Source organism: Mobula hypostoma, chromosome 16 (assembly GCF_963921235.1).
Source record: "Mobula hypostoma chromosome 16, sMobHyp1.1, whole genome shotgun sequence".
NCBI lineage: Eukaryota > Metazoa > Chordata > Chondrichthyes > Myliobatiformes > Myliobatidae > Mobula > Mobula hypostoma.
Window position 1 is genome coordinate 62,149,096 of NC_086112.1, and position 576,716 is coordinate 62,725,811.

The 576,716-nt window shown below is 42.0% G+C and overlaps 3 protein-coding genes and 2 long non-coding RNA genes across 8 annotated transcripts; 4 read left to right on the forward strand and 1 right to left on the reverse strand.

Annotated features, from left to right (window-relative positions):
* Window positions 1–41,385: 41,385 nt before the first annotated feature.
* Window positions 41,386–51,651, forward strand: LOC134357594 (uncharacterized). Its single transcript, XR_010020667.1, has 3 exons — window positions 41,386–41,530; window positions 47,891–48,009; window positions 51,155–51,651. It is a non-coding gene; the product is annotated as an uncharacterized LOC134357594 (long non-coding RNA).
* A 48,960-nt stretch (window positions 51,652–100,611) lies between these two features.
* Window positions 100,612–104,828, forward strand: LOC134357430 (cyclin-dependent kinase 4 inhibitor C-like). 2 transcript variants are annotated; one of them, XM_063069005.1, is made up of 3 exons: window positions 100,612–100,769; window positions 102,218–102,370; window positions 104,335–104,725. In XM_063069005.1, exons 2-3 carry the CDS (start codon window positions 102,245–102,247, stop codon window positions 104,596–104,598), a joined length of 390 nt encoding a protein of 129 aa, XP_062925075.1. In that variant the 5' UTR covers window positions 100,612–100,769; window positions 102,218–102,244; the 3' UTR covers window positions 104,599–104,725. The 2 variants fall into 2 exon arrangements, with proteins under 2 accessions (XP_062925075.1, XP_062925074.1); XM_063069004.1 differs by lacking the exon at window positions 100,612–100,769 and having other exon boundaries at window positions 101,956–102,370; window positions 104,335–104,828.
* Window positions 104,829–129,624: 24,796 nt separating this feature from the next.
* LOC134357431 (uncharacterized) lies at window positions 129,625–220,805 on the forward strand. 2 transcript variants are annotated; one of them, XR_010020624.1, is made up of 6 exons: window positions 129,625–129,663; window positions 132,730–132,897; window positions 205,535–205,633; window positions 205,732–206,482; window positions 212,641–212,799; window positions 217,703–220,805. It is a non-coding gene; the product is annotated as an uncharacterized LOC134357431 (long non-coding RNA). The 2 variants fall into 2 exon arrangements; XR_010020625.1 differs by lacking the exons at window positions 129,625–129,663; window positions 132,730–132,897 and adding an exon at window positions 198,887–198,979.
* Window positions 175,262–382,212, reverse strand: mtap (methylthioadenosine phosphorylase). Of its 2 annotated transcripts, none has more exons than XR_010020623.1 (10): window positions 381,858–381,898; window positions 332,279–332,365; window positions 296,866–296,924; window positions 294,513–294,680; window positions 238,710–238,812; window positions 233,899–234,138; window positions 193,386–193,508; window positions 185,367–185,448; window positions 180,621–180,766; window positions 175,262–176,079 (listed from the first exon to the last, which is right to left on the reverse strand). XR_010020623.1 is itself a non-coding variant. In XM_063069001.1 (10 exons), exons 2-9 carry the CDS (start codon window positions 381,870–381,872, stop codon window positions 185,410–185,412), a joined length of 834 nt encoding a protein of 277 aa, XP_062925071.1. In that variant the 5' UTR covers window positions 381,873–381,898; window positions 382,147–382,212; the 3' UTR covers window positions 176,143–180,766; window positions 185,367–185,409. The 2 variants fall into 2 exon arrangements, 1 of the variants encoding a protein (XP_062925071.1); XM_063069001.1 differs by lacking the exon at window positions 175,262–176,079 and adding an exon at window positions 382,147–382,212 and having other exon boundaries at window positions 176,143–180,766.
* LOC134357429 (uncharacterized) lies at window positions 381,492–447,441 on the forward strand. Its single transcript, XM_063069003.1, has 4 exons — window positions 381,492–381,901; window positions 385,670–385,737; window positions 441,831–441,960; window positions 446,954–447,441. Exons 1-4 carry the CDS (start codon window positions 381,755–381,757, stop codon window positions 447,317–447,319), a joined length of 711 nt encoding a protein of 236 aa, XP_062925073.1. The 5' UTR covers window positions 381,492–381,754; the 3' UTR covers window positions 447,320–447,441.
* Window positions 447,442–576,716: the final 129,275 nt, after the last annotated feature.

Consider the following 576,716-nt stretch of genomic DNA (forward strand, 5'->3'; position numbering starts at 1 on the left):
GTCGCAAGGGTCGGTGTCTCAGTTCATTTGCAGCTGTATAAGAAAGGACTGTGATCTATAGGCTGCTCCCAAGCTCCCACAGTGATACAGATATCAGGTGCTGCTGGAAGGTCACGAACCAGGTGAAAAACACCTTTTGGTCCTCCGGCACACACATGGAGGAGCTGAGCTGGATGGGGAGGCCTCAGTCTATGAAAGGCGCTATCATTCCAGGGAGATGACAAGAGGTTATAGGGTTAGGGTTTAATTTTCTTTTAAAAAGATTACATGACTGAATGTAATGACCATGTAAAATGTTGCACTGTTTCATCCTTTATTCATTATAATAAATAGTTACAAAGCCAATATTTGAATTTTTTTTTTAAATCCCAAACAATTGGACACAATATTATTGAAGCAATACCATACGTTGAAAGGCCAGAAAACTGTCCGTTCTGTGGGGCTTGATTGGAATGAAAGCAAATGTGTAAGCTTATATTTTACTAACATTGTTACTGAAAACAGTTACATTTAACACAGCAACACAACTGGAAATAGAGTCCATCTTGCAATCAGTAGTGGAGCATGTGGCATCTTTAATATGCAATCAGTTTGCTCCTTTGGGCATCAGTGTTCACTGATTTATGCTTTAAGGCTGAGAAACTGGAACATTACCAAGCAAAATACATGTGTCCGAAGCCGTAAAATGTCAGGAACTCTTTTCCTGGCACAAATGGGTTGCAATCCTCCGAGAATCATCATGTCACTCTGAGAAAGCTTGAACTAATCACCAGGATTATGAGCAACTCTTGGCAAATATACTTTTGGGACATTGAATGAGAGAACCTGCAGTCTTTTGTTGCTTGGAGAAATATTGGAAATGCGGAAAAGAATAGGCTGACAGTCAAGAGCTATCCTATCAGCTAACAAAGAGTCCATTTTCATTTCTCAGCACAGGAAGGGGATACACTGTGAATGCAGACATATCAGGCAGCCAACAGCAAGATCCGAGATGGAGGCCCCGCGATGAAGCCTCCCAGAATATACTGAGATTTGACAATCTAAGGCCCAGGTCAATACCATTAAAATTATGATCTTGTTATTTTATTTTAAAATTGACGATCATATTTCTATCAAACTAAATAAATTTCTCTTCAAAAAGTAAAAGTTAAGTGTATGATAAAAATGTTTTCAATAAAATTTTTAAAAATGAATGGGTAAATATTATTTGTTTCTATGTTTGCTGATTTACAAGAGCCCTCTTGATCTTTTATTTCAAACTTTTGACTGAAAAGACAGAAGAATATTTTAAAAATACAAAAGCTGATGCTGGAGTTATTGGCAGAAAGCTTATGCTTCCTCTCAAAATCAGTTAAAATAATTTTGAACCACTGGAAATAATTCATCCACTAAGTTCAATTGAAAATGAAGCTCACATACATCAAGAATTGCTTTGCCAGCAATTACAATTTATCATTCCTCTCCATACCCATTCTCTTTCACAAACCAGTCCTTTCTCTCTTTTTTATCTTTATTCCAAGCAACTCAAAAAAATTACGCTTTGAGTCCTGTTCTCTTCCAAACTTACTCTTAGTTGACATTCATTGCTAGGCATTCAAGTCATCAGGCAGTGCATGGATCCAAAGTAGATGGTCAACAATTGTCACTATGTGCTGCTAGGGTTAGGCCTGGCTCTGTTACCTAGCAACTAGGCGTTGTCTTTGCCGATGAGTTCTTCTCAGTAACACCTTTCACCACCAGTCCATCTAGCAGTGGTCAGCACAGAATGTCCTGTAGATATTCTGGCTACTATGGAGTGGTTCCCTCGGCAAACTATTCGAACCAGCTGGCAAACTGTACCCCCTCCTCACACCATGAACACGTGAAATTTTAAGGCATTAATGTCCGTAAGTTAAGATTAATAGCAATTTTTTTAATACTTAAAAAGTGAAGGTGTGCCAAAAATTGTTATAAATTGCCACTTGCATTAAAACTGGTCAGAGCACTTTCATGGGATACTTACTTGTGTGCAACAGGGTTTTATAGTTATGATTTTTACAAGTAATCATAACTTGTAACTGCTGTGAAATATCCCCTCTTCCACTTCTAAAATAAGGAATTGGTCTCTTTGGTTTAAACTTACTGCTTCTCAGATTCACTACAGCTCCACCATGAGTATGTGGTATTACTCAACAGCAACTTGTATGATTTAATGGAACATCACTGATGTTCGAGCATCTGATTAACCTCTACCAGATCAGACTAACTTGCTGAAACACCCTACAAAGCCAAAGTAGGTACAATCCACAGAGAATTTCTTTTACATCATTTAACATGCATTGGGGCCTCAGTAAATTACTTATTATTATTACTATTAATATTATTATCAAATGTACTGGGGTACAGTGAACAACTTGGCTTGAATACTGTCCATGCAGATCAAATCATTGCAATGGCTATTTTAGGGAATATTCTGGATTATGTGAATATTAATATAATGGTATTAATTCAAGTAAGAACCAAGGTTCAATTCTTAATGTAAGGGAGCTTTCATTTAGCCTTCAGTTTGTTTTTGTACATTGCAAGCAGTAAATTGAAGTTAAAAGTACAGGCTACTGCACAGAACAAGAAATTGCACATGCAATAGCCAAATGTTAAGATAATGGGGTTGTGTTAACTGGCTTGCATCAAACCAGGCATCGTCGCTAAGTTACTTGCACCATTGTGACTGAGTTCAAGCTGGCAGACCAGAAGGATGTTGTTATTTAGCAAACCAAGCACGGTCCCATGTATAGGCAATCAATAGTTTTTGTGTACTTCCCATATTTGTGTATGCAGAGTCAGCCCTGACAACAATAATTTTGGATGTCTGGCTCTCTGTCAAAACTTTTTAGAATATTTGTGTTAATTAGTTACTTCCAAAGATACTTGGACCTTCAGAGGTATCTTATCAATTACAATGTCCTCCCACTATGTATCTCAAAAAACCATTGGTCAACCCAAAGTATTGAAGTAAACAATGTCATTGTAACTTGAAATTGTATTGAATCACCTGCTGTTACCTTTGATCTTAAGGGTATCAAACTGTGATGTACCTTTGTGTTTGTGAGCCTCTACTGAGAATGTCTCCAGAATGATCCCTGCTTGTTGTGCTGAATAAAGACTTCATAACTCACCAGTGTCAGTGTCTATGTGGTGTCTTCCTTCATAGTCACAACAGGTCCATTGAGATAGCACAAGGTAAAACAGTAAGAGAGTGCACAATAAAATGTTACAGTACAGAAAAAGTGCTGTGCAGGTTGACAGTAAGGTGCAAGGTCTCAACAAGATGGAACCTGAGGTCAAGAGTCCATCTTATCATACTAGGTAAATGTTGAATTGTCTTAAAACAGTGGGGTAGATGCTGCTCTTGAGCCTTGTGGCATGTGCTTTCAGGCTTTGTATCTTCTGCCCAGTACGAGGGCAGGAGAGGAGAGGATGCCCAGGGCGGGTGGGGTCTTTGACCATGCTAGCTGTTTTACCATGGCACTGTGAAGTGCAGGCAGAGTTCATAGAGTAGAGGCTGGTTTCCTTGTACCTAGCTGCGTCCACAATTCCCTGCAGCTTCTTGCCGTCATGGGCAGAGCAGGTGCCGTTCCAAGCCATGACGCATTCGGATATAGTGCTTTCCATGATGCTTCAGTAAGAATTGGGGAGGGGCAATGGGGTTATGCCAAACTTCTCCAGCCTCCTGAGGAAGCAGAGCCACTGTTGAGCTTTCTTGGCCATAGTGTCAATGGGCTTTTGGGAAGTCATTCTTAGTTACTTGAAAATCTCAACTCTCTTGCCCTCAGCTCTTTTGACGTAAACAGTGGCATGTACACTGCCCCCTTCCTGAAGCCAATGATCAATTCTTTTGATTTTCTGACATTGAGGGAAAGGTTGTTGCCATGACACCATGTAACCAAACTCTCCATCTCCTTTCTGTGCTCCAGCTCATCATTATTCGAGATACGGCCCACTATTGTGGTTGCCAGAGGGTGCTATCTCTTACCAAGGACTTGATCCAGTGATGATTCATTACTGAGGGTGAGTCAGGAAGGCATACACATGGTCATTCATGATCCAATTGTGAGAGAACCACAAGAGACAGCAGTTTCTATTCAGACCGGCCAAACAAGCACCATCTTCATAGGACCCAGTTCCCAGGGCATACACGACAAAGGCTTTTTGTCCTCCTGTTGAAGATCTTATTCCTGACTCTTGTACTGTGTACTGAGGTCAAAATCATCTCAACTGTCAGCTTCCTAGTCATTACGTCATTCCAAGCAACCTCAGCAGATCTCTACCATGTCTCCTCATTTGCTGCTCACCAGTGGCTTGGAGAATGCTTGAACTTTTCTCAACGAAGATGAATTGATCTACTTCATTTTCAAAGAGATCATTTCCAAAGCACCAAGATTTGCAAAGTGTGCTGACTTCCCCCAGTACAAGCAGCTATTTAAAGCATCTATGTGCCCATACGAACTCCCCATGACAAGTCAATCATCTCATCAGCAACAACAGAAAAGCCTTTAACTCACTGAACAAAGGGCTCATGTGAATCATCAAAACCTCTTCCTCGTGGTTGACAATGCATCCCAGCAGCATACACAACTCATTCATTCGGCCCAAAACGTCGACTGTACCTGTTCCTAGAGATGCTGCCTGGCCTGCTGCATTCACCAGCAACTTTTATGTGTGCTCATTGTCTATGCCTTTTGATCTCTCAGGATGTGATTCAGATGCCTTCTTCAAACCAGAAGTGTCTTCCTGTATACTCAAATCAATTTCACAGGTTTTGTCACTGCATGCAGAGTTCTGAAAAATCTAGCGATGTGTAGGGCAGACTGCATCAAGTAAGAAGCTGAAGGTGCCCTGGAAGGTAAAGACCCATGAGGAGAGGAAAAGGTCCAAGAAGAAGAACCTCCAGATAAAAACTGTGAGCATTAGAGTATCATGGTTGAAAGGGCGAGAAGGCACTTCCTTTCAGAGGAACGCTTCTCATAATCTCTTGCAAGAATAGAGTTCCATAACAGACAACGCAGCATATAAAGCAATCCATATTTCTCCAACATACAGACAGAAAATATGTCTGCTCCTTTCTCACTGACTGCTTAGCTGCTGCACAAAGGAAGCTCGCTGAAGTTCAATGGAAGAATGCATCGCTGACATACTGCAATCATTTGCTGCTCCCTATAGACTGAAACACATTCAATGGACTGCCACATAACACTGCAGTTCTTCTGCATGAGCATGTCCTCTGAGTTCTCCTCCATAACAAAAGGGGTGCATGATGGAGTGTACGACGTCTTTCCCACATAGTTTAACAGAAGTGTGTGTAATAACTAGAGAAAAAGACCAGATGAACCATTAGGAGGAGAGAAAGAACTTGGCATCGTGTCTTGGAAGCAATCTCTGGCAGACTAGCTTTTAAGCGCTGGTGTGAGCACCACCATTACTCACTATGAAAACTGCATCTCCCATTCAGCAATTCCCTTCAATGGGACGATGTCAGTCAAGCAAGTAATTGTCCAGAGAAACATCCATTTAACAGGTTCCAAGATGAGGAACAGCGTCCACAACTATACTAATTTAGGACACATGGCCAGCTAATGCAATGTGCAAAATAAAAATTAACAAGACCACTTTCGAATGTGGCTGTTTCTTTAAACAAAATTTGAAACAAAACTGCATGATTGAACAAAAGTAGAATATCTATCTTTATGATTGTTTCAGGTACAATAATACGGACCTTCACACTACCCTTTATCTCCCCCCTCAGTTTCCTTCCCTCCATAGAGTATGCCTTCTTGTTCATCCCCTTCCTGTAAATACCCGTGTAGGATGGAAGGCCCTCACATTCATGCATAACCACAGATGTCTCTGGTGTTGCGCACAGCTGATGAACTCAGCAGAAATGTTGTCGCCATTGCAGCACACCCAGGGCAAGTTTCTCATCACACCTATTCTAACCATTTGCAGGTCTGTGCTCTCTTTGCTCATATATGTTATGGTTAATGCCTGACTGGTGAGATTTTGCCTGCTGGGGCCCACATCCACTTCTATTTTATGATACCACCTGTTCCTGCCAGTAGAGTTATCACAGGTCTCCCTTTTAATATTTGGATTCAGTGCGGACTGTTGGATTGAGAGGCCTAGCTGGTGAGGTAAGAGTCCTGGCTGGAGAGGTGAGAGGCCTGGCTGGAGAGGTGAGAGGCCTGGATGGTGAGGTGAGAGGCCTGGCAGGTGAGGTGAGGTGAGAGACCTGGCTGGTGAGGTGAGAGGACGGCTGGTGAGGTGAGAGGCCGGGATGGTGAGGTGAGGTGAGAGGCCTGGCTGCTGAGGTGAGAGGCCGGGATGGTGAGGTGAGAGACCTGGCTGGTGAAGTGAGAGTCCTGGCTGGTGAGGTGAGAGGCCTGGCAGGTGAGGTGAGGTGAGAGACCTGGCTGGTGAGGTGAGAGGCCGGGCTGGTGAGGTGAGAGGCCGGGATGGTGAAGTGAGAGTCCTGGCTGGTGAAGTGAGAGGCCTGGCTGCTGAGGTGAGAGGCCTGGCTGCTGAGGTGAGAGACCTGGCTGGTGAGGTGAGAGGCCTGGCAGGTGAGGTGAGGTGAGAGGTCGGGCTGGAGAGGTGAGAGGTCAGGCCAGTGACCTGAAAGGTCGGGGCACTAATGAGCACTTCTAATTCACACAGCATGAAAGAAGAAGCTCACTGCTCTTCCCTGGAGTCTCTATGACAGGACTTAACATCATCCTGTGTGTTGCTGCTATTGGTGTTTGCTGGGGAGAGTGTTGACAACCTTGTGGTACAGTATAGGTGGCAGCAAAGTGTGCACCAACCTGTTTAACCACAGTGTGCAGTTTGTATAACGCAAATGGTCACGTGCCTGCTAAATGCAGCGCTCAACAAGTTTGTCTAAACCCAAATTCTAGGCATAAATCACCTACAGTTACAAGGGAACAACTTCTTTGGTACTGAAAGCCTTAATTTATACCAATGAAACCTAATTCCTCAGAATAATGTAAAACTATCATCAGTGATTTTAAGCAACCACATGCTTCAGCAAGCAATGGCTTAATTAATAACACAGAGAATGATGGCTGTGGATTCAGAATCAGAAGCACGTTTAATATCACCAGCATGTGTCGTGAAATTTGAAGTTATGCAGTAGCAGTACATGGCAATACATAACAATAAAAGCTGCAAATTACAGTAAGAAGTATTAAAAAGTGAAATTAAGTAAGTGCAAAAATAGCAGCGAGGCAGTGTTCAAGGGTTCAATGTCCATTCAGAAATCGATGGCAGAGGGGAAGGAACTGTTCCTGAATTGTTGAGTGTGTGCCTTCAGGCTCCTGTGCCTCCTGCCCGATGGTAACAATGAGAACAGGGCATGTTCTGGGTGATGGGGGTCCTTAATGATGGACGCCGCCTTTTCGAGGCATCGCTGCTTGAAGACATCCTGGATACTACGGAGGCTAGTGCCTGTGTTGGTGCTGATTGAGTTTACAACGTCCTAACCCACTTCAGTGAAACTATAACAAAAAGAAAATTCAGGCTTATGTACCAGTGTGGTTACCAATATATGATGCAGTGTATGAGGGATATATTGATGAGATATCAAACCCTGACCCCATGAGCTTCCACAGAAGACATAAATAATCACATAACACTGCTTCGAGAAAGGGAAAGGGAGACATTCCATGTCTCTGACCAATATTTATGCCTCAAAAAACATTACTTAAAGAAGATTCAATGGGAGCATACTCAATGTAAATTGGCAGCTGCGTTTCCTGCACTACACCAATCAATTCACTTCAAAAATCCTTCGGTGGGTGAAAACGGCTTTAATGTGATTTAAAACAGGAGATGACAGAAGCTAAACTCTGGAAAAAAGAAGCTGCTGGAGGAACTCTGCAAAGTTCTGGTAGTTCCTCTCGCAGTTGGTTTTCTCACTGTTTATTTGAGATTATTCGAGTTTGATAGAGACGCTTCACAAATGAAGTAAACTTTTTAAAAGTCTGTCCAATATATTTGTAGCCCCCTGGTAAGCCTCAGGCTGACTCAGCTCGCTTTCGTCTGGGAGAGCAGCCTTTGGCCCCGCCAGACTGGGTAATCGAGTTTGTGTGGATGCTGTGTGATGTACCCCACCCCGCCAAATAACAGACAATAAATCACATGCGATTAAATGGTTACACTTTATAGATCTTACTGGAACTATGTAATTAATAGAGATAAAATATAAAAGGAAAGTAAAAGGTGCCAAACTTATCAAAGTTCAACCACTTCGTGCACAACAGTTGGAGCTCGATTAACGGAGTCTTCTTTCCACCATTCGATCTCCTCCGACCGCCTGGGACCAACCACGGTGGTCAACCAGATACTCCACACTAGTCTGTCGTTGTCTCCTTTCCTCGCCAAAGACCCTGGGCCTCGGACTCCCACTTGGGGTCCGTTCCATCGGCCAGTTTACAGCATCGCACCTTCTGCCACGAAGCCCGTGAAAACAATAGCTTACAGACACACAAGAAAGAATAACATCTATCCCAATTGGCTAGCAAATGAATACAACTCTCTTTATAACCCAAACAAGTTGCTAGAGAGAGAACTTTCTCAGCAGTTAACATAACAAAGAAGCCATTTTGATTAGCCTACGCAGTAACCTAAAAGAAGAAACCCTTTACATATGGTAAATCATCCTTGTCAAAAACTCCAGATTTCTTTGAGAGGTAACCAAAAACAATGACGTTAGGGCAGTGAATGCTCAGACTTTAATAATTGATAGTGCATCACACACTATCAATTAACGGAGTCTTCTTTCCACCATTCAATCCCCTCCGACCTCCTCAACCCGCCACCTGGGACCAACCATGGTGGTCGACCAGACGCTCCACACTAGTCTGTCTTCGTCTCCTCTCTTCGCTGAAGACCCTGGGCCTCGGACTCCCACTCGGGGTCCTTCCCGCTTCCCAGCTTACAGCATCGCGTCTCCTCTCTCTGTCCCCATTGCCGTTTGCCCCAAAGCCCGCAAAACAATATCTTACAGACACACAAGAAAGAATAACATCTATCCCAATTGGTTAACAAATGAATACAATGCTCTTATCAGTAATATAACCCAAACAAGCTGCGAGAGAGAAGCACTTTCTCAGCAGTTAAGATAACCAAGAAGCCATTTTATTCTAACATAACAGTAACATAAAAGAAGAAACCCCTTACATATTTCACCATCCACGATAATCCAATATAACTTGTCCCAATCTTTAATTTGCCTTCTGCAAAATGTTTAAAATATTGATCATTTACGGTTTTTATTTCCAGGTTTCCTACCTGAAAGTTCTTTATCGGCTTTGGTTACTCAGGCAGTTTTTTGATAGTACTGCTTTGAGACACCATAGACCCTTTCCAGGAGGTTCCTGTTAGCAACCGTTGAGGGAAGTCAATGCCGCAGAAGCCACTCTCTCTGCAGGCAGCTCTGATCGGCTTCTGCATCAAGCAGAATTATTTTTGGCACTTGAATGATTATGTAACAATGCATATTGTACAACATGCAAATCATTGTAAGCATAATTCCTTCGTATTAAAGTAATAAAAGTGTACAATACCTAAGAACAAAAAAAGATTCTAGGTGGGGAATTATTCTTCCATATTCTGCACACAACACGGTGACCTTTCCACATTGTGCTCTGTCTTCTCAATTGAGTCAGATCACGCAGGGTACTACACACTCCTTCCACTTGTCCTCGGCGGTGAATACCTTCTTCCCATCTGCAGTGAGGTTCTCTGGCCACTTGGCTGCCATATCCAACTGCCCTCACTGCTGTGGCCTCTCTCCCGGGCACAGCGGTAATCGGCAGGCCCCGTGGGGGTGGTTAGCACAGTGCTTTACTGTATCGGTGACCCAGGGTTCAATTCCTATCACTGCCTGTAAAGAGGTTGTACATTCTCCCTGTGACCGCATGGGTTTCCTCCAGGTGCTCTGGTTTCCTCCCACAGTCCAAAGATGTGCCAATTTGTAGGCTAATTAATCATTGTAACTTGTTAAGATTAAATCAGGGAGGGTTGGCTGGTGGCGCAACGACATCGGCGCTGGACCCGGGAGCGGAGGTTCCCGGGTTGAGTGTCGAGACCGCAACTCGACCTCGTAAAACAAAGGGAAAATACTGCAAAAATGTCTGTGTGAGGAGTGGCTCGCCATACAGTCTCTCTCTCCCTCTCTCTCTCTCTGTCTCTCTCGCTCTCTCTCCCTCTCTCTCTCTCGCTCTCTCTCTCCCTCTCTCTCTCTCTCTCTGCACCTTGGAAAAAGCCATGAAAAATCCATCATCATGGACACGCAGACGCAGACGCAGACACACACACACACACACACACACACACAGACTCGCATGCACGCAGGCACATGCCAAAAAAAAGATTAAATCAGGGAATTGCTAATCAGCAAATCTCAAAAGGCCAGACAGCCCTATTCTGTGCTGCAACTCAATAAGTAAACAATCTGTACATCTTTGGACTGTGGAAAGAAACCAGAGCCCCTGGAGGAAACCCACGCAGTCACGTGGAGAACATACAAACTAATTACAGGCAGCAGTGGGAACTGAACCCAAGTTGCTGGTACTGTAAAGCATTGTGCTAACCACATGCTACTGGGACACCCCAACATTTCTACTCTAAGCTGTGCCCTCTGGTCTGCATTCCACCACTAGAGGAAACACTCTGTCCACATTCACTCTAACTAGCCCTTTCAATATCCAATAGGTTTCAGTGAGACCCCTTTCATTCTTCTAAACTCCAGCGAGTACAGGCCTAAAGTCATCAAACTCCCCTCGTGTGTTAACCCTTTCATTCCTGGTATCATTCTCATGAACCTCCTTTGGACCCTCTCCAAAGCCAGCACTAAATCTTTGAGTTCTTAGAATACTACCCAATTTCTTTGGTCTTTTAAGAGAACAATTGAAACTATGGAATCTAATTTCAAAAGGTAAAAAATTGTTCTTGAACTTAATTTTTCTTCTCTCTCTATTAATCCAATTTTCCCTACCTATATTTGTTTTTATGTGTTTAATTTAAATCTAGTTCTTCCTCTGTCATCCCCCCTGTATTTCTCAATATTTACAGTAACTTCCAAAGGTTAAAGAAATAAATTTTGGTTAAATATGTATATTAATCATGTTCATAGTAATGCAAAATTTTCAAGCTGAAGAAACAAAATACCTTCTTACAACAAATTTTGTCTAACGTAATAGATCTGCATAAGCTAGAAAAAAAAATTGAAAGCTGACCAGAGACAATATCTTCACTCGCTCCATCACTGAAATGTTCCCACAACCAATGGACTCACCTTCAAGGACTTTTTATCTCATGTTCTCAATATTTAATGTTTATTCATGTATTTATATTTCTCTTTCTTTTTGTATTTGTACAGTTAGTTGTTTTTTGCACATTGGTTGTTGTCCATCCTGTTGGGTGCAGTCTTTCATTGATCCTATTGTGTTTACAGTGATTGCCCACAAGAAGATGAATATCAGGGTTGTATATGGTGACATGTATGCAGTTTGATAATGAATTTACTTTGAATTTTGAACTTTGAATTTTGAAACTGCCCCAAAAGAACAGAGGCATCATCCCTGATAGTGCACATAAACACATCTTGCACTGCACTCCTGAGCAACTCCAAGGCAATCTCAGGCCACTTCAGGATGAACTTCCATTAGGATCCCCTTGCTTGGCCAAAGTAATCATTATAAAAGAAACATGGAAAATCCCTATAGAAGAGAGGTGGTGTCCTTTCACACTGTCTCTTTTGGGAATTCAAGGTGGAAAGGCAGGAGAACTCGACAATAAAGTCAACTGAATGATTATACTTCCTCTAAAGCCGTTGTTTAAATAGTTACTTGATTCACCTTAGAGTGCAAATTTGTCTTGAGGCACCATCTCCATTCCATACTGCAAAACCCTCACAGAGGACAGGAAGAGGTCTTGAACACTTAAGATGGATAGTTTCCAACTCTCTTGCAACATGACCATGCCAATCCAGAGGGTGTGACTCTTGATTGGACCAATTTATTTATCACTTAATGGCTTCCAAGATTTTTTTTAAACTGTTAGCATATTGGTTAATAAATTTTAATAATTGGTTAATAATTTTTAAGATTTTGTTATCATAATTACCTTAATATCGATTTTTTTTCAGCATCAAGTGCATGATTAAAAACTAAAGTGGCATACTCCCCCTTTGAGTCCAAGGTTTCTTTGACCCATTTGTTGTTCTAAATGTTAAATTCAATTTCAAATTATACATTGCACAGGTAATTACATAAAATAGCATTAAAGATACATGCATATTGCAGGCTTAATGTTCATCCTGCCACTGGAGTGATAGGGATTGTAACTCTGTGCACCGACCGCACGTGTCATGATGTAGGGTCTCAACACAAAATGTCGACTGTCCATTTCCCTCCATAAATGCCGCCTGACCCTCTGAGTTCTTGCTGCCCTTTTGTGTGTTGCTGCAAATTCCCAGCATCTGTGGTCTCATGTGAATCTAGGCCCATACTACTTAAAGTTTGTCACTATTAATCTAAAATGGTTTTTAACACAGACTTGACGTTTAAATCCAATCCCATGCTGACACATTCATCTACAGCCTCCTCCGCAGCCAGGTGTTGTATTCTGGGAAGTCAAACAAGAAGAGCACAGATGCAATATCTGGTAGGGTAGAAAGGACCACTGATGAACAGAGGGGCTTTGGAGTTCAAATCTGTATTTCTCTGAAAGCAGCAATTCAAGTCAAAGTCGAGTTTTATTGTCATATGCACAAGTGCAATGAAAAATTTACTTGCAGCATAGTAAGCAGCATTCATAAAGAAAATACAAATTATAAAAAATATTAAAATATAAATATAAATTAAACATCAATTATACACAAATTTGACAGAAAATAAACAATTAAAACAACAAAAAAAGTCCAATGTGTTGCAAAGTGGTAACAGTGTTGTTAAGCTGTAGATATTCGGGTTTTGCAAATCTATAGGGCAGTGAAGAAGTCATTTGGTATGTTTATCTTCAAAGGCTAGAGCCTATGATATAAAATGTTGGCATATTCTGTTGCTACTTTAGAAAAGGTTGGCTGGACTGCACTTGCCACCCAGCAGGAAGGATGTTGTAGTGCTAGAAACAATGAATATCACTAAACCCAGAATAAAAGGGAAAAGGTAGGTTACGGTGTAATATTTGAACTGACATGCTTCAGAGGAAAATTCAAAGTTCATGTTAATTTATAATATGTATGTATTACCATATAATACCTGAGATTTGTTTTCTTACAGGTATTTACAATAGGGAAAAAGCAATACCAAAAATTATACACAAAGATTGACAAACAACCAATCTGCAAAGGAGGACTAACTAGGCAAACAAAAAATAATTCTGAGAACACAAGTTGTAAAGGGTCCTTGTTAGTGAGTCTGCAGGTCACAGATTCAGTTCAGGGTAGCGGTGCTTGAAGTTATCCACACCGTGTCAAGAACCTGATGGCTACAGGGTAATAACAATTCCTGAGCCTGGTGGTGTAGGACCTAAGGTTTCTGTAGCTCCTGCTTGAAGGTAGTAGTGAGAAGAACGCATGGTCTGGATGCTGGGGTTCTTTGATGACGGATGTTGCTTTCTTGTGGCAGTGCTGTTAGCAAATATATTCAATGGCGGGAGGGCTTTGCCTGTTATACACTGGGTCATGTTCACTTCTTTCTGTAGCCTTTTCTATTCCTGGACGTTCATGGCCATTATAACAGGCCATGCTGCACCCAGTTAGGATACTCTTCACTGTGCGTCTACAGAAGTTTTTCAAAGTTGTTCTGACATGCTGAATCTAGGCAAACTACTGAGAAAGTAAAGGTGCTGTCATCCTGGTCCCAGGAGAGATCCTCTGATGATAAAGATGATAGGAATCCATAAGTAACAAATTAAAGAATTTCAGCAGTTGAGCGTCTGAAGCAATATGTAGTCTGTTGTTGTTATGGATTAGGGAGTATCAATAATGGTGACAGCTAGACTGGGCTGCCTCAAAAAGGTGACATCTACCAGTGTTTATCCATCACCCAAAACTTGCCCTCTTCTCATTGCTACCATTAAAGAGGAGGAAGAGGAGCCTGGAAACATACAATCAATGATTTAAGAACAGCTCCTTCTCTGCCTTCTTCAGATTTTTGAATGGATAATGAACCCATATACACTACCTTCTTTTTTTCTGCTCTCTCTTTGCACTAATTTATTTAATTTTTTTAATGTATTTCTTATTGTAATTATTAATAGATTAATTATTATTGCATATTGCTGCGTACTGCTGCCACTAAACAACAAATCTCATTGCATATGCCTGAGATGTTAAACCTGATTCTGCATGATCCATTTCAAAGTAGAACAATGCCATTGCCAAAGCAACAGAGAACATAGCTAGAAACGGTTCACTGAAGCAGACCAATGTGCACGCACAGCATGGCTGTGGGTTATGTAAATATCTCTCCAACTTCTTCATGTTGGTTCCAAGTACCTTGTAATTCCAACAAAGTACTGGTAAGGCATTTGTGGATGGTACTTAAAGGCTTCACCTGTTTACGTGGAAGCAAGGTCTGTGCTCCAAAACAGCCTTGGCCGAACTGTCCCAGTAGAGCAACAACTTTGGCATCTACCCAAAAATGTGGAAAATTGGCAAAAGCAGGACAAAACCACCCCAGCCAATTACTGCCCCTTTTGTCTACTTCTGATCGTCAGCAAACTGAGTGCTGGGTGGGAGGTTAGTGGGGAGGGACGAATGGACAAGGGAACCTCGAAGGGAGTGATCTCTGCGGAAAGCGGGGGGGGGCGGTAAAGATATGTTTAGTGGTAGGGTGGTAGGATCCCTTTGGAGATGGCAAACTTGGAGAGGATGATGTGTTGGATGCGGAGGTTGATGTGCTGGTTGGTGGGGACAAGAGGGATGCTATCACTATTAAGGTGGAGGGAAGATGGGTTGAGCGCAGATGTACAGGAAATGGAGGAGATGCAGATGAGGGCAGCATCAATAGTTGAGGGAGGGAGACACCGTTCTTTAAAGAAGGGGCTCCCCTCCCCCTGTGTTCCTACTGTTCGTTAAACAGTGACAGTGCCTTGAACAGAGCGTTGGCAACAAGCTATATTTTCCGATTCTAAACTGCTCAAACTGCAACCTTTAAAGGCCCAGAGGAGGCCATGGATAAGCCTGCATGAAAATTATTTTAAATTACCTTAGTGTGCATTCAGGCAGGAACAGCACAAGTTGCAGTTTGACAAGTTGGTTTGCAGAGGTTTTCAGTACACCATTGGGGCCTGATGCCTTCCGAGGGGTCACCCTCTTGAAAAACCTTTGGACGTCAGCCTCTGAGACAGAGATCACAGATGCTGCAAGGACTCACACAGGTATGGTTTTATTCTCCCTTTCAAAGCATGCATAGAAGGCATTGAGCTCATCTGTGAGCGAAGCATCACACCATTCATGATGTTACATTTTGCTTTGTAGGAAGTAATGAGCTACAAACGCTGCCAGAGCTGATGTGCATCCGATTCTGTCTCCAGCCTCTATCGGAACTGTTTCTTCGCTCTTAAGATAGACTTTTGCTGTTCCGGTGACGTCATCGTTCAGAATGGCAGCTTAAATCAATAGCTCCTTCTTTCGAAAATATCTGAATTGATAAGGGGGGCAAGAATGGGAAAAAGAATGGAGATTTTAAAAAGCACCACTGCGGAGCCTATGGAAGAGAGAGGTACAACGCGGGGCTCTCCTACACGTGTGCGTGGCGGCGAAGCTGACACTGGGCCTCGTTCAGGCGAAGCAGCAAATGTGATAAGGAGTCTGGAGGAGATAAGGGAAGTCCAAAAAGATATAAAAGAGCAACTCAATGATATAAAGTCAGAGCTCGCCAACGTCAATCAGAAAATAGCAGTGGCAGAGACTCGAATTGAGAAGGTGGAAGATCCTGCGCGAAATGTGGAACAGATACTAAGTGAGACGATAAAAATATTAAATTAACAGGAAAGTAAATTGCTTGACCAGGAGGGAAGATCTCGACGGAAAAATATCAGGATTTATAATGCTCCCGAAGGAGCGCAGGGATTGTCGATGATGGACTTTGTAGAAAAGCTGCTGTAGGAAGTGCTGGAGATTCCCCTGACTATGGAGATTGAAATTGAGGGGACGCATCGTTCGCCTGTCCCGCGGTCTCCCGGAGACAGAAAAAGTAAACCGCGCTCAATGGTACTTAGATTCCTTCGATTCAAGAGTAAGGCAGAGATTCTATGAAGGGCCTGGGGTAAGAAGAGGGTGTTTTGGAACAGGAAGTTAATATACTTCAATCATGATTACCCCCAGCGGTCCTACAGAAATGGAAGGAATATTCCGAAGCAAAACGAATATTTAAGCAAGAGAAGATTAAACTTCAAACCCCGTACCCTGCTAAACTGAGGGTATTTTACCAAGAAGGGATATGACCATATCAGACGGTGGAAGAAGCGACTACAGACATGAACAACAGAGGACTGCCCATTAGCGTGGTCAAACCAAGGGAAAGTCTGGCTGAGAAGTTATCCCGATCTGCTTGGGAAATAGTAAGAGAACCGAGAAAGCAGGGGACGGGAGGAGGACGAGAGAAGGATATTAGGAAGAGACTGTGAGTTCTCCGAGGACAGCCCTCACCTCCTCCAGAAGAGCCATAAGGTTTAAAAGTGCTGATAAACTAGATGGAAGCAAAAATAGACGGTGATATACCTATCTCGAGAAACACGTGTTATAATGCGGATTTTATATTACTCGATTTTTTTTAATTCATTCATTCATTCCTTTTTCCCCACCTAAATGAGAATATATACATGGGAGGAATACAGAGGGAAATCATTTCTGTTTAATGGACATAGATTCTTTTTTATATACTTTTATAGATACTGCAGCGGGAGCCCTCAACTCACAGGTAGGAGGGGCTATCCCCCACGGCTAGACGTTTCTTCTAGCTCAATCCATGGTCATCTAGAGACCCCAGCCTTAGAATCACACCTTCATTACCTTTTTTTTTATTATTCACATTTCTTGGCTCTTACTTGTTCAGGGAGTAGATCGATTAAGTTATGTTCTGCAAATTTCAATGATATACTAACAGATAAATACACATGGCTAAGGACAAAGTAAAATTCATTTCTTTTAATGTCAATGGGCTGTTGAATCCAGTCAAGCGCAGTAAAATTCTATCAAAAATGAAAAAAGAATAAGCCCATGTAGTATATATACAGGAAACTCACTTAAGTGATAATAAGCATGGAAAATTAAAGAGAATGGGCTAATTTGTTTTTCTCCTCATATAAATCAGGACATAGAAGAGGAGTTGCTATTCTCATCTCAAGAAAGCAAAATTTTGAAAAAGTATTCAAAATGGGCGATAAGGAGGTCAGATATATTCTGGTAAAGGGGAATATAGATGGAAATCCAGTTACTTTATTGAATATATACGCACCCCAGGAAGTGATATTAGTTTCTTCCAGAAAATTACTAATATTATGGTAGCAGAAACAGAAGGTCTCTTGATATGTGGGGAAGACTTAAATTTACAATTACAACCAAAGTTAGACTCTTCCCATAGAAAAATTTATGAAACAAAGTCCTTACATAAGAAAGTTAACACTCTTTTTGAGGATTTTGGTCTAATTGATATACGGAGGGACATTTTCCCAGACAGCAGAGATTACACTCACTATTCTGCCCCCCATTCCGTATATACAAGAATAGACTATTTCATAACATTTGGAAAAGATAGAGACAAAATAATCACCTGTGGAATTGGGACAATAGATGTAAGTGACCATACACCTATATATTTATCTGTTGATTTTGACCTGCAACCAAAGAATACTATTTGGAAACTAAATTCAGGTCCACTCAATGATCCCTATTTTAAGGAACAAATTAAAAAAAAGAAATTAGTCTTTACTTAGAATTCAATGATAATGGAGAGGTTTCACCTCCCATTCTATGGGATACTCTGAAGGAGGTCTTAAGAGGGGAAATTATAGCGATATTTTCATATAAGAAAAAAAAGGAATAAAACATTAGGGAAGTTACAAAATAAGCTGAAGGAACTAAAAAAAAACACAAATTGAGTTTGACGCAGGATACACTAGAGGAAATTTTAAAAATTAGGAATGAAATTAATAGTTTAGCTACACAAGAAATTAGAAAAAAATTAATGTTTCTGAAACAGAGACACTATGAAAGAGGATCTAAATCTATGAAAATACTGGCGTGGAAACTGAAAAAAAAGATAGCAGAAAATACAATTCATAGAATAAGGGATCCAAGAACAAAAGTGATAAAAAAAAATAAGCTAAGTGAAAATCAAGAGGCTTTTGAAATGTTTTACAAAACTCTATATTCTAAAGTTCCAGGGGGAAGCATAACCCAAATTGACATCTTCCTGAATTCTTTAGAGTTACCCACTTTAAGCAAAGAACAAAATAGAACGATGACTGCTGACGTAACTGAAGCTGAACAATAAACTGCAATTAGTAGGCTTAAATTAAGCAAGTCACCAGGATCAGATGGATATACGGCAGAGTGGTATAAAGAGTTTAGAAGTGAGTTAATTCCTGTTTTACTCCCCACACTGAACTGGGCCCTAAGAAAGGTGCAAACTCCACCCAGCTGGAAGGAGGCGATAATCTCAACTATACCGAAAGAAGGCAAGGATAAAATGGAATGTGGGTCATTTAGACCAACATCTGTTCTTAATGTGGATTATTGAATATTTACCTCCATCATGGCCAAATGATTAGAAGAGTTTCTACCCACACTGATATATAATGATCAGACAGGTTTTATACAACAACACCAAACACAAGACAATATACGAAGGACGCTTCACATTATGGATCATATAAAAAAATGAAATTGAAGCAATAGTGATCAGCGTGGACACTGAAAAGACATTTGATTCGGTTAATTGGAATTTTCTTTACAGAGTTTTACATAGATTTGGTCTACATGACACAATTGTTAAAACTATACATGCACTATACAACAATCCTACTGCCAGGATTAAAATCAATGGATATTTATCTAATAGTTTTACCCTAGAACTGGGCACGAGACAGGGTTGTGCATGGTCACCGCTACTCTTCGCATTATATCTGGAACCATTAGCTCAATACATCAGACAAAATGAAGATATCAGGGGAATTACTATTAAAGGGACAGAGCATAAATTGGCCTGTTACGTGGGTGACATTTTGATCTATCTAGGGCAACCAACGTACTCTACCTAAATTGATGCAATTCTTTGAACAATATGGCCGATTATCAGGATACAAGATCAACATAGATAAAACCATCTACTTTCATATAACTATAGCCCACCAAGAGAAATTGAAAGTAGATATCCTTGAGCATGGCAAACAGGGTCCGTCAAATATTTGGGCATCATTATGCTGAAAGATTTGGCAAAATTATCAGAATGCAATTATCAGCCTATATATAAAAAAATTAAGGAAGATATAACAAGATAGAACCTAATTCCTTTTCTTGGTCTCAGTTCAAGGATTGAATCTATTAAATTGAATATTCTGCCCAGACTACTATATCTCTTTCAAACCCTACCAATAGAGATTAACCAAAATCAATTCAATGAATAGAACAAGATGCTATTAAGATATATATGGCAAGGTAAAAGGCCTGGAGTTTGTCTCAAAACTTTGCAATTAGCCAGGGAAAAGGGGGGATGAAGCCTACCTTCTCCTAGAGAGTATTATTTTGCAGCACAGTTGAGAGCCGTGATATGCTGGTGCAACCCATCATATGATGCTCAATGGAAACACATTGAGGAGAGGATACTTTCCACCCCCATACAGGCAATTTTGGCTGATAACAACCTACAAAGTTACATAAATAATATTGACAACTGGTGGGTGAAATGGACTCTTAAAATATGGAAAACTATTATCAAAGAATATAAACTAGAGAGAGACATTGCAATTCTTAAATGATGTGCATATGACTCGGATTTTACATTGGATAAACTAGATTTAAGGACTGGACAGCTAAAGGAATAACAGTTCTTTGCAATATAATGAAAGAAGGAACACTGTTCAGTTTTGAAATGCTCAAAGAGAAACACTTATTAGAAAAACAAGACTTTTACCAGTATTTACAGATGCAACAGTATGTTAATAGGATGGTTAAAAATGTAACCAAGGCAAGTACTGTACATGTCTGATAGAGCTACTTAGAAAAGCATATAATTCAGACAATGGTAGTAGACTAATTTCAAGCACGTATAAGGGTTTGTCAAACCTTAAAACACATTCAACTTCATACATTAAAGCAAATGGGAGAAGGAAGGAGGGACAATAATATTTGAGGAAGACTGGACAATAATATGGAGGTATCAATGGAAGTGTACCAGTTCACAGAAATGGAGGGAGTTCGGGTGGATAAACTTGATAAGATATTTTATTACACCCTCTCAGAAATCCCATTGTGATAGTAACCCCCCTGTTTGCTGGAGAAATTGTAGAAATCAAAATGCAAACCATTATCATATTTTCTGGGAATGCCCCATTATCAAAGACTATTGGAGTGGGATACATAATACCCTACAAGACATTTTTAAATGTGAAATACTGGAAAAAATGGTTTAACTACATAACACCTCATAGGCCTGATTTTATTCTCACAAGTCAATGAATATGTTGTTAAAAAAAAATCACTCCCTACTCTGTACGTAGTTTTCTTCTTTCGATTGTTCTTTCTTTCCTTTCCTTTCTATAAGTGTATACCTCAGATTCTGAGAACACTCAGTCCTCTTTTATTGTCATTTAGAAATGCATACATGTATAAGAAATGATACAATGTTTCTCCGGATTGATATCACAGAAAACAGGACAGACCAAAGACTAACACTGACAGAACCACATAGCTATAACATAGAGTTACAGCAGTGCAAAACAATACCATAATTTGATGAAGAACAGATCATTGGCACAGTAAAAAAAAGTCTCAAAGTCCCCAGTCGATCAACTCCCGAGTCCCCGATAGCAGGCGGCAAAAGGGAGAAACTCCCTGCCATAAGCCTCCAGGCACCATCAACTTACTGATACCTTGGCAGCAGCCGACCACAGCCAACACTGAGTCCATCCGTCCGAAAACTCCGAGCTTTCGACCAGCCTCTCCGATACAGCCTCCCGAGCACCTTCGACCTCTCCCCGGCCGCTGAAACTCACAAAGCCAAGGATTTCAAGGCCTTCAGCTCCGGAGATTCCGGTTACCACACAGTAGCAGCAGCAGCGAAGCGGGCATTTCAGAAATTTTCCAGATGTTCCTCCATGCTCTCACATCTATCTCCATCAAATCAGAGTTGTGCATGGTCCCCTACTTGACAAATAACAGATATCTATAAATATTATGTGGAGATTTGTGACAAATATGATTATATGATATATATGTATAATATCTCAAATACATCTTATGGAAATATTTGTTTGATGATGAAATTCAATAAATAATAAATTACAAAAAGATGATAGACTTTTGCATGTCATACATGGACTACTTTTACAGTTCTGGATCACCTATCTTGAATGGCACAGAACTAGCCCTTAGCAGATTACAAATCTCCTGGTTCATCCACAGCTTTTGATTTGGATATGTCTGGTATGTTCTTGAAGGCACACACTCATCCACACAGGTCTTGAAGTGAGTGACAACTGTAGCATATTCATTCAGTCTCGAAGATGATTCTCTGAATATTGTCCAGTCCATTCACTCAAAGCAGTTCTGTAAGTGCTCATCCGCATCCCTGCCTTGACCATACCTTTTTGGTCCTCACCAGTGATGCTGTGATCTTTACACTAATATACTTTATGCCTGTACACTGGGAATAGAAACGCAGTCAGGTGATTGGACTTTCCAAGGTGATGCAGCCTAGTTTCAGGTAACCCAAGTGTTTTAGTATCGTTTAACATTGGTGACTATATCCAGATTTACTGTAGATCCCAATGAATTGTCACAGTGCCTTCTATCTTTTGAAGAGATATACTATTCCTTTGCCAGATTGTAGTTTCCAATGCTTTTAATTTTAAAACACTCTTGGTCCCTTCTACCCCTCCAGGCCCTCTCTGTGCCAGCAGTACCCCACCTGTGGTAAACCACATATATATGTTGTAACTGGGTTACCTGTCTGGACACGCCCCTCTGCTGACTGCCCCTGTGGCTCCTCCCACAGACCCCTGAATAAAGGCGATTGGGCCTTGGCTCCTCCTCTCAGTCCAGGGGCAGACACTCAGCATGCTGGAGTCACATTTTACTGTGAATAAAAGCCTTTCAGTATTTACTCTACTTCCAGTCTTTTAGAGTTATTGATGGTGCATCAATTTTATTTGCAGTAATTTTAAAGCATGGACGCACCCTGAGACCCAACAAGTTAGACCTCGACTCGCAAACACCAGAAGCTGGAAACGCTTTTGAACTCTGGTTGTCTTGATTCAAATCATACCTAGAGGCAACTGAAGTGACCGACTCCACAACAAAGCGCAAAGTTCTCCTTTCCAGGGTCAGTCCACGGGTCTACTCGATGATCAGAGAACAGCCGAGCTATGACGGCACGACGAGCGCCCTCAAAGACAATACCTGCGGCTGCTAAACACCGTCTACGCATGGCATCGCTTAGCGACACGGCAACAGCGGCCCGGGGAATCGAGTGCTGAGTTTGTCCGGGCACTACAGACTCTCGTGTGGACCTGCAGCTGCCAGGTGCTGACGGCAGAACAGCATGCCGAGCTCCTAGTGAGAGACACCTCCGTCACAGGGACCAGGTCAGTGTATGTGCACCAGCGGCTGCTGGAAAAAGCTGATCTTACCTTACGTTCGGTGATCGAGCTGGCCGACACACTGGAGGCCGCTTTGCACAACTCTGAGGCTCTCCAGGCACGCGATCCTCCGATGGCCTCGTGGGCACCACAGACCCCGCAGACCGCCGGCGAATCGAGCTCGGCTGCAGCCAGTCATGAGTCCGCGAAGCGCTACTTCTGCGGACTGGAGAAGCACCCCCGGAAACGCTGCCCAGCCCGAGAAGATACCTGTTCCAGCTGCGGAAAGAAGGGCCACTTCGCCAAGGTCTGTAAGTCAAAACCACCAGCGGGATCGAGCAGCACCTCATGCGATACATGGGGGTCGCCATCTTGCCTGCACACCGCCACCACGTGTGAGACATGGGGGCCGCCATCTTGGTCGGCGCCACCTCCCACCGCCTATGACCAACGGGTGCTCACGGGCCACCCCACCGTGCCGGACCAAGACAGCGACTCAACCCTGGACTCCAGGACCCTCAACCAAAGCACTCCCCACCATCTTGCAAGGTCAATAATGGACAGCCTGGTGGAGGGGCACAGGACAAACTGCCTGTTTAACACGGGCAGCACGGAGAGTTTTATCCACCCGGACACGGTGCAGCATTGCGGACTTGTGATACAGCCGGTAAGTCAGAGGGTCGCCATGACTTCCGGGTTGCATACAACAAACACCCGGGGGGTGGGGGGGGTGTTGTGTAGTGACGCTAGTGGTGCAGGGTGCAGAATATCGAGACTTTACGTTACTGGTCATGCCTCAACTGTGTGCCCCTGTGCTATTGGGGCTCGACTTCCAGAGTCACCTGAAAAGCGTGACAATGGAGTATGATGGGCTCCTCCCACCAATCACTGTCGTAAATCCCCAGTTTTGTAGGGATACGTCACATACCCCGCTACTGACCACACACACACACCGACCGCACATCCCACCCAACATCATGCCAACTGCCGCACTACCGACGCCACATGCGGCCTCTCCACCCTCAAGATCCCTCCCCCACCGCTGTTCGCTAACCTGACCCCCGACTGTACACCTGTGGCAACTAAAAGCAGGAGGTACAGCGCGGGGGACAGAGCTTTCATTAAGTCGGAGGTGCACCCCTCATGAGCGGCTCTTTCCTTTTCCCAGAAAGTCGACCACTGGGACCACCCTACCAACTTGGCTGTCGTCCCCGGGGCCAGTGCTGCTCTGGAAACATGTGAGGAGCAATAAATACTCCCCGATGGTCGAGAGGGTTCACTTACTTCATGCAAACCCCCAGTATGCCTACGTGCTTTTACCTGATGGGCGGGAGGACACAGTCTCCATCCGCGACCTGGCGCCCGCAGGAGCTCCGGGCCCCTACTCTGAACACTCCATGATGACTATTAACCCCGTATCCACCGATATATATACCCACCAGACACCACACGACACTCCCATACTGGGCGCAACACACACGCACGAGGGATTACCGATGCCTAACGTGCTGGCACCTGAAGTCAGGCCGGAGCCAGCACAACCGCCATCGCCGGTGCTACGTAGGTCACAGCGACGGACTCGACCGCCTGATAGACTTGACCCGTAAATATACTTCTTGTAAATATTGTCAGTCACTTCACCCCATGGGACTCTTTTTTAAAAAAGGAGGGATGAATGTGGTAAACCGTGTATATATGTTGTAACTGGGTTACCTGTCTGGACACACCCCTCTGCTGACTGCCCCTGTGGCTCCTCCCACAGACCCCTGAATAAAGGCGATTGTGCCTTGGCTCCTCTTCTCAGTCCAGGGGCAGACGCTCAGCATGCTGGAGGTCACATTTTACTGCGAATAAAAGCTTTTCAGTATTTATTCTACTTCCAGTCTTTTGGAGTTATTGATGGTGCATCACCATCCCTCAATCCTTTCTGTAGATTACCTGTCAATGATGTGAAGAGAAGCACATAAGGTATTTCCTGTGTACCTCTTAATCTTTATTAATTTGACAATGTTGATTGTGCAATGGTAAAATATCCTACACATGACACTCTCCCTTATGTGTGTTCCTGTTAGTAATTTTGAAATCCCCCACAGTGAGAATTGGCAAAAGGTGCATATTCAAATAACATGTGGTTTTTATACTGCAAAACCTGTAACAGTGATAAAATATTGATCCTGTATCTATGTCAGAGCATATAGCCCATAACATTTGAACAATGAAGGCAGGGAGGATCATTGAGAGGGAAAATAAATTAGCCATGATTGGTTGGCAGAACAGACTTGATGGGCCAAATGGCCTAATTTTGCTTCTGTGTCTTAAGGTCTTAAACACTTTCAGGTAATAAAGGTGTTTTAAAAATAATACCTAAAGATATTCTTTTTATCTAGAGCTGTGATAACAATTGTGAAGTGGGCTGAGTCGTCCTGGAAAGAAGTGATTCTTTTAAAGGGCACTGCTCCAACAGATATTTTCTTTTCTGCACACACTGCAGCATAATGAAAATTTACATCAATACTTCACTGAGTAGCACATTCTTGCTACATGCAATGACCCCAAATCATAAACCACACAAAGTGTCCGAAATTCAAACTTCTCGTAAAAATAAGAATGGGACAAAATGAAGAGTCCTGAAGAAAAGTAACAGCGTGTGATTGTAATGTTTTATTTCTAGGATTTGACAATAAACCTGAGGCAAAATAAGCAGAAGTACACAGGATATAATGATCAACGGCAGAAATTACCTGATACATCAAAAGGCGTGAGGCCCTGATGGCGTACCTGGTAGAACTCTGAAAACCTATCCCAAACAACTGGCAGGAGTGTTCAAGAATACCTTCAGTCTCTCACTGCTCCTGTTGGAGGTTCCCACCTGCTTAAGAAGAGCAACAATCATACCAGCGCCCATGGAAAGCAGGGTGAGCTGCCTCAAAGACTATTGCCCAGTGACACTCACATCTACTGTGATGAAGTGTGTTGAGAGGTTGGTCATGGCTAGAATCAAACCCTGCCTAAGCAAGGAATTGGGCCTACTGCAATTTGCCTATCACCACAATAGGTCTACAGTGGATGCAAGCTCACTGGCTCTCCACTTGGTCTCGGATCACCTGGACAACAGCAATACTACATCAGGCTGCTGTTTATTGATTACAGCTCAGCGCTCAACACAATCATACCCTTAGTTCTAATCAAAAAGCTCCAAAATCAGGGCCTCTGTACCTCTCTCTGCAACATGGATCCCCGACTTCCTTAATAGAAGACCACAGTCTCTGTGGTTCGGAAATAACATCTCCTCCTCACTGATAATCAACACTAGCGCACCTCAAGGATGTGTGCTTAGCCCACTACTCTACTCCCCCTACACCCACAACCGTGCAGCTAGACACAGATCAACAGTGGAAATGGTGAGCAGTTTCAAGTTCCTGGGTATCAACATCTCTATCCATCACCCATGGATTAGGGAGTATGAATAGTGGTACACCTAGAGGTGGATGCCTCAAAAGGGTCACATCCAACACTAAGGACCCCCATGACCCAGAACCTGCCCTTGCTTCATTGCTACCATCAAGGAGGAGGAACGGGAGCCTGAAGACACACACTCAATCTTTCTTCTCCTGAGCTATCAGATGTCTGAAACCATGAACACTACCTCAGTATGTTTTAAATTTTTTCCCTCTCTTATTGCACTACTCATTTAATTTCATTTTTATATCCGCTTCTTATTGAAATGTATAGTTTTTATTGTTATGTATTGCAATGTACTGTCTCTGCGGAACAACACATTTCACGGTGATACTAAATCTAATTCTGATTCTCTGCATTAGACGTGTAAATTTGTTCTCCATGAAACTTCAGAGAACGCAGAGCCACATGGCGAAATAAAGTCTTGACATTCTCAAAAAATGCTATGCATGTACAAACGTTTGTATGTATGCAGATTTAAATAAAAATACTTAGAGCATCAGCACAGTATCTTTAAGAACTGGCTGTATCACAATGTAATAGATCTTGATCATAAGAAGCATGAGTAGGTGTAGGCCCTTTCAACAGGCTGGCACAGCAGGCCCTTCCAACGGGCCTTTTCAGCAGGCCCTTTCAACAGGGCATCACAGCAGGCCCTCATAGCAAGCCCTTTCAACCAGCCCTCACAGCAGGCCCTTTCAACAGGCCCTTTCAACGGGCCCTTTCGTGCAGGTCCGTTCAGCAGAGCCTCACAGCAGGCCCTTTTAGCTTCCACAGCCATTTGTCAAGTCATGGGATGAAAGATAAACTGTTGAAGAAACTCAGTGTGTCAGGCAGAATCTTTGGAGACAGAAGGATAGCTAACATTTCATGGTCGACACCCACATCAGGACTATCTATCCCTTTGTATCCACTTTTGCTCCCTAACCTGCTGAGATCCCCCTGCATCTGCTGTCCCTTGTCTATTCATCAAGTTACAATTGATCTTCTACCTCAGTGCTATTTTCCTGCCAGATTTCCACACCTCCTGATTTATATTATGCCAGAAATCTGTTTATCTCTGTTGCAGCCTTTATTTGTATTGTCCCCTTCGCAATGTACAAACAATAAACAGGAGAAACGTGGGAGGATATTGGCCAAAGTGGGAGGACACTACAGTTTAATTGAAAATTACCGCCTTCAATAAAGGATATTTTGGAAAACAAATAAATACATATGATGAAATTTGAAGCAAAACAGAAACATTGAAAGAACTCAGTGAGGGGAGGAATAGGATGCTCTGGAGGAGGAACAAGTGGCTGAGGAACTGGTGTAGGGGGCAGGGTTTCAGATTTCAGGATCATTGGGACCTCTTCTGGGGCAGGTGGGACCTGTACAAGAGAGACGGGTTACACTTGAACTACAGGGGGACCAATATCCTTTCAGGGAGGTTTGTTAGGGCTATTGGGGAGGCTTTAAACTAGATTTGCAGGGGGATGGGAACCAGAGGGCCAGAGCTGACAGTGTGGCTGGGGTGAAAGTAAATGATGTTAAAAGTTCAAGCAAATCCGCTAATAGAAAGGTTGTGAGTGGTGGTAAAAATCTTCTGAGGTGTATATATTTCAATGCTAGGAATATTGCGGGGAAGGCGGATGAGTTGAGGGCGTGGATTGACACGTGGAATTATGACGTTATAGCAATTAGTGAAACTTGGCTACAGGAGGGGCAGGACTGGCAGCTTAATATTCCGGGGTTCCGATGTTTCAGATGTGATCGAGGCAGAGGAATGAAAGGTGGGGGAGTAGCATTGCTTGTTAGGGAAAATATTACAGCAGTGCTCAGGCAGGACAGATAAGAGGGCTTGTCTACTGAGTCCTTATGGGTGGAGCTGAGAAACAGGAAAGGTATGGCCACATTAGTGGGATTGTAATACAGACCACCCAATAGTCAACGAGAATTGGCAGAGCAAATCTGCAGAGAGATAGCCGGCAACTGCAGGAAACATAAAGTTTTGGTGGTAGGGGATTTTAATTTTCCATATATTGATTGGGACTCCCATACTGTTAGGGGTCTAGATGGTTTAGAGTTTGTAAAATGTGTTCAGGAAAGTTTTCTAAATCAATATATAGAGGTACCAACTAGAGGGGATGCAATATTGGATCTCCTGTTAGGAAACGAGTTAGGACAAGTGACGGAAGTGTGTGTAGGGGAGCACTTTGGTTCCAGTGATCATAACACCATTAGTTTCAACTTGATCATGGACAAGAATAGTTCTGGTCCTAGGGTTGAGGTTCTTAACCAGAAGGCCAAATTTGAAGAAATGAGAAAGGATCTAAAAAGCATGGATTGGGACGGGTTGTTCTCTGGCAAGGATGTGATCGGTAGGTGGGAAGCCTTCAAAGGAGAAATTTTAAGAGTGCAGAATTTGTATGTTCCTGTCAGGATTAAAGGCAAACTGAATAGGAATAAGGAACCTTGGTTCTCAAGGAATATTGCAACTCTGATAAAGAAGAAGAGGGAGTTGTATGACATGTATAGGAAGCAGGGAGTAAATAAGGTGCTTGAGGAGTATAAGAAGTGCAAGAAAATACTTAAGAAAGAAATCAGGAGGGCTAAAAGAAGACATGAGGTTGCCTTGGCAGTCAAAGTGAAGGATAATCCAAAGAACTTTTACAGGTATATTAAGAGCAAAAGGATTGTAAGGGATAAAATTGGTCCTCTTGAAAATCAGAGTGGTCGGCTATGTGCGGAACCAAAGGAAATGGGAGAGATCTTAAATAGGTTTTTTGCGTCTGTATTTACTAAGGAAACTGGAATGAAGTCTATGGAGTTAAGGGAAACAAGTAGTGAGATCATGGAAACTGTACAGATCGAAAAGGAGGAGGTCCTTGCTGCCTTGAGGAAAATTAAAGTGGATAAATCCCCAGGACCTGACAGGGTGTTCCCTCGGACCTTGAAGGAGACTGGTGTTGAAATTGCAGGCGCCCTGGCAGAAATATTCAAAATGTCGCTGTCTACAGGTGAGGTGCTGGAGGATTGGAGAGTGATTCATGTTGTTCCCTTGTTTAAAAAAGGATCAAAAAGTAATCTGGGAAATTATAGGCCAGTAAGTTTAACATCGGTAGTAGGTAAGTTATTGGAGGGAGTATTAAGAGACAGAATCTACAAGCATTTGGATAGACAGGGACTTATTAGGGAGAGTCAACATGGCTTTATGCGTAGTTGGTCATGCTTGACCAATCTACTGGAGTTTTTCAAGGAGGTTACCAGGAAAGTGGATGAAGGGAAGGCAGTGGATATTGTCTACATGGACTTCAGTAAGGCCTTTGACAAGGTCCCGCATGGGAGGTTAGTTAGGAAAATTCAGTCGCTAGGTATACATGGAGAGGTGGTAAATTGGATTAGACATTAGCTCAATGGAAGAAGCCAAAGAGTGGTAGTAGAGAATTGCTTCTCCGAGTGGAGGCCTGTGACTAGTGGTGTGCCACAGGGATCAGTGCTGGGTCCATTGTTATTTGTCATCTATATCAATGACCTGGATGAAAATGTGGTAAATTGGATCAGCAAATTTGCTGATGGAGGTGTAGTAGACAGTGAGGAAGGTTTTCAGAGCCTGCAGAGGGATTTGGACCAGCTGGAAAAATGGGCTGAAAAATGGCAGATGGAGTTTAATACAGACAAGTGTGAGGTATTGCATGTTGGAAGGACAAACCAAGGTAGAACATACAGGGTTAATGGTAAGGCACTGAGGAGTGCAGTGGAACAGAGGGATCTGGGAATACAGATACAAAATTCCCTAAAAGTGGCGTCACAGGTAGATAGGGTCGTAAAGAGAGCTTTTGGTACATTGGCCTTATTAATCAAAGTATTGAGTATAAGAGCTGGAATGTTATGATGAGGTTATATAAGGCATTGGTGAGGCCGAATCTGGAGTATTGTGTTCAGTTTTGGTCACAAAATAATTGCAAGAAGGATATAAATAAGGTTGAAAGAGTACAGAGAAGGTTTACAAGGATGTTGCCAGGACTTGAGAAACTCAGTTACAGAGAAAGATTGAATAGGTTAGGACTTTATTCCCTGGAGCGTAGAGGAATGAGGGGAGATTTGATAGAGGTCTATAAAATTATGATGGGTATAGATAGAGTGAATGCAAACAGGCTTTTTCCACTGAGGCAAGGGGAGAAAAAAACCAGAGGACATGGGTTAAGGGTGAGGGGTGGGAAAGTTTAAAGGGAATATTAGGGGGAGCTTCTTCACACAGAGAGTGGTGGGAGTATGGAATGAGCTGCCAGACGAGGTGGTAAATGCGGGTTCTTTTTTAACATTTAAGAATAAATTGGACAGATACATGGATGGGAGGTTAATGGAGGGATATGGTCCGTGTGCAGGTCAGTGGGACTAGGCAGAAAATGGTTCAGCACAGCCAAGAAGGGCCAAAAGGCCTGCTTCTATGCTGTAGTTTCTATTGTTCTATGGTTCTATGGTTCAAGTCAGTCAAGCAGGATCTGTGCAAAGATCAGTTAACAGCTTGAGTCACGGCTCATTCGCAGTACTGGGCAAAGGGTGAAGCTGAGATGGGGGAAGACAGAAGTGTAAAACAAAAGACCGTATGGAAATTAGTTGAGACTAAGAGCATGATAAGGATGTTTTATTGATAGCTCTATTTATTATCTTTTGCAAGCTGCATAAAGAGTCACAGATACTATATTGGCTTTGCTATGACCATCTGGGTCATGTCCAAGACCTCCAAGTGAGATAAAACACAAAATGTATATATAAGAAGGATTTTGGTGACACTTAAAGAAGGAGGGACACTTAAAGAAGAATATCAGAGACACAGGCTTGGTTCTGGGAAGAAAATTCATATTGACTGATCCAAACGTGCTTAAACAGAAAAGACTTGAATCCATTGGTATTTAAAATAGAAGGAACTAGCTGTAAAAAAAATTCTTCTCCAACATACTTGGATGAGAGTTTATTCCCCTATAATAATCTCCCTTACCAAGACTTTCAACAGTAATGTAGTAATTTGACTGACATCAGCATGTACAGGGGGTTTCCAATGCAGTTTATATATTCACACCTCAAAGTCAGAGTCCATTTGACCCACAAGAAAATAGTACTACACTCCAGTAAAGTAACACTAAAAAGCATACACTTGAATACAGATTGATCTAACTCTACAAGGGAGCACTCCAGCAGAAAGTGTATCTTTTCTTTTACATTTCATTTCATTTTAAATTTTTTTTATTGATATATAATCTTGTACAGCTATAAAGTACAAAAGTTCGACAAATAAGTATATATATAATTAATAAAGCTGAAGGAAAAAATCTTGTATATGCTAATGAAAAAAAAATCATATAAGAAAAAGAAGGAAAAAAGAGAACCCCAACTAACTTAAAAAAAAAACCCACTAACTACAAAAGAAAAATAAAACCATTAGGAACCAATTCCCGGAGCAATACGTCTTAAAATCATCTATATATATATAAAAGAAGAAAAAACAACAACCGCCAAATCACATTTATATAACATAAAATTGGAAGGAAACCATATAAAGTAATTCAAATTAAATGATAATATTTGGCAAAAGAGCCCCACCTTCTCTCAAAATCGAAACGAGGATCAAAAGTTCTACTTCTAATTTTTTTCCAAACTAAGGCATAACATTACTTGGGAAAACCATTGAATTAGTGTAGGGGCAGAAGTATCTTTCCACTTCAATAAAATAGCCCTTCTTGCCAACAATGTAACCAATGCAATTACATGTTGGTTTGGAAATAAAATACCCTGAATATGATGTGGAACATTCCAAATAGAACAGTCGATGGACTAGGCTGTAAATTAATTTTCAAAGCTTTAGAAATTGTAGAAAATAAAGATTTCCAAAAAGATTTCAATGAGGGACATGACCAGAACATATGTGACAAAGTAGCTACTTCATTTTTGCACCTATCACAATAATTATCTATATTAGGAAATATTTTGGATAGCCTCTCCTTTGTTAAATAATAACGGTGAACAATTTTAAACTGAATTAAACAATGATTGGCACATATCAAAGAAGAATTAACCATTTTCAGAACTCACTACCAATCTTCATTAACAAAGGTCATATTAAGTTCTCTCGTTTAATCTCTAGTGAGAGGTTATCTTTGTGTAGTAAAAATAAATTATAAATTCTACCAATGGAACCTCTTTACTTTTCAACAATTGCAGGATTCTCTCAAGTATGCTAATAACTTTTTCTGCAGAGATAACAACATGAGTGACAACTTTTTTTTTGTCATTGCAAGCAACTTCAGGTGAAGTGGGCCTGACGGATCTGTGGGAGTTGCACCTGCAGGCCTGCTGTGTGGCATCTGAAAGATGGATGTGTGGCCTCTGTAGGCCTGATGTGTGGCCTCCGAGCGCCTGATGTGTGGCCTCTGTAGGCCTGATGTGTGGCCCCTGTAGGTCTGATGTGTGGCCCCTGTAGGTCTGATGTGTGGCATCTGAAGGCCTGATGTGTGGCCTCTGTAGGCCTGATGTGTGGCCCCTGTAGGCCTGATGTGTGGCCCCTGTAGGTCTGATGTGTGGCCCCTGTAGGTCTGATGTGTGGCATCTGAAGGCCTGATGTGTGGCCTCTGTAGGCCTGATGTGTGGCCTCTGTAGGTCTGATGTGTGGCCTCTGAAGGCCTGATGTGTGGCATCTGAAAGATGGATGTCTGGCCTCTGTAGGTGATGCACCTTCAATAACTCCAAAAGACTGGAAGTAGAGTAAATACTGAAAGGCTTTTATTCGCAGTAACATGTGACCTCCGCATGTCGAGTGTCTGCCCCTGCACTGACAGGAGGAGCCAAGGCCCAATCGCCTTTATTCAGGGGTCTGTGGGAGGAGCCACAGGGGCAGTCAGCAGAGGGGCGTGTCCAGGCAGTTAACCCAGTTACAACATATATATGGTTTACCACATTCACCCCTCCTTTTTTTAAAAAGAGTCCAGTGGGGTGAAGTGACTGACAATATTTAAAACAGGTATATTTACAGGTCAAGTCTATCAGGCGGTCGAGTCCGTCGCTGTGATCTATGTAGCACCAGTGGTGATTGCATCAGCGATGTCGGTTGTGCTGGCTCCAGCCTGACTTGAGGTGTCAGTATGTTAGGCCTTGTTAATCCCTCGTGCGTGTGCGTCACGCCCGGTATGGGAGTGTCATGTGGTGTCTGTGTAGCACTTGGAGTGCGCGGTGTCTGGTGGGTATATATATCGGTGGATACGGGGTTAATAGTCACCATGGAGTGTTCAGGGTAGGGGCCCGGTGATCCTGCGGGCGCCAGGTCGCGGATGGAGACTGTGTCCTCCCGCCCATCAGGTAAAAGCACGTAGGCATACTGGGGGTTTGCACGAAGTAAGTGAACCCTCTCGACCATCGGGGAGTATTTATTGCTCCTCGCATGTTTCCGGAGCAGCACTGGCCCCGGGGACGTCAGCCAAGTTGGTAGGGTGGTTCCAGTGGTTGACTTTCTGGGAAAAGAAAAGAGCCGCTCATGAGGGGTGGCATTGGTGGCTGTGCATAACAGGGAGCGGATGGAGTGGAGTGCCTCGGGAAGGACCTCCTGCCAGCGGGAGACCGGCAGTCCCTTTGACCTGAGGGCTAAGAGTGTCGCTTTCCACACCGTGCCATTCTCCTTCTCTACCTGTCCATTCCCCCGGGGATTATAGCTCGTGGTCCTACTGGTTGCAATACCCCTAGCCAGTAGATATTGGCGCAGCTCGTCACTCGTAAACGAGGACCCTCTGTCACTGTGGATATAGCATGGGTATCCGAACAGAGTGAAGAGCTTGTGCAGGGCTTTTATAACTGACATGGTAGTGGTGTCGGGGCAGGGGATGGCGAAGGGGAACCACGAGTACTCATCGATAACGTTAAGAAATTACACATTGCGGTCGGTGGAGGGAAGGGGGCCCTTAAAGTCAACACTCAGTCGCTCAAAGGGGCGGGTGGCCTTGATGAGTTGTGCCTTTTCGGGTCGGGAGAAGTGTGGTTTGCACTCTGCGCAGACTTGGCAGTCCCTGGTCATCGTCCTGATTTCCTCAAGGGAGTAAGGCAGGTTCCGGGCTTTCACGAAGTGGAAAAGCCGGGTGACTCCCGGGTGGCAAAGGTCTACATGTAGGGCGTATAGCCGGTCGATCTGTGCGCTGGCGCAAGTTCCCCCGGATAGGGCATCAGAGGGCTCATTGAGCTTCCCAGGCCTGTACACGATGTCATAGTTGTAGGTGGAGAGTTCGATTCTCCACCTCAGAATTTTATCATTTTTGATTTTGCCCTGCTGTTGGTTACTAAACATGAATGCAACTGAGTGCTGGTCAGTTAAAAGGGTGAACTTTTTGCTGGCAAGATAGTGCCTCCAGTGCCTAATAGCTTCCACTATGGCCTGGGCCTCTTTCTCTACCGCGGAGAGCCGAAGTTCAGGGCCTTGAAGGGTACAGGAGAAGAACGCCACTGGTCTTCCTGCCTGGTTGAGGGTAGCAGCCAGCGCAAAGTCGGAGGCGTTACTCTCTACTTGGAAGGGAATGGCCTCATCCACCGCATGCATTGCTGCTTTGGCAATGTCCCCTTTTATGCTTCTGAAGATTGCGCGGGCCTCGGCAGAGAGGGGGAATGTGGTGGACTTGACCGGGGGCGGGCCTTGTCTGCATAGTTAGAGACCCATTGGGCGTAATATGAAAAGAAGCCCAGGCACCTTTTGAGGGCTCTGAGGGTATTGGGAAGAGGGAGTTCTAACAGGGAGCACATACAGTCGGGGTCAGGGCCAATGACTCCATTCTCCACGACACACCCACGGATAGCAAGTCGGGTGGTTCCGAACACACACTTGTCCTTGTTATAGGTGAGATTGAAAACTTTGGCCACTTGCAGAAATTTTTGGAGGTTGTTGTCGTGATCCTGCCGGTCGTGACCGCAGATGGTGATGTTATCCAGATATGGGAACGTGGCCTTCAGTTGGCACTGGTCCAGTATCCAGTCCATTGCCCTCTGGAAGACAGATACACCATTCGTGACACCGAAGGGGACGCGCAGGAATTGATAAAGCCCGCCGTCCGCCTCGAAGGCAGTGTAAGGGTGGTCCTCCCGGCGGATGGGGAGCTGATGGTAAGCAGATTTTAGGTCTATGGTCGAGTACACCTTGTACTGTGCTACCTGATTGACCATATCCGCGATGCGGGGTAGAGGGTACGCGTCGAGCTGCGTGAACCTATTGATGGTCTGGCTATAGTCCACGACCATCCTATTCTTCTCCCCGTTCCGAACAACAACCACCTGCACCCTCCAAGGACTTGTGCTTGCCTCAGTGACCCCCTCCCTGAGCAGCCGCTGCACCTCCGACTTAATGAAGGCTCTGTCCCCCGCGCTATACCTCCTGCTTTTAGTTGCCACAGGTTTACAGTCGGGGGTCAGGTTGGCGAACAGCGATGGGGGAGGGATCCTGAGGGTGGAGAGGCCGCAAGTGGCGTCGGTAGTGTGGCAGTTGGCATGATGTTGGGTGGGATGCGCGGGTCGGTGTGTGTGTGTGTGGTCAGTAGCGGGGTATGTGACGTATTCCTACAATACTGGGGATTTACAACAGTGATTGGTGGGAGGAGCCCATCATACTCCATTGTCACGCTTTTCAGGTGACTCTGGAAGTCGAGCCCCAATAGCACAGGGGCACACAGTTGAGGCAAGACCAGTAACGTAAAGTCTCGATATTCTGTGCCCTGCACCACTAGCGTCGCTACACAAACCCCCACCCCACCGGGTGTCTGTTGTATGCGACCCAGAGGCCATGGTGACCCTCTGACTTACTGGCCGTATCATGAGTCCACAATGCTGCACCGTGGCCAGGTGGATAAAACTCTCCGTGCTGCCCGTGTTAAACAGGCAGCTTGTCCTGCGCCCCTCCACCAGGATCTCCATCATTGACCTTGCGAGCTGGTGGGGAGCGCTTTGGCTGAGGGTCACGGAGGCCAGGGCTGAGTCCCTGTCTTGGTCCGGCGCAGTGGGGTGGCCCTGTGAGCACCCATTGGTAGTAGGCGGTGGGAGGTGACGCTGACCAAGATAGCCGCCCCCATGTCTTGCATGTGGTGGCAGTGTGCAGGGAAGATGGCGACCCCCACGTCTCACACGCGGCGCTGCTCGATCCCGCTCGCGGTTTTGACTTACAGACCTTGGCGAAGTGGCCCTTCTTTCCGCAGCTGGAACAGGTAGCTTGTCGGGCCGGGCAGCGTTTCCGGGGGTGCTTCTCCAGTCCGCAGAAGTTAGCACTTCGCGGACTCACGACTGGCTGCAGCCGAGGTTGATTCGCTGGTGGGTTGCGGGGTCTGCGGCGCCCACGAGGCCATCGGGGGATCGCGTGCCTGGAGAGCGTCAGAGTTGTGCAGAGCGGCCTCCAGCGTGTCAGCCATCTCGATCGCCGAACATAAGGTAAGATCAGCTTTTTCCAGCAGCCGCTGGCGCACGTACACTGACCTGGTCCCCATGACGGAGGTGTCTCTCACTAGGAGTTCTGCATGCTGTTCTGCCGTCAGCACCTGGCAGCTGCAGGTCCACACGAGCGTCTGTAGTGCCCGGACAAACTCAGCACTCGATTCCCCGGACCGCTGGTGCCATGTCGCTAAGCGATGCCGCGCGTAGACGGTGTTTACCGGCCACAGGTATCGTCCTTTGAGTGCGCTTATCGCGCCATCATAGCTCGGTTGGTCTCTGGTCATCGAGTAGACCCGTGGACTGACCCTGGAAAGGAGAACTTTACGCTTCGCTGTGGAGTCAGTCACTTCAATTGCCTCTAGGTACGACTCGATGCAAGCCAGCTAGAATTCGAAAGCGCTTGCAGCTTCAGGTGTTTGCGGATCGAGGTCTAACTTGTCGGGTCTCAGTGAACGTTCCATGCTTCAAAATTACTGCAAATGAAATCACAGCAACTGACTCGACCGCCTGATAGACTTGACCTGTAAATATACTTGTTTTAAATATTGTCAGTCACTTCACCCCGCGGGACTCTTTTTAAAAAAAGGAGGGGTGAATGTGGTAAACCATATATATGTTGTAACTGGGTTACCTGTCTGGACACACCCCTCTGCTGACTGCCCCTGTGGCTCCTCCCACAGACCCCTGAATAAAGGCGATTGGGCCTTGGCTACTCCTCTCAGTCCAGGGGCAGACACTCAGCATGCTGGAGTCACATTTTACTGCAAATAAAATTGATGCACCATCAATAACTCCAAAAGACTGGAAGTAGAGTAAATACTGAAAGGCTTTTATTCGCAGTAACATGTGACCTCCAGCATGCCAAGTGTCTGCCCCTGGACTGAGAGGAGGATCCAAGGCCCAATCACCTTTATTCAGGGGTCTGTGGGAGGAGCCACAGGAGCAGTCAGCAGAGGGGCGTGTCCAGACAGGTAACCCAGTTACAACATAGATATATGGTTTACCACAGCAGGCCTGATGTGTGGAATCTGCAGGATGGATGTGTAGCCTCTGTAGGCCTGATATGTGGCCTCCATAGGCCTGATGTGTGGCATCCATAGGCCTGATGTGTGGCATCTGTGTGACTGATGCGTGGCCTAGTGCAGATCCCGTAATGGTGGACAGGACTGAACAGAGTTCTCTGTAATTGCATGTTGTCCTTAGCAAACTGTGTGTTAGGTGCGAGGAACAAAATTGCATCATTTCTGGATCCTAATTTTCATTCAGAATTTATTTCCAGATAGAATTTTTTTACGATGAGATCAAAATGATAAGATTAGTAATGGCATCTGCTTGCTGACAAGAACAGAGGTGCACCTTAAGGATGCATTATTAGCCCACTGCTCTACTCCCTCTACTCACAACACTGTCGTTGGCAGGATCTCAGATAGCGATGAGGGGGCATACGGGAGCGAGATAGGTTGGATGGTTGAGTGGTATCGCAATAAGAATCTTGCACTGAACGTCAGCAAGACCAAGGAGTAGATAGTGGGCTTCAGAAAGATGCATACAGGACCTCATGAAGGGGCCAGCGGCTGAATGGGTGAGCAGCTTCGAGAAGGGATACCAATGACAGTACTGCTTTGGGAGTTGGAGGAAATCTGGCATCACCGAAAGCGAGCCAAGTTCTACATTCTGACTGACTGCATCACCGCCTAGTATGGAGGTTCCATTGCACAGGACTGAAAGAGACTGCAGAGGATTGTGGGCTCGGCCCGCTCCTGCACAGGCATACGTTCCCCTCCATTCAGGATATCTTCAAAAGGCAGTGCCTGAAGAGGACAGCACTCACCACTAAGGAACCTCACCACCCAGGACATCCCTTCTTCTCATCCTTACCGTCACGGAAGGGGTATAGGAGCCTGAAGATCCACTTTCAATGTTTTAGGAACATCTTTTCCCTTCTGCCATCAGATTTCTGAACAGCCCATAACCCTTGAACACTGCTTCACGATCCCTCTGTTGCACCAATTATTTGATATTGTAAATATTTTTCTATATCGTGCAGGGTCCTGCTGCACAGAACAACATGTTTCATGACATATATCAGTGACAATAAGCCCAGTTCTGAACCTGACTCTAATTTCGGAACAAGCAACTCTTGACTGCCCTCTACAATGGCTCTGAGTAGTACGATAGATTGAGAAAGATATTCCTGTCTAATTGACAGTGTAATGCCAAGAAGCTCATCCCTGGTCGGATGTTGAGTCTGCTGTATTGCAGCAGCTCTTTCTATTCCACCTCCAGAACTTAGCTCTATTGAAACCAACTTACCTGAGAGAAATTTCTCAGCCTGTGCTTTCCTCTCACACATGTAAGCCTCTGGCAGTAAACAAAACAACCCCAAACCTTGTAGAATCACAACCACATGAAAATCTGCAGATGCTGGAACTCCGAGCAACACACACGGAAATGCCGGAGAAACTCAGCAGGCCAGGATATGGCCAGACCTTGTAGAATAGCTGGTGAAAAAGTAGACAGAGTAAATCCAGTTACACCTTTCTAACACAAGGGATAATCTTACATCCCATTTTCTCCCACACTTATAAAACATTCACTTATTGCAAATCCCAGAAATGGTATCCAGAATTACATTCCACATTAGTGCACATTTCTGTATATGTCCAATTCCCTGCTAGATTAACTGAGCATTGGGTATTATTGAGGACCAAGAACAATATAGGGATAGTGACCTCAGGCTTAGGCATTCTCACTGACGTCCTGGTGAAAAGACATACCTGAATCACTAATCCACCTTTTAAGTACTTTATTTACAGTATCTTCCACTGCTACCTAGAAACAGTTTTCTACTGATCCACACTGACCATGGAGGGTATAGTGAAGTGTCCTTTATGCTTCTGCAACACATTAAACATGGTGTGGTTAAATAAAATACTAATTTCCCTCTCTTATCTAGCAGTACAATAGAATGCTCTCTGTCATAAGACTCAAAATACTGCTGAAGGTCTGTCTTATTTGTAATTCAGTGAAATTGGTTAAAATAATCTGGGCCAAGGGCTCCTTCCAGATTCCCAGTATTTATTTCTTATCAATAACCTCTAAAATGACTAGGAACAGGAAAAAAAAGAATGAATCAATATTTAAAACAGAATCTAAAGTTGTCAAAATTCCTTCACAATGCACTTAGATAAGAGTTTATTCCCCTGTATTAATCTCCCTCAGTGAGATTTTCAACAGTCATACAGTAGCTTAAATTCAGTAGAGATTTAGGGGATCTTCCAGTACAGTTTATATGAACTGGACAATGTACAGAAGCAGTAAGGAATACCCACTTTATCTCACAATAAGGAAATACATTTTAATACATTAACATATAATAAAAATCACCACGATTGTGCTAAGAATGTTATTGGATCTTAAATCTCTCTGCTCCTGTCACACTGATCTCTCATAATATCTGTCTTCCAACTGCTCCTTGCTCTCTGCTGCCCTCTTTCTTTCTCTCTCTCTCTCTCTCTCTCTCCCCTCTCCCCCCCTCCCCCCCCCTCCTCCACTCCTCTCTTCTGTTCCCCTTTCTTGGTTCTCCTCGCTCTTGCTTACTCATTTTCCTCTGCTGCCTCTCTTTCTGCTCCTCTTCAGTCTTCATTACCTTTTTCCTTTCCCCTCCCCTTTGTGGCCGACTTCTGGAAACGCTGGCATTGCTGTCAGTTTTAATAAAATGTCCAAACCCAAATGCCTTTTCTGCTTAAAATCCACCCCATTTGCACTGACCCCAGTTTTTCTCTCAACTCCCACATTCTTTTAAATGCAAATTAAAGGATTAAAAACAGCAACTGTGCATACACAAAGATATCTTGTTCATATGAACAACTGTACCAACAGATAGATCGACCTTGAAAATTGAATAAACATCAGAGACCCGCGTGTTGTGACTGCAAGGCTGCTGTAAACATCTATTTATGGAATTAAAGTTAAGTAATATGTGTAATATTTTGGCACGGACTAGAAGGGCCGAGATAGCCTGTTTCCGTGCTGTAATTGTTATATGGTTATATGGTAATTTTAATACAACCTTTGCATGTTAATCTGTCGGGTTTAGTCATCCCAAAAGGTAACATTTGAACTGGAAAGGTAGCAAGATCTTCATTCCCGTTCTCACTAAAATGTTGCTCTTTATGCAGTTCTCAAACATAGCTGCATTGTTTCAAGCTGCTTAAACTGTTGCTGCCTGGATACCTTGTGACATAGTAACTCTCTCAATACCAAATTCTCATTGGCAGACTCAGCAAACAAATAAGCTCAGTAGGTGGAGGTAATCTGCAGCTGACGTCATAGAGCAGCCCTGAAAATGTACAAGTGACTTAAAAGAAAGGTCTCTAGTTATTTGATTGCTAATCCAGTAATTGCAAAGTTAAATGAATTTAAGTCAAAATACATGAGCTTATTGGATTTGATATTTGCAGTTTCAATACGCTTTTGTTCTAGAAATGTGTATAAATCAGTTTATGTGTTCCTGATTTACACAATATTTAATTTCACAGAGACACGTGGGTGTTTAATTTCCTTTGTGCACTATATATAGTACTGTACATTGGTTAAGTCACTTCCTTCGTAGTTTCACCTTTTCAATTTTAATCACTATATTATGGCACCGCAAGGAAAATTTCACCACAGGTCCATTAAAATCAGTTTTTAACCACTGTGTCTTCTGCAACTTTAGCATTCTTCCAAGAAATGCACAGCTCTTGGCAAGCGCTGCCAAAACAGAGATCTGGGGCTCAGTATCCTCAGCAAGCAGGTGAGTGCTTTCAAAGCATACTACATTTTTGTCTTGATGCCTTTCAAGTTGGAGGATCTGATTGTGGGGAAATGGCTGGTGTTTTAGGGCAAGGCTTGTCTTGATCAGCAGTCCCATTGGTCACATCATTAGGAAGCTGGCACTCAATGTCTGTTAGACGAAAGAGTTGATTGTCGACTTCAGGAAGGGTAAAACCATAAGATATAAGAGTAGAAGTAGGCCATTTGGCCCATCAAGTCTGCTCTGCCATTCAATCATGGGCTGATCCAATTCCTCCAGTCATCCCCACTCCCCTGCCTTCTCACTACACCCTTTGATGCCCTGGCTAATCAAGAACCTATCTCTCTTTGCTTTAAATGCACACAATGACTTGGCCTCCACAGCCACTCATGGCAACAAATTCCACTGATTTACCACCCTCTGACTAAAGCAATTTCTCTGCATCTCTGTTCCAAATGGACGTCCTTCAATCCTGAAGTTGTGCCCTCTTGTCCAAGACTTCCCTACCATGGGAAATAACTTTGCTATTTCTAATCTGTTCAGGCCTTTTCACATTTGAAATGTTTCTATGAGATCCTCCCTCATTCTCCTGAACGCTAGGAAATACAGCCCAAGAGCTGCCAGACATTCCTCATACGGTAACCCTTTCGATCCTGGAATCATGCTCATTAATCTTCTCTGAACCCTCTCCAATGTCAGTATAACCTTTCGAAAATAAGGAGCCCAAAACTGCACACAATACTCCAAGTGTGGTCTCACGAGTGCCTTATAGATCCTCAACATCATATCCCTGCTGTTATATTCTATACCTCTAGAAATGAATGTCAACATTGTATTTGCCTTCTTCACCACCGACTCACCCTGCAGGTTACCCTTTAGGGTATCCTGCGCAAGGACTCCCAAGTCCCCTTGTATCTTTGCATTTTGAATTCTCTCCCCATCTAAATAACAGTCTGCCGGTTTATTTCTTACACCAAAGTGCATGACCATACACTTTCCAACATTGTGTTTCATTTGCCACTTCCTTGCCCATTCCCATAAACTATCTAAGTCTCTCTGCAGGCTCTCTGTTTCCTCAACACTACCCGCTCCTCCATCTACCTTTGTATCATTTAGCCACAAATCCATTAATTCCATAGTCCAGATCATTGACATACAACATAAAAAGCAGCGGTCCCAACACCCACCCCTGTGGAACTCCACTGGTAACCGGCAGCCAGCCAGAATAGGATCCCTTTATTCCCATTCTCTGTTTTCTGCTGATCAGTCAATGTTCCACCCATGCTAGTAACTCCCCTGTAATTCCATGGGCTGCTATCTTGCTAAGCAGCCTCATGTGCAGCACCTTGTCAAAGGCCTTCTGAAAATCCAAGTACACCACATCTACTGCACCTCCTTTGTCTACCCTGCTTGTAATTTCCTCCAAAAATTGCAGTAGGTTAATCAGGCAGGATTTTCCTTTCAGGAAACCATGCTGGCTTTGGCCTATCTTGTCATTTGCCTCCAGATACTCCATAACCTCATCCCTAACAATCGATTCCAACAACTTCTCAACCACTGATGTCAGGCTAACAGGTCTATAGTTTCCTTTCTGCTGCCTTCCACCCTTCTTAAACAGCAGAGTAACATTTGCAATTTTCCAGTCATCCAGTCTCTCATTACAGTATCTCCAGCATCATTCTCTATTGGTCCTATATCTATCTTCAACTCTCTTTTACCCTTTATATAATTAAAAATGCTTTTAGTATCTTCTTCAATATTAGTCAACAGTTTCCTTTCATAATTCATCTTTTCCTTCCTAATGATCTTCTTAGTTTCCTTCTGCAAGTTTTTAAAAGCTTCCCAATCCTCTATCTTCCCACTAGCTTTGGCTTCCTTGTATGCCCTCTCTTTTGCTTTGCTTTTACTTGGGCTCTGACTACTGCATTGGACCAAAAGAAGCTGCAGGGGGCTGTAAATCTAGTTAGCTTCATCTTGTGTACTATCCTTCAAAGTACCCAGGACATCTTCAAGGAGCAGTGCATCAGAAAGGCAGCGTCCATTATTAAGGACCTCCAGCACCCAGGGCATGCCCTTTTCTCACTGTTACCATCAGATAGGAGGTACAGAAGTGTGAAGGCACACACTCAGCGATTCAGGAACAGCTTCTTCCCCTCTGCCATCTGATTCCTAAAAGGACATTGAACCCTTGGACACTACCTCAGTTTTTTTAATATAAGACCATAAGACAAAGGAGCAGAAGTCGGCCATTCGGCCCCTTGAGTCTGCTCTGCCATTTTATCATGAGCTGATCCATTCTCCCATTTAGTCCCACTGCCCCGCCTTCTCACCATAATCTTTGATGCCCTGGCTACTCAGATACCTATCAATCTCTGTCTTAAATACACCCAATGACTTGGCCTCCACTCCTGCCCATGGCAACAAATTCCATAGATTCACCACCCTCTGGCTAAAAAAATTTCTTCACATCTCTGTTCTGAATGGGCGCCCTTCAATCCTTAAGTCATGCCCTCTCTTACTAGACTCCCCCATCATGGGAAACAACTTTGCCACATCACCTCTGTCCATGCCTTTCAACATTCGAAATATTTCTATGAGGTCCCCCCTCATTCTTCGAAACTCCAAGGAATACAGTCCAAGAGCAGACAAACGTTCCTCATATGTTAACCCTCTCATTCCCGACACCATTCTAGTGAATCTTCTTTGTACCCTCTCCAACATCAGCACATCCTTTCATAAATAAGGGGACCGAACTGCCTACAGTATTCCAAGTGAGGTCTCACCAGCGCTTTATAGAGCCTCAACATCACATCCCTGCTCCTATACTCTATTCCTCTAGAAATGAATGCCAACATTCCATTCACCTTCTTTACCACCGACTCAACCTGGAGGTTAACCTTAAGGGTATTCTGCATGAGGACTCCCAAGTCCCATTGCATCTCAGAACTTTGAATTTAAATAATAGTCTGCCCATTTATTTCTTCTGCCAAAGTGCATACCCATACACTTTCCAACATTGTATTTCATTTGCCACTTCTTTGCCTATTCTTCCAATCTATCCAAGTCTCTCTGTAGGCTCTCTGTTTCCTCAGCACTACTGACCCCTCCACCTATTTTCGTATCATCAGCAAATTTAGCCACAAAGCCATCTATTCCATATTCCAAATCATTGATGTACAATGTAAAAAGAAGCAGCCCCAACACAAACCCCTGTGGAACACCACTGGTAACCGACAGCCAACCAGAATAGGATCCCTTTATTCCCACTCTCTGTTTCCTGCCAATCAGCCAACGCTCTATCCACGTATGTAACTTTCCCATAATTCCATGGGCTCTTATCTTGTTAAGTAGCCTCATGTGTGGCACCTTGTCAAAGGCCTTCTGAAAATCCAAATATACAACATCCACTGCATCTCCCTTATCTAGCCTACTTGTAATTTCCTCAAAAAATTGTAATAAGATAGGATTTTCCTTTAAAGAAACCATGTTGAGTTCTGCCTGTCTTGTCATATGCCTGCAGGTACTCCGTAACTTTATCCTTGACAATCGAGTCCAACAACTTCCCAACCACCGATGTCAAGCTAACAGGTCTATAATTTCCTTTTTGCTTCCTTGCCCGCTTCTTAAATAGCGGAGTGACATTTGCAATCTTCCAGTCCTCCGGAACCATGCCAGAATCTATTGACTTTTGAAAGATCATCGCTAATGCCTCTGCATTCTCCACAGCTACTTCCTTCAGAACACAAGGGTGCATTCCATCTGGTCCAGGAGATTTATCTACCTTTAGACTATTCAGCTTCCTGAGTACTTTTCTCTGTCGTAATTGTGACTATGCACACTTCTCTTCCCTGCCACCCTTGAGTGTCCGGTGTATTGCTGATGTCTTCCTCAGTGAAGACTGATGCAAAATACTCGTTCAGTTCCTCCGCCATCTCCTTATCTCCCATTACAATTTCTCCAGCATCATTTTCTATCGGTCCTATATCTACTCTCACCTGTCTTTTACTCTTTATATACTTGAAAAAGCTTTTAGTATCCTCTTTGATATTATTTGCTAGCTTCCTTTCATAGTTCATCTTTTCCCTCTTAATGACCTTCTTAGTTTCCTTTTGTAACCTTTTAAAAACCTCCCAATCCTCTGTCTTCCCACTAATTTTTGCTTCCTTGTATGCCCTCTCCTTTGCTTTAACTTCGGCTTTGACTTCTCTTGTCAGCCACAGTTGTATCCTTCTTCCATTTGAAAATTTCTTCTTTTTGGAATATACCTGTCTTGCACCTTCCTCACTTCTCGCATAAACTCCAGCTACTGCTGCTCTGCTGTCCTTCCCCCCAGTGTCCCTTTCCAGTCAACTTTGACCAGTTCCTCTCTCATGCCACTATAATTTCCTTTACTCCACTGAAATATCGACACATCAGATTTCGGCTTCTCTTTTTCAAATTCCACAGTGAACTCAATCATGTTATGATCACTGCCTCCTAAGGGTTCCTTCACCTCAATCTGTCTAATCACCTCTGGTTCATTACACAATACCCAATCCAGTACAGCCCATCCCCTAGTGGGCTCAACAACAAGCTGCTCTAAAAAACCATCTCGCAGACATTCTACAAATTCTCTCTCTTGAGATCCAGTGCCGACCTGATTTTCCCAATCTACTCGCATGTTAAAATCCCCCACAATTATCATAACACTGCCCTTCTGACAAGCCTTTTCTATTTCCTGTTGTAATTTGTAGTCCACATCACTTTTACCCCGCGACTTCTTAGCTCAACTCATAAAGATGCTGCACCTTCCGATCCTATATCACCTCTTTCTAATGATTTAATATCATTTCTTACCAATAAAGCCACGCCACCCCCTCTGCCTACCTTCCTATCCTTCCGATACACCGTGTATCCTTGGACGTTCAGCTCCCAGAGACATGCATCCTTTAGCCACGTCTCAGTGATGGCCACAATATCATACCTGCCAATCTGTAGCTGTACGACAAGATCGTCCACCTTATCCCTTAAGCTGCGTGCATTTAAGTATAACACCTTAAGACCGGTATTTGGTACTTTTCGCTTTGATTTCACTGCAACTTTAGTGCACTTCAACTCATCCCAATGGCTACAAATTTGCCCCATCACCTGCCTGCCTTGGTTGACATCTTTACTGCTCACTATCTTAGATTTATTTCTGTTTTCCCCTTCCTCCGCTCTGTCATTCCGGTTCCCATCCCCCTGCCAAATTAGTTTAAACCCTCCCTAACAGCTCTATTAAACCTTCCCACCAGGATATTGGTCCCCTTTGGGTTCAGGTGTAACCTGTCCATTTTGAACAGGTCACACTTCCCCCAGAAGAGGTCCCAATGATCCAAGAATCTGAAGCCCTGCCCCCTGCACCAGTCTCTCAGCCACGCATTCATCTGCCTGATCCTACTATTCTTGCCCTCGCTAGCACGTGGTACAGGTAGCAAACCCGAGATTACTACCCTCAAGGTCCTGCTTCTCAGCTTCCTTCTTAACTCCCGGAAATCTCTCTTCAGGACCTTCTCCCTTCTCCTATCTATGTCATTGGTACCAACATGTACCAAGATAACTGGCTGCTTGCCCTCTCCCTTCAGAATATTCTGAACCGGATCCAAGACACCCCCGTACCCTGGCACCTGGGAGGCAACACACCCCGTGGGTATCTCTATCAGGCTCACAGAATCTCCTGTCTGTTCCCCTGACTATGGAATGCCCTGTGACTATCGCATTCCTCTTCTCCCTCCTTCCCTCCTGCACAACAGCGCCAGGCTCAGTGCTAGAGACCCGGTCACCGTGGGCGTCCCTTGTCAGGTCATCCCCCTCAACAGCATCCAGAACAAGATATTTGTTGCTGAGGGGGACAGCCACAGGAGTGCTCTCCACTATTCGGGCATTTTCCTTCCCTCTCCTGACAGTCACCCAGTTTTCTGACCCCTGTAGCCTAGGGATGACTACCTTCCTGTAGCTCCTGTCTATCACCTCTTCACTTTTCCTGATAAGCAGTAGGTCATCAAGCTGCAGCTCCAGATCCCTAACACAGTCTCTGAGGAGCTGCATCTCGGTGCACCTGGCGCAGATGTGGACATCAGGGAGGCTGGAGGTCTCCCAGGATTCCCACATCTGACACCTTGAACAAAGGGTATTTACAGTATTTCCATTTCTGGCATGTTTTTAATCTATTCAATATAGATATACTGTAATTGATTTGTTAAATAATTTACTATTATTATTATTTTTTTTTCTCTTCTATATTATGTATTGCATTGAACCGCTGCTGCTAAGTTAACAAACTTCACGTCACATGCCAGTGACAACAAACCTGATTCCTGATTGTTGTTTCTTGCAACATAGCCCAAGACAAGTTCTTTCCAGAAGATGCAGGCCTTACCCATCTTGTGGTTTGACCCATCCTGCGTTTCACCGTAGGCAACACCAAACTGGTGGAGAAAAATGAAGATTCAGAAGGCCAGGTGAGTCTGGAGAGTAGGTCAGCAGGAGAAGATTGGAAATAGGGCAAACAAAGATGATGGGGGGGGTGGTGAGGTTTGGGGAAGATGTAGAGGAGGACTGGGAAAGATGGAAGAAAGAACTGGGGGAATTGGAAGGGAGGACTGTAGAAAATGGAGAATTGGGGAAGATAAGAAGGAGGACGGCAGAAGACAGAAGGCTGGTGACGTTCCAGAAGACGGACATCAGGATATCAAGAGAACTTAGATTGGGTTGTCAAGCTAGAGCAATGTACAAGGATCACAATGAGGTAGAGTGAGAGCTTGAGTTCATTTTTATTGTACAAGTAATCTCCTCAAAAGAATTATAACAGTGGGTTAGAAACTGTCCTTGAGACTGATGGTGTGTCTTTTCACCTTTTGTATCTTCTACTTGATGGAATGGTAGAGAAGAGAGTATGGCCGAGGAGGGAGGGATCATTACTGAATTAACAGTGGGCCCTTCATGGAAATATGCATCCATGGTCCAAATTGTAAACGTTTTGCATTATTCTGTCGGTATTTAGAATATAGAACATGGAGCATAGAACCATACAGCACAGAAACAGGCCATTCACCCACAACGTTGTGTCAAACAAATTAATCAGTAATCAAACAGCCAACTAAACTAGTCCCTTCTGCCCAGACGACGTCCATATTCTTCAATTTCCCTCACATTCATAGTCTGTAATGCATTTGCTTCTACCACCACCCCAGCCAGCACAGTCCAGACACCCACCACTCTCCATGTAAAAAGTTTGCCTCTCACATCTCCTTTGAACCTACCCCCTCTCACCTTCAATGCGTGCTCCCTGGTATTAGACATTTCAAGTCTGGGAAGCAGGTACAATCTCTCTACTCTCTCTACACCTCTCATGATCTGATAAGCGTCTACCCTCAGCTTCTGCCAATCCAGGGAAAGAAAGCAACCCAAGTTTGTCCAACTTTTTGTGATAGCCCATGCCCTCTCATCCAGACAGCATCCTGGTAAATCTTTCCCTCACCCTCTCCAAAACCTTGACATCCTTCCTATAATGGGGCAGCCAGAGCTTAATGCAATACTCCAGATGCAGCCTAACTAGAGTTTTATGAAGCTTCCATGCTTTTGAACTCAATGCCTCAACTAACAAAGGCAAGCATGCCACAGGCCTGCTTAACCACCCTATCAAACTGTGCAGCCACTTTCAGGGAGGTATGGACCTGGACCTCAGAATCTCTCTGCTTATCAACACTGTTAAGGGTCTTGCCTTTTTAATCATTCTCTGCACTTGCATTTACTTATGGGGGGTTTCACAGAACCTGGATGTATCTCCAGTATTTCTGCAGTCCAGGAGCACTAATTCAGGTTGACACCTATCATCAGGGGAAAAGATGATAGAAGGTTCAGGTGTCTATGTTGGGCTACTGAATTTGATGCTCGCTCTGTTTTGCAGCAGAGACCACCCCCCCCCCCGCCCCCTGATTTGGCAAAAGGCTGGTCAGATAGGCAAATCGGTACCTACACTCATTTACCTATCTTCTAACGAGAAAAAACAGCGGTTACAGGCGTAAGTGCCATTAAAAAATATGACTTCATTTCAACAAACAATACCAGGTCAAATGTTAAGTGATTTAATTATCAATAAAGATCCCCCACATTATCCCTAAGCTGTACTCTAGTAGAAGCTGTCTGTTCTACATGGGGAAATATTTTTAATTCTTCATGACATTCATCAAATGTAATTGATTCTGTTGTGTTGATTAACATGAATCATTTCTCAATATTGAACATTGTCAAAGAGCAATCCCATAGAAGCTATTTCACAGAGTTCAAAAGCTTTGAGAATTACATCCAAAACAACTTATCCTTTTATGTTCGTTCAAGGCTGAAATCATATTGATCAGACTACCCAGCCTTAATCTGAAAGAACGTGATGTTTGGCAGGATCTACAAATTGGCCTTATTTTCATAAGTCCCAGTACCAGTAGGCAGATTTAAAAACATTCACATTTGAAATAATTGTCAATTAGACTGGCCAGTTTATACCAGTGAAAATATTAAACGGTTCAAAGTTGACAATGCTGAAAGCTGACCACAATAAAATAACAAATCCAATCCAGCTAATTATTATTTCAACCAGTCTGCTCTCAATTATCAGCAAAGAAATTGAAGTTGCTGTTAACAGCTCCAAGAGTACCCTCAGCAGTTTTGGTTTTGCCCAGAGCACTTGCTTCAGACTTCATTGTAGATTTAGTCTGAAGATGGCGCAAAGAAATTAATTCCAAAAGCTAGGTGAGACTGGCTGCCCTTTACATTATGACAGCATTGGAGAACTCTGGTAAAACTGAAAGATAACGGGAGAAAAACAATCCAGTGGCTGGAGTTATACCTTACACAGTGGAAGGTGGTTATGATTATTAGTGCTTAATCAGGATGTCGCTACATCCTGGGCCCAGACATGTCCATCTTCCTTTCAATCCTGGGCCCAAACATGTTCATCTTCCTTTCAATCCTAAAGTCAGATATTATCTCACTATTGTGAAATGTTGAATTTATTCCAAAACAATGAAACAGCACATACTCATATGTAGGAAGTCCAAGGTAATACTCAGTGTTGCTCAGATACATAGTGAATAATATTTACAATGCACAAGTAACTTGCAGACCCCGATCAGATTGGATTGGCCACAATCAATGTCAGCACAGGTGAATCACAGGGCTGCTTGCTTAACCTCCTGCTCTACTCACTTTATACCTTAACTGCGTGCCCAAGTACAGCTCCAACGCCATATTCAAGTCTGCTGATGACACCACTGTTGTTGGCCGAACCAAAGGTGGTGACGAATCTGCATGTAAAAGGGAGATGGAAACCTGATCGAACGGTGCCAAACCAACAACCTCTCACTCAACATCAGCAAAACCAAAGAGCTGATTATCGACTATGGGTGCAGGAAGCTGGAGGTCCATGAGGCAGTCCTCATTAGGGGATCGGAGGCGGAGAGTGCCAGTAACTTTAAATTCTTTGGCATTAATATGTCAGAGGATCTATCCTGGAGCCATCATTTAAATGCCAAAATGGCAGCTCCTCTGCTTTCTTAGATTTTTACGTTGATTCAGCATGTTACCAAAATCTTTGACAATCTCCTATAGATACACAGTCGAGAGCATCCTACCTCAACGGATCGCAGACTGGGATGGAAACAGCAATGCCCAGGAATGGAAAAGCCTCCAGAAGTTGGTGGATGCAGCCCAATCCAGCACAGGCAAAGCCTTTCCCACCATTGGGCACATTTACAAGGAGTACTGCCACAGGAAAGCAGCAGCCAGCATCAAGTTCTGGCACCATCCAGGTCACGCTCACTTCTCACTACTACCATTGTGACGAAGGTGCAGAAAACTTGGTTCAGGAACAGTTACTACACCACACCCATCGGACTCCTGAACCAATGTGGATAATTTCACTCACCTCAGTCAGAACTGATTCCTTAACCTGCAGACTTCCTTTCAGAGACTCTACACTCATGTTCGCAGTATTATGATGTTCTTTATTTGCAAAATTTGTTCTCTTCTGCTCTTTGGTTGTTTATCAGTCTTAGTTTATTATTAGTTTTTCACTAATTCTATTGTATTTCTCTATTCCTGTAAATGCCTGCAAGAAAATGAATATCAAGATAGTATATGGTGACATATATGCACTTTGATGATAAATTTACTTCGATTTTTGGTTTATTTTTATATCCTATTATAATGCATGTATAACAGCACTGAAACTGACTAACACAGTGGGCCTACAGCCATTGGAGTCATGGACCCATCATCAGAATATTGGGTGGCACTGACGTGGTCAGGACTAAGCATGATCAAAAGGCACATTTTTGGAGTTGAAAGCGTAAAATTTGCTACAATTGTTGGGGTGGAGATAAGTCTCTATCAAAGGAGGTGGAAGGCACTCCTTCCTTCCTCTAGCCTGCAGGTCACCCTTGGACAAGATGTAACACCTGCTTAGCCTCCTGATCAGGGTCACGTGAAACCATGGGAGCAGGTGGGTGGTCGTATGAGCAGCTGGTGCATATCACAAGCTCCGGTTATGCGACCACTGATGCCAGGCAGATGATCTCTGAAGAATATTGATAATGGCTGGGCAGTGCAGGGGTGGGGGGGGAGGTGTGGTCACCCACCTTGTAAAGGCACTGCCCAGAAGAAGCAAACGGCAAACCACTGCTGTAGAAAGAAATTGCCGAGAACAATCATGGCCATGGATAGAGAAAAGAATAAGAAGAGCTTATTAACAGGTGAAAGACAAATGGAAGACTATGACCACTCGTATCATAAAACAGAACATAATGATGATGATGCTGTAAATGTCTGGAGGGTTTACACGGCTTACACCAATCAGTCACTGCCTAAGATGATCAGTATCTGGGTAAGGGGTGGTAACAGTTGCTGTGTGTGGGTGAGGGTGGATACATTTGGGGGGAGGGGGGCGGATGTTCACAGAGAGGAGGGGCAAGCGCTGGAATGGAGGTGGTTGCGATCACACTGCATGGTGTGAGGAGAAAACAAAATAGGATGCATATTGAACCCTTTGGTCGTTTCATTAGTGAAGCCTAGCCTCAGAAGACAGGAATTATAGATTGAGGAACATCAACTGTGGCCAAGACTGGATTCTGCATGGGTCCAGGAGGGGGAGTCCGCTGTGCTGGGGGCCTGGAATTTATGTTTTGGGACCAGCAACGTGATCAGGAATTGGTGGGGAGAGTGATCAGGAGTCAGTTTTGGCCAGGAGAAGCAGTTCCTTGTGATGCATGGCCTGGGTGCAGAAGGTAAGTAAAGGGAGTTATGTAGGAGTCATCGGCACGCATAGAGTTAATAGCGCATGTTTGTTCCAGGAATGGCCACTGGCTGTTTATTAACAAAGGTCCCCGGAACAACATGATTCAATTTCCCACTCCGTGATCCAAAATAAACATTGCATAGAAATGATGTCATTGAAATAGTCAATCATGTGATCAGCACACAGATAAAACACAATCAAAAAGCACCTGGTCAAATTTCAGGCATGACGTTAAGCACAACATGGCTGCCATTGTTGTCACTTTCTGAGTCATCTTGGATAAATATAAAAAGAATTATCTAATACCTACACCAATGTTTTCAGGCATTTTCAAACTGAGCTATCACAGGTAAAAGACTATTCATCTCTATGTAATAGAATTAAAATTAACTTATTTTCACCTGTTAATAAAACTGCACAAGGTTACCATCCTTAAATATAAAGAACTTTGCTTAAAGTAAAGGGAGAAGACTTGATAAATTCAACAATGTTGTCACATTCCATTGGCTTGTAGGAGATTTTATATTCCTCATTATTCGAATTAATCTTAATGGATAATTAATCTAACTAAGGCAATTTCAGGCTCAGTTTGTGTGCAGTTTCCCACTTGTGATTAAAGCAGAAAATCTTCTTCATCTTTATTATCGTGAGTAAAGTGAAATGTTTAATCATAAAAATGAGCAGAGATGTTCATGATTTATCATTACTTTTATGGTGCAGTCATTAATCCTATAGTCTGGGAAAGAATGATAAACGTTAAATGTCATTTGGTTATTTGAATTCAGTGACGCAAGCAGGATCACAAACTTTTGGCACAAGCGCAATGCCACCTGCCTTTGGCATGCCATCCTTTTGTTATCGTCCTCTTGCTGGTCGTGAGATTAGTGTTCCACGTAGTGAGTGCAAAATCACACCAGGACAACAATTTTTACCAGTGATCTAGATGAGAGAGGAGGCGAGGGAGAGAAAGAAAGAGAGGGAGAGAACAGGAGAGGGAGAGTGCGAGAGAGAGAGAGAGAGAGAGAGAGAGAGAGAGAGAGAATGAGTGCCAGCACTTTCAACATATACAACTGTGAACCCTTGCACAAGAACATGCTTAAAATGATGAACAGCTGCTGACAGACAGGCGTACACGTTATTATTTGAATTTGTCCTTAAACAAGTCAGAAAAAGAGCACAAAATGAAAGTAAAACATCGCTCATTTGAAAGCAGAACAAGCTCAAATCCAGTCCAGTATTTCTGTGCTTCCCAAGCAGTTCCTTTTGAATTCTGTTCAGCTGAAATGTAAATTTTGACATTGGCTGTAGAATGCTACTGTCTTTTACAAATTCTGGTTTATATTTAGTGGACTTGTTTGCCCGTTGCTTGAACTTGGTGAGTGGTAATGGATTAATCAGCATAAATGCTTGTTTCCTTTCAATTTGAACTGATCACATGGTTCCAACTGTCATTTCACTGGCTGCGATACATGTACGACTGCTGCTGATTCACTGCTGCTGACTGGCACCTGGCAAATGAACGCTCTTTCCAGTCATGACTGAACAGTTTCATAGGGAAAACCTTTTGAAGAAAAGCTGACCAAGATGCAAAGGTAGAGAGAGCATTATTTAAATGTCTTTAAGATTTTCACTGTGCGCAGCTGAATATTTTATTGCAACTGTGATCATTTATTTCAGTAATATCAATATTGAAAGTGACTAACAGCTTCCTTTCCTAGCATCTGAATTTCACGGTGGGTAAACACGTATGATGCTGGTAAATCTCAACAAAGTAACAACGTTTATTTTCGATAGTTAAAAAAATGTGATTTTCAGCCAAAAAAAACGTCATATCAATGTATTTAGTATTTCTACCACACAATCCAGAAAAGTTGCTTATCAACTGTAAAACCTCGCTAGAAACTCTAAGTTTCAGCAGTTACAGCCATTTGATTCTTAAGAGATAATTATTAATAGATGCCATTCATCATAGCCGAGAGATGGACTTTGAAATATTAGGGTCCAAGGTTTCCATGGTGCTCCTGAAGATCAAAGGGGGGAAGAATGTTGCGTGATCGAGCATCTTTGGCCATTTATTCACCTTGGGTACCTTTGTTATGTGTAGCATATGATATTAAATATTAACAGCATCCAACCCAGGTCCCTGCCTCACACAGCTACTGGTGACAGCACAAAAAGAACCAATCAGCAGAAAGGTATCTTGACATCTTTCAAGTGTAGTGGTTGTCACAAACAGTAACTTTAAAGTGGCTGTTAGTCCTTGCAGTGGATATGGGAGAGGTGTTTTGGATACACAAGAGTCTCACCCTGCGCTGCTGGGCACATTGCAGGAGTAATGACATGCCATCAGCCAGGTGACGAAATGTTCACCTGTAGAGCCTATTTTTCTTCTGTCTGTGAAATGGTCAGAGACACTACCAATGTAGATTTGAACAGCAAAACTGTTCAATGAACTTAGCCAGAAGCTTTATTGCAGTTTGATTCATTGGTTTCTTAGCAATTTGAGTTCAAAATTACTACCCAGATATCCCAACATCCTTTTGAGTTTCTGCAGCTGTGGAGTAACTATGGGCTCAATATTTGACCACAGAACTCTAGTGATGAGAGTTAATGTGGAAGACGAAAAGTTTGCATTTGTTTTTGGGTGCCTTAGTGTCCTTTCAGGAAATGTCTTCAGAGTCTTGATTTTCTCTGGCACTTTTTCTAGGGTAGAAATTATGACTCCAAGATTGGGGGTGTAGTGGGCAGCGAGGAAGACTATCATAGCTTGCAGTGCGACCTGGACCAGCTGGAAAATTGGGCTGAAAAATGGCAGATGGAATTTAACACAGACAGGTGCAAGGTGCTGCACTTCAGTAGGACCAACTAGGGTAGGTCTTACACAGTGAACGGTAAAGCATCGAGGAGTGTAGTAGAACGAAGGGATCTGGGAATACAGGTCCATCATTCATTGAAAGTGGTGTCACAGGTAGATAGGGTCATAAAGAAAACTTCTGGCACGCTGGCCTTCATAAATTGAAGTATTGAGTACAGGAGATGAGATGTTATGTTATGGTTGTATAAGACATTGGTGAGGCCTAATCTGGAGTATCATAAGCAGTTTTGAACACCTACCTACAGGAAAGATGTAAATAAGGTTCAAACAGGAGAGGGAAAATTTACAAGGATGTTGCTGGGACTGGAGGACCTGAGTTATAAGAAAAGACTGAATATGTTAGGACTTTATTCCTTGGAACATTGAAGATTGAGGGGAGATTTGATAGAGGTATACAAAATTATGAGGAGTATAGATAGGGGAAATGCAAGCTGGGATGGCCCACGCCGTACATCATTTGCACAAGAGCTCTGTATTCCCCTGAGGTATGGACACGAGGATCTCAAAGCCATCCCAAATGCTTTGTCTCCACTTTGAGCAGATGGCCACAGATTTCCAAGACTCAGTTGGATTGTTGTATTCAAGTAGGTTTTGAGCACATTCTAAATCGTCGTCTCTGTCCATCTGGTAATCTCATTCAATGACTCAGATTGGAATAGGGTATGCACTTCAGGAGTCTGGTGTTGGTCGTGAGGGAAATGTGGCCTGCATTAGAGACCAGCTAAGTTAGGTAGGATCTTAACTTTGACCTGATGATGGTGCTGACGTTGGTTCACTCATTCCTTCTGGTACATTTGGAGGATTTAATGGACAGAACATTTGTAATTTTGAAATGTTGTAACACATCTGGCGTTGGTATCTGATCTGATAGGACAGCAGGGATCACTGTTGGCTGGTAGGCCAAGAGACTTTGTGTCAGGTCTGAGATCTTCATCTTCAAAACCTCCTTTCCTCAAAGGCCATCTTGGGACATAGAAAGTGACAGTGAATTTCATCTGTGACTTTGGCTACGGCTGAGAGTTGGCTCCCAAAGATGTGCTGGTGAAGAAAATAATAGACTATTGTAAGTTGCTCCTCATGTAGGTGAGTGAGAGGAGAATCAGGGTGGAGATGATGGCATTTGGAAGAGCATAGGTTACAGGCAAGTAAGAAGTGAAATGGGTCTGAAGGGAATGCACTAAGAGCCTTCACTGATTCAGTAAGTCAGTGTACCTCCATCTGCATGTCACCTACGCAAAAGTGCACATGTGAAACAAACATAAAATGGGGATAAATGTTTACCTGCAGTCAAATTGAGGAAAGTGCTCCACAGCCCTCCCCACTTAGTGCAGTCCAATACTTTAGTAAGAATACTAAAGGCACATGTGCAGGCTGGAACTGCTCTTGTATTTTTCTCAGAGTTATAGGGCAGTGAAAATCATGTTCACTGTGCCTCTATATTTTTTTAAAATTCACACAGTGATCCAGGGAGTTGCTCTTAGACAATAGGTGCAGGAGTAGGCCATTCGGCCCTTCGAGCCAGCACCGCCATTCACTGTGATCATGGCTGATCATCTACAATCAGTACCCCGTTCCTGCCTTCTCCCCACTCTTCTGCTAGTGGAGTGGGTTGGGGGGGGGGTGGAAACCAGCAAAGACTTTCCCTGTGACCGAGAGCAGAGAAACCAGTGTTGACCACAGTTGGCTTTCTCTCTATTCCTAATGATGGTCTTCATTACAACAACTCTGAAGCCATTTTGTTGTTGTCCAGGGACCATAACTGAAGCAAAACTGTGATGTTACCTCTGCCCACCTTCTTTTTTCCAGCCTCTTGATAGCATGTAATCCATTCCATCAAATGTAGAGCAGCCAAATTATCATATCCCCGAGGCAGTGGACCAAATTTCAACATCAAGGTCAATTAGAAAGATTACTACCTGAAAATAGAGCAATATGGAAGAAAGCCACTTCTTCTGGCTTTACATCTGATCTGCTGGGAATTAGTTGCTACCACCAATATCCTCTTCCCTCAAGCTCAGCTCACATACCTACAGTCACCCGAGGCTGTGTTTTACTATCTGCACCACTGCTACACTGACTAAGTCTTCGATTATAATCGGTGATCACATTATGTTGGTAATACACCAAAGATGTAGTTCTGGGCAATTCTTCTCTGACGGTCATCATTAGCTACGGGACCATTGCTGAAACTTGGGGCACAATGCAATTTCTCAGCAGCTATATTGGGAGGGATGGAGAAGTCCATTAGTGAGAGGTTGGCATCAGACCATCTGATATGTTAATGCCAAGGAACTTAAAGCTAGACTGCTGACGCCCTAATGAGAACTGGCTCATGGGCCTGCAGTTACTTCCTGCTGATAATCAGTTCTTTGGGGGGGTTTTTTGCAAAAAACTATTTAGCCAAACTATTCCAGTAGGAACACAGAATGGCCAATGCTAAAAGTTGGACACAGTACAATTTCTGGGCAGCTGTACTGGGAGGGATGGAGAACATCCGTTTGTGAGAGGTGGCACTGTCTAAGTGTGAGTCAGTGCCTTTAGGGAATATCTGGAACTGAAATAGGTGTTCAGGTTAAAACATCTGCAAACTAATAATTGCAAAGCCAACTTTTTTTCATAACTCCCAAATCACGTGCCTCACTTCAACCCAAAGAGTGGTAAATAGCATTCGTTCAACGCATTTTGTGGAAAGTCATTTTAAAGGAAGTTGATTCGAATGCCTTTGTCAAATGTTGCACTCAATTATAATATCCATGTTAAAACCGATATATTTGGAAGTAACATGCACTAAAATATGTCTTTGTTGAACCATGGCCTGGATCCTCTTTGCATTGCATTATAGTAATGCATTATTTTGAAAGCTTATTCAGTGCGCTAGATGTTTTAAAGGATGTAACAGTGTTCTTCCAATCAGCACTAGTCAGTACACACATCCTGTAATCTTAGCCAAATCACCACAAAAAAATGAAGAAGTGACACTGAATATTTGAACAACAGTTCGATCTAAAACCAGTGCATTATGCCAGAACAATGGAGACTGCAATGGGATGAGGCAGGATTTGGCTAGTGTAGACTGGGAACACAGACTATATGATGGGACGGTTGAGGAACAGTGGGAGACTTTCAAAGAGATTTATTATGGTGCTCAACAAAAGTATATTCCAATTAAAAGCAAGGACAGTAAGGGTGGGGAGAGCCAGACTTGGATAACAAAGGAAATTAAAGAAGGCATCAAACTAAGAGTAGTGGAAAGCGGAAGATTGGGAACGTTTTAAAAAACAACAAAGAACCACAAAGTGACCAATAAAGAAAGGGAAACAACAGGAATTCTGCAGATGCTGGAAATTCAAGCAACATACATCAAAGTTGCTGGTGAACGCAGCAGGCCAAGCAGCATCTATAGGAAGAGGCGCAGTCGACGTTTCAGGCCGAGACCCTTCGTCCTGACGAAGGGTCTCGGCCTGAAACGTCGACTGCGCCTCTTCCTATAGATGCTGCTTGGCCTGCTGCGTTCACCAGCAACTTTGAAATAAAGAAAGGGAAGATAGATTATGAAAATAAAATATAAAAACAGACAAAAGTTTTTATAGTTATATAAAGTGGAAAAGGGTAGTTAAAGTGAACGTAGGTCCCTTAGAGGACGAGAAGGGGGAATTGATATTGGTCAATGAGGAAACAGTAGAGGCTTTGAATGACTATTTTGTGTTAGTCTTCACTGTAGAGGATACATCTAATATGCCAAAGAGAGATGTAATGGATGTGATGGGAGGTGAGGCCCTCGATACAATAGCTATCACAAACTTGAGGGCCTGAAGATGGTTAAGTCCCCTGGTCCTGATGGAATGCATCCCAGGGTACTGAAAGAAATGGCAGAGGTTATAATAGGGGCTTTGGTGATAATCTGCCAAAATTCTCTGGACTCTGGGCAGGTCCCAGCAGATTTGAAGACAGCAAATGTCACACCACCGTTCAAAAAAGGATGTTGGCAAAAGGCAGGTAACTATTGACCAGTTAGTTTAACATCTGTATTTGGGAAAATATTTGAAGTTATCATTAAAGAAGAAATAGCAGGGCACCTGGAAAGAAATGGATCCATCAGGCAGATGCAACATGGGTTCAACAAAGGCAGATCCTGTTTGACAAACTTACTGGAGTTCTTTGAGGATATAATGAACGCACTGGATAGAGGGGAACAGATGGATGCTATTTACTTGGATTGCCAGAAGGTATTCAATAGAACAGGCTCGAGGGGCCAGATGGCCTACTCCTGCTCCTATTTCTTATGTTCTTATCTAACAGGCAGGAGGAGAACTTCAGAGTAGAAAGAGTCATTAAACTGAAGGACTGTTGAAAAAAGAGTTTTGAAGCTACTGAAAATATAGGTAAAAAGAATTACTCCAATATTTTCAACAAATAGAGAAGTGCTGCTGGCATATTAAATTTTATTGGCTGAAGAGATAGCACATAAGACCATAAGATCATAAGATACAGGAGCAGAAATTAGGCCATTTGGCCCATTGGGTCTGCTCTGCCATTCAATCATGGCTGATTCTTTTTTCCCCTTCTCAGTCCCACTCCCCAAGCCTTCTCCCCATAATCTTTGATGCCATGTCCAATCAAGAACCTATCAATCTCTGCCTTAAATACACCCAATGACCTGGCCTCCTCAGCTGCCTGTGGTAATAAATTCCACAAATCCACAACTCTCCGAATAAAGAAATTTCTCTGCATCTCTGTTTTAAATGGACGTCACTCTATCATGAGCTGTACCCTCTTGTCCTAGACTCTACCACCATGGAAAACATCCTTTCCACATCTACTCCATCTAGGACTTCAACATTCGAAAGGTTTCAACAATATCCCCCCCTCATCCTTCTAAATTCCAGCGAGTACAGACCAAGAGCCATCAAATGTTCCTCGTATGATAACCCTTTCATTCCCAGAATCATTTTTGTGAACCTCCACTGAACCCTCTCCAATGTCAGCACATCTTTTCTTAGATGACAGGCCCAAACTGTTCACAATACTCAGGGTTAGGCCTCACCATCGCATCCCTGCTCTTCTATTCTAGACCTCTTGAAATTAATGCTAACATGGCATTGGCCTTCCTCACCACCAAATCAACCTGCAAGTTAACCTTCAGGGTGTTCTGCATAAGGATTCCCAAGTCCCTTTGCATCTCAGATTTTTGGATTTTCTCCCCGTTTAGAAAATAGTCTGCACATTTATTTCTACTACCAAAGGGCATGACCATGCATTTTCCAACATTGCATTTCATTTGCCACTTTCTTGCCCATTCTCCTAATCTGTCTAAGTCCTTCTGCAGCCTTCTTATTTCCTCAACACTACCTGTCCCTCCACCAATCTTTGTATCATCTGCAAAGTTGGCAACAAAGTCATCTATTCCATCATCCAAATCATTGATATTCAGCATAAAAAGAAGCAGTCCCAACACCAACCCCTGTGGAACACCACTAGTCACTGGCAGACAACCAGAAAAGGATCCTTTTATTCCCACTCGCTGCCTCCTACCAATCAGCCAATGCTCTAACAATGCCAGTAACTTCCCTGTAATACCATGGGCTCTTAACTTGGTAAGCAGCTTCATGTGTGCACCTTAAGGCCTTCTGAAAGTCCAAATATACAATATCCACTGCATCCCCTTTATCTATCCTACTTGTAATCTCCTCAAAGAATTCCAACAGATTTGTCAGACAAGGTTTTCCCTAAAGGAAACCATGCGGACTTTTTCCTACCTTGTCCTGTGTCACCAAGTACTCCATAACCTCATCCTTAACAATTCACTCCAACATCTTTCCAACCATGGAGGTCAGACTAACTGGTCTATAATTTCCTTTCTGCTGCCTTCATCCTTTCTTAAAGAGTGGGGTGACATTTGCAATTTTCCAGTCCTCTGGCACCATGCCAGAGTCCAATGATTTTTGAAAGATCATTGCTAATGCCTCCACAATCTCTACCGCTACCTCTTTTAGAACCCTAGGGTGCAGTTCATCTGGTCCGGGTGACCTATGTACCCTTGCGTCTTTCAGCTTTTTGAGCCCTTCTCCCTTGTAATAGTAACTGCACCCACTTCTCTTCCCTCACACCCTTCAACATCTGGCACACTGCTAGTGTCTTCCACAGTGAAGACTGATGCAAAATAACTCATTTAATCCATCTGCCATCTCCTTCTCCCCCATTGTTATTTCTCCAGCCTCATTTTCTAGTGGTCCTATATCCACTCTCATCTCTCTTTTATTTTTTACATACTTGTAAAAGCTTTCACTATCCATTTTGAAATTGTTTGCTAGCTTACTTTCATATTTCATCTTATCCCTCCTAATGATTCATTTAGTTGCTCCCAAAAGGGTTTTAAAGGCTTCCCAATCTTCTGTCTTCCCACTAATGTTTGCTTTGTTGCATGCCTTCTCTTTTTCTTACATTAGCTCAGTGGCCACATTATTAGGTACAGCTTGGTAATGCAAGTATGTAATCAGCCAATAATGTGGCAGCAACTCAATGCTCAATTGCCAACATGGTCAAGAGGTTCAGTTGTTGTTCAGACCAGACATCAGAACGGGGGAAGAAATATGATATAAGTTACTTTGAATGATCGTTGGTGCCAGATCAGAAACTGCTGATCTCCTGGAAATTTCACACACAATAGTCTCTAGAGCTTACAGAGGACGGTGAGAAAAACAAAACCCATTCCGTGAGAGGTAGTTCTGTGGGTGAAAATGCCTATTTAATGAGAAAAGTCAGAAGAGAATGGCCAAACAGGCTCAAACAGATGGGAAGCCATCAGTAATTCAAATAACCACGCATTACTGAAGTGGTGTGCAGAAGAGCATCTCTGAATGCACGTCACATCGAACCTTGAAGTGAAATAAACAACAGCAGAAGACCATGAACATACACTCAGTGGCCTCTTTATTGGGTAATGGAGCTATTCAATCATAGTTACCTAAGATATCTTGTGGCGTTAAATACATATCCAGCATCCCAGTGCAAAGAGCAACACTGAAGCATTCTCAGTCAAGCTCAGCCAGAAGATCTAAGACGATGATGAATCCTGAATCCTGTTGTTTTACATAAACTTATATCAAGATAAAGGCTGGTACTGTGCTGTAAGTCTCTAAAAACATTTCTCTAAAAAGCTGAAAGAACTGAATACAGTGAAAACTACAGGACCATGCAACATCCCGAATACCAGCGTTCTATATCTTGCCATGCATTTCAAAGTTCAGAGTAAATTTATCATCGAAGTATCTATATATTAACATATATTACCCTGAGATTCATTTTCTGGCAGCATTTATGGGGGGGAAGCGGTACAATGGAATTTATAGAAAATTATACATATAAAGACTGACAAACAAGCAACCAATGTGCAAAAGAAGACAAACAGTGCAAATAATAAAAAATAATTCTGAGAACATGAGTTGTAAAGTGTTCTTGAAAGTGAGTCTGTAGGTCGTAGAATCAGGTTAGAGTAGTGGTGATTGAAGTTATCCACGCTGGATCAGGAGCCTGATGGTTTTCGGGTGATAACTAGTCTTAAACCTGGTGATTTGGGACCTAAGACTGCTTTACCTCTAGCCCAGTGGTGGTAGTGAGAAAAGGACATGGCCTGGATGATGGGTCTTTGATGATGGATGCTGCTTTCTTGTGGCAGTGCACTATGTAAATGTATTCAGTGGTTGTGAGGGCTTTGACTGTGATGAACTGGGCTGTGCTCACCACTTCCTTTAGCCTTTTCCATTTCTGGACATTAGTGTTTCCATACCAAGCCATGATGCAACAAGTCAGGGTATTCTCAATTGTGCATCTGTAGAAGTTTGTCGAAGTTTTTGACATGCTGGATCGACTCAAACTTCTAAGAAAGTAGAGACATTGTTGTGCTTTTTTTTGTGATGATACTTAAGTGATGGTCCCAGGACAGATCCTCTAGTATGTTAACACCAAGGGATTTAAAGCTACTGACCATCAACCACTGATGCCCTAATGAGAACTGGCTCATGGACCGACAGTTTCTTCCTACTGTAGATGATCATCAGCTCTTTGTTTTTTTAACTAAACTACTTAGCCAAACTATTCCAGTACAAACACAGAATAGCATCTGCCCAATGATATGGAGAATTACCCGGGTATGTCCTGTATATAGAAAGCAAGAAAAATCTAATGCTTCTAATTATTGCCCCATCAACTCTCAATCATTATCAAAATGATCAAAGGTGTTGTCAATGATGCTATCTATCCAGCAACATTCAATAATAGCCTACTAGTCAGCACTTTGATTTTACTAGGACAATTCATCAGAACAGCCTGGTACCAGATGAATTTCTGAAGTGACTAAGAATAAGTGCCCTTGGCACTAAAGTAATATTTGAGTGAGTGTCATCTCATAAAACTGAGGTCAATGATAAACAAAAGGGAAGTTTTCCAGAACTTGAAGTCCCACCTTTTCAAAAGGAGAATGGTTATGGTTGTTAATTTTGTTTTGGCAATCCAAAACATGGTTTTCCCTTTTTTATTTTAAGGTGCTGAATATTGTTGTGTTAATTTCAAAAGGAATTATGTTGTTCCTGCATTCTGGAAGGGCTTTTAGATGTCTGTGAGAAGTTCTGAACAATTGCACCTGGAAGGGCATGATGTAGTTTTGGGGATATTGTATGAGTTCGATGGCCAGTACGTGCTGTTAACATCACACGGCCAAACTGCATCTATTTGATTCCACCTGCTCTTGTTTCTGCATGTTTCTGTAGGTCTAAATATACTACTCTCTTTGTCCATTTGGTTCTGCACTCAGTCTTGTCCACTCAATACTAGAAAAGAACATTATTCTCTGCAGGTAAAAATTGCAGATTAGTTGGAAAAGAAAACATTTATCATTCACCATTTAGTCTTCAGGAAAAAAAAACAAATGCTGAAAATCTGTAATAAAATGCAGAGGCCACTTGGTAGATGAAAAAGCATCTGTGGAGAGAATTGATAAAGGGAATTTGAGCTGAGATGTTCATCCTGTTATTCTCACCAGAGACAGTATTCAACCTGTTGAATGTTTCCAGCATTTCCTGTTTCAAATTGGCTCTGAAATTGTTAGCAGGGTGGGACATCAGATTAGTCATCTGTAACCAGACCATGAAACAAGTTGAACTAGTTTTCAAAGAGCCTTCACAAGAGCAAAAAGGTCTGTCCTGACATCACTAGAACTGGAGACAGTCAAGGCTAAATGCTGCAAGTTGAAATGTAACAATGGAGTTGTTGTTTAAGGTTATGTTAGATATTTTACATAGTTTAACAGACAAGCTGCTGAGATATGTTCATGTATTTTGTTGGCTTGTCATATTATAAATACATTTCAAAGTTCCAAGTAAATTTAGTATCAAAGTACATATATGTCACCATATACAACCCTGAGATTCATTTCCTTGTGGGCATGCTCAATAAATCCATAATAGAATAATAACATAATAGAATCAGTGAAAGACCACACCAACTTACATATTCAACCAGTGTTCAAAAGACAACAAACTGTCCAACTACAAAAATAAATAATTAATAATAATAATAAATAAATAAGCAATAAATATCGAGAACATGAGATGAAGAGACTTGAAAGTGAGTCCCTAAGTTCTGGAACATTTCAATGGTGGAGCGAGTGAAGTTACCCTCTTTGGTTCAAGAGCATGATGGCTGAGGGATAATAACTGTTCCTGAAGCTGGAGGTGCCAGTCCTGCGGCTCCTGTACCTTCTTCCTGAAGGAGCATGACCTGGGTGGTGGGGATCCCTGACGATGGATGCTGCTTTCCTCAGGCAACACTTCATGAAGATGTGCTCAATGGGGAGGACTGAACCGTATCCACTACTCTTTGTAGCATTTTCCATTCAAGGGCTTTCCATACCAGGCTGTGATGCGGTTGGTCAATATACTCTCCACCACACATCTATAGAAATTTCTCAAAGTTTAGATGTCATGCCAAATCTTTGCAAAATCCTAAGAGAGTAGAGGAACTGCCATGCTTTTTTTCGTAACTGCACATATTTGCTGGACCCAGGACAGGTCGTCCGAAATAATAACACCAAGGAATTTAAAGTTGCTGACCCTCTCCCTCTCTGATGAGGACTGACTCATGGGCCTCTGGTTTCCTTCTCCTGAAGTTAATAATCAGCTCCTTGGTCTTGCTGACATTGAGTAAGAGGTTGTTATGGCACCACTTGGTCAGATTTTCAATCTCCCTCCTATATGCTGGTTTGCCACCACTTTTCACTCGGCCTATGATAGTGGTGTCATCAGCAAATTTCAATATGGTATTGGAGCTGTGCTTAGCCACACAGTCACAAGTGTAAAGCAAAGTGTAGAGCTGGGGGCTAAGCACACAGGCTTGTGGTGCACTTGCATTGATGGTGATCATGGGGGAGATATTGTTGCCTATCTGAACTGACTGAACCATTTGTGTTACCACAGTAACTACTTCATTTTAAATTCCTCTAAACATTTCACACAGTTAAGTGCAGACACATGAATACAGGAACTGATATTATGTATAACAAGATTATAAGCAAATGTGATTTTATATTTATCCAAAACCTAGGATTCTGAAGCAAATGTTTGGCAATTAAAATAATCTTCAAGGCCTTTGTAATCTAGCCTAATATCTAAGTTAGTCTGTTCCTATATTCTTACTTCATTTGTGGTGTTGGTTTCCGCAACTAAAACAAAGTGAGGCGTTTTACGTTTAACAAAACCCGTGACACATTTTATTAAATTCCAAAACCTACACAACAAAAATGCTCTGAAATCCTTTTATGTAATTACGTCATCACATCAGACCAGCCACTTAAACGAAACCCCAACTCAATGTCGGTGGCAGTGGATTATGTATGTTTCTCCCAATTATATTACCCGAAAAAAGCCACTCCAGAATCCACTAAAACTGGCTTTGCGAGCCTGTCTGGAGCTCGCATGAGCCGCCTGGCTAGGGCCGCTGTTCCGTGGCGGAGGAACCACAGGAGCTTCTGGCTCGGCCGGAGGTATGTTGACATGCTCATGGTCATGGCAGGGCCATGGAAGTGGAATATTCCAAATCCTGGTGGGCCAGTTTAAGGTGATCTATTGAAATACATCCAGGTTTACCCATCTTATCTGTGATAAAAAGACTTTTCTCCCCATTCCAAAACACAGAACAGGCCATCGTAAGGGGCCTAAGGGGGTGTTGGTGTGTGTCAAGACGGACGAAAACAACCGAGGCGGAATGTAGGTGAGCAGGAACCCAGGGGTGCTGTACACCATGATAGGAGGGAGGAATAGGTGCAGAGGAATTGAATTTAACAAGGGGCTGGAATAGTGTTGAGAGGTCACGGTTCACCATGGTAAGGAGGTGACAGAAACTGCAGGAGTGGGGAAGAGGACTAACAATGCCCACATTGGCGTGGTCAAACATGATCAGGGACCTCAGAAGGTGCCAATGGTGCCTGGATATGACGGTTAAATTTTTGCCCACTGGCACCCAACAGAAGCTGCAGTCAAATCACACACATCCTTTCTGAGGCCATGCCACACAAACCAGTTCCTGTGAGGCCTTCTGGCCCGAGTGCGAGAGGCCATGTACGGAGTCAAAAACAGTCCACCTCCAGTTTGCGGGCACTATGGGGGGAGGTCGACCAGTTGGGACATCGTACAGGAGAGAAACCCCAACCTCCCCGAACTTGATGTCAGCCAGCTGCAGGCCTATGACTGCTGTTCGATAAGCCTAGGTCAGTAGCATAGTCAACCCCTATGTGTACAGTCTCCATGGCCGGCCATGACAGGCAATCGGCCACAGCATTATCTTTCCCCTTGATATGCTGTATATCAGTTGTGAACTCGGATATGTAGGCCAGGCGGTGTTGCTGCCGTGCGGACCAATGGTCTGCTATTTTGGACATTGCGTGCACGAGGGTTTATGTTCAATGAACCCTTCGAAATGGTGACCCTCTAGAGAAAAACGAAAATGGCAGACAGCCAGATAGAGAGGGAGAAGTTCATGGTCAAACGTGCTGTACTTCCATTGGGGGGACAGAGCTGGCAGCTGAAGAAGGTGAGAGGCTGCCACAGGCTTCTGATCAACCCTTTGTGCACAGCACCCACAGCGTAGTCCGAAGCATCAGTTGTGATGGCTATGGGTGCATTTGGGAGCCGGTGTGCCAGTAGGGTCAATTTGGAAAGAGCCTTTTTGCTATTATCAGTCAGGCACTTTGTAGTGCAGGACAGTAGGAGATGCATAACTCACAACACGCTCAGCAGGTCGGGCAGCATCCGTGGAAATGATCAGTCAATGTTCCGGGCCGGAACCCTTCGTCAGGACTCAGTCAGGGTTCCAAAATGGGATTTAATTTTTCGAAAGGTAGGCTCAGTAGATTTAATTTAAATAAATACTGTAAATTGATTTTAGTTAATGCTATTTACAACATGAAAATTTATTGACAACATTAAATAGTAAAGTTACTAAAAACCATAAGCCAAAGCAATAGTAATAGAAATATAGCCTAAGATACAATTTTATACAAGATTCAGAAAACATTTTCTTACTAAGTGACATGATCAGGTTCAAATATAGGCCTAGCATGTAAAACCTGTGCCTGTTTTTTGCTGCACAAATACCCAGTTCTGTGTTGAACTCGAGATAAGTGGCAGGTCAGCAGCTGATTCTCAGTGCATAAAAATCCCTTCTTTAGAATGAAAATTTCCCTCCAATTTTCTACTACACCAGTAGAGTTTGTTCACTCTCATTAGTCAGTTGGCGGCACAGAAGGGGAAGTTCTGGAGGTAACTCAGGAGGGAGAGGCTGACGTCACAGCCCAAGTTGGTCGAGTTCATTCAATGCTGGGAAAATGCACTTCACACTCCTCATCAGCCTACTGCCCTCCCCGTCCATGCAATACAGCGCTCACAAATTATCAACCTACCATCCTCCCCTCCACGCAATGCAGTGCTCACCAATTATCAGCGGTCTCCCCTACCTCACGTCAAAAATTGAGTATGGACTCAAGCAAATAATCACGGTCCTGTTGCGCACTGTCATACTGAGCTGAGAGACCTCAAACGAGATTGCTAAAGGGACAGTTCAGTCACTGCCCACTACTGTGAGCGCTAGCATCGCACATTGCACGAAGTTCAAAAAAACGATGTTTTTTTTTAAAATCATGACCTCTCACAGAACCCTAGGGTTCCATAGAACTCCAGTTCAGAAACCCTGCCCTACAGTGTCCTTTTGGTCTTTGGACCTTGAAATCCAGTTTGATAATCTTTTACATGTCTAATTCTTATCAATAATCTAGAAAGATTCAGCTAAGTGTAAAAACTTCATTAACTTTGGCTTCGATGTCTTCTTCACCTCAAACTGCTTTGTGTGTGCAAGGATGACTTGATCCTGTAGGTTTTGAAGTGACTGGTGAGGCAGGATTCACCAAATGTCAAAGCAGGGGCACCTAACGCTTAATTGGCCATGTGTCTAGATGTCTTAGGTGTTGAACTTCACAGCCAGAGAGAGAAATAGATAAGATAGTCACAAGAATGAATTAAGTGGCTGCAACACGAGTAATTCATAAAATATTTTTGATATTAACTTCAATATTCTCAGTATGGTTCTCCATAAAAAAACACTAAAAATGCTAATCTTTGTCAAATGAGGTTTGTAGTGGTGTACTAAGGCATAATTGTGTAAGTTAATAGCCAAATGAGTCATAGTTTATCTGTCCCTGCAAAATAACATTTGCATATATGGTATCTAAATCCTTCAGAGAATACGTAATTTTTTGGTTCTTTTTCTCTATAATCATTTTTTTATTTCCCTGGATCTTGCAGTATTTATAGTTGAACTGTTAAACAGGAAGCAGTCCTCAGCTCTCTGTATCTTAGTTCAGAAATTATTTCAGAACTCCATCCTTTTTTGTAAATTCACCTTTGAACATTTGTTTCAGGTGTCACTCCTTTTTCCTCAATCCCCTTTTAAGTCCCATTCACTCTCTGTGAAATATTTCAGACATAAGAATTATCGATAAAAGCAGAAAGCGCTAGGAATGTTGAACATGTCAAGCAGCTTCATTGTTGAGAGATGCCACCTTGAAACCTGTTTATTACTCTTCAGACGCTGCCTGACTTGCTGAGTATTTCAAGAGTTCTGTGCTTTTATTTCAGATTTTCAGAATTAATAATTGATTGAAATATAAATCAGAGATTTCCCCTTCCTTCCTTGTTACTCTTCTGATTAAATGCTCGCCCAGTGCATTGCCACTGTCTACAAACGTTGCCGAATTATAACTTGCACAGGAAATGAGGCAATCCATGCCGCAGAAAATGCTGAGTCTTTGAGGAGAGAGCTAACATGATACCGAATATTTTATTACACCTTACCATCCCAAAATGACTGGCAGTCAGGAATCAATTCTAGTACGAGGAACACAGCAGCCATAGGGTGTAAGTTAACCTTCCGCTGCTCCACCACTCTTGAACCATGCTAGTTGTCAGTTTGCCCTCCTTCCCCTTCCGCCACCTGTTTGTTCTGTCTTCTCCCCCCTTCCTTTCCAGTTCTGATGAAGGCTTTCAGCCTGAAACGCCAACTGTTTATTCACTTCCGTAGATGCTGCCTGGCCTCCTGAGCTCCTCCAGCACTCTACAGGATGTGGTTTGCTTTGCTTTTCCATATAATCAACTTCAACTACACTTTTCTGAGGGATGAAGATTTAGCCAAGATACTCAGGGTAGACGGGGCCATGGCAGATTTTATATCTACCTGAGAGGGAATGTAAGGTCACAGAAAGATGGCCCCTCCAGCACTGCAGAACTCCCTCTGTGTCTACGTTTTTATGCTTAACCTTCTGGACTGGACCGCAGAAACTTTTGGCTCAAAGGCTCAATTGCTACAAAATGAACTGCAGGTCACTTTTTTTTATAGATGTGTTTCTTTAAGATTAGTGGCTAGCACCTTCTCTTCCTTGCTGATTAGAAAACCTAAATCACCATCCATTACGAATGCTTGCAAACTGAGAGTCTTGGAACACCACTGCACAGAAACAGGCCCTTTGGCCCATCTATTCTCATGCTGCTCATATTATCCTGCTTAGTCTCTTCAATCTGCTCCCAGACCACAGCCCCCCACACCCCTCCCATCCACGTACTTATTCAAATATCTCTTAAATGTTGAAATGAAAACCACATCCATCACTTCCGCTGGCAGCTCATTCTACACTCTCACCGCCCTCTGAGTGAAGAGCTTCCCCCTCAAGTTCCCCTTAAACATTTCACCTTTCACCCTTAACCCATGACCTCTAGTTCTAGTCTCACCCAGCCTCAGTAGAAATCCTGCTTGCATTTACCCTATCTATACCTATCATCATTTTGAATACCTCTATCAAATCTCCCCTCATTCTCCTACGCTCCAGGGAATAAAGTCCAAACCCGTTCAAGCTTCGCTGTAACTCAGGATTTCAAGTCCTGGCAACACCCTTGTAAATTTTATCTGCACTCTTTCAGTCTTATTGATAGTTTTCCTGCAGGTACTGTAGGAACAAATTACTGCTAGTTCCTCATGAGTTTTCCAAACTTATTATTGAAATATTACTTAAGTTTCATGAACCCAACCCCCTGTAATTATTGATACTCCATCAGGACAATCATCCAGCCCAGGTTGAGAACTATACCTGAGGTTCCAAATGTAAAGAGCTTGTCTTCCAGATTGCAACAGGAACTCCCCAACTATTGCATATGTGAATCTGAAGGCTGCTCTTCAGCACTGCCTTGTAATGGAGTTGAGTTTTCTGCTGCAGTTGTGAATGGATTCCCACTGATCTGATTGTAGATTACAAATGCTCATTTAGAGTAGACTGAACTAGTCCCATAAGCAACAGAAAGGAAGTTACTTATTCTATGTGCCCAGAGGTGTTGATTCTGAAATCGGACTGTCCAAACTGACATGTTTAATCACTGAACTAAGATACAGAGAGCTGAGGACTGCTTCCTGTTTAACAGTTCAACTATAAATACTGCAAGATCCAGGGAAATAATAAAATGGTTATGGAGAAAAATAACCAAAAAATTACCTATTCCCATACTAAATTCAACTTACATGACTAGCATTAATTATTAGAAATGCATACTCCAGGAAAGTTCAAGGAAATCTGTGGCCTATGAAATTTGTAATGGCCTGCTGGACAGACTATGCAGGGTTTTTTCCAAATTTATTATTAAACTATTTGAGGAGATTTGAGACCGTTAAACTTGTTGTCCAGGATGCAAACTCACAAGAATATCAAAGGAATATTCTTTAAAATGCTCATACATACTATTATATGCTGGCAACCTGTCACTTTGCCTCTCCTGTTAATTTCACAGTTGCTGCTTAACCCATTGAATTCCTCCAGTGCTCTGCTTTTGTACTGCATTCCAGCACCTGCAGTCTCTTGTCTTCATACTTCTGACAATTTTCATTCCGTTTCCTTAATGCACATTCAGCTGATTTGTTTTTGACCAGTGCCAGGTTCATCTTGCTAAAATCAATCTTCCATATGAATGAAAGGGAATTAACAAATAAAGCGAGATCTCAAATTCTCTTCTATGGAGCAAACTGCATCAGTTACACTGTAGTTGCAATTCAAAGCCATTATGATTGCAGAATCTGTAATGTAAGCCTGCAGAGCTAAACAAAACTTTGATTGCACTGAATATAAATTTAAAATTTCCACCCACTTATCTGTATTGCCAGCCTGTGAAATCACTTTCCTCTGTGTAATCTTGACAAGTGTCATTTGTTTAGATGACAGGCACTTATTTATGTAGTATATGGCAAACTAGTTTCAAATTCTCACCCTTTCTAAATAAATGGTTACACTCAGAAAATGGGACTTCCAAATTTGCTCAAACGAGCTAATAGCATTGATACATTCTACACACAGTAAATGCTCAGTAGGCCAGGCAGCATTATTGATAAACAGGAGATATTTTGGGCCGAGACCCTTCATCAGGACTGATCTGTTCCAACATTTGCAGAATCTCTTGTGTTGTACATACAATTCTTGCTAGCAAAAGGATAATGGGCAAAAATTCTGCAGTGCTAAATTTAAGTATGGGAGTCATAGCACATCACAAATCATGAGTTGTTTATGACTATTGGCAGGATTCTAAAACTGACTTGCTGTTTTAAACATTGATGTACATTATACTAATTATTGAATAGCAAATAAGAAATAAATGCTTTTCTATTTGTCCTGTGATGGATACATTGGAGATTGCTGCAAAAGCAAGGTTTAGTTGAAAGAATATTAAAGCCCCTTGTGATCTTAAACCACAAGGAATACAGTATCATATGTAATTTACAGCAGTAAAATAAAACTGTTTTAATCTTTGATTGGGTAACAATAATGAATCCCTCAGCTGTGAGAGATAGTAATAGTCAGTCGGTGAAATCCAAAGTGTCATGACTCCCATCCAAATGCTTGCTTTAATATCTGTTTCCTCTCTTCTGCTGACATATCAGTTCTTGTTGGGGCTCTGATACCACAGGCAAAAAGTCCCCTTCAGCAAATCACTTACACGAAGCACTGGCAGTAGCAAACACTCAGAAGATTCTCTGGGCCCACCCCTGAGTGTGGCTTGGTAGCATATCACTGGCTGGGTGGCCAAAGCCAGTTTGGGTCTGCAGCAGGGAATCAGTCAACAAACTCAAGAGAGAAATGTGAAGAAGGCAGATAGCTTATTTGCCTTTATTGCAGGAAGGTTAGAATTTTAAAATAGGGAAGTAATGTTAAAATTATATCGGGTACTGATGAGGCCACACTTGGAACATTGTGCATAATCTTGATCCTGTTGTTTAGGAAAGGATGTAATCAGCAATGAAGGCAATTGAAAAGTGATTCACCAAACTGGGAAAAGATGGTTATTCTATCACAAGCAGCTAAATAAGTTTTAGACCTATATTCTTTGGTTTTGGAAGAATGAGGGGTGATCTTATTAAAGCATATAATATCCTGAGGGGCCTTTACTGGGTAGGTGTTGAGATGCTTCCAGTAGCAGGAGAATCTTGACAAGGGAGTATTTTTACATGACAAGTTAACAGCCATTTAAATCTAAACTTCACCACAGAGGATGATGAATCTTTCAAATTCCCTTTCCAAGAAGTTTGTGAGCCAGATCATTGGTATCATTACAGAAGTGGCAGATAAATTTTGAAAGAGCAGGGAAGTGAGGCTTATATACAGGAGAAATTAGGCCGGGAACATACAGGCAAAGTTATAATGAATGGCAGAGCAGTCTTAAGTGGCCTACTCCTCCTCTTATTTTCTTCTGAAGGCTTTCTTTTAATGCCCACACCTTCACAATTTCCTGTAACAATCAACCGGCAACAATCAGATGTAGAAATTTTGGCTGTTGCCCAGTCGAATTGGTTTGACTTGTCAAAATGCACCATCATAATTGCTGGCAAGATTAAGATCATTTACAAATTGATAGGAATTTGTCAGATCTTTAAGTATTAATGATTTGCTTGCACATTGAGCCACATGGGAAACTGCATTTTTCTTATGATGATCTGCACATTAAACTAATTGAGTGATTTTTAAAATTTTAATATTCAATATTTAATATAATAATAGTATAATAATGTTGAATATTGGTACTTTCTTAATATTCCCCTATCAAGTTAGTTGATGTAAAATGCGGTTGTCTCAATCAATGGATTAATAAATTTGTTAAACTGTGGTAAGTTCTGTTTTTGAGATAAAATGAAAGTTTGTTTTTGCACAAAAGGAGGGGAATTACCTCTGCTACCCATATGGATATTTATCATAGTGTATTTAACATCACTGAAACAAACTACCTGGTAATTAAATCCTACCCTTTACAAGTTAAAATTTGCATTTCTAGTGTTGCAACAAAAATTCATTCAGAAGTACATAAAGCTGCAGTGTAGAAATAAATTATTACTCTCTTCATGTTCAAAACAACATGTCTTGATATCATTTTTTTCCTCCAGATGTGATCTCCTAATTCTGTTTCATTTACTTACCCTGCTATTTAATGCTGACTTCTGCCTAAGTCCTTAATCACAACATTCTCTCATACGCCCTATATTTGAAGCATTTTCTTTGCCCACTAGGGGCTTGTGGGCCTTCCTACAACTGGGGGGAAAGGGTCTGTTTGGGAAGATGTGAGTTAGGCATTGGAATGCCATGACTTATCTGTTGGAGTTGGTGTGGCTTTGTCATGGTGGAGATGCTGTTCATGTTGGCCTCCTCCAGTACACTGGTATTAATAAATAAATATATATAATATTTATTTATACATACTTTTTTTCCCTAGATGATTTGAGATCCCTTCTGGGGAAGGTATGACCTGTACAAAAAGGACGGGTTACATCTGAACTCAGAAAGACAAATATTCTTGTGGCAGGTTTGCTGGAGCTTTGGGGGAGGGTTCAGACTAATTGGGCATCGGGATGGGAAATGGCTGAGGGTGGAGATGTTGGTTTACAAGTAGATGTGGTGAAGAAGAACAGAGAGGTGATAGGGCAAAATTGCAGTCAGTAAAATGAATTTCCTCTGCTACCCATACGAATATCTATCATACTGCATTTAACATTACTGAAACAAACTAGGGGCAAAATTGAAAAGGGGGATGAATACACGACTGAAAGTGTTATATTTTAATGCGTGCAGGTTATGGAATAAGGTAGATGATCTTGTAATGCAGTTAGAGATGGGCAGATATGCCATTGTGGGCATCACTGAGTCACAGCTGAAAGAATACCATAGTTGGGAACTTAACATCCAAGGATACACCTTGTATCAAAAAGATAGGCAGGTAGGCAAAGCGGGTGGTGCAGCTCTGTTGGTAGAATATGAAGTCAAATCATTAGAAAGAGGTGACGGAGAATCAGAAGATGTAGGATCCTTGAGAAGAGAGTTAAGAAACTACAAGAGTAAAAAGTCCCTGATGGGAGTTTTATACAGGTGTATGAACAGTAGCCAGGATGTGGGAGACAAATTTCAATGGGATATAGAAAAGGCATGTAATCAGGGCAAAGTTGTGTTAGTGAAGGGGGATTTTAATGTGTAGCTACTGTAGATTGGGAAAATCAGGTCAGTGTTGGATTCCAAGAGATGGAATTTGTAGACATCCTATGAACTGTTTTTTTAGAGCAGCATGTGGTTGAGCACACTAAGTTTAAAGGCAAATCCTGAATGGGTGCAGTGTAATGAGTCAGATTTAACTAGGGGATTTAAGGTAAAGGAACCCTTAGAAGGCACTGGTCATAATAAGATAAGATTCACTCTGCAGTTTGAGAGGGAGAAGATAAAGTCAGATGTATCAGTATTACACTGGAATAAAGGGAATTACAGAGGCATGAGAGAGAAGCTGACTAAAGTTGACTGAAAGGGGTCACTGGCAGGGATGACAGTAGAGCAGTAATGGCTGGAGTTTCTGGGGGCAATTTGAAAGGTGCAGGATAGACACATCCCAAAGATGAAGAAGTATTTTAAAGGGAAGATGAAGCAACCGTGGGTGACAAGGGAAGTCAAAGACTGCATAAAAGCAAAAGAAGAGGCACATAATAGAGCAAAAATTAGTGGGAAGGTAGAGGATTGGGAAACTTTTAAAAAAACCAACAGAAAGCAACTAAAAAAAAACATAAGGAGTGAAAAGATGAATATGAAAGTAAGTTTCCAAATAATATCAAAGAGAATACCAAAAGTTGTTTCTTTTTTCAGATATATTCTTTCCCTGCAGTTTTACAAGTTTTTGTTGCCTCCTTTTCAGTTCTGACGAAGAGCCTCTGACCTGAAACATTTATTATTTCTCTGCCAGCATCTTCTGTTTCAGTTTTAAATTTCGATATCTGCAGGAGATCTTGCCACTCCCTAAAATGTAGAGTTTCATGTATTTTAAATAAAATCCTGTTATTTCCTTTTTTTTTTAAACAGAATGGATGATAAAATGTGTGAATTGAGGTAACATAGTATTACAGTATTGTCTTTGCAGAACTAAGAATTTAATTTCCACAGTACTCCCACGTAGCCATTCTAAAAGCTAAGCACCTTCTAACACTGGCTAACTGGCGAATATGATAATGTGATGATGGTTACATGTAATAATCGCATTATAATGTCATTATTCTTTTGAACAAACCGAATGATATCGTTATTGTTCTAAAAAGTGGTTTTTATTATAGACATAAATTAAATAATCTTAGTGCATTAAGTTATGATTGCCCAAGCGTGAACACGCTATTAATTTAAATAACTGAAAAGACTTTTCTGCAGCTGCTTATTAGTATTTCAGTGGCAAACACAAACTTAATTGAATCTCCTAAGAACACTGGAAAAACGTAGCCCCAAATGGTTTGGTCCCACAGAAACGACAAAGCTTTTATTTTGTTTCAGTAATGCAAGTAGTTCTGGGTGCACTGAGCTAAGGAAGTGTTTATTTTAATAGTGTGCTATACAAACCCAATATACTATTTAAATTGTTTAGAGTTGTGTTGATTAAGATAGGCCTGTTGCTGCCTTTTTCCAGTTCTTCGCCGGAATCACTCTGCGGCCAACCTAAGAGATAGGTCAGTTATTTTTGACTGTCCAATGAACTACGCGGTTCTTGGAGTGCGAGATGGATTTTTTGTAGTGTTTATCATGTATAATCTGTATGAAGGAACTCGATACGTTCCAGACTCAATGGTATTTCAAATGTATCAATCGCGCGCAGAAATCCGTATGTTTATCAAACATTGTGGCAAAGTCAGGGAAACAGAGAGAGAAAAAAACACAATGCCTGATGAATAGTGCTTTACAGTATTCTGTCTGGAAAAGTTCGATGACTCATTAACTAAGCCAGATGCAGTCTGTTCCATTTAATAGGTGAATGCAATAATAATTCTCTCATTCTCTTTGGAGTTCTGGTCTTTTTTTTTTCAATTTCAAACGTGTACAGAATTAAAATAGCACAGGGTGAGCTCTAATTGGGGAATTAAATTTGTACACTCTTTCATTTTATGCTTTCAGTCAGAAATGCCATCAATGGCCTTCACATTTTAAACTATGCAGCCAAGTGCCATTTTGATATTGCATCCATCCCGTAAACAGAAAATAGTTCAGTTTTATAAACGGTAGCAAATCACGTTTGTGGTAACAAGAGCCCTTTATATTGTCCTTTAATGTAGGCTTTTCCATGGAATCTTTAGACAGATCTAAGTAGGAAGGGAATTAAATAAGACGAGGAAAGTAGTTGGCCATTAGAATTGGATCCGGGACAGTAAATGAAAGATCTATCAGAAACAACGGATTTTGAGAGGTTGTTTCCACTGTGTGAACGGTGGAGCGGAGTTTGTATCGGGAGTTCACACAAATGACCGAAGATTGCACAAAACAGGAATAGTTGAAACCCAGAAATGGTCGGACACAGGACCATAAGGGTATTATTTCAGATACGTGATGGAAAATAAAGCTGAAAAGTCATCGTAGGTTTAGTCTATGTCTATAGTAATTCGATTCCCGCATCGTACACAAAGCTGACAGGACGAGACTATCACTTTTGCTAAAATAAGAATAATATATTGTCGCTTCCGGAGTATTTATTTTACCATCAGTCAAATCGAGAAATGCATGAAGACTAATAATATACTTGGTGAATGACTAGGTTGTTTCATCTTTAATAAAGGCAGGACGTTCTGGAAATCAGTCAGATTCATCAGCGGGGACGGCCTTTAACTTTGTATTTTGAAAAATTCTCGTATGGCAGCTCCTTCGGGAGTTTTTCTGACTTCCATGTTATGTGACCAGTGTCACCTGATAAAGTGAAATGTAACTCGCATTATTTCTTTTTTAACTGAATTACAACAACTGTAAAGGATGATAACATTCCAAGATTATCTACACGGATTAGGTACACAGAGCTTTGTCGCTGGAAAGTAGATTCCATCATCAGGGACCACCGCCGCCCGGGTCATGCTTTCCAATCAAAGCTGCCATCAGGAAGCAAGTACAGGATCCTCGGGACTCTCACCACCAAGTTCAGGAGTAGCTGCTACCCCACAGCCGTCAGGCTCCTGAGCCCGTGTGGTAACTTCACTTGCCCCATCACTGAACTGTCCTACAACCTGTGGACTCACTTTCACGGACTCTTCAACTCATGTTCTCGATATTTATTGCTTATTTATTATCACTATATCTATTTTCAATTTCCTTTGGTATTTGCACAGTTTGCTACCTTTTGCACACTGGTTGTCCGCCCTGCTGGTGCGGACTTTCATTGATTATATTACAGTTATTGGATTTATTGAGTATGCCCGCAAGAAAATGAGTCTCGGGGTTGTATATGCCATATATATACTTTGATAATAAATTTACCTTGAACTTTGAAGATTAGTATTTTTGAGTTCCTTATTGATTATCCCTCTTCTGTATTGGAACTAACCTCTGACTGATCATGAAATGATCTCGAAGATCCCCAATCAGCAGTGCTTCACGCGCTAAGAGTTTTGGTAAATAAAGGGTGTGTATTTGTTGTTTATTTGCATTGATGAAAAATACTGGAATAGGGAAAGACCATATGCTACTTCCAAGGTATGTTAATACCTTAAAAGATTGGGCCTTGAAGCAATCGAATAAAATGGACTTCAAAGAGTGCCAGTTACATCTTCTGCTTGAAGTCACAAATCGCTTCACGGATGTCAGAAACTGAACTCTGTTTTACAGAGCTGAGGGGGAGAAAGTAAGTTATTTTAGATCTCAGCACAAACCCATGTGGAGTTGTACGGGAGTTGTGGAGGAGACTAGCGATTTAGAAACAAAGCGAGATTTGTTTTTCTCCCCTTAAAAATAAGGATGCCTCTGCCAGACTCAGGCCAGGTCGCTGCATTTTGCTTTGTGGAGAGTAGCTGTTAGGCCCTGTCATATGCGGCTAATTGAAATAATCAAATTTTAATCCATCAGAAAAACAAAGGAAAGATGTAGGAAAATATTGCCGCAACATATTCATAGCTTGAAATACTTATAAAGAAAAGACCAACTAATGGCAAAGTTCGTGCTGGCTTTGGTTGCCTTGAATTACCGGGCTACATTCCATGTTGTAAATCTGTAAACTTTCGAACACGGTCCCTCATAACATTGGATCATAATATTTATCAAACACGCCGACAATGTGCCAAATTCTGATATGTTTATATTGGCGCGCGCACTCTTTGCAATGTGTCCCGCTCTACAGGCGAGTTTGTGCCATGTGCAAAGGGAAAAGAAGCATCTTCAAATATTTCAAATGTGGTTAAAATAAATAAACGTGCAATATTCCAATTCGCTGTGTGGAGTCCGCCTACAGGGGGCGCTGTGTCGTGAAATGAATGAAAACGGTCGGTTCTGTTAAAATCCAATGGAGAAAGTGAAATTTTAGCAGCACATTTTCCGTTTGATCTAAATGGACAACAGTTTTTTTAGATTGATTGTACAAACTCTGACCTAAGAAATTAATACTAATATTTTTATATTCTCTCTACGACAGTGCATCGTAGATAGTGAGGACAAATTATTAAATATTTGTAGAATCGATCGTATAATTTGTTGTGTAAAATGGAGTGGGAAATCTAAGGCACTATAGACAACTGATTTGCTAAATATTGAGATTAACAATGTTAATATGTATGAGAACGCTGTAATTGTTCGACCTTAATTTGGAGTTGGTTGATAGGAATTGTGTAACACAAAGAAGATATTTCCGTCTGTTATTTTAATTTGTGGTGCTGTGCACTCGGTAGAATATATTAGGGTACTTTTACGGTGATAAGCATACTTTGATAGCAACAGTTCGGTTCCTGAAACTACTTGAAGCATGTCCGAATATGATTGTTCATTAGATTTTTTTAAATGAACATTTCGCGTTAGTGCATAACCGTAACTGCTGCAAATTAGGGAGGAGAGGCGGAAAGGCGCTAAATGTCACTCCAGCAAGAAAACTCGCGTTCAAATAGCATTATGTTTTGTTTATTGGTGTGGTTTAGTCTGCAGAAGTGTTCTTTAAAGGAGAAAAACAACCTCAACTAGCAAAATAATATTCTAAGAAACTGATACTGAAATCGCAATTGACCGCAGTACTGGTGCATGCCGAACCAGCTGGAATCTGCCTGAAGCTTAAGTGAGACCTGAGGTCCTTCAAAATACCCTGCATAACGGTCGTTCTAAGCGGTCACATGCGCTCTGCCGAAAGCGTTAGGAAGCAATCATTGTCAAATGTCTTCAGTAGCCATTGCGTTTTCCCTTTCTGATCGATAGGCAAAATTGAGTACTGAATTACCAGGACTGGCAGGTGTATTTTTTGTTTGTCTTGAAGAACTGGGTTGTCAAAAATGTACTTTCATTTTTCTTCCAGTTTGTATTCATATTAACCGTCTAATTCCCCTCGTCCGTGTTGGTATATAATACAGGAGTCATTTTGAAAAGGAAGTAACAGGTCAAAAGGAAAGTCCGCCTCTATTTTAATCAACCAAGCGGCTATTTCAATTTCCGATGTTATATACAATGTTAGGTAACCCCGTTAAAATATTTATTTGAACAGTTGAATCGATTGTTCGGACATCTGCATTTTCAGCCAGCAGTCTTCATTTATAGGAAATTAGTATTTTTTTTATCTCAAGCTACAATGAATTGCCAGAATACACGTTGGAATAAATAACAGTTATTTGAGAAGATGGTTGTTTTCTCACACTCTGAATCCAGTAATTCAGCATGCCGTCTTTTTTCTATCTAATTGCAAACAAAGTTTAGTACGTTTATTTTTATCTGCAGAAAATTATTTCCATGGAGAGTAAATAACTTGCACTTTATTGTTATATCTTTAAAAATAAGATACACGGCTGCACGCCGGCGGCGGATTTGACCAGTTTGTATGCCTTGGAACTTCCTCCTCAATGCCATAATGTCACCGGCCAACGTGCTGAATCTGTGTGTGTGTGTGTGTGTGTGTGTGTGTGTGTGTGTGTGTGTGTCCTGTAAGCGTAAACATACAATGCAGAAAATTGATGTTTTAGTTAGTTACCGAATAACAGAACACGTGCTAATTTCTGAAAAGGTGATTTCACACTTGAAACATGGATGCTAAATTAATGCAAAATAACAGGGCGAATTTTACAGTGAGATGGAATCGGGAATTTGAACTACGGGAACGAATTCATCGCCATTCGGAAAAAGAAAAATAGGCCTAAACTCGATTTCCTTGAGAGTACTTCTCCCTAAAATACAATGTTCAATAATACTGGGCAAATTCTGCGGTGTTGGGAGCAACTTTTTTGATAAATTCACCGGTAATCTCGATAATCTTTGCAGGAAGAATGTGCGCCGTTTTTAGGAGTTAAAATTCAAAAAAAAATAAATTGACTGGTTTCCAGTTTTATTTTTAACTATTAACGATCAGATCTGAAGTGACTTCCTGAATCAACATCTGCTGTGGATCCATGGTTTTCTCCTTTTGCTGAGTTAGATGTAGGACAGTCAGAGCCCGTTTGCACTGCTGCTCCAAAAACACTTCTGGTCTTTTCCAACTGAAACAAATGAAAACCAGGAGTAAAACAAAAATCTCCGATTTACAGTATCCTGTAAACCAAAAAAAACAGAGGAAAGCAGTAAAATCTGTTTAAATTATAAATCAATAAAACCCGAGAAAGTCTAAAATGGAACGAATGTACACGAAACACTTTAAAGTTGTTTATCAATCCTAAAAATCCGACATTTTATTAGTGGAAAATATTTATATTTCCCTCTGTAATTAAGATATCTGCAGTCTTAATCAATTTGTTCCTTTTAAAAAAATTTTGGAATGAGTATCACTGACATTTATCGCCCGCCGATTCCTAATTGCCTGAAGAAGGCGATGCCGAGGCGCTGGGTTGAATCCCGGCAGTACTGGTGACGGCTCTCCCTTGTTGTAGCTGCGACTTTGCGGATGACAGTTTTGTAAAGGACAAAAACCATTTTGAATTTTGATTGTATCAAAATTAATTTCATGTAGACTTTAGTATTTTGTAACAAAAGCTCTTCATGAAAATTGATAAAGTTAATATTTTATAATTGAAAATTTGATATTTTATTTCTTGCAAGGTAATATGCAAATACCGGGCAAATCAGCCGCTGTGCTACAGCACAGTTTGAGCCGGCTGATGTATATGTATCTGTTGGTTGATGTTGTAGTGCGATTATTTTTCATCAAATGAGGGCTCAGTTTCTGTGCGTTTGCAATAATCACACATGCAGTTTATGGCGTAATTCACACTGTGATCATTATTGTCTTCGGTGGTGTTCAAAGGTAAAAGAATTGCTGTCTGTGACATAACACGCGGGGCTGTAAGACGTGTGCAACAGCAATCTCTGTGGAGGAATCCATTTAATATTAATAGGCATTGAATAGTTTGGTGTGTAAGCACAAATTTTACCAGCTTTGATCTGTCGCATCTACTACATATATTTTCACACACAGCGGGTGTTTATGTAGCATACAAACACCCGGTGTGCTTGAAAATGTCGATACTTTAGTCAAACAATTTGTAAAGATGTCAAAACGGTAATCAATCCAAACAAGCGCATAGTGCCTTGTAGTTGTACAGTATCGAAATAGGCCCTTCGGCCTACCAAGCAGCTTGTTTGCTATAAATCCATATCCTTCAATTCAAGTACCTGTCTAGAGGCCTCTTTATTTTTATTCCCATTCCTGTCTCCAACGCATGGCATCTCATTCCAGGTATCAACTGCACTTAGTGTGAAGAATGTACCTGCCATAACTCCTTTAAACCTCCGTCCTTGTGTTTTAAATCATGCCCAGTGTGGCAAACACTGATTATCTACCCTGTCTTTCACTCTCATAATTTCATATAGTTTTATCGTGTCATCTCTCAACCTCCTTTGCCCCAGAGAAGACACAGCCGGCCTATCCAATCGCTCCTCATAGTTCAAGCCCTCCAGTCCAGGTAGTATCCTTGCGAATCTTTTCTGCGCTATTTCCAGCTTAATCAAGTTCCTCTCTGTAGTGTGGTTACTGAGTACTCCAAGTGAGGCCTAGTTGTCGTTTTGTACGTGACTTCCCGAATCCTATAGTCAGTGTTTCGGTCAGTAGCGTGGTTTGACTCTCTCACCACCCTCCACCCTCCACCCTCCATCCTGTCGGTCTGAGTTTCCACTTTTCGGGAACTATGTATTTACAATCTGTTCAGCAACAATCCCCGGGCCCTTGCCTTTCACCCTGAATGCCCTGCCTTGATTTAACTGCACAAGATGCATCACTTCGCACTTGCCCAGATTAAATCCCATCTGCAATTCCCTTACCCAGTCTGCTAATCTAGATCCTGTTACAACAGTGGCCTTCCTCACTGTCTACCGTACCACCAATGTTCTCTGCAATCTTAATAACCATGCCAGCTGCATCTTCATCTAAACGATTACATATATACTGCATGAAAAATCACAAGGGCCCAGCAGCTATCCCTGCACACCGCCAGTCTCAATCCTCCGATCTGAAACACCACCACCACCCCACCATCACCTACCACTAAGCCAATGTTATATCCAATTTACTACCTCACTATGGCCTAGCCTAGCCTACCGAGAGGATAAAACCCGACAGAGAAACGGTATATTTTAGCGAGCCTAATCCATGGTGAAGCAGCATAGCTGTTGAATTTAAGATACTGTAAAAAATATACAACTAAAACTTGCCAGGTTGTTATGAAATGTTCGGCTGTAGTATCTATTAAATTTATGCAGCCATGCAGCTGAGTAATTCTGACGTATACCCGTGAAAACTGGATTGATTACATCTGCTATTGCAATCCAGCTGCCAATCCAATGCTTCGTGACAAGAAACACGTGCGGACCATAACCCGAGTACAGAACAGACATGACGGAGGGGAGACACAATCTCTGTCTTCCAGCCGCTAGTCTGTCACGTCGATGCGTTGTTGTTAAGACATTCCATTCATCTCCGGATACACTTTTAATTCCTTTGGTTAAAGGACAGATTCTGATCCAGAACATTTTGAGATATATTGTTTTAAATGCCAACTGCCTTACTTTACCTGCGCATTAGCATCCTATAACATGGAATTATAGAGTAATCCAGCAGATTCAGACCCCTGGGTCCAGCAAGTCATCGCCTGACATTAAACGCCCTTTACTCGAATTTTAATTAAATTCTGCTCACTTTACCACCAATTTCCCCCGAGATCCTGTCATTCGTCCGTAGATTTGGGACAATTTATAAGGGCTAATTTATTTAACAATCTTTACATTTTTGGTGATGTGCCGGTCACGGGGAAAGTAAACAAATTCCACTGACAACGCCGGTGCCTGGGACCGGATTCGGGCTGCTGGTGTTAACTGCTGTGGCACAGTGATTGGGATATTTTGGTTTTCATAAGACCTTAACACATAGGAGCAGAATTTGGTCAATCGGCCCTTCGAGACAGCAAAAGTTATAAATCAACATAATAACCGGTTAAAAAAAGATAAAAGTGCGAATCGCAACCAGAAATAAAGACAAGATGTGAAAGATGAATAAAAAGGAAACAAGGGGGCGTATTTTTGGGGTGGGGGGAGAGAAATTGAGATACGAACCTTCCCCATACCCACTCACCCCCAAGCAATCGTTTGAAAATTTTCACACTTTTGTGTGTGTAAAATGAATCGGTTTGGAGAACATCAACCCCAAAAAAAGCAGCTAAGTATAAATGTCTGCGCACAAAAAGGAGGTAAAGAGCAGAGGAGTTACTGGGTCTGTGAGGGAGGCTCTCAGATTCCGCACAGACTCACTTGCGCATCTGCAGGGTACAGGCCGGCTGAGTGCCTTTGCAGATAGGCACAGGATGTAGTGGGACGGGGACAGGGAGAGAGGGAGCATATATGAGGGGGGAAAGAAAGAAATCTCCATCATTTTGGCGGATGGAGCTGATTGGCTTGCTTGCTAAATCTGATAAACTGAGCCAATCAACATTAATCGGAGTGACGTTCACTTGCACATCATCTACTGGTACAAAACTGCTTTCAGAACAATAATGAAGCCAAAAATGCAAGGCTTCAAAAACACAAAAAGTAGTTGTCTCGGCTAGTAGAACATTTTCTGACTGGGGGCTCAATATCTTTCTTGAAGGCATACGTAAATAAGATCGTTTTTCTTGGAATCCAATGATAAAATTCAGAGTTAGCTGAATGTGAAAAATATGTGTTCCTTATTCACACTTTATCAAAAAGGAAAAGTGGTGGTGTTGTTTGGCTTGCTGAGACTTGAGGGCATATTTTCTACTGAGTACAGTGAAATAGAAGCTAGAAATAGACTGGTTCTTTAAATTTACACTCAAAACTATAACCACCTTGTAGCAAATCCATTCATTCACTATAGACATAAGATCATTCTAATATTTGAAGTGTTGCATTATTAGCTCAGAAGTTCAAGTTCAAGAGCTGGAACAGCAATACTCATGCAGCCACTATTAGGAAACATAACAAAACGCAGATGCTGGAATCTGCAGCAATAGCAGACTGCTGAATGAACCCAGTAGGCCCAGTGGCATTTGCAGAGGGGTTGTTGATGTGTCGGGCACAGATTCTGCTTTGCAACTGAGAGAGTAAAGGGAAGGTCCCAGTATAAACAGGTGGGAGGGAGTGGTGAGACAGACACTGGAAAGTGATAGGTGGAAATGGATGGGAAGATGATTGACAGGTGAGGGAGGAGGAAGAGGAACGGCAATGATAAAGGTTAGTAAGTGAAGGTTTACCTGAGATTGCTGCCCATCACACACACAACTATCCACCTGGGCTTCTTATCCTTTGTTTCACCTTTCCTATCCCTTCCCCTACTTGGAGTTATCTGCCCATCAACCCTCAGCCCTTCCTTATCTGATATGACCTATTATCAACCAGCCTTTGTCTCCACACTTCCTTACTCACCCCTATTGCCCATCCAGATCCATCTGACTATGTTTATCTTGTATTTCCACCTATCACCTAGCACCCTTTCTCTCATTCACCCCTTTTTCTTCTACTTACTGGCTACCTATGCTCTACACTCAGTCCTATTACAGGGCGTGACTTGAAATGTCAACTATCCCTTTGATTCCATGGATGCTGCCTGACCTGAATTTTCCCAACAATTTGTTTTTCCCCCATGGTTTGTGCATGTCTGAGACAATGGTAGGGTGTAGTGTGCCCCAGTATAACTTTTACTATATTATCACTTGTACACTACAGGTAACTTCAAGAGTTTAGAGGAAAAGTGAAATATAGAAAATGCTAATTGATGGCATTGCTGTCCCTATAAAGCAGGAGACCTGAACTTGCAGTCCATGGATCCATTCAGTTAATGGTAAGGCTCAATGGCATAAAAATGGTTGGGAACACCTGCTATAAAGGGAAAGTGTGCATTGCCTGCACTCATTGGTGGAAAGCATTGGATGCCATGAAAGATTGCCAGTTGAATTGACAGAGCAGAGTAGGTTACAGGCAGATGGATTTTTTGATGTCAGTCTGAGGTATTGATCAAATAGATGTTGTTGAGGGGAGATCATCTTAATATACAAGGGTTCAGGAAGCCCTCTAGACCAGCTCCCCAGCTACAGTTACAGAACATTTCTAGGGTGCCTATGCCAAGAATGAAACATCTAGGACCAAATACTGTGATTTAATATGTAAAACATTAGTATGGAAAGATGTAAATACAACAGGGTTGTTGAAATTAGTGACCTCTGCCTCCCTTAAACACACTGCAGCCCCCTTAATGAAAGAGGGTTGGACAGGGCAGAACTTGTCTGGAGTGTTCCTTAAATGAGCTTGTAGATAGCTGAACAGGGGGGAGAACCATATTGGAGTTAGTTTTGGTAATGAGCTTAGCCAGGTTACTAGCCTTTCAGTGGGAGAATTTGTAGGGAACAGAGACCACAACTCCTTGAGTTTTAAGATAGTTATAGATGAAAATGGACCTTGTGGGAGAGTATTAAACTGGAGCAGGGCAAATTACAAAAATATTAGGCAAGTATAAGGGAAAATTGATTGGAAATTGATGGGCTTTTTGGGCAAGTCCACATCTGACATGTAGAGGATGTTGGAAGACCAGCAGGACAGGTATGTTCCAGTAACAAGGAAAGACAAGGATGACAAGGGAACATTGCATATTTGAGAGAAGTGATAAATTTTGTCAAGGAGGAAAAATAAGCATTATGTGAGGATTAGGAAGCTAAAATTAAATAGAATTCTTGAGGATTATAAAGAAGCCACAAAATAATTTATGAGGGGAGTTATGAGAGAGAAAAGGAGGGGGCCATGAAAAGTCCTCTGCAAGTAGGGTGAAAGAAACTTCCATGGTATTCTATATGTACATCAAGCAAGAGGATAATTATGGAACGAGTGGGACCACTCAGGATAAAGGAGGGAACATGTGCTTGGAGGCAGAGGATGTGAATGAGATCCAAAATAATATTTATGTCAGTATTTATCAAGGAGAAGGATGTGGAGGATAGGGAGATTAGTGTGCAGTGTGCTAATGTGCTAGTATATTTTGAGATAAAGAAGGAAGTAGGGTTTTCTGGAAGAACATTAAGGTTGATAAGTGTCTAGGGCCTGATGGAGTTTTAATAAGAGAGGCAAGAGATGAGACTGCTGGGGCCTCGACCAATATCTTCATGTCCTCTCTAAACACAGGAAAAGTCCACTATAGAAAAAGGAAATTAGGTATAATACTGAAAACCATATTCTGGTGAGCCTCACATCAGTGGTAGGGAAGATACTAGTGAGGATTTCCAAGGATAGGATTTATGAATATTTGGAAAGCCATGGCCTAATTAGAGACAGTTCGCAAGGCTTTGTACAGGGCAAGTTGTGTCTTACTAACCTGACTGAGGGTGTTTTTTCAAGAGATGATGAAGGTAGAGCTGTGGATGTTCTCTACATGGACTTTGACAAGGTTCACCACAGTAGGATCAATGGGAAGATTAAGATGCATGGGTGTGTTCTTTTGCTGTCTTCTTCTATGTCCTTTGTATTCTGAACTATATTATACACTCAAAAACAGGAATTCTGCAGATGCTGGAAATTCAAGCAACACATATCAAAGTTGCTGGTGAACGCAACAGGCCAGGCAGCATCTCTAGGAAGAGGTACAGTCGACGTTTCAGGCCGAGACCCTTCGTCAGGGTCATTATTCCCACTCATTATTCCCATTTTCTTGCCGAAGAAAGTGTCATTCAACCATTTCCAGCCATAAATAGACTGATGTCAGCCAGTCCACATTCACAGTGATCCTGAGGAATGGGTGCCTTCAGCCTTTGGAAAAGCACTAGTTTTTGAGTAGTGATCATGAAACAATTTTTGGGGATAATTGTTTATTCAGATCTAGTTTTTCTCCTCTCATCCCACTTCCCCTCATCCCACAATCTATTTTGGTTTGCAAAATGGTGACGATTGAAGACAATTTAAAACCCTTCTTCCCTTCTTCTTCAGGCCTTCACAGCCAATGACGCCTTTGCCTTGGAGTGAAATGCTACTCTTCATCTCAGTTTCAAATGTTGCAAGAAATTCCAATACCATTTAACAGTCCTGTTCAGCAAACTGGTCTCAATTCACAACAGATCTGCAAGTAATTAGACATCTATTTAAATATTATGAATGAAAGGATTCCTCATGCTGTTGGCTTCATACATTCTCACAAGTGCTATTCGTACATGGAATTAGGCTTTGAGTTTGAGGACTGCATGGTCATTCACCCTCTTGTGTTTGCCCTCTCAGCTCTCAAAGTCCTTTATTTTAGATGCAACTACAAATTTTGTTTACTTAATGTTTTACTTAGCTTTTTGAATTTTTCAATATTTATTCTCACTTGACTTTTGCTAAAGGGTGGAATTGAATTACCTACTTTTAGTGACACAGAAGGGAGTCATTCAGTTTGCTGGGTGCATGCCAGCTCCCAGCAGAGCAATCACATCAGTCCCATTTCCCCACCCCCTCACATTTTTCCCCCTTTCTCTGTCTCTACCCATTACTCTCCAGCTGTTGGCTCCCAACTCCACCCTTCCGCCCTCCCCCACATGATTCCATCTGCCGAAATCCCTCTTGTCTCCTGGTTCTACCTTCCACCTGCCAGCCCTTGCCTCACCCCTCCCAGTCAATGGCGATCTCCCCTTTACACTCTCAGTCCTGATGCAGAGTCTTGACCCAAAATATCACCATTACTTGGCCTCCGCAAATGCTGCCTGACCCACTGAGTTCCTGACTACAAGGATTCCTAGCCTGGGGTCCATGAACCCCTCGGTTAATGGTAGACATCCAAGGCATAACAGAAGGTTGGGAACCCCTCCTCCGGAACTTTGTATTTTGCTCTAGATTCCAGCATCTGCAGTCTCCTGGTCACTGTACAATCCTTGTTTCTCTGAAGACTAGGCATTATGTGGGGTTTAGCTTTGCTTTGGGAATTAGGTGACAATTGTCATTAGGATTAGTTAATTTAGATTTTACACTGCCAATTTTTTAGACCAAATATAATAAAAACACAGCATTAATATTTGCACATCAGCTGCCTAATCTGCACAGTTCTGAAGTTTACGTGAGAAATGTATGGTGAGCTATACAAGTCAATTTCATAAATATAAAGAGGGACAATTCAATGTGATTAAAATTCCCTTTGAAAATTCTAATCAAATCAAGACATGCAGCCCCATATAAAACTTAATGCACAATCAAAGTTCCAGGTACTGTCCCACGGATAAGGTGGTAAATATATGTTCTACCTGTGGATGCAAAAGGTCATTCCACATGTTTTGACTAATGGTTCATTGTCTCTTGACCAAATTCTCCCTTCAACTAATACTACAAAGAGAAAATTATCAGGTCATTATCTAATTTAGTGTTTGTGTAACTATGTTGTTTCCAAATCTATTGCTGTATATGTCCTCATGAAATGAGTTTACAGTAAACAAGTCCTTTTGCAAGGGCATGATAAAATCCAAGTTCTTTCATCCTCTACACATGGCAACACCAAACGATAAGTACAGATGTGAAATCATTTGAAGCATTAAGTTCAAGTTCAGATTTATTGTCATTCAACCAAATTCCTGTTCACTGTCAAATGAAATAACATTCCTCTGGACCATGGTGCACTGCACAGTACATATAACTCATACACCAGACATAAACCAATATTACTTCAAAAAGTAAGAAATAATAAGGGACATTGCATTTACAACACAAGTTTAAAAAGTAAGCAGTATAACACTACTGGCACTTCATATATGATGAGACCTGGGTGGTGACAGGGAACTCACAGTCTGGGGGAAGAAGCAGTTTCCCATTCTAGCAGCCCTTGTTCCAATGCTATGGTACCTCCCGCCTGATGTTCGGGAGTCAACGAAATTGCTGGATGGATGGGAGGGATCATTGACAATGGTAAGGGTCCTGCGTGTGCAGTGGTCCTGATAAATGTCTCTGATGGGTGGAAGAGAGACCTCAGTGACCCTCTCAGCTGTCCTCGGAATCCTTTGTGGTCGGATGCCTTGCAATTTCTGTACCAGATAGTGATGCAGCTAGACAGGACACTCTCACTGATGCTCCTGTAAAAATTGGTTAGAATGGAGAAGGTGGGGAGCCTCGCTCACCACAATCTCCTCAGGAAGTGGAGACATTACTGTGCTTTCTTGACTAAAGAGGTTGTGTTGAGGGACCAGGTGAGATTATTAACTATATCCCAATTAAAAATGTCATGCTTATTGAATTGTTCAGATCTCACTACATTACGTGATGATTAATCTTGAGAACTTGTGTACTAAACAAATTCTATGTCAATTTACACACTTCAATGTCACACACAATTACAGAATGGCTAAAAAATGGCCATTGTTAATCATAGCTGACCTGTGGTTTGTATGAATCAACAAATACTGAAGCTATGTAATCATAATGTGAAAACCATCACTTTTCACAATCACAAATTAAAATTGGCCCAAAAGATTGGCAAGATTCCTTAGGGAAGGAAGTGGGAAGATGACAGAAAAAAATGTCGGGGGAGGGAGAGTAGGACAAGCTAGAAAGTGATAATTGAAGCCAGATGGACAGGGGGGTGGGGAGGGTTGAAGAAACTGGGAGGTGATAGGTGAAAAATAGATAGAAGAAGGGATCTGATAGGAGAGGAGAGAGAACTATGGGAGAAAGGGAAGGAGGGGGCGGGGGCACCAGAAGGTGGTGAGAGACAGGTGAGGAGAAGAGGTAAGGTGGGGGAGTGGGGGGCAGATTGGAAAATTGAAGAAGAGGGATGGGGGATGGACAAAGAATGCCCAAAGGAGAAATCGATGTCGATGCCTTCAGGTTGGATGCTAACTAGACAGAATAGGAGGTGCTGCTGCTCCACTCTGAGTGAGGCCATCACGGCAGAAGAAGAGACCATCAACCAATATGTGAGGGTGGGAATGGGGATTGCAATTAAAGTGGTTGACCATCGGGGAATTGTGCTTCTTTAGGATGGAGCAGACGTGCTCAACAAAGCAGTCCCCCAGTTTACATCAGGTCCCACCAATGTAGAGGAGGCCGCATTGGGAGCACTGGATAGAGTAGCTGACCCCCAACAGACTCAAAGGTAACATGTTGCCTCAGCTGGAAGGACTGCTTGGGGCCCTGAATGCAGATGATGGAGGTGTATGGGCAGGTGTTTTAAATATTTTAAAACTGGTTTTAATGAACTTATGAGAGAAAGTAATATTATTTTACATTAATATATAAGATAGAGGAAATAATAATAACTCTGTTTCAGTTCTTACTCTGCTTCACTGAGGGGACAAGTTGGTAAATGTGATACTAGGAGGTGAAATTAGAGAGGCTTAACTAGATTTATATAAAAAGGAACCCTACAGAATAAATGTATCAGGCTCAAAGAGGACACAAAACCCTGATATGAATATGAATTACATCATATTTTTTAAAGAATTTAGGTCAGAAACTGTAAAGTGATATTACACATATTTAGCCAAAAAAAAGTGTTGTGGAAGGCCAATCTAATACCTTAATTTAATAAAGGAGACAGCTGTGTAATGCATTAAAGATGCCTGGTTAACACTGACAGTGGGTAAAATCCCGATACCTCTGTCACAGGCAAAATGAGATGATATAGGAGAAATATAGAAGGCTAAAGACAGAGGCCAGAGAAGAATGTGGCAGGTGACTGAAAGCAAAAGGCTCCTTTGAAAAGTGAATGCAGGGGTTCTGTAGTTACCCAATCTGTGTTTGTAGAAATAAAAAGTTGCTTTACTGGGTAACAGCAAGTGAAAAGTGGGGTCTCTCAAAGATCAGTATTTAGATGTCCCACGATTAATAATTGATGTTTATCATTTATATTTACAATTCTGGATTATGCCATACTTGGGGTGGGGAATGTTGTAAATTTCAAGAATATGATTCTAGATTTGTGGAATGAGTATACAATTTGAATTATAACAGAGATACATGTGAAGTAGCATGTATTCATAAGAAAAATGCTGAGGTCGCAAAATAAGATTATAAACAGCAGTATAATTATAAACAGAAGAGGGAATCAAATGTATCTCTGAAATAAAGTCATTAAAAGTATCAACGCAGATCAACAGGAGTAGAAAGAAGACAACTAGACACTAAATTCTAGAGGTAAACGAAAAGTAAAGGGTTTACACTAAACGTAACTCATGTACTTCGGCTAAAGTTGTTATTGTGAAGAGAAGAACCAGAAGACTTGACAAATACAGGAAAAAAACGGAAATGCAGCAAATCTAAAATATAATAATAAATAGCTAACGTGAATTTCAAAGGGAAAATCTTCCTGGATCAGTCCCAATGAATATTTTAAGGAGTCGCTGTAAAGCAGCGTGTATATTTTATCTAAATGCAGGATATATTTTATCTAAATACGACACTACATAGTGGATAATAAGGCATATAAGGCAAGATGACAAATAGTAGAACAGATAAGTTCTTGACCTCAAGAGTTTAAGCAAAGGCAAATAAAATAGTAGATGCCGGAAAATTAAAACAAAACAAGAAAAAGCTAAAAGCACTCAAGACGCCACCAATGAAAGAAAGCAGGCTCGATGGTTTTGTTTAGTCAGGACACAAAATGCGAGAAAGCAGCGTGTTCTCATTTACAAAGAAGATGAAGAAAGGGTGGATGAAGAAAGGTCTGTGAAATGGCGGACACGAAAGTTGTTGAAGTAACAATTACTCAACAATAGCAGATGGAAGGGGAAAAACAAACAAGAGAAAACCACAGAGTCACCGCGAAATTGAATGGAAAACTCAGAAGAAGTGACTTAGACTAAGTGCGCAGAGAAAAGTGAAACCCGCTTCCGCGTAAGAGCAGTCGAGATGAAGCGCGTAGGAGAGAAAAATTAGACAATATGCATGGAGTTTGTAAAGAAACAAAGTAGAATACTCTGGGGGTCAAACGCTGATAAAGCTGCAACCCCTTTCAGAAATGACTGAGATGTGTAAATCATCTAATTTAAAGTGAGAAATGTAAACATTTAATGCCTGGAAACCGCGTGTGTTGTTAAAAAGCCGTTGAATTCAGTCTGTACTTGTTTTTAATTCTGCGGCATCATAGCGATATTTTGCATGTTATTTCATCTTTCTCGCCACTTCTTTTCTCTGACTTTGAGCGCCCGCAGTGGACTCTATTACGTTCCATATTTATCGCGTATCATTTGTATCGTTACTTTAATCAGCTCCAAGCACCGGAAGAGTATAATTCACTTCATTCAGTTGTTGAAAATGAGAGAAATTCTTGTTGGGAAAGTCAGGTGGTATTCCGGAGAGAAGATGAGGACCACATATTCATTTAGATCATAAAACATTTCATGCGTGTTTTCCAGTCATTAACAGCTCTAACTTGAAATCGGATGTATTCATATGACCGAGTTATTTCTCGGAGCGTTTGATCTTTATTGAATTGTAAATTAATCAGTCGTGTTCTGAAAATCCTCACACTTGCCACAGGCTTCTTTCTACCTAATTGGGTGATGGATAATGATTAATAGTCATAGCTTTTTAATGATAAACTGAATGAACTGATCTGAATCGTTCCGCGACGCATGAAAGCGGGGTTGAACAGACTTAAATGAGGCAATAAACAAATAGTTAAACGAGATAACCTAATAATTTATTAGCGCTGAGTGTGACACGCAAAGTAGTACCTGATCGACCATATTGCCGACTCGCCGATTATTGCATTAAATCTTTATTAATTTTGCACTTCTCGTTTGAACATTGCACTGTTGTTCTTATCCATGGCATCTCGCTGGGAGTAGACAATTTTTTTACTGTGAAATAATATTTTCATTACTTTGTGAGCGATTCCAGGAATCTGTATGGCATTAAAACTGTAAATATATTCTGGTTTGCCTCCGGTACGAAATGGTTTATAGACTTATCAGTCTCGCCACTCTCTGTAGACAATGCTAATCTCGTGAGTAAGGGAATTGTGAGCACACCAAGTGTGATCTGCGGATTAAAATTTAAATTAATGTTCTATATTGTAATGCTGCCGATAGGTTCCTGGCGATGGAAATGGAGCTACACATCAAATGAGTAAGCGACGAAAAATAATACTCAAAATGAAATTTCACAGTTTTACTGTGTCGCTTTTCTCCCTATTATGTTCATCGCTGGTATCAGAGGGATAACCGGTAAAATACTCGTCACCTAACCACAAATGTTCACAGAATGCCGTAACTCCTCACTAATGCCCAGTTCGAACTGCTACACCGTTGTAACTAATTATACTTCTTCCCCGTTCTACATAATTTACGATATTTAAATTGTGAAAGATAGAAAGTATTAACACTGATATGTAAAAGCTTTACATAACTTAAACTCGGTACATGGCATCTGGCTAAACATCCCGCCTTTCTGATAAAAAAAAATCTCCAATATAAAAGAACAATTTATTATTTAATTATATTGATTGTGCTGCGTTTTATTGTTAAAATGTCTCCACCCTGTAGTCGTCATGGACCATTAAATTGGACACCCTAATAGTTGCCAGTTTTTATTTCAAAGCTGCCACATACTGAAATATTTTCAATTTCAATTCCCATTTGCAGTTCAGTGCTGTTTGATTGAAAATAATTGCATATTGCATCCTCCACTTGGTGAGTTCATTAGTGTTAACACCATTACTAAAACGATCGCCAGATCGTTTTCATTGAATCGAGTGATTGAAAATGGCAATTATCAAAATATTTTTATTATTTTAGAGGTATTAAAATACTAAGTGACAAAGGAGATGAACACAGAAGATGGTGGAAATACTCGGCACTTGGAAATTAAATGAAACTGCTAAGGTTTCAGAACGACGACCATTTATCTTCGACCAAGAAGGTGAGTTAACGCTTCCCACATGAAACGGTGCTTCTCTTTGTCTTTGACCTGATGTTCCCTGTCTTTCCAAAGTTTTCAGCTTTTACTTCAGATTTCCAGCACCTGATTTGCCCACCACTGGCAAAGTACACAGCCCGAGCCCTTTCAGTAGGCTTATGTGTAATGTACTGAGATGAAAGGGAGTAAAGGGGAAGTTGTTACATAAAAGAACTCGGCCGTGGACGGTCCAAAGCCCGGCTGGACTGGGCACGGGGCTGGAAACACCATCCTTTTAAAACCCCAGACCTACCGAAGCTCCAGAGACCTCGTCCATGGAGAGGAAGGGGAAGATGGGCTCCACCTGGGATAACTTGAAAGACTGGCCCAGGCCAGGGAACTCTGGTGAGCTGCTTCCGGTGGCCGGATTGTAGTGATGGGCTTAAGCTAAGATTGCCTAAAAGCTAAACTGTTTGAAAAATGAAACCGCCATTACACCATTTAAGAAGCTTAGCTTTAAATAACTGTACCCAGCAAGTCACATTGCCAAGTTATCAACGAACAATGGTCACTTATAACAGTAAGAACAAAGGTAAAACTTTAGAGGTACAGTCAATTTTATCAAACAATATAAAATATCCCAGTAAATGTATTCTAAACCATTTTGAAAGTTATCCACTCAACTACTTGAAGAATGCATACTTCAGAAGTGGAAATGAGAAATGCAAAGGAAAGGCGAGATAAAAAGCTAGTTGCATGACCAACAGTATTAGATATATTCTAATTTTGGGGGGAATTTAAGTTATCAATGTTGCTAGTTTTAAAAATCTAGTTTCTATCTTCGAGTCAGAAACACAAGGTAACATCAAAACTATCATCAGTATAAAATAAAGTTGCGTTGTCTGCAAATAGTACACCTATGCATTGAAGAAAGATTCTGGGTTGTTGAGTAAAGAAAGAGCAGATTGTAAGATCGGGCGGAGTAGGATCAATATCAAGCACGAGTGGAAGTAGGCTATTTGTGTTTCAAAGCTATGAAAGCACACACATCTTAATACATACAGCAAGACCGCTTCCCTATTCCACCAATTTCCCAGCCTCGCTCAGATTTGAACGAATAAATCTCTGGCTGGGTTGCGGGTGCAAACCACATGAAACATAGAAACAGAAAAATCTACAGCACAATACAGGCCCTTCGGCCCTCAAAGCTGTGCCGAACAGGTCCTTACCTTAGAACTACCTAGGATTACTCATAGCCCTCTATTTTTCTAAGCTCCATGTACCTATCCAGGAGTCTCTTAAAAGACCGTTTCCGCCTCCACCTCCGCCGCCGGCAGCCCATTCCACGCACTCCCACCACTCTGCGTAAACAACTTACCAGGACATCTCCTCTGTACCTGCTTCCAAGCACCTTAAAACTGTGCCCTCTCGTGCTAGCCATTTCACGCCTGGGGAAAAGCCTCTGACTATCCACACGATCAATGCCTCTCATTATCTTTTACACCTCTGTCAGGTCACCTCTCATCTTCTGTCGCTCCAAGGAGAAAAGGCCTAGTTCACTCAACCTATTCTCATAAGGCATGCTCCCCAATCCAGGCAACATCCTTGTAAATCTCCTCTGCACCCTTTATATGGTTTCCACATCCTTCCTGTAGTGAGGCGACCAGAACTGAGCACAGTACACCACGTGGGGTCTGACCTGGGTCCTATATAGCTGCAACATTACCTCTCGGCTCTTAACTCAATCCCATGGTTGATGAAGGCCAATGCACCGTATGCTTCATAACCACAGAATCAACCTGCGTAGCAGCTTTGAGCAAAGAAACATCAAAGGGTCGTTTCGTAGTAGGCAACAGTTCACTTTGTGCCCCCGTTGCCCAGTCAAGGAACAAACCCCGACAAATGGTAATGTTTCTTTTCTGTGGAATTAACATACTCGGAAATTACGAATTTGATACTCAAAATTAAATGAACATATTTCATATAGCGTTCTTTTTTGTAATTTATTTTTATTGAAGTTCATCATCAAACAAACATTTCCACAAGATGTATTTCAGATATTGTACATATATATCATATTATCATATTTGTCACAAATCTCCACATAATATTTATCTGAGGTATACACTTATAGAAAGGAGAGGAAAGAAAGAACAATCGAAAGAAGAAAACTATGTACAAAGTAGGGAGTGATTTTTTTTACAACATATTCATTGACTTGTGAGAATAAAATCAGGCCTATGAGGTGTTATGTAGTTAAACCATTTTTCCAGTATGAATCAAATTGTTCCAACTTAATGATTAACAGATGCCGTTATCTTCTCCATTTTGTAAATGTCCATTGTAATTTCCATCCATACATTTAAAGTTGGGCTCTCCTGTGACAACTATTTCCTGGTAAGGGTCTTTTTACCAGCCACCAGTACATTCATTAAATATTTATCTCTTTTCAACTATTCTTGAGGTATATACCCAAAATATATGGTCTTACTTTCTAAGGGTATTTCACATTTAAATATGTCTTGTAGGGTATTATGTATCCCACTCCAACAGTCTTTGATAACGGGGCATTCCCAGAAAATATGATAATGGTTTGCATTTTGATTTCCACAATTTCTCCAGCAAACAGGGAGGTTACTATCATAATGGGTCATATAGCGTTCGTAAAGACTGAAATAAACAAGAGATTGTGTGGATGTAGGAAATCCATAGAAAAACACACTAAGTGCTGGATGAACTCAGCAGGTCAATCAACATCTACGGAAATTAATAAACAGTCGAAGTTTCAGGCCTACACCCTTCATCAGTACTGAGAAGGAAGGGGGAAGATGCCAGAATAAGAAGATGGGGCAGGAAAAGCATGTGGCATGGGACAAGCTAAAAGGCGATAGGTGAAGCCAAATGGGTGGGAAAGGGAAGATAAAGTACGACGTGGGAAGATGGAGGAGGAGAAGGGCTGAAGAAAAAGGAATCTGGTAGAAGAAGAAAGTGGACTGTGGGCGAAAGGAGGAGGGGTAGCAGGGCGGTGATAGGCAGGTGAAAAGATGTAAGAGGGGTCTAGAGTGGGGTAACAGAAAAAGAGGGAAGGAGAAAGGGGGAATAATTACCGGAGGTTGGAGAAATCAATGTTCATACCATCGGGTCCAAGACTACCTGGATGGAATATGAGGTGTTGCTCCTCCAACTTGAGAATGGCCTCATTGTGACAAAAGAGGAGGTCAAGGACCCACATGTCAGAATGGAAATTGGAATTAAATTGGTTGGCCACTTTGTCAAGCGCCTGCGCTCCATCCACGAAAGGCAGGATTTCTTCTTCCTCTTCTGACCTTTAATGGCGGTTGGCAGTCCAATTTAAAGGTAATTACCGCCACCAACTGGACTGGAGTGTGGTGTAGAGAGCTGGGAAATAAAACCCAGTCTAGTTCTTTATCAAATCCAAACTAAATTACTCCAACAAACCCGATAGATTGTAAATAATGAAAGGCAATATTGTGAATTAAATTAGTCACTTTCATAACAGAGTGGTTTTTAAATGAAAGCCGTTAACCCAAAAGATAGTGGTGCAGCCTGAAGTTGCTTTCTTTCAACCCCGTATGCTTCACGTTGTAAAAGACTGTGTTCAACTGTTTCGTAATGACAAAACCTACACGCCCCGGAGTGATGCTTTCCAACAAAATACAAGGAATAATTAAGCATAGGATGCCCAATTCTAAATTGAGTCAATATAATTCCTTCCCTTGTCTTACTCCCTTCTCCCATCAATCCAACAGTTCTATGCATTCAGTAAAGGCGTCTCCCCTTATGCTCATTATCCCACAGGTCTTGCCATAATCTCAACTCTTAGCCCCACCAACATTTTAGCTTCTAATTTGCTAAGTGGAAGGTTTATATCCACAGATGAACTGATAACAGCTTTTTTGGCCAAACAATCAACCCGCTCATTCCCCTCAACACCTCGATGCGCAGGGACCCAGAAGAAAAAGACAAGTAAACCAATACTTTGAATATGAAATAAAGTTTGAAGAGCTTCCAGTAGTAAATCTGACCTACTGCAAGAACGACCTGCTTGAGACTCATCAAAACCGAAAAAGAATCTGAGCAAATTACAACTTTGCCAGGGCAGACTTCCTCCGCCTACTGTAAGCCCAAAATGATAGCAACCAATTTTGCAGTATATACTGATAAATGGTCAGTAAGACATTTCTTTATTGTTAAAAACAGGATTTCCCAGTGTCCAACTACTTTAATCTGTGCAATCTTTGGTTACTTTCCCTAACCCCTTCCCTCTTCTTCACTCTGCCCCCTTACCACTTCTCCTCACCTGCCTATCACCTCCCCTGGTGTCCCTCCTCCTTTCCTTTCTCCCATGGTCATCTCCCCTCTCCTATAAGATTCCTCCTTCTACAGCCCTTTGCCTTTTCCACCTATCACCTCCCAGCTTTTTACTTCACCCCCCCCCACCCAGCTAGCTTCACCTATCACCTTGTAGTTTGTACTTTCCAATCCCCCACAACATTATTCAGGCAACCCCCACACCCACCCCCCACCTTCCAGTCCTGATGAAAGGATTTGGCTTGAAAATTCGACTCGTATAAATGTTGCCTGACCTGCCGAGTTCCTTCAGCATTTTGTCAGTTATATTCTACATCTGTTGGTTATCAACAGAAAGCTATCTTCCCGCGAAGGACACGGACCAGCAAACCAGGTATTGAAACTTATCGTTGTTAAAACTTACAAAAAAAAATTGAATTTAAAGCGTTCACAGATCTGTTTTTGATTACTTTTTACCATTTTAACGGGAAAAAAATCAGTTTCCCTGCACTGTTAATACCTGAGAGAAGGGAAAATTCAGAAAAACGCAGATGTCAACATAATTTATAAAGTGTGCGTATAAAAAAAGAGACATGTTCACACTATTTCACTTTTAAAACTCGCTATAATCATCATGAATTACCAGGAGTCATACTCCAGATAAAGCGACCCCATATTAACGTCACCTCAGCGAAGAGTTATCTATCTTACAGTCCCCTTCTGTAAAAGTATTGGTATCACAAATATATTTCTATTTTCAGTGTTTTTTTTTCTGTTTGTGAAAGCGAAGTAGCACGAGTCTATATTTATTATAGCGCCTTTCGCAATCTCCGGTTATCATGGAGGGCAACGGGTTATAAACTGGAGTGCGGTGCCTCGGCAACCGTCGGAAACATCGATCAGAGAAAGCAATGTACGGGCGTTTTTAGCCAGTTCGGGACAGGGCTACGACAAACTACGTGTTCAAGTCTTCCGAAGGAATAAGCTGGGAAAAATAAATTGTATGCGCAATTACAGAATGGTTGGCGCAGGTGGGAGAGTCCGGATATAAAAGCTTTACAAATTACAACAGCACCCTAATTTCTGTAAGCAATTAAGAACTCAATATGTCGGCGGGATTCTATTTAGTAATCTGTTTAATGAAATTAATCAGTGAAAATGATGTTGCAAATAAAGAACGTTTTTTTAAACTGCAAAAGGCGCCGACCGGAACCTGTTCTAACCTGAATCAACCCCCCCCCCGCCCCCGCCGCTCCCCTCCCAACCCGCTTCACCCCAAAAGTAGCCTGGAGTCCGGGGCGGGTCGACATTCCACGCACGACCATCGCGCCCCCGGTCGCCGGGCACTTTCCGCCTGCAGCGGCTAATTACACACATTAGTGACCGGGTGTGCGCGCCGTTAACTCTGGAATGACTGCGACCGGCTCCCCGCGGGCTGCGCGGCTCAGCGCGCCCGTCCCCGCCGTTCGCGCGCACGCAGCCCGCCTCCAGAACGCGCCCTCCGCGGCGCAAGGACGCCGGTTGCGTCATCCGGCAGCCAGCCCTCAATGTGCGCAGGCGCCATTCTCCCATAATGTCAGCACGCAGGGGCACGCAGGCAAGTCTGAACATATCGAAGCGGGTTGGTGTTTATCAGCCTGGGACCCCCCTCCCCATGTGAAAGGAGCTGCCGAACAACGGTCGTAACTCACCTCCTCTCTTTCCTTCAATGGTATCGCCCCATCTTCCAAAACTATAAAAAATTCACTGACCCAGGAGACCTGTCTATTGCTGCCATACAGGTTGGAAGAGTAGCGAGCTTGAATTCATTATTGCTCATTGAATTCATTATATTCTAAGCAGCATAAAAGGAAAACGAGTTAGCTAGACATGATGGCTGATATCGAGGAACTTACAAGAGCAGCAGCCAGCGGGGACAGCAACAGGGTGAGACAACTGTTGGAAGCTGGAGTAGACCCCAATGGTGTCAATAACTTTGGCAGAACTGCTATACAGGTACATTTATCCAGTCAATAATATAAGTATTAATCTCTACGTGATTATTCTTCTTGTTACCCGCCTCACCGCTAATTTTAATGTATTTTGCTGATTCAAAATTTGAAACGAAATTTTACAGGAGGGGTCTGCGATTTCACGGCAAAAGTATACAGTATTTTTTTTAGATATTACAGCAATAGTAGCCATGTTAAGTAATTTGACGACACAGGGGCATTTGAACGAGTCTCGCGTTTTTAAATGAAAAAGAAGAACACATTTGAACATAAAAACCCTAAAAGCGATATGTTATTAATGCTGAATTACAAACTTTAAAATATGAATTTTTGCAACTTCTTTTAAAAATGGAATTGTAAAGCAAAGCTGTTGCCAACCGTTAATTTAAACATATTTTATAAGGTTATTATGTTTCGATATTTACTGGCGTAGTGAGTAGATGTACAATATCCAAAACGCCTTCCAAAGCTTGAAGCGTTCCAAACTTGAAACAAAACTGTAATTCGATGAAAGCACTAAACTCGATACAGTTTAGTTTCTCCTGAAATGAACTAATGTGTTATACTAAATTCTAGCAGGAGAATGTTACGGTATATTTCGTTTCACAATCTTTAATAATTTTCTGTAAATGCTTACCGCCAATATTCTATTTATAAGTTAAATTATACATTTTATTCTTTAACTGGGATAATGGAGAATAATACTAAAAGCGCACTTTATCGGTGAAGTCTTTTCCAAGGCTCGTTGCAGTTAGATTAGAAAGTTAGACGCCCAAGATGGAATGCTTGGTGGGGGGGGGGGGGAGGGGGGAGTTTTCTTGCTGCAAATAGAACAATTAATCTCCGTATGTTATTCTAAGTCTGTTGTTTGATGTTACAAATTTTACTTTCTTTTCAAATCTTTTTATTGTATATATAGGAAAAATAACATGAATACATCGAAGTAACAACACTTACAATGCCTCAAAAAAAAACCCAACATCTTAAAGATTGAAAACAAAATTTCGTGATAACAAAAAAAACCTACTGAGCAGAAAAGTGAGAAAAAGAGAAACCATTAGGTGTACAACCCCGGAGCCATGCGTCATACAAAAAGGTTCTGAAAATAAACATCAGTTACAAATTTTAGATACAGTAGTTTCCTTTGTGTATTAATTTTACTTGGAATTTCAACGTAATGTAAAAACATTGTTTTATTTCTGTAAAATAAATATTTATATTTGAAGTATGTGCGTGGATTGCGAGCAATTTCAACCAGAATAGAGGTTTTAAATGATAAAAGTATGTAATTTTGATATCCAATTTCTCTTTGAATTGTGAATGCAGTTAAGGTCGATCAGTGCAAAAAATGCGAAATAAAGATAAGAAATTACCTCAACAGATTTTGATTTTTCTCGCAATCGAAACGCGCCTCGGCGCTTTAAATACAATCCGGTCAGTTTTACGTTTGAGGCGATACCTTATCGGAAATGGCATAGTTTTTAATTTTCCATTAGTGCTTTAGGAAATATAATCAAGTTATAACAAAATTAACTGCAGGACATCAAACGAAAAAGATAAGAAATAGCAAGTACCGTGCACACACCCATGGAAGCGAACCTATTTGATTTTTAAAAGAGGAGATATTATAATTAAATTAAGAGTCTTTTTGTACTCTTCCGTAACCGTGTAGTTCATTCATTATTAATAAATGTTATTAACATTTATTTATTAACACGGCATTGAAAAATTAATTCCGCCTTAATAAATATATACTAATAACCTATTAATAAATTTCATAGAAGTGAGGCAACCGTTAGATGCAGATGCTTCCTGCACAGGGGATATTTTGAGGTTTGTTATATAAAACTGACACAAAACCTTAGCTCTCTTTCTTTCTCCGCATAACTTGTCTGATCAGCTGAGTATTTCCAGTATGTTCTATTTCACTTTCCACTTAAAGCAATAATCTGTCCCCTTCCATCTCAGGTGATGAAAATGGGCTGTCCGGATATTTGCCGGTTCCTGCTGCGGAGCGGAGCAAACCCGAACTTGCAGGATCGGCACGGCATCGCGCTCATCCACGATCTCGCTCGCGAAGGTCATCTGGATACGTTGAGCGTCCTGGTAGAAGAAGGAAACGCTGATATCAATCTCCGAGACCGCAACAATAAAACAGCTAAAGACTTGGCGGAGGAAAATAACTATCCTAACGTAGTGAGCTATCTGGTTCGGCGACACCAGGCTACTTAAGTAGGTGTCTAACGGCGTACCATCTTTGCTATGCTAGTTCAGATTTACAGTAAAAGTTCACTGCAAAAATTGTAAACGTCGCAATGTCAACATTCCAAACAAAATGCTGCAAATATATACATAAAAGGTTAGTTTATTAACAATATTGAATAAACTTTCAAATATAATTTGGAAATGTGTTTATAAATCAATTATTAACATTAACATATCGCTCTAGCTCGTGATATCCATAATATTCCGAAATTTCCGCTGCCACTTTTCCCTTTTTTTCCCGTTTCATAGACATCCGATGTTCTGCTGCCGAACCGTGAACGATTTTTGGATTGGTGTAGTTTTACTGTAAGTTTTTTATATTGGGGGAATGGAATTGAGATCTTCTCCCAGTATCCCAGGCGATGATAGTAACAATCCCGTAGGATTGACTGAACCAGATGGTCGACTTGGCCACAGGTATACTTGTTTTGTTGTAAACTCCAGATACCGCTGACCCCTTCTTCATAGAAAATTCAATTGAAACTCTGCATGCTCCTTGATTTGTTTCAAATTTATACTTCTGGAAATTATTGAAACCAGAATCTGGAGAATTTGTACAATTATGTTTAACGCGGAGGAAAATATATTTGTTCAATCATAAAATGTCAGAAGAGAATTTTAATCAGCATTCTGGTTCTCCTGGTGGGCTGGTTTAAAAATAGCAGAGGCGGGGTGCTCCGCCCTTTAACCTGTTGCCTTCTCTCAGGCCTCCGGGTTCCCGTTAGAAGACAGTATGGAATACAGGTTTTTAACTCTCACAGCTGAGCCAGTGACTTCAACGTACGTTCAGCATCCAACCAGAATGAGCCTCGGCGCAACTGGCGCATAAAACGACATACCCACCGTTGGTTTCACACGAAGATGACACGGCGTTTAAAACTGGGCCGGTAGGCATTTCCGGAGTTAAGTCGCTGAGAGATTAGCTGAAAGTTTTGTCAGTATTTCCCAGATCATTTAAGAATGCTAAGTGTACCACTACTTCGACTGAATAGCAATTCATTCATAAAGACGAATGTTCGTTGATTGGCTTGGGTAACACTGGTATAGGTTTGACGGTGTTAACTGGGTTATCTGGATAGTTCCCATTTAAACAACACATATCTGTGGGAACTATTTTAAAAGAATGAGTTTCAAAGAATATCTTAAATCTCTACATTATGCCCGGAATCCGCATCTTTCCGTGTTGGTATTATTAATGTCCAGCAGAATTCGTGGAACGTGAAGCTTCAAAACCGGTCCATTAAATTCCAGTTCCAAGGGCCGGCCAAATGATTTTTAATACGCCTGCACTGTTATAAAGACCAGCACGATGCAATTGAGAAATACCTACCGTCGTAAAATTGAAATTATTGTAATTTTTACTGTGTGCATTGTTTCAAACTGTAATGTTTCCTCTGTATATGTCGTTTTTAAATTCTATTACAGAAACTGATATTTAAAATTTTAAATATTCCCTTGATAAGTTGTCTTGTTGGCTATCGCCAAACAAGTGAAACAATAATGTAGGTCTGAAGTAAAACAAAAATGCCGGAAGAACTGCAAAAAGAGGATATATGAAGGTTTGGCAAGAGATATTAGTCAGCACTGGTTTCATCTGAGGTTTCATTAACCTTTAGCCATCACATGAATCATAAAGTGTAGATTAACGGGAGGAAATGCAAATAACACACTCCATAAACGAGAGAATCTGCAGACGCTGGAAATCCAAGCAACGCACACTCCATAACAGGTTAAAAAGTAAACTAAAATAAACAACTGTATATTACAAAATAATCACAAAACCAAATTCCTCACAAAACGGGTTTTCACGGCACAGACCATAAGACATGGCAGCAGAATTGGGACAATCTGCTCATGGAGCCTGCTCCGCCATTTCATCGTGGTTGATGTATTATCCCTCTTAACTCCATTCTTCTGCCTTCTTACTGGTATGGATCCTGTCAACCCCTGCTTTAAATGTGCCCAATGACTTGGCCTCTACGGCCGTGAATGGGAATTTGATTTTGCTCTTACAGTTAAAGATAGCAAACCACTGTGCCTTATCTTGAATTCGAAAGGTCATTGCTAAATAATTCATAACAAACAATCTAAATATCGTCGAGAATCATAATTATGTTAAGCAAGGTTAAAAAAAGAATATCTGTCCAAACAGACAAGAGATGACAATTTTTTATGTTCTGCAAGGAAGACGGCAGAAGAGCGAGAAATAGGAGTTAACATTCCTCGTCAATGACTTTTCATCAGAAATAAGATAAATAGGTTTTAGCATGCAGAGAAAAGGTAGTAGTGGTGCTGGTTGGGTGCGGGGGGTGCAGAGAGTAAACAGAAAAGAACAGGGTCTGTGATAGGGCACAAGACAGCTACGACTAAATGGCAAAAGAGGATGATAGTGCAAGCTGAAAGCCTTTTTTATCATGGGACAAGAAAAAATTGGCCACATAATCTGACCTGATGTCTACTCACCTCAACTCTGAACTGATTTCACAATCTATGGTCTCATTTTCAAGGACTTGAGTATTCATGTTCTCAATATAATTTATTTACTTGTTTTTTTTTATTTCCATAGCTTGTCAGTCTTTGTGTGTAGTATTTCTCTGTATTTCTCTGCTCTGTTTTGAATGCCTGCAAGACAATGAATCTCAAGCTAGTATATCGTGGCATGTACATAAATAGATAATAAATTTAATTTCACTTTCACCTGATGTCCAGAATCGGAATCAGGGTTGACATCACTGGCATATAGAAGAAAACTTGTATTTTGTGACAGCAGTGCATTACAATACATAATAAAAAAACTATAAATTACAAAAGAAGTATTTTAAGAAGTAAATTAAATAAGTAGTGCAAAAAGAGAGAAAAATATTGAGTTAGTGTTCATGGGTTCATTGTCCATTCAGAAATGTGATGACAGTGGGGAAGAAGCTGTCCCTGAAGCATTCAGTGTGTGTCTGTGAGCTTCTGTACCTCCTCCTTGGTGGTCACAATGTGCTGGTAATGACGGATGCTGTCTTTTTGAAGCATCTCTCCTTGAAGGTGTACGAGATGCTGGGGAGGCTGATACCCGTGATTGAGATGGCAGAGTTTACAACCTTACCCCGCTTTTGCTGATCCTGTGCACTGGCCCCTCCATATCAGACGGTGATGCAACCAGTTAGAATGCTCTCCACTGTACATCTGTAAAAATTAGTGAGTGTCTTTGGTGACATGCCAGTTCTCCTCAGACTCCTCATGAAGTTATAGACACTATTGTGCCTTCTTTTTATTGCTGTTGGGCCCAGGATAGATCCTCGGGACAGTGGCACCCAGGAACTTGAAATTGCTCTGTCTTTCCACTGCTGGTCCCTCAATGAGGACTGGCGTGTGTTCCCTCAATTTCCCCCTCCCGAAATCCACAATCGATTCCTTGGTCTTACTGATGATGTGTGCAAGGTTGTTACTGCGACACCACTCCGTCAGCTGATCTGTCTTAGTCCGGTACGCTTCCTCCTTACCATCTGAAATTCTGCCAACAATAGTTGTATGGTTGGCAAATTTATAAATGTCGTTTGAGCTGTGCCTCGCCACACAAATGAGGGCAAGAGAGAGTAGAGCAGTGGGTTAAGCACACAACGTTGAGTTGCGCCAGTGTTGGTTATCAGCAAGTGGATGGTATTTCCAATCCACACAGACTGTGGAATGATCTAGTTGCAGAAGGAGGTACAGAAGCCTAAGTTTTTGAGCTTTTTTGATTAGAACTTCTATTCATCACTATGCAGAGAATATCAACGATTCTGCTGATCTCCTGATCAAATTCACCTTCAGGAGCCAGTGAAAATTTCACATCACATTGGTCACACTAGTGAGTCAAGGAAGTCACACAAATCTTGCTGATGATGCAACTTCATTCATTTCACAGATGGTTGGTAAAGGAACCCTGGCCAAATGTTTCTTGGTTGTGTCTTATTTTGGGGTTGGATGGAGGGGGAGGGGCGGACTTGTATATACCCAATTTTCCAAAAACCCGGGGACATAGTCAAGAAAAAAACTCTATTAATCCTGTTGAACTGTGACTTGGTAATACAATGCTGTTCTTCGAACTTGGACAACTAACATGGGCATTTTGAGTTGTGAAATACGAATGAAATATTGATTCTAAAAGCAATAGAAGGTGAAAACTATTGTGCAGTTATTACATTTTTGTAGCTTAGAAAAACAACTATTTGAAAAACATACACAATAAATTGCCCTTCCATTCTAAAATTTTCCGGGTCATGTTATCTTAACTTGAACCATTGGGATAAATTCAATAGTATAAGTTTGGAAACAAATTTATTTCCTACAATTAGGGTTCAAAGGCATTCAGGTGCTGATTGTTAGTCGCACTTGAAAGAAAAATCACAGAACCTATAACTAAAATTTTCATTGTGTCTAAGATTCAGTGAAAGCCTCGTGCCTTCGGTCTCAATGGAATGCAAATGATCACGTTACACAGTATATTGAACAAGTACTGTACATTGATATAAACATGGTAACATTTTTGTAAACTCTTTCAATAAACATCAATAGATCAGGTTGAATAAACTATTAAAATAATCTGTGTTTACAGCGGATTATCTATAAAGCTGTAAAAATATTCATAAATTTACGCCATTCATTCACCCCTCGCCCTTGAACGTATCATCAAGGCAACGGCGAAGTTCGCTCGTTGGTAAAATGTCACTTCTGCAGCGTCAAACATTTTCGGGACCAGTTGCCACAACAAAAGAGCGTGGAATGCAATTCTCACAAACTCACTTGTGATCAAGCTATCGTTCTTAATCCCATAAAGCGAATACCACATTATATTCGCCGTGTGTCTTTGAAAAAAAACCAATGTCTGTAACTGTTAGCCACTGGCCCAGCAGGCAAAAACAACATCAGTGCCATTATATATTATTAAAAATGAAGAATCCTTTATTAAGTACCCTGAGCATTGCTTGACATGTCTAATTTGCATCCGCGCTGACATCTAAATTTACAAGGAATAAGCATAATCATAACTACAGGTGGATGCCACAAATTCGGATTTAAAAGCAGAATTAAAACATGTCATTGATTCGCTGCGCTTCGCCACGGGATGTATTCTTGTATCTTCATAGAAAGCTGAGTGTCCAGTCTGGCTCCCCTTTGTTCAAACTTGCAGAGTTCTACTAGCGATTAAATGTGTATATCAAGGGCGGAATTTATAAAACGACGCGACTGAATGGTCTAAAGCAACAACATTTTCAAAGAGAAAACTTTGCACTTAATAAGAAATCGTTCAAAAGTAAATCGGCGCAGATGGTAATCTGATAGATAGTATTAACTGTAACATACTTAATTTCCGTTTGCTTCTGGAGAAGTGTGGGAACATGTCACACGAAAGGCTTGACAGCATACACCGCCAGAACATATCCCGCTCATTCGTTATTAATCCGAAGGCATTAACAGTAGAGGACAACTCAAAGGAAGAATAAGATTAAATTGAACTTCTTTTCACACACCCTGAGTTGTGATATTCGTCAATTATTAATTGAGATCAGCCTGGTCGTTCTATGATCAACTCTCTCCTTTTCCTACAGTATTAAGATATTGTGGCGAGTATTCGGTCAGCGGTTTTTATTGCGACAAGCACAAAAACAGTGCGGGCACTATGACCCGGGGAGAGAATTCACTCAGTTACATACAAACGGGGGAGGTGATTATCACACACCCCGGTTACACTCAGGGAGACCCACAAACACACATGCGAAAAACTGTATAACCCAACCTAAAATGCAACAATGAATGAACTAGAACATCCCACCATAAACCCACGAAAGCATTTTAACACAAGAACAACAAATAGCACTGGTCATTAGGAATGTTGGGGCGGACAGTCGACCGTGCCCTTCCCCCACCGGAGCGCCACAATATGAAATGAGTTAATATGTAACTTTGGACGCTCCGATCGTGTCAACCAACACGTCTTCGTAGAAACCGGGTATAACGAAAAAGGGCAATTATCCAAATTTCACGTTGTACGTCTCTTGAAAGCTGTCAAGGGTCTATGACTGATTTTAATATTGCAGTCATTGTCAGCTGCAGTTTGCAATTATTTATCTGGTTTATTTTGCCAGGGTTGTTTTTCTTTGACGATTATCTTATCTATAATCACTGTTACGGCCAAATACGTACTGTACTGTCTTTCGCCGCACAAATTACAGTTCCTCCCCCCAAAAAAATTCAATTGCGATTTTACTGTTCCTGCTTCACATACGCTTCAGCGTAATTTGTATTTAGGTGCAGGTGTAAGCAACGTTGCTCTTGTACTGAAGCAAGCACATACTTATGACTCTGACAGGAAAGTTCGTTCCTGAATGCTTATAGAAAGAGCAATGAAAAAGTAGCGCAAACTGCAACAGATTTCAAAGTTCAATGTAAATTTATTGTCACTGTACATATATGTCACCATATAAAATCCTGAGATTCATTTTCTTGCTGGCATACACGATAAATCCATAAAATAATAATAACCATAACAGAATTAATGAAAGACCGCACCAACCTGGGCGCTCAACCAGTGTGGAAAAGGCAACACACACTAAATAATACAAAAAGAAAGAAATAATAAAAATAAATAATTAAGCAATGGATATCGGGAACAAAAGATTAGGAATCATTGAAAGTGAGTCTACAGGTCGGGGCAATGATGGGGTAAGTGAAGCTAAGTGAAGTTAATCCCCCTTGGTTCAAGACCCTGATCTTTGACTTTGATGTTCCTGAACCGGGTGGTGCGAGTCCTGGGGCTCCTGTACCCTCATCCTGCGACACGTTTGGTGTAGATGTGCTCAGTGGTGGGGAGAGCTTTACGCGTGACGGGCTGGGCTGTATCCACTACTTTTCGTTCAAGGACATTGGTGTTTCCATACCAGGCTGTGATTCAGCCAGTCACTATAATCTCCACTACACATCCATGGAAGTTTATCAAAGTTTTAGATGTCATGCCGAATCTTCACAAACTCGTAAGGAAGTAGAGGCGCTGTTGTGCTTTTGTTCGTCATTGCTGGGCCCAGACAGGTCCGCCGAAATAATAACACGGAGGAATTTTAAGTTGCTGACCCTTCTCCACCTCTGATCCTCCGATGAGGACTGACTCATCCACCCCCGGTTTCCTCCTCCTGAAGTCAACAATCGGCTGCTTGGTCTGGCTGACATTGAATAAGAGGTTGTTGTTTTGGCACCACTCGGGCAGATTTTCAATCTCCCTCCTGTATGTTGATTCGTCACCATCTTTGACTTGGCCTTTTCTTTATTGATGAAAGTTAAGTAGTTATTTTGTATCGAATTGATGAAATTATTTGGGAAAAACTGCCAATTGCTGTAAAATTAAGCCTTCCAACCTTACCTTGATAAAACATTCACTGAAACCCATGCATACACAAAGGAACTTATTGTCTGTTCATATTTACATCCATTCATCCACTCGACTTTCGGAAGTACAGTATGTCTGTTGTGTTTTTAATAATTCAGTAACACTTGAGTAATATTGTTAAGATCGTTTGAGTAAGCATTCTCGTTCTTTTGAATGGTTCGTTGCGGATTACGTGATACGTAATACGTGCGCGTCTTGCTTAAAGTAAAATAAGCTCAAGTACACGAGTTTTTCCGGGCACCCGCCTTTTACTTTCAACTAGTTTAATGACTTGGCGTTACAAAATATAACAGTGGCGACGAGATATTTTTAAAGTGAAGCCCAGACGGCTACCGAACTATAAACGCGCAGCGGGGGGTTAAAAAAAACAGTGCAGTACTTGCATAGGCAGTCGAGTTTAAAAAATGGGAGAAAACGGAAGAATTTTACGGGCTCATCAACAGTGAGGACCGGGTAAAAATGATTATACACAAAGAAGAGCAGAAATAGCAGGCTACATCGAAAAGACTGACTCGTTTGATTACAGAATAGATAACTAGATTTTATATACTGAACGGATTAAGCAGTATTTTAAAGCAAATGAATAGCCAAATGAGAAACAAGTACCAATTTTTTCTGAGTGCAATGGATTTAAAGGCAAAAAGTTTATTTCAAAGTTTAACTGCAATGACCAAACCAGCCAAAAGGAGCTTGGCTGATATGGTGAAAGTAATGCAGGAACATTGGGAACCAAGACCATTGTTGATTGCAAACTGCTTTAGGTTTCATAGGCAAAATCAAAAGGAAGGAGGGTCCATTTCAGCATAAGGGGCTGAACTGAAGAGATTGTCTGAACATTGTCAGTTCGGTAATGGGTTTAAAGATGTACTGAGAAATTGTTTAGTTTGTGGAAACTTACAAGAAAGCTTTCAGAAATGGCTCCTAACAGAAGCCTAACTTACATTTAAAAGAGCAGTTGAAATAGCTGTATTGATGGAAACCACAGACATAGACACAATTGAGTTGCAGTCAGGAATAAAAGAGAGTGTGAACAAAACTGCAGCGTCTGGATGGAGACTTGCATGGCCAAACATTGAGACAGGGTCTCACCATTGAGACAGGGGCTCATATACACCCAACCAATACAGGTTTAAAGGAAAAATTTGCAAAAAATGCAACAATAGTTCACATACAAAGAGCAGGTTAGGCAGACAAAAATAAATGGACTCCACAGGAAAGAGATAAAGATAAAAAGTCAAGTTATAATTTCAAAAAGAGTCCTAATCTGCACATTGTTGATGAAAATCTGATGATGATGAGAGTGACACAGGACTGGGTTGAGAGATCCAGATGGTATGTTGCCTCCAAGATGATAAGGTCAGGGATACCTTGGATCATGGCCACAACATTCCAAAGGGGGATGGTGGGTAGCCCAACATCTTGCTACATAGGAAAGAAAAGAGAGGAGGTCCTAAAGAGAGAATTTAGAGAGCTAGGTAGAAAACTAAAAAACAGGACCTCCTGGGTAACAATCTCTGGACTGCTGCCTGTGTCATGCATGAGTGAGGGCACAAATAAGATGATTTAGCAGATAAATGCATAGCTGAGGAACTGGTGCAAAGAGTATGGTTTCAGATTTATGGATTATTGGGACCTCTTCTGGGGAAAGGATCGGCTGCACCAACACCTGAGGGGACCATTATCCTTGCGGGCAGGTTTGCTAGAGCTGTTGAGGAGGGTTTAAACCACTTTGGCGGGGGAGGTGGGAAATGGAGTGATGGGGCTGAGGATAGGGATATTGCGTTACAAGCAGAAGTTGTGTAGACTATCAGGAAGGACAGGTAGATGATATGGCAAAATTGCAGTCAGTGGGGTGGTTTGCAGTGTAAAAGGGGAAAAAAACTGAAATGGTTTCAAATACAGGATTCAAGGTGTTATATTTGAATGCACTTAGTATACAGAATAAGGTAGATGATCTTGTAGTGCAGTTAGAGATTGGCAGGTATGACATTATGGGTATCATGGAGTCATGGCTGAAAGACGATTGTAGTTGGGAGCTTAGTATCGAAGGATCCAGCATCTATTGAAAGGACAGGCAGGTAGGTAGAGGAGGAGGAGTGGCTCTGTTGGTAAAAATATGAAATCAAATCTTTAGAAGGAGGTGATATACAATCAGAAGATATAGAATCGTTATGACTAGCGTTAAGAAACTGCAAGGGTAAGAAGACCCTGATGAGAGTTACTTATGGGCCTTTGAACAGTAGCCAGGATGTGATCTACAAATTACAGTGGGAGATAGAAAAAGCATGTCAAAATGGCAAGTTACATTAGTCATGATAGATTTCAATATGCAGATAGATTGGGAAAATCAAGTTAATGCTGGAGCCCAAGAGAGAGTATTTGTGGAATAGCTCAGAGATGCCTTGTGGAGCAGCTAATGGTTGAACCCACTAGGACCACTAGGAGATCAGCAATTCTGGATAGGGTGTTGTGTAATGAACTGGATATGATTAGGGAGCTTAAGGTAAAGGAACCCTGAGGAAATAGTGATCTTAATATCATAGAATTCACCCTGATATTTGAGAGGGAGAAGCTAAAGTCAGATGTATCAGTATTACAGTGGAGGAAAGGGAATTACAGAGGCATGAGAGAGGAGTTGATACTAGCAGGGATGATAGTAGAGCCAGCAATGGCCAATGGCCAGAATCTCTGGGATCAATTCTGAAGGTGCAGAATAGATACATCCCAAAGAAGAGGAAGTATTCTAAAAGGAGGATGATGCAACTGTGGCTGAAAAGGGAAGTCAAAGCAAAATAAAAGTAAATGAGAGGGCATACAGTAGAGCAAAAATTAGTAGGAAGTTAAAGGATTGGGAAATTTTTAAAAACCAACAGAAGGAAACTGAAAAACACCATAAGGGGAAAACTAAATGTGACAGTAAACTAGCCAATAATATCAAAAATGAAACCAACATTTTTTCAGATATAGATATTGGAAAATGACACCTGAGAGATGGGGACAAGAAAATGGTGGATGAATTGAATGAGTATTTTACATCAGTCTTCACTGTGGAAGACATAAGTATCATGCCAGAAGTTCAAGAGTGTGAGGGGGCAGAAGTGAGTGCAGTTGCTATTACTAGGGAGATGGTACTTGGGAAACAGAAAGGTCTGAAGGTAAATAAGTCATCTGGACCTGATGAACTACATCCCAGAGTACTGAAAGAAGTAGCTGAAGAGATTGTGGAGGCATTAGTAATAATCCTTCAAAAACCAATTGATTCTAGCATGGTTCCGGAGGAATGGAACATTGTAAATGTCATTCCACTCTTCAAGAAGGGAGAGAGACAGAAGAAAGGAAAGCATAGGCTAATTAGCCTGACCTCAGTGGTTGGGAAGATGTTGCAGTCAATTGTTAAGGATGCAGTTTCAGGGTACGTGGAGGCACAAGGTAAAATAGGCCTTTGTCAGCATGTTTTCCCTTAAGGAAAAATCTTGCCTGCAAACAGGTTGAAATTCTCTGAAGAAATAGCAGGCAGGATAGGTGAAGGAGAGTTGGTGTATGTTGTGTACTTAAATTGTCAGAAGGCCTTTCACAAGGTGCCACACATGAAGTTGTTAAACAAGAGAAGAGCCCATGGTATTACAGGAAAGATACTAGCATGGATGGAGTATTGGCTGATTGGTAAAGAGTGGGAATAAAGAGATCCTTTATGGATTGACTACCGGCGACTAGTAGTGTTCCATAGGGGTCTGTGTTGGGACCACTTCTTTTTATATTGTATGTCAACGATTTGGATGATGAAAATGTCACCTTTGTGGACAAGTTTGTGGCTGATTCGAAGATAGGTGGAGGGGCAGGTGGTGCTGAAGAAGCTGAGAAGATGTAGAAGAACTTGGACAGACTTAGAATGTGGGAAAAGAGGTAGCAGATGGAACACAGAATAGGGAAATGTATGGTAATGCACTTAGATAGAAGGAATAAGACCATGGACTATTTTGTAGATGGAAGGAAAATTTTAAAAAATCTGAGGCGCAAAGGGATTTGGGAGTCCTCATGTAGGATTCCCTAAAGGTTAACTTGCAAGTTGGATCAGTGGTGAGGAAGGTGAATGCAGTGTTAGCATTCATTTTAAGAAGACTAGAATATAAAAACAAGGGTGTAATGCTGAGGAGGTTGGGGAGAAGGATGGCGGGAGTGACAGAGTTATATGAGCAGCGATTGAAGGCCCTGGGCCCGTTCAAACTCCAATTTAGAACAACGATGGGGGTCGAAGTGAAATTATAGAATGTAGATAGAGGGGATGTGAAAAGGATGTTTTCTTTGGTGGGGGAGTCTCAGATCAAGGAAAGGACGTCCATTTAGGAGGGTGTTGAATCTTGTGGAATTCACTCCCATGGGCATCTGTGGACAACAGGTCACTGGGTGCATTTAAGGCAGGGGTTGAGAGGGAAATGGATCAGCCAGAATGAAATGGAGGAGCAGAGTCGATGGGGTGAATGGCTTAATTCTGATGTGATGTCTTATGGTCAAGCAATTGGCTTACACAAGATGTGAACAGCAAATTTATTAAAATGGAATTGGACACTGGCTTAACTGTTTCAGTCATTCCACGAAATGAGTTTGAATTGCATTTCAAAGATACTAGACTGAAGCCTGCAGATATCCAACTAAGAATGTATGCAGAAGAAAAGGTAACTCCTGTGGGCATGACATTTGTAACAGGGTGAAATACAACAACTAACAAGCCACATTGGGCTTGTATGTGGTGAAAACAGGAGGGCTGGTATTGTGAGGGCATGATTGGCTGAGACAACTACAATCTGAGTTGAGATCCATCCACTATTTGCATGCCACATCCCCTGTAATAGAGTCAGCTGATGGTGAATTAAGAAAGGTACTGTATGATGCTAAAGCTATCCCTGTGCTGTACACCATGAACTATGGCCCAACAGAGGACAAGCAGGTGCTGCTGCCAACGTCTGGTGCCTCTGGTTGGAAAGCATATTGGACCAAGGATGGACCATGCTGCCCAGAGGAATCGTGGAAGTGCTGAAAGTAGTGATCCAACTGTAACAGCTCTGAGAAAACCCCTGACATGTTAATCAGGCAGTTACTTCAAAGTTCATATTACTTTCATTATTAAAGTAGGTATATTACCAGCAACTTTGAGAAATTGTGAAATGCGGCTTGGTTTTAAACTGGAAGAGAGTACAAGGAGCTACAGGAAAGTTGCAAGCATTCAGTTTTTGTGAGTATTCATTCATTATGTGCTGTTATATGAAGTGGACGATCAAGGTCTTTCCATGACCATGACTGCTCTTGGCAAATTTTTCTACAGAAAAGGTTTGTCATTGCCTACACTTAAATCCTAGGGGGACCAATATCCTGGCAGGGAGATTAGCGGGGGCTACTGAGGTGACTTTAAACTAGAATGGTTGGGGGGTGGGAATCAAATTAAAGAGGCTAGGTGTGAGGAGGTTAGTTCACAACAGAGGGATGGGAACCAGTGCAGAGAGACAGAGGGGTGTAAAGTGAGCGTAGAAGCAAAAAGTACAAAGGGGAAAAGTAAAAGTGGCAGGCCGACAAATCCAGGGCAAGCATTAAAAAGGGCTAAGAGAGTTGTAAAAGAGCGCCTGAAGGCTTTATGTGTCAATGCAAGGAGCATTCGTAATAAGGTGGATGAATTGAAAGTGCAGATTGTTATTAATGATTATGATATAGTTGGGATCACAGAGACATGGCTCCAGGGTGACCAGGGATGGGAGCTCAACGTTCAGGGATATTCAATATTCAGGAGGGATAGACATGAAGGAAGGGGAGGTGGGGTGGCGTTGCTGGTTAAAAAAGAGATTAACGCAATAGAAAGGAAGGACATAAGCTGGGAAGATGTGGAATCGATATGGGTAGAGCTGCATAACACTAAGGGGCAGAAGACGCTGGTGGGAGTTGTGTACAGGCCACCTAACAGTAGTAGTGAGGTCGGAGATGGTATTAAACAGGAAATTAGAAATGTGTGCAATAAAGGAACAGCAGTTATAATGGGTGACTTCAATCTACATGTAGACTGGGTGAACCAAATTGGTAAAGGTGCTGAGGAAGAGGATTTCTTGGAATGTATGCGGGATGGTTTTTTGAACCAACATGTCGAGGAACCGACTAGAGAGCAGGCTATTCTGGACTGGGTTTTGAGCAATGAGGAAGGGTTAATTAGCGATCTTGTCGTGAGAGGCCCCTTGGGTAAGAGTGACCATAATATGGTGGAATTCTTCATTAACATGGAGAGTGACGTAGTTAATTCAGAAACAAAGGTTCTGAACTTAAAGAGGGGTAACTTTGAAGGTATGAGTCGTGAATTAGCTAAGATAGACTGGCAAATGACACTTAAAGGATTGACGGTGGATATGCAATGGCAGGCATTTAAAGGTTGCATGGATGAACTACAACAATTGTTCATCCCAGTTTGGCAAAAGAATAAATCAAGGAAGGTAGTGCACCCGTGGCTGACAAGAGAAATTAGGGATAGTATCAATTCCAAAGAAGTAGCATACAAATTAGCCAGAGAAAGTGGCTCACCTGAGGACTGGGAGAAATTCAGAGTTCAGCAGAGGAGGACAAAGGGCTTAATTAGGAAGGGGAAAAAAGATTATGAGAGAAAACTAGCAGAGAACATAAAAACGGACTGTAAAAGCTTTTATAGATATGTAAAAAGGAAAAGACTGATAAAGACAAATGTAGGTCCCCTGCAAACAGAAACAGGTGAATTGATTATGGGGAGCAAGGACATGGCAGACCAATTGAATAATTACTTTGGTTCTGTCTTCACTAAGGAGGACATAAATAATCTTCCAGAAATAGTAAGGGACAGAGGGTCCAGTGAGATGGAGGAACTGAGCAAAATACATGTTAGTAGGGAAGTGGTGTTAGGTAAATTGAAGGGATTGAAGGCAGATAAATCCCCAGGGCCAGATGGTCTGCATCCCAGAGTGCTTAAGGAAGTAGCCCAAGAAATAGTGGATGCGTTAGTGATAATTTTTCAAAACTCGTTGGATTCTGGACTAGTTCCTGAGGATTGGAGGGTGGCTAATGTAACCCCACTTTTTAAAAAAGGAGGGAGAGAGAAACCGGGGAATTATAGGCCGGTTAGCCTAACGTCAGTGGTGGGGAAACTGCTGGAGTCAGTTATCAAGGATGTGATAACAGCACATTTGGAAAGCGGTGAAATGATCGGACAAAGTCAGCATGGATTTGTGAAAGGAAAATCATGTCTGACGAATCTCATAGAATTTTTTGAGGATGTAACTAGTAGAGTGGATAGGGGAGAACCAGTGGATGTGGTATATTTGGATTTTCAAAAGGCTTTTGACAAGGTCCCACACAGGAGATTAGTGTGCAAACTTAAAGCACACGGTATTGGGGGTAAGGTATTGGTGTGGGTGGAGAATTGGTTAGCAGACAGGAAGCAAAGAGTGGGAATAAACGGGACCTTTTCAGAATGGCAGGCGGTGACTAGTGGGGTACCGCAAGGCTCAGTGCTGGGACCCCAGTTGTTTACAATATATATTAATGACTTGGATGAGGGAATTAAATGCAGCATCTCCAAGTTTGTGGATGACACGAAGCTGGGTGGCAGTGTTAGCAGTGAGGAGGATGCTAAGAGGATGCAGGGTGACTTGGATAGGTTGGGTGAGTGGGCAAACTCATAGCAGATGCAATTTAATGTGGATAAATGTGAAGTTATCCACTTTGGTGGCAAAAATAGGAAAACAGATTATTATCTGAATGGTGGCCGATTAGGAAAAGGGGAGGTGCAACGAGACCTGGGTGTCATTATACACCAGTCATTGAAAGTGGGCATGCAGGTACAGCAGGCGGTGAAAAAGGTGAACGGTATGCTGGCATTTATAGCGAGAGGATTCGAGTACAGGAGCAGGGAGGTACTACTGCAGTTGTACAAGGCCTTGGTGAGACCACACCTGGAGTATTGTGTGCAGTTTTGGTCCCCTAATCTGAGGAAAGACATCTTTGCCATAGAGGGAGTACAAAGAAGGTTCACCAGATTGATTCCTGGGATGGCAGGTCTTTCATATGAAGAAAGACTGGATGAACTGGGCTTGTACTCGTTGGAATTTAGAAGATTGAGGGGGGATCTGATTGAAACGTATAAGATCCTAAAGGGATTGGACAGGCTAGATGCGGGAAGATTGTTCCCGATGTTGGGGAGGTCCAGAACGAGGGGTCACAGTTTGAGGATAGAGGGGAAGCCTTTTAGGACCGAGATTAGGAAAAACTTCTTCACACAGAGAGTGGTGAATCTGTGGAATTCTCTGCCACAGCAAACTGTTGAGGCCAGTTCATTAGCTATGTTTAAAAGGAAGTTAGATATGGCCCTTGTGGCTACAGGGGTCAGGGGGTATGGAGGGAAGGCTGGGTTCTGAGTTGGATGATCAGCCATGATCATAATAAATGGCGGTGCAGGCTCGAAGGGCCGAATGGCCTACTCCTGCACCTATTTTCTATGTTTCTATGTTTCTATGTTTCTTCTGGTTTGTGAGTATGAAGATCCAAAATCTATTCTGCATGTGTTAAGGTTATTGCATGAACTTCATGTGGGAAGCAAAGAGCTGCTTTTGAAAGTAGGTACAAGGACTAAAGCCCAGCTGGATGAAGGGAAGGCCAAAACGAAAGGAGTCAATGATGATGTTAAAGTAGGGGATTCGTCAGATGTTGTTGTGGAAACCAAGAGGATGGTATGTTGCCTCCCAGGTGCCGGGGTCTAGGACATCTCCGATCGAGTCCTCAGCATTCTTAAGTGGGAGGATGAACAGCCCCGTGGTCCATGTAGACACTAATGCCAGGCACGAAGTGTGACGAGGTTCTGCAAAGTAAGTTCAGGAAGTTAGGTGCTAAGTTAAAGCGCAGGGCCTCCAAGGTTGTGATCTCAGAAGTGCTACCTGGGCCTTGTGCTAGTGAGGCCAGAAATAAGAAGATTATACAGTTCAACACATGGCTAAGGAGTTGGTGTAGGAGGGAAGGCATAAGATTTTTGGATCATTGGGCTCTCTTCCAGGGAAGGTACAGAACAGATGGTTTGCACCTGAACTGAAGGGGGACTAGTATCCTAGCAGGGAGGTTTGTTAATGCTGCACAGTGGGGTTTAAACTAGAGTTGCAGGGGGATGGGAACCAGAGCGCCAGAACAGATAGTGGAGAGGTTGTAGAGACAGATGTTGGTAAAACCTCAGACTAAGTCCAGGAGGCAAAAGGTTGTGCATGGTACAACTAGTATCCTGAAACATGTTTATTTCAATGCGAAAAGTATCGCAGGGAAGGTGAATCAGCTCTGGCCATGGATTAACACCTGGAATTATGATATTGCGGCCATTGGTTGCAGGAGGGGCAGGACTGGCAGACTAATATTCTGAGGTTCCACTGTTTTAGATGTGACAGAGTAGGAGGGATTAAAGGAGAAATGGTGGCTTTACTAGTCGGGGAAATGTCACACCAGTGCTCAGTCAGGACAGACTGGAGAACTCATCTAGAGAAGCGTTATGAGTGGAATTGAGAAATAAGAAAGGTATGAGCATATTAATGGGGCAATATTATAGACCACCGAACAATCCGCGGGACTTAGAGGAACATATTTGAAGAGAGATCGCAGACTGTTGAAAGAAACATATGGTTGTTATAGGTGGTGAATTTAACTTTCCACATGTTGACTTGGGCTCCAAAACTGTAAAAGGACTAGATGGGAAAGAGCTTGTCAAATATGTTCAGGAAAATTTCCTTAATCAGTGCGTAGAAGTCCCAACGAGAGAGCTTAATCTCCTATTAGGGAAGGAGGCAAGGCAGGTGACAGAAGTTTATGTAGGGGAACATTTTGCATCTAGTGATTATGCCATTAGTTTCAAAGTAAATATGGAAAAAGATAGGTCTGGTCTGCAGGTTGAGATTCTAAATTGGAGAAAGGCCAATTTTGATGTTATCAGAAAGGATCCAGCAATTATGAATTGGGACAGGTTGTTTTCTATCAAAGGTGTTGGGGGTAGGTGGGAGGGCTTCAAAAGTGAAACTTTGGGAGTGCAAAGCTTGTATGTGCCCATCAGAATAGAAGGTGAGGATAACAAGTGTAGGGACCTTTGGTTTTCAAGAGATACTGAGATCCTGGTGAAGAAAAAAAAAAGGAGGTGCATAGCAGGTATATGTAGGCAGAAACAAATGAGGTGATTATAGAGTATTAACAATTGCAAGAGAAAACTTAAGAAAGAAATCAGGAGGGCTAAAAGAGGGCATGAGGTTGCCCTAGCAGACAAGGTGAAGGAGAATCCAAAGGGATTCTACAGATGTTAACAGCAAAAGGATAACAAGGTACAAATCTGGTCCTCTGGAAGATCGGAATGGTAATCCATGTGTGGAGCCAAAAGATATGAGGAAGATCTTACTTTCTTTTTGCATCTGTATTTACTCAGGAGATGGACACAGAGTTGATAGAAGTGAGGCTCAACAGAATCAACAAAGGTGTTGAACCCTTGTTTGTCGAGTTAAGAAACTGCAAAGGTAAAAGGACCCTGATGGCAGTTATATACAGGCCTCCCAACAATAGCTGGGATGTGGAGCACAGATTACACTGGGAAATAGAAAAGATGTATCAAAAGGGCAGTGTTATGATAGTCATGCGAGATTTCAACATGCAGGTCAGTTGGGAAAATCAGGTTGGTAATGGACCTCAAGAGAGTGCGTTCGTTGAATGCCTATGAGATGGCTGTTTAGAGCAGATTGTCGTTGAGCCTCCTAGGGCATGGGCCCCAAAATACTCAAGATCTTCTACAGGGGTACCATTAAGAGCATACTGACTGGTTGTATCACCGCCTGGTACGGGAACTGCACCAGTCTTGATTGCTGGGCACTGCAGAGTGGTATGGACAGCCCAGCACATCTGTGGATATGAACTTCCCTCTATTGAGGATATTTATAGCAGCAGGTAGAGAGAGAAGGCCTAGAAGATCATTGGGGACACCAATTACCCCAACCATAAACTGTTTCAGCTGTTTCCATCTGGCAAACTGTACCACAGCATTAAAGCCAGGACCAACAGGTTATGGGACAGCTTCTTTCTACAAGCCGTTAGACTTTTAAATTAACATGTCTGTACATTGCAACAAAGTCATAACACAAAGATTTTTACTCCCTCATGTTGTGGGATGGATGTAACATTTAAATAAATTCCAAATTCTGGGGGATCAGCTATACTGGACTGGGTGTTATGTAATGAACCAGAGGTGATTGGGGCATTTAAGGTAGAAGAACCCTTAGGAGGCAGTGATCACAATATGACTGAGTTCAACTTAAAACTTGATAGGGAGAAAGTAAAGACTGATGTAGCAGTATTTCAGTGGAATAAATGAAATTACAGTGATATCAGAATGGAGTTGGCAAAGTAAATTGGAAGGAGCTGCTGGCAGGGATGACAGCAGAGCAGAAATGAAGTGAATTTCTGAGAAAAATGAGGAAGGTGCAGGACAGATGTATTCCAAATAGAACAAAGAAATACTCGAATGGCAAAAAGGTATAACCCCGGCTGACAAGGGAAGTCAAAGCTAATGTGAAAGCAAAAGAGAGGCCATACAACAAAACAAAAGTTAGTGTGAAGACAGAGGATTGGAAAGTTTTTAAAAACCTACAGAGAGCAACTAAAAAAATCATTAGGAGGGAAAAGGTAAAATTTGAAAGCAAGCAAGCAAACACTATCAAAGTGGATAGTAAAAGTTTTCTCAAGTATGTAAGAAATAAAAGGGAGATGAGAGAGGATATAGGACCACTAGAAAATGAGACTGGAGAAATAGTAACAGGGAAAAGGAGGTGGCAGATGAACTAAATGAGTAATTTGCATCAGTCATCACTGTGGAAGACACTAGCAGTGTGCCAGATGTTAAAGGGTGCAAGGGAAGAGAAGTGAGTGCAGTTACTATTTGCAAGGGAGAAGGTGCTCAAAAAGCTGAAAGACCTAAGGGTACATAAGTCACCCGGATCAACTTACCGGCACCCTAGTGTCCTGAAAGAGGTAGCATTAGAGATTGAGGTAGCATTAAGAGATTGTCCCAGCATTAGAAACGATCTTTCAAAAATCATTGGACTCTGGCATGGTGCCAGAGGACCAGATTATTGCAAATGTCACTCCACTCTTTAAGAAAGGAGGAAGGCAGCAGAAAGGAAATTATAGACCAGTTAGCCTGACATCAGTGGTTGGGAAGATATTGGGGTCAATTGTTAAGGATGAGGTGATGGAGTACTTGGTGACACAGGGCAAGACCGGGCAAAGTCAGCATGGTTTCCTTCAGGGAAAATCTTGCCTGATGAACCTGTTGGAATTCTTTGAGGAGATTACAAGTAGGATAGATAAAGGGTATGCAGTAGATATTGTATATTTGGACTTTCAGAAGGCCTTAAGGTGCCACACATAAAGCTGCTTACCAAGTTAAGAGCCCATGGTATTACAGGGAAGTTACTGGCATTGTTAGAGCATTGGCTAATTGGTAGGAGGTAGAGAGTGGGAATAAAAGGATCCTTTTCTGGTTGGCTGCCAGTGACTAGTGGCGTTCCGCAGGGGTCAGTGTTGGGACCACTTCTTTTTATGCTGTATATCAATGATTTAGATGATGGAATAGATGGCTTTGTTGCCAAGTTTGCAGATGATACGAAAATTGGTGGAGGGGCAGGTAGTGTTGAGGAAACAGGTAGGATGCAGAAGGACTTAAGACAGATTAGGAGAATGGGAAAGAAAGTGGCAAATGAAATACAATGTTGGAAAATGCATGGTCATGCACTCTGGTAGAAGAAATAAATGTGCAGACTATTTTCTAAATGGGGAGAAAAAATCCAAAAATCTGAGATGCAAAGGAACTTGGGACTCACCTTGTGCAGAACACCTTAAAGCCAACTTGCAAGTAGAGTTGGTGGTGAGGAAGGCAAATGTAATATTAGCATTCATTTTAAGAGGTGTAGAATACAAGAGCAGGGTTGTGATGCTGAGGCTTTAGAAGGCACTGGTTCACAATACTCCTCACCTTGAGTATTGTGAACAGTATTGGGATCCGAGAAGATGCGCTGGCATTGGAGAGGGTTCAGAGGAGGTTCACAAAGGTGGTTCCAAGAGTGAAAGGGTTATCATACGATGAACATTTGATAGCTCTGGGTCTGTACTCGCTGGAATCTAGAAGGATGAAGGGAGGATACTTTTGAAACCTTTCGAATGTTGAAAGGTCAAGACAGAGTTGATGTGGAAAGGATGTTTCCCATGGTGGGGGAGTCTAGGACAAGAGGGTACAGCCTGAGGATAGACAGCTGTCCATTTAAAACAGAGATGTGGAGAATTTTTTTTAGCCAGGGGGTGGTGAATTTGTGGAATTTATTAGCACAGGGAGCTGTGGAGGCCAGGTTGTTGGATGTATTTAAGGCAGAGCTTGATAGGTTCTTGATTGGACATGGCATCAAAGGTTACGGAGAAAAGACTGGGGTGTTGGGCTGAGTAGAAGAGAGGACCAGCCATGAATGAATGGTGGAGCAGGCTCAATGGGCCAAATGGCCTAATTCTACTATGTCTTATGTCTAATGGACTTCATGGACCCTGGGGGAGGTGATAGCTGTCCTGAGGCCTATTAGGGTGGACAAGTCCCCAGGGCCTGACAAGGTGTTCCCTTGGACCCTGTGGGAGACAAGTGCAGAAATTACCGGGGCTCCATCAGAGATATTTCAATTACCCTTAGCAACAGGCGAGGTACCAGAGAACTGGAGAATAGCCAATGTTGTTCTGGCTCTAAACATAAACCAGGAAGTTATGGGACAGTGAGTCTGACATCAGTAGTGGGAAAGTTATTGGATGGTATTCTAAGGGACCGGATACACAAGTATTTGGATAGGCATGGACTGTTAAGGATAGTCAGCATTGTGTGTGGTAGGTCATGGCTAACCAATCTTGTAGTGTTTTTTGAGGAAGTTATCAGGAAAGTGGATGAAGGCAAGGTAGTGGATGTTGCCTACATGGACTTTAGTAAGCTATTTGACAAGGTCCTGCATGGGAGGTTGGTCAAGAATATTCAGTTGCTTGGCGTTCAGTATGAAGTAGTAAATTGGATTAGACATTGGCTTTGCGGAAGAAGCCGGGGAGCGGTAATAGATGGTCGCCTCACTGACTGGAGACCTGTGACCAGTGGAGTGCCACAGGGATTGGTGCTGGGTCTGTCGTTGTTTGTCACCTAGATCAGAAAATTTGCAGAAGACACCAAGATTGGGTGTGTAGTGGACAGCGAGGAAGGCTATCATGGCAAGTTAACTCTCAAACAACAAAGACAAGCTTTTCTTTCATTTAAGCTACTTTACTTTCACCGTCACTGATCAATGCATGAGGGCTGCCATCTTAATACCCACAACCCCCCTTTCACCTCTCATGCACGTGCCCATAACAGGGAAAGTGTGCGTGCCAACGAAATGCTTACAGAGCCCAAATGGATAGTACTCAACAATCTCCCACACTTTCATGTATATATAAAAAATATAAGAAAGTCTATTAGTATATGGGAATTAGTTCTAACCCTTGATGTTGATACAGTCCTTAAGGTATCAGATGATTTCACTAAGTACTGTTAGCAGCACACGAGCTGGCAATCCCTTCTTTGTGCGACATTCAGCTAGTTGACCCGGATCTGGGCCGTACCCTCCAAATATCCGGATCTGCCTCTTGGCTTTTTTGTACTACCTTACTTGCCATTTTTCTATTTTCTATTTATGATTTATAATTTAAATTTTTAATATTTACTGCTGATTTGTAATCCAGGGAGCGGGAAGGGCAGAACCAAGTATCGCTGTGATGATTGTACGTTCTAGTATCAACTGTTTGGCGACAATAAAGCATAAAGTATAATCGTGCTTTTGTAGTTGACCATAGCTCATTAAGAATTTTCTGTACTTAGGTGGGTTCCTTAATGCTGCTTCTCTCTAGACGAAGCCTCTTCTCTGTAACTGATTTGATGGATTTGATGGTATCAACCAGAGAGTAGTTGTCTGTGACAGAAGCTAGTCGTAGTCTGTTCTTCTTCAGGTCACGATAGACATGCTCAGAATAGAGTGTGGTTAGATAAACAGTGTTGTCAATACCTTCAGACACTGCAGGAGTTTCTCCTTCTAGCATATTGTTTACAACTCTTGGGATCCATTTTGATTGCCAGTAGGGAGGTGAGCATCCTCCTTGTTGTCCCATCAGTGCAATAAAGTGTCCTCCCTGTGTCCCTCCATCAGGAAGATTTCAAATAAGGTACCACTGAGCCTTTGTGAGCCAACCTGAAAGGCTGACTTTAGCTGAGGGATGACTGTTGTGGCAAAATGTCATGAGCCTCCCATATGAAGTCATCTGCTTGACAGGCAAGTGAAAACAGCTGGATTCACTTGTGACACCTTTCCATCTGTTTTCAACGTTATTTCCCTGGCCTTTTTATACCAGTACAGTGATGCATATGCCAGACCATACACACACTTTTTGAGTTTCCACAGTGTTCCCAGGCCGGGAAAGTCCCCAGATTTCAGGGGGCTGAATGTAAATGTCACATGACGGCTCCATTGCCTGTAAGAATGCAGATTTTTATGTCCATGGAATGGGATTGCCAAAGTTTTTACATATCACTGAGTGATGTAAACGGAGAGACTCTGATGCACACATTGTGAGTCCTTTTGGAGTTCCCCTATGTTCAGTTCCTCAAAACCTCTAGCCACCAGGCATACTTTTGGTATAATTCCTGTCGGGGTTTCTTTCAGGGTGCACACCCATCTTATAGACACCATCTTTTGGCCAATGTCTCTGACTTCCTCAAACACTCCAGCTACGGATTTCATCCTGTTTTGCAGATTCAAATGACATCTCTTTAGTTACTAAGACATCTTCATCTTGACATTTCTCAGATGGTCCTGCCAGATCTACACTTGGTTCAATATGCAGTCTATCTACACGTCTACACGTGACATGTCGACTGGCCCTGCAGTGCTAGCAACCGTGACAGGTTCTAGGTAATCCAAGTTGTACCAACATTTGTTTCTTCCACTAGATTTAACTGTTCATCCTAACACTTCAGCCTTGTAATAGATACCACTGTCTTGGTCTACAAATCTCATTGTCTTTGCACGTGTGATGTTTTGTGTTCAAGCAATTTTGTTGAGTCCCCAGTGCTACTGTTGAGCAATTCTGTGGGGTCCTCAGCACTGTCTGTGCTATGTGACACTGTATCAGAGAAGTGCTTTTCATTCCTGGTGTCATTCTCCATGGAGTTCTGGTCATCTTCTCTTTGTGCTTTACGTAGTCTGGAATGATGTACCTCAAATACCACAACTCCATCCTGACCAATGACAGCTCCAGGACCTTTCCATTCAGTACTGTCTGCTCTTTTGTAATACATGTTGTCCCCCTCTCATATTTCTCATCTGTATGGCAGATCTGTGCCCCCAGTGCTCTTCGAACTCTCTCTGAACACTCGGCCGTCAGTGAAAGCCTTCCTTGATGAAATATGAAATATTTCTTCCAGTGCTGAAGTATGTTTCCCAACCCAGTCACTCCTTGTGGTGCCCTCTAGAGCAGGAGGAAAGGCATGGATTCTGGCTGAACACAAGTCAATGCGGGCTGTAGCCATGTACATTGTGCATGGTATTCTTCCCCATAAAGGCCCAGTCCAGGGCTGTGATCCAGTTACAGTCATTGCTTTTCTTTACATTCAGCATGATTTCAGTTGATTGTGGTGCTTCTGTTTGTCATTGTCCCTGTGTGAGCAGGTATGAGTGTGAGCAGTGTAAGTGTGAGCAGGTATGAGTGTGAGCAGTATGAGCATGAGCAGGTATGAGTGTGAGCAGTATGAGTGTGAGCAGTATGAGCGTGAGCAGGTATGAGTGTGAGCAGTGTAAGTGTGAGCAGGTATGAGTGTGAGCAGTGTGAGCGTGAGCAGGTATGAGTGTGAGCAGTGTAAGTGTGAGCAGGTATGAGTGTGAGCAGTATGAGTGTGAGCAGGTATGAGTGTGAGCAGTATAAGTGTGAGCAGGTGTGAGTGTGAGCAGTATGAGTGTGAGCGAGTAGGTGCAACATTGCAAATGGGAGGTGGGTTTAAGGGAGAGGAGTGGGTCGTTCTGAGGGGCGATGTCTTTGGAGAACCTGAGTGGCCAGAAGTGACTAAAATGCCTTCAAAATAAAAGCCAACCATTGTAATCTTCTCCCCCCCGGAGGCTTCTCAAGGTCAAGTGCGTGATTGAGAGGCTACTCACAGATCTGCGAATGAGATTTGAAAAGGAGCATTCACAGGCTTTCGACAGCTTTCTGCTGGCCCATGCGTAGAGAGAGAGGAGGCAGCTTACAGGTCTGTGAATGAAATTTTAACAAGGAGCATTCACGGGGTTTGATGGTTTTCTGGCAGCCCAGTCAAATCGGGAACAAAAGAGGCGGCTACTCACAGGTCCGTGAGCGCATTTGCGGGTTTTCAGCATTTTCCAGTGGCCCAATCATGTCGCGTTTCATTAGCAAGGGCAAATAAAAATAAGGCAGGGACAAGCAGAGCAGCCATTATGTGATTGGGGTGACTTCGGTCCACTGGGCCGGTGAAAACAGGCTTAGGCAAGGTATGTATCTGGGAAGATCCTTCCTCATTCTTCCTCTTTAGTGCATAGTTAGAGCAGTGAGCATGGCTCCAGGGGCTGTGTTGTGTTTCTGTGTGAGATGTGGGAATTCTGGGAGACCTCCAGCCTCCCAGATAACCATAAATGCACCAGCTACACCAAGCTGCACCTCCTCAGAGAACTTTAGAAGGCACTGGAGCTGCAGCTCGATGAACCTTTGGTTCATAGGGGCAGCTGAGGAAGTGATAGATAGGAGATACAGGGAGTTGGTCATACCTAAGCTGCAGGAGACAGATACCTGGGAGTCTGTCAGGAGAAGGAAAGGAGATAGACAGCAGGAATAGAGTACCCCCAGGCTGTTCCCTTTGATAATAAGTACACCAGTTTGGGTACTGTTGTGGGAGATGACCTAATGGGGAAAGCCACAGTGTTTAGGTCACTGGTGCTGTTGCTCAGAAGGGTGGGGGGGGGTGGAGTTGAAGAGGACTACAGTAGTGATAGGGGATACACTGGTTAGAGGAGTAGACATGAGATTGTTTAGATGCACTCAGATGGCATGTTGCCTCCCAGGTGCCAGGGTCCAGGAAGGTCTTGGATCAGATCCACAGCATTCTAAAGGGGGAGGGTGAGCAGCCAGAAGTCTTGGTACATATTGGCACCAATGATATAGGTGGAAAAAAAAAGCGATAAGGTTCTGAGGACAGAATTTAGTGAGCTAGGTAGAAAGCTGAAATGCAGGACCTCCAGGATAGTAATCTCTGGATTGCTGCCTATGCCATGCACCAGTGAGGGTCGGAATAGGATGAGCTGGCAGATCACTGATGCAGGGGGCAGGGTTTCAGATTTTTGGATCATTGGGATCTCTTCTGGGGATCTGTACAAAAGGTACGGGTTACACCTGAACTCAAGGGAGACCAATATCTTTGTGGGCAGGTTTGTTAGAACTATTAGGGAGGATTTAAACTAATTTGGCAGGGGGATACAAAACTGAATGATAGGGCTGAGGATGGGGTGGTTGGTATACAAGCTTGGGGCAGTGTTTTGTGAGACTGTCACGAAGGACAGGCAAATGATAGAGCAAGATTGCAGTCAGTGGAATGAGTTGCAGTGTAACAGGAGGATAAAATCAAAAAGAGTGACAAATACAGGACTGATGGTGTTGTATTTGAATGCTTGCAGTGTATGGAATAAGATAGATAAATTTGGAACACAGTTAGAGATTAGCAGGTATGATGTTGTGCGCATCACTGGGTCGTGGCTGAATAGTTGGGAGCTAACATCCAAGGATACACATTGTATCAATAGGACTGGCAGGTAGGCAGAGGGCGTGGCATGGCTCTGTTGGTAAAAAAATGAAATCAACTCCTTACAAAGAGGTAACATAGGACTAGAAGATATAGAATCCTTGAGGGTAGAGTTAAGGAATTACAAGGATTAAAGACTCCGATGAGAGTTGTATAGAGGCCTTTGAATAGTAGCCAGGATGTGGGCTAAAAATTACAATGGGAGATAGAAATGCATGTCAAAAGGGCAATATTATGATAGTCAAGGGGGATTTCAATATGTATGCACATTGGAAAAATCAGGTTGGTGCTGGATCCCAAGAGAGAATTTGTAGAATGCCTATGAACTGGCTTTGTAGAGAAGCTTGTGGCTGAGCCCACTAAGGGATCAGCTATTCTGGATTGGGTGTTGTGTAATGAACCAGATTTGAATAGGGAGCTTAAGGTAAAGAAACCCTTAGGAGATAATGATCATAATTTTGATCGAGTTCACCCTGCAAAATCTTGCCTGACAAATCTGTTTGAACTCTTTGAAGAAGTAACAAGCAGGTTAGACAAAGGAGAATCAGTAGAGGTGTGTACTTGGATTTGCAAAAGGCAAGGTGACACACGGAATTGCAGGAAAGATACGAGCATGAATAGAGCTTTGGCTGATTGGCAGGAGGTAGAGTGTGAATACAGGGAGCCCTTTCTGATTGGCTGCCAGTGACGAGTGGTGTTCCATAGGCGTTGTTATTGGGACCACTTCTTTTTATGTTGTATGCCAATGAATTGGGGAATGAAATTGATGGCTTTGTGGCCAGGTTTGCAGACATTACAAAGATAGGGTGGAGGGACAGGTAGTGTTGAGGAAGCAGGAGGCTGCAGAAGGACTTAGATAGATTAGGAGAATGGACAAAAGTGTGGAGATGGAATACAGTGTCAGGAAGTGTATGGTCATGCAATTTGGCAGAAGGAATAAAAGCTTTGCCTATTTTCTAAATAGGGATAAAATTCAAAAATCTGAGGTGCAAAGGGACCTAGGAGTCCTCATGCAGGATTCCCTAAAAATTAGTTTGCAGGATCAGTCAGTGGTGAGGAAGGCAAATGCAATGATAGCATTCATTCTGAGAAAACAAGAATATAAAAACAAGGAAGTAATGTTGAGGCTTTATAAGGCAGAAGTGAGGCCTCACTTGGAGTACTGTAAGCAGTTTTGGGCCCCTTATCTAAGAAAGGATGTACTGAAATTGGACAGGGTTCAAAGGATATTCATGAAAATTATTTTGGGTTTGAAAGGCTTATCATATGAGGAGCATTCAATGGCCCTAGGCATTTACTCACTGGATTTTAGAAGAATTAGGGTATCTCACTGAAACCTATTGAATGTTGAAAGGCCTAGATAGAGTGGATGTGGAGAGGATGTTTTGTATAATGGGGAGTCTAGGACCAGATGGCACAACATCAGAGAAGAGGGCATTCATTTAGAACGGAAATGAAGAGGAATTTCTTTAGCCAGAAGTTGGTGTATCTGTGGAATTCATTGTCACATCCAGTAAATCATTCAGTGTATTTAAGAATGAGAAACAGGTTTATCGCCGGTATGTGTCGTGAAATTTGTTAACTTAGCAGCAGCAGTACAATGCAATAAATTATAACATAGAAAGAAAAAATAAGTACATCAATTACCGTAAGTATATGTGTGTACATTAAATAATTGAATTAAAAATAGTGCAAAACAGAAATGATATTAAAAAAGTGAGGAAGTGTTCATGGGTTCAATGTCCATTTATGAATTGTATGGCAGAGGGGAAGAAGCTGTTCCTGAATCACAGAGCGTGTGCCTTCAGGCTTCTGTACCTCATCCTCATGGAAACAATGAGAAGAGGGCATGTGCTGAATGATGGAGGTTCTCAATAATGAACACAACCTTTCTGAGGCACCACTCCTACAAGATGTCTTGAGTACTATGGAGGTTAGTACCCAAGGTGGAGCTGACTAATTTTACAACTTTCTGTAGCTTCTTTCGGTCCTGTGCAGTAGCCCCCTCCCTGCCTATACCATACAGTAATGTAGCCTGTCAGAATGCTCTTCATGGTACATCTATAGAAGTTTTCAAGTGCTTTGGGTCTTTAACCTTTTCAAACTCCTAATGAAATATAACCACCGCCTTATCTTCTTTATAGCTGCATCGATATGTTGGGACTAGGTTAGGTCCTCAGAGATATTGACATCAGGAACTTGAAGCTGCTCCCTCTCTCCCACTTCTGATTCTTGTATGAGGATTGGTTTGTGTTCACTCATCATACCCATCCTGAAGACCACAATCAGCTCTTTTGTCTTACTGATGTTGAGTGCCAGGTTGTTGCTGCGGCACCATTCCACTAGTTGGCATATCTCACTCTTGTACACCCTCTAATCTCCATCTGAGATTCTACCAACAATGGTTGTATGATCAGCAAATTTATAGATGGTATTTGAGCTACGCCTAGCCTCACAGTCATGTGTATACAGAGAGTAGAGCAGTGGGCTAAGCACACACCCCTGAGGTGCACTAGTGTTGATCGTCAGCGAGGAGGAGATATTATCACCAATCCACACAGTTATAAAGTCGAGGATCCAATTGCAAAGGGAAGTACAGAGGCCCAGGTTCTATAGCTTCTCAATCAGGACTGTGGTAATGGTGGTGTTAAATTCTGAGCTATAGTCAACAAGCAGCATCCTGACATAGATGTTCGTGTTGTCCAGGTGATCTAAAGCCATGTGAAGAACCATTGAGATTGCATCTACCATAGACCTATTGTGGTGATAGGCAAATTGCAGTGGGTCCAGGTCCTTGCTGAGACAGGAGTTGATTCTAGCCATGACCAACCTCTCAAAGCATCTCATCACCATAGATGTGTGTGCTACTGGACGATAGTCATTAAGGCAGCTCACACTACTCTTCTTGGGCACTGGCATAATTGTTGCCTTTTGAAGCAGGTGGGAACTTCTGACTGTAGTAGTGAGAGGGTGAAAATGTCCTTGAATATTTCGGCCTCTTGGTTGGCACAAGTTTTCAGAGCCTTTCCAGGTACTCCACTGGGGCCTGCCACCTTGCAAGGGTTTACACTCCTGAAAGACAGCCTGTCACCAACCTGTAATACGGAGATCACAGGGTCACCAGTTGCAGCAGGGATCCTCACAGCTGTAGTTATATTCTCTCTTTCAAAGCAGGCTAGAAGGTGTTGAGCTTGTCTGGTAGTGGAGTAATGCTGCCATTCATGATGTTGGGTTTCATTTTGTAGGAAGTAATGCCCTGCAAACCCTGCCAGAGTTGACATGCATCTGGTGTTGCGTCCAATCTCGCTCAGCATTGTTTCTTCACACTTAAGATAGCCCTCCGCAAGTCATACTTTATACTTTATTGTCGCCAATCAATTGGTACTAGAACATACAATCATCACAGTGATATTTGATTCTGCGCTTCACACTCCCTGGATTACAAATATTAAATACTAAAGATATTAAAAATAGTTAAAATTAGTGAATATAAAAAATTTAAATTATAAATCATAAATAGAGAATAGAAAAATGGGAAGTAAAGTAGTGCGAAAAAACCGAGAGGCAGGTCCGGATATTTGGAGGGTACGGCCCAGATCCGGGTCAGGATCCATTCTGGTATCTGGTATTCTTGTGCAGACCTGGGTCAGCAGATCTAAAGGCAGAGATTGACATATTCTTGATAAGTCAGGGCATGAAAGGTTACCGGGAGAAGACAGGAGATTGAGGTTGAGAGGGAATTGTATCGGCCATGCTCAAATGGGAGAGAACACACAATGGGCCAAGTGGCCTAATTCTGCTCCAATGTCTTATGGCTATATGGTCAAATGTTGTGAGGGTGCCCAACATTTCTTAAATGCCACAATGTCAGAAGAATCAATTTCAAACAAATGGGGCACAGCTGCAGTTTCCTACAGCCACATTCAGAAGCTAGTGCCTAACTTAAACAATGATAGCATTGTAATTCATCTGTTGCAGTCGTGATATATTGGTTTGTTGAGTTTTTTGGGGGGGATCCTGCCTATTTTATGACAAGCAATGATTCTGGGAGTCAGATAAATTCCAGTGCTTGGTTTCCTTGGGATGGGCATCCTCTCAATATTTGCCATCTCCAGACAAGGACTGGATCAGAGTCAGCTAGTTTGCAACTGAAATATACCGTTCAAGAGAAATCACAGAGGATGATTTGAGCCCATGGGACAAATCTACAACAAAACTGAGTCCACTCACCAGAGGAAAGAATTGTAAATTGAAAATCTTTATACTTCTGTCATTTGATCATATATAATTGGAGCTGTTCAGACCAGCTGAACAGTATTTGACCTTGGGCTGCTCCACCACCGGGCAAGCTAATCTTTTAGTCGATTTAAGCCAATCTAAAGTGACCAAAATGGAAAATGAGTCATAATTGCATTTTAATGCTTTGGAATGAAGTCTTGCATGTTTTTCTGTCTGGAATATGATCAATTAAACACAACCACCTGGACTGGAGCTCTGCAAATTCCTGAAGAGAAAGCAAAATTGTAGATGGATACGTGAGTCTATCCCAGCCGGTCTGAGTAGCACTACACACACTGTTACTGTACCCTCCCTCCTTTCAGCAGCATTCCAAGTGTCAGATAATGTTCAGCACTTGGTTTCCTTGGAATGGGACTGACACTAGGGGGGTACCACAGAGATTAATGTTGGACCCTAGCTATTCATTGCTATTAATTGATAAAACGGAACATAGTGTACTCAAATTTTATGGCGATGCAAATGTGATCTGAAACTGAGCTGTTAGGAAGTTGTAAAGAGTCTCCAAAATGTTATGGGCAGATTATGTGAGTGGGCAATAAGGTTACAGGTGGATGATAATGGGAGGAAATATGAGGTTTAATAACTTGATAAATACTTAAAAAAACAATATTTATTGTACTGGGGGGGGGAGATGCGACTGGTGTACGAAGGATCTTGTTGAGTTGGTTCATGAGACACAGAGCATAAACATTCAGATACAGCAAGGAATTAAGCAGGCCTTAATTTTTGACCTTTATTTTAGCAGAAAAGGAAGGAAATCTTGCTGAGGCTTTGGTGAGACTTCATGGGAGACAGTCTGCAACTTTGGCTCTGTACTTAAAAGAGGATATCCTCTTTGGCATGGGACAGATTGAATAGGTTGATCCCTGGGATGGAGGTGTGAAGAGGGTGACGTTTGAGGCTTACCAGTGCTCACAGGAATGTTGAAAAATAGGAGATAATCGCATTCATGCGTACAAAATTCTGTGAAGTATTGAGAGGCTAGACAACAAGGGTCTTCTTAAGCAGAAGAATGCAAACATAAGGGCTCAGTCTTCTGGTGAGATACGTATAGGAATGAGATAGAAAAGGTTTTTCTTTTATGGAGACTATTCCTTTTGATTTCTCTACCTAGTTTATGAGTACACTCAAGATTGAACTTGATAGATTTCACAATCAGAACCAGAATCAAGTCTATTAGCACTGACATATACAGTGAAATGTGTTGTTTTGCAGTGGTAGTACAGTGCAAGGGATAAAAATTACTATGTTACAAACACAAACAAATAGTGCAAACAATGAATAACAAAGTGGAGTTCATGGCAAAGAGCGGGAATTAAGGGAGCCTTTTCTGGTTGGCTGCCGGTGACCAGTGGGGTTTCACAGGGGTTGCTGTTGAACCGTTTCATTTAACATTATATCTTAATGATTTGGATGATTGAATTGATGGCCTTGTGGTCAAGTTTGCAGATGATACAAAGATAGGTGGAGGGGCAGGTAGTTTTGAGGAAGCAGAGAGGCTGCAGAAGGATCTAGACAGATTAGGAGAATGGGCAAAGAAGTGGCAGATGGAACATGGTGTCGGGAAGTGTATGGTCATGCAGTTTTGTAGAAGAAATCAATGCATAAACTATTTTCTAAATATCTGAAATGCAAAGAGAGTCCTCATGCAGGATATCCTAAAGGTTAACTTGCAAGTTGAGTTGGTTGTAAGGAAGGCAAATGCAAAGTGAATATTCATTTCAAGAGGTCTAGAATATAAAAGCAAGAATGCAATGTTGAGACTTTATTAGGCAGTGGTAAGGCCTCACTTGGATTATCAAGAGCAGTTTTGGATCCCTTATCTACAAAAGGATGTGCTGACATTGGAGAGGGTTCAGACGAGGTTCATGAGAATAATTCAGGAATGAAAGGGTTACCATATGAGAACCAATTGATGGCTCTGGGCCTGTATTCATTGGAGTTCAGAAGAATGAGGGGGCATCTCCTTGAAACAGATGACGGCAGAGCAGCAACAGTTGGAGTTTCTGGGAGCAATTCGGAAGGCGCAGGAAAGATACATCCCAAAAAATTATTCTAAAGGCAGGATGATGCAACTGTGGCTGACAAGAGAAGTCAAGCCAAAATAAAAGCAAAAGAGAGAGCAAAATTTAGTGAGAAGTTAGAGGATTGGGATTTTTTTTTTGAAAAACAACGGAAGGCAACTTAAAAAAAAACCATAAGGGGGGAAAGATGAAATATAAAGGTAAGATAGCTGAAAATATCAAGACTGATATCAAAAGACTTTTTCAGATATATAAAGAGTAAAAGAGAGGTGAGTGTAGATATTGGATCATTGATATTGATGCTGTAGAGGTAGTAATGGGGGACAAGGAATTGGTGGGTGAACTGAATAAGTATTTTGCATTAGTTTTCACTGTGGAAGTTTGCCGTAAGTTCAAGACTGTCAAGGGGCAGAAGTAGTGCAGTTGCTTTAACTAGGGAGATGGTGCTTAGGAAACTGAAAAGTCTGAAGGTAGATAAGTCACCTGGACCTGATGGACTGCACCCCAGGATCCTAAAATAGGTAGCTGAAGAGATTGTGGAGGCATTCGTAATGCTTTTTCAAGAATCACTAGCGTCTGGAATGGTTCCAGAGGACTGGAAAATTGTCAATATCAATCCACTCTTCAAGAAGAAAGGGAGGCAGAAGAAAAGAAATTATAGACCAGTTAGCCTGACTTCAATGGTTGGGAAGAAGTTGGAGTCGATTGCTAAAAATGTGGTCTCAGGGTACTTGGAGGCAATGATAAAATAGGCCGCAGTCAGCATGATTTCCTCAAAGGAAAATCTTGCCTGACAAAAGTGCTATAATTCTTTGAAGAAATAACAAGCAGGATAGACAAAGGAGAATCGGTTGATGTTGTGTACTTGGATTTTCAGAAGGCCTTTGACAAGGTGCCACTCATGAGGCTGCTTATGAGCCCATGGTATTACAGGAAAGATACTAGCATGGATAAAGCAGTGGCTGATTGGTAGGAGGCAAAGAGTGGGAATAAAGAGAGCCTTTCCTGGCTGGCTAGTGGTGTTCCACAGGGGTCTATGTTGGGACCGCTTCTTTTTGCGTTGTATGTCAATGATTTGGATGATGGAATTGATGGCTTTGAGGACGAATATGCATTTGATACAAAGATACGTGGGGGGGCAGGTAATGTTGAGGAAGCAGAGAGACAGCAGAAGGACAGATTAGCAAAATGGCAAAGGTGTGGCAGATGGAACACACAATTAGGAAGTGTACAGTCATGCACTGTGGTAGAAGGAATAAAAGCACAGAGTATTTTCTAACAGGGAGAAATTTTAAAAATTCGAGGTGCAAAGGGATTTTGGAGACCTTGTGCAGGATTCCCTGAAGGTTAATTTGCAGGTTGAATCAGTGGTGCAGAAGGCAAATTCAGTGTCAGTATTCATTTCAAGAGGACTAGTTTATAAAAGCAAGTATGTAAAGCTGAGGCTGCATAAAACACTGGTGAGACCTCACTTGGAGTAGTGTGAACAGTTTTGGGACCCTTATTTACAAAAGGATGTTCTGATATTGGAGAAGATTCAGAGAAGGTTCACAAGAATGTTTCCAGGAATGAAAGAGTTATCATATGAGCAGTGATTGAACTCTCTGGGCCTGTACTTGCTGGAGTTTAGAAGGATTGTGGGGGGGCGGGGGGAGTGGGGAATCTTATTGAAACCTATCGAATAAGGTCTCGATAGAGTTGATGTGAAGAGGATGTTTGCTATGGTTGGGGAGTCTAGGACTAGAGGAACATCCATTTAGAGTGGAGAGAGAAAACATTTCTTTAGCCAAGGAGTGGTGACTCTGTGGAATTTGCTGCCACAGGCAGCTGTGGAGGTCGAGTCACTAGGTATATTAAGGCAGAGGTTGATAGATTCACAATTAGTCAGGGCACGAAAGGTTACAGAGAGAAAGCATGGGATTGGGGCTGAAAGGGAAATAGATCAGCAATGATGAAATGGTGGAGCAGACTCGATGGGCCAAATGGCCTAATTCTGCTCCCATTTCTTATTGCTTCAAGGGCTGTCCCGAAAACGTTGACTCTGGGTCTTCAGGGTCCTGTAATTCCTCCCCAATGGTAGTAAAGCAAAGAGGTCATGTCTCAATGGTGAGGGTTGTTAATGATGGATGCCACGTCTGGAGGCACTACCCCCTGTAGATGTAAGAATTGGTGGGGAGGGTTGTTCCCATGATTGAACTGGCTGAGCCTACAACCCTCTGCAGCAGCCTCACGTGTATTCTGTGCATTGGAGCCTCCATTCCAGGATGTGATGAGATCAGTCAGAATGTTTTCCATAGTACATCTAAAGAAATTTACAAAAGTTTTCTTTGGTAACATACCAAATCCCTTCAAACTCCTAATGGAGCAGAGCAATTGACATGCCTTCTTTGTGATTACATCAATGTGTTGAGTCCAGGAAAGATCCTCTGTTTTTCAATACCCATGAAATTGAAGCTCCTCATCCTTTCCACCACTGACCCCTTAACGAGGACTAGTGTGTGTTCTCCCATCTTCCTCTTTCTGAAGTCCTCAATCAATGCCTTGGTTTTACTAACATTGTGTGCAAGGTTGTGTTATTGCAACACCACTCAACCAGCTAATATATCTCTCTCCTCTATCCCTCCTGTTACCATCTGAGATTCTACCAACATTGCCAAATTTATGATGGTGTTTGAGCTGCTCCTAGCCACACATTATGGGTGTAGAGAGAGTACAGCGGTGCGCTAAGCACACATCCCCTGAGTTGTACCGATGCTGATTGTCAGCAAGGAGGTGTTATTACCAATCTGCACTACCTGTGGTCTCCAAGTAAGGAAGTTGAGGATCCGCTGGCAGAGAAGTTAGTAGTACAGAGGGAGGCCCAGATGTTGAAACTTGTTGATTAGTGTTGAAGAGTTGATGCACAGATGATGAAGTGCTTGAACACTCCAGTCAGATTTTCAGTACCCTGTCAGTTACACCACTGGGGCACGATGCCCTGTAAGGGTTCACCCTCTTCTGACAGTGGTCTCCAAGACAGAGGTGACAGGGTTGCCAGATGCTGTGGGGATTTACACGGGTGTACTGTTGTTCTCTCTTTCAAAGTGTGCATAAAAAGTGTGATCTCATTGGGGAGTGAAACATCACTGCCATTTATGTGATTAGGTTTCAACTTGTAGAAAGTAATAGTATTCAAAGCCTACATCCAATTGTGTCTCCAACTTCACATAGAATTTCCTTCTTACTCTCAGGATGGCCTTCTGTAGTTCTCACCTGGACTTCTTCTACAGTTCTGGATCGCCAGCATTGCAAGCCTCAGTTAAAGTCCTCAGCAATATGGTGCAGTGTAGGCCCTCTGGCTCATTGATCCAGCCTCATAACCCCGATTAACCCTGACCTAATCACGGTACAATTTACAACGACCAATTAACCTACCCAGTACGCCTTTGGACTGTGGGTGGAAACCAGAACACCTGGGGGAAACACTTGCGTTGCATGGAGAGGACTATCATCCAGGGCTTCTGATTTGGGAAGACTCAGTATGTTCTCAGAGGCACATATCCATCAACGCAGGTTTGATGAAGTTGGGGATGGCCGTGGCATATTCACTCCGATCCAAAGAGGAATACTGAATAACGTCCAGTCTACATTCAAAGCAGTTCTGTAAGCACTCCTCCACATCCCTCCCCCCCCCCACCTCATCAACCGTGCCACTCTCACCTCTGGTACTGTGTCCTTAATCTTTGTATGCACACCAGGAGTAGGGGTACAGCCAGATGATTGGAGTTGCCAAGGAACAGTCATGGGTTGGCATGGTAAGCATTCTTCATGTTGGTGTAACAGTGTGTAGCTTCACTGGTTCTGCAGGTGTCATGTTGGTGGTGGTCTGTCAGATTCGCCTTCAAGCTAGCCTGGTTGAAGTCTCCCGAAATGATCAGGCATTTATATGATCTCAGCAGATGACCGGACTAAACTTGACTACCAGATATTCCTGGTTGAGAGGAGCAGGACTGAGATAGAACCATCATGTCTGAGCACCATGATGTGTTAATTATCAATCAAAAACTGCCATCCTGTCCATGCAGTAGATCGTGAAGCCCCAGGGTGGAGTGTTGGGTCTGAAGTGCTGGAGGTGAGCCATGTCTCAGTGAAGCAGTGCACAACAGTCTCTGATATCTCTCTGGTACTGTAGTATTGCTCTGTGGTCTTCAATTTCATTTCCCAGAGACAGTATTGCAGCCAGGAAGATGGTAGGGTGGAGACCATAGGCCACTGTGTCTCAGTTTTACTTGCATATTTCACCAGCAGCCAGATTCCTTGAAAAAATAGAGAGGGCCCCTGAGCTTCCAGTTGCTGTGTGGTTTGCAGCCCCAAAGCTACTGGTTTTGAAGATCGCCAGTTCTTTCAAATGACTTAAAACAATGTTAGTTACTGCAGAGTCTGGAGCTGCAAATCATATGGGAAGGTGGACAATGTGAAAACAGAATTAGTCACTAAGAAGGGTGGAAAACTGAAAAGGATGGCAGCAGTAATAGAGGACTCTATAGTTAGGGGGACAGATGGGAATGCACATGGTGGTTTACCTGCCAAGTGCCAGGGTCTGCAATGTTTCTGAACGCATCCGCAATATCCTAAAAAGGGAGGGTGAGCAGCCAGAAGTTGTGGTACACATTGGTGCGAATGACATAGGTAGAAAAAGGGATGAGGTCCTGAAAACAATACAGGGAGTTAAGAAGGAAGCTAAGAAAAAGGACTTCAAGGGTAGTAATCTCAGGATTGCTGCCTGTGCCACACGACAGTGAGGATAGGAATACAATGAGGTGGGAGTTAAATGTATGGCTGAAGAATTGGAGCAGGAGGCAGGGATTCAGATTTCTGGATCATTGGGACCTCTTCTGGGGCAGGTGTGACCTGTACAAAAGGGACAGGTTGCACTTGAATCCGAGGGGGACCAATATTCTTGCGGGCAGGTTTACTGGAGCCACTGGGGGCGGTTTGAACTAATATGGCAGGGGGATGGAAACCAGGATGATAGAGCTGAGGATGAGCCAGCAGGTTTACAAGTAGATAATGTAAGATGTAACATGAATGTAAGGAAGGACAAGCCAATGATTGGCTACAAATGCAGACAGAGCAAAGGGTTAAATTGTACCACAGAGGCAAAATTCAAAAGGGTGAAGAATGCAGACTGAAGTGCTGTATTTAAATGCGCATAGCATTTGGAACAAGGTGGGCGAACTCATGGCGCAATTAGAAATTGGTCAGTATGACATTGTGGGCATCACTGTGTCGTGGCTGAAAGAAGGCCATATTTGGGAGCTTAACACCAAAGGATGTAATTTGTTTCAAAAGGACTGGCAGGAAGGCATAGGCGGTGATGTGGCTCTTTTGGTAAGAGATGAAATTACATCTTTAGAAAGAGGTAATATAGGGTCAAAGAATGTTGAGTTTTCGTGGGTGGAGTTATGAAACTGCAAGGGTTAAAAAAGACATTATGGAAGTCATACATAGGCCTCCAAGTAGTAGCCAAGATGTGGGGTTGAGATTGCAAAGAGAGTTGGAAAGGGCATATAATAAGGGTTATGTCACAATTGTAATGGGAGACTTCAATATGCAAGGGGATAGAGAAAATCAGGTTTGTGTCAGATCGCAAGAGAGGGAATTTGTTGTAGGCCTACAAGATGGTTTTGCAGAGCAGGTTGTACTTGAGCCTGCTCTGGGAAGGGTTATTTTGGATTGGGTGTTGTGTAATAACCCAGATCTTATTACAGAGCTTAATGTAAAGGAACCCTTAGGAGGCAGTGATCACAATATGGCTGAGTTCATACTGCAGTTTGAGAGAGAGAAGCACAAATCACACACATCAATATCACAGTGGAACAAAGGGAATTACAGAGGCATGAGATAGGAGCGTGCCCAGGTGGATTGGAGGAGGATACTGGCAGGGATGATGGCAGAGCAGAGGTGGCTGAAGTTTCTGGGAATAGTTCACAAGGCACAGGATAGGTATGTCCCACAGAAGAAATTCTCAAATGGCAGGGGTAGGCAACTATGGCTGACAAGGGAAATTAAGGACTGCATAAAAGCCAAGGAAAGGGCATATAAGGTAGCAACATTTTGCTTTTGGCGACCGACAAGGAGGTCAAATCGTTCGGACAGAGATGGCGCTCAGCTGATCAGAGCTCGAAGTTTTTGGATGACTCAGAGTCGGATTGTGGTCGGCATGGCAGGGAGAGTTTTTCTTCCTTCTCCAGTCTGCGTGAGATGTGGGACATTTGAGAGATTTTGAACTTTACTGTGCTCATGGACTTCTTCATCAAGTTATAGTATTGTTGCACTGTTGTAACTATATGTTATAATTATGTGGTTTTGTCAGTTTTTTCAGTCTTGGTCTGTCCTGTGTTTTGTGATATCACACCGGAGGAAATAATGTATCATTTCTTAATGCATGCATTACTAAATGACAATAAAAGAGGACTACGTGTCTTCATAATCTAAAAAAAAATTTTGTGGGATTATTGAGTAGCTTTTAAAATTCAACAAAAGGCAACTAAAATGGCTACAAGATGGGAAAATATGAAATATGAGGGTAAACAAGCCAATAATGTAAAACAGGATACTAATTGTTTTCAGTTATATAAAGAGCAAAAGGGAGGTGTGAGTTGATATTGAACCACTGGTGGACAAAGGTGAGGCAGAGGATGTCACTTGGATTTTCAGAAAGCACTTGATAAGATGCCACACATGAGGCTGCTAAACAAGATCAAATTCTATGGTGTTACAGGAAAGGTACTGGCATGGATAGCGGAATGGCTGACAGGCAGGAGGCAGCGAGTGGGAATAAAAGGGGCCTTTCCTGGTTGGCTGCCTGTGATTAATGGTGTTCCTCAGGGGTCAGTATTGGGACCACTACTTTTGACATTGTTTGTCAATGATTTGGATAATGGAATTGATGGCTTTGTAGCAAAGTTTGTGGGTGATACGAAGATAGGTGGAGGGGGAGGTAATGCTGAGGAAGCAATGTGATTACAGAAGAATTTGGACAAATTGGAAGAATGGGCAAAAAAGAGGCAGATGGAATACAGTGTTGGGAAATCCATGATAATGCATTTTGGTAAAAGGAACAAAAGTGTGGACTATTATCTAAATGGGGAGAAGGTTCAAACATCAAAGGTGCAGAGGAACTTAGGAGTTCTCATGTAAGACGCCCAAGAGGTTAATTTATAAGTTGAGTCTGTGGTAAAGAAGGCAAGTGCAATGTTGACATTTATTTGAAGGGGAATAGAATATACAAACATAAAAGCAAGGAGATAATGCTAAGGCTTTATAAGACACTGGTCAGGCTGCACTTGGAGTATTGTCAACAGTTTTGGGCCCAATATCTCAGAAAAGATGTGTTGTCATTGGAGAGAGTCCAGAGGAGGTTCACGAAGATGATTCCTGGAGTGAAGGGGTTGACGCATGAGGAACATTTCGCAACTTTGGGCCTGTACTCACTGGAATTTAGAAGAATGCGGGTGGGTTGGGGGGGGGTAATCTCATTGAAACCTACAGAATGTTGACAGGACTAGATAGGGTGGGTGTGGAGAGGATGTTTCCTATGGTGGGGGTATTCAGAACTAGAGGGCACAGCCTCAAAACTGAGGGGCGACCTTTTAGAACAGAGATAAGGAGGAATTTTTTTTAGCCAGAGTAGTGAATCTGTGGAATGCTCTGCCACAGACTGCACTGGAGGCCAAGTCCATGGGTATACTTAAGACAGAAGTTAATCGTTTCCTGATCGGTCAGAACATCAAGGGATATGACGAGAAGGCAGGTGTATGGGGTTGAGTGGGATCCGAGTTCAGCTGTGATGGAATGGCAGAGCAGACTCGATGGGCTGAATGGCTTAATTCTGCTCCTATGCCTTATGATCTTGTGATATTGAATGGTGAACCTGGTTTGAGGGTTGTATGGCCTTCTGCCACCTTTTCTTTACATATTTAAAGAGGATGGATATTGCTTGTTGTTCTAGCTTGTCTCCAGAATTTAATGAACTACATTACCTATTTTGGATTACCATCTTTCTCGAATAACATCTCAACAACTAACTTGACATAAATCTTGCCACATACTGTAGGACTATTATCAGTGGTTATATTTATTTGGCACCTGACTGGATACCATGAACTCAGTTAAAAATATCTACATTGTAGTTGCTTCCTCAGGCTCCTATTTTTCTGCCTCTGCTGTGGTGTGGCCTCACATTGACCTTTTGACCTTTATTTTGCATGAGTAACATTTCAGTGATGATTTAATCCAGTGATTATTAAAACAGCAGAAATTACATAACCATTGGATCAGTACTAGCTTTTTTAAAGAGTGTTTTAATAATTTCCATCCACCTTTTCCAGTCAGAGTCCTGCAAATTTCAACTTCAAATACAAATACTTTTTACTGCATACTATCAGTCTGTTTTCTTGATAATTATTGGAGGGTATATTCTGAATTCTTAGCACTTATGTAAAACGAAAGGAATCTTCATGTTTTCTTTGGTTCTTTTGTCAAGCATGTTGAACATGGGCTTGCTGGCAATAATTTCATTAGGAACATGAAGTCTTTATTTATACTAACAAAATATTCTATTGCTTAAAAGCTAAGACTCTTAGCCTTCCTCCTCTTCAGAGAATGAATCTAACTTCTCCAGTCTGTCCTTTCAATTGCATTTGCCCATCCCAAGACCACCCTAGTGAATCTCTTTCATATTTTTTCCAATGTCTTCATGTCAAGCCAAAAATATGGCACCAGTATCCCAGCTAGGGACAATCTAGGTCTTATACAATCTGAAGTACAACTCTGTAACCTTTGTACATTATTTGGACAATATACAGATTTTAATGGCCCAGGGGGTTATTCTTCAAAATGAGGAGATTAGCACAAAGGAACATCTGAAGGAGCAATCCATTGTAAGCAAATCAGAGTACAGTACTGAGAGATTTTTGAGGTCTACTCTCCAGCTAACATCCTATTTTAATCTTACACATCTGAATACATATTCAGTACAGTAAATACTTCTGTTAATACAGCATGCACAAATCTTTGGTAGTTGCCAAACTGGTAGATCATCCAGACTATAGAATGCTATTCATATTAATACTCCCGCAAGTAACTTAAAAAATAACTTTTAAAATATTTTTTCACAGATGCAACTTGACATGCTGATATTCCATTAATTTTATTGTCAGGAGTATTAGCACTTTTATTTCACGTTTCAAATGTTACACAGTAATACATTTCTGATTTGTTGAATGGGGTTGTATGAGTTGGGAACCAAATGTGTTAAGTAAGGATTTTCAAATAATAGGATAGCTAATTTTTGGAGTTTTATAGTACCAGGAAGCATTGCTGACCAATGGAATTTAAAGTAGGTGGCATTTTGTGGTTGTAATTTCAATACAATGTGTTTGGAACTTTTTATATAAAAAATTGCAGAAGTGTAAAGCGAATAATATGAATGTTGTTAAAAAGAATTTTCTTCATTCAAAAACTTTTGCACAATCTGGTTGCTCCAGCTACAACTACCTAACAGGATATTCCTCTTGGAATACTGCATTTCTGGAAAAATAAGCAGAGATATTTATTTATTTGAAGACGCTGCACAGTACCAGGCCTTTCTGGCAAAGCAAACCAAGAACATTCAATAAAAAGTTGTACTACAAGGTTCTTAGTAAGGAATAAAAATTGCACTTCAATTTAGACTTCCTCATTGAAAATCTGTCATAGTCATAGTCATAGTCATACTTTATTGATCCCGGGGGAAATTGTTTTTCGTTACAGTTGCACCATAAATAATTAAATAGTAATAAAACCATAATAGTTAAATAGTAATATGTAAATTATGCCAGGAAATAAGTCCAGGACCAGCCTATTGGCTCAGGTTATCTGACCCTCCGAGGGAGGAGTTGTAAAGTTTGATGGCCACAGACAGGAATGACTTCCTATGATGCTCTGTGCTGCATCTCGGTGGAATGAGTCTCTGGCTGAATGTACTACTGTGCCCACCCAGTACATTATGTAGTGGACGGGAGACATTGTCCAAGATGGCATGCAACTTGGACAGCATCCTCTTTTCAGACACCACCGTCAGAGAGTCCAGTTCCATCCCCATAACATCACTGGCCTTACGTCACCCATGCTATCCACATTTCCCACCCGAGATAGGGCAAGGGCCCATATTTCTCCTTGATGGATATTTTTGCCACTTTGCTCACACTCAACCAATCTACTGTGATCATGAACAGCTTCTCTTAACCCACCCTTCCTTACTTCTCTCACTGCCGCCCTCTGTTCCATGCATCAGTCATGTTTACTTTTAATCCACTCGTCCATTCCAGCAGGTCTCCTCTTTTTCTCTCTACTCAATTTTAACTATCTCGGTATTTGTTTAAAATAAATTATCAATTGTGATTTCTTTTATTGATTAATGTTCATCTTGAAACACTATTTTTTTTGTTTTCCACAGATACGACCTGGCGTATTGATTCTCTAACAAATTTACAGTACTGTATAGTTTAAATTTCATGCACATTTGCTTTAACTCTGCCTGTTGTTTAATGAGGAGAGCATTTACATTATTGGTCTACAGAACCTTGAAAAATATTTTGAAAGCAGAGATTGGGGGTGGGGTGGGGGTTACTGAAGATATCAGGAGATTTGTCAGAGAAACTATGGAGAATAACTTCCTCAGTGTTTACAGCCACTGTTGAAGGCTCAGCAAATAGACCAGCTGAAGTCCTTCACTTTTGAAGAAGAGTTCAGTGAAGCAGAATTGTATCAATAAAAATTATTCTAAGAATTATAAGCTATTGAAAAGAATATTGATTAAAATAATCCAGAATAATGGAAGATGCTATTTTTGCCATATCTGGAACTCAATGTCTATAATATAATTTAGAAACTGTCTTGTGACATCGTCTATGGCTGACTTTTGTCCTGTAGTTACACTACTCTATATTCAATGTTGGGTTCAACTAACTATTTATAGGTGCCTTTAGATCCTACACAAAATAAACACCCATTAGTCCAGAATTGAACTTGTTTTTCTGTACTACTAAATATTTCTTCAAAGTGTACTACCTTAGTCCATCATATAAGTTAAAAACATTAAATCTTATTTTATGGAGTTGTACTCCTAGCATAAAACTACTCAGTAAAAGGATGAGTATATTGTGCATATTTTTAGAGACAAACATGTAACTGGAGAATTAAAAGTAAGAGGAAGTTCATTCTCAATTTCCTAAATGCCTTTCTATTCTCACAAAGTCAGCCCTAACATAATTAAATATGTTTCAAGATTACAAGGTGGAACTGTTGTCAATTAACCACTGGGTTAATTCTCATTCAGAGCATTAATGTGTGGTTCCCTCACTGATACAGTTGAGACACATGTATTTCAGTTATTTCAGAATCAGGTTTATTATAATTGAACATGTTGTGAAATTTGCTTTTTTATTGTATTTGATCTACAGGCATCCTTGGATCAGCAGTCTAAGCTAACATAAAGAGTGGTGATGATCTATTTATTTTAAGGTAAATTTTCTGGATTCAAATGATCAAAGCTTGATTTGATCAAAGCATGTTATTTTCAATAGGAACAAATATCGATTATTTACAGCTACCACACAGCCTAAGTAACTTTTTAAATATTTGTAGATTAGAAAGATGCATTACATTACAGCCCTGCCACAATCTTTGAAGACCAAATTATATTTGAGCTGCATTCTTGAGGCAAGGGCAGTAAAAAATATATATAATTGTCACTAAAGATATTCTTGTTGACAATTCTTTACAGCTATGAGTTTATCAATGTTTCATCAATGGGAAAATGGATAAACCTGGTATGTTAAGTAACTGATCCATCGAGTTTACTGTTTGGGGGTCAATGCGCCTGACGTGTTGAACAGCCTCCATCTACACCGTAATGGTTCTATGATTCTACTTCCATCCAAAGTCCCAACCCTTTTATCTCCTTTATATTCCAGTATTGGGGGCACGGTATTGGGGGTAAGGTATTGGTGTGGGTGGAGAATTGGTTAGCAGACAGGAAGCAAAGAGTGGGAATAAACGGGACCTTTTCAGAATGGCAGGCGGTGACTAGTGGGGTACCGCAAGGCTCAGTGCTGGGACCCCAGTTGTTTACAATATATATTAATGACTTGGATGAGGGAATTAAATGCAGCATCTCCAAGTTTGCGGATGACACGAAGCTGGGTGGCAGTGTTAGCAGTGAGGAGGATGCTAAGAGGATGCAGGGTGACTTGGATAGGTTGGGTGAGTGGGCAAACTCATGGCAGATGCAATTTAATGTGGATAAATGTGAAGTTATCCACTTTGGTGGCAAAAATAGGAAAACAGATTATTATCTGAATGGTGGCCGATTAGGAAAAGGGGAGGTGCAACGAGACCTGGGTGTCATTATACACCAGTCATTGAAAGTGGGCATGCAGGTACAGCAGGCGGTGAAAAAGGCGAACGGTATGCTGGCATTTATAGCGAGAGGATTCGAGTACAGGAGCAGGGAGGTACTACTGCAGTTGTACAAGGCCTTGGTGAGACCACACCTGGAGTATTGTGTGCAGTTTTGGTCCCCTAATCTGAGGAAAGACATCTTTGCCATAGAGGGAGTACAAAGAAGGTTCACCAGATTGATTCCTGGGATGGCAGGTCTTTCATATGAAGAAAGACTGGATGAACTGGGCTTGTACTCGTTGGAATTTAGAAGATTGAGGGGGGATCTGATTGAAACGTATAAGATCCTAAAGGGATTGGACAGGCTAGATGCAGGAAGATTGTTCCCGATGTTGGGGAGGTCTAGAACGAGGGGTCACAGTTTGAGGATAGAGGGGAAGCCTTTTAGGACCGAGGTTAGGAAAAACTTCTTCACACAGAGAGTGGTGAATCTGTGGAATTCTCTGCCACAGCAAACTGTTGAGGCCAGTTCATTAGCTATGTTTAAAAGGAAGTTAGATATGGCCCTTGTGGCTACAGGGGTCAGGGGGTATGGAGGGAAGGCTGGGTTCTGAGTTGGATGATCAGCCATGATCATAATAAATGGCAGTGCAGGCTCGAAGGGCCGAATGGCCTACTCCTGCACCTATTTTCTATGTTTCTATGTTTCTATTCTGAGCAACACATTAACTCAGCAAACATTTGCTTGCTATTCTATCTGTAGTACAGTCTACACTAATGCTTTGATCATTTTTTACTGCCTGTTAGCCCTGATGATCCATCCACTTAATTACTGAGAATCACTTCCTGTTTCTAGGGAATCCATTACATGCTTATCACAGGGGAGAATGTATGCCTCAGATGATGCATCATCTTCACCAGTGGCCTCACACTTACAGAGCAGAAGAAACCAAAACTGCTTAACATAAAGAGAGGGGCAATGTTCTTATGTATAATAAAATAATTAGTCATCAGAAAAATGGAGAATGGCAAGGATTTATGCAATAATCTGGAGAGTTCAATATTTTGGAGCACTGGACAGACCATGCAACATGCAATCATGTTAATGAATTTTGACACCAGAGAGAAAGCATAGCCGTGTTGCCGTCAACCTTCAGAGTGAGAGGGTCTTCACTGTGATAACTTTGCATTGCTTCTTCTTCTCTTGTCAACTAGAAAAGAGTTTAAGTTGCTGTTTAAGTAGTGGAATCACTATTTCACCGAGTCACTATCAACCACAGTCAAATTTTAGTTCATGTAGGTAAGGGAAAAAGGGAATAATTAATTACAAACATCTACACATTTAATTGAGATATAGAGATATGAGAGAGAAAGTACGATGATAACTTAACTGGAATTGGAGAAAGGTCACTGTGCTTACTGCACATTTGGTTGGACAAGATCTCCAATATTTTAAAACTGGCTGAAAAGGCTTGTGTCCATGTTTGTTAATGTGTGGGGCTAATAGAAATCCAGTCAGAATCAGGTTTAATATCTCTGGTTTATGATGTGAAATTTGTTAATTCAGTGACAGCAGTACAATGCTATACATGCTAAATATAGAAAATAAATCAAAGTATATATGTATATTAAATAGTTAAATTAACAGTAGTGCAAAAACAGAAAAAAAGTGAGGTAGTGTTCATTGGTTCAATGTCCATTCAGAAATTAGATGGCAGAGGGGAAGAAGCTGTTCCTGAATCGCTGAATGTTTGCCTTCAGACTCCTGCACCTCCTTTCTTATGGTAACAATGAGAAGAGGGCATGTCCTGGGTGATGGGAATCCTTATGCATGATGCCATGATAGAGCTGTCGAATTTTACAACTTTCTGCACTAGTCCTCCCCCCATACCAGACAGTGATGCAGCCTGTCAGAATGCTCGCCACGGTACATCTGTAGAGGTTTTGAGTGTTTTAGGTGACAAACCAAATCTCCACAAACTCCTAATGAAATATAACCACTGTCCAATAGATTTTGCCGAGATGAATGACAAATGACTGTCATCTCAGTTAAATGACTTTAAGTCTTTAAGTGCAATAAATTAATTGACTAACTTGTGTAAAATAATTTAGAGATAAGATTACTTTATATTTAAGATCTATTCTAGATCAATGGTTCTCGGCCCCTTTTTCAGCTCATGGTCCACTTGTGACTTTCATTTTCCACTGTGGTCCACACCCTCCATAGTCTCTGTTAAAGTTTTTTTGGTCAACTGTAGTGAATATTCTAATATGCAGTTAATATGTATGTGTTATACATATGAAATGTGTGAAGTGTCCAGGGAGGTGTAGCTCTTCTGGTGAAGGGGCTTGTCATGTTCCATTCCAGGGCAACTCACTCACCTTTGGTTCCCACCAGACACTCAGCTCTCACCTGTAGCTCCCAGTAGCTGTTGGCATGTGACAGTGCCCACACCCCAGTAACATCCACTTCAACAGGCGGGCTAAACCAGGTGAGGGTAGCCGTGACCTTATACCCCCGTGAGATAGCGACGAGCTTCTCCAAGCTTGCAAAGTCAGCTCTGGTGGACTTGGGGGGTGGGGGGGGGGTGGAAATGAGGTCTGCAGTGAGATCCAGTGGCTAGGGAGGCAGAACTGCAGTGCGCTATGGAGAGCGAAGGGCAGGACAAGGCACAGAAGACGTCATGGTCATCCGTTACAACCAAGGAAGACATTGAGATGGAAACTTTCGAGTTTGAATCTGGCCAGGTCCTAACCTGGGCAGCAACAGTATGTGTGTAGAAGGAAGGCTAGAATAAAGGAGGATGGGGACTTGGAAGTGTCCTGGAAGAAATATGAAACATCCAGCAGGCAGGGGATATGGAAGTGGGTGAAGCAGAGCCAGAGAACCAGAGGCCATGGCAGGACAAGCCACCGCACAAGATGTCCCATCGCCAGCTATCAGAGGTGGCTATCAGGGCAAAGGAAGCCCTACCAATGGCTGGAAATGGCAGAGCTGAGGAACAACACAGAGGTGCTGCTCATGGCTGCACACAAACAGACACTGAGCACAACAGCAATAGCAGCAGGGGTCTATCACCCAAGATGTAGACCGTGCAAGGAATCAGCTGAACCTATCCAGCACATAGCTGCAGGGTGCAAGATGCAGGCAGGGACAGCATACACAGAGTGGCACAACAAAGTTGCAGGAATTGTGTACAGGAACATCTGTTCTGAGTATGGATTGGACATCCCCAAGTCCAAATAGGAAACACCCGAGAAGGTCATGGAGACTGACAGAGCCAAGATCCTGTGGGACTTCCAAGATACTGGCCAACCAACCAGACAGTAATATTGGACAAGGAACAGAAGAAAGCAATAGTAATAGATGTGACAATAAGATCGGGAAGAAAGAATATGAGAAATACCAGAACTTGAAAGAGCAGATAAAAAGGATGTGGAAGGTTGAAGCCAGAGTAATCCTGGTGGTGACAGGAGCACTTGGAGCTATGACACCGGGACTGGGAGAGTGGCTCCAACAAATCGCAGGAACAACATCTGAGATTTCGGTCCAGAAGGCACACTGCTAGGAACAGCAAGGATACTGTGCTGAACCATCAAACTCCCAGATCTCTGGTAGAGGACCCGAGACTGAGGGGAAAATGCACATATATACCACCCATAACGCTTTCTCCCAGAGCTGTGGAAACTTATTTTGAATATCACTAGTTATCCAGAAATTTTGCTTAAGTTGTTATATCTCTCTGCAGCTCAATACAACATTCTTGTGATGTGGTGTCACATCATTTGGATTCACCCCAAATGGATCCACCACCCAGTCTGGAATATGCATCTCCAGCAGGTCAATGGACTGAAATTCCATATCAGTGTGCAGTTGTTTCAAATGGTCAAGATACACAATCAGATAATCATCTTGCAATTCTATTTTAAGAGTGGCCAGTGAAGGAAATTGCATAAACTCTCAATGTCCAATATTGCTGCTGAAAAGTTTGAGTTCACCAAGGGAAACAGTAATAACCTCTTTGTATGACATGAGATTGTAACTTTTTTCCCTTTGTACTGTTAGTTTAATAAATGAAATTTTCAAATACATCTAGGTAAAAATATGTCAAGAGCAACAATTTGTTCTTCAAGCTGCTCATCACTGAGAAATGCCACAAAGTGCAACACAGTGACCAAGGCAGTTACCTTTTGATAACCACCAGACCTCTAGATGCATTAGTAGCCAGTGAAAATCTTCACGGTTTTCCTCACAAAGTTGTCCAAAAGAACCTTTAATTTGATGAAGCTGACGACCACCATTGGAGCAGCAAGGGTGTCATACAAACGTCCTCCAGTTTTTTTCCGCAGCTTTATGCTGACAGTGCATACAGTGTATGCAAAAAAAAAGTCAGGCGCAGCGTTTTTTAAATGAGCAGTAAATCCTCTGTACCTACCAACGGGCAAAAAGCATTTCCTCATGGGCCTGAACATCATTCAAAAACCTAACATATGTCATCATAAATATTTTTTAAAATTTGCTATTATGTATGCAAATTCTGTGTGACAATAAAGAGTGTGTACTCACAAAGGAAAGCGAATTAGACTTCATTTCAAACAATGATAAGGATCAGGGATTTAATGAAAGTTGTAATGGTAGATAGAGATACAGTGCTAGACTTCACACGTTCGCGTTTCCCCGCTGTTTCTCTCAGATGACCGCCGCAGCCTCTATGCCGCGTTTATAACACGTACAGCACAGTACAGGGCAGTTGAAAGCAGACAGAACCAGTCTCCTGAAGCGTACTCGCTGACTGGCCTTGCTGCAGCCAGCCCCGCCCAATCTTCAGTTTGTTCGTGATATTCATAACCGTTTCAATTAGATTGCTACAACGCGGCCAGGCCTTTGAAATGGGAAAACCTGGCCACCTCTGACGGTCTTTCAGTTGGAATTAGATGCGAATGTTTCCCTATTAACGTGTAATTATCTATAACAAAGTAATCGCAATCAGTAGCTGGCGGAGCACGTTGTCGGCTCGCTGTTGGGTCACGCCTGCTTGCTCACCGCAGAATCAGTGATTTGGGGGTGGATGTCAGGCGGCGCTCGGTGGACCGTCCCGCAGGGCGCGAACGGTGATTTGGACTTGAGCGTGGGGAAGCAGGAGCCGAGAAAATGACTGACGTGCCGAATCCCCACCCGCCCAACAGGCAGGCAGACAGACAGACAGACAGACACACACACACACACACACACCTGTTTTGCTGCCTCATCTGCATCGTCTAGCATATTTTCCCATTCATTTTATTCAGGGTGCCAATTAAATTACATATATTCATTTTTTATTTATATGTTTTAGTAATATTTCATTAAAACAGTAAACTTATCATGGCCCATTCAGAAACTCCTGAGGGGTGTTACAGAGTGTATGGTTGATATCTGAAACATATTAGTAGAAAAGGTTATCAAGCCAGATACAATCACTATAATTAAGACCATAACATATAGGAGTAGAATTAGGCCATTTAAGTCTGCTCTGCCATTTCAATATGGCTGATCCATTTTCCCTCTCAGCCCCAATCTCCTGCCTTCTCCTGTATCTCTTCATGCCCTGACCAATCAAGAATATATCAACCTCTGCCTTACACATACATAAAGACTTGGCCTCCACAGCTGCCTGTGGCAAAGAATTCCACAGATTCAGCAATCTCTGACTAAAGAAATATCTCCTCATCTCCATTCTAAAAGCTCATCCCTCTATTTTGAGGCTATGTCCTCTGGTCCTAGACACTCACACCATAGGAAATGTCTTTTCCACATCAAGGCCTTTCACCATTCAATGGGTTTCAATAAGAGCACCCCTCATTCTTCTGAATTCCAGTGAATACAAGCCCAGAGCTATCAAATGACAGGCCATTTAATCCTAGAATCGTTTTTGTGAACTGACTTTGAACCACTCCAGTTTCAGCACATCCTTTCTAAGATAAAGGGCCCCAAACTGCTCACAATACTGCAAGTGAGGCTTCACCAGTGCTTTATAAAGTCTCAACATTACATCTTTGGTTTTATATTCTAGTCCTCTGGAAATGAATGCTAACATCACATTTGCCTTCCTCACCACAGACTCAACCTGCAAAATAACCTTTAGGGAATCCTGCGCAAGGACTCCCAAGTCCCTTTGCACCTCAGATTTTTGTATTTTCTCTCCATTTAGAAAATAGTCAACCTTTTCATTTCTTCTACCAAAGTGCATGACCATATACTTCCCAACACTGCAATCCATCTGCCACTTCTTTGCCCATTCTCCTAATCAGTCTAAGTCCTTCTGTAGCCTCCCTATTTCCTCAAAACTACCTGCCCCTCCACCTATCTTTGTATCATCTGCAAACTTTGCAACAAAGCTGTCAATTCCTTCATCCAAATCATTGGCATATAATGTAAAAAGAATTGGTCCTTACACAGACCCCTGTGGATCATGACTAGTCACTGGCAGCCAATCAGAAAAGGCTCCCTTTATTCCCACTCTTTGCCTCCTGCTGATCAGCCACTGCTTTATCCATGCTAGAATCTTTCCTGTAATACCATGGGCTCACAACTCATTAAGCAGCCTCATGTGTGGCACCTTGTCAAGTGACACTTAAGTAGGCAAGGCATAAGGGGATATACAAGAAGAAGAAGAAAGCCCTTAGCTCTGAGTGGAGTCATCGGGACGCAGTCATGACAGCATTTTTTTTAGCAGGCTTTCTTATTTTTACAAGGCCAAGTTGCTAGCTTGACACTCAACCCAGCACGGATGGAAAGCGTGCAAGGGAGCCAGCTGGATTCGAACTCGGGAGCCTTCGCTCCGAAGTCCGGCGCTGATGCCACTACACCACCAGCCAGCAAAGGGATATATATGGTCGGTGTAATGCTGGAAACTAATTACTGTAGGATGAGTAACAAGGTCAGAATGGACATGCAGCCATAAGGGTTTGTTCTGTACTGGGCAACTCTGCCATTCCATGACTATATAGACATCGTGGCCCGAAACATTGTCCTGGTTCCATCCTGGACATCTTTGTAACTCCATGACCATATGGATATTGTGACCGGAAAGGCTTGTTTCCATAGGGAACAACTCCATCATTCCATGACTATATGGACATGGTGACCCGAAAGGCCTGTTTCCGTACTGAACAACTCTGTAACCCCATCACCTAATGGACTCCGTGACCCAAAGGGGCCTGTTTCAGTACCGGACAGCTCTATCATTCCATCACCATATGGACATTGTGACCGGAAAGACCTGTTTCCATAGGGAACAACTAGGTAACTCCATCACTATATGCATTTTGTATTTGTCACTTTTTTATGGCAACACTTATGAAATGAGCAACACCCTGAGGAGGTGGAGGGAGAGAAGTCAAATGATCATTGTGGTCACATGAACTAGAGAAAGGATATTGAAATGACAGAAATACCTGTATGGGCCAGAGCTACCTTTGGAAGGGGTAGGAAACTGCTTGCTCACTGACTATAAAAGGTGAGAAACTGAACTGAAATATCAAACGGACTATGCTTTTGTCGAGGTGTAATTTCAACTGAGAGCTAATCACAACCAGTGAGGTGTTTGTGCGCCATTTCATCTGGCTTCCTCTGGGTACTCGGACATCTATCTTTCCCCAAGGCTGTACTGATTGGTAGCTTAGTTGGACACTGTATATTGTCCCTGAAGTAAATGAGTGGTAGGGAAGTCAGTTGGTAGAGGAGAGAAGGGGCAATAGTAAAATGAATGTTCAAAATGCATTTACCATCGAAATATGTATACTGTACCGTATACAGCCTTGAGGTTTGTCTCCTTACAGGAAGCCACAATACAAAGAAACCTAATACAACCCATAAAAAAAACGTCAAATACCCAATGTACAGTGTGAAAAAAAAAATTGTGTAAACGATAAAAGTAAGTAAAAGCATTCAGAACTGAAGTTCATGAAAGTGAGTCCACAGCCACAAAGCCAGTCATCAGTACAGCCAATCCGGGAGCCTGTTATTCGCAGGCCACAACCTCACTTCAGTGCAGGGACGAGTAAACCTCACGGAGCAGTGAGCTGAGCCGGCCGACCCTTGCCTCTGGCCCCGATACCCTGACCTTCTCAATCTGGCCTGGCGCTTATATCAGCCAAACCTTGCTCTCAGATCCAGGCCCTGTCGTTTTGATAAGCTCTCGACACCAAGGCCCGTACCCAACCTTTCCAATTTGGCCCGGTGTTTAAATCGATCAAATCTCTTCCCTCAGTCTCAGGCACGGGATCCACCTCATCTCCACCTCAACTCAGTTTTGGAAGCAACACACATCAAAGTTGCTGGTGAACGCAGCAGGCCAAGCAGCATCTATAGGAAGAGGCGCAGTCGACGTTTCAGGCCGAGACCCTTAGTCAGGTCTAACTGAAGGAAGAGTGAGTAAGGGATTTGAAAGCTGGAGGGGGAGGGGGAGATGCAGTTTTGGAAGTGTGAGTTTGAGTGAAAAACTTTTGTTTTTCCTGCTGTCCATACAGATCATTTCATCAGATCAGCACCTTGGGGTAGTATGAGGGTGAACAGTAACAGAATGCAGAATGAAGTGTAACAACTCGTCAACATTAGAATTATCGAGCAACACAGCACAAGCTGGCCTTTCAGCCCAATGCTCCATGCTGAGCACAGCATCCTCCCTGCAAGTCCCAATTGCTTATGCTTGGCCCAGACCCTTCCAAGCCCCTCCCTTCAATGTACCTATACAAATTCCTCTTAAATGTAATTGAACCCATCTGAATCACTTCCTCTGCCAGCCCATTCCAGGTATTCACTATCCTTCGTGCAAAGAAGATTCATCTCAGGGCTCTTTTAAATCTCTCCCCTGTAATGTCCGTGCCCTCGAACTCTGGACTCCCCAACCCTCTGGAAATGCCTAAAGCCATCCAGCTTATCCATCCCCATCATGAACTTCCATGAGCACACCCCTCATTCTCCTGCTCTCCAGTGAATAGAGATCCAGTGTGGTCGATCTCTCCCTATAATTCAGGCCCTCAAATCCAGGCAGTGTCCTCATAAATCTATCCTGCCTCCTCTCCCATCACGGTATGGCCGAATGAGCCAATCGCTATGCTTCAGGACTGTTTCAAATGGGCTAACTGGCAAAGGAGGTCACCTAAAACAGACCTGGAGGAATATGCAAATGTGCCTCTCCTGTAGTTGGCCCCATCTGTAAGTGTGTAGGTGACGTTGGTACTTCAAGGTCAGTCATCTCACCGCCCAACCAGAAGCCCTGGCTGGACACAGAGATGCACCCCCTCATAAAAACCCAGGGCACTACCTCCAAGTCTGGAGACAGAACAGCTCTCAGGGCAGCTAGGACAAAATCTTATCTTAGGCATCAAAATGGCAAAGATCATCTATGCACACAAATTTCAGGAACAGCCGCCTGATAACTATCCCCAGCACATGTGGCTGGACTCTGACTATGCAAGGAGAAACAGCAGTGATCCCTTTCTCACTGACTTTCTAAACAGCTTTAATGCTACTTTGAGGCATGGAAAATAGGCCAGCCACGAAAGCTACTCCTGTCCCCCACCGCCCCCGGAGGTGGGGAGCCACTGTGAGTAGCAGTCTACAGCGCCAACTAGGTCAGACAACATCCCAGACTGAGTACTCAGGGAGTGTGCATGTCACCACGGACAACTTCAACACATCACTGATCCAGGCTGCTGTCCCCACGTGCTTCAAATCAGCCGCCATCACTTGTGCCAAAGAACGTTACATTACTGTGCATCTGGGTATTGGACTTCCTAACCAACAGACCTCAGATTGTCAGGATTTACAATACCACTCCTCCCTCGGATATCCCCCTGGGCCTTGTGCTAAATTCATCCCTGTACACTTAGTTCACATTTGTCTGCATGACCAAACCCCCGAGCAATCACATCGTCACGTTTTCTGATAATGTGGGGCTCATCACCAACAGCAAGGAGACAGCCTACAGAGAGGGGCCTGGTGCCAGGCAAATAACCTCTTCCTTAATGTCAACAAGACAAAGGAGGTTATTATTGACTTCAGGAGAGCTCGCACCACTCTTTACATTGCCAGCACAGCAGCGGAACAGCGTTCAATACTCACAACCTTCTACAGATACACAGTAGAGTGCATCCTTGCACATTGCATTACTGCATGGTCCAGAAACCGCACTGCAGCAGACGGGAAGGGTCTACAATAAGTATTCAAAACTGCCCAACGCACCACCGGCACCAGCCTACCCGCCATCATACAGGAAGGTGTTGGTGAAAGGCCAGCAATGTCATGAAGCTAAATGCTCACGGACTGCTTGTCCCACTCCCATCAGGGAGGAGGCTACGTAGCATCCACGCCAGGACCACCAGTCTCAAAAACAGTTACTTTCCCCAAGCAATAAGGCTGATTAACACCTCCGCCCACTAACCCACCCCATCACAGCCCCCCCCCCACCACCACTACTTTATCATTTCCTATCAGAGTCACCTTATATATAGACACTCCTGTGCCTGGGGTTACTTTATGACCATACAATCAATTTACGCATACTGTATTAGCTTTCTTACGTATTTATATTTATTCTGCTTTTTATTATTATGCTATTTATCTTATTGTGTTTTTTATTGCTGAATCAGATCTGGAGTAACAATTATTTCATTCTCCTTTACACTTGTGTGCTCAAAATGACATTAAATAATCTAGAATCTTGAATCCAACTTGACAAAGTCTTTCCTGTAAAAGGGTGGGTAAAACTCTACACAACACTCCAAGTGCAGCCTTGCCAACAATTCATACGCTTGTAGCATAAGGTTCATATTACTGAATTTGATGCCCTGACTGCTACCAGGTGGGCTTTTCATCATCCTTTCTACATGGGTGGTCATTTTCAACAAATTGTGCACTTCTCCCAGGTTCCTCTGTTCCACAACACTTGTGAATTTCCCTCGGGATCAATAAAGTATGACTATGACAATGTGAACGCCTTGCCATTCACTGTAATAATGCTACCATAGATTAACTGTGCAAAATGCATCGCCAAAGTACTTAATTTGAATTCCATTTCTCATTTCTAAGCACATCTCCCTAAATGATCAAGACCCCTTTGCAGTTCATTGTAACTTGCTTCAACAAGACTCCAGCACTGTCTTAATCATGCCATATACATTCATATCTAAACCATTTCATAAATAATAAACAACAGAGGTCCCAACACTGATTCCTGGGGCGCCCCACAAATCACAGGCCTACAGATGGCGAACCAAACTTCAAACATTACCCACTGCTTCCTTTCATCAGCCAATTCTGAATCTATCTCACCAACTTTCCCTGACTCCCATGCGATGAAAACCTCCAGATCAGCATGCCATAAGGAATAAGGGACCTTGTAAATGATCCTATTAAAGTCCATTTAGGTAACACCTACTGCCCTATCTTCAGCTATCCCCTCAATTACAAATTCAAAAAACTCCCAAAGCTTCACTGGATATGAGCTCCCACATATAAAACCATGCTGACCATAACTTACCAGCCCTTAACTATTCAAGTGTAAAGGTAGATCTTGTCCCTCAGAAATCTGGGAACTTTCCTCAACTGAAGTCAGACTCACAGGCTTGTAATTCTCCTAACCTATACTTGCTACCCTTCTTGAACAATGGAATAATATGAACTACTTTTTAGTTTTATGGAACTTTGTCAGTGACTAATGATGTAGCAAGTATCTCTACAAGGGCCTCCACAATTTCTTTCCTGGCATCCCATAAGGTTCCAGGGTGCACTTCATCAGGCCCTAGATATTTGCTCACCTTATTGTGCCTTAAGGCTGCAAATACTGTACCTCCCTCCGGTACGATCCAAGTATTCACCACCCTCATGTCTTTGGCATCCATGAGATTCTCCTTAGTGAACTCCCAGGAGAAATAGACATTAGAGCTCTCAGTGATGTCCTGTGGTTTCACATGTGGGATGATCTTTGAGAGGACCTAGTCACACTTGTGCTGTTCATATAACTGAAGAACCTCATGGGATTATCTTTTATTTTGCCTGCTATATTCATCTCATACCCTCTTTTTTGCACACCTGATTTCCCTCTTAAGGTTAGTCTTATACTTTTTATACTCATCAAGGGGTTCATTCATACTCAGCTCTCTAAACACAATGTATCCTTCCTTCTTTGTCCTTACCTTAATATTCTCGTCAGCCACAATACCCTGAATTTGGTATGTCTACCCTTCACACTAATTGGAACAGGCTGCCTCTCTACTCTTAAACTGACCCTTTTAAAAGACTCCTACTTCCCAGTTGTCCCTTTGCCCTTAAATAGACCCTTGCTAGATCCTACCTAATCCCTTCAAAGTTGCTCCAGTTCAGAACTTTAACCTGTGGACCCATTCCATCTTTTTTCATACCTATTTTAAAACTAATAGAATTGTGATCACTGGACCAAAAGTGCTCCCCAACTTTTGGTTACTTGCTCCATCTTGTTCCTTAAGAGGAGGTCCAGTATTGCTCCTTCCTGAGTAGGTTCTACAGTATGCATGAGCAAACTGTCCAGGATGCACCGCACAAATTCTGCTCCATCAAGGCCTTCTGCATTCTAGTTGGGCCAGTCAATACCAGAACATTGAAATCTCCCACTAGCACTACCCTATTAAAATCACAACAATGTCTAATCTGCTCCAAGTTCCTGCTGATTATTGGGTTCCAAAATATAGTGCTACCAAAGCAACTATTCCTTTATTTGTAAGTTCGATCCAAAATGGCCTTTTTAGATGATCCCTCAGAAATGTGCTCTCTAAACTCTGTTTCCCTTAACTTTAATGTCCCTTTCTAATCTATTAAAAAATGCTTCAATATTTTCAACATTACCAATTTATCACACATACCTTTCCTTCAAATGATTTTTAAACTAGTGTAGGCGAGATTGAGGACAGACTTACAAGATATTTACGTGAAGGAAATGGAACTATGATATACTACACATCATAAACTCAAAGGATGGAAGAGGAATACTATGTGGCAACTTTGAGTCTGATGTTTAAGTACAGGGGAGCAGAGTCTGAGATGAGACTTGATTCTGTGTTCTGTGCTCATTCCAAGCAGGACCACATACTAAGCGGTCTATGCAACATATATGGTAACATTGTGACGTAGATCCTTGCTGGCGTATGATTGGGTCTGCCTCTTTGTGATGTCACCTAGATACTAACTTAAACTTGTTACCCACAAATGGAAATAATACAATCACGTGGTGTTCACTGCAGAACTGTTCTACTGTGTACCTATTACTGAATCTAGAGCTAGTATTATTCACAGATCTATTAAAATACTGAAGTGACCATTATTTATAGAGTCACTATCACATAGGCTGAGCCTGGAGAATGAGAACATGATTCCCTTGCCAGGGTATTCCTTGTTTCAGGGTTCTCTTGTCTGGGGAATTCCAAAGGTTATCTATACTAGGAATTAAGAGAATTTATTTCTTGCTGAAACCTTTGGTTCCAAATGCTTCATTCTAGCATCCTTTCAGGGGTCTTAGCATGTAACATCTACACTGTTATCTACTCAGTAGTTACCTTAAAGTTTGAACAGACCTATAAACCATTAGTTATTTTCCTTTCATAAACCATGTTGACCATTATTATTTTCTGATTGCTCTGCAAAGACTTCATTGACAGTAGATCACAATATTTTCCCCATTACTAAAGTCTAACCAGTCTGTAACTGCTGTATTCTCTCGCCTTCATTTCTTAAAAATGGCAGTGTTTTATTTGCCACTTTCCAATTTGTGGAAGTAGGTCAAGAATCTGTGGAATTTTGGGAGCCAACAACCACTACAACCACTGCATCCACAGACTCCATCATCAAAACCTCAGAATGCAGTCATCTGATCTTTAGAGATTTGTTGGCCTTCAGCTGATTAAATTCTGCATTAATTATCTGCACAGATGCTAATTCTTTTAGTTGATTATTCACTGTTGTTCTTAACCAATAATTGGATATTTCTTCAGTGCCTTCTTCTATGAAAAACAAAAAAAGAGTATTTGTTTAATTTATAAACAAGAGAAAATCTGCAGATGCTGGAAATCCAAGCAACACACACAAAGTGCCGGAGGAACTCAGCAGGCCAGGCAGCATCTATGGAAAAAAGTACAGTCGACATTTCAGACTGAGACCCTTCTGGCAGGTCTGGAGATAAAAAGATGAGGAGTAAATTTAAAAGGTGGTGGGAGGGGAGAGAGAAACACAAGGTGACAGGTGAAACTGGGAAGGGGAGGGGTGAAGTGAAGAGCTGGGAAGTTGATTGGTGAAAGAGATACAGGGCTAGAGAAGGGGGCATCTAATAGAAGAGGACAGAAAGCCATGGAAGAAAGAAAAGGCAGGGAGGAGCACCAGAGGGAGGCAATGGGCTGGGAAGGAGATAAGGTGAGAGAGGGAAAAAAGGATAGGGATTGGGGAAAGGGGTATGGCATTACCGGAAATTCAAGGACATTCGATATTCATGCTGTCACGTTGGAGGCTACCCAGAGGGAATATAAGATGTTGTTCCTCCAACCTGATTGTGGCCTCATTGCAACAGTAGAGGAGGCCATGAACAGACATATCAGAATGGGAATGGGAAGTGGAATTAAAATGGGTGGCCACTGGGAGGTCCCACTTCTTTGGAGCAAAAGGTGTAGCCATGGGCACTCAAATGAGTCCCAGCTGTGCCTGCCTTTTTGTTGGCTACTTGGAACAGTCTGTGTTCCAAGCCTGCACTGGTGGCCAGCCCCCACTTTTACTATGCTATATCAACAACTGTATTGGTGCTGCTTCCTGCACCTCTTTCCCCTTTCGCGGTCTCTCTGTGTCTCTCTGGAGACAGGTTATCTTCTGATGTCTATTATAAACACAAGAACTCTCACAGCTACCTGGACTATACCTCTTCCCACCCTATTACTTGTAAAAATGCCATCCCCTTCTCTCAATTCCTCCATCTAAGCTGCATCTGCTCTCAGGATGAGGCTTTTCATTACAGAACGAAAGAAATGTCCCTCTTTTTCAAAGCCTCCACTATCAACACTGCCCTCAACCATATCTGTTCCATTTCACGTACATCTGTTCTCACCCCATCCTGCTGCCACACAACCAGGGATGAGGTTCCTCTTGCCATCACCTATCAACCCACCAGCCACCGCGTCCAGCACATAATTCTCCTCAACTTCCGCCATCTCCAACGGGATCCCACCACCAAGGATATCTTTCTTGTCCCCCCGATTTCTGTTTACTGCAGGGATCGCTCCCTATGCAAATACCATATCCATTCGTCCCTCCCCGCTGATCTCCCTACTGGCACTTATCCTTGCAAGCGGAACAAGTACTACACCTCCACCCTCACTACCATCAGGGCCCCAAACGGTCTTTCCAGGTGAGGTGACACTTCACCTGTGGGTCTGTTGGGGTCATATACTGTGTCCGGTGCTCCCAGTATGGCCTCCTGTATATTGGTGAGACCTGACATAGATTGGGAGACTGCTTCGCCAAGCACCAGTGCTCTGTCGGCCAGAAAAAGCGGGAGCTCCCAGTGGCCACCCATTTTAATTCCACTTCCCATTCCCATATGTCTATCCATGATCTTCTCCACAGTCATGATGAGGCCACGCTCAGGCTGGAGGAACGACATCTTATATTCCGTCTGGGTAGCCTCCAATTTGATGGCATGAATGTCAATTTCTCTAACTTTCAGTAATGCCCCGCCCCTTTCACCATTCCGCATTCCCTTTTCCCGCTTTCACCTTATCTCCTTGCCTGCCCATTGCATCCCTCTGGTGCTCCTCCCCTCTTTTCTTTCTTCCATGTCCTTTTGTCCTCTCCTATTGGGGTCCCCCTTCTCCAGCCCTGTATCCCTTTCACTGACCAATTTCCCAGCTCTTTACTTCATCTCTCTCCTTCCTGGTTTCACCTATCATCTTGTGTTTCTCACTCCTCTCCCCTACCTTTTAAATCTACTCCTTTGTCTTTTTCTCTCCAGTCCTGCTGAAGGGTCTCGGCCTGAAACATCCTGGGCTCCTGGGCTCCCATCTTTTTCCCGTCAGTTAGCTTTATGTTTTAGAGTTACAAATGTAACACATACCAGGGAAGATGATGAAGGAAAGGCTGTAGAAGTTGTCGGTGTGGACTTTAGCAAGGTCTTTGACAAAGTCTCGTGTGAGAGGCTGGTCCAGAAGGTTCAGTCACTTGACATTCATGATGAAGTAGTAAATCGGATTGAACATTGGCCTAGTCAATGGTAGTTTGCCTCCCTGGTGCCAGGGTCCGGGATGTTTCTGATTGCGTCCAAGGGATCCAGGAGTGGGAGGGAGAGGAGCCAGAGGTCGTGGTACATATAGGTACCAATGACATAGGTTGGAAAAGGGGAGAGGTCCTGAAAGAAGAATACAGGGAGTTAGGAAGGGAGTTGAGAAAAGGACCGCAAAGGTAGTAATCTCCGGATTACTTCCTGTGCTGCGCGACAGAGAGAGTAGGAATGCAATGAGATGTGGGATAAATGCGTGGCTGAGGGATTGGAGCAGGGGGCAGGCATTCATGTTTTTGGATCACTGGGACCACTATTGGTGCAGGGGTAACCTGTACAAAGGGGACGGGTTGCACTTGAATCGTAGGGGGATGAATATCCTGGTGGGGAGATTTGCGAGGGCTACTGAGGTGACTTTAAACTAGAATGGTTGGGGGGAGGGAATCAAATTAAGGAGACTAGGAGAGGGGAGGTTGATGTAGGGAAAAAGGAAGAAAAAGATAACAAAGTTGTTTGCTCTATTAAGGATAAACAGAGAGTGGGAGGTGGATAGTTTCTTAAATGCATCTGTTTTAATGCTAGGAGCATTGTAAGAAAGGTGGATGAGCTTAGAGCATGGATTGATACCTGGAAATATGATGTTGTAGCTAATAGTGAAACGTGGTTGCAGGAGGGGTGTGATTGGCAACTAAATATTCCAGGATTTTGTTGCTTCAGGTGTGATAGAATAGGAGGGGCAAGAGGGGGAGGTATTACATTGCTTGTCAGAGAATATATAACAGCAGTGCTGTGGCAGGATAGATTAGTGGACTTGTCTAGGGAGGCTATTTGGGAGGAATTGAGGAATAGGAAAGGTGTTGTGATGCTTATTGGGGTGTATTATAGACCACCTAATTGGGGACCAAGAACTGGAGGAGCAAATTTGTGAGGAGATAGCAGATATTTGTAGTAAGCACAAGGTTGTGATTGTGGGAGATTTTAATTTTCCACACGTAGACTGGGAAGCCCATTCTGTAAAAGGGCTGGATGGTTTGGAGTTTGTCAAATGTGTGTAAGATAGTTTTTTGGAGCAATACGTAGAGGTACCAACTAGAGAAGGGGCAGTGCTGGATCTCCTGTTAGGGAATGAGATAGGTCAGGTGACGGAGGTACTGTTGGGGAGCACTTCGGGTCAAGTGATCACAATACCATTAGTTTCAGTGTAATTATGGAGAAGGATAGAACTGGACCTAGGATTGAGATTTTTGATTGGAGAAAGGCTAACTTTCAGAAGATGCGAAAGGATTTAGAAGGAGTGGATTGGGACAGTTTGTTTTATGGGAAGGATGTAATAGAGAAATGGAAGTCATTTAAAGGTGAAATTTTGAGGGTTCAGAATCTTTATGTTCCTGTTAGGTTGAAAGGAAAGGTTAAAAGTTTGAGAGAGCCATGGTTTTCCAGGGATATTGGAAACTTGGTTTGGAAAAAGAGAGGGATCTTCAATAAATATAGGCAGCTTGGAGTTAATGAGGTACTCGAGAAATATAAAGAATGTAAAAAGAATCTTAAGAAAGAAATTAGAAAAGCTAAAAAAAGATACAAGGCTGCTTTGGCAAGTAGGGTGAAAATAAATCCGAAGGGTTTCTACAGTTATGTTAGTGACAAAAGGATAGTGAGGGATAAAATTGATCCCTAGGAGAATCAGAGTGGACAGCTATGTGCGGAGCCAAAAGAAATGGGGCAGATTTTGAACAATTTCTTTTCTTCAGTATTCACTAAGGAGAAGGATATTGAATTGTGTAAGGTAAAGGAAACAAGAAGGGTAGTTATGGAAAGTATGACAATTAAAGAAGAGGAAGTACTAGCACTTTTAAGGAATATAAAAGTGGATAAGTCTCTGGGTCTGGACAAGATATTCCCTAGGACCTTGAGGGAAGTTAGTGTAGAAATATTTCAAATGTCATTAGAAACGGGGATGGTGCCGGAGGATTGGCATATTGCTCATGTGGTTCCATTGTTTAAAAAGGGTTCTAAGAGTAAACGTGGCAATTATCGGCCTGTGAGTTTGACGTCAGTGGTGGGTAAATTGATGAAAAGTATTCTTAGAGATGGTATATATAATTATCTGGATAGACAGTCAGATTAGGACCAGTCAACATGAATTTGTGCGTGGAAGGTCATGTTTGACAAATCTTATTGAATTTTTTGATGAGGTTGCTAGGAAAGTTGATGAGGGTAAAGCGGTGGATGTTGTCTATATGGACTTCAGTAAGGCCTTTGACAAGGTTCCACATGGAAGGTTAGTTAGGAAGGTTCAATCATTAGGTATTAATATGGAAGTAGTAAAATGGATTCAGCAGTGGCTAGATGGGAGATGCCAGACAGTAGTGGTGGATAACTGTGTGTCAGATTGGAGGACGGTGTGAAGTGGTGTGCCTCAGGGATCTGTACTGGGTCCAGTGTTGTTTGTCATATACATTAATGATCTGGATGATGGGGTGGTAAATTGGATTAGTAAGTATGCAGATGATACTAAGACAGGTGGTGTTGTGGATGATGAGGTAGGTTTTCAAAGCTTGCAGAGAGATTTAGGCCAGTTAGAAGAGTGGGCTGAAAGATGGCAGATGGAGTTTAATGCTGAAAAATGTGAGGTGCTACATTTTGGTAGGACTAATCAAAATAGGACATACATGGTAAATGGTAGGGCATTGAAGAATGCAGTAGAACAGAGGGATCTAGGAATAATGATGCATAGTTCCCTGAAGGTGGAATCTCATGTGGATAGGGTGGTGAAGAAAGCTTTTGGTATGCTGGCCTTTATTAATCAGAGCACTGAGTATAGGAGTTGGGATGTAACGTTTAAATTGTATAGGGCATTGGTAAGGCCAAATTTGGAGTATTGTGTACAGTTCTGGTCACCGAACTATAGGAAAGATGTCAATAAAATTGAGCGAGTACAGAGGAGGTTTACTAAGATGTTGCCTGGGTTTCACCTCCTAAGTTACAGAGAAAAGTTGAACAAGTTAGGTCTTTATTCTTTGGAGCATAGAAGGTTGACGGGGGACTTGATAGAGGTGTTTAAAATTATGAAGAGGATTGATAGAGTTGACGTGGATAGGCTTTTTCCATTGAGAGTGGGGAAGATTCAAATAAGAGGCCATGATTTGAGAGTTAAAGGGCAAAAGTTTAGGGGTAACATGAAGGGGAACTTCTTTACTCAGAGAGTGGTAGCTGTGTGGAATGAGCTTCCAGCAGAAGTGGCTGAAGCAGGTTCGATGTTGTCGCTTAAAGTTAAATTGGATAGATATATGGACAGGAAAGGAATGGAGGGTTATGGGCTGAGTGCGGGTCGGTGGGACTAGGTGAGAGTAAGAGTTCGGCACAGACTAGAAGGGCTGAGATGGCCTGTTTCCGTGCTGTAATTGTTAAATGGTTATATGGTTATATAGTCAGAGAAGCTGGAGAGTGGTAGAAGATGGTTGCCTCTCCAAGTGGAGGCTTGAGATTAGTACTGTGCCACAGGGATTGGTGTTGGGTCTGTTGTTCTTCATCATCTATATCAATGATCTGAATGATATTGTGGAAAACTGGATCAGCAGATTTGCAGATGACACCAAGAATGGTGGCATAGTGGACAGCGACAAAGGTAATCAAAGTTTGCAATAGGATATAAAACAGCAGGAAATATGGGCTCAGAAATGGCAGATGGAATTTAATGCAAGTGTGGGTTGTTGCATTTTGGGAGAACAAACTGGAGTAGGACTTACACAGTGAATAGTAGGGCACTGAGAAGTCTGGTGGAACGAAAGGATCTGGGAATACAAGGTCCATAATTCCCTGGAGGTGGTGTCACAGGTAGATAGGGTCATAAAGAGAGCTTTTAAATTTACTCATCCTTTTTTCTCCAGTAATGTTGAAGGGTTTCGGCCCGAAACGTGGACTGTACTCTTTTCCATAGACGCTGCCTGCTGAGTTCCTCCAGCATTTTGTGTGTGTTGCTTTAATTTATGTGTAGTTTTCTTATTTCCAATATAATTTTTCCTTTTTTGAACTGTAAGGGACCTATATTAACTTCTGTCATCAGTTCATTTTCATTTCCAATTTACTCATATCTACAGAACCTTTTTATTCCTCTACTTTCCCCTTTCTAATGATTTTCTTTTGCGGAATTCTGTAAGGTTATAAGATTTTTCATTTAATAGTCTTTAATTTCTCTCACTAGCCACTGTGGGCCCAATCACTCTGTTGGGGTTTTGTGCCTCGAAGTGATATGTTTCTTGTAAACTACGGATTAATCCATTAAATGTTGGCCTGTTTACTGTCATACTCTTTAATGCGCTGTCCTAATATACTTTAGCAAACCCATAGGATGAGAATATCACAGAAATAAAACAACATTTATTGATCATCCCTGTCAGGTAAAAGCCAGTAACATTAATGAATCTGGAGCCCAATGAAGCCAGACAGGACAAACACATTGGGCTTCCTTATCTGAAAGGTATTAGAAAACCAAATAGGTTTTTGTAGTCTTGCATGGAAGTATTTATGGAGGCTAATTTTTCTTAAAAAAAAAGGATTTGCTTAATTAATTGAACTCAAATTCTCAATTCAAAGTTGTGTTGTTGGATCGATGTTCCAGAAATCTAGCGGTTTGTCCAGTATGCTTTAGTAAACCTCATTTGAAAATGGAAGGCTAGACTTGATCTTGTTGCAGATGGCCTTTGTGCGGGTGTTAGTCAAGTCTGAGGGTAGTGGTGAGTTGCACATTTCTCACATATGGAGTTTTGCAGGCACTGCTATTTTTTTTTTTAGGTGTAGTCATTTTCTCCTGCCTCCTTTTGAACTACTATTGTATCTTTTATCTCATGGACTCCTGAAATTTGTTCAGAGTAGCAACTTGGCTGATGGAGAGGGAAGTAATGAATAAGAATCTGTAATCTGGAAAGGAGTGATTAAAGGAACAGAGCCAGTTGATCCTAAACAAGATGTGTGTGTGTTGGGGGTGGGGGAAGGATTCTGAAATAAGTAGAGTAACCAAACTGGAAAGGAAAAAAGAGGTGAAGCAACTGTAAGTAGATGAAGCTGAGCACAATTACAGAAATGCCAAAATGAATGAAGAGTGGTGGAAGATTTGTGACAGGAAAGATACAGGATGAGAAAAGCTGAAAGTTGAGAACTTCCAGAAATGGGAATGTACTGGTGAGGAAAAGGTGACTTGGACATGAGAAGATTGACATATTTTCGTAACAACCAAGAAGTTTAAATAAAGTGATCAGTATTATGCAAGATGTGAACTGTGAATGAGATAGAAAAAATAAAAATGGAGGAAGCTGAGAAATTTAATAAATTTCTGATAAATAAGCTGATAAAGTTTAATAAAATCATACTAAAGCCATTTGTACTGTCATATAAAATACTGAAGACAAATTAGTCCTCTTAGCTAATGGAACATCACTCTGTTGAATGGAAATACAGTTGGGACATGTTCACTGACTGCTGTTTTCAGTAGCGGTAATGTCATGTGATTCAATAATATTTTATGGCTTATTAGCATAAAGGAGTTGTGAACTCAATATTGCTCTCATGCTCAGATCTTCCCCTTGAGATGATGAAGCTTCATTGATGACAGAAAACAAGAGCTGTTCCATAGGTTGTGGGGCCATTTCAATGCTGTGGCAAGTGAAGTTGAGTAAACTTTGGCTCAGGAGCGTGAAGGTTGATGGGCAGTAACTGTTTTCAGACCTGGTGGTGTGAGACCCTGCTGATGAATGCTGCTTTCCCGTGACAATGCTTCGTATAGACGTGCTCAGTGATGGGGAAGGCTTTACCCATTTTAGGACTGGGCCGTATCCACTACTCTTTGTAGGATTCAACAGAAAGATTGAAATAGTGTCTTTTGAAAAGATGAGTCCAGTCCAGGAACTCCATATTTGTAAACAAATTACTGCAGATGCTGGAAATACTAAAGAACAGAAATAGTTAATGTTTCATGTTGATAAAGGATTTCTGTTTTCACAAATGCCGAGCATTTCCAGCCTTTGTTTTTTATTAAAGGTAAGCAAACATTACCAAGTAGTTTATCTTGGCAAAGTTTGCTTATCTTTAAGTAAACATGAATTCATGATAAATTTTTATCATGATTCATAATAAATTTTCAACACTGTACAGGTTATGAACACCTGAATGATGTATGGCCCATACATACAAATGAGAGGTTGGGAGATCAGTGACATGGATTTGCTGGCTGCTGCAGGTTTACAGGCATCTTCTGATTTGAGGGAACTCAGTTGACAGCCACATTTCTGACTTGGGAATTGTTCGTGTTATGAACATTTCACAGGAACAGAATCTGCCATAACCAAACCTGGAGAGGACTTGTACTGAACAATACATATACATACTAGAACAATATTTTAAAGGTGTAAGAATATTTTACTGATTTTTTTCTGTTCTGTTTTCACTGAACACCACTTCATTTCATTTACAAACGGAAGTTGGGCATTCTGAGTAACTGAGTCAGCAATGGCCTTGGCAAAGTCCACAACCGTATCTGGTGCTTGACTGCAACACCATTACAATTTAATTATCACCTGCTGACTTTTTATTTATCCTTTTTGACTAATTGTTTAGCTGTCATTATCTTGCAGGATTTCTGACAGCTCTGTTCAGAAAATTATCTCTTAAATATGGAGTAACTTTCACATTGCAAGGCAACTATCAAGCCTGTATATATAAGAAGGGATACTACTTTATTATCACAATGCAAGTGGTAAAGGACTTTGATTATTTATTTTAGCTTTCCTCATTATTTATTTCAGCGACATTCAGAAAACAACTTGTGACTTGAACTTAACTTTAAAGTGAATGTTGTGTTTGCCAACCCATTCAAACGGCATCAGGAACTATTGCTAGATCATGCTGAGAGGGCAAAGGTTTAAAGGTTAAACGTAAATTTTGAGGTCTACACATTAAAATATATATTTAGTGCTATTTCATGGACACATCTCAGGGGAAAATGATTTTAAAATTGATTTTCCAATTTTTTTTCCCCACAAAGTTTTTTGGTACTAGGGAAAATATGGAACATGAACCCAAGAGATTTTTGCAAATCCTGGAAATCCAGAGCAATACACACAAGATTCTGGAGGAACTCAGCAGGTCAAGCCACATCTATGGAAAGGAATAAAGAGTCAATGTTTTGGGCTGAGACCCTTTATTAGGACTGGGGAAATGGAATGACTTCGTTACGTACCTAGTAAAGCTTGAAACTGGCAGCGGGGCCACCTGGAGGGTTTCCTATCTAAATTTTAACTTTTTCAAATCCATTTGCCCAAATACCAATGAATTGAAATTACATTCTTTCAATAATATCCATTATGTTAATGTTGGATTTGCAATGAAGGTGGTGTGATACAACAGTTAAGGCAGGACCATTGGTTTATGAACAGCACCATAAAACTCCAATGTATAACATGACAGTAAATATAAGAATCTAGATCTTAACAGTGTCATTAGTATAGCAACAAGTGCAGAACAGAAAGTAACACCACCAGCATGGTGGACAGGGAAGCAATTGCTAACAGTCAATGAGGCTACAGATCATGGTTTAACAGTAGACGGAAAGTCGATAACTGTGTCAGTGAAAGGTACATAGGAGCACAATATGATATGTCGGATATACAATATGTAGAATTAGCTTGTAGTTTTGTAGTGTCCTGAACATTAAATGTATCAAAGATCTTTAAGATGCTACTCCATGCATTAGTTGCACTTCATGTCAATTAATCTTCAATTGCTAATGGACTAATGACTAACATTAAGTTCTTCAGTGCAAACCGGATTAAGTGCTTCAGAGAAGATTTTGCAGATTGCAGTGTTTAATTGGAAAATAAACTCAGTTTTATGGACAGAGATGAGATGACCCATATCAGGCACCATCTTGGGGACTAAGCCTCCCAATTGCTTTATGAGCATATTCTGTAGAAACATTCTGATAAGGTGCAAAATGTTGGCAGGGTAAAGAAATTTAGATGCTATTATGGGAGTAGAGGAAGAACACAGGACTAAATAAATCATAAAATGGAACTGCCAAAAGCAATTTGACTGCTTTCCAAAACAATTAATAATCAATCAAACTATTGAAAAACCTTTACAATTTAAGTAATTGATAAAACATTAAAAATGTTAATAAACATTTATTTTACCCCCCTTGTGGCTGTTCTCTAGTGGATTCAATGGAGAATTCCCTATGCCAGGTGTATCAAGGTGCAGGCTCTCTAAGCAGGTCCTTGGTGAGGTATTAGCTGTGACTTTGCATTCTTCTACTCTGAAATGTATGTGAACAATGAGAAGTCTGGAACTTCAGTCTTTGTGCATGTAGGTGCAACAATCCTGGACTTTCTGGCACTTGCAGAGAGAAATATAAGGAATGGGGAATCAGCTTACTACTTCACTTCACTGTCCTTGCAACTCTCTGTCCCTCATCCTCTCATTTCACTGTTTCTTAGTGACATTGTTTTTTAGATTTCACATGTACTCTAATAGCACTACCCTTGACTATTTTAGAGTACATTATCACATATCTTTGTGCTCCCTTTGGAAATGCTGACTCTCAAGATGATATAGTAAACTAAAGTCCTATCTTACCAAATAGAACAACTGGATATTGTCACATTTTATCAGTGCACAAGGTGCCATTTTCTTTGTTACAATCGCGATCACACTCCCAAAAGCACTTAATTGAGTTAAAATTAGTGGAACATTTCAAGTCTTTTTTATTTCTAATTCCCTTTGGAATAATCAAAAATGTTCTGCTTCGACATGCAGTGAAGATCAGTTACTGTCTTCAGTGCCTGCTACATACTCCATTTCTTATTCTCTGACTCATTCCATTCCAAATGTCCCCATCAGGCTCGAACAGATCATTCCTAATTAATGCTGTTGAGATTCCGATCCAATATACTTTCTATCAATATATATTTCTAAGACTGCCTAGTTCCACCTGTCTTCACTCTTTACTCAGTTACTCTGGGTTTTTTTCTTATACTTAGGAAAAAGCCTTTCTGACCACACACTCTCAACCAAAACATTGTTGTATTACCTTCACTGACACCATGTTCCATTTATGTATCACCCCTGGTTCCTGGTCCAAGAATGCCTGATTATAAACCTCAACTTGCTCTGCGTTGTCTCTGTTTTTTTCGGGTACCTCCTTCACTAGTATCTCCAAATCAGGCCTTTTGCTTTCATCACTCCAGCATTTGGAGGCCTATGCCATCTGCTGCTTCCAAGCTCTGAAATCATCTCCTTGACTTTCTCCTCTTTCTTCTCTTTTAAAACTTAACCTTCTTGACCAAATTTCTGTTTGCCTATTTTAATTTGTCCTTAGTCAAACTTTGTCTGATAATGTTCTGGTGAAACACTTTGAAGTTTGTGAAGAGATGCATAAAAACAAACATGCAAGAGACTCTGCAGGTGCTGGAAATCCACAGCAACACACAAAATGCTGGAGGAGCTCAGGTCAGGCAGCATCTAACAAAAACGAGCTGATGATTTGCATTTCTCTCTGCAAATAATAAAATAGCTTGTGGCTCCTGAGAAGGAAATGTGGTTTGTTTTACTTTGAAAAAGTTTGAAACTTCATTGAGTTATTTCACGTGAAAGACTTGTAACCTGGCAAAGCTGCAGACTGCCATTGAGAATTTATTGGAGAACCACATATCATACAATGCTAGTTTTACAGCTGGTTGTGAATGTGCACAGTATATCCCTGAATCCTGGTGCTAGTCACTAAAGATACACAAAGACAGTTCATGGCATTACTTGCCTGTTGCAGGGTGTTAGTGGGAGCTTCGAATTCACAATTTACATTTAATTTTAAAATTCTTTTCCTTCTAATACTTCTTTCTCTGTGATTTACAGGGAACACAATAAACAACAAGATGCCCTCTTAAAAATGCAAAAATGATGCTTATTGATACATCTGTCAAACTTGAAAGTAATTAAGTTCCTTGATGACTTTTGAATAGACCTGCAATATGTAGGATTTCAATCAGAATGGAGGTAAATGTTCCTCTGATCACCGTGTTTAGCATTGCATGAATCTCTTCATGGCTTCTGGAAAAATGGAGCAAAAGAGAGGAAATAAATGCAGCAAAAGTTTTTCAGATTAGAAAATAAACTCTGATGTAAATTGAAGATGACAATGATCTTTAAACATTTATTTTTCCATGGCTTAAGTGTACAGCAGAAGTTGTAACAGAAGGAGTTTATCCATACAAGCAAAACAAAGCAAGTAATAGATCAAGGCTGATAAAAATACCACACACATTAATGTCTTATATTAAGAACAATTCCAAAAACTGCAGTCAGTCAATCACTCCTTTGTTAAATCTTTCAAAGTTACTTAATCAATCTCATTCCCACCCTACTCACCCAATCAAACCCCTAGGCCTGAAAATATTTCAGTGGGATTGGTGTTGGTTGCAATACATATTATCAATTTGTATGAAAGAGTAGGTCGAAGAATTAGCATGTTGACAGATGACATCAGCAGACATCAGAAGGTTGTCTAAGATTATAGCAGGACCTAGATTAATTGTGAAAGTGAGCGAATGCATGGCAAATGGAATTTAACTCAGACAAGTGTGAAATGATGCCTTTTGGGAAAAGCCAGAGAGGAGTACAATAAATAACTGGGGAGTCTTATAGAGCAGAGAATCCTAGGAGTGCAAGTACATAGTTCCCTGAAAGAGGTAGCACAGACCGACAAAGTGGTGAAGGAGGCAAATGGCTAACATGGACGGAGTATTGAGTACAACGAAGGCCTCCTTTGGTTGGGGTCACCATGGATATTGCATCCTAGCTGTCTACGTGATACCAGGGCAGTATAATATCCAAACTGATGAATACAACGGAATGGCAGAGACCGATAAAGCTTGGTACCAGTGGCGTTATAGAAATTGCCAGTTCAGTGTTTCATTCAATGTAGGACTGCCTTACGGACTCCAGCTCTGGAGTCTTCCTCCGGGTTTACTCCCGAAGCCTTCCCCAAGAGTGGGTATAGCCACAAGGTAGTGGAGGTTTGAGATCAGAGTTTTCATTCTCCTTAATGAGTTGCTAACATGGCCGACATTAAGTAAAAGTGTTGGAATATCCTGTTACATTTGTATTGGATGTTAGTGAGGCCACAGCTGGAATACTGTATGCATTTGGTTCGATAGCGTGGAGGAGTATGGATAAAGTAAAACAGAGAAGTGTGGATAAAGAAAAAGCAAAAGATAAAAAAAAGTAAGAGTGCAGTGAAGAAAAGTCAGTGCAAGGGTAAAAGATTACAAGATTTTAAAAGCACAATGATGTAAGGGCACTTTATTTGAATGCCCATAGTATTCAAAACAAGGTCAGTGAACTTGTGGCACAGATCAGTAAAAAGGGATATGATTTAGTGGCCATTACAGAGTCGAGGTTGTAGAGTGGAGAGGATTGAGAATTAAATATCCAAGGATATCATAGATAATACGGAAGGATAGACAGAAAGGTAAGGGAGGTGGGGTAGCGCTCTTAATTAAAGATGAGTTCAGGGCAATAGTGAGAGACGATATAAGATCTAAGGAGCAGAATGTTGAATCCATCAGGGTAGAGATTAGGAATAGTAAAGGGAAAAAAATCACTGGTGTGAGTTGTTTATCAGCCACCAAATAATAACATTACAGTGGCAGGGGCAATAGACAGAGAAATATCTGAGGCACTTAAGAATGTAGCAGCAGTTATAATGGGGGGCTTTAACTTGCACATAGATTGGGTGAATCAAGTTGGTCGAGGCAGTCTTGAGGAGTACTTCATAGAATGCATCCGTGATGGCTTTCTTGAACAGCATGTTACTGAACCTACAAGAGAATGTGTATCTTAGATATGGTCCTGTGCAATGAGACAGGTAAAATTAGTGATCTTGTAGTTAGGGATCCTCTTGGAAAGTGTAATCACATTAGGGTTGAATTTCTCATACGAATAGACGATGCAATAATTCGATCTAAAATCAGTATATCATGCCTAAAAAATGGAGACTACAATGGGATGAGGCAGGATTTGGCTCGTGTAGACTGGGAACACAGGCTATATGGTGGGACGGTTGAGGAACAGTGGGAGACTTTCAAAGAGATTTATTATGGTGCTCAACGAAAGTACATCCCAGTTAAAAGCAAGGACAATAAGAGTGGGGAGAGCCAGCCTTGGATAACTAAGGAAGTAAAAGAAGGCATCAAACTAAAAGCTCATACATACAAAGTTGCCAAGAGTAGTGGGAAAATGGAAGATTGGGAAACCTTAAAAAGCAACAAAAAAAGCACTAAGTGAGCAAGAAAGAAAGGGAAGCTAGATATTGAAAATAAACTATCACAAAATATAAAAGCGGATAGTAAAAGTTTTAATAATTATATTAAGTGGAAAAGGGTGCCTAAAGTGAACATAGGTCCCTTGGAGGACGAGAAGGGGGAATTGATAATGGGTTATGAGAAAATGACAGAAGCTTTGAATGACTATTTTGTGTTGGTCTTCACGGTGGAGGACATGTCTAATATGCCAAAGTGAGATGTTATGGATGCGATGGAAGGTGAGGACCTCGATGCAATAGCTATCGCTAAAGAGGTAGTGCTGAGCAAAGAAGATAGGTAAGTCCCCTGGTCCTGATGGAATGCTTTCCAGGGTACTGAAAGAAATGGCAGAAGTTATATAGTAGAGGATTTAGTGATAATTTACAAAAAATTCTCTGGACTTTGGGCAGGTCCCGGCGGATTGGAAGACGATGAATGTCACACCACTGTTCAAAAAAGGATGTAGACAAAAGGCAGTTAAAAGGCCAGTTAGTTAAAATCTGTAGTTGGGAAAATGCTTAAAGCTATAATTAAAGAAGAAATAGCGAGGCATCTGGAAAGAAATGGATCCATCAGGCAGATGCAACATGGATTCAGCAAAGGCAGGTCCTGTTTGACAAACTTACTGGAGTACTTTGAGGATATAACAAGGGCAGTGGATAGAGGGGAACAGATGAATGTTATTTAGTTGAATTTCTAGAAGGCATCCGATAAGGTGCCGCATAAAAGACTTATCCATAAGATAAGGATGCATAGAGTTGGGATACATGGGTGTTACTCTGGTTGGCAATCCGTGGTGAGTGGTGTGCCACAGGGGTTGGTGCTGGGCCTACAACTGTTCACGATATACATTAACAATCTGGAAGAGGGGACCGAGTGTAGTGCATCTAAGTTTGCTGATGATACTAATTGAGTGGAAAAGCAAATTGCACAGAGTCTGCAGAGAGGTACAGAAAGGTTAAATGAGTGGGCAAGGGTCTGGCAGATGGAGTACGATATTGGTAAATGCGAGGTCACCCACTTTGGAAGGAAAAAGTAAAGAGCAGATTATTATTTAAATAGTAAAAGATGGCAGCATCCTGCTGTGCAGAGGGGCTTGGGAGTGCTTGTGTATGAATCACAAAAGGTTGGTTTGCAGGTGTAGCAGACTATCAAGAAGGCAAATGGAATGTTGGCCTTCATTGCTAAAGGCATTGAATTTAAGAGCAGGGAGGTTATGCGGTAACTGTACAGGCTACTGGTGAGACCACACCTGGAGTACTGTGTGCAATTCTGGTCTCTTTATTTGAGGAAGGATATACTGGCTTTGGAGAGGGGGTTAGACTATGAGGAGAAATTAAATTGCCGGGGACTGTACTCACTGGAATTCAGAAGAATGAGAGGAGATCTTATAGAAACATATAAAATTATAAAAGGGATAAATAAGATAGAGGCAGGAAAGTTGTTTCCACTGGTAGGTGACACTAGAACTAAGGGACCTAGCCTCAACATTTGAGGAGTAGATTTAGGACAGATGAGGAGGAACTGCTTTTTCCAGAGAGTGGTGAATCTGTGGAATTCTCTGCCCAATGAAGCAGTGGAGGCTACCTCAATGAATATATTTAAGACAAGGTTGGTTAGAATTTTGCATAGTAGGGGAATTAAGGGTTATGGGGTAAAGGCAGGTAGTTGGAAATGAGCCCATGGCCAGATCAGCCGTGATCTTATTGAATGGTGGAGCAGGCTCAACGGGCCAAAGGGCCAACTCCTGCTCCTATTTTATTTCTGGTCCCTACCTATAAAAACGATGGCATTACACTGGAAAAGGTGTAGAAAATATTGTCAAGAATTTTGCTGGGACTAATGGGCTTGAGTCATGCAGGGACTGGATAGGTAGAGACAGTAAAAGCAAGAGATTCTGAAGATGCCGGAAATCCAGAGTAACACATACAAAATGCTGGACGAGCTCAGCAGGTCAGGCACAGTCTGTGGAAAGGAATAGTACGTCGACTGTTTATTCCTTTCTATAGATGCTGCCTGACCTGCTGAGTTCTTGATTCTTTCTATATCCTTCTTAAACATGCATAAATGTAGTTTTTCTTGCTTCCACCACCTTCTCAGGCAACAGTCTAGATCCTCTTAGCTTGCTGAGTTAAAATCCTCATCTCCATTTCAAATTAACACCAAATTTATGCTCGATAATACTAAAGGAAACTTGGGATTCAAAGGTAAAATCAGGTAAAAGATCTACGTTTCCTGGTGTCACTGAACACAGCCTATGGATTCACTTTCAAGGACTCAACAACTCACGTTTTCAGTTATTTATTGATTGACTGATTGATTGATTGATTGCCTTTGCAGAGTTTGTTTTCTTTTGCACATTGGTTGCTTGCCAGTCCTAGTTTGTGTGTCATTTTCATTGATTCTATTGCATTTCTTTGTTCTTCTGTGAATGCCTGCAAGAAAATGAATCTCAAAAGTAGTATTTGGTGACGTATACATACATAAAATTTACTTTACATTTTGATGAGAGATTGTGACCAGGGAATTGAAAGTTATCAAAGATGTATATCGATAACATTGTACATACTCCTTAGCTGTAATTTATAAGAAAAAAATACATTACTAAATCCCCCAAGCCATCAGACTCCTCAATAGTCAGAGTCTACACTGACACCTACATCATTTATTATATATTGTAATTTGTCCTCTACTGTGCCTATTGTCTTGTTTATTAATTATTGTACTGCCCTGCACTGTTTTGTGCACTTTACTGCAGTCCTGTGTAGGTCTGTAGTCTAGTGCAGTTCTTATGTTGTTTTATGTAGTCTAGTGTAGCCTTGTGCTCTCTCACATAGTCTAGTGTAGTTTTGTGTTGTTTCTTGTAGCACCAGGGTCCTGGAGGAACGTTGTTTTGTTTTTACTGTGTACTGTACCAGCAGTTTATGGTCGAAATGACAATAAACTTGACTTGATTTGACTGGATATGTGTTTAGTAATTACTAAACAAAAAATAGAAGCAACTTATGATAGCTGTTGGAAGTTAACAAATTCTGGAGACACGAGAAATTAGCATTTTGTGTCTAGATCCTCACACAAGCTTTACTTTAGCTGGTTGCATTTTACATTACTGCCGCTCTCCGCCACATCACATTAATTATTTCCCAATTTACTTTTTTAGTTTAATATTGTGATATCCTTCTATGGGGATCTGTTTCTTTCCTGTTTACTGCACCTGTATTTCATGTGTTTTCAGCTTTCAAAGATCAGCATACAGATTCACTTGCAAACTTACTTCTCAACAATTTCCTCCAAATATCTGACATCCCGTGAGACCTAGTGTTCACTCTCACTGGCAGTTGTGTCTGCAGATATCCTGTGGTGCACCGATGCCCTGGGAGATGGGCAGATAGTGAAAGACTGCACCATGCTAGAGACAAATAGCCCAGTCTAGGGTGCAGATGATCAGCAATCAAGCTAGCAGATTGTTTCTAGCATTTTAGTTAGTTAATTATCCAATCTCAGATTTACCTTGAATCCAGTTTGGGGTTTAGCCTTTTTTTGAAGTCCAGATCTAATACTTTTTACTTAGGATGTGGCTTTTACAATCAACTGATATAGGAGGAAATGGACTGTTACTAAGCAGATTCCACCAATAGTAGGTGAAATTGATCCATAACAGTGGAAAACAATAGGAATAAGTGACTGATACCATTTCAACAGGTTAGAAAATTGATGGTCTGTTTCTTATCATCCTCAACTTAATGTAAAGCAGTCAACTTTTCTCACCTGCTGACCGATAACAAAACTGCCCTGTGGTGTAGGTCAGGGAACGATAAGTTGGAACATGTTTTACAACACAACAAAAGGACAAACTGATTAGAGGAAGTGATTTTAGAACTTTTTTTAAATTTAGAGTTTCTGTTTAATAATGCGGTCCCTAAAGGGGGGGGGGTCACAACAACAGTAGCTTAACTCCTAAAATCTAGATCAAGTAATTCATGTGAACAGTTTGTGGTGTGAATTTGAAAGGACTGATCGTTTACTTATTATTGTAATTTAGAATGGGCTGAAAAAGAAACTCATCTAACTTGCATTTCATGTACAATAATCAAATCAATTATCAAGAGTATATTTGAAAATTACTGGTAAAATAGGTTTTGGCAGTAATTGACAAATAGAAAATTTGGCCTTGCCATTAAGATGTCAGAAAACCACGTGCTGTCATTTAGTATTGTTGTGCAATATATCTGTGGACCCTTACCGTGGTGAACAATACCCAATGCAGACTAAAGGGTCTCATCATACTCTCACCATTACCGAACGTGACGAAGGCCCGTCACTGATTACGGACGGCACATGACACACTCAGTAAAACACTCAAAGGGTCATCCACACACATTATTCCCCTCTGTTATTGTGGTGAGTGCACGCATCACAATAAATCAACAGTCACAATTTTACACTCATCCCCAGCAGAAACACACTTTGTCACAGTTTAACTATCTCAGGTCAATTTATTCACATTCATCTTTTCAATAAGTGTTTGCCGAAGTGTCATGATAATCTGATGTCTCTCTCTTCCACAGTCACTGGGTCTGAAACAGAGCTGCTGCATAGAGCTGTCTTATATAGAGGCAGCAGCAACCTGCACCGGTGTGCTGATGGTGGAGGATACCATCTTTAACTGGGTCAAGGATTTTGTTACCTAATTACTCATCTTGTGGTAAAGTTTTGGGGTTTATTTAAGTTATTTAAACGGGAATGGTAAATCCTATAATGAGGTATATGTGTTAATTGTGAGAACTGGCAGTAGAGTTTCAGATTGTGTGAAATGGAAGATAATTGAGTTAATTAGCTTTTGGTTGGTCTAGGGGGCGGGGCTTAGCAGTTATAAGCCTCGGGTTACCAAGGCTTTGGGTTTTTTTTGTTTAGTCTGAGGGTGGCTGTTAACCAGACAGGTGACAATTGCAAGCTGTATATATATTGTTTTTTTTCATTTTTCTTGTTTTGATGTGGACGTCCAAGTTTTTGTTTTTCCACTATTTTTGTAAATAAAAGCACCTCAATCTATTTTTTGCAACTCAAGCCATCTTGTTATTTTTCTTAGACAGTTGACCCACAGGTTTTGTGACACCAATCTATATTGGTAATATAGGTATTGGACAAAGTTTGATGTTAAAGCAAAACTGGTTTTTTATCTTCAATTCTCAGAGTTTTGTTGGGAAAGTTCTGTTTGCTCCCAGGTGAGCCCCAACTAGGAAACATAGTGCCTTGAAAAAATATCCAGTCACCCACCACAATTTTCACATTTTACTGTTTCATTTTCTAAATTTAAAATATATTGAAGTAGGATTTTTAAAATTTTATCTACAATACACATCATGTCAAATCAAAGAAAAATTCTAAAGCCTGTCAACAATTTACTAAAAATTAAAAGCCAAAATTGTGAGGCTGAAAAGGTATTCATCCCCTTTGTAATTACTACACTGACTTTCCTCAGATGCAATACTATATATTACCTTATCAACTCCCCCAATTTATTGATGTAGAAAATTGGAAGGTCGCCTAATTTCAATGAATTCAGAAGAAAAATTATCCCCCTCTCTGCAAGGTCCAAAAGTATGGTAGATATTCAACAGACCAAACCAAAATGAAGACAAAAGAGCATTCAAGACAAGTCAGGTAAATGATAATGAAGAAGCACAAATCTGTGTAAGGGTACCAGACCATCTCAAAGGCACTGAACATACCTTGGAGCTCAGTGCAGTCCATCGTGAAAAAGTGGAAAAAATATGAAATTACCGTCACACTGCTTAGGTCATGTAGACTTGTAAACTTAGTCGACGGAGAAGAGTGGCACAGTAACAGAAGTTACTGTGACACCAACAGTCATTCTGAGTGAGTGGCAGGTGAGGGTATTAATGGAATAGTGACAAGGAAGAAGCCCTGGCTGACAAAAAAGCACATCCTTGCTCGTAAAGACTTTGGTAAGTGTCACTTAGAAGGTGGTGTACAGATGCAGAAGAAGGTTTTGTGGTCGGATGAGACTAAAGTGGAACTTTTTGGGCTCAACACTAAGTGGTACATGTGGCATAAATCTAATACTGTACATCAGCCAGGTAACATCATCCTTACTGTACAGTATGGTGGAAGCAGCATCATGCTAAGGAGATGCTTTTCAACAGCACAGACAGGAAATTTGGTCAGGATTGATGGGAAGATGAATGCCACTAAAAACAGAGATCTTGGATAAAAACTGATAGCCTCTGCCAAAAAGCTTAAACTGTGAGGAAGCTTTGTGAGGCAGGACCACAATCCAAAGCACACTGCCAGAGCAACCATGGAGTGGCTTCAAATTAAGAAAATTGATGTCCTTGAGTGGCCCAGCTGAGTCTTGGCCTTAAACTGATTGAACATCTCAGGCAAGACCTCAAGACTGCTGTTCATTGCCACTTCCAAATTTGCAAGGAGGAATGGGTAAATCTTGCTCCATCACACTGTGTTTAGCTAATAGAGACTTGTCCAGAAAGCCTATTGGCTGTAACAGCTGTGAGAGGTAGTTCAACTAAGTTCTGAACGAAGGCGAATGGAGACTTTTGAACAGCTGACATATCAGTTTTTGAATTTTTAGTTATTCATGCTTTACAATTTTCCTTGTTTTTTTGGCACAACTGTGAAAAAAGGAGCATGTGATTCACAAATAAAAATTCTCAGTTGAATTTATGAAAATCTCTGATTGTAATAATTTATCTGAACGAAGAATTTGGGGGCTAAATACTCTTACAGGACACTGTAACTAGAGCACATATGAAACTGCACCATGTTGACTCCACTCTGACTCTTTTTCCCCTCTAAAAGGTTATTAACTTCATCAATCCTCATTAAAAATTGATTCTACTTCATCCACATTTGCTAACCTTCTGTCCACTTGCAGTGACAATATTGCAACAATATTGCAACTACTAGCAGATGAACTCTAGTTCTGATGTCCAGATATTTTATTAATGTAACATCAAACAGGAAGATTGGAGTGAAATATATCACCAGGGTTACCAACTATTCTTGAGCAATGGGACTTTCTTCAGTCACTGGAGTTTCAATGCTTTGGCAGCATAACTGATGCTTCTTGAGCAGCCTAGAAATCAAAGATGATGCCCATTAAAACACATTCTTTGAACTGAATGATAGCACAATTGTCTAATATCGTAACTGCAATCAGAGGGAACATTGAACTTTACTGGGAACAGATATGTACATTATTGCATCTTCCTACATAATTGATTAGGATGTGTATCATGTGGTTAATCCTACCCTGCTAAATTTCTGTGTTGGTGGTAACTGAAAATTACACTAGTCCTTTGTATCCTGGAAAAGACCACAGTGTTAGCACGAAACCTGCCAATGGTTTTTGGACCACTGTCAGGTGAGAGTAAAATTATATTGATAAAATTAAAGCTGTATTTTGGAAGATCAGTCACGAGTTAGTGAAAACTGAAAGAGCTATGTTCCTCATTCTGCCTCTATTTATTCTGTCCTTCTATTCTAACAGAGCAAAAGCAGATTCTGGGTCACTTTAACATTACAAATCAGGACAGATGAGTGAATTTAATTGCTTAGGTTCTGAGGCTGAGAAGAGCATTCAGTTCTGCATTTCAAATTGTTCATTTTAACAAGCAACACCAAGAACTGCTCAAAGTCGATGGGGTAATTGCAGAAACCCAACTGCAGTTCTTATAAGAAGGTCTACCAGGAAATAGCAGTGAGTTCAGAAGTTCAAGTAAGTTTTTAAAATAAGATGATGAAAAACTATTCCTTCATGCACAGCTGATTATTAAAAAGTTCAGTTCCTTTTTTATGTAGGCAAAATAGCAGATATTATAGACAAATATTATAAAATCTGGTCAAGGGAGAAAGATGAATCAGTCATTTATAATTTTTTTAATATATAGTGCTGGTGGCTAGTCTTGTCACATTGTGTCACAATATCATTAGTATTAGACAACAAAGATTTTGTTTAAAAATTTTCTGATGGATAATACCTTTGACAATGGAGCATTTGCTCATTTCTGTGCTAGAGTGTCCTCCTTGCAATAGGGAATGTTAAGTGAAAACCATTGGAGATTTTCAATATGGTGAGAGGGTAAGATAGTATGGACATAAAATAATTTCCTCTGGTGAGGGGGTTTACATTTGATATCATTGGAAAATATCTTGGAGGGACAAGGGGAAACTGAAGAAAATTATTTTCAATGCACCATTGCAATTTGAAATACTCAACCTAAAAAAGCTGGTGGAACCTGAATCTATACACAGTTTTAAGAGGCAGTCAGATGGTACAAAAGGATGAGGAACTTTACAGATTTACATACAAAAAGATATGGAAGTGTCTTCCTTCTCTTTCAAAGCAGAGGGATGAAGGACCTGACATTTTCCAAGTGTGCTGTGAGTTGCCATAGCTCAATTCTGTAGTATCATGATCCTTTGGCACCTCACGGCCCTTCTCATCTGAGAGTCTTGATGGATGCATGAAGAGATGAATTAAATAATGCAGAGGTTATCATTATTTGTGTAGATTAAGTGATAATAAAAATATTCAAATGAGAATTGGTCTGAAAATCTGTTCAGTTTTTCTTCATCAATATTTTACTTGGGATAGGAACCTGTCCTTGTCTGTTTGCTCTACATACATGGTGATGATAAATTAGGAAAAAATATTATTGGATTTGTGAGATTTGGAAAATATTTTTGAAACAATGTATAACTGAAATTATTTAAGTAGTGGATGGGTGTATTGAGCTGTGGTCCAGTTAGGACATTTTAATAGATATGATGTAACATTAATCATACATGAGATCTTTGGAGAAGAGGTCTATCGTGATTTTTTTTTTCTATGTTTTTCCTTTTTTTCTATGTTTCTATGTGATAATCTGTACTGTGGATAAATACTGTAGAGTTCAAAACACTATAAAGTTTATATTATGGAGTAGTAGTTGAGGATTGAAATATCAATCGATATATTTGGCTAAATTTCTAGTTAATATCTAAGTCTTTGTAAAATAATTAACTATAATTTTATATGTCCGCTGAATATAATGGGAATTATATGTAATGGAAAATAATATATCATTTCTTAATGCATGCATTACTAAATGACAATAAAAGAGGACTACGTGTCTTCATAATCTATATATTGGTGGGAAAGTTGAGTAGTATCTGAGTGTGCATATATATCTTTAAAAAACTGATTACCCCATATGGTATGACTCTTCCAATACAATCTAGTACTAGCTTCTGCTATTGGTTGAGTGTTAACTATCTTAAATAGAGATTATAATAAAAACCCTTTATTTTGTTATTTGCCTCACCGAAAAGCATTACACAACACTCTACACAGGAACTGTGGTTTTTCAATCTTTTAAAATCAGCAACAGACAATTAGACAATTGCCACCCACTGAGAAAAACCCAGTTACACTGACATTTTATATGCTCCATGTGCAGTGTAGGTAGGCGCTTACTAATGGACTTCCCCTAACATTTATGTTTGTGTCAATAAATGGCTCTGTTCGAAAGATTTCCTGCTACTTTCAAATAGGGAAATTCCGAATTTTGCAAAGACTTCTCAACTGGGACAGCCTTATGCTTTGCTCTGGTTTTGGTCTAAAGATGTGAACAAAGAAAATTAGAAAATAAAAGGGTAATTAAAAATGCACAGGAAGAAAAATTTTTCAGCTTTGAATTTTTGGTAAGGAGTCTCATCAAACCAGTTTAATGAAGGGCGAGGGATTTTGGGGGTTGCGAATTTTGTTTCTTTTTCTTTTTCGTGCTGGGGGGGGATAGTTGATGTCTTTTCTTCCAACAACTCTCACAGTCTTTCTGAAATTTCGTGGCTATCTAGAGAAGACAAATATCAGAGTTGTAGTGTACATGTATATTTTGACAACAAAACTAACCTTTGAACCTCTGAATTAAATGGCTCATGATTTTTAATACAATGGTTAAATAATTGTGGCTGGTGTGCTGAATTTCATTTGAATTAGAAAACTTAAAAATACTCTTTTCTGACGTAGAACAAAGAGGTTACCAGTTGAGATATATCGACAGAGTTAATGCCACCTCCTAGATGCTTTACGCATTCTTTTATAGAAATTGCATTGATTTCTCTCTCCATTGAAACTGGATTTCAGAAGTGGCATACAATCAGCAGCCAGCACTACGCAGAAAGCTTAAAAATTACTATAAAGAGCAGCAAACGGTAAAAAAAATAAATCAAATCAATACTTGTTTTAAAACTGAATTAATTCTCTTAGGTACACTGTTGTGCAGTTTTATACAGTATAAGAAAATCAGCTGGTAAGTTGTTCCCAGCATTTTGAGGAACTTGCCACAATTCTGCAAAAGCTGCTGTCTCGCTTGCTTCTGTCTCTCCAGGTAATCCCAGACAGGCTCAATAATGTTGGGATCAGGGCTCTGTGGGCGCTATACCATCTGAAACCATATAAAAATCTATGGTGCCTAAGACTTTTTCACAGTACTGTACATACAGTTGCAAGAAAAAGCTTGCGAACTCTCTGCAATTACTTAGTTTTCTGCATTAATTACTCATAAAATGTGGTCTGATCTTCAGCTAAGTCACAATAATAGACAAACACAATCTGCCTAAACTAATAACACACAAACAATTATACTTTTCATGTCTTTGTTGAAAACATTGTTTAATCATTCACAGGCCAGGTTGGAATTAGTATGTTAATCCTTGTATTTTATAACTGGTACAGCTTCCCTTAGCAGCAATAACCTCCATGAAACGTTTCCTGTAACTACTGGTAGGAGGAATCTTAGACCATCCCTCCATACAAAACTGTTTCAGTTCATCAGTATTTCTGGGATACCTTGCATGAACAGGCCTCTTCAGGTCATGCCACAGATGCTGTTCGTTAACTATAGATCTGCGTTTAACCCCATCATTCCCACAGTCCTGATCAATATGCTACAAAACCTGGGCCTCTGTACCTCCCTCTGCAGTTGGATCCTTGACTTCCTAACCGGAAGACCACAATCTGCAGATTGGTAATAATATCTCCCCCCCGCCCCCGACGATTAACACTAGCTCACCTCAGGGGCGTGTGCTAGCCCACTGCTCTACTCCCTCTATACCATGACTGTGTGGTCAGGTATATTTCAAATGCCATCTACAAATTTGGTGATCACACAGCCATTGTTGGTAGAATCTCAGATGGAGCTGAGAGGGCGTACAGGAGTGAGATATACCAGCTAGCTAAGTGGTGTGGCAGCAACAACCTTGCACTCAATGTTAAAAAATGAAAGAACTGATTGTGGGCTTCAGGAAAGGTAAGATGAGAGAACACAAACCAATCCTCAAAGAGGGATTGGAGCTGGAGAGAGTGAGTAATTTCAAGTTCCTGGGTATCAAGGTCTGAGGATCTGACCTGATCCCAACATATTGATGCAGGTATAAAGAAAGCAAGATAGTGGTTATATTTCATTAGGAGCTTAAAGAGATTTGATTTCTCCCTTAAACACTCAAAAACTTCTATAGATGCATTGTGGAGAACGTTCTGACAGGCTGCATCACTGTCTGGTATTGGGGAAATGGAAACAGGATTGAAAGAAGCTACAGAAAGTTGCAAAATTAAGCGTCTCCATCTTGGGCACTAGCCTCTGTAATATACAAGACATCTTCAAGGAGCAGTGCCTCAGAAAGGCAAGGTCCATTATTAGGGTCCCCCATCATTCAGGACATGCCCAATTCTCATTGTTAATGTCAAGAAGGAGGTACAGAAGCCTGAAGGCACACACTCAGCAATTCAGGAACAGCTTCTTCCCCTCTGCCATCCGATTCCTACATGGACATTTAACTCATGAACACTACCTCACTTTTTAAATATATATTATTTCTGTTTTTGCACTATTTTTGATCTATTTAATATACATACATATACTTACCGTAATTGGTTTATTTATATATTTATTTTTTATTTCTACATTATCAAGTATTGCGTTGAACTGCTGCTGCTAAGTTAACAAACTTCATGACACATTCAGGTGATAATAAACCAGATTCTGATTCTGATACCACAGCATCTGAATTGAGTTAAGGTCTGGACTCTAACTTGACCATTCCAAAACACATTTTTTTTCTTTTTAAACTATTCTGTTGTTGACTGGATCATTGTCTTGTTGCATCATTCAACTTCTATTAAGCTTCAGGTGACAGACTGCTATCCTGACATTCTCTTGTAAAATGTCTTGATGCAGTTTTGAATTCATTGTTCCCTCAATGATTGCAAGCTGTCCAAGCCCTGAGGCAGCAAAGTAGCCCCAAACCATAATGCTCCTTCCTCCCACCATGCTTCACAGTTGGGATGAGGTTTTGGCGTTGGTGTGCAGCATCCTTTTTCTCCAAACATAGTGGTATGAATTTCTGCCAAAAAATTCAACTTCTGACTCATCTGTCCACAGAACATTGTCCCAGAAGCACTGTGAAACATCCAGGTGGTCTTTTGCAAACCTGAGACATACAGCAATGTTTTTTTTTGGAGAGCAGTGGTTTCCTCCGTGGTATCCTTCCAAGAACACCATTCATGTTCACTGTTTTTCTTATAGTGGACACAGGAACAGAGACTTTAGCAAATTCTGGAGACTTTGTCAGGTCTTTTGCTGTTACCCTTGGGTTCTTTTTCACCTCCTTCAACATTGCACATGTGCTTTTGATGTGATGTTCGCAGGATGCCCACTCCTATGGAGAGTAGCAAAAGTACTGAATTTCCTCCATTTGTAGACAATTTCTCTTACTGTGGACTGACAGATAATCAGGACTTTAGAAATGCTTTTGTAGCATTTTCAGCTTCATGCATCTCTACAATTCTTCGTCTGGGTTCCTCTGAAAGTTGTTTTGATCGAGGCACAGTACACATACACAGATCTTTCTGGAGAAGATCAGACTCTGTCAGTAACCTCTACAAGCCACACCTCCAATCGCATCCCTTTGATTGGATCACCTGACTCCAAATAGCTTTTAGAAGGCATTACCCCAGAGGTTCACATACTTTCTTGAACCTAGACCGTGATTGTTTAAGAGGTGCACTCAGTATTGACGAGAAGTACAATTGTTTGTGTGTTAGTAGTTTAGGTAGATTGTGTTTGTCTATTTATTGTGACCATAGAACCATAGAAACTACAGCACAGAAACAGGCCCTTTGGCCCTTCTTGGCTGTGCCGAACCATTTTCTGCCTAGTCCCACTGACCTGCACACGGACCATATCCCTCCATACACCTCCCATCCATGTATGTCCAATTTATTCTTAAATGTTAAAAAAGAACCCACATTTACCACCTTGTCTGGCAGCTCATTCCATACTCCCACCACTCTCTGTGTGAAGAAGCCCCCCCCAATGTTCCCTTTAAACTTCCCCCCCTCACCCTTAACCCATGTCCTCTGGTTTTTTTCTCCCCTTGCCTCAGTGGAAAAAGCCTGCTTGCATTCACTCTACCTATACCCATCATAATTTTATATACCTCTATCAAATCTCCCCTCATTCTTCTACGCTCCAGGGAATAAAGTCCTAACCTATTCAACCTTTCTCTGTAACTGAGTTTCTCAAGTCCCGGTAACATCCTTGTAAACCTTCTCTGCACTCTTTCAACCTTATTTATATCCTTCCTGTAATTTGGTGACCAAAACTGAACACAATACTCCAGATTCGGCCTCACCAATGCCTTATACAACCTCATCATAACATTCCAGCTCTTATACTCAATACTTTGATTAATAAAGGCCAATGTACCAAAAGCTCTCTTTACGACCCTATCTACCTGTGACGACACTTTTAGGGAATTTTGTATCTGTATTCCCAGATCCCTCTGTTCCACTGCACTCCTCAGTGCCTTACCATTAACCCTGTATGTTCTACGTTGGTTTGTCCTTCCAACGTGCAATACCTCACACTTGTCAGTATTAAACTCCATCTGCCATTTTTCAGCCCATTTTTCCAGCTGGTCCAAGTCCCTCTGCAGGCTCTGAAAACCTTCCTCACTGTCTAGTACACCTCCAATCTTTGTATCATCAGCAAACTTGCTGATCCAATTTACCACATTATCATCCAGATCATTGATATAGATGACAAATAACAATGGACCCAGCACTGATCCCTGTGGCACACCACTAGTCACAGGCCTCCACTCAGCGAAGCAAATCTCTACCACCACTCTCTGGCTTCTTCCATCGAGCCAATGTCTAATCCAATTTACCACCGCTCCATGTATACCTAGCGACTGAATTTTCCTAACTAACCTCCCATGCGGGACCTTGTCAAAGGCCTTACTGAAGTCCATGTAGACAATATCCACTGCCTTCCCTTCATCCACTTTCCTGGTAACCTCCTCGAAAAACTCCAACAGATTGGTCAAACATGACCTACCACGCACAAAGCCATGTTAACTCTCCCTAATAAGCCCCTGTCTATCCAAATGCTTGTAGATTCTGTCTCTTAGTACTCCCTCCAATAACTTACCTACTACTGACGTTAAACTCACCGGCCTATAATTTCCCGGATTACTTTTCGATCCTTTTTTAAACAACGGAACAACATGAGCCACTCTCCAATCCTCCGGCACTTCACCCGTAGACAGCAACATTTTAAATATTTCTGCCAGGGCCCCCGCAATTTCAACACTAGTCTCCTCCGAGGGAACACTCTGTCAGGTCCCGGGGATTTATCCACTTTAATTTTCCTCAAGACAGCAAGCACCTCCTCCTTTTCAATCTGTACAGTTTCCATGGTCTCACTTAGATGAAGATCAGACCATATTTTATGAGTAACTAATGCAGAAAACCAGGTAACTGCAAAGGGTTCACAAACTTTTTCTTGCAACTGTATATACCTTTAATGCAAACAATGAAGGACTAATTTCTACCATGCTTCAGACAATGCCAGGTGAAGTCACTTGGTTTTACAACTGAGAATTTGTATTAACACACAACACATCAAACCAAAGGTGTTTTGGTTGAGGTTCTTCCAAAATGTTATTATGTTGTATTTTCAAACTTACTTTCAAATTCTTGATGCTTTCAGACCAATCCATGGATGCAATTTGTTGAACTGCAGCAAGAATTATTGTCAATGCCTTGTTTGCATTCTCCTTCATTATTTTGAGAACCTTTTCAACAGATACCTGGAGATTTAAAGAAAACACTTTATTAATATATTCACCCTTTGTGTAAACAGAAAAGTGACAACATTGAAAAACTGTACTTGATAAAATGCACTTTAAAACTTTCCATAAAATTATTCTCACTTTCACAGTCCTTCTTTCCCTCATATTCAAACATGCCCTACAGCAAAGCACAAATTGCTCAAGTATTACAAAGACTGACATTCATTTACTATTACAGATATTTCTGTCAACAAACAACATCATGACGTGTAACACTGTGAAAAATGATAGATCCATGAGATTACACGATGATCATATGATGTCAATGCCATTCATTTACAATAGACTTTAGTTTGGTTTAATTAAAATTCCTTCTCCTGTAAGTCAGAAATACTTGTTCAAGCTACATTTAAGGACTTGAGCACACAGTCAGATACGCTGGCGTCATGCCTACAAAGTGTTCATTGCTTGGCATATTATTTCCTTCAAGTTAGATGCCAATGCAAGGACCAGTCTTCTCCTGTAGTTCAGGAAGAATCAGGCAACCCCATACATTTGAAGGCAGGAGGATGATCCAAATTACATAATTTGTCTCCATGCCTCTTCACCAATGACCTCTTTTTAAATTACCGATCCTCCCTTCAAAATCTCCCAAAGGCCAAACAACACTGAAGGCTGATTTATACTTGTGCGTACTAGCTTGCGCCGTAGCCTACGCAAGTGGGCTACGCTATTGTGAGCATTTATACTTGTGCGTTGGAATGTCTGCGTCGCTCTGCAATTCACCGCCAAAACGCTAGTTGGCGGTGGGGTTTCTATGCCACTGTGTTGAGTTTCTTCGTGTAGAAACTCAACACGAAGAAACTCAAACTTCAAACGATGGCGATTGAAACTGAAGGAGGGTGAATTTTCTGTGCTTGTCCGGCCACTGAGAGACATGGACGAGGAAATGCATTTCAAATATTTTCGGATGTCGGCAGGTAGATTTGATGATTTGGTTCATCGTCTCCATCAATATCGCATCAGTGTACGCACGGTATACTCAGAGACTGGCGATCAGCGTTCGAGTTTTAGCTTCAGGTGGAAGTCAACAGGCTGTAGCAGCTAGCTACAAACTGGCGTCAAGCACCGGGTCCTCCATAATTTCGGAGGTCTGTAAAGCTTTATGGAAAGCACTGCAGCCAGAGTTTCTTCCCTGCCCTTCAGTCGCCCAATGGGAAACTACTGCAGCGTAGGAGGAAATGCGATGCTACCAAGCGGACCAATCACATTGTTGAGGTCTGCATCGCCGCGAAGCATAGTTACATTTTGGGAGAGGTGCGCGTTAGGTTACAGCGTAGGGCTTGCGTAGAGTACAGCATAGGGTATGTGGCTACGCTGTACCTATGGTGTACATTTGACACACAAGTATAAATCAGCCTTAACTCTAGCAGTCATTCACACCTTTTCCTACCATACCACCCTATACCACTGTACCATGAACCATACTCTTGCAACCTCCAGTGGATGTGGTACTTAATTTTCACAATCCTCAAATCCTTCCTCAGCTCTTATTCCACTAAATTCTTTATCTGGCTCATTACCTGTCTCATAATTACTGCTCTCATAATTGTTGGCTGTAATAAGCACATCTTCTGTTTCCATAGACAGCAAAGGTTCAACTTTTTTTGATACTCCTTCAGATAAAAAATGTGAAATAACTCGAGGGATTGTATCGATACGTTTAGCCAAGAAAAAAGTTGAATTCGTTTTTAATTGGATCCAGATAACAGTTAAGAAAAAAAAACCCAGATTGGCATGTAAGCACTGTTGCAATTCTATGTAAAACATTTTGATTACTATCAGTAGCCACTTTATCAGGCACTTGTACACCTTCTCGTTAATGCAAATATCTATCAGCCAATCATGTGGCAGGAACTCAATGCATAAAAGCCTGCAAACGTGGTCAGCAGGTTCAGTTGTTGTTCAGAACAAACATTAGACTGGGGAAGAAATAATGATTGTTGGTGCCAGATGGGGTAGTTTGAATATCTCAGAAACTTGATTTCCTGGGATATTCACGCACATCAGTCTCTAGAGTTTAATGGAGAAGGGTGCAATAAACAAAAAAAAAAATCCAGTGATCTGCAGTTCTGTGGGAGAAAAGATCTTGTTAACGAGAGAGGTTGGCCAGACTGGTTCAAGCTGTCAGGAAGTAGACAGTAACTCAAATAGTCAAAAGCTTCAAAGTTCCCTTCCCTAACCTTTCTGCTTTATTTTCCTCTTTTAAGATGCTGTTTTGAACAAGGACTTCAGCAATTGCCTCACTACTTGTCTGTCTGAAGTGCTTTTCATGATGCAAAAACAAGAGTATGCAGGCAGAATGAACCCATTGACAGGGGTGATCATGGAGAGACCTGTCAAATATGATGCAGGGTAATCTAGTTAAAGAGAATGACTAATGTAGAGGTATCTGCATCAGATCAGATACAATGGAGTAGGTGAAACTGGGAGAATGTTACAGCATCCTTACAGAGGTAGGATGAGAGGACATATACTTAAGATAGCTATTAGTGTCTATGAGATTGTAGTGGATTTGGGTCACTAACACTTTCCCTGAGATGGAAACAGAGGTCAGAAAATGGAAGAGCCAAACATGGACAATATGAAAATGAGCATGGTGGAAACTAGCAGCAATGGTGATGAAACTTTCATGTTGTGAATGACAACAGAAAGTAATGCCAATATAGTCATCAATGTGATGGACAAAGATGTGAGGACAGGTCTCTCAGTAAAACTGAAACAAGAACAGTCTCCCATATCGTACAGAAAGGCAGGTACAATGTGGATCCATGCAAGGATCTGGAGTGAGTGGGGTTAAATGGAAATTTGTTCAAGGTGAATACGCATCAACCAGGCGAAGGTTTTGGGGGGTGATTGGTTGCTCCTCTGTTCAAAGAAGTGAGGGGTTATCTGGCATTCTGTCATGGGACAGAGAGACGAGATATGCATGATGAAAATGAGTTGTTTGGGATGAAGAATATAGAAACAGTTTGAGTGATAGAGAGCGTCATGCATCTAAACGGAAGAGACTGGACGGGGAACAAGAATAGCACAGGATAGTAAAAAGTCATTGCTGTGGGTTAAGAAGATGCTTAAACAATAAGTCTAACATGACAAACATGAGAAAATCTGCACACGCTGGAAATCCAAGCAACACGCACAAAATGCTGGAGCGACTCAGCATCTATGAAGCCTCTCGACCCAAAAATGTTGACTATTTACCTTTTTTGCATAGATGCAGCCTGGCGTACTGAATCCTTCCAGCATTTTGAGTTTAACATGAATTTTCATTTGTGTCTTAAATGTCATCTTTGCAATGGAAGGGACGGTTCCATAAACAATTTGATTTTTTCCCCCATTTTCCTTTGAATAAGGTATGGTGGCAATCCAAAAATAGCAGACAGTGCTGGTGGTCTCCAGCAAACATACAAAATGCATGAGAAAACTCAGCAGGTCAGGCAGCATCTATGGAGGGAAATTAATAATTAAGCATTCAGGCCAAGACCCCTCATCTTCTGGAAAGGTATGGGCCAGCAGCTGGAACAAGAAGATGGGATGGAGATGAGCTCAACTTAGCAGACGATGGGTGAGTCCAGGTGAAAGGGAAGTTAGGTGGGTGGTGAAGAGGGGGCTGCAAAGGAATGATGTGAGGAGCTAGTAGATGACAGGTTGAACAGTCAAGGGCTGATTCTGATAGTAGAGGACAGTAGACCATGGGACAGAGGGAAAGAGGTGGGGAACCAGATAGAGGTAATGAATAAGGGTGAGGGAGGGGAAGAGAAGTGATGAGAGGGCAACTAGAATGAGGGGCAGGGGGAGAGGATAAATAGAGTGGAATGGTTACTAGAAGTTAAAGAATTGATATTCAAGCTGTCATGTTGCAGACTACCAAGATGAAATATGAGATGTTGCTTTTCCATACTGTGCTTGGCCTCATCGTGACTGTAGAGAAGGCTGTGGATATATACATGTTGGTGTGGGAATAGGAAGTTGAACTAATATGGGCAGCCACTGGAGATCCTGGCTATTGCAGTACACGGAGGGAAAGTACACGACAAAGTAGTTCCCCAATCTGCATCAGATCTTACCAATGTAGGGACCGCACTGGGAGCACTAGGTGCAACAAATTATACCTACAAACTTGCAGGTGAAGCACCACTTCACCTGGATGGACTGATCAGAGCTAAACTGGTGGTCTTCAAATCTAATTGCCACAGGTCTTTGTCAAACCAGGGGCATCTCTGATTGCAGAGGCTAGCTGGAGTTAATGCTGAATGGAGTGAATAGACACAAACACACAGACAAAACACTGCACATCAAGTACTGTGCACACACTCAGCAAGGCACATATATCTCACACACACACTCACCGAGAACCAAACAATACAAACTCTGATAATACACACTGTACACGCTCAACACAACACACATAGTCAATATATACTCTCAACACAATGCATGACCACATACAGATAAATATGCACTTGCATATTCAGTAGAAATGGGGAGTTTGAGCAGCCTTTTTTTCAGATGTCTCTTTCAGCAGTTTCTTGCTCTAAGCAGCCTTTCCCATGTCCATGACACTGCTCCGACCCTTGCCACAGAGAATGGAATGGCACATTCCTGCAGGTTTTCACAATGGAATATACAAAAAGGCAAGTGTGATTTTATTGCAGAGGGCAGGGGTGAATTCAGGTGATTGAGTTGCTATTGAACTATCAGCTGCTCTGTTCCAGTTCTATCCCCAAATATATAATTCTGCAACTTGATGCTGCTTACGGTTCTATTAATGGACAGCAAAAGGGCAGGGGTACCAGTAAAGCACATAAGAGGTAGAGGGAGGTCTTGGTGGCACTTGGAGCCAAAACCAAAAGTTATATCTCCATAAAGAGCCTCAAAAACCAGGATGAACAACCATTTCTCTGTAATTAAGAAACTTAAATACTATTTATTGGATATTTAAATTGTCTGATTTTCACTTGGAAGTACAGAACGACATATCTGTTCTGCACTTCATAGGAAAGCTTCACAAAATAAAATTGGGAAATAACTGCTCAGCAGTTTCTTGTGACCATGCGCAGCTGGATAAACAAGCTAAAACGTCTGCACGCTCAGTAAACTTTGGACCCCTGAAGTGAGAAATTCAAATGACATTGGGCTTATTGAAAATGTTAGTAATGAACAATCCAAGAATTCTTGCTATTTCAGATAATGCAGTTTAGGAACAAGTACTGTCAGATAAGAAACACCACAGCTGTTAAAGGAAAATGTACTTTTAATTGGGCTTATCAGTGCTGCAGCCAGGTTAGAAAGTCCTTGTTACTCCAACTGCTTTCATAATTTCATGAAGTTGTGCCCAATTGTCTTTGTGTTATGGAGTTACAATTAATAACTGAAGTTCCCAAGACACACATTCTGGCTGAGTGATTCTGCTACAAGTCCCTCAGGTAATTGTAACTCTTGTGCAAACATAATGTGGTCATACGATGGACTGCACATCCAAATATTGATTGAATAATTTTTCTGTAGTACCAAGGAGATGATGGGAGCAAAGGCTGTTCACTATAAAACCACATTTCATTTTAATGTGTTTATGTTTTTCTTATGACCAAGTATGGCTGAAGTTCCAATCTGCTGGGATCAGACCACCAGACTATGACCACTTGGCTATGTCTCCATGGCACCTTGACCTCATTTTGGCCAACAGGAACTACAAAAACTAGCTTCATGTATAGAACAAAGCTGCTAAAACACATTCATCATTTCCCTTCTCCTATATCCCTGTAAGGTTTCTTGGTCCTTGATAAATAATCAAAGAAGTTCAAGTTTCTTAGAATATTTGTGGAGAATGCCACAATTAGAGAAAAAAAGTGACTTTTCTCTTAAAAAAGTGAACTGGACTTTTCAGTGGAAAGTCAGCTTCCAATTAAGCTGATAGCCGAACAGACTCCACAATCTATTGATTCACTTTCAGGACTATACAACTCTATTATTTATTTACATTTTAAAACATATTTGCATGATTTGTCTTTTTTTGCATATTGGTTGTTCGTCAGTCTTTGTTATTTACAGTTTTTCATTAATTCTATTGTATTTCTTTATTCCTGTATATGCTTGCAAGAAGACAAATTTCAAGGTAGCATATGGTGACATACAAGTACATTTACTTTAGTGCAGACAGTCTGTGGAGGGGAGACCGGTTTCTGTGGGGTGCTGAGCTGCGCCACAATTCAATGTAGTTTCTTGCAGTCACGAACAGACAGGGCAGCTGGATAAAAAATCTAAAAGATCTGTACATTCAGTAAACTTTGCACTCTTGAAGTGAGAGATTCAAGTGACATTGGACTTTTTAAAATTGTTAGTGATGAACAATCCCAGACTTCTTGCTATTGCAGTAATGAAGTTTAGGATTAGGTACTGTCAGATAAGAAACACCAGAGGTGTTAAAGGCAAATGGACTTCTATTTGTGAAATTTACTTTGTACTTTGAACTATTATTAATCTGGCTGGTCTTGCTTCAGCAATGGTACAGATGCACATTTTTATGCCTTGCAATCAAGTTTAATCTATTGGTCAAAAGCTGGCTTGTGAAACGTTTGCTTAGACCCCCTACTGGGGTGTGAATTTCACTGATCCCTGCCTGCTCTGACATTAGGCTGTTACCATGCCTTGGGCCAACAAATTTGTAGATCATGGATCTATCACTAGGAAATTGAACAGCAACATACTCGTGCACTTCTGAACAGAACTTGCAGAAGGTGAGGCCTTTGATCTGCACTCTCTGGTGAACACAAAGGAAATGAGTTATAATTGCGACTAGATCCAGGGTCACTAGGAGAGGCTGGTGGGGAAACAAGGTCAGAGTATAGCCATGAAGAAACAAGGCCAGAATTTTGAGAAGTTGCCAGGGATTAACAGAAAGGGAAGGGAATTCAAATGGAGGACTGCAGTGGATGAATGGACAAGAGGAGTTCTGTCAGGGTAGTATGATCCTCTCTTGGGTGGAGTTTCAGGTGTTGGATGGATGAATTCCGGCCAGTAAAGGTTCACAACTTGGTTTGGTGAGAGAAGTGGGTAAGCAAGTTTATCAAGGTGATTTATTGGAGTAGGGTTCCAGTGCCAGCCTGCATCTGCACAAGAAGATCCCCCTTTAAATGCTTTTTAAGATTTACTCATATTTTGGGATTTGGGCATCACAAGCAATGGCATGTGAAACCTAACCAGCCTTAAAATAGGTGAGAGAGTGCTATCATCTTAAAACGCTCTTTTCCTTCTAATGAAGCTTGGTGTTATGTGTGCAGCTTCAGGTTTTAGACTCAGCAGTAATGAAAGAATAGTGACAAATGTCCAAGATGAGAAGATGCTTGACTGAGAGACCTGAAGATGGTAGTGTTCATTTGCATCCACATATTTCCAAACTGGAGGGGTCACAGCTATGGGCAGGTGCTGTCAGTGAGACTAGGTGAACACTGTCCTGCATTTTGTAGGTGCTACACACTGCATTGATGATAAAGGAAAAGGCGAATCAGAGTCAGAGTATATAGGCTGGGAACAGACCCATTGGCTCAACTCATCCAATGCTGACCATGCAAGCTGGTCCCGTTTGCCCATGTTTCATATATATCTCTCCAAACTTTTCCCATCAATGTACTTATCCACCTGTCATATAAATGTTGTTATGGTACCCTCCGCAATTACTGGGTACCAAATATGCACGCTGTTTTGTCCTGCATGGTATTGAGTTTCCTGCTTTGTTGGAGCTGCACTGAGCCAGGTGGGAAGGCAGTATTCCATCACACTCCTGAACTGTGCCTTGTAGATGGTGGAAAGACTTTGAGGTGTCAGGAGGTGAGTCACTTGTCACAGCAGTAAGTCATGTAGAAACTGGCTTCGCAGAGTGCAGAAAACCTACGTCTGCTGGAGTGGCCCGTATTGCACAGGGCAATAAGATCATAGTTGTAGCATTCAGATGCACACTGTTAGCCACTGTGCATTTTGCATTAGGTGCACAGAAGATCCGAGAACAAACAACAAAAGCTTTGTAATCCACCTGACAAATAAGTAAATGATGAAGGAAAATCTACTTTTTACAAAAATTGAGAGTGTGTGATGTACAAAAAATGAAGCACCATGCAATCCAATTCCCAGGCGTATGCACTGGGATCTTTAATGCAGGAATGTGAGAAGGGGCCAAATCCTCCACTGCAGGTGTTGATTTGCCTGTGTATTCATGCACAAACCACAGTTTGGACTTTGCTCCTCAAAGCATTTATTTTCACATAGCAGACGGACACTTCAAGTTTGAGGGGAGGGGAGAGAAAAAGAAATCAGAAGGTTGTGTGGAGAAATTTTCAGGGTGGGTGGAATGATTGCAGTGTCTGAGTGGGGACGAGGTCACTGGAGATTATCAGGATGGGCCAGAGAGATTTAGGATGATTGTGACACGGACTACAACTTGCTATAGGCACACTCAGCACCTAGGAAGATAAGTTGAAGTTATTGAGGCAATCACCTTAGCCACAGAATATTGCTGCAGGAATTCGGTGCATTCATCCTACTTCAGCTACTTCACCAATGAAGGTCTGAGACGGAGCAGTTTGCTGCCAAATGCTGTACTGCGTTCAGTTTCACGAACAAATCCTCAGACAATGAATCAGTCCTTAGCTAAATGCATCAAAAACCTCAACCTGTTCAGAACCACTAATTTGGAATTTTTTGACCTGTTCAGGCTAGTTGTTTTTTTAATCTTGGGCGATAAACATTAATTTACAACTAGGCTCTAGTTCTCTGGGGCACTGTGAATAACCACCCCCCCAAAAAAAAACTGGACAGGTTCTTTGCAAGAATGTGATCCAGCATGTGTGACTTTCCTTGTCAAGTAAGAATTGTTTCAAGGTTAAAACACTGGAACTTGAGGGCAGATCCTCAGTTTACATTTAGATTAACAGCCACTCTTCATAAAATAGTTAATCATTGAAATGATCTGGCTCTTCTACACAAACCTTATGTTCAGTATCACTGATGCAATATCTTTTGCTTTGGACAGCCTAGTTTGATATTTCAAGTTGGAGAAGTCACGTATACTGGATCACCTGGGAACAGGGAATGCCTGAATACCAGGCAGGTTCTATAACTTTCCTGGGTGATCCATGATTATGTCATATTTCAAATAAAAAATGACACTCCACCTTTATTCTGGTCCTCATACCAAGCTCAACGGGTAGAACACAGAACAAATATTGCAATTTATTGCTAGGTGCATCAGTATTTCTTCAACCGATCATCTGTAGCACCCTGTTCAGCACGTAAGCTTATATAATTTCTGCTTACCTCGCCGAGCAGAATAATCATTTTATTGTGAATGCAGTGCACTGGTGGGAGATGAAACAGTGAAGAACCCTGTCTTCGCTGACATTGTGTTTATCCGAGCAAATGAAGAGGCCTTGACAAGAATTTGAGTGAAAAAAAAGAGTCACCTGCCATAAAAATCTCCAACTTTAACATTCTCCTGATGCCAATGCATGGATGTGGTCGGTCATGTGGAGCTCCAACATCCTGATGTTGGGAGTACAGTGGATTCCGGTTAATGCAGCCACAGTACACTTTGCCCCAGTAGTTCTGTATTTTAGATCCTAATAGTAATAGACAGAGGAATTCATCCAGTGTATGCTGCCATGTTCTTTTGATTGACTGTAAGTGAACAAAACAGCACAGGCACCTAGTGGACTGCCTTTATACAATGCTTTTAACTATTGCATTCTCCAAATGTTCATTTTCAGTGTAACATTCATGATGATTGTTGATACCCTCAAATTCATTGCAGTTCCTAATTTGTTGAAGGAGTGAAATTGTTTCATTTTTACTCCCGGCCATTTCTAGCATCACCAAGCCTGAATCCTTGAAACCACAGTGAACAAAACGGATCTGAATTGTCTTCTTACTGCTTATTTCTTGCAAACTATCAGGGACAAAAATCACTGCCTTTTGAAAACTGACGCTATTTAAAAACTGCCCTAGGCATGTTGTAGTGTCTAACGCTACACAAGTGCATGCGACTGACACGAGTTAGCAACTGTTCCAATTAAGTGGCATAGTGTCCCAAATAAACAAAGGGAATCCTGGCTATTTTATCTCTAAGTTTTTGTTCTTTAAGAGTTGTCCCAGATAAGTACTGCCTCAATAAACCTGAATCCCCTGTATTTACAATGATAAGGCAAATGAATGTTGAGGGAATGTTATTAATCACCTGATGATGTTAATCTGATGCTTATGAACATGACACAAAGCCTGCTGCTTATCTCACGCTGCATCTCACTAAGAGCCAATTCATTGTCTGGGGAATTGAAAACAAAACTGAACACAGCAACCAACAGCCAACGGCCTTCCTCAGATCCCTTTGGAGAAGACACTGAAGAAAGCTGGACACAACAAACTCATGCTGTTACGTTCTACAGCTGAAAAGATTTGCCTTCAACAGCCACAACTAATCTTAGGCATTAGTTGCTAGCAAAGAAATCTTCCCCTTGTTGTTATCAATATTACGAGAGTCAAAAAGAAAAAAAAACCTGCAGATGCTGAAAATCTAAAAAGAAAATGTTGGAATCACTCAGCAGGCAGGCTGCAATTGTGTTAACATTGCTGGTGCAGTGTCATTGACATCAGAATCTTACTGGCAATCCCTATATTATTTGAGGGTTGTTTGTTTAAGGCAGATAGGATTCATGGACTTTAATTTTTTAACCTTTTTCTCTTCCTATTTTTCTTTACAAGCACATTTATCAAATTGTTGCATTATACTATAACTGAGGTAATCCCTTCCTGTTACAGTGTGTATTTACTTCTAGCCTCCTCACTGAAATCACTTCTCCCACTTGAAGGCACTGGAACAAATGATGCAAGCATTGACATGTCCATGACAATTTGCAATTTTTCACAAAACAAAATGATTCCCACTGTCTGGCTCTGTACACTCTCTGCATGCTACTATCAACACTTTGGAATTTGAGTTATGTAGAACAGTGAATTGCTGACTCCTGCCTCACTGAAAGAAACTTCTTACAGGTCCTTCCCAGGTAAGGGCAGGGTTCTGTTCCAGAAACTGTATGTAACAATTCAGTAGTTGGAAAGGCAGCCGCCTGGGAATATATTTAAATAAAAACAAAGGCCAACCAAGGGCAGCGTGTAGCTTATCCATGACTTTTAACTCAACCATTCAGATTTCTCTGCAAGATGCAATGATATTGCCACAAACCAAGTTCCCACACAGCAGAACGCCTGCAGCTCCATGGCAGCTGGCAAAACCATCCTGCTGGTCTCCCAAGCACTTGTTCATATGTATGAGCATGTGCAACTGCAGAAGACCAGTGGCAGTATGTCAATTCTCCTATGATAAAATGCCCCAATTAACTGCGAGAGCTTTGTCGCTGAGAAGAATTGCTCGGAGACAGATTATGGAATCTGATAAGCAAAGTGATCAGTGAAACCAGATAAGGAGAGGATCTAGGTAGATCTTTGATCAAATTCCATATTTTGCAAAGCTTGTCTCCAATCACCTCCCACTTCTGTTGCTGTCCCACCCTCCCTCCCCCACCTGGATCAACCTACCCCTCAACCCGTTCTCACTTGATTCCCCAATTGCTTGCCAGCTCCTGCCTCAACACTCCCCTTATCTCCTTATACTGGCTACTCTGACCCGCATCTGGGCCATACCCTCCAAATATCCGGACCTGCCTCTCAGTTTTTTGCACTACCTTACTTTCCCCTTTCTATTTTCTGTTTATGATTTATAATATAAATTTTTACTATTTACTATCAATTTGTACTCCAGGAAGTGCGAAGCGCAGAAGCAAATAACACTGTGATGATTTACGCTCTAGTATCAATTGTTTGGCGTCAATAAAGTATTTGCCTTCTACACCCTCAGTTCTGATGCAGAGTCCTTTTGCTTCTACAGATGCTGCCTGACATGCTAAGTTCTTCCAGCAGTTTTGTTTTTGCTCTAGGTTCCAGCGTCTGCAGTCTCTCGTATCACCAAGGTGCACCTGCGGAACAGGATAACGTGTGACAGAGCATGAGAAAAGTGACCAGGACTTCATCCAGCAGTAAGTGAAAGTCAGAAATAAACACAATATTTAAAGTAAAAGGCCAAGGGTTTTCATTTGTGTGCTCAAAACCCATTTGCTTTGTCTTCTTTGATCAGATGTTCCAGAGCTGAGTGAAGAGCCAATGAAATGGCATCTGTTATCGACCTGTTGTGACGGTGGGCAAATTGGAGCAGATCCAGAACATTGCTCAGCTAGGAGCTGATAGGCTTCATGATCAGCCTCTCAAAGCACAGTGGATCTGCTATTGGATTATAGCAATTGAAGCAGGTTAACACGTTCTTCTTGGGCACTGGTATGATTGAAGCCTGCTTGAAACAAGTTGACTGTCAGAGCGAGAGGTTGAAGATGTCCATAAACACTCCAGGCAGCTGATTAACATAGATCTTCAATTCTTTTTCAACTATGCTGTATGGGCCAGGTATTTTCTAATCATTCACCCTCCTGAAGGCCTCTGGGAGAAGCATTTAAACTGGCAACTTACCAGTAAGAAGCACTTGAACTGAGAGAAATTTCAGAGAAATATAAAATTTTCATTAGTTCTTTAGACAGTGTAACATGCTGTAGGGTTTCATTGCTGTGTAACAAGCTGTAAGGTTTCACTGATAATGTTATGGTTTCTCTGTAGCAGCAATGTTTGGGTTATGACTAGAGATAACATGGTTTGGAATGCTGTTGTTCTTTCTTGTGAGTCTGGAAGAGAGATTTTCGTGGCCTTTTGCTGGGGAGGGATGAAGAGAGAGACGCGAATGGAGGGCGCTAGTAGACCACTGGACAGGTGAACTTGGAGCAAGGGTCCGAAAGGCAGCGACGATCGGAGGAGGTCGATGGTGGACGACCAGCTTATCAGTGAGCTCCAACCTTGCGCAATAGACTGTTTCATAAGATTGAGCCCTTTTTCTTTTTTTCTTGTTTTCTTTACTAATCATATAGTCGAAGTAAGAATTATAAAGCTTAATGGTTTAATCGCATATTGTGTACTGTTTGTTATTTCGGGGTACTGATTTGTAACAGGGGACAATGTGCAGCATCCACCCAAACTAGATTTCTTAAGTTTGGCTGGGCCAGGGGCTATCACCCCCCTATATTAAGCCGTTAGCTGAAGCCAGAGTTCTTTAGATAGTTACAGTATAATGTATATAGAAACAAGACAAAGTTTCTTTGAACCAGGGTGTAAAGCACATAACACATGATAACAAGAAGGTAAGGATAAAATCTACAGATGAATCACACATAAATAACGAACTAAAGTGCATAAATATTAAATATTGTAAGATACGGAACAGATTAACCAGTGACACTTCGAATAGGATGCGTCAGAGAGTTCAAAATCCTAATGGCCTGGGGGAAGAAACTTTATCATCCTGACCATTCTTGTTTTTATCGTAAGTCTCCTGCCAGATGGTAGAAAGTCAAAGAGGACACTGGATGGATGGGTGGGATCCTTAATAACACTAAGGGTCCTGCATATGCAGCGCTCCTGATAAACGTTCCCGATGGATGGTAGGGAGACCCCCACAATCCTCTCAGCTGCTTTCACAGTCCTTTGTAGGGACTTCAGGTCCAATGCTAGGCTGCTCCCGCAGCAGATGCAGATACAACTTGTCAGGATGCTCTCAATGATGCTCCTATAAAATGCAGTTAAAATGTCGGGGGGGGGGGAGAAGTGGGAAGCCTTGCTTGCCTCAATCTTCTTAGGACGTGGAGGCGCTGCTGTATCTTTGTGTTCAGCGAGGTGATATTAAGGGACCAGGTGAGGACATCCGTGATGCGAACTCCAAGGAACTTGGTGCACTTAACTCATTTTATGGAGGAGTCATGTGTTTGCAGAGGGGATGGATTGTCTGCACCTTCCTGAAGTCCACAATGATTTCCTTTGTCTTCTCTACGTTCAAGCTTGGGTCTGTCAATCAGCTCAGAGAATCTGAGAGGGGTAGGAGTCGATTATCAAACTGGCAGTAGCCTGGCCTGGTTATGAGATCTCTGATATGCAGTATGGCTTCTCTCTGCATTTCAATATTGAAGAGAGACTTAACTTTTGGTTCTCCTTACCCAGACAGCTACGCAATCTTTGATTAGAGAATGCACAGCCCAGACTACACGCAGTTCAGTCCAAAAATGATAATCAAGCCATACTTTTCATTTTAAGTAGGCTAATTATGGATAATGGTGCTGAAGACCCATTGGTGGCAGTAACAAAGAACAAGTTATTCATATTCGATTTTTGAGACAAAGAACTAAAATGTAGCCCTTAGTTACCACTATGGTTTCTTGCTAAATACTGAATGACAGCATGGAGAATGTAAAGGTGTTCCATTGGTTTGACTGAAAAATGAAAAAAAAACTTCATAATGTTCATAATGTTACTACCTAGGCTCACAAATGGATAAGGTGGCACACCATTCAGGTAATAGGGTGGTAATTTTGAACTTGCAAAACTGGTAAAGCATGAAAAAAATAAGTTAAGCCTCCTCACATCAGCCTCCAAATGACAATTAAAGTCTAGTAAGAACAAAAGTGTTTTCTTTCTACCTGAACAGTAAATTCCCCCCTGCAATCTCACTAATCCCACAGCACTCCTACAAGCTCTCCTGTGGTGTCCTCCTACTAGATCCTTCTTTCACTGATTTCTTGATGGCAACAATGTAATCCAACAAAGAACCTGAGAAAAATTTATGATACGGCAACTTATTGAACTCCAGCAGTCCTGCTCGAGTCTGATACAAGGTGCAATTTAGGAGTTCTGTGGCTCTATACCTATTGCTGATTGTATGCCAGATTAACATCAGGATAATTAAAATAGCTTTACACATCAGGCCAGGCAGCATCTCTAGGAAGAGGTACAGTCGACGTTTCGGGCCGAGACCCTTCGTCAGGACGAACTGAAAGAAGAGCTAGTAAGAGGTTTGAAAGTGGGAGGGGGAGGGGGAGATCCAAAATGATAGGAGAAGACAGGAGGGGGAGGGATGGAGCCAAGAGCTGGACAGTTGATTGGCAAAAGGGGATATGAGAGGATCATGGGACGGGAGGCCCAGGGAGAAAGACAAGGGGGAGGGGGAGAACCCAGAGGATGGGCAAGGGGTATAGTGAGAGGGACAGAGGGAGAAAAAGGACAGGGAGAGATGGGGCATTAGCGAAAGTTAGAGAAGTCAATGTTCATGCCATTAGGTTGGAGGCTACCGAGGTGGAATATAAGGTGTTGGAGTGTTTTTGTATTTGTCAGCTATTTTCCACCAAATCTGTACTTATATCACCTTCAGATTGTTTGAAGATATCCCAATACAATGACCAAGCTATTTCTGTTTTCAATTTAACCCACATCCTCCTCTTTTGATCTTTCTAACATATTGCCCTATTCAGCAGCAGTGATAATTTTCTGAAATATGTCCTTCTACTGAGACCTATCTGCCCTGTCAATCGAGCCAGGTGTTGAGTGAGACACCATTGAAGAAAAGATAAAGTGCACCCTCCAGTTTTTAATAACTCCCTGTGTCCAAATCCAATGTACCTTGCAATTATAAGGGCAGGAAAGGGTGCTATGAAAGGGTTTTTTTGGGAGATGAATGTAACTAGCATAAAAATAACTTTTAGATGATGCTTGTAGACAGATAGAGTGAGCGGGTGAAAGTCTGGCAAATGGGATTAAATGTTGGAATATATAAAGTCATGAGTTGGATGGGAGGAATCTAAAGACAGATTACCTAAATAGAAAGGGACTGCAAATGAGTGAGGTACAGAAAGACCTATGCAAGTATTCTTGTACGGTAACACTACAGACAGGACCTGCAAGTAGTTAACAAGGCAGATAGCATGCTGGCCTTTATTGTAAAGGAATTCGAGTTTAAAGAGAAGAAAGTTGTGGAAGGTATACCATTAGAAATTTATTTATTCGTTTATTCATTGAGAAGGCCCTTCCAGCCAGGCTGCCCAGCAACTCCTAATTTAACCCTCGCCTAATCATGGAACAATTTACAATGACCAATTAACCTACCAACCAGTACATCTTTGGAATGTTGGAGGAAACCAGAGCACCAGAGGAAACCCACGCAGTCATTGGGAGAACATACAAACCCCTTCCCGATAGCGGTGGGAATATCTGAAGTGGAGATGAATCGATTTTTGAAAGACTGGGAGATTAAGGTTTATGAGCATAAAACAAGGAGAAGAGATATAGATCAGCCATGATTATATTAAAGACAGGCCAGGAACCCTACACCTGTTCCTGCTTTCTTGTACTTACAATGCCCATGGCCCCATAATGTGTGAAATAAGCCCAAACAAACCTAACCAACTTGTATAAAAGAGAATTACAGATGACTATCCAGTGTTAGTATGTCAGACTTAGGAAGGAAATGGAACTTCTCACGTTGCCCAGCACTCTGACCAGCTAGAACTGCTCCCTTACACTTCCTCCTTCAAAAAGAGATTCAGACTGAACAGAACATGATATTGATGTCCTCCAGTTTCTCTCAAGATATCGAACCTTGTACCAATTTAAGTCTGCAGCCAATTGCCAATGGAACTTTCAGTACTTAATGTTCTGTAAAACAAAAAAAAAATCATTTACACAGCACTTGCATTGTTGGAAGCATCCTAATACTCCTTACAGGAGAGTGAAGATGTAAACTAGTATGAAGTCATAGAATACGTTTTAGTATGCAGAATGACTAAGAGATGCAGATTAAGGAGACACTTAACTGCTGTGTAAAGATATAGTGAGAGAATTTTAGAACTTTGGGCCAAGATGGAAGAGAGGACTATCAAGTCCTTTTGTGATAACATGGATATATTGTTGAGGTGTTATGGGGACACATGGACTCTTAAAATTATTTCACATTTGATCAGTTTGGATTCAGGCAGCGATTAAGACATTTTCCCTTTCACATACATGCAGGGCTCTGAACTTAACATTCAGTAGTAACGTCAAACTACAAAAGAATCATCATCTTGTAAAGCAATACCAACCATTCCTCATCCACTTTCTAATCTATATTATTTAACATATGAAAAAGAAAACAATTATTTTGTCCAGTTTCTTATACATACTGTATACCCAAGCAGATATACCATAATACACCCCTTCTGTGAGCTGCACAATTCTTATCTAACTCCATTACTAAATATACTGTTTGAAGTTGGGTTTGAAATTGCTTTACCCCACATGTATTGGAAGATCGTTAACACATGTACAGTCCAAGAAGAGCATAGGCCACTCACAGAGAAATGGGGCTTGCCTACGTAGTTGAGACTACTTTACGATAAGTTAGAGGCTACTTTACAATAAGCCTTAACTGCTCTTGCAGTCCATGAGTCAGTGACTTTGACCTTCCCTAAGGTAGTCCATCTTTAAGAATTTGGTTTAGTGATTTCTCCCACCCTCCCATTACTGCAACTTTTATTGACTTCCTAATTAAATCAAAGACTCCTTCCCAAATTAGATTTGTGCCTAATCATGTCTCAACAGTTCACTCTTGCAAGCAGACCAGATTCTACCTCTGACCCTTGACGCCCTGATCCATAAGAGATATTGAGAGCCTCCCACCCCTCTGGACTTCTCAACTGTGGAGGTGATGAAGGGTTTTTGTTACAGCTTGCACAGTGGGTTTTGTCTATTGTTCATGACACCGTGGGCTTAAGACCATAAGACCATAAGACAAAGGAGCAGAAGTAGGCCATTTGGCCCATCGAGTCTGCTCCGCCATTTTATCATGAGCTGATCCATTTTATCCTATTTAGTCCCACTGCCCCGCCTTCTCACCATAACCTTTGATGCCCTGGCTACTCAGATACCTATCAATCTCTGCCTTAAATACACCCAATGACTTGGCCTCCACTGCCGCCCGTGGCAACAAATTCCATAGATTCACCACCCTCTGACTAAAAAATTTTTTTCGCATTTCTGTTCTGAAAGGGCGCCCTTCAATCTTGAAGTCATGCCCTCTCGTACTAGACTTCCCCATCATGGGAAACAACTTTGCCACATCCACTCTGTCCATGCCTTTTAACATTCGAAATGTTTCTATGAGGTCTCCCCTCATTCTTCTAAACTCCAAGGAATACAGTCCAAGAGCGGACAAATGTTCCTCATATGTTAACCCTCTCATTCCCGGAATCATTCTAGTGAATCTTCTCTGTACCCTCTCCAACGTCAGCACATCCTTTCTTAAATAAGAAGACCAAAACTGCCCACAGTACTCCAAGTGAGCACGACAGAAGATGGCTGCTGGGTGAGGCCTCGCATGGACCCTCGCACAGGATCAGTTTTACACCGTCTTTGAGGCACAAGTTAAACATTCACATAGAGAACCACTGCCTTGGTTGGTATTCCCAGTGTTCTGCTGCACAAAGATTAAAAATGAATAGATGTGCCAAACCACTCGTGTGATTCAGCAAGTATTGCCTCTTCCAGCAGTAACTATTTCCTGCACCCCGCAAGGAGAACAATGTTAAACACTACCCATGATGTTAAATTACTGTATAACATTTACAGCAGAAATTCACGTCCTGATTTCTTTTCAGTCATCTTTACATCCAATTCATCCTGTATCTTTCCTGACAAGCGAGTTCAACTGGTCACTCTCAATCTAAACTATCAACAATGCTTGATGGCTCAAGAGTTCAGCTGATATCCGGAAAGCGGAACACTGCCACTATAATTCCGGGGATGACTAAGCCTTTTCTGGCAAGCAGCTCACCAGCAGCTGGCTTAGCAAATACTCAGGTACAGGAAGTGAAAAGGATGTGGTATCGTTAGTGATAAAAAACCCAGCGTCTGGGGACTGATCTCCGGGGTCAGTCACAGGAACTGCAGAAGCTATCCTTCCCTAACAAACAAAGTTTTGGTATATACCATTCATGTTTCATTCATAGTGGAGAAAAACATATTTTAATTCATTAGACACATAACCACATTGAATCACCACTGGAATAACCATGCAGATTTCTTACAGGATAAAACCTAATGTCAGAAACAGCTTTCTGTTATTTGTTTTCCTCTTGTGTTTCAGCTGGAAATGCTGTTGCCTCCATATCAAATGGAGGTAGTGTTTTGACATGCCAGTGTCCTGAGCACAGATTCTGAGGGAGTGCTGCTCAATTGAAGTTATTAAGCTGAGGTCCCATCTGCTCTCTCGTATGGGCATAACATCCCACTTGCGCTGGTGCTGGTAAATAATATTCCCTCAAGTAATGTTACTAAATATCGTGGCTTATTGTTTATCACCTTATAATTGTGGAAATCTGTTCAATGCAAAATCACTGCTTGGTTTTCCCACATTCTAACAATGACCATACTTCAAGCATATTTCAGTTATGGCAAAACACAAGAGTTCGGCACATAACACTACTCAGTTCCACCACCCGCCTATCACTGTAAAGTTTACCACAAAAATGTATGCCTTCTTCTGAAATCTGTTGATAAATGAACATTTCATGCAGTGTTTTTCCTATTCATTCATAGGATGCAGATATTGCTAGCTGTAATTATATTCTGTCCCAAGTTGCCCCTGAATTGACAAGGAAGTTAAGAGTTAACCACATTTGTTGGTCACAAATAGGCTGGATGGAGTAAGGCTGTCAGATTACATTCTTATAGGAATTTGGCAAACCACATACAACACTCCATAACCCTGAAGATCAACTTTAAAATAAATCATTCCAGCTTTTATTATTTGAATTTAAGTCTCCAACCACCACAATGGGCTTGGAAATCACATTTCAGAATCTATAATCGAGATCTCCGGGTGCAAGTCCAGTAGTTTAAATGGAACACAGCCATATTACAAATAAAACATTCCAGTGATTAATGTATTATCCTCATTCCACCCTTTAGCTCAAGTGATATTAACCCTAACTATAAGCACAACTTTGGCTTAAAGTGCTTGCTCCCAGCCCAGATGGCAATTGTAATACAAATACTGATGGTTATCCCAAACCATCAGCAGGTCAAGCAGCATCTGTGGATGCAACTTGAGCCAAGATCCTACAGCAGGACATGACCACAGATGCTTCTTGACCAGTTGAGTTCTACCAGCAATTTGTTTTTTGCTCTAGATTTGAGCACCAGCAGTCTCTTTGTCTCCACTCAGATCTACCCAATGGCAGTCTCCTTGGTTTAAAAGAAAGAAGGCGGAGCCAATTTTTTTGCTTTGCCTCTCTAACCGATTCTTACTGAAAAATAAGTGAATGGGCAACAGTGCCAGGATCAGGTGTGATGCCATTTGTGATGGCCTGTTACTTATCTGCTGATTTCATGTGAGCAGTTGACTTTTAGATGAGATACCAAAAGGCTAGTATCCCTCCATAGAATTATTCCCATTGGAAAGAAGAGATTAAAGAAAATATTTTGCAGCATTTTCCAGCGCTGTCTCATTTTGAGCATTCCAGCTGATTACTATAATCTATGGAAGTGGTTGATTCCATTTAAACTCTACAAGGTTACTAGATTAAAGCCCCAATCTAATACTCATTGATTGCAGACTGATTAAGGCCTTATGTGTAGAAGATGGTGATAGTGGCAGGAGGGGGAAGGTGTGGGGAATTATCATTGTTCTTGCTCCCCCGTTCTGTTTTCTTGCAGGAGATGCTTTTTCAAGAACTGGAGATAATGGGCCCTCCCAATTGCCAGACTACACCCAGCCATTCCGCCAGTAAAACCCTGCTATAAATAATTCTGCACCACTCAATTAGTTATTATAGATTTACTGATTGGCCAGGGCGTCATCACTTTAGAAGATCTGTAGCATATGTATGAAGTTGAGTTATGTCTCCAAGATCTTTTCTCTTTAATTTTCTTGCAAAGACATTGGAGTGGGAAGTTGTCACATTCATGAGAGGTACACAGATCAATAGTGTATAGTTCCTACATGTGCGGCACCATGGGGTACAAAATTTCTTATTTTGATACTTGTGACTTTCACTATTCATATCAGAAGATCCCAGGATGCAATAAGCTTTTCTTTTCAAAAATCTGTATTGCTTTTTAAAAAATATAATTAATTTTCAAGAAAGGAATCAGATCAGAATCAGGTTTAATATCATCAGCATATGTCATTAAAGGTGTTGTTTTTGCAGTAGCAGTACATTGCAATACCTAATATTAAAACTGAATTACAGTAAAAAAAATATATATAATACTTAAATTAAGTAAGTGGAGCAAATTAAGTAGTGAGGTAGTGTTCATGGGTTCAATATCCATTGAGAAATCTGATGGCAGAAGAGAAGAAGTTGTTCCTGAATTGTTGAACACGTGCCTTCAGGCTTTCAGCCTCCCATACCTCCTTCCTGATGGTAGCAATCAGAAGAGGGCATGTCCTGGGTGAGGGGAGTCTTAATGATGGATACCGTCTTTTTGAGGCATCACTCCTTAAGAATGTCCTGGACACTACAGAGGTGCATGTCGATGATGGAGCTGACTGAATTCACAACTTTCTGCAGCTTCTTTCAATCTGTGCAGTGCCCCCTCCCCATACCAGATGGTGGTGCAGCCAGTTAGAATGCTCTCCACCTCACCTCTGTCGAAATTTGCAAGCGTCTTTGGTGACATTCCAAATCCCCTCAAACTCCAAATGAAATATACCCCCGTCATGCCTTCTTTGTAACTGCATCAATATTTTGGGCCCAGGATAGATCCTCAGAGACAATGACACCCAGGAACTTGAAATTGCTCACTCTTTCCACTTTCGAGTCCTCTATGAAGATTGGTGAGCTCCCTTGTCTTTCTTTCCCTTTTGGAAGTCCACAATCAGTTCTTTGGTCTTACTGACGTTGAGTGCAAGGTTGTTGCTGCAATACCACTCGAGTAGCTGATGTACCTCGCTCCTGTACCCTTTCTTGGGTGTAAAGAGAGTAGTGCAGTGGGCTAAGCACACTTCCTTGTGGTGAGCCAGTGTTGATTGTCAGTGAAGTGGAGATGTTTTTTCCAATCCACAGAGACTGTAGTCTTCTGGTAAGGAAGTCAGAGATCCAGTTGCAGAGGGAGGTGCAGAGGCCCAGATTTTGGAGCTTTTGATCAGAACTGTTGGAATGATTGTGTTAAACGCTGAGCTGAAGTCAATAAACAACATCCTGATACAAGAATTAGTATTGTCCAGTTGATCCAAGGCTACGTGAAGAGCCACTGAGATTGCATTGCTGTAGACCTAATGTGGCAAAAGGCACAACAGGCCTACAGTGGATCAAATGCAGTAACTAGAAGATGATATTTTTCTGTTATTTGCCACAGAAAAAGTCATTGCCAGGGTCCTAAGTCACCTTTTCTCAATAATCGAATTGCACTGCAGATTTTGTTCAACAGGTGGTACAATGATTATGATCTTCAATGTGTGATAAGTCCAAGAACACAAACAGTGGCATAAATCACTCTACACTCAGGGACTTTTTCAGCTTTACAAATTCCACGCCTCTGGCAACCACGAGAGAATGTAGAGAATATTTTTCAAATTCAGAAGCTAGATATTTGTGTCTATTCTATGTCACGTGATAGCATGCAAGCCATATTCTAATTATAGAGCCTCCATACATCTTTAATGAACAAATCCAATGCAGCGATATGAAAAATGATTAAACCAATGTGACCTAAGGCCATCAGCTTTCTATTTGTTTGACTTTCCAAAGTCACCCTAATAGCATCAGAACCAGAATCACTTTATGGACGGTCTGTGAAGCATACCAGAACTGATTGTGGTTCAGTGCCAAGCATACAACACAGGGTAGCAACCATCAGTTTACAAGACAATAGTGCAAACATCAATAATCAATACATGAACAGACTGAATAATTATCAACAAAACAAGGAGAGCAGGAAAGACCACTTAACGGGCGTTGTGCAGGGACTGTTAGGGTATTACATCTGAGTGAGTTTTGTTGAGAAGCTGAATAGCTACAGGAAAGAAGCGTCGGAGATGACGTGTAGTCCTGGTGCTGCTGGACTTGTAGTGTCTCCCTGATGGCAATTTGGTCAATAGGTCACTGCTAAGGTGGGTTGAGTTGGCAGTAGCTTTTTCAGTTCTTTCTTTGCTCTCGCAACGAACAGGTCTTTTACTGTCAGTAGCTGACAGCCATATTTATCATGCACTACATTGCAATGCTGCTGCAAAGTTAACAAATTTCACGACATTTGCTGGTAATATTGACCCTGATTCTGATTCTGATCTTCCCCGGTGAGTGGACCGCTCGCTACAAGCGGGACTCGGAGAGGGAGGCGGCTGCGGGAAAGTAAACCGCCATAGAGGTGGTCACAACACTCTGAATGATGGCTGAATAAAAATTCATCAGGATACACAATGAGATACAAGCATAGGAAGAACAATCTCTGCTTGGCTTTCCTAGTGATGAGCGTAATGTGCTTGTCTCACTTCACAACGGTAGTCCCCAGGTATTTGAATAACTTGACCAGAGACACAGCCTGACCACTAACCTCCAAGGGGGGAGGGCAGGGGGTTGTTTGCAGAAGCCAATCCTCATTTCCACTGTCATGATAGCATTAAGCTCCAAGTTGTTACAAGCACACCACATTGCAAGATGCACTACTGCTCTTTGATAGCAGATGGCATTATTATTTGAGATAAGACCAACTATAGTTGTATCATCTGTGAACTAAGATTTTAAATATTTGTCTGTGGAGGTATAGTAATTTGTATAAAGTGAGAAGATGAGGGGTGAAAGTACACCACATGGGGAGAGCCTGCTCTTATTGACACTGGATTGGACAGGTACAAGCCCAGCCTTACATTCTGTTTCCTTCTGACAGATACTGTAGGGGACAGCTAGCTGGGTTAGTTTGCTGTGGAACAACTTTGAAAAATAGTGTTAAAGGTGGGGCTAAAATCCACAGACAAGATCCTCACATATGTGTTGGGTGAGTCCAAATGTGAATAATATAATGAAGGCACAAGTTAACTGCATCCTCGACTGAGCGATTTGCTCTATAAGCAAACTGTGGTGGGTTAAGAAGAGGATCAGTAATGGGTTAAACAGGGTCAACTACAGCATTTATTTAATATTCTACTTATCCCTTTATTTTTGAAAATATTTTGTGCTTAACAACTTTTATTTGTTTCTTTTATATAGGAAATGCCACAGAAAAAGAGATATGAAGTTCCAATGGCTTTTGGGAAGTACTTTTTAGACCGCAGAAGATAGAAAATACTACAGGACACTATAGGCACTTTGCCCCACGATCTTTGCAAGATCAACCTAAACTTTCCCTCCTGTGTAGCCCTTGATTTTTCTATCGTCCATGATTTACAGAAAACACGTTTAGAAAATTATGCTCAAGGTAGCACAGTGGATAGGAAGTCATTGGCAAAAGTTAAACAAATGTTTTCAAAAAGGAACAACAGCTCATTTCCCACTCTGGACATGCTGCAGTCTTCAGGATTTAATATCCAATTCAATAATTCTAGATAGCCTGTTCTCCTGTTTACAACAGCACTGGCTAATTTTAATATAAAGTTATCCCTCTGTAGCATTACTCTCACTATAGAAGCTGTTCTGCTTTGCTGGACATTTCCGGCATTATTATCCTTTGGTTTCATTTTTCAGCAATTAGTCTGACATACATATCAGTTTTAACACATATCTTTGTTTTTCTGCTCTCATTATTCAATTAAGCAGAGGACTGTGTAAACATTGGTGTCATGTGAGCAACTCTGGCCTCATCCTAACAACATTTCCTTCATTTCATCCAACCCTCCCAAATTCTAACTCTGACATAAAGCCAACTTACTTTCTCACTTCTCTATTCTGTGCTGAAATTTAACTCTATTTCTCTTAACACAGGTGCTGCTGAGTATTTCCAGCATTTTCTGTTGTTATTTTTGAATAGCTACTGTTCAGATAAGAAGATGATTGAAGGTCATGTGCCTGAGGTAATTGCGAGAGCTTTTCTTACTGAAACCAAAGATTTGGACTTCAACACTGGTGTGAAATGTCAAAAGATAAAGCATGATAGACATGGACTGTAAAGGACTTAGGGAAGAAAAGAAGTTGTTCAAGGAATGGACAGAAAAGTGGCAGATACATTTCACAGGAACAAAGAAAAGATATTGCATTTTTGATTTAAAAAGAAGTAGATGTATTTTCAATGGAAAGATACTGAAGGATGAGGGTATCAGAAGAGCCTGGGAATTCAAATGTTTAATATTTTGAAACGGTGAATGCAGATCAGTCAATAGAATTTTTAGTTTATAATTAATGGCAGAAATATGGAGGAATCATTTAAAAATGCTCAAGTACAGTTAGACTTCAACAGGCAATATTGATTTTCAAAAAGCAAGAATAATCCTTTCCAGTTGGAGAATCAGAAATTAAGGTTATCGTCATAGTGACAGCAAGGTTTGGGCCAAATTCTTCATGAAGGGATTTGTTGAGAAGTTAAAATACACACATCGCTACAATTAACTACATTGTATTCTGCTAGGATAAAAATTCTGAAGATTTCTGAAAAACTAAATACTATAATGACCGAATTTAAAGATAAAAGAAAGTTATTTGATCAACCATGTCTGAGCAGTTAAAAGTGTGAAAATGTTTCTTTTTGTTTTAATTTACAAAGTAGAATACTTCTTAAATCAGCTCACAGAACAGATGTTAGAATGCTTATAAAGGTATGAGCTGTTAATGGAACCACAATGGGATATCTAATATGTGAAATACTGAAGGTTCAGGAGCATAGTTAATTTCTTACTAGTGCAGATGAGTAAAATCAGAACAATTTCAAAATGACACAATTTCTGTAGAAATCCAAAAGATCACTTTCAGTGTCATAGAACATAGAAATCTGCAACACATTACAGGCCCTTCGGACCACAGTGTTGTGCCGACCATGTAACCCACTGTAGAAACTGCCTAGAATTTCCCTACCGCGTAGCTTTTTTATTTTTCTACGCTCCGTGTACCTACTTAAGAGTCTCTTAAAAGACCCTATTGTATCCGTCTCCATCACCGTCACTGGCTGTGCATTCCACGCATCCACCACTCTCAATGTGAAAAACTTAACCCTGACAGCCCCTCTGTACCTACTTCTAAGCACCTTAAAACTATGCCCCCTCGTATTAGCCATTTCAGCCCTGGGAAAAAGCCTCTGATTATCCACACAATCAGTGCCTCAACTGACAACAATAGCGCCTCCCGCGCTCCCCCCCTGCCAAACCACGTGATCTGTGCTAGACCAGTGGGAACGCTGTCTGTGAAGCCACAGCAAGTTCACCATGAAGCTTTAATTACTGGTATATTATTGTCAAATGTATCAAAATACAGTGGAAAGCTTGCTTGCACATGAGTTATAAGGATCAAATTATTACATGGTGCATTGAGCTAGAGTAAAGTAAATCAGTAACAATACAAAATAAAGTGTAAAAGCTACCAAAATAATGCAGTGCAGGAGCAAGTCCATAACAAGGTAGAGCCATCTTATCCTACAAGAGATCTGTCCAAGAGCCTGTTAACACTGGGATAGAAGTAGTCCTTGAGCTGGTGGTACAAACTTTCAGGCTTTTGTATCTTCTGCCTGATGGCAGGGGTAGAAGAGGGAATGTCTGGGGTGGCTGTGGTCATTGATTATGCTCACACATAAAAGTTGCTGGTGAACGCGGCAGGCCAGGCAGCATCTCTAGGAAGAGGTACAGTCGATGTTTCCGGCCGAGACCCTTCGTCAGGACTAACTGAAAGAAGAGCTGGTAAGAGATTTGAAAGTGGGAGGGGGAGGGGGAGATCCAAAATGATAGGAGAAGACAGGAGGGGGAGGGATGGAGCCAAGGGCTGGACAGTTGATTGGCAAAAGGAATATGAGAGGATCATGGAACAGGAGGCCCAGGGAGAAGGAAAAGGGGGAGCGGGGAAGCCCAGAGGATGGGCAAGGGGTATAGTGAGAGGGACAGAGGGAGAAAAAGGAGAGAGAGAGAAAAAATGTGTGTATATAAATAAATAACGGATGGGGTACGAGGGGGAGGTGGGGCATTAGCAGAAGTTTGAGAAGTTAATATTCATGCCATCAGGTTGGAGACTACCCAGACAGAATATAAGGTGTTGTTCCTCCAGCCTGAGTGTGGTTTCAGCCGTGGATAGACATATCAGAATGGGAATGGGACGTGGAATTAAAATGTGTGGCCACTGGGAGATCCTGCTTTCTCTAGCGGACAGAGCGTAGGTGTTCAGCAAAACGATCTCCCAGTCTGCGTCGGGTCTCGCCAATATATAGAAGGCCACATCGGGAGCACTGGACGCAGTATATCACCCCAGCTGACTCACAGGTGAAGTGTCGCCTCACTTGGAAGGACTGTCTGGGGCCCTGAATGGTGGTAAGGGAGGAAGTGTAAGGGCATGTGTAGCACTTGTTCCGCTTGCAAGGATAAGTGCCAGGAGGGAGATCGGTGGGGAGGGATGGGGGGGACGAATGGACAAGGGAGTCGCGTAGGGAGCGATCCTTGCGGAAAGCGGGGAGGGGGGAGGGAAAGATGTGCTTAGTGGTGGGATCCCGTTGGAGGTGGCGGAAGTTACGGAGAATAATATGTTGGACCCGGAGGCTGGTGGGGTGGCAGGTGAGGACAAGGGGAACCCTATTCCTAGTGGGGTGGCGGGAGGATGGAGTGACAGCAGATGTGCGTGAAATGAGGGAGATGCGTTTGAGAGCAGAGTTGATAGTGGAGGAAGGGAAGCCCCTTTCTTTAAAAAAGGAGGACATCTCCCTCGTCCTGGAATGAAAAGCCTCATCCTGAGAGTAGATGCAGTGGAGACGGAGGAATTGCGAGAAGGGGATGGCATTTTTGCAAGAGACAGGGTGAGAAGAGGAATAATCCAGATAGCTGTGGGAGTCAGTAGGCTTAGAGTAGACATCAGTAGATAAGCTGTCTCCAGAGATTATGCTGGCTGTTTTACTGAGGCAGTGGGAAGTATTGACAGAGTCCATATAGGGGAGGGTTTTTCGTGATGTGCTGTGCAGTGTCCACAACTTTATGGTTTCTTGTGGTCACCTGCAGAGCAGCTGCCATACCAGGTCGTCAAGCAACCAGACAGAATGCTTTCTATTGTGCATCAAAAAATATGGTAAAAGCCCACTGAGACATGCCGAATTTCTTCAGCCTCCTGAGGAAGCAGTGGTGTTGGTGAGTTTTCTTAGCCGTGACATTAACGTGGCTGGACCAGGACTGGCTACTGATGATGTTCACACTTGGGAAAATGAAGCTCTCTACTCTCTCATCCTCAACACCACTGATGTAGACAGGAGCATGTTCATCACCCTACCCCATTTCTGAAGTCATTGACCAGTTATTTTGTTTTGTTGGCATTGAGGTAGTTGTCATGATGCCTTGTCACTAAGCTCTCTATCTCCTTCCTGTTTGAGATGAGACCTACTACAGTGGTATCACGGGTAAACTTGTAGATGGAGGTAGAGCAGAATCTGGCCAGTCATGAGGATACAGGGAGTAAAGTAGGGGGCTGAGGATGCAACTTTGTGGAGTGTCAGTGTTTAGAATAATCGTGGCAGAGGTGTTGCTGCCTATCCTTAATGATTGTGATCCGTTGGTCACAAAGTCAAGGATCTAGTTCCAGAGGGAGGCATTAACTCCCAGGATCTGGAGTTTGGTGATGAGTTTGCTGGGGATAATAATATTGAAGGCAGATCTGTAGTCAGATTTCATGTAGGTTGGAGGATGGTGAATCATGTACATGTACCAATGCTTGCTAAATAGTGTTTTGTGTCTGGTCATTTGTAAAAAGAAACCACTGTTCAGTTCAGACTGAATTTTGACCATCAAGAATCTATATTCAATACACATTTTAAAGAACATGAAATGATGGCACATGTGGTGATTCAGAAGCAGCAAATAGAAAACTTATTCTGTATTATGAAATCTAAGCTTGGTTATTGATGCAACACTTGCAATGATACCAGAAGGAAAAATAAACTGCAGATGTCAGAAATCTGAGATAAAATAGAAAATGCTGGAAATACTCAGCAAGTTAGATAACAACTTACAAAAGAGTGCTAAGGTTTCAGGCTGATGACCTTTCATCAATATTACAAATCAAGGATGTTTTAAATTTCAGAATGAGAGGGGTGGGGAGAAAAAATAGAATGTCTCTGATAAGGTTGATGCTGACAGTGAGGGAGGTGAAAACTTGTTAACCGCAGCTGCTCAGTCTAAAGAATTTGAAACTAAAAGTAAATGAGTACATAGCACAGCAAACAAAAAACAGTGTTGCAGCTGTGAGATAGTGATCACTGCAGTAATCACTGCAGAAATAGAAGAGAATCATGGAAATGTCCAGTAATCAGGGCAGCATTAGTGCAGACAATCAGTGACATTACAATCAGGACTGAACAAGCTGAAGTTTTTCTTCATCCACCACCAATAATTACAAAAATCAACAAATTCGTGCCCGTGGTCTGTTCTCTATCAAATTACGATATTGCTTGCACTGTTGTAACTATATGTTATAATTATGTGGTTTTTGTCAGTTTTTCAGTCTTGGTCTGTCTTGTGTTTCCATGATATTACACTGGAGGAACATTGTATCATTTCTTAATGCATGCATTACTAAATGACAATAAAAGAGGACTACGTGTCCTCATAATCTAATCTAAATTCTGAATGTTAAAAATCCACTGGATCCTTCTCTGTCTTCACTTTCCTCATAGCCCATCTCTTTTCACTATCTTCTAATCGCCTAACCTCTTTGACTCTGAACTAACACTGTACAAGCCTCATCTAGTGCCTCCTCACTGATGACACATGGAAACTGAACTCCTTTTGGACTCAGGCTGAACTACAGAGGAATGGGAGGAGGTCTAGCCCCTGCACATGTAGCACGCAGACCCACCCGGGTGCTCGTGAGCCAGGTCCCCAGCTATGGGTAAATAGCCAACTGCTTTGTGGGCATCCTCGGAAGAGTCGAGGCTACAGGAGTAAACTCAGGGTAAATCCAGAGTGGAGTCCCTACGGCAGCTGGACATCATTGAACATCCTTCCGGCAGATCCTGCAGCCAAGCTGGTGCCAAACCTATTGCTTCATTAGCTTTCCTTTGGATTACACCGGTGAAGCCGAGAGGAGGATCTTCACAACTAGGCATTTCAGAATCTCCTTGCCTTCCACCCAGGCTTGTGGTGATGATCATCATCATCATCCATTGTCCTTCGAGAAAGACAGATGCCAACCAACCAACATTGTACAAAAGAGGCCTCAGCTTCATCATCATTTGACTCAATCTCAATTTAATCTTCCTCTGACCTTTCCCCCTCCCTAGATCTATTCATCACTAACAGCCAATGTCATATTAGCTGTCTCAATTTTTCCACTGGTCTTCTTTTCTCCAACCCACCCCTCTTGAATTTGAAGCACTAGGCTTACAAAGGGTTAATCCCAACTTGCAAAGATTTATGGACAACCAGGGTATTTTGTGGATAGACAAGCTCATATTCTCAACAGTGTTCATGTTGTGATTTGTTTTTGAACTGCAATGGATGTGATGTTCTGAATTGAATGTAATTTTGTATAGATAATGAGAATTCTGTAAAAATGTCTTTAATATCTGTATCCCTGGAAATGACAGCAGGATCCTCCCAATCGTTGAAGGAATTAGGTTTCAGCCAATAGCATAGATTCAGACTTAATAACATCAGTTTTCTATTGCAATATCTGTCTTACTCTAGGCTTTATTTTTGTTTCATTTGATATCAGACTGTATATGACACAGGCCCTTGTATGCCCTTAACACATTTGTACATGAAGTAAATCCCTCCCTGGTAGTCAATATTTCAAAACAACCTACTTGACTGAGTGGGTGAAAAACAAAACAATGAAAACAATTTCCTGAACTGCTTCTGCATAACTCGCAGCGATATAATCCAATATAACTCAAAGAGAGCTAAGTTACTATTTTCAAAATCAAAGGAGACACATATACAACAGGGGAAGTAGTTTTTTAAGGTTCTGGTTATCTATTTCCCCCCTCCCCCAGTTGTGAAAAATATGATAGTAATCATGCAACAGCCATCAAAACTGGTTAATTTAATATTAAGCAATGATATAAAATAAGAAATATTGAATTAGTTTCTCATCATACACCTTGCCTACTCTTCCTTTCCTTTGATCATTGCAAAGTGTTGAGAAGAGTTAAAAGAAGATTGTGATCCAATATTCCACCCCACACTGCCATCAAGCATAGTTTTCCATTGGAAACAGAAGGTTGGCAAACAATCCTTTATCTACCCAATCTGATAAACGTTTTATTAGGTGAAACTACTATGGTGGTATTACTATACATAGACGATCCATCTATGACATAGATAGTATCCAGGACACCTCCAGGGCAGTGTCAATCATTAAGAATCCCATCACCCAGGACATGCCCTCTTCTTATTGCTGTCGTCAGGAAGGAAGCACAGAATCCTGAAGACACACAGTTATATACTGTAATTCACAGTACCTCCACGCACCCCCCCCGCCACATTTTATCATGTATTGCATGGTACTGCTGCTGCAAAGTTAACAATTTCATAACATTTGCCGGTGATATTAAATCTGATTCTGATAGATGGGAAGAACGTTCTACTCCTTCGCATCCTCACTGGAAATGACAAAAAGTTAGAAGGGTGAAAAAAATCCATCTCAGATCTGAAATAATGTTATATACAAAAAAACAGATACATAATTCTTGAATGCATGTTAACTCTGGAATAGCCTCATTGTTTTTATGCTGCAATACTTCATTGGTCAGTTGCCAATTGTAGTGGAAACAATTGTGCAGAAAAAGAAGGATGTGGATTTCCCATGAAGGCCAAACACGTGAATTTAATATGATACTGCATAATACTACACATGAAAGTGTGCATTATTTTTAGAATGCTAATTAATAGATGTTTTAAATCCTAGCAACCACAATTGAGCACAATTATTAAAATAATTAAATATCTTGATATGGTAAAATAGTTAAATGGAAACTTAAATAGCACGTCAACTAATCATCTAAAAGCTGTCCTGGAGCATAAAAATCCCTTTTTTAAATGCCAGATTGACATATTATATTGGTTTGTCATCTCTGAAGTTGAAGAATATATCCTACTGAAGTGAATCAAAAGAGAATTGAAATGAATATAAATTAGGCAACAGGTTCAATACCACAAAAGATCCCAGGGACTCTGGAAATCCACAGCAATACACACAAAATGCTGGAGGAATTCAGCAGGTCAGGCAACATCTATGGAAATCAATAAACAGTTGACGTTTCAGGCTCAGACCATTCATCAGGACTTTAAAGGGAAAAAAGCCAAAATAAGAAGGTGGGGGGCGGGGGGTGGAAGAAGGGAGAAAGTAAGAAGCTGGAAGATTATGTGGAAAAGGCAAAGGGCTGGAGAAGGAGGAATCTGATAGGAGAGGAGAGTTGATCATGGGAGATAGGGAAGGAGGAGGGGCACCAGGGGAGGTGATAGGCAGGTGAGGAGAAGTAAGAGGCAGAGTGGGGAAATGAAGAATAGGGAATGGGCAGGGGCAAAAATGGCCAGAATTTGGAGAAATTGATGTTCATGCTATCAGGTTGGAGGCTACCTAGACAGGTATGAGGTGTTGCTCCTCCAGCCTGAGAGTGGCCTCATCATGGCAGAACAGGAGGGTACAGGCTAACACATCTGAACAGCAATGGTGAAAGGTATTGAAATGGTTGCCCAGCGGGAAATTCTGCTTTTGCACATGGAGCTCAGGTGCACAACAAAGTGGTCCCACAATCTATGTTGGGTCTCACCAATGCAGAGGAGGTCGCACAGGGAGGATCAGATACAGCAGACGACCCCAGTCGATTTGCAGGTGAAGTGTTGCCTCACTGGGAAGGACTGTTTGGGGCTCAGAATGGAGGTGAATGAGCTGGCGTGGCACTTCTGCCGCTTGCAGAGATAAGTGCCAGGAGGGAGATCAATAGGGAAGGACAAATAGACAAGGGCATCACAGAGGGAGTGATTCCTGTGGAAGGTGGAAAGTGGATGGGGGGTGGGGGAATGTCTATAGATGCTGCCTGACCTGCTCAATTCTGCCAGCATTTTGTGTGTGTTGCACAGATTCAATACCAAATGTTTTGTACTCCAGATGTAACAATGGATTGAACACTGTATACTCTTACCATTTTAGTAGCCCAGGGAATGCTCAATCAACTTGCCAACTTTACTCTTATTATTTCCCTATAACCTCTCCCCACAGAACTGCAAATGTAGAAATATTGCAAGAACGGTACCTCTTAAGTTCTCCTCTAAAACACATTTTTGTTCAGATATTCCATTTATTACCACTGTTGCAGCACCATCTCTCTGTGGATTACAGTGGTTTGGGGAATAGCTCTGAAGTTGAAGACTATATCCTACTGAAGTGGAATAGGTCACAAGGAATATTGGCAATGCTTTTCTTCCCAGCTGGTAGTGGTCTCTGGTCAGACAGTAACTACTTTCAGCTCTCCCTCCATTAGTTTTCATTCAACACTCCCCCTTCTGGTTTTATAAACTTGTTGAATGTTACTGACTTATTGCTCTGTAGTTCAAAGTTCAAAGTACATTTGTTATCAAGGTCTGTATACCATACATAACGTTGAGATTCGTCTCCTTAGAGGCAGCCACACACAACAAAGAAACAAATAGAACCCATTAAAAAAAGACAATCAAACACCCAATGTGCAGAAAATAAATTGTGCAAACAATGAAAGTAAGCAAATAACACTCAGAACTGAAGTTCATTAAAGTGAGTCCACAGCCACAAGGCCAATCATCACTGCAGCCCATCCAAGTACCCACTGGTTTGTAAGCCACAGCCTCACTTCAGCGCAGAGACAAGTAAGCCTTGCAGAGTAGCAAGGTGAACACCAGCCTGCCTCACTCCTCCGGCCCCAACACCCTGACCGCTTCAATCTGGGCCTGGCGTTTAAGTCAGCCAAACCTTGGCTTGTTCCTTGCTCTCGGGCCCGGGCACTGCCGCTTCATCTTTGCCTTGCCTCTGCTTGACTCACCTCGGTTCTGCCAAATGAAATTGCCTCTGAGTGCACTCCAGCAATGGCCAAACATTGGCTCATTCCCCGTTCTCAGGCCTGGGCCCCTCTGCATCAATTGGGCCCATACCTGCCACGCTGCAACCATCCTGCATCCTTGGGGCTGCAGTTCACACCGTAAAGATGCCAGGTTGCACAAGCCATTCAATAGTGCAACTTCAGGAAGGAAGTTGCAGGCTATTGATTGCAGAGATCATATCCGAGAAAAATTATGATCAATACAGTAATTTATGGTTCTGTTTGTTTTATTTATTGCCAGCAAGTCGTCCCCGTATTTCACCAGTGCCATCTTAAACCAAAAGTTTTATACACAAACTATCAAATAACCCAAAACAACATAAAGCAGAAATTTCTGGAAACATTCACCAAGCCAATCTGTATCCAAACAGAGAGAGATATAGAGTTAATTTTTCAGGTTCTTGAGTTTGCATCAGAACAACTCAACAGCCCATCAACCATGGGAAGGGACCACATTACGTGTTAGAAAACAAAAATAAAGTTAATATCTTGTGGTAACTGCGAATATGAATTGTTTAAAAATACTCAGCAGTTAATATAATTTTACATAGTGAGGACTGGTAGGGGACCAGTGGTACCCATTATTGAAAATTAAAAGTATACCAACCAGAGAAGTTCATTATCAACATTTCAGCCTTAACTGAAACATCAGTGAGTTGAATACTAACAATGGCAGGACAGTGAAAGGCGACTTCAAGAAATGCAAAACATTAAATACAGCAACCACTATAACTAAAGACCATTCTGGAATAAGCTGATGACTATCACAAGCTCTGGCAATGTAACAATAAATAACAATTCAAAACAGCAAAACTCCAATAATTTAGCATCCATAAGACTTTGGTGGTGCTGGACTAGTTATCTCTCCAGACTATTGGACAGTACTTCTTTCACAACACCACTGAATTTCTAATATACCTTCTTTCAAACATTACACAGTAGCATAATAAATTTTCTATGGAAGCAGGTAAGTTTAATAGTGGGAAATAAGGCCCGAGTTTGAAAGGAATGCAGTAAATGGGGCCTCGTTGAGTTTATAGGGAGTGCAGGAAACAAAGCCTCCATGAGTTTAAAGGAAACACAGAAACAGGGCTATAGGGAGCAGGGAAAATAGAACCAGGCTCAACCAGATGCCAAACCAATGGTATTTCTGAAAAACCATACAATATCAGAGATTTCCAGTAACACAAAATATTAACATTGTAGAGCAGTGATAAGGAAAATATCTTGATTAGTAATAATTAATAAAACATCATCATTATTATATGCTGTGTTGTATGACGTAGGCAATTATGGTCTCATGACCATGATTGTTCTTGGCAAATTTCTCTGCAGAAGTACTTTGCCATTGCCTTCTTCTGGGCAGTGCTTTTACAAAGTGCGTGACCCCAGCCACTATCAATACTCTCCAGAGATTGTCTGCCTGGCATCAGTGGTTGCATAACCAGGACTTGTGATATGCACCAGCTGCTTGTATGACCAACCACCACCTGATCCCACGGCTTCACGTGGTCCTGATCAGGGGTCTAAGCATGTGCTACACATTGCCCAATGGGTAACTTGCAGGCTAGCGGAGGGAAGGAGAACCTTACACCTCCTTTGGTAGAGATGCATCTCCACCACAACACTCAAATTAATAAATAATAACTAACTATTCCTGCGGTAACATTTTAAAAATGGTAGTTCATAACAGTATTTCTGCTGATACCACACAATTAGTATAATAATTCCTACATATTCCATCTGGGAGCTTCTGGTAAAGGTAAGAGTTCTCAATGTTAATTTCTTGTGAGTAGAAACACCCTTGGCAGCCTCAATTGTTATAAATAAGCCCGAAGATCAATTTATTAGAGTAAATGTATATCCAGTTGTGCATCAATCATAAATATACTGCTGACTCTTACAGTTTAGTACAATAGTAGAATGGGTAGTCATCAATTGGCTTAAACATCCCCCCAATTAATTTCTGGTTAGTTAAGTAACCTCATCAAGCTGGTGTACACCAGGCAATTCTTGATGAAAAGTAATTTCTTTACTGTAGTAAAATGCTCATCCTACTTTTAAACACACACACTGTGGATACTTCTCGCTGATGGAATCAACTGAACAATATAATCCACCAACAAAGTATTCAACAAGAAGTATTTACTAATTAATACACGACTCAGTTGCTAGACAGTTAAGCAATCTATATTCTCCATCTCAAGTATGTTAGACTACACTTTAAGATAATTTGTTATTGTCTAAACAAGATACCTTACAAATAAAATACTGAAAAGTAACCACATATTCCATGATTTATAACTATACCCACAGATCCAAAGTTTTCAGCCAGATGTTGCATCTGTAGAATTAACTGATCTCCAATAAGGACACCACAGTGCATTTTTGAGAGCCAATACAAATAGGAAAGAATGAAGTAATCTGGGCTTCTGCTCTTCACCGTTACTGTAAAGTGTCCTTGTATGTAATGCAGGTAAGAACCAAAACAAGATTTGCTGTAATGACCTCCATTGCAAAAAGGGAGAGAGTAACACAGACAAAATGCTGGAGGTCAAAATTTGCTGACAATACGTAGAATATTTTGAAACACTGAAACACAGAAAAGGGGTGGAGCACAGGAGGAAAGATGGCGCCTAACGGCGACTCCTTGCTTGCATCTTTGGAAACAATGATATTTATATCTTTAATATCTCTATTTTTCTCTTTCAGGGTTCTTTTGATGACCCTGATCTGGAGTTACATGCAGACTTTGGTTCTTTGCGGGAATGGGACCCGTTCTTGGGGTTCCACAACTGGCCATTATTCGACATGCCAAGAGTTTGGCCTGAGAATCTCGATGATGTTCAGAAGCCTAAGATCTTGGGGCTCTGGACACGGGCAGATTGAGGGTCGGTGTCACGGCAGAAGACTCCTGTATGGTCAGGGAGGCCGGAAAATCTTTCGCTATGGGCCCAAAGTCCCGAGGTCTTCGCGATCTTCGGATACAGAGGTCAAAAAAAGCGACGATATGGAGTTTTAACATCGTAACCCAGCAGGATGCTGCTATGTCTCCCACTTGCTGTGAAAATGGGGGACACCCCCCCTCTCCCTTGCCAGGGAGAGAGAGAACCAGTGGGTTGTTGAACTTCAGATGAAATGCGAAGCCTTTGGGGTAACTTTGGTCTGTGTCTTCGCTATTGCTTAGCACACGTTTGGGCTCGGTGATAGTACCGATGCGCGTTTTTTTTTGCTGGTGGAGGGAGGGGGGATCTGGGGGGGACTTTGGGGTTCTCACATTTAACTGTCGTTCATTCTTTGGGGCACTTCTCTGTTTTGTGGATGCTTGCGAAGAAAAAGCATTTCAGGATGTATATAGTATACATTTCTCTGACATTAAATTTGACCTTTGAACCTTTGACCTCCTGAACACTATTAGACCTGTGGTGCAAACAGTAACACCTTCAATAAAGGAAGGACAAAAATAAATCAAAAATGTATTTAATTCTACATTCTAAGTTGTCTACAAATGTCACAATCAAATTGATATGGGCAGCATGGTAGCGTAGTAGCTAGTATAATGAGGACAAGTCCCTTTTACAGGCTAGAGCTGCGGCTTTTAGGTCCAGGGATACCAGTCACTACACAGAATCCAGGCGTGAACTCCGGGAAGCCATTAAGGGTGCCAAGAGGCAATATCGAGCCAAATTGGAAGCCTAGGCTAACCAGCGGAATGCCAGTAGACTATGGCAGGGTCTAAATGAGATCACTGTGCGCAAAGAAAAGGCTGGGAATATTAATATCTGTGGCGCTTCTCTTCCTGACAAACTTAACATATTCTACGCAAGATTCGAACAGAAGAGGAACTCTTCCGGATGAACCGGACCTGGTGGCATCGAGATTCAGCGTCACCGAGGAGGACGTTAGAAGGGCCTTCCTGAAGATAAATCCAAGGAAGGCGACGGACCCAGATGGCGTCCCAGGACGGGTTCTCCGGGCCTGTGCAAGCGAGCTAGCTGGAGTGTTTGCTGACATCTTCAACTGCTCCTTGCTTCAGTCTAAGATCCCCTCGTGATTTAAGAAGGCAATGATAATCCCAGTGCTGAAGAAGAGCAAGGTGGCATGCCTGAATGACTATCGACCTGTGGCTCTGACAGCAATTGCTATGAGGTGCTTCGAGAGATTGGTTATGGCACACATCAACCACAGCCTACCGGTCAACCTCAACACTTTGCAATTCGCCTACCGGAGCAACAGGTCAACGGCAGATACCATCTCTCTGGCCCTACATTCCTCCTTAGAACACCTGGAGAATAAAGACGCATACGTAAGGCTTCTTTTCATTTACAGCTCTGCCTTTAATACCATCACTCCAAATAAGCTGATTCCTAAACTCCGGAACCTGGGCCTTAGCACTCAGATCTGCAGCTGGATCTTCAACATCCTCACAGACAGGACCCAGGCTGTAAAAATAGGGGACAAGCTCTCCTCTACAATCACTCTGAGCACCGGTGCCCCACAAAGCTGTGTACTCAGCCCCCTGCTGTACTCACTGTACACCAATGATTGTGTAGCCAAGTTTCCATCAAACTCAATATATAAGTTTGCTGATGACACGACAATTGTAGGCCGTATCTCGGGTAATGATGAGTTTGAGTACAGAGAGGAAATTAAGAACCTGGTGGCATGGTGCGAAGACAATAACCTATCCCTCAACGTCAGCAAGACGAAGGAATTGGTTGTTGACTTCAGAAGGAGTAGCGGACGGCAGGACCCAATTTACATCGGTGGTGCGCAAGTGGAACAGGTCAAAAGCTTTAAGTTCCTTGGGGTCAATATTACAAATGACCTGACTTGGTCCAACCAAGCAGCGGTCACTGCCAACAAGGCCCACCAGCGCCTTTACTTCCTGAGAAAACTAAAGAAATTTGGCCTGTCCCCTAAAACCCCCACTAATTTTTATAGATGCACTGTAGAAAGCATTCTTCTAGGGTGCATCATAACCTGGTATGGAAGTTGTCCTGTCCAAGACCGAAAGAAGCTGCAGAAGATCGTGAACACAGTGCAGCGCATCACACAAACCAATCTTCCGTCCTTGGACTCACTTTACACCGCATGCTGTGGGAGCAGTGCTGCCAGGATAATCAAGGACACGACCCACCCAGCCAACACACTTTTCGTCCCTCTTCCCTCCGGGAGAAGGCTCAGGAGCTTGAAGACTCGTACGGCCAGATTTGGGAACAGCTTTTTCCCCACTGTGATAAGACTGCTGAACGGATCCTGACCCGGATCTGGGCCCATACCCTCCAAATATCCGGACCTGCCTCTCGGTTTTTTTGCACTACCTTACTTTCCATTTTCCTATTTTCTATTTATGATTTACAATTTAAATTTTTAACATTTACTAATTTTTACTATTTTTAATATTTTAAATATTTAATATTTGTAATCCAGGGAGTGGGAAGCGCAGAATCAAATAGCGCTGTGATGATTGTACATTCTAGTATCAATTGTTTGGCGACAATAAAGTATAATGTTTTACGGTGCCAGTGACCCAGGTTCAGTTCCTGCCACTATCTGTAAGGAATCAGTACATTCTCCCTGTGACCAGATGGGTTTCCTTCCAAATTCCAAAGAATAAGTAAGGGCTAGTAAGTTATGAGCATACTACGCAAGCATGGCAACTCAAGGGCTACCCCCAGCACATATTTAGACTATGTTGGTCATTGACACAAACAATGCATTTCACTGTGTGTGTCAATGTACACGTGACAAATAAAGCTTATCTTTAAGATCTTTTATCTTTTACACTCTAGATTGCTACGGACTTGCATTCTACTGCAAACTGCAATGTACTTTAAAACTGCCTATTTAAGGGGTATTTATAAACTTTTGGCTGTGTTTGGAAGGAACAATGCATATGGGCCTCCATTTAGCATTCATTATCAAACAGGAGCAGCGCTCATTTAGAAGATACCCCTAGACTAAAGACTGAAGAATGCAGAGGTCCTGCATTAGGCCAGAATGCTGAAACTTTAACAACAGCTTCAAGAGACATCACATCTGTATAAAGTTTAGAAATGTAAAACGGAGGATTATTTCCAGAAATCATTTTATAACTGATATGCATTATTTTCTCTCCCACCTGTAAATCTGTTTGCAGTAAGGTTACTTTGCGCCACAATAGCATAGACTAATGTGCTTATTAATCGAAAATTTCAAGGAAACAGAACACAGTACTAACCGCCTCTTCATTTTCCTTCCAGCAGTCATAGTCAGTGGCCATGGCAATGCTAACATAACTGATGCCCGCTTCGTTAGCCAGCACAACTTCAGGAACTGTGGTCATGTTGATCACATCACCATGCCACTGACGGAACATCTGGCTCTCAGCTCGAGAGGAGAAACGGGGTCCTTCAATGGTAACCACTGTTCCCTTTGCATGGTGCTTAATACCCAGTTTTTTTACAACGTCTATTAACACCTTTAAATGGAAATAATAAAGAAATTAGAAAGCTAAAAGTCACCACTCATTAGCAATTCTGATAAAAACATAACATTTTCTGCAAGTTCAAAACAATTGTCAGAATATTACCAGCAATAGATACAAAGGAATTTTACATGAGCGAAGACAGGACTCTATTTTCAAATCTCCATTGTTTATTGAGGGTGCAAGCATGAGGACAGGGTAGAAGTTGTTACATTGGGAAGATTCTTTTGGGATTTAAACCATGTCTCTGATAAATGCAATGGACCTAGAGTTTGTCATGGGAATGCTGTACAAAGGAGACAAACTCAATCTCTACAATGGAATCAGAAGATCTTCCTAATCCCAGTATTCGAACTATCCTTTTGTAGAGATCAGTCTTCTGCAGATTAACAACTCTGGCTTGGTCAATGTATGACCAGATTGTTAGTTCACAGCTGTTTACACATGTTCTAGAGTTTTGTCATTAAGGACAATAAGTTGAAAAAGATCCCATGGCATTTAGTCAAAGAACAGTTGGCCAATATAAATTTTACTTCAATCAGCACCACATTGAGTTTGTACTAATCCACATTGTAAATGCACAGTGTTGTTTTATTTAAATCATATGATGAATATTGGAAGTACCTATTTATTTTTACCTTCAAAACTGAGTCTTTAAGCTTTTGCAGGAATGTCCTTGAATGAGTAAAATTTCAAAATTGCTGGAGGGCATCAGTAAAATCTTTTACCGCACCATTCAGCGTGTAATATTTTTGTGTTGTAAACTATTGAAACTGCCAGTTGATGAGACACAATGGAAGCCTGGTGACATTTGGGCAAATCCTTGTCGCATCTACTAATGACATTTAAAATTGAGACAAAAATGACAAAAGGAAAAGTGAATTAAAATCAAATTATGTATAGAAACAGATAACAGAGACAGAAAACTTATTATTCCACCAATATGACTATGAGTTTAAATATTTCCCTTTTCATTATAGAGACCAAAAAGCATCAAAAGAACATGAATCCTTTCATTAAGAGGTTAAGTACCTATTTTTATCACATAACTCCAGCATTTATTTGAAATTCAGAAGGAAGTTGTTAGCAATTTACCATTGTGGCAAAGTTAATGGAAGAGTGGTACATATTTATGATTCACAATTTGCAGGTCTCTCTTTCTGAGGGCAGAGCAGCTCGAAGGGCCTGTAAGGCCTATTCTGTGCTATATCTCAATAAGTAAATAAAATACAAACTGCTGATTGGTTTAATTGTTAAAAATAATACTTGCTTCAAGATTGTCATTTAGTTCCTACCTACTTTTCTTAACATGGTATGCACATGTATTGCATGTGATTCAGTTCAAGTATGACAGTGCCCTGTCTGATGAGGAAAGGGGAAATGGCTCACTGAGTATCATCAGCAAAACCAGTCTGCGGCACTGTGGGTATAATGTTTAAATGCTGAAGAGGATGTGCAAGAAAAATGCTATTAAAATAAAGATTTTTTAAAATGGAAAAAGCCAATGAGCTATCCAATTCTTTTATTTCTGGATTATATTCTTTTATTGCAACAATTCATTTAGTCACATTTTTGCTCACCATACTATATATTTAAAACCAAAAATAAGTGAATTTTTCCAAGACACTTTTGTGAAGTCAGTTCCATGTCCAGGAAGTGATAGTACCCCATAATTTTTTTTTATAAACACTAGTTAAAGTAAAACACACAAGTTATGTTTATTGAACTGAGTTATTGTTGACCAAGTAACAAATAACTAATTGTCTGTATTAATCATATAGAATACCAGAAGACTTTGGAAAGATTCCACATAAAAGAGACTGCCAAAAAGAGTCAGTGTATGAAATTGGGATTATTTAGACAGGGAAGTAGTGAAATAGTGAAAGTAAGGATAATCTACTTGAAAGCAGCATAAAGTAACTAATTATTAACAAAACTGATAAACTGATAATCAGGAAATTTTGTAAACAGCAACATCTGTGGAATTTTGTAAATTTGTTAGCATTCGGTAAGGCAATATCTGTGGAATGTGAAAGACAGTTAATGTTTCTGGTTGAAGATGTTAATTCTGTTTCTCTTTCCACAGATACTGCCCGGCCTGCTGAGTATTTCAGAAAATAACCAATGATACCTTGGGGCTTTGCTTTACACTATATGTACAAATGATTGACAACAGGAAACTGAATACCTAAAATTGCAAAAGATACTAAATAAGAGACATCTTGGGAATCAAAGTTGGCGGTGAAAACTTCAATAATTTCAGATATGCGGATGACACTGTTAATTGCAAGTACGGAGGAAGAACTACAAAACTTAATTGATAAAGTTGTTGAAGAAAGTGCAAAAATGGGTCTATCTATCAATTGTAAAAAGACAGAATGTATGGTGATATCCAAAAAGAAGGAGAATCCTATCTGCAGGCTGAAAATTAATGGGGAAGACATAAAACAAGTACAGAACTTTTGCTACTTAGGAAGCTGGGTGACGTCAGGTGGCAGGTGCGACATGGACATCAAAAGAAGAATAGGGATGGCAAAAGACACCTTTACGAGAATGAAGAGTATAATGACCAACACTAAACTAGGCATGACAAACCGCCTCAGAGTACTGAAATGTTACGTTTATCCAGTTATGTTATATGGATCAGAATGTTGGACAATATCTAGTAACATGAGGAAACGAATTGAAGCAGCAGAGATGTGGTTTTTGAGGAGGATGCAAAGAATATCATGGACGAAACGAATATCTAACGAGGATGCCATGAACAGAGCAAACACAAAAAGAGAAATAATGTATGAGATCATGAAAAGGCAATGTAACTTCATTGGACATGTGATTAGGAAAGAGGAGTTAGAATGCATGGTAATTATGGGAAAGATTGAAGGAAAGAAAGCAAAAGGAAGGCAAAGACAAATGATGACAGAGACAGCAGCCAGAGATCTGGAAATGAATACCGATGAATTGATCTACTTGACGTGAAACAGGAGTGTGTGGGCCATGGCAGTCAAAGCTCAAACTGGGCATGGTACTTGATGATGATGATGACTAAATTAGGATAATAGAGCAAACAAGATAGATTAGAGTACGAACATTGAAAGATGAAAACTATAGCAAATGAAGTTTTATTTGAAAAAGGCAAAAGGTCTTCCAATTGCATAGAACAGTACTGAACTGGAAAAGGCACTTCGGTCCATGTTATGTTGAACTAATGAAACTAGTAATTAAATGCCCAGCTGAGCTAATCCGTTCTGCCTACACAGTATCCGTATTGTTTCATTCCCTGCATATTAATGTTCCAAAGAGCGTCTTAAACTTTGGGCTTAAAAAAGATGATCAGGAGTATTTCTTAATTGACGAGCAGCTTGGACCTTCTAAAGAGCAGGGTTTTTAGTGATCTAGATACAGTTCTCAATAACAGTACTAAACTAATAAAAAAGATAACTACAAGGCCTATAGACATACAAGTTTGCTTAGACGACACCTTGAAGACTAGGTTCTGTTATGGGCACCACAATCTGTGCTGTAAATTATCCTTGGAGAGAGAGTACAGTGCAGATTCATCAAGATTAAAATGCTTCAATTATGAGGGGGGTTTACATAAACAAGGTTTCAGTTCTCACTTCATGGAAAAGTTGAAGAGGCCTCAAATGAAGGTGCTTGTGATCAAAGTAGTTTTTTTTAAAGGGAACAGCACATGGAGAGAAACCATTTCATCTGGTGTGGGAGTCCAGAGTAGGGGTATAACATTATGATTAGATCCATGTTGCTTAGGGTTGATATTAGAAATCATTTTGTCTCACTCGAATATAGCTGGAACAGTCTTCCCCAAAAATATGTCAAGGGTGGGTTAATAGAAAATGCCACAGCTGGGATGCTAAGTTTTTGTTCATAGGGGCATCAAGGAGCACAAAACCAAAGTGAGTGATTGAGCTTATGGCTTTATGGTACAAGTCTGGTGCACTTGGACAGCAGAATGATTTAATCCTACTCCCATGTATCCCTATGTTTCAAAAACCAGCAAGTTAAATCTACCATTTTTTTTAAGAAACACCCAGGAAAATTATTACTTTGCATCAAAAATGCTCCTTTCCTTTTAACTAAACGTTTAGCTAATCATTTTAAATGAGCCTGCAAATTTATTGTTTGTGACATCCCAGTGGCCAGCCTGAAGGAAGATTAGAATAGACCCTATTGGTGTCTGACTGGAGTAACATAAGGCCCAAAGTAGTTAAGAGTAGCAAATTTCCTTCTTTTACAGGATTCATTGTCACTTTGACTAAAACCAGCTATTTGTCCTTATTTTTTAAATATTAATATAAATGTTCGAAGTGGCATAATGAAACTTCAACCCAGATTCTTTGGATTGTTACACCGTGTTATTGTATCTAGACTGAATGTTTAAACAGGTTCTGCAAGGTCAGAGTTCCATTGAAGGAGCTACCAATAAAAATCTTGAGCCACCGTTTTATAACTGGAAATTGTGTGGAATAAAGATGATGTCGTGGGTAAATTATTTTAACTATTTACGATTCATATTAATAACTGTCTTATTGCATGACACTTACCTCTCTGCTTCTCTTACAGAATGGGTCTGCCACTGAAATGTGACAAATTCCAGTGGGACTAGTTGAATTCCCATCATAAAATGTCTGATGCCTCTTTGTTGTTCTGCAATTGAATAAAAGCATAACATTTTTTATTAATTTATGCAGAAGGCATGCTATATTGATAAGCATTTAATTGAACAAAATTGTTGCCTAGAAATTGATCAATGTTATTAAAAGAACGTTAGCTGGACAATTTGTAGAATAACATTTCCACAAGTAATAAATTCAGTAGCAGACAAGACTTGTCCTGAGGTGCTACTGAATCAGTCTTGGATGATATACAGCATTTCCTTCATCACTTCTGTCAGTGTGGAAAATGCAAAAGTCATACCTGTCCCAGAGAAGGGACACGTGGTAGGGTAGAAAGGGTTAGAGTCTGGAATCAGGTCCAAACCAATAGTTTGATGGGTGATCAGAAGGAAGGGGGCCAGAAATCCTGAGAATAGGAGAGTTTGGATTAGCTGAAAGATGAGAGGGTTGGGGGTAGTTGGAGGCATATTGAGCAAGGTTTGTCAGCTTAATGGGAAATGAGAGAAGGAGAGGAAAATATGTGGGACCCCATGGAAAGTAAGGTAAATTCATCATCATCATCATCAGGTGCCATGCCCAGATTGAGCTTTGCCTGCCATGGTCCACACACTCCTGTTTCGGGTGAAGTGGATCAATTCATTGGTATTCATTTCCAGTTCGCTGGCTGCTGTCTCCATCATCATTTGTCTTTGCCTTCCTCTTGCTTCCTCCCCTTCAATATTTCCCATAATTACCATGCATTCTAACTCCTCTTTCCTAGTCACATGTCCAATGAAGTTACATTGCCTTTTCATGATCTCATACATTATTTCTCTTTTTGTGCTTGCTCTGTTCATGACATCCTCGTTAGATATTCGTTTAGTCCATGATATTCTTTGCATCCTCCTCAAAAACCACATCTCTGCTACTTCAATTCGTTTCCTCATGTTACTAGATATTGTCCAACATTCTGATCCATATAACATAACTGGATAAACGTAACATTTCAGTACTCTGAGGCGGTTTGTCATGCCTAGTTTAATGTTGGTCATTATACTCTTCATTCTCGTAAAGGTGTCTTTTGCTATCCCTATTCTTCTTTTGATGTCCATGTCGCACCTGCCACCTGACGTCATCCAGCTTCCTAAACAGCAAAAGTTCTGTACTTGTTTTATGTCTTCCCCATTTATTTTCAGCCTGCAGATAGGATTCTCTTTCTTTTTGGATATCACCATATATTCTGTCTTTTTGCGATTGATAGGTAGACCCATTTTTGCACTTTCTTCAACAACTATATCAATTAAGTTTTGTAGTTCTTCCTCCGTACTTGCAATTAACACAGTGTCTTCGGCATATCTGAAATTATTGATGTTTTCACCGCCAACTTTGGTTCCCAAGATATCTTTTATTTTTTGTAATATTGTTTCACTGTACACATTAAACAAATCAAGGGAGAAAACACATCCTTGTCTAATGCCTCTCTTGATTTTCATAAACTGACTCACTTCTCCATCTATTCTTACAGTGGCAGTTTGTTCCCAGTACAGATTTCTGATTAGGTGGAGGTCTTTCGAATCTAGATCTAGAGTTTCCTGTAATATTTCAAATAACTTACTGTGCTTCACTTTATCAAATGCTTTTGTGTAGTCGATAAAACAAACAAATTTTTTTTGCACTTGAATAGCTCGTTCTGATAGTATCCTTAACATCAATATTGTGTTTCTTGTACCTTTGTCTTTCACAAAACCACATTGTTCTTTACCTATTACAGCTTGTATCTTACTTTTAGCTCTTGTCATCAAAATTCTTATAAGTATCTTAGTGATATGATTCATTAAACTTATGTTCCTATGTAATTCACATTCTATTGCCCCAGGTTTCTTAGGAAGAGTGATAAACACTGATTTTTTCATCTCTTCTGGTATTATTCCAGTCCCATAAATGTCATTGATTAAATCAGTAAGTTTTTCAGTTCCATAATCTTCAAGGGTGATAATTTGTTCTATTACTAATTCATCAGGACCTGCTGTCTTTCCTTTCTTCATCTTATTTATTGCATTATGAACTTCAGATTTTAAAATACTTGGACCTTCAATGTTCTTCTTAATTTCTGGTTTTCCACCTCATGGTCTTCAAACAATTCCTGAATATACTCAGTTCATCTGTTCATAATCTCATCTTTTTCCATGATAAAGGTACCATCCTTTGCTTTCAAACATCCACCTGAAGAACAGAGGAGCTTTTTACCAGTGATACTCCTGATTTGTTGATGTACCCTTTTTGGATCAGTAATAGGGATTCTTTCTAGTTGCTCACATAACTTATTTAACCATTCCTCTTTGACCTTTTGACATAAGCTTTTAACTTTTTTATCTAAGGACTTACATTCCATAGGATTTGCTTTCTTCAGTTTCTTTTCTTCCATTAGATTTTTGATTTCATCTGTCATCCATTTATTCTTTGTGTTTTTTTCTTTTTTAGGAATCACTGACTTTGCTGATTCTACCAAGGCATCCTTCAGAGAGTTAAACTTCATTTCTACATGATTGCTGTCATCTTCAACAGATTCTATTTCTAGACTTTGAAATCTATTCCTTACGTCAATTGTAAATTTTTGTCAAGTTTTCTTCTTTAATTAATTGCGAGTAGTCAAGGGATTGTTCAGGTTTTTGCTTCTTTAGTTTTTTAAGTTTTACTTTTACATGACTTTCATTGGGTTATGGTCCCTATTACAGTCTGCACCTGGATACGTTTTGCATTGAGTCACTGAGTTTCTAAATTTTTGGTTTATAGTAATAAAGTCAATTTGATTTCTGGTGCTATCACCTGGACTTTTCCAGGTCCACAAGCGTCTTGGATGGTTTTTAAAGTAGGTATTTATAATGACCTGATTATTCATCTTGCACCATTCTACCCATTTCTTGCCTCTTCCATTTCTTTCTCCTAGTCCAAATTTTCCTATGGTATTTTCAACAGCACCTTGTCCTACTTTAGCATTTAGATCTCCCATGACAATAACAATATCTTGAGATTTGCATCCATTCTTTGCTTGTTCAAGCTCTTCATAGAATTTATCTATATCCTCATTTGTTCCATCTGTTGTTGGTGTATATACCTGTATCATTGCTGAATTAAAAGGTTGTCCTCTGAATCTAACAAGGAGCACTCTTTCTGATATTGCCCAATGTCCTAAAACGCTTTTTGCCATGTTTTCATTCATAAGAATTCCTACTCCATTAGTATGGGATGTTCCACAAGAATAAATTAGTGTTTTATTTCTATTCTGACATGTTCCAGCACCTGTCCAACGAACTTCGCTAATTCCCATGATGTTAATCTTTAGTCTTTCCATTTCATTTATCACATTGTCCAATCTTCCTGCTTGATATAGGGTTCTTACATTCCAAGTGGCAATAATTTTCTTTTGTGTTATTTGAATTTTATGAGCAGTAGCTTGATGACGGTCTGGGATCCCCTGCTGACCAGAATCAACCCTACCAAGCGAAGCATCTTCAGAATTGTCTTGAAGATCCTCTTGAAGCTATTGTTGTGCGATGCATTTTGTGAGTTTGACCATGGTTTTCTTAGCAAATAGATTCTAGGAAACCTAGTATCTAGCAACGATGGTTTGCTCTTGCCTTCCGTGGGCGAGCCATTTTTCTTCCCAAATGTTCATCCGCCTACACTATAGCCATTGTCATTTGAGGTTGTAGCTCATCTGCCTTCTCCATCATAAGTTCAGTTACTGAACCTGCCGGATCTGCCGTTGGCCTTCACTCGCATCCTGAGCAGGAACCCTCGCAGGTGCTACCGTTTCGGGTCAGAGTGGCCCTGGGAGCAATGAACGACTAAGGGGTAACTCCTCTTTCCCCAAAGCTCTGAAAATCCCCAATCAGAGCCTCATCAGCGGTTGCAGATTAGAGTCATACCCAGGACCAGTAAAATAAGTACTAATCTCAGAAGGAATCTACGCAGTGTCAGCTCCAGGGAAATCACATGGAAGGATGCTTCACATGTGCAGTTAAAGTCACCTCTGCATTAAATTATAGAACTGGTGCCCAATTGTGCATTGCACAGGGTCCTTTATCCAATGCACAGAAAATCCAAAACAACAAAGGTAGACTTTGCACTACCTGTATAGAAAGCCTCAATTCACTTTAACATTTGCTTTAACAGTGGATTGTTCAGTACACAAAATCGTGACATGATATAGTTCAGTCCCTAGATGCTTGTGGCTGTAAATAATTCTGTTTCCTCTTGTACTGAATTCCCAGCAGTGGACATTAAATAATCATTTTCCAGAATGTTACATCAGTTCATGGCCTCCAACCTTGGTTTCCCAACTACATTTTGACTCTTTACACTCCTTGCTGAATTTGCTAGTATCTTGGCCAACTTCTGTTTCAACCTTAGTCATAATCTCCAGATAAAGTGTGATGATAATGGAACCTAACCATGCCTTATTTTTGCTGGATACATTCAAATGTGTTTATTCCAGTCCTGTTTTGACTCTCTTCCTCGACCTCCTTTTCTATTAAGTTGATGACTGTTGGAGCTGCTTCCTTCCTCACCCTGATCTGAGAAATTATTTGAACCTAGTTTTAAATTCCCACCCATCCTTTAATTTGATACGTGCTCCACCTCTTCCCTTTTCTTTCCCTCCCTCGCCTACCATCTGTAAGAAAACCAATTCACTGTTGTTTATTTTAAAATTATCCACAACTACTACTACAATTCTTCCTGCCTTACAATCCTTTCATCTGGTACATCCATCTCCAGCACAATTGCTCTAATAATAACATTTTCTACACAACAGCTTTCAGAAAGCCCCTTTCCCATAGACAACATGTTCAATGTCATCTTACACAAGACCACTGTTCGGTACAACCAATTGCAGCTCTCACTCTTTCTCTATTCCATAATGTGATGAGGTCCTTCTAACCTCACCCATCACCACCACATCCTGTATTTCTCAGATTGTTTAAAATCTACAGCTTTCAGTACAATTATCATCCACTCCTTTCCCTGATCCACCTTTTAAAACTATCAGGATACTAAAAGGCTGGTCAAAAATGGGGCTATTTCAGAACTTATAAGAAGAATTCAAGTAACTTGCTGGTAACTCTGGAACTTGAGCGTGGCAAATGTAAGGGAGGAAAAGGGAGATGGAGAGGGGGAGAGGGAAAGGCCGAGGGAGAACAAACAAAGTCCACACGGATTTATGAAAGGAAAACTACTTTTAACAAGCTTGTTGAAGTTTTTTTTTAGGACAAACTGATAGAATAGGTAAGTGAAAACTAGTGAATTTTCAGAAGTCCCCTAATAAACTTGGGTACCCAGCATATCTCAGTGATGAAATGATAGAGAAGCTTGATAATGGTAATACACTTTTCCTTATCAATTTCCTTTGGGTGTTGATAAGATACTTGTTACCAATCTGATCTAGTGATCTACTGGACTATTTGACATGGCCAATGAGAATCCATCACATTGCTATCCATCAGGAGGTCTAATAAGGAACCACAGAGATGTCAGAATTCCTGTCTGATGGATGTTAAGTGAACAAGGATTTTTACAGTAATCGAGATATTTTGTGATTAACATCAATACTAGCTTTTCAGTTTGGATAAATTTAACTAACTGAATTTAAATTTCCCAGCTGTGTTATAAATTTACACATCTCCAGGCCTTAGGTTTACTAATCTAGTTAAACAGAATTAGAGGCCGCAGCTATTTTGGAAAGATGCTGGTGGGAGCAGATTACCTAAACAGGCAGAAGTAAAGCCATGGAAGTATTTGAAAATAAAGATATGAAATTTAAAATGGGGCACTGCTGCAAGTTAAGATATGGATGAACCTAATTTAGGGAAAACAAAACGTGAGACAATACAGGTGTTCTTGTGAACGAAATAGAAAAGATACTGACGAAGGTCTCAGCTGAGGCAGAGGTGAGTCACGTGTTCAGACGATATTTAGAAAAATGCTGACAATCACTACAATAGTCCGCATATATGTACAAACAGTGACTAAGGTCTATCAGAAGGCAGCGCACCCAAGATGGACTAGGAGGAAGTGAGGTGTCCATAACTGAGATTGACGAAGGCTTGAGTTCATTTGGAAAATGAGATACCTAAAGCTGTAGCAGCGCTTTTTAAACCATTGCGGTGGCTCTGTGTGAATGCGTTGGTTGCCATTGGATGGCCTGGCCCGGTTCCCTTGGTCCTTCTGACCATCCGATTTTAAGTGCCCGTTTCAGCCCCCTGCCATTTTGTCATCACTGTTTTGTTGCACTGTTTCCCCAGTGCCCGTGTTTTCTGAGGACCCACCCTGTTCCAAGTTCAATGGCAGTATGCTACTAGTACCAGTTACCGGAGCTGCCTCTCGACAAGCCGGTACCCAAGCACATCCTGAACTGCTGAGGGGCCAGTTAGCTTCAGCTTCAGCTCGTCTCTCTTCAGATCTGCAAACCCAAGACGCATCACCGATAAGAGGAGACCGCCCTCAACTCGCACCCAGCGCCATATATTTCTCCACCAGAGAACTGGATGAATTGATGCAGTATCTCTTGTGATGGTAAACACTATTAAGATAGGCCAGTGATGGAGATTGTTCTGGGTAGAGTTAAGATTGCTTCATGCTGTTGGAATTACATTTATCCAAGTCCGCTGGGGTAGGTACTCTGTTATCCTTTTTGCTTTTGGTTTGTAAAAGGTAATAAGACTTGGACAATTCAGGATCAACTCATCACTGAATATCCAACATCTGGGCATCCTTTATAGCCACAACTTTGTGACCAATTCAGTTCAATTTCTTGTCAGGATATTGATGATGGAATTCTTAGTATTAATTACCTTGCTTTCCTTTCAAGGACAATTCTCTTGTTGACAATAATTTTTGACTGATACTTTATACCTTATTGTCACCAAACAATTGGTACTAGACTGTACAATCATCACAGCGATATTTGATTCTGCGCTTCACACTCCCTAGATTACAAACATTAAATATTAAAGATATTAAAAATAGTTAAAATTAGTAAATATTAATAATTTAAATTATAAATCATAAATAGAAAATAGAAAAATGGGAAGTAAGGTAGTACAAAAAAAACCGAGAGGCAGGTCCGGATATTTGGAGGGTACGGCCCAGATCCGGGTCAGGATCCGTTCAGCAGTCTTATCACAGTTGGAAAGAAGCTGTTCCCAAATCTGGCCGTACGAGTCTTCAAGCTCCTGAACCTTCTCCCGGAGGGAAGAGGGACGAAAAGTGTGTTGGCTGGGTGGGTCGTATCCTTGATTATCCTGGCAGCTCTGCTCCAACAGCGTGCGGTGTAAAGTGAGTCCAAGGACGGAAGATTGGTTTGTGTGATGTGCTGCGCCATGTTCATGATCTTCTGCAGCTTCTTTCGGTCTTGGACAGGACAACTTCCATACCAGGTTGTGATGCACCCTAGAAGAATACTTTCTATGGTGCATCTATAAAAATTAGTGAGCGTTTTAGGGGACAGGCCAAATTTCTTTAGTTTTCTCAGGAAGTAAAGGCGCTGGTGGGCCTTGTTGGCAGTGAACTCTGCTTGGTTGGACCAAGTCAGGTCATTTGTGATATTGACCCCAAGGAACTTAAAGCTTTTGACCTGTTCCACTTGCGCACCACCGATGTAAATTGGGTCCTGCCGTCCGCTACTCCTTCTGAAGTCAACAACCAATTCCTTCGTCTTGGTGACATTGAGGGATGGGTTATTGTCTTCACACCATGCCACCAGGTTCTTAACTTCCTCTCTGTACTCAAACTCATTATTACCCGAGATAGGGCCTACAATTGTGTCATCAGCAAACTTATATATTGAGTTTGATGGAAACTTGGCTACACAATCATGGGTGTACAGTTTATTAAAGGCAGAGCTGTAGTCAATGAAAAGGTCCTGTGCAAGCGAGCTAGCTGGAGTGTTTGCTGACATCTTCAGCTGCTCCTTACTTCAGTCTAAGATCTCGTGTTTTAAGAAGGCAACAATAATCCCAGTGCCAAAGAAGAGCAAGGTATGCGTCTTTATTCTCCAGGTGTCCTAAGGAGGAATGTAGGGCCAGAGAGATGGCACTTGACGTTGATCTGTTGCTCCGGTAGGTGAATTGCAAAGTGTCGAGGTTGACCAGTAGGCTGTGGGTGACATGTGCCAAAACCAATCTCTCGAAGCACTTCATAGCAATTGGTGACAGAGCCACAGGTCGATAGTCATTCAGGCATGCCACCTTGCTCTTCTTTGGCACTGGGATTATTGTTGCCTTCTTAAAACACGAGGAGATCTTAGACTGAAGTAAGGAGCAGCTGAAGATGTCAGCAAACACTCCAGCTAGCTCGCTTGCACAGGACCGGAGAACCCGTCCTGGGACGCCAACTGGGCCCGTCACCTTCCCTGGATTTATCTTCAGGAAGACCCTTTTAATGATAAATCTCCATGCCACCAGGTCTGGTTCATCCGGAGGGAGCGGGATGCTCCTCTTCTGTTCGAATCTTGTGTAGAATATGTTAAGTTCATCAGGAAGAGAAGCGCCACAGCTATTGATATTCCCAGCCTTTTCTTTGCGCCCAGTGATCTCATTTAGACCCTGCCATAGTCTACTGGCATCCCTTTGGTTAGCCTGGGCTTCCAACTTGGCTCGATATTGCCTCTTGGCGCCCTTAATGGCTTTCTGGATATTTGATACTTAACAGTTCACACCTGAATTTCTCCCAAGTCCTGCAGTAAAAGGATTATATCAGAAGCTAGAACCCTTTTGTTCAACATTTTTCCATCTCTTTTAGTAGGACATGTGGCCCACTGAAGTTCCAGTAAGGCAAACTCAGCACAATATGGCATTTTGCCATTGTTGCACTCTGCATGTTTTGGACAGAAACAGGTGTTTACTCTGGCTTGTACCTGGTTAATCATTTGTAACAGGTGTTGGGTTGTTGCTGGTATAATGTAGTGGTGACTGCAATAACCAATGTATTCAAAGTGTAAATTACACTGTATTAGGTCCAACATGTTGTTAATCCAGAATAAATGGTGTGTTAAAGCACAACGTAGGCCCAAATATTCCACTGTACCCAAAAGATGCCCTACTGCAGAGAGACACCAATGAGTCTGATTGCCTGTTCTAAGACTGCTTTTCAAGAGAAGAAATTTTGGTTAGTAGAATGTTCTATCATGCCTTGGAAGGTAGGAATGGTGTCAGTGCAAGGTTGCAATATATGCAGCCATTTTGTTGTGCTGGATTATAACAGGAGAGAGAACAAGTGTCTGTTTTGTGATGGTAGAATCATTGATGATCATTGTGATGGTTGAGTCATTGAGGAAAGTTGGGCTCCAACCACTACTCACTCAGCTAATTTCTAAATATCTATTTAGAACTTTCTGCGCTGAACCGCACTCTATGCTCTGCCACCAGAAAGTTCTATCAGTTGATTTTGTTTTTTTGCTGCCTACCTGCTAAGCATAGTTGGCACAATGCCTCTACCATTCTAATCTTTTCATTGTCCAGGGTCCCAAATAGCGTGTGAGGTTTACAACTGGGAGACTAAGTAAGTGTCACTCTGAGTGCTTGTTGTGGATCTTAAGCCTGTCATGTTGACCTCCGCCTTTGCCTTTCTGCACAGTTTCACTGACACTCAATGGCAGGGAAATAAAAGCCCTTTTCCTTTGTACAGGGCCCTCCATTGTTTTGGTCTCAGTATAGGTTTATCTTGTTCTTGGGTATTATGCATGTCAGACCAGCAGATGGTGAAAATGTTAATTTGGTGTGTTGGATATTTTCCTGAGAGCACAGGGAAGAGATACAGATTTTCATTCTGGTTAGGGCTTTGGCAGGGGAATCTGTAACCACCTTTACAGCCTGTTTCGTAGTTCTTCTGACGCTGCCGCACTTTCTTCATTTTTGCTAGCTTTACATTTTTTCATTACAGGCCTGTCTTATCCTACATTTCTTCAGTCACTTGTACACACGTACCCCTAACAGCCCTCAGCAAAGACCTTACACCCGTTAGCTCAAGCACTAGGTCATCCTTTTACTTTCTGTGTGAGTCTTTTCTTTCCTCTGCATTTGCCCTGGTCTTTTCAAGACCCTAACCCTCTCCTCAACGAAGCTGTCAGAATTTCCAGTTTTGTCTGGTTCTGGGAAGATTCCCAGCATTTGTAGGCTTTCAAACTTTATCAACACTGGGATGCATAACACTTTACAAGTTGTAGTTTCCGATTAATCCAACAGGCCAATGTGAAAAGAATGCTTCGAGTGGCTTAGAAGTGTCAAAAACACCCAAAGGTGGAATTGTTATCTTAAACACAGGATATCTTCAAGCTATAATAAAGAAAACAATTTGTCAAAGGCAATAATCTATCTGATAAGCAAGGCCAGATATTCAATTCCAATTTCCATTCCAACATGTCAGTTCATGGCTTCTTCTTGGTGAGGCCAACTCAGGGTGCGAGAGCAACACCTTATATTCCATCTGGGTAGCCTCCAGCCTGATGGCATGAATATTGAGTTCTTCTTCCAGTAAAAAAATTCCCTTCTCCTCCCCTCCTCTTCTATTCCCCTCTCTGGTCTCTCACCTTCCTATCACTTCCCCTAGTCCCCTCCTCCTTCCCTTTGTCTTATTGTCTACACTCCACTCCTATCAGATTCCTTCTTCTCCGACCCTTTACCTTTCCTACCTATTTGGCTTCACCTGTCGCCTTCTGGGTATCCTCATTCCTCTCCTTCCACCTTTTTATTCTGATGTCTTCCCCCTTCCTTTCCAGTCCTGAAGAAGAGTCTCGGCCTGAAATGTTGGCTGCTTATTTATTTCCATAGATGCTGCCTGACCATCTGAGTTCCTCAAGCATTTTGTGTGTGTTGCTCTGGATTTCCAGCATCTGCAGAATTTCTTGTGAATAGGTGGATAGTTAGCAAGGGGATTGGAAATGTTTGCATCTTCCAAAGGGCTCTCATGAATAATGACCCAAATCTGGTACATCCTGCAGTTCATTTGAGACCCTCAATGTCTTAACTTCACAAGTAAATAATGGTGTATTACCTGAGTGAATCTGTATACACTTGCATAAGGAGCTGCTTTTCATTGCATAGTTCATACTATTTTCTCATTGCAAAGTAGGAGTGATGCAGACAGATAAATGCTTGAGGATTCATATCTCCAGTGTTGGACTTTCAGTGTACTTCATTTATAAAGCACGGAAACAGGCCTACCAAATCTACGCCAACCATCAATCACCCATTTGTTTGGATTCTATCACTTGCTTGCACATTAGGAACAATATAATATGCTTTGTGTACTAAAGTGCCTATAGGGCATTATTGTTTCTGGTGCTTTAATACATACCTTTCTTCAACAATCAACTATACACAACTCTTTTAGCCATTGTTGTCATACACAGAATTAATTTCTATACTATGCAACACATAGTCTGTTTAAACACATATGTACAGTGCAATGAATCTTTGATATTAAGATTACTATGAAACTGTAATAGTTCATAGCTGAGGTAACTAATAATATAAAAATAGTCCTGACAAAGGGTCTCAGCCCGAAACGTCAACTGTACCTCTTCCTAGAGATGCTGCCTGGCCTGCTGCGTTCACCAGCAACTTTGATGTGTGTTGCTTGAATTTCCAGCATCTGCAGAATTCCTTGTGTTTGCAAATAAAAATAATATTCACTGATATTTGTCTAACATACTTGGAGCTTAGACATCAGTTTAGCCCAGACTTGTTTCAGTCTGTAATCCAATTAGATATGTTTCAAAATGAAAAGCTTGCCTCTGTTGCAATGACAGTTTTTGTTTGAATACCAAAGGAAAGTGACAAGTTATAACACAGCCCCAGTCCCACTTTTCACCATTATCATCCTGTCTTCCCCTCAGCTCAGTGCAACATTTCTCTCCAAGTTTTATCATACCATTTCTTCTCAGCACTGTCTCAACAATCCAGTTCAACCTCCATCTTAAATTCAGTCTGCAGCCCGGGGTTGTACCAACTTAGGTTTTCAGACTACACCTACTTTCACACTTTGCTTGGACTGATTATGATAGGATAGTATTATTTGTTTTATATTATTCCATTCTATCCCCAACCGAATGAACTCATTATCCACAGCACTCAATGAGATTATCATTCCTGAACCGCATAACCTAAAAGTGAGCTGTCATATGCACTGGGGAAGTCTACTGAGTAGTTAACATATTCCCTCTTAAGTTGGAAAGTAAGTTGACTTCTGTTGGTGTGGAACCAACCCAGGACCAATAGCAGTAATGAAAGACTTTAATTTCGCAATTATTTCGTAGAAACCTTTAACTTCTTTGAAATAAGACTCATCAATTGTGAATGTTTCATCCTTTTCACTGGTGAACACATCAATATGAAATTTTTAGTAAATGCAAACCAATTGGGAAACTTGTTTAATATTGCAACAAGAACTTCATTAGAGGTTAACATGACCAACTCATAAAAAAAATTCTTTAAAAATATTTAAAAGTACTAAGAAGATAAAGTGCTTGTATCACACCATTTACATTCCTTTTCGGACTTTCCAAAATGTTTTACAACCAACAAAATTAAATTTTTCTTCAGAACATTCAACAAAGCAACTAGCTCTCATGTATAGCAAACAGTATGAACCAACTGCTCTGAAGAGATAGAGATAGATAGATATTTTATTGATTCCAAAAATTAGTGTCACAGTAGCACTAGTTTACAAGTACACAGGATATACAAATATTAGAAGAGAAGTAAGAAAGAATAAAAATAAGTTACCTTAAAAAACAGATGTACAAGATATACAAGTTAAAGATTACAAGATCACTTCCCCAGCTCATTATAAAGCCTGACGGCAGACAGTAAGAATAAGGAGCAGTACAGTTGTCTTAGTCTATTACTGAAAGAAGTTTTTTGAGAAGTAAGTAATTGTCCGAACATCCAGAATACAGTAACACCATTCTAATGTTTCAAACAACAGGAATTCTGCAGATGCTGGAAATTCAAGCAACACACATCAAAGTTGCTGGTGAACGCAGCAGGCCAAGCAGCATCTGTAGGAAGAGGTGCAGTCGACGTTTCAGGCCGAGACCCTTCGTCAGGACTAACTGAAGGAAGAGTGAGTAAGGGATTTGAAAGTTGGAGGGGGAGGGGGAGATCCCTACTTTTCAGTAAAAACTAAAATTAATGCTAATTACTAGCACACTATTCGAAACGCTAAACATGAATTCACACTATCAAAGGCAAAAAATTCGAAAGAAAGAGCAGTACAACTGATCAAACTTTTGCATAACTGACGTAATATAAATAGCAGCATAATAGAGTCAAAACCGATTAAAGTTGATCAAATTTTAGTTAAGTCATGAATGCATGAGTCAGTTTTATCCACACGTGTTGTTTTCCTTCGCCATTGGACAGTTTGCCCATTTGTTCATTTATGTTTAAGGTAAACGAAGCTCTTCCACGCTCCATGGAAATTTGACACACAGCGGCAAGTCACATGATGTCAGCACACGTGACACACGACGCTGGGCAGTGGAAAAAGAAAAACACAATAACCAGGGAAAGCAACTAAGTGTGGGTTAAAAACAACTCATATATGTGCTCTAGGGGTAAAATTTGCTTTTGCATCAAAAGGGTTATCAGGCATAATGTACTTGTGTATTTATTTTTCTCACATGTCTATCCACGGCCTCCTCTACTGTAAAGATGAAGCCACACTCAGGTTGGAGGAACAACACCTTATATTCCGTCTGGGTAGCCTCCAACCTGATGGCATGAACATTGACTTCTCTAACTTCCACTAAGGCCCCACCCCCCCCTCGTACCCCATCCGTTATTTATTTACATACACACATTTTTTCTCTCACTCTCCTTTTTCTCCCTCTGTCCCTCTGAATATACCTCTTGCCCATCCTCTGGGTCACCCCCCCCTTATCTTTCTTCCCGGACCTCCTGTCCCATGATCCTCTTGTATCCCCTTTTGCCTATCACCTGTCCAGCTCTTGGCTCCATCCCTCCCCCTCCTGTCTTCTCCTATCATTTTGGTTCTCCCCCTCCCCTTCCCACTTTCAAATCCCTTACTCACTCTTCCTTCAGTTAGTCCTGACGAAGGGTCTCGGCCTGAAACGTCGACTGCACCTCTTCCTACAGATGCTGCCTGGCCTGCTGTGTTCACCAGCAACTTTGATGTGTGTTGCTTGAATTTCCAGCATCTGCAGAATTCCTGTTGTTTGCGTTTAAACTAACCTAATCAATGCTAACCAACTAAACTAAAGAAAGAAAGACATGGGCTGTTATGTAACATCAAAAAAAAAAGAACCATTAGTGCCGTCGACTCTGCTCCTCTCAACATATATTAAAAAGAAATAGAATAAATTTGGAAAAGGTCAAATTACATCATATGGAAGTGTTGAATAAATGGCCTCCAAGTCTTTTCAAATTTAATAGAGGGATCATAAATAACACTTCTAATTTTCTGCTCCTGTATCTTATGATCTAAAATGCCTTAAAAAATTCAGACTAAAGAATGTCATTTCAAGACTCCAGTAGCACTCTCCAATATGCTCCTTACGGCTATAATTGTAATTGTGCTCACCATTACAACCAGGACTACAGGGATGAGCCACAGTTAACGGGAATAACAATACACCCAAAGAAACATCCACTCACATTGCATCATGAGCAAAATATCACTGGCAACACTGAATATTTCAGGATCAAATGCCATGTACTGCCTGACTACGTGGCATTGTTCATTAGGTATTTTGATGGTGGCCATACACTAGTTCTATGTTCACTGAATGATGGTACTTGTGAGTTTTAGGTTCATAAATCGAGCCTGCAGTCTCACAGAAATGTGGCTTATTGCACCTTGAGCCTTCCAAAGCTTTTAATTTTGAGACACTAATGTGCCTGCTGCTCTCTACTGAAGTAGATGAATTCCTCTCCCTCTGAGTAAAGATCTGCAGTATTTCCAGTGCATGTGGGCTGGGAACTATTAATTGTGGCAGGAAGGGTGGGGCCATTGAGGCAGTCACCTGATAACCTTAGTTGCAACTATTGCCACGGTCTTCCTGGGTTTATCTGGTCAGAAAGATACCCCTCTGCAACCCAGTCTGCAGCTTAACAGGCTTCTTTTGTCCCCTTCCCAGTTGTACTGTGTGTCTTTGACCTGAAATGCTAACTCTGTTTCTATCCTCACAGATAAGGAGTATTTCCAGCATTTCCTGTTTCTAGAATAAAATGAGATGTGCTCCAACTGATTGTCCAAGGTACTAGCAGGAAACTGCTGGTCCCTTCAAAAGATGCAGGCAGTGGATACATCTCCATATTATGACTTGCTTTCTTTTATGTGGTTCCAACTAAGTGCTAATTACATTTCAGATTTTGACTGGGCACTTGGTGCTCTCTTGTGGGTGCTGTACATGAGTTTCCATGCTGTTGGTGTCTCTTGCTAACAGAAGCTGCCCGTTGAAATCACCATGTAGGTCTGTGAGTGCAATTAATTGACAATTGTGTCTCACTGGATGCTGTCAAAGACATCTCATAACATTTTAAAAACATGCTCTATCTCAATAACTTTCCAGGTCACTGTCTTCAATACTTAGCAGCAAAAGAGAAATGGGTGGTTCACTTGTTTCTGCTCCATTGACTTTTTACAATTAATCAGGTCATAAACAGCCACACCACTTGCTAAAAACAGATCTTCAACCTCACATACTGTTTCCAAGGGTGTCAGCTATGTGAAATCACTACTATCTACATTACTTTCTATATTAGTAATAATGCACATTCAAAATTGTTTGGTGAGAGTTATTAGAGCAAAATGGACTGATTCTCATCTGCTCAATTTAGACAGAGAATACAAGTTACAAGCTAGAAAAGGTGATTCAGCCCCTCAAGTGAGCACAACCATTTGAGGAGATCAGGGTTGATCCAACTGTAACCTTACTGTTGCACTGTCATCTAGCCGCAGTAACATTTCACTCCCTTGCTTATAAGACATACAACATAGGAGCATAATTAGGCGTTTTGGCCCATCGAGACAGCATCTATCTCTGTTACAAATCTATTTTAAGACCCTGCTTCCACTGCACTGTGAGGAAGAAAAGTTCCAGGGATTCATAACCGTCAAAGAAATAAATAATCACCAAAAGTATGGTCAAATTTTAAAACAATAATCCTCTAATTCTGGATTCTTCTAGAGGAAGCAGCCTGAGTAAGATCCCTCGAGGTCCGACATGCTTGATCTATGTTTTCTGAATTCCAGCTCGTCTATAGAACCATTTCTTACAACAGCCAGTTTAGAATTGCATCTGACATCCTTCCTTAAATAAGGCGGCAAAAATTGTACACACACGTCCTTCGAATGCAGTCTCATTAATGGCGTATACAACTGATGCATATGCTTTCAGTTGATGTGTTTTTCTTTTATATTTCCCTCAAAAATGGACAATTTCACTTTTCCCCTCACCATATAAAGTTTGCTACAGCCTTGCCTACTAAAATGACCTATCTGTATGACTTCGAATTGACCTAATCCCTTCTTCACAACTTACTTTCCTACTTATCTTCAGCTAATTCAGCAAACATGCCTTCAGTACTTTCATCCAGTATATAAAGTTCAGACTGCGGGACCAATCCAGGTGGTGTACCACTTTTTACACCTTGACAACCAGGAAAAAGAATACTCCCTAATAACCTTTTATTGATGGAAATACATTGTCTCTAAGCAATGAGCTTTTACTTTCTTCATTAACATTTGATGCAGAACCTCATCAAATGCCCTCTTGCAATCAACAACTTTCCCTTTATCCATAGCACATTTCTTCCAAGAACCCTAATGAACTGGTCAAACAGAATTTTGCTGACTTCGCTTCAGTAGCCTCAAGTTTCTGCTATAATTAAATAAATCAGAAAGTATACAAAAAAAGTATACAACTCCTTTGTAATTACTACACTAACTTTCCTCAGGTACTGTACAATATCTTACCTTATCAACTCACCAAATTTGTCGATGTAGAAAACTGGAGGATTACCAGTTTTCAATGAATTCATAAGAATAGATACATAGATACTTTATTGATTCTAAACAAACTACAGTGTCACAGTAGCATTACAAGTGCGCAGATATACAGATATTAGGAGAGAAGAAAGAAAGAATAAAAAATGATCATCATTATCATCAACGATCACTCGTAGTCGAGTACGATTCTTCTGGTGGTTCATCTGGTCACTTGCGGGTCCTGGGATGACCGAAGAGGCCGATCCATGATCCACAAGTCCTACTGCAGCATTGGCAGGTGGTGGTGGATGTAGCTGTTTGGGCCTTTCCCAGTCTCTCCTTACATTGAAGCCGCTTTGTCTCAGCAGCACGGCGAAAGTACTCTTCAAGCTGTGCAGTCCCCTCAAAGACAGTCCTTCTCCAGCCTTTCCTACCCTGTGCTAATGTCTCCCATCCATTCAGGTTGATGTGGCACTTCCTCAGGTGGGTCTTGATATTGTCTTTGATCCGCTTTTTCTGCCGTCCAGGAGTGCGCTAGGGAGGCAGGAGTCAGGCATACAGATGATGTGGCCAACTCATTGCAATTGGTGTTGAGTCACGATTGTGGCTATGGAGTTAATGCTAACTTCCTCCAGGATGCTGGAGTTAGTACACCTCTTTCTTCCAGCTAACTCTCAGAATCTTTCCGAGGCATCTCTAGTGCTAAGTTTCCAGGAATTTTATGTCCCTGCTGTATGTTGTCCATGACTCTGCTCCATATATCAAGGAGGGGAGGACTATAGCTTTATAGACCAGAAGCTTAGTCTTGGGTCTTGTTAACCAGATCTTCAAAACCCCCTTTCTCAGCCTGGCAAAAGCTCCACTCACACAGTCTGTTCTGCAATTTATTGCAAGGTCAGTGTTGGCTCTTGAAGAGAGAAGGCGGCCAAGATATGGGAAATGATCCGTGTTCTCCACAGAGATGTTGTCAACTTGGATGGTTGAAGATTTAGGAGCTTGATCTGAAGCAGATTGGTGCAAAACTTGGGCTTTCTTGATGTTTAGATCAAGTCCAAGGAGCTTGTACACTCTGGCAAAAGCATCTATTATGCACTGCAGATCCTCCTCAGTGAGCTACAATGACGTTGTCATCTGCATACCAGAGCTCCGTGATGGAAGTGGTTGACATCTTATTCTTTGCCTTGAATCTATCAAGGTTAAAGAGCCTCCCATCTGTCCTATAGAAAATCTGGACCCCTTGTAGGAGGTCTTGGCCTGTTGATAGATGCTCTTTTAGAGCTGCTGTTGCTGATGACTGTTGCACTCATATCATTGTGTAAGAGCTGCAGGATATTGAGGTTTTCTCTGGGCACCTGATTTTGGACAGTACCTGCCAAAGGGCAGGACGATTTACAGAGTCAAATGCTTTTGTGAGGTCTATGAAGGCCATATAAAATGGGAGACTTTGTTCCCAGGCTTTCTCCTGCAATTGCCATGCTGTAAAAATCATGTTAGATATCCTTCTGGCTGGATAGAAGTCACACTGAGACTTAGGCAAGAGATCTTCTGCCAGAGGTGAACGCCAGTCACATAAAACCCAGGTGAGTACCTTTCCTGTTGTAGAGAGGAGGGAGATGCCTCTATATTTTCTGCAGACAGCTTTGTTGCCCTTTTTAGAAAGTGAGAATCAGGGCATCCCTGAGTTCAACTGGAATCTTCTCCTGGTCCCAGATCTCGACAAGCAGGTCATGAATATGATTTAAAAGTCCTGTGCCACCTTCCTTGAGGATTTCTGCTGGAATTCCATCAGGCCCAGTAGCCTTGTTGTTTCTCAGTTTCTCACAAGCTAGGGGGCTTACTCATGTCCTCCTTTATGGGTCATTGTGGGAGCTGACTGATGACTTCAATGTCAACAGTTGTGTTACAATTAAGAAGCTCATGAAAGTGTTCCTTCCATCGAGAATTGATGGCATTATTGTCCTTTAGCAGTCTTTGTCCATCTTTGGAGTGAAGGGGGTTTAGGCCATGATGGTCTGGGCCATACATTGACTCGGCAGCAATTAAGAAACCCCTGATATCACCAGAGTCAGCAAGCTGCTATATTTCTAGGGTCCTCTCAGTCCACCACTGGTTCTTTATTTCCCTGACTCTATGCTGGACTACGGCCTTAGCTTTGGAGTGGGCTTCTCTTTTTGCCTTGCAGTTAATGTCCTTCTGCCAGGAGCAGAGCACTTTCCTTTTGTTGTTGATTAGCTCTTCCATATCATTGTCATTTTCATCAAACCAATTTTTGTTTTTCCTGGTCTTGTATCCAGTTATGTTTTTTACAAGTTTCAAGGATGGCAGTCTTCAGTGTGGTTCAGTTTGCTTCAATATTCCCCGGATATTGCTTTGAGAGTCTTTCAGAAAGGGCAGCCTGGAGATGTTGTACTTACATTGTGTCTTTCAGGATCTCAATGTTGAACCTGGGATGGCTCAGCTTATTTTGCACTCTACTCCTCCGCATGATTTTGATGGTCATTTGTGAGTGACTAAGCCGATGGTCTGTCCAGCCATCATCAGCATTGGTCATGGCTCTTGAAGTCTTTACGTCTCTGTGATCCCGCTTCTGACAATGACATAATCTATAAGATGCCAAGTCTTTGAACGGGTTTGCATCCACAAAGTTTCCACCTTATTTTTTGGGCGGAATAAGGTGTTGGTGATAGTCAGGTCATGCTCAGCACACTTGGAGAGTAAGAGTACTCCACTGGAGTTGATGTTGTCAACACCTTCCTTCGCAACTGTGCCTTCCCAGGAGTCACTGTTCCTGCCAACTCTAGCATTGAAGTCTCCAAGAAGAATGACTTTATCTTCCTTGGGAATATCTGATAGTATGCGACCTAGATCAGAGTAGAAGGTCTCCTTAACATCATCTGATGTGTTTAGGGTTAGAGTGTAGGCACTTACAGCTGTAGCTATTTGGTTATTAGTGAACTGAAGGCGCATGGTCATGAGGTGTTCATTGATGCTAACTGCCAATTCGGAGAGGTAACTGATGATGCTGTTCTTTACGGTGAATCCAACTCTGTGGATTCTGGGTTCATCTACTGATTTCTCCTTCCAGAAAAAGGTGTATCCACCCTTCTCTTCCTTCAATTGCCCTTCCTCGGCCAATTGCATTTCAGAGAAGGCAGCATGTCTTTCAGGACAATCGCTAGTTTCGCTGTCCATAAGTGTCCGCACATTCCAGATTCCAAAATTCATATGCTTTTGTTTCAGACCACAGTTTGGTGATCGCACTGGATGCGGTAATCCAGCCAGGAGTAAGGAGGCAAGCTAGTTTTAGGGCAACTTTTTAGCTCCTTCCCTATGTGGGGTGTGCAGAGCGGGTCCTGAATAGGGCTGCTCAGTCATGGGTACAACTGCTGAAAAGCTCTATCTGGTTGCACCTAACACCCACCACCTATGTGCCAGGTTGTGGCTGGAAGCTCCCAGACTTCACTGTCCTGCTCCTGATACCACTTCCTGATCACCACAGGGCTTTGTCCAAGTTGGTCAATCAGATTACCAAACCAGGAGAAATGCTCGTGTATGAGGTCTTTTAACATGGGGATCCTGATGCACAAGCAACCACTACGTGGTCCATGACAGAGAAAGGGCCAGAATCCAAAGGCATGGAGACCAAAATGATTGGGGACCCCCTTCTGCTGCAGCCTTCCTCCATCTTTGCAGCTGCTGTGGTGGTCCTCATAGTTTCGAGATTCTGGAGACTCTAATTTACCATCATCTTCCGCCTACTCAGCCATTGTTGGACCATGCTTTGTCTGGAGTCTCCCCTTTGACTTTACCGCCATGGGTGACCCTACCAGGAGCTAAGTTCCAGGCAGCATTGCTCTCAGAATCACACAAGCCTCTCCACCATGACAAGCAGAGAATTAAAAATAAGTTACCTTAAACAGTCTAACAGGAGGGTGTCATCACTTCCCCAGCGATAGGCTGACTCATTTTAGAGCCTAACGGCTGAGGGCAGGAATTACCTCATAGAGCGCTCTTTGGAGCAACACAGTTGTCTTAGTCTATTACTAAAAGTGCTCCACTGTTCAGCCAAGGTGCAGAGGGTGAGAAATATTGTCCAGAATTGCCAGGATTTTCCGTAGGGTCCTTTGTTCTATGACAGCTTCCAGTGTATCCAGTTTGACTCCTAGAACAGGGCCAGCCTTTCTAATCATTTTACTGAGCCTGTTGGCATCATCCATGTTGATGCCATTGCTCCAGCAATACCCCCTTTCTCTGTAAGGTCCAACAGTATGGTAGATTTTCAAAAGACCAAACCAAGGTGAAGACAAAACAGCATTTGAGATAAGTCAGGGAAATGATAATAGAGAAGCACAAGTCTGGGGAAGGGTACAAAGGCACTGATCACACCTCAGAACTCAGTGCAGTCCATCATGAAAAAGTGGAAAAAATATGAAACCCCAGCCACACTGCCTAGGTCAGGCCACCCCTCTAAACCCAGTCACCAGAGAAGAATGGCACTTGTAAGAGAGGTTACTATGATGCTAATAGTCACTCTGAGTGAGCTGCTGAAGTCAGTGGCTGCAACTGGAGGTGAAGTTCTTGGCTCCACAATCTCTAAGGCCTAGCACAAAAAAGGTATATATGGAAGGGTGGGAAGGAAGAAGCCCTGACTGAATGAAAAGCATATTTTTGCCCATAAAGACTTAGAAGATACTGTAAATTTGTGGAAGAAGGTCTTGTGGACAGAGGGACTAAAGTGGAACTTTTTGGCCTCAACACAAAGCGGTACGTGTGGTGTAAATCTAATACTGCACCATCAGCCAGGTAACACCATTTCTACTGTAAAGTATGGTGGAAGTAGCAGCATGCTATGGGGGTGCTTCTCAGCAGCAGGGACTGGAAATCTGCTCAGGACTGATGAGAAGATGAATGCTGCTAAATACAGAGAGATCCTGGATAAACACTTGCTAGCCTCTGCCAGAAAGCTTAAACTGGGGAGGAAGATCGTCTTTCAGCAGGACAACGGCCCACTGCCAGGGCAACCATGGAGTAGCTTCAAACTGATGTCCTTGAGTGGCCCTGTCAGAATCCTGATCTTAACCAGATCGAACATCTCTGGCAAGACCTCAAGATTGCTGTCCACCACTGCTCCCCAACTAACCTGGTACAGCTTGAGCAATTTTGCAAGGAGGAATGGACAAATCTTGCTCCATCAAGTTGTGCAAAGCTAATAGAGATTTACCTAAAAGACTACCAGCTGTAATAGCTGCGAAAGGTGGTTCAACTAAGTACTGAGCAAAGGATGAATGCTTGTGAACTGCTGTCATTTGAGTTTTAGAATTCTTAGTTTTTCATGATTTACAATTTTCCCTGTTTTTTAGGCTCTACATTGAAAAAAGGAGCAGGTGATTCACAAATAAAAATTCTCAGTTAATCTGATCAAAATCCCTGGTTTTAATACAAAGGGATGGGAGGGGGGTGTATACATTTACAAGGCATTTTAAATGCCATGGCTACAAGAGCAAGCCAGAGGCTGGTTATCCTTCAGCGAACACCTCAAGGCACAAGTCAGGAATTTGACAGAATACTCTGTCTGTGCAAGCAAATGCAGCACTAGCAATCTCAAAGAGCTTAACAGTATCCAAGACAAAGTAGCCCATCATCTTCCAAGTGCCCTAGCATTTCACAAACTTATGTTCTTTACAGTCAAGAATGGTTACAGGCATATGGCAATGCCTCAGCCTATGTTTTCAGTTAAGACTTTGAAATACACCCAGTGACCACTTTATTAGGTACTACCTGTATGTTTGTGGTTTTCTGCTGCTGCAGGCCAACCATTTCAAGATTTGATGTGCGTTCACAGATGCTCTTCTGCATACCACAATTGTAACACATGGTTATTTGAGTTATTGTCACCTTCCTGTCAGCTTGTACCAGTCTGGCCATTCTCCTCTGACCTCTCTCATTAACAAGGTCTTCTTCATCTCAGGAGAGGCCAACTTTAAATGTATGGATGGAAATTACAATGGACATTTACAAAATGGAGAAGATAACAGCATCTGTTAATCATACGTTGGAACAATTTTATTCATACTGGAAAAAATGGTTTAACAACATAACACCTCATAGGCCTGATTTTATTCTCACAAGTCAATGAATATGTTGTAAAATAAAATCACTCCCTACTCTGTACATAGTTTTTTTCTTTCGATTGTTCCTTCTTTCCTCTCCTTTTTGTAAGTGTATACCTCAGATAAATATTATGTGGAGATTTGTGACAAATATGATTATATGATATATATGTACAGTATCTGAAATGCACCTTATGGAAATGTTTGTTTGATGATGAAATTCAATAAAAAATAAATTACCAAAAAAAAAACAAGGCCTTCTCGCCCGCAGAACTGCCATGCACTGGATATTTTTCCTTTATCGCATGAAAATCCCAGGAATTCAGCGGTTTCTGATATATTCAATCCCTCCTGACACCAACAATCAATCTAGGGTCAAAGTCACTTAGATCACATTTCTTCCCCATTCTGATATCTGGTCTGAACAACTAAACCTCTTGACCATGTCTGCATGCTCCTATGCTGTTACACGACTGGCTGATTAGATATTTGCATTTACGAGCAGGTGTAGAGATGTACCTAACAAAGTGGCCACCGGGTATATATTGCTGTTTATCAGCTACAGGTGGAAGAAGCGTAAGTTCATGAGCTAGTTCTCATCAGGGGATTGGAGGTGGTGTGGGTCAGTTGCTTTAGGTACCTTGCATTATCATATCAGAGGGTCTGTCTTGGGAAGAGCACGCAAGTGCCACATTAAGACAGCACACCAGCACACCAGCACATCTCCTTTCTCAGAAGTTTACATAGATTTGGCATGCAACCAGAAACTGCGACAGGTTTCTATAGATGCACAGTGGAGAGAATCCTAACTGGTTACATTATGGTCTGGTATGGAAACATCAATGCCCAGGAACTGAAATACTTACAGAAAATGGTGTATACAACCCAGCCCAACACAGGCAAAGCCCTCCCCACCATTGAGCACATTTCCATAGAGAGCTGCCACCAAAAAGCAACATTCACCTTCAAGGAGTCCCATCATCCAGGTCATCCTCACTTCCTACTTCCATCGGGCAGGAGGTATAGAAGACTTAGGTCCAACACCAACAGGTCCAGGAAGTTATTACCCTACAACCATCAGGTTCGTGAACTGGTGTGGATCACTTCACTCATTGCAACTCAATACAACTTAATCTATAAACTCACTCTCAGACTTTTTGCAACTCATGCTCTCAGTATTTTTTCATATTTGCACTATTTGCCTTCTTTTACAAGTTGGTTGGCTGTCAGTCTTTGTTTATGTATAGTTTTTCATAAATTCTATATTTCTTTATTTTCCTGTACATGCTTGCAAGACAACGAACCTCTAGATTGTATATGGTAACATATATGTGTAGCCCCCCTGGCAAGCCTCAGGGTCGCTCAGCTCGCTGTCGTCTAGGGAAACAGCCCTTGGCCCCACCAAACTGGGTAATTAATTTGTGTGGATGCTGTGTGATGTACCCCACCCCGCCTAAGTAACAGACAATACACCAGATACGATTAAATGAATTATAGATATTACTGGAACTATACAATTCATAGAGAATAAAATACAAAAGGAAAATAAAAGGCGCCACAGTTATCAAAGTTCAATCTCTTCGTGCTCAAACAGTTGGAGCTTGGGACCCTCCTTCTTCACCCTGCGATCCCCTTGGACCACCTTGACCTGCCGCCTGGGACTAAAAAACGGTGGTCGACCAGGCGCTCCACACAAGTCTGTCTCCGTCTCCTCTCCTCGCCGAACACCCTGTACCTCGGACTCCTGATCGGGGTCCAACCCCGTTAGCCAACTCACAGCACCTTGTCCATCCTCTCTCTCACGCCTTCTGCCCAAAAACTCGCGCATCACAATAACTTACAGACACACAGAAAGAGTAACATCTATCCCAATTGGTTCGCACACCCTCTTATCAATAACATAATCCAAACAACCTGCTAGCAGGAGGACTTTCTCAGCAGTTAATATAACAAAGAAGCCATTTCAATTATAACATAACAAAGAAGCCATTTTAATCAGCCTACACAGTAACATAAAAGAAGAAACCCCTTACATATGCACTTTGATAATACATATTACTTTGACTTTATTTCTCCAAGGGTCACTGAGAATAAATCCAGAACTCCCTACTCTAGAGCACTGGGAAAGCACCTTCGCCAGAAGGGCTGCAGAGGGTGAAGAAAGCAGTTGCCCATCAACAACCTGAGTGCAATAAATCCAGGCCACATAAGAGACATCCAGATCCAAAGATTCTATTTCCTTTTTATAAATCTGTTAAACAAACACCAATCATTCTGATGGATTCCAGAGATTTAAAAAAAAGATTGGATTTAGTCCTCTAACAAAGCTTAACAGCTGTATCTAGAGAAAAATTTGAAAATTTAATGAAGGCTGTATTTTTAAAAAGCTAAAATGCAGTCTTTAGAGTATTTCAGTTGAAATTAGATTCAGTGTGACCTTCATCCTTAGCTTCTCGATATTCTAACCTCAGGGCTAATGATGTCATTTCTAACATGCCTGGGCATGTTTAGTTGTATCAATAAGTTATGTCTGGGCTTGTTGAGTTTTGCTGGCCTTTACAGTTTGCTGTCCTCAGAGGTTTAAAACGGAAGTGTTTGATGTGCTTCAAAACAAACATTCAAGCAGCTGCCTGTAGTGGATTTGGATGAGCAGTTTTTGCATGTTGATATGGAAACTGAGCCACTATTAATGACGTTGAAGTTGGTGTATATAGTTTGATAATTGTATTTTTTCTGAAACATGTTTCAACATGTGAAGGACTTCAGATTTGCAGACCTTTGGCTTAACTTGTACATACAAATTTGCTATTGAGTGAATGTTAGTACTAATGAGGGTGGTGGGGGGTGGGGAAGAAGAGAGGCTGCAGCTCTCAATGTAACAATTTCCACAACTACCCTATCCCCTCCACATCTTCTTGACCTCATTTCAGCTGGATCCTGGAATGACTTTAATATTCCAGGCTGATATTTCATTATAGTACTTGGGAGATCTGTCTGTTAAGAGTCATAGAAGCAATATTGAACAGATCCAGGCCCTTCAGCCCAACAAGCCCATGTTGACCACAGAGCTAGTCCCAATTAACTGCATTTCTCTTAAATCCTTCCAAGTAGGTTCCACGAAGATTGGCAGAGGAGCAGGTAGTGTTGAGGAAACAGGTAGGCTGCAGAAGGATTTAGACAGATTAGGAGAATGGGCAAGAAAGTGGCAAATTAAATCCAATGTTGGAAAGTGCATGGTCAATCACTTTGGTAGTAGAAATAAATGTGCAGACTATTTTCTAAACGGGGAGAAAAGCCAATAATCTGAAATGCAAAGGAACTTGGGAGTCCTCGTGCAGAACATCCTAAAGGTTAACTTGCAGGTAGAGTCGGTGGTGAGGCAGGCAAATGCAAATGCATTTATTTCAAGAGGTCTAGAATACAAGAGCAGGGATGTGATGCTGAAACTTTATAAGGTACTGGTGAGGCCCCACCTTGAGTATTGTGAACGGTTTTGGGCTCCTCCTCTGAGAAAAGATGTGCTGGCAATGGAGAGGGTACAGAGAAGGTTCATTCGGATGGTTCCGGAATGAAAGAGTTATTATATGAGGAATGTTTGATAGCTCTGGGTCTGTACTTGTTGGAATTTAGTAGGATGGGCGGGGCAAGTCTTACTGAAACCTATCAAATGTTGAAAGGCCTAGACAGAGTAGATGAGGAAAGGATGCTTCCCATGGTGGGGGAATATAGGACAAGAAGGCAGGTCAGGATAGAGGGATGTCCATTTAAAACAGAGATGCGGAAAAATTTCCTTAGCCATGAGGTGTTTTTTCCCTTCCTGGCATTGTTTTACCACAGGCAGCTGTGAAGGCCAAGTTATTGGTTGTATTTACGGAAGAGCTTGATAGGTTCTTGATTAGACACAGCATCAAAGGTTATGGGGGAGAAGGCCAGGGAGTGGGGCTGAGGAAGGGAGAAAAGGATGAGCCATGATTGAATGGCAGAGCAGACTCGATTGGCCAAATGGCCTAATTCTGCTCCTATGTCTGATGGTCTAGGTATCTATCCAAGTGACTGTTAAATTATAAAATTGTACCTACCTCAACCACTTCCTCTTGCAGCTCATTCATAAACTTGCCCCTCGGGAACCTTTTAAATCCTTCTCTTCTCACCCTAAACCTATACCTCTAGTTTTGGACTCCCCTACACTGGGAAGACTGCTACCATTCACCTCATATATGCATCTCATAATTTTAGACACTTCTAAAATTAAAAGTCTAGTAAGATGGTTGTGCACTCGGTTACAGCAGCCTCTTTGGGTCTAAACAAATTTGTAATTGTTTATCACTTGTGTCTTTTGTGCGATCACAAGATACTGCTGGATATTGAGGTCATAAGGTGCTGCTGTTCTATCACACTGACAAGCTGCACGATAGCCGTGAAGCTGGACTTGCTGTGCACCATTTTACCGGCAGCTACAGCCACTCAAAGGTGGAAGGTGCCAGAGGAAAAACATGGTACAACACACAGTGCCAATTACTATCTTGGACATTTTTCTTGTGATCACAAGACCTTGTTGGACAGTAGAATAATGCACGTCCAATTCAATGGTGAGACAGACTGCAAGGAAGATGCGTGCCCTCGGTTATTGTGAGGACCAGGACCTCAGGCCATGAGACTGCCTATTGCAGTAACACAGGGAAGGAGACACCGGAGCTGCTGTGGGTGAGAGCTGGAGTCCATGTTGGGTTGTGGGCTACCCCTCTCCCATCGGTGCTGTACTCTAGTGTTCGTTTGACGGAAGACGCGTTGTATTGCTTTCGTCTATGGCTGCACTAGCACACAATGAGGAATGCTGCATGACCAAGCTACAGGCCATGACACTCAGGGACTTGGGCTTTTTTTTTGACTGTATGCTTTTCTGCTTTTGTAACTGTATGTGCTATATGTGCTGTATGAGATGTGTGACTGTTGGTACTCTGGTTTGCACCTTGGCTGACTGGTACACTGTTTTGTTGAGCTGTATTCATGTCAATGGCTGAATGACAATTAACTTGAACCAGATGATTGCTCCTTGTTCCCCTATGTTGCAAAGGAGCAAAAATCTAGACTGTCCAACCTGTCCCTATAACTCAAACCTTCTAGTTCTGACAAAATCCTTGTAAATCCTTTCTGCATTCTTTCCAGTTTAACTGTGCCTTTCCTATAAAATGGTGACCAAATCTGTACACAGTACTTCTAATGCAGCCTTACCAATGACTTATACAACTGCAAAATAATGTTCCAACTCTGATACTCAATTTCTGATGAAGGCCAGCAAGCTAACAGCATTTGCCTGGGATGCCGCTTTCAATGAACTCTGTATTTGTACTCCTACATGCATCAGTTCCACAACATTGCCCAGAGTCTGACCATTCATTTTACATGTCCTACCCTGCTTTGACTTTCCAGAAGCTGGAGAATTCAATGTTCATGCCAAGGGGCTGGAGACTACCCAGACGGTGTATGAGATGTTGCTCCTCCAACCTGAGTTTAGCCTTATCATGGCAGTACAGGAGGCCATGTGTGGACATATCCAAATGGGAATGTGAAGCAGAGTTGAAGTGGGTGGCAAGCAGGGGATCCTGTCTGTTGTGGTGGATGGAGCAGAGGTGCTCGATGAAGCAGTCCCCCAATCTGCGTCGGGTCTTACCGATGTAGAGGAGGCCACACTGGGAGCACCAGATGCAATAGATGACCCCAACAGACTCACAAGTGAAGTGTTGTCTCACCTGGAAGGACTGTTTGGGGCCCTGAATAGTGCAAGAGAGGAGGTGTAGGGACAGGTGTAGCACTTATGCTTACAGGGATAACTGCCGGGTGGGAGATATGTCCGTACATGGCCTCCTCTACTGCCACGATGAGGCTAAACTCAGATTGGAAGAGCAACACCTCATATACCGTCTAGGTAGTCTCCAGCCCCTTGGTATGAACATTGAATTCTACAACTTCCGGTAATTCCCTCCCCCTCTTCAAATCTCCTCAAATTCCTGATGAAGTAGAGCCTTCCTTGTGATTTCTACTCCACGCTAACCTCAATGAACACTGGTGTCCATTCTTTCATATTCCCCTTTCTGAAACCCTCAATCAATTCCTTGATCTTGCTGACATTGAGTGCAAACTTGTTGTTCTGACGCCACTCAACCAGCTGATCGATCTCTACCCCTGTACACTTCCCCATCGCCATCTAAGATTCTGCGAACAACATCAGTGTCCTCAACAAGTTTACAGATAACATTTGAGCTGCGCCTAGCCACACGGTCATGAGTGTAGAGACAGCAGAGCAGTGGGCTAAGCATGCATCCTTGATGTGTGCTTGAGTTGACTGTCAGTGACCAGGAGATGTTTTACTGGTCTGCACTGACTGGTTCCTGATAAGGAAGTAATTGATCCAGTTGCAGAGGGAGGTAAAGAGGCCCATATTTTGAAGCTTGTTGATTAGTAGTGAGGGCAAGATAGCATTGAACTCTAAACTGTAATTGATAAACAGCAGTCTAACATATGTTTTTCTCTTGTCTAGGTTCTTTAAAGGTGAGTTTTCCACCTCAAGACTGTATCTGCTGTAAACTTGTTGTAATAATAGGCATACTGCAACTGGTCCAGGTACTTGCTCAAATCAGCTCCATCATGTGCACGAGCCTTGCCAGCATCCATGACTTTTTTTAAGAAGCGATGCCTCAAAAAAAGCAGCATCGATTATTAAGGATGCTCATCACCCATTTCATGCCCTCTTCTCATTGTTACCATCAGGAGGAAGTACAGGAGCCTGAAGGTACCCACTTAAGGATTCAGGAATAGCTTGTTTCCCTCTGCCACTAGAATTCAGAATGGACATTGAACCCATGAACACTACCTCACTACTTTTTCTTTTCTTTCTCTTTTTGCACAACTTATTCAACTTCTTAATATGTTTACACCTCTTACCGTAATTTGTAGTTTCATTATTATGTACTGCTATGTACTGCTGCGACATAACTACAAATTTCATGACATTTGCCAGTGATATCAAACCCGATTCTGATTCTCAGGAGTTAATTCGAGCCATGAACAAACTCTTAAAGCACTTCGTCATAGTAGATGTGAGCTCGACAATGATCTATCATTGGGCACCAGTATGAAGCAGGTGGGAACATCCGACTGTAGCAGTGAGAGGTTAAAGTCCATGAACGGAGAAGAGGAGGCACAGGAAGGAACCTACTACCCAAGTGCCTGCACCCCAGCTGTTCCCATGTCCCTATTGCCCCAGAGTCTGCAGATGCAGAATTGGCCTCTACCGTCACCAACAATACATGAATAAGAGCAGATTAATGGCAATGATGACTGCTAAATTTGCTGATGATTCCAAATAGAATGATTTGGCAGTAATCAGCCAAATTGTATCCATCCTGCTTTTTTATGAGCACCCGGGCACTTTTATACATTGTCAAATAGTTGTAACCGCTTGAATACAGTTCTGGCAGGCAGAAATTCAATCTACAGCTTTGCACGTTTTATGATCCCATAGTCTTTGCTACATTCAGTTCTCTTTGCCAATTAATATTATGTGGAATGAACTGAAGTGGCTGGAGAATGATTTCAATGTCAATGATAATACCTTTAAGGATGTTCCATGAACCCCTTGTTCCTCCAGGGTGTTCAGTATCCTCTAATTTATCATGTAATTCTTAGACTTGTTGCTCCTTCCTAATGCACTCTCATTCACTGGATTAACTTTCATTTCAATTGGCCAATCAATCAGACCATTTATATTATCTGCAGTCTCAACGTAAGCCACATGGCTACTTTTTTCATTACTTGATTACCATATCTGTGATATTTAAGTTGAAATTATTAGTAAATGCTGCAATGAGGGGCCAAGGATTGGTTCTTTTGGTCTCTGACTGGTAGCAGTTTTCCAGTCACATAAATACCCATCAACACCAATTCCATATTCCCTGCCACTAAGTTAACGTTTGATCACATTTACCAATCTTCCTTCAGCCCAACAGGATCTTTTGTCCAGGTTTCCATGAGTGACACTAAAATCCATACAGAGTACATCAATGTATATTTCAGTCATCATCCCTCTGGGGGGGGTCTACTCTAAAATGTTAAAGCCAGAGTTTATTGTCATATGTGAAAATAAACCTAAGCACATGCAATGAAAAACTCACTTGCAGAAACATCACAAGAACACGGTGTGTCATATCAGTAGCATTTACAAGAGAAACATAAATTATACAATTTTTGTTTTACAAAACAAGAACAATTCAAACAAAACGATATGTGATTGAGGAATAAAACTGCCCCCAAGACCTGATTCCAATTACTCACTCCAAACAAAGTTCAGCTAATTCATCTGTAGTTACTCCCTTCCTCCCTTTGTAAGCAAAGGTACAGCATTAGTAATTCTCCAATACTTTCGCACCACTCCTAACATAATGAATAAACAAGATCAATGTTTTTCTCTTCATTGACAATAATCGTCCAATCCCCCACTATTTCTAAAAGATATATTTATATAAACAATGAACTAAATTGGTTTCCACAGCTGTAGATTGATCACAAATATTTCTGTGGGTAACACACACAGGAATAAAGAGTCGTCGTTTCAGACCAAAACCCTTCGACCAGTTCTGAAGAAGGGGTTTTGCCTGAAACATTGACTGTTTATTCCTCTCCATGGATGCTGCCTGACCTGCTGAGCTTCCTCACATTCTGCGTGTTAGCCTAGATTTATAACACCGCTTCCAACAATATCTGCATGGAAACAACAGCAAGATAATATACAGGTGTCCCCCGCTTTTCGAACGCTCACTTTACAAAACCTCACTGTTACAAAAGACCTACATTAGTTACCTGTCTTCGCTAACAGAAGGTGTTTTCACTGTTACGAAAAAAGGCAGCACGCACCCCGAGCAGCCAAGCTCCTCCCCCGGAACTGCATTCTAGCCGGCATTGCTTAAACACATGCCTGTGCACAGCCGTTAGCAAGATGAGTTCTAAGGTATCGGAAAAGCCTAAAAGAGCTCGTAAGGGTGTTACACTTAGCATAAAACGAGACATAATTAAGCGTTTCGATCGTGGTGAATGAAGTAAGGACAAAGTGAGTTTGGCTTGTGGAAGTTGACGAAGATGATGTTGAAGAAGTTTTGGCATCCCATGACCAAGAACTGATAGATGAAAAGCTGATGCAATTGGAAGAGGAAAAGATAACAATCGAAACCAAATGCAGTAGCGAACGGACCAAAAGTGAAGTCGTCCAGGAACTGAACAGGAAGCAACTACGTGAGATTTTCGCTGCAAATGATTAAGTACGACTTTAATTTTGAAAGGGTACGTCGGTTTAGAGCATATTTGCAAGATGGTTTGAGTGCTTACAAAGAACTGTATGATAGAAAAATGTGCGAGGCTAAGCAGTCATGCACACTGTCGTTTTTCAAGCCTTCCACATCAGCCACAGCAGACGACAAACCTCAACCTTCAACATCGAGGCAGGCAGACATAGAAGAAGATGACCTGCCTGCCCTGATGGAAACAGACGACAATGAGATGACACCTCAGTGTCCCACCACCCCAACTCCCGGGCCGCGGACTGATACACTGCTGCAGAGAATGCAGCGGTAGCCGGGATGCACCCAACACGTCTTTAAGAAAAAAGCCAAAATAAACAAGCTAATTAATTAGGTGCTGCCCGACACGTAAATGTCAGCCCAGATCAGAGGCAATTGCATTCTTCGCGGATCGGCATCAGTCGGCGGCCTGGAGGTTGGGGACCACTGTACCACCCCAACCTCCGACAACTCAGCCTAACACACCATCATCAGTGTGCTGGGCGATGAACCAATTCCAGTAAGTGATACTACACTGTACATACATTATTTCTACAATTTATATAGGCTGTGTATTTTTATGTGTTATTTGGTATGATTTGACATCTTCATAGCTTAAAGATTACTGGAGAGAGTGTTTCTGCCGAGAGCGCTTGTGTGAGATTTTCGCTATGGAGAACAGTGTGACAATGATTGTAGAAAAGTATTTCTACTTTATATACGCTGTATATTTATCATATCATTCCTGCTTTTACTATATATTACTATTATTTTAGGTTTTATGTGTTATTTGGCATGATTTGATAGGTTATTTTTTGGGTCTGCGAAATCTCAGAAGTTTTTCCTATATAAATAAATGGTAATTGTTCACTTTTTGACATTCCGACTTACGAACGTTTCATAGGAACGGTCTACCTTCGGATGGCAGGGGAAGCATGTATATATAAGAAATCAGTTCATCACTATGCTTGCTGCAGAACATTGAGAGTGAAGAGGTACTATTGTGCACATTACTGCTGGAGTCACAGAGTTAAATGTCACAAATGCCGGTACTTTAACCTACTGTGCCTGTGTCGGCCAACTATCTATCTATATTAATCCTACAGCAATCAGCCCTTGCGGTATAGCATTTCAAGTGCTCAGTTAAGTTTTCTTTAATATTATGAGTATGGGTCTCCAGACAAGGTACCCCAGACTTGAACATCCCTCTTCTATAAATATGCTCTAATCCTCTTATGCCTCACCTCCAACCTTAGTTCTCTAGTTATAGACATCTTTGTTAAGAGGAAAAATTTCTCACTATCCACCCTATCTATATCTCACATAATTTATGTAGCTCAGTCAGGCCACCCCTCAACCTTCTTCAGATAAGAAAAAGCAACACATTCAATCTCGTCGAACTTCGCTGTTGAACACTCCATCTCTACTTTAACAGGCAATATCCTGTTGAATTTCCTCTGCATCCTACCCAGTGCAATTACATCCTTCCTACAGTACAGAGTAGTCCAAGTTGTGGTCTTACTAATATTCCATGTACTTTTATTACAGCTTCCATGCTCTTACAATCATATCTCCCAGCTAATAAAGGCAAGTATCCTGTATGCCTCCTGAACCACCTTTCCCACTTGTGCTGCTGTCTTCCTTGAGCATACGTCAAAGGTCCCTCCAATCCTCAGTACTTTTTTTGGGTCCCATAAGTTTATTAGTCTTCAAAAATTAACCACCACAAGGTTTTTCAGAACTGAATTTCATCTGCCATTTCCCTGCTCATCTTAACTGAAGGTAACTATCCTCACTAGAAACATGACCACAAACCTCCCTCTCACGTGCAAACTTACTAATCATATATCCTATACCAATATTAGTAATATAAACAACAAACCCAACTGATCCATGTAGAACACAGATGATCACAGGCTTCTAACCATAACAACCACCCGAACCAAAGGCATAGCCGTGGGCATTCACATGGGCTCCATTTACCTCTGAATTTTCATTGGCTACATGGAACAGCCTCTGCTCCAAAACTACTGTGCTAACAGTCTCTACTCCTTCGCCAGTACACTGTCGACTGCTTTGGTGCTGACACTTGCACCAGTGCGAAGCTTGTCAATTTCATTCACGTCACTAGCAACTTCAACTTTGCCCACAAATTCACCTCAAAGATTTCTCTCCCCTTTCTTAATCGGCCTCCATCTTGGGAAATGGATTATCTAATGACTCCCTGTCTCTGTACCACCCCTCCACCAAACCCGCTCATTCAGTTATGACTACACCTCTTCCCACTTTATTACTTGCAAAGACGCAATTTCCTTCTATCACTCCCTCCACCTCCATCACATATGCTGTCATGATAAGGTTTTCTACTCCACGACCTCCAAAATTGCTTCTTTTTTCCCCAAGAAAAAGTGAATCCCCATGCTGCTGTCAATACAGCCCTCACCTACATCTCTTCTATTTTTCTGTGTATGCCCTCAACTTCCCAAAAACAGAACAGGATTAAGTTCCCCATGTCCTCACCTAGTACTCCACAAGCCCATGCATCCAACATATTGTTCTTTGCAACTATGCCATCTGCAACAAGACTGCACCACCAGGTTGCCAGTCCTGCTGAAAGGTTTCAGCCCAAAATGTCATCTGTACTTTTTTCCACAGATGCTGCCTGGCCTGCTGAGTTCCTCCAGTATTTTGTGTGTGTGGCTCAGATTTCCAGCATCTGCAGATTTTTTCTTGTTTGCACCACCAGGTACATCTTACACTCCCTATCCACTTTCTGCAGCTATCAGTCTCTCTATGACTTCCTTGTCCACTGGCCCCCACCAATCTTCCTCCTGGCTTTTACCTCTACAATTGTATTGTGTTATATCTGCTGCTACACCCCCTTCCTCATCACTATTCAGCAACCTCAACAGTCCTTCCTGGTGAGGCAGTCCTTTGTGTGTGAACCAATCAGTGTCACTTATTTTATCCAGTGCTCTCAGAGCAGCCTCCTCTACTTCAATGTGACCCAACATAGATTGGGTGATCACTTTGGCAAGCACCTTTGCTCCATCTGCTATAATAGCTAGGATTTCCTGGTGGCTGATCATTTTTCTTCAAGTTCCCTTTCCCACACCAACATGGCTGTCCGCAGATTCCTCTACGGACAACTTAAAACCAGATGCAAATTAGAGGAAGAGCACATCGTATTCTGCCTTGGTAGTCTTCAACCTAACTGGTTGAATATTGATTCCTCCAGTTTCTGGTAACCATGACCCTTTGCCCGTTCTTTTTCCCCTTCCCATCCTCTGAAACTGTCAATCACCCACACATTCCTCCCACTAATTCCCCACCTCACTTCCTTCCCTTTATTCCACGGTCCACTGTCTACTAACAAATTCCACCGTCTTCAGCTCCTTGCCAATTCTACCTATCAACCGCAAGCTTCTTACAACATTCCCACTATCCCCCTCCCTCACCTGCCTATCATCCACCCTCACCTAGATCTACCTATCACACGCCAGCTCTTGCTCAACCTCTTACCCCACCTTTTTAAGTTGGATACCTCCCCTCTTTCTTTCCAGTCCTGCTGAAGTTTCTCAATCTGAAATGTTGACTGTCCATTTCCCTCTACAGATGCTGAGTTATTCCAGCATTTTGTGTGTTGCCCTTGATCACAACACTCTGCCGTCTACCATTATGCCAATTTTGAACTCAATTTGCTTTGGATCCCATGGATCCCTTTCAGATCGATGTACCAAGGTGGACTTTGTCAAAGGCCTTGCCTCTGCTGACATACTGTATCTAGCTGTCTCCTCAAACAATTTAGTCAAATTGGTCAAACAGAATGTCCCTTTAACAAACCCATACTGACTATCCTTAATCAATCTGTGCATTTCTAATTGCAGATAAAACCTAAACCTTAGAATTTTGACTACCACTGATATTAGAATCAATAACATAATTATCTGTCTTATCCCTGCTGCCAGTCTTGAATAAAGGTACATTAGCCATCTCCACTTGTGGCCACTGAAGATGTGAAAATTCTGTCAGAGACTCTATAATCTTTTCCTTTATTTCCATAGCTAGTGGAATACATCTCATTAAGCACAAAGAATTTATCACCTTTACGCCTGCCATGACATGTAATACCATCCTCATTTTGATACTAATTCCTTCTGGAATTCCAGTGACTCCTTCCTGAATTATCCAACTATAATAACATTCTCCACAGTGATTACACATGAGATATATTTAAGTCCCAGCAGCTCCATACACAGATTTCTCCTTTTGCTCCTAACGAGCCCTTGTTATTCTCTGCCCTTATAACATTTGGCACACTTGAATTTTGTGCCCTTTCTTTAAATATCCCTCTTCTATGCTCCACTATGGCTTCTCCTGTTTTCAGTTCTCTGGACCTGCCATTGTCTACAGAGATCTAGGAGCAAAGAAATGTCCAGTCCTTGGATTCCTAATGCCACATTAGCAGCAGAGCTACTGTAGAAGAATGAAAGGTGTATGACTGGTTTGGGTGGGAGTGATTAGCGTGGGTGTAATAAAAAGCTTGGGATTGATAAAAAGCCAAACCATAACTTCCTAAAGGGCAATTTCTGAAAGAACTGAGTTATCGAGATATAGAACATCTCAAATATTATTTGAAATAAGTCACCACTACACCCAGATGCACACTATGGATTCAAACTTGGTATCCTAACTGTGAAAGGGAACAACCCTGCCATAGAAGACTTAAGTGATTAAAAGAAAATTTGAAAAGTTTATCAAAATACTGAGATATTATTTCAAAAATAATCCTATAGACCTGTTAAATACTTCAATTTAACTTTATGCTGTTCAAAAATAAATAAGAAATTGTGTATTGGATTTAATATAAATGTTTTTTTACCATACCAAACCAAACATTCAGGATAACTCCTAACCATTAGTGCATACCTTTCCCTTATCTAAAGGCAAAATTTAAAAAGAGTCCGAGTATGTAACAGCCTTCTGTGTAAACTGGATCAGTTCATATGAGTCACTGAATTGTTGAGATAATCCACCAAGGTGAGAGGTATGCAACTTTCACCTCGGCAGTCCGTAGGCTGATCATTCCACTGTTGGGTGTATGCTGCAAATGATTGTGAGAGTGGTCAACCACCACATTGTTTTCCAGCGGAAGAGGATATATTTGAAACATGATACAACTCTATCCATAGACTTTAGAACACATTTCCTCCTGTGGCCTCAGACTAAATCTTTGAAAAATAAGCATGCAATATTGTTAAATGTTGAGCAGTCCGTGCAACACAGTACTACTAGTAAGTGGATTATGCCAGGCACAGGCAGGATCCAAGGGAAGTCTGGTCCTTCCACACTGCCAGGCCCTGTTCAATTGTCTGACTTCAGCTGATCATGGAACAGAAAGTAACAAAAACACATTCTCTTTTAATAGCCAGCATTAGTAGTCAGTAATGGGCTGAAATTTTACAGCAATGAGCATCTAGGTTTAAACAGCAATACGCAGGGGGCCGGCATCAGTTTTGGGAAAAGCCCATGGAGCAAAAATATTCGATTAAATGCATGGCCCAAGGTTGTGTGCATAACTAAGCATGTATAATACCCTTAAATGCGCACGAAAGCAATTCCCTTGAAAGCTGGAAGACAAAATTAGCTGAGCTGGGGATTGTGAGGAATAATTAGTAGGAAAACTGGAGGGATGACACTAGACACTAGAATACTACAGCACAGTACAGGCCCTTCGGTCCTCGATGTTGTGCCGACCCACATATTCCTTTAAAAAAAAAGTACTAAACCCACACTACCCCGTAACGCTTTATTTTTCTTTCATCCATGTGCCTGTCCAAGAGGCTCTTAAATACTCCTAATGTTTTAGCCTCCACCACCATCATTCCAGGCACCCACAACCCTCTATGTAGAAAACTTACCCCGATGTCTCCCCTAAACTTCTCTCCCTTAACTTTGTACATATGCCCTCTGATGTTTGCTGTTTGTGCCCTGGGAAACAGGTACCGGCAATGCCTCTCATAATCTTGTAGACCTCTATCAAGTCCCCTCTCATCCCTCTACGCTCCAAAGAGAAAAGTCCCAGCTCCGCTAACCTTGTCTCATAAGACTTGCTTTCCAATCCAGGCAACACCCTGGTAGATCTCCTCTGCACCCTCTCCATAGCTTCCACATCCTTCCTATAATGAGGTGACCAGAACTGAACACAATACTCTAAGTGTGGTCTCACCAGAGATTTGTAGAGTTGCAACATGACCTCTCTACTCTTGAACTCAATCCTCCTATTAATGAAGCCTAGCATCGCATAGGCCTTCTTAACTATCCTATCAACCTATGCAGCAACCTTGAGGGATGTATGGATTTGAACCCCAAGGTCCCTCTGTTCATACACACTCCTAAGTAACCGACCATTAACCCTGTACTCAGCCTTCTGGTTTGTCCTTCCAAAATGCATCACCTCACACTTATTCGGATTGAACTCCATCTGCCACTTTTCTGCCCAACTCTGCATCCTGTCTATATCCTCTTGTAACCTTCGACAACCTACAGCTCCATCCACAACTCCTCCTATCTTCGTGTCATCTGCAAACTTACTCACCCATCCTTCCGCCTCTTCATCCAGGTCATTTATAAAAATCACAAAGAGCAGGGGTCCCAGGACAGATCTTTGTGGCACTCCACTAGTCACCGACCTCCACGCAGAATACTTTCCTTCTACTACTACCCTCTGCTTTCTTCCTTTAAGCCAATTTTTTATCCAAACAGCCAAGGTTCCACTGAATCCATGACTTTCTGGATGAGTCTCTCATGGGGAACCTTGTCAAATGCCTTGCTAAAATCCATGTAGATGCAGGAAAAGAATGGAGAGAACAGGATACGGGTGAGGAGTCATTGGTCAGGATACAGCTTGAGCTGATGTTCGGTTGTGGGAGGAGAGTATGGTGGAAACCCCACTGGATAGCTGGAGAGGTAGTTTGAGTTGGCAGAACGGAGATGGTCAGGGTGGCATCAGTAATTGAGGTATAGGAGGTAAGACTTGGGAAAGGAGTAGTTGGATAGCTCAGAGCTGTAACAAACCCCTGTCTCTTTCAACAAATGTCAATGGTGCTTGGTTGGTTTACTTCAGTGAAGAAGGCCACAGAACAGTTTTAGGAAAGTGATGTCAATCTACATGTTGCCTTACATTTGAGGTCAACTTGCACTCAGCATGCAAGTGATGAACAGAGTTTTTTGATACCAGAGACACAAGGCGCATGTGTCAGGGAATCCAGAGGATTACAGACTACAAGTCCACTGTGTGTGTCAGAGGTCAGGATGCTTCACTCCCTGAGAGGCTGAATGATGCACAGAACAAAGTGCTGGCAAGGAAGGCACCCCTCCTCCCCGGGGGAGTAGACACTCAGTCTGGCTGAAGCTGAGGTGAGGAAGACCCTGGCCAGAGTCACCCCATGCAAAGCCGCAGGGCCCAATAATATACCAGGTCGGGTTCTGAAAGACTGCACAGCCCAGCCCAGCTGTTGGAGAAGCTGACGGATATTTATTCAACATCTCTCTGGAACAATCCATTGTCCCTTTGGTTTTCAAGGTGGAAACCATCATTCCAATGCCAAAGAAGGTGGCAGGAACTTGCCTAAAAGACTATCAATTGTGATATTAACATCAACCATTATGAAATGCTTTGAGTGTCTGGTCATGGAGCACATTAAAGCCCTTCTCCCGGCTACATTTGACCCTTTCCTGTTTGCTTACCACTCAAATCGATCCACTGATGATGCAATAACCTCTGCCCTCCACTATGCTCTGTTCGACCTGGAAAATAAGGTGTCATATGCCAGACTGCTGTTTACAGACTTCTGTTCGGCATTCAACACCATCATACTCAGAAACTGGTGGGGAAGCTGTCCTTACTGCATCTCAACACCTCCCTCTGCAACTGCATACTAGGCATTACAACAGCAAGGCCACAGTCAGTCCATGTGGGCAGCAACGTCTCTCATCCCATTGTGTTGAGCACCGGCGCGCACCCCCCCCCCCGATGCTCAGCTCTCTGCTGTTCAACTGTTGACGCATGACTGTGTCACAGGATCCAACTCAAACCGTGTCAAGTTTGTGGATGACACAACAGAGGTGCCTTACCAAAAATGATGATGAGAGAAAGTGGAGCGACTGGGGGATTTGTTGAGAAGAACAACTTAAACCTGAACGTGGAGAAGACAAAGGAAATCATTGTGGACTTCAGGAAGGTGCAGACAAACCATCCCCTCTGCAAACACATGGCTCCACCGTAGAGTGAGTTAACTGCACAAAGTTCCTACGAGCTCTCATCACGGATGACCTCACCTGGCCCCTTAATATCATCTCCCACTGAACAGGAAGGCACAACAGTGCCTCCACTTCCTAGGTAGATTGAGGTGAGTAAGGCTCCCCCTCCCACCCCATCTTAACTATGTTTCACAGGAGAACCATTGAGAGTGTCCAGGCAAGTTGAATCTCCATCTGGTATGGGAGCAGTTGAGCATCGGACCTGAAGCCCCTTCAAAGGACTGTGAGAACAGCTGAGAGAGTGAGTCAGAGGTGTCTCTCTACCATCCATCGATGACATTTATGAGGAGTGCTGTGTATACAGGGCCATTAGCATTATTAAGGATCCTACCCACCCATCCGGAATCCTCTTTGACTTTTTAACATCAGACAGGAGACTACGATGCAGAAAAGCAAGAATGGTCAGGATGAGAAACCAGTTTCTTCCCCCAGTCTGTTTGGCTCCAGAACTCCCTGAAGCATCGTATTTGAAGTGTCATTGGTTAATGTGTTCCATAACTTACAATTTTTAATATTAATGCACTTTAGTTCATTATTTATTTTCGATTCATCTGTAGATTTTATCCTTACCTTCATAAGTTATCATGTGTTATGTGTACTACTGTGCTCTACACCCTGGTTTGGAGAAATGTTGTCTCATTTCTATAAACATTATATAGTTAAATGATAATAAACTTGACTTGTACATGGAGGACCCAAAGCAAAAATCCATAAAATACATAAAACACCACTGGCATACTAAGTACTTAACTGGGGCTGGCAACTGAATTTTGATAAAACTTGTCATGTAGTGCATGGAACTATTAGACCTCAGAATAAAATTTTCAGGCTCATAACTTTGGCAGAAGCCATTTTGACACCATCAATAAAATGAAAAGCAGCTTTATCACTTCTGCTCTAATTTCCTGCTTCAAAAAATTACAACAGTAAAGAAAGTTTTAACTTCTGAAGTGAAAGAAAACGTTCATGAAAAGGGCACACTTTCAATGTCTTCCTTCCTGTTTTATGTTGACTGACCAGCTATTTGTAGGCAGCACTTTCCATTCTTAAAATTAAGTCAGTAAGCTCTCAGTACAATCACAATGCTGCTTCAGTCCCAGCTACTCTGTAATATAGTGAGAATTCTGTCCTGTCTATGCTCATTCACCCAACATCAGATGCTGTTACAGACTTGAATCAGTTTCCTTCCAAAACTTTCCTAGTCCAGTTCTCTTTCAAACACATTTATGCAAAGACTGTCTGTGTGACATTCTTCCATCATACAGTTAATATTCTTGGACACATTATAGCAAAAGACGACAAGACCGGGAATCATTTCAGTTTAGGCAGGCTGAAGGAGTCTGCGTGGAGGGAAATTACCACAGGGCATGGTATCTTGAGGAACCCACACCACAGAGATTCTTGAAATCAGATGCAAAGTATATCCCAGGATTGGCTTTTGGAATCAAACACAGTCAAGGACAAGTTTCAGAACTGCCTCGATGTGCAGTTGAAGAGTCATGGCCTTCAGGGTTATGGATCTAGTGCTGAAAGATGGGCTCTGCTAGGTCAGCTGTTTTAGACCAGCATGAGCACTAATGGGCTGAATGGCTTTCTTCCCTGTCATGATATCGCGTTGTGGTTTTTATCGTGCTGCACTGGATCAAGAGTAACAGCAATTTCATTCTCTTTTACACTTGTGTACTGGAAATTACATTATGCAATCTTAAATTTTGCAAATATTCTTTAATCAACCATATTCAAAGTTATAACTGTCATAATGCCTCACCTACCACCCGACCAGCCTCCGGGTCCAACATATTATTCTCCGTAACTTCCGCTACCTCCAACAGGATCCCACCACTAAGCACATCTTCCACCGCCCCCAGCTCTCTGCATTTCGCAGGGATCGCTCCCTACGCGACTCCCTTGTCCATTCGTCCCCCCCATCCCTCCCCACTGATCTCCCTCCTGGCACTTATCCGTGTAAGCGGAACAAGTGCTACACATGCCCTTACACTTCCTCCCTTACCACCATTCAGGGCCCCAAACAGTCCTTCCAGCTGAGGCAACACTTCACCTGTGAGTCGGCTGGGGTGATATACTGAGTCTGGTGCTCCCGATGTGGCCTTTTATATATTGGCGAGACCCAACGCAGACTGGGAGACCGCTTTGCTGAACACCCACGCTCTGTCCGCCAGAGAAAGCAGGATCTCCCAGTGGCCACACATTTTAATTCCTCATCCCATTCCCATTCTGATATATCTATCCATGGCCTCCTCTACTGTAAGGATGAAGCCACACTCAGGTTGGAGGAACAACACCTTATATTCCGTCTGGGTAGCCTCCAACCTGATGGCATGAACATTGACTTCTCTAACTTCCGCTAAGGCCCCACCTCCCCCTCGTACCCCATCTGTTACTCATTTTTATGCACACATTCTTTCTCTCACTCTCCTTTTTCTCCCTCTGAATATACCTCTTGCCCATCCTCTGGGTCACCCCCCCCCGTCTTTCTTCCCGGACCTCCTGTCCCATGATCCTCTCGTATCCCCTTTTGCCTATCACCTGTCCAGCTCTCGGCTCTATCCCTCCCCCTCCTGTCTTCTCCTATCATTTTGCATCTCCCCCTCCCCCTCCAGCTTTCAAATCCCTTACTCACTCTTCCTTCAGTTAGTCCTGACGAAGGGTCTCGGCCTGAAACGTCGACTGCGCCTCTTCCTATAGATGCTGCTTGGCCTGCTGCGTTCACCAGCAACTTTGATGTGTGTTGCTTGAATTTCCAGCATCTGCAGAATTCCTGTTGTTTGCGTTTTATAATGCTTGTTGCCTGTGTTACTGCCTCCTTACTGCTCCACTCATTGACCCCACCATGTCCCAGACGCCACATTGCTGGTGCTCATTGTACTTTGACAATAGTCGTCACTAAATGGAAAATGCTGGAAGTACTCAAGAGGTCAGACAGCATTTGCGGATAGCTGACGTTTCTGATTAAAAAAAGATGATCAACTTGAAACATTGGTTCTGTATCTCTCCTCAAAGTCTGTTTGACTGTAGAGGATTGTCAATGTTATCTGTCCTTCTTTAAATCTCCAGCATCAGCAGTGTTTTCATTTTCAACAACTTCCAAGTACATTTTAAAAGCATTTGAGTCTCTCTCTGATGGCCGAGTAGTGGTTCTGTCTTAGTTCTGCTCATCTGACGTGGAACACATAGTGGTCAAGTGTTGTCCAATTTATCTGCAAAGGGGTTTCTGCCATCATCCTGATAGCAGTGTACATTCCACCCCTGACCAACATCGGGCACTGGAGGAACTGAGCACTGTGATCAGCATTCACGAAACAGCACACTCTGATGCCTTCCCTATAATTGTGGGGGATTTCAACCAGGCCAGCTTAAAGTCTCTGATCAACTACCACCAGCATGTCACTTGGAGAACCAGAGGCGCCAACCCACTTGACCTTTGTTACACCACCGTCAAGAATGCTTACCATGCCATCCCATGCAACACTTTGAAAAGTCCAATCACCTAGCCGTACTTCTACTTCTGGCATACAGGCAGAGATTAAAGACTGCAGCATGAATAGTGAAGACTACAAAGGTAAAATCAAGAGAGACGGAGAAATGCTCACAAAACTGCTTTGAACTGGGGGACTGGCCAATATTCAAGGATGTGTGTGGATGAAGTGTGCCTTCAAGAACATACTGGACATACTGTACCTAAACCAAAAGCTATGGATAAACCAGGAGATTTGCGGTCTGCTGAAGGCGAGATCTGTGGCATTCAAGTCCAGTGATCCAGAAATACACAGAAGTCCAAGCATGACCTACTGTAAGAGCAAACACCAATTCTGATTGAAGGCAGAGACAGAATTAGATGCATGACTGCTCTGGCAGGGATTGCAAGGCATTATTTCCTACAAGGTGAAACCTAACATCATGAATGGTATGACGCTTCACTTGCAGATGAGCTCAATGCCTTTTATGCATGCTTGGAAATAGAGAATAAAACTATACCAGTGTGAATCCCTGGAGCATTCAGCGATCCTGTGATCTCTGTCTCGGAGGGTGACATCAGGACACCTTGTAAGGTGTCAGACCTCAATGGTGTACCTGGCAGGGCACTGACTGTGGTCTCATCGGGAGACCACAGTCGGTGCGGATCAGAGATAACATCTCCTCCTTGCTGACAATCAACACCGGCACACTTCAAGGATGTGTGCTTAGCCCACTGCTCTACTTTCTCTACCCTCATGACTGCGTGGCTAGGCACAGCTCAAACGCCATCTATAAATTTGCCAGTGCCACTACTGCTGACAGAATTGCAGGTGGGTACAGGACGTCTAAAGGAGCAAGATAGATCAGCTAGCTGAGTGGTGTTGTAACATCCTTGCACTTATTGTTAGTAAGACCAAGGAACTGATTGCGGACTTCAGGAAGGGGAAGTCGAGGGAGCACACACCAGTTGTTATTGAGGGATCAGCAGTGGAAAGTGTGAGCAGTTTCAAGTTCCTGGTTGTCAACAGTCTGAAGAGCTATCCTGAGTCCAACCTATTGATGCAATCACAAAGAAGGAACAGCAGCAGCTGTATTTCATTCGGAGATTTGGTAGGTTAACAATGACAGTAGCAAATTTCTACAAATATACTGTGGAGAGCATTCTAACTGGTTGCATCACCATCTGGCATGGAGGGGCCACTGAACAGGATTGTAAAAAGCTGCAGGAAGTTGTAAACGCAGCCAGTTCTATCATGGGTTCTAGCCTTCCCAGTGTTAAGATAGGATATCTTCAAAAGGCGATGCCTCATAAAGGCAACATCCATCACTCAGGAACCTATCATTCGAGACAAGCCCGCTTCTTAAGGCTACCATCAAGGAGGTGGTACAGGAGCATGAGGACACACCCAGCGTTTTAAGAATAGCTTCTTCCCCTCCACCATTAGATTCCTGCATGGACGATGAACCCAATTACACTACTTCACTATTATTTTTCCCTGTCATTTTTATTTTTGCACTATTTCATAAATTGTGTGTGTGTGTGTATATATATATATATATATATACACACACACACATACATATATATATATACACATACACACACATATTTTTATATATATATTTATCACACTCATGGTAATTTATAGGTTTTTTAAAACTATGTATTGCACTGTACTGCTGCCACAAATAAACGAATTTTGTGACATACACCAGTGATATTAAACCTTATTCTGAGGCTAACAACCAAGCAATTCAGAATGATTTAAAATTTTTTTTAAAAAGCCTGCTTTTCACACTCTCCTCATGGGGAAACAAATACTTTACACTGCCTTGTCATGTTATTTTCCTATTTACCCCAATAAATACAGCTTAACAGCATCAATTTTTGTGGGAAATTCCTCAGGATAATGTCAAAGTGTCTGTATCCAACCAGAGATGGAAGATATGGCATGAATGACAATTAACAATGAATGACACATGGGGATAGCAGTAACAGGATCGGTCTGAGTCAGCATGAATTTACGAAGGGGAAATCGTGCTTGACTAATCTTCTGGAATTTTTTGAGGATGTAACTATGAAAATGGACAAGGGAGAGCCAGTGGATGTAGTGTACCTGGACTTTCAGAAAGCCTTTGATAAAGTCCCACATAGGAGATTAGTGGGCAAAATTAGGGCACATGGTATTGGGGGCAGAGTACTGACATGGATTGAAAATTGGCTGGCCGACAGAAAACAAAGAGTGGCGATTAATGGGTCCCTTTCGGAATGGCAGGTGGTGGCCAGTGGGGTACCGCAGGGTTCAGTGCTGGGACCGCAGCTGTTTACAATATATATCAATGATTTAGATGAGGGAATTAAAAGTAACATTAGCAAATTTGCCGATGACACAAAGCTGGGTGGCAGTGTGAAATGTGAGGAGGATGTTATGAGAATGCAGGGTGACTTGGACAGGCTAGGTGAGAGGGCAGATGCATGGCAGATGCAGTTTAATGTGGATAAACGTGAGGTTATCCACTTTGGTGGTAAGAACGGGAAGGCAGATTATTATCTAAATGGAGTCAAGTTAGGAAAAGGGGAAGTACAACAAGATCTAGGTGTTCTTGTACATCAGCCACTGAAAGCAAGCATGCAAGTACAGCAGGCTGTGAAGAAAGCTAATGGCATGCTGGCCTTCATAACAAGGGGAATTGAGTATAAGAGCAAAGAGGTCCTTCTGCAGCTATACAGGGCCCTGGTGAGACCACACCTGGAGTACTGTGTGCAGTTTTGGTCTCCAAATTTGAGGAAGGACATTCTTGCTACTGAGGGAGTGCAGCGTAGGTTCACAAGGTTAATTCCCGGGATGGCGGGACTGTCATATGTCAAAAGATTGGAGTGACTGGGCTTGCATACTCTGGAATTTAGAAGGCTGAGAGGGGATCTGATTGAAACATGTAAGATTATTAAGGGATTGGACACGCTGGAGGCAGGAAGCATGTTCCCACTGATGGGTGAGTCCAGAACAAGAGGACACAGTTTAAGAATAAGGGGTAGGCCATTTAGAACAGAGTTGAGGAAAAACTTTTTCACCCAGAGAGTGGTGGATGTATAGAATGCTCTGCCCCAGAAGGCTGTGGAGGCCAAGTCTCTGGATGCTTTCAAGAAAGAGATGGATAGAGCTCTTATTAAATATAGCGGAACCAAAGGTTATGGGGATAAGGCAAGAACTGGATACTGATTGTGGATGATCAGCGATGATCACAGTGAATGGTGGTGCTGGCTCGAAAGGCCGAATGGCCTACTCCTGAACCTATTGTCTATTGTCTATAAAGAAGCTTACAAAGCATTCTGTATGTACCAGTTCATTGAAAACACTCTCTAAAACTTACGCAGAGGCAGTTGTCAACTCAGGAGGTATAGGGACATATAATATTCCCATCAATACTTTACTCATATATTAAACTGTGACACACCTGTACCCACCAGTGCTCCTGGTCAGAACAACTCTGTAACCCAGAGCTATACAAAAGGTCCTGTGCCCACCAAGACTGCATCCTAGTGATATACATACCACCCATTAGTCTCATGAGACCATGGATTTGCGCCTTAGAAGGTTTCCAGGGCGCAGGCCTGGGCAAGGTTGTATGGAAGACCGGCTTTGCGTTTAGTATTTAGTTCTTTTTTTTCTTTGGCGGGGGGGTGGTTTCTTTGTATTTTTTTTCTTTTTATTTCTTTTTTTCTTTATGTTTAATTACATCATGAGTTTGGAAGTCTATTATACCTGTGTTATCTGAAATATTTTCTGTATATGTTTATTAACAATAAGATTATTCCAATCTCTTTGTATCAACATTGTTATTTTGTTTATAACTTTGGAAAAATTAATAAAAAGATTTAAAAAGAAAAGGAAGACCGGCAGTTGCCCATGCTGCAAGTCTCCCCTCTCCACACCACTGATGTTGCCCAAGGGAAGGCACTAGGGCCGATACAGTTTGGCACCGGTGCCGTCGCAGAGCAATGTGTGGTTAAGTGCCTTGCTCAAAGACACAACACGCTGCCTCAGCTGAGGCTCAAACTAGCGACCTTCAGATCACTAGACTGACACCTTAACCACTTGGCCAACACACCTAACTTAATGCAGGAAATTCCCGTATAAGAATTTCATTTCTTGACAAACAACATACCTCACTTACATAAAGTGCATTTTCATATAGCTGCCATATTTAATGAGGCGAGCACCTTCTCTCTGAGCTTTAATACTTCCTCAGCTCCATTAACAGATTGAAATAGAAAGCACTCTGACCCCACAATCTACCTCATTATGGCTTTCTATTAATTGTCTACCTGAACTGCTCTGTCAAAACTGTAACACTTTATTCACATTTTTAAATTACTTTCCCTTGTGCTACCTTACCACACTGTTGTAATGGAATGATCTGTATGAATAAAGTTGTTCTCTGTACCTCAGTACATGTGACAATAATAAGCCAATTTACTCATGCTCCTATTTTATTGTGTTCTGCTTTCAGGAAGAAGTCTGTTTGCCCCTGCTGTTTTTGCAGTTTTACTATACTCATATAAAACAAAGCCACCGAAAGTAGTATATGAAAACATTGATTAGGAAATGAGTCACTCAGCCGACTGCAGTTAATGAAGTCAAATCTGAGTCCAATGTTTACAGCAGCTAACCATAAACAGCTCTACCATAGTGAGTGAGCTGAACTTCAGTGCAACATTTTGAATACAGTGCACACAATTCAGGGTGCACAATGTCTCAAGTCTCTTTTGAAAAGAAAATACAGAGCTGATAGAAAACAATTTTGCTTCAGATTCACGTTAGAATCAATGCATTATGTCCTACAAACAAACTCTCAAAATGTATATTAACTCAAGGATTAAAATGCATGATTCATTTGTGAAGTATATACTTCACTGACATGTCATATTTATTCATCTCAAAAGCCTTTGATAAAGTTGTGATGAGCTGCGATCTTGAACCATTGCAGTCATTTTCATAAAAATATTCCCAAATTGTCTAGGAAACAAAAAAAAAACTGCACAAGCTTGAAATTAAAATATGGCACGGGCATTTAGCCAGTCAAGGCAACATCTGTGGAGAGAGACAACACACGAGACTGTCATTGCTGGAATCTACAGAAATAAACAGTCTACAGGGTCCTGATAAAAGAGTTCAATCCAAAACAGCAACAGATCCTTTCCTCCCACAGATGCTGCTCAAGGTGTTAAATTCCTCCAGCAAATTGTCTGTGAAACAAGAGTGCTCTAAAAATGAATGTGTGTGACTACAAACTCTAGCAACCTTCACTCTTGCTGGGCTGTAGGTTCTATTCCCAGGTTGTGTCAGGTTCTGTGCCAAGGCCTGCAACTGTGATATTATTGGGTTACACTTGGAACGGGGAGGGAATGTTTGCTCCATTCTCCGTGTGCAAATCATTAGAAAGCTGTGTTGAAGCTCAGGTGAGGTGCGAGAAGGAGGAGGAGGAGGTATGAAGATATAAGACATAAAGTCACCATCATTTTTGATAACTTCAAACTCACTTCTGGCCATTACCTCAGCATTAGCTGCCAGAATAATGACCAGCATATCTTTTTGAAGACCACTGGAGCATACCGTTCCCCTTTCCATGTATGCTTCCTTGTTCTGCCATGAACAGCAACTAAAGAGTCATTAGGCTCTCTTGGCGAACTGTTGGAAGTGTGTGGTAGCTGAAAGATATGTGCCTGACAATTTGCAGCAATATGTTTGAAATGATGTAGTAGAGAATATTATTGATGAAGAACATCGGTAGGTAAGTTATGAAGGTATGCAAAAATCAAGATCTTCAACCAGAAACATTTACTCTTGTTTCTCTTTCCACATACAGTATGCTGCCTGATCTACTGAGTTTTCAGCATTTTCTATTTTTATTTCAGAATTCCAGCATCTGCAATGTTCTCATTAACATTTTTCTTTCATTATTGGGAATAATACAAGAACTTCTGTGCAATAGTACAATGGGAATAATTTTAACACATTCATCAAAGTACTCCAATAACAAAAGAACTGGAATGTATTTCTGTAAATCTCACAAAGTGCTTCACAATGAATGAAATAATGAAACATTGTCCTTATTAATCTAGAAAATACAACAGGTAATTTGCACACACACAAATTTTCTCGTTTGTGATTGGATTTCCAGCATCAGCAGATTTTCTCTTGTTTGTGATTGGATTTCCAGCATCTGCAGATTTTCTCTTGTTTGTGATTGGATTTCCAGCATCAGCAGATTTTCTCTCATTTGTGATTGGATTTCCAGCATCTGCAGATTTTCTCTTGTTTGTGATTGGATTTCCAGCATCTGCAGATTTTCCCTTGTTTGTGTTTGGATTTCCAGCATCTGCAGATTTTCCCTTGTTTGTGTTTGGATTTCCAACATCTGCAGATTTCCTGTTGTTTGTGATTGGATTTCCAGCATCAGCAGATTTTCTCTTGTTTGTGATTGGATTTCCAGCATCTGCAGATTTTCTCTTGTTTGTGATTGGATTTCCAGCATCTGCAGATTTTTTCTTGTTTGTGATTGGATTTCCAGCATCTGCAGATTTTCTCTTGTTTGTGATTGGATTTCCAACATCTGCAGATTTCCTGTTGTTTGTAATTTGCACACAACTAGCTCCCAAAAGCTAGCTTGACAAATCATCTTGAAAAAGGTAATTACTGTCCAGGATTATTCTTCAAAAGACTGTCATAAACATTTATATTCACCTACTAGGCAGACAGGACTTTGGTCTAATATCCAAAAATAGCACCTCTGACAGTGTTCCACTGGACTATCAGCCTCAGCTGTTTGGTGACACAAAGCAGACATCCACCTTCATTTTCTCAAAGACAACTGGAGATGACTGCAAGTGTTGCTTTTGCTGTGTTCCTCTTACCGAGAGTGAATTAAGCAAAAAATGGTATTTGTGAGGTTTTATCTGTTTAATAGCCATTTTCTTCACAAACTACAGAAACCACAGTTCCCTACTGACTTCCTTGACACATATGGCTAATTTCTTAAATTAATTGACATCACTCTATCGCATGTAAATTGAAATTATAAATCTAAGAACAAAAGTGATAAACCGCATCAATGTTCCCTCTAATTGCTTTGCAGCTGCGCTGACCAACCATTGCTCGGAGCAGGAAATTTTTATACGATCTCAAACACTTAATTTTTTTTGTAATATGCATTCTATGAATATTGAGAATGAAAATGGAAAATTCACATACTTTTGATGTTATTTATTAACTGAAGAGTATAATGAAATACAGTACAACAAAGACAATCTTTCACATTTCGTAAACTTTTTCATGTTTGTCTTTATTCCAGCTGCATGGCAACAAAGGCTATGTGCACAGAAGCATTTGAGTTATTGTGTGGCCACGTACCTGTGCAGATTAGAGGGAACAGTGAACCACACCCTGAACCAGCCAACATTCAGAACACAATCACGAGTCAATGCTGTGCCACTGCAAAGGCACTAAATCTGCAGTTACCCTGAAATACATCGGGATTAACTCTAACTCTATTGAACACATTCTATGCACAAAAAAATTATGAAATGTATTTTTGCATGTTATGTGCTCAATGCCAATATTACTTGTAAAATAAATGAAGGGCAGCAACTGAGTTCCACATACCTTGTTACTTTGCAATATAGACAAATGATATTACAATCAAAATCTATACCCATCAGTGGTTTCCATGCCTTTTTGCTCCTCTGACATCCTAGCCAAAGCTTTAGGTATTTTTCCCAATTACAATGAGGTTTGCATGCCCACTGTCTCAATCCCATCCCAGCACCAAAGAATAACCAATTTAGACACCATAAGAAGATAAAAGAACAGAATTAGACCATTTAGCCAACAAATCTGCCACACCATAAAATCATAGCTTCTTTTTCCCCTCAACATCATTCTTCCAACTTCTTCCTGTAACCCTTAATTCCCTTATCAATCAAGAACCTATCAATTTTTGCCTTATTGACTTGGCCCCCCATGGCCCTATGTGGCAATAAATTCCACAGATCCACTACTCTCTCACTGAAAAAATTCCTCCTCATCTCAGTCCGAAAGTGGCATCCCTTTATTCTGAGGCTGTGCCATCAAATCCTGAACTTTCCTATTAATGGAAACATTCTCTCCATGTCCACTCTATCTAAGCTTTTCAGTATTCTATAGGTTTCAATGGAATCTATCTGCCAACCCCCCCCCCCCACACACACACACACACACAAAATTCCATGAAGTACGGGCCCAGAGCCATTAAATGTTCCTCACATGTTCAGCATTTCATTGTCTGGGTCACTCTTGTGAACCCTTAGAAATGGGGCCCAAAATTACTCACAATATTCCAAATGCAGTCTGACCAATGCCTTATACACCTCAGCAGTATATCTTCTCAAAATGAATGCTAACATTGTATTTGGTTTCCTTACTACCAACTCAACTTATTAATTAACCTTAAGGGGATCCTGACCCAAGATTCACAAGTCCCTTTGAACTTCCCATTTTTGAATTCTCTCCCCATTTAGAAAAGTCTATTATTTGGCCAATTCTTTGCCTACTCTCCCAACCAGTCCAATTCCTTCTCCAGACTCCCTAACTCCGCAACACTACCGTCCCTCCATCTATCTTGGTACCCTCTGCAAATTTGTAAACGTAACTTTGCTGGATCAAATAATGACAGCACAAAAAGGTCGTTACTCACCTTTTCACCCATTTATTTCTTCGAGCTCAGCTGGCGAATGAACTTGGACCCGACATCAGGGAGAGACCCTTTCTCATCTCCCCGGCGGCTCTACAAGTTCACTGACTGAATGTCAGAATTGTCAGAAGTTATAAGGCCACCAATACAAAAGAACAATCAGTTTGATAACCATTGCGGTCAAGTCAATAGATAACTGACACAGAGAACAATCAGTTTGATAACTATTCCAGTCAAGTCAATGGACTATTGATACAAAAGTACAATCAATTTGTTAGACACTCCAGCCACCTTAATTAAAGAAACGAATGTCCTACCTGGTTTGCTGGAGCCACACCTTAATGACAAAGATAAGAACATCCGTCAAATTTGTACTTTAATTAAGAAGGGAATGTTCTGACTGATTTCCATCAGGTACTGCTTTTTGTCAAAATCAAAAGGTGTGAAAAACCCAGAGACATCTTTCGTGGATCTGGACGAACTTTAACCCTTATCTTGCTCCAAAGAAAGCAGCTGTGAGACATTATTCAAACAAACTGCAGTCACAGAAATAGTCAGTACTGAATCCATTGTTTACAGGAATCTTGAGAATCCCCCATTCCCTTAAACTTTCTCAACTTGACCACTATTTTATCAGTTCTTCCATCCAGATCATGAATATATAAAGTGAAAAGTAGTGGCCCTAACACGGATTCCTGTGGAACTCCACTAGTCACCGCAGTCAGCCTGATAATGCCTCCTTTATTCACTCAGCCTTCTGTTAATCTTCTATTCATACTAGTACCTTGCTCCAACAATGTGTACTCTTGTTAAGAAGCCTCATGTGTGGCACCTTGTCAAAAGTGTTCTGAAAATACAAGTATGTAATATCACTGACGTGCCTTTGTTTAACATGCCTGTCACCTCCTAAAAGAATTCTAACATATTTGTTGCGCATGATCTCTCCACAGCGAAACTGTGATGACTTTGCCTCATTTCATCATATACTTCCAAGCACTCCAAAATTTCATGCTGGACTCTTTACAACCACTAAGCTCAGGCTGAACAGCCTATAATTTCCTGCATTTTTATTATAACACAATTTTTCAGTTCCCTGAGATCCTCCTTCACTATAGCAATTCTTGAAAGATCACCACTAATGCCTCCACAACCTCTTCAGTCACCTCTTTCATAACTTGGGCTGTAGTCCATCTGGTCCAGGTAATTTATTCATCTTCATGTCTTTCAGCTTCCCCAACACTTTCTCCTTACAAATGGCCTCTACACTCACCTTTGCCCCTGACTCCCTCGAATTTCTGGCATTTTGGTAAAAAAAATGGAATAAAAATACTGAGGCAATACAATTAGAATACTTGTAATGCCCTGGTTAAGATTTTTTACGGTTAATGCTGTAGGGTATTTCATTTAGTAGCTTTCTGTAGAAGCAGTGTGTCCTGATAGCATGTTTGGGTTTTGAGTAAAGATAAGGGGCTGTGATGTTCAATTGGGAAAGTTGTATCAGCCAATCAGGATGGTGGAATTGGGAGAAGGTTCGAGAGAAGGCTGGGCAGAGAGAGATTTGTGACAACACTGGTGGGGTTCGAGGTCTTTTTGGCAGGAGATGGAGAGAGGAGATCGGGAGAGACAGCCATAGGATTCCACCTGACAGGAAAATGCGATTTCAAGTAGAGCTTCGCAAGTCAAAGGAGTCCAAGATGGGAAGTTCAACTGGTGATGAGAATTCAGCATCGTGAGTAACGGTCATATCCAGCTTTAGGACAATACGAGCTCCAACGATGTGCACATTTAAACTGGCTTAATTGTAATGGACCCTTTGATTTATTTTTCCTTTTTTCTTTTCCTCTTAGTAACTGTTTGATAAAGTTGAAATCAGTAAATTCACTTTCTTTACAATTGTATGTGGTGTACAATCTGTTGTTTCTTGCCGATGGATAACTGTATATAGGCAGTACTTACACAGCATATCGGGGTTCCATTAATTGTAACACCCCGACTTTCCTGTTTGATTGGTCCCAAATCATACCGACCCTAGATGTATATTGATTATGGAAGGTGGCCTTCCACCACTGAGCCCAGTGGCTGTTAGCAGAGTTAGTTAATAAGCCAAATTTCCATACGAGCCCGGTGAGGGAGTTACACTTAAAAAAGATTGACGAGTGGAAGGGCATCCTTCTCAGGTGGGAGATTTTGTTTATAGGATCTAAAATCTCCAATGCTTTATAAAAATGGTTTGCATTTCAAAATGATACAGTTCTCGTGTGTTGTCTATGTCTTATCACAGATCAATCATATAGACTTTCATTTGAAGCACCCAACCACCAAAACCACTGAACAACTGAGAATTTTATAATAGTTCAAATCCTTAAAGGAGAGAATAACTATGGTTTGAAAGCTACAAGCTCATTCAAGCTTTCTGGTCACAAATACAGAATCCTCTCACCTTGATTTGCTCCAAAGTAAACAATTGAATGCAGTGGGGGATAGAATGGGTATGAGAAACCATGTAAAACACAATCAAAGGTTGGGGGTGGGAGTGGGGGATGAATACATTTCAATTTATGACTGCAAAGAAAGAAGAAAACAACTGTGCAGAGATAAATTGTAATGATTGGGATGGAAAAACGTTGCAGAAACCATGAAACAGAATACAACTTTGTTACAGTCTCTCAAGTATAGAATACATCAGTCATTATAACTTAATTTGTAATCTCAACTGTTGGTTTCATATTCCAAGTTTTCAAATTTACTTTAAAACATAATGGAATTAAAATTACCTATCAATAAACTGATCGAGAATGACAATATCACCAGGCTGGATTTCTTCTTGCAACGAACCACAGGCTGTTGTGGCAATAATATGGGTACACCCTTCATTCTTTAATGCCCAGATGTTTGCTCGGTAGTTGACATTTGACGGCATAATGGAATGTCTCTTCCCATGTCTATTTCATAAAAGAAAATTAATTATAGAATATACTAATAACTTTCTAATCAAAAGAGCAGAAAAAATTGCTGTATAAATCTTAGGACAAAACTGCTGAATTAAATGGCATATTACAATAACCCACCACTGCCTCCCCCACAGCTGTAATGTATATCAGCTGAAGGGTGATTATTAGTAATTTTACAAGTTTTGTTTGAAACAACACCTCATATCTAGAAAGTCAGTAGCAGGAGTCACATCAGGGCTCTGTCAACTCCAAATTATGCACCATCTCAACCTGGAGCCATGCTACAGATTTTTCATTATCACTGGGTCAAAAGTCTCTACTCATCTATACCTGGAGTAGTGATCTACTTCAGTGTAAAAATAAAAATGGAACTGACCAAAACCAACTTGAAGATTTTAAATTTTTCATACCTGACCATGGCCATAAATATAGTCTTCTCAAACACGTTATTGGCCCAGAGACCTGTCATGACCATGCTAGAGACCTGCCCATCAATTTCAACCCACCACTGCAGGGGATCTGCATATGTCCAAGTTTTAAAATTTGTCCTGGTACAAAATCTCTAAACATGTTTCCTTCTCTTTGTCAAGTTCATTCCAAATTAATTATCATTCAACCACACGTGAACGTAGCCAAACGAAACAGTGATCCTCTGGGGCCGAGGTGCAAACCACATTACCAACAGCACACCACACATACCACATAGCACAAACAGCAGACACGGTTACCATTTCAGAAAATATACTGACACAAAGACAAGAGGATATATATAGATAGCTCAAGTCCTGGCCCAGCCTGCTCCACCACTGTGCGAGCACTGGAGGTCAGCACCAACAGGAGGGGCCAGCCCCCCACCTGATGCAAAATCCAGCTGCACAGTCAGCTCCAGCATCTCTTCGCTGGCAACCAGACAAGTAACTCCGAGACATGAGAGCCTTGTCCACAAAACAACTGAAGCAATGCAGCTTGCTCACCATCAGTCTCACCAATGAACCAGTGAACCGGACTTGCAGTATTCCATCACCTCTTCCTGTGTGGGCATGTGGCCAAGTGGTTAAGGCACTGGACTAGCGACCTAAAGGTCGTGAGTTCGAGCCCCAGCCGAGGCGACATGTGTTATGTCCTTGAGCAAGGCACTTAATCACACATTGCTCTGCGACAACACTGGTGCCAAGCTGTATGGGTCCTAATGCCCTTCCCTTGGACAATGTGGAGAGGGGAGAATGCAGCATGGGCAACTGCTGGTCTTCCATACAACCTTGCCCAGGCCTGCGCCCTGGAGAGTGAAGACTTTCCAGGCGCAGATCCATGGTCTCGCAAGACTAACGGATGCCTTCCTGTCTTGCTGTCCATCCCAGCCTCCTCTGATTTGTCTGCCCTTTTACCAACATTTCTTCCATGGCCTGGCTTAATACAGCTGCTCTAAGAATGAACTTTCACCCTAAAAGAAACCATCTTACTCCTCTGCATAGTGACAGAACACTGAATTCTACTCTATAGATTACTGACTCAACCCAGCATGATCTGACCTCAGGAACTGGTAATTATTTTTGACACACAGACTTGTGTCTGTGATACACTCCGGGTATCACAACGGGTAGTCAGGTTCTGTTGTGGAGTATCATCACCATCAGAAGACATTGGTTGAACAAAGCAGTTCACAATTCAAGAGAAATTGTGGGTGGGGAATAAGTGCTGGCCTTCCCAGAAACACAAGAACTGTGTAAAATTACTGGTCCCTTAGTCTCTCACATTTCATTTCTTCTGTTTCATTTCTGGACATAACATTTTAAGGGATTTAATTAATCTAAAATTATAGAACAACACAATACGGAAGGGATCATTTTGCCCACTGCACTTCCCTCAGCTCTTCTACCGAATTAACCCCTCTCTCTTGCAAACTTTGAAATTATCACTGCATTCCATTAGAAAGAAAGGGAAAAAAAACAAGAAAATAAAGCAGAATTCCAGATGATATTGTTACACAAAAAATATCCTTGGGAAAGTGAGCCACACAGGATTGCCAAACGTAATTTATTCTTTACTTCCGCAGATTATTCATTACAATATTTTGATAAGATACACACACTGACAGACAGAAAGATAAATCACAACACTTCCGGCAAAAAAAATTAACTGTTGATTAAAAGAAACTGTAACAACCTTTTAAACTTACCTTGCAAGGAGAACACAATCAACCTTTTTGATCTTTCCCACTACAAGAACATCTGAAGGCTGTATACAAAGGAAACACAAAGCATTAGACAAGTAAACCACTACCTACTAGCTATCCCTCAGCTCTTAAGCGTTCACTTATACCAGTCAGGAATGTATATCTGAGATAAAATTAATGCCCCATGTTAGAAATTCAGGAAGGTGGAGGAAAGATATGGTAAAATAAAGAATACAGAACCAATAATGCAATGCATAATTATATCACCTTTGAATAGACTTTCTGCATAAAGAGATTCAAATAAAAACTAATTATTTAAAATACAAGGCAAGTGGACATTTACAGAGCTTAGAAAAGTATTCTATGAGAGTAGGCACAATTTATTCCCAACTAACATAGAAAATTTTCAAGTCATGTATCACAACTACATATTATACATGAAGTGCTTTGGGATGAGGTTGTTGGAAGTGATATTTCAGGCTCATCTTCCCTTTCAGAGAATGAAAGGCCTAAAGCAAGAAAACAAACTGCTGGAGGAACTCAATGGATTGAGTAGCACCTGTAGTCTCTTTCCTCTCTGATAGGTCCAAGACTTTAGTGATTTTATAATTGAGAATAAATGTTCAATCTTGAATGTTTTCCTAGATTCTTTTTACAGAAATGATATCATGTTTTACCTGTACCTACATTTCAAATATATCTTTGTTCAGGTAGCCAATGAGAGGTTGGATTATACAAAGAGGCCTTTGAAATTTAGTGCTGCTATTAGGAGTGTGCAAGGTTTTGTGTGCAATTGACTGTGTGTTGCATATTTCCATATGGGAAACTGCATTGCCCAATCCTTCTTTTCCATGACCAGGTTTGGGATCATGCCAGGAGTACAGAGGGCAGCAGAGAAAAGCATTCGGGATGGAAGGAATTACGATTGAGAAAGGGGAAAGCAAGATCATTATTGCAAGGGTGAAGTTTGGAGGAGAGGGGAATAAGGAATTGGAATTGAGGTAGTTAAGGCTAGAAAGTTACCTGGGAAAGAGTGCTGGTCAGCAACCTCACAGGTGATGGGGATGAAGAACAGGGAATCAGCAGACAACCTGGAGATCACAGGGTGCTTGTTGCTTGGAGGAATGCCTTTTCAATGTATGGGGATGTGCAGATTTGCAAAGACCACGTCATTGCAGTTATGTTGTTGCCCCCACAGGAGCTACAAAACAACTTGGTCAAAATTCCTCTGCAATGTTCCAAAAAGTTCTTTGTACAGTGAATTATGTACATCATCTCCACCACAGAGATTACAACAGGGTTGCAACTAAAAGGAAGTGCCAGTGAAGTTTTCCTAGTGATACAAAGTCACAGGAATTGATCATTACGGTCCATCATTTTGAAAAATTACATTGATAATCCATTTCACAGAAGAGAAGTACCGTGCAGTTGAATTCCTGAATTGCACTATATTTTATCAATTATGCAGATATCCTATTACTGTACTTAGCTTCCAAAAATTCTTCACACCCCAATTTCCAAGAAAAATGTAAAGTTATGCCACACTGATCTGTTAAATCAATGACAGCTGTATACTTCTCCAGAGTTCCCTAACCCAGCCTTTCCTTCCCTGGCAATTCCTGAATTAGTTATATTTCTGCACCAACCAATTTCCCCCGGGATCAATAAAGTATGATTATGACTATGACTATGACCCTTGCTTCTTAAAACACAGATAACAATTATAGCAATTTTGCTTCTTGAATGGGAGATGATTTAATGATGAAACATCATGCAATTTAACTGTTCATGATCATTTTCACAGTAATAAAAGTCTTGTACACAAATATTAGATATTATCTTCAGACTCACACAAAGGAATGTGACAGAATTCTCAAAAAAAAACTTGCCTTCTTATAAGTGAGGTTTTGTTTGACATCCCTCAGCATACTCCCAGATTGTGCTAGTTTGTCACATTTGATTATTTGACAGCTCTCTGCACTGGTAATAAAGCAACTTTTGAGCAAACCAAAGTCCATCTTTCAGTATCAGGCATTTACAATTTCCAGTGAATATACATGATTTAGGTACAGGCTGTAATTAGGAAGCTTGTCAATGGCACCAAGGCTAAAAATGTGGTTGATAGCAAGGAAGAAAATTCTGGGTCCTAATTGTCACAGTTTCCACCATGCTGGCAGACAGCAAGTTCCAGATCTTAACTATTAACTGCAAAAAAAAATCCTTAAATTTTCTTGGATCTTTTGTGTCTGTGAGCCTAAAACTTTCAACCTGCTGCATATTGGAACAGCTTCTATCCATTTCCATGACTTTCAGAGGCAGGTTTATTACCACCATCACATATCGTGGAATTTTTTAACTTGGCAGCAGCAGTACAATGTAAGTCATAAAACCACTAAACATAGGAGCAGAATTAGGCCATTTGGCCCATCGAGATAATATAAAAATAAAAATAAATAAGTAAATCGATTACAGTAACTATATGTATGTATATTAAATTGTTAGATTAAAAATAGTGCAAAACAGAAATCAAGTGAGGTAGTGTTCATAGGTTCAATGTCCATTTACAAATCATATGGCAGAGGGGAAGAAGCTGTTCTTGAATCGCTGAGTATGTGCCTTCAGGCTTTTGTACCTCCTTTCCAACGGTGATAATGAGAAGAGGGCAGGTCCTGGGTGACAGGTGTCTTTAACAACGGACACTGCTTTTCTGAGGCACCACTACCTGAAGATGTCTTGAAAACTACAGAGGTTAGTACCCAAGATGGAGCTGACTAATTTTACAATTTTCTCTAGCTTCTTTTGGTCCTATGCAGTAGCAACCCCCTCCCCCAATACCAGACAGTGCTGCAGCCTGTCAGAATGCTCTCCAGGGTACATCTACAGAAGTTTTTGAGTGTTTAAAGTGACAACCCAAATCTCTTCAAACTCCTAATGAAATATAGCCGCCATCTTCCCTTCTTTACAGCTGCATTGATATGTTGGGACCAGGTTGAAATTATTTACTCTCTCCACTTCTGATCCCTCTATGAGGATTGGTTTGAGTTCCCTTATCTTACCCTTCCTGAAGTCCACAATCAGCTCTTTCGTCTTACTGACGCTGAGTTCAAACTTGTTGTTGCAACACCACTCAACTAGAAGGTATGTCTTGTTCCTGTATGGCCTCCCGTCTCCAACTGAGATTCTGCCAACAATGGTTGTATCATCAGCAAATGGCACGAACTATACCGAGCCACACAGTCATGGGTTCAGAGGGAGTAGAGGAGTGGGCTAAGCACACATTCCTGAGGTGTGCCAGTATTGATTGTCAGTGAGGAGGAGATGTTATAACCAATCCACACAGAATGTGGTCTTCCAGTTAGGAAATCAAGGATCCAACTGCATAGGGAGGTACAGAGGTCCAGGTTCTGTAGCTTATCGATTAGGAATGATGGTGTTAAAAACAGAGCGCTAGTTAACGAACAGCATTCTGACATTGGTATTTGTATTGTAAGGTGATCTAAGGCTCTGTGAAGAGCCATTGAAATTGCATCTGCTGTAGACCTATTATGGCGATTATAGACTATGAAGAGAGGTTGAATCACTTGGGGCTGTACTCGCTGGAATTCAGAAGAACGAGAGGAGATCTTATAGAAACATATAAAATTATGATGGAGGTAGGAAAGTTGTTTCCACTGGTATGTGAGACTAGAACTAGGGGACATAGCCTCAAGATTCAGGGAAGTAGATTTAGGACTAAGATGAGGAAGATGCTTTTCCCAGACAGTGGTGAATCTGTGGAATTCTCTGTCCAAGGAGCAGTGGAGGCTACCTCAGTAAATACATTTAAGACAAGGTTGGATAGATTTTTGCATAGTAGGTGAATTAAGGGTTATGGGGAAAAGGCAGGCAGGTAGGTGGAGATGTGTCCGTGGCCAGATCAGCCATGATCTTATTGAATGGCAGAGCAGGTTCAACAGACCAAACGGCCTACTGCTGCTCCTATTTCTTATATCCTTATGATAGGCTAATTGCAGTCTATCCAGGTGCTTGCTGAGGCGGGAATTGATTCTAGCCATGACCAACCTCTCAAACCATTTGCCTAGATGTGAGTGTTACAGGATGATAGTCATTAATGTAGCTCACACTACTCTTCTTAGGCACTGGTATAATTGTTGCCTTTTTGAAGCAGGTGAGAACTTCCAACCGTAGCAGTGAGAGGTTGAAAATGTCCTTGAATACACCTGCCAGTTGGTTGGCACAAGTTTTCAGAACCTTACCAGGTACTCTATCGGGGCCTACCACCTTGCGAGGGTTCACACTCCTGAAAGACAGCCTGACATTGGCCTCCAAGACAAATCGCAGGGTCACTGGTTGCAGCAGAGATCTTCACAGCTGTAATTACATTCTCTCTTTCAAAGTGGCATAAAAGACATTGAGCTCGGCTGCCAATCATGCTATTGGGTTTTGCTTTGTAGGAAGTAATGTCCTGCAAACCCTGCCAGAGTTGACATGCATCCGATGTCACCTCCAACCTTGCTCAGAGTTTTTTCTTCATTCTTGAAAAAGCCCTCCACAAATCATACCTGCTTTTCTTGTACAGACCTGGGTCACCAGACTTAAATGCTACAGATCAAGCTCTCAACAGATGACAAACCTCCTAGTTCATCCAAGGCCTTTGGTTTGGGAATGTATAGCAAGTTTTCGTAGCAGCACACTCAGCCACACAGGTTTTAATGAAGTCATTAACAACTGTGCCATACTCATCCAAATTCAAAGATGAATCCCTGAATAGTCCAGTCCACCGATTCAAAGCAGTCCTGTAAGCGTTCCCGTGCTTCCCTTGTCCATACCGTCTTTGTTCTCACTGCTGGTGCTGCAGTCTTCAGTGTCTGCCTATACTCGGGGAGCAGAAGTATAGCCAGGTGATCAGGTTTTCCAAAGCTTGGGGATGGAATAGCACGGTAGGCATTCTTGTAACAGTGGTCCAGTGAGTAGTTTCCTTTGGCACTACAGGCAATTTGTTGATGGTAATTATTTAGTGACGTTTTCAAGCTGGCTTGGTTAAAATCCCCCCAAATGATGGTGAGGGCATCAGAGTGTGCTGTTCCGTGTATTTACATTGCTCAGATCATCCAGATCCTACTTGACATTGACCAGACGTGGAATGCATATCACTACCAAAATGATTGCTGAGATCTCCCAGGTAAAATGGACGGCGCTTAATTGCAAGATATTCCAGGTCTGATGAGCAGAATTGGGACGTTACTGATACAGCTGTGCACCAAGAGGAGTTGATCATGAGGCATACATCTCCCACCCCTGCTTTTGAGAGACTCAACAGTCCTATCCTGACAGTGTACAGTGAACCCGTCAATCTGAATTGCTGCGTCTAGTAAGTTAACCAGGATTCTGTGAATCAAAGGACACAAGTGGTCCTAATGTCCCTCTGATACAGCACCCTAGCTCTGAGAACTTCAATTTTAATTACTAAAGACTGTAGGTTTGCCAGCAAGATAGTTGGTATAGGGAGACAAAACCCCGTTTTCTTAAACACAACAGTATCAATGATTGACGGCCACATTTCCTTTGAGGAGTCCAATGGGAAGTATGGCCACAATCGGCACTTTTTTGGTTGGTTTTAAGTAGCGATAGTTTGCTTAATCACATTAAAACATCTTTATTAACTGTACAAACCTTGGAAGCAGTTGTGATTCTCAGCTGTATAGGGTTGAAACAGGAATATTTAACTGTATCCACCAAGTTGCACTGCAATGAGATCGCCTTCAAGGCACCTCAGAAGTAGATTTCAGAATCCTAGGCACTGTAATCTAACCAATGAAAAGTACTGCCAGTCCAGTTAACCATGGACATTTGCTTCATGATCATTTGAGGATGTGTCAAAATGACTAAATCAGTGCAACAGAATGTTTATGTTGCAATCCTTCAGCCAATACTTTGAATTTCTCCATCTCTGTATCCACGTGCATCCTATCTACCTGCAGGGCGTATTTCCCCACAGGTTGTGTACAGTGGTCAGTCAGGAGGGAGTAAACCTGATGGTTATCATTGTCGAGTTTGTACCCTGTGAGGTTAAATGGTGCAGTCAGAAATGAGCAAGGACATTGACAATTCTTTACACTAGTCTATTATAAAAATGCATAAAATGATTAAAGCACACAGGTCAGGTAGCATCAATGAAAAGAGAAAAAGAGTTAAAGTTTCAGGTCAAATCATTAATTCAGTCTCTCGACAGACAGGCTAGCTTTACCTGTCAAATGTTGCCACATTTTCTGAATTTATTTCAGATGTCCAGTATCAGCAGCATTTTGCTTTTCAATAATTGTTAACAAAAAGCAAACAGGGTGCCTGGTTTTATGAGTGCAAGAAGGGAATTCAAAAGCAAAGAATCGATATTTACATTTACTAAATAGTTACCAGCACCTAGCTGGTAAACTTTGGCAAATTCTGGCTACCGTACCCTGGAAAAAGTGCCAAGAACTTTAAGTGGTTAAACAAATACCTGGAATGAGACCTCATTTATATGAACAGTCTGATTGCTTTATAGAGAAAAAAGTTAGCCAGAGCTTAACTAGAGGTGAAGAAAACTATTAACAGTTTTAGTAGAGTAAATTGAAAGAGACTACTTTTAATAGATGGATGATAAATAACTGGAAGACAAGATAATTAGCAAATTAATTAACGGCAGTGTACAAAATTAATATTTTCAAGCTTCTCTACTTACTCCTCCACTCTCAAAGATACAAGTGCATATACCCTTTGAGCTCTCTGTTCCTGCACCCCATTACAATTATTCTACTTACATTATTGTCTCTCCTCATTCACGAGAATGTATAAGGAATAAAAGCAAACTATACAGCCCCTTGTGCCTGCTCCTCTAGTCAATAAGATCATCACTGATCTTTTAACTCAGGGCCCCTTTCCTGTATTAACTTCACTTTGGAACTACAAGAACAGTAATCTAATTGAAGCATACAAAATTCATATGGGACCTGCCCTCTGGTTCAAGACACGTCAGCCAGGACAAATGTCAACCCTGTCAAAGCCAATAAGAAGTTTGTATGTTTCAATGAGATCACCACAATTTTTATCAAAATGCATCATTTCATAACTGTCTGTGTTAAAAGTTAAAGATGTTAATAGGAAAATGAGCACATAATTGGAAAAAGAATTAAGTATAATGAGACATTATATTTTGGCATTATATAATTAATGGAGTAACACCTCCGCCTGCAACTGGACCCTAGACTTCCTGACTGGGAGACCGCAGTCAGTCCGGATTGGGAGCAGTACTTCCAACACCATCACACTGAGCACGGGGGCCCCCCAGGGCTGTGTGCTCAGTCCACTGCTGTTCACTCTGCTGATCCACGACTGTGCAGCAATACACAGCTCAAATCACATCATCAAGTTTGCCGATGATGCAACCGTGGTGGGTCTCATCAGCAAGAACGATGAGTCAGCATACAGAGAGGAGGTGCAGTGGCTAACAGACTGGTGCAGAGCCAACAACCTGTCTCTGAATGTGAACAAAACAAAAGAGATGGTAGTTGACTTCAGGACAGCACGGAGCAACCACTCTCCACTGAACATTGACAGCTCCTCCATTGAGATCGTTAAGAGCACCAAATTCCTTGGTGTTCACCTGGCGGAGAATCTCACCTGCTCCCTCAACACCAGCTCCATAGCCAAGAAAGCCCAGCAGCATCTCTACTTTCTGCGAAGGCTGAGGAAAGTCCATCTCCCACCCCCCGTCCTCACCACATTCTACAGAGGATGCATCTTGAGCATCTGAGCAGCTGCATCACTGCCTGGTTCGGGAATTGCACCATCTTGGATCGCAAGACCCTGCAGCGGATAGTGAGGTCAGCTGAGATGATCATCTGGGTCTCTCTTCCTGCTATTATAGACATTTACACCACACGCTGCACCCACAAAGCTAACAGTATTGTAAAGGACCTCACGTACCCCTCACACAAACTCTTCTCCCTCCTGCCATCTCGCAAAAGGTACCGAAGCATTCAGGCTCTCACAACCAGACTGTGCAACAGTTTCTTCCCCCAAGCCATCAGACTCCTCAATACTCAAGAGTCTAGACTGACATCTAAATCATTTATTATTATATTGTAATTTGTCCTCTACTGTGCCTATTGTCCAGAAATCCAGGCGTGAACTCAGGAAAGCCATTAAGGGTGCCAAGAGGCAAAATCGAGCCAAGTTGGAAGCCCAGGCTAACCAGAGGGATGCCAGTAGACTATGGCAGGGTCTAAACAAGATCACTGGGTGCAAAGAAAGGGCTGGGAATATCAATAACTGTGGTGGTTCTCTGCCTGATGAACTTAACGTATTCTACGCAAGATTCGAACAGAAGAGGAGCATCCCGCTCCCTCCAGATGAACCGGACCTGGTGACATCGAGATTCATCGTCACTGAGGAGGATGTTAGATGGGCCTTCCTGAGATAAATCCAAGGAAGGCGACGGGCCCAGATGGTGTCCCGGGACGGGTTCTCCGAGCCTGTGTAAGCGAGCTAGCTGGAGTGGTTGCTGACATCTTCAACTGCTCCTTGCTTCAGTCTAAGATCCCCTTGTGTTTTAAGGCAACGATAATCTCAGAGCCGGAGAAGAGCAAGGTGGCATGCCTGAATGACTATCGACCTGTGGCTCTGACATCAATTGCTATGAAGTGCTTCGAGAGATTAGTTATGGCACACATCAACCACAGCCTACCGGTCAACCTCGACGCTTTGCAATTCACCTACCAGAGCAACAGGTCAACGGCAGATGCCATCTCTCTGGCCCTACGTTCCTCCTTAGAACACCTGGAGAATAAAGACGCATACGTAAGGCTCCTTTTCATTGACTACAGCTCTGCCTTTAATACATCATTCCAAATAAACTGATTACTAAGCTCCGGAACCTGGCCCTTAGCACTCAGATCTGCAGCTGGATCTTCAACTTCTTCACAGACAGGACCCAGGCTGTAAGAATAGGAGACAAGCTCTCCTCTACAATCACTCTGAGCACCGGTGTCCCACAAGGCTGTGTACTCAGCCCCCTGCTGTACTCACTGTACACCAATGATTGTGTAGCCAAGTTTCCATCGAACTCAATATTGCTGATGACACAACAATTGTAGGCCGTATCTCGGGTAATGATGAGTTTGAGTACAGAGAGGAAATCAAGAACCTGGTGGCATGGTACGAAGACAATAACCTATCCCTCAACGTCAGCAAGATGAAGGAATTGGTTGTTGACTTCAGAAGGAGTAGCAGACCGCACGACCCAATTTACATCGGTGGTGCGCAAGTGGAACAGGTCAAAAGCTTTAAGTTCCTCGGGGTAAATATCACAAATGACCTGACTTGGTCCAACCAAGCAGAGTTCACTGCCAAGAAGGCTCACCAGCGCCTTTACTTCCTGAGAAAACTAAAAGAATTTGGCCTGTCCCCTAAAACCCTCACTAATTTTTATAGATGCACCGTAGAAAGCATTCTTCTAGAGTGCATCACAAGCTGGTATGGAAGTTGTCCTGTCCAAGACCGGAAGAAGCTGCAGAAGATCGTGAGCACGGCGCAGCACATCACACAAACCAGTCTTCTATCCTTGGACTCACTTTACACCGCACACTGTCGGAGCAGTGCTGCCAGGATAATCAAGGACACAACCCACCCAGCCAACACACTTTTCGTCCCTATTCCCTCCGGGAGAAGGCTCAGGAGCTTGAAGACCTGTACGGCCAGATTTGGGAACAGCTTCTTTCCAACTGTGATAAGACTGCTGAACGGATCCTGACCCAGATCTGGGCCGTACCCTCCAAATATCCGGACCTGCATCTCGGGTTTTTTTGCACTACCTTACTTTCCATTTTTCTATTTATGATTTATAATTTAAATTTTTAATATTTACTATCTATTTGTAATCCAGGGAGCGGGAAGCGCAGAATCAAATATCGCTATGATGATTGTACATTCTAGTATCAATTGTTTGGCGACAATAAAGTATAAAGTACTGTGCCTATTGTCTTGTTTATTAATTATTGTACTACCCTGCACTGTTTTGTGCACTTTATGTAGTCCTGTGCAGGTCTGTAGTCTAGTGCAGTTATTATATGTTTTACATAGTCTAGTGTAGCCTTGTGCTTTCTCATATAGTCTAGTGTTGTTTTGTGTTGTTTCATGTAGCACCAGGGTCCTGGAGGAACATTGTTTTGTTTTTACTGTGTACTGTACCAGCAGCTTATGGTCAAAATGACAATAAACTTGACTTGACTTGACTTGAGTAATATATTATTTGAAAACAAGGAGCTAAAGAGGAAAGAGTATCTAACAGATCTGGATGCACAAATATACAAGTCAGGAAATGGAGTGAAAGTGTCTCTCTTTCTGAAAGGAAAGATTCCAGAGATTATCAGATTGACATTTTTCAAATGATTAACTTTTTGACTAAAGTCTACATTGATTGCTTCAATACAGGAAAAAGCCAAAAACTGAGGAACTCAGCAGGTTAGGTAGTATCTATGGAAAAGAGTAAACAACCAACGTTTCGGGCCAAGCCTCTTCATTAGGACTGGAAAAAAAAGACGAGAAGTCAGAGTAAGAAGGCGGGGGGAGGGGAAGAGGAAGTACAAGATGGTAGGTAATAGGTGAATACGTGAAACCGGGGAGGGGGAGGAGTGAAGTAAAGAACTGGGAAATTGGTTGGTGAAAGAGAAATGGCTGGAGGAGAGGGAATCTGATAGGAGAGGATAGAATACCACGGAAGAAAGGGAAGGAAGAGGAACACCAAATAGACAGGTAAGGAGATACGGTCAGAGAGGGAAACAGGAATGGGGTATAGTGAAGGAGCAATTACTGGAAGTTCGAGAAATCGATGTTCATGCCATCAGATTGTAGGCTACCCCGACAGAATACACGGTGTTACTCCTCTAACCTGACTGCGGTCTTATCGCAGCAGTACAGGAGGCCATGGACTGGCATGTCAGTATGGGAAGTAGAGTTGAAATGAGTGTCTTCTGGGAGATCCCATATTTTCTGGTGAACACAGTATAGGTGCTCAGCAAAGCAATCTCCCAGTCTATGACGGGTCTTACTGATATAATATCAATATGAGACGGTCACCAAGAAATCATGCAGAGAATCAGAAAAAATATGCAGTCTGCTGGAGGAACTCATGAGTCAAGCAACATCTGGGGGAGGAAAGGAGCTGTTGATGTTTCAGGGACCAAGAGCGGAGGGTCAAAATGGCCAGTATAACGTATATGCCAGTTTAACACTGGTCATCTCACTTCTCCACTCTAAGCCCCGACACAGAGTTTCATCTCAAAACATTGACAATTCCTTTCCTTTCACAGATGCTGCTTGACCTGCCAGGTTCTTCCAGCAGGTTGTTAGTTGCTCCAGATTCCAGCACCTGCAGTCTCTTTTGTCTCCAGAGAATTCAGAAGAACCATGTTTACCCGTGAGTGACCGGAGTGCGGAACTTCATACTGCAAAGGGTGCTTGAAACAAACAGCACCATTACATTTAAAAATAAGGGGAGGGAAATACAGGGCTATACTGATAGCATAATTTAAGAAATAAGTTCAAGTGAAGCATTGATGTCACATAGACTAACTGGGAAGAATGACCTTTCTTGAGCCACAGGGTATGTATTTCTCTCACCTGTTATGATCTGAAATGCACTACCTAAAAGCATAGCAAAAACCGTTTCAATAATAATGTTCAAAAGGGGAAAACATCAAGGCTGTGAAAGAAATTCAATGGATAGCCTGCCCACAAAAAGGTATAAGATTGCCACTTCCGTTGTTGCATCATTATAAAGTGACTCTACAATGAATCAAAAAGAAAAACACTTTTTCCATAACTCCACAAGAACTGTAAACTCTGGACAGCAATTTGCATTTGGATGGTACCTATAGTAATATTGCATACTGAACACAGAAACCCGGCAGAGGCATTAATACCAACCTACACGGATTCTTATATATTATATTTACATAAGAAAACGTCAGTACATGCATAGGAAGGGAAATAAACTATGCTAACAATCTGCTGGATGGGACAGTAAGCATGGACTAGATGGACAGAAGGGGCTGCTTCTGTGCTATACTTCTCTATGAGAAGGAACAGAAGAAGAAATAAAAATGGGAAGAAAAAAAACAAAAGCATGTTATGCCACTCAGATTTCAAAACATTATGAACTTTTAGCATAAGAAAATATCAGAAACTAGAACCTCAGACACAGACAAATTTGATACTTGGAAGATATTTGAATCATGAAATAATTTAAGAAAATACTTATACTTGAAAAACACATCATTATTAAGAAATTATGCCTTGGACTAGCAGATAACTTTACAACAAATTTAAGAATTAACATTACTGAAGAGAAAACCTGAGGACTAATTGGAGTAGAAAATGCATCCATAATCAACTAATGCTACAATAACACTCACACACACAAAATGCTGGAGGAACAGCTGGCCAGGCAGCATCTATGGAAGGAGTATTCAGTCGACATTTTGGGCCGAGTACTTCTTCAAGACAACCCGTCGTGAAGAAGGGTCTTGGCCTGAAATGTCAACTGTTTACTGTTGTCCATAGATGCTGCCTGACCTGCTGAGTTGCTCCAGCATTTTGTGCGTGTTGCTCTGGATTTCCAGCTTCTGCAGACTTTCTATGTTTGTGATAATACTCACATCCTTCTTTCCACAGATTATCAAATTCATTCAGAAGAACAAAATCAGGCAATTATTCTGGTGACCATATTCTGGATATGTGATAATTATTTCTAATTAGCATTATTACTAGACAAGCAGCCCAGCATAAGCCCCAGGAGCTGATTATGGATCCATCTTGAAAAAATGGGCAGCTTGTAATAGGACATTTAATAGACATCACAGCCAGGTTCTGAGTTCAGAAGCTTATGGTCTGGAACCGCATAAGCGTTAGAAACAGGAGTAGGTGCATTCTGCAGGGAGCGCTCGTGGAGTGAGGTCGCTTTTGGCTTCGCTCCATTCCCATTATCTTTTTTTTAACCTATGATCTCCCTTACTTAGCCAATTTTTACCTACACTAGAAGATTTATTTTATCTTACTGATTTTATCTTTCTTGAACTGCAAACGTGAAATCTGAAAAAATGAGTACAAGATCCGAAATCAAAGACGGGAAAGATTCCGATGGGAACGGAGGAAAAAGAAAAGGTGACTCTAAACAAACGGAGCTACCCTAAGAGACTATCATGAAGTTTTTAAGAGGAAAAATTCGATGAACAACGTCAAAACCTATCTGATAAATTTCAACATCAATGTCAAAGTCTTAATGAAGTTTTAAAATCAATCACGGAAACTCTGAAATCCCTGGATTGTGAAGTCAAACAACATTGAAGTAAAATCTCTGAACTGGATACTAAATCTCAGAAGACTGACTCAAAAATCGAAAACTTGGAGCAGAATTTAGCTTCGACCACTAAACAACTGCAACATTTTAAATCCAAAGTTATTGATCTTGAAGATCCATCTAAAAGACAGAACTTACGTATAATTGGTCTACCTGAGGATGTTGAGGAAGAGAGACCCTTTAATATTCTTTGCTCAGCTTTTAAAGGATGTGTTCAGTTTGGTATTTCCCAACGATCCTCCATTGCTCGACCGCGCCCATCGTATACCGCGGCCAAAGTCGGCATCCGCCGAATCAAAACCGAGGCCAATTACTCTTCGTTTCCATTACGTTAATGTTAAAGAACACCTTCTCCAGGCTGCCCGCCAGCAAGGTATGATTAAGTATCGACAACATTCCTTCAGAATGGTTCAAGATTACAATCCCGAAGTGATGAAAGAGCGATTGGTTTTTAAACCTCTGATGTCGGAATGTCATCAAAAAAATCTTAAACCGGCATTATTGTACCCTGCACGTCTAAGAATCTCTCTTTCTGACGGATCTCTTTGTGTCTCCCATTCTACAACTGCTGCTCGAAGGTTTTTAGATGACAACTACCCATCTGATACGGACACTGTCCTTTAATTAATGTTCCATGCTTTCAGCATCGACTCTTTTTTTCTGGTGTTTTTAAAAAAATAATAAACATTCAATTACCATATGAAGAAGGTTTTTCATAAGTTCAAGATTCTTGTTTGTGGTTAGTAGTGTAGGTATGGTTTCACAACTTATCTAAAAAGCTTTTTTTCGCGAGTAACTTTACTTTTCCTTAGCTAATTAATTTCTTTAACCATTTGATTTCTGACATTGTCATCAACAATTTGATTTGATGATCAATTTTAACTATATGGAGGAACATTTTCTCTGTCTTTGCTTTTGTATAATTAAAATGGTGGTTTGTTTTCCTTTTTGCATAATTTCCTTTCTTCTTTTTGTGCACGCCATGTTCTTAGGTTTCTTCTTCCCATAATCCATCTTCTTTTTGGATGCGATATTTTATTTACTTTTATTTATAATCGACTAATCATACGTACTGGTACTAACTTTTTTTTCTTATGTATTTTAGAAATCACAATATGTAGATTATTATAGCACAGCGTTTAATTTTTTTTTATATCGGATTTCGGGGGGTCTTCTTTATAACATATATTTTTGGAGTTGCCTCCTGCAGAAATGGGGTTAGACTTAGTGTTAGTTAGTTCTTTCTTCAGCCTTCTCTGGCTTAGTTCGGGGTTCTCAGGGGTGGTGGGTGGGGGAGTTTCTTTTTTCTTTTTTATTAATTTTTTCTATTGGGCTGATTTAATACTACAAAGATGTCTGCAGTGTTGGGATTTCCGGTTCCTCTCTGATCATTTATTCCTCTTCCGATCTCATGAGCTTACATTATGGTTAACCCCTTACACACCAAACCGTTAACATTAAATTATTAATTTTGCTCTTGGAATACAAATGGTCTAAACCATCCAATAAAACGGAAAAAGATTTTCAAAGTATTCCAAAGACTGAATGCTCACATTATTTTTGCACAAGAAACTCATGTAAGGAAAGAGGACAATCAATGCTTCTTTAAGTTTTGGAAAGAACAATACCACTCGAACTCCCAAGTCAAAGTCAAAGGCATTTCAATTTTTATAGATCCTTCAATTACATTTACTCATCAAGACATTATCTCAGATCCTAGTGGTAGATTCTTGTTAATTACTGGGTTACTTTTTAATAAAAAGGTTGCTATGGTTAATGTTTATGCTCCAAATGTGGATTATCCTGAATTTTTTAAGCACCTATTCACTTCCTTTCCTAACTTAAACGAGTATATGTTGATAATGGGTGGCAATTTTAATTTATGTTTAAATCCCATGTGGGATAGATCCATAGGTAGTCTGGCTCTACCGAATAAGTTGGCTACTCTTATCAACTCCTTTATGACTGATTCTGGGATTTCAGAAATTTGGAGATTTCTACACCCAAAGGACAAAGAATTCTCATTCCTTTCACATGTTTATCATTCTTATTCTCGAATTGACTTTCTTTTTATTGACTCTTGATTAATCCCATCTGTAATTGATTGCAATTATGACATTATCGCCATTTTGGATCATGCTCCAATGAAACTTTCTATAAGTTAAAGGATACTTCTTCTACTAATAGACAATGGCGATTTAACTCTATTTTACTTCAAGACTTGGACTTTGTTAAGTTTATGAAGAGACAGATTGATTTCTTCTTTTCAACTAATATTACGAAAGAAGTTTCCAACAGAACGGTATAGGATGCTTTTAAAGCTTATATCCGCAGACAGATTACCTCCTATTCCGTTGGTTTGAAAAAAACATACTAAGAATGAAATACTCTTGTTGGTTGATAAAATTAAAGAAATTGATAAAAAATATGCTATTGCTCCTGGCAAGGAGCTTTATAAACAGAGAGTTGAACTTCAAATGGAACATAGTTTACTATTAATATCCTCGATCGAAATCAATTAATGAGAACGAGAAGTGAGTTTTATATTCATAGTGATAAATCGGGTAAGTTATTAGCTAATCAATTGAAATTTACTTCGGTTAAATGTCAAATTACTAAGATTCGTAAATATGATGATACTTTGACCGTTGATCAAGACGAAATAAATAAAACCTTTCAAGAATTTTATACCTCTTTATACCATTCTGACTTTCCTCATGATTTTAACATCATGCATGGTTTTTTAAGAAAATTGAATTTTCCGAAATTATCACCCGAAGACTGCTTATCATTAGAATCTTCTATTACAAAGGAAGAAATAACAGCTGTAATCTCATCAATGAAGTCTGGTAAAGCACCTGGTCCAGATGGTTTTACAGTGGAATTCTTTAAGTCTTTTTCCTCTATTCTCTCTCCTTGTCTAGAATATTCAAAGAAGCAATCAGTTTAGGCAAATTACCACAATCGTTTTATGAAGCTTTTATTTCCTTAATTCTTAAAAAGAATAAAGATCCTACTGATTGGGCATCATATAGACCGATATCTCTTTTGAATGTAGATTCAAAAATTTTAGCAACTAGGTTAGAGAAGGTATTACCTCAAATTATATCTGTGGACCAAACTGGATTTATTAAAAACCGTTATTCATCTTTTAATATTAGGAGGCTAATGAATATTGTTTATACCCCTCATTTAACACTCCGGAATGTATTATTTCACTAGATGCTGAGAAAGCCTTTGATAGAGTTGAATGGCCTTATTTATTTAGTGTGTTCGAGAAATTTAATTTTAGTCCGATATTTATATCCTGGATTAAATTGTTATATCATACCCCTGTAGCTTTGGTTTGTACTAATAATCAAAGATCTCCCTTTTCTCGTCTATCTCGTGGCACTAGGCAAGGATGCCCTCTTAGTCCTTCATTATTTAATATTGCCCTTGAACCTTTAGCAACTACTATCTGTGACTCGCCCAACTTTTTTGGTATTAGCTGCGGAAGTGCAATACATAAATTATCACTATATGCAGATGATTTGTTATTATATATCTCTAATCCGGAGAAATCAATTCCTGTTATTTTAGCTTTGTTGGCTCAATTTAGTAGTTTTTCTGGTTATAAATTAAACCTTAATAAGAGTGAATTCTTTCCCCTAAATAAGCAGGTTCCTATTTATGGATGTTTACCATTTAAATTGTTTACTGACTCTTATATATTCAGGGATTATAATCACGGAAAAGCATAAAGATTTATTTAAAGCTAATTTTTTACCTTTAATTGATCAGATTAAACTTTTGTTTACTAAATGGTCACCAATGTATTTGTCTCTGATTGGTTGGATCAATGCTATTAAGATGATTTTTTGGCTAAAGTTCTATATGTATTTCAATCGGTTCCAATTTTCATTCCAAAATCTTTTTTTGATAATGTTGATTCAAAAATTTCTTCATATATATGGCAGAACAAAAACCCTAGGCTAGGTAAAAGGCATTTACAGAAATCTAAAAAAGAGGGGGAGGTAAGCGCTCCCGAACTTTAGATTTTATTATTGGGCAATTAATATTTGATACTTAAAATTTTGGTTACGAGACTTGGATGCAATTTCAAATCCACATTGGGTAAATCTTGAACGTACTTTACAAGGTTTTTCTTTGGATTCGGTTTTAGGGACTTTGCTTCCTTTCATTCTTTCTAAATTGTATAAACAAATGAATAATCCAATAGTTAAGCATACTTTATGTATATGGTTTCAATTTCAAAAATTTTTTGGGTTGAACCAATTTATTTTAGCAAGTCCTATTATATCTAATTTCTTTTTTCAACCTTCCACTATGGATCAAGCTTATTTAGATTGGAAAATCAAAGGTATAGTACGATTTTGTGATTTACTTTTGGATAATTGTTTTATGTCCTTTGATCAACTATCTAATAAATATAATTTACCTAGTTCTCACTTTTTTAGATATCTACAGGTTAGAAACTTTTTAATTACTGTTTCTCCTAATTTTCTACACTTATATCCAATGGATATTTTGGAAAAAATTTTAGATTTAAATCTCTCTCAGAAAGGTGTTGTAGCAATTACTTATAATATAATTATGAATTTATGTCCTGATGTATCTAATAAAATTAAAACTGATTGAGAAAGAGAACTTAAGATTACTGTACTAATTGAAAAATGGGAAAAAATTCTTCAATTAGTTAATTCATCTTCTGTATGTGCTAAACATGCGTTGATACAGTTTAAAGTAGTGCATAGGGCTCACATGTCCAAAGATAAATTATCTCGTTATTACTCTTATATAAATCCTATATGTGATAGATGTCATTCCGAGATAGTTTCTTTAACTCACATGTTTTGGTCATGTCCTTCGTTGAAAAAATATTGGAAAGATATTTTTGATATTATTTCAACGGGGTTTTGAATATAGGCTTACAACCTCACCCAATTACTGCTATTTTTGGGTTACCAATGATAGAATCAAATCATTTAACCTCTTCAGTTTGTCGGATAATTGCATTTCTTACTTTGATGGCTAGAAGATCCATTTTGCTGAATTGGAAAGAGATTAATCCTCCTACTATATTTCATTGGTTTTCACAAACTATGTTGTGTTAAATTTGGAAAAAAATTAGAAGTGTTGTTTATGAACCCTCCATTAAATTCGAAAAGACTTGGAGGCTACTTATTCAGCATTTTCATATGATGTAATTTGACTATTTCCAAACTTATTTTATTTTTCTGTAATGTTGGTTGAGAGGAACGGAGTCATCAACACTAAGGTTTTCTTTTTTCTCATTTTTTACAATGTTATAAAACAGCCCAGGTGTTTTTTTTAGTTTAGTTGATTAATTCTGTTTAGATTAGTTTTTTTTTGCGGGGGGGGTTATTATTTTTTCTTTTTCTTTTTTCATGATTTTTGTTTAGACATTTTTCTTTGTTTTATATTATTCATTGGTATCCTATATGATTAGGAGTTTTATCATTTAAGTATTATTTGGCTTTATAATTACTCATGTTAATTATAACAATGTATTCCCAATAACATTGTACTACTACCATGTCATGTTTATATCTTTATGAAAATAATAAAAAGATTGAGAAAGAAAGAGAAACAGGAGTAGGCTACTTGGCCCTTGGTGTCTAACCAAATATTAAGTTAAATTATGGCTGACCTTTTATCTCAGCATAATACTCCTACACTAAACCCATTTGCTCAACTCCCTTAATATCTACAAGTACATCACTCACTCATCTTGAACATATTCAGCAAATGTGATTCCACTGGCATTTTGGGTAGTGAATTCTAAGGATTCACCACACATTGGCTGAAGAGATTTTGTTTTTCTCACCTTAGTCCTGCATGGTTGACCTTTGATTCTGAATAATCTAGACAGGCAAGACATCAACCATCTTTAACCCTGCCAAGTCCTGTAAAAACTATGTATGCTTCAATAAAATTATCCCTCATTCTTCTAAACTCCAGAGAACAGAGTCATTCTACCTAATCTTTTCTCTTGGAATATTCCTCTTGCTGCAAAGATCAGTTCAGTCAGCTTTTGCTGCACTCCCTGTATCATAAGTATGTCTATTCTTCACAGCGTTTTGAGAGACCAGACAGGTGCACAACATTCCATGTGCAATCGTGACAGGGCAAGCAAAAAAATTGTTTTTGTACTCCAATCCTCTTGCAATACTGTCCATCATACTGTTGTTTCCTGAGACGAGTTACATCACGGGAAACTATTTGGCACATGACATCCATACTATTTTTTCAAAACAGCCTCTGTCTAATTTCAACCATTAGCCCTCACTCCATGACCTTGCAAATTTTTCTTCACTGTACTTTTATCCAATCCCCACTTGAACACCACAAAGGAACCAGTCTCCACCACATCGAAGGACAGTGCATTCCACATTCCAATTGCACACTGCACTAAAAAAAACCTCTGTTCATATCAGTCTTAATTTCTTTACTTTTATTTGATACTTGTAACCTCCAGTCATCAACCCCACCCATAGGGAATAAGTTCTGTCTGCATCACTCACTCTATCAAATCATTCCTCAGTTTTCCACAAAGAAAACAGTCCCAGCCTCTCTAACTTGTCCTTTTAACTTTAGTTCCTCTTCCAGGAAACACTCCTGCAAACTTTTATTGGAAATTTCACATCCTTTCAATGATGTGCCAACCAGAATTGCACACAATATTCCAGTTGAGACCAGACCAGTATTATATAAATGTTCAGCATGACTTCCCCTCTTTTATATTGTGTCTCTATTGTCAACACCCAAAGTTATCTATGTCTTATCAACCACTTTCTGCACTTGCCTTGTCTTTTTCAAGATTCAAAGATTCAAAAAACTTTGTCATTCTAACCGTACATCAGCTCTGCAGGGCAGAATGAGACAGCGTTTCTCAGGAGCAGTGCAATCATAACATAACAAACGCAACATGACTTCTGCAGACATATCCTGAAGTACCTCAGCTTCTGCACCCTTTTTTGAACAATATCCTTTATTCTACATAGTCTCTCCTCAATTCATCCTACCTTTCTTTTCTCTACATCTGCCTATTCCACCAATCTGCAATCTATCACTGTTCTCATAGTACATGATGCCAAGTTATGTGTCATTTGCAAATTTAGAAATTGTGGCTTGCACCTTTTCGTTGGTCATTAGTAAAGAATCAAAAATATTAATGGCCTATCCCGACCCTAATTCAAAGCAAAACTATTCATCATGACTCTTTTTTTGTCTGTTACTTATCCAACTTCATATCTATGCTATCAAAGTCCCTTTTATTCCACATGCCCAGCTTTGTTTATAAGGCAATTATTTGGCACAAGTCAAAAGCCATTTGGAAGTGGAGGGGGTAATCCTAATCAACTCTATTCATTACCTCATCAAAACATTCTATCAAATTGTTCGAATCTGTTCTTCTCTTAATAAATCCATGTAGTTTACTTTAATTAATCTATTTTCCTCCAAGTTTATTCGACTGACCCTGTAGTTGCCGAGCTTACCCTTATTCCTTTTTTCAGTACAAAGAAATAACATTTGCCATTCTTAAATCTCTGGCATCATCTCTGCATTCATAGAGCGCTGAGAGATTATCATGTGTTCCTGTATTTCCCTCAGAATTTTAAGATACATTCCACCCACTCCAGAGAACTGACCAACTTTAAATTCTGCCATCTTTTCTTTCACATCATTGAGACACACATCAAGGAAAAAGGCCCTTCAGAGGAATCAAGAACTAATCTTCCTCCATCTTTTTCATCAACCAGAAAGCTCTGAATTTGTGCGCTGTCTTTGAATCTCATGGATATATGCCTCAACTGCACTTGACCATTTCTTCCATAAAGACAATCCAATTCTCTACTACAATGTGCCTGTTAGCTTCCTCACATAAGCACCCAATTTCTTTTCATCAGCATGCTAGCTAACATTGCACACGGTCACCTCATCCCAATGGTTTAAACAGATTGTTAACAGCTGGAGCACCAGTGCACAGCACTAATCAGACTCTCAAATCATTAAACCAATCCTCAATCTTAGAATATTATCCCAATTCAATGTGGTCTAATTTTGTTTAATATCTTCATATGGAATCTTATCAAAGACCTGAAAGTGTACATACATTACAATAGTACGAATGGCAGTGATGCTTCACTACCACATGAACTCAACACCTTCTATGCACACTTTGAAAAGGAGAACACAACTACAGCTGTGAAGCTCCCTGCTGCCCCTGATGACCCTCTGATCTCTGTTTCAGAGGCCGATGTTAGACTGAGTTAACCCTCGCGAGGCAGAAGGTCCTGATGGAGTACCTGGTAAAGGAAAGGTACGTCGCATCTGGAGTTTCTCTGGTTAGCAGACGCTCTTCCTCCACGCCTCCCTTGACGTAGTGGAGAACCGCGCACGAGGCAAGTTACAGCAGTGGTTTGCCATTGCCTTCTGCTGGGTGAGTTTCCAAAGAGATCACCAGCTCGTAACCCAGCACGGATGGAAAGCGTGAAGGGAAGCCAGCTGGATTCGAACTCAGGACCTTTCATCCCAAAGTCTGAGGATGATGCCACTATGCCACCAGCCGGGTCTGGAGTACCTGGTAAGGCTCTGAAAACCTGTGCCAACCAACTAGCGGGAGTATTCAAGGACATTTTTAACCTCTCACTGCTACGGGCAGAAGTTCCCACTTGCTTCAAAAAGGCAACAATTATACCAGTGCCTAACAAGAATAATATGGGCTGCCTTAATAACTATCGCCCGGTAGCACTCACATCAACAGTGATGAAATGCTTTGAGAGGTTGGTTATGGCTAGACTGAACTCCTGCCTCAGCAAGGACCTGGACCGATTGCAATTTGCCTATCGTCACAATAGGTCAACGGCAGACACAATCTCCATAGCTCTTCTCACAGCTTTAGACCACCTAGACAACACAAACACCTATGTCAGGATGCTGTTCATCGACTATAGCTCAGCATTTAATACCAGCATTCCCACAATCCTGACTGAGAAGTTGCAGAATCTGGGCTTCTGTACTTCGCTCTGTAATTGCATCCTTGACTTCCTAACCGGAAGACCACAGTCTGTGTGGATTGGTGATAACACATCCTCTTCACTGATGATCAACACTGGTGCACCTCAGGGGTGTGTGCTTAGCCCACTGCTCTACTCTCTATATACACATGACTGTGTGGCTAGGCATAGCTCAAATACCATCTATAAATATGCTGACCATACAGCCATTGTTGGTAGAATCTCAGGTGGTGACAAGATGCTGTACAGGAGTGAGATATGCCAACTAGTGGAATGGTGCCTCAGCAACAACCTGGCACCCAACGTCAGTAAGACGAAAGAGCTGATTGTGGACTTCAGGAAGGGTTAGACGAAGGAACACATACCAATCCTCATAGAAGGATCAGAAGTGGAGAGAGTGAGTAGCTTCAAGTTCCTGGGTGTCAAGATCTCTGAGGATCTAACCTGGTCCCAACATATTGATGTAGTCAAAAAGAAGGCAAGACAATGGCTATACTTTATTAGGAGTTTGAAGAGATTTGGCATGTCAACAAATACACTCAAAACCCTCTATAGGTGTACCGTGGAGAGCATTCTGACAGGCTGCATCACTGTCTGGTATGGAGGGGCTACTGCACAGGACCAAAAGAAGCTGCAGAAGGTTGTAAATCTAATCACTCCATCTTGGGCACTAGCCTACAAAGCACCTAGGACATCTTTAGGGAGCAGTGTCTCAGAAAGGCAGCGTCCATTATTAAAGACCTCCAGCACCCAGGGCATGCCCTTTTCTCACTGTTATCAGCAGGAAGGAGATACAGAAGCCCGAAGGCACACACTCAGCAATTCAGGAACAGCTTCTTCCCCTCTGCCATCCAATTCTTGAATGGACTTTGAAGCTTTGGACACTACCTCACTTTTTTAAAATATACAGTATTTCTGTTTTTGCACATGTTTTAATAATCTATTCAATATACGTAATTGATTTACTTGTTTATTTATTATGTTTTTTTTTGTCCTCTCTCTGCTAGATTATGTATTGCATTGAACTGCTGCTGCTAACTTAACAAATTTCACATCACATGCCGGTGATAATAAACCTGATTCCAATCCTGATTCTGATATATCCATTGGATCCACTTCAATTATTCTACAATAAAAGTTCCAAAAGACAACAATAGGTAATTTGAAATACCACCCCTGCCACATCCTGTCTCGCTGATTTCACTTTTGTTGGAGATGGACACGTGGGCATGAATCTCAGGGATTCCCCAGAAAAGCGATGCTGTGAAGGTCAGTGTTTATTGAGGGTGGAAAGAAAGGCATTGTGCCAGCTTCCTGACTTTGGTGACTGGGATATGTCGGAGCCTGGACAGGAAGGTATGAGTGGTTGGATTTTAAAAAATATGTTTGTTTTTATGTGTTCATTGCAGTAGCTTGCCAAAATCCCCTTTTAGTTCACCCACACTCTGGTGAACTTTCATTAAATAATTCAAAAATAAAATGGAAGCAAATTCAGAAATTAGACATACAAATGGACTCTGGAGTCCTCATGAAGGACTTCCTAAAGGTTAACTTACGGGTTGAGTGTGAAGGAAGGAAGCCCAGTATAATGTCAGCATTTATTTCAAAAGGGCCAGAATATAAAAGCAAAGATTTAATGCTGAAGCTTTATAACGTATTGGTCAGAAGGCATTGGAGTGCTTTGAGCAGTTCTGGTCCCCTTATCTAAGAAGGATGTGCTAGCATTGGAGACAGTCCAGAAGAGGTTCACAATAATGTTCCCAGAATGAAAGTATTAACTCATGAGGAGTGTTTGATGGCATTGTGTATTCAATATTTCATAGAAACATAGAAACATAGAAAATAGGTGCAGGAGTAGGCCATTCGGCCCTTCGAGCCTGCACCGCCATTTATTATGATCATGGCTGATCATCCAACTCAGAACCCAGCCTTCCCTCCATACCCCCTGACCCCTGTAGCCACAAGGGCCATATCTAACTTCCTTTTAAACATAGCTAATGAACTGGCCTCAACAGTTCGCTGTGGCAGAGAATTCCACAGATTCACCACTCTCTGTGTGAAGAAGTTTTTCCTAACCTCGGTCCTAAAAGGCTTCCCCTCTATCCTCAAACTGTGACCCCTCGTTCTAGACCTCCCCAACATCGGGAACAATCTTCCTGCATCTAGCCTGTCCAATCCCTTTAGGATCTTATACGTTTCAATCAGATCCCCCCTCAATCTTCTAAATTCCAACGAGTACAAGCCCAGTTCATCCAGTCTTTCTTCATATGAAAGACCTGCCATCCCAGGAATCAATCTGGTGAACCTTCTTTGTACTCCCTCTATGGCAAAGATGTCTTTCCTCAGATTAGGGGACCAAAACTGCACACAATACTCCAGGTGTGGTCTCACCAAGGCCTTGTACAACTGCAGTAGTACCTCCCTGCTCCTGTACTCGAATCCTCTCGCTATAAATGCCAGCATACCGTTCGCCTTTTTCACCGCCTGCTGTACCTGCATGCCCACTTTCAATGACTGGTGTATAATGACACCCAGGTCTCGTTGCACCTCCCCTTTTCCTAATCGGCCACCATTCAGATAATAATCTGTTTTCCTATTTTTGCCACCAAAGTGGATAACTTCACATTTATCCACATTAAATTGCATCTGCCATGAGTTTGCCCACTCACCCAACCTATCCAAGTCACCCTGCATCCTCTTAGCATCCTCCTCACTGCTAACACTGCCACCCAGCTTCGTGTCATCCGCAAACTTGGAGATGCTGCATTTAATTCCCTCATCCAAGTCATTAATATATATTGTAAACAACTGGGGTCCCAGCACTGAGCCTTGCGGTACCCCACTAGTCACCGCCTGCCATTCTGAAAAGGTCCCGTTTATTCCCACTCTTTGCTTCCTGTCTGCTAACCAATTCTCCACCCACACCAATACCTTACCCCCAATACCGTGTGCTTTAAGTTTGCACACTAATCTCCTATGTGGGACCTTGTCAAAAGCCTTTTGAAAATCCAAATATACCACATCCACTGGTTCTCCCCTATCCACTCTACTAGTTACATACTCAAAAAATTCTATGAGATTCGTCAGACATGATTTTCCTTTCACAAATCCATGCTGACTTTGTCCGATCATTTCACCGCTTTCCAAATGTGCTGTTATCACATCCTTGATAACTGACTCCAGCAGTTTCCCCACGAGTAATCTTGTATGTATATATGTATGTATGTGTGTGTGTGTAAGTGTGGGATATATTGATTAAGCATTCTTTTCGTTTAAATAATTATGGATTATATTTCAATATATATTAATTACATACATCATCATGCTACCACATGATAGGTGCACGGCTCGCTTATAGATGAAGTAGACCCATATCCCCGGACTCCAGGTCTCCCTTTGAATTAATTTAATGTTTTGAAGTTACAAAACTTAACATCGGCAACAAGGTACTTTTAAAACACACCCAACCTGGTTACTGAGCTGTTAAACTGCAGCAAGGGAGACGTTCGAATTAAAAATAACGTAGGGGAACATCAAGTTAAAACAAAAGCTAGCACGTGAAGAAGGTTGAGTTTTTAAAACAGTATCCTTCTTCAGAAGAGAAGACACGATTAAGTTTTTTTAAAAAGGAAACTTAGAAGACATAGCTGGTGATAAAATTAGCTGAAATGGTTGGTTAAACAGTATTTTGAGGCAAATGAAATAGCCAATGAAAAGTGAATGCCAATTTTACTGAATGCATTGGGTTCAAAGGCATTCAGTTTGCTTTGAAGTTTAACTGCTCCAACTAAACCATCAGAAATCAGCTTTCTTCATATTGTCAAAGTAAAGCAGGAACCTTTAGAACCAAAGCCAATGTTGATTGCAGAACACTTTAGGTTTCATAAGCGGAATCAAAAAGAAGGGGAATACATTTCAGTGTATGTGGCAGAATTGAAGACATTATCTGAGAATTGTCAGCTCAGAAATGATACACTCAGTCATCGTTTAGTTTGTGAAATCTTAAAAGAAAGCATTCAAAAATGGCTCCTAACTGAAGCAACATTTACATTCAAACAAACTACATAAATTGCTGGAGACCACAGTCAGAGACACAATTGAGCTGCAGTCAGGAATGTAAGTGAGTATGCATAAAATTGCATTGTTTAAACAGAAACAGGCCTGGTTGAACAAACTGTGTTACCATTATAACAGGGGCTCACGTACACTAAACATACGTATATTTAAATGCGAAACTTGCAGAAAATATAACAAAGTATGACATAAACGTACAAAGAGCACATTGAGCATATAGAAATAAATGGACTGCATAGAGAAGAGAAAAGATAGTTCAAGTTGCAGTTTCAAAAAGAGCACTAATGTGTGTACTGTTGATGAAAAATCTGGTAATGATGAGTGACAGAAAACTGTACAGCCTTGAGATTTACAATTTGAAAACGAATCGTAGTCTAGCAATATGGCTTATACCCGAAGGGAACAGCAGATTAATTAAAATGGAATTAGACACACAGGTTCGGCTGTTTCAGTCATTCCACAAAAAATGCTTGAGTAGCATTTCAAAGATACTAAAATGAAGCCTGCAAATAGCCAACTAAGAACTTATACTAGAGAAAAGATAACTCCTGTGGGAATGACATTCGTGACAGTGAAATAGAACAACCAACAAGTCACATTGAGCATGTATGTGGTAAAAACATAAGGACCAGCATCATGGGGGCATGACTGGCCGAGACAACTTCGACTTGATTGGTGATCCATCCACCATTTGCATGTCGCAGCCTCTACAATAAAGTCAACCAAAAGCAAAGCAAGCAAGGTACTGGATGATGCCATAACTGTCTCATGGACCGTTGCACAACAGAGGACAAACAGGTGTTGGTGCCAACCTGTGTGCCTCTGGTTGGAAAGCTGATTGGATCAAGGAAGGACCACGCAGCTCAGAGGAAGCATGGAAGTGAAAAAAGCAGTTGTCTGACTACAACAATTTTTGTAGGCAATGTATCTGAGAAAGCTTCTGATATGCTAATCAGGCAATTGCAAAACGTAATTTGATTTTAAGCTGGACAAGAATTCAAGAAGCTTGAGGAAAGTTGCAAGCATTCGGCTTTTGTGAGTATAACGACCAAGAATCTACTCTGTGCCCTTTAAGATTATTGGATGAACTTCAAGTGGGAGATAAAAACTTGCTTGTAAAAGCAAATAAAAAGACCAGAGCCCAGATGGATGAATGGAAGGTCAAAAAAAAGAGTCAGTGAGATACAAAAACAGAGGATTCATCAGATGACGTTGTGAATGAGGAAACCAAGAGCAGGATCAGGTCGTAAAGGGAGCAACAGACAGATTAGTAAGAGAATACTCCAGTGAACTAAATGGACCTTCCCAAGATCAAGATGCACAAACTAGAAGAAAAAGGAGGGAAGAGATGGGGAGAAAGAACATGAACGAGAAAGAGAAAGGCAAAGACAGAAGGAACGTGAGAAAGAAAAAAGTGATTGAAGCAGATCCAGAGAGAAAAGGAGAAGAAAGTTGTCCAAAGCTGTCAAAACCACTTCCTACTGTCTCAGATGCAACTTCTATAACCACTATGCAGAATGCCCAGAATCTGAGATTGTTTTCACAGCCACGAAGCTCATTGGCCAAAGAGAGTAATCCTCTGTCAGGAAAGATGTTATCCCTAAACAGTAAGAAATCCTCCACAGCGATTAAATCTTTAGACCTGAATGGGATAATTTAAAATTTACTATGCTGTGGATGTCTGTACATAGTACTTGCATTATATAGTATACTGCATATATGGTGTATGTATACAAGCTGAGATGCTTTCTATATTGTTGGAGTTTATAGCTAAGCAGGGAGGACTGCTGTGTAATTAATATTTCAATAGCATTTAATTAATCTTGTAGATACAATATATGTTGGTTGATTAAGCATTCTTGGTCATTTAAATAATTAATTCCGGGTTATATGGAAAAATACATTAATTGCATACCTGTGTGCCTCGCTTAAAGAAAAGACAAAGTTACACCCATATTCTTAGACTCCCTGTCTTCCTTTGAATTAATTCAATGTTTTTGAAATTACAAAACATAACATATGACTCTGGGCCTGTACCCACTAGAGTTTAGAATAATGAGTGGGGATCTCATTGAAATCTATTGAATACTGACAAGCCTAGGTAGAGTGGATGTGGAGAGGATGTTTCCTATAGTGGAAGAGTCTAGGATCAGACAGCACAGCCTCAGAGTCTAAGGATCTTACTTTAGAACAGAGATGAGGAGAATATCTTAAGCCAGAGGGTGATGAAGTTGTGGAGTGTCCTTAGTCATGTCTTGTTCCATGGAGCAAATCAAATTAGGTGGTAACTGACTCTGTGATGGCAAGATTGCAGGAAGAGGCTAAAAGGGATCACTTCTCACCGAGTCTGTTTACTAATGCTTCAGCTTCACCTGGAATTCACGTACTGGGCTCTGCTTTCACTGAGAATAGGGATACTCTTCCTTGAATTAGCTTAATTGCTCGTCACTATTCACGTGGCTTTGGCTGAACTGCTTTGATCTGACTTGTTGCATCTCACACCTCTGTATACTGCATGGTGTTTTTGGGTTCAGCAGGTATGTGCTCTCCCCCCCTGACCCCCCCACCCCATGCAGCGAGCTGGCCTGATTTTTGAAGTAGGTGTAGCCCCCCGGTAAGCCTCAGGCTCGCCCAACTCGCTTTCGTCTAGGGAAAGCAACCCTCGGCCCGGCCAAACTGGGTAATTAAGTTTGTGTGGATGCAGTGTGATTGTACTCCACCCTGGCAAATAACAGACAAAACACCATATGTGATTAATTGATTACAATTTACAGATATTACCGGAACTATACAATTAATAGAGATAAAATATAAAAGGAAAGTAAAAGGCGTCAAACTTATCAAAGTTCAATCCCTTCATGCACGAACAGTTGGAGCTCTAGTAACGATCCCCTTTTCACCATTCGATCCCCTCTGACACCTTGACCCGCCGCCTGGGACCAACCACGGTGGTCGACCGGATGCTCTACATGAGTCTGTCCTCATCTCCTCTCCTCACCGAAGACCCTGGACCTCGGACTCCGGCTCGGGGTCCGACCCGTCGGCCAGCTCACAGCATCGCATCCACTCTTTCTCTCTCCCCATCGCGCCCCTTCTCCCCAAAACCCACGCATCACAATAGCTTACAGACACACCAGAAAGAATAACACCTATCCCAATTGGTTAACAAATGGATACAATCCTCCTTATCAGTAATATAACCCAAACAAGCTGCTAGAAGGAGAACCACTGTCTCAGCAGTTAACATCACAAAGAAGCCATTTTAATTAGCCTACGTAGTAACATAAAAGAAGAAACCCCTTATATAGGCTTGATGATAGTCATGAACAAAGAGATATAGCTACAACATAAGCAGCCAGTAATTTAAAACAGGGGTGCAGAGAAATATCTTTTCTCAGTATGTAGTGAATGGCTGGACTTCTCTAACCCTGAAGGTGGTGGAGGCTAGATCATTTAAAGTAGGCTAGATAAATATTTGGAAAATTGAGAAATTGAGGCTTATGAGGAACTGGTACAGAAGAGGAGCTGAGGCCAGCAAAGGTAAGTGATAATTGTACTGAATGGAACAGCAGGCTTGAAGTGGCTTATCCTGCTCCAGTCGTGATCTTGAGTTCTTACTGCTAGAATGCAGTTTCACAGTCCACAAAAAAACTAGGGTTAACACCCTGGCTTGCAGGTATTGCAAAAAGAATATTTCAAGCCTAGAGGTCACAGATTATGAAGCAACATAATTCTACTGCTTTAATCGATTGTCCACTCCTACATTTGCTCTGTATTGAGCTTTAACCATGCTAGTGCTGCCAGACAAGCACTATGATCCTGGCCTGACAGTGGAACAAGATGCACCATGGATCATTGAAGGAGAAATCTGGTACAATGGTTAAAATATTCAATTCTGTGAGTTGAGCTATGCCAGGGTGATGCTTGACCAAGCTGCAAGATAACTTTCCCATTCTACAGATACCTTACTGAGGTTTCCAAAGGTTGGGAGCAACACTGGAGTGTTTAGACTAATCAAAGTATAGACAGCAGCACAAAAACTCACTACAGTAAAAACCCCTTTATCCAAATTGTTCTCTTTGAGCAAAACAATATCTCAAATTTCCTCACTAAGTGACCTTTAACTTGGACTCGCTGTCTCCCTGCGTAGCAGCTTTGAGTGTCCTATGGACTCTGACCCCAAGATCCCTCTGATCGTCCACACTGCCAAGAGTCTTACCATTAATACTATATTCTGCCATCATACCTACCAAAATGAGCAACCTCACACTTAGCTGGGTTGAACTCCATCTGCCATTTCTCAGCCCAGTTTTGCATCCTATCAATGCCCCGCTGTAACCTCTGACAGCCCTCCACACTATCCACAACACCCCCAACCTTTGTGTCATCAGCAAATTTACTAACCCATCCCTCCACTTCCTCATCCAGGTCATTAATAAAAATCACAAACAGTAGGGGTTCCAGAACAGATCCCTGAGGCACACCACTGGTCACTGACTTCCATGCAGAATATGACCTGTCTACAACCACTCTTTGCCTTCTGTGGGCAAGCCAGTTCTGGATCCACAAAGCAATGTTCCCTTGGATCCCATGCCTCCTTAATTTCTCAATAAGCCTTGCATGGGGTACCTTATCAAATGCCTTGCTGAAATCCATATACACTACATCTACGGCTCTACCTTCATCATTGTGTTTAGTCACATCCTCAAAAAATTCAATCAGGCTCGTAAGGCACCACCTGCCTTTGACAAAGACATGCTGACTATTCCTAATCATATGTTTCTCCAAATGTTCATAAATCCTGCCTCTCAGGATCTTCTCCATCAACTTACCAACCACTTAAGTAAGACTCACTGGTCTATAACTTCCTGGGATATCTCTACTCCCTTTGTTGAATAAGGGAACAACATCTGCGACTCTCCAATCCTCCGGAACCTCTCCTGTCCTCATTGATGATGCAAAGATCATCGCCAGAGGCTCAGCAATCTCCTCCCTCGCTTCCCACAGTAGCCTGGGGTACATCCAGTCTGGTCCCGGTGACTTATCCATCTCGATGCTTTCCAAAAGCTCCAGCACATCCTCTTTCTTAATATCTACATGCTCAAGCTTTTCAGTCTGCTGCAAGTCATCCCTACAACTAGTGAATACTGAAGCAGGACACTCAAAGCTGCTACGCAGATTGACTCTGTGGTTAAGAAGGAAAATGGAGCATTGGCCTTCATCAATTGTGGGATTGAGTTTAAGAGCCGAGAGGTAATGTTGCAGATATACAGGACCCTGGTCAGACCCCACTTGGAGTACTGTGCTCAGTTCTGGTCGCCTCACTACAGGGAGAACGTGGAAACCACAGAAAGGGTGCAGAGGAGATTTACAAGGATGTTGCCTGGATTGGGGAGCATGCCTTACGAGAATAGGTTGAGTGAACTCGGCCTTTTCTCCTTGGAGCGACAGAGAATGAGAGGTGACCTGGTAGAGGTGTACAAGATGATGAGAGGCATCTATCGTGAGGATAGTCAGAGGCGTTTTCCCAGGGCTGAAATGGCTAGCACAAGAGGGCTTAGTTTTAAGGTGTTTGGAAGTAGGTACAGAGGAGATTTCAGGGGTAAGTTGTTGTTTTTTTTTATGCAGAGAGTGTGTGGAATGGGCTGCCGGCAGCGGTGGTGGAGGTGGAAATGATAGGGTCTTTTAAGAGACTCCTGGATGGATACATGGAGCTTAGAAAAATAGAGGGCTTTGGGTAAGCCCAGGTAGTTCTAAGGTAAGGACATGTTCGACACAGCTTTGTGGGCCGAAGGCCCTGTACGTGCTGTGGGTTTTCTATGTTCTATGTCTCTATGTTCTATTAAGTACCTCTGTCATCCCTCCTGGTTCCATAAACACTTTTCCACTGTCATACTTGACGGGTCTACTCTCTCATGTTTTATCCTCTTGCTCTTCACATACTTGTAGAATGCCTTGCGGTTTTCCTTAATCCTGTCCACCAAAGCTTTCTCATGGCTCCTTCTGGCTCTTCTAATTTCATTCTTAAGCTCCTTCCTGCTAGCCTTATAATCTTCTAGATCTCTTATCATTGCCTAGTTAATGAGTTGCTCTGAAATCTGATGGGAAGAAGCTGTTCTTAAAACATTGAGATTGTGTCTTCAGACTCCTGTAACTCCTCCCCGATGGTAGTAATGAGAAGACGGTATATCCTGGATGGTGAGGGTCCTTCATGAGGAACTGCCTTTGAAGATGTCCTCGATAGTGGAGAGGGGTGCGCCTTTTGACGGAGTTGGATGAATCTTGTTACATACCTCAAGGAGATCTTGTGACTTTCTTGTGAGAATGATGTAATGGTCTTTTGGAGGTCACCTGATGTAATTTTCCCGCTGATGTGAGGTCTCGTGATGACATGTTCACCACGGGTATAAAAGGGAAGACCTCTGGTGACGCAGTTAGTTTTTTCCAGCTAGAACGTTAGTCAGTGTCTCCGTTAAGTTGCATATTTGTTTGATGACACAGTTTCATTTTTAAAACTGAGTTTTACGTTCTATTGTAAAGTACAATAGTGCTGGACTGGTAGTTTACCCTTTCTGCCAAATTTGTTGATGTACCTTTTTCAGTAGTATTGGAGAGTGAAGACTTTATCGAAGTACAGGATATGAAGGATTAAGAGAAGTTCCTATTGTTTGGCAGTTTAACAAAGGATCGACCTTATTGAGTCTTCGTTGAAGAAGTAGCGGCCTGCATCGAAGATAACTCCTGCCGAAAGAGCAAGGAAGTTCATGCAAGGTTTGCTCGCCAGAAATAAAGGTCAGTTGTTTTAAGCCGTTTATTTCCTTCATCGTGAATCCTTTTGGACAGAACCAGCAGGAAAGTTGCGTCTATGAAGAAATCCTTCTTGAGAGAAATCTCTCCCAAATTAATGTATCAATCTGTTGGACTCTCGAATTTACCATTTTAAGAACTGTATTTGACTTTACCGCTTTAAGAACTGTTTTCGCATTTATCGCTTTAAGAACCAGTACCGAGTGACGATTTGTTGAACGACCGCATAGCGGTTAACTTCCGGTTAAGGTTTTCGTTTGTTTTTTATTGTTTATCTGTGTTTAATAAACGTTTGGTTGTTTTTACATAACCTGACTCCATTGATATTCATTGTGGCTGGTTACGTAACAATGTACAGTTCTCATGCGATCCTCTGCATTGGAGGCTCCTTACCAGATTATGATGCAACCAGTTAAAATGCTCTTCAATGTATATCTGCAGAAATTGACTAGAATCTTTGGTGGCATATAAATCCCTTCAAACTCCTAATGAAGCAGAGCCGCTGCATGCTTTCATGATTGCCTCCAGGATAGTTCCCCCGAGATGCTAACATGTAAGAACATGAAATTGCGCACCATCTATCAATGAGGACTGGCGTATGTTCTCCCAACTTCACCCTCCATAAGTCTACAATCAATTCATTGGTCTTGCTGATATTGCTATCTAAAGGTGAGTCTTTGAATATGGTCCAGTTAACCAATTTAAAGCAATCCTGTAAGCATTCCTCCATCTTCCTTGACCACACTTTCATGGTCCTCAGTCTCTGCCAAAATGATAGAAGAAGTACAGCCAGGTGATCTGACTTGCCAAAGTGCAGGTGTGGGATGGCAAAATAAGCATTTTTGATGGTGATGCAACAGTGACTGAGTGTGTTGACTCCCCTAGTTATTTAGGCAACATGTTGGTGGTAGTTTGTCAGACTTCTTCAAGCTAAATCGAGGCGAGAAGACTGCAGCTAGCAGGGCACTGTCTAAACCACCCCGAGCTACCTGCCAGCTTAGTCATCATATGGGAGCCCAAGCATGGGAGGATGAACCCTGGGCGCCCTCCCAAGACTATGGTCAACATGCTCCTGGAAGGCAGCGGCGCGGCTAATGTAGATGAACTGATGAGGGAGCGGGAGAAGTGGAGAGTCTGTCATTGTGCCCGACGCCGGCCCCCTAAGCCTGAGTCGACGTAGCAGTAGTCTTCAAGCTAGCGTGGTTGAAGTCCCCCATGTCGATCAGGAAGGTATCAGGGTGCACTATCTCATGACTGCTGATCACAGTACTCAGTTCATCCAATGCCAGCTTGGTGTCTGCCAGAGATGGAAAATACACTGCTACCAGGCTGATGGCAGAGAACATCCTTGGCAGGTAGAACCGACAACACTTAACTACCAAATCTGCCAGGTCAGGGGAACAGGACTGAGACAGAACCAGCACATCTGCAGATGACTAATTGTTAATCATGAAGCAATTACTGCCACCTCTGTCTCTACTTGATGCAATTATCTGGTTCCATACAGTGCACAGTGAGTGCTGGAGTGAGCCATGGCTCAGTGGGGCAGTGGAGTAGATTTGGGATGGAAGACTGGATAGACAGTTGGAGCTGAGGAACAAGTGAATTGAGGGTGGATAGTGGTGCAGACTACCAGTGGTGCAGGATATCAATAGCGAACAGCAACAGGAAATCAGGAAGCATGGTTACTTAGAAAGAAAACTTAAAGAGGAATCCACATTGAAAAAAGGTGGATGCCTTAGGAGCAGCTGCAGTCAGAATAATCCCAGAGAAGGAATAAGCCCTTCAGGTTTGGCTGGCTTTATTGTGCAAGGTGTGCTGTTCACAGGCTCCGTCTAACTAGAACCAACAGTAAAAGTTAAGAGTGAAGGAGAAAGAGAGAAAAGGAGGAACCTCAAATAAGACCACCTCTCTCATTTAAAAGTAGTAAACTATTAATGAAACGATCGTTACAGAGTTGGGGATTATATAATTTTGGGAAGGGGGAGAAGGGAACAAGGTGGAATGGAAAGTACTGCATCTTAGAGACACATTAATATTCACATGTAGATCAATGATTTAGTCCACAAAACACAAATAAGTGCAAGTAACAAACCTTTCCAAATGGTGTATCCACATTTTTCTCACATTTTTCCTCCAAAATATCCAGGTCACACAGTCCTGAGCCACCAATAATTCCAATCTGTAATTCAAGAAAAAACAACAATTGAAATTATTTATATAGACACCTCAGTTTTTTGTATTTTCTCTCCATTTGGAAAAGAGTCAATCCTTTCATTTCTTCTTCCAAAGTGCATGACTATGCACATCCCAACACTGTATTCCATCTGTCATTTCTTTGCCCATTCACCTAATCTGTATAAGCTCTTTTGTAGCCTCTGTACTTCCTCAACACATCCTGTCCCACCACCTATGTTCATATCATCTGAAAACTTTGCAACAAAGCCATCAATTCCATCATCCAAATCATTGACATCTAACTTAAAAAGAATCGGTCCCAACACAAACCCCATGGAACAGCACTAGTCACCAGCAGCCAGTCAGAAAGGGCTCCTTTTATTCTCACTCTTTGCCTCCTGCCAATCAGCCACTACTTCATCCCATGCTAGAATCTTTTCTGTAATACCATCAGTGCACAGCTTGTTAAGCAGCCTTGTGTTTGGCACTTTATCAAAGGCCTTCGAAAAATCCAATTACACAACATCAACAGAAACTCCTTTGTCTATCCTGTTTGTTATTTCTTCAAAGAATTCCAACAGATTTGTCAGGCAAGATTTTCCATTGAGGAAGCCATGCTGACTACAGCCTATTTTAGTACCCTGAGACCTCATCCTTAATAATCGACTCCCAACATCTTCCCAACCACTGAGGTCAAACTAACTGGCCTATAGTTTCCTTTCTTCTACCTCTCTCCTTTCTTCAAGAGTGCAGTGACAGTTGTAATTTTCCAATCTTCCAGAACCATTCCGGAATCTAGTGATTCTTGAAAGATCATTACTAATGCCTCCATGATCTCTTCAGCCACCTCTTTCAGAACTCTGGGGTGTACAACATCTAGTCCTGGTGACTTATCTACCTTCAGACCTTTCAGTTTCCCAAGGACCTCCTGTCTGGTAATGGTAACTTCACACACTTCATGACCCCTGACACTTGGAAGTTTCCATCATACTGCTAGTGTCTTCCACAGTGAAGACCGATGCAAAATACTTATTCAGTTCAATATGCCATTTCGTTGTCCTCCACTACTATCTTTCCAGCATCATTTTCCAGCAGTCCGATATCCACTCTCACCTTTTTTTATACCTTATTTTTCTGAATAAAGGTGATTAAAAATTCATCTACTTCTCTATATGTAAATTTTAAATTTTCTGTTGTCTTCAGGATGGCATTTGGAAAAAAAATGCCTTGCGTTTAAGTTAAATATCATGTACTCTTTAGTTGTGATCAAATTATGTACTCAAGAAATGTATGAGTAACTCAGAACTGAACTTGAAACTGCTCACTTTCTCCCTCCTCATCTCCATCCTATACACGTAAACAACTCACTTTCAAGAACTCTACAATCTCATTCTCAATATTATGGGTTTTTTTTGTTATTTGCACAGTTTGCCTACTTTTGCACATTGTTTTTTTATCTGACTTTGTGGTTGCTTTTCATTGATTCTATTGTGCTTCTTTGTATCTATTGTGAATACCTTCAAGAAAATGAACCTCGGGGTGACACGTACGCATTTTGATAATAAATATACTTTGAAGAGTAACTATAGTGATCATTTCCATTCCGTACATGTTATGACACACACAAAACACAATCAATTTCATTATCCTTTTGTTTCTGATACCCAAGCCTGAAAATGACACTTTGCAGATCATTTCACAAATACTTCACATTTGCATCAAATACCTTTAACTCCTAATTTGGCAAAAGAAATTTAAGTTCTGTGTTAAACTAGCACAAAATGACACTAAGAAAATCACCAACATCTACACGTATACTGTATATTCAAATTTCCAAGCTTTACCATATATCATTTAATTCTGTGAAGGTATAATTCTACTCTGGACCAACACAATAGAAAGCAGAGTCTACCAGATTGTCTGTCCAAATGATAAATGTTGAAATGTCAATGCAGATCATTGAGTGTTGTCTATTTCACACTCTTTCTGATCCACCTGAACCAGATTTTGAAACCCAATGGTCAACTCATACTGCAAAAAAAAAGGGACTCAACATGAACACCCCGTTTCACACCTAATTAATAATGAGGGCCTATTGCAAGCCCAGTAATATACACACAACCATACTAGTTAAATGGCAACACTAATATAACAGCTTCTAAAGAATTAAAAACATGCTTCATGAATTACTTTATCAACACATCACATGCTGGAGGAACTCACTTATAGAAATGGACCGTAAACATTTCACACCCTCCAGTATTTTGTGTATTGCTCCAAATTCCAACATCTATAGTCTTCTGTGTTTCCTTAAGTTACTTCATCACCGCTTTTTTTTCTGAACAGATGAAGAATTCCACTCAGTGTTGTTTTTAAATGATGTTGCACTCTTAAAGGCATGCCCTTTCTGACAGGCAATATTTCTGAAAATATGCAGAAATGATTGTGATGAAGCTGGCAAATTTTAGGGTGCCATTATATCACAAGTAGCCAATGCTATCCCTCATAAGAACGTATAGGACTGAATGTGGAAGAGTGCCAAGGAAAAGAAGGCAAATGGGCCTGCACACAGTATGTTAGAAAATTAGCACAAGTAGGCTATTCAACCTTTCACCTAGTTTGTGAACCCTTTGGGATTACTTGTCTTTTTGCATTAATTACTCATAAAATGAGGTCTGATCTTCATCTAAGTCACAATAATAGACAAACATAATCTGCCTAAACTAATAACACACAATTGTATTTTGCATCAATATTGAGTACACCATCTAAACAATCACAGTCCAGGTTCAAAAGTGTATGTGAATCTCTGGGGTAATACCTTCTACAAAAGCTATTTGGAGTCAAGTATTCAAATCAATGAGATGAGATTGGAGGTGTGGATTGTCGAGGTGCCCTGCCCTATAAAAGACATACGATGTCAGGTCAGTGACAGAGCTTACTCTTCTCAAGAAAGATTTGTTTATGTGCACCATGCCTCCATCAAAGCAACTTTCAGGGGACTTTAGAAGAAGAATTGTCATGGAAAAGGCTATAAAAGCATTTCCACAGACCCGAGTGTTCATCAGTCCACAGTAAGAGAAATTGTCTACAAGTGGAGGAAATTCAGTATTGTTGCTACTCTCCCTAGGAGTGGGCATCCTGCGAACATCATAGCAAGAGTACATCATGCAAAGCTGAAGAAGGTGAAAGAGAACCCAAGGTTCACAGCAAAAGACCTGCAGAAATCTCCAGAAGTTGCCAAAGTCTGTTCAGGTGTCCACTCTCAGAAAAACACTGAACAAGAATGGTGCTCAAGGAAGGACACCATGGAGGAAACCACTGATCTCCAAAAAAAACATTGCTGCATGTCTCAAGTTTGTACAAGACCACTTGGATGTTCCACGATGCTTCTTGGACAATGTTCTGTGGACAGATGAGACAAAAGTTGAACATTTTGGCAGAAATGCACACCACTAAATTTGGAGGAAAAAGGGCGCTGCACACCAACACCAAAACCTCATCTCAACTGTGAAGCATGGTGGAAGGAGCATCATGGTTTGCTGCCTAAGGGCCTGGGCAACTTGCAGTCGTTAAGGGAACAATGAATTCAAAATTACATCAAGACATTTTACAGGAGAGTATCAGGGTAGTGGTTCGTCACCTGAAACTCAATAGAAGTTGGGTGACGCAACAAGACAATGATCCACAACACAAGAGTAAATCAACAACAGAATAGTTTAAAAAGAAGAAAATTTGTGTTTTAGAATGGCCAAGACAAAGTCCAGACCTTAACCCAATTGTGATGCTGTGGCATGACCTGAAGAGGGTTGTTCATGCAAGGCATCCCATAAATATGGATGAACAGAAACTGTTTTGTACAGAGCAACGGTCTAAAATTCCTCCTCACCATTGTGCAAATCTGATCACCAGCTACAGGAAACATTTGCTGTTAATGGAAGTTCCACCAGTTATTAAATACAAGGGTTCACATACTTTTTCCAGTGTGGACTGTGAATGATTAAACAATATATTCAATAAAGACATGAAAAATACAATTGTTTGTGTTATTAGTTTAGGCAGATTGTGTTTGTCCATTATTGTGACGTAGATGAAGATCAGACCTCATTTTATGAGTAACTAATGCAGAAAACCAGGTAATTGCAAAGGGTTCACAAACTTTTTCTTGCAACTGTATTTCATTATAACCATGACTGATTTTCTATCTCAATATCATATTCTTCCCATTTTCACATAATCCTTGATACATTTTGTGCCCAGAAATCTGCCTTCTTTTTAAATACACTTTGTGACTCACCCTGCACAGCAACCTATGGGTAGAAAATACCAGAGATTCAGCACCCGCTAACAGAAGAATTTCTCCTTATCTCAGTCCTAAATGTTTCACAGGGTCCTGAAATTGTGACCCTTAGTTTGAAATCCTCCTCAGCCACTCAGATGCTCCATGCATCTGTTTGTCAAAACCTGTGAGAATGTTTCAATAATATATTCTCTCTTTCTCCTGTACTCTGATGAATACAGGCTAAGTCAATCCCTTCTCTTTGCATAGAGTCACAATATCACAGGATTCATGATGGTGAACCTTTGTTGCACTTCTGCAATGGTAAGTATAACCTTTCTTAACTAAGGAGCCCAAATTCTACACAGTATTTCTGGTGTAGTCACAGCAAGGATCTGAGATATTGTCTCTGCCAATTGGAGCTAATCATCAGAACAGAAAGCTGTTCAATCTAAAGCAAGTGGTTCCCAACCCGGGGTCCACAGAGTCCTCGCTTAAAGGTATTGGTCCTCAGCATAAAAAAGGCTGGGAACCTCTGACCTGAAGGAACCGTACTCTAGAATCAAGGTCATTCAAACCTCAGTAGCTGAACTGTTATTGCAAGTGATCCTTGGCTTCTGAGCATGCACGATCACAATTTCCAAACCATCACTGACCCTCTCACTGAAGCGTACAAGAGGATGGGATTTCCATTCAATATTCACAGAACAATGTGCCCTTCACCAACCTACCCTATTGAATCACACCGCCCTCCAAAAATAAAGGTTCATGACAAGGGCATGGGTGTTTCCAAACCAGGCTCCAATGCAGCCAGTCAATTAACTCTCTGCCACACACCTAGAGAAGTTTGTCAAAGTTTTAGACGTTATTCTGAATCTTCACAAACTCCTAAGGAAGTAGAGGGCCTGCCATGCTTTCTTCATAATTGCACTTACAAGCTGGGCCTAAGACAGGTCCTACGAAATAATAACACTGAGAAATTTAAAGTTACTGACCCTCTCCACCTCTGATCCCCTGATGAGGACTGACTCATGGACCTCTGGTTTCTTCCTCCTGAAGTCAATAATCAGCTCCTTGGTCTGGCTGATATCGAGTGAGAGGTTGTTGTTGTGGCACCACGCAGCCAGATATTCAATCTCCCTCCTATATATCAATTCCTCACCACATTAGACTCGACCTACAACAGTGATGTCATCAGCAAACTTGAATATGGCACTGGAGCTGTGTTTAGCCACATAGTCATAAGAGTAAGGTGAGCAGAGCAGGTAACTAAGCACACAGTCCTACGGTACACCTGTGCTGATGGAGAATATGGAGGAGATGTTGTTGCCAGTCTGAACTGACTGGGGTCTGCAAGTGAGGAAATCGAGGATCCAATTGCAAAAGGAGGTACTAAGGCCAAGGTCTTAAAGTTTATTGATTAGTTTTGTTTTGAGGGGAACAGATCCAAGTCACTCCTCAGGCAAGGGTTCAAAGGGTTCAAAGTTTAATTTATTATCAAAGTATACAACTCTGAAATTCAATTCTCCCGGTAGCTATGAAACCAAGAAAGAAAAGAAAGGCAGCACAGTCATCACCCCCAAATCCCTCCTCCCACACAAATAAAACCAACAAAGCAGACTAGACACATCGACCCCCAAAACTCCCTCCCCACTCAAAAAAAAAGCACAAGATCAGGTGGAAAACACAGAATATAAAAACTAAAGACTGAAAAAAAAAGTCTTTAGTCCAAATCCAAAATGCAGAAAAAACCTGGACAACACTCTCAAGGTGCAGTGACAGGCTCTCCCCTCTCCGGTACCAATCAAAAAGCAAGCAGCTGGCGCCCACCCTCTGTACCCTCTTCGAAGCTTCAATCTCCCTCATCGCTTTAATCGGCAAAATGGAGGTAAACATCGGTTTGCGGCAAACAATGGAAGCCATGATCAGTGAAATGGGGTCAAACACTGGCTCATGCACCATCCTGAAGTCTTCTCGCCACGAAGTTCACTCACACTGCCTCAGCCTCCCAGAATCCTCTCGGAGACTGCAGAGCGCTGAAGCACCCAAACAATCTCCAAACAGCAAAACACAGGTTCCACCAATTCAAGAATCACATTCAAGACAAGAAATAAACGTAAAAGACATAAGTGAAAAAGATGGTTTCATGATCTATCCAGAAGATGTCGACTAAAGGAGTTTATGTTCAGGCGCCATCTTGACTGGAAGAGCTGATATGTTGCATCACCCACCTCTAAACAAACATTTCCGTCACTGTGAACGCAAGTGCTACTGGACGATAGTCACTGAGGCAGGTTACTGCATTCTTCTTAAGCACCAATATAAATGAATTCTGCTTAAAGCAGGTTGATACCTCAGAATGCCAAAGCAAGAAGTTGAAGATCTCAGTGAACATTCCAGCCTATCAGCACAGGTCTTTAGTACTTAGCCAGGTACCCCATCTGGGCCAGATGCTTTCCGCGGGTTCACCCTCCTGAAGGCTGTTCACACATCAGCCTCAGAGACTAAAATCACAGGATCATCTGGGGCTACTGGAGTTTGTGTTGGCTCCTCCATGTTTTGATAGTCAAAGCAAGCATAGAAGGCATTGTGCTTTCCTGAAAGCAAAGCCCAATTGTCGCTTATGTCACTTGGTTTTACTTTACAAGAGGTGATAGCATTCAAGCCCTGATACAACTGTCGAACACCCTTTGTTGATTCAAATTTAGTCCAGAAATGCCACTTTACCTGTCCTGAAATCTTATGTGGACCTCTTACAACTTTCTTGGTCATGACTTTGAATGCCTCTCACCTAGCCCTCAGCAGATTAGGACATCATGGCTCATCCAAGGCAACTGGTTGGGGTGGGGGAAACACTCATCTCCAGCTGTTTTCATAAAGTCCGTAACAACTATGGTGTAATCATTCAGATCCACAGATGAGTCCTTGAACGCAACCCAATCCACTGACACAAACCAATCCTACAGCTGTTCCTCTGCCTCCCTCAACCACCTCTTTGTTGTCCTAATAGAACACAGAACATAGAATAGTTCAGCACAGTACAGGCCCTTCGGCCCACAATGTTGTGCCGACCCTCAAACCTTGCCTCCCATATAAGCCCCCACCTTAGATTCCTCCATATATCTGTTTAGTAGTCTCTTAAACTTCACTAGTGTATCTGCCTCCACCACTGACTCAGGCACTAACCACTCTCTGAGTAAAAAACCTTCCTCTAATATCCCCCTTGAACTTCCCACCCCTTATCTTAAAGCCATGTCCACTTGTATTGAACAGTGGTGCACTGGGGAAGAAGCGCTGGCTATCCACTCTATCTATTCCTCTTATTATCTTGTACACCTCTATCATGTCTCCTCTCATCCTCCTTCTCTCCAAAGAGAAAAGCCCTAGCTCCCTTAATCGCTGATCATAATACATACTTTCTAAACCAGGCAGCATCCTGGTAAATCTCCTCTGTACCCTTTCCAATGCTTCCACATCCCTCCTATAGTGAGGTGACCAGAACTGGACACAGTACTCCAAGTGTGGCCTAACCAGAGTTTTATAGAGCTGCATCATTACATCGCGACTCTTAAACTCTATCCCTCGACTTATGAAAGCTAACACCCCATAAGCTTTCTTAACTACCCTATCCACCTGTGAGGCAACTTTCAGGGATCTGTAGACATGTACCCCAAGATCCCTCTGCTCCTCCACATTACCAAGTATCCTGCCATTTACTTTGTACTCTGCCTTGGAGTTTGTCCTTCCAAAGTGTACCACCTCACACTTCTCTGTGTTGAACTCCATCTGCCGCTTCTCAGCCCACTTCTGCATCCTATCAATGTCTCTCTGCAATCTTCGACAATCCTCTACACTATCTACAACACCACCAACCTTTGTGTCGTCTGCAAACTTGCCAACCCACCCTTCTACCCCCACATCCAGGTCGTTAATAAAAATCACGAAAAGTAGAGGTCCCAGAACAGATCCTTGTGGGACACCACTAGTCACAATCCTCCAATCTGAATGTACTCCCTCCACCATGACCCTCTGCCTTCTGCAGGCAAGCCAATTCTGAATCCACCTGGCCAAACTTCCCTGGATCCCATGCCTTCTAACTTTCTGAATAAGCCTACCGTGTGGAACCTTGTCAAATGCCTTACTAAAATCCATGTAGATCACATCCACTGCACTACCCTCATCTATATGCCTGGTCACCTCCTCAAAGAACTCTATCAGGCTTGTTAGACACGATCTGCCCTTCACAAAGCCATGCTGACTGTCCCTGATCAGACCATGATTCTCTAAATGCCCATAGATCCTATCACTAAAAATCTTTTCCAACAGCTTTCCCACCACAGACGTAAGGCTCACTGGTCTATAATTACCCGGACTATCCCTACAACATTCGCCTCCCTCTAATCCTCCGGTACCATTCCGTGGACAACGAGGACATAAAGATCCTAGCCAGAAGCTCAGCAATCTCTTCCCTCGCCTCGTGGAGCAGCCTGGGGAATATTCCGTCAGGCCCCAGGGACTTATCTGTCCTAATGTATTTTAACAACTCCAACACCTCCTCTCCCTTAATATCAACATGCTCCAGAACATCAACCTCACTCATATTGTCCTCACCATCATCAAGTTCCCTCTCATTGGTGAATACCGAAAAGAAGTATTCATTGAGGACCTCGCTCACTTCCACAGCCTCCAGGCACATCTTCCCACCTTTATCTCTAATCGGTCCTACCTTCACTCCTGTCATCCTTTTTTTCTTCACATAATTGAAGAATGCCTTGGGGTTTTCCTTTACCCTACTCGCCAAGGCCTTCTCATGCCCCCTTCTTGCTCTTCTCAGCCCCTTCTTAAGCTCCTTTCTTGCTTCCCTATATTCCTCAATAGACCCATCTGATCCTTGCTTCCTAAACCTCATGTATGCTGCCTTCTTCCACCTGACTAGATCTTCCACCTCACTTGTCACCCATGGTTTCTTCACCCTACCATTCTTTATCTTCCTCACCGGGACAAATTTATCCCTTACATACCGCAAGAGATCTCTAAACATCGACCACATGTCCATAGTACATTTCTCTGCAAAAACATCATCCCAATTCACACCCGCAAGTTCTAGCCTTATAGCCTCATAAATTGCCTTTCCCCAATTAAAAATTTTCCTGTCTTCTTTGATTCTATCCTTTTCCATGATAATCTCTGGAGCTTTGCTCTTTTAACCTCTGACTATATGCCGGTAGGAAGAGGACAGGACAAGTGAGCAGATTTACCAAAATGTGGTCTCGACAAGGAACGGAAGGCATTCCTTATCTTCCTATAGTGTGTTGGGACCTGTGGTGCTACAGGTCATATGCTGTAATTGGGCAGGATTTTCTTCAAACAAGCCTGGTTGATATCACCAACTATAATCCCAGATGCAAACATCCACTGATCCCTGGCCAGTCAGGTCACCTGCATGCTCAACACCAAAATTTCTGAAAATGAGCACTAAGATTCCATGCTCTGCAGGGGACAAGATTACCAGGCAGAGGAATAGATTCATAAGACTGCTCAAAATCATCTTCCCCAGATTCTTCGGAATCTCTGGCTTACGAGCTGAACATGCTCTTCAGAATGTTGAGTCCATTCATCGGGAACACAGGCAAGCTCTCTACAAGTGACAAATTGAAAGTACAGCACAGACCACATCAGTCACCACCTACCCTATCTGTGGAAAGGTCAGTTGTCATGTGGCCTCACAAGCCACTGCAAAACCTAGAAAAGTAACCATCTTCAATCCTAGAAAGAATTCAAGAACAGTATAATTGTATAAAACATCCTTGCTTTGGTCGTGAGAAACACTTGCTTTGAAATTCAACACACTATTTCAAGATTCAAGATTATTTGTCATTCTTCAGTACACTATAAGTGTATGGGAAAATGAAATAATGGTTACACCAGATCCAATGCAGCATAAAATGCATAAAAACACAATAAACAAACAAAAAATAACACAATAAATACAATTATAAAAGCAAACCCACAAAACACAATGTTCAAATAACTGAGTGTGACCATATATACACAAGATTAGCTCATGTACATTGATTGTTTGTACATAAAGTGATGTTAGGTGCAGGAGTATCTGAACTGACAGGAACTGATAAAGTGACAAAGTGACTCTTGGCCAGAGGAACTCTCCTCGGTAGCAGCAAGGCATATAAAAACACAACAGAACAGTGACTGTGTCAGTGTAGGTATGAGTTTTTGACTCCTTGACTGCTTACTACACTGTATGTTTGCTTTCATTAACTCGTGTTCAATGATAAATTCTTTCAATCATGAACATTTCCTCATCTATTATCATTGAAATACAGTTGGCCCTCCTTATCCGCGGGGGATTGGTTCTGGGACCCCCCCACGGATACCAAAAAATGCGGATGCTCAAGGCCCTTATATAAAATGGCGTAGTATTTGCATATAACCTACGCACATCTTCCTGTATACTTTAAATCATCTCTAGATTACTTATAGTGCCTAATGCAATGTAAATGCTATGTAAATAGTTATTATACTGTATTGTTTAGGGAATAATAACAAGAAAAAGAAGTCTGTACATGTTCAGTACAAATGCAACCATCGTAGCTCTTCTGGGAACGCTGATGCTGCCTCGGCATCGGCCGATCCCGATTCTCCTGTGATCCTTAAGTTCTTGAGGGTGTTGCGCTTTAAATAGCCAGCCAGCCATCCCTTACTAGCCTTAAACTTCTTCCTCTTGTTCACAACACAAGTAGCGGACGAACGAGACGCGAGGCGAACAATGTTCAAACAATGAGCAATACTCCTATTCATCTCCAGATTACAGTACTTATAATACCTTATACAATGGAAATGCTATGTACAAACCCCATTTCCAGAAAAGTTGGGATATTTTCCAAAATGCAATAAAAACAAAAATCTGAGATATGTTAATTCACGTGAACTTTTATTTAACTGACAAAAGTACAAAGAAAAGATTTTCAATAGTTTTACTGACCAACTTAATTGTATTTTGTAAACATACACAAATTTAGAATTTGATGGCTGCAACACACTCAACAAAAGTTGGGACAGAGTTAAAATAAGATTGAAAAGTGCACAGAATATTCAAGTTACACCGGTTTGGAAGACTCCACATTAATCAGGCTAATTGGTAGCAGGTGAGGTATCATGACTGGGTATAAAAGTAGCGTCCATCAAAGGCTCAGTCTTTGCAAGCAAGGATGGGTCGTGGCTCACCCCTTTGTGCCAAAATTCGTGAGAGAATTGTTAGTCTGTTCAAAAGGAACATTTCTCAACGCAAGATTGCAGAGAATTTAGGTCTTTCAACATCTACTGTACATAATATTGTGAAAAGATTCGGAGAATTCAGAGACATCTCAGTGCATAAAGGGCAAGGTTGGAAACCACTGTTGAATGCGCGTAATCTTCGAGCCCTCAGGCGGCACTAAGAAACCGTCATGCTACTGTGACAATTATAGCCACCTGGGCTCGAGAGTACTTCGGAAAACCATTGTCACTCAACACAGTCCGTCGCTACATCCAGAAATGCAACTTGAAACTGTATTACACAAGGAGGAAGCCATACATTAACTCTATGCAGAAATGCCGGCGAGTTCTCTGGGCCCGAGCTCATCTCAGATGGACCGAAAGACTGTGGAGCCATGTGCTGTGGTCAGATGAGTCCACATTTCAGCTAGTTTTTGGAAAAAACAGGTGTCGAGTTCTCCGTGCCGAAGATGAAAACGACCATCCAGATTGTTATCAGCGAAAAGTGCAAGAGCAAGCATCAGTGATGGTATGGGGGTGCATCAGTGCCCACGGCATGGGTGAGTTTCATGTATGTGAAGGTACCATTGACTCTGAGGCGTATATTAGGATTTTAGAGAGACATATGTTGCCATCAAGGCAACGTCTCTTCCCGGGACGTCCATGCTTATTTCAGCAGGACAATGCCAGACCACATTCTGCACGGGCTACAACAGCGTGGCTTTGTAGACACAGAGTGCGTGTGCTTGACTGGCCTGCTGCCAGTCCAGATCCATCTCCTATTGAAAATGTATGGCGCATCATGAAGAGGAGAATCAGACAACGGAGACCACGGACTGTTGAGCAGCTGAAGTCTTATATCAAGCAAGAATGGACAAAATTTCCAATTGCAAATCTACTACAATTAGTATCCTCAGTTCCAAAACGATTAAAAAGTGTTATTAAAAGGAAAGGTGATGTAACACAATGGTAAACATGCCTCGGTCCCAACTTTTGTTGAGTGTGTTGCAGCCATCAAATTCTAAATTTGTGTATGTTTACAAAATACAATTAAGTTGGTCAGTAAAACTATTGAAAATCTTTTCTTTGTACTTTTGTCAGTTAAATAAAGGTTCACATGAATTAACATATCACAGATTTTTGTTTTTATTGCAGTTTGGAAAATATCCCAACTTTTCTGGAAATGGGGTTTGTAAATAGTTGTTACACTGTATTGTTTAGGGAATAATGATGCTTTGGAGGAGGCTCAATAATACTAAAGTCAGGATCTGTGGAGGCTGAGGGCTGAGGATCTTCAAGCGTTGAAGGTCAAGACTTCACAAATGCAGATACTTTAGTTAGAAACATTGCTATAGGAAGCTGTTTCTTTTTCTTTGCATCATCAAACAAATCTTGCAGTGGTTATAAACGTAAACACAAGGAATTCTGCAGATGCTGGAAATTCAAGCAACACACATCAAATTTGCTGCTGAACGCAGCAGGCCAGGCAGCATCTCTAGGAAGAGGTACAGTCGACGTTTCGGGCCAAGACTCTTCGTCAGGACTAACTGAAGGAAGAGCTTCCCACTTTCAAATCTCTTACTAGTTCTTCCTTCAGTTAGTCCTGACGAAGGGTCTCAGCCCGAAACGTCGACTGTACCTCTTCCTAGAGATGCTGCCTGGCCTGCTGCGTTCACCAGCAAATTTGATGTGTGTTGCTTGCAGTGGTTATAGGCATGTTGTTATCCCTCGGGTGACACGTTCCATCGAAGGATCGTACTCGAGGATCATATCCTTTAACACTTGCGCCTGTTGAAAAACTGCTGCAAATATTTCAAGTGTCGAAATTGATGGCTCTACCTCCTCTAAATCTTCTGCATCATCATCTTCTGTAGAGGATTTCAGCAGATCTTCGAGTTCCTTGTTGGTAAGGGTTTCTCTATGCTCTTCTATGCATTCCTCGACGTCGTCCTCGATCATCTCAGAGAAGCCTTCCCCACCAATGTCCCTTGCAACATTCAACATATTCCTGACTTCTGCATCAATAGTGGGGAAGCCCCTGAAATCACAGACTATCTCATTCCATAATGAGTTCCAACATACATTGACTGTCTCGGGCTTTACGGCATCTATAGCCTCTGCAATGGTGAATTTCTTCCATAAATCCAAGATGTTGCAGTCAGGGTTAGTATCAAGGGCAGCACGAATCCTCCCGAAGGTGAGGCGGGTGTCAGTCGCCTTAATGCACTTGATGATGCCTTGATCAAGTGGCTGCAGCAGTGACGTAGTGTTAGGAGGAAGGAACATCACTTCCACATTATCGTCAGCGAAGCAGAGAGTTTGGGGATGGCTAGGAGTATTGTCAATCATAAGGAGGACCTTGAATGGCAGCCCCTTCTCTTCAAGGTATTTCTTCACTTCAGGAATGGAGCACTGGTGGAACCATCCCAAGAACATGATTGCCATTACCCAAGCCTTCTCGTTGTGTTGCCAGAACACGGGCAGGCAATTTTTGTTTTTGTTCTTAAGGGCCCGGGGACTGTTTGCTCGGTAGCCCAGTCCTGGCTTCTTTTTGCTTTATTGTGCGAATGCTCGATTCGTTCTTACCGACCTTACGGCCCACTTCAGCAAACGACACGCCACTCTTCAAAAGGTCTAAGATTTCTACTTTCTCGGCGAGAGATAGCACTTCACGCTCCCTCTTAGCCTTTGCGGAACTGCTTTGACTACGTAATTGCTTTTTAGGAGCTTTTTCTCCCCACAGAAACAAAGTAGCGAACGAACGAAACGCGAGGCGAGTAATGCTCAAACAATGAGTGCTGGAAAGAGAACTTCCAGGTTTTCCCGATCCATGTTTGGTTGAATCTGCGCATGCAGAACCCACGGATAAGGAGGGCTAACTTTAATATTCTGCTTTTTTGGACATAAATGTACATTTATTCATGAAATTCCGCTTCAGCCATGTACTTACTCAGCTTGTCTAAATTATCTTGAAGCCTCTGGTTTCTTTTCACAATACTATCGGTTTTGTGCCATCAGCAAGCTTTGAAATACTCTGGGTTGATTCATTGATACAGATCATTGATAAATATTGTGAATATCTGTGGCCCAATCACTTTCCCCTGAGGTACCACCCAAGTCACCACATGCCAACCTGAGAAAGACCCTTATTCCTATTTGTTTTCTTTTCTGTCAACCTCATTTTAATCCATGCCTATATATTACCTTGACCACCATGTGCTTTAATTTTTGGAATTTTATTTAAGGCTGCCTGAAAATCCAAATACCTCACTGGCTCTCCCTTATCTACATTACCAGTTACATCCTCCAAATACTACACTAGCATTGTCAACCATGATTTCATTTCAGAAATCCATGTTGATGTTGTTTAATTTTCTAAGCATCCCACACCACAGACAAGCATTTTCTTTACTACAGATAGTATGCAAACAGGTCTGTAGTCTCCATTTCTTCCTTTTTTATATATATACAGTATTGTTACATTTGCCTACCTCTCTCCTGCAGGGATCAATCCAGTCTGTAGAAATTTGGAAAATAACTGAGTAATTCAAGTACTTATGGCTAACAGTGTTGCTTTTGGTTAACTGAGAAACAAATAATATTTTTAAGTAATAAACACAAGATTCTGCAGAACACACATTCAGCTAAAAAAAGTTTATTTCCCTCCATAGATGCTGCCTGAATTGCTGAGTTTCAACGGCATTTTGTGTGTTGTTTGTGTTCTTAAGTAATTGAATATCTATCGCCCCCAGGTGGTCACAAAGGAGTTTGTACTCCAGCCTTACAGCATATCGATAAAATGGCCGCCACTGAAACCGACAGAAAATGGAGCCAGTTGTGACAAAATCTGATTGCTGTATGAGTGATAGACTCCACTGAATATCCTCACTGAACTACAGCCGTTCATTGACTTCATGGGGATGCAGACTTTGTGCGTCTGCAGAACAAGATGAATTACAAATGAACTTGTCATCTTTCACTTTGTTATAAGCAATAATCTGAGTAAAGAATGTATGATTTGAATGCAAACTGGGGCCACCGTTTATCAAGGCAGTAAGACGCTGCCTTCCCAGGACACAATTTCAGAAATACAACCTTGAGGAAGATGTAAATCGCAAACCAGAGGATCCCCGGATTGGTGAGACAACATATTTTAGGCATTTTTGTTCTCCCCTTAGTGGCCTGTTCAAGAATAGCAAAGCATTAACTAAGGAGCTGATTGGCTGCATTTTGAATCCAAGTTGCAGAAGCAATCATTTGCTCAGATGAAAGCAGTCTATAGGCAATCAAATAATATCCAACTTAATTAACAGTAGTGCCAAGAGCAGAGGGGCTGCATATTTGAGGCGAGTTTTGAAAAACATATCTTCATTCTTATTTTCTCCCCCACTCTTTCCCCCAAAAAACACACATTATGAAAAATGGATAGAATTACATGAACTAAATCAACGTATGTTTAATACAATTGAAATGCATACGAAATCTAAGGCACACAGTTCCTGAGCCTGTGCTAACACCAAACAACATAGGGATGATCTTAGCCTGAACTCAACTGTTCTACTTGATTTCCAGAACCCTTGCTTCCACCAGATCAACAATCCGATCTTGAACGAGCTAGCCTCCAAAGCTGTCTGGGGTAGAAAACTGTGATGCTCTGAAAGAGGACACTGAACTTCATATCCAACTTAACCTGAAAAATTCAGAATTCTCCTAATTTTAAATTCCCTCTAAAAGAAGAATGACCTCTCAGCATACATCTTGTCAAACCCCTTCAGTATCTTTATAGTTTCATTAATATTGCTTTCCAATTTTCTAAATTTAGACCACGAGACCATAAGACAGGAGCAGAAATAGGCCATTCAACCCATCAAATCTGCTCTGCCATTCTATCATGGCTGATTTATTATCCCTCTGAACCCCATTCTCCTGCCTTCTCCCTGTAATCTTTGATGCCATTACTAATCAAGAGCCGATCAACCTCTGCTTTAAATATACCCATGACTTGGCCTCCACAACTGTCTCTGGCAATGAATTTCACAGATTTACTACCCTCTGGCTAAAGAAATTCCTCTTCATTACTGTTCTAAAGGGATGCTCTTCTATTCTAAGTCTGTGCCCTCTAATCATGGATTTCCCCACTATAAGGAACATCCGCTTCATGTACACTCTATCTAGGCCTTTCAATATTCGATCGAGTTCAATGCGATCCCTACCAATCTTCTAAACTCCAGTGAGTACAGGCCCAGAAACATCAACCACTCCTCACATATCAGCCTTTTCATTCCTGGGATCATTCTCATGAACCTCCTCTGGACCCTCTGCAATGCTAGAACATCCTTTCTTGGATAAGGGGCCTAAAACTGCTCACAATACTCTAAGTGCAGCTGGACAATGCCTTGTAAAACCTCAGCATTACATCCTTGCTTTAATATTCTCGCCCTCTCAAAATAAATGCTAACATGCATTTGCCTTCCTTACCACTGACTCAACCTGCAAGTTATCCTTTCAGGAATCCTGAGTGAGGGCTCTCAAGTCCCTTTGCACTTCTAATTTCTGAATGTGCTCCTCATTTAGAAAATAGTATATGCCTTTATTCCTTCTACCAAACTGCATGACCATACACTTTCCTGCACTATATTGTATCTACCAATTCTTTGCCCATTTTCCTAATTTAAGTCCTTCTGTAGATTCCCAGCTTCCTGAACATTACATGCCCATCCACCTATCTTTGTTTTGTCTGCAAAACTGGCCATAAAGTCATCAATTCCGTCATCAAGTCATTAAAAGTTTTGGTCCACAGCTACAGATGCCAATTTGAACATGATCCAACCTCGTTTAGCAATCTTTTATGTACCGAACTGGATGCTTTCCACACGTCTAAATTTCAATCAGTATAGCACTGAACTATATGACCTTTCCACTTAAAAATCTCTTTATCCCAGGAAACATTTTCTTAACTACTGCCAATGCAAGCATGTCTCTCAAAGAACATTGAAACACAGTATTTTACATATGTTCCACAGACATCTTCTACAGATATAGTATAACATATCGTGATGAAGTATAACATGATATGTTAAACTTCACCCCTTTTGCAATCAGGCCAAGGTGCATTTGGCTTCCTATTGAATTACTTTTGCTGCATATATATAGAAAAAACAGATTGTCCTATACCATAGTGTTGATGGTCTCCCGCCAGTGAAAACATGCTGCATTTCTGCTCACCCTTTTTGTGTAGAAAACAAACCTATTTCCTCACATTACAATCCATCTGCCATTTTTTGCCCAATTATTAACCAATCTCTTACCCTTTGCTGATATTTAGTGTCCATCAATATTTGAACCATAAGCCAAGTTTGGCTAAAACACATTTAAATCATTATTAGAGACTGTGAACTGTTGAGATCTCGCAGCTAAGCTTTTATGTACAAACGTAGTACCCAACTGGAAACCTTCTATGAATCCAAATACTCCACATCCACTGGTTCCCTTTAGACCATCTAGCTCATTATCTCAATGAACACAAAAAGAATAAGGATGGCAAAGCAGCTGATTGGTTCCTTTGTATGAAGCAGGAGTAGACATAGTGGACTCAATTTTCACTTCCGTAACAATTCTGTGATTCAATAATTTTAAACAGAGTCTCAGAAAGTTTCAAATTCCAGACTATTTCCTCGTGCCACCTACAAAACTAGATGGTAGCATCACTAAAGCCTATACAGCTCTTCGGAGGGTCTAGCACCTGTGTACCCTCATCTCTGATCATTCATTCACTTCTTAAAATAAAGACAAAAATATAACAAAATGAAAATGAATGGCACTGCCTTTTTTCAAATTTTTATTAAGGATTTGATAAATAATTGATGCTTACAGACAACCCAAAGGCCTACAAAACATGTGAAAAATGGGACACTACTGTCTTTAGATTCACAGAATCTGTGAACCTAAGAAAATCTGTAAATCAAAGAAAGACGCATGCTTAAATCTTTGATTTAGTGCTGCTTGAGTCATATTCATCAGCACTTCCCCCACAGAAAAATCCACCCGACTTACTGTGCAAAATAGAAGCTGAGTGCACAGAATGAGCCCACTGATCTTTCATTTTCCTGCTGGATCTTTCAAAGAGCTGTTTATGTTCATTACTCATTCGCAATATACTTACATCATTTAAGTGTTCATCCAGATCTCTCTTCCAAGTTAAAACTACTATGGAATTTCAAACACTGGATTCCAGATCATAACAATTCATTACCCTCCCATCAAGTATATTATCTTATTACTATGTCCCTTGTTCTTGGTGGAAACTCTTTCCTATGTGGCATCTGTTCTTTTTCAGAATTTTATTCTGCAGGACTTCCCAAAAAAAACATGGCAATGCTCCATCACACACAGAATAAGGAGAGCCATTGATGTTAGCTGATTTGATCAGTTTCCCTTAAATTTTCTTTATAAACTCTACTACGAAATGACTTGGAACATCGAACAGTACAGCACAGGAAGAAGCCGTCATGCCTACCATGTCGGTAAAATAAACTACAGCTCTTCCGTCTGTATATGTATCACATTCCTCCATTGCTTGCATATTCATGTCCCTTTCTAAAGACTTGTAAATGGCACTGTGGTCTCTGCTTCCACACTATTGCTGGCACCACATTACAGGTATCCACCAGAAAACCTTACTAGCACATCTCCCTTAAACTCCCCTCCCCACTCCCCTTCATCTTAAATGCATGTTCTCTTGAATCTAGCATTCTTATCTTTGGAAAAAGATTCCGACTGTCTAACTTATCCATGCCTTTCATAATTTTGGACACTTCCATCAGGTCTCCCCTCAGCCTTTGATGCTCCAGAGAAACACATTTGTCCAACCCCTCGTTTTAGTTCATGCCCTCTAACTGAGGTAACACAAACACGAGGAAATCTGCAGATGCTGGAATTTCAAGCAACACACATCAAAGTTGCTGGTGAACACAGCAGGCCAGGCAGCATCTCTAGGAAGAGGTACAATCGACGTTTCGGGCCGAGATCTGATGGCATGAACATTGGGTAGCCTCCAACCTGATGACATGAACATTGACTTCTCTAACTTCCGTTAATGCCCCACCTCCCCCTCGTACCCCATCCATTATTTATTTATATACTCACATTCTTTCTCTCTCTCTCCCCTTTTTCTCCCTCTGTCCCTCTCATTATACTCCTTGCCCACCCTCTGGGCTTCCCCCCTCCCCCTTTCTTTTTCCCTAGGCCTCCCGTCCCATGATCCTCTCATATCCCTTTTGCCAATCACCTGTCCAGCTCTTGGCTCCATCCCTCCCCCTCCTGTCTTCTCCTATCATTTTGGATCTCCCCCTCCCCCTCCCACTTTCAAATCTCTTACTAGCTCTTCTTTCAGTTAGTCCTAACAAAGGGTCTCGGCCCAAAACGTCGACTGTACCTCTTCCTAGAGATGCTGCCTGCCCTGCTGCGTTCACCAGCAACTTTTATGTGTTAACTGAGGTAACATCCTGGTAAACTTCTGCACCCCTTCCAAAGTTGCCACATCATTCCTGCAAAAGGTCATCAGAACTGCACACAAATCTTAAGGGAAGATTTGCTGTTCTCTTTTCCCTTAATCCTTCTCCAAGTATCCTTCAGAAACTACCAAATAGAAACACTAGTTTCAATGTACTAGTTACAGGGATCCTTTCATTTCTTGAAAGAGACAGCCATCTTCCACTATTAAGGTCATGTTTAGCTTTCTTGGCAAATAACTTATGCGCAAAGCTTTTCAAATGTTTCTTTCATCTTCTGAAATTGAGAAATACCGTAAGCAGACTTTTCAGGGTGTGTTACGAAACTATTCCTGCAAACTTGATAGTTTCATGGTTTCATTACACAGCACAATATTACAAATAAGACACACGGGGCATTGCTGATCTGATGGGAGCAGGAATAAAACCACACTCCAGATATGTAACATTGTATTGATGCACTTACTGTAGCTTCTGTTTCTTAGCAGGATTAGAATTCAACACGTCACTGCCTTCAGACTCAAAGAGATCGTGCCATATGTTCAGTCTCGTGCCTCGTTAGGATGCTGCTACTGGCCTGCCCTCACCCCCCAAAGAATCTTCTATGCCCCTGATGGCTTCTATTTGCCCTAATGCCCCCTTAGAAGCACATAGCTGCCCCGTTGGGAATCACTGCTCTAACTCAAGTTCTGCAGTTCTTTATTTCCTAAAGTGAAGCTGGGAGATGTGAGTGAATCTAGTGTCAAACCATGTGCAGGGAGAAGAGGAAAATAAGAGAATGAAAGAATTTCCTTAAAATTTGGCATGTTAAATATATTCAGCAATACACAACCTGAAACAAGTCTTCCTTTTTAACTGTTTGTTTTCAGGGCAAGGGAAATTAATTGGAAATGTTTAATAATTATCATTGTTAGATTATAACAAGCATATTTGTCATATATATTTATATATGTATGGGACAGGTGACAGAGGGGTGCCAGAGGTAGGAGATGGCGGGTGCAGACACACCCAACTCTGAGACACCAGAAACAGTCATTTGATTCCAAGCTATTAGTTTATAGATGATTACAGAATGTCTCTGTGGTGCTACCCATTCCTTCCCCTCGCCCTTCCTCTCTTCTCAACCATGATTCCCCTCTCTCTACCCGCTTTCCACTCTCAGTCCACAATAAAGAACCCTTTCAGGATCATGTTTATCATCACTTACATGTCATGATCTTTTTTTGCAGCAACAGTACAGTGCAATACATAAAATTACTACAGTACTGTGCAACAGTCTTGGGCACATATACAGTGCCTATAAAAAAAGTATTCACCCTCTTTTGAAGTTAGCCCTAATGCATTGGTCTTAAGAGAAGTTTGGGAAACACTAGGTTAGAACCTCTTTTTTTAGCATGCTGAATATGCAGCATATAGCATAAATGTGTCTTTGGGGTTGTACAAAATCTCATGAAATTGGGCAGAAGTCTTTGCACTGTACTGCTGGCACAAAACAACAAATTTCACATCATCTAGTACAGTGATAATAAACCTGAGTCTAATTCAGAAAAGTCCATTAAAAGCACTGTGATATTTCACAGACAGAATCGCGCACTGAATGTACCAGACAACTTGTATTAGGAACACACAGAAAATGCTGGAGTACAGTCGACGTTTCAGGTCGAGACCCTTCAACAGGATACCTGTACTCTTTTTCCCCCATAAATGCTGCCTGGCCTGCTGAGTTCTGCAGCAATTTGTGTGAGCTGCTTGGATTTCCAGCATCTGCAATTTTTTTTGGTTTGACTGCAGAGCATGCAGCTGCTTCATTAGCATACCACTGGGGATAGCTGGACCAGGGCTTTCCCTGTGACTGTACTATTCCAGGGCACCTTCATTTGAGTCTGAGAAATGGAATGATGTTGGTGCCCTAATCCTCTACAAGATACAGGCTGAAGGAGGGATCTGTTTACTGAATGCAGTTCTGAAATGGTCACAATCAGAGAAATGAACCTTCGTGAATCATTTTCTTGAAGGCTGACCACTTAGCATTGAGGCTGGGACATGCTGTATTGCAGGCTAGAAGTATAAAGACTGCATCATGTGACAGGTCTTACACAATGTTCTTATTTACAATTCTGATGAAAAGTGCTCTTCATTTTACTGCGTGAATTACAAAGTCATCGGTCATTGCCAAAGGCTTCATTTTTCTCTTAGCAGGTGAGGAAAGGTGGACTGCATGATTTGTGTAACAGATAACCAGGCAAATTTCATCAGAACTAAGGTAAGTTGTAGGCCAGTTTTCCAAAGGGAGCAATTTCCACCCAGAGAACAAATGGCTACAGTTTTTTTGGCTACTATTTTCCAACTGTTTATTATGATTCCTATTACCTTTGCTTCCAAGCGGCTTCTTTGCATGTATGTTTCCTAAATTCAAGATTCAAGATTGTTTAATGTTATTTCCTGTACACAAATGTAAAGGAGAACAAAATAACTGTTACTCCAGATCTGGTGCAGCACCAAAAAGAAAATGAATAATTTAAAAATCACAATAAATATAAATACATAAAACATTTTGCTCACCACAGTTCCTGAAGAGACATTGGATTGTACCGAAGAAGAGAGTTTAAAAGAAGCGAGTAGGTGCATTTGGTACATTTTAAATGCCAGAATTCCCCCGAGATATTGGATTACGTGTAATTATGCACCTGGCAACATCTAATAAAAAGAAGTTACTTTTAAGTGGAGTGGCTATTATGAGTGGGCCGGTGCTAGAGTGGGGATTTGAGGCAATGACTCATTGAAGCTTTGCTGATGAGAGGCATAGGCCATTGGTCGTTTTTTAAAAGTTAATTATTTATTCTTTCTTATTACACATTTAGACCAGTGGGAATGCCAAGCAGGATAGTGAAATGTTTTTCTTGCGGGATGTGAGAAGGCAGGAAAACTCCAATGCCTCTGATGACTTCAAGAAGTGCATCCAGCTGCAGCTTCTAACAGGCAGTATCAACGAGTTGGAGCTGTGACCGGATGAGGAGTTGATAGGCAAACAGTGAGGTAGTTAAACCCAAGGTACAGGGCACAGATAACTGAGATTTAAAAGGGAGCTTTTGTGGGCTTTCGGGGTTTTTCCGGTGCCCCAATCAAATTGTGATTCATTAGCAAGGGCAAATAAAAGTAAGGCCGGGGCAAGTGGAATGGCCATAGTGTGAGTGGAGCAGTGCGAGAGTGGTGAGGCTTCGGCTCATCAGGCTTCAGTGAGAACAGCCCCGGCAGAGGCAAGTATCTCCTAAGTTTCTTCTTCTTCATTCTTCATCAATTAGTGCAGGGAGTGGCTCCAGGACTGCATTGTGTTCTTTGTGTGAGATGAACATAAAACATAGGAGCAGGATTAGGCCATTTAGCCCATTATGTCTGCTCCACCGTTCAATCGCGGATGATCCTTTTTTTACCCTCCTCTGCCCCACATTCCAGCTTTCTCCCCGTAACCTTTGACGCCATGTCCAATCAAGAACCTAGCAATTTCTGCCTTAAATACACCCAGTGACCTGCCCTCCACGGCTGCTTGTGCTAATAAATTCCACAAATTCACCACCTGCTGCTGAAAGAACTTAGTAAGCAGCCTCTTGTGTAGCATCTTGTCAAAGGCCTTATCTATCCTATTTGTAATCTCCTCAAAGAATTCTAACAGATTCATCAGGCAAGATTTTCCCTAAAGGAAACCATGCTGACTTTATCCGATCTTGTCCTGTGTCACCAAATACTCCATAGCCTCATCCTTAACAATTAACTCCAACATCTTCCCAACCACTGAGGTCAGGCTAACTGGTCTATAATTTCCTTTCTACTACCCCCCTCCTTTCTTAAAGAGTGGAGTGACATTTGCAGTTTTCCAGTCCTCTGGCACCATGCCAGAGTGCTTAGACTTTTGAAAGATCTTTACTCGTACTTCCCCAATCTCTACCGCTATCTCTTTCAGAACCCTAGGGTGCAGTTCATTTCATCCATGTACCCTTTGGTCTTTCAGCTTTTTGAGCACCTTCTCCCTTATAACAGTAACTGTACTCACACCCTTCCCTCACTGCTAGTGTCTTCCACAATGAAGATTGATGCAAAATACTCATTTAGTTCATCTGCTGTCTCCTTGTTCCGTTATTATTTCTCCGTCTCATTTTCTAGCGGTCCTATATCCACTCTCATCTCTCTTTTATTTTTTAGATACTTGAAAAAGCTTTTTCCATCCACTTTGATATTTTGCTAGATTGCTTTCAAGTTGAACTCAATCATATTGTATCACTGCCTCCTAAGGGTTCTTTTACCTTAAGTTCCCCAATCACCTCCGATTCATTACATTAACACCCAATCCAGTATAGCTGATCCCCAACTAAGCTCAACTCCAAACTACTCTAAAAAACCATCTTGTAGGCATTCAACAATCTCACTCTCTTGAAATCCATTTCCAACCTGATTTCCCAATCTACCTGCATGTTAAAATTTCCCATGGCTATCATAACATTGCCCTTTTGATGTGCCTTTTCTTTTTCCTGTTGCAATCTAGTCCACATCCCAGCTACTGTATGGAGGCCTGTATATACCTGCCATCAGGGTCCTTTTACCCTTGTAGTTTCTTAACTCAGCCTACAATGGTTCAACATCTTCCAATCCCATGTCACATCTATCTGCTGATATGATGCATTCTTTACCAGCAGAGCCATGCCACCCCCTCTGCCTACCTTAAAATCTCTCTGATACAAGGTGTAACCTTGGACATTCAGCTCCCAACTACAACCATCTTTCAGCCATGATTCAGTGATGGCCACAACATCATGTCTGACAACACACACAAAATGCTGGAGGAACTCAGCAGGCCAGGCAACATCCATGGAAAAGAGTACAGTTGACGTTTCGGGCCAAGACCCTTCAGCGGGACTGGAGAAAAAGGATGAGTAGATTTAAAAGGTTGGGGGAGGGTAGGGAGAAACACAAGGTGATAGGTGAAACCGGGAGGGGGCGGTATAAGGTAAAGAGCTGGGAAGTTGATTGGTGAAAGAGTCAGGGCTGGAAAAGGGGGAATCTAATAGGAGAGGACCGAAGGCCATAGAAGAAAGAAGAGGGGAGAAGCACCGGAGGGTGGTGATGGGCAGGTAAGGTGATAAGATGAGAGAGGGAAAAGGGGATGGGGAATGGTGAAGAGGGTGGGGGAACCATTACTGGAAGTTCGAGAAATCAATGCTATCAGGTTGGAGGCCACCCAGACGGAATACATGGGGTTGTTCCTCCAACCTGATTGTTGACTTATTGCGACAGTAGAGGAGGCCATAGGTTGACATATCAGCACAGATGCTCAGCGAAATGATTTCCTAATCTACATCAGGTCTCACCGATATACAGGAGGCCACACCGGGAGCACCAGACGCAGTATATGACCCCAACAAACTCACGGGTGAAGTGTCACTTTATCTGAAAGGACCTTCTGGGGCCCTGAATGGTAGTGAAGGAAGAGGTATTGGGGCAGATGTAGCACTTGTTCCGCTTGCAAGGATAAGTGCTTGGAAGCAGACCAGTGGGGAGGGTGTCACGAAGGAAGCAATCCCTGAGGAAAGTAGAAAGTTTGGGATGGGGGGGTGGAGGAGATGTTCTTGGTGGTGCGATCCCGTTGGAGATGCAGACTTTCTCTTGTTTGTGATTGGTTCATACCTAACAAACTGTAATAGTGCAACAAGATCATCTACCTTATTTCTTATACTGTGCATTTAGATACAACACTCTGAATACTGAATTTGTTACCCTTTTTGATCCTGCATCTCTAATGCATTGATAGTCACCCTGTTGGTTGCATTTACGTCCTATCATCTGCCTGCCCTTTCTGACAGTCTGACTGCACACTATCTTTGCTTTTTTATCATCTGTCCTTCCCTGAGCCCCTTCACTCTGGTTTCCATCCGTCTGCCAAATTAGTTTAAACTAGTTTAAATTAGGAGGAGGAGGAGAAGATGGCGACGCAACGTAACGCACGCAGCCTCTCCAGTGAATGATATCTGTAATCTGTCAAGTAGGGTACCGTGCACAATTCTGATTAGATGGAGACAGACATGAGAGTACGGAGGAACATCTGGAAAACTTCTGAAATGCCCGCTTTGCTGCCGCTGCTACTGTGTGATAACCGGAATCTCCAGAGCAGAAGGCCCCAAATCCTCAGCTTTGCTTGTTTCCGCGGCCGGGGCTAGGTCGAAGGCGCTCGGCAGAGGATGGCGCTTGGGAGGCTGTATCAGAGGGGCTGGTCGGAGGCTCGAAGTTTTCAGATGGACGGACTCAGTGTCGGCTGTGGTTGGCTGCTTCCAAAGCGTCTGGAGTTGTCGGTGCCTTGGAGGATTATGACAGGGATTTTCTCCCTTTTGCCGCCTGCTATCAGGGACTCGGGAGTCGATCGGGACATGAGACTCTATTTTTAACCATGCCCATGGTCTGTTCTTTATCAAATTATGGTACTGCTTTGCACTGCTGTAACTATATGTTATAATTATGTGGTTCTGTCAGTGTTAGTCTTTGGTTTGTCCTGTTTTTCTGTGATATCACTCTGGAGGAACATTGTATCATTTTTTAATGCATGTATGCATTTCTAAATGTCAATAAAAGAGGACTGAGTGTTCTCATAATCTAATCTAACCCTCCCCACAACTCTAACAAACCTGCCCACGAGAATATTGATTCCCCTCAGGTTCGGGTGCAACCCGTCACTTTTGTACAGGTCTTACCTCCCCAGAAGAGATCCCAATGATCTAAGAACCTGAAGCCCTACTCACTGCACCAGCTTCTCAGTCACACATATATCTGTCAAATCACCCAGCTTCTACCCCTACTGCTGCGTGGCACAGGTAGCCATCCAGAAATTACTCTCCTGGAGGTCCTGCTTCTCAGTTTCCTACCTAGCTCTCTAAAATCTCTTTTCAGGACCTCTTTGCTTTTCCTTCCTATGTCACTGGTACCAAGACATCTGGCTGCTCTCCCTCCTTCTCCAAAATGCTGTGGACACTATCTGAGACATCCCTGGCCCTGGCACCTGAGGCAACATACCATCTGGGTGTCCCGTTCATGTCCACAGAATCTCCTGTCTGTTCCCCTGACTATTGAGTCCCCTATCACTACCATTCCCCTCTTCTCCCTCTTTCCCTTCTGCATCACAGACCTGTACTCAGTGCCAGTAACCCGGTCACTGTGGCATTCCCCTGGGAGGTCAATCTCCACATCAGTATCAAAATGTTAGACTTATTATTGAGGGGAATAGCCATAGGGGTGCTCTGCCTAATTGCCTATTCACATTTCCATTTTTCCTGACAGTCACCCAGCTACTCGCATCCTGCAACTTCAGGGTGACAACTTCCCTGTAACTCTGATCGATTATCTCCTCAGTCTCCCATACAAGCTGAAGGTCATCCAGCTGCTGCTCCAGATCTGTAACCCGGTCTTCAAGGAGCTGCAGCCGAATGCACTTCACACAAATGTAGTTCCCTGGGAGACTCTGGGTCCCCCGGGACTCCAACATCCAGAATGAAGAACACACAACAGCAATTTACTACGCTAAGTACAGGAAAAGGCAAAAAGGGAACCTTAACAGACACTTAGCTAGAGTCGAAGCCTCCTTTGAGCCGAAGCCTGACACTCCTACTCTCACCACTGGCTTACTCCCTTCTGATGAGCTTATCCCTCCTGTACTTTATGTACTCTGCTCCCGCCGCTGATTCGACCTCTGCAATCAGCCCAAACGCCCACAAAGCTCTCCTTTCAAACATGTGTCACATGACCAAAACAGTCATTAAGACCTGTGAGAAATCTTGTCGCTGTGCTCTGCTCCCGCCGCTGATTGGGCTGCCGGAATTCTGGGAATTCCTTGGTAGTTTCTAAAGTAAGTACATGTTCGGCACATGTGAGCCAAAGGGGCTGTATTGTGCTGTAGGTTTTCTATGTTTCTATCTACCTTGACTCATCCACACTTAATACACCCTTTTTAATCTTCTCTTTTACAGGCAAAAACATGCAAACACACTTAAGACTATTATTTGATTAGATTTCTGTCACTGATATAAAAGCCACAAGGTTATACGCTTTAGCCAGTACTTACTGCCTTGCTTTTTGTTATATTGCTACATCCAACCCTACGTTTTTAATAGGTTCTGATTTCCTAAAATCCCAGAATAGAAATAACAAAGAAAAATCCTTATTTTAAAATTTAAAAAAGCAAAAAACATACAACCTGAAGGAATTTGAAAAATAAATGTGCAACTAAACAAGGCAATTACACAATTGCCATATAGATGGCACATATAGATGCACTTTAAGCTGTTACCCCAGAGGATTAATGACTCTTTTGGTCATGAGCCAGCTGCAACTGAAAATGAATAGTGCCTGCAAGCCAAGTTGCCATGCCCTACTGAAATGGCCTTCTCTTTCACATCGTACATCAGCTGAAGGCCAGCACTTGGCAGAAAATGTCAGTGTCCAGTTTCTTCAGCACAGAAGCAGGGCATTTCGCTTACTGGCACTCACAACCCATATCTAACACAACTAGCATGTTATTTCTACTGTCTCCTTCATGCACTCTACACTTTCCTCAAATGCATCTATTACAATACATTAAAGCAATAATGCTGCCACCTAGTGAATGAATTTAAAAATAATTAGTATGAATAATTATCCCGTTTCCTCAGTAACAACTGGTTCGAATAGAAGGGAGACCTTTGATTCCCGGTCATCATCTCCAGGCAATTATATTAACACACCTGAACTCTCAGTTGCTGTTGTGGACATAGGATCAATCTTCCGGAGAGTGAACCTACAGAAAGGTTTGGATGCTGACCCTGGCCACGTCCTTAGATCCTGTACAGATCTCTCCGATTCAATCTGAGGTTCCTACCTGCTTTAAGAAGACCACTATCATTCCAGTATCTAAGAAAAATAAGGTAACATTCCTTAATGACCATCACCCCATGGCTCTGACATCCACCATCACAAAATTGCTTCAAGAGGCTGGCAATGGCACACATTATCTCCAGCCTCCTGCAATGACCCACTGCAATTTGCTTATCGCTGAAATAGGTCTACGGCAAACACCATCTCTTTAGCCCTACCCTCATCTCTGGAAAGTAAAGACACTAATATTAGACCACTGTTTATTGATTACAGCTCCACCTTCAACTCGATAATTCCAAGCAAACCCATCTCCAAACTCCTAAAGCTGAGGCTCAACACCTCCCTTTGCAACTAGATCCTGACTTCCAGACCACAGACCACAGTGAGAATAGGCAGCAACACCACCAAGATTATTCTCAACATTTCGGCCCCACGAGGCTGCATCCGCAGATGTCTACTCCCAATATACTCATAACTGTGTAGCCAAATTCTGATCTAACTCCATCTATAAGTTTGCAGGTGATACCACCGTAGCAGGTTGTATCTCAAATAGTGATGAATCAAAGTACAGGAAGGAAATAGAGAACCCAGTGACATAGTGACTTTGACTTCAGGGAGGGGTGGTGCACATGCTCCTCTTAATATCAAGGATGTTGTGGTTGAGTGGACTCAGAACTTCAAGTTCCTAGGGGTGAATATCACCAATAACCCGTCCACGTTGACTCTACAGCAAAGAAAGCTCACCAGAGCCTCTACTCTCTCAGGAGGCTAAGAAATTTAGCATGTCCCCTTTGGCCCTCACCAATTTTTGTGGATACACCATAGAAAACATCCTATCCATAGGCAACACTATTTGTTATGGCAACTGCTCAATCACACTGAACATTCTCTCTTCTTCCACCTCCCATTGGGCAGAAGATACAAAAGCCAGAAAGCATGCAGCACCAGGCTCAAGGAAGACTTCTAACCCATTGACATAAGATTACGGGATGATTCCTTCAAACAATATAATGGACACTTGTCCTTACAATCTACTTCATTGTGACCTTGCACCTTACTGTTTACCTGCATTGAACTTTCTCTGTTACACTTTATTTTCCAATTACTGTTTTATCTTGTACTACCTCCAAGGGGTGCATGGGAGGGGTAGCACCTCTAGACGGGGGGGGGGGGGGCTTGTCGCACTCTTTGGAGTGGCTCGTCATCTATTGGTCCCCACCAACACCCAGCTCTCACCTGTGGCTCCTCATAGCTGCTTGCATGCGACAGCGGCCACACCCCGGGCAACGGCTTCGACAGGCCGGCTAAACCAGGTGAGGGTAGCCAACGGGTCTGAAACCCTTGGTGAGATTAGATTAGATAAGCATCCCAGCATGCAAAGACTGCTTCGGTGGATCAGGCGGAGGAAACCCCAGGGATTCAACGGCTGAGAAGGCGTTGCAGCAGCGCACTGTGGAGTGTGTAGGGCGCGGCAGAGCACTTAAGACGACGCAGCCATCCAATGCAGCCAAAGAAGTCGCCAGATGTAACAATTCTTCGTGTCACTGGATCCTGATTTCTGAGGCCGAGAGAGTGGGATTGTCTCTGTGCAAGGCTTTTCCACTTTAATATCTTTCACGCACTGGTTACATTGTGAAAGGTCGGTTGATGGCACAGTGAGATCAGCACCGGGCTCGAGAACGGAGATTTCTGAGTTCAATCCAGTGACAGACCGCCCCCAAGCACGCTCTCCATCCGCGCCGGATTGATGTCAAGCTCGCAGCTCGACCTCGTTAAAAAAAAACACTGCCACCCTGCACAATGTAGTCTTTCTCGGACCCTGAGAGACAACCATTATCTTATTATCTACCTCCAAGTTCAAAGTAAATATATTGTCAAATACGTATGTTACGATATGCAAACCTGAGATTCATTTTCTTGAGTGCATACTCAATAAATCTATAGAGTAATAACCATAACAGAAACAATGAAAGACCGCACCAACCTGGGCGTTCAAACAGTGTGCAGAAGATGACAAACCACAAATACAAAAAGAAAGAAATAAAAATAATAAATATGAGTCTTTGACAGTAAGCCATAGTTTGTGGGAACACTTCAATGACGGGGCAAGTGAAGTGAAGTTATCCCCTTCGGTTAAAAAGCCTGATGGTTGAGGGGTAGTAACTGCTCCTGAACCTGGTGGTGTGAGTCCTGAGACTCCAGTACCTTCTTCCTGATGGCAGCAGTGAGAAGAGAGCATGGCTTGGGTGGTGGGGATCGCTGATGATTGAATACACAATTGTAATGGATTGATCATATGGACAGTTTGCAAGGCTTCTCAATGTACCTCAACACCTGTTAGAATAATAAACTAATTTACCAATCTGAGCATATTCCAGAACTGTACACCAGTTGAACAATACTGTGCAGCAGAAATTGAAGACAATGTAAAGACTGCAGACTCAAGGTGAATGTTGCCACAACAATAAGATGATTTTACAAGAACAAGAAAAGCACAAGGTAAACAAAAGTCTTGTTTGAATTAACTTGATTTTTGTTGGAGTCAATACTATTAACTTTATATTAAAAAAAACTTGGGAGTTGAGAAAGACTGGAGGAAACCAAATAGCAGGCACATGGCATATTGTAACCATTGCAGAATAATGCCATAGGAAAGCAGAAAGGGTGGATGGATGACAAATTTTTTTAAATGGAGTAAGAATATAACTGGAAAATACATACAGCATCAATCATTAATATGTGATAATCAACTAAATAACTGCATTTGAAGACAAGTGCAATATTGTGCCCTGCAGTACTGTCAAAAAGGAAACAGAATCAGAATCAGGTTTATTATCACCGGCATGTGACGTGATATTTGTTAACTTAGCAGCAGCAGTTCAATGCAATACATAATCTAACAGAGAAAAAATACATAAAATAAAACATAATAATAAATAAACAAGTAAATCAATTACATATATTGAATAGATTTTAAAAAACGTGCAAAAACAGAAATACTGTATATTAAAAAGTGAGGTAGTGTCCAAAGCTTCAATATCCATTTAGGAATCAGATGGCAGAGGGGAAGAAGCTGTTCCTGAATCGCTGAGTGTGTGCCTTCAGGCTTCTGTACCTCCTATCTGATGGTAACAGTGAGAAAAGGGCATGCCCTGGGTGCTGGAGGTCCTTAATAATGGACGCTGCCTTTCTGAGACACCGCTCCCTAAAGATGTCCTAGGTACTTTGTAGCTAGTGCCCAAGATGGAGCTGACTAGATTTACAACCTTCTGCAGCTTCTTTTGGTCCTGTGCAGTAGCCCCTCGATACCAGACAGTGATGTAGCCTGTCAGAATGCTCTCCACAGTACAAATATAGAAGTTTTTGAGTATATTTGTTGACATGCCAAATCTCTTCAAACTCCTAATAAAGCATAGCCGCTGTCTTGCCTTCTTTATAATTACATCGATATGTTGGGACCAGGTTAGATCCTCAGAGATCTTGACACCCAGGAACTTGAAGCTGAAATTGAGCAAGCCTACATTATTTAGGTCAGAGATGCAAATCTGTACAATATTAAACAGTGTAGCATGAGATTACAAGTGTCCAAAAAAATCAAGGACATAAATCATAACTAGGCAACCTCAAGCTCTGCAGTCCTCTCACATCTAGTCATAAGTGAATTATTAAGGCATGGGGGAATTATTAACCAATCAACAGGAGAAGGCGGCTTCAAGAAAATTCCCATTCTTGACTATGCTGAGACCTAGCATATGAGCACTTAAATGCTGGAGCATTCATAGTTCTGTTTAGTCAGAAGTACCATGTGGATGAACCACTTGGGCATCACACACAAAATGACTGAGGCACTCAGCATATCAGGCAGCCTCGATGGAGGGGAATAAATGTGCCGACATTTTGTGCCTGACCTGTTGAGTTCCTCCAGCATTTTATGCTTTGTTGCTTAAGATTTCCAGCATCTGCAGAATGTCTTGTGCTTATGATCCACCTTTGCTTCTTCCTGAGATAGCCAGCATTGTAGCTAACAGTCTAGTCTTCAGCTTTGCCAGCAATGACCAGATCCTAAGTAATTTTTCTAAAGCTGTAAGCACCGTGTAAAACAGCCAAAAAAAAAAATTGGAAGAGAACCTCATGGATTCATTATGATTTTTTCTGGAAGAATTTTTAATTCTTTTTTAAGTCTGTTGATTTTTAGCTAAGCTAGAGTAGCTGTAGTTAATGATGAAAAATTACTTTTCCAACTCTGAAAACACAGATTGCCAAGGGTATACCACTTCTAATAGCTTAGCCTCAAGTTCATATTTACTGTCATGGGCATACATACCCAAAGTTTAAATGTCATGAAAATTAGCTGTTACAGCAGCAGCTCTGTACATTACAAACATAAATTACATAAACTTAAATTAACATAAATTATACACAAATAAAATAAAATACATAAAAATAGCATAACAGCATTAGTGCAAGTACAGGGGAATACTGTCCAAGGGAGAATTAGGGTCTTGTGGTAGGGAAGTACATGCGCTTTTCTTTTCAGGAATCATACGATGTTATGACTCATATTCAAAGGATGAACACTAGGATGACTCAAATAATCTTCTGAAGTTTTCATTTGTCCGTTGCACACGCCCACATTCATAATGGATTCCATATGCTTAAGTGCCCAATCTAAACAATAAATTACTCCTGAAAGAAACTATGTTAGCCTCTGATTTTCATTGCTGGCCCAACAAAACTCATTTTCATTGCTCTTTCACTGGTGGCTGTACCATCAGCAGCCAAGGTCCAACATCCTAATGCTTCCCAAAACAACCTGTTCCTTCTACAAGATGTCTCTTCATACCTTGATCTTTAACTATTTCCCATGTCCTTAATAAAAATGAAAAATACTAAAGAAAACCAGCATGAACGAAGGAAAAGCCTTATCTGTTTCTCCACAGATGCTGAGTATACCTGAGTATTTCTATTATTTTCTTTATTTTGATTCAAATTTATTTCCTTGTTATCTATGTTACTTCATGTCAAAGCTCTTTTTTTATTATTTACACATCAGCTGTGAGCCTAAAATGAAAGTTGATTATTTAATGCTGACATCCAATTGCTCTCAACAGGAAGTGGCAAGCAGTTAAAACATAAGCAGAGTGCAGCACAAGGATAGGACTTTCAGTTCGCCATGCCTGTTCCGACTACGATGTTAAATTAAACTACAGCCATCTATCTACTTCTGATCTATATCCCTCATTTCCTGCCTATTCATGAGCCCGTTTAAAAGCCTATTAAATGCTACCATCATATCTGCTTCCACCACCACCACCCTCCTCCAGTCCACACTTCCTACAACACGTTCCTGGGACCTACCACTTCCTGTCTAAAATACTGCCTCAAAACTATCCGTAAACCTTCCCCCTTCTCACCTTCAAGCTACGCCCACTCGTTTTTCACATTTCCGCTCCAAGAAAAAAACTATGCTACCCACACCTTTCATAATTGTGCAGACATCAGTCAGATCCCCCCTCAGCCTCCGACACTTCACAGAAAACAATCCAAGTTTATCCAACCTCTCCTCAAAGCTCTTTAGTTCAGGCAGCATTCTGGTAGGCGGCAGCAAGTGGGAATAAAAGGATCCTTTTCTGGTTGGCTGCCAGTGAGTAGTGGTGTTTCACAGGGGCCAGTACTTTTTATGCTGCATATCAATGATTTAGTTGATGGAATCCATGGCTTTGTTGCAAAGTTTGCAGATGATATGAAGATTGGTGGAAAGGTAGGTAGTGTTGAGGAAACAGGTAGGATGCAGAAGGGCTTACAGTCTTGGGAAATGGGCAAGAAAGTGGCAAATTAAATACAATGTTGGAAAATGCACAGTCATGCACATTGGTAGTAGAAATAAATATGCAGACTATTTTCTAAATGGGGAGAAAATCCAAAAACCTGAGCTGCAAAGGGACTCGGGAGTACTTGCGCAGAACAACCTGAAGGTTAACTTGCAGTTAAATGCAATGTTAGCATTTATTTCAAGAGGGCCTGAATACAAGAGCAGGAATGTGATGCTGAGGCTTTATAAGGTGCTGGTGAGGCCTCACCTTATGTATTGTGAATAGTTTTGGGCTCCTCACCTAAGAAAAGATATGCTTGCATTGGAGAAGGTTCAGAGGAGGTTCACAGGGATGATTCCGGGAATAAAAGGGCCTAGACAGAGTAGATGTGGAAAGGATATCTCCCTTGGTGGGGGGAGTCATGGACAAGGGGGTACAGCTTCAGGATAGAGGGACATCCATTTAAAACAGAGATATGGAGTAATTTCTTTAGCCAGAGGGTGATGAATTTGTGGAATTTATTACCACAGGCAGCTGTGGAGGCCAGGTTGTTGGGTGTATTTAAGGCAGAGCTTGATAGGTTCTACACTGTACACAACATCAAAGGTTACGGGGAGAAGACCAGAGAGTGGGGCTGAGGAGAGGAAAAAAGGATCAGCCACGATTGAATGGCAGAGCACACCCGATGGGTCAAATGGCCTAATTCTGCTCCTATGTCTTATGGTCTAACCTCTTCTGCACCTTCTCCAAAGCCTCCTTAACCTTCCTGCAATGCAGTGATGCACTGCTCCAGATACGGCCCAACCAAAGTTTTACACAGCTGCAGCATGAGTTCGCAATTTTTATATTCAATGTCCTGACCAATGAAAGCACATCTTCTTTGCCACCCTATCTAATTGTGTTACTACTTTCAGAGACCAACAGACTTTACCCCAAGATTCCTCTGGATACCAATACTCCTTAGGGTTCTGCCATTTACTACTTTCCCTTTACATTTGACCTCCCAACATGAAAGACTCAAACTTATCTGAATTAAAATCCATCTGCAACTTCTCTGCCAGTACCTCTAACTAATTTATATCCAGCTGTGACCTTTGACAACCACCTTCACCAACCACAATTCCACCAATATTTGTGTCATTTGCAATCTTACTGATCAGTCTACAGGTGTCCCCCGCTTTTTGAACGTTTGCTTTACGACACCTCGCTGTTACGAAAGACCTACATTAGTTACCTGTTTTCGCTAACAGAAGGTATTTTCACTATTACGAAAAAAGGCAGCGCGTGATAAAAGGCAGTGCGTGCCCCGAGCAGCCAAGCTCCTCCCCCGTAACTACATTCTAGCCGGCATTGTTTAAACACGTGCCTGTGAGCATCTGTGCTTTATGTCGATTTATTTTGAGCATCTGTTAGCAAGATGAGTTCTAAGGTATCGAAAAAGCCTGCAAGAGCTCAGAAGGGTGTTACACTTAGCGTAAAACTAGACATAATTAAGCGTTTCGATCGTGGTGAATGAAGTAAGGACAAAGTGAGTTTGGCTTGTGGAAGTTGACGAAGATGATGTTGAAGAGGTTTGGCATCCCATGACCAAGAACTGATAGATGAAAAGCTGATGCAATTGGAAGAGGAAAGGATAACAATCGAAACCGAATGCAGTAGCAAATGGACCGAAAGTGAAGTTGTCCAGGAACTGAACATGAAGCAACTGCGTGAGATTTTCGCTGCAACTGACAACAATGATTGCAAAAAAGTACGACGTTAATTTTGAAAGGGTACATTGGTTTAGGGCATATTTGCAGGATGTTTTGAGTGCTTATAAAGAACTGTATGATAGAAAAATGCGTGAGACTAAGCAGTCAAGCATACTGTCATTTTTCAAGCCTTCCAAATCAGTCACAGCAGACGACGAACCTCGACCTTCGACATTGAGGCAGGCAGACATAGAAGAAAGTGACCTGCCTGCCCTGATGGAAACAGGCAACGATGAGATGACACCCCAGTGTCCCACCACCACCACCCCAGTGTCCCACGACTCAGCCTAACACACCATCATCAGTGTGCTCACTGTCTTCCCAATTCCGGTAAGTGATACTACACTGTGCATACATTATTTCTACTTCACATAGGCTGCCTATTTTTATGTGTTACTGGTATGATTTGGCAGCTTCATAGCTTAAAGGTTACTGGAGGGAGTCTTTCTGCCGAGAGCACTTGCGCCGAGCGTTTCTACCAAGAGCACTTGCGCCGAGAGTGCTTCTGCCGACAGCACTTGCGTGAGATTTTCGCTGCGCTAGACAGTGCTTCAATTATTGCAGAAAAGTATTTCTACTTTATATAGGCTGTGTATCTATCATATCATTCCTGCTTTTACTATATGTTACTGTTATTTCAGGTTTTATGTGTTAATTGCCACGATTTTGTAGGTTATTTTTTGGGTCTGGGAACACTGAAAAATTTTTCCCGTATTAATAAATGGTAACTGCTTATTCACTTTACGATATCCCAGCTAACAAACTGTTTCATAGGAACACTCTACCTTCGGATAGCGGGGGAAACCTGTATCTACATTTTCATTGAAGAAATTTCATCCAGGAACAAGAGAGGTTCCAGCACTGATCCTTCTGCAACATCTCTGCTCACAAACCTCTAGTCAGAGGAACACCCCTCCTCTAGTACCCTGTTTTCCATGGCTAAGGCAACTTTGAATCCAATCTACCAAGTCAGCATGGATCCTACGTGTTAGATCAACCTACTTTGCGTGACACTGTCAAATAGCATACTGATGTCCCTGAGGAAAACATTCACTGCCTTACCCTCATCAATCACCTTTGCTGCCTCCTCAGAAATCTTCATCAAGCTTGTAGACCATGACCTCTCCAGCACAAATCCATTTCAAGTAACCCTAGTAAGCCTACGTTTTACCAAATGCAAGTAAATCATATCGTGTGCTATGTGCAGGGAGTTTCAGGATTCTGACTCAGCCATAATGATGGAATAGAAGTACTTTCAAGTTATGACAGTATGTGATTTAGAAGGACATTTACAACTAATGGGATCACCTATAACTACTCTTGTTCTACCAGGCTTAGGAGGTGCTAAACATAAAAACCATAAGAAACGAAAGTACGATTCTCATAGATCTTGGCTGATCAAACCTTCGCCTTAAAACTGCATTACAGAAGTTACTTTGTACTGTTAATATCTCCATCTTTCTTTCCAGTCCTGATTAAGGTCTTGACCTGAACTATCAACTGTCCATTTCCCTCCACAGATGCTGCATGACCTGCTCCATTCTTCCAGTATTTTGTTTGCTGCTTCCATAATCAATGGCTGCAGCAAGAAAGCATAACTCACGATGAACCACAATTTGACTGAAAAGTTACTAAAATATTTATTTCAAAATGCTGTAGGGCTAAAGCTAAACCTTTCAAACAGTCTGTAAATTGGAAAATAAACCCTGAAGTATGTGCTTATTTAAAAGACAAACATACTCTGGAATTGTGTCATGAAAATCACATAAATAACAAGATGACTCTAGTACACCCAGTTCTGTGCTCAATGAGCATTTAAAGGTGTGAATGTTAGATAAAACATTCATTAACAAATACAGATTGTTGATAAACTCGAAACTTTTTTCCACCAATGAAACTGTTGTACTAATAGTAGGCATCAGAAAATCCTATTTAGGACAAAGATGACAGAAATGGTAGAAAGTAAAGGGAAAGCTGTGCAAATCAAATTATTAAAAGAGTTATTTTTAGATTTTAAGTAAAGAGTGTTCAGACAGAATGAGGCTTAAAGAGTAATAAAGGACACCTTGCAAGGAATCAAAAGCAGAATAACCCAAGTGGTCAGTGTTGGTGAGTTCTATTTAAAAGTTACCGGGAGTTAGCGATTAAGTAACGTTTAGAGTTAAAAGGGTATCATGCAACGCGACCCAGTAACTGCTTGTAGGGAAAGAGAGGCCAGAGGCAGAACTTAACAATTTTAAACATGTAAGGTACAGCATATAAAGGTCAAATCAGACTGCAGTAGATCACAATATTTTATAGCACCCTTTTGGTATCATTTGTAGTACCTGGATTTATATTATTTTATTTGTGGCATTTGGTCATATTTTAATAAACTATTTAAGAGCTGTGAGTTAGTCTGTGAGCCTCATCTAACTTTCTCACCTGGATGGGTTCAAACCAAATTCAGAAGAATAGACATGGGACTTGGTGTGCATTGAGGAACGCTGATATGTGAAATAGGGAGTAGTAGATTATTACTGTTGAAGGAACGGGTATGCACTATTGCTGCTGAACCTGACCCTATCGAGGACACTGCAAGTTGGGAAGAGACTTCTGTGACTAAGCAAAAACTCAAAACTGGAGAAAATTTGTCTTGCAGAGACACAATGCTTAGAGCAGGAACAAGTGGGGAAAAATAGTAATAGCAAGCCAAATTATAGAAAATAAACAAATTAACCAGGAGAGGAGAGAATCGGAATGGAGGCAAACTATATTTACTTCAAAGCATAAGTAGTTGCATTACAACATCAGTGTCCAAACTTCAAATGAGGCACTGGATGAAGAAAGGAAAAAAGTACTCAAATATTTAAGTGATACAATGATTCTAGATGCTGTAAGAGCAGGAGAAAGAAACTGGAACACCTGCTGATCATTCAGTGTGTGAGGGAGAAGCTACACAGATAGAGAGGCATACTTAATGTGTACTATGGTAAGAAAGGAACATATTAGATAGATGGTAGAAAAGGCTGGAAGAGAAAGTTGTGGAAGCAGCACAAAGCAAGGGTTAAAATATCTGGTTAGGCACACAAAAACAGCTCCAGTAGATACGGAAGACCCTATGCAATGTATGAAGAACCTTCAATTAAGGGAAATTACTGGGACCTGGAGCACAGGGTCATGTACATTTGGGAACAATAGCTGTAATGCAGGGCTTTGATGAGGCTGAGGAATGCATGCATTTTAGTATAGATGGGGTTGTATTGGCTGGGTTACTCCAAGACATTAAATGTGCCCAGCCTGACATAACTTGGGATGACACAAAATATCATGGTCATCAAGCTTGTGAGTAAAGGAAAGCTGATCCTTTTAAAATCGTGTACAATGCAAAGAGCAACACCCAGAAACATTTGCTGATAGATTACACCCAATTTACAATGAAATGCAGAGGAACGTCAAGTCAATATCAATTTACTAGAAATAATCTCCATCAATGGTTAGAGTCCTCCTTGCCCACACACAACCTGTTAGTAACAGAGCTAGGTCAGGATTTGATCTGGGAGGTCCACAAATGATAGAGCATCGAGTATTACAGACGCCGATTTTGCTATGACAGGAGAAGCAAAATAAAATCAGGACAAAAGGGGGTAAAGAGAGGAAATACAAAGGAATTCAAAACCCAGCAAACACCAGATTCAGGAGGTGAGCAGACCATGTCAGTTCGAAGGAGGCAGGCAGTAGAGTCAGCAAAAAGGAAATCTGGCCATTATAATCAACCAAAGGATAACAGAGCAACACACACAAAATTCTCGGGGAGCTCAGCAGCATCTATGGAAGTGAATATACAGATGGCGTTCCAGGCTGAGACCTTTCAAATCTAGAAAGGAAGGGGGAAGATGCCAGAATAAGGAGGTAGTGGCGGGGTGGGGCACAAGCTAGAAGGTGATACATGAAGCCAAGTGGGTGGGGGGGGGTATGAAGTAAGAAGCTGGGAGGTGATGGTGGAAAATATAAAGGGCTAGAGAACAAGGAATCTAGTAGGACAGGAGAGAGAACCATGGGAGAAAGGGAAAGAGAGGAGGGGCCACTAGGAGGAGGTGACAGACCAGTGAGAAGAGGTAAGAGGCGAGCCAGAGTGGAAAATTGAAGAGGACGGAAGTGGGGATGGGGAAAATTACCAGAAATTAGAGAAAGTGATGTTCATGCCATTAGTTGGAGGCTACCCATGGATGGAATATGAAGTGGTACTCATCCAACCGGAGAGTGGCCTCATTGTGGCAGTATAAGAGGCGATGGACTGACATGCTGGAATGGAAATGGGGAATGGTTGGCCACCAGGAAATCCAAATTTTGCAGATGGAGCTAAGGTGCTTGGCAAAGCAGTTTCCAATCTATGTCGGGTCTCACCAATGAAAAGGAGGCCACATCGAGAGCACCAGATGCAGTAGATGACCACTACAGATTCACAGGTGAAGTGTTGATTCACCTGGAAGAAGTGTTTGGAGCTTTGAATGGAGGCTAGAAAACCTACAGCACAATACAGGCCCTTCAGCCCACAAAGCTGTGCCGAACATGTCCCTACCTTAGAACTACCTAGGCTTTACACACAGCCCTCTATTTTTCTAAGCTCCATGTAGCCATCCAGGAGTCTCTTAAGACCCTGTCATTTCCGCCTCCACGACCGCCACCAGCAGCCCATTCCACACACTCACCACTCTCTGCATAAAAACTTACCCCTGACATCTCCTCTCTACCTACTTCCAAGCACCTTAAAACTATGCCCTCTCGTGCTAGCCATTTCAGCCCTGGGGAAAAGCCTCTGACTATCCACACGATCAATGCCTCTCATTATCTCGTACACCTCTATCACTCTCATTCTCCGTTGCTCCAAAGAGAAAAGCCCGAGTTCACTCAACCTATTCTTATAAGGCATGCTCCCCAATCCAGGCAACATCCTTGTAAATCTCCTCTGCACCCTGTCTATGGTTTCCACGTCCTTCCTGTAGTGAGGCGACCAGAATTGAGCACAGTAGTCCAAGTGGGGTCTGATCAGGGTCCTATATAGCTGCAACATTACCTCTCGGCTCTTAAACTCAATCCCACAGTCGATGAAGGCCAATGCGCCGTATGCCTTCTTAACCACAAAGTCAACCTGTGTAGCAGCTTTGAGTGTCCTATGGACTCGGACCCCAAGATCCTTCTGATCCTCCACACTGCCAAGAGTCTTACCATTAATGCTATATTCTGTCATCATATTTGACCTACCAAAATGAACCACCTCACACTTATCTGGGTTGAACTCCATCTGCCACTTCTCAGCCCAGTTTTGCATCCTATCAATGCCCCGCTGTAACCTCTTACAGCCCTCCACACTATCCACAACACCCCCAACCTTTGTGTCATCAGCAAATTTACTAACCCATCCCTCCACTTCCTCATCCAGGTCATTTAGAAAAATCACAAAGAGTAGGGGTCCCAGAACAGATCCCTGAGGCATACCACTGGTCACCAACCTCCATGCAGAATATGACCCATCTACAACCACTCTTTGCCTTCTGTGGGTAAGCCAGTTCTGGATCCACAAAGCAATGTCCCCTTGGATCCCATGCTTCCTTACTGTCTCAATAAGCCTTGCATGGTGTACCTTAACAAATGCCTTGCTAAAATCCATATACACTACATCTACAGCTCTACCTTCATCAATGTGTTTAGTCACATCCTCAAAAAATTCAATCAGGCATTTCTTCTGCTTGCAGGGGCAAGTGCCCGGTGGGAGATTATGGGGGGGAGGGGGGCAAATGGACAAGGGAATTATGGAGGGAGCAATCCCAACAGAAAATGGAGATGAGGGGGGAGGTAAAGATATATTTGGTGGTAGGATCCTGTTGAAGATGGTGGAAGTTGAGGAGAATAATGTGCTGTCCATTAAAATTGAAGAACAATGTTATAGGAGAAGTAAATTCAGCCATTTGGCCCAGTGATGATTGAATGGCCGAGCACTAAACTGGCGGAATATCCTAATTCTACTTTGTTTATCTTATAGTCTAAAGTCAAAGTCATGTCTGATTGGTTATGCATAGTACATATACGCATGCACAGGTGCAATGAAAACTTTACTTGCAGCAGCATCACAGGCAGAAAGCAAACACACAACCTTCACACGAAAAATATAAATTAAATAAAAATTATACAAACTTTCAACAAGATTAAACGATATGGCTCAGATGACGAGGATCTTTGATGGCAGATGCTGCTTTCTGGAGGTAGCACCTCATGCAGATACTTTTGATAGTGGGGAGAGATGTGCCTACAATGTAAGTGGACTGAGCTTATTACTCTCCACAGCTTGTTACACTCTTGAATATTCAAACTGCTATATCAGACCATGATGCAACCAGTCAAGGTATCTTCAAAAGTACATCTGTAAGGGGTGTGTTAGAGTGGTTACTGATATGCTGAACCTCCTTAATCTTCAGAAAAATTAAAGACACTGGCGTGCCTTCCTCGTGCTGGATGCAGGACAGCATAAAGGCAACAGGGCATATAATATAGACAAAATTACCAGAAAACCAGAGGCTTGGGAAGCTTTTAAAAACCAACAGAAGGCAACTAAAAACGCAATAAGGAGAGCATTCTGACAGGCTACATCACTGTCTGGTATGGAGGGGCTACTGCACAGGACCTAACGAAGCTGCAGAAGGTTGTAAATATAGTCAGCTCCACCTTGGGCACTAGCCTACAAAGTACCCAGGACATCTTCAGGGAGCGGTGTCTCAGAAAGGCAGCGTCCATTATTAAGGACCTCCAGCACTCAGGGCATGCCCTTTAGTATTTCTGTTTTTGCACGGTTTTAAAAATCTTTTCAATATATATAATGGATTTACTTGTTTATTTATTATTATTTTTTCTCTGCGAGATTATGTATTGCATTGAACTGCTGCTACTAATTTAACAAATTTCACGTCACATGCAGCGATAATAAACCTGATTCTGATTTTGACATAAAAAGATTCTTACCAGTAATATAAAAGAGGATACTATAAGTTTTTTTCAGATATATAAAGAGTAAAAGAGAGGATATCAGACCACTGGGGTGGTTTTAATACGGGGTCAAAGAAATGGCAGGCAAACTCAATATGTATTTTACATTAGTCTTCACTGTTGAAGACACCAGCAACATGCCAGAAATATGAGTGTCTGCGGGCAGAAGTAAGTGTAGTTGCCATTCCTAAGGAGAAGCTGCTTGGAAGCTAAAAGGTCTGAAGCTAGATACAGTCACCTAGACCAGATGGACTGCACCCCCAGGGTTCTGAAAGAGGTAAGTGAAGAGATTGTGGAGGCAACTGTAATGACCTTTCAAGAATCACTAGGTTCCGGAATGGTTCCAGAAGACTGGAAAATTGCAAATGTCACTCCACTCTTTAAGAAGGGGGGGAGGAAAAAAACAGGAAATTATAGGGCAGCTAACCTGACTTCAGTGGTTGGCAAGATGCTGGAGTCCATTATTAAGGCTGAGATTTCAGAGCACTTGGAGACATAATAAAATTAGCCAAAATCAGCATGATCTACAGGTGAGGTGCCGGAGGATTGGAGAGTGGCTCATGTTGCTCCGTTGTTTAAAAAAGGATCGAAAAGTAATCCGGGAAATTATAGGCCGGTAAGTTTAATGTCGGTAGTAGGTAAGTTATTGGAGGGAGTATTAAGAGACAGAATCTACAAGCATTTGGATAGACAGGGACTTATTAGGGAGAGTCAACATGGCTTTGTGCGTGGTAGGTCATGTTTGACCAATCTATTGGAGTTTTCGAGGAGGTTACCAGGAAAGTGAATGAACGGAAGGCAGTGGATATTGTCTACATGGACTTCAGTAAGGCCTTTGACAAGGTCCCGCATGGGAGGTTAGTTAGGAAAATTCAGTCGCTAGGTATACATGGAGAGGTGGTAAATTGGATTAGACATTGGCTCAATGGAAGAAGCCAAAGAGTGGTAGTAGAGAATTGCTTCTCCAAGTGGAGGCCTGTGACTAGTGGTGTGCCACAGGGATCGGTGCTGGGTCCATTGTTATTTGTCATCTATATCAATGATCTGGATGATAATGTGGTAAATTGGATCAGCAAATTTGCTGATGATACAAAGATTGGAGGTGTAGTAGACAGTGAGGAAGGTTTTCAGAGCCTGCAGAGGGACTTGGACCAGCTGGAAAAATGGGCTGAAAAATGGCAGATGGAGTTTAATACAGACAAGTGTGAGGTATTGCATGTTGAAAGGACAAACCAAGGTAGAACATACAGGGTTAATGGTAAGGCACTGAGGAGTGCAGTAGAACAGAGGGATCTGGGAATACAGACACAAAATTCCCTAAAAGTAGTGTCACAGGTAGATAGGGTCGTAAAGAGAGCTTTTGGTACATTGACCTTTATTAATCAAAGTATTGAGTACAAGAGCTGGAATGTTATGATGAGGTTGTATAAGGCATTGGTGAGGCCGAATCTGGAGTATTGTGTTCAGTTTTGGTCACCAAATTACAGGAAGGATATAAAAAAGGTTGAAAGAGTGCAGAGAAGGTTTACAAGGATGTTGACGGGACTCGAGAAACTCAGTTACAGAGAAAGGTTGAATAGGTTGGGACTTTATTCCCTGGAGTGTAGAAGAATGAGGGGAGATTTGATAGAGGTATATAAAATTATGATGGGTATAGATAGAGTGAATGCAAGCAGGCTTTTTCCACTGAGGCAAGGGGAGAAAAAAACCAGAGGACATGGGTTAAGGGTGAGGGGGGAAAAGTTTAAAGGGAACATTAGGGGGGGGCTTCTTCACACAGAGAGTGGTGGGAGTATGGAATGAGCTGCCAGACGAGGTGGTAAATGTGGGTTCTTTTTTAACATTTAAGAATAAATAGGATAGATACATGGATGGGAGGTGTATGGAGGGATATGGTCCGTGTGCAGGTCAGTGGGACCAGGCAGAAAATGGTTCGGCACAGCCAAGAAGGGCCAAAAGGCCTGTTTCTGTGCTGTAGTTTTTCTGTGGTTTCTATCTCCTGAAAGGGAAACATTGTCTGACAAGTCTGCAGGAATTATTTGAGGAACTATCAAGCAGGATAGACAAAGGAATCAGTGGATGTTGTTTACTTGGATTTTCAGAAGGTCTTTGACAAGGTGCTGCACATAATAAGGCTGCTAAACTAAAACCTACAGCAAAGATACTTGCATGGAAAGAAGACTGGCTGACTGGCAAGAATCATAGAATACTACGACACAGAAAAAAGGCCTTTTGGCCCAACTAGTCACCTTACTGCTAAAGTATTAATCTACCTAGTCCCATCGACCTTCGCCTGGACCATATTTCTCTCATCCATGAACTTATCCAAACTTCTCTAATATGTTGTAATCGACTCCACATCCCACTACTTGCACTGGCAGCTTGTTCCACATTTACATCTCCCTCTGAGGGAAGAAGCTCCGCTCATGTTCCCCTTAAACATTTCACCTTTCACCCTTCACCCTCCACTAATGACCTCTAGCTGTAGTCTCACCCATTCTCAGTAGAAAAAGCCTTCTTATATTTACCATTGCATTTTAGAGGAAAAGAGAAAATAATAAAGGGGAGCGACACACAAACGATGCTTGAAGAATTCAGCAGGGCAAGCAGCATCTATGGCAAAGAATAAACAGTCGACATTTTGAGCCAAGACCCTTCTCCAGTCCTGATGAGGGTCTTGGCCCATAACTTCCACTGTTTATTCTTTTCCATAGATGCTGCCTGACTTACTGAGTTCCTCCAGCATTTTGTGTGTGCTGCATTGGATTTCCAGTACCTGCAGACTTTCTCATGTTTGAGAATAAAGGGGGCATTTTCTTGTTGGCCGGCAATGACTTGTAGTATTCTGCATGTGTCAGTATTCAGCCCACTTATATGTCAAGTATTTGAATGATGGAATTGATGGTTATGTGGTCAAATTTATGGATGATACAAAGACAGGTGCAGGGGCAGGTAGTGCTGAGGAAGCATGGAGTCTGCAGAAGGACTAAAACAGATTGGAAGAATGCAGTGTAGGGAAGTGTATGGTCCAAGCACTTTGGCAGAAGAAATAAAGGCATAGACTATTTTCTAATTGGGGAGCAAATTCAGCAGTCAGAGGTTCAACGGGACTTGGGAGTCCTCATGCAGGATTCCCTAAAGGTTAATTTGCAGGTTAAGCCAGTGGTGAGGAAGGCAGATGCAGTGTTAGCATTCATTCCATGAGGACTAGAATATAAAAGCAAATAATGTAATGCTGTGGCTTTATAAGGCACTGGCGAGGCCTCACTTGGAGTATTGTGAGCAGTTTTGGGCTGCTTATCTCAAAAAGGATGTGCTGCCATTGAAGAGGGCCGAAAGCAGGTTCACAGGAATGATTCCAGGAATGAAAGGTTAATGTATGAGGAATATTTGATGGCTCTGGGACTTTTCCCATTGGAGTTTAGAAGAATGAGGGGGATCTCACTGAAACCTATTGAATATTGAAAGGCCTAGATAGAACGGATTTGGAGAGGATGCTTCCGCTATTGAGGGGAATCTAGGACCAGAGGCACAGCCTCAGAATATAAGGAAGTCCCTCTAGAAAAGAGGTTTAGGCAGAGTGTGGTGAATCTGTAGAAGGCATTGCCACAGGTGGCCGTGGAAGCAAAATCTTTGGGTGTACTTAAAGCAGCAGTTATAGGTTCCTGATTAGTCAGGGTGTCAAATGTTACAGGCAGAAGGCAAGAGAATGGGGTTGAGGGGGATAATTAATCTGCCATGATAGAAGAGGAGGCAAACGTCCAGCACAAATACAATTGCAACAGAATACAGGGAAAGAGGTGATAGTAATGAGAGAGCCTATGATTATCACACAGAGACAATAGAATTTCCTTAAAAAAAGTGGAAGGAAATTTGGAGGTAGCAGAAAGTGACCTGTGGATGAAGGCGTGTTACGACCTGCGGCAACACGGAAATATATTGATTAGGTCTGTTAGAAAACTGAATGGATTATGGAGAATGACAATTGAGCACTATCAGACTAACATTCTGAAATGTATCCCAACCATTACTGATGTGGTTGATTTAATCAGCAACATGCCAAACACCTTACAGCTGTACACAAAGTACTAGATATTCTCCAGCGGATCTTCATCTATTCCAATGAGAAAAAAAAAATCTATATAAATTTGCCTATACCTTTCATGGTTAGCAGTATTCTATAGCGGCAACAGGAGTTCCAGAATAATTAGTTTTACTTGTCACAAGCACATCGAAACACAGTGAAGTGCATTGTTTTGCGTGAACTCAAATCAGCAAGGATTGTGCTGGCAGCCTGCATGTGTCACCACATTTCCAGCACCAACATAACACACCCACAACTTACTAACCCTAATTGTATGTCTTCAGAATCTGGGAGGAAACTGAAGCACCTGGAGGTAACCCAAACGGTCACTGCGTATAAACTCCTTACAATAGCACTAACTTCTATGCCACCGTAATAATGCATTTCACCATTTCTCTGCCAATTCTCAGGTCAGAGAACTCGGGGGAAAAAGCAGCATGACAGACTTTTAACGCCATAAATCAGTGAGTTGCTTTGGTCTGTCACCCCTCTTGCTGTGAAATGAGACACCTCTTTTTCCCTTTATTAGGGAGAGAGCCTGTGGCACGTCGAAATGTCAGGTAAACTATTAGTTTTTAATTGGGGCCTTTGCTACTGCATGCTTGGTGGGTGGAGGAGCTGATGCTTTTTTGCAGAAGTGGGTGGGGGAAAGTCATTGCTTTGCTGCTGCTGCTTATGTGTGGGAGTAGGGGGATTTTGGGTTCTAACGTTTTAACTGTTACTCATTCTTTGGGGCATCCTTCAGTTTTCGTGGATGTCTCCAAAGAACAAGAATTTCAGGATGTATATTACATATATTTCTCTGATATTAATGTAACTATTGAACATGTAGTTAAACAACAGGAATTCTGCAGATGCTGGAACTTCAAGCAACACACATCAAAGTTGCTGGTGAACGCAGCAGGCCAGGCAGCATCTGTAGGAAGAGGTACAGTCGACGTTTCAGGCCGAGACCCTTCATCAGGACTAACAGAACGTGTAGTTCTAACTATTGGACTATGGTGTGCATTTCTACTCCATGTACAAATGGCTAAGTTTTTAGAAGAATTTTCTGGCAGAAAGAAACTGATTCAGTGCCTGAGTGACTACTTAAAGACACAGCTAAGGAGTGAATGTGTTGCTCTAAAAATTGCTAGAGCCCCTAGCAGTATTAGGCTTAAATATAAAATAAGTTCAAACGGGGCACAGAAGTATAATTCGTGGGCTCACATTTAAGATCAGGAGAAGGAAGTGCGCCTTGACCAGTACTATTCATCTCTACTGTCACTATCTCACCCAGTGACATCTTGACAGCACGTCTCTATAATAGATATCGGATGACACCCGCAGTTTTCTATTTTACCCTCAATCCTTCACACAGAGCACATTTTCTAAACGGTAAAACACTGCGCCGATTTGGGGAAGAGGATGGCTAGGCTGCCAGAAAGGGTACCAAACAATCTGGCTTCCCAAACCCTGCTGAAAGACGCTCTCCACCAGCTGGGCCGCGTTGGATCCGATTCGTGGCTGACGACCCTGTAAAATCTGCCCCCTCAGTCAGGGAGGGCGGGATTTTTACACACACACACACACATAAATCCACGGCTTCCCAGCGCAATGCCGCTTTCAATCGATAGACACAGCAGACTGGGATCCCCTGACGACGCGGGCCGGCCTACTGTTCGTTCCGCCGGCATAAAGCGCCCGGTACCCGAGCCATTGCGGCAGAACGGAGTCGCACGTCGGGAAGAACAAAACGGTGCGAGACAATTGATAGGGCTCTGCTGAGAACCGGAATGCGAACGAGTCTCCCAATACACCGATGTATACATCGCCCACTGCGGATCGAGTCACGGGACGGTCAGGCGTCCGAACACACGACACGAAACGAGCTCTTACCTTCACTGGCGCCATGTTCACTGCAAGGGACCGGCTTCCGGCTGGTAAGAGAAATGCACAATCACTTTCAGATCCTGTTCAAAGTTCAAAATAAATGCATTGGAATATACTACCTTGAGATTCATTTTCTTACAGCCTGTTACAGGGATAAGGAAACACTATAGAATTTTATGAAAAACTATGTATAGACAGACAGACAACAAATGTGCAAAAGCAGTCAAACTGCAAATATAATACTGAGAATGAGTTGTAAAGTGTGTATGTAATAATTGAGTAATATTGTACATACAGTGTATGATAATGCAATGTTTCTTTAAATAACACGCACAACGTGCTGGAGGAATTCGGCAGGAGAGGCAGCGTCTATGGGGAAAAAAGTACGGTCTTTAAACAATTGCTTACAGTTATATGTAAAAGTACGCGATGGCGCCCCTCATTGCGCCGGTATGTCAAGCGTGCGCGGCTCGTTTGAAGTAAAACCGAAGTTGGACGCGTTTTTTTTATTGGAGAAGATCTGCAGATGTTGGAAATAAAAGAAGCACACGCAAAATGTTGGAGGAACTCAGCAGTTCAGGCAGCATCTGTGGAAAAGAGTAAACAGTCGAGGTTTCAGGCTGAGACCCTTTATCATAGAAAACATACAGCACAATACAGGCACTCCAGCCCACAAAGCTGTGCCAAACACGTCTTTACCTTAGAAATTACCTAGGGTTACCTATAGCCCTCTATTTTTCTGAGCTCCATGTACATATCCAGGAGTCTCTTAAAAGACCCTATCGTATCCGCCTCCACCACCGTCGCCAGCAGCCCATTCCACACACTCACCACACTCTGCATAAAAAAACTTACCCCTGACATCTCCTCGGTACCTACATCCAAGCACCTTAAAACTATGCCCTCTTGTGCTAGCCCTTTCAGCCCTGGGAAAAAGCCTCTGACTATCCACATGATCAATGCCTCTCATCACCTTATACTCCCCTACCAGGTCACCTCTCATCCTCCCTCACTCCAAGTAGAAAAGGCTGAGTTCACTCAACCTGTTTTCATAAGACATGCTCCCCAATCCAGGCAACATTCTTGTAAATCTCCTCTGCACCCTTTCTGTGGTTTCCACATACTTCCTGCAGTGAGGTGACCAGAACCGAGCACAGTACTCCAAGTGGGGTCTAACCAGGGTCCTATTTAGCTGCAACATTACCTCCCAGCTATTAAACTCAATCCCACAGTCGATGAAGGCCAATACACCGTATGCCTTCTTAAGCAGCTTTGAGTGTCCTATGGACTCGGACCCCAAGATCCCCCTGATCCTCCACATTGCCAAGGGTCTTACCATTAATACTATATTCTGCCATCATATTTGACCTACCAAAATGAACCACTTCACACTCATCAGGGCTGGAAAGAAAAGGTGGAACATTTTTCCAGTCCTGATTAAAGTTCTCGGCCCGAAACGTCAACTGTACTCTTTTCCACAGATGCTGCCTGGCCTGCTGAGTTCCTCCAGCATTTTGTGAGTGTTGCTTGGACACTTTATTCTTGGCCTGAGGGTCATTGTCAACTTGAACTGTGGAGGAGGAGCTGGGAGAAGACTTGCACCGTTCCGCTGTTGCTTCAGCCGCGCAAGTTTAGCTTCATGTTTCCGTCATGAGTTTCCGATTAACTGGAGCGAGTGGCGGTTCGGGAGCTGGAGGCGACAGTGTGATCTGTACACTAGTCGCTGTCAACAGAGGTTACGGAGGCTGGCGATTTGCACCACCTGTAACGTGACAGTGAAGCCGACGGGAAATTCAGACGAGGAGTTAAGTAATAGATTTTGGCAAGAAATAAAAATAAAATGAGTGGGTTGGTGGAGTTCGAATGAGAAAGGTTACCGCTGAAGGGCATTTGGACTGGGGTAGAAAATACTGTCGATTTTAAAATAATGATTACTTCCAGGCTAATTATGACAATAATCTTCACCCAGTTAGATGGGCAAAGGCTATTCAGAAGGATATTGGTGAACTAACATCAGTAATATGTCTCGGCAAAGGTAGACTGTTGATTACATGTGCTGATTTAAAACAACAGGAGAAAATACTGAAAACTAAGTAAAATTGTTAATACATTAGCAGGGGAAAATGAAGATTCGGGGTGTTATTTAAAGTGTACCTCTGTGACTATCCATGGAGGATATTAGGACAACCGGAGAGGGTGAGTTTATTTTGGCTAAGGGATTAAGAGAGAATGGAAAAATGTGATAGTTTGTTCTCAACAGGAATTCTGCAGATGCTGGAAATTCAAGCAACACACATCAAAGTTGCTGGTGAACACAGCAGGCCAGGCAGCATCTCCAGGAAGAGGTACAGTCGACGTTTTAGGCCGAGACCCTTCGTCAGGACTAACTGAAGGAAGAGTTAGTAAGAGATTTGTAAGTGGGAGGGGGAGAGGGAGATCCAAAATGATAGGAGAAGACAGGAGGGGGAGGGATAGAGCCAAGAGCTGGACAGGTGATTGGCAAAAGGGGATATGAGAGGATCATGGGACAGGAGGCCCGGGGAGAAAGACAAGAAGGGGTACGGACGTACCCCATCCATTATTTATTTTTATACACACATTATTTCTCTCACTCTCCTTTTTCTCCCTCTGTCCCTCTGACTATATCCCTTGCCCATCCTCTGGATTCCCCCCCGCTTGTCTTTCTCCCCGGGCCTCCTGTCCCATATCCCCTTTGCCAATCACCTGTCCAGCTCTTGACTCCATCCCTCCCCCTCCTGTCTGGATCTCCCCCTCCCCCTCCCACTTTCAAATCTCTTACTAACTCGTCCTTCAGTTAGTCCTGACGAAGGGTCTCGGCCTGAAACGTCGACTGTACCTCTTCCTAGAGATGCTGCCTGGCCTGCTGCATTCACCAGCAACTTTGATGTGTGTTGATAGTTTGTTCTGTTGTGTTTTTTTTTCTGATGAAGTGCATCGAAAGCCTATTTACGCTGTATTAGTTAATCAGTCAGTGTGCGCGAATCCCCACTGTTGCAATGTTTTAAATGCCAACGAGTGAGGCATGTTGCTGCTGCTTGCTGAGGTGAGATACTGCAAGTGCAGGTGTGTTCATCGTGCTGCCCTGCTTTACAGAAGGCTCGGGAAATTCAGATGGTGAAGTTAGCACATAACATTCCTTACGCTGAAGATTTGATTCCTGTACATCTGTTGGTTGTCGGGTTAAAACACACAGGGATTACAGATGGAGGAAGATCAAGGACCGGGGTTGTAGAGGGAATGGGTGAGGTGAAGCATCTAGTGATGTATTGTTTCTTAAAAAAATAGGCTTTCTTGGGATTCTATGTGCTGCTGTTAATGGAACAGTCCAAGTGGGAAAGAAATCTGATAGACTCAGAATAGTGGTGGAATTTGGTTTAGAGGGAAGTTCTGCAGGACAGGTACTTGAAATACTTCCGAGAGAAGATTTGGGGAATGACAGAGTGAATGGGCAGTTGGTGGAGGGTGATTAGACACACTGATCTTCTCCAATCAACCTACAGTTCTTTGTTGGAATGAAGAAATCTGTTAGCCGACGGATAGGAATTTTAAAAATATGTTTTAGATTTTGGTGTCCCCGACAGTATTTGTGTACAAGAAACTTGGTTGCGATCACATTTATCTTTTAAGATTACGGGTTTTGAAGTTGTGAGATATGATAGACGTACAGCTGTGGAGGGCGGGGGGAACAGTGCAGGAGAGTTTCTTGTGCAGAATTTGTGAGGGAGTGTCTATTGTATACAATTTTGCCTTCTCCAGAGTATACGAAATGTATAATTATTGAATTATTATATTCACAGGGTGGAATCAACATTGTGAACTTTTATAATCCCGGCCAGAAACTGTCGTGGAAGGGCTGGGGAGAATGGTAGGAAATTATTTTGGTAAAATTATTTTAATGCATATAATGGTATGTGGGGCAGAAAGACTACAGATGCTAATGGGGCTGCGTAGAGGAGTTTCTGGAAGAATATGGTTTAATTTGTTTAAATGATGGAAGAAAGGCAAGGGTGGGTATTGCTAAAGGTAGGGGCTGTTGTCTGGACGTGACTCTTATCTCTGCTCCACTTGCTGGACTTAATAGCTAGGATGTAATGACGTACTGTATGGGGAGTGATCATTTCCCAATCCTGTGTATTGTACGTTCATTGTCAGAATTTGGGTTCTGGAACTAAATGGCATTTTAACAGGATAAACTGGGGAAAATTTTCCACTGAGTATGAGAAATCATTTGATCAAAAGTCTCTAGGTGGTACCACAGAAGAAGACTATTGGAGTGTGATCTGTTTGTGTGGGGCAGCCTATCAAGCCATTCCTTTGGCGTCTAGGAGAGCCGCTAATAAATGTGTTTCTTGGTGGACACAGGAATGTACAGAGGCTATCAGAGACCAGAGACAGGCTTTCCACGTTTTCAGACGTGGATTAACTCAAGAAGCCTTGCTGAACTTTCAGAAGAAAAGATTGATAGCAAGAAGAGTTAATAGGAATGCTGAAAGGATGGCTTGGAGGGGATTTTGCTCATCATTTGGGATGGAAACTGGTCCGACAGTGGTGGGGAGAATGCTGAAGAAAATGAATGGTGTCACAGGTTATAACCAGATGTTTGTGGAGAATGGAAATTAGGCTGCAACGACAAAGAAAAGACGGAATTTCTGGGAAATACGTTTGCAAAGATACACAGACTAGACAGTTTAGGGGATGAGTATATTAAAGGATGGCAGTGTATTTTGATGAACAATGGGAAGTCGGCGGGAGGAGAAGATGGCGGCGCACCGTGCATGCGCAGCTCTCCAGTGAAAAATGATATTGTATCTGTTAAATAGGGGCCGTGGACAATTCTGATTTCATGGAGAATGGACGTGAAAGCACAGAGAAACATCTGGAGAAATTTCTGAAACGCCCGTCTGCTGCTGTCGTTACTGTGTGGTCGGGAATCTTTCGGAGGGTAGGCCTCAAAATCCCCGGCCTTGCCTGCTTTTGGCAACCGAGAAGGAGGCCGAATCTTTCGGCAGAGATGCCGCTCAGTACTCGGTGTCGGAGAGCTGATCAGAGTTCGGATGACTCAGATTCGGATTGTGGTCGGCATGGCAGGGAGAGTTTTTCTTCCTTCTCCCGTCTGCGTGAGATGTGGGACATTTGAAAAACTTTGAACTTTACTGTGCTCATGGACTTCATCGTTATGGTATTGTTGCACTGTTTGTAACTATATGTATAATTATGTGGTTTTGTCAGTTTTTTCGGTCTTGGTTTGTCCTGTGTTTTGTGATATCACACCGGAGGAAATAATGTATCATTTCTTAATGCATGCATTACTAAATGACAATAAAAGGGGACTACGTGTCTTCATAATCTAAAGATTTGTGAGAAACGAGATGTTTCAGAGTGCCACGGATGATGTCTTTACGTTGGCTGAACTGAAATTTGCTGTCAATTTTGCGAGTACTACAGCCTCAGGACAGGATATGCTTCGCTATCATGTGCTCCAGCATCTGCCTGGGACAGTCATAAAGAAGTTGCTTGAGTTTTATAATGTCTGGAAGCAAGGAATGCTCCCAGGAGAATGGTAAAGGGTTGCGGTGTTGCTTATTATTAAACTTGGGAAGGGTCAACGCTGCCAAGTAGCTACAGGTCTATTGCTCTCACCTCTTCACTTTGTAAAATAATGGAGAAAATGATAGTAATAAGGTTGAGGTTTGTTTTGGAGAAGAGAGAATTACTTAGTTGCTACCAATGTGGGTTTCGTAAAGGGAGATCTACATATGATATCCTTGTACGACTGGGAAATAATATTTTTACAGTAAAAGAATCAGTAGTTGCAGTGTTTCAAGACATTGAAAAAGCTTTTGATATGCTAAGAAAGGAAGGACTTTTGATTAAACTAAGTAAGCCTGGTATTAGTGATAGGCTTTACAACTGGGTTTTGGATTTTTTTTGTTTGGACAGTTGTTTAGAGTGAGGATGGGTAAAGAAGTATAATTAGAGCTTTCAGTGGATAATGGGACCCTCCCTCAAGGGTTTTGTTATTCATCCAATATTTGATCTGATGATTAATGATATTTTTGATGGTGATGGGCCTGGGTTTGGTTTGGCTTCATACGCTGATGTTGGGGCTCTGGAAAAAAGATCGTAAACTGCCTATGTGGTAGGGTCTATGCAAACAGCGTTAACAGCAATGGTCTTTGAACTGGGGTTTTAAATTTTCTTTTTCTAAGTCAAAATATATGGTTTTTACTTGAAAACATGGTTTGGATAATATTCATCTTACTCTGTACGGGTGTTCCCTGTCTAGAGTCCCCATGTTTAAATATTTAGGGTTGTGGCGAGATGTGAACTGACTGAGAGAACACACATAAAATTATTGGAGGTTAAATGTAAGCAGGTCATTAACTTCATGTGGCTAGGATGATTGGGGACCTTCTAGTGGTGTGCTGTTGACAATTTACCAAGCTTTAATGTGCTCTTGTCTGGATTATGGTTGTATGATTTATGGAGAGGCAGCTTGTTCAATTTTGTACAGGTTGGATATCCTGCAGAATCAGAATCAGGCTTATTATCACTGGCAAGCGTAGTGAAATTTGTTACCTTAGCAGCAGTTCAATGCAATACATAACATAGAAAGAAAAAAAGAAATAAATAAGTAAATTAATTATAGTAAGTATATACGTATATGTATGGTGGTGGTCGCATCCGTTACTCTCGCGAGACCATGGATCTGCGCCTGGGAAGTTTTGCTTCAGTTCTCCAGGGCGCAAGCCTGGACAAGGTTGTATGGAAGACCGGCAGTTGCCCATGCAGCAAGTCTCCCCTCTCCATGACACCGATGTTGTCCAAGGGAAGGGCAAGGGCCGATACAGCTTGGCACCAGTGTCATCACAGAAGTTGCCAGAACGAGGTTGAAGGCAACGTCGGACTACCTTAGGGACTCCAGCTCCAGATTTGTCCTCAGGGTTTACTCCCGAAGCCTTTCCTATGAGTAGATATGGCTGCAAGGCAGTGGTGGTTTGAAATCAGAGTTTTCCCTCTCTTAGATGGACTGCCTTCCCAAGCTGACAAGCTCCATCTACCCAAAGCACTGGTTTTAAGGCACCAGGACCGGCTTTCGCCCCTTCTCCTGTCAGTAGAAACAGTTCCACTGGGCTTAGAGGCTAAGCCACATGAGAAGGCCAGGAGTTGGACTTGGTTGTCAGAGGCTATTTGAGGCGCGTGCCGTGTGGAGCACTTTTAGGTAGTGGGAGCTTGTCCCCACTACCACTCCTCAGCTTGACAACCTTGGAATCTATATATGTATATTGAATATATTAAAAATAGTGCAAAAACAGAAATAATATACATTAAAAGAAAAAAATTGAGGTAATATCAATAGGTTCAATGTCCATTAGGAATTGTATAGCAGAGGCAAAGAAGCTGTTCCTGAATCACTAAGTGTAGGCTTCTGTACTTCCTTCCTAATGGTTTCAATGACAAGAGGGCATGCCCTGGGTGACGGGGGTCTGTAATCATATTGCCTATCAGAGGCACTGTTCCTTGAAGATGTCTTGGATACTATGGAGGCCAGTACCCAAGTTTGGAGCTGACTAATTTTACAACTTTCTGTAGCTTCTTTCAGTCCGGTGCAGTAGCCCAAACTCACCCCCGCCCCCCCCCAAAACCAGACAGTGATGCAGCCAGTTAGAATGCTCTTCATAGTACATCTAAAGAAGTTTTCGAGTGCTTTAGTTGACAAACCCAACCTCTTCAAACTCCTAATTAAATATCTTGCCTTTTTTATAGCTGCATCGATATGTTGGGACCAGGTTAGCTCCTCAGAGATCTTGACACCCAGGAACTTGAAATTACTCACTCTCTCCACTTCCGATCCCTCTATGAGGATTGGTTCATGTTCCCTCATCTTGCTCTTCCTGAAGTCCAGTACACTTAGAATCTGTAGTGAAGCATTCTGGACCACACCAAGAGATGCACTGGGGTTGCATCTTGACATGCGGACAGAAAAAATGAGCTTGCCATACTGGACTTCCACAGTCGGGTGGGGGACGTCCCATTTGACATAATCAGTTTTAATGGACTGTTGGGAACATACTAGTAAAGCTGGTAAATGTTTTGGTTGGATAATTAGGGAATATGTGCAGGAGTATGGTCTTGGGGATTTGTGAATTAGCCCAACAGTGGCCTGGCCAGAGTTCCATCTTGGAAATTTCCAGATGTGGGAATAGATTCGAAGTTACTGGGGGATTGATAGGATCTTGTGGGTGGTGGGAGGGTGTCAGCAGTATCTTTCCTTTTTGCCTATGGTTCAAAAGACCCAGTTAATAACTGGGTGGGCTCTGAGATATTCATCCCCAGTTTAATGTTGAGATGGGGAAAAGGCTGCTTTATGGGTTGTCCGTCTATACAGCAGAATTTATGACCAAAATCATTAGTCTGCAATGGGTCGAACAAGTTAAGCCAGATAGAGTTATGATCTGCTCAGATTCTGCTTCGGGACTGCAGAGTTTGGAATTAAAGCATTCAAGGAGACATGATTTGTGATGTAAGTGTGTTGTAATTTATATGTTCTGGAGAGCGTGGGAATAGTTGTACAATTTTGTTGGGAGCTGCACATGTATACTTACATTTAAAAGAACAGTTGAAATAGGTGTATCAATGGAAACAGCAGACGGAACTGCAATTGAGTTGCAGTCAGGAACGAAAGTGAGCGTGAACAAAATTTCAACGTCTAAACAGAAATCGGCTTAGCCAAACAAATTGTGTTACTATTGTGGCAAGGGCTCACATTCACCAGACCACATACCTTGATGACTGGCATGTAGCTCCTCCAACACATTACCTCTCAGCTTGGATGGTACAACAACTCTCAATTCCCACATAAGACAACATCGATCAAGGGCAAATTCATGCACTGTTCATGATGCCAACACGTCCAGAAGATGGCAAGAACAGAGAAGAGAGGTGTTCAGAGCTGTCAGAACTACTTCCTGCAGTTCCTGCAGTCACGGTCTGCTATGGAGACACATGCCTTTGAATGGAAAATTCTACAAAAGGTAGTGGATTCGGCCCAGTACATCACAGTTAAAGCCTTCCCAATTACTGAGCACCTTTACATGGAATGCTGTCATAGGAAAGCAGCATCCATCGTCAAAGATTCTCACCGCCCAGTCATGCTTTCTTCTCCCTGCTGCCATCAGGTATAAAGTACAAGAGCCTCAGGACTCACACCAACAGGTTCAAGAACAGTTACTACCTTTCAACCATTAGGCTCCAGAATAAAAGGGGATAACTACACTCACTTGTCCATCCATTGAGATGTTCCCAAAACCAAGGACCTCACTTTAAGGACTCCATCTTATTATCTTGTGTTCTCATTATTTATTGCTATTTATTTATATTTGCATTTGCACAGTTTGTTGTCTTCTGCACTCTGGTTGATCTTTCATTGATCTTGTTATAGAAACATAGAAACATAGAAAATAGGTGCAGGAGTAGGCCATTCGGCCCTTCGAGCCTGCACGCCATTTATTATGATCATGGCTGATCATCCAACTCAGAACCCTGCCCCAGCCTTCTCTCCATACCCCCTGATCCCCATAGCCACAAGGGCCATGTCTAACTCCCTTTTAAATATAGCCAATGAACTGGCCTCAACTGTTTCCTGTGGCAGAGAATTCCACAGATTCACCACTCTCTCTGTGAAGAAGTTTTTCCTAATCTCAGTCCTAAAAGGCGTCCCCTTTATCCTCAAACTGTGACCCCTCGTTCTGGACTTCCCCAACATCGGGAACAATCTTCCTGCATCTAGCCTGTCCAATCCCTTTAGGATTTTATACGTTTCAATCAGATCCCCCTTCAATCTTCTAAATTCCAACGAGTACAAGCCCAGTTCATCCAGTCTTTCTTCATATGAAAGTCCTGCCATCCCAGGAATCAATCTGGTGAACCTTCTTTGTACACCCTCTATGGCAAGGATGTCTTTCCTCAGATTAGGGGACCAAAACTGCACACAATACTCCAGGTGTGGTCTCACCAAGGCCTTGTACAACTGCAGTAGTACCTCCCTGCTCCTGTACTCAAATCCTCTCGCTATAAGTGCCAGCATACCATTCGCCTTTTTCACCGCCTGCTGTACCTGCATGCCCACTTTCAATGACTGGTGTATAATGACACCCAGGTCTCGTTGCACCTCCCCTTTTCCTAATCGGCCACCATTCAGATAATAATCTGTTTTCCTATTTTTGCCACCAAAGTGGATAACTTCACATTTATCCACATTAAATTTCATCTGCCATGAATTTGCCCACTCACCCAACCTATCCAAGTCACTCTGCATCCTCCTCACAGCTAACACTGCCACCCAGCTTCGTGTCATCCGTAAACTTGGAGATGCTGCATTTAATTCCCTCATCCAAGTCATTAATATATATTGTAAACAACTGGGGTCCCAGCACTGAGCCTTGCGGTACCCCACTAGTCACTGCCTGCCATTCTGAAAAGGTCCTGTTTATTCCCACTCTTTGCTTCCTGTCTGCTAACCAATTCTCTATCCACATCAATACCTTACCCCCAATACTGTGTGCTTTAAGTTTGCACACTAATCTCCTGTGTGGGACCTTGTCAAAAGCCTTTTGAAAATCCAAATATACCACATCTACTGGTTCTCCCCTATCCACTCTACTAGTTACATCCTCAAAAAATTCTATGAGTTTCGTCAGACATGATTTTCCTTTCACAAGTCCATGCTGACTTTGTCCGATGATTTCACCGCTTTCCAAATGTGCTGTTATCACATCTTTGATAACTGACTCCAGCAGTTTCCCCACCACCGACGTTAGGCTAACCGGTCTATAATTCCCCGGTTTCTCTCTCCCTTTTTTAAAAAGTGGGGTTACATTAGCCACCCTCCAATCCTCAGGAACTAGTCCAGAATCTAAAGAGTTTTGAAAAATTATCACTAATGCATCCACTATTTCGTGGGCTACTTCCTTAAGCACTCTGGGATGCAGACCATCTGGCCCTGGGGATTTATCTGCCTTTAATCCCTTCAATTTACCTAACACCACTTCCCTACTAACATGTATTTCGCTCAGTTCCTCCATCTCACTGGACCCTCTGTCCCCTACTATTTCTGGAAGATTATTTATGTTCTCCTTAGTGAAGAGAGAACCAAAGTAATTATTCAATTGGTCTGCCATATCCTCGCTCCCCATAATCAATTCACCTGTTTCTGTCTGTAGGGGACCTACATTTGTCTTTACGAGTCTTTTCCTTTTTACATATCTATAAAAGCTTTTACAGTCCGTTTTTATGTTCCCTGCCAGTTTTCTCTCATTATCTTTTTTCCCCTTCCTAATTAAGCCCTTTGTCCTCCTCTGCTAAACTCTGAATTTCTCCCAGTCCTCAGGTGAGCCACTTTCTCTGGCTAATTTGTATGCTTCTTCTTTGGAATTGATACTATCCCTAATTTCCCTTGTCAGCCACGGGTGCACTACCTTCCTTGATTTATTCTTTTGCCAAACTGGGATGAACAATTGTTGTAGTTCATCCATGCAATCTTTAAATGCTTGCCATTGCATATCCTCCGTCAATCCTTTAAGTGTCATTTGCCGGTCTATCTTAGCTAATTCACGTCTCATACCTTCAAAGTTACCCCTCTTTAAGTTCAGAACCTTTGTTTTTGAATTAACTATGTCACTCTCCATCTTAATGAAGAATTCCACCATATTATGGTCACTCTTACCCAAGGGGCCTCTCACAACAAGATTGCTAATTAACCCTTCCTCATTGCTCAAAACCCAGTCCAGAATAGCCTGCTCTCTAGTTGGTTCCTCGACATGTTGGTTCAAAAAACCATCCCGCATACATTCCAAGAAATCCTCTTCCTCAGCACCTTTACCAATTTGTTTCACCCAATCTACATGTAGATTGAAGTCACCCATTATAACTGCTGTTCCTTTATTGCACACATTTCTAATTTCCTGTTTAATACCATCTCTGACCTCACTACTACTGTTAGGTGGCCTGTACACAACTCCCACCAGCGTTTTCTGCTCCTTAGTGTTACGCAGCTCTACCCATATCGATTCCACATCTTCCCGGCTTATGTCCTTCCTTTCTATTGCGTTAATCTCCTCTTTAACCAGCAACGCCACCCCACCTCCTTTTCTTTTATGTCTATCCCTCCTGAATATTGAATATCCCTGAACGTTGAGCTCCCATCCTTGGTCACCCTGGAGCCATGTCTCTGTAATCCCAACTATATCATAATCATTAATAACATCTGCACTTTCAATTCATCCACCTTGTTACGAATGCTCCTTGCATTGACACACAAAGCCTTCAGGCACTCTTTTACAACTCTCTTAGCCCTTATACAATTATGTTGAAAAGTGGCCCTTTTTGATGCTTGCCCTGGATTTGTCGGCCTGCCACTTTTACTTTTCTCCTTACTACTTTTTGCTTCTACCCTCACTTTACACCCCTCTGTCTCTCTGCACTGGTTCTCATCCCCCTGTTGTGAACTAACCTCCTCACGCCCAACCTCTTTAATTTGATTCCCACCCCCCAACCATTCTAGTTTAAAGTCACCTCAGTAGCCCTCACTAATCTCCCTGCCAGAATATTGGTCCCCCTAGGATTCAAGTGTAACCCGTCCTTTTTGTACAGGTCATGCCTGCGCCAAAAGAGGTCCCAATGATCCAATGATCCAAAAATAGTTACTATTCTATAGATTTGCCGAGTATGCCCACAAGAAAATGAATCTCAAGGGTTGAATATTGTAACAAATATGTACTTTGATAATAAAATTTACTTTGAACTTTATAGACATTCAGGATAGAATACATTCATAGTAGCTGTATTATATAGTATACTGTATATATAGTGTATGTACTGTATATAAGTTGAGATGCATTCTATTTTGAATTGGAGTTTATAACTAATTAGGAAGGAGTGTTGTATATTAAATATTTCAGTAATATTGTAAATATATTGTTTGATTAAGCATTCATTGTTTAAATAATTAATTATGTGTTATATGTAAAGTACATACATGAATGGCATACATCAACACACCACCACGTCATACATGTACACCTCGCTTAAAGTAAAAGTGAAGTTAGACACACTATTCCTGGCTCCATGTTTTTATTTCCATTAGATTTATGTTTTGGAGTTACAAAACGTAACATAAAGCATCCAAGAAAGTGAGTATGTAGGCCATAGAATCTGTTCAGACAAGTGCTGGTTCAAAAGCCTGATGGTTGTGGAGTAATAACTCTTCCTGAAACTTGTGGTGTGGGACTTAAGGCTTCAGTGCCTCCTGCCCGATGGTAGTAGCAAGATGAGGGTGTAACCTGGTTGATGGGGGTTTTTGATGGTGGGTACTGCTTTCTTGTGGCAGCACTTCACGTAAGCATACTCAGCGATGGGCTTTGCTTGTGATGGACAGCGATGTATTGATTGCTTTTGTGCATCAATTGATGCGGTAAGCTCCTGGAGTACTGCATGCGGTAAGTTCCTGGAGGCTTGTTCACTTGGCACGGAAGTGGAAAAAAGACAGAAACCATTTATGTCTTGTAAAGTTTAATGATAGTTGGCAAACCAACGTAAGGTAAATTGCCGCCACCCATATATTTGGAATGTAGAGCAATGTGACAGTGAGTATAGCCACTGAATTCCACTCCCTCCAAAAAAAATAAATTCAAGTAATATATAAAAGTGTAATCCTTTCAGAAAGTCAAATATGCATTGTTATACATTACGATAGCAGCAATATCCTATCAAATTTTCCATGTTAAGCTGTCTGTCGCAAGGATATCAATTCAGCAATTACATGTTTCTTTTGCAATCCATGCTGCACCGTTTCTTAACAAGTACACTCCCTACAAATGCCCATATCATACTTATTAATCCTGAACAAGGAAATACTCAACCTAATATGTCCAATACATATAGTACTTATAAAAAGTATTCTCCTCTCCCCCACCCACCCCAGAAGTTTTCAAGTTTTATTGCTTTACAACACTGAATCACAATGGATTTAATTTGGCTTTTTTAACACTGATCAATAGAAAAAGACTCTTTTGTGTCAAAGTGAAAACAGGTCTCTATGAAGTAATCTAAATTAATTACAAAAATAAATTGCAGAAGTATTCAAACCCTACCCCTCGCTTTAATACGACCAGATCATTACTGGTGCAGCCAATTAGTTTTAGAGTTGGTTTTGGTTAAATAGAGATCACCTGTGTGCTGTCAAGGTGTTTCAATTGATTGTAGTAAAAATCCACCCGTATCTGGAAGGTCCAACTGCTGGTGAGTCAGTATCCTGGCAAAAACTACACCATGAAGACAAAAGAACACCCCAAGCAACTCTGCGAAAATGTTACTGAAAAGCACAAGTCAGGAGATGGATACAAGATAATTTCCAAGTCACTGAATATACCTTGGAGTACAGTTAAGTCAGTCATCAAGAAGTGGAAAGAATATGGCACAGCTGTAAATCTGCCCAGAGCAGGCCGTCCTCAAAAACTGAGTGACCGAGCAAGAAGGGGACTAGTGAAGGAAGCCACCAAAAGAACTGTGACATCTCCGGAGGAGTTACTAACTGAGATGGGATAAGACTGCGCATACAACTATTGCCTGGGTGCTTCACCAATCGCAACTTTATGGGAGAGTGGCAAAGAAAGCCACTGTCGAAAAAAACTCACATGAAATCTCAGCTAGAGTTTGCCAGAAGGCATGTGGGAGACTTTGAAATCAGCTGGAAGAGGGTCCTATGGTCTGATGAAAACAAAATTGAGCCTTTTGGCCATCAGACTAAATGCTAGGTTTAACGTAAGCTAAACACTACACATCATCAAAAACACACTATCCCTACCATGAAGCATGGAGATGGCTGCATCATGCTGTGGGGATGCTTCACAGCAGCAGGCCCTGGAAGGCTTGTGAAGGTAGAGGGTAAAATGAATGCAGCAAAATACAAGGAAATTCTAGAGGAAAACCTGATGCAGTCTGCAAGAGAGTTGTGACTTGGGAGAAGATTTATTTTCCAGCCTCTAGCATTAAGCCAAAGCTACACAGGAATGGCTTTAAAGCAAAATTAATGTCCTGGAGTGACCAAGTCAGAGTCCAGACCGCAATCCAATAGAAAATTTCTTTTTCTTTCACTCAAGCCTCTCGTTGCTGAAGCCTTGAAGAGCTAAAGCCTCAAAAATCCCCACTCTAACTCTGCCCTCTCCAATGATGGCTGCTCCACTTGCCCCTGCCTTATTTTAATTTGTTCTTGCCAATCAATTTCAATCATTGATTTGCCGCTGCTCAGAACACCAAACTGCCATGAGTCATTTTCTCATCTGTTCACCCTGTAATATATCATTTCCGGTCATAATATCATGCATTAGCATAGCCTTGACATTCTTTCTGTCAATTCTAATTGTCTCACCATTTTACTCTCCATCCTGTTCTCTCCACTCTTTCTTTTCTCTGCAACTAGAAGGCAAGACAAAGCCTACTAGCCCCAGTGCATCGAGTTTCATCTGACCTCCAATAAAGTGTATGTGGCGTTTGCACATCTGCCAGTGATCATATGGCTTTCCACTGGCCACTGTAAATCGATTCCAGTGTGCAGGTGAGTGGTATGATTTAAGAGCAGTTAATGGAAATCTGGGGAGAATAGAAATGGAATTAGTGTAGGTGGGTGCTTGGTCAGCATACACTTCCTGGGGCTAGGTGGAATTTCCCATTTCTGAACAAGAGTCATCAAGCAGAGAAGTTATCTCTATTTCTCTCCCAACAAAGTTGCCTGACAAGGTGAGTATCTCCAGTATTTCGTTTCTGTACTGATCATTATGACATTTCACTTGCTGGCCATTATTGTTCTTGTGTTCAGGATGGCTGAATACAGCTGTGTCTACATTTTTCACTCTTTTAATTTTATACTTAATGTATTTCAGCTGGTTCCTTAATATATCGACAACCCACTTCTGCTTATTTACATTCACGCAGTTTGATATTATTATAAAATCGCTCTTTGTCTCTTCTTGCTTCTGCCTGTGTTCACTGCATTGCAGATGCTGTGATATAAATCTATCCCTTCCCTTCCAAACATGAGAAACAATATGCAGGATGGAGATGAAAAGGAGTCAGGAGGGGAAGGATGAGTTTTCTTATTCTGTGGTTGACGAAGAGTCTCGGCCCGAAACGTCGACTGTACCTCTTCCTAGAGATGCTGCCTGGCCTGCTGTGTTCACCAGCAACTTTTGTGTGTGTTCCTTATTCTGTGTCACCTTTTAATAGCTTAATCAGATGGAATTTTCCTATCTACCTAATCAGTGTGACTCTAACCAACAAGCTGATGGGCGGACAGGATGGAGTCTGCTAAAGTCCCGAGTTTGGAATGATCACTACAAATGCCAAAGAAGTTGATGATTGTGGGCACATTACACTGTACCCAGATGTTAGAGTTTCTGGAAAAGCCTATAAATGAGTGTTAGAGAAATAGGAACACAATACGAATCCGGGGAAAGCCTACCAACTCCAAAACCGCTAACCACACAACTCCAAAGACACCAACAGAATCAACAAACTCATTCGTAAGGCCAGTGATGTTGTGGGGATGGAACTGGACTCTCTGACGGTGGTGTCTGAAAAGAGGATGCTGTCCAAGTTGCATGCCATCTTGGACAATGTCTCCCATCCACTACATAATGGACTGGTTGGGCACAGGAGTACATTCAGCCAGAGACTCATTCCACCGAGATGCAACACAGAGCATCATAGGAAGTCATTCCTGCCTGTGGCCATCAAACTTTACAATTCCTCCCTTGGAGGGTCAGACACCCTGAGCCAATAGGCTGGTCCTGGACTTATTTCCTGGCATAATTTACATATTACTATTTAACTATTTATGGTTTTATTACTATTTAATTATTTATGGTGCAACTGTAACGAAAACCAATTTCCCCCGGGATCAATAAAGTATGACTATGACTGTGACTAACCAAATACCGTAGGAAATAGTTGAGGATCAAAATCCAAAAGTGTTATTGTACTGAGGGGAAGCCAACAAAGTTTTGTGCAATACCTGAAGAATGGTGTGTACATTTTAGAGGAATGAACAAGCCTGATGGACACGGACAACTCTGCAGCACCTACCCCAATCCATCTACCCATCAACCTCCCTCAAATTTCTGCAGCCCTGGGGGAGAGCCCTCTGTGTCTGAAGTAAATGCTGAAAGAAAAGGGAGGAAGTTAACTCTATTATTTCTTGCTGGTCCCTCAAGTAATCAAAAGAATTCCAGATGAGATTGCTTGGACAAAATGTTACGAATAAAGAAAATCTTCTTTCTAAACAAAGCAATTTCTGCTGCCAGGAGATGCTTTAGTTAACTTTTGAAGGAGTACAGATTGCGGGCGGTCTCTAGAACAGCAAACAACTCATCTCAGAGACCCTCACTTCCCTCCCAGGGATAAAGCGATACCTAACATCAGTATATTTCTAGCCTGGCATGGTTTTAACCCATTGCCAATTATCTGCTGGCTGTTGATCTAGAACAGGGGTCCCCAACCTTTTTTGCACTGCGGACCAGTTTAATATTGACAATATTCTTGCGGACCCGCCGGGGGGTGGGGGGGGGGAATGATGTTCAAGTAGGGTTGAATTCACCTCAACATGTCTTTTACAGTTAGGGTTACCAACTTTCTCACTCCCAAATAAGGGACAAAAGTAGCAGTCAAATCCCGGGACACTTGTGTTTACCCCAGGAAAGACTACCATGACCATGAAGCCTTGTGCGGGTACTTGTGTGTGCAAGCGTGACTGACGTACGCATATGTGATGTGCGCATGCGTGTACGTGCCGATTTTTTTCCCCCACAAATCGGTTTTGGCTTAATCTTCACGACTATACTATAATACATTACTTCTACTTTATATAGGCTGTGTATTTATCATATAATTCCTGCTTTTACTATATGTTAGTGTTATATTAGGTTTCATGTGTTACTTGGTAGGTTATTTTTTGGGTCTGGGAACGTTCAAAAATTTTTCCCATATAAATTAATGGTAATTGCTTCTTCATTTTAAGCCATTTCGGCACGAAAGGTTTCATAGGAACACTCTACCTTAGCAGGGGAAATACGGGACAAGGGCGGTCCCATATGGGACAAACCAATTTAGCCCAATATACAGGATGTCCCGGCAGATATGGGACAGTTGGCAACCCTATGTTCGGGTTCAACAGTGAGTGACAGGGAATGAGGAAAGGTGCAGCTGATTCATGTTGTTTCCTCACGGCCTGGTAGCACATGCTCTGCGGCCTGGTGGTTGGGGACCGCCGATCTAGAAAGCCAGAATAGTGTATCAGTAGACAAGTAATGTAGTGCTTTAAACCATTCCACTGGCTTTTCTTAAACCACCTTACTTTGACATAAAAATTGTATCCTATCAGTAGAATGGCTCGCTGAAGTTCTAGTCATGAATATCTAGGTTTGTAGTTATTCCTGCTGGTGCCTCCACGTCTTGTCCCAAATGTTTGTCTTTTTCAGACTGTTAGTCAGACCAAACTTCTTGCAGGCCTGGGAGAAGCTTAGGTCAAAGGGCTCTGAAGAGCTGCTGTCATACTGCACAGTCCCCTTCAAGTCATTGAGGAAGGAGTTGATCATGCTCTAGTTTTGGAGGGCAGCCTACCTTAGAGAGGATCTGAAAGAGGCTGTCTCTACTGACAGGGTCAAATGCCTTGGTGAGATCAATAAACATCACATTGAGGGCTTCTTTTGTTCTGTGCATTTCTCCTGGAGTTGAGAGAGAAAATCAAGTCCAGAGTGGACGCCACTCTGTGACTCCAGGTAGACATATGCAGCCAACTTCTGTAGGCAGACCAAGAAGACTCGAGCAAAGACTTTGCCAACAACACTCAAGAGGCAGATGCCCTGCAGTTGTTACAGTCACATCTCTCATCTTCGTTTTTGTAGAAAGTAATGATCATGGAGTCCTGCCAGCACTGGCAGAGGATTTCATGCTGTGGGTGCAGTAGGGAAGTCATGCAGTATTTGATCAGGTCTGGGGGAGTCTCATCACTGCCTGGTGCCTTCACTGAGGCCCAGCTGCTCATGGCCTTGCTGAGCTCATCTGGGGCTAGATCTGTATCCAGTTCTTCCATAAGACCATAAGAAAAGGGAGCAGAATAAGGTCATTCAGCCCATCGAGTCTGTTCCACCATACCATCATGTCTGATCCCAGATTTCATTCAACCCATACGCCTGCCTTCTTGCCATATCCTTCGATGCCCTGACGGATCAGGAAACGATCAACTTCCACTTTAAATATACCCGCAGACTTGGCCTCCACCGCAATCTGTGCAGAGCATTCCACAGATTTACTACTCTCTGGCTAAAAATATCCCTCCTTACCCCTGTTTGAAAAGATCACCTCCCAATTTCAAGCCTGTGCCGTCTAGTTCTGGATACATCCACCATAGGAAACATCCTCTCCACATCCATCTTATCTAGTCCTTTCAACATTCTATAGGTTTCAATGAGATCCCCTCACATTCTTTTAAATTCCAGTGAGTACAGGCCTAAAGCTGCCAAATGCTCCTCATATGTTAACCCCTTCATTTCTGGAATTATCCTCGTGAATCTCCTCTGGATTCTTTCCAATGACAATACATCCTTTCTGCGATACAGGGCCCAAAACTGTTGACAATACTCTAAGTGTGGCCTGACTAGTGTCTTATAAAGGCTCAGAATTATTGCCTTGCTTTTATATTCTATTCCCCTTGAAAACAGAATTCAGGGAGTTAGGAACGAAGCTGCAAAGCAGGACCTCAAGGGTAGTAATCTTGGGATTGCTGGCTGTGCCATGTAACAGTGAGGATAGGAATAGAATGAGGTGGCATTGTGTTTTCAAGGGGAGTAGAATACAAAAGCAAGGAGATCATGCTGAGTCTTTATAGGACATTAGCCAGAAAAAGCAGCTCACCTGAGGACTGGGAGAAATTCAGAGTCCAGCAGAGGAGGACAAAGGGCTTAATTAGGAAGGGGAAAAAAGATTATGAGAGAAAACTGGCAGGGAACATAAAAACTGACTGTAAAAGATTTTATAGATATGTGAAAAGAAAAAGATTAGTTAAGACAAATGTAATTCCCCTACAGACAGAAAGAGGTGAATTGATTATGGGGAACAAGGACATGGCAGACCAATTGAATAACTACTTTGGTTCTGTCTTCACTAAAGAAGACATAAATAATCTTCCGAAAATAGTAGGGGACAGAGGGTCCAGTGAGATGGAGGAACTGAGGGAAATGCATGTTAGTAGGGAAGTGGTGTTAGGTAAATTGAAGGGATTAAAGGCAGATAAATCCCCAGGGCCAGATGGTCTGCATCCCAGAGTGCTTAAGGAAGTAGCCCAAGAAATAGTGGATGCATTAGTGATAATTTTTCAAAACTCTTTAGATTCTGGACTAGTTCCTGAGGATTGGAGGGTGGCTAATGTAACCCCACTTTTTAAAAAAGGAGGGAGAGGGAAACCGGGGAATTACAGACCGGTTAGCCTAACATCGGTGCTGGGGAAAATGCTAGAGTCAGTTATCAAAGATGTGATAACAGCACATTTGGAAAGTGGTGAAATCATCGGACAAAGTCAGCATGGATATGTGAAAGGAAAATCACGTCTGACGAATCTCATAGAATTTTTTGAGGATGTAACTAGTAGAGTGGATAGGGAAGAACCAGTGGATGTGGTGTATTTGGATTTTCAAAAGGCTTTTGACAAGGTCCCACACAGGAGATTAGTGTGCAAACTTAAAGCACACGGTATCGGGGGTAAGGTATTGATGTGGATAGAGAATTGGTTGGCAGACAGGAAGCAAAGATTGGGAATAAACGGGACCTTTTCAGAATGGCAGGCAGTGACTAGTGGGGTACCGCAAGGCTCAGCGCTGGGACCCCAGTTGTTTACAATATATATTAATGACTTAGATGAGGGAATTAAATGCAGCATCTCCAAGTTTGCGGATGACACGAAGCTGGGTGGCAGTGTTAGCTGTGAGGAGGATGCTAAGAGGATGCAGGGTGACTTGGATAGGTTAGGTGAGTGGGCAAATTCATGGCATATGCAATTTAATGTGGATAAATGTGAGGTTATCCACTTTGGTGGCAAAAACAGGAAAACAGATTATCATCTGAATGGTGGCCGATTAGGAAAAGGGGAGGTGCAACGAGACCTGGGTGTCATTATACACCAGTCATTGAAAGTGGGCATGCAGGTACAGCAGGCGGTGAAAAAGGCGAATGGTATGCTGGCATTTATAGCGAGAGGATTCGAGTACAGGAGCAGGGAGGTACTACTGCAGTTGTACAAGGCCTTGGTGAGACCACACCTGGAGTATTGTGTGCAGTTTTGGTCCCCTAATCTGAGGAAAGACATTCTTGCCATAGAGGGAGTACAAAGAAGGTTCACCAGATTGATTCCTGGGATGGCAGGACTTTCACATGATGAAAGACTGGATCGACTAGGCTTATACTCGTTGGAATTTAGAAGATTGAGGGGGGATCTTATTGAAACGTATAAAATCCTAAAGGGATCGGACCGGCTAGATGCAGGAAGATTGTTCCCTATGTTGGGGAAGTCCAGAACAAGGGGTCACAGTTTGAGGATAAAAGGGAAGCCTTTTAGGACTGAGATTAGGAAAAACTTCTTCACACAGAGAGTGGTGAATCTGTGGAATTCTCCGCCACAGGAAACAGTTGAGGCCAGTTCATTGGCTATATTTAAGAGGGAGTTAGATATGGCCCTTGTGGCTAAAGGAATCAGGGGATATGGAGGGAAGGCTGATCAACCATGATCATACTGAATGGCGGTGCAGGCTCAAAGGGCCAAATGGCCTACTCCTGCACCTATTTTCTATGTTTCTATTAGTCAGGCCACACTTGGAGTATTGACAACAGTTTTGGGCCCCATACCTCAGAGAGGATGTGTTGTCATTGGAGAGAGTCCAGAGGAGGTTCACGAGGATGATTCCAGGAATGAAGGGGTTAACATATGAGCATTTGGCAGCTTTAGGCCTGTATTCACTGGAATTTAGAAAACTCCATGGGGATCTCATTGAAAACTACCAAATATTGAAAGGGCTAGATAGGGTGGATGTGGAGAGAATGTGTCCTGTGGTGGGGGTATCCAGAACTAGAGGGCACAGTCTCAAGCTTGAGGGGCGACCCTTTAGAACAGAGGAAAGGTGGAATTTTTTAGCCAGAGGATAGTAAATCTGTGGAATGCTTTGCCACAGACTGCAGTGGAGGCCAAGTCCGTGTGTATATTTAAGGTGGAAGTTGATCATTTCCTGATCATTCAGAGCATCAAAGGATATGGTGAGAAGGCAGGCGTATGGGGTTGAGGGGGATCTAGGATCAGCCATGATGGAATGGCGGAGCAAACCCAATGGGCTGAATGGCCTAATTCTGCTCTGATGTCTTATATATAGTCTTATGGACCTCTTCCCTTTTCTACCTATGTCATTGGTACCAATAAGTATTAAGACTTCTGGCTGCTCACCCTCTCTTTTCAGGATATTGTGGATGTGTTCAGAAATGTCACAGACCCTGGCACCTGGGACGCAAGCTACCATCCGTGTTTCTTTATTGCATCCACAGAATCGCCTAAGTGTCCCCCTAACTATAGAGTCCACGATTACTGCTGCCATACTCTTCAGTTCCCTAACCTTCTGAACCACAGGGCTAGACTCAGTGCCAGAGGCACGGACGCTGTTGCTTCCCCCAGGTAGGTCTCCCCCTGCCCCCAACAGTACTCAAAATGGAGTACTTATTGCTGAGGGGGGCAGGGGACAGCCACAGGGGCGCGCTCCACTATCTGACATTCTTCCATCCCTCTCCTGTTTTCACACATTTATCTCTCTCCTGTTGCCTTGGGGTGACTACTTCCGTGTAGTTCCTGGCTATCACCTCTTCACTTCCCCTACCAAGCTGAAGGTCATTGAGCTGCAGTTCCAGTTCCTTAACACGGTCTCTAAGGAGCTGCATCTTGATGCACCTGTGGCCATCAGGGAAGCTGCTAGTCGTCCGGAAATCCCACATCTGACACCCAGAACAGAACACTGGCCCTGTAGATATACTTCCTATTCTCTCAAGAGTTAAATAAGATAAAAGAAATAAGAAATGAACTTAGCTACTTACCTTGCCTCCGCCTGTTCTCACCAAAGTCCTGTTAGGCCAAAGTCTTACCCACTCTGACTCAGACCACGATGACTGCTCCCACAATGACCGCTCCGCTAGAAGGTACCCCTCTTTTATGAAGACTGGGTTTTGAAAGTTCTTCGCCGGACCTGTGCGGGAACACTTCAAATACATCTGCACGGCACTCCAATCAAGGACTCGTGCTGAGAAAACTTCCCACCTTTTAATGCTCTTTGCCGGACCTGCACGGGAATATTTCAACTGCGTCTGCACAGCACTCCAATCTTCCATTGTCTGCTGGCTCTCAGTGGTATCCAGGGCTGAGGTGGTGACAGTGTTCACTCTGGAAAAGAGGTAAGACTAATGTTCTATGCCTCTGTCCATCTATTAGCTCCTGCCTATGATTACTTCCCCACTGATGGATTTGAGGAGAGCCATGTTGCTCTGAGAGGGGCCAAGGGCTTTCTCGATGCCATCATACACACCCCTGACATCGCCTGTCAGTCTTGCGGTCTAGATGTCTTTACTGAGCTGCATCCAGTACACATTAGCACAACAGCTGGCAGTCTGCTGAACTTTTCTTCCAGCAGCTCTGAGGATCTGTAGCTTCCTCTCAGTTAGCAAACACTTGCACTCAACTAGAGCAGCATGCTTGGCTTCATCTTGTTGCAACACCCCAGTGAGTAGTCTATGTTGCAGTCTACACTCTGGTAAGAACATGCAAAAAGCATACAAAGCATACTACCGAGGAAAGAGCACCCGACTGGGATCAAGTCCAACTGGTGCCAGTGTCTGGAACGAGGAGGTCTCCAGGAAGCCTTGTGTTGAAACCTGGTCTGGAAGTATGAGTTGGTGATACATAGATTATGATGGGTGCAGAAATCCAACAATCGCTGTCCACTCTCATTCATCTTTCCCACACCAAAGTGACCTAGGACAGGAGGACCATTATGCATGATCTGCACCTACTCCGGCATTGAAGTCACCCAGGAGAACAAGGGTTTCCTTGCTGGGATATTCCTGAAGATTGTCGTAAAAATCATCCTTTGCCTCAGACTTGGAGCATAGTGTGGGAGCATATGCACTGATGAGTAACTGGACCTTTGGTGGTGTTGATACAAAGAATAATAAGTCACTCAGATGCTTTGCTATCTGATTCCACCATCTTCAGCAATGTGTTCCTCACTGCAAAGCCTACTCCATGCTCTCTGGGTTCATCAGGGCTCTTCTGTGGTAGGTTTATAAAAGATATCGGTAGACAGCTTGTCTCCAGAGATGGAGACAGAGAGAATGAGAAAGCGGAGAGAGGAGTCAGAAATGGACCAGAAATGCATCGTTACCTCCCCCTCCTCTCCACTTTCCACAGGACTTGCTTTCTCCGTGATTCCCTTGTAATTCATCCCTCCATAAATCTCCCTCCCAGTACTTATCCCCGCAAGTAGAAGTACTACACCTGCCCACTCACCTCCATTCAGGGTCCCAAACAGTCCTTCCAGTTGAGGTAACATTTCACTTATGAATCTGTAGGGGATGTCTATTGTATTCAGTGCTCCCGATGTGGCTTCCTCTACATTGGTGAGACACAGTGTAGATTGAGAAAGCAACTTCACTCCATCTGCAAAAAGTAGGGTTTCCTAGTCGTCAACCATTTCAATTCCAGTCCCCATTCCCATTCTGACATGCCAGTCCATGGCCTCCCATACTGCCACAATGAGGCCACTTGCAGGTTGGAGGAGCAACACCTAATATTCCATCTGGGTAGCCTCCAACCTGAAGAACATCGATTTCTCCTTCCAGTAATTTTCCCCCCTCCCCCTTCTTCAATTCTCCACTCTGACTCACTTCTTTCCTCTTCTCCTCACCTACCTATCACCTCCTGGTGGTGGCCTCCCTCCTTCCCTTTCACCATGGTCCATTCTCCTATCAGATTCTTTCATTTTCAGCCCTTCGCCTTTTCCACCTATCACCTCCCTGCTTCTTACATCATCCCCTTCCCCAACCCACCTAGCTTCACCTTTTACTTCTAGCTAGTATTCCTTCCTCTCCTCCCACCTGCTTATTCTGACTTCTTCCCCCTTCCATTCCAGTCCTGATGAAGGGCCTCGGACCGAAACGTCAACTGTTTACTTGATTCGGTAGATCTTGCCTGACCTGCTGAGTTCTTCCAGTATTTTGTGTGTGTTACTCTGGATTTCCAGCACCTGCAGTGTATCTTGTGTTTTTGATGTCCCTGTTACTTCTTTTAATTTGCTCATGCATGAATCCTAGTATCTTCTCAGAACCACCAAGTAAACACCTGGTAAAACAAGAGTGGGTACAAATTGTTACACTGCTTTATTACATTACCCAGCAATTCAAATGAAATGCAGCAATACTTGGACTTGTTTAATTTGATCAGTAACAACTTCTGTTTATGTAATAATGCAAAGTAATATAATATAATACTACATTTCTGAACATCCATGGTATTATTGCAATCAAATTAATATAACTTCCAGATAGAGCTTTGACCAGCGGCCAATCCGGACATCGGAAGTTTGGAGAGGAGGGGGCTTCAATCAGGTCCACCACCCGAGGGTAAAAGGCAGGAGCAGTTCGCAGCAGCATAATAGAGCTTTGACCAGTGGCCAATCGGCATTAGAGATTAATTAGTAAGAGTAAATTAAAGGAAGGCAGGGGCAAGCACAGTGGCCATCTTCACAGCGGCCGTCGTCTGAGTGGACATAGAGTGGTGATCTTAAGTCTTCAGCTCTTCGGGGCTTCAGCGAAGAGGCTTCGCTCAAAGAAAGCAAAGCTCAAGTTTTTTGCCCTTCTCTTCTTTACATATGCTCAGCTAGGTAGAGATGCCAGGCAGGACAGTGCAATGTTCCTCTTTCGGGATGTGGGAAGGCCTCCAGTATCCCAGACCACTACAACTGCCAGAAGTGCATCCGGCTGCAGCTTCTAACAATCTGTGTTTAGGAGTTGGCGCTGGAACTGGATGAACTCTGGATCATTTGGGAGGCTGATGGGGAGATAGATAGGACATATAGAGTGGTAGTTACACCCAAGGTGCAGGACACTGGAAACTGGGTGACAGTAAGGGGTTAAGAAGCCAGTGAAGAGTACCTCTGTGGTCATCCCCCTCAACAACAGGTATATCACTTTGGATACTATTGAGAGGAGATGACTTAGCAGAGAAAAGTCGCAGTAGTCTAGTCTCTGGTACTGCGTCTGCCTCTGTGACTCAGGCGGGAAGGGGAGAGAAGAGGATTCATTAGCTAGGGGAACAAACAGGAGGTTCTGTGGACAAGAACGAGATTCTGGGATGGTATGTTGCCTCCAGGTTCCAGAGTCCAGAACATCTCGGGTCAAGTCCATAGTATTCTTAAGTGGGAGCGTGAACAACTGGAGGTTGTGGTCCATGTAGGCACCAGTGACATGGGTAGGATGAGTGATGAGGTTCTACATAGGGAGTTCAGGGAGGTACGTTAAAGGGCAGGACCTCCAAGGTTGTGATCTAAGGATTGCTACCTGTGCCTTATGATAGTGAGGGTAAAATTAGGAAGATTATACAGTTTAATATGTGGCTAAGGAGTTGGTGTAGGAGCGAGGGCATAAGATTTTTGGATCATTGGTCTCTCTTCTGGGGGAGGTGGACCTGTACAGAAAGGATGGTTTGCACCTGAACTGGAGGGGGACTAATGTCCAAGCTGAAAGGGTTGTTGATGCTGCATGGTGGGGTTTAAACTAGAGTTGCAGTGGGATGGGAACCACAGTGTCAGCACAGTTGGTGGAGAGTTTGTGGAGGCAGATGTTGGTCAGACCTCAGGCAGAGTCAGGAATCAAAAGGTTGGGAGTGGTGTAGCAAAATCAAAAAGGGTAAATACAGGACTGAAATTGTTTTTTCTGAACGCGTGCAGTATATGGAATAAGATAGATAAGCTTGCAGCCCAGTTGCAGATTGGCTAGTTTGATGTTGTAGGCATCACAGAATCATGGCTGAAAGATTATAGCTGGGAGCTTAATGTCAAAGGATACACTTTGTATTGAACGGACAGGCAGGAAGGCAGAGGGGGCGGCGTTGCTCTGTTGGTAAAAATTTAAATCAAATTATTAGGAAGAGGTGATATAGGGTCAGAAAGTGTTGAATCATTGTGGATAGAGCTAAGGAACTGCAGGGGTAAAAAAAAACCTTGATGGGAGTTGTATACAAACCCCCAATCAGTAGTAAGGATATTGCCTACAAATTACAATGGGAATCAGGTTGGTGCTGGATTACAGGAGGGGGAATTTCTAGGGTGCCTACAAGATGGCTTTTTAGAGGGGCTTGTGGTTGAGCTCACTACAGGATCAGCTATTCTGGATTGGGTGTTGATTTGAGAGCTTAAGGTAAAAGAACCCTTGGGGAAAGTGATCATAATATGATCAAGCAACACACATCAAAGTTGCTGGTGAACGCAGCAGGCCAAGCAGCATCTCTAGGAAGAGGTGCAGTCGATGTTTCAGGCCGAGACCCTTCGTCAGGACTAACTGAAGGAAGAGTGAGTAAGGCATTTGAAAGTTGGAGGGGGAGGGGGAGATGCAAAATGATAGGAGAAGACAGGAGGGGGAGGGGGAGATGCAAAATGATAGGAGAAGACAGGAGGGGGAGGGATGGAGCTAAGAGCTGGACAGGTGATAAGCAAAAGGGATACGAGAGGATCATGGGACAGGAGGTCCGGGAAGAAAGGTGGGGGGTGGGGAGACCCAGAGGATGGACAATGGTATATTCAGAGGGACAGAGGGAGAAAAAGGAGAGTGAGAGAAAGAATGTGTGTATAAAAATAAGTAACAGATGGGGTACGAGGGGGAGGTGGGGCATTAGCGGAAGTTAGAGAAGTCGATGTTCATGCCATCAGGTTGGAGGCTACCCAGACGGAATATAAGGTGTTGTTCCTCCAACCTGAGTGTGGCTTCATCTTTACAGTAGAGGAGGCCGTGGATAGACAAGTCAGAATGGGAATGGGATGTGGAATTAAAATGTGAGGCCACTGGGAGATCCTGCTTTCTCTGGCGGACAGAGCGTAGATGTTCAGCAAAGTGGTCTCCCAGTCTGCATCGGGTCTCGCCAATATATAAAAGGCCACATCGGGAGCACCGGACGCAGTATATCACCCCAGTCGACTCACAGGTGAAGTGTTGCCTCACCTGGAAGGACTGTTTGGGGCCCTGAATGGTGGTAAGGGAGGAAGTGTAAGGGCATGTGTAGCACTTGTTCCGCTTACACGGATAAGTGCCAGGAGGGAGATCAGTGGGGAGGGATGGGGGGGGACGAATGGACAAGAGAGTTGCGTAGGGAGTGATCCCTGCGGAATGCAGAGAGGGGGGGAGGGAAAGATGTGCTTAGTGGTGGGATCCCGTTGGAGGTGGTGGAAGTTACGGAGAATAATATGTTGGACCCAGAGGCTGGTGGGGTGGTAGGTGAGGACCAGGGGAACCCTATTCCTAGTGGGGTGGCGGGAGGATGGAGTGAGAGCAGATGTACGTGAAATGGGGGAGATGCGTTTGAGAGCAGAGTTGATAGTGGATGAAGGGAAGCCCTTTTCTTTAAAAAAGGAAGACATCTCCCTCGTCCTAGAATGAAAAGCCTCATCCTGAGAGCAGATGTGGCGGAGATGGAGGAATTGCGAGAAGGGGATGGCGTTTTTGCAAGAGACAGGGTGAGAAGAGGAATAGTCCAGATAGCTGTGAGAGTCAGTCGGCTTATAGTAGACATCAGTGGATAAGCTGTCTCCAGAGACAGTGACAGAAAGATCTAGAAAGGGGAGGGAGGTGTCGGAAATGGACCAGGTAAACTTGAGGGCAGGGTGAAAGTTGGAGGCAAAGTTAATAAAGTCAACGAGTTCTGCATGTGTGCAGGAAGCAGCGCCAATGCAGTCGTCGATGTAGCGAAGGAAAAGTGGGGGACAGATACCAGAATAGGCACGGAACATAGATTGTTCCACAAAGCCAACAAAAAGGCAGGCATAGCTAGGACCCATACGGGTGCCCATAGCTACACCTTTAGTTTGGAGGAAGTGGGAGGAGCCAAAGGAGAACTTATTAAGAGTAAGGACTAATTCCGCTAGACGGAGCAGAGTGTGGTAGAGGGGAACTGATTAGGTCTGGAATCCAAAAAGAAACGTAGAGCTTTGAGACCTTCCTGATGGGGGATGGAAGTATACAAGGACTGGACATCCATGGTGAAAATAAAGCGGTGGGGGCCAGGGAACTTAAAATCATTGAAATGTTTAAGAGCGTGAGAAGTGTCACGAACATAGGTCGGAAGGGATTGAACAAGGGGGGATAAAACCGTGTCGAGGTATGCAGAAACGAGTTCGGTGGGGCAGGAGCAAGCTGAGACAATAGGTCGGCCAGGACAGGCAGGTTTGTGGATCTTGGGTAGGAGGTAGAAACAGAAAGTGCGAGGTGTGGGAACTATAAGGTTGGTAGCAGTGGATGGGAGATCCCCTGAGCGGATAAAGTCGGTGATGGTGTGGGAGACAATGGCCTGGTGCTCGTTAGTGGGGTCACGATCGAGGGGTAAATAAGAGGAGGTATCCGCGAGTTGTCGCTGTGCCTCGGCAAGGTAGAGGTCAGTACGCCAGACTACAACAACACCCCCCTTATCAGCGGGTTTAATAATATGATCAAATTCACTCTGAAATTTGAGGTGAAGCTAAAGAAAATGGATCCGTATTACAGTAGAGTAAAGGGAATTACAGAGGCACAAGAGGGGAGCTGGCCAGAATTGATTGAAAAAGAACGCTGGCAGGGATGATGGTAGAGCAGCAATGACTGGAATTTCTGGAAGCAATTCAGAATGCACAGGATATATTCATCTCAAAGAGGAAGAAGTATTCTAAAGGCAAGATGACACAACCATGGCTAACAAGAGAAGTCAAAGCCAACATAAAAGCCAAAAAGAGGGCATATAAAAGTGCAAAGATTAGAGGGAAATTAGAGGATTGGGAAGCTTTAAAAAACCAACACAAGGCAACTATAAAAGTGTTCAAGAAGGTAAAGATGGAACATGAAAGTAAGCTAGTCAATAATATTAAAGAGGTTACCAAAAGTTTCTTCAGATACATAAAGTGTAAAAGAGGGGCGAGAGTGGATAAAGGACTGCTGACTTGTGTTTGCTTATTTCTATGGCTTATTTTCTTGGAGAGTAACCCTACTGTAGCGATTTCTAGAAAGCAAACCAAAACCATTACGAGACTAAGCCAGGGTAAACAACGCTGTATGGTTCGCTTCCACATAATAAATTTCCACAATCGATCCTTTATTATTAAACCAGCAAAGACGAACGGTCTTGTAGCGGTTAAAATAATGACAAAACTAAATCAGCGATATAGCGATTTTAGCGTTCAAATCAGCATAACTAAGTGCCCTATTTTGCAATATAAATTTGCGTAATTAGCGGTGGAACTAAATTAGTGTTCCAATTAGCGAAGTTAGCGTATTTAAGCGGTCAAATAACGTTCCAATTAACAATGAACAAATAAAATCATTCCTGTGGCTCAGTCACTCTCCACTAGACTAAACAACTAAAAAAGTAAGAATACGTAACTTGACTCATTTGCTTCTACCGCGCCCCAACCCACATGACAGATTGTGATAATAAACTCGCCGCAAACTACAATACAGACAGAAATAGATACATGATACAGTTCATCTTTTGATAGCACAAAATAAGCAATAGCGGATTAGTATAGATTAGATAGGCTTTCCAACCACCATCAATTGCACTGCCACACAATCTAAATTTAATTCATCAACTCTTTAGCGATCTATTGCACAAATTGTTACTGACTCCATTCCTTCAGCTGACCACAACCCAGAGCTTGCAATTCTTGAAGGTCCTTTCAACACAATGTCTCTAAAGCAGATCTTTGGCGAATGCAAGCATTATCTCTCTTCAGTAAATCTTTGAAATATTTTTGATGAGAAACATTAAACTCCATCTGCAGTAGTTTTTAAAATAATGTGAAAGCATGAGCATGAAGAAAAATGAAGATTGGAAAATAAAGGTTTTATTCAAAATTCCCAACAAAGCACGAAGTTGCTATCCAAGTCAGTCCAGGAATAAATCATGAAATCTGTCCCCAAGACAAAATGTTCTCAGCGTTGTTTAATTAATTATGCCATTGTATTCATATTCATGCACGTTAGATAATGATCAGAAACCTCATATTGTATGAAACACCAGGTTATGGCTCAGTAAAACTTAACATAGCCGCAAATGACAGAAACCTGGAGACTCATGGTCTACGCACATGCAACTTATGAACACCAAACTTAAGAATGTGTATGGGAGTGGCCATCTTATTAAATGATTATACTATGACTGCTTAATCATAGGATATAAATTTAGAATAGAAATTTTGGCTAGTTGTACAGGTAAAGAGGCTTCTAATAAAAAAATTAAGTAAAATTGTTTCACAGCTTTCAATTCCAGATCAACCCATGATGGTCGTTCATTTTTATCAGTCCAATATAACCAAGAACATGCATAACATATATTAACTGCCCAAAAATACATTCTTAAATTAGGCAGAGCAAGACCTCCATCCTTTTTTAATTTTTGTAAATGATATTTTCCCATTCTTGGTCTTTTGTTATTCCAAACAAAAGATGAAATAATAGAATCAACCTGATCAAAAAAAAACTTCTTAGTTTAAAAAAAAAGGAATACTTTGAAATACATATAAAAGTTTTTGGTAAAATCATAATTTTAACTGCATGAATTCGACTGGCTAACGAAAGTGTAAGTGGATTCCATCTAGAAAATAATTGCTTCATAAAATCCACTAAGGGAACTAAATTAACTCTACAAAGGTCTCCATAATTTTTAGTGATGATAATACCTAAATATTTGAAAGAATCCGTAACTTTAAAAGGAATGTCATCATATATAGAAGCAGAATCATTTAGAGGAAATAATTCACTTAGTTTGGAGAAAATCAGAAATTGAACTTTTGATTATTTGACTTTGAGAAAAGGTGGGGCTCTTTTGCCCGCTACTATCATTTGATTTGAGTTAATTAAGATGGTTCCCTTCTGGTTCTTGGTAAAATGGATTTGGTTGGCGGATTGATGTCTTTCTTTTATGGAAGCTTTTATGGCGTATAGCTCCGGGTTTGTGCTCCAAATGGGTGTTTTTTCCGGCTTTTTTTTTGTTAGTAGGGTTTTCTTTTGTTTTAGTTAGTAGGGGTTCTTTTTTCCTTCTTTTTTCCAAAAAAAATAGCTTTAACATTTTGTTTTTCTTATTATTATTGATATATTGTTTAGCTTGGTTGATAGTTTAACTCTTATTGTACATATTGATATGTTGACTTGATTACTTTAATGTTTTTTTTGTTGTTGATTTTCAATAATAATTAATAAAAAGATTTAAAAATGAAAAAAATGATTATACTATGTTAAAATTGCTTTTTCTTCATACTAATATATAAATTCATTTTCCACATCTTTGCCTACTTACCTAATAAAATAGAAAACACTGCTACAAATATTGAACCACTGGTGTCTCTGAGTTTATCCTGTAACTCTTCGTACTACAAAGACCAGATGGCTCTAGATTTAACTGTTAGTGTTGTGTATGAGTTAGTTGCTCTGAAACTAGAATGTTGCGTCTAGCTTTATGTGTCCAAATGAAGGATGTCTTAATTCCAATCCAGTAATTCCTCCTAGAATTGCACCTTTCCAGATGCAGTGGAAGAATTGTGCTTTTGCCGCCATATCCTGTACTCAACACTCATTCTGGCTTGCAGTAAAATTTACCTTTGAACAGCAGAGGGCATTTGGTGCTTGTGAAACTAACCCCAGTCTTCAAGAATTGAGGGAGAATATCAAAATAGTTTATGAAGTGAACACACATAGAGGCTAAAAGCAATTTTTAAGTAGCAATATTTTTTCTTATCAAAATCCAAGAAAGAATAAATATTGTTCCTTTGCATTCTCAGAGATTCCTGGGCAATTTGCAGCATGAAGATAACAGTAGGCAGTCACAAGTCCTGCTTCTGAACTTCTAAAAAATAAAGGAGAATTGAATGGTTCCTAGACTGGCCCAAAATTGATCTGGGAAAGTTTCTTCTTTGCTGTACTTTGACAATCATCATTCGTCAAGCATGAGATGTGAGATAAATGCAGAGTTATAAAGTCAGGCTCTACATTGGTATGAATTTCCTCCTGAAGTTACTTTGACATAAGGGCACTTGATTATGTTCTGCATATATAAGCTTCTGTAAGTGTGCTGCCCAAGGCCAGGAACAAAGCTATGTCAGATGTGGAGATGGGGCTGGAGGTAATAGGCCTACTGTAGTCCATGGCCTGGGGTCAGGAATGTGGCCAAAGATTATGGTCTGGAGGTGACATTAGGTAAAAGGAGAGGGATGGACAGAGATTACTTGAAACCTTTTAGGAAGGATGTTGAAATTGGTGGAAGGCTTGAATTACTTGTGGGCTGATCAGTAACTCAGCAGATTAGAGGGTCAAAGACCTGGTTGTGTCAACAGTGTCCAGCAATAGTAACTCCAGGAATAATGTGGACTACTCTGCTCAGCAACACTATAAAAGACAGTATATTCATTGATAATAAAACAAAATAAGGTAACTAAATTAACTGTGGCAGGATTAGTTCCTGTTCTTGCAGAAATGTGGCACCAGGACGACATCCCATGCACCATCAATCTACAGGTCCTGCCACTCAGAGACTTGAGCTATATTACTTTTTGGTGACTATATACTGTTCTGCTATCTATTATTGTAACTATATGTGCTGTGTGTGACTGTTGAGTACTGTGCCTTGCACCTTGGTTCTGGAGAAACATGAATGATTGAATGACAATTAAACATTGATAGAGCCAAAAATGGATCGAATGACCATTTTGCAGAACATCCCCATTCAAACCCCAATGGCAACTCTGAGCTTCAAATCCTGTCACTTTAAATATCTGCCCCATACCCATTCAGACCTCTCTGCCTTCATCCTTCTAAGTTGCTCCAACAATCCCTGATGTAAGTTTGAGGAATGGCTCCTCATATTCATTCAGATGGTGCCCTTTGAAACTCTGAAATTTAATGCTGATTTTAACCATTTTTGATAATCTCCAGTTTCCCCTCACCTCAACTGAGACTATATCAGTAGGTTTCAAAAGTTTCAGTTTAGTTTTTCTGAGCCCATCTGCCAGTTTTTAGAGTTCTGGTTACCTTGCCAACTTTGGGCATCCCAATAGAGGCATCCACAGATAGGATGTGCATGATCCATCTTGTAGGCATTCTAGAAAATCCCCATCTTGGGATCCAGATTTTCCCAACCTACCTGCATATTGAAATCGCCCGTGACTATTATAACATTGTCCCTTTGGCATGCATTTTCCGTTGTGATTTGTAGACCACATCCTTACTACTGCTCGGGCTCTGTATACAACTACAATTGGGGTCAGTTCCTCAGCTCTACCCATGTTGCAGAGTACGAGTGAACGCAAACACAGGACACTGGCACAGAGATAGAGTTAGGATGCAGATGAGGGTGTGAGCATGGCGGAAGCTGAACGGCAAACGGGAGGGTGAATGGAAAAGCAGGAGGTAGGCAAAACTTTTCTTGACACGGAGTGTTAAATGGAAAGGCAAATGGCAGGCAATACTTACCTTGACACAGAGCGGCAAACAGCGGGCAATACATATCTTGACACGGAGAGACAGAGTTATACAGGTAAACCTCGGTACTGAAGTAAAACTTAGAATACACAATCCTAAGCAGCCGGGAACGTGAATTACCTCACTGGCAGAAACAACGATCTGGCACTGAGTGGATGCAAAGCCAGGATATTGATGCTGCCGGTCTAGATGAGAATCAGGTGTGCTGCAATCAAAGGCAATTAGGAGAATATGGGGAATTAACGGTCGGGACCGTGACAACCCATGATGACTCAACATCCTTTTACATTATATATCCATGATTTGGATGATGGAATTGATGGCTTTGCTGCAAAGTTAGCAAACAATATGAAGATAGGTGGCAGGGCAGGTAGTTTATAGGAAATAGAGAGGCTGCAGAAGGATTTAGATTAGGAGAATGGGCAAACAAGTGACAGATGGAATATAGTGTAGGGAAGTGTATGGTCATGCATTTTGATGGAAGAAATAAAAGGGTTGACTATTTTTTAAATAGAGAGAAAATACAAAAATCTGAGGCACAAAAGGACTTGGGAGTCCTTGTGCAGGATTCCCTCAAGGTTAATTTGCAGATTGAGTCTGTAGTAAGGAAGGCAAATGTGACGTTAGCCTTCATTTCAAAAGAACTAGAATATAAAAGCAAGGATTTAATGTTGTGGCTTTATAAAGCATTGGTGAGGCCTCACTTGGAGTGTTGTGAGCAGTTTTGGGCCCTTCATCTTAGAGAGGATGTACTGAAACTGGAGAGGGTTCAAAGAAGGTTCACAAAAATGATTCCAGATTTGAACTGCTTGTCAGATGAAGAGAAGAGTGTTTGATGGCTCTGTGCCTGTATTCACTAGAATTCAGAAAAATGAAGGGTGACCTAATTGAAACCGATCAAATGGTGAAAGGCCTTGACAGAGTGAATGTAAAGAGGATGTTTCTTATGGTGAGAGAGTCTAAGACCAGAGGACACAGCCTCAGAATAGAGTACTATCCTTTTAGAATGGAAATGAGGAAGAATTTCTTTAGCCAGAGAGTGGTGAATCTGTGGAATTCTTTGCCACAGGCATTGGTGGAGGCCAAGTCTTTATATAAGTTTAAGATAGAGGTTGATAGATTCTTGATTGGTCTGGGTGTGAAGGGATACAGGGACAAGGCCGGAGATTGGGGTGAGAGGAAAATTGGATTAGCCATGATGAAATGGTGGAGCAGACTCGATGGGCCAAATGGCCTAATTCTGCTCCTATATCTTATGGTCTTTTAGTCTTATCGTCCATTGGCAATTAAGGGGCAGGTTGAGAAAGCATATAAAATTCTGGGTTTTATAAACAGAGACAGAGTAATAGGTCATGATAGACATTTAATACACACTGCTGTGCACATACACTGTGGACACACATTCTAGAAAATAATATGAAGGCTCAGGAAAGGGTGCAGAAGGAATTCTAGAGATGAAGGTCTCTGGTTATATGTTGAAGGTGTATGATGAAGAAGCTGGTGCTGTTCCCCTTGGAATAGAGGAGATTGCAAAAATATTTTAAACTCTGAAGGTTGAAGATGAGAAGATAGTGATAAACTGCTCCCAACAGCAGTGGAGTGAAGAATTAGGGAGCTTAAAATTAAGGTAATCAACAAAAGAACCAAAAAAGACGTAAGGAAACAACTTAACACAGTAAGTGATTAGGGTCTGTAATGCACTGCCAACAAAAGTATTGGTGGATTTAATTCAAAAGGGAGCTGAATAAATGAAGTCGAAGCAAGCAGCTGAGAAGAAGGGAGTGAAGAAATCGGGTGCAAAAAGTCTTTTTTTTAAACACAGCTTGGGGAAAAGGGTCTGCACTGCGCAGGCGCGTGACATAGCACGCCAAGGTTTAAAAAGAGACCACCATATACAGCGGGCAGCGGAGTGAGAGGGAGCAGAGTGGGACGGCTTTGGCTCAACAGGCTTCAGCGAGAACAGGCAGAGGCCAGGGTAGGTTCCGGTAAGTTTGTTTTGTTCAGATTGTTTAGAGTAGAGAGAATGCCAGGCAGGATGTTGGAATGCCCCCCTTGCAGGATGTGGGAAGTCAGGGAGCCCTCCAGTGTCCCTGACAACGACACCTGCAAGAAGTGCATCCAGCTGCAGCTCCTAACAAACCGCGTTAGGGAACTGGAGCAGGAGCTGGATGACCTCCGGATCATTCGGGAGAATGAGGAGATTATAGATAGTAGCTACAGGGAAGTAGTTACGCCAAAGGAGCAGAGCACAGGAAATTGGGTCACTTTCAGGCAAGGGAAGAAGAAAGGGCAGGCAGAGCAGGGTTCCCCTGTGGCCATTCCCCTCAACAACAAGTATACCACATTGGATACTGTTGGGGGGTGATGACTTACCTGGGACAAGCTGCAGCAGCCAGATCTCTGGCACTGAGTCTGGTTCTGTAGTGCAGAAGGGAGGGTGGAAAAAGAGGAGAGCGGTAGTGATAGGGGACTCAATAGTTAGAGGTGCAGATAGGAGGTTCTGTGGTCGTGACAGAGAATCCAGGATGGTTTGTTGCCTCCCGGGTGCCAGGGTCAAGGATGTCTCTGATCGCTTGCATGACATTCTGAAGTGGGAGGGTGACCAGCCAGATGTCGTGGTGCACATCGGTACCAATGACACAGCAAGGAAGAGTGAGGAGGTCCTGGAGAGTGAGTATAGAGAGCTTGGTAGGAAGTTGCAAAGCAGGACCTTGAGGGTGGTAATCTCAGGATTGCTACCTGTGCTGCTTGCCAGTGAGGGTAAGAATAGGATGCTCTGGAGGATGAACAAGTGGCTGAGGAACTGGTGTAGGGGGCAGGGTTTCAGATTTCAGGATCATTGGGACCTCTTCTGGGGCAGGTGGGACCTGTACAAGAGAGACGGGTTACACTTGAACTATAAGGGGACCAATATCCTTTCAGGGAGGTTTGTTAATGCTATTGGGGAGGCTTTAAACTAGATTTGCAAGTGGATGGGAACCAGAGTGCCAGAGCTGACAGTGGGGCTGGGGTGAAAATAAATGATGTTAAAAGTTCAAGCAAAGCCGCTGATAGAAAGGTTGAGTGGTGGTAAAAATCTTCTGAGGTGTATATATTTCAATGCTAGGAGTATTGCGGGGAAGGCTGACGAGTTGAGGGCGTGGATTGACACGTGGAATTATGACGTTATAGTAATCAGTGAAACTTGGCTACAGGAGGGGCAGGACTGGCAGCTTAATACTCCAGGGTTCTGATGTTTCAGATGTGATAGAGGCAGAGGAATGAAAGGTGGGGTGGGGGGGGTAGCATTGCTTGTCGGGGAAAATGTTACAGCAGTGCTCAGGCAGGACAGATTAGAGGGCTTGTCTACTGAGTCCTTGTGGGTGGAGCTGAGAAACAGGAAAGGTATGGCCACATTAGTGGGGTTGTATTATAGACCACCCAATAGTCAGCGAGAATTGGAGGAGCAAATCTGCAGAGGGATAGCAGGCAACTGCAGGAAACATAAAGTTGTGGTGGTAGGGGATTTTAATTTTCCACATATTGATTGGGACCCCCATACCATTAGGGGTCTAGATGGGTTAGAGTCTGTAAAATGTGTTCATGGAAGTTTTCTAAATCAATATATAGAGGGACCAACTAGAGAGGATGCAATATTAGATCTCCTATTAGGAAACGAGTTAGGACAGGTGACGGAAGTGTGTGTAGGGGAGCACTTTGGTTCCAGTGATCATAACACCATTAGTTTCAACTTGATCATGGATAAAGATAGATCTGGTCCTAGGGTTGAGGTTCTAAACTGGAAGAAGGCCAAATTTGAAGAAATGAGAAAGGATCTAAAAAGCGTGGATTGGGACAGGTTGTTCTCTGGCAAGGATGTTATCAGTAAGTGGGAAGCCTTCAAAGGAGAAATTTTGAGAGTGCAGAGCTTGTATGTTCCCGTCAGGATTAAAGGCAAAGTGAATAGGAATAAGGAACCTTGGTTCTCAAGGAATATTGCAACTCTGATAAAGAAGAAGAGAGAGTTGTATGACATGTGTAGGAAACAGGGAGTAAATAAGGTGCTTGAGGAGTATAAAAAGTGCAAGAAAATACTTAAAAAGGAAATCAGGAGGGCTAAAAGAAGACATGAGGTTGCCTTGGCAGTCAAAGTGAAGGATAATCCAATGAGTTTTTATGGGTATATTAGGAGTAAAAAGATTGTACGGGATAAAATTGGTCCTCTTGAAGATCAAAGTGGGCAGCTATGTGCGGAACCAAAAGAAATAGGTTTTTTGCATCTGTATTTACTAAGGAAACTGGCATGAAGTCTATGGAATTAAGGGAAACAAGTAGTGAGATCATAGAAACTGTACAGATTGAAATGGAGGAGGTGCTTGCTATCTTGAGGCAATTTAAAGTGGATAAATCCCCAGGACCTGACAGAGTATTCCCTTGGACCTTGAAGGAGACTAGTGTTGAAATTGCAGGGGCCCTGGCAGATATATTTAAAATGTCGGTGTCTACGGTTGGGGTGCCGGAGGATTGGAGAATGGCTCATGTTGTTCCATTGTTTAAAAAAGGATCGAAAAGTAATCCGGGAAATTATAGGCCGGTAAGTTTGACGTCGGTAGTGGGTAAGTTATTGGAGGGAGTACTAAGAGACAGAATCTACAAGCATTTGGATAGACAGGGACGCATTAGGGAGAGTCAATATGGCTTTGTGCGTGGTAGGTCATGTTTGACCAATCTATTGGAGTTTTTCGAGGAGGTTACCAGGAAAGTGGATGAAGGGAAGGCAGTGGATGTTTTCTACATGGACTTCAGTAAGGCCTTTGACAAGGTCCCGCATGGGAGGTTAGTTAGGAAAATTCAGTCGCTAGGTATACATGGAGAGGTAGTAAATTGGATCAGACATTAGCTCAATGGAAGAAGCCAAAGAGTGGTAGTCAAGGATTGCTTCTCAGAGTGGAGGCCTGTAACTAGTGGTGTGCCACAGGGATCAGTGCTGGGTCCATTGTTATTTGTTATCCATATCAATGATCTGGATGATAATGTAGTAAATTGGATCAGCAAATTTGCTGATGATACAAAGATTGGAGGTGTAGTGGACAGTGAGGAAGGTTTTCAAAGTTTGCAGAGGGTTTGAATCAGTTGGAAAAATGGGCTGAAAAATGGCAGATGGAGTTTAATACAGACAAGTGTGAGGTATTGCACTTTGGAAGGACAAACCAAGGTAGAACATACAGGGTAAATGGTAAGGCACTGAGGAGTGCAGTAGAGCAGAGGGATCTGGGAATACAGATACAAAATTCCCTAAAAGTGGCGTCACAGGTAGATAGAGTCGTAAAGAGAGCTTTTAGTACATTGGCCTTTATTAATCAAAGTATTGAGTATAAGAGCTGGAATGTTATGATGAGGTTGTATAAGGCACTGGTGAGGCCGAATCTGGAGTATCGTGTTCAGTTTTGGTCACCAAATTACAGGAAGGATATTAATAAGGTTGAAAGAGTGCAGAGAAGGTTTACAAGGATATTGCCGGGACTTGAGAAACACAGTTACAGAGAAAGGTTGAATAGGTTAGGACTTTATTCCCTGGAGCGTAGACGAATGAGGGGAGATTTGATAGAGGTATATAAAATTATGATGCGTATAGATAGAGTGAATGCAAGCAGGCTTCTTCCACTGAGGCAAGGGGAGAAAAAAACCAGAGGACATGGGTTAAGGGTGAGGGGGGAAAAGTTTAAAGGGAACATTAGAGGGGGCTTCTTCACACAGAGAGCGGTGGGAGTGTGGAACGAGCTGCCAGATGAGTTGGTAAATGCGGGTTCTTTTAACATTTGAGAATAAATTAGACAGATACATGGAAGGGAGGTGTATGGAGGGATATGGTCCGTGTGCAGGTCAGTGGGACTAGGCAGAAAATGGTTCGGCACAGCCAAGAAGGGCCAAAAGGCCTGTTTCTGTGCTGTAGTTTTTCTATGGTTCTATGATTTCTATGGTTTCTATGGAAAGACTTCGCAGAGAAATGGAGAGATGTGGGGGATCCAATTAGCTGTAGCAAGGCGCCAATCTGTAGCCAACAGTTCTCTGCTGTAACCAGTCTTTGATAGCTGAGAACCACATGCATTATCAATAATGGCTAGTTGGTAGAAATACCAATGGGTTCCAGGTTCAAGCAGTTATATAATATGTTTCTATAATGCACATTGGTTACAATGTGACTGATGAACTAGTGAATACTATTTGCAGTAGTCGGCAACTAGTATGATTGCAACAGCAAACATTTGTGCTTTGAAGGCAACAACAGCCTGTTCTGCTTCAACACAACCTTCCTAATGTAAGATTCCTTAGGACCATGACTATCTCATTATAGCCGAACTACCTGTATTCCATAAAAAGAGTCAATCAGGACATTTTTGAACTTACATTATATTCAATACGATGTGTTGAAATCAATGCAATGTAACATTTAGTGGTGAATAAAATTGAGAATATGTGCAGCCATATTAATTTCCCACGTGACAGGTTGTTAAAATTATCCCTAGCCTTCAGGACATTGGCAGAGAGGAGAAAATTGACAAAAAGAATGTTGGCAAGGAATTAAAAGGAAAACAAATTTCATTAAATCTGTCTACGAGTTCTTGATGGTTCCTTAAACAATCATATAAGTCAAGTTTCATTTTGCTGAAAATGTTTAGTGAGAAGAAAATTTGATTCAACAAAAACAATAAAAACTGTCTTGAGTGACTTAGAAACATAGAAAATAGGTGCAGGAGTAGGCCATTCGGCCCTTCGAGCCTGCACCGCCATTTATTATGATCATGGCTGATCATCCAACTCAGAACCCCGCCCCAACAACTTGTTCCAACAACACCAGGTGAATAGGTTTCTTCAGGATTGAAAGATTCATTATTGAATCATTTTAAGTTGAAATTTTTTTTTTTCCAAATCATACAATTGTGCATAATCTCCTTACAGTAAATTTTACATTGATTGCGTTTGGAAAATAGTTAAATTTGATGAAAGAAATGCAAGGAAGATGTCTGTTATGGTTTTGCTTGCACATGACTAGTTGAGCCCACTCGGGAAGCAGCTATTCTGGAATGGGTATCATGCAATGAACCAGAATTGATTAGAGAGTTTAAGGTAAAGGAAACGTCAGGAGAAAGAGATCATAATATGATAGAATTCACCCTACAATCTGAGAAGGAGAAGCTAGAATCAGATGTATCAGCATTACGATGGAATTACAGAGGCATGACAGAGGAGCTAGCCAAAGTATTTTGAACTATGAACTGTTATAATTTGCCCTATATGATATCAGCTAATCAGATGCACTTACCTGTAAAAAGAGTTAAGTACAATTCTGACCCATATTTGTGCACATGTTTAGTACAGATCATATCTCTTGTTGATCAGCACTGGGTTAACGGTTAGCATTTCTGTTTCTGAGTTAGAAAGATGGTGATGTAAACTTGCTACTTGGCAGATGGAAACCAGCACCCTGGCTATAAATTCTGATCTAATACTCAAGGGATGTCTGGCCCAGCCACCACCTCACTGCTAGCCATAGATCACTTCTGCACTTTTTCAGCCTCTGAGTCCTTACACCATTTCACACCAATTCCTGATTGAAGAGTGCGAAACCACATAGACCACAGAGATCTACCCTCCCTCTGTGGGGTGCTTATAAAATAGCATGGATTTTTAAAATTATGAATAAAAAAAACTAAAGTGTGCTATAAAAATCACTTTCAGGTCTGTGCAACTGCATTTCATCTAGCCCAACTGCTTTCTCCCTCATCTGGGTCTCTCAGCCTCGGAATGCTAGGAAATGTGTGAAGATGCGTAGACAACTCAACCAATTAGCTCTGAGATGGAGCAGGGGCAGAAATGGTGGTGTTATGTTTGGCTTTCGCATTGGACAAATGAGGCTCAATCTAAAACCACTTTGGAGTCCCTGAGTTAGTCCTGACGAAGGGTCTCGGCCTGAAACGTCGACTGCGCCTCTTCCTATAGATGCTGCTTGGCCTGCTGCGGTCACCAGCAACTTTGATGTATGTTGCTTGAATTTCCAGCATCTGCAGAATTCCTGTTGTTTGGAGTCCCTGATGCTGGGTTTCTACAGACAACATATCCATTTCATCAAGGGTACATATACAGGCTGTCCAAAAGTTAAGGATGTCTGACACCCGCTACATATGACCAAGTTCCCATAATATTATTAAATACAAATGTCTGATATGTGTATGCGTGTATATTCGTTCCTATGAACAGCGTAACTTGTTTCCTCGCTTTCTCTCCATTTTTAACCATTGTTATTTCATAATAATCGTATTTGTTTTTGATGCCATTCATTGCAATACAGTGGAGGTACGGTTACCATAGAGAATCACTTTTGTGTATTTTCATACTCATGGACAAAATTGACTTTTTGGTGTTGGTAAAAATGGAACCTATTTATTACCCAGAGATGGCCCATACTTTGGATGGAATTCAATGCCCCTTGCGTTCTTGACATGCCAAAATGCTGCTTTAATGAAAACAGGCGCAATGCAGTTCAGAAGCTGGTCAACTGTCTGAAGGGCCGTATTACGAATTATCCATAGGTATCGACATAAAACTGGAAATGCGATAGGTCAGATCATGGGAGAATTTTATGTGTTCACACAACCCATGCAATCACGATGGGATTATCATGATGAAGACACATTCTGCCTCCAGGCGCCTTTTTGAGTGTTGATCTGAAACGTAGAGTCACGTTTTGCCAGGAATTAATGGACTTGACACAGCTACTCACTCAAAATGTGGAGTGCAACAACCAACCTAATGTATGTCAACTAAAGTGCGAAACAATATCGCATGATGTAATGGCATAATGAATAGGATATTTGAAGGAAGTAGCAAGAACCTGGATTGAAGATGTAAAGGAGAGATGTTAGCACAAGGGCCACCATTTCGGTTTGGTGAGCATTGGTTTGCCTGAAATTATTCCTTCCCATCCCAGGGCATTGTTCCATTTTCAGGTGATTACGAAGCAAGGTATATGAGTCATAGTGTGTAAAATGTGATCTTTCAACACCACCTTCCTGGTTACCATTCTGTAGAATTATGGTGAGCGATAGAAGACAAGAAACTATCATCTTTGGAAAGCACGTTTTAATTTAAATGGGCAGCTTTCTTCCTAGAAATACAAACACAGTTGAAGAATAAGCTAAATACTTGCAAATTAAATAAAAATTTGTAATGTTGTAAGATATAACTTTTAAAGTGGCATGATTTTTTATTGCCTTGGTGCCTGTTTGGCACAGAATTTGCAAAGAATTTTGTCATCTGAAGCAATGGTAAGGTGTTATCTTTGGCTTGCAATGAAAAGTTTCAGCAGGATATAGGTACTTATTTGCCAGCATTGATGTAAAACAGCTGTCCTGATTTCTACTTGTGGGTGGGAACAGGTATTGATATTCCTGGGGAGTGAGATCCACATGTTGGGTAACGTAATTGGGAGAAATGTACATAATTCACATTTTGCAGTTTCGTTTCAAGAGGCTGTTCTGACGCGATGACATTATTATGTAAAAGGTGTTTTAGTGTGTTTTTGTTGTGTAGGTTTTGGAGTTCAATAAAACACAATACTAGTTTTGTTAAATATAAAATGCCTCACTTAGTTTTATTTGCAGAAATCTACATTGGTGACCCCAATGCTCGAGGACGATGCCAGAGTTATTGAACACGTTGGCCAATGCAGTCACTTTGAAACTGTCAGAGTTTTGATAGCAAAATGCCGTTGCTTGGTTCGTACAAACTGAGACCCAGTTTGCCATGCGAGAAATCTCCGCCGACAACACCAACTATTTCTATGTGGTAGCGTCACTCAGCAACTCCACAGTGGTGAGAGTGGCGAGTCTGCTTGAACACCCACCTGAACACAATAAATACCAATCGCTGAGAACGTACCTTTTACAGACTTTTGGACTATCAGAGTCTGAGTGTGGCAAACAGTTGCTCTCCTTTCCTGGTCTCGGCGATGCCATGTCTTTGGAGCTAATGGATTACATGCTGTCTCTCCTGGGAAATCACCATCTTTTTGTTTAGATTAGATTATGAGGACACTCAGTCCTCGTTTATTGTCATTTAGAAATGCATACATTAAAAATGATACAATGTTCCTCCAGTATGATATCACAGAAACACAAGACAGACCAAGACTGAAACTGACAAAAAACACATAATTATTACATATAGTTACAACAGTGCAAAACAATACTGTAATTTGACAAGAGCAGACCATGGGCACGGTAAAAAAAAGTCTCAAAGTCCCGATAGCCCCAACATCTCACACAGATGGTAGAAGGAAGAAACTCTCCCTGCCATGAGCCTCCATCGCCACAAACTTGCCGATGCAGCATCCTGGAAGCACCCGACCACAGTTCAACTCTGAGTCCATCCAAAAACTTCGAGCCTCCGACCAGCCCTCTGACACCGAGCACCATCTCTGCCAAGCGCTTCGGCACCGCCCTGGCCACCAAGCAACAAGCAAAGCCGAGGATTTGGGGCCTTCCCCTCCGGAGATTTCGGATCACACAGTATAGGCGGCAGCGAGACAGGCATTTCAGAAGTTTCACCAGATGTTCCTCCGTGCTCTCACGTCTGCCTCCATCAAATCAGAATTGTGCACGGCATCCTACTTGACAAATAACAGATATTCATCACCGGAGAGGCTGCGCACACTGCGTCGCAGCGCCATCTTCTCTTCCTCCTTCCACCTTTATTTTATTTTTAAAGAACTCCTCATGCAACAAATGCCTAATCCAGTCCTCGCTAATGTATGCATGGGAGCTTGTTGAAATGGCTGATGGTCTACACTCAGCTAGGCAGTAGTGCACCATTCCTCCTCCTTTCTCTACCTCAATAAACCCGGTCAGCAAGGCCCCCAACATAAGGATGCCTGTAGCTGCAAAACAGAGGCCACCGAGTCTGTGCTTTTACCAAGCTAGCTTTGGTAAGCACGCTGAGAAGTGCCAAAAGCTTTGCAGCTGCAACACTGTCGGTGCATTGGGACATCTGAGGTCTGTGAACACAGTGGATTCCAGCTGCCAGGGTCAACTGTTCATCACAGACACCCTTTCAGGACAACGCTTCCTTAGTGACACGGGTGCTCCAGTGAGTCTGCTGCCAGCATCACCTATTGATGAGAAGACAAAGAGCAACGTAACCTCACTGGAGGCCACCAGTTGAAGCAAGATACAGACTTACGGGACAAGACGGGTGATATTCTGCTTCAATGGGCCATATTACACATGGGACTTTGTCCTAGCTAAAGTGTCTAGACCTCTGCTTGGTGCAGTATGCCCAAGGACTTGTAGTTGATCTTAAGAACTGCCGGCTTGTGGACGTCAAGGACTTCGGGTTGTTACCCCGCTCCCCCAGTAAGTTCCCCACAACAACTCTGTCAAGCACATGCACCACCACATGTGAGTTTACTCAACTGCTGGGCAAATTCCCAAACCTCACCGAGCCTACATTCTCTACTACAGCCGCAAAACATGGGGTGTGCACCACATTCCCACAACTGGCCCACCAGTCCATGCCCCCGTGCACATAGCCTGGAGCCGGAAAAGCTGGCAACTGTGCAGGCTGAGTTTGCTGAGGTGGAAAAACTTGGAATTGTACACCAGTCGAATAGCTCCTGGGTTTCACCCCTCCATATGATCCCTAAGTGCAATGGTGATTGCTGCCCATATGGTGATTACCAACACCTTAACAAGGCCACCACACCCAAGCGTTACCCAGCCCCACACATTCAAGACTTTACTGCATGTTTATGTGGGAAATTAATTTTTCCAAAGTTGATCTAGTTAGGGGCTACCACCTGGTGTCTGTGTTCTCGGAGGATATTCCCTAAACAGCTGTGATAACCCCGTTTGGCCATTCTGAGTTTTCACATGTGCCTTTTGGAGTGAAAAATGCAACACAGACTTTCCAACGGCTGGTGGACTTCGTATCAAAAGACTTAGATTTTCTTTTTGCTTCTCTGACTGATGAGTATAGGCATGATCATCTCCCATGGGTCCTGAGGGAGCTCAGAACAGATCCAGAAGAGGACCTGCAGTCGTTTGCAGTTGAGTTGGTATACAGGTAGCTGCTACGACCGCCTGCTCGGCCTCTCAACAGCATTCCACCCTCCTCAGTAAACTCAATTCCTTTTCACCAATTCCTACAGCTCTCTTGGGTACCTGTTAATCCACATTCTGCCTCGTTTGTTTTTGTCCACCATGATGCACACCAACATCCCTTTTGGCTCCCTTACGATGGCTCGTTCCATGTTTTGGAACGGGGGAATCACCTTAAACCGATCCACCAAGATGTGGAGAATTCCGCTTCCAAGGCCCTGCGGTCAGGGCATGAGCATGAGCATGTCAAGACACCTCTGGATGAGTCAGAGGCACCTGTGGTTCCTCCACCCATAGAACTCCAGACCCGAGCCGAGTGGCTCGTCCGAACTCCAGACAGGCTCACAATGCCAGTTTTGGTGAATTCTGGCATGGGGCGGGGGGGAGGGGTGGTATGCCTGTGTAGGGCAATGTAATTCGGAGTAATGTAAATAACTCACAATCACCGACATTGAGTTGGGGCGTTGCTTTAAGAAGCTGTTCTGACGTGATGACGTTATTACGTAGAAGGTTTTTTTTAGCACGTTTTTAGTGTAGGTTTTGGAGTTCGGTAAAATGTGTTACGGGTTTCGTTAAACATAAAATGCCTCACTTCATTTTATTTGTGGAGACCTACAGTTTTCAAATCGTGAGGTATAACTACACATACGGAGAAAAAAGAACAACATCAGCTGATGCATAGTGAGTTGATGGTGAGCACTCAACAAATTAAACTTAGCATGGGTTAACCATGTCATCAATGGATCAATTCCGGAACACAGAACTCTCCATCTACAATAGACTAAGGAGGAACAGATAGGGTAACAATTGCCTGCTACCTGTCTGCCACCTGTCTGCCGTACCTAACAAGCTCCACAACCTTATTACTTTCTAACTTTCCAGCAAGAGAGCTGTGAACAAGAGCTTCTAACTATGTTTTCACATCTGTAAGTTCCTAGCTGCTGTTAATTGGGCCGACACTTTATAAATGTCCTGTGTAGTGACCTTTTCTGCACTTGTTGCTTTAGTTCTGGCTCTAATCATCAGTTCCTGCAAAATTATCTATGAATGGAAAGCAGACTTACTTGCTTTGAAGTGCAGATAGATTGACTCAAGGGTTATACCTCTATAAAAGTAATACTTAGTTTACCAAGAACTGTTATTGGTATTGAGCAAATGAGGTAAGATAAAGTGCAGTATTAGTTTCAATTTCATTATGTAGACACTATGATTAATGATTCAATATTGGCTTTTCTAGAAGGAAATCAACAATTAGTCTTCCCTTGGTATCCTTTTCCAAAACTTTATTCACATGTCATTTTACTCTTTAATCCTAATTTACAATCTTGCAGTTGAAGTGTTTTTGAACTGTTACATAATGAATAATTTTAGCAGAATAACATTGCATTTTCTATTCAAAATCTTCAAAAGCTTCAGCAGATTAAGAGAGAAAAAGATCAATTAGACAAGCACGGCCAAGGGAATGATGATTGACACCACCTGAGAATGGATCCCACCTACAAGACTTGTAAAAGTACACACAAATCAAGAAACATTCTGAATGACATTTTTTAAACAATAATACCAATTATTTGTTGAAATTCAACTCTGACTGAATTCTAAAAAAGCTTTCATTGTTTTAGGAACTATTATTTTGCTACTGGGCAAAGATCGGAAGCTGGTAAGGGTTTCTAAGGTGTGACCATGTAACATTCGTGACCCTGGTGGCTGTCAGGGGAGGGAGAATTCAAAAAGAAGAAGGGAAATGAACATTGATTATGTGGATCCAACAAATGCATGCCTGATTACCTCTTATCTTGAACAAACTTATAAACTGCAATTTATCTGAAACCTACGAAGTCCACAGTTCATCTGCCTTCAAAAGAATTGCTAATGAATATCAGGATAATGAGCCTAATTATTCAAACAAGTGATAATATTCATCTTCCTGGACTTTAATCATGGTTACTGCAGGACTTTAATCAGGCAAAATAAGATGCTACGATAGGGAGGTAATTCAAGCTTGTCTTTCCTCAGCATTCACTGACTTTAAACGCTCTGTGGCCATTTTATTAGGTACAATGTACACCTGTGGTTAATGCAAATTTCTCATCAGCTAATCATGTGGCAGCAACTCAATGCATAAAAGCATGCAGGCATAGTTGAGAGGTTCAGTTCCAAACATCAGAATGGGGAAGAAACATGATCTAAATGACCTTGACCAATCTAAGTGATTGCTGGTGCCAGACGAGGTGGTTCGAGTATCTGAGAAACTGCTGATCTCCTGGGGTTTTCATGGAAAATAGTCTCTTATACTTAACAGAGAATGGTGTGAGAAACAAAAACCATCCAGTGAGCAGCAGTTCTGAGGGCAAAAACGCCTTGTTAATGAGAGAGGTCAAAGGAGAATGGCCAGGCTGGATCACGCTAACAGGAAGGCAACAGTAACTCAAATAACCACGTGTTACAACAGTGGTGTGCAGAAGCTTATCTCTGAATGCACAACACGTCAAACCTTGAAGTGGAGGGGCTACAGCAGCAGAAGATCTTGAAAATACACCTATCCCAACCCTCAAGAGTGAGAGCTGTTTGGACAGTACAATAAATTATGATTATTTGGCTGGGCAGCCTAATATGTTAAGTTTGTATATTTAGGTTGAATGCCACATTCAACAATGATAGAAATGTCAATTGGCTCTTCACTATAACCAATAAAAGCTGTGTTGGAGGCAACTGACCTGCCTCTACCTGTTTTACCCCCAGCACTAAATGTAGCAATCAGCTCTTTTTCCTGTCCAAGTACCCTTTCCTGAGTTATCAATCCCCCACTCATTGTGGGCCCACTGACCAGGAACTGTGCAGTTTCAGATTGTGCATGAAATGGTGCAATGCAACTCATCACAGCTGAAGGGAAAATGCAATTCCATTGCACTGCTATATGATCCCTGCACATGATTAGCCTTCAAACGTTTATTTGTTCAGAGAAACAAGTCATTTCAGGTGCCGTTCCAGAGAGGATCATGTCTTATAGGCATGATCTCAGATCAGGTGCAAGGTATCATCCCCAATCCAGGCACTGGCACAAGATTACACCATCATCTGAACAAACACCTGCAATGAATTATGCATCACCTATGCTATGACAGATTACCATTGCACCAAACTTGGTCTAATGCACTTTGTACCCCCGCAGTAAATAACAGCAAGTAGCTCCTTGGGTTGAAATCTGCATTGTGCTTCAAAAGAGAAGGAACGGCTCCACAGGGCAGCTGAAAGCGGAGGTCCAACAGAAAAATGCGTGGCCTCAAGACCATCTGATGGGTGGAAAGTGTTCAGGAGACCCAATCACTCGTTGATAACCATGACATGTGGTGGTTATTCAGTGCAGTTAAATCCACTTAACCGCCTAAAAACCCAAGCATCGCCTCCATTGGGAGGTGGAGGAAATGATTCACAGATGTTTTCAGAGTCCCCTTCAAAAGATGTAATGTCCTTATTAACTTGTGTGAATCTCAGGCCCAAAGCTGTTTGAATTAAAGGAACAGCTGGGATAGCTTTGAAAACTCTGGATCCCGAACTTGCCTCATTGGCCATCTCAAAAGTCATAGAAGCAGAAATATCAGAATCAGGTTTATTATCAATTGTTGCTTTGTGGTAGCATACAGTGCAAGATATAAAAATTACTGTAAAATGTCATCCTCAAATGCCTAAATGAAAGGAGAATGTAAGCAGGGCAGAATCTTAGAAGCACATTGAAAAGTGGATGAATATTTCTCAAAGTAAAACATAAAGTGAAAAAACTTCTGCCAGGCCTAAGTGAATTTGTTGTTTCCAGAGTTTGGCTGAAGTTATCAGTTGCTATGCAATGGCTCTGTAGAATTTCTTCATTTATCCTGTTGTTCCAGCTTGATTCAAATGTTAGTGATTCACCTCTGTATTCCGGAAGCCCATGAGTTCAGTACCAAGGAGGTGCTCCACCATAAAAAGCACCACACTTTGCTGATGGAGTAAGGCAAGACCTCAAGAGTTTAGGTGTATTCCTTGGTGGGCACACAGGAAGCCAAATGGCAACCAAACTCAGAATTAACATCAGGCGGCTTGCCAATTTTTAGAGTCTGGACCAAACCAACAAATAACTCCCAAATTTCTGATCAAAATGCGGGAAAGCTTTTGAGAATCAACCATGGAGCCTGTAAAGTTGAGCATGTGGAGTTTACGTCAGCGGACACGACGTGCCAGGTAAGCTCGGCTGCAATAATATTGCCAGAAACTTCGCAGCAGTTAGAGTTTAAGCACACAACTGAGCATTGGAGCATTCTGAAGTTCAGGGAAGTTGTGCCCAAGCTCTTACAGGATCCAAAGGCCCAATGTGATTCAGGATGTTCAATGAAGAGTGAAAAGCATTTAAAAATGTATCTTAATGAAAGACAACATCCCTAGGTTCTAAGTCTCACCATTGAGGCTAGAGCCGAGTGGGAGTAGCCATTTCCTTAATACCTACACCTAGGAGCTAAAACAACATTGTAATTTCTGTTTACTATAACTCAATAACATGTGAGCAATATTGTAAGTATATTGTTTGATTATTTGTTTATATGTTTAAACAATTCATTACAGGTTATATGTAATTATGTGAATGGCATATATCACCACACTTCCATATCATTTGCGCGTGCCTCGCTTTAAGTTAAAAATGAATGTAATGTACGTCAGTTATCTCCAGGCTCCGTGTTTTGCTTTCAATAAATTTTTATGTTCTGGAGCTAAAAGAACATAACAGTGGTGACAAGGAAGTTTTAAAAAAACCCAAGACAACTACCAACCTGTTGAAGTGCAGTAAGATGTTCGAGTTTTAAAAAAGCAGTGCTGTACATGTCTCTGTGGAAGGGAGAGAGAGAACACAGTCGAGATTTTAAAAAAAGGTAGAAAACTGACAAAATTCAAGGGTTCATAAACAGTGAGTACTGGGTGATAATATCATAAATGTAAAACAATCAGAAATGGCTGGCTACGCTGAAAAGATAGCTGCATTTGATTGCACAAGAGTTAACTGAAATATGTATACTGAGTGAATTGAGCAGTATTTTGAAGCAAGTGAAATAGTCAATGAAAAGCGAGTGCCAATTTTACTGAGTGCATTGGGTTTATAATATAACCATATAACAAGTACAGCACGGAAACAGGCCATCTTGGCCCTTCTAGTCCATGCCAAACTCTTACTCTCACCTAGTCCCACCAACCTGCACTCAGCCCATAACCCTCCATTCCTTTCCTGTCCATATATCTATCCAATTTAACGTTAAATGACAACATCGAACCTGCCTCAACCACTTCTGCTGGAAGCTCGTTCCACACAGCTACCACTCTCTGAGTAAAGAAGTTCCCCCTCATGTTACCCCTAAACTTTTGCCCTTTAACTTTCAACTCATGTCCTCTTGTTTGAATCTCCCCCACTCTCAATGGAAAAAGCCTATCCACGTCAACTATCCCCCTCATAATTTTAAATACTTCTATCAAGTCCCCCCTCAACCTTCTACGTTCCAAAGAATAAAGACCCAACTTGTTCAACCTTTCCCTGTAACTTAGATGATGAAACCCAGGAAACATTCTAGTAAATCTTCTCTGTACTCTCTCTATTTTGTTGACATCTTTCCTGTAATTTGGTGACCAGAACTGTACACAATACTCCAAATTTGGCCTTAAAGACATACAGTTTGCTTAGAAGTTTAATTACTCCAACCAAATCAATTAAGATTAACTTTTCTGATTTCGTGAAAATGCAGGAACATTTAGAACCAAAACCAGTTGATTGCAGAACACTTTAGGTTTCATAAGTCGAATCAAAAGGAAGGGAAGTCTATTTCAGCATATATCGCTGAATTGAAGAACTTGTCTGAGCCTTGTCAGTTCTGTAATGGACTTAATGATGCAGTGAGAGATTGTTTAGTTTGTGGAATCTTACAAGAAAGCATTCAAAAATGGCTCCTAAATGAAGTACAACTTACATTTGGAAAATCAGTTGAAACAGCTGTTTCAATGGAAACAGCAGACAGAGACACAACTGAGTTGTAGTCAGAAATGAAAGAGAAATGAAAGGGCGGTAAATCTGTGGAATTTGTTGCCACGAGCAGCTGTGGAGGCCAAGTCAATAGGTGCATTTAAGGCAAAGATAGATAGGTTCTTGATTAGACAGGGCATCGTGAACAAAATTGCAACGCCTAAACAGAAGCCGGCCTGGCCAAAGAAGTATGTGGCAGGAGATCACATTCACCAGACCAATGCAGATTTACAGGTGCAGAAAATACAACAAAGTAGGACACATACAAAGAACTTGTTGGGTAGACAAAAATAAATCAACTGCACAGGGAAGAAATGAAAATAAAAAGTCAAGTTGCAGTTTCAAAAAGAGCACTAATTTGTGCACTGTTGATGAAAAATCTGATAATGATGACACAGGATTTACAATGTGACAATTAACAAGAGACAAGCAAAATGGCTTACATCAGAAATGATTAGAAAATTAATTAAATTGAACCCTTAAGTTGAACCATTGACTGGATTGGACACTGGCATAGCTGTTACAGTCATTCCACAAAATGAGTTTGAACTACATTTCATAGATACTGAGCTGAAGCCTGGAGATATCTAACTAAGAATGTATACCAGAGAAAAGAAAACTCCTGTGGGAATGACATTTGTAACAGTGAAATACAACAACCAACAAGCCACATAGGGCTTGTATGTGGTAAAAACAGGAGGGCTAGCATTGAGGGGGCATCATTGGCTGAGACAAATACAATTTGATTGGAGATCCATTCAGTATTTGCATGCCACATCGCTGGGAAAGAGTCAAATAAAAGCAAACTAAGAAAGATACTCGATGATGCCACAGCAGTGTTCAGGGATGGCATTTGAAATCTCAAACATATTAAGGGTAAAATTGTGTTAAATGAAAATGCCACACCCAAGTTTTACAAAGTCCATCTGGTTCTTTATACTATCCGTGATAAAGTAGCCAGTGAGCTGGATCAATCGAGGTTGAAGGAATTCTTTCTAAAGTTGAGTAGAGTCCATGGGCTATGGCAGTGGTCCCAGTAGCCAAAAAGAATGAGTCTATCAGGATCCATGGTGATTTTAAGGTCACCATCAACCCAGTTTTAAAAGTAGATCAATACCCTCTGCGCAGGATCTTTGCAAACCTTCAGGAAGAAAACACTTCACCAAAGTGGACTTAGCTGAGCCCTGACTACAGATAAAGATGGAATAAGATTCCAAAGAGTTTCTCACCATAAACACTCACAAGTGGCTTTATTGCTATAATAGGCTTATTTTTAGGGTGAAATCTGCACCTGTACTCTGACAGAAAGCTATGGACCAGGTGCTGCAAGTCTGTCCAGACGCTCAGTGTTACCTGGATGGTGTTGCTGTGTTAAGGACAACAAGAATATCTCGGAAATCTCAAGACAGTGTTAAAAAGATTAGAAAATTATCAGCTCGGAGCACAACACAACAAGTGTGAATTCTTTAAACCAAGCATCACCTACTGTAGTCACACATTTGACACACAAGGATTACACAAGTGTGCTAATAAAACTCAAGCAGTGGTGGATGCCCCAAGGGCACAGGATTCATCAATTACTATAACAGGTTCCTGCCAAACCTGGCTACTGCGCTCCATCCCTTGTACTCATTACCATAGATTGGGAAGAAATGGCAACGGACAAGGCAGTGTTAGGTGGCTTTCATAAAGGAAAAGGAAATAGCAATGTCAGACATTGTACTCACACATTATGACCCGTATCGTGCAGTGAAGCTTGCTTGTGATGCCTCGTCTTGTATTGGCGCAGTAATGTCACATGTTATGAGTGATGGAATGAACACCCCTTAGCCTTTGCATCATGTTCCTTACCACTGCAGAGAAAAATTAGGCGCAGATTTACAGAGGGCTTCAAGTCTGGTTTGGGGTGTAAAATGTTTCAACCAGTACTTGTATGAGAAAGAGTTAACCATTGTTACTGATCATTAACCACTAGTGTCCATTATTAGCCCACAGAGGGTGTTCCACACAGCAGCAGCACGAATACAGAGATGGGCTCTGTTTCTAGGAGGACATAATTAGAAGATAAAATTCAAGAGGACGACTCTTTATGGAACTGCTGATTGTTCGTCCCGTCTATCCTTGGAAAAGGAAAGACCTGAAAAATTTACATAAGGGGACAATGGTTTTGATGTATTCTCACTAATCAAATCAGAATTCTGCCCTATTATGGCAGAGTTGATCCAAAGGGAAACCAGAAAAGACCCCACACTGTCTCAGGTCTACATGGTAACCCAAAGTGGCTGGAATGTGCAGCAGAAATCCCAGATACCCCTTTTTTTTTTACCAGCGCCAAGATGAACTTGTTATTGACGGAGGTTGCCTGATGTGGGGATTGAGAACTGTTGTACCATCTAAGCTGGGAGCTAAAGTGTTGCAGGAGCTACAGGCTTGTCATCTAGGCATGGTTAACACGAAAATGTTGGTTTGAGTATTTGTCTGGTGGCCCGGGACAGATCAGCAGATCGAGCAGCTCACCATGCACTGTTTGGGATGCCAACATCTCTAGAGGTTGCCAAGAGCAGTGCCTCTCCATCCCTGCGATTGGCCTGCATTGCCCTGGCGGAGGATTCATATGGATTTTGCCAGACCATTCATAGGCACAAGTTTCTTGGTAGTAGTGGATGCAGCTACAAGGTGGCCAATAGCCTCCACTGCAGCCTTGCACACTGCTGATGTGCTGAGAAACCTCTTCTCAGGTACTGGTGTTCCAGAACACTTAGTCAGTGACAACGGGCCACAGTTTGTGGCAGAACAGTTTCAGCTATTCCTGAAAGTGGATGGAATAAAATGTATTACGTCTGCACTCTACCACTCTGCTGTTCCACTTATCAGAAAGGTTTGTCCAGAGTCTAAAGAATGCTCTGTGAACAATGTCAGCAGAACACACAACACTGACACTGAACCAGAAGCTCACCAATTTCCTCCTTGCAAATTGCAATGTTGTACGCTCCACAACAAACTACTCACCAGCTATGCTGTTCCTGTGTCATCCCTTGTGTTCACGCTTGGATCTCCTCAAACCCAATCTCAGTACAAACAGCTGAGGCAAATCGAGAGGTCCTCAAACAAGGAGGTTCAATGTTTCACACCTGAACAAGCAGTCCTCGTGAGGGACTGCAGAGGTGATCGAAAGTGGGTACTTGGAAAGATTAAGGACAGAACTGGACCACTCTCCTATACAGTGGAGATTGTGTCTGTTGTCATCTGGAATCACCACATCAATCAGTTGAGGAGAACAGAGTGAATTGTTAGAGAAGTGGGTAGAGCTGTCGGAGACTTGGATGGTGCAGGGTCAGGAATGGTTACTTCAAGTGCCAGGCTTTAGTTGTTTCAGAAGGGACAGGGAGGGAGGCAAAAAAGGTGGGCGCGTGGCACTGTTGATCAGAGACAGTGTCACGGCTGCAGAAAAGGAGGAAGACATGGAAGGATTGTCTACAGAATCTCTGTGGGTGGAAGTTAGGAACAGGAAAGGGTCAATAACTCCACTGGGTGATTTTTGTAGACCACCCAATAGTAACAGGGACATCGAGGAACAGATAGGAATACAGATTCTGCAAAGGTGTAACAATAACAGGGTTGTTGTGGTGGGAGATCTTAATTTCCCAAATATCGATTGGCATGTCCCTAGAGGGAGAGGTGAAGTTTGTTAAGTGTGTTCAGGAAGGTTTCCTGACACAATATGTAGATAAGCCCACAAAAGGAGAGGCTGTATTTGATCTAGTATTGGGAAATGAACCTGGTCAGGTGTCAGATCTCTCAGTGGGAGAGCATTTTGGAGATAGTGATCACAATTCTATCTCCTTTACCATAGCTTTGGAGAGGGATAGGAATAGACAAGTTAGGAAAGTGTTTAACTGGAGTAAGGGGAAATATGAGGCTATCAGGCAAGAACTTGAAAGCATAAATTGGGAATAGGTGTTCTCAGGAAAATGTACAGAAGAAATGTGGCAAATGTTCAGGGGATATTTGCGTGGAGTTCTGCATAGGTACATTGCAATGAGACAGGGAAAGGATGGTAGAGTATAGGAACCATGCTGTACAAATGCTGTTGTAAATCTAGTCAAGAAGAAGAGCTTACAAAAGATTCAAAAAAACTCAGTAATGTTAGAGATCTAGAAGATTATATGGCTAACAGGAAGGAGCTTAAGAAGGAAATTAGGAGAGTCAGAAGGAGCCATGAGAAGGCCTTGGCGGACAGGATTAAGGAAAACCACTAGACATTCTACAAGTATGTGAAGAGCAAAAGGATAAGACATGAGAGATTAGGACCAATCAAGTGTGACGGTGGAAAAGTGTGTATGGAACCGGAGGAGATAGCAGATGTACTTAATGAGTACTTTGCTTCAGTATTCACTACAGAAGAGGATCTTGGTGATTGTAGGGATGACTTACAGTGGACTGAAAAGCTTGAGCATGTAGATATTAAGAAAGAGGATGCACTGGAGCTTTTGGAAAGCATCAAATTGGATGTTACCGGGACCGGATGAGATGTACCCCAGGCTACTGTGAGAGGTGAGGGAGGAGATTGCTAAGCCTCTGGCAATGATCTTTGCATCATCAATGTGGACGGGAGAGGTTCTGGAGGATTGGAGGGTTGCGGATGTTGTTCACTTATTCAAGAAAGGGAGTAGAGATATCCCAGGAAGTTATAGACCAGTGAGTCCTACTTAAGTGGTTGGTAAGTTGATGGAGAAGATCCTGAGAGGCAGGATTTATGAACATTTGGAGAGGCATAATATGATTAGGAATAGCCAGCATGTCTTTGTGAAAGGCAGGTCATGCCTTATGAGCCTGATTGAATTTTTTGGGGATGTGGCTAAACACATTGATGAAGGAAGAGCAGTAGATGTAGTGTATATGGATTTCAGCAAGGCATTTGATAAGGTACCCCATGAAAGGCTTATTGAGAAAGTTAGGAGACATGGGATCCAAGCAGACATTGCTTTGTGGATCCAGAAATGGCTTGACCACAGAGGGCAAAGAGTGGTTGTAGATGGGTCACATTCTGTATGGAGGTCAGTCCTAAGTGATGTGGCTCAGGGATCTGTTCTGGGACCCCTACTGTTCATGATTTTTATAAATAACCTGGATGAGGAAGTGGAGGGATGGGTTAGTAAATTTGCTGATGACACAAAGGTTGGAGGTATTGTGGATCATGTGGAGGGCTGTCAGAGTTTACAGTGGGACAATGATAGGATGCAAAACTGGGCTGAGAAGTGGCAGATAGAGTTCAACCCAGATAAGTGTGAGGTGGTTCATTTTGGTAGGTCAAATATGATGACAGAATATAGTATTAATGGTAAGACTCTTGGCAGTGTGGAAGATCAGAGGGATCTTGGGGTCCGAGTCCACAGGACACTCAAAGTTGTTGCGCAGGAGCCAAGAGGTGATATTGCAGCTCTATTGGACCCTGGTCAGACCCCACTTGGGGTATTGTGCTCAGTTCTGGTCATTTCACTATAGGAAGGATGTGGAAACCATAGAAAGGGTGCAGAGGAGATTTACAAGGATGTTGTCTGTATTGGGGAGCGTGCCTTATGAGAATAGGTTGAGTGAACTTGGCCTTTTTTCCTTGGAGCGACGGAGAATGAGAGGTGATATGATAGAGGTGTATAAGGTGATGAGAGGCATTGATCGTGTGGATAGTCAGAGGCTTTTTCCCAGGGCTAAAATGGCTAGCACGAGAGGGCATAGTTTTAAGGTGCTTGGAAGTAGGTACAGAGGAAATGTCAGGAGTGAGTTTTTTACACAGAGAATGGTGAGTGCGTGGAATGGGCTGCCGGCAACAGTGGTGGAGGCGGATACGAGATGGTCTTTTAAGAGGCTTCTGGACAGATACATTGGAGGTCAGAAAAATAGAGGGCTATGGGTAACCCTAGGTAATTTCTAAGCCAGTAAGGACATGTTTGGAACAGCTTTGTTGGCTGAAGGGCTTATATTGTGCTGTAGGTTTTCTATGTTCTATGTTCTATATTCTAACCACTTCCTGCAGTCCCAGAGTCAATGCCTACAACCACCAGGGAGGAGGCCCAAGAACCAGGGATTGTTTCACAGCCACAAGTCGCAACAGTCAAGCAGAGTGATCCACTTCGTCAAAAGACGTGTTATCCAACAAGAGGAAGAAAGCCTCCACGACGATTAAATCTTTAGGCCTAAATGGGGCAGTTTAAAATTTACTTTGCTATAGATGTTGTGTATATATTGTATACTGTATATATGTATGTATAAGTTGAGATTCATTCTATATTGACAGTTTATAGATAAGCGGGGGTGTGTTGTGAATTTAATATTTCAGTAATAATATTTGAGTCATATTGTAAATATATTGTTTGATGAAGCAGTTCTTTGTTGGTTTAAATAATTTATTATGGGTTATATGTAATAATATGTGAATGGCATACGTCATCACACTACCACATCAGATACTCTTAAAGTAGAAAAACGAACATACACGAGCTATCTCCCAGCTCTGTGTTTTGCTTTAAATTAGTTTTTACATTTTGGATTTACAAACACAGAAGTTACTCTGATTCCTTGGGATTATTTGTTTATTTGCCTCAGGGGCATGCTCTAACTATGAGGTGAGAAGGCATTGCCATAGTATATTCCACAAGGCTCATCTTATGCTTCATCCTAAACAGGATAAACAAACAGAAGGAACCAAACTAAAGATGCCACCATTAGAAAATGGTCAGGGAGGGTGGGAATTCTGCCTAGTCATCGGTTCTTAAAAGACTGCTCCTTGCCAAGGGGGAGGAGCACTTATATCCTGCCAAAATTGCTTTGCTCTAACATCTCTAATGATGTTCACACAAATATCAGATTGCAAAATATCTCAATGAGATATGATGAACAATTCCTTTAATTGTGCAGGACATGTTGAAACTTTTTATTCTCTCTCTGCAGGAGATGCAACAAAGACTTAGTGAAGCAGAAGTCCAGCCTCCTGTGGAAAATGAGATGCAACGTGTATGGTTGCACATGGCAGGACAAGCAAATGCAACCACCCATACCAAAGGGTGTAGATGTGAAAGTGGTTTGTTGGCATGAAGTTTTTAAAAGTAGTGTCTACCTATTTTGTTATGTTATTACTGTAAAAGAGTCTTTAAGAATTGCATTCCTTTCCTGAGTTCTCCAAATTGCTCTATGGCCAATTAAGTGCTTGTGAGAGACAATGTTGTGTATGAGATGTGACCCAGCCACTGACCCTAGCACCTGCTTACTCTTGCCAACACTGCACCAGAAAATTTGGATCCCAGATTGATTTCTACACTACCTGACAGCCCCTTAGAAGAACATTGTACTCAACCCAAGTGATCGCACTATTACAATGAGATGTGATAGCCAATTTACACACAACAAATGCCCAAGGGCAAGGGTGACATAAGTGACTGAAGTTCAGATAATGTGTTGTAGGTGTTCCGAGAGATAAATATTGGCCAGGACACTGGGAAATCCCTTCTACTCTTCTTTGAATTACACCATGAAATATTTAAGATCCACATGAAAGGATGGATGGAGTCTCAGTTTATTTGAACCATTCCTCAAAACTGTGCACATGTATTAGTGTTGATTATCTGCTTAAGCTCCCAAATTAGGACTGAACTGAACAAAGAGTGAGGCAAATAAATCGTGTTATGAACATGAGTCAAAAAAAAGCATGGTGATAAGCATTAACCCTTTCTTTTATTAAATATAACCAAGATGATATGCATCTGGTGGACATTTAGTTACTCATACTGAAGAGCTCAGGTTATCACAATTGTGTTCTGAACCACACTGTGGTTTCACGGTGAAAGATGTGGATGGAACACTGGTGTTTGATTTGCAGTATGGTGGTTTCTGGGGATGTCATTTGGAAGCAAGTGGAATGTCAGGATTATGATTCGCAGCAGGACACCTGAGCCATTGTGACTGACCCTCTACCTCAGTACCATTTACCTTCACTGTCCTTACATCCCTTAAATATTCAAAAACCTGTCAATGTCAGTTCTGAATGAACTGAGCAACTGAGCTACTATCATCCTCAAAGTAAAGAATTCCCACAATTCACTTTGTTTTAAGAGAAGAAATTATGCTTCATCTCAGTCCTAAATGACCAACCCTTTATCCTGACAATGTGACCCCTGCATCTATAAGACCATAAGACAAAGGAGCAGAAGTTGGCCATTCGGCCCATCGAGTCTGCTCCGCCATTTTATCATGAGCTGATCCATTCTCCCATTTAGTCCCACTGCCCCGCCTTCTCACCATAACCTTTGATGCCCTGGCTACTCAGATACCTATCAATCTCTGCCTTAAGTACACCCGATGACTTGGCCTCCACTGCTGCCCGTGGCAACAAATTCCATAGATTCACCATCCTCTGGCTAAAAAAAATTTCTTCGCATTTCTGTCCTGAATGGGCGCCCTTCAATCCTTAAGTCATGCCCTCTCGTACTAGACTTCCCCATCATGAGAAACAACTTTGCCACATCCACTCTGTCCATGCCTTTCAACATTCAAAATGTTTCTATGAGGTTTCCCCTCATTCTTCTAAACTCCAAGGAATACAGTCCAAGAGCAGACAAATGTTCCTCATATGTTAACCATCTCACTTCCGGAATCATTCCAGTGAATCTTCTCTGTACCCTCTCCAATGTCAACACATCCTTTCTTAAATAAGGAGACCAAAACTGCCCACAATACTCCAAGTGAGGTCTCACCAGCGCCTTATAGAGTCTGAACATCACATCCCTGCTCCTATACTCTTATTCCTCTCGAAATGAATGCCAACATTGCATTCGCTTTCTTCACTACTGACTCAATCTGGAGGTTAACCTTAAGGGTATCCTGTAGGAGGACTCCCAAGTCCCGTTGCATCTCAGAACTTTGAATTCTTTCCCCATTTAAATAATAGTCTGCCCGTTTATTTCTTCTGCCAAAGTGCATAACCATACACTTTCCAACATTGTATTTCATTTGCCACTTCTTTGCCCATTCTTCCAATCTATCCAAGTCTTTCTGCAGACTCTCCGTTTCCTCAGCACTGCCGGCCCCTCCACCTATCTTGGTATCATCAGCAAACTTAGCCACAAAGCCATCTATTCCATAATCCAAATCGTTGATGTACAGTGTAAAAAGTAGTGGTCCCAACATGGACCCCTGTGGAACACCACTGGTAACCAGCAGCTAACCAGAATAGGATCCCTTTATTCCCACTCTCTGTTTCCTGCCAATCAGCAAACACTCTATCCACGTATGTAACTTTCCTGTAATTCCATGGGCTCTTATCTTGTTAAGTAGCCTCATGTGCGGCACCTTGTCAAAGGCTTTCTGAAAATCCAAATATACAACATCCACTGCATCTCCCTTGTCTAGCCTACTGGTAATTTCCTCAAAAAATTGTAATAGGTTTGTCAGGCAGGATTTTCCTTTAAGGAATCCATGCTGAGTTCTGCCTATCTTGTCATATGTTCCAGGTACTCTGTAACCTCATCCTTGACAATCGACTCCAACAACTTCCCAACCATCGATGTCAAGCTAACAGGTCTATAATTTCCTTTTTGCTTCCTTGCCCCCTTCTTAAATAGCGGAGTGACATTTGCAATCTTCCAGTCCTCCGGAACCATGCCAGAATCTATCGACTTTTGAAAGATCATCGCTAATGCCTCCGCAATCTCCACAGCTACTTCCTTCAGAACACGAAGCCTGTCAAGTCCTGACAAAATGTTATATATTTCAATAAGAGCTCCTCTCATTCTCCTAAACTCTGGAGAGTACTGACCTGGTCTACTCAATCCATGTATGGCAGTCATTTGGAACTAGTTGAGTGAATCTTTCTTTTTTCCACTTTCCACGGGAAGGAACTGTGATGATGTTGCCCTGGCCAATGTTGTAAATATTATTTGCTTTGATCTTCTTAGGCTGGATAATTTGCCTGTAATCCTCAGTCATGGGGTGAAAGTAACTAGTGAACTTTAATGCAATGAGAAATTGGTTCAGTTCTTGGTGTTCTCCGTTAATCAGCCTTGAACAGGTTCCATGGATTAAATGCAGAATATCTAATGAGGAAGGATAATTATGCATGGATTATTGGAGCATAGATTTCCTGACAAGTGTTCCCCACTGGAAACACAAGCAGAATATCTCCTCGCATGTAAAGCAAAGGATGAAGAGTGGAACCCTGGATATTACTCAAAGTATGACAAGAAAGAAAAAGTACAGACATAGAAATCCATGTTCAGTGTCACAGAGCAACTTTTAGTCAAAGAAACTAAAGAAGGAAGTTTAAAAGAGTAGAAGCTATTTTTGTTATGTTTTTGATCATCGTTATTCACAACCTGTGGGGGGGAAGCATGGTAGTGTGGTGGTTAGCACAACGCTTTACAATACCAGCGACCCAGATTCAATTCCCACTGCTGCTTGTAAGGAGTTTGTATGTTCTCCCAGTGACTGCATGGATTTCCTCCGGGTGCTCTGGTTTCCTCCCACAATCCAAAGACATACCAGTTGGTAGGTTAATTGGTCATTGTACATTGACTTGTGATTAGGCTGGGATTGCTGAGTGGCAGGGTTCAAAGGGTCTATTTTGTGCTATATTTCAATCACAAATAGTGGTGTTAATGTTCTTACCTACCACCACCTAAGCCTCTGTATCCAAAGCATCATTCTCTACAATTTTCGCCATCTCCAAAAGGATCCTATTACCCCTACCACCCCGCTATCCACAGGGATCACTCCCTCTGTGATTCCGCTGTCAATTTTTCTTGAGTAGGTTCCATGTTGTTCCTTTGTTTTGTAGCTGCCTGCAGGAGGACAAATCTCACAGTTGTATTCTCTATACATACTTCAACAATAATTACACTTTGAATCTTGAATTCGTCCCTCTCCAGTAATCTTCCTCCCGGCACTTATCCCTGCAAGTGGCCAAAGTGCTACACCTGCCCATACACCTCCTCCCACACCTTCGCCCTCACCTCCACTCAGGGCCCCAAACAGTCCTTCCAGGTGAGGCAACACTTCACCTGCGAATCTGCAGGGGTCGTCTATTGCATCCGGTGCCCCTGAAGCTGTCTCTTTTACATTGGTGAGACCCGTCTTAAATTGGGGAACGCTTTGTTGAGCATCTCCTCTCCATCCACCAAAGCAGAAATTTGCTTTGGCCAAGTATTTTAATTCCGATTCCCATTCCTGTTCCAACATGTCAGTCCATAGCCTCCTCTTGTGCCACAATGACAGCACCCTCAGGATGGAGAGCAACACCTTATATTCCGTCTGGGAAGCCTCCTACCTAAAGGCATGAATATCGAATATTCCTTCCCTCCCCCGCCCCTCTTCTCTATTCCCCATTCTTGCCTCTTATCTCTTCTCACATGCCTATCACCTGCCCAGGGTCCCGTCTCCTTCACTTTCTTCTTTGGTCCAGTCTCCTTTCCTATCAGATTCCTTTCCTCTCCAGCCCTTTATCTTTCCAACCCAACTGGCTTCACCCACTGCCTTCTAGACATCTTCCTTCCCCTCTCCAACACCCAACTGGTTTTATTCTGGCATCTTCCACCATCCTTTCCAGTCCTGAGGAAGGGTGTCGGCCTGAAACGTCAACTGTTTATTCATTTTCATAGATGCTGCCTGACTTGCTGGGTTCCTCCAGCATTTTGTGTGTGTTGTTCTGGTATTAATGCCCTTCCACCTTCTCTCTTCCTGTCTGATTATGGATTTCTAACATCGATGTTAGTTTGCTTTTGGACTGAATAGAAATAGTTTGGTTTCTGCGTGGGAATATTAACTTACATGAACTTTGATGGAGCAGAAGTTTACACTTACCCTTATTTTTTCTCTCTCTTGTTTGAATTTGTTATCTCACACAGTGGGTTAAACAAGTTTACCATAGCTTCCTGCTTCAGTACAGAATGCAGGGACAGTATTGAATACCTGATGTAATGTGCGTACAGTTATGGAAGTTAAACTACTGCACTAGGAGAGAGGAAAAGATGGCGCGACGCAGCGCACGTGTCCGTTCTGAATTGATATCGATATGTCTTAACTAGGGAGCCGTGCAGAATCCTGATTTGATGGAGACAGCCGTGAGAAGCACGGAGGAACACCTGGAGAAACTTCTGAAATGCCCGCTTCGCTGCCACTGCCACTCGGAATCTCCGGAGGGGAAGGCCCCAAATCCTCAGCTTTGCCTATTGCCTGTTGCTGGGGCCGGGACCGAAGCGCTCGGCGGAGATGGTGCTCAGTGTCGGAGAGCTGGTCGGAGGCTCGGAGTTTTCGGACGGACTCAGAGTTGGACTGTGGTCGGATGCTGCATCGGCAAGTTTGCGGCGCTGGAGGTTCACCGTCTGCGCGAGATGATGGGACTTTCAAGAGACTTTGAGACTTTTACCTTGCCCATGGTCTGTTCTTATTAAATTAGGGTATTGTTTTGCACTGTTGTAACTATATGTTATAATTATGTGGTTTTTGTCAGTTTTTAAGTCGGTTTCTCATGTGTTTCTGTGATATCATTCTGGAAAAACATTGTATCATTTCTTAATGCATGCATTACTAAATGACAATTAAAGAGGACTGTGTGTCTTCATAATCTAACCTAATCTAATATGTTGGTGCCTGGTGTTGACCAAGATTACTAGTAAATGTAATAATTGCATTTTCGGATATACTCTGAATTAGAGTTAGATTTAATTCTAAAATACTGAATTCAAACAATAGCAACACCTCCATTACCTGAAAGCAGATGAATTTAAGCTGTTAGTCAAATGATCTGTTACTTCAGTGATTTGATCTGACTTGCTCACCCACCTGCAGTTTCAGAATAAAGCATTCCATTCCCACCACATCCTTTTTCCTTTAATCTTAGTTAACAGATGTTCAAAAACTATACAATTACATGACCTGTGCTTGTTGCAATATCTATTAGCTGATTCTCCCCTGAAAGGACGGGTTGTTCACTCCAGGTTCCTTTGCCTCAGGTTTCGCCCCACACTTTGCCATGAAAGCTCACCCAGTTATCATACGTTTCATGTCAGCCGACAATTCAACCTCACAGGAGCATCCAATACCCAGGCAGGACATGATGTCCAAGTACAGGCATTCTTTATGAATGGTTTCCAGATTAGAGTGGAATTTGAGTTTACTGCCTTTTGAAACTGAGCTCAACTCACTCAGCTCGGACAACTTTTGTCACTGTTCTCTAGTTTTCACGACTTAGGAAACCAAACTGAAACCATCCAGCATTTTTAGCATTGGAATTAATTAAGTTAAAAATTTCAATACAATTAAATTAAAACCCTTTGCTAGCATAGATAAACCAAACACATGTTCAGATATTTGTTGTATATGTCAGATCTTGATGTTTTATCCCATCAGCTTTGGATTGGTTACCCAGACTCCATCCAGCATGCACAGCTAATCCACGTTAATCTTAATTCGTATTTCTGAATATAATTTTTCTCAAGGGCAAATCACCAGTGTATCTTTTAACTTTGTTGAGAAACTCTCCTAATGACTTTATATCTTCTCGAAATAAAGTGCCCATTTCCTCTGAATATTTACTGACCAATTTGTGTAAGTGTAGAGAGGGCACAGTCAGTGCGGATCAGCAATAACATCTGTACAATTGCACAATTACAGAAGTTTCTCTGTAACTTCCACCATCTCCAATCACATCTTTCCCTTCTCCACTTTCCACAGAGATCACTCCCCACATGACTCCTTTGTCCATTCATCCCTCCCCACTGATCTCCCTCTTGGCACTTATCCTTGCAAGTGGAACAAGTGCTCCACCTGCCCCTACACCTCCTCTCTCACTACCATTCAGGGCCCCAAACAGTCCTTCCGGCTGAGACAACCTGTCCGGCGCTCTCTCTGTGACGTCCAACATAGATCAGGAGACCATTTCACCGAGTACCTTTGCTCCATCCGCAGGAAGAGACAGAATCTCCTGGTGCCCACTCATTTCAATTCTACTTCGCATTCCCATTCCAACATGTCATTCCATGGCCTCCTCTACTGCCATGATGAGGCCACACTGCAACATCTTATATTCCGCATGGGTATCTTCCAACCTGATGGCATGATCATTGATTTCTCAAAATTTCAGTAATTGCTACACGTTCTTCACCATGCCCCATTCCTGTTTCCCTCTCTCACTTTACCTCCTTATCTGCACATCACCTCCCTCCAATGCTCCTCTCCCTTTCCTTTCTTCCATGGCCTTCTGTCCTCTCTTATCAGATACCCCCTTCTCCAGCCCTTTATCTCTTTCATCAATCAACTTCCCAACTCTTTACTTCACCCCTCCCTCTTTCCCAGTTTCACCGATCACTTACCACCTAGTACTTCTTCCTCCCCTCCCCCACCTTCTTACTCTGACTTTTATCTTTTTTCCAGTCCTGATGAAGGGTCTTGGCTCGAAATGCCAACTGTTCACTCTTTTCCATATATAGCCCCTCCGGCCAGCCTCAGGGTCACTCGGCTCGCTGTCGTCTTGGGAAACAGCCCTCGGCCCCGCCAAACTGGGTAATAGTTTATGTGGATGCTGTGTGATGTACCCCACCCCGCCCAAATAACAGACAATACACCAGATACAATTAAATGATTTACAGTTTGTAGGTATTACTGGAACTATATAATTAATAGTGAATAAAATATAAAAGGAAAATAAATGGCGCCACACTTATCAAAGTTCAATCTCTTCGTGCACAAAAAAGTTGGAGCTCAAGACCCTTCTTCTTCACCCTGCGACCCCTCGGACCACCTCGACCGGCGGCCTGGGACCAACAACGGTGGTCGACCAGACGCTCCACACGAGTCCGTCTCTGTCTCCCCTCCTCGCCAAACACCCAGCTCGGGGTCCGACCCCGTTAGCGGACTCACAGCACCTGGTCCATTCTCTGTCTCTCTCTCCCACCTTCTGCCCCAAAACCCCGCACATACAGTATCTTCAAATACACCAAAACCATAACAACTATCCCAATTGGTTCATTCGTCCTCATATCAATAGATAATACAAAACAAACTGCTAGCGGGAAGGACTTTCTCAGCGTTTAACATAACAAAGAAGCATTCCTAAGTATAACATAACAAAGAAGCCTTTTTAGTTAGGCTAGACAATAACATAAAAGACGAAACCCCCTTACACATAGATGCTGCTTGGCCTGCTGAGTTCCTCCAGCATCTTGTGTGTGTTGCTTTGACTTTCAATATCTGCAGATTTTCTCTTGTTTGTATATAACATCTGCATGCTGACTGTCAACACAGACCTACCTCAAGGATGCATGCTTAGACCACTGCTCTACTCTCTCCACACGTATGACTGTGTGGCGAAGCATAGCTGAAACACTATCTATAAACTCATTGGAGTGGCTAAGGCTGAGGGGAGATCTGATAGTGGTTTATAAGTTTATGAGAGGTGTAAGATAAGAGTATTCAGAGAGTATCTGTTTTTCAAGGTTAAAATATCTAATACCAGAGGGCATGCAATGAAGGTGAAAAGAGATAGATTCAAAGGGTTGGTTTTCACTCCGAGAGTCATGGATGCCTGGAATGTACTGCCTGGTATGGTGGTAGAGGCATGTAGGAGGGGTGTTTGATAGGATCGTAGCCTAAGGTAGAAGGAGATGAGTTATTAACTTCAAACTTTCTGCATAATCACTCAAAGAGTTGAACTGCACGTGCATGTAACGAGAGCTGTATAACTCATCTCCTTCTACCTTAGGCCATGAACTTATCAATGACCCCTGCTGTGGACACTTTCTGGAGGTCCAAGGTCCGTATGCTCCATGACCACTGAACTAAGTGTGTAAATGTAGGAGGGAACTTATGTTGAAAAATAAATGTGCTAGGTTTTCTAAAATTGATTCCTTCTACCTTAGGCCACGAACTTATCAATCACCCCTCGTACATTAGAGCAGGGTTTCTCAACTGGGGTTCCGGGCAACCCGAGGGCTACGCGAGAGATCATAATTTTTTTAAAAGACATTTTTTGTTAACTTCACACAACGTGCAATGTTAGTACTTGCATTGGTGGGCAGTGATTGGGCAGCCCTGTCAGCAATCTCATTAGCGGTCTCTCAATCCAGTATAGCAGTGCACAGTAGGACTGTGTTTATTTGGTTGAGTCCTCTCCTTCCTGAATTACCTCCTCCAACTTCCCCTTATGCGCCACCAACTGACTTATGGGAGTGAACAAACTTTACCGGTGTAGTAGGAAATTGGAGGGACATTTTCCTTCTGAAGATGGTGCAATGTGGTGATTTTTGAAGAGGAGGATTCTAGGCCTATGGACAATTCTGATAAGGTTAATACTGAAGAACTATAATCTTCTAAGTCATTTCACTGCACTAGTGCAACAACGGACACAAAAAAGTCTCTCCTTACTTATAAGCTGATTATTTACTGATGTTATTTATCAATGGGTTTTACATGTGTTATGAATCTGCAGCAATAGAGATAAATTTGAGTCAATTTTTTATAAAAGAAACAACGACATATATTAACTTCTACTCAAATTAACATGGAACAGTAACCGAATCGATTAACTTGAACGGATGTTAACAGCGTTATGCTTCTATGGTTATCAAACGATCAAACTTAAAGAAAATTCTCAACAGATCTCATTTAAGCACAGTCTTAAGGTGGTAGTTTAATAAGTCCATATGATTTATGAAATAACTGAGAGGAGAGACTTCTTGAACCTTGTGATGAAGAAAAGTCAAAACTGCAGACACCAGTTTTCTGAAGTTGTGACGCAGAATACGAATTCTCAGAGCAACTGACCTTTCTGACAGAAGTGGTCATCGCACAACCCAAACCATGTAAGGGTTAACAAAACGTGCATGCCATGTACAGACGGTTCCAAGTGTCAGTCACGCCCGTAATGCGCTGAATGCCGCTGGTTAACCCCAACCCCTCTGGGCTTCGTTCGGATTCTTCACTCTCACTCTCTCTTCTTCTCCGATGGCGTAACTACCAACGATGAGTTCCTACCAAAACGAATTACGCAACAACTGCAATCTCCCCTTATATACCAGTTAGAACATGCCATCACGTGACATCACATCACCCCACTATCACAAGACTATTACATCATTCTAATGGCACAAGACTATTACATCATTCTCACGGGATATATAACACATGGACTGGTGATCCAAGTTGTCCTATTCCATTGTGTCTCATCTGCGGCAAGCAACTTACAAATGTAGCAATGGCTCCAGCAAAATTGAAAAGACACAACTACAAATCACAGCTATATGACACATAGAAGTGCCTATTTTGAATGGCTATTGGAATCTCAAAACAAACAGAGTAATGCTTTTGTTAATAAAGTCACAGTCAGTAAAAGAATTCAGGAAGCAAGTTATTTAGTAGCAGAACTTGTTACACAGAAAAAGAAAAGACACACAGTTGGTGGGAATCTAATAACACCAGCATGTAAAATTATAGTGGGTAAAATGCTAGGACAAGACGCAGCACGAGAAATTGAAAAAGTTTCACTCTCAAACAGTATGATAAGTCAACATATTGATGACATGTCACGTAATGCTGAAGAAGTTTTGTGTGATAAACTGAAAAGCAACAGCTTCTCTGTCCAGGTGATGAGTCAACAAACTTCACCAATAAATGTCATGTTGCAGCATGTGTAAGATTTGTAAATGATGGTGAAATTCAAGAAAACTTTTTCAGTTGCGAAGAGCTGCCTGGAACAAGCAAAGGCCAAGATATACTTAATGTTTTGTCTTCATATCTGGAAACAAAAGATCTGTCTTGGAGGAACTGTGTTGGCATCTGTACTGATGGTGTCCCAGCAATGGTCGGCTCCATGAGAGGTTTCATTTGTCTTGTAGAAAAAGAAACTCCTGGCGTTGTCACAACACATTGCTTTCTTCACAGAGAGGTGCTGATGCCAAAAACTCTTGGAGATGAAATGAAAAAAACTCTTGATGATGCTACAAAAATGGTTAACTTTATTAAACAAAGACCAGTTCGCTCAAGGATGTTTAAAAACTGTGTGAAAACCCGGACAAAGAGCACATCATCTCCTGCTATACAGAGGAATCTGGTGACTTAGAGTTCTCAACAGGGTGTTTGAGCTGAAAGAAGAATTGAAAAAATGCTTTCAAGATTTTGCTGAATGCTTTGAAGATGAAGAATGGCTGCAGAAACTAGTTTACTTAGCAGACATTTTTCATCATATGAACCAGTTGAACAAGTGTCTGTAAGGTCCTGGAGAAAATGTTTTGACTTCAAGTGATAAGATCCTTGTATTTAAAAGGAAATGATCTTTGGAAAAATCATGTTGCAAAAGGAAATCTTGAAATGTCTCCACTGCTGCTTGGACTTGAGAATGAGGAAGGATATCAGAAAGTCTCAAGTCTTATTGAAAACCACCTGGAAGAACTGCAGAACAAAATTGAACAGTACTTTTCCTCCCTCGTAGTACAAATCTATGACTGGACAAGGGACCCTTTTTCTGAATCTTCTTCTCAGTCTGAGAACTTGACTGTGAGAGAAGAGGAAGAACTTGAGCTGCAGTCTGATTGCGCTCTTAAGATGAGACTTACTGACCTGCTCCCGGACATGTTCTGAATTTCTGTGAAAGAAGAGTATTGTGCCATTCATAGGAAAGCAATGAATATTTTGCTGCAGTTTTCAACTCTTACTTGTGTGAGTAAGTTTTTTTCTTGTTTAACAAACATCAAGAGCAAGGATAGAAATGGTCTCATTCCAGTTGAAGGTGAAATCCATGTGTGCTCATCTCAAGTTCGACTCAGAATTGAGCATTTGTGCAGCAAAGAATAAGCACACAGGTCTCACATGCTAGGGCTATATTTGAGCCTGATCATGTCACTTAGTCAGAAGATGTTTTTCAACATATTGCATAAAATTGTCTTAGGCTATATTTTTATTAATATTATGGATTATGGTATTTAGTAACTTTACTATTCAACATTGTCAATAAATTTTCATGTTGTAAGTAGCATTAATTAAAGTCAATTTATACCCTTTATTTAAATTAAACCTACCAAGCCTACCTTCAGAAAAAATAAATCCCATTTTAGCTTAAGCGAGTTATTTAAGAAAAATTTATTATTTTTGCCTTATGAGTTTAAAATTTATGAAAGGGAAAGAAAGATTAATTTCAAGAAAGGTAAGCTAAGCTTAACTACCTGTTTTTTTCCACTAAAAGCTGGCTAGAAATTCATTCTCTACTCAAAAGAGCATTGATAATTATTTTTGGATTTTTACAGTATATCTGCAACTTACTGATCACGCTAACGTACCGTGAACTGTAGATATAATAACTTCTACGCAGGGGTCCCTTGAGACCTGAAAATTATTTCAAGGGTACCTCCAGATCAAAAGGTTAAGAAAGGCTGCATGAGAGGGGTTTAAAAGATCAGCACATGGATGTAAGGAAGATGGAGGGATATGGACATGGTGTAGATAGGAGGGAGTAGTGTTTGGGTGTTTTTGACTTGCTTTTTAGCTGATTCGGCACAACATTGTGAGAGCCAAATGGTCTGTTCACGTGCTGTACTGTTCTATGTTCAATGTTTGCTCTATGACGACACCACTGTTGTTGGCAGAATCCCGGATGACAATGAAGAGTTTTACAGGAATGAGATAGTTTAGCTGGTTGAGAGATGTTGTAAGAACAAGCTCACGCTCAACACCATCAAGACCAAGGAATTGATTGGGGACTTCAGGGAGAGTAAACTGGGTGAATATGCACCAGTCCTCATTTGAGGGAGCAACAGTGGAAAGTGCGAACAGCTTCAAGTTTAAGAGTGTCAGCATCTCAGAGGATCTGTCTGGAGCCCAACGCATTGATGGAATCATTAAAAAGACATGCCAGTGGCTCTGTTTCATTAGAAGTTTGAGGATATTTGGTATGTTGCCAGAGATATTAGCAAATTTCAACAGATGTGTAGCAGAAAGCATTCTAGCCTGATGCATCACCATCTGATATGGAGGTTCCAAAGCGCATAATCATAAGAAGCTGCAGAGGGTTGTAGACTCAGACAGTGACCATCAAGGCCATCTTCCAGGGCAGTTCCTCAAGAAGGTGGCATCCATCATTGAGATTGCTCACCATCCAAGACATGCCCTCTTCTCATTACTACCATCCGGGTGGAGATAGAGGACTCTGAAGACCCAAATTCAGCAATTCAGCAGCAACTTCCTCTGCTCTGCTATCAGATTTCTGAATGATCCATGAACTTGAGAATACTACTTCATTATTCCTTGGCAAAAGGGATACTGAATATTGACTTACAACCTCACCCAGTTACTGCCATTTTGGGGTTACCAATGATAGAATCAAGTCATTTAACCTCTTCAGCTCCTCGGATGGTTGTATTTCTTACATTAATGGCTAGAAGATCAATTATGTTGAATTGGAAAGAGATTAATCCTCCCACCACGTTTCATTGGTTCTCTCAAACTATGCTGTGTTTAAATTTTGAAAAAATTAAGAAGTGTTGTTTATGATCCCTCTATTAAATTTGAAAAGACCTGGAGGCCAGTTATTCAACATTTTCATATGATGTCCAAACTTATATTTTCCAAACTTATTCTATTTCTTTGTAATATTTGTTCAGAGGAACGGAGTCATCGACACTAATGGTTCTTTTTTTTTATGATGTTACATAACGCCCATGTCTTTTTTTTTCTTAGTTTAGTTGATTAATACTGTTTAGGTTAGTATTTTTTTTGGGGGGGTTAATAGTTTTTTTTTTCCTTTTTCATTATTTGTTTTAGATATTTTTCTTTGTTTTATATTGTTCATCTGTATCCTGTATGATTGGGAGTTTTAACATTTAAGTGTCAACTGGGTTTGTATTTAACTTTGTCAATTATAACAATGTATTCCCAATAACTTTGTATCATTACTATGCTATGTTTATTATTATGAAACTAATAAAAAGATTGAAAAAGAAAGAAAAGGGATACAAGGCTGGAGAAGGGAGAGGATCATGGGATGGGAGGCTTAGGGAGAAAGAAAGTGGGAGGGGAGCCCAGAGGATGGAGAGCAGGTAAGGACTTATAGTGAGAGGGACAGAGGGAGAAAAAAGAGAGAGAGAAAAAAAGGGATAAAATAAAATATAATAAATAAATAAGGGATGGGGTACGAAGAGGAGGAGGGACATTAACGGAAGTTAGAGAAGTCAATGTTCATGCCATCAGGTTGGAGGTTACCCAGACAGAATATAGGGTGTTGTTCCTCTAACCTGAGTGTGGCTTCATCTTGACAGTAGAGGAGGCCGTGGATAGACATGTCAGAAGTTACTAGGCTGGAGAAGGGAGAGGATCATGGGATGGGAAGCCTAGGGAGAAAGAAAGGGGGAGGGTTTTTACAAGGCTGGAGAAGGGAGAGGATCGTTTTGCCAATCAACTTTCCAGCTCTTAGCTCCAACCCTCCTCATCCTGTCTTCTCCTATCATTTTGGATCTCCCCCTCCCCCTCCCACTTTCAAATCTCTTACTAGCTCTTCTTTCAATTAGTCCTGATGAAGGGTCTCGGCCCGAAACATCGACTGTACATCTTCCTATAGATGCTGCCTGGCCTGCTGCATTCCACCAGCATTTTGTATGTGTTGCTTGAATTTCCAGCATCTGCAGATTTCCTTGTGTTTTCATTAATCCTGTTTATTTTGCACTATTTAATATTTTTGAAATTTATGGATTTGTATGTAGTGTATATCTTGGGCTGTACTGCTACTGGAAAACAACAAATTTCACATAACATGTCAGTTATAAAAAAATCTAAATCTGAATCTAATTTCATGGAGATCAATCTACTATGTGGCAGAAAATTCGATGAAATCCATTTCTGTTGCTTTTTCTCCCATTAAATCTCTTCTCAAATATCAGCCTCCTCCCTGCCACTGTCACCACCGTGACCACTTTCCCCTCTCCAACACTGTACAACCTCCTGCAATTTGTTTATTCTGTAAATGCATCCTGTTTAAATGCATGATGTGTCATTTGAGAGAGGGGCGTAGGGCTTCAGGATGGTTAAAGTTGGTGAAAAGGAAAACATGGAGCTGGTGTTGGGGAAACTGGAGGGACTGCAGAACCAGAAGCTAGCACTCTGTTTAGATCAGGGACAAATTAGATGTAGTAAGTCAGCCTGTGGAAATTGAGTCAGTTGCCCATGTCTATAAATGAGTCTTGGCTATACTGTAAATGATACTTCTTACATATATGTATGTACCATTAAGCACAGGTACACTCCTTTTTTTCTCCATTTTACAAACATTGTTTGCTCTAAACTTTCTCTCTAATGTTTGTGCTTTGTCCCTTCTGCTCCTTTATGCCTTCCACTAAACCAGTTTAAACCTGCCTCAAGAACAGTAACAGACCTACCCATGAAAAAGCTGGTCCCAGCCTTGTTGAAATGTAGCACATCTGACCTGTATATTCCCAGCTTCTCCTGAAGCTGTTGTGAAAGCTCAAGAGTCTAAAGCCTCTTTCTTAAATTCCTGCTACAAATCCAAATGTAACTTTTTTTTACAATTTCAATTCTTCTCGCACATGGTACTTGTTGTAATCTGGAGATGACTGTTCTCGTGTTTCTGCCTTGGTCACTTTTCCAACTCATTAAAATCTGAAGCAACATACCAGACTGTTGATGCTGGAGAAACTCAGCAGGTCAGACGGTATCTATGAAAAAGAGTGAGCAGTTAACATTTTGGGCCGAGACTCCTCATCAGGACATTAAAATCTGCCTGTGCTTCTGCCTCCTCACATTTCCTCATGATATAGTTTACTCATTCAGATGTGCACCATGCCCCTGTCTGTGTAAAATAAAAACAGAAAATGCTGGAAATACAGGTCAGGCCACACATGTAGAGGAAGAGTTAATGTTTCAGGTTGATGATGAATCTGGGGCTTTGAGTAATTTATTTAACAGATAAACAAAAGAATTAAAAATCCTTCTTTGAGAAACAGAAAATGGCAGATGCTGGAAATCAGCAGCAACTCACAAAATCTTCAGGAGGAACTCAACTGTCAGGCAGCATCTATGATGGGAAATTAATTTTGGGTCGACTCATCAGGACAGAAAATTCTGGTATTACTCTTACTGTGTTTCAAAAGGTCAAAGTAAATTTATTACCAAAGTACATATAGGTCACCATATACAACCCTGACAGTCAATTTTTTTTGTGGGAATACTCAATAAACCCATAATAGAATAATAACCATAACAGAATCAATGAAAGACTGCACCAACCTGGGCATTCAACCACTGCGCAAAAGACAGCAAATTGCAATGCAAAAAGAAATAAATAATAATAATAATAAAGAAACAAGCAATAAATATCTAGAACATGAGATGAAGAGTCATTGAAAGTGAATCCAGAGGTTGTGGCATCAGTTCAATGATGAGGCAAGTGAAGTTATGCCCTTTAGTTCAAGAGCCTGATGGTTGAGGGATAGTAACTGTTCCTAAACCTGGAGGTGTGAGTCCTGAGGCTCCTGTACCTTCGTCCTGAAGGCAGCAGTGCGAAGAGAGCAAGTCCTGGATGGTGAGAGCCTTGCTGATGGATGCCACTTTCCCGTGACGAGGCTTTGTGTAGATGTCCTCAATGGTGCGGATGCCTTTACCTGTGATAGACTGGGCTGAATCCACTACTTTTTGTAGTATTTTCCATTCAAGGGCATTGGTGCTTCCATACCAGGCTGTGATGCAGCCAGTCAATCTACTCTCCACCACACTTCTATAGAAGTTAGTCGAAGTTTTAGATAACATGCCAAATCTTTGCAAACTCTTTAGGAAGTAGAGGCACTGCTGAGCTTCTCTGTAATAGCACTTGCGTGCTGGGCCCAGGACGGCTCCTCTGAAATAATAACACTGAGGATTTTAAAGTTGTTGACCCTCTCCCTCTCTGATCCTCCAATGAGGACTGGCTCATGGACCTCAGTTTTCCCTCGCCTGAAGGTAATAATCAGTTCCGTGGTCCTGCTGACATTGAGTAAGAGGTTGTTGTTATGGCATCACTCGGGCAGATTTTCAATCTCCCTCCTATATGCAGATTCATCACTACCTTTGATTTGGCCTACAATTGTGGTGCTGTCAGCAATCTTGATTATGGCATTGAAGCTGTTCTTGTCCTCACAGACATAAGTGTAATTTGAGTAGAGCAGGGGACTAAGCACACGGCCTTGTGGTGCACCTGTGCTGATGGAGATCATGGAGGAGATTTAAACCATCTCTTTAAACTCACCAACCATCTGTTTCCCAAGATCCTTTTAAACTCTTTAAATAAGTAATGTTCCTCATATGCCAATGAACAATAGGAATATCTTGGACCAAAACAGGTGAATGTATTATTGCTTAGTGTAAGATGGATTTAGTCAGGCAAAACAGGATGGTGGTGTAGGAACGTGGCTTGGACCATGGTTCAAGAAAGGAGCAGAAACAATGAAGCCATGCTGGAGATGTAGTAGGATTGGACATCCATGTTGAAAAGAAGATGATTCTAATCTAAAAGACCAATACAAAATCTATGGCCAGATCGGGACTGAAGGAACAGATTTCTGATAATTAATTCTCTTTCTCAATTCTCAGCCCACTTTTCTTTTATCATAAGTTGCAAATGATGTAGTCAAAGCCTACTCCAAGGACAATACAACTCTACTCCAGTGTCTTTCATCTAAGTCTCACCATCAAGACAGCAAAGAGAAAAAGTATTCTTCTCTTGATCTGATACCTGCAACCTCCATCTCCAAATCTGGATGTAGTAAAGACAAGAGTGGTGTGGGAATCATCAGACACAAGTGGCTTGCAAGTGGAAAGTGTAGACTGTGCAGAGATCAAATAATTTTGTTGCTACAGATTCAGACAAGGAGGTCCATATTATATCTTACAGGTGAAGGCTGGAGGTATGTAGATTGATTGGTTTATTGAATTGACGTTCCTGCCAGAATACATATCTCGAAGTCAATCAAGCAGAGGCTGTGATTGTCAGCAACAAAGGGAAGATGAGAAGTACCAGGAGATAGGGGATTATGATTTCTTGACAATATGATCCAGTGTCCAACTAGAAAGGAACTCTCCACATTGGTTTCTTTCTTCTTTCTTTTCCTCCCCTTTTTCCCTCTCCAGCTCCTTTTCCAACAGTTCCATGGCTGGTGGCAAGAACTGTGGCATCTGTGTGCCAAATTCCTCTGCTCATCCATCACACTGTGATTCTTATGTACCAATATGAAACATCTTTATATCTCTTATCAAGATATAATTGTACACACAGATACTTATAGAAATATGCTTGTTGGTTATACACCCATTTCTCAAGTTTATTAGTATCTTGTAATGTGCTGAGCTATATGGTCTAACTTCTCAAACTGAAAGTATTTTTACTTGATTCTAGGAAAAGTTGGCACATTTTGTAGGGATGCGAAATCCTTTCTGTTGGACTTCCTTTTCAATCCTTGTCCAATAGTGCTTAACAACAGAGTGCAAAGGACAAAATATAACTCCATTAACAATAGTAACTACTATCTGAAGGATCTTAACATGTGTATTGACATCCAAAACAGGGGATGGAAAGCACTATTACCTTTGTCAACTTTATATGAAATCTGGACTCTTTCCAATACACTCCCTACTGATCTTCAGTGTGCTGATGACTGTGCCATCCTAACACTTGCTGAGGATGGCTTTTAGTCTACATTAAATCTTTTAGTACAAACTTGCCACAGCCTTGGATTCTCACTTAAGATTAAGGGTATCCAATCAGCCAACGTTGACCTTGCACACAGCCTACCTTAAATCACGGTCAAGGGACCAACACTGGAAAGAGTTAACCACTTGTTTTTGTGACCTACTGAAAACACATCAACAGTCTGGAGAAGTACCATCACAAGACTCCTTGTATGAAGTGGGAAGATCACTGCACCAATGTCAGAGAGGTGTCGATCACCAACATTAAAAAAGGAAGTTCCCCAACACCAATCCAATGGTCCAGACTTTAAGAGCAGATACTAGATTTGCAATTTCCAAGGCAAACCACAACTCTCAGCTCACCATTGTGAGCTGTTATGTTATGGTGATCAGTGGAAAGCCTACAAGGACACACTAAAAGGCCTACTTTGGAGTATTGTGCCCATTTATGATCACCTACATACGGGAAGATATTAATAAGACTGGAAGTGTACAGAGAAATTTTACCAGGATGTTGCTGGAACCTGACGGCCTGAGTCATAGGGAAAAGTTGAATAGGTTAAGACTTTATTCCCTGAAGTGTAGGAGAACGAGGGGGTATTTGAGTGGTATAGACAGGGAAAACGCAGGCAGGTTGCGTGAGACTAGAACTAGAGGTCATAAGTCAAGGCAGAAAGATGAATGTTTAAGGGGAATAATGAGAGGCAAAATTCATAAAGGCAAAGAATGCAGGACTGAAGGTGCTGTATTTAAATGCACACAGCATTTGGAATAAGGTGGCCAAACTTGTGGCACAATTAGAGATTGGTCGGTATGACGTTGTGGGCATCACTGAGTCGAGGCTGACATAAGGTCATAGTTGGGAGTTTAACATCAAAGCATATGCTTTGTATCAAAAGGACAGGCAGGAAGGCATACGTGATGATGTGGCTCTGTTGGTAAGAGATGGAATTACATCTTTAGAAAGAGGTGACATAGGGTCAGAAAATGTCAAATCTTTGTGGGTGGAGTTAAGAAACTGCAAGGGTACAAAATCCATTACGGGAATCATATATAGGCCTACAAATAGTAGCCATGATGTGGGGCTGAGATTGCAAAGGGAGCTGGAAAGGGCATGTAATAAGGATAATGTCACAATTGTAATGGGGGACTTCAATATGCAAGGGGATTGGGAAAATCAGTTTGGCTTCTGATCGTAAGAGAGGGAGATTGTTGAATGCCTATAAGATGGCTTTTTAGAGCAGCTTGTGCTCAAGCCTACTCAAGGAAAGGATATCTTAGATTGGGTGTTGTGTAATAACCCAGATCTTATTAGGGAGCTTAACATAAAGGAACCCTTATGAGGCAGTGATCATAATATGATTGAATTCATACTGCAAATTGGAAGGAAGAAGCACAAGTCACATAGAAACATAGAAACATAGAAAATAGGTGCAGGAGTAGGCCATTCGGCCCTTCGAGCCTGCACCACCATTTATTATGATCATGGCTGATCATCCAACTCAGAACCCCGCCCCAGCCTTCCCTCCATAACCCCTGACCCCTGTAGCCACAAGGGCCATATCTAACTCCCTCTTAAACATAGCCAATGAACTGGCCTCAACAGTTTGCTGTGGCAGAGAATTCCACAGATTCACCACTCTCTGTGTGAAGAAGTTTTTCCTAATCTCGGTCCTAAAAGGCTTCCCCTCTATCCTCAAACTGTGACCCCTCGTTCTGGACTTCCCCAACATCGGGAACAATCTTCCTGCATCTAGCCTGTCCAATCCCTTTAGGATCTTATACGTTTCAATCAGATCTCCCCTCAATCTTCTAAATTCCAACGAGTACAAGCCCAGTTCATCCAGTCTTTCTTCATATGAAAGTCCTGCCATCCCAGGAATCAATCTGGTGAACCTTCTTTGTACTCCCTCTATGGCAAAGATGTCTTTCCTCAGATTAGGGGACCAAAACTGCACACAATACTCCAGGTGTGGTCTCACCAAGGCCTTGTACAACTGCAGTAGTACCTCCCTGCTCCTGTACTCGAATCCTCTCGCTATAAATGCCAGCATACCATTCGCCTTTTTCACCGCCTGCTGTACCTGCATGCCCACTTTCAATGACTGGTGTATAATGACACCCAGGTCTCGTTGCACCTCCCCTTTTCCTAATCGGCCACCATTCAGATAATAATCTGTTTTCCTATTTTTGCCACCAAAGTGGATAACTTCACATTTATCCACATTAAATTGCATCTGCCATGAGTTTGCCCACTCACCCAACCTATCCAAGTCACCCTGCATCCTCTTAGCATCCTCCTCACTGCTAACACTGCCGCCCAGCTTCGTGTCATCCGCAAACTTGGAGATGCTGCATTTAATTCCCTCATCCAAGTCATTAATATATATTGTAAACAACTGGGGTCCCAGCACTGAGCCTTGCGGTACCCCACTAGTCACCGCCTGCCATTCTGAAAAGGTCCCGTTTATTCCCACTCTTTGCTTCTTGTCTGCTAACCAATTCTCCACCCACACCAATACCTTACCCCAATACCGTGTGCTTTAAGTTTGCACACTAATCTCCTGAGTGGGACCTTGTCAAAAGCCTTTTGAAAATCCAAATATACCACATCCACTGGTTCTCCCCTATCCACTCTACCAGTTACATCCTCAAAAGATTCTATGAGATTCGTCAGACATGATTTTCCTTTCACAAATCCATGCTGACTTTGTCCGATCATTTCTCCGCTTTCCAAATGTGCTGTTATCACATCCTTGATAACTGACTCCAGCAGTTTCCCCACCACCGACGTTAGGCTAACCGGTCTATAATTCCCCGGTTTCTCTCTCCCTCTTTTTTTAAAAAGTGGGGTTACATTAGCCACCCTCCAATCCTCAGGAACTAGTCCAGAATCTAACGAGTTTTGAAAAATTATCACTAATGCATCCACTATTTCTTGGGCTACTTCCTTAAGCACTCTAGGATGCAGACCATCTGGCCCTGGGGATTTATCTGCCTTCAATCCCTTCAATTTACCTAACACCACTTCCCTACTAAAATGTATTTCACTCAGTTCCTCCATCTCACTGGACCCTCTGTCCCTTACTATTTCTGGAAGATTATTTATGTCCTCCTTAGTGAAGACAGAACCAAAGTAATTATTCAATTGGTCTGCCATGTCCTTGCTCCCCATAATCAATTCACCTGTTTCTGTCTGCAGGGGACCTACATTTGTCTTTACCAGTCTTTTCCTTTTTACATATCTATAAAAGCTTTTACAGTCTGTTTTTATGTTCTCTGCCAGTTTTCTCTCATAATCTTTTTTCCCCTTCCTAATTAAGCCCTTTGTCCTCCTCTGCTGAACTCTGAATTTCTCCCAGTCCTCAGGTGAGCCACTTTCTCTGGCTAATTTGTATCAGTATTGCGATAGAATAAAGGAAATTGCAGAGGCATGAGAGAGGAGCTTACCCAGGTGGATTGGAGGGGGATATTGGTGGGGCTGATGGCAGAATAGGACAGGCAGAAGTTTTTGGGAATAGCTCATAAGGTGCAAGGTAGATATGTCCCACAGAAGAAGTTCTCAACTGGCGAAGCTAGGCGACTGTGGCTGACAAAGCAAGTTAAGGACTACATAAAAGCCAAGCAAGGGCATATAAGATAGCAAAAATGAGTGGGAAGTTGGATGATTGAGAAGCTTTTAAAATCCAACAAAGGGCAACTAAAATAGCTATAAGAAGGGAAAAGATGAAATATGAGGGCAAACTAGCTGATAATATAAAGCAAGTTAAAGTTTTTTTTCAGTTATATAAAGAATAAAAGGGAGGTGAGAGATGATATTGGTTCACTGGTAAATGAGGCTGGTGAAGTAGTAATGGAGGACAAAGAAATGGCAGATGAACTTAATAAGTACTTTTGCTTCAGTCTTTACTGTGAAAGACACGAGCTGTATGCCATGAGTGTCAGGGAACAGGAGTGAGTGCCATTGCCATTACAAAAGAAGAAGTGCTTGGGAAACTGAAAGGTCTTAAGCTGGTTAAGTCACCTGGATCAGATGAGCTACATCCCACAGTCCTGAAAGAGGTTGCTGAAGAGATAATGGATGCATTGGTCATGATCTTTTAAGGAATACTTGATACTGGCCTGGTCTCATACGAATGAAAAATTGGAAATGTCATTCCACTCTTTAAGAAGGGAGGAAGACAAAAGAGAGGAAAGTATTGGCCAGTTATCCTATCCTCAGTGGTTGGGAAAGTGTTGGAGTCCATTATTCAGGGTAGTTGGAGACTTATGATAAAATAAGTCAAAGTCAGCATCGTTTCTGTAAAAGGAAATCTTGCCTGATGAATCTGTTAGAATTCTTTGAAGAACTAATTCACAGGGTGGAAAAAGGAGAGGCAGTGGATGTCATTTACTTAGTTTTTCTGAAGGAATTTGATAAGGTGCTTCACATGAGGCTGCTGAACAAGGTAAAATCTTGTGGTGTTACAGGAAATATACTGGCATGGATAGAGGAATGGCTGACAGGAAGGAGTTAGTGAGTGGGAATAAAAGGAGCCTTTTCTGGTTGGCTGCCAGTGACTAGTGGTGTTTCTCAGGGGTCAGTGTTGGGATTGCTACTTTTCACATTGTTTGTCAATGATTTAGATAATGGAGTTGATGGCTTTGTGGCAAAGTTTGTGGATAATACTAAGATGGGGTAGGTAGTGCTGAGGAAGCAATGCAATTGTAGAAAGACTTAGACAAATTAGAAGAATGAGCGAGAAAATGGCAGATGGAATGCAAATGTTGGGAAATATATGATAATGCATTTTGGTAAATGGAACAATAGCACAAACTATTATCTAAATAAAGAGAAAATTCAAACATCGGAGGTGCAAAGGGACTTAGGACACCTCATGCAAGACTCCCAGAAGGTTAATTCATAGGCTGAGTCCATGGTAAAGAAGGAAAATTCAATGTTAGCTTTTATTTCAAGAGGAATAAAACATAAAACAATAAGATAATGCTGAAGCTTTATTAGACACTAGTCAGGCCACACTTGGAGTATTGTCAACAGTTTTGGTTCCCTTATCTCAGAAAGGATGTGTTGTCATTGGAGTGAGTCCAGAGGAGGTTCACAAGGATGATTCTGGGAATGAAGGGATTAACATATGAGGAGCATTTGGCAGCTTTGGACCTGTACTTACTGGAATTTAGAAGAATGTGTGGGTATCTCATTGAAACTCAATGAATGTTGAAAGGACTAGATAAGGTGGATGTGGAAAGGATATTTCCTCTGGTGGGGATATCCAGAATTAGAGGGCTCAGCCTCAGAATTGAGGGGCAACCTTTTAGAACAGAAGTAAGGAGGAATTTTTTTAGCCAAAGAGTGGTGAATCTGTGGAATGCTCTGCCACAGACTGTGATGGAGGCTATGTCCATGGGTATATTTAAAGCGGAAGTTGATAGGTTCCTAATTGGTCAGGGCATCAAGGGATATGGTGAGAGGTCAGGTGTATGGGGTTGGATGGGATCTGGGATCAGCCATGATGAAATGCCAGAATGGACTTGATGGGCTGAATGGCTTAATTCTCCTCCCATGTCTTATGGTCTTATGGAATTAGTTGGGGGGGCAGCTTCTTCACTCTGAGGATGCTGAGAGTGTGGAAGGAGCTGCCAGTGAAGGTGATGGGTGCGGGTTCAATTTCAGCATTTAAGATAAATTTGGATAAGTACTTGGGTGGGAAGGGTAAAGAGAGTTATAGTCCATCCAGGTGCAGGTGGATGGGACTAGGCAAAATAACAGTTTGGCACTAGATGGGCCAAAGGTCCTGTTTCTCTGCTGCAGTTCTCCATGTTGACTATCCCTAATCAGGCCGTCTCCATCCAAATACTTATACAGTATATGCAGTTCCTTAGGTTAGACCTTTGAGCCTAATGTCAGTAATGGTTAAACATGTAATAATTTTCACTGACAATGCATACATTTCTTCCATGTTTATCTTTTTCCCTTTTCTTTCTTTTGAATATACAGTACTTAGATTATTTTGACAGCCTCCTGGTAATATCCCAGAGCTGCAGATCATTAACGTGTTAATCTTCCATTAGGTATTCAAGACACACCAAAGTCTAATAGATAGGATGTGAATTTATAGCTGTATTCTTTGCGAGCATGACTCATCTGCGTTACGGAATTAAGCTTCATTTACACAGAAAATAAATTATCAGTAAAAACTATTGTCAAGTAATAAAAATTGGATTGAACATTCTAAGATCAGAACATTTAAATTAGTGATTTATTTTAAATGGATCATTATTTCCTCAGAATGTGAATGATGATATTATTTTTATTATGGATGTCCAAGAGCTCTGTTAATGAATGACTCATCTTTTCTGTCCGAGTGCAATATGACTCATGTTAAAAAATTGTTTGAATGTAATTTTGTTGCACTTATTAATTTTAAAAGTGTAGCTTTTACTTTAAATAATTGTCCCATGACCAGAAAGGACTTGTTTGGGCTTCTTGCTGTCTGACAGTTTCATTGGTGTCACTGATAGAGAGGCATCCTTAAGAACTTCAAAGCCACTGAGAACTAAACCACACCCAGTATACTATATGCAAATTTATGTCTGACTTAAAACAACTCAAAGGAATTTAAAACCATATTTTGATTAAAAATTGCTCAAGATTTTAGGAAAAATGTATTTGCAATAGAGAATGGGCAGGGTATCTTAATTATAAAAAGAACCTCAATTTGTATTCCATTTTAAATATATAACAAAAGTATTTTTTTACTGTAAAAAACAAAAATTACTGCTGGGGGAATAATGGCACTTTCTCATCACCGATTTGTGGCTAAAAAGGGGCTTACTACAAAGGTACAGCAGTATTTCTGTTCCACTGTTAATCTTGCAAAAGTGCGAGTTCACCAGCACTAATTTTGTTTTAAGAGATATTACTTTATTTGTATTATCCTTGCAAGTGAAGCATGCAACATTCTTGTTGTCAGGAATGTATAATTGATATTATTAATGGTTCTGAAACTCAACCTTAGCCCAGATAGGGAACGACTGAAGCTGATAACTTTCACTTCTACAGACAACAATTATTTCATTGAGATAACACACGTCAAAGTTGCTGGTGAACGCAGCAGGCCAGGCAGCATCTGTAGGAAGAGGTGCAGTCGACGTTTCAGGCCGAGACCCTTCGTCAGGACTAACTGAAGGAAGAGTGAGTAAGGGATTTGAAAGCTGGAGGGGGAGGGGGAGATGCAAAATGATAGGAGAAGACAGGAGGGGGAGGGATGGAGCCGAGAGCTGGACAGGTGATAGGCAGAAGGGGATACGAGAGGATCATGGGACAGGAGGTCCGGGAAGAAAGACGGGGGGGGGGGGTGACCCAGAGGATGGGAAAGAGGTATATTCAGAGGGACAGAGGGAGAAAAAGGAGAGTGAGAGAAAGAATGTGTGCATAAAAAAAGTAACAGATGGGGTACGAGGGGGAGGTGGGGCATTAGCGGAAGTTAGAGAAGTCGATGTTCATGCCATCAGGTTGGAGGCTACCCAGACGGAATATAAGGTGTTGTTCCTCCAACCTGAGTGTGGCTTCATCTTTACAGTAGAGGAGGCCGTGGCTAGACATGTCAGAATGGGAATGGAATGTGGAATTAAAATGTGTGGCCACTGGGAGATCCTGCTTTCTCTGGCAGACAGAGCGTAGATGTTCAGCAAAGTGGTCTCCCAGTCTGCGTCGCGTCTCGCCAATATATAAAAGGCCACATCGGGAGCACCGGACGCAGTATATCACCCCAGTCGACTCACAGGTGAAGTGTTGCCTCACCTGGAAGGACTGTTTGGGGCCCTGAATGGTGGTAAGGGAGGAAGTGTAAGGGCATGTGTAGCACTTGTTCCGCTTACACGGATAAGTGCCAGGAGGGAGATCAGTGGGGAGGGATGGGGGGGACGAATGGACAAGGGAGTTGCGTAGGGAGCGATCCCTGCGGAATGCAGAGAGAGGGGGGGAGGGAAAGATGTGCTTAGTGGTGGGATCCCGTTGGAGGTGGCGGAAGTTACGGAGAATAATATGTTGGACCCAGAGGCTGGTGGGGTGGTAGGTGAGGACCAGGGGAACCCTATTCCTAGTGGGGTGGCGGGAGGATGGAGTGAGAGCAGATGTACGTGAAATGGGGGAGATGCGTTTGAGAGCAGAGTTGATAGTGGAGGAAGGGAAGCCCCTTTCTTTAAAAAAGGAAGACATCTCCCTCGTCCTAGAATGAAAAGCCTCATCCTGAGTGCAGATTTCATTGAGATGTTTTTTTTTCTTATTTTTCATTATTTCCCATTTCTCTCTTTATTTCACTTTGTTCATCACAAAAGGACAAAATACTGTTGAACAATAATTATCCCTGCTGCAGTTTTCATTTGCAATAAAAGAGCCTTACCTGGCATACAGGGAAATACTTCTCCCTTCACCTGGTGAATTTATAGTTCCAGGGTCGGGATTGGTTTGCAAATCTGTCCTTCCGTCCCCTGCCGGGTGCTCCCCTTTCTGTCCGGAGGGAAGCGTCCTCGAATGGACATACCCATCAGGGTTGCGGCTGGTTGAATGGGGGATTGTCAGCTGTCAATGTAAATGATCTAAACTCAACAGCTAGATTGAAATCATCCACTTAGAATAAATTATTCAATTAATATGGTCACAGGGTTACCACTGATATTCTAGTGTAATCCTTGTTTGAACGCATGTACAGGACGATCTCATCATAGCTTATTGGGGTTTCTTTCTTCTGCTGGTCCAGAGCTGTCTACGGAGACAATCCTCTCCTTCTGCCGTTGCCAGTGGTTAACACAAGTCTAGAATGCTCAGCCAGTAAGAAATAGTATACTAGTGGTCACCAAAGAAATACGATAAAAATTGATGATTGCTGTTTTTGTCTGTCCATTTAGTTATATTGGGTGGTTGATGGTCGGCGCGGAATTGTTGGGCCGAAAGGCCTTTTTCTCTGCGGTATCTCGGACACCATAACAAATGCACAAAATAGTTAAAATATCATAATCGTGTAATGTTGAGCTCAGATGTTCAAAGATAACGCTCGTGCTGCATTTACCAGCCAAAAATAGCCACATCTGCACCCTTGTTTCTGTTATTCGCTATTTTAGTGGATAACATTTCTGAGAAATACAGCTATGAATATTTTGTCTCTGGACCCTTCAGACACAAGCGCGAAAGTCCTCTGATGTTACCATTTATATTGGCCAGATGTAGCCAGCTGATGCCAGCTACATACGAATGTAGTCACTAAATCTAAACATAGATAAAAACCGGAGTTACTGAGATAAGGCGATTTCAGTGTCCGTGGTTTCCTATTTGCTACATTTTATTATATCTGTTTGAACAACATCGCAAATTTAATGCGTGTTGTTTTCATTGTCCTACAAGTATCCTTTTCAAATAAGTTCCAGAAGGAGAAGTCATACTTCAAAGCAGCCAGGGAATTTAAATTAGCGTACCTAAGTATTTCCCAATTTAGAACAAGCTGTGACGTGGCGCAAAGCAATTAAATTTAATCTTCAATTCTTTTCAAAGAAGTCCACAATAAAGACTAAGTCCTTCAGAACACACACACTTCTACCATACGTTTACAAGCAGGACAGCGCGTACAAGTGTCCCCGCGTTTAGGAGTCAGAGATTCCACCTCAATCATTCGTAAATTCGGTTGCCCTCAGTAATCTACTATGCTCTAAATTTGTGGCACAATAACGTACAAGTTGTGATCGTAATCAATGCATCCACGACATACTCTACCCCGATGCAAACTGGGAATAAGCAAGGGTGCGTTGTGGCACCAATGCTCCTCAATCACACTACTGCAGATACTGAAAACTGGAGCGAAAAGAATTTAAACTGCTGCAGGAACTCTGCGAGTTCGGCAGCCTCTGTGGAGGACAACAGACAATCGACTATTCGCCGAGACTATTCATCTGAGTCCAGTCCATTTTACTCCAAATTTGTTGCCTTCTGCAGCTTTTGTTTTTTTTGTTGTTTTCCCCTCGTCTTAATCATTGCAATGTTGCACTTTACCTCCAAGGAATTCTTGCTGGAGTGGAGTTAATCAGCCAAACGAATAGGAAAGAGTTCAATTTCGTCGTCTCCAACAACCCCACCCGTCCTCAGTCACCAGCCTATGATCCACAGATTACACGGGTACATGCGCTCAACTCTCAATGCTCTTTTTACACGAGACTATAAAAGTTAGGAGGTAACGTCGCAGCCCTTAATTAGACCACCTTTGGAATGTTGTTACAGAAAGAATGAGGAGACTTTGGAAAGGGTGCAGAAAAGGTTGGCCAGAATGCCGTCCGGATTAGAATGTATGTAGGTTGGATAATGTGGATTATTTTCGACGGGGCAACCTGAAAGAACTATGAGATAGTGGATAGTCAGCGTCTTTTTTTTTCGCAAATTGGAAATGCCAATCAATACAGTGCAGCTTTAAAGGTGAGAGGAGGAAAGTTTAAAGGAGATTTTCTTACACAAAGAGTTGTAGGTTCCCGGAATGAGGAATGCGTGGCCAGTGGAAGTGTCAGAAACAGATCAGATAACAACGTTTAGGAGGCATTTAGAAAGGAACATGAACGGACAGCGAAGGGAAGGATATACTTTATTAGGTATAACTGTACATTTGTTTGGTAATGCAAATATCTGAACAGCCAATCATGTGGCAGCAACTCAATGCATACAATCACGGTCGAGAGGATTAGTTGTTCAGACCAAACATCAGAATGGGGAAGAATGCATTCAATTGAATATACTTTTTATTTTATAGTCGCCAAACAATTGATACTAGAACGTACAATCATCACAGCGATATTTGATTCTGCGCTTCCCGCTCCCTGGATTACAAATCGATAGTAAATATTAAAAATTTAAATTATAAATCATAAATAGAAAATAGAAAAATGGAAAGTAAGGTAGTGCAAAAAAACCCGAGAGGCAGGTCCGGATATTTGGAGGGTACGGCCCAGATCCGGATCAGGATCCGTTCAGCAGTCTTATCACAGTTGGAAAGAAGCTGTTCCCAAATCTTCAAGTTCCTGAGCCTTCTCCCGGAGGGAAGAGGGACGAAAAGTGTGTTGGCTGGGTGGGTCGTATCTTTGCTTATCCTGGCAGCACTGCTCCGACAGCATGCGGTGTAAAGTGAATCCAAGGACGGAAGATTGGTTTCTGTGATGTGCTACACCGTGTTCACGATCTTCTGCAGCTTCTTTCGGTCGTGGACAGGACAACTTCCATACCAGGTTGTGATGCACCCTAGAAGAATGCTTTCTACGGTGCATCTATAAAAATTAGTGAGGGTTTTAGGGGACAGGCCAAATTTCTTTAGTTTTCTCAGGAAGTAAAGGCACTGGTGGGCCTTCTTGGCAGTGAACGCTGCTTGGTTAACCAGGTCATTTCTGATATTGACCCCGAGGAACTTAAATATGTTACTTACACTTGGAATAGAGTTGGGACCTCCAATTAATTTTGACCGTAGAATGAATGTTGGTGCCAGACGGGCTGGTTTGGCTATCACAGAAACTGCTAATCTCCTGGGATTTTTACACACGACGGTCCCTAGCGTTTACAGAGAATGGTGTGAAAAACAAAAACACCCTCAAAAAAAGATCCCGTGAGCAGCAGTTCTGGCGGCGAAAATGCCTTGTCAGTGGGGGAGGGCAGAGGAGAATGGCTAGACTGGTGCAAGCTGACAAGAAGGCGACAGTAACTCAAATAACCACGCGTTACAACCGCGGTGTTGCGGAAGAGCATCTCCGAACGCAGAGCACGTCGACCTTTGAAACAGCAGGAGCAGAGCACATCGGGTGATCACTGAGTGTAGATCATGAGCAGGTAGATGGGATTGGTTAAATTGGCAGCATTGTCGTCACAAACTTCCTGTTACTATGCTCGACAGTTCTATGTTCTAGACTCGGTCTTACACAAATCATCACCATATATATTTTCGTGATATTGGTTGAGGGCGCATAATTCCGTTACTCTTTATTCAGGCATTCAATTGAATATGTTACTTCCATTCGAAATAGAGCTGGGACCTCCATTTAAGTTCTTATCTGAGGGACGGCGTCTGATGGTGAAGGAGATTCACAGTATTGCACGGAGTTACCAAATTCGATATAGAGTTTTAAAAAATCTCTGCTTGAAACGAATTTATTTGACAATGGCAAGTAAAGATTGCGATCGATTAATAGTACAAATTCGTGAAATTTACAGTGCGTGTGAGCTTTCAGTTGTTTCCCCGTACGCGAAGTGCGGTATCTTCCGATAAAAATTGGGCTTCGAATGTCCTAGAGATTCTATAGTGAGCATCGACAGCCATGTGGATACGATTCACTACACTACCAATTCTCCGGTTACATTTCCAATTCCAGCATCGGAATGAAATGGTTTTGCCCCATTCGCCCACAATGAATTACATTTGAGAAGTAACATGGGTCTTTTACTTGACGTAACTATAATTATTTCCAAAAAAAAAGTGCAACGCAGGATTTCGCCAAAGGATGACAATGAGCGGAATGTGGATTCAATCCCGGGAAAACGATGCACTGATTTCCTGGTGGCCATACCGTAATTACATCGCAGAGCACATTCAGTTAAAATGGTAAGTATAGGAGTGGAATATCATGTATTTCTTTATGTTCCGGCTATTAATGATTGGGAATATTCTTCAGTATGAATGAGAAGGTAAAACCTTCAGATAATAGCTTGACTTCCCAAAACCGGTTTCGCAAATTACAGGTTGCTATTACGCTATCGGGCTAACTCGTCTGGGGCCACAAGAGTCAGGGACTGAACTACCGCCACGGTGTGCGCAGTGTTCTTCATGATTAAGGACCATCTTGGCCAATTCAGAAGTTTTTGTTAAGAGGCATTTCCAATAAAGACTACAAAATAATTGCCCAAAGCAGAATCGCGTGCTGGGAGACCTGTGCTTATTTTAAAGGTACCGAGTATCGTGTGAAATGGGAGTGTGGAATTTTTGAAGGAATTTTAACTGAAGTTTTTAACGCTCAGAAGAACGAAGTTTGGACTGGTCCTGAACGATTTTAATGTTGCATTTGCCAATACGGTTAGAACGAGGCTGGAGTCGAACTTCTGGGATTTTTAAGTAAAACACACGAAGTGCTGGAGGAACTCTTGCGTGCCAGGCAGCATCTATTGAAATGAATAAACCGTCAACATTTCGGGCCGAGACCCTTTTTCAGGATTGGAAAGGAAAGGGGAAGTCGCCAGAATAAACAGCGGTGGAAAGGCTGGGTTGGGGGGGGGGGCGTTGTATAACTAGAAGGCGATAGGTAATGCCAAGTGGGTAGGAAAGGTAAATGGCTGGAGGGGAAGGAATCTGATAGGAGGGAGGGTGGACCACAGGAGAAAGGGAAGTGGGGGAGGGGGGACCCTGGGCGGGTGATGGGCAGGTGAGAAGAAGTAAGAGGGGAGGGGAAGGGATTTACCGAAAGGAGAAATCGATATTGATACCATCAAGTTGGAGGCTAGGGTGTTGCTCCTCCACCCTGAGTGTGGTCTCATCGTGGCACAAGAGGAGGCCATGGACCGACATGTTGGAACGGGAATCGAAATCGGAATAAAAATGTTTGGCCACAGGGAAATCCATTTTTGGCGGATGGAGTGGAGGTGCTCGACAAAGCGCCCCCCCTCCCAATTTACGAAGGGTCACACCAACGTAGGGGAGGCCGCATCGGGAGCACTGGACACAATAGAGGACCCCAGCAGATTCACAGGTGAAGTGTTGCCTCACCTGGAAGGACTGTTTGGGGCTCTGAATGGAGGTGAGGTGAGGGCGTTGTTATCAGTGTTGAGAAAATCAGACGACGTTTTTCATTGGACTTGCTGGTACCGAATTATTAGCCTCGGGCCCCTGAGGGAACGACCACGGGGCACTCAGCTAAGTTCCAATGAAATTGGCTGAAAGAGTTAGTGGGCACGACGACCCACTTTGATTCATCCGCTCTAAGCTGAAGGGACGCCTCTGCCTGGTTTCAGAGCAAGATTTGCCTGTGTCGACGTCACCCTCCGGACACTTTCCAAGATCCGGGGCGCAGCCTCTCTGTGCGCAGAGAGCCGCGGGAACCAGGCCGGTTTCCTGCGCAAGAACACTCAAAGGCAGGTGGAAGGGGCTCCTCCCTCTCCGGGCCATCGAGTGGGCGTGGGGCGCTATAACCGCCGGGAGAAAGGGGAGTACCCGGTAGAGGAGGAAAGGACAGATTCTCTTTCTGAGCTAAGTGTATGGGATTTTAAGGTTAGAAGATTTGGATATAAACTGATCTGATTCCACATATTCCTGGAGAGGATATTCCTCCTTTCAAGCGAGCAGAGATGAAGAGAGCTGTGTCTGCAGGCAGACTGAAAGGGCAACAAGTGAGAGTTAAGAGCAGAGTAAAGCCAGCGAGTCCTTAGCCCTCATACAGAAACTCGTCGGGTGTGAGTAAAGATCATTTTAATTCCAATCGGGAAAAACGCTTCAGTTGTGCTCTCATAATATACGTTATTAAAAATAGTACGGCTAGGAGAAGTTACAATGCGAAAAACTTCTGTGCAGAACGTCGCAGAAGTTTGGTTCGCAGTTTCACACCGCGCAGTATTAAAGGTAAGTTTTCTGAAATCTGCATTTCAGATCTGAGGCTTCAACTGAGCTTTGCCACTGTTTTTGATCGATTTGCGGAGTCTCTTGTGTCCGCGATTGTTAAGTATTGAAATGGCCATTGAGCTAAATCGAGTAGTGTTGATTTTAGATTCAGATTCGGGCTCAGACGGGGTATCACATATACATATATTACCGTTTATAGTTTATAATTCGAAACGCATTTGATTGCAAAACGTGGGATCGTGAGATTGTTTTACTTTGTAGCTTTAACCAGGTAATAATAAACTGAAATATTTAATTCTAAATTTTGAAAAACATCAGCCCGGACGTAGGTACGGTGTCTCAGGTGTGCTCTGAAGTGTTGCGCCGTTACTCTGTGGAGTTCGTATTACTTTTGGGATGACTGACTAACCGAACGAAGCATTCATACTGACCTAATCAAAGACAAGCCTCGGCAATATCCAACGCCCACCAAGCTGTCCGTTTCAGATCAGTGCACCATTCACTTTTTACATGCTTCCTCCTTTTTAAATTGATGGGTAAATCCGATTGATGAATCGGTCGCTTTACAGATACCCACCTTCGATTTTCGGCTGCAAACACACAAAATACATGAAAAACTGTCTTCTTTATTAAGATATTCTGTCGATTAAAAAATGAAGGATTTTGTGCACTACTTGCAGTACAGAGCAACAGGAGCCTCAGGGCCCCGATGCAGGGTCTCTACACGAAACGTCAACTATGTCTTTCCTCTCCCAGATGCTGCTTGACCCGGGGGGCTGCTCCGGCAGATCGTTGCTCTAGATTCCAGCATTTGCAGCCTTTTATGTTCCGTTGAACCAAACATGGCTGAAGCCTTTGGTATCGGCACTTCGGGCGTGTGAAGGAATTAGTTTACCGCCTTATTTAAAAAAAAGACGTGTTGCATTCAGTTAACAGACTCAAAACAATCATACAGACTTATGAAAGACTGTAGGAACACTTGCTGAAGTCAGCACATTTAAACACTAATGTCTTTTGAGCCATTGAAGTAATTGCATGGAATCTGAAGCACAAAACAGGGTCAACGATTCCCGTCAGTGATTAAATCCATCAGGGCCAACCCCCTCTTTCTCTACTTTATCCTAGCAATTAATCCCTCCGTTCCTCCTTATAGCTTTGTTGATCTGCCTTCTCAAAATGGTGGTTTGAGCACCTGGTATCCACTCCTGTCTTCATTAATAAAAGTTTTTGTTTCGTTAGGGTAGTTGGCTTCTTTATTCCTGCTACCAAAATACACCAGATCACACTTCAAAACAACACACTTTGCCATTTTCGCAACTAGACGACGTCATCTCTTGAGTCACAATATTAAATATTATTTTCACCATTACAAGTAATTCAGTGTAATTCTCAAATTGTGATATGGAATATCCAAATTATCAACAAAGCGTAATAATAGCTGCCCCAGCACCAACCCTGCCAGTTCACACCCGCATCCATCTGTAACCGTTTTTAACACCCCACATTCTAACTTCTGTTTTGTAAATAATTTATTGTCCGTACCACTACTGTTTCTGATTCTACTGCAAGAGCATTTTTAATTTTTTGTCTAAAAATAAATTCAGTTATTAAAATTATTGTATATAGATGCCATTTCCTCAAATTAGTTTTGCTTTGAGTGAAGCTTTTCCTCTGTTCTAGATAACACGGGACTGAGATACTTGATTTTTTTAATGTTCAGTTTATGGAGCAAGCTTTGTTGTTATAACAATGGCATACAAATTGATAGAAATAGTTTTAAAATGATAATTGCCAGATTCATTCCAGTCACCAACAATATGTCTGCCTACAGTAAAAGTATTTTAACAAAAAAAGCACAATTGCTGTTAGTTCAGGTGCCCTTTCTTCACCCAATTTTTAGAGTTTGCAGTTTTCACTTATCCTAGTTCTGAGTAAGCACTTTAAGTGTAACAATGGCATCCAATTGAGATGAAAGGCACAATATTGTTAACATTCATTTAATCTTAAAGGCTAAGAGGAAATGTAATATATTGTGATTCACTATCCAGGATGTGGATTCCGTAAGAGATTAGTGCTGTGCCTTCCATGGTACAGGAAGGAACATCCAAAGAACATTACAAGGACCCTACATGACTGACAGAAACTTACAGATAGGTTGCACTTGGGTTCATGTTGAAAAGGAAGTCGGCAAATTTCCACACATGGGAGGAAAGTAAGATGACAAATTTCCTGCTTTTTTTCTATAAACCTCTATTTTGCCAGTTCAAGGTGTATGTAATGTGTTTTCAGGTTTGCACAAAATATGACATTAAGTTATGCAAAAAATACTTTGCATATGCATACAAATTACTCATTGTCTTTTTGGCTAGCATTTTAATATCTTCTTAATGTACACTTACATTTAAGGTCAAATTACATTCAACACAAATAAAGTAGGTGTTAGAGAACCTGTTAACTGTGATGCTGGATAGACATTTCTATGTTATGGAAGAATAGTGTTCTACATTATACATTACAATCAAGATGGAAAAAAACTTATCGTTTGTGATAGCTTCACTGATGCACAGTGTTATGTTTGTCTGTATCAGAAATCCAGATTAATTCAACATTACCGGTTAGACCTGTAAGTAGGTCTGATATTCCTTGTGACCTGAAGTGGAGTTCTAACTGCCACATGGAATGATATAAATGGTACAACTCAGTAAGCATGGAAGGGATTATAAATCTTTGTAATAGTGACTGAAAGACAGAATCTCCTCTCTTTACACAAGATTGAAACACTATCAAATAAGACGAGAGATAGTTTCAAACCTGCTTGATTTATTTGATTAAACATTACAAGGTTTCACAATGTGAATAGTCCTTTTTATATATTCCAAGTTTAGCTGTTTTATCTGATCTATTGCTGCTAGACTAAACATCTTCTCAGCTTGTGCGTGTTTGAGAGAGTGAGAGAGAGTGAAAGAGAGAGTGAGAGAGTAAGAGTGAGTGTGTGTGAGAGAGAGTGCGAGTGAGAGAGTGAAAGATAGAATGAGAGTAAGTGAGTGAGAGAGCGAGTGAGAAAGAGTGAGAGAGAGAGACAGACAGACAGAGAGGCTTCTAGTAATTTAAGGAGCACTATTTTAACTACAACAGTGAAAGTCGCCATTATGACTGAAAGCAGATGATTGAAAAATTAATTTATAATCAGGTGGTTATGAGAGAATAATTATTATAATATGATAGAATTTTAGACAAAGATTGAAACTGATTTAGTGTAATTTGAAACCTGAGTCTTAAATTAGAATAAAGAAAATTATGAAGAATAATTTGGTTATGGTAGATTCAAATACTAAAGTAACTAGTTAAGCCACTGATAACTAACTTTTGAATAATTGATACATATTTTATATAACCCTTTGAGGCAAAAAAACAGAAGAAATAATCCAGCAGCAGCTATTAAAAGACAACATTAAAGCAGTAAGCAGAAACAGAAACTATTCAGAATTCAGCGAAGGAGATCTATACATTAATGAAGAAAAAGGAAGCTGAGGATGAGACTAGGCCAATGAGAAGCACAGAAACACATTATAAGAGCTAGAAATGTGAAAATATAAACATTGAGAGAGGAGAAATTATATTGGGGGAAATAAGGATATTTTAGAGAAGTTAAACAAACATTCACATTAAAAGACAGAAATTCTCTGGTAAATAGTAGAGACTTGTGTTCTAGGAATTATGTGCAGCTTGAAGAAGTTAGAATAAATGAACATTTTATATTGGAAATGTTGGTAGGACTGAAAGCCAGTAAGCCCACGAGGTTTACATCTTAGATTTTTTGAACGAGGTGACTATGAGGTCAGTAGGCACACTGGTTGACATCTTCCATAGATTGTGGACTGGATCCAAATGTAATCCTGTTATTTAAGAAAGAGGGATGAAAGAAAATGGGGAACAATGACATCAGTATTAAGGAAAATGCTGTGAGACTTTTAAGACTGCAGTAACATGGCACAATGTAAAATAGTAATAGAATTGAACCAAGTAAATTAGAATTTATGAAAGAAAACCACTTTGACAAATCTCTGAGTTTATAACCAGCAGAAGGGGTCAGAACAACACAGCTGATATGGTGTAAATGGACTTTCAAAAGACCCTGCAAAGGTTGTCGCACAAGACATTATCAAACAAAGTGAGAGTGTATGGTAATGTGTGTGTGTGTGTGTGTGTGTGTGTGTGTGTGTGTGTGTGTGTGTGTGTTGGGGGGGGTGATATCGGCATGGACGGTGGATTGACTGATGACAGAAAAGAGAAAATTAGTTATTTTACAGGTTGTGAAGCTGTGCAAATAGGGATGAGTGCTGGAACCCAGCTGTTCACAGACTCTTTTCTAGATTTGTATGAGTAAAATGTTTGCATTTGATTGCAGTAGCAATGTGGGCTACGTACCAATGTGGGCTAAGATAAGGACACAGAGAAGCTATAGGGAAGAAATAGGGGATAGGGAGGAAACAGTAAATAAGCAAAGGTGCCATAAGGAGGACAAGAGGGGACATGAAAATGCAAAATGGCAGACGAGGAATGTCCCAAAAAATTTTGACTTTAATGTGAAAATAATCAGGGAAAGGTTGGGGCCCATTAGTGACCACAGTGGCTATCTGTGTGTGGAACTGGAAAATTTATGTGAGGTCTTAAATAAATACTTCTCGGGATGGAGAAGAGTATGGTGGTTTTGCAGAATTCAGTGGAATCAAAGAACAAATTACCATAATAAAAGGAAGTGTTGGCCTTGGCTAATCTGTTTAGAATGCCTTAGCAGGTTTAAAGCTAGATAAATCCTCAAGGCCTAGTGAGATGTAACCAGGCTGCAATGGCGTGTAAGGGAGGAGCTTGCTGCGTCTCCAACAGAAATTTCACAGAACAGGTTCTAAATGGCTGGAAGGTAGAAAATGTGGCATCTCTATTCAAGGACTGCAAGGATAGACAGGTAACTACAGGTCAGCAAGTCAAACAGTAATGGCAGAGAAGTTATTGAGGAAAAAAACTGAGCGACCGAATTCAACTGCATTTAGCGAGTCAGGGAGTGGTCAAGGGCTGTCTGTGTGGCTTTGTGAAGAGAGGTTCCTACCAAACTAACCTGATTGAATTTTTCCAAGAGATAACCGCGCCAGTCAGGGTGACAAAATTGATGTAGTTTACATGGATTTCAGAAAAGCCTTTGACGAGGTCCCACAGGAGAAACTGGTCCAAAGGTAAGAGCCCATGAAATCCAAGGGAATTTGGCAAATTGGATCCTAAAGCTTCTTGGAAATAAGAGGTAGAAGGTAATGACTGAAGGATTGTCTATTGATTTACAATTGGAAGATTTTGTTCTGTGGTATAACACAGGGATTGTTATTGGGACTTTGCTGTTTATTGTACATTATGGTATACAGCCCAGGGTACTGAAAGAGGTGGCTGAAGAGATTGTGGAGGCATTAGTAATGATCTTTCAAGAACCACTAGATTCTGGCATGGTTCCGAAGGAATGGAAAATTACAAATGTCACTCCACTCTTCAAGAAGGCAGAGAGGCAGAAGAAAGGAAATCATAGGCCGTTTAGTCTGACCTCAGTGGTTGGGAAGATGTTGAAGTTGATTTTTAAGGATGTGGTTTTGGGGTACTTGGAAACACACGTTAAATAGGCCACAGTCAGCATGGTTTTCTCAAGGGAAAATCTTGCCTGACAAATCTGTTGGAATTCTTTTAAGAAATAAGCCCATGGTGTTACGGGAAAGATGCTAGCATTGATAAAGCAGTGGCTGATTGGCAAGAGGCAAAGTGTAGGAATAAAGGGAGCCTTTTCTAGTTGGCTGTCGGTGACTACTGGTGATCCACAGGGGTCTATGTTGGGATCAGTTTGTTTTATGTTATATGTCAATGACTTGGATAACAGAACTGATGGATTTGTGGCAATATTTGCGGACATTACGAAGATAGGTGGAGAGGCAGGTAGGTTTGAGGAATTTGAGAGGCTACAGAAGGACTTAGATAGATTAGGAGAATGGGCAAAGAAGAGGCAGATGGAATATAGTGTTGTGAAGTGTATGGTCATACACTTGCCAGAAGAAGTTAAAGGGTAGACTATTTTCTAAATGGAGAGAACATTCAAAAGGGACTCAGGAGTCCTTGTCATAGAGTCATAGAAAAGTACAGCACAGAAATGGGCTCTTTGGCCCATCTAGTTAACGCCATAACCTTTTAAACTGCCTACTCCCAACAACATGCAATGGGACCGTAGCCCAACCATCCATGTACCTATCCAAACTTCAGTTAAATGTTGAAATCAAGTATGCATGCACCACTTGTGCTGGCAACTCATTCCACACTCTCACAACCCTCTTAGTGAAGAAATTTCCCCCATGTTCCCCTTAAATTTTTTATCTTTCACCCTCTACCAATGACCTCTAGTTGTAGCCCTACCCAACCTCAGTGGAAAAAGCTTGATTGCACTTGCCCTAACTATATTCCTCATAATTTTGAATAACTCTATAAAATCTTAACCAATGCAATCTTTCCTTATAACTCAGATCCTTCAGACTAGGCAACATCCTTGTAAATTTTCTCTGTACTTCTTCAACCTTTTTTACATCTTTCCTGTAGGTAGGTGACTGAAACTGCACACAATGCTCCAAATTAGGCCTCACCAACATTTTATACAACTTCAACATAACATCCCATCTCCTGTACTCAACATTTTGATTTATGAAGGCCAATGTGCCAAAAGCTTTCTTTACAACCCTTTCTACCTGTGACACCACTTTCAATGAATTATGGACCTGTTCTCCCAGGTCCCTTTGTTCTACCACACTCCTCTGTGCCCTACCATTCACTGTGTAAAGGCTGATTTATACTTCTGTGTAGTAGCCTACGCAAGTGGCCTACGCCATTGTGAGCATTTATACTTGTGCGTTGGTGTGTCTGCGTCGCTCTGCAATTCACCGCTAAAACGCTAGTTGGCGGTGGGGTTTCTATGCCACTGTGTTGAGTTTCTTCGTGTTGAAACTCAACACAAAGAAACTCAAACTTCAAACAATGGCGACTGAAACTGAAGGAGGGTGAATTTTCTGTGCTTGTCCGGCCACTGAGAGACATGGACGAGGAAATGCATTTCAAATATTTTCGGATGTCGGCATATATTTGACGATTTGGTTCATCGTCTCCAACCATTTATTTCACATCAGTATACGCACAGTATACTCAGAGACTGGCGATCACCATTCGAGTTTTAGCTTCAGGTGGAAGTCAACAGGCTGTAGCAGCTAGCTACAAACTGGCGTCAAGCACAGGGTCCTCCATAATTTTGGAGGTCTGTAAAGCTTTATGGAAAGCATTGCAGCCAGAGTTCCTTCCCTGCTCTTCAGTCGCCCAATGGGAAGCTATTGCAGCGTAGGAGGAAATGCGATGCTACCAAGCGGACCAATCACGGTTGTTGTAGTCTGCGTTGCTGCGACGCGTATTTACATTTTTGGGGAGGTACGCGTCAGACTACGGTGTAGCGTACGGTGTAGGGTATGCGGCTACGCCATACCTACGGCGTCGATTTGACGCACAAGTATAAATTGGCCTTAAGACCTACCCTGGTTGGTCCTACTGAAGTGCAAAACCTGGCACTTGTCTGCATTAAATTCCATCTGCCATTTTCAGCCCATTTTTCTAGCTGATCCAGATTCCTCTGGAAGCTGTGATAGTCTTCCTCGCTGTCCACTACACCCCCAATCTTGGTGTCATCCGCAAATTTGCTGATCCAGTTAACCACATTTTCTTTCAGATCATTGATATAGATGACAAACAACAATGGACCCAGCACTGACCCCTGTGACACTCCACTAGTCACAGGTCTCCAGTCAGAGGGGCAACCCTCAACCACCATTCTCTGGCTTCTCCCACAAAGGCAAGGTCTAATCCAATTTACTACCTCATCTTGAATGCCCAGCAACGGAACCTTCTTGAGCAACCTCCCATGCGGGGCCTTGTCAAGTGCCTTGCAAAAGTCCATGTAGACAACATCCACTTTAACTTTCTCAAAAACCTCTACTAGATTGGTTAGACATGACCTACCACACATGAGGCCATGCTGACTATCATTAATCAGTCCATATCTATGCAAATACCTATATATCCAGTCCCTTGGCATTCCCTAAAGGTTAATTTGCAGGTTGAGTTGGTTATGAGGAAGCAAATGGAATGTTAATATTCATTTCAAGAGGACTAGGATATAAAAGCAAAGATACAATGCTGAGGCTTCATAAGGTATCGGTCAGACTGCATTTGGAGTATTGTGAGCAGCATTGGGCCCCTTATCTAAGAAAGGATGTGCTGACGTTGGAGAAGGTTCAAAGGAGGTTCACAAAAATGATTCCGGGATTGAAAGGCTTGTATTATGAAGAGTGTTTGATGGCTCTGGGGCTCCAGTTATTGGAATTTAGAAGAATGGGGTGTGACCTCATTGAAACCTATTGAAAGTTGAAAACCCTTGACAGTGTGGATGTGGAGAGGGTGTTTCCTATGATGGGGGAATCTAAGAACAGAAGACACAGCCTCAGAATAGAGGGGCGTCCTTTAGGAACCGAGATGAAGAGGAATTCCTTTAGCCAGAGAGTGGTGAATCTGTGGAATTCATTGCCACAGGTGGCTGTGGTGGCCAAGTTATTGGGTATATTTAAGGCAGAGGTTAGTCAGGGCAGGAAGGGTTATGAGGAGAAGGCAGGAGACTGGGACTGAGAGGGAAAATGGATCAGCCATGATGAAATGGCAGAGCAGCCTTGATGGACCAAATGGCTTAATTCTGCGCTGATATCTTGTGGTCTTATTAACAATCAGAATATGTTTGTATGCAATATTTATTTACTTATTCATTCCCTGAAATGGCAAGGTAACAAGTCCTATTGGCCCAGCAAACCCACGCCATCCAATTACATCCATGTGACCAATTAACCAATTAACCTGTACTCCTTCCAAATGTGGGAGGAAACCAGAGTACCCAGAGGAAACCTGCATGTCACAGGGAGAAAGCACAAAATCCTTACAGTCAGCAGCGGAACACTGTATTAGTGTTATGCTAAGCACTCTGCTACCATGTTGCCCCTATGATTAGTAAGTTTGCAGATGACATGAAAATCTGTGGTATTGTTGATAGTTATAAGAGTGGTCGTCAACTACAGAATGATATTGATGAGTTTGACTGATGGGTGAGAGAAAAGGCAGATGCAGTTTAGCATTGAAATCTATGAAGTGATACATTTTTGGAAGGACTAATAAGACTAGGATTCACAAAATGAATGTTAAGAACCTTGGAAGCTCTGAGGAGAAGAGAGACCTTGGAGTCCTACTTGTCCAAAGATTCCTGAGGGTAGCATCATAGTTAGATAAGGTGGTTAAGTAAACCTACAGGATGCCTGCTTTGAACAGCCAGGGCATAGAATGCAAGAGCAGGGAGGTCTTGGCACAACTATATAAATCATTAGTTAGGCCACGGCTGCATGTACTTGTGATGATCACACAATGGGGAAGATGCGACTGCACAAGAGGAAGTGTAAAGGACTTTCACCGGGGTGTTTCTTGGGAAGGAACATTACAACAATAAGGAAAAACTGGACAGGCTGGGTTTGTTTCTCTTGGAGTGGAGGAGACTGAAAGGGGACTTGAAGGAGTTGTAAAAAGTGATGAAGGTCAGTGGAAGGATAGATATTGAAAAACTTTCCCTCACCAGAAGTGGCCATGTTCAGAAGGCTAAGATAAGGGATAGGAAATTTAGAAGGGATTTGAGGAAAAATGTTTTTCACCTGGAGAATGGATGAAATTTGGAACAGGTTAGATGTGCATTTGAAACACATTAACATAGAAGGTTATGGCTGAGTTAAGGAGGTGAATAGTAGGGACAATGGGCACGTAGCCAAGTGGTTAAGGTATTCGACTAGCAATCTGAAGGTTGTGAGTTCGAGCCCCAGCCGAGGCAGTGTGTTGTGTCTTTGAGCAAGGCACTTAATCACACATTGCTCTGCGACGACACTGGTGCCAAGCTGTATGGGTCCTAATACCCTTCCCTTGGACAACATCAGTGTCGTGGAGAGGGGAGACTTGCAGCATGGGCCTGCCTGTCTTCCATACAACCTCGCCCAGGCCTGCGACCTGGAGAGTGAAGACTTTCCAGGCACAGATCCATAGTCTCGCAAGACTAACGGATGCCTTTATTTAGTAGGGACAAGTACTTGTTGGCCAGAATAAACACAGTTGAGCCAATGGTTTCTTTCCATGCTTTATTACTGTATGACTCTATAAGATGAGTTATCATTCACATTAGTAGAAAAGAAATTGAAAAGTGGATTATTTAATACCAAACGATTAAAAATGTTGGTGTTCAGCGGAACTGGAGCGCCCTTGTGCACAAATCAATGCAAGTTAAAATGTAGAATAACCAAGTGATTAAGCAGATAAACAGTATGTTGCCCTTAATTGGAAGTGGATTTGAGTACAAGAGTCTAAGTGTCACATGTCATGCTTGACTTGTCTAGAACCCCGATGTGACCACATCTGGAATATGTGTACACAAATATTGTGATAGAGAGAATGCAGTGTAGGTTCACCAGTTGATTCTTTTAACGATAGATTTGTCATATGAAGAGAGATCAAGTTTGTACTCTCTTGAGTTTACAAGAATCAGAGGTGATCTCATTGAGACATACAAAGTTCCTACAGGGCTTAACAGAACATACGTATTGATGTTTCCCCAGCTGGATATGTGGAATCACAGTAACAGACATAAAATGGAGGAAGAACTCAGCAGGACAAGCAGCATCTATGGAGATGAAGAAAGAGCCAACATTTCTGGCCAAAACCCTTCATCTGGACTAGTGTTTGGAACCAGGTTGTGGTTTCAAAATATGGGGTCATTCATTCATGGTTTGAAGTTGAAATAAGTGTCTTTACCCAGTGGGTAGTGAATTTACCTCCCCCCACCCCCCAGGAGAACTCTTAAGGTTTAGTGACTGGGTTTATTCAAAAGCAAGTTGCTTTTAGACATTAAGGGAATCAAGATATATTGAGTTAATGCAGGAGAGTGGACTTGAAGTAAAAAGCTGCCATGATCTTATTGAGTGATGGAGCAGTGTGATGAATTAATTGGCCTATGTATCCTTCTGTTTCCAACATTACATTTTTTCTTAGCTGAACCCATGTTGTTAAGTATCCATTAAGGCATCACTTGTCCGCTGTGGAGGCTAAAAGATTATTTGAGAACTGCAAGACAGTATTTAACAGTACTAGCATACTGATTGAAACAAAACTTAAATTAATGTTACAGCCATAAAACAACATTATCCAAAATACTCAGAATGAATATCGGAATGAGTTGTTTGATATCTAAGATTCCAGAATGAATTCAAGGCCAGTTTCTAATCACAGTTCAAAAAAAGGTTTTGTCATCAGGAACTTTCTATTATTGCAAGTAACTACAAACACCATCTCAGATAGACTGAATATTCCTTCAGTTACACCACAAGTCAGTCTTGACACTGTAGGAAACACTTTATAACATATCCAGGGCTGTCTGAATCTCAGGAATCTTGCTTCCTGGTTAAACTACTGTAAGAGTATTGTAACAACTTAATACATTAGAGGTGAACCTAACACACATAACACGACATTGCATGTACACACCTCTCACATAAACTCAGATACGATGTGCCTTCAAGGCTTAGAGCCTGTTCTTCTTTCTTTAACTGGAAATACGTGTTGTAGTTAGCATCCCTAGATTTTAATCAACTGGAAGCTGATATCAGTCCAAAATAATCAAAATGGACATGAGCTGGTGGATAAGCATAATTCATGTTGAAAACCAATGGTGACAAATACAAATATGTGTAATCAATGGTGCCCCATTCATTATGTGTCTCAAGCCCATGTAGAAACAATCTCACCATCATCTCTATGTCCTCCTGGGCTAAAGTTGTTCATGTGATGTTATTGAACTTTTGCAGTGACGGGGAAACATATTGGAATACTTCTTGGAATCCAGCTTAACTGCTCTAAATTGATCATGTTAACAATCTGTGGAAACACATGCAAACATTCACTACAGGGACTTAAGCACTTGCAGATGCTGTTGGCTAAAAGGTATTTTGGAATTCCTAAAAGGAACTGGAAAAGGAAAATACATAAAGAATATTAGACAAGTAAACCCTTTATTGTATTAGTTTCTATTTTGAAGCCTAAGAGCTAAACAGAATTTTTTTTTAATTGCATAAACTGAGGGTACCACATATTTCTTCATAGCCATTTAGGTATAATATTGTAGTTAGAGATGTCAGAGTGTGCACAGACCTCCCCAAACAACAAATGAACAAATAATCTGTTTTTAACTTTGTAGTTTGAGGGATTGGTAGTTTGCCGAGGTAATGGTGTGATCCCTCCAGCTCCCTTTCACAACAGTGCAATGAGAGATCTTTTACACCCATCTGACTCCTGAAAGATCTTCGGTTTAATACCTCATCTAAAATACGTTAGTTATCAGTTTACTCAAGTCCACTATCTACTGAACTTAACCCAGAGTGTGAAATACACTCCCAAGACTACAGAGGAAGTGAAAGTGTAACCGTTGGCAAGGTTTGCAGTGACCAGGTGAATATAAACTCACAGCCAGTACGTACATTCCTTTCCTCTTTTGTATAACTGTATCTCACTCAACATTAAATATTTTTTAGCGATGGATTTGGAAATGTAAATGCTAACTGCTTCTGCAAATCAATCCTTTTGAATATTTTTTAAAAAACAGTTTAAAAATTACTTTACACTAGGAGTGTATTTATGGGAAACATTTTGCTCATGAGGTCATATGAAGATTGACTACCTTTTCTTTTTATATTTATTGATATATTAAAATCTGCTAAACTGAGTCTGTTATTGCTTGGTTATAAAGTAGCTAGGGTGTAAATAGAATGTATTGGTTGTATTGTATATGGTCTTCTAATGAAGATGAGTTGTGTTTTCTCTTGCTCTGAGCTTCAAACATGCAATAACATTTGAATACATGAGTGACATGATTACTTTGCTCATAAATGTTTTTTCCTAATCAACTTCCGAGTGCATGTATGTTAGAAGAAACTCCAGCAAGTTTTAATGCTGGCATATTCTCGGTGCTTTAGTTAAACCCTTGCAGTTTAGTTTAGTGTGGACAGTTTCTGAAATGACTCCAAGCTGAATGAAAACTCTGCCGAAGTCCATTGTGTTAGTCAGTGTCATTGCACCCAGGGAACTTCTCAGTCTAAAAATTTTTATTTACAGCAAAACATGCAGTCTCCATTGTATTTCATAGAAAACAAAAAAAATGGTCAGTAGGTAATCCCAGTGAGAAATTGTTCCACATATTCCTAGGCATGTCTTCCTGATCAAAAGTTAAAATAATTTGTATTATTTATCCAGAGCCCTTAATGAACTTAACAACAGGACATGCCACAGCTAATGCTCACTATCGAACATCAAAGCCTCACCATGTTGGGGCTTGCATCCATTGCCTTTCTCTAGAGTTTGCCCTAATAGCTTCAGAAGAATCTTTCAGAGATACAGAAGGTTCAGAACATGAATGAATGAAAAGACAGATTTTCTTTAAAACCCCATTAAACATTGTTTCACTGGAGAGCGGGTGGGAGAATGGGAGCAAAATGTGGTTAATGCATGCCTTAACTTGGGGAAACAAATACAGCACAAGCTGGAATGTGAAGCAGCGCACAGCCTGCTGGAGGGTCTCAATGCGTGAAGCAGCAACGGTGGGCAGAAAGGAATTGACAATGGTTTGGGTCAGAAGCACGCATTCAAGATGGAGATTGGGAACTTGGGGATTCCTCTAATGACACCAATGCGTGAATGAGGCAGTGTTGTGGAACAGATGCTTCTGAGCCCTGTTCCTGGCTATCTCTACGTTCCCTCATCACTTCGCAGGAGTTACACGCATCTCACTATTTACTGTCCTTCGCAGTTTCCAGGGGACCCTGCCTGTTACCACCCTGCAATAGTTATTGCTACTTTTACTCCCCACGCCCCCACCATCTTGCTCCATCTGGCTTTTTTGTTTAGTCTACCTCCACTTCCCATCTAACTGACACTCTGTCTTCAAACTCTAACACCCCCACCCCCCGTCCCAGCTGGCTCTCGTGTCTGCCATCCTTTACCCCCCACCCACCCACCCCAACCCTGTATTCAACTATCATCTCCTGGCCCCGATACCTACTCTCCGCTTTGTACTGGGGGTGGGGTGGATTTAACCTCTTCCACTGGAGATTCTCCAGCTTCTTACTTCATCACCCTCTCCCTCACTAGATCTGCCCTCCTCACCTGGTCTCACCTATCACCTGCCAGCTGTATTCTCCTCTCCCCCACCTTCTTATTCTGTCTTCTGCCCCCTTTCCTTCCAGTGCTCATGAAAGGTCTCAGCTCAGACTGTTGAGTGGTTATTCCACTCCATAGCTGCTGCCTGACTTGCTGAATTCTTCCAGCATTTTGTGTGGCAGGATGTGTGTGGTTCTTACAGAACTCAGGAACTCAACATTATCCAGTACACACCAGCTAGATTGATCATACCTCATCCCCACACTCAGTATTCATCCCCTCACCTGCTGACACAAATGGCTGTAGCCTGTATGATCTACAAGTTTCACTGCACAAGACTTCTCCCAAACCTGCAACTTTTACCATCTGCAAAGAATTAAAGAAGTTGCATTGAGGTTCTGCGAGCTGGTAATTCTCTAAAGACCATAACACATAGGAGCAGAATTAAGCCATTTGGCCCATTGAGTCTGCTCCATTATTCTGTCATGGTTGATTTATTATCTCTCTCAACTCCATTCTCGCCGTAACCTCTGCTTTATATATACTCAGTGACTTGGCCTACACAGCTGTCTGTGGCAATGAACACAGATTCACCACCCTTTGTCTAAAGAATTTCCTCCTCATTTCTGTTCTAAATGGATGTCCCTCTATTCTGAAACTGGTCCTAGACCCCCCCAACTATTGAAAACATCCTCTCCATATCCACTCTATCTAGGCATTTCAATATTCAATAAGTTTCAATTCCCCAATTCTTCACTGAGTACAGACCCGGAGCCATCAAACACTCCTCTTAACCCTTTCATTCCTGGAAGCATTCTCGTGAACCTCCTCTGGACCCTCTCCAATGCCACCACATCTTTTCTTACAGAAAGGGCTCAAAACTTCTTGCAATACTCAAAGTGCAGTCTGACCAATGCCTTATAAAGTCTCAGCATTACATCTTGATCTTATACTCTAGTCCTCTCAAAATAAACATTAACATTACATTTGCCTTCCTCACCACCAATCAATCTGCAAGTTAACCTTTAGAGAATCCTGCACAAGCAATCCCAAATCCCTTTGCACCTCGGATTTTTGAAATTTCTCCCCATCTAGAAAATAGTCTATTCCTTTATTCCTTCAATTAAAATGCATACCCATATACTTCCCTACACTATATTCCAATTATTTATGGTGCAACTGTAATGAAAACCAATTTCCCTCGGGATCAATAAAGTATGACTATGACTATCTGCCACTTCTTTTCCCATTCTCCTAATCTGTCCCAGTCCTTCTGCAGACTCCCTGCCTCCTCAATACTACCTGCACCTCAACTACCTCCATATCATCTGCAGACTTGGCCACAAAGCCATCAATTCTGTCATCCAAATCATTGATATATAACATGAAAAGAAGCTGTCCCAATACCACCTCTGCAGAACACCACTAGTCACTGGCAGTTAGCCGGAAAAGGCAACCAAATAAAGTCAACCTTTATTCCCACTCATTGCTTCCTGCTAGTCAGCCATGCTAGTATATTTCCTGTGATACCATGAGCAGTCTCACGTGTGGCAACTTGTCAAAGACCTTCTGAAAATCCAAGAGAACAACATCCATCTACTCTCCTTTGTCTATCCTGCCTGTTATTTCCTCAAAGATTTATCAGGCCATATTTCCCCTTAAGGAAACTATACTGACTTTGGTCAATTTTATCATATGCCTCCAAGTGCCCTGAAGTCTCATCCTTAATAATGTACTCTAACATCTTCTGAAGTCAGGCTAACTGGTCTACAGTTTCCTTTCTTCTGACTCCCTCCCTTTTTAAAGCATGGAGTGACATTTGCAACTTTCCAGTCCTCTGGAATTAATCCAGACTCTGGTACTTCTTGAAAGATTGTTTCTAATGCCTCCACAATCTTTTCAGCTACCTCTTTCAGAGCCCTGGGGTGTAGCCCATCTGGTGACTTGTAGAGACATAGAAAACCTACAGCACAAAACAAGCCCTTCAGCCCACAAAGCTATGCTGAACAGCTTCAGATCTTTCAGCTTTCCAAGCATCATCTCCTTAGTAATATCAATTACACTCACTTCTGCCCACTGATACTCTCAAATTTCTGGCATATTGCAATCTTCAACACTGACGACTGACACAAGTTTGTCCTCCATTATTACCTGTCCAGAGTCATTTTCCAGAGATCCAATATCCACTCTCACCTCTCTTTTACTCTTTATATATCTGGAAAAAAATAACCTTTGGTATCCTGTTTTGTATTATTGGCTAGCTTGCCTTCGTAATTCATCTTGTCTCTCCTTATGGCTTTTTTAGTTGCCATCTGTTGGTTTTTAAAAGTTTCCCAATCCTCAAACTTCCCCCTAATTTTTGCTTTATTATATGCCCTCCCTTTTCCTTTTATGCTGTCTTTGACTTCCCTTGTCAGCCATGGTTCCTCATCTTGTCTTTAGAATACTTCTTCAACTTTAGGATGTTTCTATCCTGTGCCTTCCGAATTGCCCCCAGAAACTCCAACCATTGCTGTTTTGCCATCATTCCTGCTGGTGTCCCTTGCCAATCAATTTTGGACCGTTCCTCGCTCATGTCTCTGCAATTCCCCTTTACTGCTTTGTAATACTGATACATTTGACTTTCTCTTCTCCTTCTCAAACTGCCGAGTGAATTCTGTCATATTATGGTCACTGCCTCCTAAGAGTTCCTTTACCTTAAACTCTCCAATCAAATTTCTTCCACAACACTCAATCCAGAATTACCTTTCCCTAGAGGGCTCTACCACAAGCTGCTATAAAATGCCATCTGGTAAGCATTCTACAAGTTCCTTCTCTTGGGATCCAGCACCAACCTGATTTTCCCAATCTACCCGATGACTATAACACTGCCCATTTCACATACCTTTTCTATCTTTCATTTCACACATCCTGCCTACCTGCCTGTCCTTCCGCTACAATGGTTATTTATTTATTGAGATGCAGCACAGTGTAAGCCCTTCCAGGCCTTCAAGCCATACCACCCAGCAACACCTGATTTATCCCTAGCCTAACCACAGGACAATTTACAATGACCAATTAGTCTACCAACCGATACGTCTTTGGACTGTGATAAGAAACCCAAGCACCTGGAGGAAGCCCACACGGTCACGGGGAGAACATACAAACTCCTTGCAGGCAGCACTAGGAATTGAACTCAGGTCACCTGTACTGTAAAGCGTTATGCTAACCACTACACTACCATGCCAGCATTATCTTTGGATGTTAAAGTCCCAACTATGATCTACTTCCAACTATGACTTAGGGATGCCCTCAGGGTCATACTTGCCAATTTCTAACTGTGTTACAAGATTGTCGACCTTATTGTATATATTGTGTGCATTCATATATAACACCTTCAGTCCCGTTTTCATCACCATTTCAATTTTGCCTCAATGTTACACTTCAAGTCATCCCGCTGCTGCAATTTTATCCTATCATCTGTGTGTCATTTCTCACAGTCTCACTACACACTGCGTCTACTTGTATATCAACTGTTCCATCCTCAGCCTTATCACTCTGATTTCCATCCTCCTGCCAAATTAGCTTAAACCCTCCCTAACAGCTCTCGTACACCTGTGCACAAGGATATTGGTCCCCCTTAGGTTCAGGGGCAACATGTCCTTTTTATACAGGCCATTCCTTCACCAGAAGAGATTCCCAAGTCACACAGCATCCTTATTGAAAATCTATCATTATTCTGTAAATTGTTTCTGAGTGAGAACACTAAACCTCCCTGTGAAGATTACTGTTAGAGGACCTTAATAACAAAGGCTACAGTGACTCAAGAAGATAGTTCACCAATTAGGGATGCATTCAGTGCTACCTTGCAAAGATTGCCTTGATCTGGGAAATAATTTTTAAAATATAAAATATAATATTTTATAAGATTTTCTTACTTGGGGATTATAAAATAGCTTATTAAAATGCATGAAGTACAATAATTGTAAAATATCATCTGGTAAAAGTATTTTATTCTTCAAGAGTCAATCATCTGACAAAGGTTATATGACTATATGTCTATTCGTACACTAATGATAATTGTCACATCACTATTGCCAGACTGTCAGTTGCACACGGCCACTTCCTTCCATTTCCTACATTTTTTCTTCATGGGTTACCACTGCCCGACGTACGGACACCCTTTCATAAGAATGAGCTGCCATGACATTATTAGATGCAAAAGACCAACTTCTAGTACATAAAGAGATATTTTCTGAGAAACAACAGAACTTAGTTTCCTCTCGTTCTCCACTTTTCTTATCAGCCTTATATGCTTTTGATGTAATTTATTACAATTTGTAGAGGTTACCATATTGAGTGGTTTTTGTGTACTTTCTGACTTATGGATGAAATTGACATGGATGTATGTAAAAATGGAACCCGTTTGTTGACCAGGGATGGCCTGTGTTAGACTTGTGTTTCTCAGTATGGCCACTTTTCCCCTCATCCATGTGAACGTCATCCTCATTTGCCTTAGCCTATTAATTACTTATTCACTCTTCTGCTCAATGGTTACAAGAAACAATGAATTGCAAAATACCCACCATTTTGATGCATATCAGTTTATTCCACTTGATGAATTGCCTGTTCTGTACAGATGTCAGAATTCCAGCACAGCACTTTTACATTAAGAGCTCGAGGGAAGGCAAGATGTTGGCATAGCAGTTGTGTTCATAACCTGCTATGCCTACATACTGCCATCTTTCTTGTCTAAATGCTACTAAAGCAAGCAGTTTTCAGTCTCTCCAAGAACACCGATGTAACTTCATCACTTTCATACCTATTTTCAAAAAGAAATGGATAGAAGGTGAAATAGAGTATAATGGAATACAAGATTGAATGTTCCCATATTCATTAATACAACCAAGTTTAGTTGGCTGTTTATAATAATTGCTGTAAAAGTTTACATTGTATAATTTTGTCTTGCAATTAAAACTCGTTCCCAAACTATGAGACTTCTTTTCATCACTTCCAGAAAGGAATATTCTGTCCTTTTGAAAGCTGTCCACCTGGATGAGTTTAAGGAACTAAGAGCACTGAAAATACTGTTGAAATTGTTGGTAGTTTCAGGAAGAGCTGCCAGTTTTCTGTGACTAACTACAGAGTGAGTAAATCGTCCAGTAAATTGCAGCAATGAAGAATTCACAGATCAAGATTTCAATTTATCAAGTTACTGAACAATTTGCATTTTGATAATGGTGTCATAATTTGCTGATGATTTTAACCTATTGATGCAGCACTCAATGCTCTTCAAAGCAGACATCGAAAGGTGACCAAAGAGAACCTTTTCTACTTTATTCTCATTAGTAAAATGAATGGAAATTTGCAAAATGTTTAGCTTAAATTTATTAGACTTGCAATAAAAGGAGCTAAGTGCTGGGACTGTGTAATTGTGTAATTAATGATTGAAAGCTGTGGGGAACAGGGTGGGCAGTTAATCGTATTAAGATCATGCTATTAACAAATACTTAAATATTACTCCTTTGTTTCTTTTGACTTGTAATATTGAAGTTTGAAATTAACAGAAAACTTCTACAGATTTCCGGGGGACGTGAACATTTTAAAGCTAGACATAGCGTAGATGCCTTTAAAGGTGCATCCATCACTTAACTTCTAAAAGGCTTCAAGCGATCAATAACTTAAGTGACAATGAGCTCCAAGTTCTATGCTATGCTCTTCAGTGTACAATGAATTCAGTACAAAATCAGTCTTAAATAGAACTGCCAAGGCACAATTTAGCATTTGTTTAATACTATTCTTGTAGATTTCATCATTCGTTAATTTACCGCTAAAAAGTGGACATCAAAGGCCTTAAGGTGGATAAGTCACCTGGACCAGATGGACTACATCCCAGAGTTCTGAGAGAGGTGGCTGAAGAGATGACAGATGTACTCGTCATGATCTTTCAAGAATCACTTGATCCTGGCATGGTCCCGGAGGATTGGAAGATTGCAAATGTCACTCCACTCTTTAAGAAGGGAGGAACGCAAACGAAAGGAAATTATAGGCCAGTTAGCCTAACCTCAGTGGTTGGAAAAGTGTTCAGGTCTATTATTAAAGATGAGATTTTGCTGTACTTGGTCTTATTATGATTAAAATAAGTCAAAGTCAGCATGGTTTGTGTAAAGGGAAATCTTGCCTGCCGAATCTGTCAGAGTTCTTTGAGGAAGTAAGCAGCAGGGTGGACAAAGGAGAGGCAGTGGATGTCACTTACTTGGATTTTCAGAAGGCAAGTGATAAGGTCCCACATTTGACGCTGCTTAACAAGATAACATCCCTTGGCGATACAACAAAGATACTGGCGTGGATAGAGGAATAGCTGACAGGCAGGAGGCAGTGAGTGGAAATAAAAGGAGCCTTTTCTGGTTGGCTGCCTGTGACTAATAGTGTTCTTCAGGGGTCAGTATTGGGATCACGACTTTTCACATTGTTTGTCAATGATTTGGATAATGGAATTGTTGGCTTTGTGGCAAAGTTCGCAGATGATATGAAGATAGGTGGAGGGGTAGATAGTGCTGAGGAAGCAATGCAATTCCAGCAGGACTTAGACAAATTGGAAGAATGGGCAAAAAAGTGGCAGATGGAATATAGTGTTGGGAAATGTATGATAATGCATTTTGGTAAAAGGAACAATAGTGCGGACTATTATCTGAATGGGAAGAAGGTTCAAACATCAGAGGTGCAGAGGTACTTGGGAGTCCTCGTGCAAGACTCCCAGAAAGTTAATTTACAGGTTGAGTCTGTGGTAAAGAAGGCAAATGCAATGTTGGCATTTATCTCAAGGGGAATAGAATATAAAAGCAAGGAGATAATACTAAGGCTTTATAAGACACTAGTTACTCTGCACTTGGAGTATTGTCAACAGCCTTGGGCCCCATATCTCAGAAAAGATGTGTTGTCATTGGAGAGAGTCCAGAGGAGGTTCACGAGGTTGATTCTGGGAATGAAGGGGTTAGCATATGAAGAGCATTTGGCAGCTTTGGGCCTGTACTCACTGGAATTTAGAAGAATGTAGGGGATCTCATTGAAAACTACTGAATGTTGAAGCAGTAGATAAGGTGGATGTGAAGAAGACGTACCTGTGGTGGGACTACCAGAACTTGAAGACACAGCCTCAAAATTGAGGGGTGATCTTTTAGAACAGAGGAAAGGTGGAATTTTTTTAGCCAGAGAATAGTAAATCTGTGGAATCCTCTTCCACAGACTGCGGTGGAGGCCAAGTCCGTGGGTATATTTAAAGCAGAAGTTGATCGTTTCATGATTGGTCAGGGCAACAAAGGATATGGCGAGAAGGCAGGTGTATGGGGTTGAGTGGGATCCAGGATCAGCCATGATGGAATAGCGGAGCAGACTTGATGGGCTGAATGGCCTAATTCTGCTCCTATGTCTTATGGTCTTATCTGGCATTTACAATATTTAATTTGACATAAACGTTCAGAATTCAAATTTTAAAGAAAATTTATCATCAAGATGTACATATGTTACCATGTACAGTACAACCTTGGTATTCATTTTCTTACAGGCATTCACAGTAAATACAAGGAACACAGGAGAATTGATGAAAGACCGCTCCCAGCAGGACAAGCAACCAATGTGCTTAAGACAACAAACTGTGCAAATACAAAAAGAAAAAAAATGCATAATGATATAATAAAAAGTAAGAATAAATATGGAGAACATGAAAGTGAGTCCATATGTTGTGGGAGCAATTCAGTGATTGGGCGAATGAAGTTGAGAGAAGATATCCCCTCTGCTTGATGGTTGAGGGGTAATAATTGTTCCTGAAAATGGTGGTGTGGGATCTGAGGCTCCTTACCTTCTTCTTAATGGCAGCAGTGAGAAGAGAGCATGATCTGGATGATGGGGGTCCTTGATGACCCTCTCCGTCTGTGATTCCCCCAATGAAGACTGGCTGATGGACGTTTGGTTTCCTCAGTCTCGTCAGCACCTTGGTCCTGCTTTCCTGCAGCACCACTCTGTGTAGATGTGATCAATGGTGGGGAGGGCTTTACCTGTGATGGACTGGGCCATATCCACTACTTTTTGTAGGCTTTTCCATTATAAGGCGTTGGTGTTTCCATATCAGGCTGTGACGCAACCAGTCAATATATTATCCACCACACATCTATAGAAGTTTGTCAAAGATTTAGCTGACATGCTGAATCTTTGCAAACTTCCAACTAAGAAGAGGCACTGCTATGCTTTCTTTCTAATGGCATTTACATACTGTACCCAGGACAGATCCTCTGAAATTATAACACAAAGGAATTTAAAGTTACTGACCCTCTCCATCTCTGAACCCCCATGAGAACTGGCTGATGGACCTTTGGTTTCCTCCTCCTAAAGTCAGTAATCAGCTCCTTGATCCTGCTGACATTGAGTGAGAGGTTGTTGTTGGGGCACCAGTCATCCAGATTTTCAACCTCACTCCTATATGCTGATTCATCATCAACCTCGATTTGGCCAACAATGGTGGTGGTGTCAGCAAACTTAAATTTGGCAATGGAGCTGTACTTAGCTACGCAGTCATCAGTCTAGAGCAGGGGCGTGGGGTGTGGAGGTGGTTGTAAGCACACAGCCCTGTGGTACACCTGTGCTGATGGAGATTGTGGAGGAGATGTTGTTGCCAGTCTGAACTGACTGAAGTCTGCAACTGAGGAAATCAAGGATCCAATTGCACAAGGATATGTGAGGCCCAGGGCTTGAAGCTTAATGATTGGTTTTGAGGGAAAGATATTACTGAATGTTGAGCTGTAGTTGATAAAGAACATCCTGATGTATGCACCTTTGGTGTCCAGATGTTCCAAGATTGAATGAAGGGCCAATGAAATGGCATCTGCTGTTGTGCCGGTAGGCAAATTGGAGCAGATCCAATTTCATCACAGTGTATGTGAGTGCTACTGGATGATACTCATTGAAGCAGGTTACCACATTCTTCTTAGACACTGGTGTAATTAAAGTCTGCTTGAAGCAGTTGGTTACATGAGATTACTGAAGCGAGAGGTTAAAGGTATTGGTGAACACTCCAGTTAGTTGATCTACACGGGTCTTTAGTACTTGGCCAGGTACTCTAGCTGGGCCGAATGCTCTCTGCAGGTTAAACCTCTTGAAGGATGCTCTCGCGTTGACTTCAGAGACAGAAATCACAGGATCACTGGGTCTGTGGGGGTTAATGAAGGTGCCTCCATGTTTTGATGGTCAAAGCAAGCATAAAAGTTGTTGTGGTATCTAAAGGGTTAATCCTATGCCACTACCCACATAGGAGGAGTTCACATATTGTGCAAAGTACATAGATGTCATCACATACAACTCTGAGGTTCATTTTCATGCAGGAATTCACAGTAAATACAAATATTTTTTTTAAAAATGATAATAATAAATAAGCAATAAATATTGAGAACATGAGTTGAAGAGCCCTTGAAAGTGAGTCCATAAATTGTGGGAACAGTTCAGTGTTGCGGTGAGTGAAGTGATCCCCTTTGGTTCAAGAGTCTGAAGGTTGAGGGATAATAACTGTTCCTGAACCTGCTGCTGTGGGTCCTGAGGCTCCTGTACCTCCTTCCTGGTGGCAGCAGTGAGAAGAGAGCATGGCCTGGGTGGCAGGGCTCCTTGATGATGGATGCTCATTTTCATCCTGTGAATAAAACATATAATTCCAGCAGAATAAGCTCACCTTAAATAAGTCCAAAAGGAAATTGGCAACTTTAACAAAGAATGATGAAGAAACTAATGGGATTTCAATGTCATGTAGATCCTTATGGTTTACATCTAGAGACACCGGAAGAATAATTTTAATTTAACAATTATCATTATACACATCTCTCTAAAATTGCCAGTAGTTGTATTTTTGAGAAGAGGGGTAAAGAGACTGGTTGAAAATATGCTATGTTGTCAGGTAGTCATCTTTTGTGGGGAAGTAACCAGAACTCAATTTCAAAATTGAAATGACCAAGGATTTGGCTCAGAGATGGTGTAAAATAAAGTTGTGGATGGTGGACCATGTGTGAGGAATGGGAATGATTTAATCTCCAGGAGTCAATGCAAAGACCAGCATGCCAGATGTTATTATCTGGGTGGAATTCCAGAAGGTTTATGGTAATTGTCTACCCATGGGTTGTCAAAACAAAGGCAATCTCCCACTATAGGCTGGGAAGTGGTGGCGGGGGTCATCAATAATTGTGAAAGAGTAATCAGGGTTCGGCTGATGGATGTAACCAACAGTATTCCTCAGATGCTTAGTCAATTTGAAATTCATGACTTGAGATCGGTGGTTTTTTTTGTTACGTGATGGTATCAAAGGATATGGGGAGGATATGGATAGTTTTTAGCTACAGAGCAACAATAAAGGAATAGATTGGTGAAGTAAATGTTGCTGGAGAATACCCTCGGGTCCAAATTCCTTCCCGTAACACTAACCAACCTCCCAGCTTGACACATATCGCTTTTCTTTCATTGCTGCCAGGTCTGAGTTCTCCCATTCCGTCTCACATTTTGTGAGTGCCTTCACCAAATTGAGCACCAAGACTATATCCTCCTGCCTTCAGATTAAGGACAGGGATAGATATTATTCAGCCTCTCTAACAAAGCCTGCACCCCAATGACAATAATTAGAAATTATGATGCATGGGTCTGAGCAATCCTCCACTATTCTTTTTCTTATACATTAACTTTTAGATGTTTTGTAGCGAGACAGAATTTGTCATGAAATGCTGGCAGCACTGTGTTGAACTGTTGACAGTTTAGTTCCCCTCGCCTGGGAACTATCAGGAAACTTGCAATCTGTAACGGACTGCTTTGGCTTTACCTGTGACTCTAACTTTGGACTCTAGTTAACCGGTAAAGTTAATTAGTTGAATTCTGCCACAGTTACATTGAGCGGAGTCTGAGAATCAACAAAGTAAACCAATGCCAAGTCAAACCTGGTGCAAGAACAGCAAACCTGCTTGAATGGAGAACAGCTGCACTGGTGTCAGGACACTGGAACAGGAATCCAATCACAGACCCAGTACTAACTCACTTGCTGCTCTACATTGCCCGTGTCTGGTATCATGACATCAGTATGTATGGCAACCGGCCAATGGTTGATAAGTAATTCATGTGTTAAAATCTGGATTTTAGTTAAGGGATTCATACTGCATCAGGAATAATCCCTTCACTGAAGCCCCACAGATTGGTAGCAGACAAAACTCTGTTCAAAATCCATTTAATTACTAGACTTAACAATGCCAATAGTTTTAGCTTGCAATTATAAACCCACTGACTCTCACAGCTACCTGAACTATACCTCTTCCCACCATGTTACTCGTAAAAGTGCAAACCCTATGCTTTTGGAGATGATGAATTTAAATATACTTTAGATCAGCTTTATGTTCTTTTTCCAGTTGTCATTCTCACAATGCTGAAGGAAGACTGGTCAGCTTCCCTGAAAAGTTTGGCTTCAGAGAAGAGAGGGAAGGTAGTTTGGGGCCTGTAATACCTGTATAATCTGTGGGGCAATGATGATTTTTCTGTGGATGCCTCTTTCTGTTGTTCCAGCTTGTAGATTCAGCTCTGTATACTCTGTCACAGTTAGCATCCTGCACTCCTTCCTTCTACCAGACTGGTTAGGCTTTAACCACTTCACTCAGGGTGCACCCAGAAATCAAGAAAGCTGACCCTTAGAAAGCATGTTGTTGAAGTTTTAAATTTCTCCTTGTGCATCCTGAACTGCAGAAAAGCAGGATAAACATTGCACACTGTTTATTTACAAAAATGGGCAAAGTGTGGTCAGACTGCATTGGTTCTACTTCCAGAGCTCGTCAACTTCTTCAACTTCCACCTTGTCCTCAAACTTACCTGGTTTATTTCCAACTCCTCCCTCCCCTTTCCTGATCTCTCTATCTCTATAATGAGACAGCTTATCCACAGATGTGTATTATAAACCCACTTACTCTCACAGCTACCTGGACTATTCCTCTTCCCACCCCGTTACTTGTAAAAATGCCATCCCCTTCTCTCAATTCCTCCATCTCCACTGCATCTGCTCTCCAGATAAGGCTCTTAATTTTAGAACGAAGGAGATGTCCTTCTTCTTCAAAGAAAGGGGCTTCCCTTCCTCCACCATCAATGCTGCCCTCAGCTGCATCTCTTACATTTCGTGCACATTTGTCCTCACCCCATCCTCCCACCACCCCACCAGGGATAGGGTTCCTCTTGTCCTGCCACCCCACCAGCCTCTGCATCCAGCACATAATTCTCCAGAACTTCCGCCATCTCCAACAGGATCCCACCACCAAGCACATCCTTCCCTCCCCCCCCCCCATTTTCTGCTTACATGACTCCCTTCTCCATTCACCCCTCCCCACTGATCTCCCTCTTGGCACTTATCCTTGCAAGCAGATCAAGTGCTACACCTACCCTTACACCTCCTCCCTCACTACCATTCAGGGCCCCAAACAGTCCTTCCAGGTGAGGCAACACTTCACCTGTGAGTCTGTTGGGGTTATCTACAGTATCCAGTGCTCCCAATGTGGCCTCCTATATAATTGGTGAGACCCGGCATAGATTGGGAGACCGCTTCGCTGATCACCTACACTCCATCCACCAGAAAAGGTGGGATCTCCCAGTGGCCACTCATTTTAATTCCACCTCCTGTTCCCTTCCTGACATGTTGGTTCTACTGTCTCGATGAGGCTACACTCAAGTTGGAAGAGCAACACCTATATTCCATTTGGGTAGTCTCCAACCTGATGGCATGAACATCAATTTCTCTAAATTCCGGTATTCTCCCTCCCCACTTCATCATTGTCCATTCCCTTGTCCCTCTCACCTTATTTCCTTTTCTGCCCATCACCTCCTTCTGGTTGCTCCTCCCCTTTTCTTTCTTCCATGGCCTCCTGTCCTCTCCTATTAGATTCCCCCTTCTCTGGCCTTGTATCTCTTTCACTAATCAATTTCCCAACTCTTTACTTCTCCCCTCTGCTCACTGCCCCCCACCCCCAGGTTTCACCTATCAACCTGTGTTTCTTCCTCCCCTCCCCCCACCTTCTAACTCTGACCCCTCATCTTTTTTTCCTTCAGTCCCAATGAAGGATCTCGGCCCGAAGTGTCGACGGTACCCTTCTCCATAGGTGCTGCCTGGCCTGCCGAGTTCCTCCAGCGTTTTGTGTCTGTTGTTTGGATATCCAGCATCTGCAGATTTCCTTTTGTTTGTTATCAGAAATAAGAAGTGTGCAGGAAGAGGTCATGAAGCTCCGCAAATCTGCTCCATTTCTCAGTTTGTGGCTAATCCTTGGTATTAATTCAACATTCGCAACAGCATATATTTCAAATTATTCGATCTCAGCACAGAATATAGCAGAGGGCGGCATGCAACATTTTCTCTAGTTTTCTTTTTGCAGCTGTGCGGACCAACCCTGAGCAGGAAATCTTTTACAGCTTCGAGGGAACAGTGGTAGCCTGGCAGCAAAGTGATTAGCAGCGAGATAGGTTCAGTTCCCGCCATTGTCTGTTAGGAGTTTGTACATTTTCCCCGTGTCTGTGTGGGTTTCCTCTGGGTGCTCCAGTTTCCTCCCACATTCCAGAGATTTACAGATTAACAGGTTACCTGGTCACATGGGCTCGATTGGGCCAGAAGGGCCTGTTACCATGCTGTATCTCTAAAATAAGAATAAATAATTAGCAAGTGACCATCCACGTTTCTCTAACTTGGAGAATTCTCAAGATTACCAAGAATCATCTTGGTCTCAGTGACCAATCTCTTTCCTTTGACAATACCTCCTTGTTCTAGATATTTCAGACTCAGCTTTTCGCTGTTTGACCACGATATTTTGTTGTAGCCATATGTCTCTTTAAATAGAGTCATAAATCTGCATTAAAAAGGTAAGTGAAGATTAAGTTACAGACAAGAAAATATCTGCAGATGCTGGACATCCAAGCAACACTCACAAAATGCTGGAGGAACACAGCAGGTCAGGCAGCATCTATGGAAAAGAGTACAGTCAACATTCTGGGCCGAGACCCTTCAGCAGGACTAAGTTAGTTTAAGTTAATGAAGATTAAATTAGTTGTTTTTTTCCCCTTTATAACTCTTGATATTTACTTTGATTTAATGTATTTTGAATAATTTTAATGTTTCTAATTAATTTCATGTACTTCCTTCATTCATAAACCTCTCTTACCATTTGAGACATGTAGAGACAGTTGACAGCTACATTGTTCCAAAGGCTAGCAGGATGATTGGGCTCTTGGGCTCTCAGGTTTGACCACCTGTGGTCTGATTGTCGATCATGGGCCATTCCACCTTGTTGTTTCTTCATGGCAATGAGGTCTGGTGCATTTGGAAGAGAAACCAAGTGTCGCCACACGACATTTGTTCGGGGGAAATAATGGAGGCACTGGCCACCTCGAGCGTGATTTACATTAATATGTATTTGAATAAATAACTATTCATCAAAATCAGATTAATTTGATAATATTTTCCCAGAAAAGTGGTGCGGGCATTTCTATAGGTGTTCTGTGAATCTTTGATAAAGACAAACGTGTAACACGCATCACAATGACTAACAACCACAATGCAGGAAAACGGCCAGTGCAATTGTGGGGACAAAATGGTGGTCAGTATTTCTGCCAAGATCATCAGACAATAGCAAATCCAACCAGGATTAAAAGATAGTTCTAAGTTTAATTAAAGTGACCACAGCTATCATAGAAATGTGCCTGGGAATTTTGGTTGTGTCCTAACACATCCTGTAGCAATAATCTTCAATCTCCTAGAATGTTCTCCTCAAGACCCCAAGCCCAAACATACAGACTGGATCCTGTGCATGTTAGAATGGGAGCTCATGAAAGTTCCAACATATTTTGAGTCACAAACAAGAGACTCAACTTCCCAGCTATTTACGTCATCCCTCCCGGTTTCACCTACCACCTTGTGTTTCTCCCTCCCCTCCCCCACCTTTTAAATCTACGCCTCATCTTTTTTTTCTCCAGTCCTGCTGAAGGGTCTCGGTCCAAAACGTCTATGGTACTTTTTTCCATAGATGCTGCCTTGCCTGCGGAATTCCTCCAGCATTTTGTGTGTGTTGCCTGAACATATTTTGAGTGCCATCTCTCAGCCCTATTATACTACAACAGCTTCTTAGGCGTTGATTGTAAAGGAGGTGTAACTTTGCAAGAAAACATAAAACATAGAGCATAGAAATCTACAGCACATTACAGGGGCCCTTTGGCCCACCATGAAACCTACTCGAAAAACTGCCTAGTATTACCCTGCACATAGCCCTCTATTTTTTTAAGCTCCATGTACCTATCTAACTGTCTCTTAAAAGACCTTACTGTAGCCACCCACACCACCATTGCTGTCGGTGCATTCCATGCACCCTCCACTCTCTGTGTGAAAAACTTATCCCCGACCTCCTCTCAGTACCTGTTTCCAAGCACCTTAAAACTGTGCCCCCTTGCGTTAGCTGTTTCAGCCCTGGGAAAAAGCCTCTGTCTAGTTACACGATCAATGCCTCTCATCATCTTATACACCTCTATTAGGTCCCCTCTCATCCTCCGTGGCTCCAAGGAGAAAAGGCCAAGTTCACTCAACCTATTCTCCTAAGGCACAATCTCCAATCCAGTCAACATCCTTGTAAATCTCCTCTGCACTCTCTATAGTATCCACATCCTTCCTGTGTTGAGGTGACCAGAACTGAACACAGTACTCCGTGGGGTCTGACCAAGGTCTTATATAGCTGTAACATTACCTCATAGTTCTTGATTCAGTCCCACAGTTGATGAAGGCCAGAACACTATATGCCTTCTTAACAACAATGTCAACCTGAGCAGCAGATTTGAGTGTCCTATGGATAGGGACCCCAAGATCTCGCTGATCCTCCACACTGCCAGGAGTCTTACCATTAATATTATATTCTGTCTTCAAATTTGACCTCCCAAAATGAACCACCTCACACTTATCTGGATTGAGTTTCATCTGCCACTTCTCAGCCCAGTTCTGCATCCTATTGATGTCTCTCTGTAATCTCTAACAACCCTCCAGACTTGTGAGTGATGCTATTATCTTGCAATAATGAGCAGTTCATAATTAACTTTATGATTCCCTTAATAAAACTACAATTATTGTTAAAAATTGATTATTTATCACTATTTTCACAACAATATTTTGCCCTGTCAGAGAATATTTTCCAGCGAATGGCAAGCCACACAAAATAACATAAATGCTTTTCATTTTTCCTTGATGATCAAACTAGTTTAATATGACATAATTGACATAAGCTTCCACACTAACTTTGAAGTGGTAAAATAATTATATGTCTTCCTAGGACTGCTGGAAATCATTCTGTCAACTCATTAAAAAGAAAGATGATTGAACAGAAGGATTTAAAAACCCATTGCATAGAAATTAGATTTCATCCTCACTGCGTGTGCTAAACCTGTTTCGGTTACATCAGTGGTGGATCAGCAAAACAGGAATGTAAAACTGGGATGTATTTTGGTCGAAGGAATTATCTGTGTGGTTCTGGTTGATTTAGGGTAGCTGAAGTGCAGCCAGCACTTGGCAGGAATTTCATCCTTATTGAGAAGGAGGTCAGTTCAGTTGAAGTGCACAATTATGCAGCCCGGCATGGCGATAAGGGGAATGGAGTGGTTTGGGAAAACATGGGAGGAAGGGGCCAATAGGGCAGAGAGACCATGGGGCCGCTCAGCTGTGCCCAGCGTTCCAAGCGACTCCAGGCAATAGTGGGTGATGGGACTAGTGGGGGGTACACAGCTCCCACATTCTTGTACTTCTGTGCACACCCCACAGGTATGTCACCTGTACTGAAGTGATCAATAAATAAACATTAAAGTCGGTGAAATCATTGCTTATCAAAATAATAAAAGTTTCTTCAGATACATGAAGTGTAAAAGAGAGGCGAGAATGGATATCGGACCATTGGAAAACGATGCTGGAGAGGTAGTAATGGGGGACAAGGAAATGGCAGACAAACTGAATAAGTATTTTGCATCAGTCGTCACTGAGGAAGACACTATCAATATGGTGGAAGTTCCAGGTGTCGGGGGCATGAAGTGTTACCATAAATATAGAGAAGGTTCTTGGGAAAATGAAAGATCTGAAGGTGGATAAGTCACCTGGACCAGATGCTGTACACCCCAGAATTCTGAAAGAGGTGGCTGAAGAAATTGTGAAGACATTAGTAATAATCTTTCAAGAATCACTAGATTCTGGAAAATTGCAAACGTCACTCCATTCTTCAAGAAGAGAGAGAGGCAGAAGAAAGGAAACTATAGGCCAGTTAGTCTGACCTCAGTGGTTGGGAAGATGTTGGAGTCGATTATTAAGGATGAGGTCTCAGGGTACTTGGAGGCACATGATAAAATAGGGCTCAGTCAGTATGGTTTCCTTAAGGAAAAATTTTGCCTGACAAACCTGTTGGAATTCTTTGAATAAATAACAAGCAGGATAGACAAAGAAAAATCAATTGATATTGTGTACTTGGATTTTCAGAAGGCCTTTGACCAGGTGCCACACATGAGGCTGTTTAACTAGCTATGAGCCCATGGTATCACAGGAAAGATTCTAGCAAGGATAAAGCTGTGGCTGATTTGCAGGAGGCAAAGAGTGGAAATAAATGGAGCCTTTTCTGACAGGCTACCAGTGACTAGTGGTGTTCCACAAGGATCTATGTTGGGACCAGTTCTTTTTATGTTATATGTCAATGATTTGGATAATGGAATTGATGGCTTTGTGGCCAAGTTTGTGGGTGATATGAAGATAGGTGGAGGTGCAGGTAGTTTTGAGGAAGTAGAGAGGCTACAGAAGGACTGAGACAGATTAAGAGATTGGACAAAGACAAGGTAGATGAAATACAGTGTTGGGAAGTGTATGGTCATGTACTTTTGTAGAATAAATGAAAGGGTTGAATGTTTTCTAACTGGAGGGAAATGCAAAAAACAGGGGTGCAAAGGGACTTGGGAGTTCATGTGTAGGATTCCCTAAAGAGTAATTTGCAGTTTAAGTTTGTGGTGAGGAAGGCGAATGCAATGTTGGCATTCATTTCAATAGTACTAGTATATAAAAGCAAGAATGTAATGTTGAGACTTTATAAAGTATCGGTGAGGCCTCACTTGGAGTATTGTGAGCAGTTTTGGGCCCTTTACCTTAGAAAGGATGTGATGAAACTGGAGAGAGTGCAAAGGAGTTTCACAAAAATGATTCCAGGATTGAATGGCTTGTCATATGAAGAGCTTGTGATGGCTCTGGGTCTGTATTCACTCGAATTCAGAAGAATGAAGGGTGACCTAATTGAAACCAGTCAAATGGTGAAACGCCTTCATAGAGTGGATGTGGAGAGAATGTTTCCTATGCTGGGAGAATCTGAGACTAGAGGACACAGCCTCAGAATAGAGGGGCGTCCTTTTAGGACAGAGATGAGGAGGAATTTCTTTAGACAGAGAGGTGAATATGTGGAATTCTTTGCCACAGGCAGCTGTAGAGCCCAAGTCATTGGGTATATTTAAGGCAGAGATTGATAGATATTTGATTGGTCAAGGCATGAAAGGATACAGGGAAAAGGCAGGAGGTTGGGGCTGAGAGGAAAATTGAATCAGCCATGATGAAATGTGGAGCAAACTCGATGTTTCAAATGGCCTAATTCTGCTCCTATATCTCATGGTCTTATGGTCTAATAAACCTTATGGGATCCTTTTGATTCAAGTATTGGTTATGAACGACTGCATGGTTTGTTTTTCAAAAATGGAGAGGGCAGAAGATTATCTGAAGACAATCCTCACAGCTCCAGTGGCCCAGCTTTGATCCTGACTTCTCCGTGCGAAGTTTGGATGGTCTCCCTGAGACAGTGTTGGTTTCTTTCAAGTGTTCCTATTTCCATCTCAATGATGTGCTGCTTGATTGATGTAGGTGGGTGGGGAGTTGAAGGGCATGTGATAAAGGAAAGGCCTGTAAGTTTCTATGTTTCTCTGTAACTCAGCTGTTGTAGTTTGATCGAACCTCACATTTCTTCCAACCCTGGACACTTATGTTGCACATTTTCACGTGCTGTGGTAGTTAATTCAGGTTGTCAAATCAGAGAACACTCATATGAGTTGGGTAGTAAACTGCATCAGGAATGTTCAAGCAAAGAATTTTGAGATATGGATATGTCACCATGGTAACTCATAGCAACTGAAAACAGAAATTAAGAAAGTAACTAGACAAAATTATCTGCAGCTTGTGCGTGCTTATGATTCTGGGTATATTCTAAACTGGTAACAGAAGAGTTCAAGGCTTGTTTGCTTTATACAATGGCTGAGTATGAGTTGTGTGGAAGGATTGCTGGCACCTCTAAATTCAAAGTGATCATAAACCATTATGACTTAAACAAAAATATCCCTGAGTGAACGAAAAGGAATAGGGAACATTTTCAATTTCATCTTCTTCCTTGGGGGCACATCCTTTAAGTGGCTACTAGTCCATGCCAGTCTCTCTGTATATTTTTATGAAAATATTGTGCCATTAGACAGAGGTTAGGTATTTTTCACTTTGAAGCATCTCCAGAAGTCTTTCAGTCATATCTTGTTTCTTCACCTGAATGCAGTTACCTTAACACAACTAACCGAAAGACTATTTAGAACACATGTCACAAGGACTAGAGTCAAGTTCTGACTGGCTTAGTCAAAGTCTCTATTCATAAGCAACTGTCAAAATCATTATTGACATGCTCATAGTAGGAGTGAGTGATGTGCATGAGCTCTAAAGCAGTGACTAACACGCAGTTTGCAGAAACTTTTTCTTTCAATATTTTTATTAGTTTCTACATAAAAGAATACAAAGTACAAGAAAGTATATATAAAGGTCGAAAAAACAACTACCAATGACATTAAATCTATCCATAATAACAATCTCATTACCCCATATTCATGTAGGTTAGTCAAAGTTATATTGAAACATACTAATTTATTACAAAAAAAAATCTAACCCCTACCAAGACCGAAGCTGTTTATTAAGGAGAAAAAAAGGTAAAATACCTTCTCGTATAATAAAAATTAATAATAGCCAACATCTAAATTTAAACAACGAATTGAGGGCTTTGAAAGTTTTGAAAATAATTCAGAAAGGGTCCCCACAATGTTTGAAAGTCTTGACGAGATTCAGAAATTGAACAACAAATCTTCTCTAAATCTAAGCATGACATAACATCATATAACCATTGAGTAGGAGGAGAAACATCTTTCCATTTAAGCAAAAGCGTCCTCCTAGCTACAAGAGAGCTAAAGGCCAAAGTCTTTTTAATCTCCCTTTTTAAACTTTTAAATCTCCCTTTAAAACTGGTCTTGATTGATAACTGCTTCCAGTAGAGAGCTGGCAATTGTCTGTTCTGGTTGCATTGCCTCCACTGGGTTGGACTGAGCTGTTTTTCCTATCCAGTTGCAAAGTCAAATGTCTCATATTCCCTGGCAGGGGTGACGCATACAACTGGAAGCTTATGATGAAGAATATCTTGTCCTCTATAGGTGCAGGCACGCAAACGACAGGAAAACCAGCTGCATGAATAAAGAACATAAAAATAATATGAATAATAAACAATTTGATCTATGAAGTCTTCAGCATCAGAAGGACACACTATACAAGTAGTGTGTGGCATGGAATGACTACTGCAAAGCCCTATAGCTCAGAATGCCTAAAGAGATTGTGGACCGTGGGGAAGACAGACCGGGCCTGAGAGAGCATTTGGGCTCAAGTCCAAATGTGGGTAGAATGTACGCAGAGGGAATTTATGATCCTAGAGATTCGGGTTACACCATGGGAGAGTGTAATCAGCTGCTGGCAAGGAGGGGTCAATATTTGACATGATGATGTTGGGGAAGAAGTTGAGCTTGGGGGAAAGCTGTCGGGAGAAGTTAAGTTTCCATACCAGACCATGGGACCGTGGTTTTGTTGACTACTTCATCAGGACCAGGATCAGGCTTATCATCATTGGTGTATACCATGAAATTTGTTGTTTTTGTGGCAGCAGTACATTGCAATATACTGTATAATAAGTAAAAAACTGTGAATTACAATATATATATAGTAGTTAAATTAAATAAGTAGTGCCAAAATAGTATTCAGGTGGTGTTCAGGGGTTCAATGTCCATTCGGAAATCAGATGGAAGGAGCTGTTCCTGAATCGCTGAGTGTGTGCCTCAGGTTTCTGTACTTCCTTCCTGATGGTAGTAATGAGAAGAGGACATGTCCTGGGTGATGAGGGTCCTTAATGATGGAAGCTGCCTTTTCGAGGCACCGCTCCTTGAAGATGTCCTGGATGCTACAGAGACTCATGCCTGTGATGGAGCTGCCTGAGTTCACAACTTTCTGCAGCCTATTTCGATCCTGTGCAGTGCCGTCCTCAACTCCAACCCCATACCAGACGGCGTTTCAACCAGTTAAAATGCACTCCATAGTACATATGTAAAAATTTGCAAGTGTCTTTGGCTATATACCAAATCTCCTCAAACTCCTAATGAAATATTGCTGCTGTCGTGCCTTCTTTGTAGCTACTTCAATATGTTGAGTGTTACGTACCCCGTAACTGGGTTGCCAAACCAGCAGAAATGGATCATTCAGTTGGAGTCTGGATTACTAGAACTAAGAAAGTTTTATTAAAGAAACAAGCAATACAGTAATCGAAAGGATAATAAATGCAACAGTTCAGCAATGATAAACACACATGTGCACAGAATTAAGATAACAGGATCAATCAAGCTCTATCATTGTCTAGGGGTAAATGACCAATTTCAAAGTGATGCAAAGTTCAGTCCAATTTAGTTCAGTTCGCAGTAATCGTTACCATGGCGATGGACAGTGGGGGGGGGAAGGAGGAGAGCAAAACGAATGAATATTCAAAACAGCTTCCACACACAGACCTTCGCAGTCAGCTTTCGGGCGAGTCCTTTCTGATGTCATCTGAGGTCACCGACCGTGACCCCTCCGTTTCCAGATGCGATCGTTTCTCTGCGCTGAACCTGGCACCCAGGCAAGGGTGGACACACACCAGGTTCCCGCCGATCGTGCCTTCCCACCCTGTGCGTTTATGGCCCGATACTTCCCACCGACTTGTGAGAGGCGCACCGCTTCCAGGGTCTCGTTACCTCGGGGTGTCGTGTGTGTCTGCCTTAGTGAACCTGTCCCTTTCTATCCCCCTGCTGGGGTATCGCCTGTCCATCACTTCAAACAGTTCAGGGTTCAAAGGGGGAGCCGCTCCAGACAGCTCTCTCCTTCTGTTACTCTCTCTCCCGTCCCTTCATTACACATCTCCAAATGCTGCTCCATTGTTTTCCTTATCTCTCTCTTGAAGACAGGTGGCAGACCAACTGCTGATCACACAGGACAGCTAACATCTTATCTATGTGTATTCTTGTCACACTTCCCCCCTTTAAGGATTTTTACCGGGGGGTAAAAATTACAAACATGAATACATTATTTGATACACACACAAATATACATCTTTATCAGTTATTTGGCTAATACAGCGAGTTTGAAGTTGTCAACGCCTGACAGGCAGTCAGCCATCACATTTTCTGTTTCCTTTTATATGTGTTATTAATAATCCCTTAGACCAGGCTCCAACTTAGCAAACTTCATTGTGGCCAAAAACACTGATGAATTGCCATCAATGTAACCTCTCATTTGGTTTTGTCCCGGACCACAATAACAAAGGTCGTCCCATTCCGACTTAGTTTTCTCTCGCAAGGGCTTAGTAGGAGGGGGAGTGGTAGTGACCGCAGAGTTATTGCAAAACTTCCTACAGTACCCCACCATCTCCAAGAGCCTTCTGAGGGCCCTCTTGTCTGTCGGGATTGGGAGGTCAGCGATAGCCCGCACTGTAGCTTGCATCGCTGCCAGCTGCCCCTGTGTCACCACAATTCCCAGGTAGGTGACCTTCGCGTGGCCGAACTCATTTTTTTCAAAGTTCACTATCAAGCTGACTTCAGACAGCAGCATTAAATTGCCAATACACACCTCTGTGTTCGTCAGCCCTTTAGTCACGGTATTACTCATTTAATATGGCTGTTGCTTACTAGGCTTACTTATTGCAACAGACACCACCCAACATCCCAGTTCTTTGCATCGCCTCGGGACAATCAAACACACGGGTGCGAGTCGTTTAATTACTTCTCCTAAAGAGTCGCTTTGTTCGGGGATTAAGGGAGAGACCTTATCAGCAGATCTGGCCAAAACAATGGCCTTCTCCCATCTGGTCGATACCATACTCATCTTTTTAAAATGGTTTTTTTCTCTTATCGGGGGGCCTCTAGCTTCATTGATTTCCGTGCTAACACTGACTAGGTTTGTTAGCATATCAAAAGCCTGTGACAGTCTCAGTTCATGTCGGTCATAATCAATAACATCTTTCCCCCTGGGCAGCCGGTAAACCTCTTTCATGGTTCCACCAACTGTTCCCTCCAGTACCTCAAAATGTCTACCGGGGGGTACCTTGTGGGCCAGGTTAAAAACCTCATCCCCATAACTCTTTTGCACCACCCCCCATTCCTCATCTGTGGGCACGGTACTTGGTCTCCCTTGCTTCCTTAGTACTTCCTCCTCCACACATTAGCCTACTAGTTCCCTTGTCAAGTCTGTGTCACAGAGAGCTGTCTCTGCCAAAACCATCAGCCCCTCGTCTCACTCCTGCGTCTGCACAAATTCTTTCCTGGCTACTGCTATGTCTGTCCCAGCTCCCTCACTACCTCTTGTCTCACTACACTCCTTCTTTTCATTTTCTACCCCCGTCTCATACAAGACTGGCAGAAACGTCTCAGCTAAATTCACTACCGCGGTCCCGTGATGAACCTGTGAGTCCATGCGCGGGGCCTCAATGCTGGCAGGCTGACCTGTCAATCTCACGACTGGGAACACGATTCCCCCGGCGACGTCATTACCGAGCAAGACTTCTATGCCTTTCATCGGTAATTCGGACCTCACCCCGATCATGACTAGTCCAGAGACCAGGTTGCTTTGTAAGTGTATCCGGTGCAAAGAGACTGACTCTGTCCCTTCCCCAACACCTTTTACCTCTACCTTCCCAGTCTGGGTCTCTGAGCCAAACTCTAATACACTCTTCAGTATCAGTGACTGACATGCTCCCGTGTCTCTCCAGATCCGCACTGGAACTGGTTTTAACCCCTCCTTCACTGACACCAATCCGGCCGAGATAAACTTCTCGCGCCCTTCCTGAACTTTGGCAGACCTGTCCTTCCCTAACGGTTCGTGTACCAGCTCGATACAGCCAGTCAAAATCGCCGTTTTTCCTTTTCTCGTCTCCTTCTTTGGGGCAAAGCACCTGGACGCAAAGTGTCCGACTTTCCCGCAATTATAACAGACGACCCCAGGAGACTTCCTGCCAGACTGCTCCCGGTCTACCTTATCCTTCTCACTAGTCCCCGGCTTACTTTCTGACTTTTCCAGCGGACTCTCCCCGCCGTCCTGACTACCCTTCTGGTAGCCTTTACTCGGGGCAAACTTCATTTTATGCGTCAACGCATACTCATCCGCTAACTTAGCAGTTGCGGCTAACGTGGCTGCCTCTTTCTCATCGAGGTAGGGTCTCATACCCTCAGGGACACAACCTTTAAACTGCTCAATCAGGATCAGCTGTAGCAGTCTGTCATAATCCCCCTCTACCCGCTTCGAGGCGCACCAACGCTCACAATATGTCTGCATCTCACGGGCAAACTCCAAATACGTGCGGTCCCACTGCTTCCTCAAATTCCAGAACCTCTGCCGGTATGCCTCTGGGACCAACTCATAAATCCTGAGGATGGCCTCTTTTACCACCTCATACCTCTGGGCATCTTCCGCGGACAAAGCTGAGTAAGCTTCTTGGGCCTTTCCTTTCAGTACACTCTGAAGCAAAACAGCCCACTTATCCCTCGGCCAGTCCTGACTTGTAGCAACTTTTTCGAAATGGAGAAAGTACCGATCCACGTCGGTATCATCAAATGGGGGAACCAGCCTAACCTCCTGGTTCGCCCGGAACCCTCCACCTTGGTTCGGCACGAGCCCCTGCTCGGCCCTTATCTTTAACTTCTCCAGCTCGAATTCCCTTTCCCTCTGTTTCTCCTCTCGCTCCAGCTGCCTTTCTCTCTCTCTCTCTCTCCTGCCTTTCTAACTCTCTCTGCTTCTCTCTCTAACTGTCTATCCCTCTCCTTCTCTTCTCGCTCCAACTGCCGTACCCGAACTCGTGCTCGAGTCTCAGTTTTTCAAGTTGCACCTGTACCGCGTCTCCAGCAGGTTTTTCAATAGACACCACCTCCAGCTCGCCTTGGGGAAACACACCTTTAGATACATAGTGCTCTACAATAGCTCTGTGTATCTCCTCTCTCCTCATTGTCGACTTCCCCTTAGCAAGATTCAACCGTTTGGCCACAGCTATCAATTCCGATTTCCTGGCATCCTCTAATGCCTCCAAGGTCGGCGCCTTTATAAATTCCTTAGCCTCCATTTCTGCTGTTTGTCTTTTCTTTCTTTCGGGAATTTTAACCCAATCAATTTACTCCGTCCCAAATTTAGCGTTCAAAATTGCGGACGAGAACCCCACTTATGTTACGTACCCCGTAACTGGGTTGCCAAACCAGCAGAAATGGATCACTCAGTTGGAGTCTGGATTACTAGAACTAAGAAAGTTTTATTAAAGAAACAAGCAACACAGTAATCGAAAGGATAATAAATGCAACAGTTCAGCAATGATAAACACACATGTGCACAGAATTAAGATAACAGGATCAATCAAGCTCTATCGTTGTCTAGGGGTAAATGACCAATTTCAAAGTGACGCAAAGTTCAGTCCAATTTAGTTCAGTTCGCAGTAATCGTTGCCATGGTGATGGACAGTGGGGGGGGGGAGAGCAAAACAAATGAATATTCAAAACAGCTTCCACACACAGACCTTCACAGTCAGCTGTCGGGCAAGTCCTTTGCGGTGTCATCTGAGGTCACCGACTGTGACCCCTCCGTTTCCAGATACGATCGTTTCTCTGCACTGAACCTGGCACCCAGGCAAGGGTGGACACACACCAGGTTCCCGCCGATCGTGCCTTTCCACCCTGTGCGTTTATGGCCCGGTACTTCCCACCGACTTGTGAGAGGCGCACGGCTTCCAGGGTCTCGTTACCTCGGGTGTCGTGTGTGTCCTGCCTTAGCGAACCTGTCCCTTTCTATCCCCCTGCTGGGGTATCACCTGTCCATCACTTCAAACAGTTCAGGGTTCAAAGGGGGAGCCGCTCTAGACAGCTCTCTCTCCCGTCCCTTCATTACACATCTCCAAATGCTGCTCCATTGTTTTCCTTATCTCTCTCTTGAAGACAGGTGGCAGACCAACTGCTGATCACACAGGACAGCTAACATCTTATCTATGTGTATTCTTGTCACATGAGCCTCGGATAGATCTTCAGAGATCTTGACACCCAGGAACTTGATATTGCTCACTGTCTCCGCTTCTGATCCCTCTATGATGACTGATGTGTGTTCCCTCATCTTACCCTTTCCGAAGTCCACAATTAGTTCTTTGGTTTTACTGATGTTGAGTGGAAGGTTGTTACTGCAACACCACTCAACTAACTGAGATATCTCATTCCTGTACACCTTCTCGTCATCATCTGAAACTTTGCCAGCAATGGTTGTATCATTGGCAAATTTATAGATGGCATTCGAGCTGTGCCTAGCCACACAGTCACGGATGTAGAGAGAGTCGAGCAGTGGGCTAAGCACGCATCCCTGAGGTGCGCCAGTGTTGGTCGTCAGCGAGGTGGAGATGTTATTTCCAATCCGCACAGATTGTGGTGTCCCAGTGAGGAGGTCGGAGATCCAGTTGCAGAGGGAGGTACAGAGGCCTAGGTTTTGGAGCTTTTTGATCAGAACTGTAGGAATGATTGTGTTAAATACTGAGCTGTAGTCAATAAACAGCATCCTGACGTAAGTATTAGTGTTGTCCAGGTGATTCAAGTTCGCATGGACAGCCAATGAGATCACATCCACAAATTGCAGTGGGTCCAGGTCCAGGTCCTTGCTGAGACAGGAGTTAATAACTCTTATAATAATAACTAACCTTTCAAAGCACTTCGTCACTGTAGATGTGAATATTACTGGATGATAATAATTAAGGAAGCTCATCCTGCTCTTCTTGGGCATTAGTATGATTGTTGCCTCTTTGAAGCATGTGGAAACTTTTGACTGTAGCAGTGACCTGCCAGTTAGTTGGCACAGGTTTTCAGAGCCCTACCGAGTACTTCATTGGGGCCTGTTACCTTGCAAGGGTTACTACCACTACTACACCGGCTCAGGCCTAGGGGGCCGGCGTCGGGCACAATGACAGACTCTCCACTTCTCCCTCTCCCTCATCAGTGTGTTCAGTTCATCTACATTAGCCACGCCGCTGTCTTCTAGGAGCGTGTTAACCATAGTCTTGGGAGGGCGCCCAGGGTTCATCCTCCCGTGCTTGGGCTCCCATATGATGACTAGGCTGGCAGGTAGCTCGGGGTGGCGTAGACAGTACCCTGCTAGTTGCAGTCTTCTCGCCTCAATTTTAGTGGAGAGCATCGGTAGATTGTTATAGAGCTCAACGTTCGTCATGTGCTGTTGCCAACTCACATCAAGAGCCACCTGGAGCATTCGTGTATAGCAACCATCTAGAGACTTTCGCATCGTCTTAGTGAGTGTCCATGTCTTGCATCCGTACATGAGAATGGACTCTATGACTGCTATGAAAATCCTCTTTTTAAGCCCTCTGGTCAGGTTCAGCTTCCAGATTTCCTTCATGTCGTTCATAACCCTCCACGCCAGTGCCTTCCGTATCTTTATGTCCTTCTCTGAACTCAGCATTCTTGACCCGAGGTACTTGTAGTCAAAGACTTTCTTAATGGTATCATTCTCTACGGTCTTGAGAGTACCTTCATCACAGTTAAATGCCATGTACTCTGTCTTTTTAATGTTTAGGTGAAGTCCAACTTTATTGCATTCTATTCCCACTCTTGTCAGTAGCTGCTGTGCTTCCTCCATCTGGTCAGAGAGCAGGACTATGTCATCTGCAAAATCGAGATCTGTGAGTGTAATTCGTCTGACCTTTTTGGTTCTTGTTTTATGGTAAAACCAAGCTTGTCCTGACCTTTGGTAGCTTGACGCAAAGCGTAATCAAGGATGATTATAAAGATGTAGGGTGCCAGAGTGTCTCCTTGCAGCACACCAGCTAGGAGCTCGAACACTGCTGTTTCTCTGTCTGTTCACCCTCTTGAAAGATAGTCAAACATCTGCCTCCAAGACAGAGGTCACAGGGTCACTGGGTACTGCAGGGATCCTCATAGCTGTAGTTGTATTCTCCCTCTCAAAGCGAGCATAAAAGGTGTTGAGCTCGTCTGGGAGTGAATCGTCACTGCTATTCGTGATGTCAGGTTTCGCTAGGATGTAGGAGGAAGTGGCCTGTAAACCCTGCCGGAGTTGACATACATCCGATTCTGCCTCCAACCTTGTTCAGAATTGTTCCTTTGCTCTTGAGATCAGATCTGTGATTTATGAAGTATTTTTGAATAAGATGGTTCTGCTTAAACCAGCATTATGTGATTTGATGTCTGAGATATTATCATTAAATAATTATGAAACAGAGGAAGCCCTGGGCCCAATGAGTCATACAGTGGTACAGTAATACAGTGCAGAAACGGGACCTCAGCCCAACTTATCCATGCCAAATGTGCATCCACCCACGTTCGGCCCATAATCTTTCAAGTATCTCCACCCATGTACCTATCCAAATGCTTCTTAAATGTTGCAATTATATCTGTGTTCTCTAGTTTTGGACTCCCTACCCTCTGAGGAAAAGACAATGACCACCCATCTTATCCATATTCCGCAGGATTTTATAATTTTCTATGAAGTCAACTCTCATTGTCCTACACTTCAAGGAACAAAGATCCAGCAACAATGGAACAACATTAACCAACCTCCAGACTAATGGAAATCAGTCAGTGGCTAACAATGAAGCAAATATCACTACAAGGGACACCTTGATTTCCCCCCCCCCCACCACCCCATAGGTCAATGGGTGCATTTGGTCAGGCCCTGGGGATTTGCTCACCTTAATACAATACACCTTCCTCATACAGATTGACTATCCCTTATCAGAAATGCTTGAGGCCGGAGGGTTTTAGATTTCAGATGTTTTAACTTTGGGCTGCCATCATTTTTGACTCTGAATTTATTACACGTCTGTACTTAACAGTAAATCTTATTACATACCATTAATAGAATGAAAATATAATGTGTGCAGGGTAACAAAATCAGTACAGCAGCATTGGGAGAATTCCTGTATCAGCTGTTGAACAGCAATAGGCTTTCAATCTCCACCTACGATGCTGTGTTTTAGAACATAGAAACATAGAAAATAGGTGCAGGAGTAGGCCATTCGGCCCTTCGAGCCTGCACCGCCATTTATTATGATCATGGCTGATCATCCAACTCAGAACCCAGCCTTCCCTCCATACCCCCTGACCCCTGTAGCCACAAGGGCCATATCTAACTTCCTTTTGATTAAAAGATCACAGTACACTGTATTTGTGTGTTACATTTTTTTAGGTTTTGTGTTAGGTATAAATAACAACCAATCAGCATTGTCTTGTCTTGTCCATACTGCACCAACTGCCACCGCTGGGACATGCAGGAGCAATGTGTGGTTAAGTGCCTTGCACAAGGACATAACACGTTGCCTCGGCTGAGGCTCGAACTCGCGGCCTTCAGATCACTAGTCCAGCTCCTTAACCACTTGGCCACACGCATTGTAGACTTGTTCTGGTGTTAGATTTTCATCAGCAACAATCTTTGCAGATTCATCAATGAATTTCTCTGGTGATTCTTCAATTTTTTAAAAAATCTTTAAAAACTCTACCGATATTTGTGTCTTCTGCAAACTTACTAATCAACCCATTTACAATTGCACCCAAATCATTTATATTCAGAGTTGGAAGCGGGGTTACAATGGCGTTCAATGGCGACTCCTTTGTGTTCATCTATGAAAACAGCTTAATTTATTCCTCTGATGTCTCTCCTCTTCCTTTTCGGAGTGGATGGGGCTGAACACCCTGACTTGGAGTTTCACTCAGACTTCAGTTCTTTGCGGCCTCGTGGGCTCACGACCAGCCGCTTTTCAATATCCCAAGGATGCAGCCTAGAAGACAAGTGCGCCCTCAGGGCTCTGATCTTTCACGGCCCTGGGGATGGGCCAATTCTAAACGAGTGCCACAGACTGAAGCATCAGGCGAGAGAACGGAACATCAGGAACAGCAGATCAGTTGTTGGAGGCTCTGTACTCTCCTTGCTGGGGGAAAGGTTGTTGCCAATCATCCGGGAAGAAAACTTGAGGGAAAAAAGTGCGACAGACTTTAAAACCATAAATCAGCGAGTAGTTTTGTTATGTCTCCCCTCTCACTGTGAAAGGGGATACCTCTTTCTCCCTCTATTAGGGAGAGAGAAGGCCTGTGGTATGTCGAATTGTCGGGTGAATTAGTAGATTTTGTTGTACTACAGATCATGGTCTTTATTGGGAGCCTTGCTATTGTTTGCTTGGTGGGTGGAGGGCAGTGATGATCTTCTGTGGAAGTGGGTGGGGGTGGGGGAGGGTCATTGCTTTGCTGCTGTTTGTGCATTAGGGGGGAGTAGGGGGGCTTTGGGGTTCTAACGTTTTAACTGTTACTCATTCATTGGGGCACTCTTCTGTTTTCGTGGATGTCTGCGGAGAACAAGTATTTCAGGATGTATATTGCACACTTTTCTTTGATATTAAATGTGACTATTGAACTATATGTATCTGAAACAAACAACGAAGTTTCAGAATTGATTCCAGCATTGATCCCTGCAGAACTTCTCTGGCCACAGATCTCCATTCACAATAATATTCTCCCACCGTTACCCTCCATTTTCAGTGGCCAAGCCAATTTTGAATCCAAAATGTACAGCACTGCACCAGAATGTCAAAGATCAAAGTCAAATTTATTGTCCTATGCACAAGTATAGGTGCAATAAAAAACTTACTGTCCTTGCTGAAGTTTCACAGGCACATAGCATTAAATAAGAAGCATTCATAAGAAAATCATAAATTAAACATAAGTTATACACAGTTTTTACAAGAAAGAACACAATTAGAACAAAAAAGTTCAATTTTAGTGCAAAGTGGTCAGTGTAGTGGTCAGGGTTTTGCCCAGTGGATCAAGAACTGAAGAGTTGATGAGAATTAACGTTCCAGTGTGGGGCTTCAGGCTTCAGTACCTTCTGCTCAATGGTAGAGCCAAAGAGATGACAAGGACTGGATGGTGAGGATCTTTCAGAATCAGAAATAGAATCAGATCAATTATCATCGACATGCACTCATTGCCACTTTATTAGATCCCCCCTGTATCGAATAAAGTGGCGACTGAGTGAATGTTCGCAGACGCCTGATACGGCAGCCCACCCACTTCAATGTTCAATGTGCTGTCCACTCAGAGATGTTGTTCTGCACACCGCTGTCGTAATGCATGGTTATTTGAGTTATTGTCATCTTCCTGCCAGCTTGAACCAGTCCGCCCATTCTCCTCTGACCTCTCTCACTAACAAGGCGTTTTCGCCCACAAAATTGGATTTTTCTCTTTGTTTTTTCACACCATTCTCTGTAAACTCTAGAGGCTGTTATTTATGAAAAATCCAGGAGATCAGCAGTGTCTGAGATACTCAAACCACCCAATTTGACACAAACAATTATTGCATGATCAAAGTCACAGATCACATTCTGATGTTTGGTCTGAACAACAACTGAACCTCTTGACTGTGTCTGTATGCTTTTATCCATATGATTGACTGATTAGATATTTGCATTAATGAGGTGTACGTGTGTACCAAATAAAGTGGCCGCAGGGTGTATGTCATGAAATTTATTGTTTTACAGCAACAGTTCATTGCAAGATATAAGTTACAAAAATAAATGCTACAGAAGATGAATAGCCAGTTTGTATTCAAGGTTTCACGGGCCATTCAGAAATGTGATGGTGAAGTAGAAGAACCTGTTCTTAAGAATGTGAGTCTTCTGACTCCTATACCACCTCCTGAAGGTAGTAATGTGAAGAGGTGATGTCTCCGATGATGAAGATCTTTGATGGTGGATCCACTGCCTTGATGGTGGGGAGAGTTCTGCCCGTGATGGAGCTGGAAGAGTCTACAAACTTCTGGGGCCTCTTGTGGTCCTGTGCTTTAGAGGCTCTATACTAGGCTGTCATGCACCAGTCAGAATTCTCTTCAGTGTTCCCGCACTGCACTTTCTCTGTAGCTTTTACACTTTAATCTGCATTGTTATTGTTCTCCATGTGCTCTGTAACGATGTGATCTGTCTGAGCAGTATGAAAGACAAGGTTTCCATGTGACAATAGTAAACAAATACTGATGCACTTCTCGCTGCCTCAGTAAAGCATCCAGCCTAAACAAAGACCTCGGCCACCTGGACATTGTCTTTTCATCCCCCTCCCATCAGATAGAATTAGATTATGATTAGATTAGATTAGATTATGAAGACGCGCAGTCCTCAAATTAGATTATGAGGACACGCAGTCACCTAGCAGAATATTCAAAAGCTTGAAAGCACATACCACCAGGCTCAAGGACAGCTTCTATCCAGCTGTCGAGTGGTCTCCTAGTACAATAAGATTGGCTCTGGGCCTTACAACCTACATCATTATGGCCTTGCACTTTACTGTCTGTGTGCACTGGACTTTCTCTGCAATATTCTCCATTCTGTTACTGCTTTTCATTCATACTCCCTCAGTGTACCAATATGATGAAACAATCCACATGGATGGCACGCAAAGCAAAAGTTTTTCACTCCTTCTCGGTATGTGTGACCATAATAAACCAATTTACCAATTTACATCCGTAGTAATTTGCCGCAGTCTTTGGTGATATATCAAATCTCCTCATACTCCTGATGAAGTAGAGTTGCTGGTGAACCCTCTTCATGTTTGTGTCAACGTGTCATCTTTGATGATAGGTGTTTTGTCTTGAAGCTGCGCCACCTGCAGGCATTACCAGTTGTGGGGAGGGATGTGCCCGAGATATATTTGGTAGAATCCATGGCTCCTTGTGGTCCTTTGCATTCAAATTGCTCTACCAGATCATGATACAACCAATCAGGATATTTTCAACAGTCCGTCTACAGAGTCTGTTGGAGTGTTAGGTTACAAGCTGAATTTGCTTTATCTCCCGAGCAGGTAAAGCCACGGGCATGCTTTCCTTATAATTGCATCTATGTGCTGAGCCCAGGCCAAGTCAGCTGGTATGTGAACACCCAGGAATTTAAAGCTGCTGACTTTCTCCTCTGCTGAATCCCCAGTGTATTCTGGCGCTTGCTCGCCCTCTCCCCCCTCCTGAAATCAACAACCGGCTCTTCGGTTTAGTCGGCATTGAGCGAGAGGCTGTTGCGTGGCACCACTAAACCAGGTACAGTATCCATCTGTCTTTGGCAAGCCGGCTCATTGCCACCTGTGATTCGTCCAGCAACAGTACTTTTTGAAATCAGCAAATTTGTCAGCCTGAAATTCTGTGCTCACCTACCTGGAGAGGCTCAAACCGGCAACATGCTGACTCGTAAGAAAAGAAGCGCTATCAGCTTGGCATGGGGATGCCTAAATGGGCGGCCTGGTGTCAAAGGGGTTAGCACAATGCTTTACAGTACCAGCAACCCGGGTTCAATTCTCGCCGCTGTCTGCAAAGAGTTTGTACGTTCTCCCCGTGACCGCGTGGGTTTCCTCCACATGCTCCTGTCTCCTCCCACTGTCCAAAGTCATACCAGTAATTGGTCATTGTAAATTGTCCCGTGATTAGGCCAGGGTCAAATTGGTAGGGTCAAATGGAATGTCTAACATACAGCTGGGCCAGCTGGTGGTGTAGTGGCATCAGCTCTGGTCTTCAAGGCAGATGGTCCTGAGTTCAAACCCAGCCGGGTCCCAACCTGGGCAGCAGCAGTATCTGCGCGAAAGAAAGGCCTGGCACTCTACTTCCGTATCTTGCCATGAAAACCCTATGAATCCATTTCACAGTGAGGTTTGCTTTAATTTAAGTATACATATAATTAGTTAGCAAGAAACTACACCCCCAGCAGTTTGCCCTGGATTTGAACTTTAAGTATCGGTGCTGAAAGACCAATCCTGTGTTTCTACGCAAACACAAGGAATTCTGCAGATGCTGGAAATTCAAGCAACACACATCAAAGTTGCTGGTGAACGCAGCAGGCCAGGCAGCATCTCCAAGAAGAGGTACAGTCGACATTTCGGGCCAAGACGAAGGGTCTCAGCCCGAAACGTTGACTGTACCTCTTCCTAGAGATGCTGCCTGGCCTGCTGCGTTCACCAGCAACTTTGTCCTGTGTTTCTAGTTGAGATTTTGGCTAACCAGAATTCACCATAATTAAAAGACACCACTGAAAGCAGCCTCTGGAATATGCACACATAATTAAGCTACTCTTCTTGTCTATAGATGTACCGTTAAAGCCTTCGTACTTCTGAACTTATGTGAATTTTACACATGTAAGTATTCTTGCTACAAGATCTGTTTGTAGAATGATGAATAACTAAATTTCTAAAACGTCATAATTGTTGTACAGCAACCACTCTAAACCTAAAACAAGTAATAAAATGAAATTACTTATAAATGATTCCACTCCATTCTAAAGTAATAAAGTAATATTTAATAACTATGTCCATAATACTGCTTTCTACAAGGGTGACAGTTGAGTTGTTTCACTGTGACTCAGTCAGTACTGCAGATGATTCATGAGCCTACTATTTAATACAGGATGAAATTCATCCTCAGGCAAGTGATCTAACGGCAAGATATAGTTGTTGTGACTGTGATCGAAGTCACCAGGCGATACTGAAGCTGGTGATACAGAAGTCTTTATTCAGCAGACAAGCAGGCATCATACTCAGGACACTCTCTGAAGAAGAGGCCTCCCGTCCCAACATTATACCACATTTAATATGTTAAAGAACAGAGGTTGCAGCAGGACAACTTCTATACTTACAGTGCATTCCATAATGCTTTCTTTGAGTTGCGCATAATTTCAAACCCCTAGATCTTCACACCAACACACCCAAAATGAGTGTTAATCACCTCTGTCTCTCATGCTGCAGTCATGCATATGCAGACATCTCAGTTGAATGGGTTTGCAATTGACCACAGTCTGCAGCTCCAGGAAGGCATTTGCTCTGAGCTGCATTTTAAATTCAATCTACAATCCACATTCAGATCTGAAACTGGTTGCTGTTGAAATTAATATTTGCTGTATTCCATATCTCCAGAATACACCCTAAAAATAGTAACAGAAATACTTGAAGCACAAAACTCTGATTACCTGACCACTGGGATATTAGTGGTGTTGGACAAGCAGACTTACAAGATTATTGAAAGCTAATTTCTTGTAACACACACAGTATTATAATACATTTATCCACTTAACCAGGTCCATGTAAAGGGAGTGCCAGCCTTGGCAAATGGACAGCAAGAGTGGCAACCAGAACCCTGGTAAGTGGGCAGGGAGTGAAGGGATCAAGGCTGAGGAGAGTGGAAACCATGACCCCCATGGATGGAAGGAATGTGGGAATGGGGAAGCCAGTGAGTGAAAGGGGAATACCGGAGCCTCAGCTCCTCTGAATGGAAAGGAGCAATGAGGTGTATGGAAGGGAATGTAGGTACCATGCGGCAGAGGGGAATGCAGCAAACATTACCTGGTGCCACACTGACAGTATTTGCAAATAGTCAGAAAGCGAACGATCAATTACCTCCACTGTGTTTCTGGAACTCTGCTCTATCGAACTCAATGGAATCAAATTTTACATGTGTCATACAATGGACCACTGCCACCACACTGACCACTTATCAGAGACAAACCCCCACCCCCACCAGAGTCTTTCCAATTCCATATTTTTATTATGAATCAGTCCCTTGTTGTACAGGAAGAATTTGTATTAAGAACATATGTCACAAGAGCACGGGCCCAAATTTAGTGAGGTTAACGAAACTTCGCAGGAACTCCAACAGCAACAGTGCAGATTTTCTCACCCAGCAAATGTTGCCCCCTCATCCTGGTGTCGATTAACCTAAATCTTACCAGCCCCTGATATTTCTGCTGCTGTTCACTTGCTTGTGGGCTGTCGAATATTTTGGGCACTAAAGTGTTTTCGAGTATTGTAAGAGTTTTAGGCCCCTTATTTAAGGAAGAATGGGCCAGTATTGGAAAGGGTTCAAAGAAAGTTCACAAAAATGATTTCTGGATTGAAAGGCTTGTCATACGAAGAGAGTTTGATGACTCTGGGCCCTCTACTCACCAAAATTCAGAAAAATGAGGAGAATCTCACTGAAATCTATTGAATGTTCAAAGGCCTTGATAGGGTGGATATGGAGAGGATATTTCCTATGGTGGAGAAGTCTAAGACCAGAGAGCACAGCCTCAGAATAGAGGGGCGTCCTTTAGGATGCAAATGAGGAGGAATTTCTTTAGCCAGAGAGTAGTGAATCTGTAGAATTCTTTGCCACGAGCAGCTGTGGAGGCCAAGTCATTGGGTATATTTAAGGCAGGGTTGATAGATTCTTGATTAAGCAGGGCATGAAGGGATACGAGGTGAAGGCAGGAGATTGGAAATGGATCAGCCATGATGAAATGGCAGAGCAGACTCGATGGGCCAAATGGCCTAATTCTGCTCCTATGTCTTATGGTTTTATGGTGATATAACAAGCCCATTTGCATGAAGCTCCTGTGTCCACCCCCAGCAGCACTGCATTATCCTCTATTTAGTCTGTTTCAAACCATCAGGTAGATGATGGAAGCACTGGAGACAAAAGGGGGAAGCTTTGAGAGCTATATAGAATTTATGTTTGAAAGACAGAAATCTCAGTTTTCTAGGCTGGGAGGTACAAGCCCGACTGAAGGAACTGGGGAATTTAGAGACCATTAGTCATAAAGACTGGGCTTGGAAATAGGCTGCACTTGCCACTGTCAGTAATCGTACAGCAAATTTTCTTCAAACCAGGTAGAGCATAGGCCAGGAATGGAGTCTGGCACCTTCATGCTAGCAAAGCATCCGGAATAATATAACTTTTCCATCACCCATAGTCCTGCCGACTCAGAGGGGCAGGGTGGGCTGCTATGCCGGGGGAAGGCTTCAGGTGATTCTGCATGAGAAACGGCATTTAGAAGAGAGGAACTGAGCAGCCGGAGCCATTAATATCACCAGTTGCTTGGAGGAGCAACACTGCTCTCCTGGCTTCACATTTAGCAGGACATTTGTAAAAACATCTCCTTTGGTATTGTCTCTGAACAATCCCTTTTGGAGGAAATGATTTCCAGTTTATTTCCTTGATTAGTATTTTCAATTGCACTGAGTTGCAACCAATGCCAGTTTACTTTGGTTTCTTTTGTGGCAGGATTTGATGCCAATTATGTCCCCGTCTACCAGTGGTACACAACAAGGGATATTTCAGTTCAGTCTGTGAATTGCCTACACTGGCATCTCCCTTCTTGTACTTGTTTGAAGCAAGCTCCCAAAGCTGTCTACAGATTACCAATACCCAGTACTACATACAGCCTTCCTGCTTTCAGCTTCCAGCTTTCCAGGCCTGGAAAATACCTCAACCTGGTAAGGTTTGAGCTTCACCCATGGCTTACAAATTGTTTAAACCAAAGAGTCAGAATGTTAGAATGTCTCCAATAATTAGACAAACTGAAGGATATTCAAACAATATTTAAATAAAAGGATGATTAACTTTTTGAAAAGCTATTATATTTTAAGATATATTTTTATAATATTTTAAACAAAAGACATTTAAAATTCATAGTTATAATGAAATATGTTTAAGTTAATTAATTTTAAAATGTAAATTATATGAAATATAATCGTCCTTGCAACATTCCCATCCATTGAATTAAATGGAGTCTCTGGACTTGTGCCTCATCCAATCTAACTTAAAATTCTGTGAATTCCTTCATTCGTTCATTTTTGTCTGTAGCTTCCTGAAGTACAGATAAGCTTTTTTTTCAGTTTTGGAGTCTTATTCCAAATGACATCCAGTGTGTTCCATGATGTGCCTGCATTTATTTTAATCATGAGATTCTAAAGCCTTTTCTGCAATCAGTGGTGAACCGGTAATGTCACAACAGTAAGATTGTTATGGAATGGATTTGTTGAGACATTACTGAATTCAATCACCTATTCCATAAATATAGATTAGATTAGGTTAGATTATGAGGACACGTGGTCCTCTTTTATTGTCATTTAGTAATGCATGCATTAAGAAATGATACAATGTTCCTCCAGTGTGATACCACAGAACCACAAGACAGACCAAGACTGAAAAACTGACAAAAACCACATAATTATAACATATAGTTACAACAGTGCAAAGCAATACCGTAATTTGATAAAGAACACATCATGGGCACAGTAAAAAAAAGATGTCTATATTAAAAAAGATGAATATTGAAAATGTAGCAACCTATTATTAAATGTTCTTTTCAACTGACTACAAAAGACTCAGCTGTGGATATATATTCTTTACTTTAGCAGTTAAAGTAACCAGTTCCTTTGAAATACAAAACAAGAATTTTGCAAACACTGTTCTAAAACTGGGAATAGAGATTTTCGTTATCATGTAGTTGCTCTCTGATATTGTTCTCACAAATTGTAGGAGTGCTGTATTTTATTTTGCCTGGAAGAGCTTTTAACTCATTAAGTTGTCTATCAAGGGAGGTATTGATGGATATATCTGAATGACAGGGGAATCAGGGTGCACTCAGGCCAGAAAGTGAGTGAGGAGTGAGGCAGGGGATCAGGTAGCATCATATTGGATGGCAATGCAGGCGTGGGTAGCCTTGTGGCCCTCTCCTGTTTCTTGTGCTCTGAAGCTCATTTGAGCTCATTAGATAGTAGTGGGAAGAGAGGAATGAGCCTGATATTCATGGCTCTGGCACGGATTTCCCCGTCACACACAGCAAAGGGCAGAGACACAGCTCTCAGCCATCAGGACAACTCGTTTCATATTAGTGAATCGTCAGTGTTGCAGTAAGCACTTATCTGGCATCTAGAAGACAAACTTCCATTTACAAATTTCATCTAATTAATGAAAATACTTAGCTCAGAAAGCTGTTCATTTGCATTACTTCCACCCATTCATCCATGCACTGCCTTCTTATTTAACACGTGTTCGTACTGGCTTGTGGAAGCAAATGGTAAGTTGCGAGAAAAAACCTGACTGCTTACAAAAATATCCGGCTGCTATTCGCATTAACAACTTGAACATTATCTGCAGAATATTAGGGGGGAAAAGGTGGGTCGTAAGATGAACAAACTGGCACAACGCTATGTTCACTTTGCACTAAAATAGACCTTGTTCTAATTGAATTCAATCTCGTAAAACAAATGTGCTTAATATATGATATATGTTTTCATGTGAATGCAGCTTATATAATGCCATCTGCTTGGGAGGCTGCTGCAAATAAATGTTGCACTGCACCCGTTCATGCATGCGCTTCTGCATTTGACAATAAACTCAACTCTGGCTCTGATGATTGGGATATTCAACAGCAAGTGCCCAAAAACTCAACAGGTCAGGACTCATCTGAGGAAAGAGGTGTCCAACAGGTTTACACTTTGTCTTTTTTTCTGCTCTGGGACCGGGGTGATAGAGTCATAGAGTCATCCAGGATGGGAACAAGTTCTTTGACACAAACTGTCCGTGCCGAACATGGTGACTACCAGTCTAACTCCATTTGCCTGCCTTTGGCCGATATCCCTCGAGTTGGGGGAACTCAAATAAGCGATACCGCTGACTGTAACATCGAAACAGCGAGCTGTTGGTCTCTGTCTCATCTGCTGCAGAAGTGATGTCTCTCTCTCTCCCACGCTAGTGAGTGTGAGGGCATGTCTGAGATGTAGAAGTGCTGGGGCAAACAGTACTTTTTAATGGACTCTATATCATGGTCTGGGGGGCCTTTGCTATTGCTTGCATGGTGGGTGATGGGGGGCTGATGCTTTTGCGGGAGCAAGTTGGGGGGGTCGATGCTTTTGCTACTGCTTGAGTGTGGGAGGGAGAGGGGGCTTTGGGGTTATAACATTTTCTGTCATTCTTTAGGGTTTTTCTTCTGTTTTGTGGATGTCTACAAAGAGTAAGAATTTCAGGCTGTATACTGTATACATTCTCTGATCTTAAATAGAATCATTGAACCCCATGTACTTATCCAAATGTCTTTTAGTAAATAGCAAAATTGTTTTATTATTGTCACATGAACTGAGGTGCAGTGAAAAGCTTTATTGAATGCAGTTTATACAGGTCATTTCACCACATCAGTTCAATGCTGTTATTGCACCCACCTCAACAACTTTCACTGGTAACTTATTCCATATTCATACCGCGTAGGCTGGGTTCTTATCCTGTCTAGATTGATGGGATGAAAGACCGTTGATTTTAAGGGTTATTTGTGAAATAAACTTAGATAGTCTCAATTCCAAGTGATGTGTTAACAGCACAAAACTTTTACTAGTTTTGTATTAATTGAATATGGAACTTCGGAAAGCTGCTATAAAAATGGTAAAACAAAACCTGCTGGTCGAATACAGTTTGCATTCCTGTGGTGCACAGAAGAGGGAGTTCTGATGCTGTTACTGGTGGAAGACGATCATGCCTCATTTTGATCACAGTGGAGATTGAGGAAAACTTTAGCCTCTGCCTTTGGCTGTCTCACCTAACTTGGGGTTAAATTCCCCTTGTGCAAATGGATCCTGGATTTCCTCACTTGCAGACTCCAGTCAGTTCAGATTGGCAAAAACATCTCCATCAGCACAGGAGTACCACAGGGATGTGTAGTGAACCCCCTGCTCTACTCGCTTTACACCTGTGACTGTGTGGAAAGTACAGCTCCAACACCATATACAACTTTGCTGATGACACCACTCTTGTGGGCTGTATCAAAGGGGGTGATGAATCAGCATACAGGAGGGAGACTGAAAATTTGATTGAGTGGTGTCATAACAACAACCTCTCAGTCAATGTCAATGACACCAAGGAACTGATTGTAGATCGCGGGACCGTCGCAGCAGGAGGAGGAGCGAGGGGCTCGGGAGAGCGCTGAGTGCTGGGAAGCAGCTGAGGAGCTGAGGTGAGTGTGGAGGGCAACTGAAGGGTTAAACAGGGTTGATTAGTCGATTAGAGGAAGTGAGTAATTGAGATAATAGGCAGGGATAAATATAAGGAGGGGTAACTGAAGAGGAGCAGCCAGTGTGTGAGTGGCTTTGGGTAGGAGGGGAGCATTGAGGCTTTGGCTCAAGAGGCTTCAGCGAGCAGAGGCTGAGGACAAGCCTGCTCCCAGTGAGGTAAGGCTGGGTAAGTTCCTTTAATTAATTTAATTAACTTAGGAGTAGGTAATGGAGGCAGCAGTTAGGGCAGTCAAGTGCTCCGTAAGCAGTATGTGGGAAGTCAGGGCGAGCACAATTGTCCCTGATGACTACACCTGTAAAAGGTGCATCCAGCTGCAGATCCTGACAAACCGAGTTAGGGAACTGGAGCATAGAACATAGAATAGTACAGCACAGTACAGGCCCTTCAGCCCACATTGTTGTGCCAACCCTCAAACCCTGCCTCCCATATTACCCTCGACCTTAAATTCCTCCATATACCTGTCTATTAGTCTCTTAAATTTCACTAGTGTATCTGCCTCCACCACTGACTCAGGCAGTGTATTCCACGCTCCAACCACTCCCTGAGTAAAAAACCTTCCTCTAATATCCCCCTTGAACTTCCCACCCCTTACCTTAAAGCTATGTTACCTTGTATTGAGCAGTGGTGCCCGGGGGAAGAAGCGCTGGCTATCCACTCTATCTATTCCTCTTAATATCTTGTAAACCTTTATCATGTCTCCTCTCATCTTCCTTCTCTCCAAAGAGTAAAGCCCTAGCTCCCTTAATCTCTGATCATAATCCATTCTCTCTAAACCAGCCAGCATCCTGGAAAATCTCCTCTGTACCCTTTCCAATGCTTCCACATCCTTCCTACAGTGAGGCGACCAGAACTGGACACAGTACTCCAAGTGTGGCCTAACCAGAGTTTTATAGAGCTGCAACACACATCAAAGTTGCTGGTGAATGCAGCAGGCCAGGCAGCGTCTCCAGGAAGAGGTACAGTCGACGTTTCGGGCCGAGACCCTTCGTTTGGACTCACCAGTCCTGACGAAAGGTGTTGGCCCGAAACGTCAACTGTACCTCTTCCTAGAGATGACGCCTGGCCTTCTGCGTTCACCAGCAACTTTGATGTGTGTTGCTTGAATTTCCAGCATCTGCAGAATTCCTCGTGTTTGCGTTTTATAGAGCCGCATCATTACCTCGCAACTCTTAAACTCTATCCCTCGACTTATGAAAGCTAACACCCCATAAGCTTTCTTAACTACCCTATCTACCTGTGAGGCAACTTTCAGGGATCTTTGGACATGTACCCCCAGATCCCTCTGCTCCTCCACACTACCAAGTATCCTGCCATTTACTTCGTACTCTGCCTTGGAGTTTGTCCCTCCAAAGTGTATCACCTCACACTTCTCCGGGTTGAACTCCATCTGCCACTTCTCAGCCCACTTCTGCAACCTATCAATGTCTCTCTGCAATCTTTGACAATCCCCTACACTACCTACAACACCACCAACCTTTGTGTCATCTGCAAACTTGCCAACCCACCCTTCTACCCCCACATCCAGGTCGTTAATAAAAATCATGAAAAGTAGAGGTCACAGAACCGATCCTTGTGGGACACCACTAGTCACAACCCTCCAATCCAAATGTACTCCCTCCACCACAACCCTCTGCCTTCTGCAGGCAAGCCAATTCTGAATCCACCTGGCCAAAATTCCCTGGATCCCATACCTTCTAACTTTTTGAATAATACTACCGTGTGGAACCTTGTCAAATGCCTTACTAAAATCCATGTAGATCCCATCCACTGCACTACCCTCATCTATATGCCTGGTCACCTCCTCAAAGAACTCTATCAGGCTTGGTAGACACAATCTGCCCTTCACAAAGCCATGCTGACTGTCCCTGATCAGACCATGATTCTCTAAATGCCCATAGATCCTATCTCTAAGAATCTTTTCCAACAGCTTTCCCACCACAGACGTAAGGCTCACTGGTCTATAATTACCTGGACTATCCTTACTACCTTTTTTGAACAAGGGGACAACATTCACCTCCTGCCAATCCTCTGGTATCATTCCCATAGACAACGATGACATAAAGATCCTAGCCAGAGGCTCAGCAATCTTTTCCCTCTCCTCATGGAGCAGCCTGGGGAATATTCCGTAAGGCCCCAGGGACTTATCCGTCCTAATGTATTTTAATAACTCCAACACCTCCTCTGCCTTAATATTAACATGCTCCAGAATATCAACCTCACTCATATTGTCCTCACTGTCATCAAGTTCCCTCTCATTGGTGAATACTGAAGAGAAGTATTCATTGAGGACCTCGCTCACTTCCACAGTCTCCAGGCACATCTTCCCACCTTTATCTCTAATCGGTCCTACCTTCACTCCGGTCATCCTTTTGTTCTTCACATAATTGAAGAATGCCTTGGGGTTTTCCTTTACCCTACTCGCCAAGGCCTTCTCATGCCCCCTTCTTGCTCTTCTCAGCCCCTTCTTAAGCTCCTTTCTTGCTACCCTATATTCCTCAATAGACCCATCTGATCCTTGCTTCCTAAACCTCATGTATGCTGCCTTCTTCCACCTGACTAGATTTTCCACCTCACTTGTCACCCATGGTTCCTTCACTCTACCATTCTTTATTTTCCTCAAGGGCTTGTCTACAGAGGCCATATGGGTGGAGCTGAGGAACGGAAAAGGTGTGATCATACTAATAGGGTTGTATTATAGATCGCCCAATAGTCAGAGAGAATTGGAGGAGCAAATCTGTAGAGAGATAGCAGACCGATGTAAGAAACAAAACTGTAATAGTAGGAGATTTTAACTTTCTACAGATTGACTGGGACTCCCACACTGTGAAAGGACTAGATGGTTTGAAGTTTGTCAAATATGTTCAGGAAAGTTTTCTAAATCAATATATCGAGGTACCTACGAGAGAGGATGCAATACTTGATCTCCTATTAGGGATCCAGACAGGTCAGGTGACAGAAGTATGTGTAGGCGAACATTTCAGGTCCAGTGACCATAATATCATTAGTTTCAAGTTAATTATGGATAAGGATAGGTCTGGTCCTCGAGCTGAGGTTCTAAATTGGAGAAGGGCTAATTTTGTGGAAATGAGAAAGGATCTAGGAAGAGTGAATTGGGATAAGTTGCTTTCTGGCAAGGACATGTTCAGTAAGTAGAAGGCCTTCAAAGGCAAAATTTTGAGAGTGCAGAGTTTGCATGTTCCTGCCAGGATTAAAGGCAAAGTTAACAGGCATAGGGAACCTTGGTTTTCAAGGGATATTGGCGATCTGGTTAAGAAAAAGAGAGAGGTGTATAGCAGCTATAGGCAACAAGGAACAAATGAGGTATTTGAAGAATATAGAAAATGTAAGAAAATACTGAAGAAGGAAATCAGGAAAGCAAAAAGAAGACGTGAGGTTGCTTTGGCAGAAAATGTGAAGATAAACCCGAAGGGTTTCTACAAGTATATTAAGAGTAAAAAGATAGTAAGGGACAAAATTAGTCCCCTAGAAGATCAGAGTGGTCATCTATGTGTGGAAACTCACGAGATGGGGGAGATTTTAAACAGTTTCTTTTTGCATCAGTATTTACTCAGGAAACTGACATAGTGTATATGGAAGGAAGGGAAACAAGCAGTAGTGTCATGGAACATAGAGATTAAAGAGGAGGAGGTGCTTGTTGCCTTACAGCGAGTAAAGGTAGATAAATCCCCCAGGCCTGACATGATATTTCCTCAGACCTTCAGAGAAACTAGTGTAGAAATTGCAGGGGCCCTGGCAGAAATATTTAAAATGTCCTTAGCCACCGGTGCGGTGCTGGAGGATTGGAGGGTAGCTAATGTTGTTCCGTTGTTTAAAAAAGGCTCCAAAAGTAAACCAGGTAATTACAGGCCGGTGTGCCTGACATCAGTAGTAGGTAAATTATTAGAAGGTGTTCTGAGAATTCGGATATACAAGTATTTGGACAACCAAGGGCTGATTAAGAATAGTCAGCATGGCTTTGTGTGTGGTAGATTGTGCTTAACGAATCTTGTAGAGTTTTTCGAGGAGGTTACCAAAAAAGTAGATGAAGGAAAGGCTGTGGATGTTGTCTATATGGACTTTAGTAAGGCTTTTGACAAGGTCCCACATAGGGGGTTAGTTCAGAAGGTTCAGACACTAGGTATCCATGGAGAGGTTGTAAACTGGATTCGAAATTGGCTGTGTGGGAGAAGACGGAGAGTGGTAGTGGATGATTGCTCATCAGACTGGACGTCTGTGACTAGTGGTGTGCCTCAGGGATCTGTGCTGGGACCATTGTTGTTTGTTGTCTATATCAATGATCTAGATGATAATGTGGTAAATTGAATCAGCAAGTTTGCTGATGACACTAAGAGTGGAGGCGTTGTGGACAGCAAAGAAGGCTTTCAAAGCTTGCAGAGGGATCTGGACCAAATGGAGAAATGGGCCAGAAAATGGCAGATGGAATTTAATGCAGACAAGTTGAGGTGTTGCATTTTGGAAGGACAAATCAAGGTAGAACATACACAGTAAATGGTAGGGCACTGAGGAGTGTGGAGGAACAAAGGGATCTGGGAGATCAGATACATAATTCCCTGAAAGTGGCATCACAGGTAGACAGGGTTGTAAAGAAGGCTTTTAGCATCCTGGCATTCATAAATCAAAGTATTGAGTATAGGATTTGGGATGGTATGGTGAGGTTGTATAAGACATTGGTGAGGCCAAATTTGGAGTATTATGTGCAGTTCTGGTCACCTAACTATAGGAAAGATATCAGTAAGATTGAAAGAGTGCAGAGAAGATTTACTAGGATGTTGCTGGGTCTTCAGGAGTTGAGTTACAGGGAAAGATTGAACAGGTTAGGGCTTTATTCCTTGGAGCGTAGAAGAATGAGGGGGGATCTGATAGAGGTTTACAAAATTATGAGGGACATAGACAGAGTAAATGCGAGTAGGCTCTTTCCACTTAGATTAGGAGAGGTAAATACAAGAGCACATGGCTTTAAGGTGAAAGGGGAAAGGTTTAAGAGGAACATTAGGGGGAACTTCTTCACTCAGAGTGGTGGGAGTGTGGAACGAGCTGCCATCTGACGTGGTAAACATGGGCTCACTCTTAAGTTTTAAGAATAAATTGGATAGGTACACGGATGGGAGAGGTCTGGAGGGTTATGGACTGGGTGCAGGTCAATGGGACTAGCGGAATAAAGTTTCGGCACAGACTAAAAGGGCCAAATGGCCTGCTTTCTGTGCTGTAGTGTTCTATGGTTCTAGACTTCAGGAGAGGGAAACCAGAGGTCCATGAGCCAGTAATCATCGGAGAATCAGAGGTGGGGAGGGTCAGTAACTTTAACTTCTTGGGTGTCACTATATCAGAGGACCTGTCCTGGACCCATCATGTAAATATTATTGCAAAGAAAGCACGGCAGCATCTCTACTTCCTCAGGAGTCTGCAGAGATTTAGCATGTCATCAAAAACCTTGGCAAACTTCTATAGATGTGTGGTGGAAAGTGTGCTGACTGGCTGCAGTACAGCCAGGTATGGGAGCACCAATGCCTTAGAGTGGAAAATCCGACAAAGGTAGTGGGTGAGTGGATTCAGCCCAGTACAGGATGGGTAAAACCCTCCCAACCATTGAGCACATCTACATGAAACATTGTCAGAGAAAAGCAGCATCCATCATCAAGGATCCTCCCCACCCAGGCCCTGCTCTTTTCCTACTGCTGCCATCAGGTGGAACGTACGGGCACCTCAGGACTCACACCACCAGATTCAGGAACAGTTACCACCCCTCAACCATCAGGATCTTGAACAAAAGGGGATAACTACACTCCCACTTCTGGTGTCCCCACAACTGATGGTCTCACTTTAAGGATTCTCTATCTTGTTATTTCATGCTCATTATTTATTGCTATTTATTTAAATTTGCATTTTCACAGTTTGTTGTTCATTTATCTTGTTTACAGTTACTGTTCTATAGATTTGCTAGGTATGCCCGCAGAAAAAGAATCTCAGGGTTGTATATGGTGACATATATGTACTCTGATACCAAATATTACTTTGAACGTTGTATTCTCTGTCCTCTGTCCATCCCAGTACAACTCACAATCTCCGTCCGTGGGCAATGTGCAAGCCATTGGCTTCCGAAGGGATTCTCTTCCTTCCCACCCTGCTAATGAGATTTCCTGGAGAAACTACTCGCTGTTTGACAGTATTCCTGAAAAGTAAAGGTCCTCGTCAAAGATGAAAAGGTCCTCGTCAAAGATGAAAGAGCACATTGTGGTGTTCTCACCGCATAGTCAGCTTCAGGCACAGATGAGCCATTTACTACACGTTCTGTTGATTGCAATTTCTACTAAACTGGGTGAAGGGTATAAAGAGATGAAATAGGACCGGTGGTTTCTATCCATTTTTTTGCCTGTGAGCAAAGATATCAACAGCCAAAAAGTTTATTAGTTTTCCAATCACTGACAAAGATTGCGTTAGTCTTCTGCTGAATATTCAGTAACTTTTCCAAAGTTACTGTACAGGGATAGGAAACAAATCTCCATGTACAGCAGGGGCTGGGATTAAGATTCTCCACACCAGCTACAATTAATAGATTTTGCCACCCCCAAAATTATGAGCAGGACTCTTTGTTTACATGAATCATGACTTAATCTTCATTGTTAAAGCTCTCCCAAGCACAGTAAAGCACAATTCTAAGCTTGACATTTGACTATAGTAATACATCATTGATAAATAGAAGGTCCTTAGAGCAGCATGTAAATCCTGCTGGTTTGGGGATGAAAATAATGCAATGGTAACAAATAATATTTTATTTACATCAGGGGTTCCCAACCTGGGATCTACAGGCCCTCGGTTAATGGTGAGGTTCTGTGGCATAAAAATGATTGGGAACCCCTGTCTCATATGAATAGTAAGCACAAAGAGGTGAAAAGATTTTGATATTTGTCAAGGGGTAAGTTTTTAATCTTCTTTAAAGGACTAGGGGCTAACTAAAGATCAATCAAAAGAAATCAGGTTAATTTAATTTTAGAATTCATTTTCAACCGGGCCTCACCGCTGCAGCTGTGCCATATTACAGTCACACCAGTTTTACAGAGACCAATACAGCAAGGGTTTGCTCCTTGATTTAGGCAGCAAAATCCTTTAAAAATAGAATGCATGGGGTCCTGAGTTCCATTTTAGGACAAGGCACTCTGACTATACACATCATTGCCCCATAAGAAATCAGCAATAGACACAGAAGCAACCCATTTGACTCCTCATGTCTACTCTGCCATTCAAAGAAGATCATGACTGATCTCTTACCTCAGCTCTGCTTTCCTACTCTTTAGTTCAGTAGTTTCATTTAATATCAGAGAATGTATGCAACCTGAAATTCTTGTTCTTCACAAACAGCCATGGAGTGCCCCAAAGAATAAGTGACCGTTAAAACATTAGAACCCCAAAGCCCCCCCACTTCCCCTCTCCTACACACAAGCAGCAGCAAACATCAGCCCTCCCCCACCCACTTCAGCAAAAAGGCATCAGCACCCTCCACCTACCAAGCAAGCAATAGCAAAGCCCTAATAAAGACCATGATCTGCAGTACAACAAAATCTAACCATTCACCCAACAATTCGACATAAAGGGACAGAGAGGTGTCACCCATTCACAGCAAGAGGGGACACCAACAAAGACAAACAGCTCACTGATTTACAGTGTTAAAGTCTGCCGCATCGCATTGTTACTGAGTTCTCCAACTCGAGAATCAGCAACAAACTCTCCCCCACCAAGAGAGAAAGAGAGGGGGAGTGCACAATCCGAGGACGGAGCCCCCGATAGCTGATCCACTGTTCCTGGTGTTCCGTTTTCTCCCACAGCACTTCGGTCTGTGGCACCAGCATAGATATGGCCCACTCACAGGGCCGCAAAGCCTTGGAACCCTGGAGGTACACTCGTCTGATCGACCACGTCCTGAGCATATTGAAAAACAGCCGGTCAGTGAACACTGGGGCCGAGTCCCTTCTCCGCAAAGAACTGAGGTTTGAGTGTAGCTTTAGGTTCCGGGTCTTTGACAGAACCCCATCAACCTTGAAAAGGAGAAAGAGAGACATTAAAGGTAGAAATTAAGTTGTTTCTCCAGATGAGCTTGAAGGAATCACTGTCGGGCGTCATCGTAGCTCCACCCGTCTGAGAGCTAGTCCCATATTGCTTTAATCCTTCACTATTAATCTCTGTCTTTAATAGATTTGGTGATTGGACCTCCACTGCCCTCTTGAGTAGAAAATCCCAAGCAGCCCCTACTTCTAAATGGAGGATTTTTCCTCAGACCTCATCCTGACTGCTGACTCCTGGTTACAGCGATCTCCGCCAGTTTAAACATCAAGCCCACATCTATCTTGTCAAGGCTTTAAACATTTATTTCAATGAGGTCATTTCTTATTCTTCTGCACCAGAGAGCATAGGCCTGAGAAACTTAGCAGTGAGGAGAAGCTGTAGAGGCACAAGAGGCTGCAGACGCTGGAATCCGGAGCAACCAGCTGCTGGAATCCGCTGGAACAACTCAGTGGGTCGAGCAGCATCTGGGGGAGGAAGGGAATTGTTGACGGATCAGGTCAAAATCCTGAATCAGGAAAAGCTGTATGGTGTTTTTTTTGGAAAAGGAGCTACGTAAATGTACTTCTAGATCTCATGGCTGGGATCTTACTCACTCACTTCCTGCCTATGGAGAAAATTTACCTTTTGTGCATCTCATGATGTGAACTCGAGCTCAGAAGTTCACACTGCTCAGGTAAATCTGTTTTCTTTTTAATTGTTTGCATGATTTTTGATCTTTTTTTTCCACACTTTGAATATTTGACAGTCTTTGTTGTGTGGGTTTTTTTTTTAAATGGATTGTATTGTGTTTCTTTGTTTTGTGGCTGCCTGCAAGAAGAAAAATCTCAAAGTTGTATACAACATATGCACTTTGATAATATATGTACTTTGAACTTTATGTGCATGTCGTCAAATACCCTCAAAACTTATTTCCGATTAACATATGATTCAAAATAATAAAAGATATATTTTACCAATTTGATCCATGTGTTTTCTATATTTTCTTCACTCATAAAATGTTTTAAGGAGTTATGAAACAGGTTTTGCTTCTCGATTTGATGTCAGTCAGTACTTTAATTTGATGAGCTACTCAGCTAGCTTAATGAGATCACTGTAGACAGCTGCCTCAGATCTCCTGAAGAAGGCAACAGATTTCCAGTATCTGCCGAGTTTTCTTCTCTAACTACCAAAATTAGACTAATTTACATGGGTTGCAATGCCTCTTTTCTGGTCTCCAATTGTTCATGAGCGTTCTTGCAATCCTGGAATTTCGACTAATGAATTGAGGTATTTTACTGAAGCAGGCAGAACCCTCAGCTCTAACATCTCATCTGTATGAAGCACATCAGCAATGCAGCCCCCCAGTGCTGCTCAATGCGAGTTAGATTAACTGAGCAGAATCCAAGCTGTTTTCTGTCCTGCAATCCACTCCACAGCTCAGTGAGTTCCGTGCCTGCCATGACACTGAACTCTTCTTCTGTCGCCTATGTCTCCGAGCCTACCTCTTTGGCAAGGATTCCGCTCCCCCCACTGATGACCCCTTCTACTGACTTCTACCCTGCTCCTCCTCCTAGACACCCCGCCTGGGCCCTCTACCTGCACTCGATCTTTTCATCTCCATCTGTCGCCGAGACATGAACCATCTCAACTTCACCACTCCTCTCCCCTGTTCCAACCTCACTCCCTCTGAACGCACTGCCCTCCACTCGCTCCGCAATAATCCCAACCTCCCCATCAAACCCGCAGACAGAGGTGGTGCTGTAGTAGTCTGGCGGACAGACCTCTACCTCACTGAGACCAAACGGCAGCTCTCTGACACCACCTCTTACTTACCCCTGGAACAGGACCCCACCAAAAAACATCAAACCATTGTCTCCCGCACCATCACCGCCTTTATCAACTCCGGAGACCTTCCATCCTCAGCCGCTAAATTCATTATTCCCACACCCCGTACCACTTGGCTTTACCTCCTCCCAAAGATCCACAAGCCTGACTGTCCCGGTAGACCCATAGTTCCTGCCTGCTCCTGTCCCACCAAACTTGTATCTGCCTACCTGGACTCCATTTTGTCACCCATAGTTCAGTCTCACCCCACCTACATCCGGGATACATCCCATGCCCTCCACCTCTTCAATAACTTCCAGTTCCCCAGTCCCAACCACTTCATTTTCACTATGGATGTCCAATCCTTATACACCTCTATTCCCCATCAAAAAGGCCTCAAAGCCCTCCGCTACTTCCTGGACAATAAACCTCACCAGTTTCCCACCACTATTACCCTCCTCTGGTTGGCGGAACTGGTTCTCACACTTAATAACTTCTCTTTTGGCTCTTCCCACTTTCTTCAAACCAAGAGTGTAGCTATGGGCACTCGCATGGGCCCCAGCTATGCCTGCCTCTTCGTTGGTTATGTGGAACAGTCTGTGCTCCAAACCTATTCTGGTACTGCTCCCCAACTTTTCCTTCACTACATTGGTGCTGCTTCCTGCATCGACTTTGCTTCTAACTTCCACCCAGCCCTCAAATTCACTTGGGCCATCTCGGACACTTCTCTCTCCTTTCTCGATCTCTCGGTCTCCATCTCCATCTCCATATCTTCTACAAGCCCACTGACTCTCATAACTACCTCGACTATACCTCTTCCCACCCTGCCACATGCAAAAACGCTATTCCCTATTCCCAGTTCCTCCGTCTCCACCGCATCTGCTCTCAGGATGAGGCTTTCCGTTCCAGGACATCTCAAGTGTCCTCTTTCTTTAAGGATCATAGTTTCCTTTCTGCCATCATCAATGATGCCCTCACCCGCATCTCCTCCATTTCCCGCACTTCGGCCCTCACCCCATCCTCCCGCCACCACAACAGGGACAGAGTTCCCCTTGTCCTCACCTACCACCCCGCCGTCCTCCGAATCCAGCACATTATCCTCTGCAACTTCTGCCACCTTCAACAGGATCCCATCACTGAGCACATCTTTCCCTCTCCACCCCCTCCACTTTCCGCAGGGATCGTTCCCTCCGCGACTCCCTGGTCCACACGTCCCTCCCCACGGATCTTCCATCCGACACTTATCCCTGCAAGCGTAAGTGCTACACCTGTCCCTACGCCTCCTCTCTTGCCACCATTCAGGGCCCCAAACAGTTCCTCCAGGTGAGGCAACACTTCACTTGTGAGTCTGTTGGGGTCATCTATTGCATCCGGTGCTCCTGGTGCGGCCTCCTCTACATCGGTGAAACCTGATGCAGATTGGGGGACCGCTTCGTCAAGCACCTCCGCTCCGTCCGCCAAAACAGACAGGATCTCCCAGTAGCCACCCACATCAACTCTGCTTCCCACTCCCATTCAGATATGTCCATACATGGCCTCCTCTACTGCCATGATGAGGCTAAACTCAGGGTGAAGGAGCAATACCTCATATACCGTCTAGGTAGTCTCCAGCCCCTTGGTATGAACATAGAATTCTCCAACTTCCGGTAATTCCCTCCCCCTCCCTTCCCCTATCCCAATTTCACTCTGCCCCCTCCCCCAGCTGCCTATCACCTCCCTCATGGTTCCGCCTCCTTCTACTACCCATTGTGTTTTCCCCTATTCCTTCTTCACCTTTCCTGCCTATCCCCTCCCTGCTTCCCCTCCCCAACCCCTTTATCTTTCCCCTTACTGGTTTTTCACCTGGCACCTACCAGCCTTCTCCTTCCCACCCTCCCCCCACCTTCTTTATAGGGTCCCTGCCCCTTCCCTCTACAGTCCTGACGAAGGGTCTCAGTCCGAAACGTCGACCGTTCATTTCTACGGATGCTGCCCGACCTGCTGAGTTCCTCCAGCGTGTTGTGCGTGTTGCTTTGACCCCAGCATCTGCAGAGTATTTTGTGTTATCACCGTCTGTTCCTGTACTGAGAAGCAACATTTGGCATCCACAGCATTATAAACCCTAAAATTGAAATATTTCACTGGTTGCTCAACAAATGCCTCTCTCTGCTTCCTTTCCTTTAATTGCTCTAACATCAGGTATTCTTTGCCAGAACTCCCACTCACATACCTGTCGAAAGAGGCCCAGCTCTAAAAGCTCTCAGAACCATCATTGCCTTAGATTGTCACTCTCTCTGAGAGCTAAATTCCTGTAATCACACAAGAGTCACCAAATAACTCTATAATTCTGCTATTTTATTCCAACTCATTCAAGCATTGGAGTTGCAGCTGTTTTTACTTAGCACCTTATTGGTTCGGTCGTTCCCAGCAGTTTGCATTTCCCTTGTTATCACATTACCATGGGCTAATAAGGAGTTTTAAATACCTCCACGTGTACTATTTTCCAGTGTTTTTTGACTTGCAGACTTGTATGTGATTTTCACAGCTCAATACATCCCAGTTTTGCAAACAAAACCATGCTGTGTGCAAGAAGTAAGTCGTTTATTTAAAAGTGCATTAAGTTCTGACAAGTGACGCTGGAGATTCGCACTGCAGGATCAGGGACGCTGCTGAAGAAACAGCCAGATAAACACTAAACACTTGAAATGAAATTTGCTTGAAGCACGTAGCAAAGTTGCAACCACTTTTTCCTGGTGACCCAAATGCTAATGAGTTTTCTTACAATTGGGTGGCACGGTAGCGTAGTGGTTCGCACAACCCTTTACAGCACAGGAACAGACGCGGGTTCAGTTCCCTGCCGCTGTCTGCGGGGAGTTTGTACGCTCTCCCCGTGACTTTCCTCCGGGTGCTCCGGTTTCCTCCCACAGTCCAAAGAGGTACCGGTTAGTAAATTGTCCTGTGATTAGGCTAGGATTAAGTCATTAGATTGCTGGGCAGCATGCCTCGAAGGGCTTGAAGAGGTTTATTCTGCACTGCATCTCAATAAAAATGAAATTTAAAAGAAATCTCCAGTGGAGAGAATGAAGTGTAAGTTTTGCTTGTAATCATCAGAAATGTTTTGAAGAAGTGCTCACATATGATAAAATAACTCCTCACACAGATACCGTCTCGTTTAAATATTTGACATTTTCAGTATTTAGATTTTTGACCATAAGACAGGAGCAGAATTAGGCCATTCAGCCCATTGAGTCTGCTCTGCCATTCCATCATGGCTGATCCCAGATCCCACTCAACCCCATACACCTGCCTTCTTGCCCTATCCTTTGATGCCCTGACAGATCAGGAAACGATCAATTTCTGCCTTAAAGATCCCCAGGGACTTGGCCTCCACCGCAGAGCAGTCCACAGATTCCCTACTCTCTGGCTAAAAAAAATTCCTCCTTACCTCTGAATTTGGCAACTCTGCTGGAGTATCTGGGGAGGGGGTGGAATAGCATAGGGGGGAATTGCTGATATTTCAGGTCAAAATTCTGATGCAGGTTTGAACCCAAAGCATTGAGAATTCTTCCCTCCTCTCACTCACATGCTGTTTGATCTACAGAGTTCCTCCAGTAGAAGGTAGATTTTAGCAACTGCAGCCTCCTGTGTCTTCATCTCCAATTCTTTGTTTTTATTAATCAATTTTATAAGATACCAGGACAACAAATTTAAGAGGTAAACTTTTAGTGTCAGTATTTGCTGAGCAGTTTCACAACCTACAAGAACCTGGAGATCAGACCAGCGCTGGTAGATTAAAAAACCCGGCGAAAATGGCAAATATTTCCGAATCAATTTATTAACGGTAAGTGAAATATTGTGCCAGCAGGACAAAAAAAATCCTTTCCCAAATGACTGTACAAAAAAAGATGAACTACGCTCTGGCTGAATACAAGCCCTCTTACACAGGATTCCGCTTTTCAGAAAGCGCAGTCACCCAGTAGAAATCGGTGCATCGAAGATTGAAATCGTTGAGTTGGGTGCGGGGACGACTGGGTGTTCAGCGCCGGCTGCCGGCATCTCGCTGGCGGCTGTCGGAGACGGTGGCTGCGTGCGACAGTCTCTCTCTCCCTCGATGCTAGCGGAGAATGGTGCTGGAGCAAGGTTTAATCGACACGGATTGCAGAGTTAATCGGGATTAAACGTGTTCCAGTTTTAGTTCTAGTCCCTCTTATTTTGAACCCACTTTGGGGGTTATTTTTGAATCGGGGCGGCCTGCGGATAACGAACTGTACTGAAAAATGCCTGTTGATTTTGTGTTTTATTTTCTGTGTATTTGCTCGTGTATTTTTTTTTGTTGCCATTTGCGCGATTTCTTTTTTGTGCATTGAGGGGAGGGAGGTTTAATGTTCGATGTGTTTCATTGAACGGGCTGATTCCACGGTTCTTCGTTTCGTGACTGCGAGAAAGATGAATACAGCATACATATTTTGAGAATAAATGGATTTAGAATCTTTAAACCTTTGAATTCAGAACAGTGCCATACTAAACCTAGGAAAGATGGGAAATTAGCAATTTTTCACTTCAAAAGGGTCTAAGGTTCCTGCACATTTCTGCTGTTTCTTTTCAGTGCATCTCACTCACATTTCTGTAGCACGGTGGCAGGATTATTTCGTAAACATTGTTCGGAGAGTGATCAGCAAAGCCCCTGTGGAAGCGTCATCGCTCAACCAATGCCAAGTCCTGCTGTTACATGCTGGCGTATTTAACAACACCCATGTATGTCAGGCAGTTTATCACTTGACAGGAGGGAAACGACTTATAAATTAATTTCAAACTTTTTATTTTGATTTTGATTTTACTGAGGTATCTTGAAGAGATACTAGTGTATATGTATATTCCAAGTGCAGCTTATGGGATATTTGTAGATATAAATATTGTATATAACTATTGTAGATATAACTATAACCAAGGAGAAAATCACACTTCCTGAGAACACATTCATGGGCTTTGAAGTGACCTGGTTCAGATATTGATGAAGGAAGATTACCAATGCATCATAATAGATGTGTGTAACCATTATAGCCATCTTTCACCTAGGTAACTATCATGACCTATATGATCTTCTTTCTAAATGCGATATTTTGAACTTTTCCTCAAACATTTTCTATGAAAAAATTTTAAACTGTCCTGAAACGTGCATGGCCATACACACAAAATGCGGCAGGATCTCAGCAGGCCAGGCAGCATCTATGGAAAGGAACATTTTGGACCAAAACTGGAAAAAAAGATGAGAAGTCAGAGCAAGATGTTGGGGGGAGGGGAGGAAGAAGTGCAAGGTGGTAGGTGACCGGTGAGACCAGGAGAGGGGGAGGGGTGCTAAGTAAAGAGCTGGGAAGTTGATTGGTGAAAGAGATTGGGAGGGGATCTGAAATATGCATTGTGGTTGCTTCTTGTACGTGGGTTTGAAAGAGTAACTGAGTAAATGTCTAGAAGAGCAAGGAGAAAAGATACTAGTCTTTTGGTCCGTAATCACTCCTTGCTCAATATTTTGAGGCTGTGATTGTACCCAACCACACCAGCACAGCCCAATACTGACAGTAATGGCAGTTTACTCCACCTGGGAACAAGTTCCACTTATTTTCAGTGGTTTTGAACAGAGAGAGGTGGTTCTAGGAAGTGGAGACAGCGGTTAGATATGAAATACAGTAGGTGAATGATCGCTCAACATTTCACTTCAGTTTTCACTCATACAGTATATCGTGCGGCTTAAACCCATGTGAAACAGCTTTGCTGAGAGTATCTTTATAAAAAGTCAACAGGAAAGTGTAACAGTTTTCAACACATCACTTAAGGCACTGCAGACTGGTGTGTGGTTTTTAAAACCAATGGTTTTCATAGTGTTTATTGTGCTGTTTCATATAAACCCTGAAACAAAACTAAAACAGCTGAGAAGCTATGTCCAACTTCTTGGTTTAGCAATGCTGCCTACAATTATCTAGCCAGGCATCTTTTATTTTCTGTTCAGTTAAAGTACATCCATTGTTAGCAACAATTATTTGGCATATTATGTTGGATATCACACATATTTCATTACTAAAATAAGGAACTCCACACCTGAGCATGATGCACTGTGTACAGAAAGGGCAAATTCAACATCAGTACTGACCAGCTATTTCCTATTTTCTTGTAAGTAAGATTCTGGCATCTACTCATCCGTGTAGAAAGTGGCCCAGGCACATCCTGTTCGCAAAATGCAGCACAAATCCAATACCGCTAACCCGTCTACCTTTCAATTATCAGCAAAGTGCCAGAAGGTGTTATTCACAGTGTCATTGATCAGGTTTTACTTAGCAATAACCAATGGCCATTTTCGATTTACTCAAGTGCACTCACCTTCAAGCTCATCACATTCCAGCTCCGAACATGGACCAAATGTCTGATCTGTAGACACGAGGTGAAAGTGACTGCACTTGATGCCAAGGCGGCATTTAACCAAGCATGGCATTGAGTTGCCCTGGTAAAATTGAAGTCAATGGACAGCAAAGGGACAACACTCCAGTGGTTAGAATCCTACATCACTAAAAGGAGGATGATTGTGTACTGGGGGATGATCAGCATTGCAGGACTTCCTCTGGGCAGCATCCAGTTCCCAACTATTTTCAGCTGCTGTGTCAGCGATCTTCCTTTCATCAAAGAGTTTGAAGTGGGGATGCACACTGATGATGGCGCAGTGTTCGATTCGATTTGCAGCTCCTCGGCAAAGGAGGCAGTCCACACCTGCAAGCAGCAGGACCTGGACAACGTTCAGGCATGGGCTGATAGGTCATAAGTAATATGCAGGTCCAGAATCCTTCAAGGGCCATCTTCAACAAGAGAGAGTGTAACCATCTAGCCTTGATGTAAGTGGCATTGCCATGTATCCCATTATCAACATTCTGGGGTTCATCATTGACCAGAAACTCAAATGAACCAGCTACATAGACATTATAGTCAGAAGAGCAGGTCAGGAACTGTCTGTCCTGCAACAAAGACTCACTTCCATGACCCAAAGACTTCCCACCAACTACAAGCCATAAATCAAGACAATGATGGAATACTACCCATTTGACTGGCTAGTTTCTTGATTATCAATTCTCAATAAACTTGACACCATCCAGGACAAACTAGTCTGGTTGATAGGTACCCAGCCAACTACCCTACATATCTGGGTGCTCCACTCCATATACAGAGAGGTATCTGCAAAATAGACCACAATTTTTTATGCAGGCAGTTCTAAAGTCACCTTCCAAAACAAGCCCACAAACAAAACTAGCCTAAGGTCAAGGCCAACGGCAGATGAGACAACCACCACTAAATGCAAGTGCCCCTCCAAGATGCATATCATCCTGACTTGAAAACATATTGGAGTTCATTCATGGTCATTGTCTCCAATTCCGGAAACCCCATCCCCAACATCGCTGTGGAAGCACCTTCAGCAACATAACTTTAGTAATTCAAGAAGGCAGCTCACCACCACCTTCTCAAAGGCAATTAGCGATGGACACTAAACACTGGGCTCAACAGTGACAGACCGATCCTGGGGCCTGGGTTGCGGGAGGGGAAGGGAATTTTTTTTAAAATTCCTTAAGTACCTTAAATTTGAAAATTCCACCCAAAAAAAGCAGTCACAAATCCCTCTATGAACACGCATTCCCTGCATTTCAGTTCATCCCACCCCACTTTCTGTCCACACGGAATGTGAATTACTCCTGTGATAACTGATTCCAGAAATTTCTTGTCATTCCTTGCGAAAGTGCTTCAGAGTATGGATCTGGGTAGCAATATTTCTAAAACGGCGACATGATGTGGGATGCTGCTCTGACAGCCCATGCCCATTCGGTTAAGCCCTCTCCAGCAGTGATATTCAATCACAAACATGGCCCAAGGCACCAGAGAGAAGCCTCTGCATAGTGAACAACCTGCCACATCCTCCCCATGTGAGCCCTGCCACTGGGGAGAGTGGAACTGATGAGGGAAGTCAGCCTGGTTCTAGACCAAGGAGAGGACAGGTGCTTACAGGTAGGAGAAAACAACAGGAGACAGAAGGTTGCCAAGAAACAACAGGTACAAAAAGGAAATGATCAGAGGGATATAATGTACTGGGGGGTGGTGGGGGAGGAAGTCGAGATTCTTGCGTTCAAGGAGCAGGTTAGGACCTGAATTATAGGGAAAAGTTGAATCGGTTAGGACCTTATTCCCTGTAGCACAGGAGAACAAGAGGAGATCCTATAGAGGTATAGAAAACTGTGAGGGGTTCACTCATAAGCTGAATGCATGCATGTTTTTTTCCCTGAGACTGGGTGAGACTATAACTAGAGATCAAAGTTTTAGGGTGAAAGGTGAAATACTTAAGCAGATTCTGAGGGGAACCTCCTCCACTCAAAGGGTTGTGTGAGTATGGAACAAGCTGCCGGAGGAAGTGGTTGATACAGGTTCAATTGCAACATTTAAGAGAAGTTTCAATAGGGACCTGGAAAAGAGGGTTTTGGAGGGTTATGGTCTGGGTGCAGGTAAATGGAACTAGGCAGAAAACAGGTCGGTGTTGACTAAGTGGGCTGAAGGGCCTGTTTCTATACTGTAGTGCTCTATAACTAAAGGGATTGAGGACAAGACTGTGTAAGTGAGGAACGGCCCCGAAGAAGGGATCCTTGGAGAGAATTTGGGGGAGAGGGCCAGTGATTGGGTGGGGAATGTCTGGTAAAGAAAAACTTTCTGAAAGAAGATTAATGCCTTGTGTTCCTCACCAATTGTCTAGACACAATCAGAAATAAAACGTACTTTAACATATGAGACTTGCCCCATTCATATATACTACTGCTCAGCAAAGTCCAGGTGTACATATATTGTATGCAGAGCCAAGATAAACAAGATTACAGAAGTCCACTGCCACACAAATACATAATCACATTTAATGTCAGGAATTTGACATGATATGATAAATATGTTCCGTGTTAAATTTCCCAGCCTCTTTATCATACCTACCCTCCTCCAATCTCTTCCTCACAATGTTATTGAGTTAACAGCTGCACACTAGGCTCGTAACTTGCTGTGAACATTTAACAAGCCAGTTCTAGAGGAAATTGCATCAACATGGGGTGGAGAACTTCCAGCAAGAAATTAGCCCACTATCCTATTTGTGTTTCTAAGCCACAGGCCACATTCTCTTCCCAATTCTAGTGAATATGATAGTTTGAACAGTAAACATTTACCATTGCAGCTAGATCCTGGAAAACTCCGACATGGTGGAACTGTGGATCAGATTTTGTGAAGTCCCCCTGTATTGTTCAATTGCTTTTTTTCCCCCTCTATTTCTGGTTATGAAAGTCTCATAATCCAGATGATCTGAAGCTTTGAGTAAGCAGAAAGGTTTAAAACAATTCAATACTGAAATCTGTACACTATCACGGCTGATCTGTCTTGCCAATCAGTTAACCAGCAGCCTCATCAATGATCATTTTTCAATGAATGCCTTCCATATCACCAAAAGTGGCTTCCATATTGTATGATACTTTTTTTTAAAAAATTAACCTTTAGTTACCTTGGATTTTGAGGAGTAATTCCCAGAATCTCTAACTCCTCTGAACAGCAAGAACATTGTTCCAAAGTCATCTAGATTTAGAAGGCTAAAGGTTGAGGATTGTTGAGATCATGACTTCTGGGCTGACCATATTGGTACAGACCCTCGATAATATTAAATCCTTTACACGTGTTCCCAGTGCAGCTCGATGAGCCACAACAACACGTCACCAACTCTTTCCCAAGGAGTACTTCCCAGGCTCACAAACAGCCGGATATCATGTCCCATACTGCAATACACAGGAGAATCCAACTGGAAAATATGCAACGCACATAAAATGCTGGAGGAAGTCAGCTGGCCAGGTAACATCTACGGAGGAAAATAGGGTCGACGTTTCGGGCTGAGACCCATCGACAGGACTGGAGAAAAAAAAAGATGAGGAGTAGATTTAAAAGGTGGGTGGAGGAGAGGGAGAAACACAAGGTGATAGGTGAACCCGGGAGGGGTAGGGTGAAGTAAAGAGCTGGGAAGTAGATCGCTGAAAGGGATACGGGGCTGGAGAAGGGGGAATCTAATAGGAGAAGAAAGAAGGCCTTGGAAGAAAGAAGTCGGAGGGGGGTGAGGTTGGGGAAGGAGCACCAGAGGGAAGCGATGGGCAGGTGATGAGATAAGGTGAGAGAGGGAAAAGGGAATGGGGAATGGTGCAGGGGGGGTGCATTACCAGAAGTTCGAGAAATCGATGTTTATGCCATCAGGTTGGTGGCTACCCAGACAGAATATAAGGTGTTGCTCCTCCAACCTGAGTGTGGCTTCATCATTACAGTGGAGGAGGCCGTGGATAGACATATCGGAATGGGAATGAGAAGTGGAATTAAAATGGGTGGCCACTGGGAGATCCCATTTGTTCTGGCAGATGGAGCTTGGTGAAGCATTCTTCCAGTCTACATCTGGTCTCACCAACATACAGGAAGCCACACAGGAAGCACCACATACAGCAGATGACCCCAACAGACTCACAGGTGAAGTGTCGCCTCACCTGGAAGGACTGTTTGGGGCCCTGAATGGTAGTGAGGGAGGAGGTGTAGCACTTGTTCCTCTTGCAAGGATAAGTGCCCAGAGGGAGATCATTGGGGAGGGACGAATGGACAAGGGAGTCGCGTAGGGAGTGATTCCTGAGGATAGCAGAAAGTAGGGGGGAGGGAAAGGTGTGCTTGGTGGTGGGATCCCGTTGGAGGTGGCGGAAGTTGAGGAGAATTATATGCTGGATGCGGAGGCTCCTGGGGTGGTAGGTGAGGACAAGAGGAACTCTATCCCTGGTAGGGTCGTGGGAGGATGGGGTAAGAGCAGACGTGCGTGAAATGGAAGAGATGTGGGTATGAGTAGTTAGCTACAGAAGGTCACCATCTTTCTTTTATTTTGCTCTGTTGAACCTTAGAAAGTCAGACACAGTCTGTAGTAAAGAAATCCGTCAGCAGCAGGTTGTGAAACAGCTTTATCCCTTTATCCCCAACCTTTGGTCAGGCGTTCTGCTTGTGTGAGACATCTTGGTAGTTCTGTTACACATTATCGGATGTTCCACAAATGCAGGGAAACTTAGAAAGGCAGTAATTGTGAAAGCATTACTGGGCACCAAATGCTTTCAGTTCAAGTGTTAGGAAGCACCTTCCACCTGGCTAGCAACTTTGCCCACCAGATAAAGATTCTGTAAAAATATCAGAAATGAAAGCAATGAAAATTGATATCAAAAGATAATTTAAAATCAGACTCTCGGTGAAAATCATAATCTTTACACTCCCCAAGGTAAGACGGAGAGCATTCCTGAAATTTGATGGTGTCACCAGTGCGCCATCTTGAGGTTATATTGAGCTAAAGCTAAAATTGCTGTTCAACTGAGCACCAAAGATTCCTTCCTACTGATAATCCAATCATTTAATTATTAATCCCAGTTATTGGAACAGCTGGTGATCTCCATGGGATTGTGCTCAATATATTCATGTCAAGTTCCCCCATTGGCTATTTCAGTCTGGTTCTACCTCAATACCTGCAGACCCAACCATGGAACTGTCTTTAGAAACCAGGATTTCAGCTTCCCCTGTAGCACAGATGACGGAACCAATGTCTCAGCATTGCAGTAGAAACACATTCTTCTGTCACAAAACAGTCAGACCTTTGCCATAACAACAATTCAACATTCAAAGGGTATTTGAGTGCAGCCATTCAGCAATCCGTCTTCCCCACAGACAACCACACCTCCTCAGAACCGCCGTGGGAGAGGAGCACTGGCAGCTCGGTACAACAAGCACCGACTGCCCTCTCTCGGTGTGCTGGATCCCACCACTGCTTGACTACCAGTCAGCCCAGCTCGTGGCTGGAGGATGCAGTCTGCCCTGGGCCAACTATAACTTTTTTTTTAAACTTTTACTTTTAACTGTTTGAGGTCAACTTCCAAAGTCACCTGTAGCCTCCTCTGCCACAAGCGAGCAGTCTTCCACTAGCCTGGCTGTGGTATCTGGACTGGCAAAGGCACATGGAAGTCAGGTAGAGCACAAGGACTGGTTAATGCATGTCTGCTTTCTCAGCAATAAATGTGTTTTATACGAGGGGTGATTGATAAGTTTGTGGCCTAAGGTAGAAACTTAGAAAATAGGTGCAGGAGTAGGCCTTTCAGCCCTTCGAGCCTGCACCGCCATTCATTACGATCATGGCTGATCATCCAACTCAGAACCTTATACCTGCCTTCTCTCCATCCCGCACCCCCCCCCCCCAATCCCTTTGGCCACAAGGGCCTTATCGAAGGAGTCAATTTTAGAAAACCTAGCAGATTTATTTTTCAACATAGTCCCCTCCGACATTTACACACTTAGTCCAGCGGTCGTGGAGCATACGGATCCCTTCTTTGTAGAAGTGGTCCACAGCAGGGGTGATTGATAAGTTTGTGGCCTAAGGTAGAAGGAGATGAGTTATTAACTTCAAACTTTCTGCATAATCACTCAAAGAGTTGAACTGCACGGGCATGTAACGAGAGCTGTATAACTCATCTCCTTCTACCTTAGGCCACAAACCTATCAATCACCCCTGCTGTGGACCACTTTCTGGAGGCCCAAGATGCCGACTTCTACAAAGAAGGGATCCGTATGCTCCACAACCGCTGGACTAAGTGTGTAAATGTAGGAGGGGACTATGTTGAAAAATAAATGTGCTAGGTTTTCTAGAATTGACTCCTTCTACCTTAGGCCACGAACTCATCAATCACCCCTTGTAATATAGATATGGTTGTGCCTTCTGTTCATGCTTTGGGGTTGAGCAGAGGATGTTGTGATCAACTGTGGAGGGAAGGAAAGGCAGAAACTGTGGTGCCACGGGGGCCTGACTTCCTCTATATTTTCATATGATAGATACATATCTCCACTTGGATGGAGATATGGCCTTACCATAGGAGGTATAAAGCACTCTTTCCCTCCACTAGCCTGCAGGTCACCCTTGGGCAAGGTGTAGCACTTGTTTAGCCCCCACCCCCACCACAATCAAGGTCACGTGAAGCCATGGGAGCAGGTGGTGGATGGTCGTAAGAGCAGCCGGTACAGATCACAATTCCTGGTTATGCGACCACTGACACCAGGCAGACAATCTCTGAAGGGTATTGATAAAGGATGGGGTAATCTATCTTGTAAAGGCATTACAAAAACAATGGCAGGCCACTTCCGTAGAAAAATTTGCCAAGAACAATCATGGTCACGAAACCATGCTCGCCCATGTCATATGACAAGGCACATAATGATGACGATGATGATATTTTCATAGGCTATCGGGATTTGCACATGGCACCAGATCATAATTTTCTGATTGATCTGAACTGTCCTTCATGTCATGAGATGGTGAGGGGACGTCCACTCTGCACCGTGGCTGTGTTTAAGGGGAAACCCAGTGCTGCTGGGTAGTCGGCCATTCCAGGATTTTGACCCAAGTGGGAATCAACGTGAATATTTCCAAAAGGTTGGTGTGTGACACAGAAATTACAGTAATTCCAGTTGCTGGTACAATAATATGTGATTATGTGATTTCATCCAGTTCCCAGGGGCTTGGATTATTGATCTGGAAATCAAAGCAAAAATACAAACGTTGGTATTCTGAAATAAAAGCAGTTAGTGTCAGAAACGTTCTGCAGGTCAGGTAACTTCTGTGGAAGGAGAAGCAGATTTAGTGTTTCAAGAAGGGTCAATTATGTCTTCAACAGGAGACACGAGTTTGAACCTTGGTGTGGCAGGTGAGGGATTTACAGAGTCATACAGCATAAAACAGCCCTTCAGCCCATCTTATGTTTATCTATACTAATCCCACATGCCTGCATTAATTCCATACCCTCATTCTAGTACCTGTCTTAATACCTCTTAAAGGTTGTTACTGTTTCTGATTTCAGCTCCTCCTCTAGCAGCTCACCTCAACTTTGACTGCTCCTTGTGTGAGTAATGTACTCCTCAGAGTTGCTTTAAAACTCCCCACTTTCACCTTAAACCGATGTCCTCTATTTTAGACACCCTTACCACGGGAAATATAAACTGACTACTTACCTTGTCTACGCCTCTCATAATTCTACACGTCTCCATCACATCACTTCTCATCTTCCTTTGCTGTGGGGAAAATGCATTCAATCTTTCCACTCGCTCCTTATAATTAAAACTCTCCAAAGGGACGCCCTAATGAACCTTCTTTGCATCTTCTCTAGTTTAATAACATCATTCCTGTAGTGTGGTGACCAGAGCTACACAGCATACACTAGTGTGATCTGATCTGACCAACATTTTGAACGGCTGAACAGGATGCCCAGCTTTGGTACCCAGTGAATGCAAGCACATCGGTCGGCTTCTGCATCCCCAGGTCTCTCTGTGTTGCCACATTCAGAAACCTGTATCCCAAGATCTCCCTGTTCATCAACATTCCCCAGGGCCTTGTCATTTACTTTATATGTCCTGCCCTGGACTAACCTCTCAAAATGAATTATAAGAAATAATTATAGGCATGCAAGCTCTGCTAGAGCTGACGAATCCGATTCCATCTGTAACTTCACACAGAACTGCTTTTCCCCTCTCACAAAGGCTGCACCTTGACTTCTTGTAGGGTTCTGGATCACTGGCCTTGAATCCCACAGAGCTCGACAAATCTCCTGATTCCTCAAGGGATTTTAATTTGGGAAGACTCAGTATGTTCTTGAAGGCACACACTCATCCACACAGGTCTTGACGAAGGCAGTGACAATTGTAGCATATTCATTCAGATCTGAAGATTAATTCCAGTCCAGTCCCCTGATTCAAAGCAGTCCCTGTAAGTGCAGCTCAACCTCCCTTTGCAGTCCTCACCACTGGTGCCCCGGTCCTTTGTCTCTGTCTATGGGGCAGGACTAGAAATACAGCCAAATGTTTAGATTTGCCAAGGCTAAGCCTCGAGGAGTGTTGTGGAACAGATGGACTAGGGGTACAGGTGCATAGTCCCCTGAAAGTGGCACCAGAGATAAACAGGGTGGTGAAGAAGGTGCTTTGCATCTAGCATTCATTAGTCAGGGCATTAATAATAGGAGCTGGAACATTAAGTTGCACTTGTACAAGGCATCAGTGAGACTGCATTTGGAGTACTCTGTAAAGTTATGGTCACCCTGTTATACATTGGGTCTATTAGGCACTTGGTGGATGGAATAGACCCCAGGTTAGTAGAGGGAGGAAAGGAAAAGATTGCTGAATCTTTGTGTCCTCACTGGCCACGGGAGTTGTACCAGAATATTATGGGATTGATTCCAAGAGCCATGAGTTAATGTTACAGATCTATAAAATTCTGGTTAGATCACATTGGCATTTTGTGTTCTGTTTTGGTCAAGGGTGTGGAAGCTTTAGAGAGGCTACAGGCCCTTTGGCTCACAATGTTGTGGTGACTTTTTAAGCTACTCCAAGATCAATCTAATACTTTCCTCAAGCACAGCCCACCAAACTTCTTTTATTCACGTGCCTATCTGAGAGGCTCTTAAATATCCCTGATGTCAGAATCAGGTATATTATCACTGGCATGTCATGAAATTCATAATAAAGAAGAAAAAGAAAATAGACTAATAATAAATAAATAAATTACAGTATACATATATTGAATAGATTAAAAATCATGCAAAAAAGAGATTATATTAAAAACATAAGGTAGTGTCCAAAGATTCCAAGGCCATTTAGGAATCGGATGGCAGAGGGGAAGGAGCTGTTCCTGAATCGCTGAGTGTGTGCCTTCAGGCTTCTGTACCTCCTACCTGACGGTAACAGTGAGAAAAGGGCATGTCCTGGGTGCTGGAGGTCCTTAATAATGGACGCTACCTTTCTGAGACACCGGTCCTTGAAGATGTCCTGGGTATTTTGTAGGCTAGTACCCAAGATGGAGCTGACTGAATTTACAATCCTCTGTAGCTTCTTTTGGTCCTGTTTGGTAGCCCCACCATACCAGACAGTGAAGCAACCTGCCAGAATGCTCTCCACGTATATCTATAGATGTTTTTGAGTGTATTTGTTGACATACCAAATCTCTTCAAACTCCTAATGAAATATAGTCACTGTTTTGCTTTCTTTATAGCTGCATCGATATGTTGGGACCAGGTTAGGTCCTCAGACATCTTGACACCCAAGAACTTGAAACTGCTCACTCTCTCCACTTCTGATCCCTCTATGAGGTTGGGTATGTGTTCCTTCATCTTACCCTCCCTGAAGTCCACAACCAGCTCTTTCGTCTTACTGACATTGAGTGCCAGGTTGTTGCTGTAACACCACTCCACTGGTTGGCATATCTCACTCCTGTACGCCCTCTCATCACCACTTGAGATTCTACCAACAATGGTTGTATCATCAGGAAATGTATCCATCTCTTCCACTACCCCTGACAACATGTTCCACACACCCACCAATCTCTGTGTAAAAAAAAACTACCTCTGGTATCCTCCCTGATGCTTTCCTCCAATCACCTTAAAATTGTGCCCTTTCGTATTGTGCCATTTCTGTCCTTGGAGAAAGGTTCACTATCAATGCCTCTTATACACATCTATCAAGTCATCTCTCATCCTCTCTTGATCCAAAGAGAAAAACCCTAGCTTGTTCAACCTTCTCTCATAAGGCATACTCTCTCATCTGGGCAGCATCATGGAAAATCTCCTCTGCACCCTCTTTAAAGCTTCCACATCCTTGACCAGAACACAACACAACACAACACACTAAGTGCAATCTCACCAGAATTTTATAATTCTGTAATATTAACTCACGGCTCTTGCAATCAATCCTCCAGTCTTCAGGTAGTACTCCTGTGGCCAGTAAGAGCACAAGGATTCAGGAATTTCTTCCTTCACTTCCTCCAGTAACCTGGGGTCTATCCCGTCCACCAAGTGCCTAATAGCCCCAACGTTGTGAAGCTCTGCAGAAAGTCCTGACAGCCCCACTTTCTGATGGCACTAGTCACCTCCAGCAACAACCCCTGTGACCTCACGCTGTTAAGGGAAAGAATAACATTCAACTGCAAGGAGTTCAGAGAAGATTTTTGAGGATGCTGGCAGGACTCGAGGACCTGAGTTATCGAAAGAGGTTGGACAAGCTAGGACTTTATTCCTTGGAATATTGGAGGAATGCTAGAGAGGTGACCTTAAAGGGGTGTGTGGACCAACGGGCAAATGGGACTAACATGGTGGGCACTTTGCTTGGCTGGGAAGAGTTCGGTGTTGTATTACACTGTGACTCTATGGTAAGACAAAGCTTCCGGTGCATGGCTGATATTATGTTTCACCAGTGTTAGCTTAGGACTAGCAGTGTCGACAGTCTCCCCCGTGTAAACACAGAACCACATAACTCAATGTGTAATAATCATAACCTCGTGACTGAAATTTATGAATAAAATCACAAGCAATTTGCCATTGGTAACACTAAAATCACGGCATTCTGTGATCAGGTCAGGGCCAGTGAATCTTCATACTTTGCATTTACAGTACATTAGTGCTGATACACAAGACAGTATGAAGATGAAATTATTGCCAGCACTCCACAAGTAGTGACAAGTTTTGAAAAATTCAGTGACTGACAAGTCTTGGCTTGATAAAACTAATAAAATTCGGATAAAGGCTTTACTACTGGCACTCATTCATAGTTCTCAATGTTTATGCAATTTACAGCATTGCTTTCAAAAAATTATTTTGTAGTCTTTTCCACTAAAGCAGTGAGTGAGAGGCCCTTTAATTGCTGCAACTACTTATTCTGCTCCCTTTTGACAATCGTGGATCAGATCAATCTTTTTTCTGCAGTCAGTTCAACAGAATTGGCAAGGCTGCAGTTGGATTTGATCCTAATTTTTGTAATAGCATTCAGATCAGGATCAGAGCAGAGTAAAAGAAATGTTAGATTTATGCCTAAGAAAACTCTTTGCCAGATTATGAGCGGAGTAAACTTTAATCTGTATTCAAGCACCTCATTTCAGGCCTGAAAGAACTAGAATAAACACCAGAAAGTCCCAGTGCAAGCACCTTGTGTTGGTGTGTCTACCAATGATGAAAGGGGAAACTAAAGAGCTGGTTATTGACTACAAGTGGAGGATAGCAGAGATCAATGAGCCAGTCCTCATCAGGGGATCAGAGGTGGAGAGAGCTTTAATTTCCTCGGTGTTATCATTTCAAATGATCTGTGCTGAGTCCAGCATGTAAGTGCCATTACAAAGAAGGCACGGCAGCACCTCTACTTTCTTCAAAGTTTGTACATATTCGGCATGTCATCTAAATCTTTGACAAACTTCCACAGAAGCGTGGACTCACTTTTAAGGACTCTACAACTCATGTTCTCGATATTTATTGTTCATTTAATTATATTTCTTATTTTTTCATTTCTTTTTATATTTGCACAGTTTGTTGTCTTTCAGATTGGTTATTTGTCCTCTGTCTTGTGTGATTTTTCATCTATTCTATTGTTTTTCTATTAATTGTGAATACCCACAAGAAAATGAATCCCAGGGTAGCATATACTGTATGTAATCTGATAATAAATTTACTTTGAACTTTAAGATATTAAATGTGCAGATTGGTAAGTTTGAGGAAGTATTGTGAAAAGTGGAAGTGGTAACTTCTAAGAAATACTTACTCTAAATACTTTTATCCATGATTTAAAAAAAAATCTTAAAGCATTCAATGCCATAGGTCAATGAAGAGGAAAAATACTTAATAATACTTAAGTTTTTTTATTATTTTGGGGTAGATATTTCCAAGCCAATGGGGCGATAAAAGTTTACAAAAGCAGGAAGTTCAATGAAATTAAATCCCCTGGCATTCCGAAGAAAATGTTCTGGCCTTTGATTTAAACGATTCAAGTATTTGTTGGAAATACGTAATTGAAATAATTTATGCCAGTGGCACAACTTTAACATACAATGTTTGGACTGAAAATTATACAGACTTCCTGCATATGTATTTGTTTAATTAATAGTACGTAGTTCTTTCACGTCCATATTCCTACACCTTTTGAAAGCTGTTACCAAAGGAGATCTCCCAGATTAATTCCTGGGATGAGAAGTTGTTCTACCAGGAGACTCTACTTTAAATGCTTCTTGCAATCAAAAAGGAAATAAGAAATCATTTGGACAACACACGCAAAATGCTGGGGGATCTCAGCAGGACAGGCATCATCTATGGAAAAGAGTAAACAGTCGACTCTTTTCCACCAGTGCCGCCTGGCCTGCTGAGTTGCTCCAGCAATTTGTCTGTGTTGCTTGGATTTCCAGCATCTGCAGATTTTCTCTTGTTTAACAAATCATTTGGGAAAGCTTAATATCATCAAACCAAGTCAAAATGGTTATAAGACGCTCCAGGCCAAACTGTTTTGCTCAGTTCTGTCACAGACCTATTGGGCAACACACCGCATAGGCATGTGTTCAAGTAACTGGGCTACAAATATTAAACTTTTCATATAGAATTTGAAAGTGTGGGTATTATGTGACATACCAGATAGACAACAATTACATAACAACTGAGATTCAGATTGTACACAATCTGTAAAGGAGGGCTGGCAGAGTGACAGAGCAGAAAAACGCTGCTAGCTTGCAGCTCCGGGGCGCCGTGTGGATTTTGCATGTTCTCTGCCTGATCACCTGGGATTCTATTGAGTGCTCATGTTTCCTCCCACATCTCAAGAATAAATTATTGTAGATGAGTGGCATAAAGAATCAATGGATGTGCGAGGGAGAAAATTTTGCAGAGGTGCTGAGAAACAAGATTGATGGGTGTTCTCTGGGGACAGGTATAGGACAAAGGACTGAATGGACTACTTTGTCATTATAACACGAGGCGTTCTTATTTTAACTGGTTAAAGACATTCAACAAGAGTGTTAAACAAGTGGCATTCCACAGTTATGGAACAAAAACTATTATCTGCTGGTATTTGCTAGCCAATCAATCAGTTAAGCCAAAAACATGATAATACCAATAACTGGCAGTAGCAGAACTTGGAGGAAAAAGGAAAAGCCAAATTCTTGGAAAAGCCATAATGAATAGGTTTCATGAATTGATGTTTAAGTTATGTTACAAATACAGAAGCCACAGCATTCTGCAGTCTTAGAACACAATTCTACACATGATTACCATACAAACCATAGAAACTACAGCACAGAAACAGGCCTTTTGGCCCTTCTTGGCTGTGCCGAACCATTTTCTGCCTAGTCCCACTGACCTGCACACAGACCATATCCCTCCATACACCTCCCATCCAAGTATCTGTCCAATTTATTCTTAAATGTTAAAAAAGAACCCACATTTACCACCTCATCTGGCAGCTCATTCCATACTCCCACCACTCTCTGTGTGAAGAAGCCCCCCCTAATGCTCCCTTTAAACTTTTCCCCCCTCACCCTAAACCCATGTCCTCTGGTTTTTTTCTCCCCTTGCCTCAGTGGAAAAAGCCTGCTTGCATTCACTCTATCTATACCCATCATAATTTTATATACCTCTATCAAATCTCCCCTCATTCTTCTACACTCCAGGGAATAAAGTCCCAACCTATTCAACCTTTCTCTGTAACTGAGTTTCTCAAGTCCCGGCAACATCCTTGTAAACCTTCTCTGCACTCTTTCAACCTTATTTATATCCTTCCTGTAATTTGGTAACCAAAACTGAACACAATACTCCACACAATACTCCAGATTCAGCCTCACCAATGCCTTATACAACCTCATCATAACATTCCAGCACTGATACTCAATACTTTGATTAATAAAGGCCAATGTACCAAAAGCTCTCTTTATGACCCTATCTACCTGAGACGCCACTTTTAGGGAATTTTGTATCTGTATTCCCAGATCCCTCTGTTCCACTGCACTCCTCAGTGCCTTACCATTAACCCTGTATGTTCTACGTTGGTTTGTCCTTCCAATGTGCAATACCTCACACTTGTCTGTATTAAACTCCATCTGCCATTTTTTAGCCCATTTTTCCAGCTGGTCCAAGTCCCTCTGCAGGCTCTGAAAACCTTCCTCACTGTCTACCACACCTCCAATCTTTGTATCATCGGCAAACTTGCTGATCCAATTTACCACATTATCATCCAGATCATTGATATAGATGACAAGTAACAATGGACCCAGCACTGATCCCTGTGGCACACCACTAGACACAGGCCTCCACTCAGAGAAGCAATTCTCTACCACCACTCTCTGGCTTCTTCCATCGAGCCAATGTCTAATCCAATTTACCACCTCTCCATGTATACCTAGCGACTGAATTTTCCTAACTAACCTCCCATGCGGGACCTTGTCAAAGGCCTTACTGAAGTCCATGTAGACAATATCCACTGCCTTCCGTTCATCCACTTTCCTGGTAACCTCCTCGAAAAACTCCAATAGATTGGTCAAACATGACCTACCACGCACAAAGCCATGTTGACTCTCCCTAATAAGTCCCTGTCTATCCAAATGCTTGTAGATTCTGTCTCTTAGTACTCTCTCCAATAACTTACCTACTACCGACGTTAAACTTACTGGCCTATAATTTCCCGGATTACTTTTCGATCCTTTTTTAAACAACAGAACAACATGAGCCACTCTCCAATCCTCCGGCACCTCACCTGTAGACAGCGACATTTTAAATATTTCAGCCAGGGCCCCTGCAATTTCAACACTAGTCTCCTTCAAGGTCTGAGGGAACACCCTGTCAGGTCCCGGGGATTTATCCACTTTAATTTTCCTCAAGACAGCAAGCACCTCCTCCTTTTCGATCTGTACAGTTTCCATGATCTCACTGCTTGTTTCCCTTAATTCCATAGACTTCATGCCAGTTTCGTTAGTAAATACAGACGCAAAAAACCTATTTAAGATCTCCCCCATTTCCTTTGGTTCCGCACATAGCCGACCACTCTGATCTTCAAGAGGACCAATTTTATCCCTTACAATCCTTTTGCTCTTAATATACCTGTAAAAGCTCCTTGGATTATCCTTCACTTTGACTGCCAAGGCAACCTCATGTCTTCTTTTAGCCCTCCTGATTTCTTTCTTAAGTATTTTCTTGCACTTCTTATACTCTTCATGCACCTTATTTACTCCCTGCTTCCTATACACGTCATACAACTCCCTCTTCTTCTTTACATCAACATGGGCAGTATTCAGCAAACACAATGGATGTGTTCTTCCTATTAACTGTCTGGGGGAGACTGCAGCCCATCCAAGAATGAATAATCATACTTGTGCCCAAGAAGAGCGCAGCAACCTGTCTCAGTGACTGGTTCAGCATGTCACCAAAAACTTCTATGGAGCGGTGAGTCTCACGTCAGTTGTGAGGAAATTGCTGAAGAAAACTCTTAGAGACAGGATATATGAGCGTTTAGAAACCTACGGCCTAATTAGGGAGAGCCAGTGGGGCAAGTTGTATCTTACCGACTTGACTGAGTTTTTTGACAAGGTGATGAGAGAGATTGATGAAGACAGGGCAATGGATGTTGTCCACATGGATTTTAGTGAGACCCTTCAAGGGTCTGGCCACACAACATGAACTGTTTACTTATTTCCATATATGCCATCTGGCCAGCTGAGTTTCTCCAGCATTTTGTGGGTGTTATTTAAATATCATGTTGATTTTATTGCGTCTGTGAATGTCTATGTTAGGATGATGGTGAATATCGGTAACTTGGGTTGAGGCGTTTAATATTGCGGTGTTCACCGAACTTAGCAATTAGCTTGCACACATTTCATCACCAGTCAAAGTATATGACCCTGTTCACTTGCCTTGGTCCTGATTGGCTATCCCTTCAGTTGACCTTGAATCCTATTGGCTCACATTTCTTTTGCTCCTTGGGGTTCGTGGATGACGTCTATTTTGCTGTGCTTGTTTACAGAATTATCAGAAGAGAACCACGCTTCTAAAAATTCTTGTGCCTGTTTTGTGTTTGTGCCAGAACCTCCACAGTGTCCCAGTTAAAGTGGTGTCCTTCTCAAAGGTTCCTGTGCAGGCAAGCGAGAATTAGGCACAAGAATTTTTAGAAGGCTGGTTCTCTTCTGCTAACTCCATCAACAAGCATTTCAAAATAGACGCCATCTACAAACCCCTAAGAGCCAAACAAATGCGAGCCAATAGAACTCAGAGGTCAATTGAAGTGGTAGCCAATCAGAACTGAGACAAGTGAATGGGGCCCCTATAAACATGAGCACTCCCAGTGAGAAACACCAACAACTATGCACTGAGGATGTCACTTCTACTGGTGATGAAACATCTGCAAGCTAATTGTAAAGGTCAGCAGACACTACAACTTCAATATTTATACTGTCTGAGCCCATTATTTAAATTTCTGCTTCTAAACTGAAGCCTTGTAAATACAGTCATCATGGTCAGTTCTAGGCATTCTGATATATTTGTTTTTGTTTAGGATAGATATTCATAACTGTTTTTGCTGTAAAAAATCCAAACATAGAAAATAAATCAGAATAGGACAGGAATGAGCACAAATGGAGCAGGGCATTTTTAAAGGTTGATTGGTTTCTTTAGGAGTTCTTTGATATTTTATTTGTATGTTGAATGGATAAGCAGAAAACAGTAAGTTCTCTTTCCTGTCTTAACATGATAGAAATTCCACTTGGTTAGATGTATACATGTTCAGAAGACTTTTTGATATGTTCTGCACAAGACTCCCGAACAAAGCTCAGAAATAAGAATTTGCAGGTACAGTATTAAACTAGGATGGATTCAGAGTTGGTTTACAGATAGAAAACAAATCATGGGAATAAACGGACCCTTCAAAGGCAGGGTGGCCTTTGACTAATAGGGTACCACAGCGACTGCAGGTTGAGGTCTGACTATCAACACTTTTCATGTGGAGGCACGGTTCAACACTGGCAGGTTTGGAAATAACAAAACCGAGCGGAGCTCGAATAGCGATGAGCATGTAAAGAGTGTTCAAATGGACAAATACAGGCCAAGTTAGTAGGCAACAACAAGACAAATGATGTTGGGGAAGAAAGTAAGGTTACCCACTGAGATAGGAAAACAGAAATGCTGAGTTTAAGCTGAAGTTCAAATAAAACTTGTACACGAGTGGTTCGAAGTAGGCAGGTTTATGGTTCACTCTCCTCTCCTATCAGATTCCACCTTTACCTTTCCCACCCACCTGTCTTCCCCTGCCCCTTCCCCTCCCCCCGCATTTTTATTCTGACATCTTCCTCTTTCCTTTTCAGTGCTGATGAAGGATCTCGGTCCAAATGTCGACTATTTATTCATTTCCATGGACGCTGCCTGACCTGCTGAGTTCCTCCACCAACTTGTGTGAGTTGTTTTGGGTTTCTAGCATTGGCAGACTTTCTTGTGCAGGTAGATGGTATGCTGACTTTTACTGCTGGCAGATTTTAGTATAAGAGTGAAGAATAATTACTATATTGCGTATCGGTGAGCAGTTCTGGTCTTATCCAAGAGTGGATGTGGAGAGAGGTGCATAAAAGATCACCAGATTGGTTCCTGGGATTGGCATGACTGCCATATGAGAAAAGACCAAGTTTGCTACAGCTTTATTTTCTAAAGATCAACAGAATGAGAAGTGCTGTCAACATTGATGCAGATAGGACAGTTCCTCTGGCTAAGGAACCAAGAACATGAGGTCATGTTTACCAAATAAGATGTAGGTTTGAGACGAGTGAAACATTTCCACTCCAAGTATGGTGCTTCCTTGCACATCTCCACCCAATGAAGCCACAAAGTCTCAATCATCAATCGTATCCAAAATAGAGAGTCACAGATTTTTAAATATTGGACAAGTCAAGACATATGAGGGATAGGCCAAGAAAGTGAGGTTGAAGTAGATCCTTTATGTTCCCATTGAATGACAGGCTGCAGCACCAGTGATGTGAAGAAGAAGGTATGGCCAAGGGAGATGGGAAGCATTTGCAGGACGGCTTTGTGTCAGTGGGCTGGACAATATGAGGAATTTATCTTCAAATCTGCATGTTACGCCACAGTTGTCACCAACTTCATCAAGACCCGTGAGGAGCGTGTGCCTTTGGAAACATACTGGACATACCCGAACCAAAAGCCGTGGCTGAACCAGGAGATTCATCGTCTGCTCAGGGCTAGGTCTGTGGCATTCAAGATTGTTGATCCAGAACTATACAAGTCCAGGTACAACCTACGGAAGGCTATTTTAAGAGCAAGAAAATGACTCATTGAAGTGAGAGACAAAATTGGATGAACGTCTGCTCTGGCAGAGTTTGTAGGCCATTACATCCTACAAGGCAAAACCTAACATCGTGAATGGCTGTGTTGCCTCACTTGCAGGTGAGCTCAACGCCTTTTATTCACTCCCTGAAAGGGAGCAGAAAACTACACCCCAGTGTGAATCCCTGCAGCATCTGCTGACCCTGTGACCTCTGTCTCAGAGACCGACTTCAGAACATCTTTCATGAGGGCAGATCTTCACAAGGCATCAGGCCCTGAAGATTTACTTGGTAGGGCTCTGAAAACCTGTGCCAATCAACTGGTGGGAGTGTTCAAGAACATCATCGATCTCTCCCTACTGCTGTTGGTGGTTCCCACCTGCTTCAAAAGGGGTAGCTCACATCTACTGCGATGAAGTGCTTTGAGTGGTTGGTTATGGCCAGAATCAACTACTGCATAAGCAAGGACCTGAACATATGAAGTGTCTAAAATTTATAGCTCAGTTACTTGAGAGACAAATACTTCCCATTGGGCTTAGGCATATAAGTAAGTTATCTTTCATTACACAGTCTTCCTGCTGATAAGAGTGAAAACACCAAAGCAGAACTTAGTGCGTGGTATCAGTTGCCTGCACGTCTGCAGTAAATGTTTGCTTGTTGTTTTTAGAGGCATCTGTGTCCGAAGCTATGAAATGGATGACTAATGATGGCTAGAATAAAGCACTTACAATATTATAAACACACATCTTTTTAGTCTCAGCACCGAATTCAGGTGGCGAACAAGTCCAGTTCCGGCACTCGCTGCCCTGCAAATGGCTCGATTCCAACTACGTTTCAAGTGGTCATTCTTTCATTTTCAAGATCTGGGCATTGTCAGTAATGTGAATTTGGTTGAGCCCACATGGAGACCAGAGTTACTGATTGAACAATCCTGGTGTAATCTCCCTGAACTCAAAGCACATTGAGTTTTTATGATATCTCATTAGTCAGCACTCGGTCAGAAGCCTTCTAAGCCTTGAAGATTCAAATGCTGCTTAAATCTTGTGAGAGAACCTTCTTCCACCGTCTTCATGCAGTGTGTTTTAGATTACAGCCACCATCTGGTGACGGGATCCTCTCTAAACCTCAAACTCACCTTGCACCCTCCAGTTTTAGCTATGTCTACCATGAAGAAAATTTGCTTACTATCTGCCCATTTATGCCATTCATAATTTTGTACAGCTCTATTACGACTCCCCTTAGTTTTCTCTACCCCAAAGGAAACAAACCCAGCTGATTCATCTTTTCCTTATAATTGCAACATTTCACCTCAGCGAATGTGCTGGTGAATCTCCTCTGCACCTTCTCCAGCGCAGTTACATTCTTTCTATTGTGAGGACCAAAACTGCACATGACATTCTAGCTTTAGCCTAACCAATGGTTTATAAAGTTGTACCTTGTTTTAAAACCCTACATTGTGGCTAATACCAACTTCAGGGATCTTTGGACTGAACATTGAGGTCCATTTGTTCCTCAGTACTCCTTAAGGCCTTGTAATTCATGATATATGTGCTACTTATTTAACAATCTAAAATGTATCATCTCATGCTAATCAGGATTAAATTCCACCTACTATTGTCCAATTTATCAGTGATTAATAGCCGTCTATAATCTAAGACCATTATCCTTGTTATCAACACCAGCTTTTCATCAATTTACTAATCATAATTTGACATTCACACAGAAACTGTTGACATAAATAATAAAGACAAAGGTCCCCGCACCAATTCTTGTGGTACACCACTGGTTAACATCTTCTAATCTAAATACAATCCTTGACCACCACCATCCATCTCTTATTACCAAGCTCTTATTACCATCTCATGAGTTATAACATTTGTCTCTAATGGGTCCCACTCTTTCTTTGGCTCCTCTCTGATCTTAATATACACAAAATGCCTTGAGGTGACCTTGAATTTTGTCTGCTAGTGGTACTTTGTAGTTGCATTTTGTTCTCCTAGTTTTTTTACACTTCTGATGTTCCCACAACCAATAGTCTCACTTTAAAAGCTCTTTATCTTGTTAGTTATTGCTCATTATTTATTGCTATTTGTTTATATTTCTATTTGCACAGCTCTTGTCCATTGATCCTGTTCACAGTTACTGTTCTATAGATTTGCTGAGTATGCCCGCAGGAAAAAGAATCTCAGGGTTGTATGTGGCAACATGTATGTACTCTGATAATAAATTTTACTTTGACTGTACACTCCCCCAATCCTGACAGTTTTCTCCCATTTGCAATGCTCTATACTTGCCATATGCTTTCTTCATATTTTTATCAAACTCTCTGATCTTTAATGTGCAGAGTTCCCTAGACTTGTTACCTTTATGCTTCACCTTTACAAGAACACAGTGGCCTTGTGCTGTCACTTTTAACAGATTCCACTTCCTGAACATAGATCTACCTCATTTGCCAGGTCCCACCTAATGATATTGAATTTGGCCTCCCGCCCCCCCCCCCCCAATTCAGACAGATAATTTCTGGACTCTTCTTAACTTTTTCCATAACAGCTGTGAAACAGCCCAAGTTATGGTCGTTGTTCCGAAAGTGCTTTCTCACTGATAATTCATCCAATAGACTGGTTTCATTCCCCAGGATTAAGTGTTGGGCTGCCCCATCTTCTTAAAACCATCTATAAACTGGAACAAAATGCTCACCTGGATGCTCTTGAAAAATTCCACCCTTATCAGCTTCCCCCATATTGATTGGGATTATCTTACTGTGAAAGGAATAGATGCAATAGACAATAATCTTAGTGTCTGTTCTTTTCACACTAAGACAATCCCAATTAATATTGTGGAAACTGACATTCCCTATTACTAGAACATAGAACAGTACAGCACAGTATAGGCCATTCAGCCTATGATGGTGTGCTGACCTTTTCAACATCAATCTAATCCTCCCCTCCCAAATAGATCTCCAATTTTCTTTCATCCATGTACCTAAGAGTCTTGTAAATGTCCCTAGTATACCTGCCTGTACCACCACTCCCAGCAGTGCACTTAACCACTCTCTATATTAAACATCTACCTCTGACATTCCCCCATACTTCCCTCCAATCACTTTAAAAGCATGTCTTCTTGTACTAGCTATTGCCACCCAGGGGAAAAGGCGCTGGCTGTCCACTCTATCGATGCCTCTTATCATCTTGTGTGCTACCATGCTAGGAAGTCATCTTTCATCCTCCTTTGTTCCAAAGAGGAAAAAAAACTAGCTTATTCAACCATTCCTCTAAGGCATGGTCTATAATCTAGGCATCATCCTGATAAATCTCCTCTGCACCCTCTCTAAAACTTCCACATCCTTCCAATAATGAGGCAACCTGAACCAAACACAATACTACAAGTGTAGTCTAACCAGAGCTGCAACATTACCTTGTGGCTCTTGTGCTCATTCCCCCAACAACTGAAGCGAACATAAGTACACTTTACCTTGATTAAAAATGCAACTCCCCCCTCCTCTTTTACATCCCTGCGCATTAACATGTGACCCATCCTGGGCTCAGCATATAGAAGCAATCGCACGTTTGATACAGCAATGCAAATGTGCAGGAATGTAAAATTCTGCAGAGAGTAGTGGGCTCATACACTAATACATCACAGACCCAACCCTCTCTGCCATTGGTAGTAGTGTCTGCAGCAGGTGCTGGCTGAAGAAGGTAACATTCATTATCAAAGATCTCCACAGCCATCTTCTTGCAGCTACCATTGGGCAGGGCGTACAGAAGTCTGAAGTTGCTCCACCAGGTTTAAGAACAGCTACTTCCCTTCAACCATTCAAGTTCTTAAATCAGCCTGCAGAACCTTAATCACTACAGATTAGTACCATTATGACCACTTCATGCTCTCTTCTCACTGCTGCCATCAGGTATAAAGTACAAGAGCCTCAGCAATCACACCACCAGGTTCAAGAACAGTCACTACCCGTCAAACATCAGGCTCTTGAACATTCTGATTATGCCCAGAAGAAAAAGAATCTCAGGGTATTATCTGGTAACATGTATGTACTCTGATAAAAGAAATTACTTTGAATTTTGAACTTTGATCACTTTGCACTTTTTTATTCTTACTACATTCTGTCTTGTTAAATTTGTGTATAATTTATACCTAGTTTGTTTTTCTTCTGAACGCTGCTTATGTGATGCAATGTTCCTGGTATGCTGCTGCAAGTCAGTTTTTCCATTGAACTTGTGCATAATGTACTTGTGTGTAAGGGGGTTTCGTCTCTTATGTTACTGTGTAGGCTGATTAAAATGGCTTCTTTGTTACGTTATAATCGGGAATGCTTCTTTGTTATGTTAAATGCTGAGGAAGTCTCTAGCTAGACATTTGCTTGGGTTAATACAGACAGCAGGGTGCTATTAACCAATTGGGATAGTTGTTATGATTTTGGTGTATCTGGAAGATTTATATGCGCGGAGTTTTGAGGCAGAAGGCGGGAGAGAGAGACAGAGGATGGACCAGGTGCTTTGATGTCCGCTAACGGGGTCGGACCCCGAGGAGGGCGTTCGGCGAGAAGACAGAGACGAACTCGTGTGGAGCGTCTGGTTGACCACCGTTGTTGGTCCCAGGCGGCCGGTCAAGGTGGTCCGAGGGGTCGCAGGGTGAAGAAGAAGGGTCTTGAGCTCCAACTGTTTTGTGCACGAAGAGATTGAACTTTGCTAAGTGTGGCGCCTTTTATTTTCCTTTTATATTTTATTCTCTATTAATTATATAGTTCCAGTAATATCTATAAACTGTAAATCATTTAATCGTATCTGGTGTATTGTCTGTTATTTGGGCAGGGTAGGGTACATCACACAGCATCCACACAAACTAATTATCCAGTTTGGCTGGGCTGAGGCTGTTTCCCTAGACGACAGCGAGCCGAGCGACCCTGAGGGTGGCGGGGGGGGGCTACGTGTGCTTATGACAAAAGACTCAGCTTTCACTTTGATTCTTGCCTAAAGTGTCTATACCCTAGAATGTTGAGAGCTATCCTTCATCCATATATCAGCAGCTCTCACAGTTTCATATTCCTACCATGAAGGGCTTTCAACCTGAAATATTAGCTCTTTTTTCTCTTACCAGAGATGCTGCCTGTCTTGCTGAGTAGTTCCAAAAGTTTTAGTTTTAATTTCATAATACCATGTGTTGATCTGCCTCACCATTCCGTTCCTCGCAGTAAAATGGATGCAAATTATCATTCCACACTCTCTTGATCCCCTGAGTGAAGTTGTTTCCCCTCATGTTCCCCTTAAACTTTTCACCCTTAATCCACGACCTCTAATACTAGTCCCACCCTTCTTCAGTGGAAAAAGTCTGTAGCCCTCATAGTTTTGTATATCTCTATCAAATCTCCCTTCAATCTTCTACATTCCAAGGAATAAATTCCTAACCTATTCAATCTTTCCTTGTAAATCAGGTCCTCCAGTCCCAGTAACATGCTTGTAAATTTTCTCTGTACTCTTTCAACTTACTTACATCTTTCCTGTAGGTAGATGACCGAAATTGCAGACAATACTTCAAATTAGGCCTCACCAACATCTTATAAAATCTTCAACATAACATCCCATCTCCTGTGCTCAATACTTTCATTTATGAAGGCCAATGTGCCAAAAGTTTTCTTTACCACCCTATCCACTTTCAATTAATTATTCCCAGATCCCTTTGTTCTCCGCACTCCTCAGTGTCCTATCTTTCACTTTGTAAGACTTGATTGGACCTACCAAAGTGCCCCACCTTGCAATTGTCTGCATTAACCTCCATTTGTCATTGTTCAGCCCACTTTTCTGGATTCCGCTACAAGCTCTGATAGTCTTCTCTGCTGCCTTGATGTCATCTACAAATTTGCTGATCCAGTTAACCTCATTACAAATTTGCTGATCCAGTTAACCTCATTATCATCCAGATCATTGTATAGATGACAAACAACAATGGACCCAGCACCGATCCCTGCAGCACTCCACTAGTCACAGGCCTCCAGTCAGAGAGGCAACCATCTACTACCACTCTCTGGCTTCTTCCACAAAGCCAATGTCTCATCCAATTTACTACTTCATCTTGAATGCCGAGCGACTGAACCTTCTTGATCAGCCTCTCATGTGGGACCTTGTCAAATGCCTTGTTAACGTCCATGTAGACAACATCCACTGCCTTGCCTTCATCAGTGTTCCTGGTAACCTTCTTGAAAGACTCTAAGATTGGTCAAACATAACCTACCACACACAAGGCCATGCTTACTGTCCATAATCAGTCCATGTCTGTCCAAATACTCATATTTGATCCCTTAGAATACTTTCCTGTGACTTTCCCACTACTTATATCAGGCTCACCGGCTATCATTTCCTGGGTTAATTTCAGAGACTTTCTTAAACGGTGGATAACAGCATTCGATATCATCCAATCCTCTGGTACCTCACGTATCACAAAGGATAATTTAAATATCTCTGCTCGGGCCCCTGCAATTTCTGCATGTCTCCCATTGGCTCCAAGGAACACCTTGTCAGGCCCTGGGGATTTATCCACCCTAATTTGCCTCAAGACAGCAAACATCTCCTCCTCTGTAATCAGTATAGGGTCCATAACCTCGCTGCTGCTTTGCCTCACTTCTATAGACTCTGTGTCCATCTCCCAAGTAAATAAAGATGCAAAAAATCAATTTAAGATCTCCCCCACCTCTTTTGCCTCCACACATAGATTACCATTCTGATATTCCAGAGGACCAGTTTTGTCCCTTGCAATCCTTTATGTCTCTTGCAACAGTCATCAATCTCTCTGCAAATTTGTTCCTCTAAATCCTGCGGACTACTGTATGGTCTAGAATATAGCCCCATTAACATGGTCATACCTTTCTTATTCCTCAGTTCTTCTCATAAAGCCTCACTCAACGAGTTCTCCAGTCTGTCCTGACTGAGCACTGCCATGACATTTTCCCTGACTAGTAACGCCACCCCTCCCCCTTTAATCCTTCCCGCACTGTCATGTCTAAAACAACGGAAACCTGGAATATTGAGCTGCAAGTCCTGCCCCTCCTGCAACCAAGTTTCACTAATGGCTACAATATCATAATTCCATACGTTGATCCATGCCCTAAACTATAGTTCCTTAGTATTATGCATTTGTAATCAGAGCATAGTCAAAGAAACATTCTAAAGGCTTCTGAAAACAAATCCCAACAATCAGGTATTTTTCTTTTGTTACAGTTTTGTGAGGAATGATTCTCTGACACACAAAGGCTCCAAGATTTGACTGAGAGAACAAAAGTAAGAGTGAAAATGTTTAATGTTCCAAGTAGTAAAGTAGCAAGTCTGAAACTTTTCTCGATCCCTGTCGCACTGGTGAAAAATACCTTAGTTCATGTGCTGCTTTGATATAGTTTGATTAAGATAGCTCCATTGTCTGTACACGTGGCCATGCCTATGGCTCATGATCATGTCAGTTTCCAAACTGAATTTCACATGTCGTCCTCCAGTCAGTGGCCTGTTCAGTTCACAGGCTGTGCTGATTTGTTTACAGGACTGTTGTTGATTTGTTCACAAGACTGATTAACATAGAAAAAAACACAGAAAACCTACAGCACAATACAGGCCCTTCGGCCCACAATTCTATGCCAAACATGTACTTACTTTGGAAATTACCTAGGGTTACCCATAGCCCTCTATTTTACTAAGCTCAATGTACCTGTCCCGGAGTCTCTGGATTTAATTTAACACTAATACATTAAACTAGAAAATAGTTTGCAGGATGATTCTTTTTACTGTTAATGGCTAATATGGTATAATACTTGATTTCAATTACTTCTCCCAAACAGCTGGCTGATAGTACCCACTCCTGCTTCACTTGTGGAGGAGTTGTGAACATTGTGCAAGCATTTGTAAACGGCCCTAACTCTAACAGTATGAAGGAATTTATGTCACAGGTGAAGCAGTTGAAGATGTTAGTGTGAGGACACTGACCTGAAGATTTCTTGCAGTGATAACTCTTGTCTTCCACTAGTCTGCAATACCTTCAGCCCCGTTACCCAAAATCTCCAGGTTTTGCATCGACACAGTATATTTTTCTCTAACTCTCATACACAGAGAAAACACCAAAACTGAAAGGTAACCCCACACATAAAAGTTGCTGGTGAACGCAGCAGGCCAGGCAGCATCTCTAGGAAGAGGTACAGTCGACGTTTCAGGCTGAGACCCTTTGTCAGGACTAACTGAAGGAAGAGCTAGTAAGAGATTTGAAAGTGGGTGGGGGAGATCCAAAATGATAGGAGAAGACAGGAGGGGGTGGGATGGAGCCAGGAGCTGGACAGTTGATTGGCAAAAGGGATATGAGAGGATCATGGGACCGGAGGCCTAGGGAGAAAGAAAGGGAGAGGGGGGAAGCCCAGAGGATGGGCAAGGGGTATAGTGAGAGGGACATAGGGAGAAAAAGGAGAGAGAGAAAAGAATATATAATATAATAAAAAATAAATAATGGACGGGGTACGAAGGGGAGGTGGGTCATTAACAGAAGTTAGAGAAGTCAATGTTCATGCCATCAGGTTGGAGGCTACCCAGACGGAATATAAGGTGTTGTTCCTCCAGCCTGAGTGTGGCTTCATCTTGACAGTAGAGTGGAACAAGTGCTACACATGCCCTTACACTTCCTCCCTCACAACCATTCAGGGCCCCAGACAGTCCTTCCAGGTGAGGCGACACTTCACCTGTGAGTTGGCTGGGGTGATATACTGTGTCCGGTGCTCCCGATGTGGCCTTCTGTATATTGGCAAGACCCGACGCAGACTGGGAGACCATTCCACTGAACACCTATGCTCTGTCCGCCAGAGAAAGCAGGATCTCCCAGTGGCCACACATTTTAAATCCACATCCCATTCCCATTCTGATATGTCTATCCACAGCCTCCTCTACTGTCAAGATGAAGCCACACTCAGGTTGGAGGAACAACACCTTATATTCCGTCTGGGTAGCCTCCAACCTGATGGCATGAACATTGACTTCTCTAACTTCCGCTAATGCCCCACCTCCCCCTCGTACCCCATCTGTTACTTATTTTTATACACACATTCTTTCTCTCACTCTCCTTTTTCTCCCTCTGTCCCTCTGAGTATACCCCTTGCCCATCCTCTGGGTTCCCCCCCCGCCGTCTTTCTTCCCGGACCTCCTGTCCCATGATCCTCTCGTATCCCTTTTGCCAATCACCTGTCCAGCTCTTGGCTCCATCCCTCTCCCTCCTGTCTTTTCCTATCATTTTGGATCTCCCTCCCCCTCCCACTTTCAAATCTCTTACTAGCTCTTCCTTCAGTTAGTCCTGACGAAGGGTCTCAGCCCAAAACGTCGACTGTACCTCTTCCTAGAGATGCTGCCTGGCCTGCTGCGTTCACCAGCAATTTTTATGTGTTTTGCTTGAAGTTCCAGCATCTGCAGATTTCCTCGTGTTTGCATTTTAAAACTGAAAGGTACTTCATTTCAAAAAAAGTAACTTGGCAAAATGTCAGTTGAACAAAGCTTTAGAAATTTGAACTCTAGCTTTTCTTCAGTCTATTTTTGAGAGTTAACTGATTAGAAATAGTTAATAGTGACATATCCTAGCAGATGAAGTATACTGCATGATCCCAAGTTAACTCCTGTCTCAGACGAGAGCCAAGGCATAACCTCCAAATACAGGTCTACAGAAGGAGCTGAATGCCCAATGGTCGCCATAAGAAATTTCAGTTTTCACTCTTTTAAGAACTTAACTCCTGTTACTCTCTCATTTAGAATTTTAGAAAACATAGTTACTGAATAGTGAATGAAAGTTTCTTCAGAACCCATTTGGCACAACTTAGACAGCCAGTAACAAGACAGAGGACAGTGCACCTGAAAGGACATGGGATGGCCTTCCGCTAAAGAGCAGGGTAATCAGGTAAACTGGTAGTTCAGCAGCCGAGATCAAGGCCAAAACAGCTGCAAGTAGCTTACTTCATATATATGGTCCAGTTCACTACAACTAAATCCCACCACCTGCACTAAAAGCCCCACATTAAAAACACTGCTCAATTCACCCAACTCATGTCATCAGCAATCTCTGTCAATCACAGCTGATGTTCATTCATACCTTGTGACTTCTCAGCCTGTGTCACAGGCTGAAGATATGATCAATCCTGACCTCCATATCCCCCCAGACAGTAAGTGTGTTACTTGTAGGCAAGTCCTGTTTCAAGCTGCTGCTCAGTGGGATGTGACAAGATCTGACCAAATGGAGAGAGTATACCCTCTGGAAGAAAGGATGCTCGCCATCAAGGTGGCCATAGCTGAGAATGGCATCCTCATATCTAATCCTTCTCCTCAAGTCTCACCTCCTTCTCAAACTATACTCTTTCATCAGCTTTATAAATTGAGCTGTAAGAATGCACTGCTTCCTTTTCCATCTTCCTTGTCCCAGAAGCACATCATTACCCCTCTTTCATTTCAGATACCAAATAAGTGTAACTGGACAAGAAATGGAGGGATGACAGGAGGACTGAGAAGATGAAGGTTTATTGTCACTTGATTTCCCATTCTCAGGTGCTGATACCACATATGATTTGGCTGATATCCCTGAGGTAGGACCTGTGTACGTTGGGGCACTGAGCATGAGTGGTCCACGGATTGGGCAAAGAACAAAAGCAGTCAAAATCTCTGGCAAGATGAGGACTTTAATGGGGCAGGTTACTAAGGAAAGCTGATTGGTTTGCATAAGAGAAGGTTTGGTCCATTAGGAAACCTGCTAGAAAACCTGTGTCTAAAGTCTAGGACCATGGATGAACCCAAGTACAAATTGGTATGCCAAGTCCAGTGCTTTTCAAGGCTGAAGTGGAGGCC

What these genes read in the sequence shown, in the direction of transcription:
- mtap (XM_063069001.1), bottom strand. An exon ending in GGAAGGAAAATGAAGAGGCG is followed by an intron (nt 193,509 to 233,898) that starts GTTAGTACTGTG and finishes TTAAATCTCCAG; the next exon opens with GTATCTGTTGAAAAGGTTCT. An exon ending in AAAGCATCAAGAATTTGAAA is followed by an intron (nt 185,449 to 193,385) that starts GTAAGTTTGAAA and finishes TTTGATTTCTAG; the next exon opens with GCTGCTCAAGAAGCATCAGT.
- LOC134357429 (XM_063069003.1), top strand. Translation starts at nt 381,755, where the DNA reads ATGCGAACGAGTCTCCCAATACACCGATGTATACATCGCCCACTGCGG. An exon ending in TGGAAGGGCTGGGGAGAATG is followed by an intron (nt 385,738 to 441,830) that starts GTAGGAAATTAT and finishes CTCTCTCTGCAG; the next exon opens with GAGATGCAACAAAGACTTAG. An exon ending in AGGGTGTAGATGTGAAAGTG is followed by an intron (nt 441,961 to 446,953) that starts GTTTGTTGGCAT and finishes TGTCTTAACTAG; the next exon opens with GGAGCCGTGCAGAATCCTGA.
- LOC134357430 (XM_063069005.1), top strand. Translation starts at nt 102,245, where the DNA reads ATGATGGCTGATATCGAGGAACTTACAAGAGCAGCAGCCAGCGGGGAC. An exon ending in TTGGCAGAACTGCTATACAG is followed by an intron (nt 102,371 to 104,334) that starts GTACATTTATCC and finishes CTTCCATCTCAG; the next exon opens with GTGATGAAAATGGGCTGTCC.